General features: G+C 39.1%; 6 protein-coding genes across 10 annotated transcripts; 5 read left to right on the top strand and 1 right to left on the bottom strand.

The window, feature by feature from the left end:
• Positions 1-124802: 124802 nt before the first annotated feature.
• On the top strand, positions 124803-139514 carry TARS3 (threonyl-tRNA synthetase 3). Its single transcript, XM_058847144.1, has 19 exons — positions 124803-125073; positions 125758-125847; positions 126609-126799; positions 127264-127387; positions 128493-128614; positions 129418-129535; positions 130190-130254; positions 130916-130994; positions 132183-132329; positions 132931-133029; positions 133361-133527; positions 134032-134194; positions 134834-134971; positions 135402-135479; positions 135579-135679; positions 136783-136887; positions 137635-137707; positions 138415-138529; positions 138645-139514. The coding sequence occupies exons 1-19, from the start codon at positions 124822-124824 to the stop codon at positions 138791-138793; spliced, it is 2376 nt and encodes a 791-aa protein (XP_058703127.1). The 5' UTR covers positions 124803-124821; the 3' UTR covers positions 138794-139514.
• Positions 139515-140320: 806 nt separating this feature from the next.
• Positions 140321-144361, top strand: TM2D3 (TM2 domain containing 3). Its single transcript, XM_058846546.1, has 6 exons — positions 140321-140443; positions 141354-141452; positions 142244-142401; positions 142921-143095; positions 143662-143737; positions 144008-144361. The coding sequence occupies exons 1-6, from the start codon at positions 140356-140358 to the stop codon at positions 144171-144173; spliced, it is 762 nt and encodes a 253-aa protein (XP_058702529.1). The 5' UTR covers positions 140321-140355; the 3' UTR covers positions 144174-144361.
• Positions 144362-144875: 514 nt separating this feature from the next.
• ADAL (adenosine deaminase like) lies at positions 144876-154266 on the top strand. Its single transcript, XM_058846545.1, has 10 exons — positions 144876-145363; positions 147086-147216; positions 147749-147809; positions 148131-148218; positions 148797-148878; positions 149590-149716; positions 150396-150476; positions 151066-151204; positions 151665-151765; positions 152644-154266. Exons 1-10 carry the CDS (start codon positions 145304-145306, stop codon positions 152833-152835), a joined length of 1062 nt encoding a protein of 353 aa, XP_058702528.1. The 5' UTR covers positions 144876-145303; the 3' UTR covers positions 152836-154266.
• A 130-nt stretch (positions 154267-154396) lies between these two features.
• LARP6 (La ribonucleoprotein 6, translational regulator) lies at positions 154397-162052 on the bottom strand. The gene is made up of 3 exons (XM_058846544.1): positions 161617-162052; positions 157445-157637; positions 154397-156371 (listed from the first exon to the last, which is right to left on the bottom strand). Exons 1-3 carry the CDS (start codon positions 161817-161819, stop codon positions 155301-155303), a joined length of 1467 nt encoding a protein of 488 aa, XP_058702527.1. The 5' UTR covers positions 161820-162052; the 3' UTR covers positions 154397-155300.
• A 5-nt stretch (positions 162053-162057) lies between these two features.
• Positions 162058-199512, top strand: LRRC49 (leucine rich repeat containing 49). Of its 3 annotated transcripts, none has more exons than XM_058846543.1 (17): positions 162058-162196; positions 164973-165035; positions 165600-165687; positions 167989-168088; positions 168668-168871; positions 170206-170272; positions 174199-174342; positions 177562-177604; positions 178325-178382; positions 180398-180545; positions 187151-187234; positions 187970-188121; positions 190089-190326; positions 191547-191732; positions 195545-195654; positions 196318-196471; positions 198426-199512. In XM_058846543.1, the coding sequence occupies exons 10-17, from the start codon at positions 180507-180509 to the stop codon at positions 198630-198632; spliced, it is 1170 nt and encodes a 389-aa protein (XP_058702526.1). In that variant the 5' UTR covers positions 162058-162196; positions 164973-165035; positions 165600-165687; positions 167989-168088; positions 168668-168871; positions 170206-170272; positions 174199-174342; positions 177562-177604; positions 178325-178382; positions 180398-180506; the 3' UTR covers positions 198633-199512. The 3 variants fall into 3 exon arrangements, with proteins under 3 accessions (XP_058702526.1, XP_058702524.1, XP_058702525.1); XM_058846541.1 differs by lacking the exon at positions 162058-162196 and adding an exon at positions 164289-164489; XM_058846542.1 differs by lacking the exons at positions 162058-162196; positions 177562-177604 and adding an exon at positions 164289-164489 and having other exon boundaries at positions 178321-178382.
• A 34514-nt stretch (positions 199513-234026) lies between these two features.
• Positions 234027-472923, top strand: THSD4 (thrombospondin type 1 domain containing 4). 3 transcript variants are annotated; one of them, XM_058846880.1, is made up of 18 exons: positions 234027-234221; positions 253425-253532; positions 257387-257456; positions 270472-270887; positions 281657-282053; positions 299878-299980; positions 343007-343143; positions 416073-416277; positions 442833-443008; positions 446714-446810; positions 447675-447917; positions 450174-450303; positions 451976-452180; positions 452469-452642; positions 461397-461570; positions 463656-463835; positions 465689-465833; positions 467025-472923. In XM_058846880.1, the coding sequence occupies exons 2-18, from the start codon at positions 253504-253506 to the stop codon at positions 467165-467167; spliced, it is 3024 nt and encodes a 1007-aa protein (XP_058702863.1). In that variant the 5' UTR covers positions 234027-234221; positions 253425-253503; the 3' UTR covers positions 467168-472923. The 3 variants fall into 3 exon arrangements, with proteins under 3 accessions (XP_058702863.1, XP_058702864.1, XP_058702865.1); XM_058846881.1 differs by lacking the exon at positions 234027-234221 and adding an exon at positions 234258-234443; XM_058846882.1 differs by lacking the exons at positions 234027-234221; positions 253425-253532; positions 257387-257456; ... (2 more) ...; positions 299878-299980; positions 343007-343143 and adding an exon at positions 381534-381758.
• The last annotated feature ends 10162 nt before the right edge of the window (positions 472924-483085 follow it).

The following is a 483085-nucleotide window of genomic DNA, read 5'->3' as shown; positions in this document are numbered from 1 at the left end:
TGCCCCCGGGCCCGCCCGCTCAGCGGCCGCGCCGCCCGCCCGCCTCGTGCCTCTCCCCCCGCGCAGCCACCGACATGTCCGACTGCCGGCACGGCCCATCCCGCCGCGGGGGGACCGCCCGCCCCGCCGCCGCCTGCCCCCGCTTTGCCGCAGGACCCGGAGCCCGGGGCGGCGGCGGAGCGGCGGCGGCGGAGCGGTCGGTGCCGGCCCCGCGGGCTCCGCCGGGCGCGGCGCGGTGAGGGGCCGCCCGCGGGGCTCGCTCGCCGCCGGGCTCCCCCGCGCCATGGTCGGGGCGGCGGGGGCCGAACGCGGCCGGGCCGGCGCAGCCTATGGGAGCGCGGGGGGCGTTTGAACACGGGGAGCGGAGCAGGCCGGGACCGGCACCGGCACCGCGACCGCCCCGAGCGCTGAGGAGGCTGCGGGCGCTCAGCAGGGCCCGAGGCTGGCTGCGCCCTCCGCGGCGAGCGCTCCTGCAGCGCTCACGGATGAAGGAATTCTCGCCCCCCTGAGCCGGCCGCAGAACTGGGATGTCCATCAGCCCGGGCTCAAAGCTGCTTTTGCGTTTGCCCATTGTTTGAAGGGGCGGGACGTTAGTTTCCGAGTTCCTTAATTGTACATTTTGTTCTTGAGATAAAAGCAATAAAGACACAAAAAGAAAACAACTTGGGAGATTTGCTTTGCTTTAAGGTGGTGACTGCATAGCCTTAGCATTTCCTATAGCACCATGAACTGCTGCCTGTGGCTTTGAAAAATAAACTTTTCCCAGTATTTTAGACAAAGCGTTTTCAGTGTCTTTTACAAAGTAAGTATTTACGTAAGCACTAAGAGAAATACTGTAATTTTTTTTTTTTCTATTTAAAAGGAAAGGCTTTTAAAGATGTTATTTTACTTTTGGGCGTTGGATGCCCAACCCATGCACGATGAAGCTGTCTGAAAATGCAGCTGGAGTTATGACTTTCGAGGTGGTGCATGCCACAGAAAGCTGAGCGCACTCCCAAATTTTGTAGGGCCAAGTCATAAGTTAACCAAACGACTTCAGAAGTATCACCCATTAAGGAGCTTCAAACCCCAATGAAAGGATGGCACACTGTTTATTAGCAACATCACTATGGTCCAGAGTTTATGATGTTGATTAACTTACTCTTTAGAATTAGATTAGAGCCCAAGTGGCATGACTAGTAAGGTACGTAAGGTTCCAGTGAAAGGAAAGTAGGTGATAAAAATCCCTAACCAAAATGGGAGTACTTTACAAACATTTCATGAGATATACATGACAGTAAAAGCCATGGTATCAGGGCCACGATTTTCTTGCAGTTGTGCTATTTATGTGCTACCAGCTACTTTTGTTCTAAATGCAATCTCCAGAAGTACTTAAATTCTTAAAAAGAGGCAATAATTCAACGATCCAAATCACTCTTCCACCAAGAAACGCCCTACCCAAAGCTACTGTATGAGTTTTACGTTTGTTCTCTTTTGAAAATAAACAAATTCGTATTCCAGGAAATAGCTGAAGCAAATTCCCAAGGCAGCAGTCCGAAATCAGGGGGAAGGGCCAGCTCCTCCACCACGGTGCGGAGCGTGCAGCACGGCAGGGCAGGGAAAGGCCACCGGGACCTCCCCTAGCACACACCGGGACAGCCTCACAGCTCCAGGGACCTCTGTCAGCAGCGTCCCCGGCTTTCCGGACACCTGCCCGCTCCCGGAGTGTCCGAACAGCCGGCCGGGCCCTCTCCTTTCCCCGGGAGCCCCCTCGCTGTGCAGAGCTCCGGAGGGGCCCGGCTCCACGGGAGCTCTCCCGTGCTGCAGCGTGGCCTCCTGCCAGAGCCTCTCCGCTGGCGCCTTCCACCAAAACACTCCGGCACATTTTTTATTTCTTAATTGCTAGATGTAACTAAGCCTCAGATTATTTTTTTTAACTCTATCTACACATGCAGAAGGCGGAATGTGACGTTTTTCATGCCCACATGCTTCGCTGCCAGAGTATTCACCAGAGGAGGCAGGAAGGAAAAGGCTGAGATCACAACAGGAAGGAGGGGGAAGATTTCAAGGTGTGGAGACGCATAAAAAGAAACTCAGGGGAGGATGACCTGATAAACTGTAGGGTAAAATAATCCCTCCCTTTCATCTTTCTCTCCTTGAATAGTTCTGGGGAGGGTAGACAAGACCTAGAGGCTGGGGAGGAGGACAGGCTATGAACAAAGAGTAAAGATGATCTACCAAGATGGGGCAAGGGAATGAAAGAGACAAGCAAACAGAGGTGGAGATGGATTCCCTAAAATGAGGGAGAACGATCATGGGAAAGAAAAGCAGTTATTAAAGTGTTGGAAGAAAGATGGGGAACAAATAGAAAGGTGAAAGAAAAGTATTAAGCAAAGAAAGTTCCAGCCAAGATGGAGGTGCCATTTTTGTATCATCTTACATTGGATGAGAAAATGCTATCAATCCATACATTGAATTTAACAAGGAGGGAGACCATTTAACAAGGAAGGATTTCTTCCAGGGTTTAAAACAGCAGGATATGCATAACACTTTTGGGCCACTCCCTTCCCTCCCTCCCTCCCTCCCTCCCTCCCTCCCTCCCTCCCTCCCTCCCTCCCTCCCTCCCTCCCTCCCTCCCTCCCTTCCTTCCTTCCTTCCTTCCTTCCTTCCTTCCTTCCTTCCTTCCTTCCTTCCTTCCTTCCTTCCTTCCTTCCTTCCTTCCTTCCTTCCTTCCTTCCTTCCTTCCTTCCTTCCTTCCTTCCTTCCTTCCTTCCTTCCTTCCTTCCTTCCTTCCTTCCTTCCTTCCTTCCTCCCTTCCTCCCTTCCTCCCTTCCTCCCTTCCTCCCTTCCTCCCTTCCTCCCTTCCTTCCTCCCTCCCTCCATCTTCCTTCTCTTTCCATCCAACACTTATTTAAATCTTCATCTCTACTCTTGATACAAATTAGAGGAGCTAGAAATACCATCTTATTCTATTGGCATTGGTAAAATGCATATATATTTTTGGTAGACATAAATTATTTTTAATGAATGGTTTTGTTTGTTTTTATACAAAGCAATAGCCAAATCATGTTGCTGTCCTTTGAAATTCTTCCTTCAGGAGAATTTTTGTATCTCTTCATTAACAAACTGCTCACAAGCAAATCTACCATCAGCAGAAAATGCCAAATCAAATGTTGGTCAAGTCAACACAGAATTATCTTAAGTGCAAGTAACTTTGAATTTTATAGTCCTATTTAACCTTGGGTGGGTTTTTAAATTTTAAAATAAATATTATAAAATTAATGTCTGAAAGAGCGAGTTATATATTGTTAAGACTGTTAGGATTCCAGTGTAGTCATGTGTTCTCTTTAAATATCTGTAATGAAACAGCAGATGTCTATATATTTACATACACATATTGATATATTGCAAGAGAGATGTATGTGCTAGTGTTTAGGTATTTATATATATGCCTTATATATACAGTACATTCAGTCAGATACAGTTATATAGCAAGTCCCATCTGTTAGCTAAGGGATCAGAATTTTAAAGCATATTTCTGATTCTACCCTTATAGGTCCTGAAAACAGGATCATCTTTAACCCTTATCTTTAGATAGAAAATTGTCTTAGATGTCAAGGGCTGAAGAAAAGCAAGTGCTTTACTCATCCTTTAAATAACTACTACTGGGAGATGTCTTTAAAAAGTACTATTATATTTTCTTGGTAGGAAACCTAAAAATGAAATTATTATTTAATAAGTTCAAACCATAACCCTACATTGATTCAAAGGACACTGAAGGACAGTCAGATGTGTGAATCCTTCTCTCTGAGGGCATGGGTATCTGTTACACCACAAGAACAGGAAGTCTATTCTCTACTTTGTGTTGACTTTTTAAGAAATGTTTTGACCACTTAAAGATGGGGAAGAAGGAAACTGCAGAACCGCAGCTACTACAGAGACAACTTCCTGTGGGTTTTGTGGTGTGTGTGGCTCAGAAAGAGAACAATTCATCTAAGATCTTTCAGAGATAGCAGACAGTTTTGCTGCCCTATGAGGTGGCCCTGGGATGCTTAGCTATAAATAAGCCAATATATTATAAATTATGTCATGCAGTTTAGTTGATATTGTATATTCTGTATTTGTAATTGCCATATGATTTCAGCAGTTCAGGAACAAAGAAAAAAGGGGAAGAGAAAATTAGAGTTCACCATATTAACCACAAGAGAAGAAAGTATCTGTTTCTACCTCAAGATGGAAAAAAGTTTCTAGTTTACAGAAAGCTGTGGGAAATCCATGTCCTTAAAATTACACAGAACTTCAGGGTCTTGATGAATCAAGTCCTTAAGGAAAAAATTAACGTAGTGATGATGCCTAGTAATGATTCTTATCTTCCTCCCACTTCCAAACAGTTAAAGCTTGGTTTCCATACCTACTGACTCTTTAAAGGGCTGTAAATCACTGCAGTGCCTCTTCTGAAAACACTGCAGACAATTGCTCAATATACAGGGAATAGACTCTTACAGTAATTCACTGCCTCTCACATACTGGAACTGTTAGACAAAGGAAAAATCCCAAACTCTGTACTTCCCCTCTCATTAACAGGTTAAAGCACATACCTCAAGTACACTCCAGAAGGAGAATAAACCCAATATGTTCATACAGGTGGCCTGTCTTAACTTCTACTGTTTAAACTCATTGTTATTTCCTTTTTAATACCTTAAAAATAGTACTAGGTTTAACACAGTGCAAGGGCATTTTTTCTGTTCAGCCTGAATATCACTTCAACTTGTAAGCAAATGGGAAATGTACAAATAGAAGTAAAAGTAGGTTGCAGTGGCAATGCAACATTATTTTCAGCCTTAAAATACTCAAAGAATGTATCACTGTAGAGCTGAAATCTAGTCTCTTTGGTTGTTATTTTGGGATATCCTTATAAAAAGAAACTCATGTCCATGGTTTGGACAAGGTCTTTGAGAAACTTTGCCATCTGTATAATTGTGTAGTGACAAAATCTGAGACTACTGTTGAAGAAAATATTATCTGTGAGTTTTAGTTGTGCTTCATGGCAGCAGAGCTAATTTATTACAGAAATTCATTACGGAAATGTTATGTAACTATTCTACTTCCCATCTCAGACGTTTTATGAACGGGACTGTAAACTTCAATGCACTGCAGCTGATCAAGGCTGATTTTACAAAATGCTTCACTGTTAAGTAGCCACTGGATGTCAAAATGTCAGATATTCGGAACTGTTCTACTTTCTCCATGTTTATTTGGTAGAGAGGGGGCTGTTAAAATAATCAAAGACAGCTGTGAGACTTCAGCAGGCACAAATTCAGTGCTGATGTGATTCCAGCCCCAGAAACAGTCACACTGCAGACAGCACCACACATGCTCCACTGATCTAGAATTTTTATTTATCCTATTTAGCTTTTAGAGAGCATGAATAGCAGTTCATCCTAAAAAGTTCTTGCCCAGACAACAAGCAACATGCACCAAAGATTACCTTCACAGGCAACTTTAGAAAGTAAAAGTGAAGACTGAATGCACACAGGCTTCATTACTTACAGAGTGATTTGTAAAGGCAGTCCAGGGCCAGCTCAACAAAATTGATTCATTTAATTACCTTCCTGGCAAGCAATTCTGTATTAAAACACAGAAATTTTCCAGGAACCCTGCACAGGATACAAAGTGACAATACTGGTCTCTGAAACCCAAAGAGAACCACTGCTATAAGGAAGATGGAAGATGGGCAGGACAGGAGGTTGCAGAGGTGTGGTTTTCTAAGCCAGATAGTTTTGAAAGGTGAGATCACTTCTACAGTTTCTTGAGCACAAATATCAGACTTGCAATCAGTACTACAGGAAATGATCATGACTCATTTTTGTTACTGAAAAGGGCATGCATACAGAAAATGAAAATATGTACTGAAAATTGTTACATTCAACACAAAAATATATACTGAAAACTATTGCACTGCTAAAAGTGTTTATATATAATGATGCAAAAGTGTGAGCTCATCTGCTTCTTGATTCTTCATACCAAAAACACTTTATTGCATAATTGCAAAAAATGCAGAAACTTAGATTACTGAACTTTATAACCTATAATCTACTTTTATTGCCACTCAGCTTTCATCTTTCAGAATGTAAAATTTCTTTTTATCCTCTTGCTTTTCTTATTACAACTGGTACAAGACTCCATCTATTCTTTTAAAATTCACATGCACAAATCCATCAAGTCAAGGAACTAACGATGTGCTTAAAAGTAGGAACACCAGATTACACCCAGTTAATTCCAGTGTAATCTTTACCTTAGTTGGTAGCTCTGTCCCAGTAGCACCTGCTTTACAAGAGCAACTTCAGTAAGGTTTAGAGGAGGTAAGTAAGGTGAGTAAGCTCCTGATGGTCATGCCCATAGGGTTATGAACCCTTTCCATCTTGGTATTTGCTTTTGTTTCTACTGCCAAATATTAAAAACAATTAAACAAAACAAAACCGAAAAAGAACCTAAAAAAGATTGCTGTTTGTGTCACTGGAAGTAGCTCAGGTTACCCTGTTTGTACCCCCTGCATGTTTCCTAACTATATATTATTGAATTATTATATTACACAGGGTCTGTATTTTATTACATCACAGGTCTGAGATGGTTTGGTTGGGGCTCCCTTTCAAAATAATTATCATTCTAAAATACATAAGCCTGAGTGCATAAAATACTATTTTGTTATAAAACTCTACAGCAGAACATAGTTTTATGAGTTTTAACTCCATATTTCAATAATTCAGACTACACCCTCAAGGGATCTTATTTAAGACATGCTCATTGCACACCACATACTTTCCATCTTAAGAGTGCTTTTCAGTTACTTTTAGTCTGTAGCAACTAAGTAGATGTTTGGTTATCTGTGATATATATTCCATTTTAGCTGTGTCTGCAATCAATAGCAAAATTTCGCTCCCAGGGACAACATGTTTTGCAGTATTCCATATTTCATCTGTAACTGTTACAGTTTGGTTAATATTAGTATGTTTAATTTTCTAAATAAATGTCGCTACAAATTTTTTAAATAGGTTAAAAAGTTTTCAGTGTATGTAACAGTTTCAACATGGCAATTTACACGAGAGGCAACTAGAACAGAAAGTGCTTGGTGTGGAAGGATATTGCATTATTTCCTGACTTGCTGTTGTCAGGAAAGAAAAGCACGTCACAGGCTGGCTTTTAGGCTTTGGTGTGTCACAGCACATGAGATCAGTGGGCAGCACCAATGATGAAAGCCCCACATTCTGCCCCTGTTACTTGGCCACTCGTTTCTGCTCTGGGACTGTGTCACCCCCTCCACAGCTGCGTCCCTGTATGGGCATACCTGAAGTGATACTGGTTTAAAAGGCATCCTTGGAACACAGAGGCAGGAATAAGTAGCCAAAGATGGGGACTTTTAAAGCTGAATTTACTGGCAAAGGTAACATGACTATGTGTCTACACTCACACAGCATTTACCTACACTTTCAAGCATGGAGATCACCTCGGCTGCAGATTTCTGAATGTGTGGGCAAAAGGCATCCTCTGCCTTACAGAGGTAGGACACCTGTACCTCATCTGAGACAGGAGGGCTTGCTTCACTCCCTGGATAAATGCATGGCATTTCTTCAATAGTCCTGCATGATATGTTATCATGCATGGTCATTTTTTTAATTTGGAGATTTATACAGTGTTGGCTGTATAAAGGCACAGTGAAACCAGCTGTCACTGAATCACTCAGAACCTTCAAAAAGCATACAGGCATTTCACACTTGGTCCCATTAACTGCAACCTGTAATGCATTTTCAGTTAGACATTTTTCAGAAAAAGACCTAAGTATAATTTTAGTTCAAAATTCACAAAATCAAGCTTTGACCACAGAGTAACATTGGATATGCTTAACGCTGTAAACAATAGGTTCAAAAAGATGTGAAGTACTAAATGAGATTTTTTTGAGTCATCACGCTGCCTATACTGATACAGAGTCCAAACCTCACTTATTTCTCTCAGCTGATTAGATTCAGTCCTGCTCTCTAGGCACTTCTACTGCAAACAGATCTGTAAACTGATTTACATTTGCCAGAACAGAAGTTCTTCAGAGAAACTCACAGTTGGCATCCGTCTCCAGGACTCATCTCTGTTCTGCTAAAACTGGTTGTGGATTACCCAGGAAGCATTATTATTTGGTAAGAAAAATATATATTATTACAGGTTTCTCCTTACTCAAATTCCAGCTTTAAATCTAAGAAATACACAGTCAGAAATTCTCCTGCCTCAGTACCAGAGAAACCATCCCTTCAGTATAGGACCACACATTCCACAATCTATAATATAGTGAAGCCCAGAGGCTCTAACCAGAACAATGCTTTAATTTAGCTAAACCTATACAGTCAGTAGAGAAGGATTCAAAGCAAAAATATTTACAGCTCAAAAGTAACAGGGCAAATGCTGTATTCACCACACTTAGATGGCTGTTTCTCATTCAAGTGTTAAGGCCTCACAGAATCCACATTATATCAATATCATTAGCTAAATCTTTCCTTTACACATCTGTCAGTTCAACTTTATGTGCCAGCTGAAAAACTAACTGTCACATCCTTTTTTAAATGTGTGAGATTATAATACTTGTGCAAAGTGCTAAAGCAAGAGCCTAGGGACTGAAATTCTTCTTGATCTCCAAGCAGGTAAAGCAAGGACAAGCACTAAAGGAAGTTTACCAGTGAAGTCCAGTCAGTGTGGCTGTTTTCAGACCCTCGATCCCTTTGTGTGAAAGCTTGTTGAATATTTCCAATGTTATGCTTTAGTCTAATAAAAGATACAGCTTCTCACCATAAAACTTGCTTCCTAACTAGCATATATTTCTGAAAGCCTTTTCAAAGCTGGAGAAACCAATTTTTGCCAAGTGTGCAAACTTCCATGAGTCATACATATAATACTCTGACTTCTGTTTTAATATGAGTAAATACGATAATTGACAACAAGATGCTGAAGTGATTTATAGTTTCTTATGATAAATGTAAGAAGTGTTTTAAAGAAGGTCTTCCATAGAAACTTTATTTATTTTCCCATAGTTTTCAAAAGCTTCTCATTAGAAGCAGCAGCCCTCAAAACAGACTTTTTTTTTTTTTCTCCCTAAGACTCAATTATAAATACAGAGTTTGAAATCAACTCTATGACTCCTTCCTGGCTGTGTGTCATACTGACATTTAACATCAAACACATGCACTGCTGCTTTTTAGACATGCACTGCTGGACAAATAGATTGCATACTACTTCTAAATATTTCTGTCAGGGTACCCATATGCTATTTTCACAAATGGACATCTCTTTGGTTTCTGAATAATATATGTCAAGACTAGGGAAAGAAAAATAACAACAACAAAAAAAAAAACAAATAAAAAAGAAAGAAAGAAAGAAAGAGCAAGCCTAGCTCCTGGTCACCACAGAAAGCATCCAAAACTACTTCACTAGAAGAAACTAAAAGAAGAAACACCTTCTTTGTACACTTGTCTTACAGTATGGACTAATTTTTTCCAGCCTACTCTTTTTTGTTTCTCTAACTGTATCACTGCCTTGGCTGCAATAGTAAGCCTTAGTAGCCCTGACAAATTGATTATGAAGATATTTAATTATTTATCTTCTAAAGCTGTATAATCTGGAAGTGGTAGCAGGACCAGAGATTTACATGGAAGAGGAAAGAAGGTGGAGGCATTATTCCCCCATGAACACTCCAGTATTGCCATAACTCACATGAAACCTCCTCTCTCTGTTCCCCAGCCAGAGCTGCATCATGAGCAGTTAACACACTCATTATTCTTGGCACAGAAATAAATTAGAGAGTTAACCACTGAATGCTTAGATCATTTGGGAAAATCACTGAAACAATCTCTACCTACACAAGCATATTCGAGAAGGATTACAAATCATGTACAATGTTTATTATATCTGCAAATGCACAAGATAATACAGTAGCTGTTGCCCTCATTATATTAAAACCAACAAATAAAATGTGAGCTTTGCAAAACCTTTGCTCATATATATATATATATATATGCAGGGTCAGCTTTCCCCATGCATGGTCACGAAAGGCCCAGAGACAAGGGTGTGAACAATGATGCTTCCCTGCAGCAGCACAAGCCCCATCTTGTACAACCTGCACAACCTGAGAGCCAGGAGAGCAATAAGGTGAATGAACCTTCAGAACATGTCAATGTCTTGGTACTTTATAATTCTACAACACAAGTAATGAGATCTTATCAAAACATGATTTAATGTCATGACTCGAGCTGGATGGTGAGCACAGGAATATTGCTATTTGAATTTTAATTAAAATTTCATTAGGTATCATATTACATTTTAAAATTAGTATTTTGTTTCTAAGCCAACAGTTGATTGTGTAACTGAAGGCTATCTACATCACAGCCTTTTCCATACCACTGCAAAAATAATTCCATTGGTCTCAAGGATAGTCAAGAACTGAGGTCTCTTAGTATGTATGTGTTACATATGCAGATCGACTTCCAAGTTGTTTTTTAATTAAAATTATTATTTTCCATCTTCCTGCCTGCACTGAAAAGGCAAATACAGTCCTTACATGACCCTCCTCCAACTCTCCTTCCAGAGAGAGTGTCATGTGTCTGGTGAGGATGGCCAGTGCCCCACCGATACACTATTTATTGTGCGGCACTCAGGGACAGAGAAAGGCACAGTCTCATGACAAGTACACCTGGGGACATCGTGCTCTATCAGGATTCTATTATTCTCTAGACAGAATGAAAAATAGCGCTCTAAAGCACCAGCATGTTCCCTGTTCTTAAAAAGATGGTGCTTGTACCTGGAACTGAAATTAATTCAGCCAAGGTATGCATTCCTTTATTAAAAGGCTCTTTGAACGTAAGGAAACAGAGACACTCGAAGAAGTCACGCGTCCGAAGTTGTTTGGGAGTGATTTCTTGTTCCTTCAGAGTGTGCACTCAGCTGTGGGCTGCACCCCTGAACAAACAGCCCCTCTCACTGTCCGGGGAGGCACCCGAAGACAGCTCAGGGCTCCCCAGGCTGGAACAGGCAGCTTGCACCCTCAGCCGAGGGGCTGGGCCGAAAGGCTCCCCCAGGAGCTGCCGGAGGGCGCGGTGAGCCGGGGCAGCGCCTCGGGAGGAGTCCGGGCAGCTCTGACCCGCTCCTCTCGCCCCAGCCCCAGCCTCAGCCCGGCTCCCGGCAGCGCTCCTGCCTGCAAACCCAGCCCCAGCCCGGCTCCCGGCAGCGCTCCTGCCTGCAAACCCAGCCCCAGCCCCAGCCCCAGCCCGGCTCCCGGCAGCGCTCCTGCCTGCAAACCCAGCCCCAGCCCGGCTCCCGGCAGCGCTCCTGCCTGCAAACCCAGCCCCAGCCCCAGCCCGGCTCCCGGCAGTTCTCCTGCCTGCAAACCCAGCCTCAGCCCCAGCCTCAGCCCGGCTCCCGGCAGCGCTCCTGCCCGCACACCGGCCCCAGCCCCAGCCCCAGCCCGGCTCCCGGCAGCGCTCCTGCCTGCAAACCCAGCCCCAGCCTCAGCCCGGCTCCCGGCAGCGCTCCTGCCCGCACACCGGCCCCAGCCCCAGTCCCAGCCCGGCTCCCGGCAGCGCTCCTGCCTGCAAACCCAGCCCCAGCCCGGCTCCCGGCAGCGCTCCTGCCTGCAAACCCAGCCCCAGCCCCAGCCTCAGCCTCAGCCCGGCTCCCGGCAGCGCTCCTGCCTGCAAACCCAGCCCCAGCCCCAGCCCGGCTCCCGGCAGTTCTCCTGCCCGCACACCGGCCCCAGCCCCGGCCCCAGCCCCAGCCCCAGCCCGGCTCCCGGCAGTTCCCCTGCCCGCACACCGGCCCCAGCCCCAGCCCCAGCCCCAGCCCGGCTCCCGGCAGTTCTCCTGCCCGCACACCGGCCCCAGCCCCAGCCCCAGCCCGGCTCCCGGCAGTTCTCCTGCCCGCACACCGGCCCCAGCCTCCGGCGGAGCCTCACGGCCCGCACCGCCAGCGCTCGCACAAGTGCCCCTGTTGCTGCAGTGCACTGCAAACCAAACAAGTGCACCCTTATATAACATCGTTACAATTCTATCGCAGTGCTGCCTCACAGACAGCAGCGCCTCAGCCACCGAGGCTCTGCCACACTGAGGGACAGGAGGCACCACGCGGCTGGACACCGAGTGCTCTGTAGCTTGCACAAAAATAGAGATATAACGGGATACTCGGATGAAGGATATCCCCTTACTCCATCAAAAAGTTATGCTTATATAAATCTTAAATGACTTGCAGCATGAAAACAAATTGCTAGGCCGCCAGCTGAGATTTCAACTCATTTTGAGTCTCTAATTATGCTTGAACAGCTCTTGAAAACACTGAAATCTGTTTTTGACTGCATAGCAAAGCAAGGAATGGGCAAGACAAATATTGTAGTAACCTCCGTAAGTAACCTCATAAGTCATTGTGGAATCTGTCCTCTCCCCTTCATCTTCTCTGGGGAAGTCGGTGCTCATTATGAAAACACCTTCAATAATAAGACGTTCCAGAAATTGATCATTTTGTTTAACTATTTTTAACATTTATTTCAATATTTTAATTTTCTGACGTTATCTTTCCATTTCCTTTCTCTGCTATATGGAAGAAGTACTTAACAGACATACTTTGATGTCAGTACAGATTCACAGACAGATAATTTTCTTCTGAACAAACTTGTTTCTGTGAATACAAATGCAAGGGTAACTGCCACAGTCCTGTCTGTGGTAACAGATGTTATTAAATCATACCTGTTTCTATTGTCAGGGATGTTTAATAACCTCCACTTTGTAACAAAAGGGCAAACGACTGCCACTACACCCATATTTTAGCAGCAGCAGGATACAGATGTTAAATTCTGGACTGTACTAGTCTCACATTCCTCCAGCTTTGTAAATGGCCTCAAAGCCAGTGTTTTTAATTTTTTTTTTTTTTTTTTTTTTTTAGTTTTTTGTGTTTCTTTATATGGAGATATTTTACTAAGCTCTTAAACTTTGCTATGTCACATACCTGAGGAAAGAAACAGTGCAAAATACAAAGCATGAAGGATACTATTTTTCAGCATTCCTTCTTCAAGCATCTTCTGGACCTTTTCAGGAGAAAATATTCAATGTTCACAGAGAATTCTCTTGTATGACCTTATTACTGTCACCTCTCCCTTGCAGAGAAGGATCACTCAGGTACAAATAGCACAAAACCTGTGTTTTTCCACCCAGCTACCACCTGCATGCTCAGGGACCTTGGGTTAACCACTTCTCTGTGCATCAGCAAAACATCAATGGGGGCTATATGGCCAAATAAATACAATGAAAAAAGGTTTTATGTGCTTTAAAATTAACTGGTGGTACATAAATGCACAATCTAGCTGCAAACATGTAACTGAAAAAGACAAAATTAGGACAAAGATTGGTAGCTATCCTTAAGAACTCATGCAACTTGCACATTCAATCATTAATATTTTTATTAGTCTAGCAGTTTGTGTTCCCTGACTGAGTGCCTTAAAGGGCTTCTTACTTCAGCAAGGTACCTTATTGCAGCTCATTAAGTACTGGCAAAATGTGGGAATTTGTTGAAACCTATGCTACTCTGCAATAGGCAAACTGATTTTTAATTTCTTCATTATTACCACCTCAATTCCTTCTTCAGCATTACAGTTGCATAATCTCTACCCTTGGAGGTTTTTAAGAGCAGACTGATTACAGCCCTGAGCAACCTGGTCTGGCCTCAGAGCTGCCCCTGCTTTGAGAAGAGGCTGGAGCCCTTGTTAGGTCCCTTCTAACCTGAACTATTCCATTATCCTTTCTGGCAGCTTCTTTCTGACTTCTCTTTGCTGTTTTCCAGGATTTCCTCTATAGACTTGGGACTTTTATAAAGGGATTATTGTCTTGGTAGAAAACTCAGGTGCCTAATCTTTCTTGTTGTCATGAAAGATTCAGAATATTGCAGGAAAATCAGTACTTCTGGCTGATTCTGTATGGCTCAGTTTTGATAAAATGTTGGTTTTGCCAAATCTCCTGGAACTTTCATGAAATCGAGGGTAAAAAAACCCACCCAAGTTATTTATACTTTTCTGTTCTTCTACTGAATCTCTGCTACTTTTTATTGTTGTCTATATGTTTCAAATTTTAGGTATTGCCCTGCTGTGCCTGACCCATTGACTTTATGGCTTTCCAGAAACTGGTTTGTAGGAACTTGCAGTAAACATTTTAAGTGATTAAAGCCCTGCAAAGGACGGTGAGCTACATGTGAAAATCTCTCTTCTGAATTAGCTTTTTTCCAATGAAAATTAGGATTTCTTGATGTTTTCACCTCAGTATTACTTTGTGTTTACAACAGAATACTAATTTTGTGTTCTGCACATTCTCAATGTCCCTAAATAGCTTCCTAAAGTATTTTCCAACTCCATTAAAGATCAGTTTTGCAAGCTTCTTAAGTAATAGCAGTGAGTTTTATTATACCTTTCCCTCCTCTTTCTACTGACAGGAGGCATTACTGCCATTTGGCAAACCCTGTACTTTTTCTTTTTTTTCCTATTCCTTTCTCGAAGGGATTTTGTAAGAGTTATAAAAAGCAGGTCAGCTCTGCAAGAACCTATATAAAAGTTTCTGCTGTCTTTAAAAGGTAATGTGAAAAGAAAATAATTTATATTCAAAACTTATTAAAAAGATTGCTGAAGCCAGGAACCAGAAGAAAGAAGCTGGAAAATGATCAGCTAAGATCCAGTTGTTTTTACTTCCACCTTATCTATACTTAGATTTTGAAGCAAATTTCAGCAGATTATTGCTATTTTATCTCCTTTAAGCACAATTCAATATGCAAACATAATCACTTTCAGTATTTTTTCTTAATGGATTTAAGATCTGTAATGCCAGTCCAAAATATCTTTTTCCCCCCCTGCCTTGGAAATATAAGCTGGTATAAATGGCTCCAGTGAGTAATTTTCCTTAAGGGCCACTACATAAGTCTGGCATATTCTCTGACTCTCCACATTACTGAAGGTTGCTTACAGCTCTGAGCAAAACAGTGAGCGTACTGCCATCCTCATGATCAGGCATCCAAGGAGACAACTCTTCTGATAAGTCACAGAAAAAAGGACTCCCTGTTTGCTCAAGCACTTGCACACTTCAGCTTCCTGCCAAAGCCTGCTCACACTTGAGGCTCCTGGTGGATTCTGGATATGCAAGCCCAGCAATCTACCCATGATCAGTGAGTCACCATGGCATGATTATCCTATGATTAAACCACTTTTGCTTCCTTTTGCTGTGGCCACTCCACATTGGAGCCTTTCCAAATAAGTCCACGTTCTCCTGCTCAGAGATCTGTTGATCTCTTCAGTACACCACGTTTGAGATTGTAGCACCAAGGATTGCTGGACTGAGCACCACTGACAGGAAGAAAAGCACAATGCCCAACTTAATTTGTATGATTATCTGTTCATCCTCATAGCCAGTTCATCCAGGACAATCAGCACCATTTTCCTGTTGTGGAAAGCCATGTGGAAGAAGCACTGTTAAGGCTTCTTGGTGCCATGATAATGACAACAGAGGAGCCATTGCACAAATGAGAAGGGAATACAGGAGAATGAGACAAAAAGATGATGCTAAAATGAGGAGCTGGAAGGTGGCTAACAGTTGTTTGGGGGGACTGGAATGTACTCAGGTCTACTTTCATCTGTGTAAACTTAATCCACAAATCTAACTGAATCCAGTGCAGTAATAAAAGTGACAGCTAACTCACAACAAAATGGGGGCGTGAGATGGGTTTTCTGGAAAAAGCCTCAAACAACTGGAATAATCCCAGAAGCAGTCTCCAAAACCCAGCCCAAGCCACCCCCTGTCACAGTATGAAATGGTGGGCAGCAGAGGATGGTCACGCACAGCAGCATTGCAGCTCTGCCTTGGAACCTCAGGAATGGAAACAGCCACAACTCTTCTATTCCTTGTTTGAGATCTGTGGGTCTTTGTTACAGCCCTCAAGGCTTTTGTGCCTTAAAGATAAATCTTGTCAGCCAGAGACAGTACCCCTCTGGTGTTTTATGGAATGTTTCTGCTCTCTTTTGTGATGTAATGAGAAGTATTTTCTCTGTGTTTTGTAAGCTGGTAGCTACAAAAACCTAGGCAGTACAACAAGATGCCTGTTTTCAAAGACTATATTTCAATTTTTCAGATGTTTGCAAAATGGTGGTGTCCTTAAAAGAACAACCTCATCATGCAGAGGACTAAAGGAAAACTCTAATTTAACTAAAGAGCCCTAAAGCTGCCTCAGTTCAGACTTGTTCCCAAGAGAACATTGCTGGGAGCCAACTACCGCCGCTTCCTTCTTTGCTTTCTGTTGCTGGCAAGACTGAATCTATTTTTTACTGACATGCCACTTATAATATGCTGTGAAGTGCAGACAAAATGCAAAGAGAAATTGCAGGCTGTCTTGATAAACATTTGACATCAGTTTCCAAAGCCTAGAAACAGTTTTGTGATGCTCTGAACTCAGGTAAGGCAGCAATGATATTACAGCAGTTCAGCTTTTTCGGGGTGCAATTGCACAGAAATGCCAGCTCTGAGATGAACTGTGTGAATGAGCAAATTCTAGCATCTTTATACTCAGACTACTGTAGAGAGTGGCTCTTGATCAGTAACATGCCTGGGCTTCTGCCTTTCTCAGTAACTGCCCAAGTCACTTAATTTGTTGATCAGCTATGAAGTAAAAATAAAACCTGTAAGTACCATTGTAAACCTGTTCTAGATCTTGTAATGGATATATTATATAAATTCTATTTATTACAGTAAACATTTCTCTGCTACATTCAGAATTTTCTTATCTAGGTCCAAATGGAATTGAAACCATCTTGTTAGTACTTCATTGACACCCTTTACTTTGCAACTTGGATTTTAAACATGGGTGTCCTCCCCTGCTCAATCGACTTTCAGCCTTGTTCTCTCCAACCTTTTTCCTGATCCCCTGACAGGAGCTGCTCTGTCATTTGTGCTCCTTCAGCAGTCTCAAACTCCTGACTGCCTTTAACCTACTGAATCACTTTCTGACTTCATGTGATGCCTGTAAACTTCTCTTCACCTGAATCTGAAGATGAGCATTTCAATCAATTTCTCCACTCTGGCAAACTCACGTGATGGAATGAATTTTGTAATTTTTGCTGCATTTTAAATCCAGCTTTTCTTTTGCCATCTCTGTCATTTTCATTTTGCCTTGCTAGGTAAACTGCCTGCACTTACTTTGATAGAGTTTATACTTCTTCCCTTCTGTTTCTTTTTGTAAATAGTTTTGAACAACAACATAAAATAATGTTATCTAAGGATGCAGGTACATTTACAAAATGTCATAAAAACATATTTTTGGCATTAATCCCAGAGCAAAACAAAGATATTCTGGGAAGGCCTCCATTTAAAAATAAATTCTATTCTAAACCAGGGATCCCTGTGCTTTGTCAGAGGAATGAGCTCTGTCATTCCTTACCCACAGCTACGAGAACCTTACACACAGTAAGGTCCTCACCAAGACAAGTTCAGAGCCACAGAGTTACAACACTGCCCCATATCTACATCTTTCCTCACACTGTCCTGAGTGAAGCCTCCATCTGCTGCCAACATCCCTCTCCTCAGCTCACAGCAGCACAGCACAGAACTTATCTGCAAGGTGAAAATTATAAGGGTACTATCTAGCTCATTTTCTGTTGTCTTTTAAAGGGTTAACAGCTGGAAATAAAGAGAAGGAGCAGCAGCTGGTTATTTCTGCAATGTAATAATGAGGAGAGCATTACAGTAGCACTGTGGAAGAACTTGTGGAGTTTGTCCCTGAGTGCAGGAGTAGAATCAAAGAATTTTAAAGATGTCCTTCCATTCCAGTCCCTGCTTACCAAGTGACCCTGCAAAATTAAAATTAAGTTTTTACCTGTCTGTGTTTCTATGGGCAGATACAGCATTTAATTCCTTCTGGAGGGTTCAGCCCAGGGGAAGGCAAGTCCTGTCTGTATTGCCTGGACATTGTCCATGCCTGTATAAATGAGCAGAATGCTACAAGCACACTTCCCCATCTTCAGTGCATGTCCTATGATGTCCTAGAGTGGGGAAAAAACAGACCTCCTAGCATCAAGCATATGAGGGGAATTCTCTCCTGAGCTCTCCCAGGTCCTCTGAATTTCTCCATGTCACTGCAGCACAAGGGAGGAAACCAGATTCCCAGTTGAGCTAAGGGAAAACAGAGCCCTTACTCGATAAGACAATGTATTTCTCTGACTGTCTGACAGACTGATTGACTGTCAGAAGTAAAAAGGGTTACAAAAATTACATTCATAGTCTGAAATATAAAACTTTTTGTAAGCTAAACCTGCACAAAGGCTAAAGCTCTAGGAAAGTGCTGGAGGACCAGGCTGGCAATGGCACACTTATTGTGAATGCCAGGCTTCCACATCCTTCTGCATGTCTGCTGCTCGTGACATTGCTGGGGCCTTAGAAAAATAGACAGCTGCAGCCCAGCCCATTGTAAATTCTGCTTGATTTCTGACTCCTTGTTCTTTTCCTTAGAATAAATACCAATATTTTGCATGTTTCTATACCTGAAACAGATCATATAAAATAATGATCTGGTACTGTACAGTTACCTTCAGACATGCACAGGAGACACTCCTAGAATCTATTTGCAACATCAGCCTCAATCATTTAAAGCCAAAATTGCAGTTCTTCAGAGGGATTGCAGTGCCATGTGGGATGAATAGATGCTGTACATGGTATTACAGTGTCTTCAGATTTCCACTCTGCAGATGGTCATGGCATTTTCCACATGACTCCTACTGTAATACCAGAACCACATAAGTCATTTATAAGTAACTGATATGTCCCAGCACCTTATAGTGCACTGTTCAGTATCCACAGCTGAACAGACAATGCAAAAGGAAAATTAGCATGTCTCCTTGTCTTTATTTTATAGAGAGCATATATGCATCCAGGAAAAGTAGAAGAGCAGAATAAATACTGATATATATATTCGCTAGCACATGAAAATATCAGGGCTTCCATTAAATATGATAATCTAAAATGCAACAGAACACTCCCAGAGAAAACAAAATATTATTTTGTGTTGTGGTTAAAGCCTCTGAAAATACTGTTATCATTAATCTGAATTCACTTGTATAATTGGCAATTGCTTTGTTACTGGAGAAAGAGGTGTCTAATTTCTGAGAATGACCCTTCTGCCTTTGTTTTCCATTCTCTTTCTTGTTTCATTGGGGTAAAAAGATATAAACTTTATTTTTGTCATTTCTTAGGATAAGATGTAATATAATAGCTTCTAAAAAACTTAGTAACAGGAGACACGAGTTGAAAAATACCAAGGAAAACAAAAAAAATTATATGTATGGCTTTTGTTGGTAAGAAAATATGGGGTGAAGAACAAGATCCCACCAGCTTTTAACCTTCAAGTATTCAGTGAGTTATGCAGCATTTTCACAAAAAAAAACCCCAAACAAACAAAAAACCCAACAAAACAGCCACAACCCAAACCCCCAACATCCATCAACCAAATATTCAGGACACATAAACACCTATTTTCCTTGAACATTTTCTGTTTGCTTCTAAACATATTTCATTTCAATGCAAAGTTTCCTAATGATTTTTTTTCTTTAGATTCCTAACAAGGCAATTCAGGTGCTAATATTTCAGGTCTCAGGATCCTGGGCATACAAAGAAACAACTCCATTATCCCCCACTCCTTCAGCTACAGCTGAGAGTGGGCTCAGGTCAATCTCAGTAGCAGCAATTTTGTGCTTCCATCTCTGGAAAAAATTACTAAAACATTTTTCTGAGCCACCATAAGAAACCTGCTGCATGTGCAGGGTGGAAAGACAGAACCATTACAACACAGGAACTGGCTGTGAGTGTCTGACAGCACTAAGATAATTAATTATAATCAAACCATCATTCAAATCCACTGGCAATACGCTCCCTTTAAGGAGTCTGAAAAATCTCCACTGTGCTTTGGTGCAAGAGCAACAGTCAGAAATCAGAATATTTGATCTTATTCTGGAAATGGTCTTGCTTGTGAGTGCCAAACAACTCCAGTTTGGCCAGAACCTGGGCTCTGTGAATGGTGAGCAGTTTCAGAGTGGAACACAATCCCTGGTGAGGCTGTGGTATTGCAATTAATAGTTGGAATGTCTTTGCTTCAACACAACTCTGCTTTTGCAAAGCTAATACCAAATTATTAAGAATTTTCTTGCAAATATAAAAGAAGGGCTCATTTAACAAATATGGATCACTGAAAAAGGATAGATTTCTTCTCCAGTACATGAGCAATAAGTTAAAAAGAGTTGCTCTTACATTACTCTAGTGATAAGGATTTTGCTTACGGAGCCCTGGGCATACAAAAATAAATCCATAGCTGCAGTGTAGGTTTAGTGCCAACACATCAGTGATCACAAAGAAAGCGGATTTAAATTACCCATTTTTCCCCTGGAATTTAGTTTCCAGCATAATTTGGAAACAGATCAGCACAGCTTAACTGTATCAGTAAGGACCTTAATGGAATTTCACAGGATCCAGCAGGGCACAGACTCCAGAGAGCAGATCTGAGCTGGAGTCTTGCTTTCTCCTTCCCACCTCTGTGATGTGAAGCCCGGCAGAGGCTGGCGATGACAGCAGCAGCTGGGCTGATTTATTTCAATGGGCCAGCTGGGGAATCCCTGTGGAACTCGTCAGGCCAGTTCTGAGGCTGCACTGTCACCAAAGCACCCTGAACTAGCCAGCCCAGTCAACTACAAAAACTGGATTGTGCTGTGGAATGTTTTCCTCTTTTTTTTGGAATCTGCTTATCAACGAGGTCAACTAAGAATACAGCACTTCTGAACATGAATGATCATAGCTCAGTTAGGTAGACACCATATCTTTAAAGAAAATTTGACATTAGTTTAAATGATGGAGACAGGTTTGTAAAGAAACGTGAAGAAGAGGGGAACATTCCTCTTTTATTATGTGAACTCCCACATGCGATGTCATGAGGAATTTGAGTGGGAATTTATTTACAAAACTGGGACTTACTGTCATTACACTGAGCTGAAGCAGGGGAAAAAATTACCATGCTATAAGTCAAATGTCACAGTAGAATTTAATATGCTGGAATTCTTGGAAAGTGTTCTAATGCCTTCAGCTCAAAAGCAGCACATACTGCTTTTTATAGCTTGGAATTTTAATTATTATTAGTTTTTGGCAATCCCCATAGTCTGCTGGCATTTTCTAAGCCACAGAGATTAAAACCTGAAGAGAAACAGAAGGTGGTAGGAAAGGGAAGAATGCCTAATTGAAGTACTCAACATCTACTTATCCATGATATACTAATACAGATATGTGAGCAGGAGTGTAAGATCAAGACATTATTCCTACCTTCTCCCCAGATGTGCCACTATTAACCAACTGAATTCTCAAAACAGCCAAAATAGGTCAGAGAGAAGTGGGAAGTGACTGTATCACATAAGGGATGGCAGTATAGTACCTGGACTGACCAAAGAGTAGCAAAATACTTTGCCTGGAGAACAGAAAGGAATTCTGGAAATGCTGTGTCTTCAACCAAATCCCAGTGTCAGGATCCATGGCACTCACATGCTATTCTTAGTGGATTTATGGGTAAACAAGTTCCTGCCCTGCAGTCTTTTCAGCATGAAGACATGCTGACATGACCAGGTTTCCACAGTCTCCACCTCCCTTCCTCCCCTTTTAACATTTCTATACATACTTTATCTTACAAGGCAAATCCAGCCTCCTTCAGCAGGTCCATCTGTGTCCACTGCATCTTCCCTGGACACTGGCTGCCACACAGCCAGGAGTGAAGGACATGAGGCTCAGACAGGGCAATCCCACAGTTTCCCCCTCCTTTGCTCTACGAGCCACCTCCTGCACCCCTCCACCGAGATGCTGAATGCACTTCAGAGCCTGCTGCCTACTCATGAATCCTCTTCTCACGCTGCTCCAGACTCCAGTGTGCACCTTCTGGCTCCAGACTGTTGACTAACTCTTTCTTAGCCACTCTGAGGCTGTGACTCAGGTTTGCTGCTAGTGGCAAGAACACATTCACATTGTGATGAACATCTGGAAGGAATACTTTGGACACTGTCATTTTGACCATGGCAGCCAGGGAATGATTTGGGTACCAGCTCAGGGCAGCTTGCTCACTGTGTGTGTGCAGCACTCACTCGTAGCAGAGCTGTGTATGGAGAGGTGAAGCAACTCTACCACAAGGCTCCACGCCCGTGTCTGATGATGTGTTCGCTCTGAGCATGAGAGACAGTTTTCCCAGTGATGCCATTGACCAGAAGCCTTTTTTACTGAGGGAACAGGAAAAAGGATTTTGGGGGAGTTCCTGGGATGCAACAGTGAGAGAGGTGCTTCTATCCCAAGCAAACCCCGAGCAACAAATTGTCCCTCTGAACTTTCAGGGGAAATATTCTCAAGACCTGTTCTGCACCAGATTGATGGGATGCCCTATGCTCCCTCTTCTCACTCCAAAATGTACTTAAAAAATGAAAGAAAAGAAGGACACATCACTAGCAGCTAATTAATACTTCCTATTATACTTGCTACTGCTGATTCCAGATTAAGTACAGAGCACTTTCCTACTGGGTGACCAACTTCACAGAATCTCCTGCACTCCGGCATTTAATGAACTGTGGCAATGCAGTAATGTCTGTAACAAAAGGAATTGCTCAGTACAGAGTACTCGTTGCACCACCTCTGCTTCCACCTTTACACTTTTCACCATTTCCCTAAGAGGAAAAGCATTTGCATGAAACAAACACCAAAAAATGTCACAGTATAAAAATATCCTTTAGGATTTGTTATATACTATACGCTATAATGCTGGATGCTATATGAATAATAAAGCATTACACAACTTGTAAAACTGCAATATTCATAGAATTGCTCATGTAAGTTTTATATAAAATTAAACCTTTGATTTGTCATGGAAGCTTCTTCAATGATTAACATTTATCAACATCCAACAGTCAAAAGCTATCAGATGTCAGTGTTGTCCTCGTTAATCCTTTTCCCCTGGGAAATGTCTTAAGGATCTGTAGGCTTCTATACTAAGCTCCCCTTCAGCACACAAAATTCATCCAGATATCTGCAATGACAAAGTTCATACCAGATAATTTTTGTTATTCTGGGAGGGACTGAACTTCTTGCCACTGAAAGAGATGGCTTTGTAGTTAGCAGTCAAACAAGCACTCATAACCTCTTATCAGCATTTCTCTGGGCCTTCTCCTACTTTCACAAGTCTCCCTGTAAACTTAACGCTTGAAATTTAGTTATACAACTTGAATTTTCACTGACTGATTAGGACAGATGATAAGAGAAACACTGCTCTTGCTCATCATTGTTTCTGTCACTTATTTTACCATACTGCCAACACAGTACTTAAAATCTTCTTTGGAAAGGCTGAAGAAACTGCCTTCTGGACACAGAAAAGCATCTCATTTACTCAGGAACAGTAAAATTCTCTCTAATGTGCTCTTTAAACCAGTCATGAAACCCAAGATGGTAACATATGGTCTGCTAGGAATCACCTTGCCCTTCTCCAGTCTCAGCAGGCTAGGGCTTTGTAAAAATTTACATCTACTGAAAGTCATTAAATTTTAAGACCAAGGAAGACTTGTTTGGGTGTTCTGAGCCTTAAACCTTCTATTTGTCACCTGTTACTCCTAGACAGATGAACTCACAGATGGGAGAGACTGCAGATCAGAAATTATAAACCTTGAAAGCACTGAAGTGCAGAAATAGCATTGTAGAAATTCATTGTTGCCATTTCTCCCGTTCCCAAGGAAAATGGAGACCATGATATCGACATTTATTGACTTTGTTTTCTTTTCAAGGGGCTCTGAAGGGGCAGCCATTGCACCCAGGAGCAGGAGCAAACCCACCCAGCTGCAGGAGAAAACAAGTGAGCCATCAGTAGCTTGAATTGAAGAAATACCAAAGTGGGGCACCAAATTCCACGAGCTGCTACAGGTGTGGGAACTGCATGAGTTGATGCTCTTGAAATGATGGAAAACTGAAAACAGAGTTTCTCCAGACCACACGCACAGCTGAGCATCAGCAAGTCCTGCAGGTGCCATGTCCAGTCAGCTTCTGCACAGGCTCTGGTCATTCCACAGGCACTTCCCAGAGCACAGCCCAGCTTGGCACCTCTGAGCAGCACACAGGGATGTGCAGAGCCAGCAGCTCCCTCCTGCCCAGGAATGCTGCCAGCCCTGCCTGCTCCTCCCAGCTCCCCATCACCACCACCCCCAGCCATTCAGGACCAAGGCTGTTCTGTGGTCCCCAGGAGAAGCAGAATTTAAGCAAGTGTAAAAGGCACATGAGCAGCTGGCACGTGATGTGTACAAAACACTGTGCCAAAATACTGCAAGAAGAGGTAGGAGAGGAAGAAAAAGAAAAGGAGCAGCTACTACTCCATTTAAGGTGACTGATTAAAGAAAAAAAATGACAGGTCGTTTTTAATTCCTTGCTGGCAGTACCTAGTCTCATTTCACTGCCTTTAATTTCTCCTTAGGTCTATCTGCAAGTTTAATAAAGTCTTTATGCATGCTCAGGACTTGTTCACTTAATTGAGTGAAACTAGAAGCCACAGTTATGCCAGAAGGTTTTATTAGGATATTAGAGAATAATCAGCAATCTTTTCCCAACCTATCCCCAATTAGATTGCACAAAGATTCAGCTGATGTTTTATTTAACTGCACGCTTACTACACTGTCCACTGCAGACCTTAAAATCAGTCAGACATGAAAAACTTCCCAAGTACAGGGTCTCCCCACTCAAGGAAATAAAGGAAAGAAGTTAAAAAACCTGTTAACATTGGTATTACCACTGCAATGTAGTCCAAGAAATTCCAGTCCACAAAGCTGTGCTTCTATATACAACCTCTCCCAATGAGTCCATTTAAGAAGAATTGGAAAATATAACACTTGTTGCAAACTGTGCTGCTGTGCCAGTGTTACATGGTGGGGTATTTTTCATCTGTGTAAACTCACTAAGAAATCCACTTGTCTTTCCAGTCCATCCCTGTTTTCTGGTATGCTGATAATACACCCTGATCCTTTAGTCACTGGTACACTACTTGCAACATTGCTTCCAAATTGTTTTGAAGGTAGAGCTTTCTCCTTCAGGCTTCTAAAAATGGACTTTACCCCCCACTTAGCAGCTGAATAATTACTGGCTCCATGTTGTCTGGGGGCTGGTTTCAAAAGCAGGAAAAATTTGGCAAGATGTTCCACTGTCAGTTTAGGCTTTCTTCACACTTTCTCCCCTGAATCGACATATTCCTCTTCATTTTCCCCTTTCTTTTCCATTCTTTATTACACTTGATAGTCATCCTCTACTTGTGTTATGCTCCCTTATTCTGAACTTCTCTACCCAGCTACCATTAACTATTTTTAGGACTTGATATGTTTACATCCTCTCTTAAGATCACTTAAGCAGAACAAAGGGCAATTTTAAGCAATGAACTGAACTCTAAAGATGAGAAACAGGGTGGAGCAGGCCCACGCTGTTTTAGGAAAGGCAATTTGGAAACTGGGAACAGAGAGCTCAGTTCCTAAATGAGTGGAGCCTGCACGAGGGCGTTTGATAACAGCGGCATCTTGCTCCCACTGCTCTGAACAGACTGACTGTGCAGTCCCTCCAGACCAAATACCTGCTCCAACAGAGCAGAGCAGCAAACTGCTTCTAGCTGGAACAGCTGGTAATGCAATACCCAAACCTACACCACACTTCCCCTGACAGGCTCCCACTTCACCAGAGCCTACAGTTTTTAATTCCTTGCACTAGAGCTAAGGGAAAACCAGGTGACCTTGGCAACACCTCAGCATCCCACCCAGACGAAGTTCAAGAACAGCTGCAGAACAATGTTCAGTCACAGACTAGCAAAAAAAATTTTAACATAGATTTATCAGACTGTAAATGTAGTTAAACCATGTGTGAACATTATTCCCCTCTCTCAGACTTCAAGAACAGTTCACAGAGCCTCATAGAAATCATTTGTGGATGGTCTTGCAATTAAACAGTGCCATCAATCACCTTTGCCATGCAGAATTTTCATACACACACACACACACACACTTACTTTCCTCAAAGGATGCTTCTGGAGAAGCTTTTGCTCTTAATATCTGTGCTCAAAAGAATTCATTTTGAATAAAGTTTGCCTTAATGATGATCATTTTTTTACACTAAATTTCAAAGGCCCCCAGTTGATCAGGATTGGTGGTTTGCGTACAGGCCTGGCACAAATCTCTATCTGAAAGCAGTAAAACTTTCTCATTCTGCTGATGTGTTTTCAACCTGTCCTCTGCCTGCCAAAATATAACCCTTGAAAGCAGACTCCATATGACTTGCCCCTCAACTATAGATCCTGTCAACTTGCATTATCCATGGTAACAGTAATATTTAAGAAACACCCTCCAGCAAAATGCTTACACTGTTTTTCTGGCTTGAGCTGAATAAATAGCAGATATAAACAGTACTTCAAACATATTTTAATGCTGATAAACAGCTCAAAGTGGATTTTTTGTTTTTTAAAACCTATTAATAGTTTGCATCACATTCTTTACTTTCATTAAAAAACTGTATTTTTAATATTAAAATGATTTTATGCTTAGTAGCAGCCAGTTGTAGGAAGAAAAGTAAAGGAAATTAGGAAAGGTAAACAGTTCTGAAGGGCTATTTCTTCTGCCATCAAAGTACAGTTAACCATTTTTTATTTCATCTTAAAATGCACTTTCGACTGCCTCTGCCAAGTGTCAGTTTACTGAGGAAAATCTGCGCACAAATCTTTGTAACTTACATTTTAAAGTCATCCATGTGTTTTAATGACAAAGACAACAGAACTGCAACCTGGAAAGACTCTGGAAATACACAATGTTAATTGATTATCACGCCAAACTGATCTTTCCAGATGAAGTAAAAGCAAGATCTGACAAATGTATGTAGCTCCTGATTACTAACAGCCTCCAGTGAAACGATGACAACATGACTACATTGCTTCCTTTTACAAGCTCATTTACAATATGCTTTGTGATGATATTTAAGCAGTAGCTAGTGCCAAATGGGAAATGCTGATTATATTAGTAGTCTTCTTCTTCAAAATAAGGAAGTACAGGTTCATCATTGTTTTAGGTTTCCTAGGAAAATAAACTTGCTTTATCATCTTGTCTACCTGCTATCTCTACCTAACAGTAGATTGAAACCCTGAGGAATATGGAGGACAAGTAGCTGTGAATTCTGTACAATTTAAAGGCTATCATTATGGGGAAAGATATGGCAGTAAGAGGTGTAGGGAATTCAGGCATTAACTCACAGAAAATGGCAGATCAGTATTTCTGCTGCTCAAGGAAAAGCTTTTTCCCAGCTGTCAAACTTTGGAGAATATTTTGGTTTTATTCACTCCATGAGGGTAAATAAAAAACAATGGTATTTTTCATCTCTTTTCAAAAACTCTGACAAACTGAAGTGCAAACCTACATATACAGGAATGCAAACAAAACTGAATAGCAGCAGAATTCTCCTATCCAGGAAGCCTACCACAGGCTTCACTCGTTACTGCTGCAACAGATAAAATCCAGTGCTAAGGAAAAACAGAAGAGATGTAGAATGAAAATTGCTATTTTTACTGGAATCAGCAAAAAATTACTTTATCTGCATATATGAATAATGTGGAATCAATTTTGCATAGCATCAAATGACAAAAAGAACCACAGTTCCTCAGCAGAAGTCTGACATTAGTAGCTTGAAGTTTAAAAGTAAAATCCAGCTTTGAATGGGAGCACACATGCTTTGGAAAGTCCACAGTAGGTTTGTTTGTATGCTGGCCAAAACAGGTCCCCAAATGCAATCTGTTCCAGCTAAAGCAGAAACCATTTCTGCCTCAGTCTGTGCACAGGCTGGGCCAGGGAGGGAGCTGTGCACTTGTGACCCTCAAATACCTCCCCACAGCACCAGCCAAAAGGTGCAGCACACAGCCACTAAAAACAGTGTTTCATATCATCTGGCTCACTTGGCTCTCACACTTTGCAAATTTTATTGCAAATAAGAAACAGTGGAATGAAATATATTCAAGTATACATTAGAAAGCTAGTAGGCATCATTTACAGACAGTTTGTGTTATTACAGGCTCCAAAGATACGTAAAACATCTTGCATTCATAGTCCTGACATGAAAAGGCTAAAACATGGTATTTTTGCCTGAAACTCTGCTAACAACAACACATAGTTGCTGCAGTTTAAAAATATCCCTTCTACATTCTCTTTTGAAAAAACTATAAATAGCCTCTAAAAAAAAAAACCCAAAGTGACTTTAACATCTCTGTTATTTGAACAAATAACAGAGTAATTCAACATTAGGCGTGGACTTAAGGTCGCAAATTTCAAAGACTATAAGGAAAACAGAAAATTGAGGACAAAACCTTGCATGAAACATGCAGAAGGAAGGAAGGAAGGAGCAAATATCCTCTTGCTAATAAATTGCTACCATCAGCAGACAGTGCATAAATCAGCACTGCTCAACTGTGAAGATTTCTGGATTATATAGCAGAGTTTTTAACAATTTGCTTACATAGCTCAACCAGTTCAGAGTTAAGAAAGAAGCCTCTTGTCAAATAATTCCATTGGACCTGTTCCTGCTGCTACTGGTGCCAATAGGAGTGTTGCCCTAGAATTCAGGAAGAGCAGGACAGGATCCAAAGTTGTGGTGTGATCAGTTTTACTGTTTATACTAGCGCTGTAACTATCAGTCTCCAAGTGGAGATGATGCTACCAATGGTAATGAGACTTATCAACACCAATTCCATTTGCAGCCTGGCCTTCATCCAAGACATCTTCAGCAGTGAAGTAAATTTCAGGCAAATTAAAGAATCCATCCACTAAGATTTTAACTTTTATTGTCATCAAAAAGTTTCCATCAATGCAACTTTTATTCTAACACCGTTCTAAAAGCTTACTTACTAAAGTGATCTTTTGAAAATCTCATCTATAGATGCATGTACGAAAATTCCTCTTGAAAATGTTAACTTTCTTCTGATTCCAGTCTGCCACATAGGTTTAAAAGAAAACTGTTTCTAAATTAGCTCAAAATCTTTACTGTGACTTGATGGTGACATAGCATATTGAACAGGTTTTGACAGGAGGAAATGTATCACCACTTTGCAGTTTCTCCTAGTAAACTTCACCAGAGAATCAGAGAATCAATTACAGAATGGCTGAGGTTGGAAGGGATCTCTGGAGATCACCCAGTCCAACCTCCCTGCTAAAGCAGTTTCAACTAGAACAGGTTGCATAGGATCAGTTCCAGGTGTGTTTTAAATATCTCTAGAGAAGGCAACCGCACAATCTCTTTGGGCAGCCTGTGCTCTTTGGGCAGCCTGTGCCAGTGCTCAGCCATCCTCAAATAAAGGATTTTTTCTTCATATTCAGATGGACCTTGTGTTAAAGTTTGTGCTTGTTGCCCCCTGTTCTCTTGCTGGGTACCACTGAAAGGAGTCTGCCCTGTCTTGTGACACCTCCTCTTCAGACATTTGCATGCACAGATTGAGGTCCCCTCTCAGGGCTGAACAGGCACAGCTCCCTCAGCTTTTCCTCACAGGAGAGATGCTGCAGTCCCTTCATCAGCTTTGTGCCCTCTGCTGGACCCCTGCAGCTGCTCCACATCTGTGTGTCCTGAGGAGCCCAGAGCTGGGCACAGCACTCCAGAGTGGCCTCACCAGGGCTGAGGAGAGGGGCAGGATCACATCCCTGGCCTGCTGGCTCTGCTCTTTCCTGATGCACCCCAGGATGCCCTTGGCACTGATCCCTGGGGACGCTGCTGGCTACAGACCTCCAGCCAGACTCTGTCCTGCTGAACACAACCCCGGAGCTCTGCCATTAAGCCGCTCCCCAGTCCCCCTCACTGCCCACTCATCTAACCCACAATTTGGGCTAGAAGTATCTTATGGGGGAGAGGTTCAAATGCCTTGCTGAAGTCAAGGTAGACAACAGCCACTGCTCTCTCGTTCATCCACCCAGCCAGTCATGCCACCCTAGAAAGCCAGCAGATTAGACAAACATGACTTCTTCTTGGTGAATGCATATGGAATACTCCTCATAACCCTTTCTACCTCCACATGCTTAGAAATGACATCCAGGATGTGTTGTTATCACCTTTCCAGGGATAGAGGTGAGGTTGACTGGCCTGTAGTTTTCTGGGTCCTCCTTCCTGCCCTTACTGAAAACTGGAATGACATTCCCTTTCCTCTGGTCCTCAGGCTCTCCTGTTCTCCATGACAAAGGTGATGTGGAATGACATAGCAATAACATTCATTATCTCCCTCAGAACTCATTAGTGCATCCCATCGGAGCTCATGGACTTGTGGGTGTCAGGTTTGCCTAAATGATCTCTAACCCAATCTTCCTACACCAATGTTAAATTGTCCTTTCTCCAGACTTTCTCTCTTGCCTCCAGGGTCTGTGATTCCTGGGGAGTGGTCTTAGCAGTAGAGACCGAGGAAAAGAAGTTTTCCCTGGTTTGCCATGACAGTTCCTGGCAGACCATGCTCTCTAACTAAATGCCATAGAGTTTCCAAAGCTAAGCTGTTTTAATGCTGCACAGTTAAACCATGTTTTGAACTGTACACAAACATTAAGCTAAACTGTCATTTAATTGTGGACTCAAACTCACAGGGATCATGCAAGTCACTGTTAGAAGGACCAGAGTTGTAATTAGCAAGGGGCCTTGTGCACCTTGTCTCCAACACACAGCTGCTCAGAGCAGTGTGGTGCTGTGTGGATCTGGGCAGACTTGACAAGACCAAGGCACTTCTGCACAAGGATGTGGGATGGATCTGACCCTTGAACTTCTGCCCAAACACCACACCCCAGCTTCCACGCAAAATGCTTTTTTGGCTAGCTTTAAGGAACACTAGGACAGACATTTTTGTATGTTTTGATGTATATAAATCTTAGAATGCCCCAGAATTTGAGTTTGCAGCAATGAAACACACACTTTGCCTCACCCAGAAAGTGAAGAGTTATTTTTGATTGTGTTAAAAAATCATAAGTATAACTAAGTTAGACATTTTATAGGACTCCTACTCACCTCCTCAGCACCACATGCATCTTTCTCTTTATTTCATTTCTTGGCAGACCATCCTCTCCAGCTAAGAGGACATATTGTGTCGAAAACAAAACTGTCTTTGTACACCACATAACAAACTAACTTCTGAATTTGTATGAAAGTCACAGAGTTGACAGCTTAGGAGTTTAAATGATGGATTTTTATACCATTATGTAATTATTTCCACAAAATGAAATATTAATTCTGGGTAAAATTCTCAGGAACATTAAATCAGTTAACACATATACATACACTGAAAGCCCTGAGGATATACAATGTTAAAGAACATCATAATCTGCTCCGTTCCAACTCCACCCCTTTGGCATTAATTGGGAAGCAAGGTGAGATCTTTCAGAGTAAGTAAACTGGGGATTCCCTACTGATTGAGAAACACTGAGGTGATGAAAAAATGACATATTTGGCACCATGCCACCACACCATGGCTTAGCTAATACAGAAAGCAGCAGCCCTGGGATGCAATACAGGTTCCAGCACTGTGTATGACTCTCCTTCACTACTGATACACAAGTAAGCATCCAGTTTGCAGTTTTCACTTTCATTTTCTCTTGATTTCCCTGTTCTTCATGCTGTCTATTCAGTTTGTGAATAAAAATTGTTTTGTGGTCATAATATAACTGTGTCTTAATGACTATGCAGCCTCAAGACAGAACATATAGAAGGCTTACACATATATAAATTAAGCTCTCTGCTTTCTAGGCAGTGCTTTAGCTGTTTTTCCTGCTAAACAAATGAATGGGAAACATCACCAAAATAAATGAGTGTTTAAGAAACAGTTAATTCTCCCACTCACTCACTATCTGCAACCAATTAAAAGCTTTCAGATGAAGAGAATTTGTTTGCAAACAGTTTTTAAGACACATCCTTAACCTGCCCAAGAGCTTTTGTATCTCTGTTTACTCCCCTGCCTGTCAAGGGGAACTGTGGTCTGCTGATATCAAACATACATGAAACACTTTTGCAGCACTTCTTAAAAGCTGATTTCAACTTCCCATTGCCAAAGCCTGCTCTTTTCAAGGCTGTCTCTGCATAGTAAATGTCTCATTCTAAGGGCAGTCAATTTTTATGTGTAATTATGCTAAAAGCTGATCTGTGATATTGGTGTTGATTATTAAATGTGACAAACATTTGGAGGATCCTGATCCAAGATTCTAGAAGTAAGTTCAAAATAGCCTGTTACAATATCTTCCTGTACAGATACTAAGTTACTTTTACCTTGCACTAAATCTGTCTGATGTCAAGCCATACCTCTTTTTGAGCATCTTCAATTTCCACTTGGTATCTCTAGGCTAAATAAATTTTTAATACCAGTATTGAAGGAAGTCAGCATTACTTTCTACTAGGAACCTCAGAAACTTCCGTGAAAGGTGCAGACTGCTAATATGGTTTCAAAGGCTGGCCTGGGAGAAGATCTCCAGGGACTGCTGGTGAGTGACAGTTTCATGTGGGATTATATAAGCTTCAAAAACTAACTACAGTGCTGCCTGCAAAATCTATCTTCTGAGAAGGACCAGAGTGCTTCAGTTCTCTTCAGTTTCACATTAGTTTCCCTTTTATGTTCTACTGCCAACAAAACAGCATTTTTGCATTTGAGTAATTCTCATATAATGTTGATTTCATTGCCCTTAGTAAGAAATTTACAGTGACACACCAGTTTGTATTTTATGAGCACTTGAAAAACAGTAAGAGGTGAAATTACAGTGTTTGTGAAAATATATTTAATAATGTCAATGACAAACCCCTCTAAAGAAACTGAAAAGCTTATTAAATGGAAGATTCTGAAACAGGCTAAGACAACAGTTTCTTATATGATTATGTTCCCTGCCTCTAGGACTTGTTTAATTTCAAGTGTCATGATTTAACAAAAGAGAAATGTGTGAGACTTGAAGTCACACTGCATAAAATAAGTTTACATAAGTTGGAACTCTCTCTTTAGTAATCAAGCACTTTCTTAATTCCATGGGGTTGGACTGGATCCTCACTGATTATTAGCACTTCCCATGCAGATACTAAAATAGCTCCATATGCCTGGATATATTTGCAGAAATGCCTGAGGGGTCACTGCAGGAGTTATCTGAGCAGGTTCAGAGCAATGTTACACAGGCCCATGTACAGTGTTAATATTGAACATCTTCACTCCCTTGACTTCCAGCAGCTCCACAGTCCAATGCGAAAAAATACAAAAGTTTACAAAGAAGTTGTATAAAGTTACAAACCTTAAATTATTTTGTGATGCTACAAAGAAACCTGCTTAAGCCTTTGGGACTGATGGACTCCTCAATAATGAAAGGAAACTGTGATGGGTGAGATGTGACTGTATAGTAACATCAGAACATGTAAATAAACTTTAACTGAGGTGTGCTTATCTTAAACAGAATAGCTAGGCATTAATTAATTCCATACATTAAGGCCATTTAACATGAATTGTCAAAAGAACAGCAGAAGCCCCAATACAAATATTCTGTAAATATCCAGAAGACTTGGAGGTTCCTACAGTTTGTCTTATTTGGCCAGCTGGAAAGTATTAACAAAAAGAGAAGCAGAAAACTCCTTTGGGTGGAGAGAAAATGAGAGTGCCATTTCTCAGGGGCTGCTTCACAAACAGCTAAGAGAGAAGCTCTGCAGAGGACTCTGAAGAAGCTGGACTTAAATACTGATATGTACTGAAATAGTATTTTCTCTTCTACAGACTGGTATCCAGAGCCTCCTCCCCTGTGGTGTTCCCCATATAAAAGAAAAAGCATGTCCATTTTGTCTCCATGCACACACCTGTAAATTCCTGCATGCAGCATGTAAAACACAACACATCTTGCAATTTTCATCTTACTCTGCCATCAAAGGGGAGCACCACCACTGCAGCTACCCAAATACACCTACCCCTCACATGACACTTGAACCAATAAAGTTATTTGCATTTACAGTACTGAAACATCTAATAACACAGTGAGAATCAAGCCTGCCTCAAACAGCCTACCACCTAAATAGGAAAGAAAAAAACCCAGAGATAGCAAACCATTTGGACAAGTGGCAGAGAAGATGAAAATAAATAAATTACAAAAATGGGTTATTTACTCTTAATGCCTTCACCAAGGTTCTGCTTCCTCACATGAAAATGATCTTCCCCTAGAGCCCTGATACCATATAGTAAAGACAGAGTTAGCTTTCAATAAAGCTATTTTTTCTTAAACAGGGCCACTGCCTGGCTTGAAGCTATGCTACTGAATGGTCTTTAAATATGGAAGGAGTTGCATGCCCTAAGTAGAAATAGAAGCATAAGAAATCTAATGAAAATGTGAAGTATTCATCAGGGAAATGTGGAAAAGCTATCATAGCAGTTTCTTTAAATGGCTTTGTGAATTTTATTCTTAAAGATCAGTGAAATTAGTTACTTAGTAAACTTAACAACGGGTATAAAAATAGTAAAGAAATCAGAAACCCTCTCTTTTAAAAAAATAATTTTGTGAGGGTTTTTTTTCAGTAATGATGACTTTCATGCCTTATAATTTCTCTTGTTTTCCTTCTCATTGGTGATCTTTAGCACTAACTGCAGCAGAGTTGCCCCTAAATTATACTGCTGTGAACTGATGGAGATCCTAAGGTGCCAGCAAGGCCTACACATGATGCATTCAAAGTCCTTCAATTCAATGCCCCTGTGGCAAGGTAAAAGGTAGAAATGTGCTAAAAAGACAACTCGATTGACAACCTACTATTTGGGAATTCATTCATTCTTAATTCAGTCTTAAAAATCCTTGGGTTTTGTAGCTTCATGGATCTGGCCATTAAAGCAAAGTGTTATTTTCTCCTGGAGTAAGCAGGAAAAGAATAAGAATCTGGTGACTCTGAAGAGTCAGAGGAGTATCACCCTACTAACAGAAAAAGACTGCTGCCCTTATTCTGTATAACCCAGTTCAAAATCTTCACTACAGTATTGTATCCAACTTTAGAGGAGCAAAAGAGGATGAATGATTTCTGAAGCATGGGATCATTGACTTTGCTAACAGGAAAATACACAACTTCAGTTCACGGTTTGGCATTTTTCAGTTTAAACACCAAGAGGGAACATGGTTAAAAGAATGGGAGTTAAAATGCTGAAAAAGATGAAGTCTCTGGTAAACTCAGCTTAATCATAGGGTCAGTTTAGGGGCATTCCCTCTAATTTGATCTTTCATTTCTCTCAGATAAACAAGCCTAATTACTTCTCTCCTTCAGGATAAATTGAGGGAATTATGGTACTTAATTTAAAGCTACTGCTTCATCTTAATAGTCTCTTGGTATGAAGAGACTTCAAAATTGTTAATATCTATACTGTCAGTAAGCCAAAGGCTTCCTCAGACTCTTAACAGCAGCAACCACTGATTCTCTTGTCATATTTCAAAAGCCAAACCAGAGATGACTAGTTTAAATTTAAGACTCCCAGTGGAATTACCTCTTTCATCTATGCTACGATGTGAGTAGCTCTGCTATTATAGCTCCTCAAAGTAGTCTTTGTAAAGCCAGAGTACTTTATAAATGTCAGGTTTAACTCAACTCTGAATCTGTATTTTGTTTTGTTTGTTTGGATTTTTGGGTGGGGTTTTTTGTTTTGGGTTTTTGTTTGGTTGTTGTGTTTGTTTGTTTGCTTGCTTGTTGGGTTTTTTGGGTGGTTTTTTGTTGTTGATGTTGTTGTTTAATGTATATTATACACATGTTGCTGTTATTCAGGCGTTTTTAATTTCAATTAAAAGCATTTTTAAAACAATATAAAGTATAACTTTTATTTCCTGTGCATTTAAACATATATGTGTAGCAAGTACAGGTAACTGACAACTAGACAGTGTTATAGCACTAGACACAAAATATGCAATTCGCTTTCAAGAAAGGAGTGGTAAAAAATTTGCCTTTATTTCCACATCCTTCACTTATATGAAAGCTTCCTCAATCTATCTATCAGATCTTTTTAAACACTGAAACAGCAGCTCTTCCCCCTGATTTGGCTAAAATGCAAGCCTCTATTAAGGTTCATTACATTTTCACATCAGCATTTTTGTGCCTCCTTCATTCTTGAAAAGAGAACCCTGAAATAAAAATCTTCTTAACTTCTTTGTCTACGAAATCTTGGCAGGCACTAGACAGGTGTGTTGAAAGCCTTCCTCTCAGACTGCCCAACACTGCCCTGGTTTCCCTGTGCTGCCCCTTCTGTACCATCATTTGCCTCTCACCTTTTCTCTAAGCTGTAGGATTCTGAGGATACCATGGCATCATTCTGTATCTGTGGACTCCTGCACAGTAACCTAATTTAGACATGTCTAAATAACAGCATCATCAAAATCCTACTGCTTCAGATATTTAGAATTAAAGTACAATCTTTCCTTCAATTCTGCTGTATTACTGGGGATTTTATTGAGATAGTTTACTGTATAAATACTGTAAAGAAATTAATTTAACAGCATGTGTTACAATTACAGCCAAGTTGCAGGAAAGGATTCTTTTTCTGCTTGCTCTGAAGTCTGGATGAATGATTTTCCACAGTTGTAAAAGCTCCCCATCTTAACCTTGACCTCGGCTGGCCAGCCAGCTCACTGCAAAGTTAATTAGGGTTGTTGCACATAGAGGACATCCTTTCCTAGGTGAACAATAATGAGCTCAGCAAAATAAAGAAAACAACTCCGCTGCAAACACTCGGAAGTCAGATTCCACATGCTCACAGATCAGGCAGGTCAAAGCCAATTTGTTATGATTCTCATTTGGAAATGATTCTTTACAGGTGATATTTCAGTTTATGATTTAAGTGTTGTTCAAATAAGAGACTGCATAATCCTCTCAAAACAAATAATCAACAAATCCTCAAAGTCTTGCTTAGCCTTTCCAAAATATAACTTTTAGGCAACAAAATGAATATTTCAGCCCAAATGGATAGGTTTTGAAAGTAATATAAAGATCTATCAAATGCAGCTTTAACCAGGTTCACAGTAACCTGCACAAATAAACACTTTTATCTGTGTCTAAGCAATGCTAAATGAGGCATATATTATCAAATTTTAAAAGTCATAAATTAAAGAATATTGTTAGAACTTTTTTAAAACTATGACCCCATGGTATTGTTCATAGACTTGTCAGAACTTAAATGGTTTCTAACTGAATAAATACCTTAAAACCTGATTTCATACTAAATTATATAATTTGTGTGACTTCTTTGCACATATAATAAGGAATTTGAAGTCCCTAAGCAAATGCCAGATAATTTTAGTATCTATTGAAAACATACTAAGGTTACACCACTGCTTGCGTGTCTTTTCTATTTGTAGTTAAGTATAAAAGAGTCATATGCACAATCTGAAAAAACAGCAGTGTTGATAAATCCCTGGTTGTGTGTAGCAGAAGAATAGCTCTTGGTCTGGTTTGGCATTTAAAGTCTGACTCCTTTTCACATGCCCCAAACCCCACACACATTCTACTGCTAATACTCAACACAATAGGACTAATACCAGCCGATTAGAACATGCTTCAATAGCATAATTGTCTAAAGGGAATGAATATCCTATAAGTTAAATGATGACACTAGGTTATATGAAATCCCAATTAGCTCAGCAGAAAAGAAGAAAGGCTTTAGAGATATGAAACTGTCAAAGCAGACCATTCATAAAGGGGTATGATTTCCTCTTTGCTTTTCAATCTCATTTTCAAAACAGCTTCTTAAACTAGCATTTGCAAATACGTCTGTTTCTGTACACAAAAAGGCTAATTCCATACCCAAGTGTTTGCCACCTGATAATGTAGCAAATGCATGTCAGTCTCACAACCACCAGGATTTAGGTTCCTGTTTTTAGCCTTCTGGCCATTTAGCCCTCACAGGCTACATCAGTGACGATGCTATGATACTATATTTAAATGGCTTTTCAACAAAAATCAAAGGTATTGTTCACACAATAAAGTGAACCTTTGTAAGATATTAATTTGTATTAGTTATTGGAATGATTTGTATTAGTTAATGGAAACTTTGCCTAGGCAAAGTTTCTGCTCTTTCATATAATGCTTGCTGTTCACACCCCCTACAGTTTTACAAAGTTTATTCCAGTATTTTGAGAAGCTCTCCTGACATTTGCCATCTCTTGTCCTTTGTAAGAAATTCTGAGTCTGAAAAACTCTTTGGGTTGGATTGTGCCTGTAGGTCCAGAGGCAGAACAACACTGGCTGATTGAACAGTGCTGTCATGTCCTTGGTCTCCCTGCAGCCCAGGGAGTGAACTGAGACTGCAGCAGATGGATGGAAAAGCCATCAAACATGTACTTCACAGCCCTGTGGAAGTCACCTGGAAATTACAATGTCACTTATGACTGTACTACCTGGTCCAACTCACTTTACAACAGCTACTAGGGAAGGAGTAAAACTCTTCTTCCACAAAGACTCCTTGTAGAGATGAATTTGTAAGTTTTTTATGAAAGATGCTCTGTGTGTTGGTAGATGTGTAAAAACACATTAAAAGCAAGAGTATACTAAGTCAAGTCAGTAGTAAACACTGACTTGGAGCCACTGGTCACCCATCTTCAGGAGATGAAAGTTTTGAACTGAGTATTGTAAATTGAACTGGCAATTGCCTCACTGTGCCTTCTTCTCAGCACAGTCAAGCTGTTCAAAACTGCAGCACTTGCAAAACAGAAACTGGACTTACTTTACATCCATTGCTCTTGCAACCAAGAGTTTTAGAAGCAGCAGTAATTATTTGAAGAAGTGGTAACCTGAAGCCAATTCCATAACAATTGTTCTCACAGAGAGTGTCAGCAACAAATTAGAGGAAGTCAAGGCAAAATAAGGGGTACACAAAAATCTCTGGCTGCAACTGATTCTGCTATTTCTTTGTTTAATCATAATTTAAAGTGTCAAAAGTGGGTGTAGCAGGAAAAGCAAATAACAAGAAGCTGAACGATAGATTAAAAGCCTTTTTAATTTGGACTTAGAGTTTAACCATACTACCATGGAAAATGCTGTGGCACCCTCATTTATTTTGATGCAAATTTTCCCAGCATATGGTTAGGAAAATTATTATTTTTACCATAACAATCAGGGATAGCTAAAGCAGCCTTACAATTTTTTGTTGTGATGGAATTCTGTTTTTCCTCTGAGAGGATAATTTTCTGTATGGTCACGCCCTATATCACAAAGCAAGAAATAAAAAGGAACAGAAAAGGAAAAGGGAAAAAGGAAAAGGGAAGACAAATCACCTAAACTTGCTATTATATTTCTTTAGGTCCAGTGGTACAGCAAAACTACAAAATCACTAACAGGAAATATGCAATGAAAAGGTACCGGTATGCTTAAAGAATCTGTCAGATGTTTTTGAAGTCAGGGAGCACTGCTACAGAACAGGGCTTTTCTGGAAGGCTCAGCAGAAGGAAAGCACCACCTAAAAGTGAATGAATGACCCCTCTCTTGTTTGTGACTCCCATGAATTCCATGGGAATACAGCAAGTACAACACCACTTTTAAAGAGAAGTGCTACGCTGTGTTCCTGGTGAAACCTGGACTAAAATCTCTAGGTAATAAAACACTTTAACATGAAATAGCATGTTCAGATTCATCAGTATGATTGAGTCCTGAGACACTTATAAGATTGAAACAAATGACTTCCCCTACTCAAGGATAATGGTAAATGTGGCTGAAATTTAGCCTCAACTCAAGTTCCCAATGGAGTTAAATCTGTATCAGCTCTAACATGGATGTAAACCTGCTTTCAGTCAGAGCACAACTTCATTTTAAATGGAATTACCCAATTATTAGTCAATAATTGTGGAAGTAAATCTTAGAGAATAACTAAACTACAATCACCCCCTACAATGTTTCACCCCCAGTATTCATGTTCTTCATTTGCTCTCATTTATAAATCAGTGTACAAGGCAAACTAAGTCTAACTGTGGTCAGTGATACCCTCTCTATAAACTCTGCATTGGTAAGTACTGCAGAGCAGTGAGAATTACAGAATACCAGGTTAGAAGGGGACCTCAAGCATTACCTGGCCCAACCCAGACTGACAACACTCTGAAAGAGGCCACTTTGAAAAGAGAGATTGTTGCTGCTGTAGAGAAAACTGTAGAAAAAGCAGCACAGAACAACAGTGAGTTCACACTCCCAAAGCTGCTGATCAGTGAAACTGTCAAACCCAGCTTTTGTTCATGTAAACAGAGGAAGACTGTTCCTATAACAAACTTGCCCCAATGTGCCCTGCAGGGATTCATGTTGCAATTCTTTATCAATTCCTGCCAGCCATTATTCTGCCAGCTTGTAATCCTATAGGAGAAGAAATCTGCATAAAGAAATGCTCAGGAAAGAAAAAGTGCAATGGCTCATCTTTCTTCATGCCATATATGCCAGAGCACTAAGAAAGCATTTTCTAAACATGCAATTGGTAGCAAACTTGAATCTATTTTTTTTTTTTTTTAATTTTTTAATTTGCTAGCTGTAATATATACAAGGGGCTGGATTCAAAGCCTTTATGAAGGTGGCTTGAACAGCTTCTTGGTCACTTCTCAGTTATGGTGTGGCACTGCAGGAATAATCAAAGAAGTTGGGAGCACTCCAGAGGAAACTTTGAGGGAGCATCAGTAAGGTTTTGAACAAAGACAGGGGCTCAAGATGTTAGGAGAGCTCTGCTTCTCATTTTCCTAAAACAGGTTTGTTATTTAGGTACGAAGGATCAACTTGCTATGGCAGATGCAACTATATACTTATATATAAGAAAATGCATATTTATTCTCTCATGCATTTCAATAACTTGGAAAGTAAAGATTTCTCTTTTTACATGCATATGTGCATCCACACAGCTCTGCATTTCTCAGCACTCTGAGTCCACTCTGCTTTGGGAAACACCACACAGCCTGGGAGAAAGGGAATGAAAGGGAATTGCCAAAGTCAGCCCAGCTCCAGTGAAAATTGCCTGCACCATGAACCTTACAGCAATGGCAGGTTATTTTAACATTCAGCTCATTGAAGGAATTAGAGTGAAAAGTATGCATTTGCTGTTCATACTTTCAGAACATTTCAAGACAGGGCTTTTTTTTCTCCTCCAAAGTCATTCAAGCACAGCATCTATGGAGAAAGGAATCTCAACTCTGGCTGTCCTAATCAAACCTTTATAGGAAATTCCAAAAGACAGTTTGCAATGGCAGCACTTACAGTTATATATTCTACTGCATTATATAGACAAGTTTACTTTGACAGAAGCAACAACCAAGGTTTCCACCACTATTCATCTTAGTGGTCAGTGGCTCAGAGTCCCAGCAGGGATCAGTGACCAATGGGGTCCCGCAGGGGTCTGTATTTGGACCAGTTTTATTTAATATCCTCATTGATGACACAGACAAAGGCATTGCCTGCACCCTCAGTAAGTTTGCAGATGACACCAAGATGAGGGTGTTGACAAACGTGAGGGATGGGGCTATCCAGAGGGATCTGGACAAGCTGAGAAGTGGGACCATGGAAATCTCATGTGGTTTAACAACACCAAGTGCTGGTGCTGCACCTGTGTCCAGGCAAGCCCCAGTACCAGCACAGGCTGGGGTGAACAGATCAAGGGCAGCCCAGACAAGAAGGATTCGGGGGTCCTGGTGAGTGAGAGGCTGAACACGACCCAGACATGTGCCCTTGCAGCCCAGAAAGACAAACGTGTCCTGAGCTGCATCCAAAGCACCATGGGCAGGAGGGGATGGAGAGGATTCTGTCCCTCTGCTCTGGTGAGACCCCACCTGCAGTGCTGCATCCAGCCCTGGGGCCTCCAGCACAGGAAGGACATTGACCAGTAGAGTGAGAGGCCAGAGGAGGCCAAGATCATCAGAGGGATGGAGTACCTCTCCCATGAGAAAAAAGCAGGGAGAATCAGGATTGTTCAGCCTGGGAAAGAGAAGGCTTCAGGGTGACCTAATTGCAGCCTTCCAGTACCTGCAGGGAGCTGACAAGAAAGCCGGAGAAAGACTTTTTACAAGAGTGTGGAGTGACAGGACAAGGGGAAATGGCTTCAAATTGGAATAAAGTAGGTTTAGATTATATATTGAGAAAAATTTCTTTACTGAGAGGGTGGCTGGGCACCAGCATAGTTTGCCCAGAGAAGCTGTGAATGCCCCACCCCTGAGGTGTTCATGGCCAGGCTGGTTGGGACACTGAACAACCTGGTCCAGTGAAAGGTGTCCCTGCTCACAGCGGGGGGTTGGAACTAGAATGATCTTTAAGGTCCCTTATGATCCAAACCATTATATAATTCTATAATCTTCAAATGCACATCAAAACTGAAACCTCTAAAAAGTATTTTCTGGTCTCTTAGTCTACTGCAGTTCACAGAATGCAGAGAGACAATTAAAAAGAATATCCAAACACTGGAAACAACTCTTGCCCTAGACAAGTTGCAAGCTGTAATGCTCCCTATCCACCTTACATGAAGAGCAAGAGGTTGACATGTGAATCAATTAGTGTCTGACAACTCCATTTAGTCCTAAACATATGCCATCATCTCATTCTCTAAATGTCATCTACAAACTGTTTCTTCTCCCACCAGGCCCTGTGCAAAGAAATTACTACTAGGATTGCAGGAAACCATGTATGGCATTTAACCTCAGGAGAATATGGAGGAAGAGTAGATCAGTAACTTCACAGCACTTAAACAGAAAATGAAAAGCAAGTGCAGCAACTGAGCATTTCCAAAATATTCGCCTTTGGCAAAGCCACCACAGCCGTTGGATTTTTATTGTCCAAAATGGCACATATGTCTGTGGAACGGTGTGGGATGTGGTGATGTAAACACAGGACTATGCCATGAAAAGAAGGAGAGGGAGAGGAAAGGAGAAGAACAGGAGAGAAGCCCATCTAAATTTTCTGCTTAGTCTGTACTGGGATACTTAAATTAATAAAAATATTTGTGCATGACTCAGAAAAATAATGGATGGATTAATTACTTCCAACATATGAACTGATATTTGTTATCCCAAATGAAAAAGAGAAAAGGACATCCATTGATTTTCACTGTGTTCAGTGGACTGGGAGGGTTAGATCCATCTCTTCCTTTCAAAACTTTTGAGCTTTTGCTACTTCTTATGTAAGTGGAAAAGGCAGTTACATTAAAATATCATTCCCACCCAAGTTCAAGCCCCAATACCTGAAAGTTTGCCAATTATTTTTCTGTATCACTAGAAAATAGCACTGCACTATTTTCCAGGATTGGTCTGCCACTCCCATGTACTTTTCTCCATCCAAATATTTTCTCAGAACATCTTTTGTTGTGGTATTTTTACATCTTTCAGAGTGGGGAAAGTTTATTTTACAGACAACTAGCTCAGGCCATGTTGAACTGCACAATTTATTTCCCAAGTATAAATACTGCTGCTATTGTTTGCAGTTGAAGACATAAATAATGCAAAAAAGCACTACTAAGTATGCACAAAGTTTGATCCCCTATGCCCAAAACATTTTAAATTTTCATAAATCAAAGCAAATATATTTTTGCTATCAGAGCTGTTGGAAAAAAGTTTCCTTTAAACTACTCAGGATTAGCTTCACTATGTCTCTGTACAAAATGTCAGCAGGGAGAAGGTGCAGGTGTTACTAGAAATGCTCATGGTTATCATCCAGTTAGCCAGTTGGTTTCCCTCAGGTCAACACTGGATAGGACAGTAAGGTTCTGCTTTCAATCAGACAAAGGAAAAGGTATCTTGGAAATGGATGGCCATGAAAAAGCAATCCACACACGTCTGGGTGTGCACATGCAATGTATTAGCAGGTCATTTAAAGAAAAAATCATTATCTTACACTTAGTATTTTCCTGAATTCCTAAGTGCTCTATGTAGTTGTCCCTCCCCATTAAACAATGACAGTGTTGCAGCCTAGAGGTAGCTTCTTTTCAGTGATGGGTGAACTGATTTTTGTGTTTTTTTCCTTGTATAATTTATAAGTTAGCATGACCAGAGTGTTGAATTGCAAAAGTAGGACATCTGTCACCATGGGGAAGCAGTGGGGGAGTACACAGCACGCTTCTGACAGCTGTGGGCTTCTCTATGGTCACTAAAAAGGTGCCTACTTGATTTTTTTCCTACTTTAGCATTCCAGACATTGGGCTGTGTCATCTTTCCAATTTCTCCTATAGAATATAACCTTCCTGATTTCTAGCCAGCCACATTCTTTTCCAGCTTGGCCACTTGATCTTTCCTTTGAGTTCCTAGGACATAGGAAGCACATTGAACCCCCTCACATTCTTGTCTAGCAGATAATGCAATATCTCAAGTTACACAACCACTGCAGAGAACAGGAGCTGGCTTCATTGATTTTCTGTAAAAGGATGAATTCCAAGTTTGCTGCTAACATAGGCAAAGATAGGCTGAGCTGCAGTGTCACAACTACAAAGGCATGAAGGAAAGCATCACATGGGACAGAGTAATCAGACACAGCTGCCCAGGTGAAATTAAATAGAATTAGGCAGATTTATTTCAGTAAATCCTTACTAGAGGAATATCCTGCTACTTACATCAGTTCTCTCTGTGATTTCTCACTGCAATCAACAGAAGCAGCTATGCAGATTTTATTAATGACACATATTTTCAGTCTCTTTTGAAGTCTGTATCTTATTACAACCACTCTCTGCCTCTGCAAATGCAGTGGGAAATCATGAATATAAGTATTTCTCCTCCTCTAGGACAATCATGTTTGTTTACAGTTCAGAAGTACTGCTGCATTCACTGGCAGTGGCACAGTATTACACAAGAATGAGGATCAGGAGACTCCAGCCCAGGAAACAGTTGCTTCCTCAGCTGCTGAGGCAGCTCCATTTGTGGCCACACACAGTAAGAGATGGCTGATCTGCTCCGTGCAGCGATCCAAAATGTGGTGCTGCTTTATTTGAGTCAGTTCCATAGGATGTGCTCAGGAGTTTGCAGAGCCTTTCCCTGTTCTCTGGCACGGAAATCCATCACAGAGCCTGCGTTTCAAAGTGCCACGGGGCATCAGAGCAGGGCTCAGGCCCCGAGCTGCTGGCAGCACGGCAGGACACACGGACAGGGAGCACGGCCATGGCAGGGCACTGACAGACACACGGACAGGGAGTGTGGCCATGGCAGGGCACTGACAGACACACGGACAGGGAGCACGGCCATGGCAGGGCACTGACAGACACACGGACAGACACACGGACAGGGAGTGTGGCCATGGCAGGGCACTGACAGACACACGGACGGAGCACGGCCATGGCAGGGCACACACAGACACACGGACAGGGAGCACGGCCATGGCAGGGCACTGACAGACACACGGACAGGGAGCACGGCCATGGCAGGGCACTGACAGACACACGGACAGGGAGTGTGGCCATGGCAGGGCACACACAGACACACGGACAGGGAGTGTGGCCATGGCAGGGCACTGACAGACACATGGACAGGGAGCACGGCCATGGCAGGGCACTGACAGACACACGGACAGGGAGTGTGGCCATGGCAGGGCACTGACAGACACACGGACAGGGAGTGTGGCCATGGCAGGGCACACACAGACACACGGACAGGGAGTGTGGCCATGGCAGGGCACACACAGACACACGGACAGGGAGTGTGGCCATGGCAGGGCCCTGACAGACACACGGACAGGGAGTGTGGCCATGGCAGGGCACACACAGACACACGGACAGACACACGGACAGGGAGTGTGGCCATGGCAGGGCACACACAGACACATGGACAGGGAGCACGGCCATGGCAGGGCACTGACAGACACACGGACAGGGAGTGTGGCCATGGCAGGGCACTGACAGACACACGGACAGGGAGTGTGGCCATGGCAGGGCACTGACAGACACTATTTAAACTGAGAAATACGTAATATTCCAGGAACAACTGTGTATCAGGCAGATATCTTCTACAGCAGCATTACAGCTATGTCATTTCAGACAGGAAGTTGTGTGAACCTCTGTATTTTTATATTTCACCTTTTTCCAAGAAGTGTTTTTGCTTATTTCAATCTTTTTTTCATCAATAATAAAACAAACACTTCAACAATAACACTAACAATGAATTTCTCCCACTGCTGGAACTCAGCTTTGAATCAAATCTTGATGTCCATGAAAGGGGAGGAGCTTGCCTGCACCCCAACACGCACAAAGCTGTTTCTATTTTAATGTTCTACCAGCTATGTAGGTTCTTTGTGACTGTTACCCATGCTTTAAATACTACCTTGTAAGAGACCTTCTCCATTTCTGTCGGATTTTGGGCCCCTTGGAAGACTCAAGATAGGAACCAGATACACCCGTTTTTAAAGAACACACATCAAGAACTGGAAAATTCTCTCAACACTCAGAAAATCAGCTGAGGTGTAAGAAATTTCTTGATGATGCTTCTTATTTTCCAAAATAATTATATACCTCCCCCTAGGGGCATCTTAATTGCTCTGCCTACACTAAGCTAGAAACCCTTTTACTTTTTGTAGTCCATGTCTGACGGAAGCACACTATCCCAGAGAGATGCACTTTTTCCATGTACTCTAATGCAGTTATTCTCTAAGAGCATCACCCAGCTTCTCAGACTGTGACCTCTAATCATGTTCTCCCTCTCTTCAAAATATGCTAGGCTGGAAGTCTGAAGGCAATCATTCTATAATCTTGTTTACTGTTAAATTAAAACAGTAAGTGATAAAAAATGATTTAATGTCACTTTTAAGGGAAGATTTCTACTCTGTGCTTTAACAGCCTGCAAGCTGCTACAAGGAATATTTTTGTAATGTAACTAGACAGAGAATTCATGTTACATCATTCACATGAGGGAGCTCAACTTACGTATTTCAGTCCAGTATACTTGAAAAAGCAGCAATCAAATACAAGCTTCCCCTACACATCTTATCTGTACATCTGCCTGGACTCTGAACATGCAGGAATGCAGTTAATCCAGGCAGATCGGTCCTGAGGAGGCAAAATGGTTTTAGCTGTTACTAAAACAGAATTTACAGAATTAACAGAATTACTGCAGAACTCAAGGTGCCTAGAGCAGGTCTCAGTAAAGATTCTCAAGCAGTTAAAATCACTGTAATGTTTTTTGGTGCAGTAAGAGCCTCACCAGGGCACAGCACTGAGTAACTGATCCTTCTTGTGCCAAAGCAGCCTGAGAGAAACCGGGCACTCACCTGGATTGTAGAGTCCAGCTCCTGAGTGATACCTTTGTGTATGGAACAGCCTGCTAGGTATTTTTAGCAAAACACTAATTTTGGACATTAATGTAAATCAACAATTAAAAATTATTTGCTACAGTCACAGCTTGGCTTAAGATGCAACATTTGGGTTTTTTCAGTAATATGGAAAAGGTATGTACAAGAGATTTAATTACCTTACCATACAGGTTCATATTTCACATACTTTTATCTCATCAACTGTAGCAATATTTAAACATAATTTTGTTAGTATTCTAAACTTCTCCAAGTAACTGTTTTAGGGAAATACATAGAAATGAGGAATTATTTTAACCTGAATGCTGAAAAATATTATTTTTCCCTATCAAGTACTGACTAGCTACATGTTTATCACCCACAGTAAACCAACAGACCAGAATGGATTTTTTAGTCAATGAACCATGAAGTCTAAATAGAACTTGCTGTTTTAGCCTCTAAGTATGACCACGGAAAATGACATTTAAATAACCAGACAATCATAGAATTAGAGGTTGTAAGAGATGTCACGAGACCATCTAGGCCATCAGAGCTTGACTGACAGCCTGAAGGACAATTCACCCAAGCCAAGGTCCTTTTCCCCAAGAAGCCACTAGGAGCAAGCTGTGAGTCACAGGAATTTTCCTGGAGGTGCTGCCCTGCTCATCACCATCTTTGCTGGGGATTTACATCCCTTACTAGATGACAACAAATGACCTGGCAAGACGGTACCTGATCTGGTAGGAATCAGGTAAGGCTGTAGAGTAAAACCCAGCCTTTATTTCATTAAAATGTTCTGTATGATTTAGTCTATTTTCTCCCAGGGTGTCCAGATAAATACAACTAAACTTCCCACAGGTGCTTTTCAGACTTGTTTTCAAAATCTCCAAAACACAGTACATGCATGTGTACCTCAGCACAAACCACAGTTCATGACTTTGCTTAGATGTGACGGGGGATTGAAGACAAAATGATGGATTTTGCGCTGACCTGTGTCTGACACTTTTGCTGCAAACAAAGCACTTTATACCTCTGACCCTACAGCCAGTGGTCCTGGGGAACAATGGGTGCTCGTTATGTTTCAGCAGCTTTTCACCTATTTTAAAGCTGATGTTTATTTTCTTCCCTTTTCTAGGTTTAACAAACCCTATCTGGTTCTTTTTTTGTAAACATTCTGGATTTGCTGTACATTAAGTTTTCAGTGTTTTTCTCCTAAGAGCAGAGTCAAAAAGCAAGTGACTTACTCCTGCCTCAGAGGAGGTCACAGCAATACATCTGATATTGGCAAGCCTACGAATATATTGCAGAACAATGTTTGCTTTTTTGAAACAGCATCACAGTGTTGACATACTCAGCTTGCAGCCCTTCACAATTCCCCATTCATCCTTTGCATTATTGCTGCAAGCAGTTATTCTTCATTTAATGTCTTGCATCTGATTTATTCTTTGTCTGCTTTTGCGTTTACAGAACTATATGTTATTTATCTCAGGTTATTTCTTCAATTAATTCTAAATTCCAATCTGTCTGTCAAAGAAAGGATTTAGAAGCAGTTTCAGGTTGTTATCATCCAGATGTTTTATAAGCATCCTCACTGCTCCCTTAAACTGTGCATGAAAACTGTCCTCACAGGGATGGAAGGACTTGCTGAACCCCATCTGAACCAGTTCCCCTTTCTGGCAGCAAACCACTGGTAGCTGAATGCAGAGCAAGTTGTTATAAACAGTTTTACAGTGCACTTCTATTTTTATCTCATTAGATTGCTAATCAGAATGTTACACAGAGTTTGGTTCAAAGCATCACTGAAGTCAGGTATATGACAGCACTTGGATTTTCTCTTCTCTACTTAACTATTGAAAAAAGCAAGGAACTTGCCCTCATATTTGTACATCACAAATGAACACTGAATGGTTTTACCTCCTTGCTATTCTCAAGATGGTTGTTCAACAGTTTGGTCTCCTGTCCTGCTGATGTTAGTGAAACTCTTTTGCCTAGGATTCCTCAGCTCTTCTTTTCTCCTGTGTAAAAAGAGATGCAGCAGCATCATGTGCATCTCCAGACCACCAGGAACTCTCCCCACCATCCTCTCTGGGTTTTCAGAGATAATTGCTAATGCTTCAGAAATAGCTTCAGCTACTTCTGTAAGTAGTCTAGGATGAGTTCCATCAGAAACTGCCAACTTCAATACATCAAACTTACCTAAACACAGTTTAACTCCTTCTCCTCTTGTTCTAAACTGCCTTTTATTCTCTGCTAAAATCCTGCAGCCCTCTCTGAGTCTGTCATCTGTGCTGATGGCTAAAGCTAAGTTAAAATCCATGTAATAATAACTGAAGTGTCTGCCTGTTACATTCTAAGTTTGTCTTAAAATAAATATTGAATAATTTCAAGCAGAACAATTAACTCTCTGAATCCACATCTACAACAGTATTTTCTAAGCAAATAAATGTCCAAATAATTTTACAAGTTTTTCCTGCTTTCTTTCAATGTATCTATTTAAAACTTCCAACTATTGAGAGATATGGAGGTTAAACCATGGTTAAATCATCTCATTTACACAGTGATATATACTTAATTATTAATACAGAATTTTCACCATTCAATGTCATTTCTACCAACAAGTCACAAGTGAGACAGCACACTGCCATCAGTTTTTAATTTCTTTGGCTATGTACTATTAAATTGTAGTTGTAATTTTAATTTTGAGATATTATATACTGTAGATTTATCTAGCTAAAGCCTTTTAAATGTATTGCCAAATTGGTGGATATGGCGATTTCTCCCCTGTCCCCATCATTGTGGTACCCCTCTGCAGCCTGCTGCACACATTAACAGTTCTCCTTTGGCAAACTCTATTTTTTTTCTGAAGAGAACCACACTTCACAGCTTTTCATTTTGAATTGTTGAAGCAGTCCTTCTCCAGATAAGGTATGTATGTTACACATAAAAAATGCTAAAGGCAAACTTCAATCTGTACCCCCTTTGTCTGTTTTGGTCCAGATCCATAACAGCAAAGAGTTTGTATCAAATGTGATTTCTCATTTTAACAATATTTCTGTTGATATTTTGAACAACTATTCATACCCTTTTGAAATTAATGCAGGAATTAATGCCCTTCAACCAGATTAACTTTTGGTTTGCAAAATATTTGCAAGTGTGAGGTCCCAGGACCTAATTCCACAGTTAGAATTCTGGAATTGCTTTTGTGCTCCAATTAAATGTAATATGGCATTAACCTAAAAAATATTTATTTCAACTTTTACTTGCCAAACCATGAAATCCATGGTGGGAAAAAAAAAAAAAAGGCTTGAGCTGCTCAGGTGTTCCAAATTTTTCTTTTTACCAATGAAAAATACCCACTGATCCTGAGATGATAACAATGGCTAAAAATCACATGGAAGTTCATGTGTTCCTTTCTCTCCTTTTGTTGATCTCCCTGGAATCAGAAAAAAAATTTAAAAACGGATAAAGAAAATAAGAGCTAATATGAAAAAAACCCAATGGATTTCCAAAAGCTATCTGAATTCAGATACAATTGTGTATATTTTCAGATTTCTTGACACCTGGGCATAGCAACTGACAGAGAGTATAAACCTGAACCTGAATTACTCTTACTTCATTTGAGGAATGGAGCCAACTGGCCCAAACTTCTTTTAATGGAGCAGCTTTTCCAATGAGCCTCTTCTCCAGAGGCAGCTGCAGTTTCTCTTTTGCTTTCTCATCCCCTGAGTTTGCATGAATGACTTCTCAGGCAACTTTGTGCTGATTTCTAATGTCACAGGCAGTGGAGTGATCACCTGGGAGCGGCGGTCACGGCGCAGTGTCAGCATCTTGGTGGCAGCCCCCGGTGTGCTGAGCCAGCAGGCCCCAGCTGTCCCGCATCACTGCAGGCTCTGTTTGCCTTCAGCAAACATGCTGTGCATCCAGATGTGTCAAAACATCTCTCAGAGCAGAGCCTGGACTTAAACAGGGGAGAGCTCTGGACAAGCATCTTTCAGGAGTATTTCATGTTTTATTTATCCATATTCCGCTTTAGAAATCATTTCCCACCATGCAGGGCTTAGAAGCAAAAGTGAAGGGATGCATCCATGTATCTTACCTGCTGCCTCTCCACAAAGTAAGGAGCCAAAGTGAAGATGCTAAAATGGCATGGATACTCCCATTGTGTGGCAGATGGACTATCACTTACCTGCAGCATAAATGCTGATGATGTGTAAGGACTTTGAGAGTTACAGAATTCTCTTCTTTCTTTCTGCTGCTCCCAGCAGCAAAATTGCATAAGGAGAAATGTGAAATGTATTTAATAATTTCATGGTATGACCACCTCTTTAGAAATTTAAGTCCATATTACTGGCTAATGAATGAGAAATCCTGAAAATATGAAGAGATTATGCATAATCCAGAGAAGCCTTTTGAGGAAGCTGAGATGATAGACACAAGAGTCAAAGCATATGACGGCATACACAACAAATTCCATATCAAATTTATGGTTTCACACAGCTTCATTGAGAAACATTAAGCAAGGGAGACTTCTAAAGGGAGGGGAGATTTAATTTTCCTTTGCAATTACAGGGCACTAAGTAAAAGGTACGTGCCAAAATAGAATTTGCTTCATGTTATGTTTAATTTTGAAGAGTTCCTACCACTGCTGCTGTTCTGGGAGTAGTAAATGGAATGTGCAACATGACCTGGAAACATCTGACATACTCCTCGTACATGCACCTTCTTTGTGCTGTTAATGAAATCTTTTATGCCACTCCACATATAAATAAGTTTGATTCTGACTGCCTGCTATTTAAGAATAGAACAAGGGTACTCAGCAACTTGAACAAAACAATCAAATATTACTTAAACTATGCAATTTCCCACAGGCTCTGGTCAAAATTGCTTTCAAAAAGTCTTTTACTCGATTCAAAAACAGGAGTGTTTGTAGTGAGGGATAGAACTATCTCCCCATCCACTGTAAGTACACTGAAGCAGTTATTCTGCCATCTGGAGGACTTTTCTAACATTTCAGAAAATCTCAATCCAAACATAGTCCACTTTGGACAGTGCTTTTTAATTATACATTAATAAATATTTCATAGAATGGACATAAATCATTAGGAATTAAATCTGGGGGAAACATTTGTAAAGCCATTTATTGACCCTCTCAAAATAAAAAAAAAAGAGGTTTACTGCTCCTACTTTGTTTTTTTTTTCCTTTTTTCCCTAAAGCACTCTCCTTTAGTGTACAGACCCCTGGCCCAGAGGTGCAGCAGCATCCTGGACAGCTCTCTTGTTGTCCTGGGGAACAACTATTTGCATGTTTCCTTCCTTTGCTTTGTTTATCTTTTATATTTAACTCGGTAAACTCTCAAGGGCAGGCACTGCCTCTTGCTCCACAACCACACAATTACAGCTCTGAGCACAACCAGAGGCTCTCACCAGCTGAGGCCTCCCCATGCCAGCCCAGCAAACAACAGCACACAGCACCAAGCTGGAAGCTGCTCCATGGCACTGCACCATCAGCTTCAGCAGTTTCGCCTTAACATGCAGCTCAGCTTCAGTCTCTGAAGAAGGACTTTGCTATGGACACAAGAAATTTGATTCATACAAAGAGAGCTTGCCTTCTCGATTTCTCTAACACAGATTTTGATGTAGTTTTTCTTGAGCTACTGATAGGGAGGACTGAAGGAGAAAACAATATATTCCTCCTCTGTAGGTATCTTTTTTTTCAAGATAAAGATGACTGCTAGGTAATGAAGTCACTTCTGGTGAGTTTTCTGCAATCTACATCCTAACTTTTTCTTCTAGTGGCAAACAACTGGCAAAAGCTGCAAATGTTATCACTGAGCCACTAGAGGAACAGAGCTGTCTTATTTCTTCCTCTTCCTCAATTAAAACTATAGAATAATTCCACAAGAGGGGCAATTAATTGAAAGAGAAATCATAGGGACAATGCTTTGAGAGAATGCTGAAGATATTAGCTGATTTTTATTTCAGACTAATGCAGTTCAAGGTAGGACTGTTCTGACATGGTACTTGAAAATCTCCTCTGAAATAACCATATAAAAATTGGTTCCCAGAAATCAAACAAGGAGTGCAGAAGCTCTGTCTCATAGATCCTATATTTAAAAGTAAGTGCACTAAAAGAAAGGCATGCAATTTTAGAAATTGTTATAGAGGTTTGCTTAACATATATAAGCTGCAATTTTTTATATGACAGGAATGTATATTTTACTCTTTAAATAAGATTGGAAATACTAATGTTTCATGCTAGACCATCATTGTTGCAATAGCACATATATGCCTAAAAACCTTTGGTTCTCTGTGTGAATATAAAACAGTGAGGAGGTGTCTGAAATCTGAATAAAATGCTTCAACCTGAGATTAAAATAATGAGAAGAATAACAAAAAAAGAGAGACATCAGTAAATCATTTTGCTTGACCTCTTCTAACTTAGAAACCATTATTAGCACAGCATGTTTTTTCCCACTTGCCTGTGGAATTGTGACTCTATCACCACATCATTCTTACAGATACTGAACAAACCCTTTGTAGTACTCTTTGAATTCTACCAACAGTTATGGAAATTTAATTTGTCCCTTTGCATTTTTGTATCCTGGAAATGGATTTTTATGCTGAAGATCCGAACATCTGGATCTTCACCAGACCTGGATACCCACACAATCTCACTGAGAGCCAGGAGGAATTGGGCATAGGCCAGTAGCCATGGAAGTACTAAACTATCTACAGTTACAATGAAAACCAAAGTACAAACTGCAGCATTAGGTGAAACTGCCAATCCTGGAAACAAGTCTTTGTTATCAGGTGTACAAAGTAAGTGAAACATCCTTTATATTTCAAATATAAACCTCATTTATTTCTACAAAGGTGTCTAGAGATTATAATGTGATTAAAACAAGCCAAAACATCACTTTTAAAATTTGCTTCAAAACTTCAAATTACATTAAAAACCTCAATCAAAATCTGAAGAATACAAAATAATTTTTGTATTTGAACTTCTTGCTATTTATTCTCTTACACAACGAGATATGTCGTGACTTAAAATTCAACGAAGCATTTCCACTTCTGAAATCACCCTGAAATACAAACTGCAAGATATTAATGGAACACAGGATATTTATTCTGCTCGTGGAATCAACTTGTTGCTAAATGTTAAAGGAAATGTGTACTATTATTCCCTGCGACTCCACCCTTCCCTGTGGGAATAACAAAAGGAAAGCAAAAAAATCACCTTTCTACTTTCGCTTGATTTTACTTTTCCTTACCAGGATTCCTTTTGGCAGGCTGCTAACAGCGATTTCATTGTCTCAAGTGCCACTCCTGGTGGAGAAATTTTTTGACATGCAGCTATCCTTCCATGGAGAGCCTTGTCAGTAAACCACAGCTTGGAACACAGGCCTGCCCAGCTCCTCTGGTCCTTAACAAAGCTCAGTGACCAAGTGCAGTACTAACAGAATGAGAATGCCAGGAATTTCTGGTATTTCATAGTTTGCATAATGGTTCTACTTAAAGACAGCCTTCAATGCAACTGTTTTTAAATGGGATTTCTATCATTTTTTTTATCTTTCAAATGGATAAAGACTTACTCCAAGCAAGTATTTTCTAGCATTTTTTCAAGAGACACTTCGCCTTGATCACCTAAAGTCAAATGTACAACGATTTTTTTCTTCTGTATTTTCTCTTAAGTTAGTCCTTTTCTCCATGAAGTTATGATCAGGGCTGCTTTTTGAAAAGTGTGTCTTCCTGTTCTTCAGTCTGTTTAATCACTTCTCAATATTTCAGTGTTATTGCTGTGAGCATTATTTTATTATCTTTCTAATTTTAGGGTTTGTTTCTCCATATCATCTCATTTTAAAAAAGATTTTCTTAGCCCTTGATTATCTTCTTGCTTTTGGAAAATTTTTTTTCTCAGTACACCACATACACATCTCATGCCTTATACATCCCTAGTATTTTACTCAACCTCAATGAAATTAGGGATGAAATACTTTAGTTGATAAAATAACATAGGACAAAAGATACCGGTCGCATCATCAGCAAGATCTTTGCTTCATATGCTCAAATGACCTAGAAAAAAAATCATGCATTACTGAGTTATCAACTGACAGATCCAACAGAAGCTACTTTTAATGGTGGCATCTTGCCTTTTGGCAAGAATTTTAATTTTTCACTCCATGAGCATTAGTGATAAATAAGTGGGACGATTAAAAGTAGATCAAAAAGTAGAAACGGAAGTAGAAAAGCTCACTAAGCACTAGTCTAACTGCTCCCAGGAACCTAAAAAAGAATCTTGTCCATGGGGTATATTTCAGTGTTGAAAAGAAACAGAATGTCTTTACTTCCTTGACTAGTTTTACATACCTTATGCCTCACCCCAAACTCATCTAGAGAGGATGGATTTCACAACTATCTGCACCTCGTTACTTAATTACTCGGGAAAAAACACTGCAGTGGAAAAACATGCTTGGACTCAAACACAAAATAAAATAGACAAAATTCTAGAAACTTTTTCAATTTCCATTTGGTGGTTCTTTAGTTGTACTCATATGTAACACGGGCACAAACTAAATTTTAGTTTCACTGTTAAGAGCCATGTATATCTTCTGAGATCAAAATCTGGCATATCTTTTAAATGTGACTGTAGTCAGAATTATTTGTTTAAAGGGGGCAGTATATGCCCTTAAACACAGCCATCACAAAACCTCTGATTTTACATGAAGTGTAAACCATACATTACATCAGTTTGCTGCATCTACTTGCTCCCTCTTTTTTAAAGAAGAAAATCTAAATGGAGTTGGCATATATCACAAAATGTTTACAGCCTTTGTGGGTCCCAATGGCATGTTCTTCTACCAGGGCTCATTCTGTCATATCTAGAAACTTTATTTTTAGCCAATGGCAAGTTATTTTGGTTTAAAAGACCAGTCTTAGTACCAGTACTTCACTTATATGTTGCCAAGTTTAGATATTGTTACTTAACAGAAACTTCCTTGGTATCCTAAGGACACCTCCAGCTCAGCAGCAGTACTGCCAGCAAGCTGATCCCTCTGCGGGAGCAAGGAAATACCCCCGGACACAGTAAGGGGGCTTGTTCCTCCATTTCCCAGGAGAGAGGGACAAACCTCCTGCCTTCTCGTGCTGTACTTCACTGGCTTTTATTTCTGCTCCATTTCGGAGCAGGAACTATTCACTTACTGAGGTAGTCTAGCAGAACAAAAGAAACAAGTGTTAAATCAGGAGTATAAAGCCCCTAATTTCTCTCAAGATTTAAATTTTCATTCCTAAAAGAGAGATGAAATTTCCAACTCAGCAGCTAATGCAGCAATAATTGAACAAGTGTTTCATGGGTTGATTACTTCACAGATAGCAAAAAGCCTATGCAGGTGGCTAAACTTCCTGGATCAATAGTGAATACAGATATTTCAAATAATTGGATTGACCCCTTAGTGGATGGTTAATTGTCAGCAGTGCAGCACTCACACCTTGGCCAGAATTCCTACAGCAAAACACAGAAAATCAAAGTAGGAATGTCTTTGATACCATACCACCTCAAAGACAAAATACAACTGTAGCTGGTATTTCTGTGTAAATGGGAATAACTTTGCTGTAGTGTTCTAAAGTAATTAAATTACCTTCATATCCAGTTTAGTGTAGACATATCTAAACCAATTTAAATACTCTGAGGAATTAGATTCATCCATTAATTCATTAAATCAAATTAAAACTATATAAGTACAGCTGAAACAACATTAATTGCATTCAGAAAAACTAAATCAATTGCATTATGTGAATGTAAATCATTAATCTAAGGAATCCTTTACTGATTGCTATTGATTTGTTTACTAGTAAAATAAATATTTTATAATTGGCATTTTGAGCCAACCCATGTGTCTTTTAGTTCCCATACATGTGCACGTGCACACACACATGAAAGGATGCTTGCACCCATCCACAGCGACCTTTAGCCAAATGCCTTGGGGGTTTTTTTCACACCTGAAGAATGAGAAACTTCTTTTTACCCATGTTAAAACTGGAACCTAACAGTAACAGAAGCCACAGCACAGCTTTTGAGTTGCTGCACAAAGTGGACATACTTGCTTTAAAATTTGGCATTTAAGAATTACAATTATCAATAATGGGCCATTAATTGCACTTCTGGGCCATATTTGGCTAAATCTGTCCCCGTAGAAGAAAAATCCCATACAGTTTGCAATGTATAGAGTGCTATCTATATATCCCATTAGCAACTGAACAGACATTGTGTCTGTTGTGACCCCTTGGGACTTTTCACAGGGGTTTTTTTTCTTAATTTCCAGTGCCAGGGGATGCTTCAGGCCTTTGCACACAACACATGTGGTCAGAGCCCTCAGTCTGACAACAGCCCAGTGCCAGCTCCTGCCTGAGGTTAGGTAATGAAAATATGAATAGTACCTTTTGTTGAGTGAAAAAAGGAAACTGCCAGCTCTACAACAGAATAAAATTGTTATATCAGGTAGCTGCTCCTAATCCTGATTATATTGGCACAAGTTAGAAAGGAAACCAGGATGATGTTACCAAGTGAAAGCTACAAAATACAATGAAATCATTATTAAATAAGTTGATTCTAAAGACAGAGAAAAATAGCTTATTATTTCAGAAATACGAACAGCTTCTAAATATTTTGCAAAAAATATTTGTAAAATTCAGCTCCTAAAAAAAACTACTCTAATATTACATTGTATATAACATATAGCATTAGCAAAATTACCACAATAAAAAAACTTTGGCTTCTAACAAGTGGTTATTTAAGAATTGGATTTTAAACTCGGAGCTCCTTCTCCATCTTGTAAATTCTCAAACTTGTTTCTGGTAGAAACACTATTCCTTTATTCAGCAGAGCAAAGATGGAGATCTGCCAAACTGTTATGCAAGATAATGAAGCAGTTTCTCAGAGGGTGAGAGATCACATGAAATCACATGCACTACAGAAGGATTAAAATTTCAGGAATGTTGGAAGTTTTACCTTCCATTAACTTCATAAATTACATGACAGTTTAAAATAACTACTTTGCTCTCAAAATTTTAAGAGTACATAATAAACTAAGGATTCATGTTTTCAAAACCCTATTCCATTTTTACCATTTTTCACATGGGCAGTAAATTCAAATCCCTGATGGAAGAAAAAAGGCAATTTTTTTCTGACAATAGCAAGTGCTCAAACAGAAGCACTGTGTTTCATTTACTCTTTTGTTTTCTTCTGCTGATGAAAATTATATAGATAAAGATAATGATTCATGAAAACCCAGATTTCTGCATCAACACAGATTTCCATACTTGCTATGATATATTAGCTTACATTTGAAAAGGTCTTCCTTAGCCTCAATCCCTGTTTTGACTCTGCATGTCAGGATACTTTTGCCCACACTGAATTTTGTATTTCAATTTCAAAAGACCAATTTTGTTAAGGATTTTGTAAGTAGCACCTGTCATATGATATTAGCACAGAACTGATACTTCACACAGCACAGTCACAAGAGGGCTGCATACATATTTTACCATCAATCTACAAAAAGAGGTATCTTCAACAGTTGTCCCTGCTCCAGCATTTCCTCTCAAGGAGTTCAAAGTTTACCTTCAGGATGAATTCCTTTTATACAATCTGTTTATGAGCTGTGCTGATCAGTGTCCAGAAACTCAAACAATTTAGTCCTGAATAAGAGGAAGTTCTCATCAGAAGATTACTGTGATGATGCCACATGAGGTAGACATGATCTTCTCAGATGATGTTAGGAGAGAAAGATGTTTTAAGGCTATTTTTTCCATTGACACAATTAAGCTAGCTTTTAAGCTAATGAGCTTTTTATTTTCACTTTTAGAATACATAAGAAAAGATATTAAGATTGTGTGATTATTTAAACAGGAAAATGTTCACCTTGAGACCAAACAAAATAAAAGGAGGCACATTACATCTTCTATCATGAATCTTAAGCTTTTAAAGCATTAGTTTTCCTATATATTACTAAGTACTCAAATAAAACCACTAAAAGGAAATGATACTTCAGCTGTCCCTTTAGAGCTTTTTCCTACACTGGAAGAGGCAGTTCTTTTAAGGATTAATTACACACATGTAATTCAAGGCACTGACTGTCCCCAGAGTTACACAGAGTGTGTGTACAGACTGCCTGGTACACAGTTCCAGCATCCAAGTTACTCAGTAACAACTGCTGAACAGTTCAGAAATCTGCCAGAGGTCCCACAGACTGCTCATCTTTGCCCCAGAGAACATTCCAAACTCCAAACCCTCTATTGGAGTTATGGGCTATTCCTTGAGAATCACTTTTTACTTCAAGTAAGACCATTACAAATAAACACTTAAAAACCTCCAAAATTAAAAGCTCCAGAGCTCAGCCCCAGCTCATCGTGGTTGCTGGCAGATGAGAAGCTTTATGCCCCAGGGCCAGTGAACCACTGTTCCTCCTGGGAATCTTTCAACTTCTAAAAGGTATGTATTTCATTTATTTTAAATAAACATACTCTGAGATGTATATAGGGGGTTCAATTGAGACTACTGTGAGCTAAATAGATTTTCAATAATATCAGTCCATAACTGTTTACTTAAGATCCTCCAGTATCACAAATTACTTCCAATCCTGAGATGTACAACTTTATATCCTACTCTATAGATCAGGCAACCTGAAAGAAATATATGACTCTGCTAATCTCAGTATTTTACCCAATATAATACAGAGAAACTTGAGAAGACAGCTGCCACAGTATTAAACTAAAACACACAGCCACCGATACTCAGCTTCTTGGCAAGTACTGCCTGACAGTGCAGAAATAGGATGCTGGTCTGCTCAGTCATGTGTCCCTTTAGACATTGGTAATATTTTGTCATTTTGCCAGTATTCATTCATGGCTTTTGGATATGATACACCACAGCCACACACACACAGAGATGCTCTGAGTCAACAGTCAGTGATTACCTGACTGGTCTTCAGGTCAAAGTTTAAGCAAATACAGAGGAGAAATGTTGCAGTGGGATAATTATATGTACAATGGATCAGTCTCAGGGTTTCCAGCTGAAGAACTACAGACCATTCTCGAGCAGGCAGAGCATTAGAGAGTATCCCTGTGGACAATCTTGTGCTGGCAAGAGATGGACTGGATGACCTAACAGGACTTTTCCATCACTAATATGATTCTCTGAATTTCATGCTTTTTGACAGTATTACAAGGTTCGACAGGCATTTCTCTTCAGAAGAGGGATTAAGGTCAGTAAGAATCAGCATCAACTAAAAAAGTGCACATGAGGCAATTGTGACTGCAGTGGGCAAAAAGACATTCGCAGTCAGAAAAGTATACAGTGCTTGTGTCTTCTGCACATGCTAAAATCTATGATGTAATCAAAGATCCATGTGGAGGAACAATGAATACGAGACTCAGGCTTCCACACCGGTTTTCCGCTTACAGGGAAAGAAGACAAGTGTAAGATGCTATACAAGAAAAGCAGTAAAGATCAAAACCTTACACATATCAGAGGCACAAAAAATAAATATTGGTTTTGAAAATGGGTTTGGAGAAAATTTCAAAAAAAGTCATGTTAATGAGTATTCATCATTGAAAGCTCAATGCTAAGAATTGAAGTTGAACTTCAGAAAACAAGTTTTGCTTTAGAATCAAAGGAACACAGGAAGAGATTTCAGAAAACCACGAAGTATCTTTATTTCATTCTCATCTGTGTTCTTTCACAGGGACTGTCACAGGGATATTCTGTAATCCCCGCTAAGGCAATGGGATAACACACCATATCCAACAACCATAAGACATAACAAACTTGAGCAATCTATGCCAGAGGGACCAATGTGTGGCTCTTGAGCTGCATAAAGCTCTGAAGCAGCTCGAGTCAGCTCTGATCCGTCACAGGGTCAGCAGCGTGGCTGTCCCGGACAGCGGCTGCTGCGGAACCGGAGTGTGACAGTGAGTCACTAAACAGTTTCTGAGATGCTTGGTCACCATCCAACCCAGCTCTGCTCCCATCCTACTATTTTCAAAGCTGCCCTTCCTTTCAGTTCTCTAAATGTACCAGCAAGATGCCCCTGCAGTGTCCATGGAGCGTTGTATAAACACAGATAACAAACCCAAATATTCAAACTTCTTCTCCACAAGACATCACAGAGATCTACTGAACTTCAAAGAGAATCTAATGTGAAAAAAGAAAACATTTTGTCTTCTGACACGGAAGATTGCAGCTAAGATGGTACTTAATCTGTGATGGTACCTCATCCTTCAATAAGTTACCTGCATGCTTAACCCTGAGCATGCTTCTTTTCCAAACTGATTTATTACCTTCCACTCTCTATAAGAGGGAATTAGTCAAATTAATTTCACCAGTAAATTGCATAATTCTCAATCTATAGGCAGCAGATTTGGCTCAAAAGCCAAAGTGCATCTAGATAAATGCATCTAACTGGATGAAATCACTGCTGTTTTCAGGAATCTTAGATTCTACAGAGGTAAAGGAGTTAGAAATTTTCCAGAGAATATTCAGAAATTCCTCTGAATTATTTTGTCACAGAATTTACACAACTCCTAGTTCTAGGTCACTAGTTTTCTTTCATTAACAGTTTTAGATTTTGTTTAAAGCACTCTCAGGTCTACAGTTCAGAATAACAGACAATATTAATTTATTTTTTTTTCAAAGACAGTCTTCAGGTTTCTTTATGACTCGTGCTATAAAGCATTCTGCTGCATTCCAGGATACAATGTGAACTTAGGCCTTGAATTGATTCTAAAAATTATTTATCTGCAACATAATTTGACATTTAAGACAATTTACTCATAAAACTGACAAAACTCCTTATGCCAGCAGATTTTGTTGTTTTCCTTAAAAAAGCATTAATAAAGGAATTACAAGTTCAACACAGGAACCATTGGCCAAGACACAGAAATTAAGCCAGCTGAGGTGAAGGAAAACTTGGTTCAAAAGGGTTTGAAAATAGTTTCTATACATATTTAAATACTCTGTTATGTGTGTGGGTTGGGTTAGATCTCAAGGGAAAAGTAATGAGATAAGCTGCTTCCTGCTGGTAAATGGTAACTGCAAGTCAGCAGCTTTGTCATTCCAAATTCCTTGGACTTTCCCATCCTACTGTCTGCTGCTTGTCACATTGTAAAAGTTGGTGAAAGCAAAGCCAACCAGCTCAAATAAAATAGGAGTCTTTAAAAATGTATGGTGTTTCAAGGATTTCCTGTAATCCAGCCATTTAGAAAAATAACTGACCATCTTCCTATTAGCTTCATACTTGTATCAAAGATATATTCAGAATAAACAGCTTGGTGGACTCGAAAGCACCAGCAAAGCTGTGAAGGTGCTCAGAGGGAGAACCTGTACTGTGGCTGTACCACACGTCCCACCAAAGCAAAGGGCACTCACTGAGCTGTGCCTGCAGATGGGGCACACCCTGTGCAAGCTGGAAATTCTGTGCCCATCCAGGTGCCCTGCTGCAAATACCCGAGAACAAACCTCCACAAAAGCACATTCCAAAGGACAAGGATAAAAAAGGGAGAGTGTACAAAAGCCAAATTCTCTGCTCTCTAACCTCTGTGTCAGATCTTTTCATCAGCCACCTTTGTTGCCATCTGTCAGGAGGGAGTGATTACCAAGTATTCCAACTGACATTGGTGGGAGCAGTACTCCAATTTTTAAATTGTAACAATCCACTTCTGAGCATTCCCTCCTGACTCTTGGACACCAGAAAAGTCCAATCTCATTTAGAGTATTAATGAACTCAAAGAAAATCTATTAAAAGTGAAGCAAAATAGCACTAATGAGGTCTGAACACTATGTGGCAAAAAAAAAAAAAAGACAAAACTAGAGAAGATTAGAAGTAGGCATTGACAAAATTGAACTAAAGGATTTCCACTCAGTGTTTGGTATTTTTATATTTCACTCTGCATTTATATTATTATTAGCAGCTTCCTTTCTGTTGAAGCAAGGAAGGGAGTGGTAGAGCAGCAGGAATAAAGGCAATGGGATGGTGAAAGGTCCTAATTGAGCAAGATGCCTCACTTTGTTTCTGGATGTTCCCATGCTTCCCAAAAACATGCACTGGACCTGCTGTTTTCTAGGAAATAAGAAATATTGCAATATATCTTGCCTTGGCACATTGAATAAATATACAATGAAGTTCTTTAAAACATGACAAAACCCGAGGCTAGCCAAGATAATTAAATTTTATGAAACCTGTGCTTTCCACAGAATTATTCTCTTGTGCTAAGGAAGCATAAGAATGTTTTAGACCTCTTGTGTTCAAAACCCACCCTTAATGGGGGAGGCATATTTTGGCCCAATATAGAATTATTATATTGAGTCAAAAACTGGATATAAAGTGAAGAATAAAAACATAGACAGTTTCTTTCTACTGTGGCAATGAACTGCTCCATAATCCTGACTGAATCCCCTAGGAACAGGAATCTGTAGAAAAATAAAAAATACATGCAGGTGACATAAAGCAACTGTCAAGTCATAAGCAAAATATGCCACAAAAGCTTCAGAAATCCTAAACAATCAAGCTGAATAGGCAACATGAAGGCAAATAAAACAATGTTCAAAAATATCAAAGCAAAGTTTTAGCATGACAGTTGTTCTATCAAATAAAAAAAATATTATGGCCATTGATTTAATTGGAGAAAGCTCAGCAGAAACATCTGATCATTGTACCAAAAGAAGGTAACAAAGTGTTAAGATAGTCAGGGAGATGAATGAAGATTAGCACTGAAAACACTATAATTTCCTCAAGGAATAAATAATAGGTCTTCACTTCAACTCTATGTTTATGAGTCATTGCTTCTAAAAAGGGAACTGCAGAGGAAAGATACAAAATTGCATAGAAAAATCTCTTCTAAGTAAGAAAAGGACTACAACTGGGCAAACTGGTATGTTTATACAATGGATAAAGATCAGATTTTTGTCTCAGATTACCAGAAGGAAGATTTAACAAATGAATACCTGAACTTCCTAAAGCCAGTTTAAAAAGTATCATAAAAAGAACAAGACTTTCTCATTTGGTTAAACTATGGAATACATTGCCAGTGGAAGTGTTCAGGGCAGAAACTTCACCTCTTCTGTATACATTTCAAGAATATATATAAGCACTGTCAACAGTTTTGAAAAAGATGTTAAAACTTTGGATTAAGGCCTAACGTAATTTCTTCTGAAATAAAAGCAACACAGAGTTATTCAGGGGAAATAGTTGTCTAGCCATGCTTACTTGAAACATCTCCAGCATCTGGTTCTCTCCGTTCCTGTAGACAGGAAGCTGCACCAGTGTAATCACTGTGTGTTATCATTTGCTCCCCTCAATGACATCAAGACTACATAAACAGAGCATTTAATAGTTGGGAGAGACCAGGGCTTTCCTTCGGGACAAACTGGTCGTTTGCTAATGGTCCATCACACAGACTATGTAACCCAAATGCACAGTCCTGCACAAACTGTACCAATTCCTTCTACCCCTCTGTACTGCAATGTACTTTGCAGAGGAGCAGTTCTGCCTCACAATATCATCCCACCGATCACTGCTATTGTAGCATTCCCTTTGATCACTGCTATTGTAGCATTGCCTTCCCTGCACATTTTCGAAGACCGCATTGAAAATGGACAGGGAAAGCAGAGGCAGAGATGGAATGCTGCAGGATGCATTCCTGGCTGACGGATACTCTCAGTTTCTAGGGATTATGGAGAAGCATATACTTGATGATATGGCCTCTTAAGTTAATTTTCCTATTTTTCTGCAGAACATGTATGAAAGTACATGTATTCTGTAAGAAACCATGCTATCAATGTGTGATTAAAGAAAACAAGTTTATATACCAGCCCAGGGTATGAGAAAATTAATTAACATATTTAGCATGCAGAGAGATGGATTTCAGCCAGCACAGGACAGAAGGAAGGGGATTCAAGCACTGAACATGGTGTGAGACAGTCAGAACTGGCATCGGGAAAATGCAGGTAGGAGGCTAATTAGCGCAAGATTTGGAGAATGGGAGAAAAGCCCTTACTAAGAAAACTCCAGTAGGCTTCCCCATGAAAATATTCCTACTTTTTAATAAAAATGCTTGACTATATACTAACAAATTATATTAGCGTCTCAGACTCTACCTCTTTTCTGTGAGTAGATTGTTTGTGATACAATAATTTCCTATCAAGCACATAGCCATTTGTTTGTGGTAAAGCATTCCCTTCAAAAACTTCATAATAGGATTCAGCATTAATCTGTATTTGTGAGGTATACCTTGTTTAATGTCTTACACAGGCACATATGTCTGCAAAGTTACAGGTGCTATCAGCTAACATACTGTTTATCTCATCAATTCTAGCTGCTTTTCCTGCTGAAAACTTCATTTCTTCCTTGCATTCAAACTGAGATGGCAACACCCTTTGCATCACTTCTACATTTAGCCTATACACAATTGTGAAAAGATGGTGTTGTTAAAGCTGTGCTGTGAAGGAATTATCACAAGTTCTGAAGTTTGTCTTATCACTAAAAGTGTAACAAGACCAGTATGGAAACATGGAATGGTTAAACAAGAGGAAGGAAAAGAAGAAAGAGTAGTCTGCTGTATAAACCGCTGTGCACCACTCCTGTATTAGCACAGGGTGTGTCCTAACTGCAGCAAAAGCAACCGTGGATGTGATGTGCTCTGAAATCTGCTTGACACGACCCCTCACAGACTGTGACACTGGTGGTTCTCAGAAGGACAGAAGGACACTAAGCTTGGGGTGGCTCCTAAAAGAAGCACTTACAAAAGCAGTTACAGGATTTTAATTCATGCCTTTTGAAGAAAAACTACTCGAATATCCAAAAATGTCGAAAAGCAAAGTCAAGAGGGCTGCATTACAATATAATATTATTCACTTATTTTGTAAATTAATTCGTTTGATTAATTATAAATACTGAAAATCATAGCTAAGTGCAAGTGAGCAGGTCAGAGAACTGTCCCTATGGAACATGAAGGAACTGTTTACTCATAATTAACCTAGCATATTTACAGAGCAAATACAAAACAAAAATTGTTCATTGTGTGAAGTCTACCTTTTTATTAAGAGACTGGTCCAGGACATATCACTTGCACTTGAAAATACTGCAGCTGTATTACTTTTGGGACTGTTCTGCCAATATTCAAACAGCTTTAGCTAAATGTCAGTGCCTGTTTTTTGCATAAAGCATAAACAGTTTTGAGAAGCAATCTACCCAAGCTTATACTGCTTCATCTGTACCATCCTTCAACACTACTCTTCAAACTGTGAGCTGAGCACAGAGGTTTAAAAAATGACTGAAGTTTTTCATTTGACATAATTTGATTCTGTAAAGAATCTATGACATAAGACAACATTAGTGGATATTATTTTAATACATCCTTTAAAGACTAAAATACCTTATTCAAATGCATTTTATGTAGTTTAATCGAAGAACAGAAAGCAGGCTTAGATGATGCTCCCTCATAATTTATTGACAAACTTTGTCAAACATTTAATTTCTGCAATTTAATTTAATTAAAACAGTTTATTGGGGTTCAGTACTTTGACCCTGCCAAGCTTTGCAGCTGATTCACACTCATACAAAACAATTAAAATCTCGAGCATCCTTAGTTTTTCTGCTGACTCCTCCTAGCAGCTAGATGAGATGAGTCTTCCTCACTCAAAACAAGGCTGAAATCCTTCATTTCTGGCAGCGCTGTGTTACATAAGGGGCCCCGAGCAGTGCAGGAGGTGCGTGCGAGGTTTGCAACAGGCTCCTGCATTGAGGCTGCCAGCTGTGGGGTGACAGTGGCACCGTGCCCCAGGGGACCTGCTAGCGAGGGGCAGGAGCAGGATGCCGATGTGGGCCACAGCTCTGCAGAGAGCTGTCCCCGAGGACGGGACAAGGGCAGGGAACTGCAGCTCAGACCACATGCAGGCTGGCTCCAGCTGTGCAGGAGAAGGTACAGTCTGGTTTGCTCAAATGGCTGCTGACAGTATGCCTTGCTTCCCACTGCTTCTGCCCCTGCTCCTCAAAGCTGCATACCCTGCTTTTGGCTTGTTCTCCTCCGCCTCCTTGCCTGCCCAGGTTTAGACTCCAAATTCCCTTCCTTTTTCTATAGGAGGCACAGTCCCTGCCAACTTCTTACTTCTGGCCCTGCTCCCAGGCTTTCTGCCCCTTATTAAAGGATAGAAAACCTCCAAAGGAGATCACACTTTCTTTACATAATCTATTTAATAATACTTTTCAAGTAATTCAAAGCTAACTCTCACTCCTGAAAAGATCTCAAAGGACTCCGACAATTTAAAAGACTAAAATCTGTGTTGAATTATTGAATACAAAGGATGACAAAACCCACTATTGTGGGCTTCCACAAATATACCCAAAATACCATAAATGCTGCCAAGTTCAGTCAGTCAAAACTGTGAGTCATAAGTGACTTAAAAGGCATTAGGGCCGAGCACTTGAGTTTCTTCTACATTTTTTTTCAGGTCTGACACTTTCTTTGTCCTTTTCATTTGAGCTTTTGGTATATACTATAACCAAGTTCTAAAGCTGTTCTCACAGCTACAAGGGAAAAAAGATCAATGAAAACTTTCCCCAGGAAGAACAACTTAAAAAACCCACACCACGTTACATCAAAAAGGTTGGACTAAAAACTACAGTAAATGGCAACACCATATCACTGTGAAGCCCAACTATGCACCCTACTGGTGTTTTTCCAAAATGAATGTGAAAATGCATTGTGTTAACTGAGAGGAAGATTTTTGATTCAAAGACCCTTCAATTAGGCATGCATCTCTGCATTTATTTTATCATTTTTGTATATTGTAAAGTTAGAAATTGTCCGATTTATGTGCATCGAAGATGGCACACAGAGAAATCTTGACTAGACCAGAGGCTCTCAATTTTTTTTATTTCTTCAGGCTTCTAGTTGCAAGCAGCAAGGTAATTACTGCCCACTTCTGAGTTTAGCCTACAAGCTAATTTCCATATCACATTTCTCTCGATGCCAGGTAGACTGTGGTAGTATTCCAACACACATACTGGTGTTTTCCTCTGTGCTCCTTACAACTCTTCAATCAGAAAGGTCCCAGAAACAAGAATTCTTCTTGTAGAAGAATAATTTCCTACACCCACAGCTTCATGAGTATATCTAATAACAACAGTTGCTAAAATGACAATTCTTATTAATTTTGAGCATCTCCACAGGAGATGCAATTATCTTTAATTAGGTGTCATCCTAAAGCATTACCAAAATCAGTCTCATTCATTAGTCAGGGAGCTTAAAAACTAACAATTAATGGTACTCATTCTTCTCATCTTTTTCCTTGTCAGCGAGGAATTATCTGAAAATAATTCTCTGCACTCCAGAAAACAGAATCAGCTACATAAAAGAGAAAGTCACTTTTATTTTCATATGTTCTGCTGAAATTTCTGCTTTCCCTGCACCATTACAAGTGAACACAGTGTTTTCTGACACTTAGGATTCCCACAATTGTTTTAAAACATATTGCTTTATCCTCTAATACCACATTATGAACCATAAGCACAATTATGACAACTGATATTAACTAATTTTTTTCCTTTCAAAGGGCAAATATTTTTTAAAAGATCTACACCTCAGTCCTCTTCCTCTCAAATGTAGTTCATTTCACTTGAGGTGTTTACTCAATGATATTTCTACTAAGAACATTCGACCTTTAAACAAACATTCCAGACTATATCCTTTGGGTGAAAACACACTGGTTGAGTTTCCTTCCACGTGTTCCCCTCCAGCATGTTTGTTTTGTTCAATGCCATATTTATCCTGCTCATTGATTCTGGTCTGCCAACAATACCTCTCTGACAAACTCCCCTCTAATATCCTTATACAAGGTCTTCCCCATTCCTGGGATGCTGAACATCTACTTCACTTTTAATTAGAGCAGCCACAGAAATGGCAATATGGGTGCCTCTTTTAACACCAGTGGAACTACAGATCCTGACAAAAAGTGATTTCAGGGCAAATTCTCCCCAGTTTTCTGAATATTTAGTGTACCAAAGTGAAAAGGTAGCAGAGGAAAACATTGAAGAGTTCCACGCAGTGCCTTGAGGTAAATTTAGGGGCACTATCTCTGGGGAGATAAGCCATCTTTAGCTTTTCAATTCCACTTGATACATCTGTACTAGTGAGTTTTAGTATAGTTAGTTTTAAAAATTTTAACATATTTGATACTTAGAAAACTGAGTTTTCTTCTGTGTTTGTATCTCATATGACACAATAGGACTTTGAGGTGCTCTAATTACTACTGTAATATGAATAATAATCACTACAAAAGCTGCAGATGAAAACAGAAGACAAACTGTGCCAACATTAGTGTAAAAGCCACTGTAAGCCCTGGGTAAGGTAGACCATTAAGGGAAAAATATAACTGCAAATCTTCAGCTGGTCTTGCTAGAAGTCATGAAGTATGATCTAATCAAGGACACCTAATGCCTCATTATACCTTTTTGAAGGTATGGTCTGGAAAGAAGACAATCCCATATAGAAAATCCTAGATTATCAGCAGAACCAGAAAGTTTGTAAGAAAGATTTATGCTGGAAGGGGTCACTTAAAATACTTTACCTGACATTTTACAATTTCAATTGCTGCTCACAGAGGTACGCTTCCACAAGACAGTATCAGCAGAAGATGCATAACACTGCAAATTGTGCCTTATCACTTCTGTGAGCCCTCCACAGAGTGCAGGCACCATTCTAAACACCATCTTAAACAGAAAAGTTTGCAGTGGTAGAAGAAAAAATGAAGCTCCTGTCAGGAAATTTTAGGTGGCTGGGATCAAGTCCAACAAATCCTCCTGACTCATCCATTATCTTCCTGGTTTTGCACTTGTTCTTAAAAATGGTCTGTTTTCCATCCTAAATTGTATTTCTTCATAGGCCCATCTTAAAGCCTTAAAATGCCCTCACAGAATGCACAGCAGCAGATCCATGAAGCAGATACAGAGGAAATTAATAATGCATGTATGAGATTATAAAATATTGGCTACAGAACTTTCAGATTAATGCATCACATTTCTGGGCATGTGTCTGAACTCATTCTAGCTTGCCTGTGAACACTCACAAGAATTCCTATGAAGTGGAGAAATGAAGGCAGGCCAGTTCTGTGTGCTTGCATCCCTGGATTGTTACTGCCTTGCAAGTACTGGATTCTGTAGTAATCAATCATCCAGGTATCCAAAGCTATTTTGTTATACTGCCCAAAACTGTTGCAAGTGAAAGTAGAGGAAATACTGCATCCAGTAACTGGAAACAGCTTTTAGTTAAATGGTGCAATATGAAAACACCTGATTTAGGCCATCTCTGCCTTACTTTGAAAGCAGAGAAAGGAAAAGCCTGTAGTTCTCTGGTTGTGCAAGCACTGGGAGATAACTAAGAAAGGCAAACTTGGTTCATTTGGCCAACCAAGTTTCACAGGGATCACGTGTTTAAGAATTAAATAATATAGACTGCATATCCAGTTATAAATTGTGAAAAGCTTTCTAGCAGCTGTTGAGAGTCTTCATTTGGAAGCTCACATCCCTATCTCGTTACAGTAAATGAATCATGATTTCACAAAGCTGTGTTTAACAGTCCATATACAAAAACACGCCTAACAAAGGCCAGCTGAGCACTCAGGCAGCATCCAACTTCAATGTGCAGCTTTGACTGGCAATCATTATTCTGCATTATCAGAGTCAAGTAAATCATTATAATATTATAATAATATTCTAAGACATGCTGCATTCCTGAGAGGGGGAAAACAAAAATTCTGTTTGTAGTTGAATGTTGAACGTTCTCCATGTCACACTGTAGTATGTGACTTCAAAATTTTTCCTTTATCAAAGAACTGCAAGAAACCTCACTGAAAAGCATATTGCTCAGACATAAGTACTGTATATGCCTAACTTACTTTCCAAGCAGATCGAGAAAACACTTTCTGGTTTCTGAACATCTGAGCAGCTCCAAGAGCAGATCTTCTCCTTGCTGTCTTTTCCCCTTCTTTGTCATTACAAGCCCCCTTTCCCTGGGCTGTCCTCAAGGGCAATGAAAGGAAACAGATTATACAGCTGCAGATGTCAGTAGATACCAGAAGTTAAATGTCAAACCTTCATAAAAATACAAACACAATTAATTATTTGCTTCTTTTCTATACATTCAGCGGTATTCACCATGGTGAGACTAGGATATGTACTTTTCAAATTCTCTAGCTCTGAGGGGTGCTACATAAGTATAATGATAGTGCAGCCAAGATTGCTAAATTTATTACAGGAGCCTGTGATCCCAATAGTATATAGCTAATAACAGTGCCAAATATCCAAAGGCAGCTGCTCTGTAGAGGTTATCCAGTCCTGTAAGCTCCCTCACAGAATACTGCAGAGCAATAAGCAAAGGCATATTATACCAGTGGGAGAAGCAAGCTGCTCTTCTTAGATATAGACGAATAACAAACATCCAATATTTCTTTGAAAAATCAAGGAAAACTGTGCCAGAGGACAAAAAGGACATCTGTGCCAAAAGAAACCAGAATCTCTGCAAATGGAAAGTGTCTCTATTGCTGCAAGAACGATGAGCCAGCCCACGCTAACTGCCCTATTCCATTAACGCAGTCTAACCCTTTTTTCAGTCTAAGCACAGCTTATAAACAATTTGTTTTCCATTCACAGCCCCAGACTTCAAAAATAAATTTCTTTGGACTAAAAAAACCCAACGTTCTCCTAGAAGTTTGCTATGACATTTTTGCAAATTCATGCAGTCTGAATTCCAAGGTGCTCACAATCAATCTTTTTTTATTTTACTCTGCATTTAGGTTGAAGACTTGGGTGTTGGGTGCAATCTACTTCATTTTCAACTTTCAATGCATACAATTACATTTCCATTACTTTAACAGCATTTTCAGTTAATATTTTTCCAGTGACTGCAGCAAAACCTTATGCTACAGCCCGTATTTAAATTTTTTTTTACTGCTGAGAGTATCCTGTCAGTACTTCTACATTAGTATTGGTGCATCCTCTTAAAGTAAACCATCTGCTAAAGGCAAATTCCTTTGTCCCCTGCCTGGGCACACTCCCCAGTCACTTGGACAACAAAGATGGGAAAAGGGCTAGAATGGAGAATTCTTTGGGATGGTAAAGAATATTCAAAAAAAGCCGTATTTTACTTGTGTGATAAATAACACATTCCTGAATGCCCACCGGGGCTTCTGGAGAGTAGAGGGAAAAAAGTTGGTAAAGGCAGACCTTGACAGGGTGATGATGACATTTTACAACTGTTGTTGAAGGACTGCCTGTGTAGGGTCAGGCCCTGCCCTTGGAGATGTTTGCTACTGCAGAGATGGTACAATGTGACAGGCAGAGTTTAGTCAACAAGACTCTAAAAATTTATGTTGAGATCATACAAAGAGTGACCCTAACCAGTAATATTTTTACATTAAATGCAAAGCGCATGCATGTGTGTATATATGACACATGTATGTTTATATAATTTACATAGACAGATATGCACATCAGCGTCTGGATAGTGACAGATAAACTTAAGCATTGCTGACTTTAAAAGGAGGAATTCTGCAGCTGCTTAGGCACTCACACTATCTTCTCATCCCTCTGTGTAACTAAAAAAGACCTTCTTCCAAAGTTTAAGGAAAGAACTCAGTGCTGTGAAATCCTACTTTAAAGTGTTCCAGCAGCTATGCTTATTGGAATATCTGAGTAACAGCTATGGAATACTTTAACATTTTTTTCTACTGTTAACTTGAAAAACTTAAAAAAATCAAAAGACCTTCTAAGGAGGCCAAATATATTTAAGATCTTGCCCAGCCTGCCCTCAAGACCTTTAGTATTTGGCCAGTTGCACCTCTGGGCTTATCGAAATAAAGCTGTGTATTATTGCAACACTTGCAGACATTCTGTCTGCATCACTTGCACCCAAATCAGCACCTGCTCCTCTGGAACACTCCTCAAGTACCTCCACACCAAGCTGGCCTGTCTGACTCAAGTCCTGCTTGGTGAAAATACCAACAGATGGACACTTGGAGAGAATCGCACTGAGTGAAAGGCTTGAGGCTGAAAATCTTAAAAACCTGAAGGCCTTAATTATAACTGTGGCTACTGCCTTTGTGCAAAAGTTACATAGATACTCTGATTTTTCATGTAGATCAATTTTCCTGTCTCAGGAAGAAAATATTTTTCCATTCATTTCAGCACACAAACAAGGTTTAAGTGCATGTGGAATACTAATCCCATCCTTAACTTTCTGTAGTATTGCCAGGCATGGATCAAGGAATCCTGTTTCTGAGACTGTAACATAAAGTAAGTGTCTGAAGGTCAAAGGAGACATTTCAATTTCTTTTGCTAGAAAAAGCAGCAAGAAAAATTTCTGTCCCCACCAAAGACTGCATGCTGACACTGATTATACCTGCATTATAGGATCATTATTATTTCCATGAAATTATTAGATCTTTGCAGACATGACAGTGGTGCCCACACATAGACAAATTTTTAATTACAGAAAAATCCAAGCAGCTTTTGCAAACAGAAACAACATATTTTGTTTAATAATAAAAATCAAATTTTAAAAGCCATTAGAATTAATTACCCAAACTAGTTTCCAAGGGGAAACAGTTCTAGTGAAGCAAAAAAAAATAGCAAAAGCCAAAAAACCAAACATCCAAAAAAACCTTCCATCAACCTAATAAAAATATTAAAACAGACATGCTACTAGCATATACATTCTAGTGATATATTTGAAAAGCCAATCATACTGACACTTCTGTTATTTGCTATTTTTAAGCACAAGGCTGAGAGCCTGCAATAGAAATTGTTGCAGTCTTTGCTTCCTCATATATAACAAGTCTGCCTCTTTTTGAGCACAACAGTGGAGAAAGGTCAAACAAATAAAATCTATCAATAACAGGAAAACAGATTGAGCAATATAATCTTAACTTCTACTCTAGAAATAAATATGGGAAGAATTTTTGGCATGAAAGATAAATGCAATTAGACTCAAAGCCAGTTTAGATTCACTCACATAAAATTCTTTTGGACAGAAACAGTTATTTATTACACAAGTATCTAGTGCCTAACAAAATATTCAGGTATCTAATCTAAAATAAGAAACCTTGAGTTTTTAGAAAAAAAAATTAGCATTGACCTAGAGAAGCTCACACTTATATGAGCATAACTCTTTTCCCTGAGTCATCCCATCAATTTGCTTTAATACAACACTGATCATCATGTGGCTCCATACAGAGTTCAGTTCAGAAATTGAGACATTCAAGGGAGCTCAGAAGTATCTGAAAAGCAGGGATAGTGGTCATGCTAAATTACCTCTGCTTCCCTGCACCTCTGGCCTAGCAGAAGGACAAATAATTGGACCCTCATTCTGCTTGGGGCTGCAGCTCTCTGGCAGGTGGGCACTAATATTGGGACTAAACACATGACAATAGCATCCTACACCACCACACAAAGAGAAGCTGATATTATGTAATCTAAAGACAAACTACGCAATGGCCTACATATCATTTGACATTTTAAGAGATGATGGACCTGACAAGTCACAGTCATCCACCAAGTATAATGGTGGTGGAGTAATCATGCAGGTATTACTCTAACAAATGCCAAAGAGTGTTTCAGTACAGCTATATCTGCCCAAATTCACAGTGCCATTCTGAGAAGAAATAAAAATAACCTAAAACATCCACCCAAAAATGTATTTCTAATTAAAATTAAATGTAAACACTGACATCAGTTAACATCCTTCGTAGACTTAAACTGGAGCACTGAATTTGTTGAGAAACAAATCAATCAGTCTGAATCAATTCAGAAACAGAAATCAAGGTCAATCACAATTCAGAATTTAGCAAATTAAATTACTTGTTCATTTATGGTTAACTTCCTTAGGTTAATCTTAAGGCTGCATAAGCTTCACCTAGTATTATGCTTGAGACTTAATAATTTGCCTTGACATTTAGAATGGTTCTTACATAAAACTTAGGTTTGTTTTTAAATAAAAAGCAAGATGACAGAATAAACAATGCTGAAAATATACTCCTCTTTCCCAGAAGAGTTATAATCTTGGATCAAAGTCTTCCAGTTTTTCTTCCTGTTTCCATAAGTATGATATTTCCAAACTTGTTCCAAATAAGCTTTTTCCTCTGTATTTAAAACTATTAACTATATACATTAAAACCAGTAATAAGTATATTTCTGGTTTTTTCTATATATACTTGACCCATAAAAATACACATATAAGATATAAAGTATTTTTATTTCATTAACTGTAAAATGTGTTAACTGCTTAAATATTCCTTTTTTAAAATTATTTAAACTATCTTAGATAAAACAAACTGGCCAAAACTGTATGAAGTCAGTACTGTGTTCACACACCAACAGATTAAATTATAATAAATGGGTTACAGTACAACAACAATATTGTGAAGCAAGTCTAAGCTAGCAGAGAGGATTTAAATCTCAGAAACAGCTGCATAACAACCACACTTCTCTGAACAGTAACAAATTAAGGGCATCTACAAGACTCCAGCTGTGCTAATGAGTGCTTCCTTCCACATCCACAGAGATGATCAAAATACCTGCAGGACTTTTTAAAGAACATGAATGCTCTTACATCTCCATCCTAAGAAATTGAGTCTGATACATACCATTTCCGTTATTATTCATTTCTCATTTTACTAGTTTTACAGACACATATTCAAATTAAAGTACTCAGCAGGAAAATCAAGAAAATTGAAAGCATAAAAACTGAAGAATTTTATTTTAAAAAAGAAAACAAAAATCAAATTACTGAATAATATCTACTCAAAAGTCATTTGTAAGATGATTCAAAGGGAAGATGACTTTAGACTAGATGAAATTAAATAAAAAACTGCAAGAAATCCATGCTTCAGTACAGACTATACTGCCTTGCTCAGCAATATGCTCCATGACAAGTTAACCAGTATAGTGCATTATGTTTTGATCACTACATTTTTTTCGCTGGGGGAATGGGGCTACTCACAGCAACAGTTACCCAACACACTGGTAAGGACATCTCCAGCAACAAATTGAGTCTAAGCCTGCTGTATGCTATAAAAATCTACCAAGGAGATTGGGGAAGTGAAATAAGGATGTCATCACAAACATCCATTAAAGTTAATCACTAAAGCCTCTAAAGAGCCTTGAAACTTCACCAGAAATTATAAAGCATGTGAAACTGCTGGTAAGAGCAGCAGCAGAGCAGCACAATGACACAGCCACTGATGGGGAGCTGCTCCCCGAGCGCTCGGGCGCACACGTCCCTCCCTGCACACAGAACATGCCGGGCACACACCCCCACAGAGCATGCGAGGTCAATCACTCCATCCTGCTAATGAGAGCAGGCAAGCACACTGAGAAACTGCTGCAGCTCCTCTGTGAGGAATCATACAAGGTATTGCCCCCTGTTCAAAGGCATAACACTTACTACACTGCACTAAAAATTACTATTCCAGGTGAACATGGGTATTCTCCATCTAAAGAAGGCAACCGCACATTAGCTAATTCTCACTTTCTCATTACCTCTTCATTTTTATCATGCTTTCCACAGTGCTTTATTGAAACTGCTCTTTGTACTTAGCTTTCTTTGCTCCTCTTTTTGGAAATCTCCTACCCTACTGTGTTACTTTTGTGCTTTGCATGCTGGCATCACAGACCTCTAAAGCATTAGCACACAGCAATTGTAGCCAACATCGCTTCATTGGCAGTATATGGCAAGAAGAGACAAACAATGCACCTGAAAAAGGAATTGCTAGAAAGGAATGGGAAAGCGAGGAAAAGAAACCTGCGTTGCTATAACATCTGGCAAAATTATTCCTTGGATTTTAACTCCAATGCAAACAGACACTGGACATTTTCTGTGTTGCTCCAGCTGCAGGTTAGCTGAACCTTGCGGTGTGCATGTTCAGTGAGAGAAGGCTGGCACCGGCTGCCTCCAGCACTGGATTTGTTCATATTGGAAATAACTGCAGTGCTCTGATTTCCAAGACAAAATCCTTTGTCCAAAGGGTTGATTTTAGCATGAATGACTTAAATCTGTATTCCTTTAAAAATACACTTTCAAGATTTCAGTAATTTCTCAAGTTCAATCAAAGTTACAAAACTAAAAATAAAAAAAGGTATCTTAGATATAAAATTCATTATATGAGCTCCTTACAAAAGCTTTCACAGTCTCTGTTTCGGTCATTCTCAGAAAACTTCAGCACTGACTAAAAGAAAAAGAAGGGAACGGCTTCTCTGCATCTACACATTGTAGGGGTGGTCAGCGTTTGTAGTGCTATAAGACCTGCACAAAATCTGCCATACAGGCAGCAACCAAAGATCCATTCAAACACCTCTGAGCTGTCACACAGCCTCCCAAGGCAGCTCACACACAGTGAGGAGGACGACTCCCAGGGCTCTATCAAGCAGGGCAGTCCCAAAATGCACCTGCATCCCAACGTGACCTTCAGAAGCCCTAGCATCAGTGCAGCACTTGAACAGCTTGAGAGCCATATGCAGCTAAAGAATCAAAGGTTAGTCACATCTTACCTATTATTAGAAATAGATTGTAAGGTCCTTGAGAGTAAACACACCACGCTTGCACAATGCCTAGTACAACAAAAACCCTGTCGACGAACTGGGCTCAGAAGTGCTACTGCTATTTGGGGTAGCTTGTACAAAGCCAGGGGTTGTTTCAGAGTAATGAAGATTAAAATATGGATGTCATGGAACATTAGTACAATAAGCTCAATCTACAAAGTAGTAGGTATTCCAAATGTGCCTCCAAGAGCTGATAATGCTATTCTTTCTCTTCTCCCCCTTTTTCTGCAATGTAGACAATGAGTACAGCAACATTTCTGGGTAGAAAACAACCATTTGCCAATATTCAACATAAAATACAGAATTTTTTTTATACATACCACTAAAACTGAGTTTTTCAAGGGCTAATGTCTGGCACAGCACAGCATGATGATACTCCTTTAAAGAAGAACTGAAGGGCAATAAATCAGATTTTACTTCGTTTGGGTAAACAGGTGCTAATCTAACTAAGTGGTACTGCTAATACATGGAGAGGATAAAGAAAAGAAAAAGGGTGCAAGAAGTTGAAAATGGATACACATTTTAAGGGAGTTGCTGTGCTATCACTCTGTGGCTTAACATAATTTCATCACTTTATTTCCTCACTTGCTGCCTTAGCAAAATGGTAAAAGGAGGCATCGCTTAGAAACCCCAGTATCATCCACTTAAGACAGCAGAGGTATCACTAAGAAATAAAACTGAGCTTTTGTCAGCAGTCCTGCAGATTCTCACAATTTGTAATCAGGAAGAACTTATACCTGAAGGGTGTTGTGAGCTTAATACAGTTGAGGCAGGTATGGGATGTTAATATAGGTATGCAATGCACCAACTGGGAATTGTGTGCTTTGACAGTCTCACACAAATCATAGAATTGCTTGGTTTCAGAGAGACCTTTAAGCTCACCTAGTTTCCACCCCTCACAATGGGGCAAGGATGCCATCCATTAAATCAGGTTTCCCAGGACCCCATCCAGCCTGGCCTCGAGCCAGGGACTTCCAGAGCAGTGACCTCCAAGTACCTGAGGCTTGCAATGGGTCACTGCAGCAGCAGGCCATCGGATACGGTTCCACAGGCAAGGAGCTCTCTTGCACCCTTAGGTACATCACCCATATGAGGAGTCACAGGTATAACCAAAAGCCATTAATAGCACAAACTTCAGATTTTACTAACTGTGGTAAACAACAGTATCACCTTGGCAGCATCACCTTGGCCAGGCAACCCTCTGAAGCCACCCATGGTAGTCCCTCCCTGGCCTCTGCTGAGATTTTACACATGCAAAGGGCTCTTCACTGGTTATTCCCACCCTTGCAAAGAATAACCCTATTTTTAAATGAGCCTCCCTGTTTAACACAGCTTCTACAACTCGTCCCCAGCTTCAGGTGAAGTCACAGTAAAGTAGTAAATATAGCATTTTCATGTATTTGTATGGGCATACTGCATCGAAATACAGAACTTCCCCACTGGGGACCCATTTATTCACTTGGAAAAAAGAAAGCATAACTTGTTTTTTGTCCTTCTGCTGTTAGGATTTTTCCTTGGTAAGAAATTGCTGAGTGAAACCTTTAAACAAAAGGTTCCCAAAAATGATTACTTTAGGATGTATGTAGACATTACTTATTTTAAAGTGAAATCCAGCAACATTCAGAATTATTAATGGATCTCATTACATGATGAATGAAACCAACAGTTCACTGGATGCTGTCAGCATATAAGTTATCCACATACTTAAATATGAAACTTTTCAACTTTGCTGTGTATAAAATGAATATACTACAGCATAAAATAGTTGTAAAGAGAACATTTTAAAAAGCTACTTTGTGTTTTAATTTTTAATTGTGTTCTGTATGCCAGTGCCTGAGTGTTTTTACTACATGAAGACTCTTAACATGAAAAATGTTCAGTTCTGAGAGCACTCTTGAAAGACTCAGGCATACTAATTTACTCAATTACTTCTTTAGATCTATTTTTAATCACAATTTGAGAACAATAAAATCACACTTATACAATATCAAGAAATATTTCATTATGATTCTAAATTATGTAGCAGCAAGAAAATCTATATTTTAACTCTGATTTGTCTGCTTAGCTATTTAAATCTGTGTCATCCTTTAACACGAGACCTCAGAAAAAGTGAAATTCCTTTCCTGATCCTAATTATCGATACTTAGCTATTGATGTATTAATTTATACATGTACATACTCTGCACATTTGTATGCTACAGATACAGACTTGCCCATTACTATCTGTCTCAAATCTCTTTGCAAAGGTTTCATGGCATGCAAGAAATTCTTTTTACCGTTGGCTATAATCTTTTTTTTCTTTGAAGGCCCCAAGAGTAGAAATAGATTTAGATAAAACTCCTTAATAGGACCACACAGACGAAGACCCATATAGCAGAAGGAAATTTTGCTCACTAGGAGAATTTGTAACCTTCAGCAGAGCAATGATTGCAGCGGGATCGGTGCTGAGACAGGAGTTAGCACAGACACACCTAAGGCAGCTGGAAATGGGGCAGCACAGCCTGAGCACAGCTCCCTCACATGATCCCCAGGCTGGGCACAGGGTCATGCAAGACTGGCCGTGTCCAGAAGTATCTGGGCACCACACAACACACCACATCCTAACTTCAGGACCTCCCTGAACAGCAAACAACAAGCTCTTTGTCCCAAAGATAGCGCTGCAGGACCTCGCAATTAGAAACAAAACTGTCCTGAGGAAAAAAAATCCCAATTATGCTATTGGCATCATCTGTGGAAAACATCCCACTGAAAGACAACACACTCAAACCACTGCTATGCCTTAAAGATGTTTCCCCAAATCCCATCTGAACATTTTAGTGATATTGTTTCTAGCACCATGCAATGCCAGACAATATCTTCACATCACTATTGATTTCTACATTTTAAAGACAGCACATATTTTTTAGCTCTTTCATCCTCGTATCTCATAAGCAATTTATAATTTAACATATTCTTTGACATTGTTTAAGTATTTAAACAGTACATTATTTTAGTTTATCAGAATATAATTTGTTTTGACCAAATTCCCCCCAGTTAGTTGGGAGGTTGTCACAATTCTTTACCATGATCACATTGAAGTTTCTGAAATTGTAACACAAACACATCTACCCTCTAACCAAAGAGAAAAGGAATATACCAGTACTGCCTAATTGTAGTAACCTATCACCTGTAATACCAGCTTTCAAGTGCTATAAGCATATACATATTTTAGATAAATATATTTCCTTTTCTAGCACTTTATTATAGCCATGTGCAACTGAAATAGTTTTTTGGGTTTTGTAAAAAGCAATGTTTGACTTTAAACGCAATATCCAAAATCTCAATATAAAAATAAAATTTGAAATAATATTTCGGTTTTTATGTTTACTCTATTTCCAGTCAATTTCTTAATCTTACACAGGCAACAATGTTCAAATTTGACATAGAAATTTATATCTCATGGTCACTGAAGAGCAAGAATATAGTTGTACATCACTGCTCAAAATATTTGGCAGCATAGCAAGGCAATTAAAACATGAAGTACAATACCTTTGCTAATCTGTCAAACAGGTAAACCCAACGCAAGAAGCAAAATGCTTTATTAATAAGATTCTCTTACCTTCATATAAGATAAATGTAAAAGATAAAAGATACGGTACTTACAGTGAATTCACAGAAATCAATGCTATCAAGGCTTTTGCTTCTGTGTATTCTCCCTTTTATTCTTCTTAAAGAGGGCTTTCCCTGACTTACACTACAGGTAGCACCATTGGGATTTTCGGAAGATGGAGTTACCCTGCCAAACAAAAAGAGCCACATATCAGACAAATAATACATTATTTTATTTGCTTAGAGTAAAACCTTTACAAAGGAAAACACATTACCATGCTATACATACAAGAAATGTCAATCCAAGTGACAGTTTTCAATCACTAAGTGCCAAAATAAGACCACAAGTATGTAGAAGTCTAGCTCCCATCAAGACCACACTGCCTGCAGATCTTGTCAAAAACATCCTGAAGTTATGTTTTTTTGTACTAAAGTGAGTAGAATCAGAAAAAAGATACATTATAGAAAAACATATTTAACTTTTGAAAATTTAAAAGGACTATTTTTCTTTACTTCTTCAGTGGAAACCCAAGTCCTGTGATACACATTGACAGCTGTCAGTTAAATCACCAGGAGGCCTGGCAGTATTTGGCTTTTTACCTTTTCCAGTTTGAGTGCTGATGGTGCTTCAGCTATTCCAGCAATGAGTAACAACCAACAATAATGACATTAATAGCATCTGTTAAAGTTATAGGGGTAATATATTAAGCAACTACACTTGATAAGGCTTTTCATCATATTATAATCTACACATAGTCCTAGGGGGAGTCCATAACTAAAATATTTGGAGGAAGCAATCCATATTTCAATGAGCTTGTTGGAAATTGTTAATGAGCAGAACTAAGTGGGGTTAACAATTAACTAAGTGTATTAGGATTTGTGAGGTGAATATTTCAAATACAAAATAGTCCCTAGTCAGACTGGCACTTCAGGACAAGGAAAACTGTATTCCAGCAAATACACTCACCAAGAATTACCTAAAAACCTGAAGTCTTCATGTCCAAATTTACACTTATTCCATATTATTTTTCAACTGCAGCCATAGGAGATTTCAAAAACCAGCTTAAATAATATGTATTTTTTTGCATTTCCCTAGTCCTTAGACTATTTTAGTATTTCTCTCAAAAACCATTAAGATTCCTTACACAAAAAAACATTTTAGGACGTGTTTTATGTTCTTTTACTTGGATTAATGGCTTTAGTATGCACATAAATGTTTGTGCAAAAAAAGAAAGAAAGGTGGAGATGTCTTAAACATATGCATCACCAAAACAGGACATTGCATAGTGGGCCACATCAACTCCTGAAATACACAATTGCAAATACAAAATACAATAGCCATGCTGAATACACTTGTTTGATTAGTAAGACTTCCAGGTCTACACACCATCATGGTCAGGATAATATGCCCATGGGACAGCTAGGGAGAAGAAGTTATCCAAATACACCCAAACTTGAAAATTAAAGCAAATCCTTTCAAATCTTTTATTCAATTTATAAAGATAAAGCCCTTCTTTATTTTTTTTTTTGTTGTTGTTGTTGTTGTTGAATTACTGCAACTACCAAATCACTAATTTGCTTTCAGATGCCTGATTTTTCAGGGTTTTTACACATGCACTCTGACATTCATACAAACAGCTTGCTCTAAGTTCTCTTGATAATATAGGACTAAATCTATTGGTTTAGATAGTTTTCCCCCTTTATTTTATTTTATTTCCAACTTTAAACTGCAAATTTCTACCTGAAAACATAACTAGAATATCCATACATCTTAATTACAATATGAAACTCCTGCTGAGACTGCACTGGATTTTTTTGTCTAATCATATATGGATTGAATTCTGAGAACCATGCCTGCCTACTACAGTAACATATTTGTTCACACAACAGAAACTTCAAGAACACCACGGATTCCCTGCTAAAATGCCTTCAGGAATCACCAGGACAGATTTCCAGATAAAGACAACTGCTCAGCCTCTATCTTGTTGCACAGACAGTGACATTTACAATGACAGCACATTGCTATTGTGTGTATGTCTCTCTGTAACAGAGTGCTCCAAACATCTCTGCTCGAGTACCTAACTGAACACACTCTGTGTCCATGGCAAATGCAGATGCTGGCGCCCTCAGAGACATCCATTGTTCCCCTGCTGTCAGAGTCTCTGTTTATTCTCTGTAAAGGGAATCTAAGGGAATCTTTGAGGGCTGCCTACTCCATTACTTATAATTTGGGTTAATTAATCTTCAAATGCACCTCTGATGAATCAAATGCTTGGCATGTTACACTTTCTCCTTATACTTAAGAGAAAAGCTTAGCAGCTGTAAGCTACGCTGGGCTTTTCCTTATTTTGAATAACATTTCAAGCCATTTATTTTAGGGGCTTACCCACAAATGTGCATTTCTTTAAGCTGCAAGTCTTTTGATGTTTTTTGATAACCAAAAACCTTTATTTAAAATAAAAAAGAAAACTATTTACATGGAAAAAGCCCAAACAAATAACAGGCTAATCAAAGTTACACAGTTTTAAAAAAGAACTACACTAGTGGTATGTTTAAAAGGCCTTTCTGTTCAGGAGCTTCACTCTTTACAGCCACTTGAAAAAACTAACTTGCTGCCACTGGAGTCCAGCTATCATTTCATTCTGCTGGAGAATAAATTATGGCTGTTACTTGTTAGCTTCTAAGATACAGAAAAGTCTTTTTTAAGTTAAATGTAACTTTCAATATATAACTATATGAAAAGGAATATTACAATTTATCTATCCCCTCCAATCCTTTATAAAATCATTAACTTCTTTAGGAGCAAATAAAGTATGACTTAACCAACCAAAGAAACCAATCAATATCATTGATACTGGGAATTGGGAAGCTTTGCACTGTATGTACACCAAAGGAAGGATCTGAGGCCAGATATCCATACTGACAGCATCACGGGGGTTTTTGACTCTGTGGTTGATGAGGAAATTTTGGGACAAGTGCAGACTAATTAAGTATCAGCTTCTCCAGTGCCCCCACTCCTCCCACAAAGGGAGCAATAACAGACCAGCAATAACATTTCCTTCAGCAAAGGGAAGCAATAACAGACCTGAGACAGACTTGGATCAATTTTACCCAGGCTTTGCAGAATGCAAAAATGACACTCTCAAGAATCCATTTCCAGTAGCACTCGTAGTACTGCAACAGGAACTCCTTCAAATACTAGATACTTCCACAGTGAATACATCTCAAAAGTTCAGACTGTAAAGTTGGAAAATAAACCCACTTGAGTGCAAACTCATGAGAAAAGGTCCAAAGTGTTTTGAGACTGACTCAAAAATAAATTATTGAAAAATCTGAAAAACATATTTTTTAAATCCTTCTCTCTTTTGAATCATGCTTTGTGTTCCCAAAGCGTTCACTGTAATCAGAGAAACTATTCTTTTTAAGTGAATACTGAAACTATAATGCAATGCTCCATGGTTCTGGCATCTGAACCTTAAGTTAAAAAAAATACTTACTAATAAAATTTGCTGCATCTGATTACTTCTTTCAACTTTTATTTAAATTTCTGAATATATATATTAGTACAATATTAAGAAAAGTGAAGTTTAATATTAAGAGTGAATTGCTAAGTCACTGTAATGCCTGCATCAGGAGTATAGAGGAATTGTCACAGACTAAAGGAGAAAAATATATAAGAACCCTTTTAAAATATTTGCAGGCCATCAACTACTTTAAAGCAAGTACTCTTGAACAAAAGCCTAGGAATAATATGTTCAAAGAAGACTAGGGCTTTAAAAAGTAGAATATAGCATAAGGATCTTTGAAGGTAGTGAACAATTCCTGGTGCCTTCAAATTTGCTGGTTTTGTTCAAATAATGTGTTTAATATTCTGGAAATACAACACATTTTTAATGGAGCTTATCACAGGAATCCTAAATTAAGGCATCCAATTCATTAACTTTTGAAAATTTTAGTCAAGTAAAATTGAACCATTTTGTATATCCCACCTGGAGTCTGAGGCTCTTATTTATTATACACAATTCTTACAATGGTTTCATTGACCTTGACTGCTTCCTGATCATATATCAGATTACATAACCATGACTCTAAATTATTTCTCTAGTTTGTAAAATAAGCAAAAAACCTAAACTTTCACTACCTGTATTCCACGGACAAGCACAGTAGCCTAACAAAATAATGTGCAACAGTGACTTCAAGGTGAAGTGTCATATCAAGGGCTAATAACTTAATAGTATGAGTATAATAAAAGTTTATTAATAAAAGCTGTATTTATAGTCTACTCAGATATCATTACTATTTATAACACATTTCAATATTACCTATTTTTTTAAAAGTTAAATTATGTCTGGAATTACTAATGTCATCTTAGTTTCTAGACAGACCAGTTACATTGAAAGTCTTTGAAGAACTTCATAAACTCTCTTCTTGTTCAGTGATAAGAGTTCCAAACAATTTTATAAAAGTCAGCACCAGAATGTTTAAAAAACTTGTCTTGAAATGACATGTTTTCTGTGTTTGTTTTACAAGTGCAGTACTAGCACTAGAGTTAATGCAGACTGCACAAGGTTTTGACAACTATGCAGCCTCAACATGACTTCTAATGGTGACATAATTATTACATTTTTCATACACTGCAAGTTGCCTACCTATCCTATAAAGAAAGCATTTAAGTTCTTGTAGCAACATCAAAGGCAAACTTCTCAGAAACTTCTGCCTCTGATAGCTACACAGATCTCAGCAGAGAGATGTATAAAGTTCCCATCATTATTATACCTCCCATTAGAAGCCAGGTTTCTTCAGCACCACTGAAAGCGAGGATGCAGGCCGGGCTCAGCTCAGTGTGATCACTGGCTTCTGGCTCAAACATAAGGCTGGAAAAGCTGAAATTTACTCCTACTGATAAGACTGGAAATCCTAACAATTATAGTTACTCAATATTAGTAGGTTTTTTTAGAAAATAAAAGGTAAGTTTGAAACAATGCTAGAGACACCAAGCATTCAGCTGGTATGCTGAATACTTGTGCACCTCTGCAAGTATGTTGATTCTAAGGATGGTATCCTGCCTCCCTTAGGGAAAAAAAAAAAGTATTAATTAACTTTCAACATAAATAAAGCTTTACAACAGGCTAAACTGAAAATTTTATCCTCATTTCAAACAATATTAACTGGAACTAGTAATCAAAAATGGAAAATGTCCATTCTGAGGATCTGTACTTTTCCATAGAGTTCTGTAGAAACACCAAGAATATCAATCTTTGATGTTTTCTTTCTCCTGCATTAAGGTGACATTTTCCATTATTTAATTATACTAAATATGACACTACTTGGAACATAAACAAACAACGGCACTTTTCTCCCTAGGGATGGTCCTAATGATAAAACAGACATTCTTCATTATAAGCCTGGGCTTCTACAGCCAAGACCCAGCTTAAATACAAAGAGTCTGAGACAACAAAGCATTCAGATCACTGCTTAATTCCAGACATGCTGGTTACTCCTCACTGATTTCAAATACTCCTACGCTTGAAAATAAATGTGCCTGTGCAGTATCTTACAAGAAGCAGCTATCATTTAAGATCCAGGTTTCTGTATCACACATTCTTTTAACAATATCGCCAAACAGGGGAACTGGATCCTGTCAAATTCAAATACAAATTTAAATTCTGTAGTGCACTGCACCTGCATTCTTTTCTGTAACCTAGATTGCCTCAGACAACTACCAATCATTCTTAAAAGAATGTAAATATGGAATAGTCTCAGCCATTTCCATAATCTCCCCAATGAAAACTTATCACTAACTGAGCTTTTCGCCTTTTTCCTGATGCTGCACTCCCCTGCACCAAGGGGAGCAGCAGGGGTGTTTGCCAAAGCACAGGAACTCTTTCAGAGTAAAGGCAAATGCTGTGAGAAACAGAAGGAAATGTTAGTGAGAAGAACTATTAGAATGGATAGGATATCCTGTTGGGGGTTTTGTTGTTGTTTTTTCCTTTTTTGTTTGTTTATTTATTTGCCTGCACTGTTCTCCTTGCAGCAGAGAAACTTAACAATCAGTTTGACAAGAAATTATGGTCTACCTGTGTAGCTCCCCTTAGTAATGTGACTTAGCATTTCCCTATTGTAAAAGGACTCAGGTTGCACATACTGGAATTTCAGTAAATATTTATAAAAATTTACTATTTTTAAACTACTCCCAGTTCAGCTGTCAGTTTTTTCGTGACCACCTTTGCAGATGTTAGTCCCTGCTGCATTCAACCTGTACTAGCAGAGTTATGATGGTGGTTTTTGTATCCAAATACTGTCCCTCCAGCAAGAGGATTAAAAACATCCTACTCATCTCGTTTAGGCTCCTACATATTAGATTACAACACTGCACACACACAGGAAAGGGTCTGAATCAGCAGTTCAGGACTCCAGCAGCTTCCTCCAGCACTGAGTCCAAAACTACTGCCCCAAGTAAACCTCATCATAAAATTATAAACTCCACACAAAGCAGGTTTCTGTCTCCTCCACCTCATACTGCAAGCCTGTGGCACAGCTTTCTTCTCTGTTTAATTGCCTGGTCTATTCTTAGTCACTTAATTACTATTTATTCTTAACCCATCATGAGATATTGGTATTTTCATTTGTAGCTCTGCTTCCACACATCACAGAATAGGACTCAGAATTTGGTGAGGGGGAAATCAGGGGAAAATTAGAGTGGCAGATGCTCTCTAAAGAAATAAAACATTGCTGTTACCTTTTTCATTTTCTTTCAATAGGATTCTGGTGGATTATCTCCACCAACAAAAGGATGAGTATTTTAACCCTTTTTTTATTAAATTATGGCTTCGTTTCCACTTACAGTATGGATTCACACATCAAAGACCTTATGAATCTCATTGGTTAAACAGAATTTTTTAAGCTTTTAAAAATAAACAAAAATAGATTTAAAAGCACCCTCTGACTATACACAGAGTAGATTTATGTGTTTTCTTTAGGTATTTTGGAGATTTCCAGTGACATAGTATTGGGCTATGCTTTTGGTTTATGTACTGTAAATATACACAAACACTAGTTCCACATTGATTTGAGTAAAAGCAACGTATTTTCTCTCTAATGTTCAGATTTTCTTAATGCATAATTTGATACAGATTGTGCACAAATAAGAAAAAATTAACATGACAAAGTATTTTTAAGCACTTCTCTAAGTGCATCAGAGAATAGTATTTTATCCATAAGCATAAAATCTATCCATACAGATAATGCCTAATGCTATTAAAGTTCTTAAAGAAAATGAGAATACATATCATGTCACCTATTAACAAGAATATCCCAGAGACATACTTTCAAATGCTCAAGTAATTCACACATCTCCCTAAAATTAAAAAAAAAAAAAGCTTGCCTTATTTTTCTTTAACACTTTTAGTCAATTAAATCTTCACACAGCATTGCAGCAACATCATGTCAAGTTGGAAATGTTATGAAATGCAATGCTTGTGGTATGTATTAGTGTGGAGCCACTATAATATTTTGCTGTGCCTCAAAGAGCACAGAATCTCACCATGAAACAAGAAAATATAGAGCAGATCTAACTCCAACTGAAGACAGAGTAGGAGTCGAATCAGGTCCTCTCAGATGTACTTTTAAAGCACACAAATATATATAGCTTTCCCTTAACAGGCCAGCAAATAAAACACTTCAAAGAAGACATACAAAATATTAAATAGAACAACTGCCATGATTACATTTCCCATAATTAAACTTCTCAAAAGATGTAACACACAACTGCATCTCCTGCTGCACACAGACAGGAGATGCATTTGGGGAGAATAAAATAGGTATGGTACACTTTATGTAACTTACATAATCAGAATCAAACCACCAAATACATTGCAAAAATCTCTGATTACATGTAATAAACCTTATTTTGCATGGCAACATATTTTTGTCTAAAACTTAATTTGATTTTTTTCCTTACAATCAGAATGAACAGATTCATCAAACTGTGTCCTATCTGATCTGGAATTAATGATAGAAAGCTTACTAGTTCCACATTATGTTTCTTCAATTGATACATTTTCTTGACACTGTCTATACTAGTTGAAACTGTGATATAAAGATATAAAAAACCCACATTGTACAATTCATGTAAGGCCCATTTTTGCTATAACTGCTGACACAAAAATATTTTTATTTGCAAAGTATCCATGTTTGAATAAAATGACCTATCATGCCTTCTGTGACACTTTACTTTGCTTCACTAGGACCAGATAAGTACAGTGAAAGAACTGTATGACCACTACCACCTAAATATCACTCCTGGTTTTTTACAGGTAAGAAATTCTCAGCGTACAAATTTGTGATTGATATCTTCCTCTCAGAAGATCTGACAAGTTCACATATTTCCTCTCTATGATTTGTCCTGATGATGACACACGTCCCAGCGCTCCCATCGAGCTAGCAGTGGGCTCTTGTCTGCCCACGAGTGACCGGGTATCGCAGTGCCACACTCCTGCCCGTGCCCTACTCACCCACATTACACCACTATACTTTAATACATTTTTCATAACGTCTTGTTGATTCATCCAGAAAAATCAGTTCAGCACACAATCAGCAGGCACAAAAGGAGTGGGAATCAGCGAGGGGAAACGCAGGGTTTAAGGAAAAATGACCATATTTGAACAGCACTACGTCTGGCGCTCACTGATCTATTAGACCTGCGTCTCCCTGCTCTCATTTTCTCGGTACACCTGTCAGCAGCAGCAGCAGCAAGGCAGGGAATTGGGAGCCGGCAGTGCCCAGCCCGGGCCGGGAGCACACTGCGCTACATCGGCGGCAGCACTCGGGCTGTCACGCAAGCGGTGCCCCCGCCGGAGCGGCTCCCGCGCCCTCAGCCCGCGCTGCCATTGCCGCTGTGCCGGGTCCGGCAGCGCCTGCTCCAGCCGCGTCCTCCGCCGGGCCGGGCGCGGACAGCTCCGCCAACGCCTCCCGGCGATTCCATAGGGCTGGCGGCGAATCCGCCGGCAACTTTGTGCCCCGGCGATGCCCGCCGGGAGCCGCAGGCCGGGTCCGGGCACGGCGCCCCTCATGTCCGCGGGGACCCCCCGCCGCCGAGCCCGCCCGTCCCGCCGCGGCCCGCGCTCGGCCCGGCCCGCAGTGCCCGCGGCCCCGTTTGTGCCTACTCACCACAGCTTCCTCTTTAAGGGCATCAGACTGCCCCTGTTGGAGGCGGTCACCCCTATGGCCATCTGCAAGACAGTCAGGTATTTCTGATACTTCATTTTGCCGTCGCCCCCCCTGTCCCTGCCTCGTCCCCGCCGCCGCCACCGACAGAGTCTCTCCAGCCGCTGCATGCAATCATCAAATTTTTATTTCCAGGCATCTGCCGTCCCTGCGTCGCGCTTCTTCCCCTCCTCCTCCTCCTCCTGCCGCGCTCCCTCTCTCTCTGCCCCCCCGGCTCACGCTCTCCTCCTCCTCCTCCTGCCGCACTCCCTCTATCTCTGCCCCCAGCTGACGCTCTCCTCCTCCGCCTCCCGCCGCGCTCCCGCTATCCCCGCTCCAGCTGACGCTCTCCTCCGCCTCCCGCCGCGCTCTGCCCTCCCCCGGGCCCGCGCTCCTCTCCTCCTCCCGCTGTCGCACTCCCTTCCTCGCAGCCCCCCGCGCTTTTCCCCCGACCCACTGCCGCGCCTCCCTCTCTCCCGCCGCCCCGCGCTCCCCGCCCCCGACCAGGCCCCCCGCTTCGCCTTCTCCTCACCTGGGCTATCTCTGGGCGGCCGCTGCCTCCCCTCGCCCCCGGGGCGAGCAGGCCTTCCCCACCATCCCTGCCCGCCGCCGGGGCGCTCCCGCCGCGCTGCCCTCCCCGGTTACCTGGGGTATCCCGCCCCCGCCCATGAGGCGCAGCCGCCGCTGCCCTCCCGCCATCAGAGGAGCGCCATGGCCGCAGCGCTGCCCGCGCCTCGCCGGCCTCGCCTCTAATCCCATTAGCGCCTAGAGGAGACCCATGTTATTTTAATCGCCCTCCCGGCTAACGGTGTCGGTTGTGGGGCCGCAGTAACCGAGCTTCGGGGCAAACGCCTCAGCGCCTGCCGGGGCTGCCCCGTGAGGGGGAAGGTCAGTAGGAGGGTGGGGTGAGACGAGGCGAGCATAGGTACGGGTGAGCTGAGGGCGACAGCAGCGGTGAGGGGAAGGGGGACAGCGCGTCCCGCTAAGGCTCCCTCAGGAGGGATGGCTGGAAGGCAGCTCCCGCCGCGGGACCACAGCAGCCACCCCCAGCACCTGCACGGGCAGGCGCACCTAAAAACCCTGCTGAGGCCACAGGAAGGCAACCCCTTTTTTATTTATTTCCATGTGACAAAAACAACTGAAGTGTGCTTAAAAATCATATGGCGATGAAGCCAATCTAAAACTATTACATTATTGTAGGGGGTTCCCACCTTCTGTGTGCTTAAGCACAAATAGCTGAACACGCAACTCTGTCGTGGCCTCAGGTGTGACACAGTTGTCATGGCTTTAATCTGTTCTGTGCCTTCCTCCTCAAGCTCAGCACTAACAGCAGCAGAAGACAGTGGTGTCTGAGAAGTGCATTTGGAATAAGTTTTAACACCTGGTACAGTACAATCAGAGACCCTCAGCACAAACATCCCTGGAATGAGGGGTGGCACCTAGCTGGACACATTGATCAATGGTGATGCAAAATACTTTGGCCTGGGATACCCTGTTTAAGCATGCAGATAAGAGCAAATCCATGCTGAAGTGACAACTTTTCATTAAGTTGCTCTAACGTGAATAGTATGAGTTGTAATCCTTACCCAGAGTTGAGGTTCTAAAGTGGCACTGTCACCTGGGAAGAAATAATGTGAATAATACTGTCACTTTATGGCTCAGAGATGAGCATTTCTGTGATTATTTTGTGTGTGAATGTATAACAGATACTTCAAGACTGCAGTAGGCTGCATTCTGCCTAGGCCTCTTCACAACACAGGAAGCAGAGAAGACAAGTGCCATACTTAACAAGTGCAACAGATTTTAATTAGAAACACCATCGTTGCATTACTGTAATTAATGAGTTCAGTGGCCTTCCATCTTCCACCAAGAAATCTGATGTGCACAAATGTCCTGAAATTCTGTATAGCAAATGCTTTAAAAAACTCAAATGGCAGCTTGATATCCAGATTGATGTCCAGTGTACATCTCCACCTCTCAAGATACCGTTAATAGCTTCTTTGACTTTGAAGAGCTCAGGAATTATGACCAATGAGGGATAACTAACTTGAAATGATTAGGAAGATTAAGGAGGTGGCATTAATTGTTGTACTTAAACAATGCTATTAGTTTACTAACTGGGAAGTATGTATCTTATGTACACACTATATCAGATTAGTTTAAACACCTGCAGAGATCTTACTTTGCCTTAAAACCAAGAACTGTAAAGCCAACATGTTGCTTTCTCCTTCTGTGTATCTAGTCATCATTAGCTGGCTGAAAAAAGTCTTGTTGCCCACACGTAAGAGAGTAAGTGTGGGCTGGATTTTCATCTCAACAACATTAACAGAATGCCAGTGACCTTGTAATTGAAGTAGTCATTTACATTTGTGCAATGCTATTAAGAAAATAACATACACCTTAAAATGGTAGGAAGTGCTGACTAAAAGAATTATGAGACTATTAGTTTAAATATTGAGTGTTATTTGTTATCATTAGATATTTGAATGTTATATCTGTTAGTTAGAAAAACAAATCTCATATAGAAATTCTTCCCAAAAAAATCTAGTCTTAATCTCGTTGTAGTGGCGGAAATTTTTTAGATCAGACAATCTATGGATATGGGAAGTGAAGTTTATTTGAAAGCTGATAAACCTGGAAGAAGGAGGTAAGCTGTCAAAGGTTTCTTCTTTGTAAAAGGACTGTGTGTTAGAGAAGCTCAAAATATTGCTTTTCACTTTTACATTTGCAAGTTTGGGACATAAATTTGTTTTAAGTATTTATATACAAAAGAGTTAAGAAATCTGACAACAGTACCTTGTATAAAGACTTACAGTGGAACATGGGTGTATATTCAAAACTTCTTTAAAAGTCTATTATGTGATTCCTATTCCTAATTCAATAGGGATTCCTAAATCTATTTAAATTTGCTGAATAATGACAGTTATTCCAAATTTAGCTCTATAGTTTTGAACTATTATATTCTGTCCATCTGGTATTAACAAATTAACTTATGTCCATTTTATGCATCATCTTCTGTACTTCTTTAAGTGCATTACTGAGATAAAAACCACTTCTTAATGAAGACATTTTATCCTCTTGTTTTAATTGCCATTATTTCTGTTTTTCTTGTACCATTGCCCTTCTGAACATCTTGCTTTATGCACCAATGTTTTACATATATGCTGAAAGAGTAAAAAGATCCTGTCTTTCTTGCCTTTTAGATGAACAGGCTATTTTTAACAGGAGTCAATCAGCAACTTCCAGACTGGGGGAAGTATCCGGACATCCCACTGTTGTGTCCGAGGCCTGCATGGACCTGTTTGCTGAGCTAAGACCAAAATTTCCAAGGTAGAGATCCATGCAAGAGAGGGTCTCTGATGCTATTTGCTGCTGTCTGTGCAAATCCATTCTGCCTAACAGAGCACACTCTCCTTTACTGCAGAAAGCTGAAACACTTTTTGAACCTAGTGTGCGTTTTAAAAACAATTTAATTCCTGTCAGGTTAATATAGCTTTCTCACAGGGCTTTTTTCAGTCCAAACCAAGCAGAACCATATTAATTTCTTAATTTTATTTGCTCAGGTAACTCAGATGCAGACATTACCTTAGAACAAGCTGTATAATCTATTTCTTACAGTCGGTGATGCCCTGGCCTCTTCTGAAGCCTGTCTCCAGAATGACCTTGCAATGCACCTCTTGGCTCAGAGGAACAGACTGCTTTTTCACACAATAACAAGTTGCACTGCGGTGTATGACTGCGATGCTGAGTGGATGTGGTCTTGGCACAACTCCACTCATGATTGTGTGTTTACACCAGGACAGTGTTGTGTCCAGAAAACTGATGGAAGGGGCCCAAGAAGGTAGAGTTTAATGCCAGTGTGTGTGACAGTCTTGGCCTGTGCCATGGTGATTTTAGGCTGTCAGCAGCAGGAGACTGACTCACTGCAAGTTAGAGGGTGCCACTGAGGCAGTTGGACATCAGGAGCTCCCATCAGCTGCTAAGACTGAGGAAGTGTAATTGTGGTGTAAAGCTATTTTCATCCTAAGTTGTGCCTCTCTTTTTTTCCATCTTAATATTGATAGCATAAATGTGAGATTCCAGAGAGTGCACAGCAAGAATTTGCAGCATTATCTACCCCTGCAGACTTTAGATTTTATTTCAGTAAGCCTGTCACTGGGATTGCAGAGCCTTATCTTGCTTTCCCTTATCATCAGCCCATCACACAACCCTGTAGTGCCAGTTGTCACTAGGTGCCATCCTTTTCAACCTCTCACCTGTGTCAGTTTTGACTGTGCTCAAAGGATAAGGGGAAGTTTAGGTCTGGCTCAAAAGATTCTTTGGAGACACTATAGAAATGCACTTTAAAAACTCTTAGCTATGCTTAAATTACTTCACATAATGTTTTTCTGCAAGAATGTGAGGAAAAAGACACTGCACTTCTAACTAACATAGGTGTGAACAAGCAAAAATACTTTTTATTTGCTGATGTAGCTTATTTTGTTCAACAAACTTGTGTAAGCTACTATTTGGCAAAAATTTTAAAAAATAATCTTACCAGAATAACTGCCATCTTTATTAGTAATGTAATGGTTGCATCAGCAACTTCTGAGGGCAGATTAGACCTTAATGGCACATTTCAAGCATTCAATTGCATTGATTTTTAGGTTTGCAAAATTTATTAGAACTAAATCAAACATTAAATAAACTTGTTGCTGGTTTCATGGAATATTTAATAACTTCTTTTATTTGACTCTTAGGATAGTCTTAATTTTAGCTGTACTGTGCATATAACAGACACTGTTCATAAAATTACATCATGTGTTCTATATAGTTCTCAATACTGGGCTACTGTGGATGCTGAAGAATTAACATTTTGTTTACTTCTAGGATAAACCTGTTCCCCTTGCTAACTTTTTCTCCAATGACTGATAAAAAAATCTTGATACATGTCATGTTTTATGCTTCTGTGGTACTTAATATGATTTGAGAACTTTTTATTGCACAGTTCAGTTGGTAAAGTGGCAGAGTTCCAGACTGATAGAATACAGTAGTGACATTAAAGCATGACATTAGTTGACTGATCTCCATCTCTAATTTAATCAAAATGTTCCTATTTACTAAGGAAGGTTTTTTCTGCAGGGGTTATTAGTAATGTGAATTTGTATAGGTAGTCAATTATAGTAATATTAATAAAGATTTCTGTTGAAGCTACTGTAATGGCTTCCTTGCTATTTCAGCCTGACATCTGTAAACTTGTTACGGCTTCCATTTTCTTTCCAGAAAGAAAAAGAGAGGAGTCATATCTGTCAAAGACAAAACAATTCCTTGGAATGTACAAGTTTGTCAGATGCAATGACAGTGGGGGTTATTTTCTCCCTCCTCTGAAGTAAGCAATAAGTGTGTGTTTTGTACATTTCCTAACCACATTTAAAATACCCAAATCTGTGATTTTTTCCGATCTACTAGGGCTTCTTTGTACTCACATGAATGTATTTATTGAATATCACGCAAAGGGGTTTTTCTTGTCTCTTATTAAATGTTAAGTGAAGATTATATAAATATATATATAGATATACATACAGTACCATCCTAAAAAATAAACAGAGACACTTGAAGGATTTTTCCTATGGCACTTTACTTTGTAATTGACCATATACACAAAGGGAAGTTTCCACATTTCTTTGAAGTGCCTTCATGATAGGCTGTTTGACTGGTGGCAGAGAACAGTGGGTCTAAGTGTGTACAAGGATGAACTGACGCCATTATTTAAAACTATCTTGCATTTTCTGAAACTGTTCGTCCTGATCATTTATTTGGGCTACCAAAATAAAAAGAGGTAAATAATTTTGCTTTGGAAGGAAAGAATGTTCACTTTGTTTTCTCAGAAGAAGACATTATTTTAAGAGAATTTATTCACAGAATAAATAACTTTACTGTGGATTATCAAGAAGAAAGGGTTTTCTAGATTAAGAAATTGAAATATTTACAAGAAACTTGCAAGCAAGGATCCCTGCTTCACTACAATCAGGGAATTTAGAAGTGGTTTTCCATACAAATAGTATTAGTGCTCTTCTATAAAGTCTGATGTGGAATTGCTTTTTACTGTTAAAAGCAAATTTTAAGTTACTGCAAAAATAAGATTACTATTACAGTGAGGAATTCAGACTAGACCAAAGTGGATTTGTGCAGCCACTGCCCAGTGATTTTAGATATACCCGTTCCGTGCAAGCTTGTAATACTAAGATTTTACTCTTAAAAAAAAAAAAAAATTAAAGAAAAAAAGAAAACCACCCTAAGTCAAAATTATCCAAATATCACATTATGCTTGACAAGCATGACCCTCTCACAGGATAAAATAAGCTTAATGTAGAAAAAAATAAGCATATGCATGAATTCCATTAGTGCTCTCTGATACAACTTATTCATGTAGAAAACTACTGGAGGGAAGAAATTACCAAGCATACAATTTCAATGTGAGATGCAAGGAAAGAGAAGCGTAAGTAACATCACTTCCCAGAAAAGATTCTAAGGAATACACTGCCATCTGCAACACATCACAGTCTTAGTACACAAAGATCTAATTAATTAATCTTGCTAACTGTGTATTGGTAGAGCTGCAAGGCTCTGTAACTCTGAGGTAAGGTGTGATTAGACCTTGCTATGATTTTGGGATGTAGAGTTGTTAATAGCTTTCATTTTTAGATGCCATGTCCTATGGACAAGCCTCCAAGCATACAACAGTTGAAAGAAAATAAAAGATTGTGAAAAGCAGGGGATAATTAATGTTCCCCAGAGGGAGGGTGTAAAATTCTGAAAAACAGAAATTCAGAATATTGCAGATTGAGAAAGAAATATGGCTGCTGTGGTAGTTGTGTTATAGAACCACTGTGAAAAATCTGGAACGAGGAGAAATTCATATGGTTATACTCAATTATTTAGAAAAACTACTTGCTTACTTTTCCCCTTTTGTTTTCAGTGCAGTAGAGAGTTTTGTGCATGGTACCTGTACACATCAGGATAAGTAGATCAAAATTACGGAGACTATTAATAAAATTTAAGGAGTCTCTCTTGCCAAAATTTATAAAATTATGCCTAATTTTATTAATTATTTTTATATTATAAATAAAAATGTCTAGCTATAATTTATTTACAGTATTATAAACATGAAATTTATAATTTCAGAGCCTTATTTTGCATCTTTAATAATTTTAATTAAATGCTGACAGGAATGTTTCCACATTCATTTCCACATGAATGTACTTAAATTGTTTATAATCTGAATTGAAGACTGTTTTATATCTCTAGTTGTATATTTGCACACTCATCACAAATAGGAAAACCGTTTTTCACTTTCAAGAAATTGTTCTCATTAGGGTATATAAAGCTTAGAGTGTATAAATCTGTTCTCATTATCATGTGTATGACTGTTAACGTTATACTATTTTAATCAGATTAGCAGTACAATGAAAATTAATGTAATAGGATTTGCTATAATTAGAGGCAAGTATACAGTAATCTACTATGAAAAGAACACAAAAAATGTCAGTGGAGCTCATTACAGGGATATTGTTTATGGTAATTATTCAAATGTTTTAAAAATCATGCTAGGTCTAATTTTAATCAGATTTTTTTTTTAAACACAAATTTAATAAAACAATTCAATCCAAAATTGTTATTACTGTTCAAGTATTACTCTTTTATGGCCTGGAAAAGAAGTTTAAAAAACAATTAAAAAAAATTTTTTTAAATGATGGACTACAAGCTACTCTTTTCATTGTCCTGTCCAAATACAAGATATAATGAAAACAATGAGTAAAAATGATAAAATGGTGATAAACAAGATTTTTGCAACATAGATGAAGAAACTAAGTGCTCAATATTTATCAGTATTAGTATACCCCAAATCTTCCTATAATTCTAGTGTGGGGAAACCTACATGAAATTTTGGTTCAGATTCCAGATCTGTTTCCCAGATGATTATACTGTTACTATATATCTGTCTCTCATAACATTCTCATAGATTATAAAATACAAGATACACAAATTTCCTGCTTCAACCAAAAGTGGAAATTAGGAAATGAAAAAATAACTTAAAATACAGGTAATTGTAATAGCAAAAGCTTTGATGCTGCAGAGAATTTTTTTTTTTTTTACGTATCTGGGACTCCACATGGTGGAAGAATCAGCCTGAACGCAGCAGGGTGAAGGACTGGTTCTTAGGATGTTGCTTTTGCTGTCATCAGTAATTAGCTGATGCCATCCCTAGTGCCATGGAACCCTATCCTACTGGAGATTCAAAATGCAGTACTGGCTTACAGTCTGCATCTACAAAGCTTTCAAAAGTCCACTCTGGATATTTCCAAGAACAAAAACTATTCATGCTGCTAAGAATCTGCAAGATCTGGTCTTTTAGTCACTGAATTTTTAATTTTGAGAAAACAGCAGAGGTAGCACTTATCCCAGTGAAGAGCTCTCCCATTAAGGATGTGCATGTGAGGGGGTGTGGGGGGGTGGTATATATTGAAAAAGGAAAGATGTGAGAGAGATAAAAATCAGCTTGAAAGAACTCTTGAGCCAAAGTTTTGAAAATTTTTCAATTTATGAAAGCCTAACTTCAGACAATATATGTCTGTGTATCCCAATTCAACTTTGATTTATTAAAAATATTTTATATTAATTTGGACCAATACTTTCAATGTGAGAAAAATTTAAGATATGTCATTCTTTCAGGTGAACTACATGAAGAATATAAAACCCTTTTTAGTTTCTTTCAAGACTACCTAATGTGATAGAAAGAACAGATCTGTTAATTCTAGATACAGGTAATTTTGAATATCAGGCAAGTATTTTTTTTACTACATTGAATACATAAGGGATTTACATTCATCTTTTTTTTACTAACCAATATCAAAACTTTCCTAGATTCTAGTCAGTTATTTATAAGCAATAAAACTTCACATGCAGATCAATGATTGCTTCAAACCAGATTTTTATATCAAATAAGCAAATTTCTGTCCTCTGCTTCAGAGAAGACACAATCAATTCTAGCTTCCTTTATACACTGCAGTTATTGCTACTTTTGGCATAGATGATCTGGCTCCAAATTTGCTGTGAGTAGACCATTTTTATTTTTTTTTAATTGCCCCAGTATAAAAATAAAACTGCCTTTATGACATTCCTGATGTTGCACTATCAAATTGCATAAGGCCTTCCATCCTGGGGAAAACATGAAGAGCAAAAGAAAAAGTGGGGGTAATTAAGAAATTTGCCATTCACTCCTTAGCAGAGACCACAAAGTTTTGGATTTAGCTTGTGAGGTGTGGTGTGAGTCAGTCACTTGGTTTTAAGCAAAAGAATAACACAAATAATGTACTAGTAAGGTTTTGTCTGGTAACGTAAATAGACTTAGCTTTTGCTGTTATGGCAGTTTATGTAACATTCTTCTGCTTTATATAAATATTTCTCTTGCTTGTTTTTAGACATTAAAAAAACAGAAGTCTGTAGAATACTGTTGGACTAGATTTTATTTGTCCAATTTAAAACTGGTCATTGCATTAGTATTCTCTGATACTGCAATATCTCTACTTCCTATCATGTTTTAAAAACAAAGTAGCAAAAGACATGAAATGAAGTTACATTTCAATATACTGTCTGTCCTTTCCCTTTGTTTGCCTCTAATTATTTAACATCTCTTCTTGGAGCTTTGAAAGAAGAACAGAGACCATGTTGGGGTCAGGTGTACTCAGCTGGCATAAAACAAGGCCACATGGAAGTGATCATTTTATACCATGTGAGGGTCTGTTAGCATGGGCTAATCCTTGGATTTTGGGGAGTGTTGGGAACAGTATTTCTAACAAGGGATTCCTGAAGTTGACCTGGATCATGTCTGTCCTGAGATGAGTCATGCTGTGATCTGCACTGCTGCAATGGCAGCATGCACCATGTAAACAGCTACAGGGTAATTACTCTTCTCACTATAACCTACTAGTTTTGGGGTTTTTTTCTCATTCTATGCTGGCAGGTTTGAGAGCTCACTTGCTCTCTTGCCAACTAATCGATTTGCTCACCATCTGCAGGTAAAGAGCACCCAAGCAGTTAGGAAACTGGCTGGTTCTTACCCTGTGGTTTCTGAGAGCTGCTCATTGGCTCTCCAGACTTTGGAGCAGCAAGAGAGATGCAACAAAAATAAACATAAACCTCTGGTGGTGTTTTGGTTTTTTTTCTTAAGTCTTTGTTTGGTTGGTTTGTTTTTGGGTTTTTTTTAGTTAATGAACCCCAGGGTTTTTTTCTGTGAAAATTTTTTAATAATACACAAAGGATAAATTTTGAAGATTAACTATAAGATCCATAAATAGAGATCTCTCCTGGCACCCTGAACATCTCAGCAAATCTGTTCATTTTATTGCAGTATTGCAAACTCTTCCTCAGAACCATCTGCAACACTACTGAGATTTAAAAAACAGAACACAGAAAAAAGACCATTGCTTAATGGATAATGATCAAGGGCATTCTCAAACTCACTGCACTTATCTTCCAGACAACTGCTCAAGCAGCTAAAGAACCTCCTCATTGGTCTCGCTCCCAAGTGAAAGATACAAACACTACAGAAGCCAGAGAACTTCTCTAAAGGAAATCAGCTGATTTCTCACACAAATCTAGTGTGATATTACTCCTCCAAATCTTTGCTGGACCTTAGTGATGAACAAATAGAATTGATTAAGCAGTGACCACACAACAGAACAAATAAACAAAAGTGAATATTCAAATGGAGTTAACAAAATCAAGCTTCTTATCTGCTCATGTAGACAAAAGCAATGATGTTCCACTTATTGCGAGTGACCTCGCTGTGGTGGAGATAGCTTTTTGCAGTGCTGCCAGTTTGAATGTGTACCAGAGTACACTGACACTAAAAGAAAACACAGATCTCTCTAGAAGACAGAAGACATAGTGTTTGTAGGAACAAAGCAAAAATACCAACACTTGCAAGTAGTCACTGCAAAACACATTCAGTCTGGTGATCTGTGCACATCACTGTGACAGCAGCAATAAATCACAAGCTCTGCAACTGTTCAGAGGGAAGGTTTCCTGTGAACCTGAAGCCAAAGATTAAGGTGGATCACATGATATTGGATTCACTCCATTCAATAGATAAGTTTCTGGTTATCTAATGCAAAAAAAACATACATACCATCTGTCTTGAGCATTTATGAAATGTTATTACTGTGATATCAACACTGTGAACAAAACAGAAATAGGCTGCTCTTGCCTTCCTTTATTTTCATACAATCACATCTCTCAGTAAGATGCATTATTTTTAAATGATCTCTTCTATTGGCAACTTCTGAAAGTATAGCTGTCAACATTGTATTGCACCTTTTACCTGGTTATCTGATCAAAGGTATTTATCTATGTAAATCCTACTGACTTCTGTAAATGTTGACAAAATAATGCTGTTCCACCAGAATAAAACATTAAACTCTATTATACAACTCAAATCTGAAAAATTTCTAATGGCTGGAAAAAACACTAAGAAAAATCATTCAGCAAAGCAGTGGAATAGAGTTGTCCAGTAGCAAAGAAAAAAGTTCTACATAAGTATCCTGATGCTGTTCTGGTTGCAAGGAATTTTATTCTTTTGATGGATTTAAGATTAGGGTAGCACCAATGTCATTTCTCAGCTACTTGTCATCCTACTTGATGCAGACATCTGACATCTCATGACAAATCTGATGCTGTTGAAGCTCAGCATCTTTGATGAACTGTATTACAAATACAACCAAATTCAAGGTCATAGCTAGGATTCTAAATGAATATGATAAGATAAAATTAAATATAATGCACAGAATCTCATTTGCATTTCTGTCATCTCCTATATGAGCATCTCTGAAGGAGTATAATGGTGAATAGCTCCAGCCTTAAGAGTGATGAATTTCTGGGGGAGTTGGCTACAAATGTTCTCTGAATCTTCTTCAGATTGAAATTGCATTTTCCATTTTCCTTGCCATAGGTCTTTTACAGTGCAGAGAACACCAAAATAATTGTCACTTTTTCCCTTACAAAGGCATTGTCAAACTACTGTACAAATAATGTTTATCTGTTCACACACCTAACATGCACCAGTGACAAACATTCCTGCTCTGGTATATAGCATTATTTTAAAATGACTCCACATCCTCTCCTAACCTATAGTACATAATCTTATCACCTCCTGTCTCAGTTTGTGTTTCTCCATATGTCATTAGCGTGCTTTAGTCTAGCAACCAGCTACTTGCCCTTTGAATTCAATTGGCCTTCACTAGATGGTGCAAGAGAAGACTATTTTCTGCTATTTTCAGTCAAGAGACCTTGAAGAGACATTCTGGTTCTTCACAGGTTTTCTGGCTAGCATTGAATAGAAAGAGACTAGTAAGGAAACAGCCCATATAAAAGCACTGTAGATTTCATCTTAACTTCTTCTGCTGGCCCAATATTGAGACATCTTGAGACATTTTCATGGAGTTTGTTGCTAGCTTGTGATATGCTTTGTTTTTTGATGTTTCCCTCTCCAATATCATAAGCTAATTTTTTCTTTGCAGTCTGTTGCAAGTGTTTTACAAAGAACAAATTCATCTTGTATCACCTACACAAAGTGACAATGCTGTCTTCCATTTTTTGCAGCAGCAGCAGTGCTGAAGTTACTCATAAATTGTGCTGTGCATTTGACATACAGCCAACAACTGGAAGAAGCAAATTCACCCCATCCCAGGTATAATTCTTCATTCTATAATTTCACTGAATTTACCAGACACTGCTAGTTACTGTGGTACATACAATTATTCTTACTTACTCTCGTCAACCCAGAGAAAAGAGAAGCACCCTCACCTGATTTGCACATGCCAGTTTTATGTAATCTTCTGAATAATTAATGGAACCATATAATTGAGCTTTGTTTGTATGAACCAGGTTTACATGTGGTTTATAAAAATTGTTCCTGTTTTTGCATTTGTTTGCAGAAGGAATACATATCCTCTTATGTATGTTTTAGTAATAATTCTGTAAAGTTTTAAGGAAATTCACAAGAAGAATAGGAGAATGATACTTAAGCGGTGAAAAAACCCAGGAAACCAAAAAACTTCAAAATTGAACGTAAATGATCCTCTTGTTCCTGCCTGCTGCATATTGCCTTTATTTTGCTGTGTCTTTACTAATAACAATGGCATATTTGCCTGTGAAAAGTAGAGGAAACCAGTGGGCCAAAACCATATGTAAAATATGTTTCAAACTTCTGCAGAGTGGGCTAAATGTGTAATCTAATGTTTCTTTATCAGGCAGCCATCATATGTCTGTATGCTGCCTGTAGCAACAGCACAGTAATATAACATTCTGTATTCTGTAACTGGAAAACACATCAAGCAAAAAAACTGTGCCTGGTTCTAAAAGTACTATCTGTATTTCTTCTTAGCTGAATAGACAGGGGTTATTTGCAGGCAGTGTTTACCATTACTTTGAGGGAGGATTTGAGAAAGGGAGGGAAAAAAATCTAGCTATGTTGAAATGTTCTATAGGCTTTCTTGTGTCCTCCATGGGTTGATTAAAATCATGTGTTTCCACTTGTCCCTTATCCTTTATCCCCTACAGAAGGAGCAAGTAGCAATAATTTGCAGCAAGATTTTTATGTAAGTGTCCCCCTTACATGGGTTTTGTGCAGAAGGGAAACATATGGTTCTGAAAGAGCATTAATACCCAGGTACAGCTGGTCTTTGAAGATTTTAAGTGATCTAGATAAAATGAATGATCAAATGCCTCCCAAGGGAGACTGTAGCTGTTCTGACACTGTTCTTTATAATAAATGCATAATGTTCTCCCTAACTTATAGGGAGATGTCTATGGAGACCTAAGAATAGATTGAGGATTATATTGGCAAAAGGAGAATAGACATATAAGCAAATAAGACAAAAATAAACCCCTCAACATGGCCAGCAGTAGAGAACTTAATCACAGTCTACCAGATTGGCAACAAAGAAAAGCAAACTGATTAATTAATCTATTGCTATTAGTTAATGCAACAACCAAACATTTCTCCATGAGTGCAATGTCTCTGTGCCAGGTTTTTATTATCCTGCGGCACTGGCACTCCTATTACTCAGAGAGTTTACATTGATTTAAAACAGAGTTTTGTTTGCTGGATTTAAAAACAGCTATCACAAAAAGATTAGAGTCAGACCTTAGTGAGTATCAACCTTGTTTCCTAATCGAAAGACTCATTTGATTTAAAGAAAAATCACTTTTAAAGAAGGAAAGATCTAAGGCAACAGATTTATTAGAGGAGCTGATCCCAAATAATGATGTTCAATCTGTATTTTTATTGTACAGAAGTATCACACAGTTCCAACCATACTTAATCAGGCTTCATTATTCTGAAGTCCCGAATGGAAGTGCAAGAGCTGAGACTGTAGTCATTAACTGCTCTTGTGCAGGGTAAAATTTCCCAAGGTGTATGTTCCCAGGAGAGACCAGATTGCCAAAGGAATAGAGAATAAACTTGATATAGAGAAAGTGAAATTCAGAACAGAAAGTTCACAACAGAAGGTTGAGGGAACCTGGAAAATTTATGAAACTCCTATAGTTTCATGACTGCAAGAGGTAAATTACAGGAGCAGTGGAAAGTCAAGAGGAAAGATGGAAGAGAATTGTGTAATCCAGGCAGTGCTCTGGGAAGAGGAGCCTTGTCTTGCTGAGATTGGTAGCAAATCCAAAGCTTACTGTCAAATACAAACAAGAAAGCTGAACTATGGGATCAGAAGCTGTGGGCCAATTCTGCATAAATGAAGTTATATTTTGTAGGACTGCTCAAGGTAAAAAACTGTTTCAGAAATAAACCACTATCACATCTATATTTACAGCAGAAGTGAAAATGAAGTTGCTAACATAAAATAAACACAAATCCATCATTTTTTCCTGAATTCTGCAGCATGAATGTTTGCAGATAAGGTGCAGATCTAGTCCTGGGGCTGCCACTGGATAACATGCCCCTAACTAGCAGGATTAGAACTACCATGACATAAGAAATCCTAAGCTAATTTGGAAGTAGAACAGCTGAAGAAAGGCTGTTAACAGAAGCTTGAATTAGAATGTGAGGTTAAATTGCTTCAGATTATTTCTATCTGTACTGATACCGGTGCCAGATGTGAAAGTCTGGGTGAGATAACCATCTTTGAAACCACCAAATCTTTCATAAGTCAGGAAATTTAGGAGGCAAGGTCAGAGATATTGTATCTATGTGTTCAATAAGAAAAAGTTCCTTTTAACCTTCTCATGTAAGATTATAGCAATAAAAAAATGGAAAAGAAAATTATATGAAGGGAGGTTCTTTTTTTTTTTTTTTTTTTTTTAACATTAAGGACAGGTGAAAATTGTAAGTTATGGTAATTATTTTAAAGGAACTAAATGTTGCTTCACAGATTTTTAACAGAGTATGTCCAGGAACTGAATATCTTGACTAAGTAATTTCTCAAACCAAAAATAGATACAATGTGGTCTTAAGTAGGTCCAAGCTGCAGTCTTTTTCTATAATATCTGCATGTGTATTTTATAATGTTCCAGGTTATTAAGTATGTTGCTATATAAAAGTATGCAGAAATGTTGGCTGCTCATGGATCATACAGCACGAAGAGATACTAGCTACATAACAGATTAGCAACAGCTGGATGATTTGGAACCAGAAGGCCTAACATGCCAGTACAGGGAAAATTTCACTCAGTTTATGAAATGAGACTACTTTACCTAGGGCAATGAAACAATGCCTCTGGATTGGGTTTTGCAGAACCCGGGGCTCCCTTGTGAAACTGCATGATAACTTGGGCATGACAAAGATGTCACAGGATCAGGGAGCCCAGCAGAGAAATTCAGCTGCCTGGAAAGATTCTGACTTGAGAAATTCTGATTGCTTGAAGAGTTGAAACAAATAAAAGAATTAAGCTTGAGGTTACAAAATTAGAAATGGAAGCCTATACTTTTGTGCTGTAGTGTGTCTTTATGAATATTTTTGATTTCTTTAAGTAATAGAGCTGTATTCTGTCATCTTTTATCTTTAGAAAGATTGCATTGCATGAAGTGCTTAAGATTTTCCTCTTTTCGATTCTCTTTTTGCAGAGGAGTGGGGTTTTTCAATGGAAAGACTTTTCAGCTTTAATGTCATATTTCAGAAGAATTTTTTTTGCTGTGTTTTGCTCTTTCCCTTTGACAGCCATCATTGCTGAGTAATGCCCAGGGTCATACTTTTGAAAAGCAAATTCTTCCTTTGCAGCATTGCTGCAGGACCTATGGCAGAGTGTATTTCTGGAGAACTAGGTGCTCATTCTTCTGTAAGATATAGGTTGATGCCTTATATCAACCTTGATATCTGGCAGAAAAGTGCCAGATGCAGATCACTGAAGAAATACAAACGGGAATATCAGAAATTGTAGAAATGGTTTTAGGAATATATAGACATTCATTCACATGTATATATCATTTTGAAATCTTAAGCAAGAAATGCATTAAATGTAAAGTAATTTGTTCCACCAGAAAAGCACACTAGTCCAGTCATTACTTGCTTGGATAAAACTCCAGACTGAGCCAAAACCTTCACCACAGAGTACGGAGAGCTTCAACCAAAGTCAAGACAGTTGACCCAAAGTATCAGACATAAAATTAGTCTGGATAAAAAGTCCTGAAATAATGCCTAGATAGCAGTTATTTTCCTAACAGAATTTATTACCAGAACAAAACTTGAAGAAAGCCTCCAACTTCTCACATCTGTTTGCAGATCATCAGTGTGTTTAGTAAAATGCAGTAATTTTCTCCTGTAACAGATTTCCACCCTTAATAAATCTTAGTACAAAAAAGTCACTGGCATTCAGCTCATACTTAGTGTCAAAATTGGACCAATGGGACATTAAGCATTAATATGGCATTGCAGAGGATTCAGGTCCTTCCTTCATTGCTAAATCCTGCTTCAAACAAACAAAGAAATTCTATTACTTGCAGAGAAATCAGAATTGGACCTGAAGTCATTCTTCAGTCCTAAAAGAGTAGGGGGTTTTGCCACTGAAGGTGACCAACAAACAAATCCTGACTGTGATGGTCACTTTTGGGGTTATTAGATGGGGACAAACATTTTAGCAAGTCCTGATATACTAGGACAAGGGGCAATGGTTTTAAACTGAAGGAAGGTGAATTTAGATTACACAGAAGAAAGGAATTTTTTACAGTAAGGGTGGTGAAACACTGGCACAGGTTGCCAAAGTAGATGGTAGATGCCCTGTCCCTGGAAACAGTCAAGGTCAGGCAGGATGGGGCTCTGAGCAACCTGCTCTGCAGTGAGGTTTGGACTACATGACCTTTAAAAGGTCCCTTCCAAGCCAAACTATTCTATGATTCTATTTTTACAGTCATACAGTAGATCTTTACAAAGACCTTAAAATTATTCCCATTTATAATTTGATTTCCACTCCCTTGTTCCAGCATTTTTGTTCAACTGGTTTTATAGCTGGCCAAGATAAAACATGACTAGTTGGTATATGACATGTTACCTCTGCAGTAGACGAACATATTTTGATTTCTACAGCACTGAGTCAGCATTCTGATGAGTTAGCATTTATATTCCCGACAGCTGTTTATTCCTCTCAATGTAATTTCAGAGATAAATGTCCAGAAGGGCTTTGCTGCCCCAGATCTATCAGAAAACATATTTAAGATATTCTGTGGTATTTAAATCATAAAAAAAATATTATTCAGTAATGCTAGGACAAAAAGTGTTTAATTTTTAACATTAAATAACTAATTTAAACCTCACTATATTATTTGGAAATATTATCTGGTCAAAAGTCAAAGTATTTTTATTTTCTATGCAAAATCATATCATTGGTTTCTAGGGACATTATAAATTTAAGAAACATACAGAAACTTCCAATCAGTATTTTTTTTTTTTTCTTTACTCCTTTAATTTAGAGTTGAGAAAGTAGCCTTGAGAAGAAAAGAAGAGATAAAACCCAGTGCACATAAAGGACCAAATGGCTCCTGGAACAGCTGATTGATTGTGTCTTACTAAAGCCATGGGAGTAGTTGGCACAGTGGAACATAAATCTTGATAGAAGGCAGAACCAGTGGACAAGGATTCACTGAGTTCTGAAATTCCTCAGGTAATGCTGCAGGGTTATGTTGGCAAATACGGTCTAGGCTATGGTCATTCATATGCTGTCATTTTAATCTGCATTTTTGTTTTTTGTGTCTTGTAAAGTGGTGCAGATGTTGCAGGGTAGGACAGATTTTGTTTTCTTGCATCAGCCCTTTAGAATTTGTGGGGTATACAACCTGTTTTAGCCCAGCTGCCTTAGCTTTGGACTTTAGTGAGAGTAAACTCTAGATGTTTCTTCTAAACACTCTTCTGATAGATGTGCATTTGCAACATGGTAGGGAAATTAAATTTACTGTTAGCAAGATTATAGAAGTGTTTGCTACTCATGCAAAAATAAAATCCAGCTCTGAATCCCATTAAATTAATGGTTTTGATCATATATGGTGGCAATTAATTCTACAGATTACTTACAATTTTGCTAAAATATTAAATACTTAATTGTTCTGTTCTTTCAGACTTCATTTTGCCTTGTCATAGAACAAAATGAAAAATAATATTTCTAATTGTTTGATTCATCTCCTCTATTGCCTACCTTTTGCCTTATCCTAATCTCTAGTCTAAATCAAACAGTGCCTTTTTTAGGCTCAGATAAAAAGATACCTTTGCTTATTAAACTCATAATATATTTTGCCTAATATTTTTTATTTTTTTCTTACTAATTTTTTTTCTTATTTTCTGGGATGAGTATAAAGAACAGTGAACAGCATCAGAGAGGAGTTTTTCCAATAGGTATTTTCTGTGTCATAATACTGGGGCTGCTCTAGACCACCAACCACCAGTTCTTACTAAAATTTCTGTATTACTGGCAAGTACTTTCCTTTTTTTTCCTCCCAGGGTACCTATAAATTTAGAAATAAAGATCATCAGCCAAATTAACTTGCAGGTAATTCCATTCATCTCATTTGTAACTGTGTCCATAAATGAACATGTGAACCAATGAATAAAACCATCATAGCTACTAATCCAGTAAAATAAGACTTCTAAAATACAAGCAGTTTTTTGATGTTAAACTCCTTAATAAAAACCTCAAACTTCAATGTTACTAACCTAGGACTTTTTGCCAAGTGTTTACTTATGTCAATAAATGAGGTTAAACAGGAGGTGAAAATCTTCTTCAATGTACACCAGTGAAACCAAGCTATGATGCAAACTTTATTGTGGAAAGAAACCAAATTGAATCTAAGCATTTAAGATAATTTCTTTGGCTGTGACACATACACTGGATAAAAAAGTGTAAGTAGAAGATAATAATCTTTCTGATCTATTAATGAAAATTTATTTGGGCCATTTCTGTACAAGTGTTGCATTGCCAATATAGACTAATATACAGCTGTCTCAAAAATCATTAAATGCATCATGAAATTGAACACTGGTTACAAATTATTATTATCCCTTCTAAAATCAGTTCATAATGCTGCTGTATTTATCAGTTTTCTTCTGGCATTATGAAACACCCTGATGATTGCAGTGCCTGTCTACAATTTTGTGGATGTTTGTTCAACATTCCACTTAGGTTTAAAAACATAGTGAAGAATGGCCATCGGGGTCAATATACTTGTATAAAAAGTGTTCTCAGTTTAATGCTTTGCTTTATTCCCAGCTCAATCTTAAAAGACATGGAAAAAGAAAAGTAATTTGATTAATTAAAAGCTGCTTTAAGTGACTGTGCATATAGCTCTGTCTCTTGAGAAATCATTAGTTTGCACAGCAAACAGCTACATATACTCTCACTGCAGAAGCTCTAAAAACTTTGTGCTGACCTTTGCAAGACTATTCATGCTGTATACAACACAGATTTTCCCAAACACTGTAATAAATACATATATTGGAAATGATCCCAAAAGCAACAATGATTTTTTCACCCCCCTCATAAACTGAGTATCTGTTTCTTGGTGCTTTTGTTACTTCAGGACTTCAATGCCTGGAGTTCCCTGGTGACACTGACAGAGATTTATTCTGGACTAGAAGTGTTTACAATCTAAGTACGTCTTTATGGAAGTATTACTATGACAGAAAGGTCAAAATTATGTTATTAAATATAGTTTAATTCTTTTTTTCCTCAGGATGCAAGCAGAGCATATGCCAACAGCACTCACAGAAGAAATATTTTTATGGCAGTTTTATGATGCAGTGCTGTTGGGGCTGGGCAGTAGCAAAGAATATGTTATTAATATTACAGAGGTAATCTTCCTAAATATAGCCAAGTCTTAAGACAAAGGCTTCTTACTAAGATGCAGTCACTGTGTTGTGATGTCTTACTCAAAGACTGGTTTAAATGTAAATTAAATTGCAGCAAGGATACGTACATCCCCCAAGTGATGGATGAGCACAGTGACAGTGGGAATGCACACTGCCAGCTCCAGCTCATCCCTCACACAACCCTTCTCAAACCCAAGACTTCCATTTCATTAGCCTGTACCAAAACCCTTAGGAAACCATTAGAGCAGGAAGGAGTCATCTGAAGGCTGTTGGGTGGCTGGAAATGCAGCTCTAAGACCTGACCCCTGTCTGTGTCTGGTCTGCTCTAACAATGCCAACTGTACCTAGGAAGCACAAGGAATTGAAAAAGCTTGATACTGAAGAGATGTCCTAAGATATATATAGAAGGCCCATCTCAGCTCCCAGAGTGTGGGATTTAGCTGGAATACCACTGTACTCTGATGTTTTCTGATGCAAAGAACAATCTTTTGGGCATTCCTTGCCAAGAATAGCCAAAAATAAGTTAAAGACTGCAGTAATTAAATGTAAAAGTCAAAAATTAGGGAAATTCAAAGACCAGAAAAAATGTTTTCAAGTCCAAAATCTTGCTTTCAGGTTTTCTTGAAGGCAAAATTCAGAATAGATAAGGTCTGGATATTTTGAGACGTGGGATATTGTGTGAGGAAGCGTACATAATGCATTGCTATGGTAATGGTTGCCACAGTTGGTATCTTTTGTGGAAAAACAAATAAATTCTGTAAAAGTGTAGTTACATAAGCAACTACTATTTCAGCCACAAGAGCCATTTAGTTATCTATAATATCATGGAGCTTCTCATATTTTACATTTTGTGTAGCAAGGGGAGCAGTTTACTGAAGTGACAATTTATATAGAGGAAATGTAGATTACCCTGAGCTGAGCAGGCTACTAAAGAAAGAATCTGGTCTTTATTATGACATATTGTACTTACAGTAATTAACTGTCTGATAGTTGCTAACAGTTATACAAATAACTGTGCCAACAGTTGAGAGAAATTACAATAAGAGACTGGAAAGTACTTAAAATGGTATTTCTAAAGTGGAAGTACCCATTATACTTGGGAAAGACACTTGTTCTCAGATCTTTATTTCCTTTTTTCTTCTCCTTCACTTCTCTTTTACACTTCTTTCTACTGTTGTCTATAGCCATGGCTGATCTGTTCCAGGTTCCACACTGAGATAAGCAGCTTCCTGTCAAATCAGCCAGTGCTGCTGAACGAATTGACCTTGACATGACTGCTGTGATGCCAAAAGCCACAAGCCAATGGTGACAATTGTTACGTATTGTCACAGCTGATTCGTATTGTTGATGCATGTCATAAAAATACCAGGTGGTAAAGACATAAAAGAGTGCAATCCCTTGGTTCATCAAAATCTAATCTCTCAAACCTCAATAAACATTTGTGATCAGGCATAATCTGAATAAAATCTTTCCGTATGTTTTACTTGTAGTATTACCTCCCACTTTGCAAAACACATTTGCTCTGAAGATACATGCAAAATCAGGGATGGCACCCTCAAAGCAGGAATACTGGCAGTGACTTGGGTATGCCAAGTAGCAGGTGTTTGGAGGAAGCCAGTTAAGGTTTTGTCTCAGTATTTACTGGCAAGAAATGGCTGTTTTTCTTGATCCTTGATTTCACTGACTCAATGCATCCTCTCTTGCAGAATACCATCCACGAGGAGGTGCATGATCCATAAGAATTTTCTCTTCTAGATTCTTCCCACATACATTCCATTAGGAGAGCAGGATATTTTTTCTATTTCCAGTGCCAATCCAAATCATTCAGATGTGCAGAAAACCATGAGCATTCTTTAAGGAGCTCTGTACTCCAAGCACATCCTAAAACCTCTTTGAGGACTAACCACTTTTCTAAGTAATCACTGGAAGTAGGAAAATAGGAGGTAGATGCAAGCACCAGAACAGCACACAGTATTCCAGGCGTGAAAAAATGTGGCATTATAGACTGGCATAATTATATTTCCTGTTTTGTTCTTTTTTCCTTTTCTAACAAACATTTGTATTTTTGGATTGGTGCCATGCACTGAGTTGATGTTTTTATGAAAACATCTATCTATCACAATCCAAAACTTTTGAGTGGCAACAGGCAACTCAGAGTTCATCACTTTATTCCTAAAGCCAAGAACACTAGCCTACGTATAGAATTTGACATTTACCTACACTAAATTTCCTCTGCCATTTTATTAACTAGTTACTTAATCTTAAGGCCCATTTACAGCTCTCTGCACAGCTCCCACACAAGCTACATTGAGTAAATGTATACCCTCAGCAAATATTTCTACTTCACTGCTAAGATCTTCTTCCAATCAATTCTTGAGTTTGTTAGGAAAAATCAGTCCCCTGAAGAATTCTGCTGGTGATTTCTCTCTGTGTCGTCCCTGTGCTCAGGTGGTTGAAGCCTTGATGCTGGGGAATGTGGCATTCAGCATGGCTCTGTAAAGGTGCTGGGGAGCTGCATGGTCCCTTGTTTGGGATTTCCTGGGTGAGAATCATCAACTCTCTGTGCTGTGCTCTGTCCCCTGCACTGGGATCTGCACACCAGCAAGAGCTGATCAGCCTGATCTGGGCCTTCCTCTGTGCCTGGCATGCTGGGCAGGAGGTGAGGGGATTGTTTGGCATTTCCCAGCAGTGGAGGACTGTGTGATTGCCATCAAGATTCTGCATAACTGAGGTCTTCTCGAAAGGGACTTTTTCTATATGCAGTCCAGATTGTTCTTTGTCATGTGATTTGACACCCGTGTTACACATCCCTTTTCATGTGACCAGACACACTTAAGAAAGAATGAGCTTCAGAAGTCGAAGTTCACACAGAAGGTAGGACCTTATAACCTTTGCTTAAGGAATGTTTTGGGGCATAGAAGAAGTGTTTTAGAACAAAGGAAGGTTAACAGTACACAGCCTTGTGACCCAGTACTCAGAACCCAATACAGCAGTTCACTAGAGAAGCTGTAGATGAGCAAAAAGTCCATGGTAATATGATTTGTTTTCATAAACATATACAAAAAAAGGAATCATATATTAATCTGTTGGATGTGAATGAGCATAGCCAGATAAATAAAACCTAAATATTTGAATAGCTATGGCTTTTTTATTTGGTTTGGATTTCACAGACTTGATTTACCACTACAGTGCACTTAATTTTGCTGTTTGCATATGGAACATGGGTATGAAGGTCTTCAAATCAGCAAGGAATTCCAAATCCCTGATGTGTAAAAATTATCATGTCTCTGAATTTGGGCTCATACTTATCACTGATTTGTGTTTGGGTGCCACTTATTCCTCTCAGGGGAACACAGTCTCTGAATTTTGTTTGCCACATGCAATGAAGGAAAGAAAGTATTTGCCACTATGCCTTTGAAATATCAAAGTTCCATTTGTATGGGTTGATAAGGAAGCTCATTATTGATGCTAGCAAATCAAACCAAAGAAATGCTTCTAAACATCCTGTGTGTATCCTCTGCATCTGTCTGTGTGTGTGTATTGTGTCTAGGAAAACTGGGCAAACAAGTCGTTATGCTATTGTTGCAATCCTAAATGATCATTCACAGTTATGATTTCGAACAGGCAGCCAAGGAATTGTACTGTGGTGCAGTACCACCTAGTGGCCCCGTTGAACAGGGCTTTATTGGAGACAAATACTGGTCAGTATTAACTGGCAAATGTTGCATTTGTTGATGCTTTTTATTATTGTTATTGTTATTAAGTTTCTGAAGGAACACAAAACACATGCAAAAAATGATATAAACAGGCTAATACCTAAATTAGTAATGATGTTTAGACGTGTCAGATGCCAATATATGGCTGTCCAAATAAATCATAAAAATCTGGTGCTGTGGCTTAGCTCTGCACTTCTTTCTGAGTAAATGCTGTTAACATGATTTTTACACATTATTTTTTATGATTTAAAGCAAGGCAGAGGCTGTCACCTTTACAATAGAACTTATAATTAGCAGTGAAGTTTTGCCACACATAAGCTTTTTTTCCCTGTACAATATGTTAATTTTCAAATGACGGATTACAGAATATTCTGAGTCAAAAGGGACCCACAAGGATCATCAAGTCCAACTCTTAAGTGACTTAAGGCAGTCACATAAGGGGATTGAATCCACAACCTTGATTGGTTATCAGCACCCTATTCTAACCAACTGAGCTGATGTTGAAACTCTGCTTATCTAAGAGCTGTAAAACACAATTTCAGTAGATTCAGAAAGGTGCATTCTACAATGGAACTCAGCCATTCTAAAACTATTCAAAAAGTGGGAAATACATAAAGCAGACTTCAAACATGAATTAATTACATGCATTATAAAGCATGTATCACACAATCATAATCCATTTACATGAAAATGGAAAAGCTGAGTACAAAAATCTCTTGTTGTTCACAGTGTGAAAATGAATGACTTGTTCTATAACAACTACAAAAGTAGTATCTGATTTTCACAGTTTGGATATTACTTATTCTGATAATTTATTTGACAGCCTTTGTAGCACAATCTCTTCTTAATACATGGGAAAGAAACATTTATATGTACTATTAGTGCTACTGAGCATTTTAGTTCTCAGTCAACAGGAGCATAAAAACTGTTGTTGGAGGAGAAAACAGAAAGTGCAAGAAAAAGAATTAATTATTTTCTTTATGTTATCTGATAATTTTCATAGGACCAGCACCAACTGTCCAATGAGACTTGAGAGATAAAGTAAATAGAAAAAACCCCAACAATAAACCAGCCAAAAAAACCCAAAAGATAAGAACAACAACCCACACCAAAAATGTATTGAAAGCAGTACTAATTTAAGGTCATATTCAGGCAATTACTGTCCCAACCTATAATTCCATCCATTAGTCAAATAGAAATTGTCTTGTTTTGGAGAGGATATTCTGGGAAAGAAGGTACAGAGAGGACAATAAACAGAACCAGGGACAATATTTTCTGGCCCAAAATCAGACCAAGAACATATCCTTAGCACTGACTTTCAGAAATCATGCAATATGGTACTTCTGACTGGTATTTTTGTGAGGTTATTTGTAGCTAAGCTGCTTGCCCTGAAAAGTTGTAAACCAAATCACAATAGGAAAACATCAAACTTACTCAATTTCACTTGTGTTACATTTTATTGTATTAATCAGAAATCGTGGAGCTGTCTCAAGAGGGGAAATTCTACATGTAGAGTGGGTTATCCTTATTAGGGGTCTCACCTTTAAATGGAAAATTTTGCACACCTTTTGCATCCTTTGTTTTATTTTCTTTTTGCCCAAGTTGCTTTACTGGCTGACAATGTAATTGCTGTAGTTGGTTGATTCTTAACTAACAAGGTCATCCTGCTGTTTAGAACTGGGAGGATTTTGCTCTTCCCAGAGCATCTATTCTGCAGTAATAAGATTTTTATACTTGTCTAAACATAGATATAAAAACATAACTTTCCCTCCTTGCTGTGTGGCTTCTGAGGCTACATCAACTTCCACATCTATAATGGATACACCACAGAGGGAGTACAGCCCCAGCATTGGGGTTTTTTTCCTTCCAGGGTGTATGCAGAACTGATATACCATATACTTCTTATAAGGTAGGATGTATATAACAATCTTACAGTGACACTCCCTGGCTCTGCAAATACTAACACTGCCATCTTTTATATCTGGTTAGGGTTTTTTGAGTTATCAGGTATTTCCAGCGTCAGCTGACTTCAGGGAAGCTTTCTTATTTGCCTGTTACTTCTCTAACATGATTCTTTAGCTGCACATTTTAATTGGTTTGGCTTTGTAAGTGAATTGCTTTGTGAGGTTAGAGGACCAGTTCTACAAGATGAATCTTTTAAAATCCAAATGGCACATATTCATACAGTGAATGGCCACAAGTCTCCTGGAACTCCTGTGAAAGTCTATGGAGAAATGAGTTCTGCCTGGGATTTCGTTAGTTGTAGGTACAGATCAGCCCATACTGTACAATTTAGGCCCATACTGTATTCTACCAAGTGTCTTCATACCCTGTTACCATTTCATGTTTCACTGCTACTCAGGATGAACTCAACCTCATACAACTGCAATTTTTTCACAATCATTTCACAGTCATTAATTTTTATTACATTTCTAAAACCTTCTGTAATTCAGTCACTAGCTGAAACTGAACAAAATTAACCTAGGCATGCAAAGGAATTAAAGCCTTCATAATTTACTTTTTATATACTTCTGACACATCAAAACAGGACAGCTTTTAACTATGTTTCAAGACTTTCTCAGAATGTCTTAGCTGGTCAGAATTTCTTAAGAGTTAATGAGCTATTGTGAGCTGTAGCCCATTCTCAGATAGATTCCTTATTGAATTAGGCAAAGCATGACTCCAAGCACACAACTGCAAATACTGGCACTGAATACTAACTACATAAAATGAAGCATTTTAGGATTTTCCAAGGTTTTATTTATCTTCTTTTAATGTTCAAATCTCTGAAGAAGGGACTTAAATCCCAGTATCCCAGCATGTATCAGGGTACATGCTATTCTTACATAGGTCTTCCTCAATTTCTATTCATCTGAAAGTAAATAAAAGTAACAGAAACTGTGATATTAACTTAGGTTGTGTGCCACACTCCAAGAAAATGTATGAGTAAAATATTCTTCTACAAATGTACTTAGCCTGTGAACACTGAAAACTAACAGTATCATCATTGCATTACATCACTACTGAGTATCTGTAACAAAAACCAGGGCTGATTCCCAGCATTCAACAGCATCCAAAAATCAACATCCAAAAATGTTCTTTATACAAAGCAGAATTGTACTTTGCAAATGCCAGGTAAAATCCAATGCAATTAAAGCCTTTAAAGCTTCAGTGATGCTTCACTTATACAGAAACTAAGTCATGGGAAATGTTGTGATTATTGAAGACATCATAACAGTGATAATTTTAACCTGTATTTGTTGAACGATTGGTTCAGTTGCTCCTCAGCAGAAAGGCTTCCTTCTTGGTCACTCATCTGGCAGGTTTCATGAAGCTCCATCTCTGCTACAGCTCTCAGTTTTGTTTGCTCTGATAACGCTGGGAAATGCATACGGTCTGGATAATAATAAAGAAAATTGTCTAATAGCAGATGCATCATTCAAAATAACATCTACAGTTTGATGTAATTCTGTCAGTGACGCTACATTTGGAGAAGTGGCTGTTTAGGTAAACACCATCTCTTTTGACCTTTTATGCAGTTTTTTATATAGTTGTTTCCCTAGTCATATTTCCAATAGACCTAAGATATACAGGTCAAACAATTTGTAGAAATTTGGAAATAATAGAAAGTCTTACTCCATATAAAATTCTGTGTGGCCAGTGAAGAGCTGACTTTCTGTTGTACTGTGTGGGCAAATAGTAACCAACTGTTCCTCCTCATGAAATCAGTAGAGACTTTGTTTTGTATTATAGTGAGAATTTTAAGTAAAGGAATCAAGTCACTAATCTTGAGGTACTGGGTGTGCTGTAACACCCCTGAAGTTACTGTGAGAGTAATTCTTTGAAATAATTAGGTGAAAGAGTTCAAAGTGGTGTTAAAACAATTATGTGCAAGCAACAGTACATCCTTCAGTGGCCACGTTTCACTAGCACAGTTCAGTTTTTGCAGTGAGCTACATTAGTCCAGAGCCTGAGTGACCTCTTGGAGTCGTGCCACATTTCCAGCACCTGTCAAATGGTTCTTTCTCTAGGGCATGCAGACAATGGAAACACATTAAAATAACCATATCTGCCAACAGGGGCAGGTCTAGAGAACAGAAATTGGCCCCCATTGTACATGAAGCTGATCAATAACAGGGATTGATTCTATTCTGTGTGCTCAGTCAGCCTGTCATAAAGAGTGTCTTTAACAAGTCCAGTGGGCAGGATGGCACTACCCTGGTAGCTGGGTGTTGATGCCACACAGCACAGGCATAGCAGCTTCTTGTCATGCATCTAGACTGCATTCCTTCCTCTTGATTCCTTCACCCTGTCAGTCAGCTTTTAGAGGGTGGAGAAGAAAATTATTGCAATGGAAATAATGAACAATGTTCTTTCTCATCATATCTTTCTGTGCACCTTGTAACATGGTTTATCACAATCGATCTATAAAAATCCACAATGCCGTAACACATAATGCATTTTAATTGCATCTGCAACATATGCATGCATGAATTTAAACAGATTATTTGCATGAATTAATGTGAATATATAGCATGTGTTTTCTTTGCCTGTTATCCAGTCAATTATTACTAGCAAAAACAGATTCTAAAACTAGCTTTGCACATTTGATAAGCGCTACTGGGGGAGGGGAAGGAGGGAAGAGTGTAATAGTGGCTGAGCTAAGGTAGCCTGAGGCATTTTTCTGCCTGCACAAGGCACAGACAGACAGAATGGATTGGGGACGCTGTTCCAACAGTATCCTTTACTCTTTTGGAAATGTGCAGCATTTGCTTTCTCCTTTTTCTCTGTATCTTCTGTGATGTTGTCAGGGAGACAGTCCTTGACTTGCACCCCACTGCTGAGGCCATCCCCCTTTAGAGCAGTACTACCCCCAAACCTTGTACCCACTGGAAGATGGAAACCTGTTCTGTGACAGGCCCCTGCATGATCTGTTAGGTGGCACAGAATAAAAATCTCCCTGTGCTGTCTCTTCAGTTAATTCAGAGGAAGTCCAAACTTCATTCCAAAGAGTGTATTCCAAAAGACCTGGCTTTATAATGTATTTATAATCAATTGTGTTTCTATTCATATGTTTTTTTTAAAGAAATGATAGTGTAAAGAGGTCCTAGGTAGCCTTTTTATAACATGGTTGCCTGTGAAGTACATCGTACATCTATTAAATTCCGCAACATTTGTGAACCTCCTTTGATTTTCTTGTTACTGCCATAAAACCTTACCGTAAATTGATCTTGAAAAGTTACATTAAATGGGCATCTTTTCATAATTAAATTAGAGTAAAATGTCTGTTCCCTTCTCATGTAATTAGAACTCTGACTGTCAATTTCAAAAGCAATCAGGTTGTCAAGACAGGGCACAATCTAGTTATTTTAAAGGTCAAAATGGTTTTATATTTCAATTTTTCATATTTAGCTTACTAATATTTTACAGGACTCAGACTTACTTCTTTTATTTATAAATAGTTGTAATTTTAATGTGTTTAAACCTGGTCCTGAATAGATCGGTGAAAGATGTGACTATTTAAATTACATTCTAAAAGGACATTCTCTATATAACCTTTGAGCACAACCCTGCAGTCATTGCTGAGAAAAACTCTAGCTGACTTGATAGACTGAAATTTAGAATACAACAGACACAAAAAATAAAAATAGGTCAGTAAGATATAATTGTAAGCACGCTACACGTTTTTCACATTATCTTTGCTAATATCTAGCAAAATATTGTTCTGCAGATAGGTAAGAATGGTGCCTGATGTCCAAATAACCTTTTGATTAAGTTCAGTTGTATTGTTGATATTTAGTAACACAGTCCTTTTTCATGCAGTTGTTTACAGACAGATACAATAAATAATGTGACTTACAAGAAAAACGTGGAAGGTATCACATACTCGGGCATTATGTCTACAGAACTTCTCAATCTATTTTTAAATATTTCAGAAAGGGGAAGGAACGTAAATGATCAGTGTTACATTTCTTATCTAAGCGTTATCAGTAATACTTAGAAATCCTTTCCCCTCTCCTGACTTTTATTTATTAATAGCAGCAATTTGAGCATTCAGCATTTTATCATTTTATAAGTATAACAATAAAATATATTTAATATTTTTTTTCTCCTGGTTATTTTCTCTTTTATAACAAAGAACCATAAAGGCAGCAAATACTATCTCTGGTTGAGTGCAAGAGAGAAAGTAAACACTAATTATAGCAAATAACTATTAGTGTCAAAGGATTGCAAGACATTACCAATATACACTTAAGCATTTCAGAGCAGACAGTGACCTTACCTTCATAGCCAAGGAGAAAGCATGTCAGCAAGTTAGGAGAGACCTCCTCCAAAATGGAACAAAAGGCAGAGAAAGCACCTGGGCCTTTTAAATAGAGTTTATCTAGAAAATATTCAGTTCTTTTCTTGTAGCTCTCCTGGGACCAAATGTCTTTGTATTCCTCCAAGGAAAAGACTCTCTTGTAAACCAAATATGACAGCACTTTGTTCACATCCAGCTCCTCCAGTATTTTCTCTCTCTGATTGCTTGGGATTTCAGAAAGCCACTTACTCCTGCTTTCATTTTCTCTTCTGGTAGATTTTGCACAGTTGTAAAACCAAGACTTGGCTGTTCTTCCAAACATTTTGATATTTAAATAGAAAATAGAAAATTCTACTTCTGCATTTATTGTGAAGTATTCAGTATGCAAAATAAACATAATGTGGATGGCTAGAATGCAAATACATACTGCTGTCTGTGATTATTGTAATTCCAATGGAATAAAGAAGGCCTACATACAAATTATAAAGAAATCTAGCTCAATGCCTGCAGCCTCCTAAGAGGATTACATTACACTAATTAGCCCTTTACAACTGTTAACAGCTTCTGAACCGTAATGATGAGACTGAGAATTGCTTAGTTACTGTTACTTTTTAATTCAGTAACTGATCTTCAAAGATACCCCTTTGCAAAAAATAATTCATTCTAGAAGACAGCTGATCAAACTGAAATAATCTGTACAAGCTAGTACAGGACATAAAATAAAGCATCCTTTGTACACTTTGATTTTATATTCCTCAGAGGCCATACCCAACCACAAATGTCCTCCACTTCTTTTTCTTCCATAAAATATTACCTTTAATATGCAATGAAATTACACATTTAGAAAGCAAGTTTCTATATATATTTTGTAAACTTATATGCAAAAAGTAAAAAAAAAAGAAAGGTTACAGAATAAGACCTTTTTTGTGAAGGTAAATACATAACTACAAAGAATAACAACATTTCTGCAAGTCTAGACTTTTATGCCATTTCTAAGCAAAATAAACCATGTAGCGTCCATTTCCTGAGCCAGGTTTAACAGTGGAGATTACTGCAATCCCAGTGGAGGTGTTCTGCCACTGATAATCATTCATTGAGGATCACACATTACATAACCTCCCTTATGCAAATGCTCCTTAGTACGTGGGCTTCTCGGTCTTGTTTTCATACTTTCTGTCAACATAAATTCCCTCTATAGAAAAGCTATGAATACTTCCTGCCTCCTCCTTCTGGTTTTAGTCTATTTTTTCTATTTCTATTGCTTCCAACTCATAATGCATCCATGGCCTTGCTTGCATGGCTTTACCTGTGCTTTTCTAAAGGGTAGTTTATCTGTTTTGGAGCAAACAAATATATTTTGCTAAGCTTTTAGTCCAGAGTTTTAGAATATTTTCTGTTCTTGTGATCTTTAGTTGCAACACTGTATCTTCCTGTCAGGCTTCTTTTTCCAAAATTTCAAGTATTTATCAGTTAACATTAAAGCTAACCACTGACCATATCATAATGCAGGAATTTTATTGTGTATGTGAGTATCCAGTTAGCCAGCGAGACTTCACAGAATTGTTTGGCAGCATTGCCTGTCACCTTGTGGCTGTTTGCAGATACAACAAGCCTCTGTGTGACACATCACCTGGAGCAAAGATCACGGGATTGTGTGTTATTTGAAGCAATATTAATGATGATGACGATGTTCCGGTTTATTTGCCACAGCAGTGAGATTCTCACACTCCTGTGATCATCTCAGGTAGAGCTCCCTGGGCTCTGCACATCACACACCAGAGAGGATCCTCTGGGGGGAGAGAGATGCTACAAAGCAGCTGCTGTCCCAACCATGAGCCAGGGAGCACAGCTAAAGCAGGGTCATCTGCAGAGGGCAGAGAAAGCAGCCAACCCACCTGGCACATCTTCTAGGTAGCCTTTGAAAGGAAGGGCTCCTTCATTCTCAAAATTCCCTCTAGTTTTGAGTGTTTATAGAGGCAGTACAATTTTTTTTCTCTTCGAATTTTTTTCTGTCTCAGAAATTCTACTAATTAACACCACATTATCTCAGCAGATAGAAGATCCTGATAGAGGATGCTGGTACTCCGCATATGTTAGACAGCAATCTCTGAATCAGCCTTCTTGGCCTCTACAACTTTAGAGGGGAAGTTCTTCCATTACTTCAATAAATGCTAGCCCAAAGTTACATGGTTTTGGGTTCATAAGGCAATACACAAGATGGTTAGAGAGGTTACAGAGGATGTAAATTAATTTAATTTACAAATTAAAAAATATTTCCATTTTAATTTAAATTAATTTTAAAAACAAATTTAAATTTAATTTTAAACATTTAAAAAAGAAATCTGGGTTTATTTTATTTTATATGTGTTTATTTTATTGTGCTGATAACACTGTCATCAGTATCCTAAGCAGAGTAAATAACTCTGCACAGTAGTGAATTTAAAAATTAAAGGAACATTTAATCTATCAAATTAAAAATGAAATAGATTTCTAAAGGAAGCTATTGATTATTACTTTCACACCTGCCAATCCAACCTCAAACATACATGACCTTGCTATAGTGAGGGATAGAATAGGTGTTGTCAAGCTGCATCTCTTCAGAAAAGGAAGGAAGAATTGGTGCAAATGGAAAAACTGCATTGGTATCAGTTTGCTGAGGTATATTAAATTAAAATTTGTGAGTACAGGTAGTACAAACTACAGGAGTGTGTTTGGACTTGACACACTGAGTAATTTTAACTTTTATAATAAAGTTAATATAAATAATAGTAATTAACTTTTTTCTTCTAAAGGAGTATGTTTCGAGCCAGACATGTCCCCATTCTTTTTGCTGGTAAAAAATACATTCTTATAACCTCAAATGCGTTCTTATAAAATCTTAAAATCACAAAGAATGGGTGATATAGGAAATGTATCAAGTTGTGCACAATTACAAAATTTGTCTCTCTGCCTTCTCGCATAGCATATAGTTATGTCCCATTGTGTAAACAGAAGAATAAAGTGCAAAAATTCTGATTTGGTAATTGCCAATTTGGTAATAAAAATCCCCACCTTTTAAAGCCTTAGGTTTAAGGCGAAAATTTGAAAGTGTGTGTTGAGAAACTGAACACAGAAAAGTGAGCGTGAAGTACAATCAAGGAAGGAAACTAGATAAATTAATGATGCCAAAGAAGTGTTCGAGACAGAAGGATACACGGGAGTACATGGTGGGTATAAAAGCTTTGTGATGGAGACCGATTCTTTTCCCAGGGCCGAGGAACTGAGCTATTTATGTGCAATGACCTGTAAATGATGCAGCAAAGACTTGGGCTATGCAGTAGGAGTTGTACAATCCTCCCAAGCTCTGAGTCCTAACACCTGGAAACACCTGTTTATTTGACATTGAAGTCAAATAAGGACGCAATCTGACCAACATGTTTTAACATTGGCATTGTTTCATAAAGCGTTCAAGGAAAGACTGAACGTGGCACAAGGTGCCATGGTACAGTTGACACGGTTCTCCTCGGTCATAAGTTGGACTCAGATCTCAGAGGTCTTCTCCACCCTAACTGATTCTGTGCATACCGACACTTCCCAATTGCTGTCCGGCCTCGGGTACGTTGAGGAACCAGCGGCACAGCAGGCAGGGCTCCACAGAGCCGCTCGCTCAAGGAGAAGGAGGGAAGGGATGAGGGAAGGCCCCTCACGGCCCCGCAGCCGCGCCCGGCCGGGCTGAGGCGGCGGCGGGCGGGGGGCGGAGCGCCGGGCCAACATGGCGGCGGCGGCCGCGGAGGCGGCGGAGCTGCGGCTGGCGCGGCAGGAGCGGGAGCTGCGCTGGCTGCTGGCGGAGGTCGGCCGGCTGAAGGAGCCGCAGGAGCTCCGCTGCCCCGGCAGCGCCAGCCCCGAGCTGCAGCGGCTGCGGGCCGAGAACGAGAAGCTGCGCTACCGCCTGCTGCACCTGCGCCGCAGCCTGGCGGCCGAGCTGGGCCGGGCCGTGCCGGCGCTGCCCCCGGCCGGCCGAGAGGTAGCGCCGGGCCGCCCGCGGCGGGGACGGGACGCTCACCCCGGGCGGGAAGGGACGGGACGGGACGGGGACGCTGACGGGACCGAGCCGCCTGTGCCCGGCCCCCGGGAACAGAAACCTGTCGCGGTGTCTGCCCGCAGCACTAGGCAGCGGTCTCCGCCTTTGCGCCGAGGCGGCGGGTTCACAGAATCGTAGAATGGTTTGCGTTGGGAAGGACCCTAAAGATCGTCTCGTTCCAACCCCCTTGCCATGGGCAGGGAAATCTTCCACTGGACCAGATTAATCAGAGCCCAATCCAGCCTGGCCTCGAACACTGCCAGGGATGGGGCAGCCACAGCATCACTGCGCAACCTGTTCGAGGTATCACACGACTGAAGTTGCCGGGGCTGCTCGCTGATCTCCAGCGGCCTCGCTGGGGATTTTGCTGGTGATAATTGTTGTAGTAAAATTTGGGAAATCGCGTTGAGAGAACTTTGCTTGGTGAGCGGCATTGCTGTGTCTGCTGAACATCAAAAGGATACAGTTTAGATGTGCCATGAGAAGTCTTTGTACTAAGGACGTACCTTATTCCCTGTAATTGCCTTCTTAGCCCAATGTTGTACTGGTTTGGTTTGTTTCGATGATTGCTGGAAAAAAATCTTAAAGGTATAGTAAGGGTATACTTTTAATTATCACTGTTTTTAGGAGGTCTCCAGTGCAAGTCCAACTGATGCAGTGAATCAAATTAAAGAGGAAAAAAAGGAAGATGAGGCTGTGAACCAACACCAGAATGATGTAAGTGGTTCTTTGATACCACATAACAATAGGACTTGTTTTTGGCCAGGTTCAGAAAAGGCACTCAAATCCAGAATACTCTGCTATATTTTGAAACCCTGGCTTTTGGGAAGAAGGCATGCTGTAGCCCAGAGAAAAAAACCTCACATTATTCAGGAGCTTCATCTTGCATTAGTAGGGTTACTGATATAATCATAGATCTCTACTTTTTAATGTAACCAAAGGATTTGGGTTGTTGAAAAAGTGATGGTTTTGTGGTGCCTAAGGAGAATGATGGTTCATGAGCAGTTAAACAGCATTCTTGTTGGCTGAAAGGAATGGCAGCACTGCTATAGTACAATAGAGCTTAATAACTCACCTTAAGCTAAAATACAGAAACCTTCAGTGAACTGTCTGGCTTGAATCTGATGCTTTGAATGTAGTGGCAGACGTGAGGGCTTGTTGGAGTGATGCAAATTTCCCAGGATATTGGCCAAATGCAGATTTTTGGTCAAGAATATAAGCTGCTTTCTGAGGTCCAACTCACAGAATCATTTAGGCCCAGACTGATGGAAGTGCATTGAAAATTGGAAAACCACTATAAAATAGTCAGTAAGTCGGACTGGACTATCCTGTATGCAATTATATATATGAATTTTAGTATAAATTCTAGTACAGTTAAATCTGGAGAAGTTGGAACCTGTATGCACCAGCACTGTGAATCCTTTTATTCTGTTTGTCTCACAAATATGTGTGTGTATGATCAAATTCATGTGTTACAGCTCCAGTGTGTGCCGAGTTTCATAGAAGACAGACTGAAGCTTTATGAAGCACTGAAAAAAGAGCATGATGCTTTGCTAGCTTACAGAGCAGCCAACCAGAGCAAATCTATCAAAATTACTCTGACAGACGGAGAGACGGTTGAAGGGGAATCTTGGAAAACCACGCCATATCAAATAGCTGTAGGAATTAGGTAACCTGCTCATTCAAGGAGTTGTACTTTTGTGGTGATAAAAGTAAATTGGTTTGCTTGGAAAGCATTGGCATATCAGCTTCATGTAGCAGAAACAGCTGGTTACAGTTCTGAGTGATGCTTGGGGTTCTGTGCTGGGATCATAATACTTGCTTCCAATTAAATCTGTGATACTGCTAGGAATTGAGAGACATCAGAAGTTTTGAGTTAGCAGATACAGTAGAACCTGTTGTAAGTAGAAGCCTTTCCTCTAGATCCCTAACTGTTGAACAAAACCTCTCAAGACCTTGAGGTTCTATGTCTTAAAAGTAGGCAAGTGTTTAAGAAGACCACAGAAACAAAAGTTTAAGGTCTTCAGGTGCTACAAGATGTGGATGTGGTCTCATGGGGTTTAGAAATCTTAAGTCTTTTACAAATCTGAACCAAAATATTCTTGTCTCTTGGTATCTTTTCTGTTTCTTTAGTCAAGTGTTGGCTTCAAATGCAGTCATAGCCAAAGTGAATGGTGAACTCTGGGACCTGGACCGTCCACTGGAGGGAGATTGTACTCTAGAGCTGCTCACCTTTGATAATGAAGAAGCCAAAACTGTGAGTAAACATTGTATGGTTTCTGCTTGATTAAATAAACTAATGACATAAAATTGATTGCAGCACTAAGCTTTTAAAATCTTGCATTAAAAAAAACCCACAGAACTATTCAAGTAATGTATTTCCTATAATTCAACAAAGATTGGATACTAAGCACCAGTAGTCTGATAGTGAGTAAAATATTTGTGTTCTTTTCATCTTTCTCTTTAGCATTAACAAGTTATTTCTCAGTGGAGTTTGTACAGAAAGCCTTGACTTTTATGTTAACCTGAAACAGTCTGTGGTCTGGCTCAGTGCATTTGAAGATCAGACAGTGGAAGCAAAGTGAGGCAGTCTCTACTGTTTTCTAAAAACTGTTCAATATTAGACTTGAGTCATAGATAAAATCTACACCTCCTTGCCTTGTACTGGCACTCTTTATTGGATCCTTCAGTAGACTTATCTTAGTCAATTAAACTAAACATATACTTAGCAACATGACTGAGATTTTCCTTTAATGGTATTCAGTCTGAGGCTTGTATTATCTTTGTACACTAGGATTGGACTTCAGTTTTGTCAAAGAGCTATTCATGTGATTAAGCTTGTTGAAAACATTTCAGGAGTCTGTAAAGGCTTTATCTTGTAGCAATAGCTCTGAAACAGTCTGAACTAATAAGAACTCAGAACATCACACTGGTATTGATCTGTTGTGTTGTTGGCTTCCTTCTTCTGATATTTCAGGTAATGTAGTTTACAGGCCCATTAATAAATGTACTGAATGTGAGCAATGGCAACTTAATTGGCTGCATTGCTTTAGATGTGATTATTGGTGCATAGACTTTGACTGAAATGGACTTACAAACAAGCAAGGTACAGTAAGTACTGAGTTGAAGGAATTGTGCAGACGTGTAGTGATCCTCTTTCAGACTGAAGTATGGTGGGCCTTTAGTGCTTCACCTGCCATTATATGAATTGTTCAGAGTACTTCAAAATGAAAAGATTAAGTTGTTTTACTGGTTCCAGTCTGTGTCCTATCTGCAGATATATCTCTAGTTTTTTTTTTTTCTTCTTTTTAGTTACACAATGCCATTGACCTCATGGTTTGCTGACCTGACTTCATTTACAGGTTTATTGGCATTCAAGTGCTCACATTCTTGGAGAGGCCATGGAAGGATATTTTGGGGGCTGCTTATGCTATGGACCACCAATTGAGAATGGATTTCATTATGACATGTATATTGAAGACAGGTAAAATTACAGTGTCTTAGAATTTTAATATTCCATATTAAAGCTCAGTGCTAGAATTATTTTGTTTCTGCATGTTAAAAATATAATTGTGTCTCTAATATGATTTGAAACTTAGTCTTCTGTGTATACGGTTCAACTGAGTCTGTGTATATATTTAAATTCAGAAACAGTGTTCAGATACCTGCTCTGTAAGAGTTGAAGCTGATCTGTGGAAAAAATGCAGAGCATTTGGGTTGAATTTTCTGAAGTTCCTGTGAGGCAAAGGGGGTGATTTCCCTGAAGAGTCATGCAAGTTTGGTTTCCAAGGGCCATAGTCACTTGTAGAAAGGGCAAAAATGCATGTAACTTATCCTAGGTGTTTACTACTTTTCTAATCCTTGTGCACAGCTTTACAATTCTGTTTTTTCCTTGTTTATCTCTCTGTAGGCAGGGAGAATAATGAATCTGCATGAGCTGATAAACTGGCTCTTGTGGCTGGGTTGAGCCTTTTTCCCCCTTGGTTTATTTTTTTTACTAAATCAGATGTATAATTTGAGCTATAGGTCTTCCAGACATTTAATCATGTCAAAGACTGTTCCAGGAATGATTGCAATGGGTTTGTTCAGGGTGGTACTGTCTGTGTTTCTGGGTTTAGTGTCTGAAAATACAGCTGATTGTAAGTAACTAAGAAAAAAAAATACTGTGACAAATGACAACACATTCCATGTTTTTCAAGTTAGACCATTAGAAAGTGGTCACTTGAAAAAATGGGAGTATCAAAATAATTAATTTATATTTATTTTGCCTGTGTCATTTTTATCTAGAAGTGTATCTAGTACTGAATTCCCACTACTGGAGAACCGTTGTAAAAATATCATAAAAGAGAAACAGGCTTTTGAAAGGCTGGAAGTCAAAAAGGAGATCCTGTTAGACATGTTTAAGGTAAATCTTTAGAGTAGCTGTGGATCTGGTACAATGATCTTTTAAAATGTAACTTTTATGCAGTATTGCATGTGACTTACTTGTCAGAACAGTACCTGTCTAGTAAAACAGAGAAAAACAATAACAATACAATCCTTCTCCCCCTCTCCATGTGCCTCTCAAGTGTTCAGGATGTTTTCAAGCACTTATTAAAACAATTCTGTATTCTACAAAAACACATCTCAAGCTCAATGAAGTAACAGATATGTAAATGAAAGGCATTCATTTCTTCTGGCTGACTTGTGAAGACAGGTCAGAAAAAGCTTTAGCTCTGGTTCTGTTTTATTCAGTGAAGATCTCCAGTCTCACTGTACTGTGTGATTGCTTTTCACAAGTTCTTTGGGGTGTTCAGGTGGTAATCACAATCCTCAACACACCCTCAAGGGAGATGTTTCAGATGTTTCTGTCTCTTTCCCCTCTGCTTTTGCAACTCTTCTGAGAAATATATGAGGAGGTTTTTTTGTTGTATTGTTGTTGTTTTGGGGTTTTTTGGTTTTGTTTTTTAGTTAGAAGTGTCTTTTACTGGCACACTTGTATCATTAAAATGTAAATTTTAAAGAGAATTTTATTATCCATTTCATTGATGTTTATGGCTTTTCATGTTTCCACACACAGTATAACAAGTTTAAGTGTCGTATCCTTAATGAGAAGGTGAAGACACCAACTACCACAGTATACAGGTAAAGAAATATACTTGAAAGGTACTATAAAGTATTTTTTAAGCTAATTAATTTAATTTGAGAGAACAGTTTGGTCTTTTTATTCTAAGTTCTTAATTCTTTTTTGTTTGGGACTTAAGTTTGCAATTAATATTGCTACTTAGGTAAAATGAGATATTTTCTTTCTCTGCTGGGGCAGATTAGGTCTCAGTTTATGGACAAATGTTGAATTCAGTTTTTATTTGTTCCCTCTGGCTTCAGTAGACTGATTAAAATAAGTTGCTGTCTCTGACATTGGCTTGCTGCATAATGGATAAAGCTAACTCTAGCTCAGTGTGGAGTGAGGAGCCTGCTCTTTCAGTTGCTTGTTAGTTGGTTGGAAAATGACCATTTTCTGTTTGATGTGCATAATGTAAAATTTCCTGGCCAGCTTGAACAAGTCCAGGTATGGAACTATATGAATTGGCAAATGTGTTATGATGCTGTGGAAAATGGATCAAGTGTGCTGAGCATTTACTGAGTGAATATTCTGCTTCAGTAGAAAGCACAGTTACATTTAAGGTGCACTGAATTTGCTGCATGCTGCATTTACTGGCATGTTTGAATGTGTCAGTTATTAGTGACTGTATTGAAAAATGTTGTATTGTTTAGAAATGAACACTCTTTTTGTTTTGTTATACAGATGTGGTCTATTGATTGATCTCTGCAGGGGTCCACACGTGAGACACACTGGAAAAATTAAGGCCTTTAAAATAGTTAAGGTAAGTTTAAATTAACTGCATTGAAACTGAAATAAATTGTCAGTTGATTTACTTATATATTTATTTTTCCTGAGCTGATGATACTAGGGTTGGTCCTTTGTATTGGATTCTTTGCTTACTGTACAGTAATTCTTTTCTTTCCCAGCTCCCGCTGTACAAGTAGAACTACTGACTTTGGTCATTGGTCTGCATCTGACATTTACTGATTCTTGACTAAAACAGTAGTTCCTCAGTCAGAGTTCCCAGTATGTTTTTTAATCAGAGTATTAGTGTAGTAACATGCACAGTTAGAGTGATGCAGAGCACTGCAGAGCTACTCTAGCTGGTGGTGACCAGATGAGCTGTTCTGCTGTGCACAGGAGAGAAGTGCAGTGCCTAAGCTCCTGTGGCAGGACTGGGCCACCAGCACTGCACTTCACAGGACAAGTGTCCTGGTTAGTCTGTACCATTTGTCACATCTGAGTGCGGGGGGGAGTGCGTGCTCTGTTCTGCAGTAAATGAGCATCAAGATACTCATTGGGTCAGAAAATAGTATTTTGACCTTGTCAGATGGTATCTTTCAGGTACAGGAGATAAAGTGGACCTTGGCAGATCTGCAAGTGCTGCTGTTAAAAAATGGCATTGCTTCCAGGAAAGCCAGAGATTGTTTGCAGAGGCCTCTGAATTTATGGTGTAGTTTAAGTTACCCACAGATGCTAATTTTGGTGACCTGATTAGACTGAGCTCTTTGGAACATTCATCACTGTGGCTTTCGCTGGCTTCCTAACTGAAGTGTTATGGAAGTCGAGTTCTGGGGATTAAGTGGGTAGAGGGTTAAAACTGCTCAGATTTATCTGTAAGAGTTAGGTTTATTTTGCCTTTCATGTTTCCCTACTGCATCATGTTTCCATTGTAAACAAGTCCTGCCTTTTTAGAAGCTATAACATGAAATAATAAAATATGCCATGACTTAAAACAGGTACCTAAGAGAATAAAATATGATTTGACCTGTCACTTTTGTTTGTCTTCTGTACTAGTATGCTGACTAAGAGGCACTGCAAGTCTCTTTGTATTACAAACTAATGCTGAAGGACTGCATATAATTCTTTTTCCGAGGAAAAATACAATAATGTTTGAATGGGTTAGTGTTTATCCCTCTTTCCCTAATATTATATAATATTATCTTAAAGTATGGGTTTTATGTATCAGAGTTCCTCTACATATTGGGAAGGAAAATCTGACATGGAGACTCTGCAGAGAATATATGGAATATCCTTTCCTGATAACAAAATGATGAAGGAATGGGAAAAAGTCCAGGAAGAAGCCAAAAACCGGGATCATAGGAAAATTGGGAAGGTACACTATTCCTCTGTCTACATATTTTATACTTCTATTATAAAATTCATTCTCTTCCCTTGTATTTTAGTTTTGGTTTGATTTTTTTGTTGTTGTTTTTTGACAGTTTTAAGGGGTCGAGTTGTATTTGCCTCTTGATGTTGGTTACATTTTAAAATTTTAATTCTACAGACTCAACTTGTCACTTGCAGATGAGTGTTAAACTAATGTTGGGAAGACGTTAATGGCTTTAGTCCCTTAGTTTAGGGATATAAGTCTTAAACCTCTTAATGTAGAATCTTTGCAGATCCTACCTAAACCACTCTATTTTTCACAGAAGAGAATTTATTTGGAAATTGTGTGAATAACATGGTTTGGTCATTCTTTATAATAGGTGTAAATTTTGTGAAATGTGTATTTACTTGGTCAAAGAATCAAGTGGAATTTGATGTTCTTACAAATTTCTAAGAGAAGAACTGCAGATCAGTTAACTGGTCTTGCTGAGAGCATATAGACCATAAATCATCCTCTTGCTGTACAATGTCTCAATGTGTGTGAAGTAGTTACATTCTGCAATTCTCTCTGAATTATTATTAGAGCATTTTGGTTTTAATTTACCTAGGAGCAAGAACTCTTCTTCTTTCATGATTTGAGTCCTGGAAGCTGCTTTTTCCTCCCCAGAGGTGCCTTTCTTTATAACACGCTCATGGATTTCATACGGGTGAGTATATACTGATGTTACTGATGTAAGTCCTAACAGCTTGATTAATATTTGTTGATCTTAAATGATAAGCTATTCATAGCCTGAGCTACCCACAGAAAGAGATCTATGTATGTAAATATATACAAGATTTTCACAAGGATTATACAAATGTAACCTTTTTGAAAATAAGGCAGAGTGAAGCTGTGTTTTTCCAGTTGTGCACAATCTACATGTGCAGTAGTCTTACCATGTCCCTGTAAATTGCCATCATAATACCACAGTTAAAAAGAATCAGGCTTTTGCTTGTCAAAAACACTCTCACCTTTTAAATGTTGCATTTGTTCTATAGGGGGAATATCGCAGGCGTAATTTTACTGAAGTTGTATCTCCAAACGTCTTCAACAGTAAACTCTGGGAAGCTTCAGGACACTGGCAGCACTACAGTGAAAATATGTTCTCTTTTGAGATTGAGAAGGAAACTTTTGCCCTTAAACCCATGAATTGTCCAGGACATTGGTTTGTACTCTCAACTGGAAAATGTCTTGTTTTACGTCATTTTTCCTTTGTGGGGCTGAGGAGAAATAAAAGGACTATTAATTCATGCTGTGATGTATGTTTATGATAGACTGCTAAGCCAGTGTGTCCAGAGAGCTTCTCTGACAGTGTCCCAAAGCAGACCTTTGCAGTAACTCTACACTCAGCTGGGTTTGTGCATGCTAGTACTAGTCTGTACCACTAGTAAATGGCAATTCTGTTGGATAGAGGTGGGCATCAGATGTGGTGTTCCAAGAAGGGTACAGATGAACCAGTGTTGATTTACTCTTATGGATTTTTTCCTCAGGGGTCTTTAGCAGTTCATTGAGTGGTGTGCTTTTTCTGTTTGCCTCTTTCAGGATGTAACCTGAATGAGTAAATTCTTAAAGATGTGATTGCTGTCTGTACTGAGCTTCGTTTATTTTTGTGTTGTCTTAAATCTCCTGTAAGAAGGATAAGAGGAAGGTTCTTCCATGTTCCTTTTAGCTTGATGTTTGCCCATCGTCCCCGATCCTGGAGGGAATTGCCTCTTAGACTTGCAGATTTTGGAGTTCTTCACCGAAATGAACTCTCGGGCACTTTGAGTGGCTTGACTCGTGTAAGGCGCTTCCAACAAGATGATGCTCACATCTTTTGCACAATGGAACAGGTGAAAAAAAAAAAAGCACTTCCCACATCCCCACCAGTCAACCAAAAAAACCTAAAAAAAACCTTTCCCTCTCCCAGTGCAAACTAACAGTAAACCAGAAAAAGATCCCTGAAGTATATCAACTCTTGATTTTTCCACTGTGTAGCATAATGCTGCTTTTGATGTTTTTTTTTTTTTGCTAGGTGCTTCCTTTTATTTAGAAAGATGCATTGGGCAGCTATATCCCAGAAAGTAAGATTTGTTACATTTTCCATCTCCCTCTGCAAAAAAAAAAGCAGTTGATCCACTGTTTTCTATAGAAATGCTGAATAAAACCTTTATTTTGTCAGTAATGCCATAGATTTTAGTGGAACTACATGTATAAATTGATGTACTTCAGTTCGGGATACAATTTGTCTTCAGAACCTCATGCTTAACAAAAGTACTACTTTACTTGCCATGCTTTGAAGCCATAACACCTCAGATCTCTCTTTGCCCGTTAAATGGATTTGGGTTTATTGGATGTAATTTTTGAGTGATTTTTATTTTTTTCTTATTAATTAATGGACACTTATGTTCTGGTTATGAAGAATACAGTGGATTCAATTACATTTTTATGTAAGTAAATTTTAACCTATTTTAATATGTTTTATGTTTAAGATTGAAGAAGAAATTAAGGGTTGTCTTGATTTCTTGAAGTCAGTTTATGCTGTCTTTGGCTTTACCTTTCAACTACATCTTTCTACAAGACCAGAAAATTATCTTGGAGATTTGGAGGTCTGGGATCATGCAGAAAAGGTAATTAATTTCAAAGCAAACATACTTAATATTTGTACTTGCAGAGGTAGATATTTAACTGAGTTCTTCCATGCTGCATGGTGAAATTGCTTAAATCAGATGCTGAATACTGCCCGTAGTGGAAATTCTTGTAGGAAAACATCGCATTAAATCTGAAGTTTATATAGAAAACCAGAACTTTCAGATTCTTACTTAGCCCCTTAACTTGAACTACTTAGATTGCTAATAATCTTTTTTTTCTGATTAATCATAATATTTATACAAGGAACTACTATTTCCAGATTATTTGTCATAAATGAACAAATGCTTGAACAACAGGGGTTGTGCTGTTTTTTGACTCCTTTTGAATTTCAAAGGCAAGTGCTTTGACTTCCACTGATGAGACACCCTTCTATACCTCTTTTAATTACTCTCTCATTATTGTGATTAGCAACTTCAAAACAGCTTGAATGACTTTGGAGAGCAATGGAATTTGAATCCAGGAGATGGAGCATTTTATGGACCTAAGGTTAGTGACTCAGCATTTCAGTATAACTTTGGGATGGACAGAAATGCAGATGTACTGCAGGCAAACTATATTTAGTAACTGTGTTATTTTGCTTCACAGATTGATATTAAAATCAAAGATGCAATTGGTAGGTACCATCAGTGTGCAACCATCCAACTTGACTTCCAGCTCCCCATTCGGTTTAATCTTACTTATGTTGGGTGAGTGGTTAAGCTAAACATCTTCCTTTTTAAAATGAAATTAAACAGTAGCTTTTATTATCTGTAATTCCTATTATGTACTAATAATATATTGCTTGTTTAACAAATGATTAGCTTGTAAATCAGCCAGCTGGTAGGGCACCCTGAGTGAGCAGAGGAGCGAGTCATGAACTTGAAGATATTTTCTCAGTGTAATGATAGCTCACTTTAATTGTAAATTCAGGAAAATCTCATTTTCTGTTTTGTCTGCCAGTTTTGAAGACAATTGATCATAAGCTCTGCTAAAAACCCCTCAGCTGAGTCAGGTTTCATTTTCAGCCTAGTCATTGTGTCTCCTTGGAATGGCACACAAATTCAAACATGCCCTAAGGAGCAAGTATGTTTGTACTAAGTAGTTCTTTATTTTTAGCAGATTAAATTAGTTAACTTTGAACATAAACCAAGTGCAAGCAGCTTTTAGTGAAAATCTGGGTGGTTTCCAGCTAGGCCCACTGGGTGAATTAATCTTAGTGCCACGTTGACTTGAATATCATTTTCTGGGTTGTATTTCTTGCTGTGTTTGATTTTGTATATTATGAAGATGGGGAAGATAGAATAAGAATCCTTGTAATTTTTTGGTCCAGCAGTATATTCTACAGATATCATAGCTTTTATGATATGAAATAATATTGTTATGAACTGGCTTCTTTTTAAAAAGCTAGGGTTTTTTTTTAATTTTGGGATTGTAATTTAAGTGAAGCAATGAATAGTAAGAGCAGGTAAGATGCTGTGCAACAAAATAAAAGAAAGTCCTAATGGAAGGAGAGTGCAAGGAAGAACATAAAATACTAAAATGCACAAAAATGATGCTGAGTCAGTCAAGTGTCTTCATGAATTTAAAGTGTGTCTCTGCCACTAGCTATAGGCATGATTATTTTAAATTAGAATTCCTTTAAAAGCCCAGTTGACATGAAGTACATTTTTAATAAAACCAGTAGATTTTTCATAAGTATAATTAACTAAATTTTGTCTTTCTGTTAAAAGTAGAATCAAAAATATTAGTAGGATTACATGTGTGTGAACTAAGATAAGTTTATTTTTTAAAAAAATTGATTTTTTTTCAGTAAGGATGGCGATGACAAGAAAAGGCCAGTGATTATTCACAGAGCTATTCTGGGATCTGTGGAGAGAATGATAGCTATTCTAGCAGAAAATTATGGAGGAAAATGGTATGTGGCACAAATGGAATTCTAAGAGGACTTTAACAACATAGAAACTGCATATCCTTCCTAATGTCCCATATATTATAATGCAAAAATAATTCCCCTAAAATTTTCTCAAAAGAAGTCCAGGTTTCTGGTCTGAGTTGTATCATATCCATACTATTTCATGGGACTGCAGAAAAAAGAAAAACAATGCAGAAGTAGGAATTGTAATTGGATGTGTAAGTCCTGCATTATTCTTGTTCCTTTTTTCTGAAAAATTGGGCTTTTATACTAGGAGGATGTCAGATATAGGTAAAGCAATTGTTTATGTATACAGACATTAATTAATCCTTATATGTGAAATATTTTTGTACTTCTACAATTGATTATTTTATCTTGGATAAGATCTGGAAATATTTCTTCATGAATGTATTTAAACTTCTAAGGAAGAGTTAATTCTTACTTTCAGTCACCTGATTGTCCACTTTTCACTGTAAAGTTTTAGATAAAAGTGAAAATTATGCAGAAAAAATTCTGTTTAAAGTTGTGAAATTAGCTGGGAAGAATACAGAAGGTCCAACTTCCCCATATGAACTGGAATCAATCTATTTGCTATTTTATGTGAGCTTGAAAAGAGGGAGATAATCCACTATCCAACATCCTTAGCTAACGTAAATAATTCTATACAGAAATTATTATTATTGTATGACTATGGCTGTGACTGGAAATGTAAAGTGCACCTTTATTTCCTGTTTGTCCTGTGCTGGCCAGGCCATTCTGGCTGTCTCCACGGCAGGTCATGGTTGTGCCTGTGGGCCCCACCTCGGAACAATACGCCCAGCAGGTGAGAGGAGAGCTTGACTCCTTCTGGCAGATTCCATAGATCCTTAAGTACTTGTCCTAGAACAGGGAATTAATGCTTAATAACTCTGGAGACATGCTTGGGGGGAGAGGCAAATTTTTCAGTATAAAAGTTTCAGTCCAAAATTTAATTATACCTGAGAAAGGGGTATGTAACTTCCAAGTCTTTTGGGTTGTTTAATTATGTACATACTTCTGTAATTATTAAAGGAGAAAGTATCCTGGGTGACAAACCTTATATAACTAATGCTTCACTACAGTTCTCTCAGCTCCAAGTAGGCAGAGCCAGTTTCTTCCATTTCCCACCATGTGTATTCCTGACTACATCACTTCTGAAACATGGCTGGTTTTACCCCTGTCCCATGCTTTCCTTTTAATGCAAGAATAAGTGTGTTTATTCCTTCTCCTCTTTCTCCTTTCTCTGACTGAGGACATGTTTTTGACATGCAGCAGCAGAGCAGCATATGTTTGATGTTATCTTGTATTGTCTCCTAGCTAGGGTGCTGCTGTGTGTGTAGATTTTTTTCAAATAACTTCATTGAATTCCTTATAATCATCCACAAAAACAGAATTATGCATATGCATGAATTAACTATTGGGAGAGATTAGTAATTGCAGCATTTACGAATGTATGTTGTAAACTATATAGTAATACTAAGAGGGTTTTGGTTTCTTTGGGTTTTTTTTTAGGTTTGCAACCAATTTTTTGAAGCGGGATTTATGTCAGATGTGGATCTAGATCAAAGTTGCACCTTAAACAAGAAAATTAGAAATGCACAGCTGGCTCAGTATAACTTCATTTTAGGTAACTGCAGCATCTTACGTTTCTGAATATAATTTAAGTTCTAATGTTGGACAAAGTTTGTTCTAGGCTCATTTTCTAATGTAGATTGTGTAATATTTTGTGCTATGTCTTGCAGTGGTTGGAGAAAAGGAGAAAGCAAATAATGCTGTCAATGTGAGAACCAGAGACAACAAAATTCATGGAGAGATTTCAGTATCTTCTGCTATTGAAAAACTCAAGAAATTAAAGACTTCACAAATTCCAAATGCAGAAGAAGAATTCTGATGTTGCTGCTAGGAAAAAAATTATTAGTTGCCTATGTGAAATGTTTCTTTCTTCCTGCACAGCAGTGATGCTCATCTGAGAGAATTTTCAGTAAATGGATACGCAAAATAAGCAAATGTAGCACTTTTGGTGCTCCAGGAAAAGCATGAGAGGACAGATGCACCTGCCAACTCCTTTAACAATCGCATGAGTTTCCAATCTGCCTGAATTGCAGAATGCTTATTTAGAAAGTCCTACACCTCTGATGTGGTGGGTTCTCTGTGGGAATAAGTCAGGGCTGTTACAGTGGTGGGGATGAGGAGGCTGGAAAGGAAAGCAGATGCTGCTGGGAATGCTGAGCTCCCTCTGTCACAGAGCAGGTACCTGACTGTGACCTGGCATCCAGAGCTCTGCAGTATATAAGTGCCTCAGGAGCAGTTTAGATCAGGTTTTTTTCTAGCTCCCAATGGTAAAAAAAATATATGGGGGGAGCGAGGTGGGATGTGAATAGCTTGGTTAATTCAGAATGTGTGTTCACAGACTATAAATCCACTGGAATCTTTGTTGGAAGTCTCAGTGTAAGAAGGCACTCATGGAGTTGGAGTGATGACTGCTGTAATGGTGGTTGCCAAGAATGCAGTTGAATTAATGTAACTGTGTGTGAAGTGTTTTATTTTTTTCCTCTGTTTGCTGTTGTTTTGGCTTGTTACTAAAACAACAAAAAAAAACCCTTTGAAAAGCCTTTTTTGTGTAATTTATTTCTTCATTTGCTGGGAGTAGTTAGAATGCTGAAAAGGAGGAGAGGACAATTTTAATTTTAAAACAGTATGTTGGACTTGAAACTTGAAATTTCTGTTTTGTTTATGCTTAGAAATTATTTTTAAAGTTGCCATTGCAGGCAATTGAACTGGATTTTTTTAGATATTAAATTTTACCTCTTTTTCACTTTAATATGCTGTTATTTAATGAACAGGCTTAGACAGCGTTAAGTATATTGCTCAATTATCTAAGCTATACAGCTCTATAAATCTATTTATAGATTTATAAATTAAATCTATTGATTTAAATATCACAGCCATGAAGCAGAAACTACAATTTAGTGCATAAATATTAACACAAATACAAATCTTATGCTTTACTTCTGCCTCACATTCATACAGACCTGTGTTTAATAGGCCTGTGTTTCGTTTTGTATTCATTTGCGTTAGTGGATCTATTTTTATTTCCTGCTGCTAAAGGAAAAGGAGGAAAAAACAAACATTGAAGGAGCGAGTGCTGGGAAAGCTTTCTGTTCCACTTGACGGAGTTAACACGGGCAGTGGCGGGCGATTTCTATTTCTGTTTTATACGTACATTTATTTGTGTGGACTGTCGCTTTCGCGCTCCCTGGGTGGTGTGTTCAGCCTGCAGCGTTCAGGTTCTGAGGGTTTTTGCAGCGGCGTTCTGCTTTTGGCGGTCCCGGTTCCCGAGCGGTGCCGCCGCGGCGCTGCCCTTCCCCCCCCGCGGCCCCTCAGAGCCGCGGCCCCGCCCCCGCCCCGGCCCCGCCCCCTGGCGGCGGCGCCGGGCCCGGCGCGCGCACCAAGATGGCGGCGCGGCGGTGGCGGCGCGCCCTGCGCGGGCTCTGCGGGGCCGCGCTGTTCCTGTCGCAGCTCTCCGTCCTCTCCGGCCGCGGTGAGCGCGGCCGCCGGGCCGAGACAGGGCGGCGGGGTCGGGAGAAGGAGCAGGGGCTCCGGCTGGGGCCTGGGGTGGGGGGACGGCTGCCCCGAGCGGCGGCGGCTCAGCCAGGGCTGAGCGCGGGTCCGGCCGCGGAGGTGGCGGTGACCGCGGTGGGGTGAGGATGCGCTGCCGCTCCCCTGACCAGGGGCGAAGCGGCTGTTTCGGGCATGGCCGCGTTTCGTTGTGCCGGCTCTGCGGGGTTGGAGCTGAGGTGCTCGGCGTCAGGGCAGAACGCGGGACAGGCCCCTCTCGCCGGCTCGTGTGCTGCTTTATTACACAGCACCTTTTGCGCCGGCCCTTTTTCGCGAACGTGTGTGACTCAAAACGGCCTGGAGCTCCTCGGCACGGCCAGGGTGGGTGGTGTGACAAAGCTGCTCTCCTCCTTCCACCTGTGCCCGGTGGCTGCCGTGAGGGCTCGGCAGGGGCTGGCGCATCCCGAGCCCTCAGGCGGCGCTTCCCGCAGCGACCAGCGCGCAGCGCCTGCACCAACACAGCCGTGCCTCTATTCCTTTATTCCAGCTTTCCGGCAAGAAACTACTTGCACTGCTTCGTTACATGGTATTGTTCAGTAGAAAACACTGTGTAAATCTGCTTTCTGACCAGTGCTTTTAATTCTCAAGAATCAGAAAATAAGATTGAATGGAAATAAACGTAAAGTTCCTTGTCTTTAAAGAAAAACTCCATTCTAATACTTTTCTAATGTTTAAGATAAATATCCCACTGTTAGTAGAACTGGGGAACAGGTTTTTTATATATCTCATTACACTTTCTGCTTGCATTTTTGTATCAGAGTGCTGAAATCAAACTATTTCTGAAGATAAATTTGTTCTAGATATTTCACTTTCTCCATGTTTTTGTCTTGTAGCGGGATCTTTGATGACGACAAAGCTTTCACAGCCACAGTCTACACTGGCGAAAAGCCTAACTTCAACAAGTACAAATGCACCCTATTTTAAAGCATTAGGTAAGGTGTTATGTTGTTTATTTTGTTTGTTATCTGTGGGTCCTTCTCAGTCTTGAGTCCAAAAGTTCTTGAATTGGGTCTTAGGAGCAGGTACATTATTTCACAGTGGTAAGAAGCATTGCAGTGTTACACATTATGAGTTACTCTTAATGACCATAACAATTACTTTGGGTTATCTAGTTAGACAACTGGTCCATATAAGAACTAGAAGATGGTAGGTTAAAGTACCATTGTGGTATATGTGGTTTATACCCTTCAGGATGGTGGAAGTTCTTGAAAGACTCCAGCATCCTGCAAGAACTTGCTCTTGTTCCCTGTCTACCATCAGTACAGCTTTGTAGCTCGCTGAGGGTGCATCAGGACTGACAGAAATGTTGTTCTTGCTGGTAGTTTAGGAGGTGATTCTGTACACATACAAACAGCAAATGGCTGAGGTAAATGTAGCCCTAATTAGAGCTCAACTCAAAGTAGGCTACCCGTGTCACCCTGCTGCTATTCCTGAACTGATTATTTCTGCTGAGGAGCACTGGCTGAGGTGGCACTAATCCCCATAAGCTCAGTCCTGGTGCAGTGCTGAAGTGTTGGCTGGTGTCCTGTGCAGAGCCCTGTGGCTCCTCTGGCCCTCACAGCACAGGCTGGGAATGCTGCTCCATGTAGAGTGCGGAAAGTCCTTTATACAGCATCAGTGCATGTGCTTGTCTATGTATTTGTGTAAAAAAAATGTATATATATACTTTAGGCTATTTAGCTTTTTTTGCTTGGGTTCTTAATTCACTTATTGCACCTTTCAGAAAGTACAGAAACTCCACCTTACGTGACTAATTGTCCCAGCAATGGGCTCTGCAGTAGATTGCCACCAGACTGCATGACATGCAACACAAACTATTCCTGTATATATGGGAAGACAGCAACTTTTGATTGCAAAGTCAAGCCACATGTTCATTGTGTTGTAAGTAACCCGTTTCTCTTAACCCCAGATTTAAGTAATTAAACTGTGGCATCTTGTCTTAAAATAGAACAGTGATCTCCAGGTTCTGATGTACGCAGGTTTGCAGTTCTGAGATAAATTTGATCACTCACTGTGGGCTTTTGAAGAGGCAGGCCTGCCTTTCTTCCCTGGTTTGCCTTTCTTGCCTAATGATCTTCTCATTACCTGGCCATGCCTGTGAGTTAAACCACTCCAAACATTTTGAGAGTGGGGAGGCTAAATATCTGTCAGAGCTACAAACTGACCTTAAAGGTGAGACTAAATGAGCCCTCCTTTTGGCAGCAGCCTTAGATTGGAGGAATCGGGAATGTTAAATGTGACTTTGATACCTCTTTGGTGGTTTTTTATTCTGCTCTATAAGAGGTAGCAAACAGAGCAATTGTTCTTTTGCCCAAAATGTCTACTCATGAAATCTAATTTGATACTGCACATTGATTTTTGTTTTAATGCTATTGAAGTGATAGTGCTGTCCTTTTACAGGATGAGAATAACCAAGAGCAGGAGAACTTTACAATTAACATGACGTGCCAGTTTTGCTGGCAGCTTGCCACAAGTGATTACGTCTGTACCAATTCCACAAACTGCATGACAGTTTCCTGCCCTCGACAACGATACAATGCAACTTGCACAGTCCGGGATCACATTCATTGTCTAGGTAAGGTGGGCATAGCTGGATTTCTCAAAACACTTTTTCACGTATTTTGTAATGGTTGAATACAAAGATTGTTTCTGTCCTTTTGCCTGCACCTTGATCAATCTACTGATTGTTTTTATTGTTAAATTTAATTTTTTAGCATAGTAGTGGCATCTGACTGCAAACATTGGCTTATTGTTGTATACTGTCACACCAGAGTGTGTTCTGGTGAAAGAGAACACCAGTTCTTTTTATTTTTCTCAATTCCTGTGAGTTAAACTTATTCTCAGACCACGAATATAATCAATATCAAATGTCTCCATAGGCAAATTAAAGAAAATTATGCTGGTTCCATACAATTAGGCTTAATTTTCCCTCTGTTCACTGACTTTTCTGATATGGGACCAAGATTGATGGAACAGAGAACTGTAGGGTACAAATGAGAAACAGCTGTCAACACAAAAGCTCAGTGTCAACCCTTTTAGATGCCTTTTGGAAAAATATAGTATCTTCTTCCTTGTATTTTTCTTCCTTATTATATGGTCTTTGTTTATTTCATTAAGGTTTTAATATTTTCCAATGTTTAGGTAACCGTGTCTTTCCTAAGATGCTCTATTGCAACTGGACTGGAGGTTATAAGTGGTCTACTGCCTTGGCACTAAGGTAAGCAGGATCTATTGGATAAAGTCTAGCTAAAATAGGTTTGTTTTCTTTAAAATCTTCAGATTCTATGGTTTCCTGCTTGGTATTTTTTAAAGGTGTGCCAGACAACCAGTATTTCAGAGAGTCTAGCTTGAAATGGTGGGCATAGAATGCATAAAGGGTTTACATGCAACAGTGTGGGCTGTCTTCAGCAAACAGCTGGAGGAAAAACACTTGGGTACCCAAGCTCAGTTCCTCTGATAGTAATGAATCATATTTTTATTCTTGTAGCATCACCCTTGGTGGATTTGGTGCCGATCGTTTCTATTTGGGTCAGTGGCGGGAAGGTCTGGGAAAACTCTTCAGCTTCGGTGGACTTGGAATATGGACACTAATTGATGTGCTGCTAATAGGTGTTGGCTATGTGGGACCTGCAGATGGATCTCTCTATATTTAAATGTGGGTGCAATGTGTTTCAGAGAGGAGTCATTGCCTGCAAAGGGCTCTAAATAAACGAGTGTGGAGGTTTGAGCCTTTAAGGTATAATGAAGAACAAGTGTTTGTTCTATGTGCATATGTTTTAATGTACAGTATCTGTACTTGGTTTGCCTTTAACTAAGGTCAAATAAAAGAGTGGATCACTGAGCAAGTTGAAATTAATTTAATTTCTTCTATGGACATGGTATTTTTCTATGAAAAAAGGTTGAGCAGCTAACCAAATTCTCCACTGTGCTTGAACTTGGATGACCTGTCAGGCCCCCAAAGATCTGCAAACTAACTTGAATATTGAATTGTTTACTTCATATTTCTATGCTTGAATTTAACTCTAAAGCTAACTTCCCTAAATATGTCAGTATTTTTTTTTTGTATTTGTGGGAGGATAATTTATTTGCCTGAGTTACGTATGTAAATCACCATGTTTTATTGTGTTAATTACAGTAACTTCTTGGTTTGGGACATAGCAAGAGCCAATATCTGCTTTGGGAATCGACTTTAAGTTGTGGGGGGTTTAGAATTAGACCACTGTAACACTAAAGGCTAAATATGAAATAATTGAAGTAGATTTTTTTATTGTCCTGGAATAATTTTGTTTTGGTTGGGTTTGACTAGCATATCAATGAAAGTTAGTTACAGTTCCTATTCTTGTGCTAGCAAGCTTGCCAAATTACTTTTGGAAAGGGTTGGCAATCTAATCGATGAGTTTATGCACTTATACCTTTGTGCCGCGGTAATGCAGCGGGGTAGTGCCATGACAGGACAGCAGCTTTGTGCAGCCGCGGTGAACGCGCGGCCGTGCGTGCGCGCCCCTCGCCCGGGGCTGGGGCGGCCGCTGCTGTAGCACTGCGGTGCCGTCGGGCTGGAAGCGCTATCGCTTGAATAAACTGCGCCTCGAAGCTTTGCTGGCCTGAATTCTGACGGTGTCTGTCGTGGCCTCGGCTCGGTCCCGCCGCAGCGGCGCGGCCGCAGGGAGGGAGCGGCGGGCGCGGCCCCGCGCTCTGCAGGTGCCGGGGGCGGGCCCGGGGCCGGGCCGGGGCGGTGCCGCCGCTGAGCCCGGCTCGTCCCGCCCCCGCCGGCACGGGAGCCACCATGGCGGAGGAGCGGGACCGCGAGCGAGAGCTGCGCTTCTACCGACGGCTGCCCAAAGCGGTGAGCGGCGGGGGGCGGCGGGCACGGACCCTCCTCCGGCGGCACCGCAACCCATGCCGGGCTGCGGACGGACAGACAGACAGAGCGACACACGCTGCTGCTGTCCCGGAGTTCTCCCCAAACGCGCGTTTTCTGAGGGCCTTACCCCACCGCAAAATGCACTCGGGTGTTCGTCTGTCCGGTTTGTTTACAGACCTTAGTGATCTAAGTAATCTAATTGCAATTAAATCAGTTGAGCGCGATCTCAATTTTCTCTTTTTGTCCTATTTTCCCTCAGTCTAGCCGAGAAGTCTGGCTCAGATAAGTCTTTTTCTCTGTGCCGAGGGTGTGCCTTACTTGTGGCATATCAGTGCAAGCCTTCCGTAGGGGTGCGTGCGGATTTATCGGGGTTCGTGTGCCGCACTCCCACCAAAGCCCGAGGACACGTACTGCAGCACAGAGCTCGGACAGGCAGTGCAGGGGGGCCCAGCAAACCCACCTCACACCACGCCATCCTTGCATTCTAGTGTTCCTTTTCACCAAGTTGCTTTTCAGGGTGTATGTTTAATATCTGACAGAATTCTGAGAGCTAATTGTAGGCTTGTGAAAAATATGGCTCAGTCACCAGAACCTGTAAGCAGCCACAGCTTCTGGTGCTTAGTTGGAGTTACAATTTCAGCATGTTTTCCAATGTAAATCTTGAAGAGAAGTATTTATTGAATTTTTCTTTTCCTATTGAGAATGGATGTGTGCAGGGAGATGAGAGGTAGGTAACAAAGTAGATGCTTTGGAGATACATTTTGAATGAGGTGGGGGGGCACTGGAGACCTATTTGATAAATCAAGAGCCAGGAGGCGAGAAGGAACAAAGGTGAAGTGAGGAATGGAGCTGAGGACCACAAGTTTGGAGTCTGAAGTTAGAATGTCAGTAGGAAGTCAGGCAGAAAGAGGCCTCGGGCAAAAAGGAGTGCAGTTAGTGCAGTTTCTGTTCATGGCAGAGTCTTGCTGCATTTCTGGTGTGAGTTTAAACTTCAGAGTATGAACAAAAGGAAGGGGAATGTGTAGACACCTGCTATTTTTGAGTGATGGATATGTACATTTAATTTGCAATGGATGGGGAGAGTTCTTGAATCTTTACTGTACTTTTTGTAATGCTGAGGTGGCTGCTGGCTTCCTCCTCACCTTGGATGACACCACCCCAAGAACTGTGTGGAGAGCTCTTTGCTGAGCCAGCTGTGCTCCCACTGAGACCAGTGCCAACAGCAGCCACCAAGTGAGAGGAAAGAAATGGGGCTGTTCTCAGTTGAACCAGTGCCTTCAAAAACCTAAGGAAGTTACTATTAGCCAAAATGCACATCACTGTTCTTTTCAAACTCTGAGTGAAACACTGATGTAGGATACGAGAACAGTAGTACAAACAAGGTGCAGAAACCATCCTTTTCATAAGTCCATAGTGTCACCCTGAAAATTAAGCCTTCTGATAATGTTTTCATAGTTTTAGTTACTTTCCCATGAAAGTCCTGTAAACATAAGTTGTTTATCACATTCCTTCTAAGAAACGTCTTTTGATGGGCGTTTCTCATGACCAGTGTGCTTGGGAAGGTGGTAATTTAATTATCCAATCTCTGGTCATTGTTGAGAATATAAATACTGGAGTCAGAGAAAAAAGGGGGCTTTTCTGTTCTGAGAGTGTTTGAATCATTTTGTGTCCTTTAGCGACACCATAGGATTTTTATTTCTGTAGGAACTTCATGCTCATTTGAATGGCTGTATCAGTTCTGCTACTATGAAGAAACTCATGGCTCAGAAGCCAAACCTTCAGATCCAGAATGGAATGACTGTAATTGACAAAGGAAAGAAAAGAACCTTAGATGAGTGAGTATGTGCATGTGTGTGATGAGCATTTACCAAAGGTTTTTTGATTAAGTTAAAACCAGGAATGTGTGCCCTTGCACAATAAATGCAGAAAATATGTTTTTAAGTTTTACAGCATAATCTCAGATTTTTTTGTTATTTTTATCTATAGAGTGATTTCTTAGGTGCTTGCAAGCTAGAAGGAAAACTTGTTGATTAATTCCTTCTTTAAAGGATTGAAATTTTTCACTAAGATCATATGCTTTTCAGAGAAAATTGGGTTGTTGAAATTGAAAATTGAATAGTTTCTTTTTTTGGAAACTTCATGTTTTCCTTTTCCTTCAAAAGGCTTTGTGATAGTAAAAATTTCTGTTGCAAATGCTTTGTTAGTATCTAAAATCAAATATTGCTGTTCAGATGGTTCTTTGTATTTCTAGCTACAATCTGGTTAGTTGACTCTAGTGGGTAGGTGTTTTTAAAACATAGATTTATTTTATTTTCCTAAATACTCATTCAGTGTCTTTCCAATTAATTTTTTTAAATTTTATTTCAGATGTTTTCAAATGTTTCAGATCATCTATCAGGTTACCACGAGGACTGAAGATATTTTGCTGGTAAATTAATTAAAAGTTCACTTAAGCAAGCAATACACACAGTCACAATCAGTTGGATTAAGAGCCTTGGGTTCCAAGTAACAATATCAACAATGGTCCCTTTCAACTGAAGGTCAGAATAATTATTGTAAAAGACCTGAACTCTCTTCACTATCCCTGAAGGAATCAAAGGCTCCTTCTGTGTGGCAGTATTTCACTAAAAACATATTGGGCCTGAAGACATTGCAAGTTTTTCACAACAAAAAATAACCGAGTCTTTTAGTTGTGAAGGAAAATATAAGTATCACTTTTATGATGTTGAATACACTTTTACTTAATCAGATAACTAAAGATGTCATTAAAGAATTTGCTGATGATGGTGTCAAGTATCTGGAACTGAGAAGCACTCCAAGAGAAGAAAATTCCACAGGTACAGTCTTTTCTGATTTTTAATTTGTGATCTTCTTGCAATATAAAATTTAGTTAAAACAAGAAAAGTCAAATTTAGCTGGCTCAATAAAAATATTCTTTAAATATGAAAGCTAGATTTAACCATGTAAAAGCATGTCATTTTGCTATTAGATTTTTGAGGACAAAAATGTGTTGGTCATAAATCTATGATCCATGAGATTGGGTTATTCACTTGAGTATGGCATCTGAGTCTGCTAATATTTTTAGTAGCTAGCTGATATATTTTACTTTTGTTATTTTGTTCTTTTTCTTCTAGGTGTGATTTAGTAGAAACACATAATGGAAGTCCTATTGCGATTCTCTCATTCACAAAAAGTCATTTAATTTTTCCACATCCTTAGGAGGAGGTTTAGTTCAAATGTGTGGTTCATAGTAAAGCTATATTTACAGATAGAATTAGAATTACATGGGTTAGAAGACTATATGGTCTAAAATCAAAGGTGCAACACGAAACCTAGGAGACTAGAGAGCTGGGTCTGCAATATAATAAAAATAATTTAAAATGTGTTTGTTCCAAATGTGTGCACATGTTTACAGGTATGACCAAAAGGATGTATGTTGAAACCGTACTTGAGGGGATAAAGCAGTGTCAAGAAGAAGGCTTGGATATAGATGTAAGGTAAATAAAGCCTATGGAATATCTCTGTTTCAAGGTTTTGTGTAGTCTGATGCTTGGTCATGTTTGCAGAGAGGTTTACAAGCCATCAGTATAGGAATGAAAATTGTTTTTAAACTAGATTACACGGAGTGGAAGCAGGTAATTCATATAGAAACTTGACTTTTTATCTTCTTTTTTACTGCTAAAGAAAAGTGGGTAAAACCTCTCATCTCTAAGACTGTCCATTCTTTCCAACATTTTCAGGAAAAGAGGTGTTTTTCATGGAATTGGCTTCTTTTTCACAGCTTAGCTTCGTTGCAAAGATTTTGTTTGGTTAACTGTACAAGCAGCCTGCTGTAAAGAAGAGCTGGTCCTGACCAGCAGAAAAGTTTCAGAAGGTGTCAGTGATTGTTTGGAGACAGTTTGCTCTCCTGTCTTTTATAGCCCCAGTAGCAAGCCTTATTAGATTTATTGGTGAAAGCTGAACAATTTTCATCCTTCATGTGTGGTATTGCTTGTCATGAGCCACCTTATTTATCTCTTTGTGTCCCTCTGCACTTTGGTACCTTCATCCCTAGAACAGTTTCCTGTACAATATTCTTTATGCTCAGCCATGAAGGATATGAAGTGCCATTTTTTTATTGGTATCAGATCTGTTGAGCTTCTGATATTACAGCTTGGATATAATTTAATAATAATTTAATTTAATAATTTAATATATTTCTGTCCCAGGCTGTTAATAGCAATAAACAGAAGACATGGCCCAGCAGTTGCTAAACAGACTGTTAAACTTGCTGAAGAGTTCCTGCTTTCCAGTGATGGGGTTGTAGTAGGACTTGACCTCAGTGGTGATCCCACTGTAAGTTTTTGGTTTATTTTATTCTGGTCTTGAAGATAAATGTATAATGTTGTGCAACAGCAGGTGCTTCTAACCATAGCTTTTACTCACAAGTTTTTGTCCAGTTTTTGTGCCTAGCTGGAATGGATTGATATTGGGTTAATTTTATTGCTGCTATAAGAGGCATACTCTAGCCTCTAGATACTCTAACAAAGAATCCTTAGATTAGTATGTGACTGAGAAAAGAACCATTGAAAAGCAGTGTTTATCTGGGAAGCATCTATACCTGAGTTGTCCCAGTCAGATTAAGTGTGTGAAGGCAAGTTGTCAATAGTTTAAATTTTGTTTGGCTGCACCAAATGCTATTTTGCATTAATAAAGCAAAAATGTTTGAAGGCAGCTGTCAAGCTGAAGTGAAATATCTCTAGGTGGTAGCTGTGTCAAAGGTATCAAAACCAAGGAAATCGGCTTGTAAGTCTTAGGCATCATCTGAGCTACTGGTGTTTGATCCATTCCTCTAAACCATACAGCAGAGGGTTTGATTTGCTGCATTCCAAACTGAAGTAATGGGAAAAGTGGAATAATTAAATGTAACTGAATTTGAATGTAGTGTTTGGCTATTGCTAGACTTCTTAATCATGGTAATGACAGGGATTTTGTCAAATAAGCTGTAGAATAGTGATGTGTCCCTGTTTTCCAGGCAGGACATGGTCAAGACTTTTTGGAACCTCTCTCAGAAGCAAAAAAAGCAGGTCTAAAGCTGGCACTCCATCTTTCTGAGGTAAAAGGATTTTCTGTTTTGGTGCTTCTCTGCAATTGTCATTGTGTGAAAATCTTGCCAAAACTAAGATTACCTTCTGTGGATTTTGAACTTCTCAGGCAAAAGTATTAATGGTTTGGGGCATTTGACAACAGACAGGAAAACAAGGAGAAACCTTCAACCTTTTGTTCTAAGTCTGAACAGCCAGATTATTGCTTCCTGTACTATATCTATTGTGGGTTTAGGTGTGAAATTGAAATTCAGAGCTTTCTAAGAGATCCACTTCTTTCTTCCTGGTATTATCATGGTAGTGAAATCCACACAGTTTCAGGAGCAGTGAGCTCTATTAGTTCCACTGGTATCAGTACAAAGAATTGGGCTTCTGCTCAAATGATGGCTCTGGGAAGTCCAATAAATACTGAAGATAGTTATTTTTTCAGTAAATTAAGCAGGACATATGATGTCATCAACATGTTTATATTTGTTTCTATTTCTCTAACACTTTCTTTCAGATAAGAGATGCCGTGAAAGTGGAACTGAAAGTCCATTGTAATTATATAATGTGCTGTTTTATGCTGCCTTGACAGAATGTGAAATATATCCTCTCTAGATTCCAAATCAAGAGGAGGAGACCAAGATTCTCCTGGGCCTGCCTCCTGACAGAATTGGACATGGAACATTTCTCAACTCCACAGCAGCAGGTTCTGAAGAGATAGTGTCACTGGTTCACCAGAATCATATACCTATTGGTAAGGAAAAAAATATTTACCATGACTTGAACTTTGGATATCAGAACAGGATATGTACTGCTGATCTAGTGGCACCACCTCTGACCAGAGGTGACTTGGACAAACGTGGCAATGAGACTTGCCCAGAAAGCTACACTCATGACACTTGCAGGTTTTTTTGGCTTCTCTGTGGAAGCAGAAAACAGCTGATGTCTCAGATAGAAGCAAAACCAAATCATAATTCATCATTACTATACAAGACTGTGTGGTGGCTCTGTACCTGCTTTGCAAGCTCCCTGAATTTTATACCCCAAAGAAATTGATTAGGAAACTTTTCTCAAAAGAAATTACCAAAGAAGCATGGAAAATTAAGGAAACAACAGTAGCTGATTTTAATTTTTATTCAGGACCTTTCTAAGTCAATTAACATGTCTCTTGTTTTGATATATGTCCCCATTTCTTTTTCTGTTTTTCCCTTTAGAATTTTGCATGACATCAAACATAAAATCTCAGACAGTGCCTTCCTGTGACAAACACCATTTTGGATACTGGTACAGCATGGGCCATCCTGCAGTGCTTTGTGTAAGTTTTTTGATTTTTAAGCATTTATTTAGGCAAAGGGCTAAAATTATGAAGTTAGAGAAGTCTTTCTCTGTTTATGGATCAGGACTGACTTAAAATTTTTGACCTTGTAGCAGATAATATGCTTTTAGGAAATCATAATGTTCTGTTTGAGAAATGCATTTAATTCAAGTGGGAATTGCTAGTATTTATCTTGCTTCTATTGTAAAGCCAGGCCTTTTTTCTGTGGGATAAGATGATCAGCTATACAAGCAGTGAATTTTATAACTCTTTGCACAATGACAGATTTCTCTTAAAACCCATGGCTCCGGTGCTTGCGTATGCACCTGTGCGTTCCTGGGTGTTCATTGTGTTGGGTGAGAGCTCCTGCCTTCTCTTGATAGCTCATTGAGGTCTTTAAGCGTTGAAGGTGCTGAGTACTTGTGCTGCCACTGACAAGGTTTCACTATTATCCTGTTAGTTTAACCCCCATAATCCATAGCATTGTCCAAGTGTGTGTGTATATATAAAGATATATTTAATAGCACTGTGCTTGTCTGGGAAAAGGGAAAAGAGGAATAAGGAGACCTGCATGTACTGACATACCTTGAATATATGCAGCATTTGATAGCCATCTTTCTGGAAATTTTAGTAGGAAATCCTGTTTACTTGATAAATCGTGCCATCATTTTAAGAAGTTTTCTTATATGTTTGAATAATTTACTAATTTTTAGTCAAAATAGGGCAAATAGAGAATGAAATAACCATGCACAGATGAAAGAACAGTGGAATAAAATGTGAAACAGCAAGATAAACCTGGTTTGTACATATAGGAAAAAATCTTTTTGATATAGAGGAACTAATTTAAACTTTTTTCTTCCCTTTCAATTTAACTCCAGACTGATGATAAAGGCGTCTTTGCAACTGATCTATCGCAAGAGTATGACCTGGTTGCAAAAACATTTAATCTGACTCGATCACAGATGTGGGATCTTTCCTATGACTCAATCAACTATATTTTTGCTTCAAATGCAGTAAAATCCAAGCTAAGGGAACAATGGTGTAAGCTGAAACCAGCTCTGTTTGATTAATCAAACTGTTGTCCTAAATAGCTTAGGTGTATTAGCTGACTTAATAAGCTTTTTATATTGAAGTCCCCAGCCTTTTTCAGACCTCAGGATTTTAAACCCAGCCGTAAACTGCCTGTGCACAATGAAGGCAACTGGAATGCATCCCTTGTTACTGGGGACAGAAGTAAATGTTCTTTTGGTAGTTGGGAAGGGCTCTCAGCCAGTGACTAAAATGCCAAATGTGTTGTCACCTTGTTTCTCTTGAGCTGATATGACATTTTAAAAAACACTTAGTTGAAATATGTCATCATAATATGAACATTTGAGAGCTGCAACAAAATGAAGGCAGAGCTATTGGTGTTTAAAACATCTCTGTTGACAGCATTCTGCCAAGCTGTTTGAATGTGTGGTGTGTATTTTTGGGGTTTGTATTGTTTTCAGGTTTTGAGCTGTTGATTGGATGTGAAGACAGAGACAAACTCAGGGAGAACAAAATATTTATCCCAAGGAATTACTATTGTATCTGTTTTTATTGCTGTACATGTATGACTGAAGCTGCTGTGATGGAATAGCATGTGGGGGTCTGCTGGTGCCCTGGGCACCGCTGGTGTGTAGGCACTTAAGAATCTTGAATGCCTTCAGTAAGTGAGCTACTTGGCAAAGTGGTCTCATTCTTAAAATGCTTTTTAGAGTTGCTGTTTGTTGTGTAAAAAAAGCAATAAAAACCTCCGAGTTTTTGAAACCACCACTTCAAGGTGTGCATGTGCGTGTTTGAGCTGTGCAGAAGAGAAGCAGGATTCTGTGGGGCGAGTCCCTGGAGCAATCGTGCTGTCTGCCAGCCTCTCCCCTGCTGCTCTGGCAGCCACAGGGTTCTCTGTGCCCTCTCCAAGCGCCTGCCTGGGAGTTCTGGTGCTGAGAGCTCACAAAGTCTGTGAATGTGCACATGCTGCAGTTTGTGTAATGGGAGTTGGGAGGTCACCTGGAGGATTCCATTTGTGTGCAGTAAAAGAACCAGGAATGTACGTGGGTGGCTGAGGAGCAACGCACGGAACTGGGATTTCTCTATATAGGAATATAACTGTGAGTTACTGCTGTTATTTACACAGCAGAAATGTTACACTTAGGAAATTGGACGGGATGTGGACTTTAGGAATGAAGAATCACCATCTGATGAGACCTTTGTCATGAACAGTTCCCAAGCTGACTGTTGCAACTTGAAACACTCTTACTGTCCCTGAGCTAGTTTAACTTTTATAAGTAAAACTGCTGTTTCCTTCTTTGGCTGCATGTAACATTATAGTTAGTTTTAATTTAAGCACTTCTTGCTGAGCCTGCTTGTCAAATTCTGAGTTAGCGGTGACATAATCACTGTTTAGTTTATAATATTGTATAAAAGTGATTGTGACACAGAGTGAAGCATCACCACAGAATTAATCATAAGAAATGGGGCAGAGAAGATTTTTTTCCTGAATGCAGTGGAAATTTTGAGTAACTGCTTCTAGAATTCATGTGGTATAAGATGAAATTTAAGTTATCTATTCATGTGCAGCTCAACTTATTTTTAAAGTAAACAAAATAGATCTAGAGTTAATATTTTTATTTCCATCTGATTATACAAGAGAACACTTACAGAGCAGTCTCCAGTACTCAGAGTCTTTACTCATGAAAATGCACACTGGTACTATTGAATACTGCTTTGGTGATGTATGTGAGAACAACTGCTCACTGTGGCATTGGTTTCTCAGTTCCTTCTGAGGCAAACACAGGAAGTCTTCAAAACCTCAGCTCCTTATGATGAGACTAACATTCCATAGCTTTTCATAATACAACCACTAAACCGTAAGTACACACTGCTCCTCAGGATCTTAGCTTGGCAAATAATGTACTTACATCAATGATTTATATGCCTGCTTGAATATTTAGGTGTTTCAAAATAATACATTAAAAGAATGGATGCAGGTAAGGACCCTGCGTTAGCTAAGCAATTCAGCTGATTAAAAGGCTTGCATGTCCGTCCTGTGAGGCCTAGAGAGCAGGCACTGGCTAGATTGGAATGGAGAGGGCTCTGGGGGAGGATCTAATCAAGGTTTTTAAATATCTGATGAGAAGAAGTGAAGAAGATGGAGCCAGGCACTTCTCAGCAATACCCAGTAACAGGAAAGGGGCACAGACTGGTTCTGTGTGGGTGGTTGAATATGGGAGCACCTCACCCAGACAGTCTGGGGAGTCTGTCCTTGTAGATACTCAAACCTATCAGTGACTTGTAGCTTCAGCAAAGGAGGTGGACTGGGCAATCTCCAGAGATGCCTTCCAACCTCATCTGTTCTGTGAAGGAAATATACAAATATACACATGATAAAGTCTGTATAAATACAAAAGCTTTTAAAATTAAATACTGACTTAACTGAGTCACTCAAGTGACAATTTTTCACCAGGCTTGGTCACTAGCAGTTGGCTGTTTTGTGAAGCTGTTTATAAAGAATAGTCTATTCACCCTTCATAGCCTTCCTTCTTTCACAGCCATTGTGGAATCCTTTGGTGCCATCAGGACCTTTAGGCAGCCGCAGCACTCTTACAGGGAGACCATCTGCGTTTTGTATTTTCCGAACCAACATGGGACTGCTGACAGGACTCTTCTCTTGTGTCAGAGTTTGGGCTTTTCTTCTCTGCACCCAGGGGCTCCCAGAAGGAGTGATGCTGCTATCTGAGGAATAATCAGTGTATTTCCTTGGAATTTCAGGGCTGGTGCTTGGGTTAAGCTTGCTGTCTTCAGCCAGTGGAGATTTTTTGGCTACTTTTCTTAGTGAAGATGGACTGTTCCAAGGACTTGATCTGGGTGACATATTAGGGCTCAAATGGTTGTTTGGGTGGATGACGGGGCTCAAATTACTCATAGTATTTGACGTGGTACGTTTGCGTCCTGACAGTGGTGACGTGGGGTTGCTCTCTGGGTCAGAAGAGCTGTTTGCTGAAGATTCATCACCAGCAAACTGAAGTTCCTCAACTCTCTTGTTAAGGGATCGAGTCTTCTTAAGGCTCTTGCTGGTATCTTCATCACGGTTCTTGTCTTTGGGAACCTTTTTCTTTGGTGGTTTCATGCCTATTAGGACAACTTTCATGCCGGTCTCTTTGTTTCCAGCACACATGAAATCATGAGCACGTACGGCAGCTTCTACTTCTTCAAATTCTATAACTGCACATTCCTGGGTTCCCAGCTGGGTGTACCGATTGCTGACCCTCCTGATATCAGGTGGGAGATCCCTGCCAGGCTTGAGAATACGAACTGATGAAATTACACCAAAAGTTACAAAGGCTTTGAGGAGATGCTCCATTATCCTTTCTTGCATGCATCCGTTTTCATCTTTGTTAAGGACCTGCAGCTGAGAAATCATGTGGATATCGTACACCAGTAGCATCCTGGTAGGGACATTTTCACTTGGAAACACTGGAACTGGAGTATTTCTTCGAACCTTTTTGTTATCATCATTGAGCTCCAGACTGTTCGAGTACTTCAGTGCATAGGCTGTGGTCCTCCAGTCACGGGTAAGGTGTTTCACCTTTGGGACAGACGCAGGTTAAGCACCACAACTGAGCAAACCAGATCAAAGCACTGAATTTTAAAGCAGATGCAGGCTTCAGTCTACAAACAGAACCCTGGATGTAAGTTTCATGTAGCAGACTTAGTGAGAAAATAAAGTTTTCATGCTATGACGGGCATCAGTGAGCTCCTCTAAAGCTCATATCCTGTTGAATCTAATGAAAACAGGAACTGGCACTAAAGCTCAAACTGGAAATCATTACTACATCTGAAAGCCTGCTCAAGTAGTGCTTGGTCATTCCACATCATCTAGTCATCTTGGCCTGAACCATGATCAAAATGCATGTTCTAGGGAGGTTACATTTGCCAAACAAAAAGTTTTGTTAATTTTAGGTCTTCATTGTATTGAACTGAACTTTCCTCCCTCAAAAATCTCAGTCTAAAAAACACCCCAGACTTATTCATTTTCATTAAACATTTGTAAAGAGTTTATCTGTCACCAATATAATCTGTTTGAAGTGGTCTGAAGAAATTGAGACTGCCTTAACTCCTAGACAGAATAACTCTGTAGAACAATGAGATTTAGAATCTTGACAAAGTGCTTCTAGTGTAATTCTAGAAATCAATTACATACAGATTTACATAGGTCTTTCTAATGTAAGGAGAAAAAAAAAGAAAAAATAATAAAACTCACTTCATGTTTAGGGAACTTTGGTTACCAGATGCTTTACTCTACTCTTAATTTTTGATTCTCCGTCCAAAAGTCAGATTCACTGTTCCTTCTCAGAGACAGGAATGTAACTTTACCAGGACTACCCAGCTGTTCACAAGTAGTTGCCATGGATATTAATTTTATCTAATGTCCTCCGGTGTCCAAGGATGATAATTTAAAAGCATACAGGCTTTTAAGCCAATGATTTCCTTAGCCAGTCATCAGTGAGTTCAGCAGTTAAAGTTTTGGATGAGTAGAAAATCATAGCAAAATCAGGCAGATAAAGACTATAAAGGTGCCTGTAGAAGATGTTAACTTCTACTGTTTTTAGATTCATCAGGCTTGCATGAGACCCTTCAAGTCTTAAAAAGTTACCTTACCTTCTTAAATGAAGTGAGGAGTTTAACACTGACATAGCCCATCTTATTTCTTCTTATGTGCTTCAGAAGGAAGGCATCTTTCTCAAGGTTCTCATCAGAGAAGTAGTATTCAATCTGTGCTATTAACTTCTGGATCAGGTCATTTTCTGGTGGTTTCCAGTTCTGGTTAGAGTCGTCATCATTTTCCCCACCACTGGAAAACAGTTAAATCATTTTATCAGCAGATTTTCATCTTGTATGAGTAGATTCAAATAGCTTTTCAAAATGAAAGCGCCATAACCGTTATGCTGGTTCCAACTGACTTTAGATGTGGGCACTGGACAGGTATCCCCCACCCAGCTGAGCCAGCAGGCTAGCTCAGAGGATGAAGATTTCCAGTCAGCATAAGGAGTCAAGTTCCTGAGTTCATTCCAAAAGCTGATCTCAGTGCAGAAAGCACGGCCAACTCAAATCATCCACCAAAATACGAAATGAAGGTGCACTGGCACTTGGTACTATATAAGCTCCTCCACTGACAGTGTTACATTTTTCAATATGAAGCTATTAAACCTAGGCCTGGCCTTTATGTGCTTCATGAGTAGTGTCACGTACCAGAGAATGAATATTCCAACATGATGCAGTTGTGATTTCTTAAGCCTCTTCACAGCATGAGTGCAGGAGCTGATATCCAGGGAGTAAGAAGGATTGACAGGAATGCTGCACATATTACAGGTCACTTCCAGAGTGATAGAGTAACATAACCAGCAGTTTACCAAAGGGGCCAAACCTGCCAGCTCATGTACCTCAGAACAGGTTTATATGCACACATGCAGATTCCTAAGAAGTCATTCTCATTTCTTCTCTTTACCTCCCATCGTATTATCTCAGTACCTGGGTAAAATGGAGCACTGTTGAGCATCCTGTTCTTCAAAAAACACTGCACCCATGGATTTAAGGTTATCATCTTGCCACGTGCAGTTACAGCAACAGGATTGTTGCAGAAATAGAAATTTACAGGTGACTAAAATGGACAAGTCTGTCTTAAGTCGGAATCATCTTTCCCAGCTGTTAGTGGTCTAGTTTTGTTGTGGGATCATCATGAAAGTTTCTGTTTACAAAATACAATCGTCTACTAAATACCCCATAAATCATGTATTAGTTTGGTCTCCCAGGTAACAATGAAAAGGAGCCATGCATTTCCCCAAAATGGTCTGAAGTGGCTTTTGCAGGCTTTGAAATCCTTAGGAAAAGGAGCAGGCATCACACTGGAGGTCTGTGAGGCCGTTCTGGCGGGAGGATGCAGGCAGCTGGATCCCTGTCCCGGACAGTTCTGTGCAGGGGTGATGGAGGCAGTGACCGCAGTGCTGCGGCCGTGCTGCTGTCTGGAGAGAGTGATAGATCAGTGGGCTCTGCACAGGAACTGTGCCTGCTGCTGGGACAAGTTGCAGCAGTTCTCTGGGACCTGGCTTTTTGAAGCTTACAGTACACTTAGTTGCTACAGTTCTTCTCATGATAGGGGAACACATCAGATATTTGTGGATACTTGCACAGTCCTAGAAGTCTCCCTGTTAAAAACCTCCCTAGCCTTTAATAGGGTACGGTTCAAAGGAATGACAAGAATGAGAGAGCAAGACAAAGAATTTATGTTACTTGGCAAAGCCAGAAGTGGAGGATAATAGATGAAGTTATGATTAGGATGGTAAAAAATACCTAATGCCCAGCTGTGGTTTCAGAAGAAAGCAAAAAATAATGGTGTTTATTTTTCATTCATGGTAATCTCTTCCCACTACTTCATTTACTACTGATTTGGAATTACTCTGGATACAAGAAGCTTGGAACATTTCAGCCTTTTTTACAAACCCACACTGCTGGGAAAAGCTTGCCTTTAGTTCAGGATTTGGCTTACGTTTGTTTTAGGGATTTATTAGCACTGATATTTGCAGGTGTTTGTTTGGAGACGAAAAAGGAATGTTGTGCTTTGGAAAACAACAAAAAATAATTGCATGTTTGCAGAGAACAGCACCATCTCTACCTACTGAACACAATGAATCAGGGTCAAACAGGTCTCATTTCACCTCTCAAATATTGGTCACAGTTTGATCCATACACTATTTGTATGTTTGGCAGACAGGTCAGCTTTTACAAAATCTTATGGGCTCTTACAACAGCCTTCACTAAATGATGTATGGAAATAACACCTACAATAAATGCAGAAATTTTAAAGTAGCTCCATATGAATTTGTGATAATGATCAACTAGTAGCACCTCTAGAGTATCAACTGTATTACAAAAGTAGTTGATAAATAATTTCAGTCAACACTGACAAAGAAGCAAACCCTATTACATAGCTATTCACATATATATAATACATATAATACATATAATAGCTATTACTATAGCTATTCACAACTTATTTTTTTTATTCAGAGCTTTGTGATGATATGCTTGTAAAACAGAATGAAAAACAATCTTTTAACATGGTGACTCATCTAGCCATTAGTCACACAAGAAACTAAACATATCTACGGAGAAAGCAGATTTGGAATTTTAAATATCAAGACTCCAAATAATAAATTGTTTGGATAGCATCTAAAAATATTATACTATTTTGTAGTATAATAATTTCTATTCTGAAATTATATTTTAGAATAGTATATATTATTTTAGGTGAGTCTCCAAATGAATAAAGTATTTTATTAATTGTTTTAATAAGCACTGTGTAGCAATCTAATTTATAAGTTCCAAGAGTACAATCACTCAAGGACAGTCCACGTTTGTCAACAAAAGCATTAATACAGTACTGGGTGCCTACTGACGGCAAGTTATCTGCAAGCTTCAGCTGGGAAGTGCGATGGCTCATTCCCAGCAGTTTTAGATCATCCCTAATAATTTTCAAAATGTTTGTAAATAATTTCCTATCAGATGCTGCATTCCCAAAAAGGAGATCCTTGGGTAAGCTTATATGTAAATGGCAGAAACATGTCTAAACTCCATTCACCTGCTTTTGGTGGGGAGTCTTGAGAGTTCTCTCCATGGCAATATCCCTGCCATTTACAAAATATACAATTCCTCTTGCCATTTACAAAAAGGCAGCTTCCACAAGAACTGAATATACATCAATGTATTTAAGAATAGCTGTTGTCTTTCAAAGCTTGAAAAAATAACTATGTTTTTTTTACTAGTCTAGGCCAGGGTTAGAAGCTCTTCACAAGTAATACTATCATAGATAACAAATGTAAATAATATCCCGATTTTAAGAAATCAGTAATTGAAATACAATACTGTAGGGTGCTGTACATATTTATAAAATTACAACAGTCACATATAATTGTGGAACAACTAAGCTGTCTCAGTTTAAAAACCTTAACTGTGCCTAGTTATGTTCAACTTCTGTTTCTGTAGTCCACAGTTGACAATTTTGGCAGCTGCAGAAAATTTCTCACTCCCCTTCTACCCCTCTGTAATTTATAGTACTACATTTCAGTTCATTCTGAGTCAATGCTAGGTATGAAGTTAGAAAATCAATAGAATTGTTAGAAACAATAACATGTTATTGCTAGAAACAATAAATGCTCAAACAGAATACTGGATTTCTTGCTACTGTACCTAAATCTTTATGTGACAATTTATGACGCCATCTGCATCTTTAGTACAAACCACAAGATGAACTACAACTAGTAGAGCTTTGTCTCTCTGCAGCTTGCTGGCACAAAAATCCTGCATGTTCGTCTTACAAGTAAGAGATTCTAGTAAGCATCAAAACTATTTCAGGTCACCAAGCCAAAACGGGCAAAAGAGGAAAACAACCAAAACATGAAATCCAAAACAAAACTCCAAGACGCAGCTACAACTAACCCCCAAAATCTTTCTGTAAAACGCAGTGAATTGGAAATGTGGGGGGCATCACAGCCCGGCGCTTTCGCCGTGGGGGAGCCGCGGCCCCGGGCCCGGCAGTCCCGCGGGGGCCGGGTGGGACGCAGCCCGGGCGGAGCCATCGGTTCGGCGGGCAGCTCCCTCCCGGCCGCCGGCCGTCCCTGCTGGAAGCTTTCCAGCGTCTCCCACCCGTTCCTCGGCGTTGCATCAGCCGGGCCCGCTCCGTTCCGGGGGTGTCCGCGGCGGCCCCGCTGTTCGCCCCGCACAGCCGCGCCCGCACCGCGCCCCCGCCGGACCGGAGCCCCTGCCCGGGGGCTCACCTGGAGCGCTCGCACCGCCCCGAGTCCTCCTCGCTGCAGCTGGGGCACGGCGCTCCGCCGCCCCCCTCCTCCTCCTCCTCGTCCTCCTCGTCCTCCTCGGCGGCCGCCTGGACGGCCACTCGGATCTGCACGGGGCCGCTCCCCGCGGGCAGCTCCGGCCCGGCGGGCGCGGCCCCGGGCTCGGCCGGCTGCGGCTGGGCCATGGCGCTCCCCGGCCGGGCTCAGCCCGCCGCCACACCAGCGATGCTCGGGGTTGCGACAGCCGCCCGGCCGCCTCCCCTCCTGTCGCCCCCTGTCCCCTCCCGCTGGGGCGGCGCTCCCAGCTCCACTCCCCCGGCGCGCCCGCACGGCAGCGGCACGGGCCGACCCTCCTCCGGCCGTGCCGCCCCCGGGCCCGCCGGGCAGCTGAAGAGCCCTTCTCCTTGACGGCTGAACAGGGACTGCTTCTGTTTCTCTGGAAAACAACGGGCTCCTCTCCGGAAAGCAGCGTCTCAGCTTCTCATCTCCTGGTACAGCCTTGCGGCTCCGCCACTGCTCCCTGACCAGAGCGTTTTATGAAAGTCAGAAAGGCTTCGCTGCGGTAAGTGTGGCTTAAATGCCGAAGGTGAGATTTGGAAATAAGATACATGACTGAAAAGGACGTGTTGGTTTTGCAGAGGAGACTCCTCTGTAGTTCTGCATGGCACTTACACATTCCCCCTTAAGAAGTAATTAAAATAGAGGCCCTTTTTCTGAAACACTTAGGCAGTGATTATTTAAGATTATTGCACTATATTTCAGTGGACTGTTTCAGCTACTAAAGTGAAATTAACATTTATGGGCTAAATATTAGAATCAAAATATTTTCAATTTACCACTTAACAACTCATTCTTCACTCAAGGAAGATCTTTTTTTCAATACTGTTTGTACCCAAACTGCTAAATGATCTTTAAGTCACAACTTCATTTGTAGCATCCTTGTTCATGTTTGCATTGCTTCAGTATTTTCTTCTTAAAAATTTGGATGGACAAAAAGTGAGACTGCACTCAGGGCCAATTCTCATCACTGTGGCAAACAGTCCTCATGAGTCAGGTTTGCTGGCATGGACACATTCTGAGACTGCCCTGCCTCAGGCTTTGGCTGAGTTTTAAATGTGCCTTAAGCAATAAAGTATTTTGTTTATGAAATATGCTTACAAGCATCACTAACCAAATCACTGGTTCTCTGCTAATGGAACATTCTGTAATATGTATTGGGTAAGGCATCACTTTGCTATTTATTTCAGTGGATGCAGAAATACAAACACAGATTACACATTCTAGGAAAGAATATGGAAGGGGATTGTGGGTCAAATTCTGTATGGGTTCATGGAAGTTGTTTGCCTCCCCGGGCACAAACAAGGTCAGGAGTATGAACAAAGAACTATTTTGTGCTACAGCTAACCCAAATGATGTTTGAGAGAGACCTTTTGGTTTATCTGATATATCTTTCTGTCAAGGTTAAGGGAACTTGATTTTATAGCAAAGGACACTAGATGCATTTATTTGTTCTACCAGTGCTCGCAGCACAGAACTTTGGCCAGATGAAGATTGACATCATTTCAAACACTGTGTTGACTAGATCTCCATTGAAATTACCAGACTAATGTTTTTTGGGGTTGTTTGGTTTGTTTTATTTTCCTCTTAATGTAACAGTGCTCTATAATGCTGAACTTCCAGTAGAGATAAAGCAGTATTTGTAACCACAGCAGTACTTAAAACTAAATGTATTAATGTAGACAAGTCCCTTAGGGGGAAAGCCATGGGTCACTGGTGCCCAGTAAACATCATAAACCCGTGAGCCTCAACTGCACAACCAAAATCTGCGCAGATTTCTTATTGTGCATTTATTGTTGGCACAGCACTGTTGACATACCATTTAAGAAAAACCATATCAAACAAACAAAAAATCCCCACATATTTTGCATTTCTCACAAAATATGCTGTAATTACTTTATTCTTCAGTCAGCCTTTCAGCAGATGGAAATTAAAATGATAATGCAAGAAGCTGAACCTGGAATATTTATTCATTTGTGTGGCCAGGCATTGGAATAGGTTGCCCGGGGAGGCGTTTAGGAGCATCAGGATCTGCTCTGGATCATGTGGTTTGTGGTTCAGGGGTTGGCATTTCGACTCGATGACCTTAAAGGTCTCTTCCAACCTTGAAGCCATGATTGGGATTGGGGAAAGCACCAATTCACAGCCCTTCCACGCACTGGCAGCCGCACCATTGCTTCCCTAACCACCGACTTCTTGATGTGTATATTTGAAAGCATCCCCTACGCATCAGTGGCACTCCTGGGCTCCAGGAGCTCGCACAGGTTGATTGTCACCTCAGTGATTGTCACATTTTGTGACCAGTCTGTGCCCCCAGAAGACAACATCCTGAGGCACGACAGGAACCATCCAGCTGTTCGCCCTGTCACGGGTTTTCACACACACTCTCTAACTTGTAGAATTCATAAAAATACAATCATATAGCGGCTTTTTACTATGGGGCAACGGGGTGGGGGTGACATTGGACACAGCAGGATGACCACAGAGCGCCACACACACCCGTCCGTCCATCGGTCCGTCCCCGTCCCCTCACGCTTTCCCGCCCCTGGCGCCGCCCCAGATGGCGGGCGGGGCGGAAGCCGCGGTCGCCGCGGTAACGGCGGAGCCATTTCCGACAGGGCGGCGGCGCGGGGCCGTGCGGGATTGTTCGGGGCTGCGGGGCTCTGAGGGACCGCCTGAGGCCGAGGGACTGCGCGGAGCTGAGGAGCTGCGCGGAGCCGAGCGGGGCCGAGGGGCAGCGGGCCATGGTGCCCAGCAAAGGCCGCCCCGGCCGGGGCCCGCGGGCCGCGCCCGCAGCGGTAGGTGCTGCCGGGGCGGGGGTGCCGGCCGGGTGACAGCTCCCCATCACTCGTGCTGTGCCGGGACCGTGCAGGGACGAGCCCTTTGGCTCAGTGCTCCTGTCAGACCTTTCGGTTTTGTCGCGTAAATCCAGCTCAAAGATCAGCATGTTTTGCCTTTTGGAAATACAAGGCACATTTAAATGTAAACGCTTGTTTTCTTCATACTGAGAGTTGTATCCCGAAAGTCACGCTTTTAGTGTATTTTTAAAACTAAAATAAGTGTCATTTTTGTAAACTAAAAATTTAATCTTACTTAGAGCTGTGATGTATTCTTCATAGTATTTTGCAAAATAGTTCCTTTCTTGGCAGATTTTGCTGTAGAAAATAGCTTTGTTGTTTAAAAAGCAATTTTACTGACATGCACTATAAATATTACAATCAACAATTGTATTGATATTTCTGAGACATGTAGCATTTAATTTCATTTTCTCCAATTTGCAGGTTAATAATTGTGGTCTCCAGCTGGTCATCCAGACCTCGTCAATACCAGAAAAAGCCAAACCAGTAATTATAACCTTTTCTTGGCTAATTATATTAACTAATGTAGTTGTATGATACAGACAAAGCTGTATGCTTTCAAATAGGAATTTACCTTTTCAGTACTCATCTGTTGACTTATCTAATGTATCTGATAGTATTTTGTTAATTTATTTCATCATATCAAAAACATATGAAAACATTGGGTTGTGCTATAGCCTGCCATAAGCTTTATATATATATATATATATATATATGTATATTTGATTTCTTGATCTTCTGTCTGTACCCCTCTCCTGTAATTGAAGTATTCCTTGCAGGGTGGGGCTTGATTTTTATTTATTTAGTCAACTGCATATGTACTGGTAACTTCCATATTTTCATTTTGGTTTCCAACAGTGAAGCTTTTTAGTTATAGTGTCTTAAAAGAATGAATACACCTTTTACTGGAGAAATTAATTCTTCTCTTTTTTTTTTCAAAGCATTTGTAGGAATTCCTGAGAACTGCTGCTAGTACTAAGATTCTCTTTGACTGTGTAAAGGCATTTGCATTTGAAACCTCTAACATTTATCTATCACATTGTGTTGCAGTTTGAATTCAGGATAAATAAAGAACAGTCATCTTTCCACAACAGACTTCTGCAGCATGATCTGGAAAGAAACTACTCAGGAAGACAAGGTAATATCTGACAGAGTTTGATTTGTTTGTCTTTCGTATCTGTTTTATTATTTTAAAAGTAAAGAAAGATTGTATCATGATTAGAAAATGTAAGAGTGACAGTGTTTCCTACTTGGCTACAGTAATTCAATGTAATTACTGTTGCATCATGTCATGAATCAACTGTGCTACTGCCTTTTTGCATCCTTTTTTCTCCCCATCATGGATGAACATTTTTTCTTTTACCTACAATGCCACAACCTATCAAGTGCCCTACTGTATATTCCCTCAATAGCCACACAAACATTTTACTGGATGTTTAACATTTTAATATATTTAGACAAAATTAGTTTCTAATTTGGAACCATGATATTAAGAGATAGTTTTTCTATTGTGCTTGGGTGCTCTTGGCTTTGCAAAGCAAGATATTGGTGCTATCTGTGATCTGTTATCTATCTAAGCACCACTGCTAACTGTGGTGAGGATAGAAAGAGACTTGAAACAACATTTCTTGCCATGTTGCTGCTGCTTGTCTGTGATTAGTGTGAGTAGAAGACCAGTTTAGTTATCAAGGTAACTCTTTGTTCATTCTGGTAAAAAATGAAGGCCAGCAGTCATTCAGAATGGGTTGACTTTTAGGGATACTATGCAATTTATGGAGTAAGTCTGCAGTTTGATTTTGTTCCCTGCACAGGAGACCAAAGAATATTAAGTACTTTGGTGCATAATAAGCAGCTCCATCTCCCAGTACCATCCAGTCTGACAGAGTTTTCTGGTTTGGCATTGAGGCAGGTTCTTTATCACAGGACTTGGGGAGACTTCTATTCACAAAAGTGAATAAAAAAGATATCTCCCCAAGTCCTGATAAAGAACAAAATCCAGAGCCCTACAAAAAGCCACATTTTTAGTTCACATGCTTCAGGTAGCAGTGGAAATTTCTCATTAGTCTCTCTCTCTTTTACTGGGCACCTTACCATAAAAGGTGATTCCTAGTGCTCCCTTTGGGTGTTAATAGAGGTCAGTACACAATTGTCAGGAAGACACTACAAATCTTTTTCAAAAATATAGTACAGGCATTTAAATGAATGCTTTTTATAGGCATTCATTTATAATGAAAGCTTTATAATGCTTTCTTTAATGAAAGAGCAGCAGTAGGGATCTTTCACATGTCTTTAGGAGGATGATAGTAGGAAAAAAAAAGTTACATTACTGCCATCCTGCCACATTTCCAGACTGATTATTCAGTTTCTGGTCTTACATTTAAAAACCTGTGACACAACTAGAGTTAGATTTTTTCAATAATGTTAATTGGTTTTAATATTTTTTGGGTTTTTTTTAAGAGTTTTGATTTTGAAGGATGCGTAAAGAGTGTTGTTAGAGTAGCTAATGATAAAATTCAAGAGTAGCACTGAAAAGATTCTAAATTGACTGACAAATTGTTTAACTCAAACAGATTCCTAAGAGTATATTTCAGAGAACAATGGACTCATTGCTATAGTAGTAAAACAGTTGTCTTGTTTATTAAAGAATTAATGTTTTTCCTGGTAATATATTTGATTTATTTGAAGGAAGAGAAAAAAAAAAAAGGGCAAGCACACAGATTTTGTGGTAGTGTGCACACACAATGATATACTTTTGACCAATATCTTTCAGTGGATCATTTTCCAAATAAGCCAAAGGTCATAGAATGCATTTGTTGATTCATTTTGCAGGTATTTTTAGACTTTCTCCCTTTTTACCTCTTATATTAAGGAAATGCATAAGGATGAATAGCATTATAAATATATTTTCAAGGGCTGCCTATTTCTTGATAATGGAGTGAATTCCCAGTGATCACTAGGTATTGTGTGCACTTACCTTTGAAAGACTTTGCATTTATTTGTGGCTCTGTGGGAGTGTTTCAATATTTTGGTGCACATCTATTTGATCTGTACCTTTAAATTTGTCTTAAGTTGGGTACTATCTTCTGTAAGTTCAGATACTGAAACTACGAAAGAATTTTACAATCTTATGTTAAAATATCATTGGGTAATTCTAATTAAAATAAAGGCATCTACAAAATATCTGCTTACAACAAATTGTTGGAAAAAAAATCTCAAAAGAAAGAAATGGATGTACTTTGGAAAGAGAATGTAGAGGGATATAGTCATAAACAAATAAAATCAGGGAAAAAATGGATAAATCATAGTACTGAATGGAGGTAAAAAGCACTTTAATGCTTTACTTTTTATAAAAAAGAAAATTTTGCTTTTATTACCTGTAGTTCACAACATGCATCTACAGAGAAGTAGTTAATATATTCTCTGTATGATTTTCCAATAGATAACACGAATTTTGGGAGCAGTTCATCAATAACATTTCCTGTATTGCAACGTACTGCTGAAGAAAAAATTCTGAACTCAGATAGACTTACCCTGGAAAGGTGAGAGGGTGACAGAACGCACGCACCAGAGCCTCAGGCCCCTGGTCTACAGTGGCCACAGTGACCAGTGCTCCACTTATGGCTGCAGTCAGTGATGGGCTCAGGTTGTTGGGTTTTGTGTGTGTGTTTTTGAGAGAAGAATTGTGTCCCATGGAGAAATTCTTTGTGAGTATCCTTGTGATGAATATATGCATACAGCAGTCATCTAAAGCAGACAGATTTCTGATCTGAACAGGCTGTTCATGTGATAGCTGAAGAAAAACTTAACAGATTGTGAGACTGCATCTGATGGAATTTTAGTGTGGTGACAACACAAAACTTCCATGTAGTTTCCATGTAACAAACAAATCTCTGAGAGGAGAGGTGTTCAGAAAATTTTGAAAGTATTTCTGCTATGTTTTCAGGTTTTAATAGGTAGGAGTTTCTGCTTTATCTACAGAATTTAATTTGCAAACCTAATTATTGCTACCTTAACCAAGATAATATACTTTCTCTGTTCAGTCAGAGTGAGTGAGCAGAAGGTGGATTACTGATTTGTTACTTACTGGTGTGTTCTATTTTTTTTCTTTTTTCTTCCAGGCAAAAACTGACAGTGTGCCCAATTATTGATGGGGAAGATCACCTTCGTCTTTTGAATTTCCAGCATAACTTTATAACTCGTATCCAAAATATTTCTAATCTCCACCATCTTGTTTTCTTAGATTTATATGATAATCAGATTGAAGAGATAAGTGGGGTTTCAACTTTGAGATCCCTGAGAGTCCTTCTGTTGGGAAAGAACAGGTAAAAATAATAAAACTTAGCCAAGTCACACTTCCGCCTATGGCGTAACAACTGTGATTTCCCGTAGTTTCTGATGGTTTTCGGTTTGTGATGTTGCTGTCATACCAGTGAGACCAGCCATAAGATTAGCTAAGTGTCAGGGATCCCACTGAGGAAGTACAAAGATTTTGTCTGTCATGTTCTTCAAAACTTCCTTTCTTAGTAAATTTAAGCAATGTTTCCAAAGTACTTCACATGTTTCCATGTAATCTTCTATTCTGATCAATTGTTAAATATATGTAAGTGTTCTTACATTTGTATGGAACGTTGTGGAATGTCTTTTCAGATCAAATGTAGTATTCATTGATTATTTATAACCTATAGAAAGGTTCTTCCTGATATATTTAGCTGGGAAAAATACCAGACAGATAACTCATGGATTTTAGTGCTTATTTATTGCTTCTAGTCCTGCAGCCTTTAATTTTAAAAATTTAATACATTTATCTGTGGAATGGCTCACACATCTAAAGGTTGTGCTCTGACTTTTAAATTTTCCTCATTTTCTTATATTCAGTAAAGTGAGAACCAGTGACCAGATTTCAGTTATGTGCAGATTATAAAGAATGTACCTCCTAATTCAGCCTGTATTCAATACTTACAAGTTTCAATAGTGAAGTATGTTACTACAACTAAGAGCTTTTGTATTAAAAATCTCACCTGTAGAAATCAATTTTGTTTAGAGTAAAATGTTGGGGTGTGGATACTACAATTTTAAAGTGCTTTGAGGAATTATTTTCTTTATCATAACCACCCTGAGTGCAGTTTAGCTTAGAAGCTTAGAAGATGTAGTTAGGACTTGGCCTACTGATGAGTGAGTGGATATATGTCAGACAGAGCTGTTAACACCTTGTTTTCAGCTTGGTGTGTGTGTGATCTTTGATTGCTCTTGAAGCAAATGCTTAATACACGTGTTTAATGTCATCAGCCAGTAGATGATGCTGTTGGGTGTATAATAGCCTAGGTCTGGAATCTGACGAAACATGACCGGACAGAGAAGTTTTAAGACATTGAAGTTGTTGACTTTGGTTTCCAGTGGAGCAAGTATTCCATCCTTTTCTTCTTTCTAGAAGAACCATATAAATTCTGTTGCTATTAAATTCTTGACAGTCAGAGAGGAAGGTGATAGTCTTAAAGTCATACTCATTTATCTATCAATTTTTTTTTTTTTTCATGGTTCAAAATTTTGTTATTTTTTTGTCAGTCAGGAAGAAAAGGCTTAATTTTGTATTGGCTGGAAAACAAAAGATATTTTTAATCTAACAGTAAAAATAATTGTCATAATTGTAATCTTGCAGAATAAAGAAAATTTCAAATCTGGAGAACCTAAAAAACCTTGATGTTTTAGATCTTCATGGAAATCAGGTGCAGTACAATAACTTGATTGCTTATGTTTGTTGTGTAGACATCATGTTTTGGTGTGTCTTTTACCAAAGTATTTTTTGTGAAAGGGAATTGGTGGCAAGTTTGCAGCTCTTGAGGTAACAGAAATTAGTAAGTTAATAAAAGGTGTCATGACGTTTATTTTGAATCTTTGTACCAGTCTCTTGTACTTTCAGTGTTGTACTTCAGGAAGGTTACAGTGATTAAAACGCTGAGTTAGCTGAGTATAATGGCACTCACACCTACACAACAGGAACCTACCACAAGCAGTTGTGGTGTAATTGAAGTAGCACAGTTTTAGAACTGCTGTAAAATATTTAGGTCTGATTGATTGCTGTTTCTGCTGTTGGTGGTCTGACAAAACCAGATTCCCTTCATACATGTAGAAGAGAAGAAAAAGCCAAGTTAGCACTGTAGGGATTTATTGTCATAAGTGATACAATAAATTTGTGGCTGCTTTGAATCCCATTAGTCAAACAATGTACACATTGTGCAGTGGCAGAGGCAGTCTGGGGCCAGGTGATGGCATTGCCCTTCCTGCCATCTCCAAACATATTCATTCACAAGTGTTTGTTTGAACAACACAATCCTTTTTGTATTGATGTTGGAAATTTGCAGGGGGGTTGTGTTTTTGATAAAAATACAGGCAGACTAACAATGCAGCTGTGGCAGCACACTTTCCCAGCACAATGAAGGTATCACTAATGAAAATGAATGGCATCTTGCACAATTCTTACAAGTGACTGTGATGTAGGTCTGACTTTTTTTGTCTTCAGGTATCTGTAGAACTCTCTTTACAGCAACTGCAACTTTACTAGGAGTAATTTACTAATTTTTTTTACTAGGAGTTTTGGGCTGGTTGTTACTTGATCCCCTAAATAATGATAGGCTTTCTTTGATCCAGAGAATGTAAAAAATTACCCTGTATCTGGAACTAACATTAAATCCTGGAGTTTATGAAGTTATTTTGGTTTTCAAAATTTTTGCATCATAAATGTAGATACGAAGGGCACAAATGTTTGGAAATTGAGTTAATTATTTCTGTTTCTGGTAGGTTTAGTGTATTATTCATGTAAAGACTAAATAAAGACTATGAACTTATCTTCCATAAATAAATTATTTTTCTCTTCCTTTCTAATTCAAAGATAAGCAAGTTTTTCTGTTTAAGTTCTTTTTTTCCCTGTCTTTGAGGAATTCAAAATTTAAAGCACCAATCTGCCATCCATAGTATTAGTTATTTTTGAAGGTTTAATGAAGAAATGAAGAAATGCTGTGTTTGGGATATATCTTAGTGGACTAGTGCCTTCTTTTGAAAGGTTGGGTTATGTTTTGTTGTTTACTTATATAGCACTGAATAAGGGAGCTCCTTTGACTATTTAAATTTGTGGGATTTTTATTTTTGGCAGCCTTCTAGCCTATCTTAAAAGATACTTCTTCTACACTCTAAATTTCTGAAGAACAGACTACAGCAACATAATTGGCTTTGAGAACTTCAAAATGTGGATTCTCATGTTCAAGAATGTACCAAATTAAACAACAGAGCAGAGAATTGGAGCCAGACTTATCTCAGTGGTGTTGAGCAAAAAGACAATAATTATTGAGCATTGTTAATCCTGTGCAGTATCTCTTATATGTTAACAGTGATCCCAGGTGAACACTGAACAGTTAAATCCTGTATACAAGTTATAGACAAGGTACTGGAAATACACTAGATTAACTATTATTAACACAGTAATATAGACACATAGAGTTGCATTGTTCAGGGACTCTACACATAAATTTTATTTAGAATGTGTTAAATATGAAATGTCATTGGAGTAATTCCCTGTGTTCTGTTTAATACTGTGAATATTTTTTCTTTCCAGGGGTTCAAGATGCAAGTAAAATTATGCAACCTGATTTTTTTTTCATGCATGAACTTTTTTCATTCATCACAGAATGTTTTTTAAAAGATGCAACTTTCATTTGTGCAATTTAATTATTGACGGGTGATTATTTGGTGCATACCAACCTTTTCCTGGCTTCTATTTCATAGTGAGGTATTAAATGATACAAGCAAATGAGAAAATAAATAGTGTTTTTGTTCAGTGTTTACAAGGAGACTCTGACTTGTGTACTAATTTTTTGATATTATAGAAGTATTTGAAACATCCAAAAAGAAGTGATAATAGTTTCTATTACTTCTTACCTAATAGTCCATATGAAAAGCTGGTGTACCTTCATGTGTGCATGCATAATTGAAACAGGCAGTTCAGCAGAGTTAATCTTAAAGCTTAGCAAAATGGTAAAGAATATCTCTATATGTTGCTGATGAAATCATTATCTTTGCAATAGCGGTGAAATACCAGGATTAGTATTCTAGACTGTGGCATTCTTGCCTGTAATTCTTGCTGGGCAGACATCAGCAGAGGTCTGTGTTCTTCATGCCAACTCTCTGATCTTAGGGCTGTTTTTAAAAGTCTCTCAGTATAAATATGTTCTTTAAAATAGTGGTATTTTCTGTTCCTCTTGCTTTAATATTTTTGTATAGAATACACATAAATCAATAGTTTAATTAGCAGTTTAAGTTTAAGCACCTCAAATCACAGGTTGAAGATGTTATTTAATTTTGGTCTTGCCATTTACTTTTGTATGCTTTTTAATTGAGAAATTGCTAAAATATTTCTTATAGCAGCATATTCCAGTCACAGATTTGCATATACATGTGTATGGATATAATGGAAATTACCAACAAAATGGGATGTTCTCAAACTGTTAAATAATCATCTTCTGCTCCAGGAGGTGCTAGACACTTTCTGCAAACTGGCATGGCCAGACTTGCACTGGTGTGAAGCATCAGGAAGTTCCATGTCTGTGACACCAGGCACTGTTTTACTGGTCTGCACCTTGGCACTGTTGGCCTCTTGGAGGAGGAATGGTGTGCCTGGGCACTGGCTGCTAAAGGGGGCTTACAGTGGTACAGAGATGCTAATTCTAACTGACAGGGAATGATACATCTTGGTAGCTCTTTGCACTGCCAAAACCTTGTGGCTGCTGAAGTATTTTCCACAGGAAAACTTGCTGTCTTCTTTCTGCCACCCAGCATGGATTTTACTGAGAGTACCATAGGCATGTCCCTTGTGCAGTGGCTGTCCTCCTTCTCCCTGACTCCTTAAGTCATGCATAAATTCTGCATACATGTTGAAGGACAGATCCCACACTGCCATGAGAAATAATTATCTGGATAGAGAGCTTTGTGTGGATCTCTGGGAAATAATAACAGCAGGAATTGAATCCATACTGAATCATCAGAGGAATAATCAACACCCCTGTAAAATATATTGGTATTTCTGAAAATAAAAACTAAAATTAAGGCTCATTAGCTATTATTGCTCCTTTTATGCCTTTTTTGTTTTGCTTTGTCATTATCACCTGAGTCTTTAAAATAGGGAATTAAGTATAAAAAGAAGCATCTGTCAGCTGCCTGTTTACTGCAATTCATTCTTTGTTAGATCCCTCCCTTTTCTAATCTCAGGAAAACAACTGAATATCTTTGCAGACAAATTAAGGCTCAACCATGCACAAGATTCCCCCATTTCGGCTTACTACAATACCAGAGCTGTCTTGGTTTTATGTCTTCGAGGTTGCTGCTACAGAGCAGCACAGCTGAAGTAACCTGATTTCTGATGGGATAGAAGGAAATGTTGACTGAGTTTTATTGCAGGATAGCAAGAAAAATGTGGGTGAATACTTGTTCTGGACCTCTGAGTATCATGGTTTAGAGAAACAGGCACACTATTGTATGAAGCTGATAATTCATGTATACTTTTAGAAAATGTGTGTGCCACATATATATATTTTTTATTATTTTTTATTTTTTTTAATATCCATATAAAACACAGTGTACATGTTTATCTTATCTCTAACAGATTGCCAAAATAGAAAACATCAGCCATTTAAGTGAACTGAGAGTGTTAAACCTTGCCAGAAACCTGCTAACTGTTGTAGAAAACCTGAATGGACTGGATTCACTCACAGAGCTCAACCTCCGTCATAATCAAGTCTCTGCTATAGTAAGGAGCAAAACCCTTTTCCTTTTTTTTCTTTTTCATTTCCTTGTCTTTGCTTTTGACAAAATGCATGATAACTCTGACTTGTTTAAACCATATCAGTGTTTCAGATTTTTGACATCTTGTGTTTCCTCATATTATGTGATATATATATGTAACACATATATATTGCTTATATTGTTCTGCTGCAATACTTAATTCTACAACATAAAGGTGAAACAAAGGTTCAATTCTAGTGTTATTTTATTTAAATGTGATCAGGGAGACTAGACTTAGATAACCTTTAAAGCTCTTTTCCAACCTAAACCATGCTGTGATTCTATGATGACTTGTAGTGTTTCAAATCTTGAAAGTTCATGATGTTCCTTTGGGAGGGAGGAAGAGATTTTGCAAAAGCTCTGTGGCTCTAATCTGTAAATTTGGATACTTCCATACAAGCTCATGTTCTAGAAAGAAACCATCTTGATTTCTGTAGGTTAGCTAAGCCATAAGACCGTCTTACATTTCAACTTAGGAATGTTGCCAGGGTAAATGCAGAGAAAACAGGTATTGATTATAAGAGCAGAGTTTTCTAATAGAAGCTTTAACCCAGCATTTTAAGTCTTCATAGTCTAAAAATTAAGCTTTTCACTTTGCAATTTGAGTTGTAGTTCAGGTATGGCAAGTGGATTATTCAAACAAGAGCTTTCAAAAATAAAACAGTTTACTTAGATAGCTTCTTTTTTCTGGCCTGCATAATTTAGTTCCTAGTCCCCTGTTGCTGCTGAACATTTCTTGTCTTCAGTTTCTGCTATTTGTCAAATAGGAATTGTTCTTAAATCTCAAAAATAAGAAATTTCTGCTCATTGCTGATTCTGTCACTGTACCTTCCCCTGTGTCAGTGATGTTATCTGGAATTCTCTTTGCTTGTAGCTTCTGCCTTTTCAGTCCTCTCAGATGCAGCTTGTACTTTCTGCTTGCCTTCTGCTGTCACAAGAATCAGCATGAAATTTAAATTAGTGACTTACAGACTTGGACTCTGTGCTGTATCTCAATGTTTTAGTGTTTCCTGGCAGAGGCAGTGTTTCAGAAGATGATGTTCTCTTCAGGGAAATACTTATTTTGCTTGTTGGCCTGTGGGTTTTTTTAACTGTTGTTGTTGTTGCTACCTTTTTGGGTTTTCACTCTGGTTAAATTCTAATGAAATGCTGTTTTGTGATTGTGGATTGTTTTGTTTTTCATTGAATGGTAATTCTAGCTAGTATGGCACTAAGTCTATGTTTAAGTTTTGGACACATTATATTGTCTAAAACTCTTAAGAAAATACGGCTCCTAAAATAAAATATTTTTCCTTATTTTAATGGTAGGTGTTGTCTTTTACTGTGTGTACAATGATGTGCATGTGTTTCTTTACTTATATTTGTTTTATTTTTTTAAAATGACAGCTACATTCCTTTTGTATGGAAATTCAGATTCTGCTGCAATAGGAAATTACTAAAAATGCAGAAATACAGAAAGAAATAGATCATTCTATGGAAAGAATATCCAAGATATTTTATTTCTGGAGCACTCGAGTAGCTGAGGGAGGGGGACTATATTTCTTTAAGATGAAGTTTAAGATCACGTGGTTGACTGTGAAGGTGGTAGAGATATTTTAATCATTATATTGTTATGATCTAGCACTTAACTGCAAAATATTCACTCCTAAGCTCATGAAAATAATTTGTTTACTGTGCTTTAGTTACTCAGTTACTGTGACAATGCTCATTATGAATCAAGCTTTTTAAGTTTGATTAGTCCTTCAAATGAAAGAATCTAAACTCAATCTTAAATATAAATTACTGTTCTAAAATAATTTGAAAAATTAATCTGATTTAAATAACTTCACATTTTTTTGTGAACCTTCCTTATTTTTCACATACCTCCCTTTAACCTGCCCTAAGTGTATTATTCTTGTGTAGGAAAGAGGATGATCTCTTTTGTCAAACAAAAGAAGGTTCCATACTGAGCCCTCTGCCCTTTGCAATTTACTGTATTGAATTACTAAAGTTATCCAGCTGGGTTGTAGTTGGTTTGAACAATTAAATCTGCAGTCAGACTTTACAATCTATTGGCCTTGGACTACCAGTTTAGGGACTGTTTTTTGTCTTTGAGCTTTTTTTCACTCCAGCCTGAAAATCCTTGAATCATCAGTAGTTATTTTTGTAAGAATGAACTGTGGTTGATTCAAAGCTGTAGGATTTACAGAGGCAGTCCTGGGGCTTGGTTTATAGCAGAAGCATCTTACAGGACTGAAGTGTATACAGAGTCTGACTACTCAGGAGAATAGCATGCAGAATAAATGATTACAAAGGGTCTCATATGGCATCAAAAGCACAGATCTATACATACCATGAGTTATGAAATATCTACTTATTTTCCATCCAATTGTGAGTTAAGGCCTCTGTTAGGAAGATTATCTATATTTTTATTTGAAAGAATGACCAGCTTCTTTGCTTTGAGGAATTAAATTCAGTATTTTGGATTTTGTCATCTGGAGCTTGATCTTAGACTTGAAGGAGGGCTGGTCAAGACTTTTTTCAGGAAAGAGCTCCTGCCCTCTGTCCACCTCGCTATAAGACTTGGTATCAAAATTGAAGTAGCTGGAGGTTTTGGGGGGGGTTTTAAACAATCCTGTCTAGTGTTTCCTGCCACACCTATGAGACTTGCAACAAGTTTTACAAGAGACCAACACATCCTGTTAGGAAATTTGACTTGAGGGGTAATTACTTTGTGTTCCCCAGTGATTAGTTGAAGTCATGGCTGCTTAAGCATTACTGTGCATCAGCCTACAATGTCTGTTTTCATGTGTTTATCCACCTGTATCATGTGTGTCCATCCTTTTAGGCATTAACACCAAGAAGCTTTAGGGACTTTGAGGGGACACCCAAATGTATGAACTCAATCTTTCCATGGTCTGATCTGGAGGGACTCAGGACACCTCTGAACCAAGAGTTTTGCAACTGCAGGCTTGATCACATAAGCCCTGCTCGTTGTATCCAGCAGTGACTCTCAGCAGCTTTGTTAGTTTAGATTTAGTGTTTCATTAGGAGCTTCAGGGTTTGTTTGAGCTGCCTTTGTTTACCTGTTTGGAATGAACTGGTCTGGACTGCTATGTAGACATGTCAGAAATCTGATGAAGGGAGGAAGACATGTAGGCTAAAATCAAGACACTGAGCTCTGATGCTCCTTTTCCTTTCCCAGGTTTGTGTCCTCTGGTTTCAGGTTGGAGTATGGCCACTGTTAGGTAAGGAGATGCAGACTTAGAACTGAGGGGTTAGGTTTGAATGGCTTGTGAATCCCTGCAGACTGTGCTGTCTGTCTGACATGGATTTATTTATGTTTCATAAACGAAGTTTGATCTTACTTGATATGTCTCATCTTACTAATATTTGAGTTATTTGCTATTTAGAGGTTTTCTGCAAAGACATTTAATGGTAATGTTAAATTTAGAGTTTCTTATTCTGTAAATTCATAATTCACACCTTCATCTAAATGTATTAATTGTGAAGGTGACAGAGTCCTTCAGGTCATTCTCTGTCCAGAGACTCACTGCTGTTTGGCAGTGCTAATTGCACTGCTGTGTTGCACTTCAAAAGCCTTATTTCAGCAAGCTTTTTTTTTTATTTTTTTTATTTTTTTTTTAGCATGTTTATCCTGCAGTTTAAATGCTGAGACAGCACCTTGGCTTATTTCCCAAAAGCAGCAGCAGCAGCAGCCGTATCCTCCTTTTCTTTACCATCATTTGCTTTGCAAGTGATGCAGCTTGTTCTGCAGAGTGGGATCTGCACTGAAACACTGCCTTGCAGTCTGCATTAGGGAGAGATGGAGCTGCACGTTCAACAGAAATCAATGTTGCAGCAAGGTTACAGCATTTAGAAATGAAACCATTTCATCAGGCCAAGTAAAGAGGCTCAAAAGCCAGTTTCAGCTGCTGAATTGATGCCTATCTTTTCTTTCTAGAAAGATGTGGATACTTTACCCTGTCTCCAGCGTCTCTTCCTCAGCTTCAACAATATATCTAGGTAAGGGGAATAGTAGCTTGCTTCCTATCAGTAATTTGAAGTATCCTACTGGAACTATATTTCATGAAAATTTGAATTCAAACACTGTGAGTACAGATCCTTTTTTCCTTCCCTAACATGTCAGATAAAAATACAATCAAGCCATTGTCTATTTTCTACCTTAAGTGTAACAATTCTTGAAACCCTTTGCATTTAAATGTAGTTGTACTGTGAGTATTCTACGAAGAAACATTTTTAATTGATTATACTGTTTATAGTGGTCAAAATTAAAAGTGGATTTGTAAAAATGTTGTTCTGCTGTTAACCTAGTTGTCTGTTAAAGCAGCATTATGCAAGGTACAAATTATATTTAACATTCCATCACTGTATTTCTGGAGTTATGCAAACTGCTGAGTCAGATTCTGTTTGCTATGGGTAAATTATTTCATGCTTGTATTTTACTTGTCCACGAATTAATAAAGTCTGAAAGGTATATTCATGGTTCTCCTTCAGACCAGATGGCAGAAGCAAAATAGCTCAACTCACAAAGCTGGGCTTCTATAGTTTCAAGTAACTAAGAGCATTTTGTTATAAATAGAAATGTTTGTCTTCTGTGCCTTTTCATATTAATGCATTTTTGAAGTCTGCCTTTATGCTTGTGCCAGTATTTGAAAAAAAAGCCAAGTGCCTGCATTATCTTCAGTTTGGTACGTCCTTTTTTAATTCCTTGATCACCAGCAGCTTTCTTTGTTTAGAATCAAATAATTAGATGTGAGGTAGGGGGAAGATGCTTCGTGTTCTAATTACTGGAAATGCCATGCTATTCTTGTGGTATCTGCTTTCTCTGTAAAATGTACTTAGTAGGGAGCTTTTATTTTAGTAGCTACTCAAACATTTTATATTGACCTGCATTATGTTTTTTGCAGACATCTCCAACCTACTTGTCTGTGTTCCTTAGGTTCTTAAAGTACAAATGCAGTACATCTTAAATACTCATGGCAGTTAAACATTTAAAAACAATTCAGAGATGAACTGCAGGAGTCTTTCTTATGCTCCTCCCTTAGTTAATTTGCTAGTCTTCTTATTTTATGTTTTAAATTGGCATAGCAAAGAGAGGGGGTTAGCATTTTGCTTCTATTGAATCATTTCCATAATTGAGACTTGCCTTTGTTTCTGGCTTTCTAAAAAAAGTCTCAGGTTGGCAGGAGCAAGGAGGGGACTGCAGCAGCTTGGCTCCCTCGCTGTCAGGGAGCATCACTGCAGTCAGGGAAATTGCCCTGTCTTTTTATGGACTTGGTGGATTTTGTGCAGCTTTCTAACTGCTCTCTCATATTGATTCAGGCAAATTCATGTTATTTTTACAGTGTACAAAGAAGGAAAAATGTTTGGAATTTACTGTGAGGTTTTGATTTCTCAAAGTTTGTGATCAATAGCTTGCTTCTTGGCACTAAATCAATTTTTTTGTCATTTATTCATGGAGGCTTTAGTTGGTCTATTGCTAGATCTAGTCTTAGGTTTCATGTAAGTTACAAATACTTATCTAAAACATATATGGAAATATATAATTTGATTTGAGTTTGCAGTTGGAATAGGTATAAAAGTATCTTAATGTTAAACAAAAGATATTGCTCTTCTATAAATTTGTTCTATGCATGTGGGTAGATATGTGGATAGATAACTATAACTCTCTATTTACTAGTCATTATTTTAAAACACACAAATGAAAAATTTCTTTTAATCACATTCATCTCAGGTTTTTTAAAATAAGCATTTACTACATATAGCAGTCTGAAGGCTAAAAACCCTGTAATTCTCCTTGTTCTGCATCTCTTTTTACCTGTATGTGAAGAGACTAAAAAGTACCAGCAGCAGCTGCTGGTATTTCAGAATACTTGTATTTATCTTATGCAGTATTGATGGGTGGAAGTGTTTCAGTTCAGTTAAAAATTTATGTTCTGTCCTTAAGAAATAAAATCTTCCACCTCAAAATTATTCCTGCTCCATGACATTAAAACTTTAAACTCTTTTGATTACAGTTTTGAGGATATTCTGTGCCTTGCTGATTCCTCATCCTTGTCAGATATCACCCTTGATGGCAATCCAATAGCTCAGGAGACATGGTACAAACACACTGTTCTCCATCATATGATGCAGCTCCGACAGCTAGATATGAAGAGAATCACAGTAAGAAATTTCTGTTTTCATCAAATTTAATAGATAATTAAAATCAGAAGTAAAATGCAGGGGTTTCTGTGTATATGTGTATATTAAAAGTACAAACTTTTTTCTTAATTTAGCATTGAATTGAATGGTGAATAGACATTTCATGTTTATTTTGAAGTGCTAAAACTCTTCAGCAGCAAATGCTGTATGTTCAGCTGCCATGTGACATGAGAGAGCTTGCAAAGCTTTTGGTTAGAATTTTCCTAACAGTCTTTGCTGATTTGTTGTAAAGCTGAGAAGGAACAGCACATTTCTTCCAAAGGAGTGGTCTGTTTGCCCTAAAACTGCTGTAATTGGTATCTTTTGTTTAAGAATTTAATTGGTTTCTTTAATCAGCCTCCCTAGGGAGATCTGGTGATCACACAGTTTGTGTCTGCCCGTATTTCTCTCTTCCTAACCTACTCTCCCTGATAATTTCTGTTTCTGCTGCTCAAGTTCAAGTAACCTTGATAAGGGAGAGAGGACTTGCACACAACTCAGTCTCCTACAGGCTTCTTGAAAATCCACTTCAGAGGATGAAAGAAAATCACCAGGGTTTTACCATAATGCCACCTCTTTTCTCTTTTGATATAGGAATACCCTTGCTAATTCTTCTGTGCCTACTCAAAAGTGATGTGTAAGCATGATTTCTTACTGGAGAAATCTGTCCAGCAGCAAGCAACAGTGATACAGTGGTAACTTTTTGGACCAGGTGCTGATACATACACCTTCTTTTAAATGCTCATTTGCTTTGTACAAAGGCTGTAGTGCATTGTAAACTGCAGCTGATGCTTTTTCATAGAGCCAGTTAGGCTGAAAAATATAACATGTATGTGGAAAACATTGCTTTAAAAAAGAAAGTGATTTGGGGCATGAGAGTTTTGCTCCCGTCATTGAAAATACTAAATACTTGTTTGTTCACAGATATTCTAAGCTTCAGGGGTTTTTATGACTTTATACTGACTTAATAATTGCTAATTACTTTGCTTTTAAAAACTTCTTTGATTGGTGTTATTTTGGAAACTTGAGTTGCATAAAGAAAGTATCTCTCTATCTCCCCACCTTTTACCCTTGTCAAAAGGGGATGGATCCTGGTGGAAATATCAGTGATGGGAAAAACTGTAGAAGGAGCTTTTTAGACTCCATGAGGTCTGTATGGGGGAAAAGTTGTCAGAAGTGCACAGCCATGGGAAGAACTTAATCTGGATTTGCACCTTGTTAAACATCAGAGAATCAACCACAAAGACAAAAAGCCAGAGAAAGCCAGGCTTCACCAGTTGTGCTCCTCATAAACCTACTTGTAAAAATAATGTGTTTTACAGTCTTTATTTGCCTTCTGTTTTTTGAGCCTTTTAACACTTTTCTCCATGTAGAGGGTGCTATATGTTTTCTCTAATAAAAACTATTACCCAGATAATCGTATGACTTAAGAAACTGGGATTTAAAGAAAAATAACAAGTGTCATGGGATTTGTGGTAAAATTAAAGAGCTGGCAATCCCAACTCCAGCTATTCTTCCTAGCACTGCAACACGCTGTTGCCATCGGCTGTAAGGGTAGATCTAACCTGGTGGGGGAAAGCACTTGTAGTGTTGAGTATGTGATTTGCACTCTTGTTTTTAGTGTAAGAAACTAAATTAAATTCTAATTACATTTATAGGATCTTTTCTTCATCATCCTGAAAAACATTTAGGCCATTTGGAACTTCAGCATTGCTTTGTTTTGTAACAAACTGAAATGGATGATTGTTGGGTTTTCTTCTGACCAAGAATTCTTCACTAACTTGTTCAGAAGCTATTTTGCTCAATAACTGAATTTTACACAATTGCTAGCTCTGATTTTAACTTTTCTTTCAAAACTTTTCTTTGAAAAGTTTGTATGAGACTTGTGAGCTTCATTCATGTTTTGTTTCAAGAAGATACACACTCTTTGGTGCCAGGCTTTTTCCATAGGATTCCCTGGAGAAAAGAGCCCTGGTGCAAAAATTTAATGACAGCTGTATCTGCCTTAGGGCACTATTCAGAAACATAGATCTGCCATGAAAACCAAGGACACTGTAATTAGAATAAAACATTTGTGCATTGTAATTGTTCTAATACCATTTAAGTTGGGGTAGATTTGCCTTTAGGCAAGGGATTGTATTGTATTATGACAACTCTCCAAACCCTGACCTGTGTGGAAGCTGATGTTTTCTTAGGCCACCTCCTCCCTAAGCCATTTTTGAACATAAGATTCAAGCTCTTGAACCACTGAAGCATAGACCCAGCTGTGATGAAATCAGTGGAGGTTAAGCATCCGTAATGCTCTTCACTTGTTCATTGTCCACACAAGATGATTTTGAGCTGAAAACCCACCCACTTGGTGTTGTGTATCTAAAACAGCAGCTCAATGGAAATCTTTTGCTTTCTTGACCTTCGGTAGCTCAGTCTAAAGCTTAAAGACTGCACAGGAGGCTGAGTTACCGTGGCTGGGCAGATTCTTGTGTTCACTTGTGTTCCTGTCAGTAACTCACAGTTACACCTTTACCTCACCTTAGCTGCAAGGTGATGGGACTGGACGAATGGATCCATGGAATGGGCTTGTGCAGAGCCTTAGAGCATGCTCAGGTTGCTTTTTTCATTATTTACCGTGGTTAACTTAGCATAATTGTTGTTCTTCTGGGCAGTGAAGCTTTTTCACCCTGTTTTGCAGTTTGAACTGGGTCTGCCCAGTGGTGCTTAGTTCGACTGGGACCTATTTCTTCCACTCTTTTGTAATAGTAAGCAGATATTGTCTGCAGATATGTAATAAAATATTTAAATAGGATTGAAATATGTACATACTCCTTACTAAGGAGTTGCATAATCAGGAACATTTGCTATCCATCACTTCAAACAGACTACCCCAAGAGAATTTGCTAAGTGTGTATGTATTCCTATATGTGTGTGCAAATATGATCTATAATACAAATTTTTTTAAATGTTACCAGATTGAAAGAGAAGCTGTGTTATTTTAGAAGTAAAGCTTTGCATTTTTCATTGTTGTTTTATATGTTTTAGAAGCTTAAAGTAAGAGAGCTGTGTTTGGTTTTGATTATTTGCTTAGACATTTCATTGCTGCTCAGGGAGTAGGTTCTATTACTTTATCCAGAATAGAATTCATTACTGTATTCCATCACTAGCAGAAAGTGTTCTAAGGGATTTTTTTAAGGAGGGATCCCTAATTTTTTTTTCTTTCCCCTGGGAAATAAGATACTTCGGTGTGACTGTGTGTGACTTAGATGGTGTCATTTGTTGAAAGGCACTTGTTTGAAGGGGAGCAGGGCAGCAGTGAGGAGGAACGCGTGCGTTTCCCTGCGGTCTGTCGCGGATCCGGGCAGTGACCGCCGCCGCCAGGGGGCGCCATCGGCACGGGAAAGCCCTCACGGAGCGCGGCGGGAACGGCCCGGGGAGCGAACGGAGCCCCGGGCAAAACCAGCGGGAGAACGAGGGGAAACAAATGGTACAGGGCGAGGGCTCCAGCTCTTCCGAAATCCTTTCTGAAAGAGGAGGGATGATAGCGAAAATGAATTGTGGCAAGGTTATGTAGGGGTTTGTCTCCTACCTTTTTTGGTACTCTGGGGTTTTTGGGTTGGTTCCTGCGGAATGTGTTTTTAAAGGTTACTTGTGTGTGTTGTGCAAGATGAATAAAGAAATTTATATGTAGATGTGACCCTTCATTCAGAGATTTTCTCTATCACTCTGCCTTTCTGAATACTGAGTAAAGCAAAGGATGTGTTTTAATTTTTGGCTGAGCTAACTTCTTTTAGAAAAGGATTAGTGTTTTTAAAATGTCTGTAATTAGGACTCTTGATCAAGGAAAAAAGTCTCGTTCAGTTAATACTCTTATTAGAATGTGATTTTCATTAGCTGATTTTGATCTTTGTGTGGGGACTGTTGGTAGGGAAGGTACAGGACTGACTTCAGGGGGGGCAGTAGACCCTACTGGAAAAAAAGACAGTGTCGTAAGGTACATGTCCAGACTGGATTAAGGGAGACCTTTGAGAAGGAAGATAGAGTAAGAAGAGATTTGTAGAAGCTGAGAAAAATCTGACTTAGGGAACTTTATGGGTTAAACTTAAACTTAAAGCTTGGGAAAAAACTACAGCAAGTTGTTTTGAAATGAAAAAAAAATAATGAAGGCTAATTTTACTATCAGTGCAATTTTGTTATCTAGTTATCACCTCCACCAGTATGAAACACAACAGCAGCTCAGTTAGTTTGAAACTGAGTCTCTGATGAATGGCCAGATGTTTTCTGCCAAATAGAATGGACAGTTTCTGCTTCCACTTCCTTGGTGGTAAAACTAGCTGACATTACTCTTCTTTGTACATACCAATTTAATATAATCAAACATCTAGGGAATGAGAAAAGTCCCTTAATTTAAGCCTTGTAAACATACTTTGTTATTTGATATGTTCAATGTGTTGAAAAGCCATTAGAGAAGATGAAGAGAAAAAATTGTAAAAAGCTTGTTTCTTTAGGAAGCCAAGTTTAAAAGCATAGATGCATAGTCAAATGAAGTGATTTAATTAAAAAATAAAAATTCCCTGAAACAAATCTAACCTGCTCTCTAAAGAAAGATATCACTAATGTAGTTTGCTAGTGTTTATCTTTTGTGTATTTTTATATAAAACACTAACAGAATAATGAAATACATAATTGGGATAAACAGCTATAATGAGAATATTGTTTGCAGTTCTTAAAATTCTGAATCGTATCTTGATGAACAGTGCATTTTTATTTTGCATTATTAATGATGCATTCATATTTGTGGCATATTACCTGCATGGGTTTTTTTTAATGATTTTTACAGCTTGTTCCTGAACCCTCCCATTCATGTGTTGGATTTTGTTGTGTGGTATTTTGTTGCAGTGGTACCTAGAAGGCCTTCTGTATCTGTGTTATTCAGTTACTGGTGATCTCCTTTAACATGCACTAGTGACCTATGGAAGTCCTTCTAACCTGGATTATGCTGTAATTCCATGACACTAGCCCCTTGGAAATACCCTGTTTAGGAATAGTTTAAAAGCCCAGTAGCAGAGGAGACCACCAACAGAACTTCATCAGCAAAAGTCAAGTGCTTTGAGAATAAATTAAAAAAAAAAAAAAAAAAAAAAAAAATTAGGGGCTTTCCAGTTAGTGTTCCAAGGAAATTCTTGCATACAATTGTGTTAGAGAAGCTTGATCTGTCCAAAGTCTCATGCCTTACTGTGCATTGAGATACTCCTCTTGTTTAATGTATGATGCTAGGCTAAAGTCATGGAGGAACAGTTTGAAAATCTGTTGTTTAACCCCTTTTCAGACTGATGCCAAAATCCATGGTGTGTCAGTGGGTTTCAGGGGGACTGTACACAGATCAGAGTAAGTCTGCTACATGCACTGAACTTCTTATGCTTTGGAAATTGTTTTCTTAAAAATGTAATGGCCATGCTAAGTGTGAAGTTCCTGTTTTATTTTATCTTCCAGTAAGCACTCACCCATGTGCTTAGGAGTTCTTACAATGCTCTAAACATAGCATGTTTTATTTATGTAGAAATTTTGACATGTCAATATATCTTACTGCTTGATGGTGCTTTCTGTTCATTTTTGTTTGTTAATTTTGTTAACATATAACTTTTCTAGAAAATGAAAAGGTTTGGACAGGAGCTTTCTATTTTGAGGAAATGAAAACACTTTTCATATGCTCTGGGAAGACACTTCAATAGAAACACCCAAATGGCATGTGAAGTAAATCAAAATAAGTTAAAGTATGCTTCCCAAATATTTGTGTTGGAAGGACTCTGCACTTTTTACTTCATAGTGAATATTTCTTTTGTTACTTGGAAAATATATGTTCTTAAAATACTGTGCTGTGAGAATGTTTAGACTTCTGTAAACAAGGGGCATCCAACCTAATATGGGTGTATTGCAGTATCAAATTGCTGTACCAGGAAAATGAAGCAGCTTCACTTTAATTGTTTAGAAATCAATGGCTTTCTTCTTGAGACTTTGTGATAAGGCTGTAATATTGATGAGACATAATGGTTATGGAATAGCTAACTTTGAAAATGTTCTGTTCTTCTCAAGTTTTGTTGCTGATTGAGAAAAACTAGGGCCTGGAAAGAGTTTATAATGATGAAAATTAATCTTGGGTTATGATTCAGGCATATATAGAACCCAGCTTTTTTGCTCTGTGTGGTTTTTTACAAAAAAAATAATCCTGCTAATTTCAAAAACTACTACAAAGATAAGAAGATGTACTGTCATATCTAAAATTATTTCTCATGGTCATACTCACCATATGCTTTATACTTTTTCCAAAGACTCTTACATATATTACTTTTAACTAGCTTTATCTTCAGCATTTATATTTGATTAGTTATGTATTCTGTTTGAGTTACGTATAATTAACAATTTTATTTGTTTTAGTAGTATTTAGAAACATTAAGATGATAAAAATTCTAAAATTGTGTTAAAATGAAAATTTACATTTAAAATACCAACACAAGAACATAATTTACCAGTAATACTTTTCAAAACTGGCTCGGTTCCTCCCTTTAGGAATTTGTTTTTCTTTTTTTTTCATCCAGGAAGAAGAAAGACGTATGGCATCTATTGCAGCAAGGAAAGAGGAAGAAAGGAAGCGTGAAAGCCATAGACAGACCTTGCTTAAGGTATTGTCTGTGGCTGTTCTAAGGTTACTGTCAACCTATTTACAGCAATAATTTATATCCAAAATTTTTTGCTGCAGATATTGTATTATATATCCCAATACTCCTCTATCTATTTTTACAGCTTCAACAGTGCACTCCATGACTGAAACTGCTCAGTCAAATATGCAAGGTACACTTTAGCAGAAAGCCTATGTTGAACACGACTATGATATGTGTCAGTGAATGGCAAACTTCATTTTCATAAATCCAGGCTAAAGTAAAGGACTTCTCCAGTGCTTTTGCATTCCTTGGTCTCCCGTTTTCAGATGAGCACTCTTGACTGCAGCTGTGCAGGGTGTTCTGAAGTAGTTTTTTCTTCTTATTTTCCTGTTGAAGTTGTTCCTTTCCGTGGATAGAGTGAAGGGGCCCTGAGGCGCAGCTGTTGTTTCTGTCAGCAGAACTCTGATCTGTCTTATCTCCCAGCCCAGCTGGCCTGCTTGGAGCTGACACACACGAGACAGAAGTGCCCCACCAGGGGAGACCCGGGTGCCCTCCAAAATGCTCTTCATAGGGCTGCTGACTACATGAGTTGTGCTCCTAACAGGAGACCAAAATTCAAGAATCTAAGAGTATCTACATTCCATTTGCTGTGTTAATACCACTATTTGTCTCCAAATAAGCAGCATATTGCTGAACCAACAAACGTGTTGATCCTGCCCTGTCATGCCTTATGATGACTTGTGTGTCTTGTTTCAGGAAAAGAAGCGGTTAACGATTGGTAACATTGCTCGGCAATGGGAGATCCAGCAGAACCGAACTGCTCTTGAGGCTTCTTTAAACAAAGATAAAGAAAATGAGCCCTGCCAGATCAATGGCAGTGCTGCATATGTATTTCCTGAAGAAAGCAGGTATTTTATTGGGTGATACTTTTACCTGTTTGTGTCTTAAGTTTCAGGTTACTACTTCTCACCTCTGAGATCTCACTGTATTTCATTATCAAAAGTACTACATGTGCAAATTCACACTGAAAAGATGGTTTACTTTGGTTTTGACCATAAGTAATAAGTAACATGTTTAAATAGAAATAGAACAGCAACTCATTGCTTAAAGAAGTGCAAGCTAAATTATTATGTGATTTTGCTAAATAAAGGACAACTTCATGTTTACAAGAAATGTTAAATGTAAATTCCTGAGCTTTCTTGAGGCTGTTCATTTCCTTAACAGCTTAGATTGTTGCCTTCAGTTTAAATGAGCAAAATGAAGATGTATGAGCATTATGAAGATTTGTAATCTCTTTGTGTATGAAGAGGTTTCATAGTTGTATTCAGACTCTTAATTTGAACTGCAGCGTCTTTTATTGGGCTGCTTTCACACCTATGCTATTTTAACAATAGCAGTTACCAGACTTAGTTTTATTCTCAGGATAATTTTAGTATTCTTAGTTTAAAATATATTATTGTTGCTTATTTGCATCTAAAAAGGCAGCCATGTGGCCAGAACCCACTGCAGAACTTAATGAACATTGGCTAAAACCAAAGTAGTGCTTCAACCTTGTTTAGCTCAGCCAAATGTCTGAAAAAATAGTCTGCACAAATTCAATAGCAATTACAGCTTCCTGCTGTCCCTGGTCAATGCTGGCAATGTCAGAGATGCTCAGGAAGTCTTTGTCTCTCACAAGAAGAACTCATCTGAGATTTTGTCTATTATGGCTAGAACTGCTTCTTATCTCCAGTCAAGTGCTACATCTTTTGAAACACTTTTTCCTTAGCATTTTTAAATTTTTTCTATTCTTGTGTTTCCAAAGCTTTCCCTGAATGCATTCACCCACTGCTTTCTTGCCTGCTCGGTTTCTTTGCCATTTAATTCAGTGTTGGTGATCCCTCCCCCATGACCAAGTCAGTATAATTATGATAGTTTGATTGTTGTTCTGTTAATGAATAAATTCCCATTGCTTGAGAAATGACGCTGTTTTGATGTATGTGTTTCATCATAGTGAAGAATTTCAAGATGAGCTACTAAGCAATAAAATTGCAGGTGAAATTCAGCATAGATATGTGATTAGAGCTTCACATATGAAGTGGTGGGCTCTCAACATTTTCAGTTGAGTGAAATTTTAGAGTTCTGATTGTGATTGTCAAGAGAACATTAGTCAAATGATTGCTACTAGTCAAAGTACATTAAAAAGATTAAAAATATGGTAAAGAATAAAATAATGACAATCATTACATAACTTTAATTAATACTGTAATTTAATAACTGTAATTTGTGCTTGAGTTCTCTGTACACTTGAGGGCCAGCCAACATGAATGTATCATGTTGAAAGTAGGACAGAAAGAGACAGGAGTCAGGAATACCTGGATTTATTGCTTAATTTTAAAATTACTCTTGTGAATTGGAAAGGTCACATTATTTGAAAGAAATGCTTGAGTTATTACTTATGTCCACTTTTACATTTCATATAGCAAACAGAATGTGAGGGGGACCTAGTTTAAATAAATACATTTTCTAAAATTTTGTTTAGATATCTAAAGCAACATGAAACATGCTAGGTTAGCATTCTGAGCTGGAATTTTAAAGCAAATTACTAAATATGAATGGACTCTTTATTTAATTTGACCCCACCACCAACTCAAATACACCCAGAGCCTTTCTGCTGAAGAAGTAGAACAAATACAGTGTTACTTGATGGAAGAAGGGTTTTCCAGCCCATAGTGTATTTGAACCAGATGGGGTACTGAAAATGAATGAGTGCTGAGAAATGCCATTGTATTTGACAGTTGAGTTTTGGTAAAAGAAAGGACTGCTATTCAGTAGAGTGATGATATTATTTCAAAATCATCTCATTTATATCACTGTATTTTTATTTCCTCTACAGATCTCTTGATACAATCCTGAGCAGTGCAGTACAAGGCTTGTCTGTTCTAGAGTCTCATTTAGTGGAAGTGGAAGGAGACACTCTTGGCTTGTATGGTGCTGGAGCACTGGAGTGCCTGGATCGAAACTGGAGTGTTCAAACAGCTGGCATTATTGCCACAGTCTCCTTTATGTTCATAGAATTTGATGAAATTGTTCAAGTATTAGCAAAACTGAAGACAAAATTTCCTAATTGTGTGGTGAGCATGCCTCATGTTTCAGCTCTGAACAGCTGTGGAACATGGATTGTCTAATAGAACCTTACTTTGGCATAGCCCCCCACTAAGTGCTTTCATTTAAATAGACACAGATAAGAATTGCATATTTCCTTATGTTATAATGCTAACCTTGATACTTTAAAATCAATCATTTTAATTTAGATTTATTTTCAGACTGGTTTTTCTTTTAATTTCTTTGACCTACCTAATTATTTTTAAGTTGCAGAACTTGTGTGTAAATACAGTATTGTTGTTCTGTACTATTGTTATGGATCCATGGTATCAGGAAGACTTCATTTGTGTCATGAGTTCAAAGGGCAAATTGCTGATAGGATAAAAACATTAGAAGGAGTAGCTAATAAATCAGCACAGTTCATGGAGTTCCTCAGTTCTTGACAAAGAAAAAGCAGTATGAATGAGAAGTTTCTTCAGTATGTCTCTCTTTTTTTCTTAGTCATTCAGATCAATCATTTTGATGCAAATATTAAAATAGAGATAACAAACATAAGTAATTTGTAGCTCAGATTGATTGGCTCTGGAGCTCCCTGCTGCTTCTCAAGGTTTTGACTATAACAAAATTTGATGGTTTAATTGAGACTGATAAATTTCTGGGGAGCTTAGGACAAATTTATCTGTCATAATGAAACAGTTGTTACAGTGTGGGTGGGGGAAGTTTGTGGGTGATAACAGAATCACAACTAAATTTTTATCTTCACCATCAATTTTTCCTCCTTCCTCTTCCCAGAATAATGTTACTGTGTAGCATACACCATGCTCATAGGGACATTAGTGTAGGGCAGGGTATGAATTAGGCCAGCAGCCTGTGCCCAAAAGGGGCAGAATATTTTAAAAGCATGTATTGTAATTAATTCTGTGTGTGCATGTTTTACTTGCAGGATTAAAGTAGACATTGATTAAGTAGTATAATTGCTTTATGGAGCACTGAAAATATTCCTGCTTTAAGTAAAGAATTTACAAATTGCTTGGGGCTTGTAATGTTGACATCTCTTAGTGTATGTAATACAGCACTTGGTTGATACATTGATGCGTTTTGCTACAGAGACCTCAAATGAAATGAGCTCAGTTGCTTCATCAGACACATGATTGTTACACTTTGAAAATTGAGTGGCACAGAATAGGAATCATTGTGTTCACTCTTTATTGTTTCCTTATTTAATTTATTGGGATTTGACTTTTTTTAGCACCTGAAGTTTAAGGAGACAAATCTTGTGGCGCTGCAGCAGTTCAATGCATTGGCTGAAATGCATCGCATGGAACAGTTGACAGTTGATCCTCAGGGAAATCCAGTTGTCAACTTAACTTTGTGGAAATACTATGTTCTGTTCAGACTGAACCATTTTAATCTACAGAAGATAAATGGAGTGAAGGTAGGATGGTGTTGCTTCTTATAATTGGTCTTACAGTATAAATTAGTGTTGTTTTTAAAAGAGCAGACAAATTCCTGATGAAGTGAATACGACCCTGTCAGTGTCTTCTCAGTATTAAGGAGGAAAAGATTTAAGTGGACTTCACCACATAATTTCTTATGCAATTAATATTAAAATTAATATTATTTAATAAAATTATGTGGAAATTATTATTAAAGAACTGCACAATTTTGCTTGATTTTAAGAAGCAGTTTTTATTGTTTTTGAGAAAATCACAGCGCTGACATTGAATACTTCTGCAAAAATGTGTTTCACAGACTCCTTAGTAGTTTACTGTATATGATTATTTGTAACTGCTACTGTTACAAGATATCATAGAATCATATTTTCTGCTTTAAGCTTGTCACAGGAAAGGTCTGTGAAATAGATTTTTGTTTTAAAATTTTTTCTGCTTGCTATGTACAAGATCTTTAGGGTGGGTTTTTTTGTTGGGTGTGCATTTTATGTTTAAATAAATAGGAAGTTAGGACACTAATATTGCTGTTCTTTGTACTTTGTATTCCCCTTTACATCAATTGAAAGTAAATTTATTCAAGCATATAAAACAGCTATTTTATACTCGGGCTTTGATCATAAAGGGGGTGAAAATAGTTACAATGCAACACAATGTTTGAATGCACATTCAATTTTAAATGCTAAATAAGTTTAAGGGATGTTATGGAAGTTAATTAGAGCAAAAATAATACACAGCTATAGCATTTAGATCTGGTATTTTAATTTGGTCATCATCATATGTTTTGGATTAAATATACTTGTTATCTGATCCAGCCAAACCTAGCTGGATGTTGTGGTTTACTTGGTTTTAGTTATATAAAACATATATTAGCTGCTCAGAAGAGTAAGAGTGGGTAAAGATTAAATGAATTAACTAGCAAAGAAAGGATGGATGGAAATAGGACTCATTCCAACATCACAGTATCTTGAAAAGGAAAAAAAAAAAAATATAGTGATAATCAGTAATTCCTTGAAAAATATAGAATAACTTCAAATTAGTACTCAGCTGAAAAAATGCTCTTCACATTTGATTTTAAAAATATAAATTTTATTTATTTTTTTAGTGCATCAGATTTTCAAAATCAACACTAGTGATTTAAATGAAAAGCAAATAGAGGATAAATCTTGTGTGTTTGGTCTTCATGGAGAAAGAAAGTAACACAACTGCTTAAGTAGATTTTTTGTTACAATCTCAAGGTCAACAAGTTCAGTCTGGGAGGGAAAACTTTGTATTTAGTGGTTCCCGGGGATTAATTTAGTAAATGGAGCACATGTACCACGGTGTGATTTTATGTAGGACATATATCAGATCTTAAATATGTATGACAAGAACATTTTTGTCCTCAGCAAACTTTTTCATCCAGACCACACTGCATGAAGACGTGCATACAGAATTTTTCTTCTAGTGTCATTAATCATTTGAAAAGTGTCTTAGCTAAGCAGAAGAAAGAGAAGAGTTCTGATTTCTGTTCTTCATCACCCTACAGCAGAAGTCATGATATCTAGATTGGCAGATGTATATTACCTATGGATTAGCATGAGTAGTAGATAATCCTATTTCAATATAAGGAACACAACCCCTGAAGTGATTCTCAGACTTTAGATCAGCCCTAAATAAGTTCAGAAGACAGAAAGGGAAATGTGCATATTCTGCTATTCTGATTACCATTACTGTGCAATGTTTGTGGAGGCTATTGTGTTGTCAGCTCTGAGGTATACAGAGTTGCAAAGTAAAAGCAGTATATACTACTGAATTAACTAAATAAATTGCATCACTCTAGAACTTTCAGACTGTAAAAATCCTCTTTAAAAAAAAACTTTCATTTTCTCCCCAACCTTCCCCTTTCATTCCAGTTAATATTCCAGGCTAGGAGCTGAGTGTTGGTCTCCCCCTAACAATGATTCCGTGCCCAATGTTACATTTGTCCAATTGTTACATTTGCTAACTGTGAAGAAGCAAATTATTTTTATGGAGATACTACTTGAAGTTTTTCCCAGTGATAGTAATCTCAGATTAATTCTAAATTGTCAAGGTTTGAAGTTACCAAGCCTTCCAGACTGCTGTCCACCCCGTGGTATGGAATAGAGTGTGACAGATGCATCCCTTTCCCTGAGCAGGGCCTGCTGGCACGGTCGGTGCCTGTTCTGTGCACTTGGCAAGGGGCAGGCATAAAGCCTTACATTTATGTGATACTACCGTTATAATCTTTTTGTGATTAATGGAGCAAACAATGCACTGCACTAAGATAGAGAACATGAGTTTGTGTGAGCTCGAGAGTGTATTCAGCATTGCTGTCTCTGTTGACCTGGTCTTTATGCTTCTCTTAACATAAATAAATACATTAAAATCACTTATTTCTCCAGCAGGCATTTCTGCCTGCACTGGGCTTTGTTTCCCTAGCTGCCTTCTGTGCTCTTTGTTTTAGACCTTGCTTCTGTTACAGACTGTTCAGCAAGGTTATCTACTCCAAGGCTACTAAGTAAGATTTACTTAATTTTCAGTGAAAATTAACAATTCCACTGTAAAAATGGAATTGACTTTACATTTCTAATTTCCTGATCTGTGTTTTCACTGAATATACCCCTGCATTAAGCTGTTGAAGTATACTTTAGGCAAGTGTAGGTTGTATAGTCTCTAAACATTGCACAAGAATACAGTAAAGATCTGTTAATGTGGACCAAAATTCCATTTTACTCATTTCAATAAAACAGAATATGAAGTTTGTCTGGAAGTGCTTAGTAAATATTTTGAGTATTGAAGTGTATTTAATAATGGGTTGCTTTCCCAAAATATGTTATAGGATGAATGGAAATTACATTTCATCCAAAAGTTAAGAAGTCAGTGAGTTTCATTGTCCAGTGTTATCCAGGTCAGATTTAGTGATCATAAAGATCGCTTCTGCACTCATTACAAAGCCAGGAGTCCAGAAACTGTGCCAACAAACTTTTGGCAGTTGAAGTCAGTTCATAGTCTGGCCATCAGTGTAGGAGAAACACAGGCCATGGTCTCCAGGGATTACAAGCCAAGATAAACAAAAAATAATAACCACCACCACCACCAAAGAATGAGTCTCTTCCACCTTCTTTACACTTCAATTTTGTATAAAATGAATCCTGAAAATTTTTCAACCCTTGAAAGTTAGTTTAAGGAGACAACTGGAATTTAATATTGAAACAACAGTATGGTAAACATTTAGAGAAACATAATGAGTGAACACTTACTTTCAGGAGCTGAAAAATACAGAGAAATTTTTCCCTCTAAAGCCTCTATTTTATAAAGCGTTTTACATGATGCTGCCAAAATAAGAGAGTCTGTAAGTTATCTTTTCACATGTGCATGCCCAGAATCTGTTTCTCCAGCATAACTTCATCAGAATTTTTCCAGTAGACCTTTTTTAAGTGCATGCAGTATGGAGCAGAATTAATATGTCTGGCCTTCGGAAAATGAACGTAAGAAACCTTTATAAAATTCCTCATTTCATGAAGACTATCATGAAGCACAGGGCATCATGTATATACATTCAAATATCCAGAATGACAGGAAATAAAACAAGGACCAGTACCTCATTTGCTTTCTTCTAAAATACATTTAAAGTAAAAGCAAGTCTATGTTTTGAAGATGTGCCTGCAACAGATCTGTGTGCAGTGTTCTGTATAACAAATTTCAGTTATTTCTCAATATAGATATGTAATGAAATATGAATGTGCTAATTTTGAAATGTAATATTTTTTCCTTTTTTCCTCCCACTCTCTCACAGGTTACTGAAAATGATATTTTAAAGGCAGAAAGGCTCTTTGGCATTCTGGCATATGTGGCATCTTCAGAGTTGCCACATTATCGCATGCTTTCATTATTTGGAGAATCCAGGTAAAATAAAAGGAACAGAGCTGGAGTTTGTTCAGAACATGTTGTTTAACTCTTTTGCACGCTGTTATGATGAATTCTTTTGAGGTAGAAGTATAAAAATTTCACAAATACTATCTTCTAGAAGATAGGTCCTCTGCATAATGAACAGGTGTTACCATCTCCTGGTCCATGTAGCCAGAGGTTTTCCCAGAATTTGTATGAAGTCTGCTGAGGAGATTAAAATGAACGTGCACACAAATGAACTGCATGTTCAATTCTCCATTTGTACTGGGATTGCTGAAGACTTGTGGACCTTCATGATGAGAACTGGTTATTTTTAGTGGCTATTTAATAGTGGTTAATTAATGGTTAACAGATTTAAGAGTTGTACTGTAAAAAAGAGTTCCAAGCCCCCTATTTTTAGTCTTCTGTAGACAAATACTTAATAAAACTAAAGCTGCAAGACTTCCTGTTTAGGAGATGCTATGTCATAGATATCAAGGTCAATCGTTTAGAGGCAAATTAATGGAGGGACATCTAGAGTCATATGTATTTTTAATGAGGATGCAATATACTTCAAAGCTCAAAAGTGTATGTTCAAAAGCAGACTCTCCCCTCACAATATCTAGAAATGTCTGCACTTAAAAGTTTTCCATAATTAGGATTGTAAATCTCATTTCACAGGAGGAAGCAATTCCATTATCTGCTGGAGGGAAAGGGAAAGAAATCTGGGGTTGGGAGTGAGGAAAGTAGTGATACCAGAAGAAGCGGAGGGGAAAGCACAGCTCGAGCAACGTTGAATTACATGACAAAGGATTTTCATATGGAAAAGCTTGAGGTAAAATATATCATTACAAAATATTGACATTTTATGTTAGGTAACCTTAGGCTATTACTCCTTGAATTTATCTAACGTCAAGTTTCAGTTGTGCTATTGAGAATAGTGGTTTTAAAAGATCACTGCTTAACATATTTACAAATCTGATCAAACATTTTATCTAACTGATCTTTTTCTCAGAATACTCAAATACTCAAAATGCTCAGTTTCTGTCTTTGGTGAAGTGATTCCTGAGCAGTGCCACAGAATGTACAGAAGTACATTCTCATGTATAAGCCATATGGAGTGAGCAAAATATTTTTAGGAAGAAAAGTGTAAATTGCACATGTTAGATTTTCCCTGAATGAATTGGTGAAGAGCACCTTGAGACAACATGTGAGATAGTGCAGGCTGAAGTAATAAAAGGCTGCTTCCTAACTTTTAAGTGAGTTACAGGAAAATAAACATATAGGCAATGTATTAGGTTTAATTATTAATAAAATTGCAAGCTGGCTTGTTTCAGACAAGGGCATCAGTCACGCTTATTTTAGTTTGTGTTTCTGATCTGCTAATTCTTTTGCTTGGGGAGAGGAAAATTGTTCCCAGGGAGAATATGATTTTTTTAGCCATAGTCTCCCTTCTGAGCAATCATTCTGAATTCTAACTGTGGGTACTCCCCACATTTGCCCCATTGTTTGCTTTTAGATTATTTGAAAATATATAAATCCTCTAGTGCAAGAAATTAAATCAAGTTCAGTAATCACTGAATTCTCTTATTCCATTGTGGTTTTGTTATCTCAGATCCACAGCATTAAAAGGAGACAGTGACTGCATGTGTAGAGAGATTAAATTAAGTAAACATTTTAGGCTCAAAAGCTGTGACAGTAGCTCTTACATCTTTGAATGGCATGGAGTAAGGCAGTGAAGTATTCCTTTTGTCTTTTACCATGGAACCAACCCTATAATAAAATAAAATAAGCTTAGTATTCGTACAGCCCATTAAGTAAATGTGTTGTTTTCTCTTCCCAGTGCAGCAATTCCCACCTTGTCCTTTGCTGTAGCATTGTGCATGTGGCAGCAGGTACTGCAGGGTGTCACAAGAGTACATCCAGGCAAAGAGGACGCCTTCCAGTTCCCCTGCAGCAGTAAACTAACATCAGAAATATGACTGAAGAAGTGTATTGCTAAAGATGACAGTCTTGGGTCTTTGATTAATAATTTGGGATTTTAGCTGAAACTGCTAGAAAGCATTTTCTTACCTTTATCATGCAATAAAGAAAACATTTGTTTTTGTGGCCTGAAGCATGATCTCACATTTTTAACAATGCCACCATCCAAACTAGTTAGACATTTAGCTCCAATGTAACCTACTGTTCAAAGCTTAAGGCATTTTATAGAAACTTTGCAGCAGGGATTAATACAGCTTGAGTTACTAAAATGCAAAGCTAGTAGTTGCACAAAGCACAGGATCTTTTTATTATTTTTCAAGGTTCGGTTTACTTCAGTATCTAATGTAATGCACATTTAGGAACCAGCACTTGCCAGAGTGCCTGTGGAAAAGGATGGGTACTGGCATGTTTTTCTATGACAATGTTCTTGTTAGGGCAGGTAGAGAAACATACACTTTTCAGCTGTTGTGCTATAAGGATGAAATTCTGGGAAGGGAGAGAAGACAAAATAGTTTAGTGCTTAGTAATTTCTGTAAATTTTCACTGCTCTGCCAGAAAGCAACACAAATTGTAATGCTGTTAACAGATATTTATATAATTACTTGAAAGTTAATTTCAGATAAATTAATGACTTAATATAGTATGAATATTATGAATATATTAAGGGTCTATGGCACACTCATAAAAACTGGACATAGACCCTGGGCCATGCAACTTAAAACCATGGGGAGATTTTTTTGGGATTTGCTCTTGTTTAACCTTTTTTTCCTTTTTCTTATACATTGTGTAATTTTTCTCTCCTGCAGGAAATCAAAGAAAGAAAAACATTTTGTCAGACATACATTGAGAGCTTAGTGGAAGAAGCAGCTGACATCAATATGAAAAATGAGTCGTTGCAGAAGCTCTGGCCTCAGATGTTCATTGAACTTGTCAGAGATGCAGTGATAGAAATACGCAATAAAAACTCCTACATGAAGCTCTGCCTTCAGCGGATCATGGATCAGAAAGAGTAGAGTCGAGGCGCGCTGTCTTGCAGGCTTTTGGTTCACTATTCTCTCATGTTTTACAAACATAAACCAATAGAATATAAAATTATCATCACTAGGGCATACTTCACTTCCTCCCCCAAAGGGATGCCTTTAAATCTTAATTAACTCTTAATAATTTCAAGGTAAAAGTTTACTTTCATACTGCTTTACCAATGCTTCCTTGGCTAACTAAAGTGATAACACTGAAATGACTTGGTGATTTTTTTTGCTAGGTTTTGTTTATTTTTTTCTGCTACCCTTGATTCTGTAGTACTACAGCATTGATTTTTAAAGAAAAAATCAATTTACAAAGCTCGCCTTATTTTTATTGAATACTTCTCAATTGTCACTTTTTTGACTGCTGCTGTTTAAAAAACCCAAGAGGAGTAGCTAATTTTTTATGATCAGAAGCTAATAAATTATTTTTACACCCTGAACTCCATGAAGACTTATTATTCTTGTTTAATTTGTCATTTATAGAACACTTTTTCACATGAGAGTGCTCAGAATATTGACATTTAATCAGCCTAATTCTCAACTGAACAAATTGCCCAAACTTAATTTCAATTTTTTTTCATTAATATTACTGATAAGGTTGTGTGAATCATTATAGGTAAAATATTATTCCAAGATATACTGACTTGAGCTTTATTTTTATTTTGTTAAAATATATTAATATAATTTATTTTGTTTCTTGATTACTAACTTATTTACTTCTGAGGTTTGCCAAGATTAAATGAGCTAAACTGCATGCATTACATTTGGTAGGGAAACTTATAAATACTATTCAGATGTAATTCATTTCTGTGACTATGTGAAAATTTCATATTATCAATAAAAATAAATTCTCCACTTTTACCTTTCACAGATATTTTAAAGAAGTAATGTGTGCAAAGGAAAGACTTCTTAATGCTGCATGAAGAGATGAGACACAACTTGCCCCAAAATCAAATGAATGGCTAGAAAAAAAGCCCATTCCATAGTACAGTAACTACCACAATAAACAGCTTGCCATCTTCTGTCCAGAAATTGCATTTAGGAAGTGTTACCAAGTCTAGCTAGTTGCAATGGATAGCATTCAGATGCAGGTAGAAAGCTGTGCCATTTAAATTTATTTTTTAATTCCATTATATCTTAACTAAATCAATCCAAAACCTTTGTGCATTTTTTTCCTTAATTGAAATTGTTCTTATTTTACTTAGGCTCATTTGTAAAAAAGCAACTAAAGAAAACTTCCTGCAAAGCTTTCTATGACTCAAAAGTAAATTTATTTTTAAACTCTATCTAGAAGATATTTTCTGTCAAAGCAGGGATGCAGATACAGTTGAACGAGTTTTTTTTTCCAAAAAATCATGGGATCATGGAAGGTTTGGGTTGGAATGGACTTTAAAGACCTTTTACTTCCAATGCTCTGCCAGGGGCCAGGGACATTTTTCACTAGACCAGATTGCCCAAAGCCCTGTCCAGCCTGGCCTTGAGCACTTCCAGGGATGGGGCAGCCACAGCTTCTCTGGATTACTTGTGCCAGGGCCTGACCACCCCCATGGGAAGAATTTCTTCCATATATCCAGTCTAAATCTTTCATCTTTCATTTAAAGCCATTCCCCCTTGTCCTGTCACCACATGCCCTTGTTCAAATGTTCTCTCCAGCTCATAGGCACTGGAAGGTGCTTTAGGGTCTCCTGTGACTCTTGTTCAAGCTGAACAGACCAAGCTCCCTGAGCCTGGAGTGAGTGGCAGGAATTAAGTGGTCACAGGTATTTTGGAGAGTACAGTCTGCATTCAGGCCAAGCTGGTGCATCTATGCTGTCTGAGAGAATGCCATTGCAGAGCATATGACAGGTTAATAGTGATGTGGGTGCTGTTAAATGCAATTTTCCATTTGGTTCACGTTATGCTTGCAGGTAGTTGCCTTTCAGTCTGCAGAATGTAGCGGAGGCTAAGTCACTTAAATTCTAAGGAAGTATTAGAATTCCTGAAGAAACTGCTCCAGCAGTTGATAGAATTTAATAGAAGCAATCACCTATCTGGGCTTTTTGAACTGCTTTGTGGAATTTATAATAAGATTAGTTTATTTGGTGGGATTTTTGTTTTCTTTCCACTGGAAAATTGCACTCTGAAATTTCATGGTGCATTTTATTAAAGGAACAAATTAGGGCCCTGCAAAATGTGAGAAAAGGAGAGTTTACAATAGAGAAACAGCCAGGATAGAAATGATCAGGTTTTTGGATCTATCATTTACTTTATATAATTTCTGGGCCAACAGGGTGGGTGGAGCAATTCCAGCTTCTGCATGGGGACAGAAACCTCGTCAGCTGTGTGAAAGTGCAGAACTCTTCTGATGATGTAGCTGGAACAGATGGGCCCCTTTTGAATCAGATTCAGCAGCAGTAAAAGAGTGGAAAAAAATGTTTTAAGAAGGTTGGTCTAGAGAAACAGGAAGTCCTCCATGGGAAAATCAAGAGAAAAGCCAGACTTTCTGATATTGAGGCTTTAGAAGCATAATCCTGGTTTGAGGCGTTAAGGTAGGGTCTTGAAAAAATGAATCAGAGGGTATTGATGGGGAGTTTTAGAAACATCTTAAAATGCTCTGTGTTCCCAGTGCTCTGTGAATGCTGCCAGTTTGGACTTTTTTTCACTAATAGCAGCTGTTTCATAACAGGATTGCTAAATGGCTGAAGTGAGGGTAGGTAGGCAGCTATTATAAATGAAGAAAAGATTAATGTTGGGCTCAGATATTCCTTTCACGTAAAACCAGTGGAAAAAAAAAGGAACTTACATTTTCACTAATTCTTTTTAGGGAACAAGTGATGGATTAAATTGATGTTAGACCTAAGATTACATAGAATTTTCAGCAGTTGGAGGATCTTAAAATTGCTAGCATACTATATGTTGTTTTTGTGGTTACCCAAATTATTTCTTAATTCATACAGACTCATGAGATGCATTCCTGTAGTTGCTTATTCAGGAATTTCAAAGTACCTAAAACTTTGAAGGTCATATAAGCAGCATGTTCTGAAACTGAAGTGCCACATACATGAACTTTCTACTGCTACAGGTGTAAATTGATGAGTTAAAATAGTAATTGATATTGAAGCTATGACCTTCTAATAAACCCTTCCAGTCTGAAAGCAGGGTTTTTTTCTTCTTCAAAAGCCTTTAAATGCTGCATAAAACCGAATTTTGATGTTAATATTTCACTGATATCCCATTCAAAGTAGACTGTGATCCTCTCATGTAGCCTGACTTCTGCACAAGACAGGAACTATTACTGTAAGGTATCTATATGTTAACTAGAAATCACCCTGAGGGTTAAAAAGATATTGTTTTAAGTCTTTTGAAAACTTTTTTGATTGACTTTTGGATCATTTATGCAATTTACTTATTTCTTCAGACAAATTTCTTCTATGTCCAGATAAAAGCAGATAATGATGTATGATATTTTTTTCAATTTAGCTGTCTCACACATGAAGGCTCCATTATGTCATGCAGAGTCACTGTTTGTTATGCAACTGAAATTTGATCTTCAGTAAGGAGAACTGATGAGGAGCTGTATTTCATACATTCCTTTTAATACAGAAAAAGTAATAGAGCTGCATTTTTGCTGCCACAGTGGAGCAGGGAGAACAAATTCTCTTGATGCAAACCAAAAGCTGATGCTGTCAGTTATGAGGAAGAAAAAGGTACTGGGAAAAGGTTTTAACTGAGCATAGAAGTAACACTGCCACACTGCCTGGGATCAAGGGATACATCTGAATCCAGAAACAGCTGAAAATTATTTTCCATTATAGAAAAGTGAATTATCTTGTTCCACTGCTACAAATGTATTTTTATCATGTAAACTACTTAAAATAATGACAATAATAAAAAGGCTAACCTATTAAAACAGATCTGCACATTAAGTTAGGCTATTGTGAAAACAGCAGTGACTCCACAATCTGTGTATACATTCCATAATTTCGGGACAAGTGGATGCTTTGTTTTTAACCAGAGCTAAGTGCTGTAAAAGTGACAATGATGCTTTCAGTTTCTACTTTTGATCATAGCAACACATCAGGATGAATTGGGTTTTGTTAGCTGGTTTATTTAAAGAGGCTAAGGCAAATATTTTCTATTTCTTCTTATTAAGTAATAGTCATAAATATGTGATTTAGATTGGGAGGTCAAAATTGCAACAGAAGCTATTTGGCTTGATTGGGAAAACAGACTCCTTGGATGTTTTTCTGTTTCCACATCACACAAACTCTGCTACATCTTGGAGCCCAGTTCCAGTGAAATTATTTTTCTTTTTAAGTTGGAGGCATCAGATTTTTGGAGATTTGTTAAGTCTTGGTGCTTTGCTACATATGTATAGAACAAGGAGTGGGAAAGAAGACACTGGTTATCACTTTGTTCTACTGTGATAAGGTGGCTTTTACTCCAGAGTATATATGAACTGGTTTTTATTTTGCACACAAAAAAGGAGTTAGTGTGGGCTACCTGACTTGAGACAATCTTACAGAAAGCTGAGAGGTATCTGCTTACACACATCACCTCAGAGCTGGATTTTCTTGAGCATGAGCTAAAAATTCAATCTAAGGGACTGTTTATCCAGCCCAAGTATTAACTTTGTTGGCAAGCTTTACTAGGCTTCTGCTCTCAGGGGAAGAAGGAAAAGCTCATCTGGAGGAACTCTTGTCTTTGTTTGCTGGGGTGAAAATAGCATTTCTTTACAGGCTGTGTGTTGAGCCTTATATGCCATACTTCTGTACAGATGGAGTGGACAGATACTTCTGCTTATTGTATCAAACATCAGGAAACTCTGGTGAAGAACTGAGAAGTCTTAATGGGGGAAAAAGTGACTCTTCTCAAATTTAAAGTTGTATGGTTTTGGTGGGGGTTTTTTTCAGTTATAGATAAATGTGTTACAAGCAGAAACAAATGTGACTGATGTAAGTACACTGAGTGTATGAAAAAGTAGAAAACTGAAAGTTAGAATATTTATACCAAATCCAGTACTAGAAGCATCCAATATGCCCAGGAAACATATTTGTACAAAGTAACCCCATAGTCCTTACTACTGATAGACTGGCTTTAGTAGGCCCTTCCTTATGGGTAGTAGTTTTATCCAGATTTTTGGAAAATCCAGACTAATGGCTTCCCAATTGCCGTGGACTTTGATTGATTGGTACACTATAAAATAATGTAATCAAGACAGCAGAATCAGATTTCTTGGTGATGAGTTGTGTTGGTTAGTGGCATGAAAATGCTTAATCCCATCTTGGGTTGAAATCTTCCCAATAAGGTAGGTACTTCCATACTAAGGAAAATCTTGTGTGCAATCTTAATTCTTATATAGTGCATGGAATCTGGTGCATCACTACATCCGTAACTTGGACATTTTCCACTTTCAAATTATTCCTTTCCCTTCTGTTAGAGTAATATGTGTATTCCAGAAGTTAAAAGCTGCAATTAGAAATACTCCATTTTACACTTAAGAAAACTGGAATTTTTAATGAAGACTGAGCAGGTCATAAATAAGTTCATTCCTTCTGGAATTCTAGACATGGATAACATAAACAGCATTAACCTTTTCAAAACAGAAAGAATGATACCTTTCAAGAGTACAGGTAATAATGCAAAGCCTTTCTGTATGTAGTATTGTGCACTTAGCACTTCAGCTATATCCTGGAATGATAATGGCTTCCATCTATTTATAAGTATATCATTAGACAAGACATTGTAAAGTTAATTCTGACTACAGTGGTGAAGAAATTGTGACTGTGAAAGTGATGTTTGTCCTACATGCTCACATAGTCTAGACATCTTACTTGGTCATGCAAATAACAGCGGTCACACTCAAAAGAAATCATTACAATATGTAGAGAAGTTGTGACTTTACAGTGATAAAAAATTCTGAGTTCGTTGATTAGCTATTATATGACACTTAGAAATTGTACTGTGATACAGTATGTGCTGTGGTTTGTGTTCTGTTTGAATATGTAGCACATTCGCTGCCTATTTGCATTAGGCTTCAATGATCTGTGCTTCCTCATACAATAAAGAAATCATTCTGAAGAGTGATGAAAGAAGCACAGCATACAGTTTTTCTCAGTTTCTTACTCAGCACAGAGTAAGAGTGTATTAGGCTTCATAGCACTCTTGTATCCTGTGTAAAATACTTGTGTTAGAACTCTCAGTCATCTGACTGTGAAGCTAAGTCCCCTCTGCAGATGTAGTAAGGCATGGTTTAAATGCAAGTTGACATGCAGCTGAAGTTTCTCAAAGCTATTTGCATTGATTTATGCTCTTCATTAAGATGCATAATCAAACCAAGAAAATCCAAACTAGATAACCTATGTGAGCTAAAACCTTGATGCTGTTGAAGTTGTTGAAAGATTCCCAGTGATTTGAGTGAGAATTTTTTTTATATATGATGATGACAGTTTTGTCTTGGGCCTCAGATTAGATTCTCACCTAGATTAGAAACTCATCTAGATTCTGTACTGGCTGGAGGAAAATAGACACTTCTACAGTGTAAAACATCTGATTTATTTTAGTGGTCCATATTTTCAATGAAGTGGGGTTTTCTTTCTTTATTTTTTTTTTTTTAATTCTTTCCCTGTTAAGGTTGTGAAGATAGTTTTCCAGATGCTGATGTCTCCAAAAGCTTGGATTTGTACTGACAAGCTCCATCCTGCCCATGTGTTGTTTGCTTCCCTCTCACATGATTCAAATCAGCGTGTTCTAAGCCAGTCAGAGCCCACAGAAGCAGCCCACTTAAAGATGAATAAAAATGGGTTCTAGTTGGATTGGGGGTAAAATTTGAGTGTCCTAGGCTTCCAAAAGAGAACTGCATGCCTCAAATCATGCTAGACTTCTGTTAAATCTAGATCAGTAAGACTTTTGGTCACATTTGAAGAGACCTTGAGGGCTGGCACACAAGTTACCTCTTTTCCTGATTTGAATGTATTTATGGCCAAAGGAGGAGAGTGCCATGTGGATAGGGTGGGAGACTGAATTGGAGCAGACATTGTTAGACAGTAGATAACTGCTTTTTCACTCAAAGCACTGCAATAGCATATGTCTGTGAGTAGTAAAGTGTTGCAAAATATGTTAAATGTTCTTGGTGACAAGCCAGAAATACATGTGTTAAACATGTCAAAATAACCAAGATATCTCATTTGTTAGACACAGCCATTTCTCTGGTGCTGAGCTCGCTGGTTGCAAGGCAGCTGCTGTCTCTTGTACAGACATTGTTATGTGCTGGGCAACTGTGAAGAAAGTAGGAAATTTGCAGACAATATGGCTGTTCAGGTTGTTGAGCAGATTCTTCGGATACATTCTGCAGAGTATCATTCTCAGTATTTTCAGGTTTATTTAAAAGAAAAATTGCTTCAGAGAAGTGAAGGATCCTTTCGCTTTGTTTTTTAAATTGCGAGAATGCGTGTCTCATTGAAGAAGAGAAGAGGAAACCAAAAAGGAACCACAGGTGGTCTGAGAAATTTGTATCATTTGCTCTTTCTTCTCTGTTGGTAGTGAACTTTTCCCCTTGTTTGATGATGCTGGCTTTAGCTCACTCAGGAATTATCTATAGTCTGTGTCAGGAAAGTACTTTAATAGATGTAGGTGTGCTCAGCGCAGTTTCCAAATTCAGTCAACATACATTGCAATCCAAGATTAGTAATCTTTCACATTTTCACACCTTCCATCAACAACTCACTTCAGCAAACTTAGTCATGTTGCAGGGAAGAACTAGCCTTTTGATAATGTGCATCTTAATATGCGATCTATGAATGTGTTTGATGTCTTTCTGTGGAGCAGGTGAATGTCAATTGTAAAGATTCTAATGTTAAGAACATTTAATGTAAGACATCTGGGGACCTTTACTACTGACTAGGTCTCAGTTTTTATTCCAGAGACTCCTTATAAACCACATTGATCAAATTCCTCCAAACTGGTATTCAGAGGAGACCATGAGATAAAAAGTCATGCCTTGGAGAGGATCATCCCCTCATGACCTACATTATAACAGGGGCAAAAGTGAAAGAAAAACACTTTGTTGCATTAGATAGCTGGTAATGAGCTGACAAAGGTGTTAGGGCAGCCAGGTGCTGTTTATCTCATCTGTACTGTGTATTAAGTGTGGGGCAGCTACACAGAGTGAGCAGTCTTGTGTATTTTTAGAGGTGTGAGAACTGTTATGAGAAGCCAAATACTTCTTATTTTCCCCTCCCATACTCCATATAGGAGACTCTCACTTTACCCACCCTTTGTTTCCAAGCTGCAGTGTATTCTGTTGTTATTTAAGGAAAATACCTTCACCACTGCTTGTGGCTTCAGCTTTTGGCCTACAGAAGACAGAGACTGGCAGTTTTTTCCTTTTCCCAATCTCTACAGTGGGGAAGAGCTAGAGGGAGGCTGTTGCTTAAGTGGCATCAGTTATTGGTGTAGAGCTGAAGTGCCATAGCTGTGTTTTGTGGAGAGGCTGAGAAGAGTGCTGGAGGTACAGGCACCCGTCAGTCTGAAGAAAAATAGTTCTAGCTCATGGAATGTGAAATTCTGTGGGATTTTTTTTTTTCCTGGCTCTTTCAAAAGAATTTTTTATTGCTATAATTTCATTTGAACCAGCAGATGAGAGAATCCCTAATTTGTCTGCCACTAACACAGACTTCATTAACCAGCACAGTCACCTGTAACAGTCACAGGTCATGTTTATTTACTTTTATTTTTTAAACTAGTTTGTCTTATGTCCTAGGGAGAAATCATTACACTGTTTTGGGGTCTTTTTTATCGCTCATTACACCTGTGGCATGTGTGGAATTTGTGATAGATAAAATGCACCAAAGGCAGATATTTTTGTGTGAGCCTGTGTGCTAAATATTTAATATCTCTTTGAAATACTTGTTGATTTAGAGGACTCTCATACCCTTGATTTCTTGGTACACATTTGTTTCAGAATGTTATCAATTCAGTGATTCCTAATCAGAAGCATTTGGAAATCTACAAGATTGCCAAGTTTTGGCTTTTGATCTTGCAGCATGTTATTTTTTAAAAAATGGCAGTTTACAATACAGCTAAAAATCTTGCAAAATGTAAGTAGGTTCTTGGAAATTGTCTTTAGCACCTCAAATTAAAGTTATTTCAAAATTTGGATGAAATTTTTTTCATCTATTTTAGATAAAGCTTTCAAAGGTTTATTTCCTTAACTGTTTGAAAGACAGCTTTGCAATATGCTCAAGACTACTTCTTTCATGAAGTACATTTTTTCAGAAGGATTTATGGAATGTTCTAGAGATTGACTTGGTGACAATAGCTGTTTTTCTTGTTTTAATTCTGGATTAAAGTAGTATGATGTCAGATGTGGGTGGATTTCCCTTTGTTCAAGCATCGTGTGATGACATCAGAGATGATTACAGCTTAGTGGTACAACACGTTCTTGGCAGGAGTTGTGGTACTGGGATCAAGATTTTGGCAAGGGCAAACTCCAGAGTGATCTCCTGGAAATGATTCTTGGAAAATGTTTGATTCTTGGAAAATTTGCATCTACTTTCAGATCTGAGAAATTATTGCCTGCACTGGTAGCAAATTGTATTATTTCTTTCCTAGAAGGACTTTGGAAAGGCCATGGATTCTTTCAGCTGCATTTGAAAGTTTAGATGCATTCTTATCATACAGAGGTGAAAGAACTGATTATTTAGTGGGTGCAATGCAAATGAGCAAATTAGCTTAAAATTTGTAATTTTGGTCTTCCTATTTTTACCTCTCTGAGACTGTTGAGAAGGGGAGGAAGAATGGGTGGGTGGCAAGAGTAGAGGAGTTTGGGTTATGAGGTAGGAAGGGACTGTAATGGCAGTCTGAAATTCAGAAAAAAGCTTTGTGAAGGGCTCCTCTAGAACACAGGGAATTTGTCAAACCAGCTGGCTCTGGTGCAGAGTGCTGTGGAATGGAGTGGAGGCCTAGAGTTCTGCAGTGGAGTGAAGGAGAGCTAGACACAAGCAGAAGTGAGGCAGGAGCCAGGATTGCAACTTTGATTTCAAGTCTGTAGAGCTTGGCAGGTCTCTGTAATTTTGAGTGAGAAATATGTGCACCCAACCTCAGTGAACATTTGTCTTTTTCTCATAACATTCTTTAACTGTTCTCTTTGGTTGCTCTCCCAGTGTGTTGCTTAACACAGCTTTCTGCAGGCTGTGTTAAAAGAGGATGCCTCTGGCCTGTGTCAGCTCAGGGATTTGTATCATTATTGAGGATTTGATACTTCTTTAGGAATGGCTAGTGATCACTGTATAAAAGAACACAAAATAGCTGCATCATATGAATACCTGTCCCAGTTTAGAAAAGGGAGGCCCTTTACAGATTCTTTATGAGCAGTGCTGATAATCCTTGCAGCGTGAGTTCTCTTTCCTGGTTCTCCTCCAGAGACATTCCCAGACATTCCCAGCACTGCCTTTTCTGAAAACCAGTAACTGTCTGAAAGTTTGTGCAAGTCTGTGGCACTCATCATCTTTGTGTTTTCTAGAGGAGCAGTTATTTTCTCACTGCTTTTAAAGGGTTAATACATTTCCTGAAAAGTGTTTTCATAGCTCTGTTCTGTGTTAGAGTGGATAAGCTCAAGAGAAATTCAGGCTAGATCAATTGTTCTGTTGGGGCAGCAGCTTGTTCCCATCTGCTGCTTTTGCTGAGAAGTTGGCAGACCTTTTCTGCAGAGATAAAGGTGGCATAGCTGGATAGAGTCCCCCCAGCCCTAGTTTGAAAAGCAGTGCAAGTGGCTGAGAAGCTGTGTGTGACAGCAGCTGGCTGTCAACAGACGACTTTCCTTGCTGCTCTTCAGATATGAGCAAAACACATTCTACTGGTAAATGCCATGCACTTGTGCTTGACTCTTCCCTTTCCAGGTATGTAGCAGGGAAGGGTCCAGCTAAGACACCTATTCCTCTTTGATGGGAAGAGTTTATGGTTTGAGCTGGCTTATATTAGTGTCTAAGGACAGAACAAGACTACTTATTTCTTAATTTTGTCTAAGAGATCATTCCCTAATCTGTCAGCATTGCTCAGGGTCTTCCTCATACATGGGATTGTAGAGGATGGTCTTTTATTTCAGGATTTGCTGAGATTGTTACATTGCTGACCTTAAGCCAAAGCTGTGCAAATCAAAGGCATCCTATCTGAAAAGAGTGAGTGATGTGGTGGCTTGGAAAATCAGGGACAAACATGGAAAGAATCTTCAAACTGGCCTAAAATGTTTCTTAAACAGACCATTTACTTTATAGAAAATATTGCTGTTACTCTATTATGCCTCTTCCAAATATTAAAAAATAAAGGTATTTTCTCTGGCAGGACTTGAGCTTTAGGCTATAGATCAAACAGGTTGATACATTTTTCTGGCCTCTTTTTTTCCTAATTTTTTTTTGATTGATTTCTTTGTATTCTCATTAACATCTACTCATATTGCATTTCAGTGTGGTCTGGCCAACAGCCTTGATACGGAGACAGAAATCTTTAGTTTTGTTTAACCAGGCTGGTAAGGAAGCTATATTTTCATCCTGAAGTTGGGGGTTGTCCTTGTGATATGGTACAGGGGTTTTGTCCAAGATTTTCAGAAGTTTCTACACTAATAAGTATTTAAATGCTACTTCATTGGCATTGAGGTCTGTTTGCACTCTTCTACTCTGGAGCTGCAACTAAAATCAATGACCAACATGAAGCAATCTCAATGTGGGATTACATGCAGTTACTTAAAGCATGTTGCTGCTGGATTTAATACTCCATAACTTTGTCCTTACAACTGTACAGCTGGAAAATGCAGCTGGTTTTAGCATTGCTGAAATTTGGCTGACTCTGCAACAACATCCAGGCCTTTTTGGACATTGTGTGATAAATACAACACTGCTAGTGCTCTGTTTTTATTATTAGTGGAGGTGCAAGTGCTAAAAATATGTCTTGCTTTCACAAGAATCTAAGCACAGACGATGCTGCAGAGAGCTCCTTTCTGTCCGTGTCTTATTTGCTTGATCTGTATCTGGAATTGAAAAGGGCCGGGAGGTTTCCACCTAAATCTTTGAGATTTCTATGTTCCCCTCAGTCTCAGCTTTGATAGTCTCTCTTTAAAGAAAATTAGACTTTAGCTGTTTTGGTATCAAAGAAAACCTCAAGTATGTGAAGTTGGATGTAGGTGATGCAGACAGAAGTTTGCACAGAGCTTGTAACAATAGTGGGAGGTGCGAACTACTGCCTTTACCTCTACTGAGTGTTAGCTCAGATATTTAGCAGAGTTGTCTTATTGTGTGCATTAAATATTTAATTCCTTAGAAAGAATCACACTAGAGACAGCAGAGCTTGATGTGTGGTGAGAGGCATGTTAAGTCGATGGCTCAAGCTAGTGGTTTTTGGGAATTGCTTCTGGTTGTTGGGGTTAGAAAGGAGAAGTCCAACACCGAACTTCATCAGCATAGGAACAAAAGAGGGGGATTTTAGATTTTTAGTATCTCTGAGGTATATTTTTATCTTGTAGGTAGAAAACCTGTCACACTTCATCCACATTCCTACTCTAACATTAAACAGAAAAGCATTAAAACATTTCCAACTCTGAAATGAGACATTTTTCCAGGAGTCCTGAATTCTGGACTGGTTGGTTGGATTGGGTTTTTTCACCCTGGTGCCTATCAGTTGCAAATTTTTTGCTTTTATAAACTGACTTGAACCTGATCGAACAGGACATATGCATGAATCTGTGGATGTGAAGGGTGGGGAAGGAAAGAATTACATCCACTTCCCCTTGTTTGGGTCAACTGTGCTGCAGTTGATTCTTTAGCTTAATTAAGGTAATGACTCACTGGATAACTTGCTGCAATTGTTCATTTTTTTACACTATGCAACTTTTCAATGCTGGAAAAGTTCTTTCCTGTTGATGCCCCTTTTTTAAAAAAAAAGGACATTAAGCAGGTTAGGGCACTACTATGCTGTATGCACATATCAGGTATGATATGTTCCATAAAGCTGATTACTCAAAACAGAGTTCGATGTTCAGCAAAGAAATTTTAACTGTAGAATGGATGTTAAGAACTTTCTTAAAGCTCAAAACCAGTCCTGCATTCAGGCTTGTCTTTGCAAGAATAAGAAGAAACAACAACAAAGGAAATCAAACCAGAACCACTTTTTGATATACATGATAAACATGAATGATACACATTTATTCTACTCCTCTTCAGATTTGAAACCAACAGACAGAGAATATTCTCCTCTTTGGTGGGATTGGAGAGCAATTTGTTTCCTTAAATTTACTGACAGTGCTTGAGAAAATGATTTGTTTTGTTTTGTTTAGAACCAAGGGCCAAGCAGTTGCAGAGTTTATAACCCAAGACAGGGTTATTAAACAGACATATAGGCCATTTAGGACACTGGAACAAACTCAGAAAACGTAGAGAAAGAAAGAGGAAAACTAGTTTTGCAGTGGGACATTGGACCACACAATAGGCAAACAACTGTGACACATCACTTGGAAGCACTGCAATTTTTTTTCAGACAAGTATGAGGCCTGTGATGCATAGATTTCCACCATTTTACAGTTCTTTCTTTGGACTATAAGTCATTCTGTTTGCCATCTCTTTTTACCTCAATGTGAATTATAAATCTCATTTTTTTTTTAATCCATAACCAGATTTGAAGTTATATGAATGAAGTAACTAGTGCAGACGGAAAAAAAGCTGAAGTTTATACACCTAAAAACTGCAGTTATCATACATTTGTTGTTTGAGCCTGGCAACTGGATGGAAAAGGCAGGACTGTAGCTTTTGTCTTCAGGATGATTTGCTTAGCAGGGTTCCCCTGAGTTTACTGTTGATTTTCAACCGTTTCCAAATTCTTCATTCCAGAGCTTCTATCTGAAAAGTTCCAAGCAAAGTTTCAAGAACTGTTAAATACTTATATATAGCTTCTCAGGAGGCTTCAAGAAATGAATGAGAAGGATTTATTGTCCTGTTTGGACAACTACTAAATTAAGAAATCGTGCCAGTTCCAGGAGATCAGGAAAAGGTGAAGTAGCACCACAGTAACCCTAAAGCTTTTATCTGAATATACATGTGAGAACCTGTAGTCTTCATAAGGGTCCAGTCCCAAGACTAACAGACTTACCTTTATTTGGCAAAGATGGTAAGATTGGATATTGAAAGTGTGAAGAAAAAAAAAAGGCAAAGTCCTGAAATTCTGAGGTTAGTTCCACAGATATTTAAAATTCTGTTTGTTAGTTTTCTTTTTCCCTGCAATAGAAAGTTTCAGGGAGACTGTGTTGCCTTTTTCCCTCTCATGGGACATGAAAATCACTATATAATATTTATATCAGATAAACCTATTTATTTAATTCCCCCCCTTTCAAAAATTGCTCATCTGATTGCTGTCCCTTACAAAGAACAAAGATTCACTTCCTCTTCACAGGATTTGAAGAAAAAGTTTATTTTATTTGCTTACTCTGTGTCTCAGGCAACCTTCTGAGAGTTCTTTGGGGTTTTGTGGTCGTGGTTGTGTTTTTTTGTTTGTTCGGTTTGGTTTGATTTGGTTAGTTTCTTTAATGAAGTGAAAAAAAGGAAAGGCATGAAAGAAGAAAAGTAGAGTGTAAAGGAATCCATTTTTAAGAAGTTAGAAATGTTTTCCTCTTAACTCTCAAAGTATTCTTTTAGATTTTTTCTTTAAAAGCATAAATACATGTGCATGGACACTGCTCTGTTTAATACTGTTATGGTAATGTCTTTTCCATGTCCTTTCATATGTTCTGCTATCTTATAAAACTGGAGATATTTTACAGGGTGAGGGAGTAAGAAACAGAATAAAAATCATGCTAGATGTTGGTTGGGGTTTTTTTGTTACACTTGGAACGTTTTGTCCAACATCAGGCATGTCTGTGTGATTTCACAATCTGCTGCCTGGGCAATGGCAGGTACTCTGAGAACCTTGGAGGAAGCTGTCCAAGAGCATTGGGAGCAGCACTAAAGGCAGCCTGTGAGCACAGCATGTAGGACCAAAAAATCAGAAAGCTTTTGGAACTCTCCCTTGGAAGGGCTTGCATACTCCAAATGCTAGACTTGAAATATTACTCAGAGCACTGATCTCAGTAAGAATCAAGGAAATGGAAAATAAATTATGTGGGAGACTAATGTGTAATTAAAATTTTAGTGGTAATTTTTTTTTTTTTTCAATGAAACATTGTTCTTAGAGCAGAGCAATAGTTCAGGTAACTGCTAAAGATTTACAGAGCATTTTTCTTGGCACTGGATAGTAGGTTATTGTTGTTATTCTCAAACATAGTGACAGTTGTTCATAATAGCAACAATCCTCTTGCAACTACTTCTATTGTGCTTAGACAGGATCAGACTGGACAAGCCTTAGAGAAGATGGAGAGAGACAAAAAGAATTATTTAATTCTGTCTGGTGTTCCCCTCAAAGTGATCCACAAGAAGGTAAAGAATTTTTTTCTTCCATCTCAAGTATCCTAGAGATTAAGAGCCAAATCCATAATGGTGAAACTTGTTCTTTAAATATCTGTAATATTCCTGATAGTCTCCCAGCAGTTTTAAAGGAATAACTGTCAAGGGAACATGTGGAGACTGTAAGGCAGGAGTAAACTCTTATGAACATACCAACATTCTAGACTGTTGCAGGTACTGGTATGAGACATTCCAGAAACTCTATTAATGGCATATTTGGGGCTTGGCTGTGAGGCAGTATCAGTTGTGCCTCCTTCTACACTGCCAGTTGTTCCACACCTGAAGTTTCACAGTATTTAAACTTTCAATTCCAAAATCAGTGAATTACTCTTAAGTATTCTAATATCTTGACTAGGATTACACACTAATTACCTGGCCAAGACTGGAGGAGAGCTGAGTATTTGGGCTCATTAATATTTACACTGTACTTGCCACTTCTATTAATAAAATCTGAAATCTTCTTGTTTATCAAAGCAGGCTGTTCCTCAGGTAGAATTATACTTGGACATCTTTTATAAAGATACTACTATTTGGTATTGTTGGTGCAGTTCCCAAGGATGTGATGATACTTTGTTGGAAGAATTTTAGAATAATATATATTTATATATTAAAAATTTGTTGTATTTCCAATCTGGATCAGCTAGATAACGGTAGTTTTCCCATTCTGGGGAAACAGTTCATGTGTGATAGTAAATCTGGAAAGAGCTTCCTTGACTCAGCTCATTCCCAGGACTCACTTGAACAGTGGATATTGGTTATTTTTCTGTCGCCTGGGGAGCAGGTTCCTGAGCAAACTAATCTAGCATCAGTCAGCTGGGCTTTGAACAAGTGTTGCACCAGGGGAAGTCCTGAGATCTGTTATTTTCTGTTGTTAATAGGAGCAGAATTAGATTTCCACTTGTGTTGTCCTGTCTTATAGTTCCTCTCATTAGTCCTCTTATAAAAAAAATTACTTTCAAAGTTTTAAAGTGTTTAAGCAAGTCTAAGCTTTCTTTTTGTCTTACAACAAATTATCTTTTTGCCTGTTTTTTCCCAAAACAACACTTACCTATTAGTAATGGATTTTGAAAGTGTATAAGTCATCATTAACTCAGTTTCATTAATTTCACCTTAACTATTTATTTTTGGGTAAGGAAATTAACATTCCTTTGTTCTCCTTTGCATGTTTTAACTGTGTGTTGATTTTGGTTTTTTAACTTGTTTTTTTTTTAATCTGTCATGCTTTTCCTAATGCAATGCTGTGTACTGAAGAAAGAAAGGTTTATAAGAGAATTTCCAGATCAAGCTCAAAGCCTGACAGGCTTCAGGTTTTCTGGCTACTGCATACAGGCAGTATAATACACTGATAACTTAGGGTTGCTGATAGGTTTCAGATTGGTGCAAAGCAGTGATTTCTGGATAAATGCCAATCAGTGTTATTTCTGAGCTGAAATATCAGAGGAGGAGCGTAACTATGGGAGTTTTGGGACACAGCAGCACATTCATTTCAGGTGCAAACTACAACCTTATCTTCGCATGACGTTGCCTGATTCTGCTAAAACTATCCCCACATCAGTACTGTGAAGCTAAAAAGCAAGCCTTTTATTTCAGTAGCTGTTTTCCAACCTGTTCAGCATCTACTAAGAGAAGTGAGATGGAATTAATAATTATTGTAGTTGCAGAATCATTGTCTGCAGTGGTGATTTCAGTTTTGCTTACAGAATCACAACACACGTCTTAAAAAGCATAGGGCTTTTCTTGGAAAACTTCTGTGGCTGAGAATGTGCACATGGATTGGCTTTTACACCCAAGTGCATTTTCAGAGCTTTTGCACACTCATAGGGCTTTGACTTCTAATCCAAGGGAATTTTTGTATGATTTTAGAATTAAGATGACCATAGCATATTGCATTAATGAAAGTAGAAATGTGCATTTAAAGTATGTTCCATGCTCACATATGGCCTTATCAACACCATCAACAGAAATGCACAGATTTAAATCATTGAGAAATTTGGCCTTCTATTTCATTGACTTCTTTTCCAGCCTTTCAACAGTGGGAGGCAAAATGAGTTCAAGTCAAAAATGTTCCCATGGGTTCTGTGGCAAAGTGGCTTTTCCTAGTATTGCGAATGACACAAGTTTAATATCTGGCAAGAAAAAAAAATATATGTTTATACTAGGGAAATTATCTCTTGCTGATATTAAATGTCAGCAGCATTGCAGCAGAATCCCAGATGATTGTGGGTTTGCTGCCAGCATATACAAGGACAAAATGTTCAGAACCATTTTAGGAACTGGCATCAATCTGGCACAGTCTGCACTTAGCTTGCAGTCACATCCATCCGAACCAGCAATAAGTAATTTCTCTGATGTAAACAAGGATAAAGAGAAGAAAATTATCTAAAATTGTAGGAGTAAAGCAGGAGAAGTGTTGATGCAGAGTCCAGTTGCTTAATAACAAAGCAGTGAAGCAGTTGCCAAGAGGGAGTGATTGCCCTCACAGAGCTTTCTGGGAGTCTGCAGACACCTTTACACATGTAGAGTGAAGTGCTGTGAATAAAAGATGACTATGTGTAGTTTTCTGAGCTGTTAAAACGGTCATATTCAGACTTCCTCTGAGTTTTGAAGTTGTGAGGAAGGATGCAATTTGAATGCAAACCATAGCACAACGAATTGTATTTTCCATAAATGCTGCATAGTATGAGAAACAGATTAATTTCCTCTAGGGAAAAGGATGCAGACAGCTGGCAGTGAATTGAAACTGGTGTTTAAAGGACTGTCTCAGGATTAGTGTAGATGGCTCTTGTAAACTTGACATTTTGAAGAAACTCAAGGAAGAAAGTTGAATGGGGCAGAGGGCTGGCATAGACATTTCAAGACACTTTATGGAATGCACAGCACTAGAAAAAACTGCTTAAGAACTGCACATACAAAATGATGTCACAGACACCATGATAACACATGGAACAATTGTCAAATGCTCAATAACGTGCAGTGGAAGGGATAATTTTAGCCAATTGTGTAAATTGTAAAACAGGAAAAAGATGAAGTATCATTGACTCAATGAAAATAATGAAATAATTTGTTCAATATTAAGCAGCAATCAGAGAAACAAGCTACCAGTGTAGGAGTTTAAAGAAAGGGCCAGAAAGTAACAGTGAGCTTGTAATGTTTTAAGTTTGCTGCTGCCACACTCATTCATTATGAGGAAATGAAAAGAGACCAGAGTGACCTCAAGTCCCCGAAAGACACATGTAAGTGGAAAATGGGAGTGTGACTGTTGAGGAGAAAAGGCCTGAGTGGTGTGTTTGGACTGGTGTCTCTGAAATAGCCCACCTGTGTTTCTTTTCACCTTTCTTATAACACACTGGCAAGAACATTCTTGTAGATTGGAAAGCATTGCTTTTAGAATGGCTTTTCTTCTTTTTTTTTGTGCCAGAGCAATAAAGCAATGAACAGTAAAACTTGTCACTGTCAGATGTCAGTGAAGCCAAAAGAACTGCTGCATTCTTGTGCTCCTCTCCAAAGCAGTATCATTAGTCACAGTAGGAGGAAAAATTATGGCAGATCTGGCTGGAACATACCCTGATTTACAATAGCAATTCCTGTATTTCAAAATCCCATTTGAAGTACAATGTGATGGTATTTCTATTAATGTTATATACAAATAGTACTCCTGATCAAACTTCTCTAAATTTAGTGCACATATGAAACATTTATTTAGGGGTATTTCCTAGTCCATTCAATATACTGCCACTTCTTACCAAAATACCATAATATCAAAATATTTGTCTTTAAAAAGCAGGTATCTTCCTTTAAACATTATTCCTTTAAACTCCACAAAGTAGTTATTCTTTCAAACTCCAGGTCACTATTCATCTTATTAAGACACTAAAGCTTCACAGTATTTTAGGGGAGCGAGTTATAGATGCTCAGTTTTTAAAAGATTATAAATAAGGATTGCAACCTGACTCTGCAGTTGAGTAACTGTCACTAATTTCAGGGCAACTGAATTTGATTCCCTTGCTTTGTTTATTCCTGTTGCTGTCTTTACTGATCAATGTGGGTGTTTTGTTGCAATTTCTTGAGATGCAATTGCATTTTAATTCTTGTATTTCTTCTGTGAGAACACTACATGTTTATTCTTTCTAGGGTGGAATGGAAGCCAGTGACTGTGGTTTCTGGATCTTACAGAATATTGTCCGTGACTTTGGCTTGTTTCAACACTGGACAGGGTTTGAGAACAGTTTTTCTCCGTGTTTGCTCTACGTACTCATAGCTACAGAGAGAGCATTTTATTGTCAGGAAGTTGTCATCTGTTGGATTGAATTACAAACAGTCAGGGTAATGATTCTTTGTTGTTTAGGTTCTTGAAAGGCTTGAAATCATTAACATTCTTAGAATGACATGTATCATAAATCATGACATAGGAAAATTAGAGGGATTCAATCATGTACATGTAATTTCAACTGCAGGGTGTACAAATACATTGCTGTACTTATGCTCTCCACAAGCAGCTCTTTTCTATGCTCTGATGGCCAGCACAAAGTTCTCTGACAGCCATGATTTCTCTGTCCTGATCTTTATATTGACCAGAATGAAAAAGGGTAAGAGTTAAATGAAAGAATATAATATATACATATAATTAATATAATATTATAAATATATATATAATATAAATATAATAATAATATAATTGCAGCTTGTAGGTTTTGCAGCTGCTCCTCAGAACCCTGTAGTGCTGTCATACATTATGCTTTTCTGACTTGTGCTGGAGGATCACTACACAAGTAACCCCAAAGAACAAACTAGAAGATATTAATTTCTAAATTGCATAGAAGGAAAAGGGTCAATGATTCACTTCTGAAATTCTGGCATGGTCAAGATGAATTAAGTCATTTGTACTTGGTCACTACACAATGCTTGCTGTAGAAACAGCTGTGTCAAATACTCTAGGAAAGAAACCAGTATTTTGGAGCTCCCAGAAGGTCTAAATATGTTCCTTTCATCTTCCAAGTAGTGACAGTGCTCTTCCAAAAAGCTAAATTCTCTGACTGAGAGAACAAAATTTCCTTCTTTAACAGCTAGAAAACTACTGTAAAGTAGAAAGAATAATGTGTGTGGTTTCAAGTTTTGATATGAAAAGAAATAAAGAGCTTGAATCACAATAAGTAGATTCTATTTAGCTTTGCTTAATGCTTAGATAATGTACTATTTCTTTGGAAGTGTGTAATATCTCTGCCACTTGGGCTTTTAAGTACAACTCTAACAGGCAATTGCCAGGTAGGTCTGATCCTGCTGTGGGACAGAAGAGAAGTCCCTAGAGTCCCTAGCATGAGAATTTTCTATGGTTCTGTGATTTCAGGATTCATAGTGTCTGTAGGTTTGGTTATTTTTTTGAAGTAGAATTATTGGGCAACCTAATAACATAGACACAAATAAAGACATTAGAGATACAAGTACTCCTACAAATCAAGATATTAAGAAAATTATAAGTATTTTGATGAAATATAAGAAATACAGTGAGATTTAAAGGACAGTATAGAAATAGTTTAGTCTGCATTTAGGTGCCGGAATGTCTGCACATGAGCTTTTAGGAATTACTTCTTTTTGCTGTCCATAGCTGATGCTTACTAACTCCAGCTGTGACAAAATTCTCTCCTTAGATTAATGACGTCCTGGCCAGTTCCAGGAAAGGGGATAATTTGGAAGTGAATTTAATATCTGTTGAAGACAAGGAAAAGAGTTAGTCAGCCTAATACTTAGGGTAGTTTTACCAGCAAAATTAAACTGGTCCTCCTTGAGATTTGAAAGCTAAAATGTACTACCAATATATAGTATAGGAACAATTCAGGTGGACAGAGGAATGGTCCATCTCCAGCAGTGTTTTCTGTCAGTAGCTTTTCTTGCATTTCTGAATAGGGCATAATGCTGCTTGATTTACAGTGGTACTGAGGGGCTGACTTAAGCTCCTATAGTGTATTTATCTTTAGGGATATTGCAAAATATGTATCAAATTTTTCAAGCCATATTTCAAAATATAGTTTATTATATAATAATCTTCAACTAATATTTAGCTTTTCTTTTTTCAATACAGGGCTTGAGAAATAACTTCTGGCTTGAACATAAAGTCCATGCTAATTTTTGATCAGCCTTATCTTCTCACATCATAACTTTGATAACAAGTCAGAGTACTGGAGCAATGGGTCAGATGCTTACTTGGCCAGTGCTGAGCAGAGGTTTGGTTTTGAAAGCCTTATTAAAATGGTGTGAGCTGACAACAAGCTCCACATCTCTGGCCTAGCAGTTGTGAGGAAGGGGTAAGTGATGCTATTTCCCCTTGATTGCTGAATATTTCTGTGACCTTTCCTCAGGGGTGAATGAACACGTTATTGACTCCTAAAGCAATACAGTGGCATCAAGACGTGTGGGAGTTAGAAACAAACCTGCTGAAATGTATGGACTGACAACAGCAGTGAATTTCTTTTTTTTTTTTTTCTTTTTTTTTTTAAGCTAAACAAAGATCAACAACAATGCTGTAAAAGAACAAAAATTAAAGCCTCAAAGGTTTACATGTTTATAATCCGGTGACAGTGAGTATCCACAGTCCTGGAAGAGCAGGGAGAGTGAAGGAATGACTGTTGGAATAAATACTGAGGAGGCAGTGTGAGCAAACCAGAGGGGATACATCCACTCTGGGCCAGTACTGGCTATGTGCCATAGAAGGTGAAATTGTTAGAACAATTTATCCTATAAACAGCAAACCAGGCCAAATTTATCTTAGCTTTTCGTGATTAAAATATGTCTGGACTCCTGTTTCCAAAACTACAAGGGTTGCAGCAACATCAAGATTAGAAATAGGCTTTTTGTCTGTGTATATATGTGTGTACATATGTGTCTATTTTATTTTTCTTTGAGCATTTCTCTTTATGCGAGAGATTAGGTTGTGAAAAAGGAAAAAGCATCACAGGAGTAAATAATGGGGTCTACTAAACAAGAGCTGGCAGATGATGTTGGTACCCTGGAAAGCTTTCAACTAGGATCTTCTATTTTATTTTTTTTTTCTATTTCAAGCAGAGTAGTAGTTGTTCAATCTGAGCTGGCAGAAGCTTTTAGATAGCATCAGATCTTGGGTGAAAAGCTGTCCTTGGGAAATGACATAGCTTCTAAGTAATACCTACTCCAAATCTTGTCTGATAAAGTATAGGCCAGTAAATTTGTCAAGAGTGTGTATTTTGTAAGCTATTCCAGGTTACATAGAGAACATATGTGCTGCTGCAGGGTCTGTTGAGCAGGTTGAGTTCCATGTTGTGTTTTTTTTCTCCTCAGCTAAGCAATGTCTCAGGAAGATTTCTGTGCATGACCATTAATCTTGCTCTGGCCTGTGCAAGGCTCCACAGATGATCTTCCCTGGGTCATCCTGTATCTTCACAGTGGAACAAGTGAGGAGGACATAGTTTTCTTGGCAAATGAAGAGCACAAAACTACTTTATATATAGTACATCACTCTACTCTCATTATCAAGGAGAAATATTTCTGAATCATGTGTATTTAGATTTTGTTTAGGTTTGTTTTTTTCTTTCTTTTTCTTTTTTCCCCTCAGAAATTTTTAACTGATGTCAGAAAAGTTCAAAAGGCCTCATTATTTTTTGGGTTATCAAAAGTTTATGATAAGCTTTTTTCTGCCTGCTGCTGAAGGAGTTCTTTTAGAGATTGGTTTTACCTTGTGCCAACAGCAATCTTGGAATTCTAAAAACTCTGATTATTTGCATTTCATTACTTTGATGAATTGAACTTTACAGTTGATACTGCTCTGGGTTACTTTTGGGTTATCTTAGCAACTAGAAAAAGGCTGGCTTTGCACTTATATATTTTCTTAATAATCACTATCTTCTTTTAAACGGATTGTATTAAATGTACGAAAACTAGTGAAAGAGGGGATCACTTTCATTCTCTCTTCCTTCCCCAACCTCCTTTCCCCCCAGCTCCTTTCTTTTTAGAGGAAATAGTAGAACAAAAGTGAGAAAAACAGGAAAGTATAGGGAAAAAAACCCAAACAAGAAACTTAAAATTTTTCACTGTAACTTTAACTTCTTTGGAAAATCCATTATCTCAAGCCTATCAACTTTTCCCTAGGGTTTAAAAGCCCCAGCTTTTCTGTCCAGCTTCAGTCAGAGATTGTAAGGGAATAAAATTTGTCTTCCTACTGAATGGGCCCAGAAGTGGATCTCTGGCCAACTAATTATTTCATAATCTATCAGGAAATTCTCTAGATCTCCAAGTATGCAGAGGATTGTCTCATCCAAACCCAAATGCCCTGTCTGAACAGCTTCATATTCTTCATTGCACATACTGGGCAAGCATGAGTTTGTGCAGGTAGAAAAACAGCCGCTGTAGTTGACTCAGAGCTCCTTCTGCAGATCATCTCCAGGATGTGTCAGAACCCTCAGCTGTGCAGAGCCAGGCTGCTCTGGCTTCACTGCCTCTCCAGCCAACAACATCCAGTACAACCTGGAATCCCCAAACACACAGTGCCCGCAGAGCATGGGAAGCAGAGCATTGTGCTAGTTAAGATTTGAGATCTCTCTCAGCCTCTGACACATTTCTGGACATTGTAATGCATTTTCTATTTCTTTCATCTAGTCCACACCTTCAAGTGGAGGTTATGATTTGGCTCTCAGTACTTGTGCTGAAAAACTCTGCTTAGATTGACTGACTTTCTAGTGTCTGTATAACATAGACAGAGATGGTTTCTTTCTAGTCTCCTCAGAGTTGAAATTATATCCCTAATCCAAAGAGAAAATTAAACTAAACTTTCAAGAGGAAGGCCACTGATGAAAAATAAATGGAACTATATTGTTTTTTTAAAGATGTATATTGAATCCAGGGCAAACATGACATAAGGTAGGCAAGATGTCCAAATGCTTCAGTGTGCAAGATGGAATTTAGGGAGTTGGTTGTCTCTGGATCTGAGCTGCAAAATGCTGCAAAAGATGAAGTGATTGCTAAAGAAATACTGGAAGTAAACTACATAAAAATAAGGAAAGTAATGACCAAGTGACATTTAATAATTTTGATAGCCCATAGGAAAAGATCTATTTTGCTTCAACCTGACTGGTAGTTGTGTAAACACCAAAACCACTGTGTATTATCTGAGATACTGGCCTGGAAAACTGTTGCTCAGGCATTAAGCAGAGACAACTCATATTGGTTGTTGTAATATCCTGTTGCATCAAGGGAATTGCAGCATCTTATCATAGAAAGATTTACCAAAAGTAGCCTTCAAAATTTGCATGACATGAACAATCTATTTTGACTTCAGGTAAAAGTCTCTAATAATCTCTTATGCAAAGAGCTACTTTTATGTGACTGTAGTCTTTCCTGTTCCTTTACACACTGCATGCTCTTTAACCTGCACAGCTGGTGTGCCCACCAATGCAATTTCAATAAAGAGGTTTTACTCTGTTCTGTGTTAACCACAGCATAGTGATATTCCATGGATGCAGCTCAGACTTGACAGACAAGACCAGAACAAGCAGCATACATTATAGCTCTTTGCATTAGTCTCTTAAAAGTGTATGGAGAACTGAGCAGATTCTTTGTTTTTCGACAAAAGTACATGTGCCTTCCCTATTGGTATAATTCCCTTAACTCAGTGGCAGCATTGGCATAAAACATTATCTCATAGCTCTCAAGGTCCTTGAGGCATGGCTGTTGGTTTGACTAAAGAAATTTCATTCAGACCTTATCTGAGAAGAGTAAAATTCCAGATTCCATCAGAAGGAGAAACATTTACTTACCAAAATGAATGACTTGACAGGTGGAGATACCAGAACTGGGCAACAAGCCATGCTCTTTTGAGCCCTGGAGAATAGGAGCTCTTATACAATCACAAGCCCATCTTTCTGCATAAAATGACTACTCAAGAGTTGAATATAAACTGTTTCTTGATTGCAGTGTAAGGCTCTGACCAGCTGCTTGAAATCCACATGGTGTTTCACCATTGATTTAATTCCAGCTCAGATCATCTCACCTATTGAAAGATCCTATACGTACATAGAGGGTAAATGTAATCTCGGTAGATTTATTTGATTATATTGATTGCTCTCATATCATGAGATCACACCTCACATCAATATGTGACTGCTACATATGACATAAAAAGGTTACTTCTTCATTCCCATAAGATCTCAGAGTAGAAGTTTCTAAGATATTATCTGTTTACAAATTAAGGCCTGAAGGTATTTTGGGCTTTTACATTAATAAAATGCCATACAAATTCTCACTTTTTCTTTCATTTGTGAAACGTCTGCTGAAACCACGTATGTGTGCATGGATATATACATACAAAATTCAAGAAAAGAACCAGCTACACAAGCTGGAATGTGAGTAGTGATTACTCTGGTTGAAGTGCAGGCTTTCCCCAGATGTTTCATTGTACACATGGGGCAGGCTTCATTAGAGATGAATAGACAGTACATAAAATACACACTTTCCCTCCCCCATTGCTCTTGTTTATCTGATTTTGTAGAAGGATTTTAATTATTCCCACAGAACTGCAATAAACTACAGGAATTGTAAAGTGAATATCCAGAAACACTGCAGATAGAAAAATTGCTAGAGCTATAAGGTTATGTTTTTGTTCTTTTGTGCCTGTAAACACATCTGTTCAACACTTCTTCTCTGGACAGCTGAAAGGAACAAAGGAATATTTTTCATTAAAAAAAATTAGCAGTGCCTACTTCAAAGCATGTGGGAATTGGAGCTATTTAGATGGTGAGGAGCATTGCATTCACTCTTTAAATGTCCCTAGGTTGCTTTTCTAACATGAGAAAAGTGCTTTCCATGACAGCACTTCTACTTACGTCTTTATAGAATGTGATAAACCACCCAATCTGAGGCCCTGTGTGTGTGTCTATAATACACCATTACATGTCTAATTGTCTTGCTGGACAGATGCTGCTATTACATAGATTATGTTTTATGGGAAGGTGATCAGTGAAGCAGAGTTTGGGTGTCTTGCTATGCAATATGGATGTGCATTAGTGTAAGTCCATACTGGGATGTTTTCAAACACCCTGGTCCTCTTCATCCTTTTGTGCTTGCCTGTGCTTGTCCCTTATTTTAAGTGCTTGGAGTCTGTGGACCATCTGCTTGAAGTGAATTGAGCTCTGCTTACATCATACACAAAGAAAGGCAACATATGAAGTCTAGTTTACTCTACTATCCTCACGTTAATTTTTAAATTGAGTATCTTCCCTCTTCTCTATACCCACTTTGTTCCTCCCTTTATTTCACTATAACAAATAAATTAAATTTGATTCAAGTTTTAGAATCAACAACTTTTTTGAGAGGCCAGAGTGTTACTTCAGAAGGCAGGCAGAGAACAGGCAGCTGAGGAGCTACAGCACAAGTGCTTGGTGGGAGGGATTATCATTTGGGCTCAGCTTTTGGCTGTGGATATTCCAGCTCTGCCTGGGCCAGGTTTCCTGCTGACAGCTCATCCTTGTGCTGAGCCTGGCCAGGGAGCAACCTGGAGAGAGCTGGCTCTGCACAGGCTTGGAGAGAAACACAAGAAGGATGGATTGGCTGTGCCACCCAAGACTCTTAATGCAGCTCAACAATGCTCAATGCTGGACCATCTCAGGGAAAAGACTCTTCCTGCTATGAAATACCTGGTATTTGTGTCAGGTGTTTGGAGAAAGGCAGGAAGAAGGCTATATTGACAATCTATTTTATAACTGTATGTATGGATAAATAAAGAGTGGGGAAAAGGACAGGATTTAAAAATTTTGTTACATCTTAATGCTTTTTAAGAGCCCAAACTGAAATAAGAGTGTGTTTTGTACTGTAAGTCTTTAGCAGTTGTGGTTAATCAGACCAAATTAAACTGTTGAATATTAGACAGAAATTGTGCTTCTTGTAGTTGTTAGATTATGTATTACTGAATGTATAGTGAGACTATTTAGCATAGAAATCATATTCAAATCTGTTAAGACTTTTTCTAGCAGTTTAAATTTTTCAAAAAAATTTTTCAAAAAAAAATTTTCAAAAACAAACCTTAGGCTAGGCTTATTAGATGAGGGAATTGTTCTTGAGTTGTATAGAATATGTTTCTTGCTCCAGAATGACTCCTTGTATCTACAGAAGACAGGGTGAAATCTTGCTCACATTGTGCTCATAGGGATTTGGCTGTAAGGATGACTTTTCATGGTGTACAAAGTGTGTTACAGAGCAGCTGGATAGTCTTGGCCGTGACCATTTATATAAAAGGCTACCTTGTGCATACTCCACCTGAATGCTGCATGCATATGCCTCGTCCTACAAAACCTTTCTTTCCAGAAATGGAAATGGAACATGTCCATTTTTCACTGCCTTGTCTTTTTCTCTCTATAATAACCTAATAATTCAGTATGCGATGTCCAATTGCACTTTTATTCTTCTCAGTGCAGAATGGAAATCTTTACTCTCACCCTCCAGTGAAAGCTATGATGCAGATCTAATAATTTTCAGGGGGTACAGGAGAGGGGGCCACACAATGCTTTTTTTTCATGCTGTTCCTCATGCACTGTAAGTGTTTTCAGTATAGACCAATGTTTTGACACAAGATTTGCCTGCAGATCAGCACACAGGTTGCCTGTGGTCCAGCTGTTTCCATGAATCAGGGGAAAAGCATCTAGGCATGTTCACTGTACAAAAAGGCAAACCTCATAACTCAGTACTTAGATAATCCATAGGCCTTTTATTTATTTTTGGTAAACAACTCTCTTCTGCTTCAAATTAATATCCTGATTGAGTTGCTGATACACATGTTAAGCTGTTAACATCAAGTTGCCAGCAGACAGCATGACAAGAAGCTGATAGGAGTGTTCCTGCCAATGATTTGCTTTCAAGTGTCTGATCAGAGCCATAGCACAGAGTCTGGATCTCTGCATGTTGTTCTTCAGGTTACACTTTCAGCAAGTACTTGAGTAAAGATTTTCTCAGGGGCAATGGTTTTCAGGTAATTTTAAGTTCAGCCAAAAATCAGTAAATCAGGAAAGAAGGTAATGTTAAAAACTGTCTGGAAACAACCTCTATTCCAAGCTAGATCTGTGATTTCAGTCTGTGCATGTGTGTCTGATATAGGGGCAGTGGTGAATACTGGAGTAAAGAGACAAGAAATAATGAGTAAAACTTAGATATTAATACATGACTTGCATTCCTGGAAATATTGCTGGAGTCTACCAAGCTCTACCTGCCACTGGCAAGGGGAAGTATATCAAAGTGCCTAAATCATATTTAAGCTCCTGTCTTCTCAGATGTAGTTGCAGTCTACCCTCATTATTTTCTTGGTTCTTCTCCCAGCCTGTTCTGTTGAGAGTAAAAGACATAAACTTGGGCCCAATTCAGACTATCACATAGGAATATTTAACATTGAAGAGCTTTTCTGGTGGAAGACATCTGATTTTGTCTCCAAAACAAGGAAACAATCACTTCTATGTACTTCACTGTAGCATCCTGACCCTTTTGTACTGGATCAGGACTTTCCTGTGCATAACACTGGGAGAAATGTGTGCTGGTGCTCATTTGATGACAGTTGTGACTGCCAACTGGTATAGCAAGGTACTAAAGCAATTAAATAATGCCACAGAGAGAAAAAGAATAGTGCTTTCCTAAAGTATATTAGCCCTACTTCTAATGTACTGCACAGGAATAATTCCATGGAAATAAATGATGCTGTTTTAATTTTCATACTGCTGCAGATGAGAAAAGAAAGAGGCATAGCATGAGGCCAGTTGTAGGTGAGATTTCTTGAAGAAAAAAAAAATTCATGGCTAAATTTACATTGGTCCTATGGAAGGGGAAGGAAAACTGGTAAGTCTAAAATCAAAAAAACCTTTAAAACAGTATTTCAGCCCATAATCAGTAGTGTTCTGACTTGTGTTGGCAAGAATAACACTGAGGTGACAAAGAATTCGGAGTAAATCAAACAAACAGCATGAATTCCAGCTATCAATCAAAATCCAGACTTTTTTCATTTCATGACCAAGCAATTGCATCACTATTCAAAGGCCTTATTCTTGTGTCATTTATGTTGCCTTAGGTAAATTAGCTCTGGGCACCCACTTGGGAGGAAAAAGGAAAAAAAATAAAAAAAACTCAACCAGAATATTGTTAGAAGGTCTATCCAAAGTCAATATTTATGAAGTCGGAACAGCCTAGGAGGAATCCATGCTGTTTCAGTACCACAAGCAGTGCCATTGCTTCCACAGTGTTTTTTGGAGTTTCACACCTCTGAATCAGCAAATAACTTCACAAAGGCAGCTAATGTGCCAGGGACTTGTCCAGCCCATGTGGTTTATATTCACTGCTTGCAAGGGTCAAAGCTCATGCTCAAGAACAATTTCCTCAGTATCATCCTGTTATTCTCACTGCTTAGAAGGCTCATTTGCAGAGCTCCAGCATGGGGAGAAATGCGCAGATTTGTTATGAGAGAGGAAGTGCAGAGCAAGGAGGGCCAGCGTGTGGGTTCTTCCCCCACATCTTTGTGGTGCTGAATGGATGTGGTTGTCCTGGCTTAGAGCTTCTTACTGGAAGCTTCTGGCCACATCTGCCCATGGCAGCAGGCAGCAGTATGTGTTTGCCCTGCCAATAACTGGCACTAATGCTTTCCTATCAATAAATCCCTGATGTAGGAGCATCTTGAGGGAATTGGGTGTTTGTAGCTACTCTTCAGCATATCCCCTTCCTTGTCTCAGAGGTGCTTTTCAGCTTGAGTGCTTAGTCAGCTAGGATGTTCTCAGTGTTAATCATGGGTCTTTGTAATTATTCCTTTGCATCCAGAGGAAATAAAGATATCTTAGGCAAAGTTTGTTGGTGACTAAGCATCTGCATTTCTAACCTGTGAAAAATGCTGAAATCCATGATTATTTTTAAATTCCAAGACTTAGATTCCTACTTCTTTTCCGTGCAGGATTAAGGCTTGCTGCCTAGCACAGTGGCTTGCTTTCTGGCTGCTTGTTTCTAAACACCTTGGGCACCCTTTGCTCCTGCTTATCATGGCTTATCTAGCTGTTTCCTAAAAGGGTTCTAACCAATGTTTTGATCTGAATCTCCAGTTGTTTAACAGTTTTCAGTAGACCTACAGCTGTGCATGGCTATTTTCAGAGGAAGTTAGGTTTTAAACAAACAGTTCAGATCTCCCAGCTCTTGCAGTGGGCAAGTCCATTTGAAGAATGCCTTTCTGATGGCAGACAGACTGCACCCAATATTGTGCCAAGTCACTCTCCATTTGTAAATATTAGAATGTGTTGTAGTTACAGATATAGTAAAAGAAAGAAGGTTTAAATTATATGGCTGAGAAACACCAAAGGAAAATAAATGTAAAACAGCACATGATGTGTGTGCTGTAGGTCTCCAGTCTTGCTATTAGATAGTAAAGATAAGAAACACAAGCTAAAAAGGTCACTCAGATGAATGACCCTCATGTTTTCCTAAACGTCTATTTTTGCTTCACCTAAATCTGTGTAGTCTGCCTCTCTTTCACTCATGTTTTCTGCAGTGAATGTGTTTTAAAAGGAAGGCTTAAGCAGGAAACATGTGTAGACAGGTTATTTGACATATGTTTCATAATACTAGCTCTAAAGGACTGAAGGTGGTGATTAGCAAAACTCAGTGGAAGAAAGTAAAGAGTATGTGCAAAGAGTATGTAAAGGCAAGTGCAGAGCAAAGGACGTGGTCTGTGTAGTTGTACCTGGCCTGGCTGGTGCCTGTCCAGAACACAGAGGAGTCCTTCAGTGTGACCAAAGAGAAATACTTGGTATGGAGGAGGGAGGGGCAAGTCCTTCCTTAGTTTGGCTAGCAAGTCAACTTGTCCTGCTGTGCTGCTGTGAAGTTTTCCTTAAGAAGGAGGCAGTGGCACCAGAGACCAGAGCAGCTACAGGTCCCAGGGAGCTGCCATTCCTGGAACTTGCCCTCACATGCAAAGTACAATAAGTTTAAAACAGGCATGTTCTCCCATTTCTGTAATATAATTTATTAATTCAAGAACTTTGAAGCATCTCTGCTGTTCTCAGGCAAGGATCTGACAGGAACTGTTGATCTAGCACTGGGGAAAGGCATGGATGAGGACATAAACCAGGCTTTTCTGAGCACAGTTTGAATGTAAACTACAAAACACTGCTGCTGCTCAAGATACCTGAGCTGCAACTGAGTTAGCTACTATCATTTTCCTTTGGTGACATGTACTCTTTCTACTAAGTACTCCTGCTTAAAGAGTAACAGATCAAGGGGTGAAGAGGAAACTTGTAGATCTACTGTCTTTCTTTTTTTCTGTTTGTTGTTTTGTAATAGCGATATTTTTTTCCCAAAGATCTTTAATGCTTGTGTAAAAGGCACTTTCCAAGGCTTAACCGTGCCACTGACCTATGCTGGACATGTTGCAAATTGGACATTGTCTTCTGTATACCAGGCTGCAGATTTCTAACTCTTTGCAGTGTTGACGCCTGCTCTCACAAAGAGAAGGAAATGAAGCAGAAAGATCCCACTGCGACAATTAGTGGCTCACAGAGAAGTATTGAAACAAATAATAAGTGGCTGAAACAATTCAAAGGAGGGAAACTCTAGCTTCCTACTCTACCACAATCTAATCTTCTTTCTCAGATTCTCTCTTTCCTTATTCCAATGGGGATTTTCACACACTTTTATTCCCAGTGTTAGTGTGAAATGAGTCTTTGTGACCAGCAAGAAGCAGTTTAGTCCTACAGCACTCTTCTACCCTCTTGTCTATTGCCAGTCTTATCATTTTATGCTGTACTCTTGTCTGAATTTTTGAAGTAGCACTAATGTCTTGTTCCCAAGCTGCTGTAACACAAAGAATTTTAATGAAACTAATTGAAATAGATTCCTTCTCTTTCACTGAGGCAGCTGGCCAAAGAACTGGCTCATGAGCAGGGAAGTCTTTCAGCTTTGGAAGTAAAAATACCGCAGTACCCCTTGCATCTCAAAGGGGAATCTTTGATGGGTGAGTGGTGCTGGTGGCTATCCCTGCCCTCACTCGAGGAGACAAGGTGTGACTGAATCACCACATGCTGAGGAGATGATCAAGTGGGTTAATTCATGTGGTTACATGTAGATGTGGCACTCTGATGGATGGTTCAGTGGTGGGCTTGGCAGTGGTGGGTTTACAGCTGGGAGTTGATGATCTTAGAGGTATTTTCATAGTATTCAACCTTCATGATTTCTGTCCTACACTCAGATCTTTCTTTGCTTGATGAGTTCATACCTCCCTCAAAAGCATTATTTTCTGCAGCATCTTTTGCTAGCAAACTAAAGCTTTAAACAAGCATTTCCTTTGTGAGTTACTGCAGTTACATTTAATGTCCTAGTGAAGGGTGCTTTCTTTCAAGCATTTATGTTTTGCTTCTATGTAAAAGACTGATGCCATTTCACATTCCCCTTGATGTCCATTTCTTAAAAAAAACCAACCAGCCAATAGCCTGAGTATATTGGGTGGTTTTCATCAGATAGCCACGTTTTTTAAGTGAGACCATGAAAGACCTCAGATAATATTGCGGTACAACGAGGGGACTTAGAACTCTGCAGTTGTTCAGAAGAAATTGAGTGTCAGCTGCTCTGCCTCACAGATAAGGTGTGGGAAGGATTGCTCCTCGTCCCCTCAGCAGCAGGACAACTTCCTCCTGCGCTGCTGGGAGAACACGATGCACGCTGTTCTGAGCGGTTCAGCAGCAGCAAGGGGAGGAGGAGACGCAGGGATGACAGACAGGACTCTGCATTAGCTCTTGGGAGGGAGCAATCACTCCAAAACTCTAACAGCAAGAGGGAAGTTAGGGAAATTAAAGTCAGCAAAATAGACAGGGAGGGAAAACAGTGATAAGTGTATGTTCCTTGGCTTTTCAAAAGGCCTCCTCCTGGTCTCTGCTTTAACGTATTCTTCTGGATGCTGGTTGTGCCGAGCTGAACAGCCTTTGGCACCTCCAGAGTGGAGGCCAATGCTCTTCAGCTGCCCTTAATTTAGAGCAAGTCTTCCTCCCCTGAGGGCTGATAAAATTTGGTAGCTAATTTTCAGACTAGCATGGGTTAAGTAATCTTTCTCCAGTATCAGGAGTTAGGAACTGTCTCAAGCAGAGCATTTCCATCATGTAAACTAAGTATAGTAACTAATTAATTAATACCTTAGTACTTAGGTCTTTACTCTTGAAAAGAACTCCTGTCTCTAGTCCATCTGGCTGCAGTTGTGCCTCTCCCTGAAGCAAACAGTAGGCATGCAATTGGCAGAGTAGGTGAAGTAGAATGTGTACTCTGAGCAGATTAGAACTGAAATACTGTAACGTGCCAGAGCTAGTCTTGCTCACACGCTACCTGGCTTAGCAATTAGTCACTTATTTATGTACTTCATTAGATCATAGTCAGAGCAGCATGGCATTTTCCTCCTGAGAGATTGTCTACACTGCCAAGCAGGCTTCAGTCTAGGTTCTGAAGCACAGGTAAAGTTCTACTTGATAACAAATGACCTCATAACTCAGGAGGGACTGGCAGAATTCCTTCTATATTAAATCTGTTGTTTCCAAACCCATTTTCTTCCTACAAATGAGACCTCTTGGAGATAACATAGTTACCCTTCTCTTAGTGTTATAATGCAGCTTTTCTTTGCAAGTGAGATATCGTTACCATACAGCTGTGTACAGCTGTCTTTTTACAACCAAGATCTGCCATGGTGCCTACGAGGCATCTGAAACTGCTCGGAAATGCTGTGCTGTGGTAATTACCTGGTGAACACACAGGAAAAAGTAGGTTTTCTGCAGCAGAACTTTTGCTTAGAGCCTATGTCTATACATGAACTTGGGAATCGAGAAGGTTGTTTTTGTACAATGAATAGCCCAGTCAACACATCATCTCTTACTCTTTTTGTCTGGGTTCAAGTGTAATGAAGCCCAAAATGTTGGAAGGAAAAAAACAACCTGTTTTGTTGTTCTTTAAAATAAATACATTCACCTGGCTGGGCCAGCTCCAGCATAATAATAACAATTTTGTGGGTTTTTTAAAGCATAAAACTGAATGTTGCAATGAACTGTTGCCAGTGACTATCTGGTTCTAAGGTTTAGAGCTCATGCTGGACACTTTATTGCTCTTTTCAGTGCAGATGTCCTTAGGGATCTTAGATCCAGTACAGTTAATATAAAGCAGGAACAGAGACAGAATTCCAGGCTTTTTCCTCAGATGCTAACTGAAAAGTTACCAAGAGAAGATTCTCCTCATAGTTGCTTATTGGTGGTTTTCTCAGTGCCAGTGTATCACTGTTACTGGCTCGGTTTCAGATCTCAGACGTTTAAGCAAACACTGTCAGGATCACATATTACTTTCTAGTTGTCAGTATTTCTTCTGGAAACAGATGGTCTTTCACCCAGCCAGTGAGTAGAGAGAAGACAGTTGTCTTTCGCGTTCTTGTAGTGTCCGAGGGCAGCAGTATGGGGTGCCTTAGTGCTCTCGTCTCAAAGAGCGAGGGGCTGGAAGAGCGGAGTGCGGTGTTCCCGTTCCTCTGCTCTGGCCGCGCAGAACGGCGGCGTCGCTGGATCCGCGGCAGCGGCACCTGCCCGGCCGCTCCTGCAGAGGAGGGTGCGCGGCCGGCCCGGGGCAGCGCTCCGCTCCCCGACAGCCTCCGAACGCCGCTCCCACCGCGCGGAGCTGGACGCGGGTGGGCACCTGCGCTCCCGGGCAGCGGGGGATCCTCGGGGTCCCTCGCACCGCCCTCCGTACGCCGCCTTACCCCCCGCACGTCCGGGCTCGGCCGGCGCTGGACGGAGCGGTGCCCCCGCAGGCCATCGCCGCTGGCCATCACCGCCGGCCCGCCGGGGAATGGAGGGAGGCCGGGCGGGCGCGGGCTGCGCGGGGCGGCCGGCAGGTGGCAGCAGCCGGCGCGCGGCTCCTGCGCGGGCGGCGGGCGGGAGCGAGGGGAGAGGGGAGAGGCTGTGGCTGAGCCCCGGAGCCGCCGGGAACCTGCTCGGGTCCTGCGGGGCTCCGGCATTCCCGGCCGAGGGCGCGCCGCCTCCCATGCGCCGGGGGCCGCGCGGCTCTCAGCCCTCTCGCCCCCGAGCGCGTCTCGTCGCGGGGCGCCCGGACGGGACAGCGGCGCGGAGCGGTGAGGCAAGGCCCGGGAGGGTGGGCGCGCCAGGTGGGCGGTGGGCGCCGTGCCGGGGGCGCGGGCGGTGCCCGGGGCGGCGGCGCTCGGCCGTGGCGGGGCCCGAGGCCGCGCTGAGGGGCTCGGAGCCGCGGCCCGTGGGCTCTCGCTCTGCCCCGGCTGCGGGAGCGCGTTCGGCTCGGCTCCGCTCCGCGGGATTCTTGCGCCGCGTGTTTTGGCTGGGTAAGTAGCCATTTCAAAGCTGCTCTCCTCGCACGCTCGGTTTCCAGGAGCAGCATTCAGGGGCAGTGTAAGGAGCTGCTTCGTTTTGCCTCGGTGTCCCACCAGAAGCCGTAGCTGCACGTAGCCTGAGCCGAATCCAGCAGTTTGTACGGGAGAGGGAAAGAAGTGGATAACTCGCCTCACGAAGAATGCGTGTTGCAATTGTTCTTGCTTTGGGCCAGATCTTTTGGTCTAACTAAGCACAGTGTGCAGAGCATGAACCGTGTTTGGCGTTCCGTGTTTCTCTTCACGCTTTCCTGCCTCTGGCTTTGTTACCGTCTCTCCTTTAATTCTACCAACACTTGAGCTGTTTGTGCTCAGTTGTCAGGCTGGAGGGTATGTGCTGTGGCAAAGGAGAATCTTGAAATACCTTTTCTTCTCTAGCTGTGGCTTTACGTTTTTGCAACTGTCAGTGTGTCCAACCTCTGTGTTTTATAGCTCTTGACACACTTGACATTAATTCATCCAAATAATTTTTTTCCAGATGCTAGATACATAAACAGTTTAGAGAGGCTGACAGTAGTGAGTTCCACAGGTTACAATGTTGTGTGGAAAAACTACTTCCTTTTTCTTCTTTTAATTTTTTGTGCTTGATACTGTATGGACCTTATAAAATGAATGATGCTTGGTTTTTGCTCACTATCTGTGCTATTTCAGAGCTGTGTTCTTTCATTATCTATCTACCTCAGCTATTCTTTATTTCAGGTTAAAGAATTCTTAGCTTTTTAGTAACCTTTCTTCTGTATCTCTTGCCAGTGTAATTTCTCTTTTCTGTATTGTTTCATTTTTTTCATAATTTTTTAAATCAAGGTATCAGCAAAACTGAGCTATATGCAAGATTTCAATACAACAGGTTATGTAAGGGCACGATGATGTGTGCTAGCAGAGATGACAGATAATTTGGTGCATCAATATTGTGAATAGCCATCAAAAGTAATAAAAGTATTTGTAACTTGATGTGTTGATAAACACATTAAATCAGTTGATTTAATCAGAAACCTCTGTCTAAGAACACTAGTGGTTAGTAACTCAATACAAAGGTGTAAGGTTGTGGATTAAAAAGTTGCCTGATGAGCTCTTAATAGTCTCTCAGTCTGCTGTGCGTGTTTTTCCTGTCTTCTGTGGCAAGAGCAGGAACTGAAAATAGCCCAAATCTGTCTGTTTATTGCTGTTTGTGGAACTGCCAATGCACTCTTAGAAAGTTGATCTACCAAGCTGTAGCTTGCCAACTTGGACTTCTTTCTGGTGTAAACGTAGTAGTAATCTACTGGTTAATGTGATTTCTACCTATTCAGTATCATCAGGGGTTTAAAATGAAACTGGATACTGCTGAAATTCATTAGACACCTGTAATTCTTGATGCTTTCTTTTCCATCACCAGGGAACTCCATTTCCAGAGAATCTAGTGGGAGAATGGAGTTAAGTAGACTAGGACGAGAGACTGCCTTTCAACAAGAAAAGTGCTGCAAAGTGAGCATTTTTAGCCAAGTTAGGAATATGAGGCCAGCTGGTGTGGATTGTCATAGGGAGTCCTTCAAAGTGAGTATAGCTAGGAAATACGGATTATTTATCATAATTGTGCCCTGAACATAACTCATCAGGTTTTATCTAGGGGCAGGGCTAACCCCAGGTCTTGCTGATGCTGATTTTAATCTGAAGAAGCTCCATTGTAATTGAAGGAGCAATTTAATTCCTGACTAACTGCTGACTAAGTCTCAGAAACACTGTGTTGTATGGGGCAAGATTTCTGTCTTTCTGCATTTCATACAGCAGAATCCTTCAGATCCCCAGCAGATTTAATTGTAGAAAATTAATTAGTTTGCTCCCATGCAGTGATGGGTCTTATGATCTCAGTACAAAATCTTTGGCTTTGCTGTAGAACAAACTGAGTAACTGTGTTAGAAATGTGCATTAAATGAAGGCTGAAAACAAAAAAAAGAAAGCAGGATCATCTTGAAGACTCATATTGGCCTCAGTGTGTGGTTCTGTGCAGACAGTAACAGCAGAAAAGCTGGGTTTCCACACTACAGTCTCAGTTCTCTGTGATGTGACATCAGATGTGTGATATTCAGACTGTTCACAGTGGCAGTTGTAAAAACAGAGGTGAAGTGCTGGTCAGACACTTAGTGGTACTGGGGATTTTCTTCTTTACTTTGAAATCAGGTTTATCATCTACAGTGAAGTGCAGTCATTGCAGACACTTCTGTGGGCTTTAATTTCTGTACGAGAGAAGTAAGGTTTGGTGGTTAAGCACTTAAAAAACCCAAGGAGCTGCAAAGTCAACCATGCATAAGCAATTTTAGCTGTGTCCTCTGTAGTGTTGTGTTATCATAACAAGCTTCAGGTTTGGAAGATTGTTATATTTTGCAAGGAGGAAAAAAAAGTAAAAGAAAACTTACTGTGTCAAACTTTTAATTTTAAAAGCTTTTAATTGTGAAATGCTTCCGGTTATAACAGGGCTGGCTGAAGAACAGATTCCGTGACAAGTCTTGTTCCCTTGAGTAGGCACATCAATACGGTTCAGGTATTAGTTCTTTTGTTTTCAGACAGCAGCTCCACCTGATCTAAATGCAGTTTGGACCATGACTTGGGTAATTGTAAAGCTAACTAAGTTATGAATATATGTGGTTCAATATGTGACCAGTGAACATGGCTGCATTGTTAACAAGATATGTAACAGTGTTTTGCATTGCAATAGCTTAGTTTTTGTTCCAGATAGTTAGTGTTTTACACTAGATAATTCCGTTCATGTACTTTAGATTTTTAGGAAGAATGCATGGTTTGGTACTTCATTTAGAAGATTAATTAGAGGGATGTTAAACAGATATATAAAAACCAATTTCATTAACAGAATGATCTGATGGACCTGATTTGGCCTCATATCTTACTCTGTATAAAGAAATCAGAGTGAGACCATGTGCTTCAGTATTCCCTGATTATTTTTTGTTAATTTTTATTCTTTGTGGTAGTGACAATAACAGATTCAAATTCTGTAATTTAAACCAACTCAGTTTTCTCCTACTGGAATGTTCTGTCCCACCCATTTTTCTCTTGGAGACTTGAGTGTCATGTCACACATCAAATTTGTGTAACCCCTGCAGGGTTATGGCATTCCCAGAGATGGGTCAGCGTTCATAATTTTGGTTGCTGTTAAACAGTCAGCACTTGTCAACACCATGTACAGACATCTGTTACATATTTTTAAAATGATGGTACCAAGTGTTAAATGTGGGGCTTCTCCACAGGAGCTGTTCTTGCACTGGAGATGAAGATAGGATCTCAGTCCAGTCCTTGTGTGGGCAAGTAGCCTTGTGAGCTGCTGAGGTGATGGAAGTTCCTGGAATGTGGGCTTCTGGTTTCAACACTCCCATTGGCTGCTCTGGGTTGCTCATCAAGGCCATTGGAGTCTTGCTTTATCTCTGAACTTGTTCCCTTATCTCTGAACTAGGTATGATAATTACAGGATGTTGGTCAACTGAATTTAATTTTTAAATCAAATTTCCTGAAGATAGTTTGCATGCAAAGATGCCAAAAAAAGTAATTTGAATAAAAATATTTATTGTACATGAATGAACTCAAATTATGTAGTATGTGCTTCATAGATTTATTACTGTGTTTCTCCAAATCACAGTTTAAGGTCTTGCTTGTTGGCTATTTCAAATTAGTCCCGTGCTGCTGCTACTACTTGGCATCCCACTTCAGTATTTACTTTGGTCCTGGTTTTGGAATTTCCCTTCACGGGAAGATTCCAGGCTCCTTATATGGAAAAATTTATTCTAAAACAATTTACTTTTTCCATCAGTTCTGTAGATTTTTTTTCTCAGCAAGTGCAAGAGCCACTATCTCTTTTATTTAAAGCTCTGGTGTAAGAGCCAGTGAAGTCAAGGAAAAGGTTACCAGCAACTTCAGTGTTTTTCAGATCAGGCCACTCCCATGTGATGTGCTCTTATCACTGGAAAGCAAAACCACTGGTTTCAGCTATGAGTTTCCAGTGTTTTCTTTGACAGGACAAGAGTTAGTCACTTGTTCTTTAACTTGACATGTTATACTTGTATAGTTGATTCCAGGAACTGGAGCCTTTGAAAGACTCTCTGGGTACCAAAAACCATTTAACTTACAGGACTTGGTAGATAAAATTCATCCCTTTGCAGAGGAGCCCCTTGTTTGTAACTGTGGTCCTTTATTCCCCTTCCTGTAAGACTGCTATAAACTCATGAGTTATATACAGTCATATGTGATTAAGTGTAGAGAGAAATACAGAAAACAGCCCTTTTTTGAATGTTATTTTTGTTGATTTAACTTCGCTTATTTGTGCTTTTTTCCTAAACCCAAGCTTCTTAAAACACTAACATTAATAAAAGATTAGTCCCTTTTAGTAAATCCAAAGAGATAACTGCTGTGACAACAGAAGTTCCAACTTCTGAACTTTCAACTTCTGAACTTTCTTTATCTTTGACTGGGTTGTATTGACCTCTTCTTGTATCACAATGAAGTTTAGCAGAGAAGCCTGGTAGTGAGCAGACTCTGCCAGTTTGTCTCTGTTGATGAACAAGCAGGGCTGATGCGACACCTTGGACCTGGCTTGCCCTAGAGGTGGAGCAAGGGCTGTCCTGTGGGACTGCTTAGCCTGGTGAGATAAGAGAACAGGAGGAGAAGGCTTCCCAAAGTGAAGTGCTGCGAGCCTGAGGGTACTGTCTGTAATGCTGATAGAAACACTGTGGTTTACTGCTTGTTTCCTTCTATGTGAGTCATGATATCCGAGTCGGAATGTGTTTTCTTTGCTCTGATTTTGGGAAAAGGATGGATAAAGAAGCCCTTTTTAAAAGCACTTCTTCATGAAACTGGCTTCTTGGTGAAAAACATCTGTTGTGCTTGGCCTTGCTGGATCAGCACTTGGATCTATGTGAGCATGGATACTACTCCCCCAGGAGAAAAACGTCACTTGGATACTTGAATATTGTATGACTAAAATCTGTAGTCCTGAATCAGGCGGATTCCCCTGATACTCCCTTTGGATTAGCTGCAGAGAAGTGCATGGAAGGACAAACCTATCTGTAAATGGCAAATTCAGCAAAACTAATGACACTAATCTGAGAGTAAACATTGACTTGGAAAGTACTCAGATATCCTGGGTTTGTTTTCCACAGTAAAGGTGATTGCTGTAGTCCTCAATTGGTAATATCAAACCACTAGTTGGTTGTGCATTATACTTGTATTTTTGTTTGGTTATTTTTATCTAAAACATGTAGTTTCTACGAAAGTAAAAAAAAAAAGAGATATTTTTGCTTATCAGATTGGCAAGGAGAAGCAAGAGCCTGTCCAATCCCACCCTGCATAATTACAATAAAATGTCATCCCATGACACAAGCTGCCCAAAAGAGTGATAAATTGTATGGAATGGATGCAATTACTTAATTTGGCAGAAATGAAAGCTCTGTCTCATTTTCTTGTGGTTCTGTGGAGCTGCATTCACTGGGGAAGTGAGTGGGGAATAGTGGGGAAACCTCCTTGCAGATTTTTGGGGGCTCCACATGGAATTGAAGCACTTTACTAAACCACCGTATGAATAAGGATTTAAAAGAATAGAGCAGGTTAACCATTAACTGTTAGTATTGTTCAGTTTTGTTGGCCCAGGAAATACTGTTCATGTGTTGAGACACAGGGGTTAAGACATGATGTCAATTTTGATTTTTTTTTTTTGTAGTGATAAGCAGCCATTAAAAATGTAATTTCTCACACTTCTTTTCTACTTCAGGCATTGCTTGTACTCATTAATACATATTGCACATCGAAAAGATTGTCTCTTTCTTTCTTTTTTTCTTACTGCCTTCCTCCTGTTTAGAGATTTGCTCAGATTAAGGCAATTGGAGTACTTTTGTTTCTTCCCATAGGAATGTTTATAGTGTTGCAGAATCAAGTTCAGATTTACTACTTAGGTACTCACAATGCTGCTGTAATTAATCAGTTGTCATAAAGCTGTGCCTTCTGCCCGTATTTGTTGCCAGAAAGGTGGGGTTTGTTTCTGCTTTTTGTTTTGCTGTTTTCTTAAAGTTATGTTGGAAGGGCTTTTCAAAACTCTGGGCTTTGCAAAATGTCTGTTTTGTCAGACCATACAGATATTATGTTAAAGCAGGGAGCGCAGTGTGAAGCAGTGCCCAGAGTGATTCCATTTGAGTTGCATTCCTTTCAGCAAGTCTTCACCTATCTCCAACAGTGAGTACTCAAGTAGAAGACTAAAAGCCACTATATAAGACTGTCTGACTCCAAGCAGTTTGTGCAACAGCAGTAGACTCTGATTAAAAAAACCACAAAAGCCCAAAAGACAGCATATTAAATTTGGTCACCCTTTTTTAAAAGATCGCTCCATCACCTCTGGCATACAGATTATATAAAGCAGCAAATGAAGTCCACGGCATTGGAGGAGTTACTGGCTTTCCTTTGCCAGTGTTTTGTAATAGGCTGTTCTTGTTGTCATGCAGATTCAGGAAGTCTCACATTCACATTTTAAGTCCCTGTTTTGCAGTTTGCAGACACATGGGAAGCACTAAGTGACGTCAGGTGAGGGTCAGTGTGCTGTAATAACCTGCCCTCAAGCTCAAATAAGTTCAGGCTCTACTGCCAAGAGATGACCTTTGATTTCTTTTTACCTGATGCAATAAGGGCCCTATTCACTTTGCTTAGGCCAAGTCCCAGCCATTTGAATAGACTTTCCTGAGCAGGAATGGTTATGAAAGTCCTGAAACTTGGTATTGTATTGTGATGGCAGAAATTTCTGGATTGTAGACAACTTTGATACACTGAATTAGATTTGGTTGTTATTGTGGTCAGAAGAGAGAAGTGGCTTCATTGTGACTTGCACAGCTGCCAACTCTGAAACTACCATTATGAAATACAGTTTCGAAGCTGCATCTGATCAACAGAGATAGTGAGCAAAGATGCTTATGTGTTAGAACTTTTGTTATATGCAGGCAGAAAATAATACCTTAATCTGAAATGTCAGTGACTGTAGATACAGCCAAAAGGCTGGATATGCTGTCCGTGAGTGGACCTGCATCGTGGGAGTCACACTTCCCCCTCTTGGTACCCTGCTAATCTGGGTATGCTGTTAAGCTGTGAGGTACAGGGTCTTACTAAACTAGCTATAATAATTTTGCTCAAACTGCTGTGTTGGAAGTATGTTGGGGCTACCTTATTCTGAATAGTGTATGGCTAAATGGGGAGGCAGGACAGAGTCACCTCTTGCCTATGTGGTGACTAACTGTACTGATGCTTTCCACCACCTTATTAAAAAGGGGTTTTCTTTAACCCACCTTTCTCTGCAAGCCCATACAGGAATTATAGGGAAGTATGGTATTTCTTACTGTTTTTTCTCTTCAATCGTTCTGGCTTTTGCACACAGGGAGTGGGTACTTGTGTGCATTAGCTCTGGTGACTGACTTTTCAAGTAGCAAAGTTGATTCAGTTCTTTCAGTCAGACTGCAATCATGCCTGATGCCTACTCTCTAAGCAAACCTCTATTGGAAACAGTATTGAATTTACTTACAGGCTGAGAAAAACTCAAGACTAGAACCTGACCTGGAAAGGATGACTGGAAGTCAAAAAGGAATCTTCCTGACTTGTTTAGGTTTTTTGAATAATGCTACTAGCAAGGGTGATAAGGGCTGTTGGTGATTCTGCAAGGTTGGATCTTTCATCTGTCAACCATAAACTTATTCTTCTCAGGCCACTGGATGGCATGCTCCAAACTATAAATTTCCTGATAGGGAGATTTTAATCTGCAGCTGGTGAAAGGTTTCAACTTCCCTGGTCGGTGAATGACAGCTCAAGATTTCTTGAATGTATGATTATCTTTGTGTCAAGGACTGGTATCTCCTGTTGGAGTGTAACAGTTCATGCAGTTTACATTAAATGGACTGAAATACTAACTGTCATCTGGACCACCAGAGCACATGAGGCATGGCAGCAAGACAAGATTTGTAGGATGTCTAAAATCCCTTTCAAGCTGACAGGATAAGAATAAACAGCTCCCTCTCCCAACACTTAAAGGATCTTGCAGTTCATCTTTAAAATGCAGGAGGCTGAAGGGTTCACCACATGGAGGTATGATTGATACAAGCATTAGGATATTTCTGGAACCTGAACCAAATAAGGACTTCAGGAAAATTATATTCAGTGACATCAATCTTGGGGATAAAATTGAAAATGTAAATTGTTTCTGGGTTTCTGAACATAGGGATTTTACATTTATTCTGTCACTAATCATGCTGAATTGCTTTCTTGAAAAGATACAACAATAGTATTGCTTGTCATTTTTACTAATTAAAGCTTAGTAACTTAGCGTTTGTCCTTTTTTTCCTCCATTAACGTCTTTTTCCCACAGAAAAGAGATGCACCTCTGCAAATATATCCCTTTAAGTGGTAAAGGCTTGGCAGCACAATTGGCATCTGATGCTACTGTCTTGTTTGCCAGTCCAGTTTTGGAACTGAACTATTTGTAAGATTCTATATATATCAAGCCCAGCAGATAAACATATTGAATGTCTGTGGTGTTGTGCTGGAGACCTCATCTAAATTTTATTGTGGATGAAAGCTAAATAGACTGTGAAACATTTTTTCAGCGTGTTCTCTGAGTTATCCCTGTATATACTTGCATGTAGAATTTAATATTTGCAAAGGATGTAAAAGATAACTCACTGCCATTCTTCCAGCTGGCTGTCAGAGAGCCATTGATAGTTTATTGTTTCATGTTGGGTTGAAGTTCCCTGGTATTCTATTTCAAAATTATGAAAAAAATACTTAATTTCACTGTGCTCTTGCAAGATCTCTCATTAGACCTATTATTCATCATTATGTAGAAACATAAAAGAAAACAATAAATCTTCAAATTCCATTGTTGCATTTCTGTACCAGTATGTGGTGAGCCTCCCATCAGAGAGAATTTTAATCAGAATAATTTAGAATCTCATAATTCTTACAGTATTATTTAGTAACAAAGTAATTTAGGCGATCTTGCACAACTCATTAATTTCAAAATGTTTCAGGAGACTTGGCTCTGAAATGCACAATGAAGATGGTTAAGCTACATGGTGAGCTGTTTTTCTGTCCATGATCTAGCAGTTTTCTGTACTTCCTCTTAAAAAGTAAAACATCTAAGTCTTTTTATTAGCTATATGACATTTCCTTGATGTGAACAGTTGATTATTTTATGCATTATTGAGCAAAGGCATGTTCAGCAGTTACCAGGCTGCCATAATAATCTCAGTACTGTTTATCTGGGACATGTGTCACTTACTTTTCAGTGGTCCCTAAAATATATTCCCACATAGGACTGAGAAGTTCTACATCCTTGTGTCTGGCCTCTGGTCAGTTGAAGCCTTGTGTTGCTCTCATGTACTGAAACTATTTAGCAAAAATGTTTAGTGCCCAATTTATCCCAAACACTAGAGGACAAGATGATGTTTGAATGTTTAGGATGGTGCACCTCTGCCCCTCCATGCCCCAGTACAGTAGAGCACCTTCAAGCTGTTCAGCTTTTTCATGACACCTGAGTTGCAGCACCTGAGCAGTACTGGTCACTGATTGAAGTGAAGCCCAAGTCACATAGAAATTGCATGACAGAAAAGAGAAATTTCATCTTTTTGCCAATGTAAAGCAGTTTGCTGACTGCAGAAGAGGACTGAAGGGAAGAGGACTTTGACCATGTTTAGAGTCTATTACGAAAGCCTTGGTCACTTTTTCTTGGTCATTTGTTAGTACAAAATGTGCGTCAGTGGGTACCCGTGGCAATTTCCTTCCAGTTTTGGCGGTATTGAAATGTATGTTAAAACACTTATCCTTGAAAACTTGTGCAGAAAAGAATATGATGAGTTATTTTGGGATGTGTGCCCACATTAATCTCCATTAGAGAAAGTACAGGAGCCAGTGGTCTGCAGTGCAGCCCTGCACTGAAACACTGGGGATAGTCCTTGGACTACCAGGACATCGGTTCCTTTGCTGCCAAACTGCACGTGAGAGAGACTTGTTGGGTTGTGGCCTGGAATATCTATCTATAAATGTATTTTATTTTTAAGTATATGGACTAATAAACTGACACAGAATTGCCTTGGTTTTACCTTTGCTAATGAATAGGTTTGGGTTGGGTTTGTTTGGGTTTTTTCCCCCTAACTGTAAAGACTCATTCAGTCTTGAGGGAATGCCAGCCTTTCTTTAGAATGCCTAACCCAAGGCAGAGAGCTACGTAACAGGCAGGGAAATCTCTGAAGTTCCCTAGAAATGGTTTTTGTCCCATCCATAGTTTAGTACATCAAGGATAATGCTGCAGAAACCCTTGGAGTCACTGTATGTGAAGTTTGAAATTTAATCCCAAGGATATTACTGCTAATTTCAATTGGATGCCTGTGTTGTATTTATAGGTACATGTTCCATTTAGTAACTGTCCCTCTGCATGGAGTTTAATTTTAGAAAATTAAACATTTCTGATGATAGTGGATATGAATAGCTACCCAGAAGAGAACTACCTAGTCATTCCTGACAAGTCTGTGTTTTCTCTGGTAACTGGAAGACGCAAAGTGTTCTCTTCCAAGGACTACAAAGGCTTAGCCTAGCCTTTAAAGGCTGGCTAACAAGTTTAAAAGTGGTTTGGTTTGACTTCTGCAGTGTCCCTGTACTGAAACACTTCTATCCTTGTCTGCTGTGAATCATGTAGGAATATTCCCAGAAAGCATTGTTATTTGAGGTATTACTTATGCAGAGAGACAATTCCCACTGATACTCCAAAGAAAATATTTGATTTCTGAATAAGCAAGCAAAGATTACAAGTCCACATCTCATACTGTCCTCCATGTTGTGTTCTGACACTGCTACCACAACACCTCAGAAATCATGCCAATAGAACAGAAGGAGCTTTGTAGAAGTTAATATTTTTAGATTGCATGTGTTTAGGTAATAGCTTGATGGGGACAATTGTTTAAATTTAAAAAAAAAATAGTATGAGGACTGTGGTATATTTAAGCCTTCCACTACTGCTTAATTTTTTCCTTAGGAAATCACAGTTATGAAGTTCAGGATTTTTATATTGTTAGAAATGTTTCTGTGACTTAACAGAGGAATTACTGATTCTTTTTATTATCCTGTTTTTGTGAATCAGTTCTAATTTATGGAAAGGGTAGTTTACATCAGTTATTCTATTTATGTTGCAGCAATGCAGAGAGTTAATTGTGGTAGGCTAATGACACACACATCTATTTACCAGTAAATGAAATATTTCTTTCAGACGGCACATTAGCAACAGGATGTAATGTGTAATATATGTGTAAACACTAGAAATGGTGTTGAATGTTGCCTAATACTTTAAAAATTATTCTCTGAGGCACAGCTTCCTATATTTTGTCCTTTCTTTTACTACATGTAGGATATTGATGCTTAGGCATGTATTTACAATGTTTCTTGAACACCATTCTCATGGGAACCAGTTTAAAGAGATGAAAAAAAGAGACTTGTGTCTGTCAGACAGACATTCTTATTAAACAGATGGGTGAAAATCATGTTTCCTTTTTGCAAAAGGAAGGTATCTTCTAACTTCACAATAATTATGTAATAGACGTGATTTTTACACAATGAGAGGGGTGTCTCCCAGCTGCATTACTAAGAAATGGCTGATTATACTCCTGAAATATGTTGTGTTTTACTTTCCTTGTACATGTGCCTTCAATTAGCTTTGCTGAAATATTTGTTTTCTATGACCTTTTTAAACAGGGTGTGTTACAACTCTCTGAGTGAGGCTGGTGGGTCCTTGGTTTTCATGCAAAACACAGTAGGTCCTCAGAACCACCAGTTAAATACTGTTGGGAGCCTGTGTTTTGAAGACAGACTAGGAAAAGTTTCTAACTTTCAACCTTTCTTCGATTCTGAAAAAGATCTTCATTAACCAAGTCCTGAAAAAAGCATACAAGAAGTTAATTTTCTTTGACATATTTACAAGTAAAAAAAATTAGCATGGCTAACAGGGGCTCTGAGAAGTTTCTGTTATTTCTAGTTGATCTGAAATGCAATTGTATACCTTGCAATATCAGTATCATTAAGACTTCTATTAAATAAATAGATTTGCAGACTGACATTTCATTTATAATCCTTCTCTCAGTTATTTCCATCCAGGGAATTCTAATTAGTCACAGCAGAGAGTTTTACCTGAGTTTCCACAAAATGGAGTGGATCCTAAAACAGTACATGAAGCAAATCTAAAGCACCACTCCACCTACTTACACTTGGTAGAAAAGTATTTAAAACAGGAATCTGTTACTGCTCATTTTGAAGGCAAGACTATCAGTGTTCAACCATAGCAGTGCTCACACAGATTTGATTCTTTTCCTTGTCATAACAATGAGGGATTCACCTATTTTTTATCAATGCTTATAGAGATTTCAGGTATTTCTACCTGACTTTTTGGGCTGTTCAGTGTTATTTTTTTCCATATCTTTCTACATCAGTAATAAGATTAGTGTTGATCAGGATTATGGAATGGCTAAGAAAGATTGTTTAATGAAAAGGATTTTTATGTAATCTTCCCCTTTCTCTTACATGTTCAGCCCCTTCTACATCCTTGGTTTGGAAGATCCAGATTGTAGCAAAAAAGTTCTTTACAAGGAAAGGAAAATTTATTAAAATACATGGAATATGATTTCTAATATGTAGAGCTGTGATAAGTAGCACCTTCCATGGTTTTAAATGCTGGAACTGCTGGAACCTTTCAGTTCTCTGGGGTGGGTGAGTGTGGAACAGGGAGCTCTTAATATTTGTGTGTGCAGTGAGTGAGTGGATCTGTGGGCAGAGGGAATATTCAGCCACATTTACACAGCACAAGTGGAATACACGAATTGAACATTGAGTAAGGCCCTTCATATGGGAACAGAACTGCTCAGTCTCTGCACACTTGTCTTCTATAAAGTGCTTTCAGTTTGTTCTGCACTAGTTATCCAGAACAGCTATGACAGGAGTTGAAATTCCTTAAACCAGTGAATGGTGACAAGCTGGTATCAGGGTTCCTACAATACCTCTATAGACAGAGAAGGGAAGGTGAAAAAACCAACCACCATGTGATTGCTAAGCACAGTTTTAAAACTAATTCCAGGGATTTGGCCAAAATTGCCCAGCCTACAACTATGAAATCTTGGAATGAACTTAAGTTAGGTTTGCAATTGTTTCCACACAGTTACATCCCAAAAATCTCTTTGTCAATTAGGACAGTGATATGATCTCAATTTTGTGATTCATTTTATGTTTTACATAATTGTCCTTTGCCTGGAAGCTGCACAATAGCAATTTTGGTTCAGCCTGAAACTTGAGAAAGTATCATTCCTCTGGGTTATTATTTCAAAGACGTAAAAAAGAACAACTAATTCAGTTTTTCTGACATTTAATTTTGTGTTTTCTGGACTATTTAAAGTTTGGTAAGTCTGAACTCCACATAAACTACCTTTTTAGAGTTTGGTGATTGTAAATAATATCAGAATTACTAATCAATTTAACACTGCTATTCCAGTGTGTTTTCTTTTCAATTGAACTGGGTGTCAATTAGCTAACTATATATCATATTTTATACCACAACAATATATTTTAATTGATTATCAGACCTATGGTCTTAAATATTTAAGCCAATTATTAGTTTAAGAAGTCTTTAGTAAATTTTAGACCAGGCTTATTATTGTAATAATTCCACTTTTATGATATTTTCATTACTAGTGCGCATTCAGCAAATATGTAATCAGTGTTGTGAACAAAGATTAGAAAAATCTTTAAACAAATCCTACTACTCAAATATGACTGCAGCTCATGATCTATAAGCAGGCAATTTCCTGCTTCTCCCCTTTACTTACAAGATTAATGTCACAACCCTTGTTTGATCTTAAATTATTTATTCTTCAAGAAAGATGGAAGCAGATTGCTTGAATCGTGGCACCTTCCAGCATAACAATATTTTTAAAAGCCAAAATTTGCATTATGTGAATGGATATTTTGGGGAATGGTGTGTATGATCAGTGTTGGATTCCACCACCTTTGCCTCCTAGATTATTGGGGCGGTAGTTCCCGAGCTGTGGCTCTGGGCTGCCCTGTCAGTGTTTATCCAGGGCTGGCTGTGTAGGAGCACCCTGATCCCTCCAGCCCTGCCCCGACTCACCCAGCCCTGAACCAAAACCCAGCCGGTCACAGCCCAGAACCAGAGGCTGGGCCGTGGCTCGGAGTGCTGGTGCTGTGGAGCACGCTTACTGGACTCCCTGCATGTGAGATCACTGCATCTTCATCAAGCTTACACTGGAGACAGACACTGAGCTTTCTTGGACTGCAGTAGTTCTGGCACACCCAGAAGGAGGACCTGAAAGTTCTCAGAGTGTTTAAAATAAAAAAAAGAAAGGTACCTGCAGGGTTAGGTGAAGTAACTTGCCATTTTTGTTTTAATAAAATGTTTGCTCCGTGTAAGTATCAGAACTTTTCATCAGATCTAATGCTAGATTTCTCTTTTATGCAGCTTTCAGAGACAAGTGTATGTTTTAATGTAGTTAATGAATATTTGAAGAGATTAAAACTCTGGTGGTAGGTGTCAACAGCTGCAGTTCAAGCTGTTGGAAGTATGCACAAATTATGTAGCCAGATAAACCTGGCAAACTGTGAGTGCTTTATCAAAGTCTTGCGAATGTAGTGAATTTTGGATGCAGTCCAAAGGACTTGCACTGAACATGATTTAATAGATTTGAACAACTAAACCAACTATACCAATGTGCAAGGCGACAAATTCAAAGGCACTCTTAAAGGGTGTAATATTCTCTTCAATGTGTTCCTAGATATTCTTTATTTATGGTCTCCCACTGTCCCCCTAAAACAAACACCCCCTCCCCCCAGAACAAAAAGAACAACAAAAAAAAAAACCAACAAGAAATATCCCAAAACAAAAAGAACAACAAAAAAACCCTAACAAAATGAGAATTTTCCTATCAGTGGAAACATGACTTTCGAACAATGATCAACTTTCATAGCTGCTTTGAGTTACCATTGTCAGTAGCTGGCAAGATACATAATCTGATCAAAAAGATAAATACTGAAGGAAATTGAAGTTGGCTTCATATATATGTATGTCACTAAGGTAGAAGAGGCTAAAAGCTCAGAGCACTTCTGAACTTGCTTGAGTCAGTGTATGTTTCTGTATGATGAATCTCACATTCCTATTGTGAGTTAAAATAGAGGGTCTTGGATTGTTTAAGTAGGTACTGTACACATGCACATGTCCAGGAATTTCTGTTATAGTTAATACATAGCTGCAGATGGATGAATGTGTGTTGACAAGACTTACAAGAAGTATAGGTTGGTGATAAAATGACATAGGAATTCATGGAAGTGAAATACCTTTGGCTCACAATACACAAAGGGTACAGTCACATGGAAAGCCACATGTGAGTGGTCCCATGATAATTAAGAGGTTAGGTTAACATTGGATCTCTGTGAAATTTCAAACCTCTTAGTAGGAAGATGTTTCTTTAAGTTAATTAGATGAAATGTAACTTCTACCTTGACTTCCCAGAAGAACTTCCTTCCTCTTTTCTTAACTTTCTGCACAGTATCTGTGGTGTCTGTCCAGATAATTCTGTGCATTGTGTCATTTAGCTCTTTGAGAAATACTTTTTCCTCCTTATCAGCAAATTTCTGTGATTGCCTATGAGCCTATTAGATTATTTTTTTATTGCCATTATCCATCCCCACTCCTTTTTGAAATCTCTATTACAAATTAGTATTTTTACTTTCTAATGTTTGAGAAAGGCTTTGGGTAAATGTCAGTAAATACGAAGTTAAGAGATGGTTATAATTGGCTCATTGCTTGGTAGTGTAACTGCTGAGGCTGGCAGCAGCAGTTGGAAGGAGTTAAAACCACTCACAAGCAGTGTGAAAGGGAAGGAGATTTTAACCAGGGTCCTTTAATAATTTCTGTGACCCAGTGAACATTTGATTATATGCAGTGGAACACCTCTCCCTTTGATTGTCATGTCGTGGTTCTGGAGAGGTTTGTATTCTGTCCCATCCTGTGAGATGGCTTGGTTGGTTTCACTGATTGGGATTGATTGGTTTTCTGGGAGGGCTGTGGTTTTGTTGTTGTTGGTTTTTTTCCCCCTCCACCCAGTTTCACAGATTGATCTTGTTTTCATCCAGCTTGGAAGTGAAATAGGGAAGACTGCTGAAATGTCAAATACTTTAATGCAATGAAGAGAGTCTTGCTGACTCTGTGAAGTAGAAGAGTGTGTGTTGTTCCAGTTTAGAAATTAATATCTATTCTGCTGTATGCAGGGTTACTAGAGAAATTTTTTGCTAGAAAGGTCGATAGTGCTTTTCAGCCCCTTCTGGGAAGGCAATTTGACTTTTACAATGCAGGACTTACAGAGCACAAATACACCTCATCAGGCTTTTGAAAGTTTCCCTGCCAAATTCACGTTATTCAATCCCAGTGTTAACTGTGTAGCCATTTCAGGTATTCATTTTGCCCTGGATCTTCTGGAGGGAAAATGATTGTCACGTTTGCACATTTTCATATCAAAGACACCACTGCCAAAATGACATGCCTTTCAGTAGGCTGTAAGCACCTAAGCTCTTAAATAATCTGGAAAACAAGCTCTTAAAGTCACTTAAATATTTAGCAGTTTTTACACTATGCGCTACAAATGATACTTCAAAGGAAATGCATCTGTTAGTTGCAGTAAGAGGTGTTTTGAAAAAGGCATTGAAATGCAGTTGAAAGTAGAGTTGGTAATGCAACCTGCCATTGACAATAAAGATAGAAATGAACTGAAAAAAATTGAAAACATATGCATGGACTTCAGGCACTCTTTTTAAGAACAGTCTCCAGAAACACTCAGGATCCTTCTCTTTTTCTTTGCAAAACCAGATCTATCATATTATCTTTCCTGTTTTTCAAACGAGGCACAGTTTATAGAAGGGATTAGTGGAGTGTACATTGCTTTTTCAGTGTTTTTGTATCCTGTAGCAATGTTCTTTTGAGACTGTGTCATGCATACAGGGTTGTTGGATAAAAAGATTATTGTGGAGTGAAAAATCTGAAAGAGAGTACATCTGGAAAAAAACCCCAAGATGGTAAGAACTTGAAGCCATGTTGGTTACAATCCATGTTACTTGGAGATTCTCCATCTTCAATAAGTGATATAAACAACTATTGCCCCAGTATGCCTGGTAAATAAGAGTCAGGTTAGGCAGTGAGATATTTGTTTCCTTCTCAGTTTAGAATTTTGAAGTCCTGTGTTAGGGAATCTGTCTAAATGCCTGGTGGTGGTGCTGGATGTGTGGACTTGCCTAACATTTAAAGGAATTCAGCTTTTACTGAATGTGCTAAAATCGCAAACGGTGTGAAGTGTTGCAGATCTAAACTAAAAATCTGTTGTCAGAAGTGCCTCCCATCTTATAACAAGCCAGTTTTACAATGTTAAGTAGTGAAAATGGTGAATAAGTTTGAAAACAAAAACCTCTTAGCTCTACTGACAACTGTGAAACTGCAGGAGAGGGTGAAGCTCAGCCTTAGTGCTTTCTGCCTCAAGACTAACTCAAACTGTTACATACAGAACTTTTGTTACTTTCCCTCAACTTTTAATGCCTTCCATTTAAAAAACTAAACAATCAAATCATTAATCAAGCATGGGATTCTCTTTTGAAAATATAAGTATTCTGGGATTTCCTAAACCAAATTTACTGTTGTTTGATTTTTAGGAGAAGGTGGGCAGTATTTAACCTGTCCAGTTACCTGCAAACAACCTGCATTTTCCTAGTAGCAGGATCTGTACATTATCTAACTGCACATTTCTTGCATTCTTGTCAGTCCTGTCCCATTCTAGGCAGTTTTCAATTATCTGGCTGTCTGACAGAAATTGAGAGCACTTTATCTGTGAACAGCAATGTTCTCTTGTTTCTCTTCACTCCACTGCATTTCAACACGTAACCACTTGTAAAGGGAAAGATACAGACAGTAGCTGACCAAGTTTTGAAATGTATGGATTTAGGTTCAGTTTTACTAGTGGTTTTTTTTCCTCTTTTCCTCCCTCCTTGCCACTCTCCCACCAGCTCTTCTGATTTATGCTGTATTTCCTAACTGCAAGGATCTCTTTCCCACCTGAAAATTCTGGTGCATTTTAGATGCCCAATATATGATTAAAATTTACTAAAATCAGAACTTCCCAGGTGTCTGAACTTGAGATTATTTACTGACAAATGAAAGTGTCTGGATAATTGTCCCAAGGGCTGGTAGGGTTTCTGTGTGTTCACAGTAGTCATGATACACTGACAATACTTGGAAATAAGGATCAGTTAAACTGGTATTTAGAATGCTGTTTAACTCCAGATTTCCTCCTTAACTGTGGGGAAGGCATTTAACTTCATTGTGGGTAGGTTTTCCCCCTGTAGTCAACCACACTGCTCTGCAGGTTTTTTCTGCAAACTGTATAAGCACTCACAGTCATCCTTGCATTGCTCACATAATGCAGTGTGTGTTAATAATATTACTGTACATTAGGAGTTGGTAATCCAGATTCAGTTCTATGGATTTTATTAACACAGGACTTTAAATGTGTTGTTTGCTTTATTGTTATACAAGTGACATACCAGAAATGTGAATTAAAAAGGCAAATAGGGCTAACATCAGATTTGCCTTCATGGGAATCGAACCAAGATTTTGCATCCCACAGTATTTCTGCAGAGTACTTTGGTTAATATTGAAATCCTGTTTCAAAAAATGGTGTGCATACAGTTTATTCTTGCAACTTACGCTGGATATTTGGTTTGAATTGCTGTAAATTCCCAAGAATTGGAGATGTCTAATCTCTATACAGTCTGTTGCAGTTTTATACATATCCTGGAAAATACTGAATAAGCAGTGTTAATTGTTTTTCTCCTTTTTTGTAGGATTTGTGTGTGATTGTCATTGTGCTGTACCACAGTGAAGAGGTATTTTTCACTTCAAGATACCTTGCATTAAAAGATCATGGTAGACAGCTTAATAGTTTCTTTGAGGTAAGTGATGCAGTAAAACATGTAAAATCTTATTTAATATGCTCTTAACACACTGCAGTAAATTTCAGTTTGGTGGTCTCTTGCTCTGCTGTTAAGTGTCTATCGTAGGAGGGTAAATAGAAATCTTGTCTCAAGACCAAATACTCAAGTATATGCATACCAGACATAGCATTCTTTGGTGATAGTGAAAAAAGAAAGTTCTCAGTGTTTGTTCATGCTTGGAGCATCTGTTAGTGTGTGCAATGTGATGGTCTGTACTACTAGAAAGTTCCTGTGTTTTTGATGAGGCTGAACAATTACAGTCACTGGGCTTAAATTGCTGATTTACATGTTTTAGTACCTGTGCTGCAATTCATTCATGGATTTGTCTTATGCATTCCTGAAACAGTTTGCCAGTGGGCAAACATAGGAAAGACCTTTCAAACAGCTTTCCTAACAAAGGAAACATTCAGCTGTTTTTAAGCTGGTCTGTCCGGTTCTGTCCTGTCCTTGGGCAAGCAGATTCAGAGCAGGCAGGCAGCCCTGATGCCACACAAACACAGGCTGACCTCCTGCAAAGAATGTCAGCTGAGTGCTCTGTCTTTGGGATGGAGTTACATTAACACCTCTGCTCCAACCTTGCTTCTCCTGAGTTTGAGACATCATTATTTGAATTGCAATTTCTCACCCTCCTAATATCCCAGGGCAGATTTTCCACCAAAATGGATCTGTCATACATTACTGACACTACTAATGTTATCTTTCCATGATGAAAGGTGGCCTGTACAGCTCCTCCCAAGCTGTCCCAGACATGGGCTGTTCAGCAGATTTGTGAGGAAGTTGGGAATTTGAGCCAAGAGCCATACCACACTGGTCACTACTGATCAGTACTGTATCAATCCACATTTGGCCATAGTATTCCTCCATAAAATGCAGCTACTAAGGGACAGCAACATCTGAGAGATCTGCTCTGGTACCCTCTAGCTTCATTCATGCAGAGCTAGCTGGCTGCACTGACTAGGAAGAACTCTGAGAGGTGGTCCTAAATGAGGTGTTAGATGGCAAAATTTTTCATGCTACTCCTCCAGTAGACCTAATATTGCTTGGCTTTGTGCTTGTGCCTCCCCCTCTTCCCCAGTTGTTTACATTTATGCTTATATATATGTCTATATTTTATGTTTTTATATTACTGGCAATTGGTGTTGCCAGTAAAAGAGTGAGACAGTTTAAAGTCTGACTTTGCTTGGCTCCAAGCAGTGCCTTAACTGAGAGCAGAGGTTCTTAGAGGCCTGAGTTACACAGCCAACAATCAGCTGCAATTGGTACCTCACCTGTTCAGGTATACTCGGAAGTTTTGCCTTATTTTGGGAAGCACTTGTTCTTTTTGGCTTTTCTGCACTCTGAGAATACCTGAACCAAACCCACTGAAATTGGAGAAGCCTATTTTTGTAGCTTGGGAGGCTTAAAGTTAGTCACGCATGACAAATAAAAAAGCCTAGTCCAGAGAAGTTAGCCAAAGCAAGCTGCTGAGGGAAATAACATTAAAAAAATTAAATTGCCACACACTGATTTGAAGCAAGAGGCTTACCTCAGGATAGTTTAAGTATTCCTGGCAAATTTTCTTTGTGTTTGAAACAGTAGCTTGATACCATTGTTTCTGACAGATCCAACTGCAGATACAGAAGCAAATCTAAAATCTCTTTATTGTCCTTGAGCCATGTACATGCAGATGGTGATTGCAGTACAACCTCCTTAAAGAATGGTCAGGAAAAGCCTGGCACAGAGTAATCACACATATACTAGAAATTTGCATTTTAGAACTGAAAACTTTAATCTGATAAGTAATTTGCTTTGAAGATTACAGTTCTCATTCAGCTCAGAACTCACAACCTTGTGCATGATTTCAGAATTTACACATGGAAATCTGTAGATTGTCAGACGGATCAGAAAAATCCTGTCCTGTTGAGGATGAAAGCATTCATTTCCTTATGGAAAATCTGAACTTTCTTTCACATGCTCTGAGGAATTATAGGGAGCAGAAGCCATAAGGGAGCATGGGTGCATAGGAAGATTTTGAGAAGGAAGTGAAATGTAATTTGAGAGGATCTAGCCTGGGTCTATCAGACACCGCACTCCACCTGCTTAGATGCTTGTCATTTTTCATTGTGAAGAGTTGGGAGATCACTGAAACACTTAGAAAGCAGATAGGCAGGTGAGCTGAAGACAGACTTGATGCTGTAATTTTGCAGTTTGGACGTCTGAGTTCCATGTCTGCCTTTGATTTCAAGTGTGATTTGCAAATCAGTTTATTCATTTGAGCCTCTGGCTTCCATGTACCACTGTGTGATTGGGCCCTGCTCTGAACTGCATGTTTTGACTCCTGCTGTGATTTCTTTATAGTGTCTTACACTGGCTCTGATTTCAGCCACCTCCTGTGTATTTTATCACAAATGATAGCTTTGTGAAATACCAGACTTCCTTCTAACACACTTTTTAAAGGGATTCTTTTTTTTTTTTTTCCTAAATTGACATGGCAGTAAAGAAGTAATGACTTTTTCTAGGCTTTAACTGGTTTATTGCTTTGATAGAGAGGGGCATAGATGGTGAGGTAATGATAGACCATGTGCAATCGGTGCTTACCTAGTGCTTCCTTTTGCAGTAGATTAGCAAGAACAAACACAGAAAACACAAGATGAACATTCTCCCTAGCAGAAGAATATTTTTATTGGTGGTATTTAAATGCTTAGTATTAAAAAAAAAAAACCTTTCTCCTTAGGAAATCTGTCTCAGAAAATACTTGAAATAATAAGAAATGTTTAAGCGATGTGTAGGGAGCAAAGGAAGGACCTGTGAATATTAAATACATCTGGATTAGATGTGTTAGGAAATTCATCAGGATTTTGTCTGGTCCTTTAGTTTGCACATGTATTTTGTATCCAAATCCATCAGTTTTACTTCTGCATTGAAATTCAGCAAATATTAGCAGCTTTACCCTTATAGTGGGTCTGAAACACACTCTTTGTAGACTGAAAAGTCAAACTCCTGGTATAAATGAAGATACCTTGATCCTTTTTGCCACACCTGTCCATGTTTCCTGATGAAGGGGCTTGTTAAAAAGAGACAAACCAGTCTCTGTTGCAAATTATAACAAACAAAAGACTGAGCTAACTGTGCCTAAGTTGTAACAGGCTCCTAGGAGTCACTGCAGTGGTGAGGTTTGACAGAACAGTTTGTTTGGGCTTGGTTCCCATTATGACTCTTTTCAGACTGAAGATGTGGGGATTGGGGTGATGCTTGGCTGCTTATCCTGAGTCTCTGGTGGGTTGTGTTCACTACTTTCCATCTTCTGTGCCCATTAGGTTATTCAATTTTCACAAGTGTTAGGCAGCTGGGGAAGAACCTATTTTTCTGTTTCCTGTGTGCTGGAAGTGGAGTGTTCAACTGTAAAATGAGGAGCCAGAGCTAGAAGCAGATGTGGTCCACAGATGGGTGAATTCTTACTTAGCACTTTAGAAAACTTGCAAAGCACATGTCAGCTTGACACCGAATGCTGAGGTGTTAAAATATGCACTGCCAGGAGTTTTTAAATTTAAACATAAAGTTATGTGTACTAATATCAATGGATTCTATTTGGTTCACTTCTGCTTTATAGCTGGACGAATCTATGTATGAACCTGGTTCATACATTCAGATATGATCCTGCTGTGAACAGAATCTTACAAGAACATTTCATACAGTTAAGTGAGTCTGCTTGGTTAGCAGTGGTATTCATGTGTTTAAATATTTTCTTGCAGTGTGAACCCTGTAAGATGTTGTAGATGTGTATTTTGTATTAGTGGTAATTATCTGTTCTGTTTCACTGTTTGCCTTTTCAGACTTCTCAGTTCCCTAGCAGTGCTGGGATTTCAGTTTGTCATCCCACAGCCTTCAATTGAACACAGAAAGGTAAGCATTAGAAACATTCAGACTTTGTGTACTGAAAGGTAAATGTGAAAACATTAGAGTGTAAAGCAATGCAATCTGAATAAAGTTCTGGGAATAAATGGCTTCTGTTTGTGCATATAGGGGTTTTTTGGTTCCTTTTTCTTTAAAATAAATATATATGTGGTTGAAAGAGGCTCATCATGGTTAATTAGCTGAGTCATTGTATGGAGTATTATAGTGCACAAATAGTTACTAAAACTTTGGAGCATTTTTGTCATGTAAGACATGGAAAAAAGAATTCCTATGAGTGAGAGCAGACACGGAGTGAGTAGAGAACCACCCAGTTGTTCATAGGCAGCTCTTTCTCTTGCAGAGATAGAAATGTCTGACACAGAAGCAGGACCCAAGCCACTCAGTTGCTATTCGAATTGCTAGAGATTGGAGCTGGAAACTGCTGGAATTTCCTGTTGTGCTCTTGTGGATGGTTCACTCATCCTAGATGTTGGCATCTCTAAGAAGGCTTGTACACTTTCCATCCTGCTCAGCATTAGTGAGATCTTGGCTGGAATCCTTGGGTTTTTTCACTACTTTTCAAGAAAGTAGTGGACAATTTGGAGAGAAACAGAAAACAGCAGGGATTATCCTTAAGAGATTTTAAAATCTTACCTCTGAGGGAAGTTTGGACAAATTCATATTGTTTATTCTAAAGTTTGGAAGACTGCTGCTGGAGGCAGATATAATCTTCAAATACTATTGAGTACTAAAAAGAAGGCTTTTTTTCTGTTTGGTGGAGCAGTTGAGAAGAAATAGATTTAAACTGAGGCAAAGGAAACTTAGGTTTGACATTAGAAAAAACTTGTCATGGTAAGGATATGAAGAAGATTATATTGACTGAATAATATTTAGAATTTCCATGATGTAGGTCTCTGTGAATATATTGGACAAATGTTTATCAGGAACAATGTGCAGGTGTTGCTGATTCTGCCATAGACCTGAGGCAAGATCCCTTGAATGCTGTTCTGTCTCTTCACACTCTCACCACATTCACTTAATATCAGTGTTGGTCACATATCATAATATCTGTTGGTATCTCATATCTATTGGTTTTCAAACACAACCAATTAATTATTGAAGGTATCAAATAACCTGTTTAAAAACAGGTTTGCTTTTTACTATAGATTTTTAAATAATAATCCAAGAGGTGTATTTTTTTGAAAACTATACTGTTAAAAGGAGGTAAAAGACAAGTTTGCAGGGTTTGCTTTTTCTTGTGTGCACGTGCCACTGTCTTTTGGGTAAAAAGTTATTTGGACAGTAGCCTCATAGGTATGGACTAGAAACCTGAAGCTGTCTGATTGTCAGAGTTCCAGAAGAACACAGAAGTCCTGTTAACTCCTTGTGCAGCCTATTTGTAAGACAAGTTAAATAAGGTCGGTAATGATGTGGTCTGAAACTGGCACAGTCCAGTCTGCAGCAAGCTGTCCAAGGGCTCTGTTCTAAACTGCAGGACAATTTAGTATTTTTGCCTATCTTACATCTCTTCTCTTTTGTTGTGCAGTTGAGATGGTCATGCTGCTGCTCTGGTTTCAGTACTCTGTCTGATTAGACATTCTTTTGTAACACTGACAGTGGAGAGATGATTCAGTCCAACTTCCAAATGGCCTTAGGGGGAATAAATCTACTAACTAAAATAGAGTAACTCAGAGAAATAATTGCTTCATTCTGGGAAGTCCCGGAATTAATTTAGATAAAATCAGATTCTTTGTTTTCAATTGAATGAGAAATGCCACGGGTCTGGAGTGTGTTCTGTACCAGTTACAGGGACTTAAGGCATAGTAACCACCTTAGAGACGTTCCTTTCACTGAGAACAAGGCATGAGTTTCCTAGTGACAATCTCACATGGGCCCCAAGGCTGGCTGTCTTTCTCAGCTCTGACCCTATGGGAGAGGGTTCTATTCATGCCAAACTCCATTTAGACTGGAACTTTATATTTATTACACTTTTCACAAACCTTCTGCCTCACCTATAAGCTCCAGACAAGAGGGGCTGTTACTAACTCTGAAGGCCAAATCAGTCATGTTTCTGAGTGGGAGTTCTCAGCTTTGTAGCTCTGGAAGTTCTTTTCTTTTCCTGCAGTAACCCAAACATGTATTTGCTGACATCTCCCATGTATTTCTGGATGGATGTCTCTGCTATTTGGCAGAGTTCTTTCTATATGAGAGCAGGTCAGTTGTGCAGAAAGAAAGAAAGGGAGAGGAGGAGGATGAGGGATTTGATGAACAATTTTAGCAACATAGTGAATAGTGAAAGTGGTGTTTGCTAACTTTCATATACACACTCAATGGGCACAGTATGGGGAATCAAATAACTAGAGCTGAAGTCTAAGGAAACATTAGACCATACCCCAGTTCTTCCTGTGCGTTTATTTTGCATTAAGCTAAGCATGACTGATGCTTGAACCTGCAGTATTGGAGAGTGCATGGAATCTGTGTTGTGCACCCTGCTTAGGGTTATTTTGCCTCTATAGATAGGGAAATAAAAACAGAGAATTGGATTTGAGTATTTGGCTGAGTGATTCATTTAAATATTTCCAAATAGTCTAGATTTTTTTCTTACCCTTAAAGTTTTGGGAAAATTTGGTAAAACCCAGGACAATCCCCCAGAGCAGTTGATGGAAATCCAGTTGTAAGTTTAGGCACCTACAGTTCAGCTGAGATATTATTTTAGGATTTGAGTACACTTAAAAACATTGCGAGATACTATTTTCTGGTTTTGGTTTGTTTTGTTTTTTTTAATATCTTGGTAGTTTTTTTATCTTTTATTCTATTTTTTTAAAATACACATTTGAAGTCACACGAGTTTCACTGGCTCACACAATATAGATTTTTCAACAAAAATCTGTAGTTCACTCTAATTTGTAGGAGTTTTTTTTTCAATTCAGTGTATTACAACTGTTTAAAGCACCACTTGGCTACTCTTGACTTAGTGACATGTTTAGGAGCTTAACATGAGGAAAGAAATTGATCTTATCAAGCAGCATTTTTTTTGCTTGTTTTTTTAATTTTAAGGCAAATTTCATCAACCAAATCTGGAAGAGCAGAACTCAGCAGGTTGCTTCCTCAGATGCACACACAAAAATCTCTTTCTGGCATAAGGGCATGAGACTGATAGCTAGAAGAATGAGCCAAATTACTTCCATAGCACGGAAGTGCACATATTGGAATTAAGACTTGGGGAAATGACAAAACCAAATGAGAAAGTTGTGGGAAAAGCTTTGATTGGGCAATATTTTCTGCTTTTAGACTTTGTTATTTTTGAGTGGAAGTCTTGGAAGCTTGTCAGACGTATAAAGTCACAATTGACCAGTTCAGACTTTCTAGTTCCAGAAATACATGGCTACCTGAGATTTATATAGAAGTAACTTTTAAGCTTCTTTACTTGAATCAACACTGTCTCTGCTGTCAGAAGTGCACAAAAACTGAAAACAAAACCCATCTTTATATGTTCCTACATCTGAGTTTAGGGCACAACTCTGTTAATCCTATCTCTGTAAATTGCACAGGTTTGTACAGTAATGTAAATACATTAAATGTGTTATGTTCATTAGATAGAAATAAAAATTCTTATGCAAAGGACTGTTACGTGTTTTTGCTGAAGACAGGAGTTGCAGTGTTGGCTGGAAGTCTCTTGGAGCTTTTTTAAAATAATCTAACTTATTTCCTCATGCATACTGTGTAATTTCTAAAATCAAGTGTACTCTGTAAGGCCGAAATACTCATCAACAATAGGATATAAAGGGGAAATGTTATGTGAAACAAAATAATTGCCACTTACCTTTTAAAATCAGCCAAGGTCTCTGCAGCTGGATAAAATGAAATCTTTCTTACTGTTTGAACAATTAATTTGCCTTCTCCTCACTACTGGACATATGAACAGCCCTGCTGCTGCTCATGATGTAGTCAAGCTCTGTTCTCCCTCCCTGTGCTTGTTTTATTGAAATTTAACCTTATCTGATAAGTGTCATACTGTGGTGAGCTGAAGGTTAACTATAAACAGTCCTTCTCCTAGACAACCATTGAAGTCTGTTCCCAATTTTCCAGAAGTCACTCCTGGGTGGATTTTTGACTAATCATATGTTTCTGTGTTAAGAAAGTAAACTGTAGTTATAGTTATGCCTTATTCGTTTTAGCAAAACTGGTAATGTAAACAGTAACAAAATCTGCCCAAATAAAACTTCTGACATAAATATTGCTTTGTTTTAACATCTTGCTTCTGTTATGGCACTAAATAGGAGCGTTGAAGCAATGAAATTGCTTTGAATTTATCCGTATCTTTTTGTCACTCAGTTGTAGATAGGTATTGAGTTCAATGAAGGTGCAGTGTCTTAACAAACTGATTTTTATTGTATAGAATCAGTGTCAGGATTTATTTTTACAAGTTTTTCATTGGGGCAATACAATACTGTTAAAGAATTCTGAGCTTCTTTGGGCTGAGTATAATTACTTTCTGCTGGCTCAAAATTAAAGAAGAGAGAAACTTGATGTTATCTCTGTCAGACACACAATGTTTCTATGAAAAGCAACTATTTATCAAGTGAATGTGACTATACTCCTCACAGAATTTTGAGATTAATGAGCTTTGGGATGTGTGTTGGGGTTTGTTGGTTTGGGTTTTTTTGGCTGCTTTTCCCCTCTCTCTTGTGTTGGATTCAAATACCCTTGTGGAAGGGTCATCACTGCTAAGTCAAGAGGAATTAGGAACAGCATCTGGGATCAGATGCAAGAGCTGAGGGAGAAGAGTGGAACAGGGGGAAGAAAATGTGGCCAAGATCTCTGATTTGGTCACAGTGAGCAGTTTGAGGAGTTCAGCTACTTGAACACTCTCTAAGAGAGTACAATGTGGAGCATGAAGCAAGTCTGCTATATCCTTGAGACGCTGGAGGAAACTGGAGTAAGACAAAGTAGTTAATATCTAAGCTTGGCTTTTGGCCAGGCACCAGGACTAAAGCCTAACAGGTGTAAGGAGCACCCTGGGACCTCCACTACAGCTGGTCACCACCTTGCTTTTAAATAAACCCCAAAGCAGAGGACTGGAAGGGAGGGCTGTGTTCTTTGCACACAGGCAGGGTGGATCTCTGCCCCACAGTAACTCAAGTCACTGCTAGTGTAAATTAGTAAGTAGTCACGTTACACTGACAAGTGTCACTTGTCAGGATTTGCTGAGCTGGAACTCAGCTCTTGCTAACAGAGCTACTGCAAAGCCACTGGAGTCTGGCTGGATGGGCTGTCTAACTAAACTGGATTGCACTGGACAGGCTAAATCACTGGATTTGCACAGCTGCTGTTCCTTTGCAACGAATGGTTAGAGGTGTCACCCCTTCTTCTCTGGTAATATTTTTGTTTATAGGATAACTGCTGTCCATTATGACTGCATTTCCATATTTATCACTCGTGTAAAACACTTCAAACTACAAAGGAGTCCATATTTCTCTTGGAGATTTTTACTTGTCAGTATATCTGCTTGCCTTCAGCACAGATGCTTGACTTTAACTGTACAGATATACACCTGCTCCTTTCATAACCTTTGGTAAAACAGAGTCTTCCTAGCTGATGATGTTGGTATTCTAATTGCAGTTTTCCTTAGGAAACAGGGGATGTGATTTAGACCATGACAAGACTTTCCCTTTAAAATTAGCCTTTTGGTACAACAGAATATTTAGAACAATAGCTGAAAGAATTTTCTTGCTATCTCTGTGTTGTTACTAATTCCCTGTCCTTGATGTTGTGGATTAAAGTGGTTAGGAAATTAAATTTGTCTTTGTTTGTGGAAAGGAGACATTATTTTATGTGAATATACTCTTTGAAAAATCAAGGCCAATATTTTTGTTGTTTTTTACTTGCTTTATCAAGGACCTTTGAACTTTTATTTTTATCTTTAAATGAAAAAATACTGACTTCTTTAAACTCAGAGCAGGAGTTCTGTGTTTTTCTGGAAGATGAAAATATCACACTTCCAGTTGGATTCCAGTGCCAGTGAGCTTACAGGGTCATAGATAAGTTTCTCATCTTCCTTCAGAGGAGTTCTGTCCAAGCTTTGGATGAGAGTAGTGATAAAGAAGAGAAGCTTTTTGGATTCACAGATGAGTTCTGTTAGGGAATGTTGCTTTCTATTTTATGACAGCTTGTCCTCTCTACTTCTGGAGTGATGGCTGGATGACTCACCTAGAGATCTGGAGAGGTGTTACAGCAATTACAGAATAAATAAAACATGTATTTCTACCAGATGTGGATCCCAAAGAATTTTTCTAAGTGTAGAAACAAATAGAATGGCAACAACTTCATCACAGCTGTAGATGGCTGGCCTGGAGGAGGCCAAGGGTAGTATAAACTTAGGCCTAGGCCTATGACCCAGGCCACAAATGATAGTGAATGGTGAGGGAATACTTCTCAAAATAAAGAAACCTAATTTGTGATATAGTGAGGGCCTGATTGTTATCATCTTTACCTTCCTGTAAATGAGAAGCAATGGATAAGGAATGGTTGTGTAGAAGTGGTAGAAGTGAGGTCAGGAGTGAGCTGTCTGTTACTTGAAAGCACTTAATGGTCTCACAGAAGAGTGGAAAGAAATCTCTTCATTAAAACACTAATCTGCCAGAGTGCAATGGAGGTGGTCTTGGTGTAAAAAAATTAGCTAAACTTTGGGGAAGCTTCAAGCTTTGTTGGCACAAAAGCTGTTCTGAACCTTTTTCAGAGCTGTTTACTTTCTGGACTATTCGAATAATGTTAAGGTTTCTTCAGATGTGGTCAGAGTTGGTTGAAGGGGCAGTTAAGCTGTCCAAGCATTGTAACTCCCTTTAGTGATTTGTGAATACAAAGGTCTTCTATTTCCAGGCTTTTTAGCCCTTTAATCTTCGCAGACACAGATGTTCAGACAGAGATTTTATACAAAGAACGGAAACCCAAATCGTTTAAGCTGGTAATATTTACACTTACCACGTACTGTAAAATTCAAATGGTTTACTGCTTCTCTGATTAAAGGCTTCCAAAATGCACTGAAGGATTAAAAGAGCTGAGCACACGAACCAGGCAGACATGTACACATTGTGTCATGATGTTTTGTTTGGCCTCTGCTCCATTTTTCTGCTAGTCTTGAGAGAAGTTATCTGCAAGTTTTAGGGGGGGTGATAGATTGTTTTTTATCAAGCCACCAATGCCCCACATGTTTCTTATAAGAGGGATAGAAAATATGGTTGTTTCAAATGAACATACATAAAATAGACTGTAAAGCCTTGCTGCTGGGAAATTGTCATAGCTATATAGGTATGGACTTTATTGGAAATCAGCTGAGCTAATGCTGGAAGAATACTCCTTTAAGATGCTTAGATTGGTGAAGGAATTAAAGGAGTTCTATAGATGTGTTTACAACACTGGCAGCGAAATACAATAATGTTATACTTGAACAGGTTCTAAAACTAAACTATCATTCTCTCAGCCCATTCAAAATTTGGCATGCTCTGCCCTGAGCAGCAGTTCAGGTCTCATTTCTGGAGTCTGGCTGCTTTTGTTTTACACTCTTGAAATTTCAAGAAGGTGAAGTCCAGCTCTTAGCCTGTGGCTCGATTATTGATTCATATAATCATGAAAGATGAATGTTCACAAAGAATGCTGTGTTCATCATCTCAAGTATGACATATGCATTTTAAAGAGTATCAATATACTGTTTTACTGTTGTTTTGAATCCTCAGTCAGGCTGAGCCTGGCTGTGGTAAAAGCTGCATGCATGGCCTTTGTGACAGGCTGTGCCCTAGTGAAATCTTTAATTAGTCAGAACTGTAAGATAGAGAATGTGCAGCCCTGGAGTAATGGAATAAATAAGGAGTCATGTTTTCAAAATGCCTTGATACTCCTTTAGTAACAATGGGGACAGTCTGGTGTCACAGTGTGGGTTATCATGGGTGGGGTAATGAGAAGTAGGACTATGGAAGAGACAATGAACAAACACCTAAAAGCCTGAAGGGTTTTGGGGAATATTAACAGAATTTACAGGGGCTCTTTGCTCTGGGAAGCACAGGACAAAGAAGGTAGTAGCAGCTGAAAGTGAGCTGCTGTTAATTCCACTTTGCATCCAGTATATGAATATGGGTTAACTCAGTGAATACCACTAGTGGCATTTTTCTGAGCAGGTGATAAAATGTTCTTCTGGATACAATTTCTTTGCCTTTGGGTGAAAGTAATACCATAAAGCTTTGAGAAACACACATTTATGCCTGTTATAACCCTTTCAGATGTATATTTAGGAATATGATGTAGTTAATTTGTTCATGAGTCCATTTCCATTCTGGGCATTTACCCAGAAAAAAGAATTACTGGATAATATGTTAAATCTATGGAATCTAATAACATTATTGTATCTAAACTGAAATGGTAAGAAATACCAGAAATGTCTCAGTTTAGATATCTCCAGGGTTAAAGCTTGCCATTGTCTTGTATCCCTTTTCACTTTTGAATTTGGATTGCTATAGCGTGCTTAATATCTACAGAATACTTAGTAACATGGGCTGAGGCTATAACAGCTTAATTATGTAGCTGGCTGAAAAGTATATACTGTCACCAAGCATTATAATCATTATTACTGTGAAATTCCATCATTAATTCATATTTGGAGTACGGTATGCAGCACTGCACACCCGTGTAAGAATATAGGAGTGGAAAAGGCGCTGAGAATGAGGAATTCCTTACAAAAAGAAACTGAACAGATTAGGACTGCTGAATTTCAGAAAGAGATCCTGGAATTGGATTGTGTTAGCAATTGCAAATCAGACAGTATAGTATGGTGAAGGAGAACACAGAATGATCATTCTTCATTTATCACAAACTAAAATTTGGGAGACATAGTGGAATTGTCAGGCTGCATGTATGACCAGAGCAAAGAGAAGCACTTTTTTAATACAAAATATATAATCTTTTGGAAGCAAGGATTAAAAACACGCTAAAAACTGTATTAATTGTATTCATAGAGAGTAAGTCCAGCAGTGGATATGAGAAACAATTGCATTATGGTCTTTAGCTGAAGAAAACCCTTAAATTAGTGATTAGCTGTAAGCAGAAGGTCCCTGGATACTGCCGAGTATGTCCTGGTTCTTACATTGTTTCCTAAAGTTTTGCTTCTTCCACTCAGTCAGAAACACAGTACTGAGTTAAATGGACCTCTGATCTAAGCATTTCCCCCTGCTTACTTTTCTGAACAGTAATTTGTATTTAAGCTACAGTTTAATAGAGTGAAGTGCCCTACCTACAGTGTTTAAAATTAGTGTTTGTCAGATCAGTAAACCATTTTCTGCCATTGTCTTCCCACACAAGTTATGCTTTAAATAGTTGTGGCTTTCAGTACAAGTGATGATTCCTCTTCAGGGACATTCTTGCATAGTATAATTTCAACAATTGCTGCTGAAATCCTGAGATGTGGATTTTATTTCTAAATTCTGACAGAGGCAGCACTAGAAATTGGCATTGAATTCTATACCTTGTGTACTCCTACTTTTTGCTGATTTTTTGATTCTAGGTCACCTAGAGGAGGAATCAATCATGAACTATGGGAAAGTAGATTAGATGGGTTAGTTGATCTCTCTCTTTTTTACAGGCTGTGTAATTCTCTTAAATAATTTACTCCCATGAATTTAATTTGGCAAGAAAATTCAGTTTGCATTTCACTTATTCTCCAGTGCAGGCTCAGTCTCTTCCTTTCAGTGTGCTTTTAATGGGTAGTTCTTAAAGCAAGAGAAGGAGGGACTTAATGTCAGGGATCTCTGTGTATGTGGTGTGTCTGAGATGTTCTAAAACACTTCAGCTGAATCCTGTAGCTACCTGTAATTTCTTGGCATTATCACAGAGCTGAGGCAGGATTTCTTCTTTCTACTAAGTTACCTGGAAACCACAGGATCAAAGGAGGGGAACTGGTCTGTAATTCTGCTCCTGTGCCCTGGGGAAGGGTCAGTGACACCTCGTTTTGCCTGTTAGAGCTGTAGGATTGGTATCAGTGCTGCCGGGGATCTCCTCAGGCAATTTGTACCCAGGCTTTGTTTGCCTTCTCTCTGAGTAGTTTTCCTCCTTTAATTCGGATCACCTTTGATTAAATTTAAATCCGAGTGGTTATTCACGTGTTGGCTATAAGCAAGAACAGTTTGCTGCAAAGAGAAAAATAACAGCTCTTGGTATTTATTTATGTAAACTGTTTGGAAGTGTCATTATTGTCCCCTCTGTTTTTCATTTCTTAAACTAAGCAGCTTCAGTTTATTCAGACTTTCATAGTAGAATTCACTGAGTAGATTATGCCATCAATCACATCATCTCCTCTAAAGATTCATCTGTAGCCCATATCTTGCTGAAAGTAAGAAAACAGTAGAAAAAGTAAGAAAATAGAAGTTCATAACCTGATTCACTACTGAAAATTCCCATCCCAATTTTTTTTTCTTACAATTAAGTAGCATTAATCAATTTGTCTATCAGTAGAAGATATTATAATGTCACTTAAAAAAAAAAATGTTCTTCCTTAATTAGCTGAATTAAACCTTCTTGTGCTGTGTCTTAAACTCTCACTATGAAGATTAGGGGGTGTGAAATTACCTTCAGTCATATGAAGTATCATTTTATCTGAACCAATTCTTGCTGCAATGAAGTTTGGCAGCTAGAAGGTTCTCTCTGTAGCAGGTTGGCACTTTTCATTATTCAGCTTCTATTTCTGCAAAATGGTACATTTCTTATGTTAGTGAGAACTTGAATTGCTTGTAGGTTATAGTTTATATTTGTTGCCTGCGTGAGTGTCTTTGGCATTTTAAAAAAAAGGTGTACTGAACCATTGTGGCAATGATCAAGAAGTAGTCCAAACAAGTCAAACCTTGTCTGGCAACAAAGGACTATTAGTTTTACAGTAAGTAAATTTTGCTGCAGACTTGAGTTCAGACCAGAAAAGTGTCCCTGTGTGTAGTCACTACCATTTTATATCTGAGGCAGAGCACATTGATGAATAGTGTAAGTATGGGCAGTGAATATTCACTGGAAAAATCACAAACTGAAGAACAGCCTGTTTAGTTGGTCAAAGTGTGAGCCAGTGGTGTTCTGTTACTGGATATGAAAGCAGTTGTAGCAGCCAGAAAGACCTTGCTTCATGTTCTAAGTTTGACATTATGTGGTATTAGGTTGTACAGGCTATTGATTTTAAAGGCTGATGCCAAATGGGGCACGCACAGCAAAGAAAGACATTAAATATGGAGACATCTGCTTCTGTTTTCAAATAACATGGGAGAAATGGGTAACATATCACACTAATGCAGATGCTTTTTATTAATCAGAAGTTATAATTAAATGCAGTGTTTTCTGTGATTGGTGATGAAAGTGTGAGAGCAATCTCAGAGAGGGGAAATGTTTCAGATTATGTAGACCACAACTGACTATTACACAGCAGCACCACAAACCCTGTGCTGGCTTGGCTTGTTGTATTGTAGTGCTGTATTGAACCCATGTTTGCAAACCACGTTCCAGCCCAGCCTGGGATATCTGCAGGCAGCTGATGAGGAGTGTGTGCTCCCTGGCAGACCAGGGCACAGCTCAGCTACCACTGAGGGGGCTGGCATGGGAGACTTAAGTGTGGAGATGGTAATCTTTTGCTGTTAATAATAATTGAGGCAAAATTATTAATGGAAGTTATGGGTTTAGGTTCTTATTCTGTGAAGGGGGGAGAAGTGACAGACAAGGCTGTCTTTTCAAAGCTCATTTTGAGGTAGCTGCACTGGAATAGGGCTGGAGAGGTATGGCAAACATGTTTGTGGACAGTGCCATTTCTCGTCCTCCAGTCGAATTGATATGTGTGTGTGCTGATAAAAAGCTTGTTCAGATAGTAATAAACTGCTTAAATGATGCTCATTTAAAAGAATGTTCTGCATATTAATAAGTGTGAGAATCAGATACTGGGAACCTGCTTTAGAAACTTGTGATTCAATTAGTTGGTCAAGAGAAGCAAGAGAAACACTGCAAGTTTGAGTACTTTGCTCAGTGCAAAACACTGAGAAATCCTGACTATATCTAGCTCCAAGAATGGGTAAATGCTGAGGAAACCACAGGGAGATGGGGATGGGTGATTGTAACTTCCTGGCTGCACTGATACCTTTCCAATCACAAGGTCAGGACGTTTAAAATATTTGTCTTGTGGGGTTAACTGTCCTTGTGGAGAGACCCTGCCCTTCCTAATCCTTCCTAGCTTTTTCTTGAGAAGGATCCTCTCCCCTTGGGGTTCTTTCTTTCACTTCCCTTGTGCTGCTGAATGTTGAGTATGGACTAAGTGGCACTGAACACCAGAGACCAACAATTTGTCCCATCTTTTATTGAGTTTGATGGGAATGTAGGGTTGAATGGGTCATGCTGAAGTGGTAATGTGGGGACTGGGGCAAGTGTGGTAATATAGGAGTTAACTATAGCAACATTTTTGGTTGGTTGGAAATCAGCCTGTCCTCTTACATTGCCTTTGTAAAAAGTTCCACATTAGATAGGAGTTCCTGAAATATTATTGCAATCACCAGCACTCTCCATTGTTGAGGCATCAGAGTTCAGCAGAGCAGTGAGTGTCTGTTAACTCAATTTCATTACCAAAAATGACCTTATTTCCTGCTTTTGGTAATATTAAAACACATTTCCAAGCTTTGCATCATGCAATTTTTCCATTGCTGAGAACAAAGAAAATCTATTTGTATCCAGATAGTCCAAAAGAAAACCCAAAACCTAACCCAACCCAAAAACCACAACCAAACAATAAAACCACCACATAACCCCCCAAACCCAGAAGAACCAAACCCAAACTTTTTGTCAGAATGGTTGATGGCTGTAGGAGACGTCCTCCTATACTGGCAGTCCTTTGACAGGCAGAGAATTAGACAATGCTGTGTCATTCCATTTCACTCGTGAATGGCTGAAGCCCGAGGTCCTCGTGCTCCCGTCTGGTTGCAGTGTGAATTCCGATTGCTAAGCGTGTGTGTTGTGTCTGCAGGTTCCGCAGAGGATAGAAGAGCAAGGCGATGCGGCTGAGGACAGCAGTGCGGGAGTGCCGGGGCTGTGGGGCAGCTGGGGCCCGTGGTCCGCCTGCTCTCGGAGCTGCAGCGGGGGGGTGATGGAGCAGACGCGGCCCTGCCTCCCCGCCTATTACCGGGAGCGGGGCTACCGCCGCCCGGGCCGCCACTTCCCGGCCTCCGAGCGGCCTCTGGCTCCCCAGAGCAACCACCACGAGGACTCGCTCTCTGCCTACCCCGGCCACGTCGTCTCTGCCATCCGCACGTCCGTGCCGCTGCACAGGAGGGAGCAGCAGCCGTGGGCAGCGCTGAGGAACAGCAGCCAGGGCGGCCGGGCCGCCGCCAGGGGCAGCCGCCACTCGCAGGGGCCCCGGCACGGCCCCAGGCCGGACAAGAGGTACGAACCTGCTCCCGCTCCTCCCTCCGCAATGGCAGCGCAGCTCAGCGCTTCCACAGCACAGCTCTTGGAGACTGAGACTGCCTTGTACACTGCTAGCGCCTTCTGGGGCACGCTGCCCGCCCTTGACTACTTACAACTTGTCCGAGGGCAGATGTAATTCTACTATTGTGCTAAGCAGATTATCTCACTTCCCTTTAAGATTTATGATTTATTGAGAGATTTCTCCTTTTCTGCTGCACTTTCATTTGACTTTTCCATTAAATATCAGAACAAATATATATATATAACTGTTCTATAATTGTATTCTTCAGCAGCCAGTCTTTATATGAATTGGTTGAAAAAAATTTAACTTTTTTCATAAAGGATGGTCAACCGTCTGTTGGCTTTATTTCTACTCAAGACTCTAGTTTTGTTTCATATTTCTATTTATTGCCTGTTTGTTTTCTCTTTTTTCTTTTTTTCTTCCTACCACCTCTTTTAGCAAAATTTCCTGTTTGAAGAGAATTTAAAAATGTGGTTCTTTAATATATAGAATATTTTAAACACTGTATATGTTTTTATTAATTTCCTAGTAACAGTCCTTAAGGCTGGGTGGAGCTGTGCTGTTACAAGTAATTCCAATTAATTTTCCACTTCGGGAGAAACACTTCTTTATTCACTTAGATACCAATGTATCAGATTTTTTATATATATGTTTGAAAGGAAAATGGATGTGTTTCCAGTTTGGAGACTGTACAGAAGAGGCATGGAGATCCCCTGGAATGGACCGCTCCTTAAGTGTCTGTTCTCTCTTTCCTCTGAATATGTATTGCCGCAGCTCTCTGGTTCTTTCCCTCTCGGTTCCCTTCTGGGAGATGCATGAGGAGAAGTTTTTTGGGGGAGCTGACAAAAAAAACCCAAACCAAACAAAACAGAAAACACCCCAGTCTCCCCCACATGCATAACCAAAGAAACCTTCCTTCATACCATCTGCCTCTTTAAGATTCTTAGTGAAACAGTCAATTGTAATTCCTTTTTTAAAGATATTTTGCTGTCCTTAACAACATAAGAAAGAATTACCTTGAGGCAGTATTCCAGCCTGACTGGAATGAGACAGTAGAACTCTGTTGCTGCTGATAAAGACATTCTCAAGCCCTGCAAGAAGCTTTGTCCACATAAAAGAATACTTTAACATAGATTTAACCTGTTAAGCTCCTGCCTGTCTCAGTGAAGCATGAGTCTCAAAAATTGGGAGCAGCTGTTCAGATGTTGATCTTCTCAGGTGTTGTCAATTTCCTTTGTCACTGCTTTGTCTTTCTGTCAAACCCATGGAAATGAGAGCCTAGACCTGTTGAGTATAAACTCAGTTTGGCACTGATGGTCTTACAGAAACTCAGGGAGTGCTAGAGACAGGATTAGTAGTGCTAACATTGGTGCATTGAGGCAAAAGTCATGTGTTTTTTTTCTGTTTTCCTACTTAATAATTAGCTATAACTCACTTCTGTTCTGGGCTGTGCAGTGTGGCAGCCCCAGTTGTGGTGTGTGGCTGGGTTATTGCTGATGCTGGGAGCCTGGCCTTGAGCCGTCAGCACAAAGTCATCCCAAGGCTCTTTGCTGTAGCCCTTGGCACCTCTGTGTCCAGGGGAATCCCAGCTCTGCAGCAGCCTCGCTGTCTCTGCTGGCCTTCCATCCCCACCAGCTGTCCCTTGCTGCTCTGCTGGCCTCTGCAGGCCAGCACACTCTGGAATGGTTTGGAACAATCCAGGATTGGCTGGGACGTGAGATGATGGTGAGCAGAAAATGATACTGACTGTGTGCAGAACTGAAGCTGTGTTATTGCCTAAGAAATGCCTTGTCATATGAAATACTAAAATGCTTACTTTCCTATATGATGGAGGCGTTTGCTTTTGAAAATTCTTGTGCTTTCCTAAGCACAGTACAAGCTTCTGTACCACAGTTGATTTTCCACCCCCACACACTCTGCCCCTTGGCAAAAGACTTTGGATTCAAGGTCAGGGTTTTAATCTTACTTGCATAATAAGTTATTTCCCTCTTGTGTTAGGAGGTCCCTGGTGGCTTTAAAGCCTGTTGTATTGCATAACTTTCAGATTCCTTGGTGGTGACTGTAAAAACAGAATGAGAACAAAAAATGTTATTTGAAAATGGAGTTATTTGAATGACAAACCTAATAGCTTTCCTTGATTTACAAAATCCACAGTGAAAACTTTCTTTACAAAGGAGAGTACTGTTCCTGTCAGGTATAGGGAAAATGGATTTCAAAACGTGAGTTACTCTACACATGATTTTTATACTGTAGAACTGTGTTTAGTGTTCACTAAAAGGATGATATTGGAAATTCATGTCAGGCTGTTAAATAACACTTGTATTTTCACAGTTTGTACAGTCAGTGGAAACATTTTGGGGTATTTCTATTTACTGTACTGGACTTTATATAAAAGCTGTAATTTTAGCAGACTTCCATAAAACAATAAGAGAGGAATGGACATCTGTGACTGAGATAAGCTCACATCGATAACATGGTGGAATGAAATTGGATGGCTGCCAAGGCAAAGAGTTTTGACAGCAATAGCAGTCCTGTGCAGCAGCCCAGTGTGTTTGTATCATTTACCAGCAAGTGGAAAAGTTGTCTGCCTGCTTCCAAGCAGGTGACAAGGAACTGATTAGGGTTTTTTAGCAAAATCCAAAATAGAATTTGGATATCATAAAATTTACTATACCTAGTCTTTGAAGAGGGTATTCACATTTTCAGCTTTTGAGACTCAGTTTAGTTAGGCATTAGGAACCAGGACTGCATGACAAGTTCAGGCAGAGCGAGGTTTGAGGTACAATTAGAAGCCTGGTTTAAAAAATTTCAGTGCTCCCCTGTTTAACTCAGTGCAGTAAGAAGAGTTCTTGCATGATTGAAATGTGTTAATTACCGTCAGTCACTGGAGTGAGTCTAAAAGAAAGCTGATGGTTCTCTGGGTTGTCCACGGGCAGAGGCAGGGAGCTCTCCCCAGCTTTGAAGAGCTGAGTTCCCTGGAGCACAGGCTTGGTTTGTTATTTTTCACCTAGCTAAAGTGCATGGAGCACACCACACACTAAAAACAAACAGGAAAGAGGAGATAGTGAAAAAATATTAAAGCATTTAGACATTATAGAGAGGCACATACGGAAAAGTTATAAGGGCATGCAGAAAGATAACATGCTTTAAGGGAGAAAATACATCTTGAAAGGAAATATTATTCATGGACTAGGTTTTAGTACTTCTTAAATGTTGCATTTCCAATTCTCTGTTTTGATAATGGGGAAGACAGAACCACAGTTTCTCATTGATGTGCTGAGTGTAGGATGTTTACTGCTGCCACCTGCACTTTCTCTTCGTGTAGGCTTTGGTGGTGGAGCAGCAAACCTCAGTGTCCACTTGTGTGAACACAATCTGTACTTTGTGTCTGGGGTCATAGGAGCAGAAAGAAAAACCCGTAGAATTATCACCAGAATAATGAAATAACTAAAGCATTCTTATATAAATAGTGCAAGTTAAAGAAGTATGTAATTAAGAAAGGGCTTCCCTAAAGCATTTCTTGTGTATTTGGAAGAGGAGTGAGAGGAAAAATTTGCTCTAAGGAAATAATCCAAAAATCATCAACTTCTCACATGGCTGTAGCTCTGGGTCTTTATTCTGCTGCCAGCAGCTGACGTGCAAGTCTGCTGTGCTGCTCTGTACCCTGTATAGGGTCAGTTTGCATTTCTAGGCCTTTGAGCAATGGAAAGGAAGAGTGCATCATTTAATGTCAAACCAGAATTTCCTTTCTGAAAGTGTTTCTTTGGCCCCCTCTCACAGATGCTTTGACCAGGCAAACGTAGGTCACTCTGTTGACAGGTCTGCAGTTAACTTTTAAAAGGAAATTCTGTTATTTCCTTAACCAGTAGCCACGTGTTGTGATGCATTTCTGTGGCTTGTTCTAGTCAGTTCCGGTTCCTAGAGGTGCAGAATGTGTAATTGCTGGACCTTCAGGTTCAAGAAGGTATTATTTTCTCAAGTTGTGAGGCTTTATATTTATTGGCATGAGTGTTTGCTTTTCTTAGTATCTGGAATGAAACCCAGCTCAAGTACTTAGCTGCTTTCATTTTTCTCTCACAGAACGAAAATGCGATGGCTTTTACTCCAAGCCCACTGTGGTTATAAAAGCTTATTGTGGGTTGGTGTGTGTACAGAAGGAAGATAGAGAAGGATTGGATCCCTTTCTAAGGATAAATTTTCTAGAAAGATCTAAGAGCAGCAGTGATAATCAAAGAATTCGTCTTGGTCGCACTTGGGGGATTTAAAGCCATATGAGAAAGATGTTTATTTTCCTTCTGAATAAAATTCTGGACAGGATCTAATACCAATAATGATCAAATGAGATATTTCCTCACAGAATGAGTAGCTAGCTGGGGTGGCTGAAGCCTCAGGTTGACTTTTTGCTGTCACACCTCTCATCTGGGTTTTAATTCCCATGACATGCTCGAGGTCTCACTTATTATTACCAAATTAATATCAATTTTTATTATGCTACTGCAAGCATGCTTTGAGTGGGATTATCAGAAATAACCCCCTAACACAATACTATAATTGCAAACCACCTAAGCTTTCTTATCCTTACTACTGAACATTTCAACCCTTCCTGAGCTGGGCTCACTGAAGGAAGGGAAGTGAGAACACTGCTGCTGTTTAGTCAGGTACCACTGAATTATTGCCCCATCAGTGAGGGCTAGAAACAACCAAACCTCCTGTATCGTTTGTAAGGCATCGCAGCAGTTACGAGGTTACTTGCATTGAATTTCTGCTGGTTTACCTGCCAACTGCATGGTTGCATTATTCAATCAAATCTTAAAGAGGAAGCTGAGAACTGCTTGAGGTCAGAGGTGTTACTGAAAAAGAGGATTGAAGTATTTGGGTTTGAATCTTGGAATCCTATCTCAGTGTTGAAAGTCACATAAATGAGCTTATGCAGCACTTGCTGAGAGATCAGTAAAAGCAAAGATACTAAGTTACTGTACTGGGCATATTGCAGCTATGCTGAACTGGGGTATCAGCGGTGATCTCTGAGGATGGAAAATTTCATTTAAGGTAGTCCACCTCCCATAAATTAAACCCATTCCCGAAAGACAGTTTATTTAGTGACCTTATTCATTAATTCTACCGTCTCAGAAAAATGTAAATATCTTTTTCCCCAATATGATATAGAAATGAGATTGTTTGTGGTATAATGTGTATAATCAATTTTCTTCAGGAAAAATACTTTGTAGACATTGTTGGTTACATTGTTGGTTACTGTGTGAATTCTAGCAGTTGAATGCTTCAGGACAAATATGCTCACAATAATTTTAATACTCTTATGTATGTGTGATACATGGGAAGCAGTGCATATCCACAAATCATGGTGTGGTTACCAAAGTTACCACGAAAGGCAGTTGGTTTCCTTGCTTTAGTTACTGAAAATGCCAGTCTGTGAGATGCAGTGACAGCCTGTCCTGATGAACTGCCTGCAGTGTGCTGGAGAAGGGAACAATGTGCTGGAGTGTGGCACAGTCAGAGCTGGAGAAGGGAACAATGTGCTGGAGTGTGACACAGTCATAGCTGGAGAAGGGAACAATGTGCTGGAGTGTGACACAGAGCTGGAGAAGGGAACAATGTGCTGGAGTGTGGCACAGAGCTGGAGAAGGGAACAATGTGCTGGAGTGTGACACAGAGCTGGAGAAGGGAACAATGTGCTGGAGTGTGACACAGTCAGAGCTGGATAAGGGAACAATGTGCTGGAGTGTGACACAGTCAGAGCTGGAGAAGGGAACAATGTGCTGGAGTGTGACACAGTCAGAGCTGGAGAAGGGAACAATGTGCTGGAGTGTGGCACAATCAGAGCTGGAGAAGGGAACAATGTGCTGGAGTGTGACACAGAGCTGGAGAAGGGAACAATGTGCTGGAGTGTGGCACAGTCAGAGCTGGAGAAGGGAACAATGTGCTGGAGTGTGGCACAGAGCTGGAGAAGGGAACAATGTGCTGGAGTGTGGCACAGTCAGAGCTGGAGAGGGGAACAATGTGCTGGAGTGTGACACAGTCAGAGCTGGAGAAGGGAACAATGTGCTGGAGTGTGACACAGTCAGAGCTGGAGAAGGGAACAATGTGCTGGAGTGTGACACAGAGCTGGATAAGGGAACAATGTGCTGGAGTGTGGCACAGTCAGAGCTGGAGAAGGGAACAATGTGCTGGAGTGTGGTACAGTCAGAGCTGGAGAAGGGAACAATGTGCTGGAGTGTGACACAGAGCTGGAGAAGGGAACAATGTGCTGGAGTGTGGCACAGTCAGAGCTGGAGAAGGGAACAATGTGCTGGAGTGTGGCACAGTCAGAGCTGGAGAAGGGAACAATGTGCTGGAGTGTGACACAGTCAGAGCTGGATAAGGGAACAATGTGCTGGAGTGTGACACAGAGCTGGAGAAGGGAACAATGTGCTGGAGTGTGGCACAGAGCTGGAGAAGGGAACAATGTGCTGGAGTGTGACACAGTCAGAGCTGGATAAGGGAACAATGTGCTGGAGTGTGGCACAGTCAGAGCTGGAGAAGGGAACAATGTGCTGGAGTGTGGCACAGAGCTGGAGAAGGGAACAACATGCCTGGAGTGTAGCACAGTCAGAGCTCCTGGCCCCACTTTGCAGTGTGTGATGCTTTCTCAGAAGGGCTGCCTGAGCTCTTGTGACCAAACATTTCCCAGAGGTACCTGCTGTAAGGCCAGTTTCTAGATCAGTGAGCAGACATGCACACATTTTGTAATACACAACAGTCAAAGGGCTCCCTCCTTTCACTCATGTTTAGGTGATTTTCTCCAGACTGATTTAGAGCCAGTGAAAAGTGAGCATGTGGAATGCAGAGCAGCACAGGCTGTGGTGCAGTGGCAGAGGCAATACACAGTGGCTTTTGATGGGAATCAACCTGACTGGTGAGAGCTCTCCTTCTTGAGCAGATGGAAACCTGCTCCCAGTTCCAGTATATCAGTCATTTTTGTTAAAAATTATTCCTGTTGAAGAAATCTAAAATACTGTGAGGTGTAAACTCACCAAAAGTTACAAACAGTATAAGACAGTTTATTTTGTGACTTAAGGGGGAAAAAATTTATGCTGGAATCTTTTTAAAGTACACCTTGTTAACTGTGTGCCTAATAATATATAAAGCATGAAAGAAAATTAAAAGCAGTAGGAGGGCTGGAAAGTAAATGATTGACTTGGATAATTGTAGGCCATTGTTCATAGTTTTGAATTATGGAGGAAATGCCATGGATTAAAAATGCTGGTCTGAAATTATTTTAAGAATATTATCTAGGAGTGGTTAAAAAAAAAGTACATTAAAAAATATATGCCCATAGCAATCATGTTAACAGAAATTTGCAGAATTAGGACCAGTTTTTTTCTGATTTAACATTTTGTGTCTCCAAGAACTTTTCCATCTTCTTTTTTTTTTTTCTTAATTACATTTTAAATATTGGAGTAATATTTCAACGGCTTCATTGCTGACAGGAATAGCTAATAATAGTCCCTTTCAATTCTTCAGAAAAAGAATCAAGGCAGCTCTGAACTAAATACTTGAACTGTGAGTAGATGGGTAGTGTCCTTTAAAATCTGTCTATGAATTACAGTAATGTAGTGCCGCAAAACAGATAATTTGCTATGACCTCAAGTATTAGGTTAAATATTGGTTTGCTTATCCACAGCAATAGATTTAACTAAGTTAGAATGTATGTAATTGTTTCAGTTATAGAGGATTTTGCCTACTAAAAAGCAGTTCTGTTAAAACCATGATGAGTAGAAGGGCTTAAATTCAAGCTAAAGAGCTTTGATAGAGATCTAAGGGGACTCGGCTCCTTTAGAACTAATTTTCTAGCTGAAATCAAAGAACTGCACTTTTGGAGCCACATTGCAATGGAAATGAGTAACAGCAACGCCAAAGCACAAATGAGTATAATTCAAAAGACTTTTGCGGTGGTAAATAATGTGAAATATTTTTTTGGGAAATAAAGCTGTAAATCAAATTTGTAACCTGTCTTCTGTCTTCTCTTCCACTTTCATCTTGCACATAAAACCTCTGTTTCTGCCGATAGATCAGTGCTAAGTTCAGCTTGAGTAGGTGCTAGCTCTGGGCTGGTTGCTGTGCTGATAGGGCACAACCACAGCCAGCAACACTTCAGAGAATGGAGTGTAGGCAGCTGCTGAATTCCCAAGTGAGGATAACAGCAGGAACCTGGAGAATGCCTAGCCCTGGGCACCCAGAAATGCAGCAGGACCAGGCTCACTGAGGACAGGGCTTTCCTTAGCATTTTAGAGGACTTGAGTGTTCATTCCAGGACTCCTGGTAAAGGAAGCCTCTGAAGATTTTGAAAAAAAGCTTCAAACTTGACTAAATGCTGCACAAAATTAAAATAAAGGTCTAGGTGTTGTTTTTACTCTCTCTGAGGATCTGTGATGATATTCTGTTGTCTTTCATTAGTGTGGTTGTTGTGACTCGGAGTACAGAGAACAAAACTATCTCCCTCTGCTTGTGGAATTATTTCGGTGAATTGACGAGAGAAAATCTTGCAGGAAAAAAAAATCAGTAATTTCTTTGTAGGTTTTTTTCTCCTTATCCCTGGTGAAAGTGGTGGCTGAAGGTTGTTACCTTTCCAAAACATTACATTATTTCTTCAGCAACAGTGAAAGGTTGTGAATTGAAAATGTGAGAAATCAGAAGTTTCTTTGGGTTCATTCATTCTAAGGAAACTTTCCAGCAGTTGTACAACAAGTCTTCCTTGTTGTCATAAATGAGTGGTTTTGGTAATGTTCACCCTTGCAGTTTTACATTTACAAGAGAAGTACTTTGATACTAGGAGATAAGATAAATGAAATGCTGAAAAGCTCATGGAAATACATTCTTTATTCTGCCTGACATCAGAAGAGAGAGAAAAGAAGTTATGCTTCAGCTGGAAGTGAGCCAGGGAACCTCCATTTAGAGGCAGTGGGAGAAATGTGAGAGGAAATGATGGAAAAAAGGATAAAATGAATAAGGTATGTTGGAGAGAGGATGTGTAAAGAGCACTTTAGAGAAAAGGTGGAGGCCCAGGAAATCTGTAATCTTACCTGTGTATTTTAAAGACACTGTATATCCTTAGTTCAAAGAGGGTTTATATTAAATATAAATAATCAGCCCACCAGCTCTGAAAGTGCTTCAGTCTTGAAGACCACTTGAGGTTCAAAGCATTGTTCTTAGCATAAAGTCTGTGAGGCAGCGATAATGCATTGATTTGCCAAGGCACACGTTTGCTTATGGCTAAAATTAGAAAAAGCTACCACAACCAAATTCCTTTTTGACACTGCAAATGTGCTAAGGGGGACCAGTTCCTACAATTCACAGCTGACATATTCTCAGCCTGAGAGAAATTGTTAAAAGTTGCAACAGTAAGAATGCTACATCATCATCACCATCATGTTTGCTACAACCCTTACCTTAATAGCATAAATACCTTAATACCTTAATAGCATAAAATGTCATTTTCCTACTTGTCTGGGCAAATGTATTTTTTTGAAATTAAGAATATATTTAGGTTGGCCTAAGTTTAAAGGGGCCCATGATTTTTGTTATCAGAGTGTTAAGGAGATTTGTCTGAGCAATCAAAGAGGTGTATGTGTTTAGAAGAATTATGCCCAAAGAAAGGAGATTATCAGATCTGCACTGTACAGTTGTTATGCCTCTGCTTGAGATGAACACAAGAGATCAGAGATGTCTGCTGGCTGTGGTCTGACATGAATTACGTAACGCTTTTCTACATATATTTTTCTATTAGCAGTAATTTACCTTTAGATGGTAACTCCATCTAATTCTTGGTGGAATTTTTCCTCTGTTTTTGTCCCAGCTGACTGCAAATATTGTTGAATTTTTGCTTTCCTCTTATTCTCTCTTGCTCTTCAGCCTAGGGAGCAACAGAAGAACTAATGCTGTGTACTCTCACTCTCATTTAGGTCTGACTAAGTAGGCACAAGGCTTAGGGGTTCTCTTTTTTTCCTCTCTTGTATAGTTATGGGAATCTTTTCTTTCCCTCCCTTAATACCAAAAACCATAATACTACTCTCTGCTGTAACTACCAAAAGCTTCCCTCAGCAATGACTGTCATGGTCACAGAGCAGATTAACAGGGATAAACAGTTCAAGAGTGCTGGTTGCTTATCTGCCAGGACAAATCAGCACTCTCGTTCACACATCTTGAGCCTGGAAGATTGATTAAAGCCCCACATGGCCATCAGGCTGGAATAGGAGGTAAATGACTTCCAGGGTTCCCAGCTATCAAGAGTCCTGGGAGAATATAAGACTTGGGAAGAAAACAAACCCAAAGAGAGGTCCCTTTGATCTGGTGGCTGACATCTGTAACATTTCTGTTTCTAGGAAAGAAGTCTGTCAATTTATAATCTCTGATTTTCACTGCCATTCAAGTCTGTTTTGCATCTATATTAAAAACATAAATGTATTTTATGTACAGAAAGAAAATGATTTTTGTTTAATGGTGTCACCCAAAAGAGCTGTATTGACTCATTGCTCTGAACTGGAAGAAATGTTTTTTGGCCAACTGACTCGTCAGACTGCAGTGTTAGGATCAAGGCCGTCTGAGATTCCTAATTCATCAAGCTAGACTACATCTTGTTCATATTTATTGCAAGTCATGTAAATACTTAACTGTTCCTTTGCTTATGGATTCAGTAGCTCTTTTCTCTCTTTTTCTTTGTTTTTAGAAGCAGAAACAGAAATCCTATTGGTCCAGGAAAGTATGGGTATGGAAAGGTGCCATACATTTTACCTTTACAAACCGATACCGGTCAGCAGCCTCAGAAGCTGCGGAGGCAGCGGCAGTCGTCGAGGAGCCACCTATTCCACCAGAGCTCCTACAGCCAGGCAGCTGCTCCTTCACTGCAGCACGGCAATCTTTACCAAGAGCCCAGTGGGCCTCAGGCAGGACACCAAGTCCTGGGGCCCTCGGTTTATCAGTCACCTTCGTTCCCCGTGGCTCAGAGTCTGTTCCAGGGCAGTGACTCCGGCCCTCAGGCCCTGCAGGGACAGCCCCAGCCCCAGAGGGCTGCAGCCATCGTGTGCATCGGTGCCTACAAGCAATATAAACTCTGCAACACAAATGTAAGTCTGCTTTTCCTGTGTTTCATGTCTTGGACAGCTATTGGTTTTCCCTAGTATGCAAAATGTTCACCTAATCATCAAGTTAAGGTCAATTTTTTTGAAGATTAATTTAATGATTATTTTTGTGAACTTATTTTAGAGCGTCTTGGGGAATACTAAAAGTAGATCCATAGTATTAGAGTTACCTAATACCGTACCTTCAAGGGCTTTAAGCAGTCACTTTATTTACCAATATGTGCAGTTCTAATTTGATGAAACCTCAAAACATGAAGGACTTTGAGATAAGGATAGTAATTGAGAGGCAGTGGGACAAACATGGGCTGAACAATGTCAGAGAATGCAATAATGGTGGAAAATTTTAGTTGTAATTGTGGTGAAGGGGCAAGGGAATGAATTTAGCATGTTTTCCACTTTCATTTGGTGGTGTGATGTTATTTTGATTTTTGTGTGATAAATGTGGATTTTAATGCTAATTCTTAAGTATGTGATTCCCAGTGGTGAGGAGTGGAGTGTATTGGGTTTTGGTAGGGAGGAGGGCTGGGGGGACTGCAGGTGTGGCTTCTGTGAGAAGCTGCCAGAAGCTTTTCCCATGTCCAGCAGGGAAGTGGACACAGCTGGCTCCAGGATGGACCTGCTGCTGCCTGAGGCTGTGTTTTCTATTCCCTGTTCAGCTGTGGAGGGGAGCAATAGTGTGCCTTCAGTGGTCACCTGGCACCCAGTCAGGGTCAAACCACCACACTCACTCATAAGCTTAATGTTTTTCCACGAAATAAACTGAAAAATGGAGTTTGGGTAGTTTTCATGTTATGAAGGTTGCCTACTTCTAAGTCTCATAAGATGAGGTTATCCTTTTGTAAGTGCTGGTCATGTTCTGAACAGCATTTAGAGACAGCCCCCAGTAGCCTGGATCACTCCAGTGTTTTTAGTGGTGCTCTGTGCGTTTTGTGACAGATGCTACTTTTACCAGCACTCAGTTCTATGTGCTTTGATTTTAGCTTCCTAATTTATTGGAGTGAAAATCTGTTCTGTGTTAATTTTTAAATACAACTGAATCTGTTATTATTTGGTTCAAAAATGTTTGGCTGGGTGTACCGTGCTCCGGGCAGCCTCCCATTGTGTGTGGGAGGCAAATGAGGTTTTGTTCTTTGTCCCCATTAGTGGTTTTTCATCTTGCTAAAATTTCCAGTTTCTGCCTGTGCCCTTTTAGTATTTCCCAAAGTATGTCTTCCTAATATGTTTTCCTTATTTGTCCTGCTAATCTAACTTAATGTTGCAAACATTTAGAAGCCTGTATTTGCGTACTAGAAGCAGAATGTTCAGGAGAGCTCTGGATAAGCTGACATTTTTTAGGCCATATTTTTTTGGATGGGTGAACATCTGATACATCTGCCTCTTAGAAATCCCATTTTGTTTAATGGAACAAGTGTAGTGGAAATGTGATAAGGGAACACAGGATAACAAAAACCCGACCTAAACAAATCAGATGAGTTCCTTTTTGCTTCTTAGTTATTACTCTCACTTTATTTATGAATAAAGTCCATTGACTGAAACTAGAGCAGTTGATTGAAAAGACTTAATGTCAAGAAACCTTTAGTGTATTTGTCTGGAATGGAAAACATGAAGGGCTAATTTAAGCTTCTGAGAATAGTCTCTGGGACAAATTGCTCTTTCAAAAAATACTTTCTGTTTTTTGAAGGAAATGGGAAATGACCTTAGTGCACGGGCATTAATTTGGAAAGTTTTCTGAGCTAAATTTGCTCACTGTGTCCAAGCTATACATAAATGTCCCAGTCTTTATTTCATCCCTCACACATCAGGGCACAAAGTTGGACAGTATTCTGCCTGACTTAATGTGACAAAATTGTTTCCAGGAAAAGAGTTCTTTTCAGAGGGCAAGGGGTAAGAGATGAGGAAGTCAGAAATGAGGTGGAAGAAAGAAGCAATCTGAGATTGCCAGGGTATGGAGAAGGAAGGTTTGTGGAGGACATTTGTTGAGAATGACAAGTGGGCTGGAGAGTAGAGGGTAGTGAGGCTTGTGAACTGCACATACAGGTCAGCTTGGTGAGTGCTTTGGCCATTGGCAGATTTCTTTTGATGGACAGGAACAGGAGTGAAAATATTCTCATCTTAGTTTTAGAATCTGTTGTTTAAACACAAGAATTCAACAGATTAAGAGAAAACACAGATGAGCACGCTACTGCTGCCTCTTTGCCATTGTTGCTTGTATAAATAGAGTTGTAAAGAAATCTGTAGTACAGGAGACTTAATAGCAAAGAGAAATTGTAGCTGAAGTAGCTTCTCCTAGGCATAGTACTCTACATAGTGATATTCTTTATTTAGTAATGTTTCTGTTACCCTTGGAGAGGCTGTAATTGCTGTTCAGGGTTATTCTTCTTCCTAAAACGTGGTAATTAACGTAATTATTTAAAAGAAGTTGCTAAGAACAGTTTTAGTATAAGGCCAGGATTAGAGCAAAACAAGGCTGATAGTGTTTCACTTTGTTTGCTTGTTCTTCCTGATTAAATGCTTCTGCACTCAGGCTTTAATTTAATTTATCAGCAGCGACATGTACCAATGGTCTTGCCAGCAAGCAGAGAACAGTATCTTTTTATTTCTTTTTTTTTCTTCAGTTCTTCCTGGAGCATACCAAAACTGAAAATCTCATGTAATGGAAGTATTCTGTTAACCCTTATCCTGGTGTTTGACCACTCCCTCTACAGTTTCTCCTAAGGGCAATTAATTAATAACAAATTAAGTTAATCTACCTTGGTCCATTAGGTCATTTCCTCATTATTGTACATTTATTGTTTTTTCATTGATAGCTGAACTCATTTCACATGACTGATGGATTCATGAAAGGTTGACTCGTGAGGTTTGCTTAGGGAGAACCTCGGAATTGCCTTTATTTGTTCAAGTGTTCCTGCAGGTCGTTAAACCTATTTTCTTATTATATAAGTGGCTTCCCCTGTTCAGCACCTTGCATACAAGCTCACCTCAGAGCACACAGCTGCCTGTCACCCTCTTTGGGAGGAAACAGGCAGTAAACATCTCTCCTTCCTGCACACACAGCTCTGGCTGTTCTGAAACCATTAGCTACCTGCAATACAATAGCATTCTGCCAATGGAGTCTGTATTCCTTCAGAAATAGGGAAGTGGTAAATAAATCTGCCTTTTTCCCCCTGCATTAAAGGAATGATATGCATGTGTGGTTGGAGTAGAATTCAACCTTCTTTGCGTGGTTTGTCACCAGAACAAAGGAAGTAACTCAAATGGAACATTTGTTTACTGAGCACTTTCTGTAATTAATTGTCTCGAGCATTGCCAAGTCACTGGCTCTTCATGAGTGCCTGAATGTGTGAGAATATATTTGTAAACCAACTCCAGGCTGCAGGTCACTTGGGCAGTGTACACAAGGAACCTTTCAGGCTTCTGGATATTCCAGATTATTTAAGGTAGTTTCAGCATGAGGAGTGATGTTAAATGGATGTAAAATTTGAATTTTTATTAGATTTTGCTGGAGGTGTGAATTTTTTGACCAAATTCATATAGGACTTTGGAAAAGTCAAGGTAAAATGTAAGAAAGAGTAACTCCTGAGGGCTCAGTGAAATATTAATGGGTAACATTTTGCTGAACTTGTCCAATTCCATTCCTGGTTGCTGGTTTGCCCACTGGTTCATGTGGATTACTGTCATGTCTCCAGTTACACTGTGTTGATATTCTCAGTATTTTATGTGACTGGTGTTTAGCAAGCAGTCAGTTGTGTTGTGGAGAAGTATCTAGATAGGATCATAGGACAATGACTACTTTTACTTTCTTGGCATGCCTCTTCAGCTATGCCTGCTATTAATGTGGCAGCACAGCTATGGGAAATCCAGCTGGTGGTTCTGAGTCAGAGCCCTCTGTTTGGATCTGTGCTCTTGTGTGCAGAGCTTTTGAGAACAGCACCTGAGCAGGGAATGGGAAATATCTGAGAGGACAATTTTGGAAATGGAAGGAGGTTTTATAGTTGAAGAGATGAGGTGAGGTAAAAGACTCAGGATCAATCCTTATCTCTATTGTGATGGGACAAATTAAAATATTTGATTTTCAAGGCTGTCTTATTGACGATACTGATGCTGAGTTACAACTGTCATTGAAAGGCTTTTTTTGGATGCAGAACCCTAATTAAATAGAATTACAATGTTCTGCAGGAATGTGTTGAGTCCATTAAACGGTGCTTTTCTGTCACCTAAGCATATAGGTGGGCACTGGCAGGGTCCCATGGCACCTGGGATCTTGGGCCATCCACCAGCTCACTGGTGTTCTGCCCAAGCAGTTTTGAAAATTTTCCACTCTATAGAAACAGAAACATTTCCAGCGTTTCAAGTTTTAGCTGAGGTAGAAATGGAAATGTTCAATTTTGAATGGAACAGAAAATATAATTCCCAGAAAAATCTTTTCGGAACTGATATGGGGTGCTGACAAGTGCTTTGCACTCTTTAATGTAGTTGGGATGCTCACACATTGAGGTGAAGACTAACAAAAGCCTATGTAGCTTTTAGGTAAATATTTTATTTTTTTTTAAATGAAAAGCCCCGTCTTATTCCCAAGGAGTTACTGTAGGGTTTATTTATTCTCATTTTGAGATTTGTATAGAGTAGGTGTTTGACATAAGTGGCAAAGTGGGGTTAAGATGACATATTTTTTCCTGAGGAAATTTAAACTTTATGTGAGGAATTTTCCATGCAAACACTGTGGGATTGTGTGTAGGTTTGGTAGTCTGACATTCTGTGGGTGTATAGGAAGCTTATTGAAAGCTTGCATTACTTTGGGCTTTCTTTTTGAATGTTTTGCTATTTGCAGCAGGGGTGTGTAAACATTAATTCAGAATGATTTGTCACCAGTACAGGCTGAACTTACCAGAGACTGGCACAGAGAAATTGCTCTTCCAGGGTCTTGTGTAGTTTAGTCAGTTGTCATTTGTGTGCAGAAGAGTCACAGAGAGACGTCTTTGATGAAGCTCTAGGACCACAATTGTTTCCTCTGTATCTCTGCACTGTGGTTATATGACATCCCCTTCAACATCTGAGATCCCTGGATTAGAAAGTATTTTGCATTATGACATTCTTGTTAGAATTTAAATAATTATGGGAAACTATTTGCTGTAAATCATAAGGAAAAGTATGCTGGGGTAACTTTAAAAGCTCTCTCCAAGAGTGCTATTATGCAAATGTGTTCTGTACTTGTGGCAGTAACACAGAGTTAGCTGTTTTACACAAATTCATTATTATTAGGTTAATTACTTACTAATGTAGTAAAATGTTGATAATAAGTCCAAAATCACACAATTTAGAAAACCTTGATGTTTGTAGGTTTTAATTGAAAAAGTTTAGTTTGATCAATAAATCTAAGCCACTTTAAACTCATTAAACCTCTAGAAGTCCAGGAGTCATGCCCTGTTGTGAGGAGAGCTATAAAAGCATGGACCAAAAGGAAAGGTTCTGTGAGGTTTATTTTGAAGTTCTGAGTCTGTTGCATGGGTTGCATGATGTAGCTGGAGAAGTCTGCCTCAAGTGGAGTGAAGATTCAGACCCTCATTTTTGTGTGACAAAAATATTAATAATTAATCTAAGTAAATTAGATTATTATATTGATAATTAATATAAGTGCCTCACAATCAAAATACAAATCAGTTGCCTAAAGCTTTTCTTCCCTTACTAAGAACCAAAGTTCTTTGTGAACTTTGAATGGAAGATTTCATGTAGCAGTTGGAATTGTTTGAAAAGTTACCTTGCTAATTCTTGGAGTAAATGGAATACATGTGTCTTGGAGAAGAGGAAAGAGGAAAAAGATCCACAGTTATTCTATCACTTCATCAGTTATGAATGGCAGCATTAGCACTTAAAATCCTGTGGAGTGATTTGGAAACTTCATTGGGATGCTTGTTGAAATGGAGCAGGGCTTTTTCTTCTGCAGTAGAACAGGACTCAGGGGGATTTAGGTTGCCTGGTTATCATTCATATTAACTTCTGTGCCAGCTTTTAAAGAGGAAGCTCATCAATGGAAATTGGGACTTCAGAGTTGTCACCAGATGGTTGCATTTCTGATACATTTGCAGTTTTGTTTAATAGTGTATTGTAAATTTGAGTAGTGTCATTTATCAATATAGACAAGTGTTGTGGGAGAAATTTGAAGCCATTCCAGCTTGTCTTTGTTTCTTCTTGTCTATTCAAATTGACAAAAGTGTTTGTCTGAAATTCCGGTGTGGAATTTTTCAATGCTCACATAATTTGAACAAGAAATGTGCTTTTTATCATATGTTAGTTTAATTGTATTCAGATTTTCAAAGCAGAGGAGGCTGCAGATGTCATGGCTAATTTACAAATAACTTTTTAATGCTGTTTTTATGAATATTTGTTAACTATTCCCATTAATTACAGGTATAAAAAACACCATCTGTCAGATGTCAGTGTCTGCTTTGGCACATGAAAGGAGTAGCGTTTTCCTGGTATTTTTAGGAGATTAGCTCAGTTATTGCTGATATCAGTGCATAAGATTAAGACATTTTTAAGACAGATAGCAGGAAAAGAACATACATTAAATGAATAATTTTTGCAGTGAAACTACCATGAGTACAATCCCAGTCCTCTCTTGACCAAGCTGAGTAGAGGAAGAAGGAGGTGCAGGAAAAGCTGCCGAAGTTAACTTATGGATACTGAAAAAGTTGTCTGATAGTGGTGCTGTTGAGATTTTAGTTTTGAGGGTTTGGGGGAAAGGCGTGTGTGTGTGATGGTTTTATTGTGGGTTTTTGTTTGTTTTTTTTGGTTTTTTTTTTTAATTTTAGAATTTTTAAGCAGGGCATGGAAACAGCAAATTGCCAAAACTTGTGTAGAAAGTTAGGAAACATAAATGGCAAATTATGTCTAGCAAGCATGTGTTCCTTTGCCTAAGCAAAGACTAGGGATGGAAGTGCAAACCCTCTCCCCCAGAAGTGGTGTAAGAGAAACTTGGCACTGCAAGCCCTGCAGTGCCCAGAGCAGGTAAACAAACCTTTTACATAAATCCATTAAGAGCTAATTGCCAACAGAACAATGCAGTCCCCAGAAGTAATTGAAATTGTGGTGAGATTAAAAAATAACAACAAAACCCAAACCAGTCGGGTGTGCTCTGTCTCATCTTGCACTTCATCTGCCTCATCAGTTGTGCTGTCTGTCCAGAAGTAACACCTCTGTGGGCAGCATATTGCACATGTAGAGACATACAAGTGTAATTAGTGAAACAGAGCTTCCTTCTAGTGATTAAGTTGGTAAGGCTGTTTAACTTCAAACTCTTGTCTTACATTTGTGGAAAAGCCAATCCTGTGTTGTTTATATCTGCCAAGCAGTGTTAGGGAGGCACTGGGTGATCTGGAGGGGGGGAGGCCAGGGAAACATCCCCTGCCTCGTTCTGCAAACCAGCTTTGGCTTTTGGCTGAGGCATTCAGCAAGTTTCCAGCCAACCCACATACTGCTGCTCCTGAATTTCTGTTTGCATCTTCATTTGTTAAAGACAGCAAGGAAGACTGATGGTCTTGGTGGCTTTTTTGAGACCTCAGTTTGGGTCACTTTCTGAGGACAGTTTTTTGGGATGATGTGAGGTTTTAGTTTGCCATCAGAAGGACAAAATCAAACCTGCAGACATTTAGAGCTTTCAAAAATGGAATTTTGTGAACAATCCTCTCTAACTCTTGTGTTAAGAAAACTATTTAATTATCTGATAGTAAATTATTTTTCCCCAGGGTCCCTGCATAGATCAAGTGCTTAGTTATGAGTGAAACACTGCTCAATGTTATTCTCCTTTTATTCAGCCTTCGGCTTCCTGCCTTAAAAGTGCTCCTTGCAGAAGGTGAGAAAAAAAGGCTTCTCTGAGGACAAGTTGTTGATGCTATTACTGCAGTGTTTGCTTTAAAATTCACAAAGCTGCTGTGTTATAGCAATCTGTTGTAGGAAATGGAGCTGGCATATGGAAGAATGAGGTTTAAGAGAAGTGTTGCATAATTAGTGCTGCTTGTCAAGTACTTTGAATTGAATTTTTTCCCCATAAATTTCAGTATCGTATTTACCACTTGACAGTAGTCAAAGCAAAACGTGCATTGCCAAAACTGTAATTACAATTTGGCAGCTCATCTGAAAATCAGGTCCAGAGGTTTTCAGTCAGACCCCCAAAACAGAAAGTACATAGTTCACAAATTGAGAAAGGATTGGGTTAAGTAATTGCACCATAGGTGACATATTTTCCCTCAAAACTGGTAGAGTAGCTATTCCAGAAACTGCAGACTTACGTTCCTTATTCTGTATGTCCATTTACACCTACCAGGTTTTACAGTGAATGAGACAGAGATTGTGTAAATAACCCTTCTAGGTAAACAGTGCCCATAGAGTCTGTTCTGGCTGCTGAACAAGTCAGAGATCCCATGGCGTAAATGGTGTGTGATCATGGAATTGAGAGTGGGCCTCACAGGCAGAAAGAGCCAAGTGATAATAGTAATTGCATGGACAGTCGCCTCTGACTTGAGATTAAACATCCTTTAAAGGCCCTGTGACTTACTTTATAGCATTTAAACAAACCAAAAAAGCCTTCAAAAGCAGAATGCCACCATGTGATCCATCAGTATTCACAGAACTCGTTGGATCATTGCTGCTGAGCACTGGCAGAGGGGTTTGCCCTCTGTGAGTACCAGGGCAGTGGAAATGCTTTGCTGTGGTGTGCTTTGGTCTTTCTCATGGCAGGTGTTTGTGCCCTTTCTCCACGGGCAGCCTATCTCTGCTCCTTCCCTCTGCCTGGAGCTGGCCCACTGTTTTTTCTCCTCAGTCACACTTCTCACTTTTGTAGTACCTTCTCTCATATTTTCAATCTTTTCTCCCCATCTCTTCTGCCTCCAGTTTCTCCTTTTTCTGCTTAGTTCCCTGCTTCTTTCCAGTTTCATCCAGTTTCACTTTCCTCTTCTCAGTACCTTCCTTCAGCTGGCTTGCTTATCCAGCCTCATCTGTTGAATGCCAGTCCCAAGATTTGTTTTTCTGAAGTATTCCATGCATTTTAGGTACAGGTTCAAGTGCTCATTAAAAGCAGAAGAGAGATGTCTTAATTTTCAGTCTTTGCCCCATTACAGACCTCAAGAGCACTTTCCAATAACTGCTGGAAAGTTTCTCAGACTCTTTGAGCCTCAGGTATGGAACTTGTAAACAAATTGCTCCTCTAGGTTAGATGCAGAACTTTAACAAGTTTCCAGTGAAGGTGTACAAAGTACATTATCAGCATTATTTTCAAAATTCTTGTGGCCTGACTATACTTGAGTGCATTTCCATAGTAAAAGCAGAGGGTGCATTCTTGACAAAAAACTCACTTTCCTGGCTGACATAATTTCACTCATTAAAATAGCATAGGCAATTACATTTGGGAAAAAAAAAATCAGAATATTGGGAGCATGGAAAAAAAATAAAACACTTTTCCCTTTTGTTTTTCTTTGGGCTCATTCTGGGATGCATTGCCTCAGTCAAAAAAAGAAAGAGACTAAAACAGATAACAGGAGTGGAAAGTTTTAGTCGGAGAGGTTAAAGTTGGACAAACTCATCAGTAAATGGACAGTGCTACCAGCTGCAGCTATATTAAACCATTCTAAAATAAGACACATGTATCTGCCAGTTAGTTTGAGGTGCCTTTTTTCTTTTTTCTTTGAAGTATATGACCTAGGAGGAAAGAATATACCACAGGAACAGTTTAAGTGTGTGTTGTATCAGAAACTCAGTGTTGATGGGAACAAGATCTCTAAAATCTGAATAATGCTGCAATTTCTGTTACACTGGGTTCCTGCAAGCTCAAAGTTGTTTTAAGTTGCATTTACATTGCTCTAAAGATGTTCACTTTCTGTGGAAAACAAATTGTTCCACATTGTAGATTTTTTTTTAAACAAAAACCAACAAAATAAATTGTCCCAACAGACTTTCTTCAAATTCCCCCTGGTTGTAGTAACAGCTGTACATTTGCCTGTGTATTTCTCTCATCTAACACCACGCTGACATTTCTGTTGTCTGCTTGTTGCTTAGACTAGAGCTTGTTCTTTAAAAATATTGTGATTACTGCTGCAATGTGAATGTTTAATTAAAAAGTAGATTATCATATCAGAAACTTCCTTAAACTTTTAGTGCTCCTGGTGGGACCATTCAGGTGGTGCCTCCTCCCACACAAGGACCAGTCATTTCTATGGAATGTGTGCCATTGAGTTCCCATTGAGCTTGATTGGGTTTTCATAGAGAAAACTGCTGGAGGATTACTCCTGCCCACTGCTGGAATGAGAGTCACCAAAAAAGTGCTCCCCAGAAAGAACAGGCAGCTCCAGGAAGAACAATACTTTTAAAAAATGTGATAAAATACCGCTGGAAGCCCTAGAGTAGATGTTTTATCACAGTGGCACAATTTTCTACAAACTATGAGGACTAGATACGTGAAGTTTGCTTGAAGTCTCTAGACTTTACTAAAGATGGATCAAGCATGAGTTTGTCTCAGAGTCTTTCACAGCTGATCCTGGTGGTGCCTTTCAGAGAGGGTTTTGGAGTGGCTGATATTTCTAGTGTAAAGAAGGCTACTGCTATATATTAAAGCAGCTATTCTTAGTACATGAACCCTCCCATTTTCTGAGAAGGACTAATAAAACATGTTCCATTTTTGCAGGTGTATTTGAATAATGTAGACAGATGAGACAGTGCAAGGTGATGAAGCTGAAAGCTTCCATATGAAGGCATTCTTTATTCTCTGAACCAGATTGTGTGAAATGGAAATAGCTTTAAATGAGGCAATAGCAGGCAGTTTAGGCACCTTGAGCACTATGTAGTGTTTCTATAAACGGGTGTTTGATTGGAGGGATTCTTGTATCTGCAGGACTTTTTTATTCAGCACGTTTATGTAGAAAAGTGATAGCACTGCTGGGACTGGGAACAGCAGCTGTACAAAGCAGTTATGATTATTTCTGCTGCAAATGGCAAGCTTTTGATGCTTGCTTGGGAGCATGGAAAGAATACTCTGTGTGAACTGCAATCTCAATACTGAAATAGCTCTTTGCTCAGGGGCCTGGGTACTAAAAGAAATTTGGGGTGGTAAAATAGTAACTACATTTAAAAATGTAAAAATAATGTAAAAAAAATGTAAAAATGTTAAAAAACAATCAACCAACTTTAAAAAAACAGTCATATGGTCTTTTGCTGGATCAAAAAAGACCAGCAACAGTCTTCAGTTCGCAGGTGTGAATTGACATAGGCCTGACTTTCAGGACATACTTGAGTATCACTTTACACCAGATAGTATCCTGTTCCAGCATGGTCTGTTTTCAGTATTTGCCTTCCATTTTCTAATTACTCAACTTCCATCCTATAGAAACCAATTATTGTTTCTCAGAATTTTTTGGTTGGTTGGTTGGTTAGTTTTGTTTTTGGAATAGTATTTGTAAAATTTTAGCATTAAACAGAACTAGAGTATTTTCTTGACACATTTTTGGTACTGCTGATGAACTGTACTGTTAATTTTCCTATTATAGCTGCTTGATTAGCCCCTCCTAAGGTAGTGGTTCCAAACATTTCCAGTCATGCACATTAGATCATTGGAGATGCTTTGTGTGGGATGGATGAGTGACTAACATTTTATTTAAAACTAAAGCTGGACTTGAATCTTTTACAAGTTGCTGTAAATCTGAAATAAAATAAGTTATTTCACTTTAATCAGATGGATCTGTCAGTGAGAATTTAAAAAGAAAAAAGCCACAAACCTGTGAAGTTAAGCAGAAATACTTCTTTTTCCATCTGTTTGGTTGAGCTTTCTTCCCCATTATTAGACAGAGTGCATTCTCAGATGTAATGTGCTACAGAATGGAAAAAACGTGAAGCAGTAATAGATGCACTTGCCACGTTATGCATTAATGTCTTATGTGTCTGATAGATTGCAGTTAATAAGGATCAGGCTTGGGTAACACTTCAAAGTCTTTTCTAGTTAAATTCAGAGGACCTTCTTGTTGCAGAGCTGGAATGGTTACTGGAAGGAGGGGTTCTCGAGCTGCAGGCTGAGAGGGCAGCAGGTAGCTCGGGAAGGCAGGCACCCTGCAGCTCTGCCAGGGCCCATCTTCCTTGGTCCAAATACAAACTCACTGCTGCCTGCATGGGATTGGGGTAAGAATAGAATGATTTTTGTATTGTGCACACATCTTAAGGTCTTTGCCATCTGTGACAGGCAGCCCTTCACAGGAGTGAGGAGGAAGAGAAAGGCTGCAGCCCCCTGTTGCTGCCACAGACTCTGCATGGCCTGGAACCTGTGGTTAGGAGAGCACATTAGAATTTACAATGACTGTCATTACTCTGCTTGTCTCTGCTGCAGCAGACACAGAGGTGTAAATTCATGGCTTGAGGCAGTACAGAGTCTGCCAGTACAGGTGCTCCATCCTCATAAACTTGTGCAGATACCACTGCATTCCCAGATGGAAATTCTCATTGCATGTCAGGCCAGACATTTACAGTGCACTGTCTGTGGCTGTGCACTGTAACCAGAGCTGGCTAGCACTGTTTTTACTGCAGAGCTGTTCTTCACATGCATTTTAAAGTTTCTTGCACATTTTGGTTTTTCAGAAGCATCAGTTCTATTTGAATTGTGTCTGGTATTTTGTGCCACAGATATCTAAACATATTTAATATGCCATATACATGTGTGTGTATATATATATATATTTATTTATAGTTGGCAGACACTCTTTCAGTTTGTGTTCAGCTGGACAAAACTAGGTTGCCTTGATCTGAGGTAGAACCTATGGGGCAAGCAGGGTCCTTGGGTATGCAAAAACAAACGCCTTAGCTGGAAATTTAACATTTGAAGGACCCTGTATTCCACTTTCTTACTTGGACTTGGAACTTCTGTAGGTTTCAGGAGAAACAAGACAAGTTCAGAGCAGAAGTTCAGAGTTCACTACAGATGTGGTGGCAAGTTGTGTAAAGAACTGGAATTTATAGATTATGCATATTGAAGGACACAATACATTTAGAAGTAAGCTCTGCAAAGGAAAGAACAATTTTCAGATTAGTGTTTCAGAAACAAGTATTTAAATTATTTTTCTTTGGAGATGTGTTTGTCCTTTGGGATGTCAAAGGATTAATATGATTATATAGAACCACTTACCAAAGTGGTAAATTGGTAAATTCCATTTACCAAAAATGAAAACAAGAGTACAACTACATTATTTGAACTTAATTGAACATATAGTATTGCACACAGAGAAAATACTAATTATGAATTATGTTTGAGTCTGAAGAATCAAGAAGGGATATGGGGCCTTGGAAAAAGCATTTGCCAGTTACTGTAGGTCATAAGAATGAAACATTGCCAAAAATCTTAGTCAATGTTTTAATTGCCCGTGGAGGTGGTTTCAGGACCAAATCAGCCCCTTTACACATTTCCAGAAGTGTGTTATCTCAGCACAGCTTTGACACAGCTTTGCTAGTGGCAGATGTGAGCCCACATCTGCTGGCAGACTGATAATTTTCTGGTGTTTTGCCAGCATTTCTTTAATTAAACCAAGTGTCAAGGATTTGTTAGAAAATGTGCTTTTCAAATGTGAACCAAAAGCTAAAAAGCTAGCAGGGTGGTTTCTTTGTTTTACAGTCTTAACTGCACTAGCAGCTCATTTTAAGAAAACTCTCATGGTACACGACAAAGAAAATACTGTGTGCTGCTTCCCCTCAGACTCCTTTCATACCTGCATATTTCAGAAGAAACTGAGGCATAAATAAAGCTACTGTTTGCCAAGTACAAAGTTTCTATCCACAGCAGGCACGGTGCATTTCAAGAAGTTTGGCCCGAGGTTGCACAAGACAAAGAGATACTTTTAAAATTGGGTCTGAAGTGCTGCCTCCCTCCCTCATCACCACTGTGCTGTGCTGCTGGTAATTTGCTCACATTCTCAAAGCAAAGGTAGAAAAGTTGGCCAAGGTGTGAAACAGCCACATGAAAATGCAGCAGGGGTAGCTCTGAAATGCCTTATCTTGTGTGAAAATATCAATATCCAGCACCTTGGAGGCACTTTGCTGAATGCAGCACCACATACTAAATTTACATCATTGCATTGTCCAAAAAGCATATTTTAAGTAGGAGAAACATCATCTAAAAACATACAAAATTACAATTCTGGGTGCTGTATCTAATTTTACAGTGCACAACTGAAAGAACAATAATTTAAAAACCCTCTCCCAGCAGTGATGATATATTTCTAGATAATTTATTTCTGCCTCTACACAAAAGAATCTGATATTTATCTTAGTAGGTGCAAAGTATATTTTTTTGCTGCTTTGGCCTCCCTAGATCTGGTTTAAAAATGAGATTTTATTTCTTTTTTTATAAACATCCAAAGAAGCCATCCTGTTTTCTGTATCACAACCCCAATGAATAACGTCAGATAACTCCCTCAGTAATCACAAGACAAAGTTTTGTCTTTTTTGTCTTTTGAGGAAAAAAAATGAAATTCCAGATCTGTCATTAGCAAAACCCTGAATCAAAGTCAAAATTCAATTTACCAAAAAACTATTTTCAAGTCTCTAGCAGGCAGCAGGATTTTAGGGAAAATGAACTGAAGGGAAACTGAGGGAGAATCACACAGTAAGTTAAATATTTTAGCAAAGTTCATTCCAAAAGTCTCTGGGAAATTTTGGAAAGAGATGTGGGCTGTTTAAATCCCAGTATTCTGGCTTAGCCAGAGGAACATTCTTCACCTGCAGCTGTGCCAGCTGCTGCTTGGCAGGGCCAGGGTGGGCAGGGGTCGGTGCTGGGCGCTGTCCTCGGGCACCTCCCGCTCTGTGCTGAGCTGGGAACCCACAGCTGCTGGACACTGGAAATAGGAGCTGGCTTTGGGCTTGCCATCTTCTCATCACAGATGCTTGTTGCTGTATTTTAGGAGTTTTAGTCAAGCTCTATATGACAGAAATAGTAATTAAATTGAAGTGTAAAAATAGCTTGTACTCTCGGGGAATAAATAAAATATGAGGATCTACAGGAATGCCTATACTGAAGCTTCACTTATGATTGTACAGGGTCATACTTTTTCATTTTAGTGGTTTTCTCCCTACAAAAGTGTTAAAAAGCCAGAGCAGCCAAGAGAAAGTCCCTGGCACATGTAGGTCTTCTGAGAAAGGCTCAAGGATTTCATTTTCAGGGAGGCTGAGCTGTAGGCAGCATAAAACTGTCATTGCACTCAGCTGTGCATTAACAATTTAGGTGGGGTTAGTAAGTGGTGCATAGATGTTAACTGGTATATATGTAGAGTACAATATAACTCTTAAACCTTGGTGATTCATGGACTGTAGTAATTTTGCCTACTTGTACTTCATTGCTAAGGAATATTTTAGAAGACGTTAAAAAAATAGAAATGAATATAATCTGTATAAAGAACATAGCAAAGTGGTTTTGTGGACCAGGTTGCTCAATTTTTTCCTCAAAATTTTATATTGCAAGCAAACCTTGATGAATGAAATGAAGGAAGGGCAACTGAGTTGGGGTTTCTAAAGTAGCAGGGACTTCTGAGTTAGCCCGTTCTTCTGATTTTTTGCTTGATCCACACAGAGTTTGTCTGTCCTTTGTCCTGCTTTAAAGCACTGACATCTCTATCTTGTGGGCAACTGTCAATAAGTTTAAAAACAGAAATTGTAGCTGTATGAAAAGGATCTTAGAAGGGGTGGGTGTCACTATTTGTTGGCAGCAGCAATGAATATTTTGATATTTTTACTCATACATTGCCTGCAGTTGGTATGAGCAGGGTGTACAGGAAATGGTTTATGAGCCAGAAATACTGGTACACGAGAGCATGAGCTCAAGGGTCAGAAAAGGAAAAACAAGAAACAACTAAACTTCACAATAGGCTGGTAGAAAATGTGTGCCAAAAAAAAGGGAAAAGCATTCCAGAAAGAAACCCTTCAGGCTCACTTGGCTGGTGCAAACTGATGTTTGTTCTGCTGTAATTTAGTGTAGTGACCTTAATTTATGCCAGCTCAGGTTCTTTCTCTTCACCTTTAGGATATGTGCAATAATTGGTTTCTGTGAATAATACATTTCTTTGCCTTGGCTGGTGGCTGTGGTGAATAAATGTTCTGCATTGCTGTGCCACACACAGAAGGAGCTGTGCTTCAATTGTGGGAATATAGCTTTGCTTTCTGCATTTGGCACTAGAAAGGCTTTTGGTCCCACCCTTCCAATGTGGTGGTTCATGGTCCTGTTTTCAGGGAAGGCTTTGCTTGTTTGTTTGGGGCTTTTTTGTTGTTTTGTTTTTTTGGCTTTTTTTGGTGTTTTTTGTTTGTTGGGGAAAGCAGTATTTGCATGTACTTGGAGATCTCAGAAGGGTGGGTGAAGAAGCACAGATGGCTGCTTGGCCAGAAACAGTGTTTATTCTAGAAGATTTGTTACCATGATTTTAATAGGAGATAAAGTAGTCCATGAACCTTCCCCCGGGCATGTCTTTGGTACAGTTTATAGCCCACTTGAAAACTCTTGACTTTGACGTCTCTTTGATCCAGTTACAAGCATCTTCTTACAGAGATGGTGGATACAGAGCAAGAACTCCTCTGGGACCTCTGATGTGCCTGGTTTCCCCAGCAGACAACCAATCTTTCCTACTATACAGACATAAGAGAACTGCCTTGCAGTTGCAACAAGAGTTGCTCTTAGTGATTCTCTTCTGCTCCCTTTGAAAACACAGTTATTTACCCATGCTGTTTTCATATAATGTCATCTCTGGCTTTCACTTGAAATCTGTCATATAGGAAAAATATTCTGCTGTTCTAGTCAAATACTTCATGTGATTTCTACTGTTTTTGAATAGTAGTTTTAGTAGTAATTTTTATTATCTAGAGGCTATGCAAAAACATGCAGCTGTGCCCAAAGCTTGCCTATTTTCTCCAGGCATAGAAATTATTCTAATTAACCCCCTGCATTTTGTAGAAGTCTTTCTCCCCTTCATATGTGCCCACACACAGAGTAATCTTCTGCTGTAACTGCAGTAATGTGAGGATTCAAGCAGAACAAAGTCATGAAGTATTTAATTTGTATTTGCTTTTGGAATCTACTTCACATGCAAGCAAGGCCGTTCTGCCAAAGGTGTGTATTGCAGGTGACCTAGGGAAGGATGCTGCTTCCACCTGTAAAACCTGCCCTGCCTCAATACCTGTGTGTGCACACACATTTGTATAAAAGCAGCTCTTCAGCTGCAGAACTCCAATACCAATTCCTTAGTTGCAAGAGCTCAGGCATGAGTTAAAATGCAAAGTCACTCAGAGGTTGTAATAGCAGCATGTAGAAATACAAAAGGAAAAGTGGAAATATGGTATGGGAGCATAGGATGAGAATAAGAAGTTGCTGTGGTCAACTTTTAATAAGCTATGGAAGCATGTATGTGGAGTGTTTCAACTCTGTTGAATCTGAGCCCAAAAAGTTAATGATGAAAAATGTGAAGCTGTTGTGAAAAGGAAGTAATTCTAATCTAATATTGAATTTTTTTTTTAAGTGTTGTGCTGTTGCTGAGGAAAATGACAGCTCAATAAAAGCTTTACTTTTTTTTTTAATAGAACTGTTGTTCCATTTACTTTGCAAATTAATTTTATTCAACAGGCACTTTTGATACTGTTACTTAACAGCACAGCTTGTTACCTGTTTTAAAGAGGTCTCCTGATGTTTATGTCATTCATCTGATTAGATTTTTGCAGTGCCTTCACTAACCTTCTAAGGTTTATTAATAGGAAGGCAAAAATAACCTTGCTGTTGACTATAATGCTACTTTTTTTTTTATCTAAACAGATGTGTCCTGAAAGCAGCAGGAATATTAGAGAGGTACAGTGTGCATCATACAATAACAAGCCATTTATGGGTCGATTTTATGAATGGGAACCTTTTGCAGAAGGTAAGGGAAAACAACTTGGTTTTACATTATTATACAGATTGTGTTTTGGAAAGGCAGATATGATTTTTACTTAGTGGGAGCCATCAGGCAGCTTTGATCCACAGCTGATATTACCTATTTTTACAGCTGAAGATGAGTCAGTGCAGATGAAGGAAGGCACGTGTTACATGTGACACCCACTTAGATCTGATGATGTTTGTTTCTAGTGTAGCCATGTCTCAGTCCTCGTCTTAGCTGCTGTGGGCACAGTGGAGGCTGGCAGAGCTGCACCTCTTTATCTCCAGTTGTGAACATTCAGTGCATGCTGTGCTCCTAGTTAAAGCCATGTTTGGCTTTGGGAAGTTGCCCAAAAGGAATTTCAGAACTGTACAACTCTGGCACTCTGTACCACGCATTTAGGCAGAACAAGGAGCCAGGTGCCCCAGCAAGCACACGTATTGGGTTTGATACATCCACGTATTGGGTTTGGTACATCCCTTTCCAACCCCATTTGAGAAGACCCAGCCAATGCCAAGCCAGCTCAGCCCACCTCCCTCTGCTTGCTTCCTACACAGCAGCTTTGACTCACTCTGTCTTTTGCCAGGAAAGATGAATCGGGGGATCTAGAACATCATTTCTCTATCCCTCCCCTGCATAGCACAGCTTGCTCCTGATGTTTATACTGGATCAATAAGGGCAGTTAAACTGTAATTCACAGCACTGTCTTGCTGGTGAGTTAAGTGTGATTACTGTTATTTTTAAAAAATACTCGTATTTTTATTTCTCCCTTGTTCAGATTGGTGCAGCTGCATTTCTGACCCATTCTATCTGCTACTGCTCCAACATAAACTTTTGTCTTTATTAAAAAAGTCGTATTAGAGGGACTATAAACCCTATGAATTTAGAGTATTTAATGAAAAAATCTAGTTTGTGTGGGAGAACCAATAGCACATGATGACTTCAAGAGCAGAATTTGAGAAGAAGGATACGGTTGTAGCAGAGAGAACACATCACAGTGACATAACCATAAGACCTGTAAGGAAGTTTAACTCTACAGAAATAATGAATATTTTACTCATACTGATAATTGAACTCTTTAATTTGAAATCTTAAGTTCAGTTAACTTTCATTTTGTGAATTGTGATGAAAAATTCGTAACTATTTGATGGCTGGATAAAAGAATCTGTTGGAAGGAGAGAACCTATTGGTTGACTGACAAGGGTAACTCTGTGGGGATCTGGCCACAGGAGTCTCTCCTAGTGAAGAATGGCTGCATTTGTTGAAAGCAGGGAGACAACTGCAGACATTTTTGTCAGAAATTCTCTGTAAGGTTAAAGATGGAATAAAGTCCTCTCCAGGAGAACCTGTGCCTGATAATTTGTATTAAGGAGGATACCTGGATAGCCTTATGCATCCAAAATACATCATGAAATACAGTATGTTCAACAACTGCAAAAAATCCTGGTCAGCTACAGACCCTCTTGCTTTGACTTCTGTTTGAAAATGTCAGCCAGGTATGTGTAATAAACAGAATTTTAAGCAGCAGTCCCAGCCCTGGGTTTCTGTTCCAGCTGGTAGAGTTACACCTGTGCAGACACAGTCACTGTGAGCTCTGCTCTCTGCAGAGCCCTGCAGGGACATTGGGCTTTACTTCAGAATAGTGACCAGTCAGCACTGCCTCCCAAGGGTGTCAAACTTGAAAGAGCTAAAAATGTATTCTTTGGGGACTTAGCTTTTTTCTTCCTTCTAAGTGAAGGAAATTACAAGGAGAAAAATACTGCAAAGTTTAAGCAATTTCATTTTCTTAGAGAAAAAAAGAGTTTTTTTCAAATCAGAGCTTGGTCCACTGAAAGTCAGACATGATTTACCCCTAGCAGACATTGAAGCTCTTCCCTCTTCCCTCAAAGTAAAGAAAATGTTAAGTTTAAATGGAGATAATGTTAAGTTTAAATGGAGATAATTATGTTAATTTTTTGTTGGTTTTGTTATTTTACAGCAAATTTTTAATGGGATGTTTTCTAAAATACCTACTTGACCAAAAATTCCCTCCAAATGATGTTTTGGTTTGCTTTTTGTTGTAAATAAATCAGCTGTAGTTTCAGAGCTGCCCTTTCAGGTGGCTGCACCTGTTTGCAGGGCAGGAAATTTGTTTCCCAGGATCCTGGCTGTTCCCAATGTGCCTGTGTGATTTTACACGTGCAGCTGTACCTTGTGCTGGGGCTGACTGGATGCTGGCTCTAGAGGCAGGAGTGGGAGCGGGGACGTGGCTCAGGGATCATCACGGTGGTGTCTGTACACATGATTTAGTTCCACTTGGTAGAGTCAAGATGTGTTTGGCTGAAGCTGCTGGATGAAGGCAGCGGAGTTTCTGGGATCAGAGCCCCGCTCAGATGTCGAGAGCTGTGTGCAGAGCTGGCTGCTGGCAGCAGGGCTGGGTGGCTGCACGGAGCACACAGGGCTCTGTTCCTGCGGGATGCTCCAGGGCTGTGCACAGCACACAGGGCTGTGTTCCTGTGGGATGCTCCAGGGCTGCATGGAGCACACAGGGCTGTGTTCCTGCGGGATGCTCCAGGGCTGTGCAGAGCACACAGGGCTCTGTTCCTGCGGGATGCTCCAGGGCTGCATGGAGCACACACACAGGGCTGTGTTCCTGCGGGATGCTCCAGGGCTGTGCAGAGCACACACACAGGGCTGTGTTCCTGCAGGATGCTCCAGGGCTGCATGGAGCACACAGGGCTGTGTTCCTGCGGGATGCTCCAGGGCTGTGCAGAGCACACAGGGCTCTGTTCCTGCGGGATGCTCCAGGGCTGTGCACAGCACACAGGGCTCTGTTCCTGCGGGATGCTCCAGGGCTGTGCACAGCACACACACAGGGCTGTGTTCCTGCGGGATGCTCCAGGGATGTGCACAGCACACACACAGGGCTGTGTTCCTGCGGGATGCTCCAGGGATGTGCAGAGCACACAGGGCTCTGTTCCTGCGGGATGCTCCAGGGATGTGCAGAGCACACAGGGCTCTGTTCCTGCGGGATGCTCCAGGGCTGTGCACAGCACACACACAGGGCTGTGTTCCTGCGGGATGCTCCAGGGCTGTGCAGAGCACACACACAGGGCTGTGTTCCTGCGGGATGCTCCAGGGCTGCATGGAGCACACAGGGCTGTGTTCCTGCGGGATGCTCCAGGGCTGTGCAGAGCACACAGGGCTCTGTTCCTGCGGGATGCTCCAGGGCTGTGCAGAGCACACAGGGCTCTGTTCCTGCGGGATGCTCCAGGGCTGTGCCAGCCCAGCACCTCCACCTGCCCCGGGCCCAGCCTCTGGCAGCCAGCAGGGGCTCTGCAAGGCCTGGCAGCCTTCCTTCCATTCCTTCTGACTGCCAGGCCTGGCTTGCTCCTGTGAGCACTCCGTTCTTCTGTTTGATGCTCAGAGACAGGGGTTGTTACAGAGCCTGCCGCACCACGCTGCTCTTGGGAGCAGAGCTGGAGCCAGGCTGAGTTTCAGCTGGGATGGAAATTCCTGTAGCTGAAAGCAGGGTGTGTCAAATGGCTCTGATGTCACTGCTGCATTTTCTGTCGGGGGAAAATTGTGTCCCAGACTGTCCCCCAGTATTGTTGTTGTCAAACCTAATTACTGATGGGCACCACAAGGAATGATTCAAAATCAGCTGAGGCAAGAGAGGCTGACAGGACCAGGAATCAGCACCCAGCCTTGTGACAGGTCAGGAGACAGTTTCAACTGGCTTCTCTTTACTTAAATGTGTCAGAATCCAAGCATTGAATGAATGGAAGGAGATTTGGTCAGCATGGCTTTCCATGCTGAACTTCAGTGGTACTCTTTTCCCTAAAATGACACTCATGTCAATACTCCATCCTGAAGCCTGTGTTGTGTTCAGAGGAGAACTCACTGTGCAGGTAAATCTGTACATGCTGTAAAGTCATTTATAAATTCACTTTTGTCTTAAAATACCTTCTAGTAACCTGAGTTCTAGCTAGAGATGTCTGTCTGCTACAGCTGGGATAAATATAAGCTCTGAAGAAAATGAAGTTTATAGCTTCCACAAGTGTCCAGTAAATACTACAACTTCAATACTTTGTTAGACAAGAGGGATATAAGACTTAGTCTGAATCAGTTTCAGTATTAAAATGGAGACTGAAGAGTAATGCAAAGCTGCTGTATTTATTGATTATTTTTTTTCTTGCTGGATTTTTAGCAACAGTTTTCACTCATTTTGAGTAACAAAATAGCTTCTTCTAACAGATCAAAATGCCCAGCTTAAGATGTTAAGTTGCTAAGAAACTTTCGGAGTCTGCTGGCAGTTGATGACATTGAAGACACTGAATGAGGTCTGATTAATATGATTTAAGTAATTATAAAATGGAAGAAAAGCCTAAGATCTCTTAAAAATCTTGATCAGGTGCTGAGAGGTGCAAGTAGCATCAAGGTCTTGGAGTACCCAGGAGTCAGAGAGTGCTGGTTTCAGAGAGGAGGTGCAGGGAGTGCAGTCACCAGGGCAGTGCAGACACGGCTCATGGATTCTGGACAGTCAGCTGTAGGCACAGAGCTGTTGTGCTGATGTTTCAGGTTTGGGAGGTTGTGGCTTAGTTGCCTGGGCTTTGTGCAGACAAGGGTATAAGGGCTTGAGGGGAGACCATTTATCCACTTCTAAAATATCATCAATAAGATGTTTTGTGGAGTGTTTTCCACTCAGCGATGGAACAGCAGAAAGCTGTTCCAAGGCCAAGCCTGAATATATTATGCTTGTTTTCAGTAGTTTAGTGTGGGGTTTTTATTTCTCTTAGAATTGTGAAATTGTTTATAAACAAGTTATAGATTTATATATTGTTTATATGCACATTAAGCAAGGATTCATTCAGAGTCCATTGCTGGAGTTCATGACATCTTAGCATGAAGCCAATATTGTGAAGATTGATATATATGGAGAAACCTAATATTTGTGTCATCTGTTCAGGTTAACTGGAAGGGGAACTTCAGAGTACTCAGAGAATTGATTGTTGTGTATGGTCAGGAAGGTGGGCCCTGGTGTGTGTTCCTGAAAGCCTGTGGTCCCTGGCAGGACAGTCCTTGAGACCCAAAGGGAACCGAGTCCCACTGTGTTAATGCTTGGCCTTCCCCTTGGGTCTCAGGAGAGGCTGTGCTGAACCACATTCTCAGCTTTGTGTGCAATACTTGGGCAACCTCATGTTTTTACCCAGAGGACAAGAAGTCATCCTGCTGTTTTATTTATACTTTCTCAAGTAACTTACTTCTAGTTGGTGAACATACATATATCCTGCACTTATATATGTATATATACATATATACTGGGAATCTATACACGGTTTCTCTAGAAAGAATCCAGCTGTGCTGCAGTTCACCCAGCTGCAAGGTATTATATTCAATGAGGCAGCTGCTTGAAGTCTTCATTTCTCATTGCAGCAGACCATACTTCTCTGCTTCTCTTTTGCCTCCACCTGTTAGAAATCTTCTTGATTGCTTCTATTCCGTTCTGTGGCTGCTTGCTCTTTACAGTGCATGTCCTTTCATTGCATGCACTTCATTTTCTAAGACAATTTTTTTTGTTTCTCCTGTTCTATGTGAAATGCTGTGGGCAGACAGATTCATCATTGAGGCATCAGACAGTTTTGGGGGATTTGAAATGTAACGAGTAGATGGTGTTTATATTTATTGATTAATTACAACTCAAATAGTGCCTCTTCCATAACGATAGATACAAGATATCCTGAAGCATATACCTGTAATTACTGACAAGAGCTTAGGCACTATAGGCATAAAATTCCTCTTGAATTCTGATTGAGTATGATCTCTGATTTCTTTCAGGCTCAGTGGAAATCCTTTGTGAGGCAGTGAAATATCCATTTTTCACACATTACTGAAAATTCTATGTAATTTTTAAGTGAAATGTTTTTGAAATATTGCTCACTTACGAGACTAGAATTTATTCAAATGCAGAACAAGAAGTTCACTTATACGAGGTCCCTGTTTTCCCCTTTATTTATTGCTGGTTTGTGAATGGATCACAAGAGAAAGCAGATGGAAGTTTGCAGTTTTAAAAGTGTGGTTATGGTAAAGTATCTGAGGCATTTCTTTGACTTCATCTATAAATCTACTTCCTGAACATCTGTTGTGTTGAGCTTGACCTGGAAATTGTAAATATCCTGTGTATTACTGAAATATGTAACTACTTCTATAGAAAGCTTTAATAAAAAAAATGCTGAGATATTTACGTGTATGGAAACCTAGTGCTTCCACATGGGAACTTATCTTTTATAGTTATTCTTTCTGTATAATTGTATTAATATACATATTTTGATTTGCATTTGTAAGAAGCTTAGTGGTATTAGAGCCTGGCTTTTACCTTTGATTCTATGGTTTCTTACAATAATTAATAATGCATATGTATTTTTAAGTGTACTGTTTTAAGCAGGACCCACCATACTGTGGTGAGTGAAATGAGCCATTTCCCTGTAATAGATCACATGCACACATTTAATGTTTCTAATTCATTGTGCATACTTTAATTTCCTCACTTTTCTACTTGCTGTTTGGAGGCAAAAGAGGGTTAAGAGTGGTGAGAGCAAGAAGTGGGTGTTTATAGATGGACACCTGGATGAGCCTCAAGAACTGGAAATGGTTGTTGGAGCCTTTAGGAAAATAGGAAATTGCATCCATCAAATGTTATCATTCAGCTGTAAATTCAAGACACTCTGAAGTGCAATGGAAGATAAAACCTCTAAACAGAATTATTTGTAAGACAGGAAAGTGAGAGGAAGATGAGCAGACAGGTCATATCTGTGCTATCCTTACAGGCCTTAGATGAATGTAGCCTAGGTTTGCTGTAAGAGAGACACTGCCCTCTGTGTCCAGCTGACCAATATTCACTGGTGTATCTTACAGTATCTGACCTGTCCAGTCACATTAATTGTGAGTTGGGGAAATGTCCCAGGAAGAATTATGCCCTCATTTCAAAGCCCACTTTTTAGTTCTTTTGGTTGGAGCAGAAAGTTAAGGACGGATGTTGTGGCTTTCAGGCTCAGATGCAGAAACAAAATTGTATCCAGATTGTGTAGTACTGAAGATCCTTAGGCTAGAACAGAATGTAGAAGGAAGATTTGTTATTTGCAAAGCATGTGTGGCAGTGAGTGGTACAGATACTTTGATAAAATTTGTCTGTTTTACCTATTAATGCCCCTTGGAACAAGATGCAGACATCCAATATTCAGAAATAAATTAAAAACAAACACCTCCACCCCATAGAATGGAAGCAGTGGAATGCTTTGATACACAAAACACAAGCTATTGGTATTAAGTACTTAGTAGCTTTATCACAACTTTCTCAATGTCTGACTTGGCTGTCAGGCAAAATCTGTAATAAGCAGGGCTACATGAGTCAATAATATATGAGCTCACATAAATCAATCTGTATCAGTCCTTATCTATCTGTGCTTCTTACATAGCTTCATTGTGTCCAGTGGCTGTGCAGAGCAGCCTAAAACTTGCTGTAAGTGACAGCTGAGGATTTGGATCCCTTTGATCTGGGGAGCAGTGTGGGTTGTGTAAAGATGGGCAGGAAAATACCCTAGAACCAGAGGCCTGATAGGGATGAGGGATGTGATTACCCAGGAGTGAAAGTTAGCATAGAGCAAGGTTGCTTTAAATTGACATACCCTAAGAATTTAACCTGCCCTGGCAGTTCCAGGGGTTAATCTCCACCTTTTCTGAGTCCTTGATTTTGGATCAAGCACAGCGTTGTCAGCAGCAAAACCTCTGCCATGTATGAATAAGAAATAAAGATAATGCTGATTCCTCTTTTCTGTCAGTTCTCCCAAAGGTTGTGTGGTAACCTATAGTCCCACCCAGTGGGAGGATTAAAAAAATCTTTTGGAATCTCCATTTCATTTTGTAGTACCCAATCTTTTGTATGTTGGGTTCCAAGATAAGGGAGAGAAAAGGGACAAATGAAGCTCTTGTCTGTGTTATTTCCTGCACTCTGGGGTGGATGGTTACTGTGTCCATCAGCTGTTACTCTGTAAGGAGTGCTGCACTTTGAGACCTCTATTGACTCCGATTGTCCACAGGAAAAGTCCTCCATTAGCTTCAGGGGGACAAAATTTCACTCAAAAAATTTGCCTTTGCTGTTGAATCAACATTTTTACTACCTTTGAATTATTTGTAGCAAAACACCAGTGAAAAGAAGGCATCCTGTCCGTATTCCTGCACCTCTTTGGGGATACAAAAAATGAGTATTAGTCTGAATTTTCTAAATCTGTTCTGTTTGGTTAGAGATCCTTTTGTAGCAGAGCCATGAAGGATCAGATGCTCTGAGCAGATGTATTTTACAGCTTCATAAGGAAACTATTTTGTGTGAGTTCCATGTTTGTGTGCTAGGAGTGCTGGGAGTCCTTGTCATGCAGATCTGCACAACCATTTCTTGTAGTATGAGAACAAGAATGGGGGGAAACTTGGGGTTCACAGTGTTTTGTAGGTGCTTGGATGAACTCTGGTGATCCTGCCCTATCTCCCAAATTTATGAAATAGTCTGGAGAATACAATAGAGCTGTAAGGTCAAGACTGTGTAATCATTCTAACATGTTATGCTTTAACTTTGGGGAATATTGAATAAACAGGGCAGCAGTTAAGCAAAGTATTATCAAGACATGTTCCATTTTTGTTGTTAATTGCATGAAATATTTATTCAACACATTTCTTCTACAATTCAACACATTTCTTTTACAATCTGCAGTTTTAAAAATCAAGTGAATATGCTATCTTTGCCTCAGTTAATGCGTGGAAATAGTTTTTGTTGATTCAATTATGCATTTCAAAAGGTTTTAAATAGTTTCATAGTATTTTCCATGTGTTTGATTTCAGAAAAGCTTTCACATTTATCTCTTCCAGCCAAAAGCAATTGTCCTAATGTGGTGCTGTGTGTGTAGCAGGCTGCAGAGCTCCCAGTCAGGTTGCTGCTGAAGTTAAAGAAAAGCAATATAAATATAACTTTTTATAGGTCCTAATGGTATAAGAATTGTTCAGGTCAGCATGAGTTTTTCCCATTCACTTCAATGGCTTTTGGATGAGGTAATTTAGAAGAAAATTCCACATGTAACTAGAAAAGTGAACAGAACTGAGGTCTGATCCTGAAAAGCTTTGTTGCAGGCTGATAATATCCAGATTCCTTTGTTTTCAGAGAGTTGGTATGTACAGAATTCCATGGAGGCTCAGGAACTCACTAGAAATTTTCACAGTTTCTTTGGAAAATGATGAGTTCAAAGAGTGCACCTGCAGCCTCTGCACTGCTCAAAGGTTCAGGGAGCTGTGGCTGAGTCTGGGCATGGTTCTCTCAGCTGGGTGTGTGAGCAGGGACTCAGAAAACAGTGACATAAATATGGGATTCAGACTCTTCTTTCATCCTGTGAACAAATTACAAGTACATAAAGAAGGGCTTCAGGATTATCTCAGAGACCAAAGTACTTTCCTTCTTTACCTCTCACCAAAATGTCTCTGTCTTTTGTTTTACTGTATGTGTTTCTGAGTAATTAAAATGGTAAATAGAAGTGAAACATTTATTCTACTGAACTTTTAAAGTATTGATAGTTGTCCTAAAAAGTGAAAATAATACGTCTATTTCTAGTTCTAAAAAGTTCCAAACACTGAAGTAATGGAGAAATAGAGAAATGAACTATAAAAGGGTCCTAGTAAATAGAGACTCTTTCCCACCTACTTTGGAAGACTAATTTCTTCTGAGTATGTTACATTATATTGAAAGAATTACATATTAAGATACTTTTCACTTAGAGTTTGTTCATTTTGAGCCCGTTCCAGTCTCAGCTAATATGAAAGAAAGCAATAACTTCAGAGAGAGTCAAATGTGAATCTAAACATTTATGTTCACAGTTTCCATTTGTGTACTCAAAAATTCATTATGTATACTCTCAGTAGTAGAACTTGCACTTTCCAGAAGACTTAGGTGTAAAATTCTATTTTCTTAACGTAATTTCTATGGCATAATATGGGTTTTAGAAATTAACACCTACATATACTGAGAAAGGGTAGATATACAAGTTCTGGTTCCACTAAAATTTGTGTATTTTACACAAATAGCGTTCTAAATACTTCTCAGTTTTGAAACTAAGTTTTGGGTCACTCTAAAGTGGGGTCAAAACCTTTGATCGTAGCTACCACCACCACTGTGGTGCAAGGTCACAAGTCAGAAGTTGTGGCTGGTTGAAAATTTTAGGGAGCCTGCTGAAGTTGGAAGATGTTTGGTTTCAGAGCTGGCAAGGGCTGCTGCTGCTGCTGTGTTTTCCTCGTTGGTGGTTTATTGGTATTTGGCATTTAAACATGGTGTAGGGCACTAAAAGCAAGAGCAATTTTTGCCCATAGTGAGAGATCCAAGCTCCCTGAGGTGAGGCCCTGGCCGCAGCTGTGGCCATTTCCAGGGATGTGGGGATTGCTGGCCCAACATCTCCTGCTGCAGGTTCCTGCTGCTCCCAGAAACTGAGCCTGGCTGGAAACGTGCTAGCTGCTACTGTCCTGCTTTGGCCTGGGACAAATACAAGGTAAAAGTCATTTGCTGAAGCCTCTCTTACTCTGGTAAAAGCACTGTCTGTGGGCTGTGAGGGAGAGGAGCTGATGTTCTGTGGTGTAGGAAAGCCAGGGTTGGTCCCTGTGTAGGGCTGAGACTCGCTGAGCTCAGGCTTAGTCTGAAGTCACTGTGCAGGATTTTAAGAGTGGGGGAAGGGATGAGAGGTTCAAACTGCAGAGGGTTCAAAAGGATTAAGTATTACAGCATATTTTTTAATGTGGCATTCCTTTAAGAGCCCTCAGATTGACAGTTTCCAACTTCATCTCACAGGCTTTCAAAGGAGCAGAGTTCACAGCTCTCACTGATGTAACTGCTAGAAAAATGAGGCTACTTATTAATATGAATGTGGGTGCCTGTGTTGCACGTTATTAATTAAATATTGGCATTTCTGTGTTTCTGGAGTGTTCTGTTAGTGTTTTGATGGAGTTACTTGGTTGTGCTGAGTGTTATGAAGGGAATTAAAAAGATTTTGCCCATTTAGATGGTATAAGTAGTTGGATTGGCATTTATATTTGCTCAATATTCCTTCTTGGTATGATGAATTATTTTTTCAAAGCAAGGAAACTCTTACCCACTGTGAAGAAAAAGCTTACAATATGGATGAACATCAGAAGAAAGAGGTTCCCAGTGGTAGTATATAAAATGAAAAGCAGAACTGGCTTCTATTGTGCTCTGTTTCTAGTAGACATCTTGGAAGTTTTATAAGTGTGGTGCATAATAAATATCTAAGCCACAGTTTGAGGTCTTTTACAAAGGACAGACAATTCTTGTTAATATTTTTCTGGATCAGTCCTTGCTCTTACACCCAGATTGTATCAATCTTTGGCATTTGTCCACCAAGTCAACTTGTGAATTTGTTAATTTGCTTTCCATATTGCACTGTATAACTCTGAATTTAAATCCAAACACCACAAATTTAAAATTTAATTTGAAAGAGCCAGAGAAACTGTGCATTAAATTTGCCCATGCATCTACAAAGGGAGGAGATCTGCTTCTCAATAATTTTGGCCAGAAGCCTAAAAACGCTGAGGTGCAACCCACTCTGGTTGGTTCTGCTGCAATAGTACAGTGATTCCTCTGGAGAGAGATCACAAAGAGCTAACTGTTTGGACCCATTTCACCACTGAGGTGGATATCAAGTATAAAAACAGAAACAGACCTCAAAAAGTTGAGCTTGATCTTTTTTCAGATGTAATAATATGTGTCTGGTGACATCATCAGATCTGAAAAGTAATATAGACTTTTACTGTATTTTCTTTTCATTGCTTGAGCATAAATGTAACCCAGTGTATGTAAAATGCATTATAGCAAATCCACAAGAAATTTCCTTCATTGTAACAAATACTGCATCTCATTAGGGCAAAACAAGCCCCCAGTTATGGAACATCTGCTTAATAATTTCAAGTTCCTCCAACTATGCTGCCAAAACATCTAAAAAGTCAACATCTAGTCCATTACTTTGATCAGCTGAAGTAGTAAAATTATAAATAATGCACTAAATGCAGATGTGGTGAAAGGCAGAGCATTGCTGCCGGCCCTGAGCTCGGAGAGCTGGGACTGGTGGGCATGTAAGGCACTGGGACTGGGATCCTCAGGGAAGGTGGGATGCAGAACTGCATTTCAGCCTTGCACAGGTTTCCTGTCTAGCAGTGAGAAAGTTAATTAATCTTTCTGTGTCCAGATCCTGACTTTAAAATTCAGTTTCAAATGAATTTGAAACCCTCCGTGTCTCCTGGGTTTTCTGTAATGCACATGAGGTGCTTTAACATTACTGACAAGAGCCAAAGCATCCTTGAACAAACAACAGGTCATTGTTTATGTAAAAACTGGCGTGAGCTGTAATGTAATTTACTGTTTGTCTGCTCTGTGTGTCTTAGGGAGAGGGTCACATTGTGGTGTTGCAGTGTTAACATTTTGACTACTTGTGTTCATTCCAACTTTGAACAAAAATGGAAAATGGAAAGATTTTCCAGGAGTACAAAACATTTTTTAAGTATCAAATTATTTGGGATCAGTATTGCCTAAACTTAAATGTATATATATATAATTGTCATATTATTAGGATGTTAAATTATTTTAATTTTCAGTGCAATAAGATGTTTCAGCATTGAAGCGAAAAAGAGAAAAAGAAAATTATTTTGACATCTCTCTCATCATTTTCAGCAAAACAAACATATGGTGAGGAAAGATTTCAGTTTTCACAAAACAAAAAATTTTGAAAAAATGGGAAAAATATCAGTTGAATGACTGCACTGTATTTGTAACTGGATTGAAAAATATGCTGAAAATACAATATATAAAATACAATATATCAAAGAGATTCTTGCACATGGCCAAGTCATTTGAATAGAAGAAAAGCCTGATTCTGAGCAGAAACTGTCATGGGAACAGCAGAAATGCCAGCCAGTTTCCTATTGCTCGTGTTTTATACAGCATGGTTACATCTGTCTGCACACAGACTGGCAAATTCACTTGTGGTGTAGATGATGGCATTTGATCAGGAAAGTGGCTGGCTTTCCTGGGCCAGCCAGGATTGATGGTGGCAGTTAAAGCTGGTCAGAAGAGGAGAATCCTTTTTAAAGCCTGGTTCCTCCTTTGAGCAAGCCCAGCATGTTGGGGAGGATGATCTGCTCTTCCTCACCACAGGAGCCTTTGTTGCTGTGGAGTTCCAGGAGGGAGAACGTGATTGCCAGTGTTCAGCCACTAACCAAACCTGAGTCTCAGCAGCCAAACACAGAATAAAAACCCACTGATTCTATCTCAGTGAGCACATAGCACATTAGCAGGGAAAAGAGTCCAAAAAGATGTGCTGATTAGCCTCATTTGTTTATCCTTAGTTTCATGATGTATTTAGAACTTGGTTTTCTGAGTTTAAATTGTCTTAACTCTCCTTGAGAGGGTTTTCAATTATTTAACAATCTTGCTGTCAGGTGTTTGTTTTTTCTTTTAATTAGTTAGGTTCTTGGCTTGGTTTTGAGGGTTTTATTTTGATCTTAATCCAAAACCCATATCAGCTTTACTGAACATTCTAAATTCTTTATTGGCTAGTTACAGTATTTTCAGATGTTTATGCCTGACTGTCACTTACACCATTATGTTTAGCTTAAAAATAATTGGAAGGAAAGTCTAGTTATTTCCTTCATCATCTATGAAAAGAATAACTGAGTCTGTGACATTAAAAAAAGGTGGCTTTCTCTAGTGATTGTTTATAAGCTTTTTTTTGATAAGTGTTTCTTGTCTAGCACCACAGTTAGATCTGATACTACAGAGCAATAAGGATTATGTTTGACTTGGTATATTGAATTCCTTCCCTCCCCTTTCTCTCTGATTTATCCTTCTTTTATAATTTTAATTTCAATTAATACTAATTGCATAATTGCTTATTGAAATATTTATTGCATTCATATGAAAGTGGAAATTTTGCTGATCAGACCAGCTGTTTGCATTGGCTATTGGTCACAGAGCTGGATATTGAATTTGGAAGGCCAAGTGAAAGCAGCATATGTTCAGTATCTAGTTAGCACGGGCATCAACTGCAGGGAAAATACGATGGCCTGAGGATTTGTGTATGTTGGCAACTGGAATGTGCACCTACACCACAGACAGCTTCAAATCTGTATACATTTGTCTTCACAGCTGCTTCTAATCATATTAGCAAGATTGATATTCTTGTACATGCCAGAGGCGATCCCTGTGCTCTGTGTTAAAGCAGAACCACGCAGGACAGGGGCCTGAATTACAAATACAGATTGGAGAGCAGGTGTTAAGTTTTCAAAGAAGAAAAGACTGTGTTGTTAAGAACAAATCCAAGTTTCAAAAGGATTTTTCTACTGCCTGGGATATTGGATCTCTCGAGATAAGATTGAAGTGGTTGTGAAAACACGGGTATTATAGGCATGTCCTGCTATTATCAAAGGGATACTTCATTAATGTTCCTGTTTGGCTGTGAACTCATTCTTCTGTGTTTCTTTTGCTGTGAATTGCCATCAGGCCCATTGATTCTGATACTATTGCCTCTTGTCAGTTTTGAGACAGAGCTGGCATCGGGACAAAGAAGTAATACATTGTTTCCTGAAAGACCTTTTTTTCTAGGATTATTCGTGGTAACCTTCTTAGTGGAAGTGCCTCCCAAGAGGCCACTGCACTCCTATCCCACATAGTGAGGCTTCAGCAAAAGCAAAAAAAAAAAAAAAAAAAAAAAAAATTGCTTTACTGTACCTTCCTGGGCTTTGGCCACAGTTCATGTAACACAGTCTGTGTTTTTAATCAGCCCATAACATAGGAAACCACTCTGCAGTGTGCTGAGCTTCCCAAATGTTAGACATCCCAAGCCAGGACTGGTACAAATAAGCAGGCACTGAAGGGGCAGGTCAGCAAGATATTTTGGGACATAGGAAGTCATTAAAAAATAAAAATGTTAGTATTCTTTTAACTTCATAGATCAAGATTTCTGTGGCATGGAAAATATTTATCCTCAGGAGGCAAAAGTTTTGGGTCTTCAACTTTTGCAGAATCACAGAATCAAGTAGGTTGGAAAAGACCTTTGAGATCATCTAGTCCATCCAATCATCCAAGTGATTATGTAGTTATCTGTTGTATAAAACATCTGAGCAAAAGTTTTTCAAACATTATTTCGTTTGACTTTCTTTTTCATGAGCAATAGAAATCAGGCCTTCATATCTGACAGGAATGTGTAATCTGTAAAATATAAATGTATATATTTTAAAATAATGTAGTTTTTAAATGTATGCAAAAAATTGTGTAGAACAAAGATTCCAATTTGAAAAATTAAGTATTGTTTGAAGATAGATTAGTTCAGATTTTTTTAAATTATAAATTCAAACTGTGATGGGAATTTTCTGATTTCTTATGTCTGTTTTAAAAAGTCCAAGAAATAAACTAAAAAGTTCAGTCTAGAGCTGTGTTCCTCATTTTAACACAGCATAATTACTTCATAAAGCAATACTGTAATGATGTTGGCTTTGTTTGCATTCACTGGGAACATGAATTTTTGTAGAGGAAACAGGCAATGTTGAGGACCCATATGTAGAGAGTATGCATTTTAGGGTAGTGTTTTCTAGGTTAGCTGTGGTCTGATCCCCTGAACTAAATGGAATTTATTTATTTTTTAGAAGAAGAATGTCTTCCAGATTAATGTAATTTGGCAGAAATCCCATTTGCACACTTAGGGATTGCTTGGCAGTATGAACTAACAATGGTAGGTAGGGATTTTGGAGGGAGTTTTGTATCAAAAGCAGATTCCCTGTCCAAACTAAAATTATAACGTAGATAATTTTTTTTTTTTTTTGGTCTTTATTAGCTTTTGAAAATGTTTGTGGAGTATTTGAGAAATCCCAGTTTCACTAGTTTCGTCTAAAATTGGATTTCTGGAGGAAGTGGGTGTCTGGCTGAGCTGCCAGGCCCCAGCTCCTGCTCTGTCCAGTGAAGATGCTGCTCCTCTGTGGCCAAGCAGATGTGCTGTGGGAAAGGCAATTCCCAGCAACAACTGCAGACAAGGCAAGGAAGCTGTTGGGACGTCATCCAGTGTGATGCCTTTGGTCACTGTGGGAGGGATCAGTGCTGAAACTCAAACATCTGCACACACACAGTCATCCTTTTTGTGCTGCCTCCTCAACAGGGATAGGGAATCAAGTGCAATTAAAAAAAAAAATGAATAAAATGTGCTGGGCTGGTACAGGAAGCTCTGCACACAAAGCTAAGGTGGCCAGGCTTAGTCTGTAACTTCCCTGGTAAAATGGGAAAAACAGTGATGCAGATATATTTCAGTTATTTAATGAAGTTTCATCTAGCTCAGAGAAAAGGAAAGCAAAACATACGTATTATAACAAATACGATTCGTAACATTTGAATTTGACATTTTCTTTAATTCTATACCGACATATTTTGAAATACATTTAATTGAAGTGTAGGGAAATGTTGTGGTTATGTGAATGCCTGACTCCTTGTACTGTTGGCTCATGGTCTGCACTCCTGGAGAGCCAAAAGGAGCGGGCAGCTCTCTTGTGAAAAACACAGCTCTGCATGGGAGAAAGGAGGAGCAAGGGACATGTGAAAGGAAGGTGAGTTCACCAGTGCAGTTGCTGATCTTGTTGTTACAGATACAAGTCACTTGCAACTCCTAAATTCAGTGTATTTACCTACTGTAAAGAAAGTCCTCAGAATCGAGAAGATGTCTGATTTTATTACTGACAGATACACAAATGATGTGTTTCTCCCCTTATGAAGGAAAGATATTGTCTTCTGTGTGTCTTATGTGGAGCCCACTCAGATCATTGCATCCTTCTTTGTCCTAAAGGTCAAAAGAGAGAAATCAGGATTCTGAGACTGATTTCAGAGTTTAGTTTGGCCTAAAGTTCCACAACACATATTAAATATTTCCCCCTACAACTGTAAGTATTTGGAAAAATGACATAGTTTATATCATCAGAAATTAAAATGGAAAATCAGGTTCTTTTTAAAAAGAAAAAACAGTTGAAGACAGACCATGAACTTTGTCTCTTGATAGAAGAAAACAGGAAGAAATATCAGATTTGCTGCCTGGAAGTACTTGTATGTTTCTAGGGATGAACAGACACGCAGCAATTCAAAAAATGAACATAAAATAATAAACATAAAATAATTTTTAATTGACAAGCTGAACCTATAAATTGAACACAATTAGTAAGAATCCATGGAAGTAATCTTAGGTGAGCTGCTGGGTAGAAGGTTTCAGGAGCAGGATGGAGATGTGTCTGTGAGAGCCCCTCTGGGGGACAGGCTGCATGTGCAGATGCAGGAAGGGAAATTCAGCATCCTGAGCTGTCGGTGCTCTGCTCCTTATCCAGAGTGCATCAGGAATCACAAGTGTGTGGCTTTGCATGAGCTCATGAGCTGGAGAGCTGCCTTCCTGCTCTAAGGGTGGGGAAGGCATGCAAAGTATTTAGGGTATGTGTTCATGCATGTCCTGTAGATCCTGCTCTGTGTGCCACAGCAGAGAAAGGGAGAGAATTTCTTGTCAGAACAAAAACTGTGTTTCTTTACTTTTTTTTCAGGGACAGTTTTTTTCTTAGACTTCTTTTACACCACCTTCTACCATGTAGTTAATTGTCTTATACATAGTCAAACTAAAGCCTTGAAAAACATGAACACTGCACTGAAATGGGGACTCCTCAAAGGTTATAATTTGGGGAGAGATTTTTGTTCACTTACTAAATTTTCTCTTTTAATGGAGTTACTTTTTAACATTGTACTCATGAAAATCAAGAAGTCTTAAAAAAATTGACCTAGAGGTTGTCCTATTTTAGTCTGTAGTTTAAAGAAAAATACCAAATATTGTGATATTTGAGATCAAGTGCAAACAGCTGGGAAAGCAGTGCTGGCTGGTTTCGGTACAGAAAAGCATTGGTGATAAAATCCATAGGAGTTAGGACATCCATGACACCCAGCAGAGATGTTTCTGACTTACTGTCTGGATGAACTGTGAATGCAGTTCCATCAGTCAGTCTCATGTGGTTCCAGAAACATTAGAATTAATTTTATTGCCTAATTTGAGGCACTTAATCTGAAAGTGGAAGTTTGGATGTTTTGATGTTTAGTATTCTGTGCTACATTGCATGGAATGATCACAAATTACTGAGATCCTGTGGTATGAAGTTGTAATTAATTGTTATGTGTATTTATGCTGAAGTACAATATACATGAGGGGTTTTGGCAAGATCTCAGGGCAAGGTGGTGGTTTTTGGATACAAAGAGTGAGCTGCTCCTGTTCATTAGGGGAAATGTGAGAGAAAACATGAGCTGCAGTTGTAAGCCACAGAGCAGCTGACATCAGAAGGGGTCTCTGGAGATTGTCTGGATCAACTGCCCAGCTCATTTGGGGTCACTTTCAGCAGATCTAGTTGGGTGATGAGCATGTCTGAGTTGGGCTCCAAAATAACAGACCCACATTATAACAGATCTGTTGCATTCCCTAGAATTAAAACCTTATATAAAACCTTCAATAGCTTATTTTGAACAAGAGAGGTGATAAACTCTTAAGGCTGATACTTTTCAATCAAAGCTGATGTAGCTGAGTGCTTGAGAAATGGCTCCTGTACCCTAACAATAAGTAACAAAATTACTTATTAAAGATATTTTCATTAGAAACTTTATTAATGGTGCATGCCTGAGTAGCAAATATGTATTCCCACTATACACCTTAATAACTCCATTGGGCAAATGCATATTTTAAAATGATTGCCCAGCCATTTAGAGGTCCAGTGGGGCTCCAAACTGCCCATTCAAAGCCTCAGTCACGTTGTTGACATAAAATATCTGAATTATTCTGCCTGAGCAGGCTCTGAGCTCTGGGGAGCGGGTGAGTGCTCTGGCAGCTGGGGCTTTGCCACCTCAGCCTGGCATCTGTGCTCTGCTGCTTACCGAGGGCCATCAGCTCCCTGTGCTTCTTACAGCACTGCTGCCTTAAAATGGCATTTGCAGGAAAATAATACTGCAAGAAAAAGAAGGCTCTTCAGATTGTTGTTAGTATCCCCAGATTTCAGGTGTTACAACTTTTCAAAGTGAATATGGCATTTTATAGAAAATCCCTATCTTGTCACTGGAATGCTTAGTATTTTCCATGTTGAGTTGATTATTTCATTAGCATTTTATAGATTGAAGTTTATAATTTTCTCTTAGTTTTAAGGGTGAAAATCTGCTCTTCAGCTTGTGCATCCAAAATGCATTTAATACCAGCTGTTTAATGAAATCTATGTAGTGATGTGCCACATAATTTAAGTATTTCCATATATGTGAAGGCATAGGGAACTTTTCATTAGAAGTTATAAAATGAGAATTTTTATTTATTGTTTTTAAATAAGTGGGTTAATTCCAAAAGGCATTGGTAACTGTTTCAAGCCTTTGGAAGAAACTGTGTTGTGTCAGCAAGTAAGACCTGGAGCATTTGTTTCAAAAGGTTTATATGTTTCATTATTAGTGTTTTTAAATCAAAGTATTTAGCACTTCTGGTTTCTGAGACCTGCAGAGGCTCTTGGCCCTTCTCCCTAACCCAGGAGGAGTTGACACCACGCCCAGAGTCTGAAGCAGCCCCTCTTCTGCAGGGCTTAATTTATTACTTGGACATGAGACTTGCTCTGTGGTCTACCGAAGGAATCAAGAGGCTCCCTGTAGGTTCAGTCCTCCTTAGGTAGGAATAATTTGGCTCCCTCCCAGTCATGTTTTGATAATTGATCCCTCTGCTTTTTTCCTTAGGAGGGCAGCATGTGCTACTGCCTACAGAGGTAGGCTGGTAGGGCTGTGCTTTCTTATATCATACCTTGGAATTCATGGGAGAAAGGGAATTAAATCTGTTCCTGGACCTTGCAGCTGCAAGGTTGGTTGGGCTGGTAGGTCAGCTTCTGGTAAGGCCCTGCAGAAAAAAAGAGGAGCCAAGCATGGGGGGGACAAGGAAGCAGAGGAAGCTGATCATTCTTTTCACAGACACCTTGTATGCAGAACACGGATGTATCTCCAAGATATTCTGTGCAAAAAGTTGTCTTGACTTCAGGAGGCTGCCTGGTGAAAGCAGAGGGAGGCACATGGGCAGCTCACCGTGCCAGTCTGCAGTGCAGTTTAGGCAGACAGCTGGATTGCATCCTGTGCCCTGTGGAAATGAGCCAGAGAGGCTTTAGGGAGAAGGAAATGTCCTGCATCCCACTCAGGACCTGAGCTAGTCCTTGTGGGAGGACACTTGGTGTAGGTTCTGTATGAACTGCATCAAACTGTATTTCATGATGGTTTATCCCTTATTTTGTCTTCAGCTGGGGAAGCCTTGGGAAATGGGAGCTCAGCAGTGTAGTCAACCTTGCACCTGTGATTTCTCAAAGTAGTTTTGTGGATCACCACTAAAGGTCTCCAGCACACATATAAATATTTCCTTTGCCTCTGGTTCTTAAGACAAGGAAAGTCTTGTCCATTCTTTTGAATGCAGGAGAAATATGAGCTATCATTTCATATATCATATACTTGAAGGATGGAGAGAGTGGTGTTTTTTGTTTCTCAAGAGTAACAAAAATAAAGAAGTAATGCTGTATGTATATGCTGTCCTGTTGGATTTTTTTAACCCTTCACTTCATGTTGATATGGTTACAATTATCAGGAATTCTGATAATATATAGATGGTTATACAAATTTAAGTTCTTGACCATGTGGAATATCTGCTGAACATGATCTTGTTTTAGATCCAGAGAGTGGAGATTTTAATAGCTTGCCTTTAATACTTCTAATAAATCACCAGTTGAAATGACAAGTTTACCTCATAGAAAGATGTGAATTGCTCTTTGCTGCTTCTTCCAAGAGTTGCCTCACTTATTCTGAATTTGGAAACATTTCGAGTGGGCTGGAAGTGCTTTCTGAATTGCTAGATTACCATGTATACAGGCCAGATCAGGATTCATTTACTTCTAAAACTGTTGTGTATTTATGCTAAGTTATCTGTCTGCGAGGTTTGCTCTCTGCTACCTTTAGTTTATTGCTGTGGTGCTGCAGGTGACCACATTCACCCATCCCATGTGAACCCTTCTCTGAAGGAATCAGTTCATATAGAGGAGTGGAAACTTCTGTGAAACCAGTGACCTACATACAAGTGATGATGGGCTCACAGTCTAAGAATGTGAGCTGTGAGCAGTAACCATTTCATGGGATGCTGATCTTGCCCCTGAGTGCTTGAAGTAGATGAAGACAATGTAGATGTCTTTCCAAGGGCCAGATAAAATAGGTAAATTTTAAGCACTCTGTTCTTTTTGGTATAGAAGTTAGTTGCTGAGTAGAAGCCGAGTCTACTACAATCATAGAATCATTTAGGATCTTGAAAAAGATCCTAAAAGATGCTTGAGATTGTGAAGTCCAGATTAAACTAGTCACAAATACAGTAACAAAATAAAATCAGTGCAGGAAAAATTAATGTTTTTCAAAAGAAATTGACTGGTAGAGAAAAGTGGTTCATTCACAGAATTTCAAAGGCTGTTGCAAAGGGACAGCTCTTAAAGAAAAGAAACTGAATAAATACTCAAAAATGTGGTTTAATTATGCAGTAATCCTTCTTATTGAGAAATACAATAGAAGAAAAAAAGGTCACTGAGTCACATATTGTTTGCAAGCTCTAGAAGAGCAATGAAGTGATGTAAAACAGAAGAATAGGGAGAAATTGAGCAAGATTTTGGTGAAGAAGATTTAACTTTGCTGTGTGATTCAGCATAAAGAACTGTAGGAACAGGAAAGAGTGGAATTGGAGCTGTCATCCTTATTGGGGCCATTTGCTTCTGGGTGACCTTGGACAATCAACTTGATCTCTGGGAGCTTCAGCAAGTGGAAATAGGTGAAAAGCAAGCTCAAACACTTACTTGTGGTCACTTCTCTGCAATTTCTATAGTAATCTACCAAAAAGAAAAGAGAAAAAAGCTGAGCCTTCCAGCATCCCAACAGCAGAACCAAGTGCCACTCAAATGTTTCTCACTGCCCCTCTCTGTACTTCCCTTTAGTCAGGTAAATATTCCCAATAAATGAGGGACTGTTTACATTCTAGTAATGTGTATGCACAAATACAATTCCAGAATCAAAGTCTATCAATGAAGCAGCAAATAAATCAGTGCTGCTTATTTCAGGATTTTATGCTGACTGCTCCAAGGAACTAGATGTGAGATCTATAGGCTACCATGAAAAAAACCAGAACTCCCAAACTGTGACTCACCCATATTGTCAAATGTCTCAAAAAAATTCCATAGGCTTGCTGGCTGATCAACTGGCTGGAAATATTTCTTTGATCTGCAGACTTTCTGAACTTTAGTAAATGCAATAATAAGAGTCATGGGTTGCATAAAAACAGCACAGTTGATCCTTCTACTGACTTCATGGTGATCAGTGGGAATTTTGTCATTCTACATTTTTTCATATGATGGTGGAAAATTATTTTTTATGGTGCTCAGATTTGTTCATCTTAGAGAGAGAGAATTGTATGAGGCTGTGGTCCTGTACAGAATACAGGCTGGGAGAGCTGCTGGTTCATTTGTGTGGGTGTATATTTACTTTGTATGGTGTCTGCCAGCCAGCAGCAAAATCTGGTAGATCATTAACATAAATCCCAGAAAATAGGATTATGGAAGTGTTGATGATATTACCTAAGTGGCAGTACAGGGGATTCTAGCTGTTTATAAAGCATGTTATTTTTAGTTGGCATTACCCAGTTAACTGGAAATGTGCACTCCTAGTACATATATACAGTAACCAAGGAAGCCAATGGTATTTGATTTTTCACTTCTGTAAGAAAATACGGTTTAAAGAGGCACATTGCATGAACATATTTCTGTGGACTTTGATTATATGTAGCTTGTTCAAATGGTAATCTAGGATAGCAATAAATGAAAAATTACAGTAAAAGCACCTGGTTTTGCATCATCATCAGTTCCTTTTATCCTCTGATATATATTTAATATATAGACTTGATTATGAACTGTAATCTAATTTCTTTATATCTCTTGATTTGATATTGTGGAAACGATTTCTTTGTTCAAACAGTTCAAATCTTCAGATACTTGCATAACACAGCAAAAAAACTTGGAACTCATTGCGGTTTTCTCAATTTCCTGAAATTTCAAGTCAATTAAAATCTTAGTTATTTCCAGAAGTAGTTTATTTGAGGAACTCTGACCAAATTTTCTGTGTTAATTTAGTTTGTTTCCAAGAATTTCTGTATTGTGAAAACATACAGTTCTAATATATAATTGATTATTGGGAAAATTTACTGTCTTGTATTTATCTCCACAAAAATAAGTGTGAGAAATGAGGTCAGTAGCTATACAGAAGCCAATACCAGTTTCTTGAAGGGAATAACAGGCAATGTTTCCACTTTTCTTTTGTTCCCAGGCAGACCTAATGCTCTGTGTCCTTCCACATCTCCTCCTCATTTCCTGGTTCAAGCTCTCCCTGTAGCAGCTCTGTGTGTGAGCTGGGAAACTGGCCCTGTCTGTTCCTGATGACATCAAAGGCTTCTTTGAAATTTTCCATTAGGACAAAAAAATGCTGAACTGGGTTAAGACAGTGACACCCCAGCATCCCAAGGTTGAGGCTTTCTAGTTTTCTTTGCTGGCTGTGGATGTCCAGATGGTTGGAGATGATTTGGCAACAGGACTGTGGCAATTGTGGCTGGAGTGCAGAAATCCTGCAGGAGAACTCTGGCTGGCTTTGGTGGGAGGCTCAGTGGGAGTGGGCTGGTGAGGATTTCAAGCAGTGGAATGCCCTGCAGAGGACAGGTGCTGTGGGAGCATTGCCCAGCTGCTCTGGCTGTGTGTTTGGCTGTAGCTCCCGTGCCAGCAGAGCGGCAGCTCCAGGGGTGGGGGTTTGATGGCAGCACATCCATCAGCTGATCATTGGGCTGCAGTGGAGGAGAGCACAGAGAGCTTCTTCAGCGCTTTCATCCTTGGGCTTTCAATTTCCTGTCAGTCACATGGAAGTCTGTGAAATGAGACCTTTTCAGTTCTAACAAGGTTCTGCCTTTCTGGGCTTCATAACTGCGATGGGACGTGGTCTCCTTGGTGAAGCCCAGGGACCAGGCAGGTGTCCAAAGATGAGAGGCATTGAGAACAATCTAGGAACTCATGCAGATCCTCTGCCAAATCCAGCAATCCTTACTTCAAATGATTTTAATCACTTGAAGTTCAGGTTTTTCCCTTTGATTTCAGTAGGGGTGTATCCTCTGAACAAGGACTGTATGATTGGTTTGCCAGATTTGATTTCCTCCAATGTTAATTTCTTAATTTAATCAGCTTGATAGGCACCTACCAGTTTTGTAGAGATTTGGAGGAAGGAATGCTCTCATCCTTTCATTGTTGGATATAGTCACATGAAGAACCTAAATACAAACAGATGTCTGTTTTTAAAAAGTCAGCATATTGCTGAAATTGAATATTTTTGTTAGCGTCACTGACAGAGATTTTATTGCAGAACACTCAATCTCTGGTTTGTGTTCAAACAATATTAAGAGATTGTTGCTGCACTGAAATTTGGAGGGTTTTCAGTAAGATCATTCTGCTGTATTTATTTATTTATTTATTTATTTCGTGTCCTGACTGGCAGAAACTGGAATTACAGAGTTCCTTTGGCTACTGCTGCTCACCTTGGGGAATGGGGTGGGGCGAGTGGCCATGTTCTGTCTCTGCCTTTCCTGTTGCACAGAGGAGGAGGCAGCTGTGCTGAGCCACAGCTTCCTTTGCATCCTGTATAGGGAGCCAGAAGGTTTAGATCAGGTCTCAGGAGCAGAACCAAGGGGTTTCTTGTGGAGGGTGGCAGCTCGATGCAGTGCAAGGGGATATACATAGGGACAGGGTTCCTGTTCCAGAGCAGGGACCATGAAAAAATAACAAATTCTTTCAGGTATTGTACAGGGTTATTAGATACTATTCAGCAAAGCAATATTTAAATAAGTGTGGATGAATCTGAGTAGGTCCAAACCAGCACGATTGTTTTCATCTATGCATTTTAGCTTGCTGAGGTGATTATCCACCACAATGACATTTGAGTAGCTCCTGTTAAAATCAGTGAGAGTTATCTAGAAGATTGTTTTCTGTGATTTCTCAGCATGTTTGCAGCATCCTCATTAAAAAAAAAAATTAAACTTTTTCAGTGATAATAGCTAAGTTGGAAAGTTTAACTTAAAAATGTCAAAGGTCTCACTGTCTGGGGACAGCAGCTTTTGCTGCATACATCTGCATTTGTCCAGATGGAAAGTTCATACGGTTGGCTGGGTTGACACATTTAGCCCTTCTGTACCTCAAGTTCTGTTTTCATTTGGGGTGGGAGCTGGGAACATAGAGAAGATGCAGCATATACAGGAAGAAGGTGAACTTTCTAAATTAAAAGCTTTGGCTTTCTTTCCTAGATTAAAACATTATGTTGATGGAAACAGCTCACATTAGTCACTGGGAAATTAAAGAAGATATTTGAAGTATGTTGGATCTGTTCTATGAAAATCAGTTTAGAAGTCATCAGTGGATCAAGTCTCCTCGGGGTTATTGCAGGAACACTGGATAAAATCCAGTTTAAAATGAAGTCAGATTATACTTGCAGTAATATCCAAACTGTGGGGTTAGCTTTTCTGGCCTGAAACAGCTGCAGATAGAATTGATGCTATGTCTGCTGCATGAAGATGGAGATTTGTGTGCAGTGCTCCTTGTCAGGAATTCTTGCTTTTATGAAGCAAGATGACCCAGATGCCAGTTTTGTTGTGCTTTCTCAGTCTGAATGGTTTGAGCATAAGTCTGCTTTAATCACAGTGATGTCTTGTTGGATATGATGCTAATCAATGTTAGGGAGCAGGAGACTCCATCTGCCTGGGTACTGCTTTGGCCCTCGTCACAGTACTTTGTGAGCATCACAGAAATTATGGGATTACTTCTGGAAAAAAAGAAAGTTTTATCCAGATTTTGTGGTTTGTAATTTATAGAACATGTCTGGTTACTATTTTGTCCAATGCAATAAAACAAGTCTTAGCTATGGCGGGATCTAATATGAAGCATTCTGCCTAAAATGCTGTTTATTCTATCCATCATCCCTGAAGCCATGAAAGGAGAAACTAAATGTCATGTTTAATTTAATTTTTACAACCATAAATGAGTTTTCAGTTGGAAAACTGATGAGAAAAGCTTCTATCTTAGCAGTGCTGTAAGCATTTTGGGAATTTCTCTGAAACCAGTGTGACAGCTTTTGGAAATACAGAAGAAAAATACAGTTAATTGCTCATCTTTGCTGTTAGCTAGTTGATCTAAACTAAGCATATTGAATCATATATAACCAGCAGACATCCTTCTTGCCATCCCTAGTCCTGTTGTGCCAAGCCACACGTCAGGACCGTCAGCGCTCCATCCACAGTCACCACCCTCATCGAAGGGATTGTCTTGCAGTAGAAATAAAATATTAGATCAAGACTTGCTTTCTGACTCCAGTTGCCTTCCAGCATGCTTAGCTCAGTTGAAATACATTTAATTCACATCTCATTTCCATAAGCCATCCTTATTGCCTTTTGAGGGACTCACAGCCAACGTTGAAGAGATTCTCAGGGAGTTTTCTGTGGCTCTGTTTGCTGCCTGTTGCAAAATGGAATCATGGCCTTGTGCTCACAGAGATCTTTGCAAATGGAAATGGACATCAGGCATCAGTAAAAGAATTTGACCAAACACATATAGACTGGACACACAAAAGAGTTAGAAAACACTTAGAAGATAAAGCAGTTTAAATAGCCGTATGTATTGTAAAATGCAATTTAATGTCTACACATTTACATTTTTTTTTCTGAAGTTTATATGGATTTGCCTGTCTGTAGGTCCTTCCATCTGCATTTCTGTCATATCTTTTAAAGCCAACATGATTGATCTTAGTTGCTGTGAACTAGCTTATTGCTATAAAGTGTGTTTTTGGAAATGGAGAGACAGCCAAGGTAAGTGTCTTCTGTGCTGTAGAAGTATTGAGAGAAGGAATTGGAATTGAAACTGAAACTCTCTGTTAAGAGGACTGATCTGGCATAAGAAATAACAGCTAGAAAACCAGGGCTGTATTGCTAGTTTTCCATCCCATGTAACAAGCTGTGCTACTTTACATTATTTACTTAGTGGCATAGCTTAAAGCTTGGAAGGTGTTCCAGTCAGGAAAAAAGGAACAGGAACAGTTTTCTTGATGCATCTGTGCACCCCAAGGCAGTGCAAATATCTGGTCAGGCCCTCATGTGCACTGGAGATCTTCTAATGTTTAACATCATGCGCTGCACTATGTCTGTAGCTGATATCTGTCTACAGCAATTCCCAGTTGTAGCTAATACATCTTCCTATTTAATATAGTTCATAGGAAAATACCTCCATATGTTTTGAATTCTTTTCCATCTTCACTGGAGTTCTCAAGAGCATGCTGTTAATTTAATATATGATTTTGTTCCACATTTGTGTCTTGTGTAAGCTGGTCCATATACAGGCAATAAACTTGGAATAGCTGAAGTGTTAGTGTATGTAAGGTTTATTTAGTAAAATGCTTGATAGGGTCAGTGTCCTTGGCTGTATTGTAACAGAAGCTCAGTGGGCTATTAGAGAGCCACAAAATTCAAAATATTTATTTCATCAGTAATCTCTTTCTCAGAATCTATCTGAATAGGTCATTTGCTTGGCAGCATCTCTTCTTCCATAATTATTAATTCCAGAAGAATAGCAGTTAATGCAACTTGAGATCTCCTGTGTTTTCCTCTGACTCTCGGTTTTCTTTTAAAGGCACAGGGGTTGCACTAGGTACAATGAGGCTGTTCCCTTGCAGGGACAAGGCAGTGCCAGTTCATGTTTGTGCTCCTGTTTCCCTGCCAAGCATCTTGGAGTTTAGGAAAATGCCAAATAAAAGACAGCATTGAGTGAGGATGCATATTTAATTGCTTTTACAAGTCTGGGTATTGAATCACAGTGCAAAACCCTCTTGTGTTTCTTGTTAAAAGATGAAGTGGATTTTTCCCCCCAAACCCATGATTATGCTCTATGGATTGGGCATCATATTGAGCAGTCTGCTTACAGGACTTAACCAGCTTATTTTCACCAGAGGAGCAGGCACTATTTCAGAAAGGGGGAGGGTGAGCTGCTGAAAGCTTGTGTGTGCATATATAGTTTTATAGTGTTTGAGCCAGTACAGAATGGTTTCAATGGAAAATGGATAATCGTTAACATCAGCTTTTTGTACAGCTGCTTTTTGGCTAAAAGAGAGGTAATTTATATTTAAAGTCTGTGAGTGTGATCCATTATTTTTTCACAACAGTGTTTTGCTGAAGTTTCCCCTCTTTGCCCCTCAGATTCTTTAGTTAATAAGGCTACCTCTGCTGTTCCAGCACAGTTCCTTCCTCCAAAAGGTCTGTACCAGGTGAACCCTAAATCACAAACTGTGCTTGCCCTCTGTTTTTGGAGAATATTTGTGAATAGCTTACATATTTGGCTGCAGTCTTACTGCCAGACTTGAAAGGATTTCTGCATTACTGTGTTGCACTGAGTCCAACTTGAGATAGGGGCAGGGAGAAGAGCTTTAGCAAATTTTACGGGAGCTGTAGTGATGTCTGTCCCTCTTCCTGTGCTATGTTAGCAAGCATTAATTGATACAGACATTTAAAAATCACTCACACAATTAAACATTCATTCCCTCTCCCCTCTAATTGCTTTTGGAAGAATGAATGTAACTAGGCTGGACATGGTTTATTAATTTAGCTTTCTTGAGGGTTTGGAAACTTTTATGCTATGTCCCAGTCTCCACTAAAATTCTGTATTGTTTTGTGTGGAGTAGCCTGGCTGCACGGACACAAAGCTGTAGGCTAATCTGCCTCACACCATCATTGTAAGATGATTATAAATGTAACACCTTAAAGTTAATTTTCAGAAAAGTGAGAAACTTTATTGTTTCAGTTCTTTGGAATGGTTCTGATACTTTCATGCAGAGGTAATGGTTGGTTATGGTATGGAAAGGAAAAATTGAAGCATTAGACAAATGAGCTCTGTACTGCTCACTTTTCATGACAACAAGTATGCCACCATTCAAGAGAAGGGGTTTCTAGATTTTAAAGCTCTACTTAACTCCCATGTGATCATCCTGATATTTCCATTATTAGAGATTCATGGTTTGACCTCCAGCATCCTATTAAGACATTTATAGTGACATGGTTCAAGGGGCAAATCTTAGGTTGGTGGAAACGAAGGTGTTTCATGGTACATGAGATAATTTGAAGCAGTTGCAGCATATGTCATTACAGAAACATTTAAATCAACAGCCTGAAACCCGGATATATGGCTTTGATATTATCTAGGCATTTGAGGTAGCAGTTACTCTGTGGTTTGCTTATGGTGTAATATTTAAGATAACAGGTGATAGAATTTTTAGAAAGATTTTTAAGTGTTACATTACTTTTACTGTGTTGGACTCGCAGCTGCACATGTAGATACTTCCCATGTATAACTTAGGGGACAGAAAATGATGTACTTTTATTATGCTTTCTGTAGTTCAGAATGAGAGGCAGAATTTGCAAGACTGTGAAATTTCACAGTTTTCTGCTTTCCAGAGACAAAAACTAACCTATTGGAAAGATTTTAACAATGAAGACTTTATGTTCCTTGGTGCAATTCTCTGGGACAGAGTCCAGACAGGTGCAAGAAAATCTTCCTTATTTCTCATTTTGAACTCTGAACATCTGTGTATCTAGGACTGCACTTGAGCATTGACATTTCTTTGGGGAAAAGCTGCAAAGAGAGGTTTATTCATGCAGGAACTGCTTGTATGAATGGGGAACAACAGGATCTGAACAGTTACTACATGACAGCAAATACATTTTGAATCAAAGTGACTGCTATGTCCATTATAACTAGGCACTGTGGAAGGAGGAATAATTCAATAAATAAACATAAGAAGATTTATGTGCTCTGCAAGATCTGAGGTTAGGAAATGTAGAAGAGCACAGGTTGTGCTTGTTCAGTTTGCCCAGTGCCAGTGTCCGGTGGTGGAGATTCTGCAGTCTTTAGTGAAGTGTAATATAGATTTCCATGCTACAGCTTTAGCCCATTGCCTCCTGTCTGGTTCACAGCACACCTAGGAAGGCTTCTATTCCATCTTGTCTTTTATCTCTACCTACAGACTGTCATCACTTTGGCTTTTTCAAAATACCACTATTATTTGAATCTTCCCTGTTTAGCTGTGTTTACTAAAGCACTGGTTGCTCACTTTCTGCTCTGGATTGTCTTCACATGGCCCATCAGAAGTGGAGAGTGCTGCACTGAATGTTGGTCTCTGCTGTGATTTGCACATTGCCTTCTGGTTTATACTGACCTGTACAGTGTTTGCTTTTCTTCTCTTAACTTCACACCTTCAGTGCCTCACATTAAATGACACCCACTGTCACTGCTCCAGCTTCCTTGGATAATTACTGCTTCTCCATTAGTTTTTTAGTCTTTGTTTGTGCAGGTGGTTGTTCTGTCACAAATGTAGGTATCATACCCATCCCTATTATGTTTCATCCTGCCTTTTCAGACTCTTCCCCAAGCTGTCAGCATATTTTTTTGAGCTAATCCTTCCTGCCAGTATTGCTGCCTTTCCCAACTTGGTGTTACTTGTGAATCTCCCTTGCTATCACATTATCTCTACCTCATGCATGAATACATAAGCTGGAGCAGTATTTGGGAAATACCTTGCCCATTCTTACTCAGTAGGTATCAAAACCCAGCCAGTGAATTACAGAGTAGTAATTAGTAAGTGGTTTCCAAAACAACTTTACACATCCCGTATAGTAATTTCCAGATGTCATTTTTCACTGAAGGAGTGTCAAATACCTTCAAAAAGCCAAGCTAAATCACAGCCACTGCTTCTCCTGCATGCAGAGTCTGTTTGTAGAAGGAAATTAAAGGGGTTTGACAAGATTTTTGTCTTGATACATCCATACTGGTTTCTACTGCTGTGCTGGGAGGAGTGGGGTGTAGGGTGATGCCACAGGTGAGTACAGGAGAAACAGATCCTACTTTCATGGGGCAGAACTCTCAATGTGAAAATAGTCTTTAACCAGACACCCGTTTTCCCCTTGGTTGAGAGAGATATGGGAGCTGGGACAACTTAAGCTTTGTTGTTCTGCAATCCAGTGGCTATAAGAGCATGGAGGCTCGAAGTGCTACGGTCAGAACTGGTGGAGGCCAGCTGTGCCAGCAGCAGGGAGCAGGGGCTGCCTCCCAGGGCCTTCCAGTTAGATTTTCCCTGAGAAAAGATCGGTTCCTTTCAGTTTTCTGCAGGAATCTTAACATCTAACAATCAAGGCATCCGAAGTTTGAAAACCTGGAAGAAAAATTAGAAGCAAAGTTGCTAAGAAATCTGGAGTCTCATCCATGATCATTATAGCTTCTTGTATAAGAACATTCCTAAAAATGAAATGTAATTTGAAACACTGAATGTTTAGGGTTTTATCTGCTACCAGAAGGGAAGCAGCTTTCAAGTTAACTGACTGAGCTCCAGGTCACTGGCATCCTACTGAAAACATTGTTCTAATGAACATACACGTTTTAAACTGATGTTTATGAGAGTGAAGGAAATAAATATCATTGAGTATGTAAATAAAAGCACAGAATGTTTTAAGTAATCCTTAGGAATTTATTTGCCTATTAAAGGACTGTGGCAAGAGGCCATGGAAATACAGTTAGGACATTTTAGACCAAAAATAGTTATATTAATATTTAAATGAGTACAAGCCTTTTTTTTTATTTCAGAAACACTCCTCACCCCACAACATTATTTTTTTGAATCTTAAGGCAATCTATAAGTGTATAAGGCTCAGAACATACTGATAAGTATTTCCTAAGGGACAGTAACAGTGAGTCTGGGGATGACTTTTACCTGCTGCTTGTTTCTCATTTCATTTTTCCTGCTGTGGCTCCTCAGGTGGTAATTTCTTGGTGTTGTTTTCAGAGCAGAGAATCTTCAGTTACAAACCTTTCAGAATAGGACTTTAGTCTTTTTTCTTGCTTTTCACATTGATCCATGTGTACCTTGTGTATAACAAGTATAAAACTTAGTTTAGTTTATACAAGCACAGATAGTAGATTTTAAGTCTGTTCATGGAAGTGTCTGTGTTCATGTCAGCATAGAAGGGTGTAAATGATGAGGTTGTCAATCAGAGGGGTACGAAATGAGTCCAGGAACTGGATTTTTGGGGCTGGAGTGGGGAAGCTTTTCTAAGTGACTGCTTCTTCTGGAGACAGCAAGAAAAAAGAGGCAGGGAATGACAAGGATTTTTGTCAGTTGATCCAAAATTATTACTCTGGGAAGTTTTGGCAAATTTAGTCTGTTTAAAGATACCAAAAAAAACCCCACAAAACCCAGATTGAGATAACTGAAAAGATTATTATTATTATTGTCTCTGAATTCTGTAAATAAAGTAAAATGAAAGTTGATATCTATATGCAGTGATTTTAAAAACATTGTGTCATCTTTTCATGTAAATAATGATGTAACAATTTTCATTTTTAAAGATAAAATGTTTAAATGTTAGGTTTCTTCCCCCAAGCTAAATAACTCAGAAAAGTGTAACTTCAGAAAGCATTTAGACTTTATTGCAAACTGTACAGCTTAGAGCAAGTTTTGTTTGAGAAAGAAAATACTTTTTGCCAATCATATAATAAAGTGAGAGCTGGCTCATTTTGTCTGGGAGCAGATATCGAGAAACAGCAGCATGGGGTTCCCTCCTTCCCCTGCTGTCACTTTTGGCTGTTTGGTCCATTTTTATCTTCATATTAAGGAAAGCTTAGGGTGCATTTCAGCGAGGAGTGCATGGAGAAGAGCATACTATCAGTTTACACAAGGCAAGGCTTTCTGTGGAGCCTTGTTTGGAGTTTCATTAAATACTAGAGATTTGGGTATTATGGTCTTTTCAGGATAGGCATTACTTTGGGAGTTTTGAGTGTTCATATGCAGAGTTCATGTTTTAATAGAAGAGACAATTGTAGGACATTTAACTTTAAATATGCTTCCTTAAGAGGTGACTGAAAGCTTTTGTCTGGAATGCTGTTGGGGGAATCACAAGCCTAAACTTGAATCTGCTTTCTTCCCATCTACCTTTGGCATTTATTATTCTGAAGCATGACATGAAGTCCTCCAGCAGTAGAACCAATTTCAATAAAACTGACCAAACTTGCTGTGGAAAGTCTGCAGGCAGGATTTGAAGGTGTATTTACTAAAGTTTCCAAAATACTGATTTATATAATTTAACATTTTTTGATGTTCCAAGTTTTTGGGGCTAATAGTGTGCTGATGGAGATAGGATCATATCTCAAATTGCAGATCTGGATGCAAGCTGAAATTCCAGAGGCCAGTAAGATTCTAATACAGACAGACAGAACTATTCAGTTATTTCCAACTGTAAAGACAGACAGAAAGCAGTATCAAACTCCTTCCAGAACATCCCAAGCTAAGAGCAATTGGAAATGATAGCTCTCAGTGTCTCTCAGGAAGTGGTCAGCACTTCAGGGGATGGAGCACATTTTGGTATTTTTCCAGATGAGAATTTGCACTGCATGTAGCAGGTTTGCTTCCCTGATTAGTGCCAGCATAAATAAATATATAGATCTGGCCAGAAAAATAGTTTATTTAGGCCAGATTGTTTTGCATTATTTTTCCTCTGTAGTTTTGTCTGTAATAATAAGTTTCCTAAATATTTTAATTTTATTTTTAATAAATTCTGCATAACACCACTGCAAGAAAAGGCATCTTTTGTTAAATCCTAATAGTTTATCTTATGATATCATCATCTTATGAGGGTTTTATTGATACAGTTTTAGCTATCCCTGGATATAAACAGAAGCAAAAAGTTTTGAGCTCGAGCAATTGCTGTTTGGTTTTCTTCTACTTACCTAGCCACATCTTCATAATTCTGATCTAAACACTGGGGGCTGCTGTGAGAACCCTCACCAGAAGTGCAGTCCACATGAGGCTGCCATCCCCTGCCTGTGCTGAGGGCAGCTCTCTGTGGCTGCTGTGCACTCTGGAAAGTGTAAGTGATGGCTTGTAAACCAGATAAATGCCTTTCAGAAGAGCTTTCCATTGATGGAGAACTTGAACCCGTTTGCATAGGCCAGTGGAGACATCCAGTGGCCACTGGCTGACAAATGGTTGTCTCTGGATTGTGACTGCAAACACATGAAAGGCTGACTTGAATAAAGGCATTTCTAGCGGTTGGGGGTTTTTTTCCCCTTTAAATTCAGAAAGGAGTTCCAGATGTAACACAGTAAAAACTGAAGTCTGTGGAAGAAACTGTATTACCTGGTTATGCCATTTAAAGGGGTGCTGGCCTTGAGCCTCTGTTAAACATACGACTTGTGGCAGCTGTACTGAAGCCAACTGGTCAGTATTTACTGGTCAGGTGCCCATGTCAGCCACTCCACTGAGTGCTCTGCTGCACTGAAACTTCTTAGAAGCACATCAAACTTAAATCTTTTGCTGATTTTCAGATATTCAACTGATCAGGAGAGACTCATATGCATGTGGTTTAATTACTTGTTTCTAATGGATTTATTTTAATTTCATTAAATAATAATAAACTTTCCGGTTATTTTTAATGCATGATGGCAAATCTAGAAGATATTATTAATGTATTTTTAGTGACAGAGATTTGGGAGGAATGGAGATACCAGGAAAATGCAAGTAAATGACAACATTTGCAAATTTCTTATTGCCTTAAACATGAATTATGAGGACAAGTTTATGGAACATTGGGGCCTTTCAGAAATATTCTGTTCACTGAAGAGTAGAAAAAACTGTGGTATATTCAGGTAAAGGTGAGGAATTTGTTGGGATGGTTTCTTCCTTTTGGGCCCCATACTTGTTAAAATGTATAAGCAGGTTCATTATAGAAGTTAGATTTTTTTTTCTTTTTCACTTAATATCAAAGCCCCAGTGCAGACGATATTTCAAATATATATTATATTGTTGAGACAATGTGAAGTAATAGCCATCTTTATTATATGAGAAAATCAAAAGTGGAAGTAGAAAAAAAAAAGGGCAATGTTCCTCCATCACTGGAATGAAGAATGGAAAATGTTTTCAGAAAAAAAATCTGAACCAGAGTAATAAAAGTTTATAAGAAGTTAACAAAACTGAAAGGGACAAAGAAAAAAAATAAACACGACCCTTTCTGGTTACTGTCAAGAGATGTTCCCAAGCCTAATAAGGACAAAGTATCAAAAGAGACTCAAATAAAACAGACCACATCACATTACTATTTCTTTTGGAGAGCCCAAATGTAGTTACATGATAATGATTTCCTGGAAAATGTTTGCATATTGTTATTTAGAAATCTGGCATATGATAACTGCTGTAAAAAGCATTATTCCTCTGGCCACCTTAAAAACTTGTAACTATCCATCAGTGGAAAACCAACCTAATTTTGGATCAGTTTTCTCTCATGGACCATATTGTCTCCTAAACAGTAAAGCCTAAGCTCATGCTCCAGTTCTGATAACTAAGCCCACATAGTCTATTAGCCTAAACAGGGAAACCTTAAATAAAGTAGCTCTGCTTTCTTGAAGGCTGTTTTGGAGGATGTGGCGTGTTGTGATTCATATGCACTTTCCTTCTTTGTCTAGGAAGCTGTGTAACCTGGCTTGCCTGTGTTTAGTGGTACCCCAACACTTGCCCAAGCTCCACGGGGGATCACTGCTGGATCAGTGTGGAATTGTCACATTTTGCTATTTCTGGCCTGCTCTAGACTCTAAGTCTGCAATGGGGCTGCCAGCTTACAGCCACAGCAGTGTGTGAGAGGAGCAGCTGCTGCTGTAGTGTTCTGGACCTGTCTTTGTTTCCCTGTATGTGCATGAGTCTTGAAGCACTTCCTGTATGAAAAGGAAATCTTCCAGGGGCCTTAAAGATCATGTTATTCCAGCCCCACTGCTGTGGGCAGAGTCACCTTTCACTAGGCCAGGCTGCTCAGAGCCCCATCCAATCTGACCTTTAACACTTCCAGGGGTTGGGCATCCACATCTCCTCTGGATAACCTGTGCCAGGGCCTCACCACCCTCACAGGGAATAATGTCAGTCACCTGCAAGTCTATTGCTGGAATCCCACCCAATCTCAGCACTGATAAGCTTTAACTGAAGGAGATGTTACATGGATTGACATAAGCACATCTCTTAAAAGTTTTTCCAGTGTCTGCTATGCTTCATTACACTTCCTGTAAAGCAGATTCATTGTTTTTATCGTGAGTAAATACTGAATTACAGCCCATGGCAAGCTGAGCCCTGAAAATAACTGAGCTATGCAGAGACAACTTGTTCCTGGAACAATTGCTTCTGACACATCATGGATGAGTGTATCTTGGCTTGTTACGGAGAGCACTGAAGTTGACTTTACAAGGCAGTTTGCACACAGAATGAAGCCTAATTTAAATTTGCTTAATCCCATGATGTAGTATTAACATGATTGTGATGCCTGCTTGCCAAGAGTGTGCATGCCACTTCTGTGTGGGCACCCTCAAGGCATGTTTCTCAAATTGCACAGCTTGTTATTAACTATTTTTAGATGTTTAGGCAAACTTACAAAAACTGACAAATGGTAAAAACATTCTGTAATGTTCTGTGGAGAACTAGAACTGCTATGTAGATAACAACAGGGAGTCTGGATCTCACATTAAATTAAGGTTTGGACTAAGGAACCATCAAGGAGTTTTTGTACATTCCAGTCTCTACCTCATGGCATGAGGAACGTGAAATTTCTTTGTTGTATCATTTATTCGGATTGCACCTACAGCCAGTGTTATCTGTGGCAGGAGATTTAATGTGCGTGCTGTGAGAGGCAGTACGTGCTCCAAGCAGCTTGAAGCTTCTGGAGCTGAGACAGAAAGGAAGAACTTGGTACATTCTTTAAGGACAGTCAGTGTACAGTGTCATTTAGTGTACTGATAGTTCCATTCTTATTTGATTTGGGTATTATTTCCTGGAGTTTTTTTGGTCTGTGGCTATTTTTAATTTCCCTTTGAACAACTGAATACATTATTTATCAAAGGTATTGTGGTTGGAATTCTCTTTCTTCTGACATTTTTTCCTAAGAATATCATTAGATTGCAATTCAGTGCACTGGCAAGCTGCCTGCCGAGCTCTGTATCTCTTCAAGCTCGCTGTGGAGCAGCTCAGTCACAGCCTGGCCTCCTTATCCACCATGGCCATGTGCCTTCCCACAGCCTTTCCTTGTGCAGGGGCTCGGTGAGGATGGCACAACGTGTTGGAAGAGGAAGCTGAAGGAGGGGAAGAGCTGACACGAAGTCCAGATGCCCTCCCACACACTCTGTGGTATGCAGGTGTGGGGTCAGGAGGCAGAAGAGCTGGGGGGAGAGCGGGACATGGGGGCTGTGCAATGCTGAGGGGTTCTGGTCGTGTGGAAGGTGGAACGCGTGGGGTGACTCAGGGTGCCCAGCCTTGGTGTCCAGCTCTGTGTCCAGCCCTGTGTTTGACCCTGGTGTCCAGCCCTGTGTCCAGCCCTGTGTTTGACCCTGGTGTCCAGCCCTGTGTCCAACCCTGTGTCCAGCCCTGTGTCCAACCCTGTGTCCAGCCATGGTGTCCAGCCCTGTGTCCAGCCCTGTGTCTGACCCTGGTGTCCAGTCCTGTGTCCAGCCCTGTGTCCAGCCCTGTGTCTGACCCTGTGTCTGACCCTGTGTCCAGGTCTGTGTCCAGCCCTGTGTCCAGCCCTGTGTCCAGCTCTGTGTCCAGGTCTGTGTCCAGCTCTGTGTCCAGCCCTGTGTCTGACCCTGTGTCCAGCCCTGGTGTCCAGTCCTGTGTCCAACCCTGTGTCTGACCCTGGTGTCCAGCCCTGTGTCTGACCCTGTGTCCAGCCCTGTGTCCAGCTCTGTGTCCAGCCCTGGTGTCCAGCCCTGTGTCCAGCCCTGTGTCTGACCCTGGTGTCCAGCCCTGTGTCTGACCCTGGTGTCCAGTCCTGTGTCCAGCCCTGTGTCCAGCCCTGTGTCTGACCCTGTGTCCAGCCCTGTGTCCAGCCCTGTGTCCAGCTCTGTGTCCAGCCCTGTGACTGTGCCAGCCCTGTGTCCAGCCCTGTGTCCAGCCCTGTGTCCAGCCCTGTGTCCAGCTCTGTGTCCAGCCCTGTGTCCAGCCCTGTGTCTGACCCTGGTGTCCAGCCCTGTGTCCAGCCCTGTGTCCAGCCCTGTGTCCAACCCTGTGTCCAGCCCTGTGTCTGACCCTGGTGTCCAGCCCTGTGTCCAGCCCTGTGTCCAGCCCTGTGTCCAGCCCTGTGTCCAGCCCTGTGACTGTGCCAGCCCTGTGTCCAGCTCTGTGTCCAGCCCTGGTGTCCAGCCGTGTGTCCAGCCGTGTGTCTGACCCTGTGTCCAGCCGTGTGTCCAGCTCTGTGTCCAGCCGTGTGTCCAGCCCTGTGCCTGTGCCAGCCCTGTCCAGCCCAGGGAAGGCGGCTGGAACCGGGGGTCTGTGTGTCCCCCCGTGCCACTCCAGGGCCCCTCAGCATGGCACTAGGACAGGTCAGCACAGTGCTAACAATTGAAAATGCTCTTACTCGATGAAATGCAAACACGTCTCTTCACAAACTCCTGCAAGTAGGAATGTTTCCGAAGGGGTGACTTTTTGCCTTGTTCTACCGTGTGCGGTTTCTAAATTTGGGCAGGGTGTTTTGTGTGGACTTTTAATTTCTTACGCTTTGATTTAAGGAAAGGGCGTGGGATGAGGGTGAAATTTCGCAGAGGCGCTGGTTGGCCCGGCGCGCCAGGCGGCGGCTGAGGCACTGCCCGGCCCTCGCTGGCTCCGTTACGGCCATCGGCTCCCTCAGGGCCGAACCTGCGTAGGCAGGGCTGCGCTCCCGAGGAGCGGCTCGACCCGGGGCGAGAACGAGAGAAGAACGAGCATGTTCAGCTGCAGGGAATTTTCGCTTGTTTTAGTCTCTCCCGGGAGTTTTCTCCCTCGGGCCACGCCGCGTTTGGCCCGTCCCCCGTGCTGCTCTTGCCCTGAGGTGTCCGGGTCGGACCGGCCTCGCCTCATCGCCGTGGTTCCGTCTCGGGCAGGGAGCGTGTCGAGGGCTCGGATACGCCAGTGGTGAGATTAAAAGATCGGGATTGTTCTTTGACTGTTAGCCTGTGAATCCCGGTGGAGGACACTGCCTCCCTTGCTCACTCGTGCTTCCCAGCGGGCATGCGGCTGCCGTCCCCTCTGCAGGGCCTGAGCAGAGGCCTCAGCTGCAAGTGCTGCTGGAGACACAGTTTGAACTCGAGCCACTGGTAGTCTTGTGATAACACATAAATTACTCTTTTCCTCTCTAAAAAATGTGTGGATATGTTGACACTTGAATTTTTCTCCTCAAACCTCTACTGTACTGAAATCTGCAATGAAATGTGTTGATATTTGTGATTTAAGTTTGATCAGTAAAATCAATCTTAGGAGAATGGTGGAAAGTTTTCACTGCAATGTGTGCTGTGCCATGCAGAGCAGGTGCAGTTTGTAAGATAATGCAAAGTCTTGGTGTTCTTATTGGGGACGAGGAAGGTGGTAGAACCTTGCTGTGCTCCTGCTTTAGCCTGCCTGGCTCTTATTCCTCATAGGGAAAGGTGGAAGGTAAATTTCAACACAGGACTTGGAAAAAAAACAACTCCCAAGTCTTGCAGTTTGGAGAAGACCAGGATGTCCCTGAGGTACTCAAGGCTAATTTGGTAAGGATGTTTTAAGGAAAGTACTGATTTTTTGATACTTTTTCAGTCTGTAAAATTAAAACCAAACATTATTTGTTACCAGGATTGTTCACTAAAGGCACCTCCTTCACTTAAATCAGTAACAAATATGTCTGGCAGAACCTGTATTGTAAGATGAAATTTCACCCAAGTTCACTGTTTAATAAGGTGGGATAAGGTGAGACTTTGCACAACGGCTTGGTTATGCTAAGATGAGCATGTGAATAAAACACAAATACACTGGGAGGACATGTTGAACGGTACCTGTATAATGAACTGTCCTAGAAACTGTGTCACACTTCAAAGGAGCCAAGAGGTTTTTCGTGGAAATGTGTCTTGCTGCCAGCTAGTTGGGAAGGCCTTCACCTAGAAGTCTTACTGTATCCCTAGGGGTCAGATAGATCCTTCTGTGAGGTCTGGGATCAGCTGACATGGGACTCAAAAATGTGGCCTGTGTGAAATCAATCACCTCACAGCTTCTTGTTTTAATTGATGTTTTATGTCCAGTTGCCAAGCCAGTAGTGCAGCTTGACCTACCACCTAAACTGTAAAACCTCAAGAGTTGTGGCAAAACACAGGGTAAGGGAGGTTTTTTTTACTAGTGTGGTATCTTGTTCTACGTGGGAATTCTAAAATGCTGTAATTTCTGCATCTTACACAATCATACATAATGCTTACATAAAATCCTTGTGGGAAATGCCTGTCATTCAGCAGGGGCAGTTCAGTTAACAGATTCTGCTCTTTGTAGACAGAACACACAGTTGGGAATGTTGTCTTTAGGTGATGTGGTTGGTATATGCCTAATCAAGGCAGTACCTTACAGGTACTCCTCAAAATAATCTGACTATTGAAGGCCAGAGGGTTTTAGGGTATGTTTGTTGTTAAAGCCTGATTTGTTTGTTTGTTTGTTTGTGGTCAGAGACAGTGACTGTTCTAATACTTCTTTTTGTGTGAGGGGGAACAATTCCCAATAAGAAAGAATGAAACACTGAAATAATGAAATGGGAATTATATTTTTACACAGCAGGTAATTCTCAGTCTGCTTGGGGTTGTTACTGTGCTGCATTAGCAATGCAGTAGGCTGACCTGTCACAGCAGAAGTGAGGGAAGAGAGAGATCCAGGAAAATATACCATGCTCCAGCAGGTAATGTTTTTCATCTCCAAGTAGCATAAAACTTTTACTGGGATCTAGAAGGCCAGCTGATAATTTAAAGAATAAATATTTTAAAGTATCAAAACTATGGGGGAGAATCAGTAGAGGAAGAATATGAGAATGTGAGGCTCCAGGATACTGAACTTAAGGGAACCAATATGGAAGATAAGAACATTTCAGAAACCCTAAATGGCTTGTTTGACTTGATTTTAGAGAATGCAAAGATAAGAAAATGTACTCTCCAGAGGTGCTGCTTGATTGCTAGCTTTGCATGTTATAAAAATAGGACACTTTCAGACACAGAAAAGGACAAGTTGACTTAAATTGTAATGAATCACTGAAACTGGGTTATATTTATTTGAGAATTCTGAATATAGTTATGTGTGAAGTGATGAAGCTGCTAAGAATAAAGCTCTGTTTATTGTTAGACCTGACTGTTACACTTCGAGATTGAACTACAGGAAATACCTCAGTTTGGGGTTTTGGGGGTTTTCTTGTAGGTGTTTTTTGGTTCTTTTTAATAACTAAGTGAAGTCATTGGAATGATAAGCTACTGAATCTAAAAAACAGGTAGCCAATGGAACAATGACCTATTGTCCATGCAGAGCATGGCTTCTGCAGAACAGCCAAACTAGGTAAACAGATCTTTGACCTCTTAAAACTAGTAGATGTTTTTGTGGATTTTATCAGAAGATTGCCAGACACAATACATGATGTATATGAGCGGCAGTTAAATGAGCTCAGCTGTGTGAGGCAAAATCTAAGATCCAGAATTGGTCTACATTATTCCTGTATCTGCACAGGGAGTAACTGAAGTTGAGCTGAAAATTTTGTACTTCAACAGAAACCAGTTGTTTAATATACATATTTGAAGTGATTGCTTTTATTTATTTTGGCTTTTTGTTGTGTCTTAGCTGTTGGTTCAAAAATACAGTGAAGTCAAGTAGAAAACCTTGTGAATGCAATGTTTTAGTATTAAATGAGGGCACATAGCATCTCCTTTGACATCTCCTGGATTAAATAGTAGGTTTCAGTTTCAGTATAGGGGATGACCTGAAGCTTTATGAAGTGAGAAGAATTTTAGTTCATTACTGTGGCAGCAATGAAAGCATTGTAATAAGAAAAAGGATTTCTGTTTGGACCTCACTGCTGCTGTGTATCAGTGCTACTTTCAGTTGGAAAGAAGCTGAAGATACTGTTATGTCAGTTGGCAAAATGGGGGTAATAAGCTGAGAGCAACTCTGACATGACAGATGATTTGCAACAGAAAGGCTACACAAATGTGTTAACAAACCTGATAGCATAAGATGTGGGGAGTGTTAGACTGTAACTGTTCAAGGAACAGATTTTCACAGGAGAAGATAACATGTCTTGCTTCTTGTCTGCTGTGTTCCGCTCAGCCAGAGTTCAGTGGACTGATTTCCTGTTGGTTCTTGCATGTCAGCAAAAATCACAGGGTTTTGAATAATAGTGCATTTTATACAGTTTTGGAAATGAAATTTAGTGGAATAGAATGGAAGAGCTGAGGTTTTTTTAGTGGGATAGCCACTAACGTGTAACTTATAAAAATGAAGAGAAAAAACAAGATAATTTTAAAAAATGTACATCTATCTTGTTTAAAATGTTTCTCAGTGCTGGATGTTTGTACACCTAATGGACCTGAATAGACTGGAGACTATAAGTGAGCCTGATCTGATGCACATCCTTCTGATTATGGTGTAATCTTTCTGACACTCAGGAGTTATGAAATGCCACAACATGTTACCGTGCTTTAAGAAGACTTAACTGGGTAATGTTTTTATGAAACTAAAAGTACTCTTGGTCATTTTAGGGAAGTGTCAGCCGTTAACAACTGAGGCACTGTTTACATTGCCATGAGGTGTGTTGGAATTGTTACCCTGGAGTTGGTTTCTTAATCACCGTTCATTTGATGTGGTCACTTACACTGCATTGTTTGCACATTTGTTTCTTCCCCTCAGACCTTGCTGCTCGTTTAAGGAGCTTTTCCTTCTCCAATCTTCTGCTGTGCTCTTTGTAACGGGTCCTTGTGTTGTGTCCACAGTGAAGGGGAGTCAGAAGTGTGAGCTGAACTGCCGGGCCATCGGCTACCGCTTCTACGTGCGCCAGGCGGAGACGGTGATCGATGGCACCCCCTGCGAGCCCAACGGGACGGCCATCTGTGTGGCAGGGCAGTGCAAGGTAAGGCAGGGCTGCCCAGACCTGGCCAATGCTGGCTTAAACTTCTTCTTTTCAAATTTATATTAAAGTAGATGTGAAAAACATTAACTTTTATTTTTACAGGTTGGGTGATTTCTTACTTAACATTTGTATTTACTGAGAACAAACTAAGGGGTGTTGAAGGGATGGATTCAGGAGGTGTTTTAGCCACAATTGAGGTGACTGCCTATGAGCTTTTTCCACATATTTTATTTTCTACAGAAGAGGTTCTTTGAAAGAATCAGAACAAAAAGTTTGAAAGCTTAAATAAGAAGAAATACAATATCTTTCTTTGATTCAGTTTTAGAGAGGAGATATTTTTCAGTCTGCAACAGAGTGGTTTCTTTTGATTGCTTTATAGCAAACAATGCTTGTAGTCTAACTTTTCTGATTGGGCCACATTTGCCTCAGCTCTTACTACCTCTCCTTTTACTCAGCAGTGATGTTCTTTTAGAAAACATTACGGTGGTTACTTCTCATGTGTTCAGAAGGAGCTGCTGTGTTGACTTTTTGCAGTCTGCTGTGTAGATTCCATTTGTAATGAAAACATACACTTTTTGCAAGATGGTGGCAATTTTAAACAAAATGTTACAGTGTTTAGGAAAAAAAAATTGCAATCTTTCAAGGAAGGTAAGTGAAAGAAACAAATTCCTAGCGAGGGACATTTGAGTCTTGGCTGATGTTTCCTATATATGTTGGCAAAAGGGGCAGAAGTGTCTCACATGTGACTCATGAACTCAAATAATGAAAGGTCAGGTTCAGTTTAAATAGTTGGTTTGCCAAAGGAAAGCACTGATGAATACAGCCTTGTCCCCTGCATGTCCCAGTTCCTCTTACTTGTGCACATCTGGACAATGCCATGTTTGTCTCTGTTCTGTGTTTCTTAGGGCAAGCAGAGCCATGGATTTGAATTTCATTCGTACAGGATAGATCTGGGTGAAGTTGATTGTGCTTTAAAGCTTTCCTTGATCTCAAACTAAATCAGAAAGGGCCAGAAACTTGTTTTAATTGCAGTTCTGATCTGTGACTCAGAAAACTGATAATAGAGTTGTGACTAATGCATGTATGGTCTCTATCACCCTCTGTTGGACATTTTTTATATTACCAGAACAGTAATATCCTTGTGTTACAAACCATTATATATTTTGTTCCCAGGACCACTGTTTTTGGTTAGTATTTTCAGCTTACCTTAAGAGGAAAAAAAAGATAGAAAATGCTGCTATAATAAAAATGATTCAGAAATATAGTAAAGAATAAGATATATGAGATTAAATATCTTTTTAAAAAACTTGAAGTGAAAAATCTCAACAAATTAGGGTATTTCGTCATGAGAACATATTGTCTATCTGTGACATTGTCATAACTGACACATATAATAATGCAGGTACTACAAAAAAGCTCACTTGTAGTTGAAATGATTGTTTATTTTCTGATCCAGACTCTGAATCCTAATGAAATTAAAACTTCTTAAATGAATTAAATACTTTAAAACTAGGCAAAGTAAGAAGAATGGGGTGATATTTTACATATGCAGAAGAAAGAAGTAGAACAATGATGTTGATAATCAGTTTCATTATTTCTGTGTAAGTTTGGTTTTCCGCACACTTGAACAATATTATTTCTGATTGTTTTTTTTTAAGCTAACAAATGTTTTCATTGACAGTTCCTATTGAGTTTTATTTCTTAATAGTTTTTATTTGGTGCCAGAGCTTGTTATTCCTAATACATATACTTGGAATATGTTTCAGTATAATTAGTAGAAGTTGTTTTTTTAAAATACATTTGTTACTTCTCTTCTAACACTACATTTTGACAGTGCTATTAAATTAAAGAATGACTGCCAATGGGACTTTCTTCAACTTGCTATTTAGTCAGAAGTATCTATTTTCTTCCTTCAAGATTTTTTTTTCTTCTTTTGTGTGAAATGGGTGTATTCTTTTATTTCTTCTGGAGACAGTGGGTTGGTCCTACTCAGTAACCTTCAAGCTTAGAAGAAAAATACAGAGAGAATACTGAGGAGACTTTAATAAACAAGCTATGAGAAAAAAATGTTCTTAATAATTTTGACCTTGCCCATAGATTAGGAAATGTGCCTCTGGGGCAGAATGTTGCATGTGTTTTGCCATGTGTATGGGACACTCCCACTGGGAGAAGTCGTCGAGTACCTGGGCAGGTGTGAGCACTGACTCAAGGTAGTTCTGCGGACAGAAAAGTTATTTGGGAGCTGTGGAGAAAATTGCTTTTGCAGAGATGTTGGTTACCACGCGGGGGCGCGCTTTACAAAAGGATAATTTACTTCTCACCCAAAATTCTGTTCGCGTGGGAACTGTAGATACCTCTTAAAAGTATGAAAGCCTGAAACCACTATTTTCTGTCTCCTGATTTTTATATTACATTTTCTCTTGCGATGTAGTTTGTTTTCATCTTCCAGCTAACTTCTGAAGTTTTTGAAGTTACTTTCTATTGAAAAATATCTAAGCAGTTTTAAAATGCACACTGTAGCTTAAGTAACAAAATGATTTGTAATAGAGATTTTACTTACCTAAAAAAAACCAACAGAGTGCATCAGATATTGAAAACTGCAATTTTTTTAGGGAGGTAACTTGTGTCAGTTATAGGAAGCATGGTCAACCATGCTAAATCTCCATCAGAAAAGCAGGATGAGGCAAGGAGCTCCTATTTGGAACTGTGCTGGTGTGTGCTAGTGTCCAGGTAAGAGAACAATAGATGACACTATTGTTTTAAGTTAGGGAACTTTTAATGGCTGTAGGATCAGAGTGACAGTTCAGGATAATGAGAAGTGTGTGCTTTCAATAAGTGAGGGTTATTCTCTTAACTGATATGTGTTGGAATATAGAGTAGCCCTGTGGTGGTTCTTGTAAGGTTATAGAAGCTGTTTTCTGTAGAAATCTCAACTTACCTGTGCAATATTGATTGCTTACATTGAAAAAAGGCCCAGGGTGGATTCAGAGTTTCTCTGTGTGTCCTTTCTTAAAGCTGGAGCCAAACTCCCCTCCCTTCTCTATCCTCTTGTGTTTACTTTGCAGGTTCTTCTGAGTGAGTACTCTGTACTGTGCTAGCTTTTGGGAAGCTTTTCTCCTTTTTCCATTGGCATTACTGTGTTCTGTTTTTAACACTACTAATGTAAGAAAGAACCTGATCTCCAGATTAACAAAGCAGAAGCAATGGCACATAGATCTGTCCTTCACCTGATTTACAGAAAATGTTGTAGTGGCTTGTTCATCTTGCTTGGTTGTATTGGAGGGGGGTGTACTCTTCGCTGAACAGGAACTTTCAAAAGTTTTCTGTCATGAGATTAAAAGAACTTGAAAGCAGCCTGAGGAACTGTGCCCAATGAAACACGGTCTGTGCATCAGGGGTGGCTCTCAGCTCTTTGATGTTAACATTGCTGTTTGGTACTGAGTGAGTGATGAGAGATGTCAGGTGTTGTTTGTATCTGAGAAGGACCAATCTCAGGAACTGTTTCCAGGTGCTTCATCTTACCCTAAAAACTGTGCTTGAAACAGAGCATGGCTTGAACTTTATACCATGGGAGTGTTGAGAACGTGCATTCTTCTGAGAATTGTCACCAAGGCCTTACCCAGGATATGATTGCACCAAGGAAATGCTCTGTGAAAGTAGAAAACCAGATCATGCAGCCCATGGCATTCAGATGCTGAAATTCATTGTAGAATCAAATGAAAATTAAATCTTATTTGTTGATAAGGTTGCTTTGGCTTGCTTTTGTCATACTGTTTTGTTTGTTTTTTATCAATAGTTGCTGAGGACACAGAGGTTTGAGCTCAAGATCTTGTTTACAAATATAGTGGGATGCATTCAAAGAGGCTCATATTGTGTATGTAGCCTCTGCTGAAGGCTTTTTCTTTCCAGGAAAAATAGTTGCTCCCTAAAATATACCATAAATGTGAAAGACCTATGGTTACAATAGAACATTCTCTCCTTTTTTCTCCTTTTTCATAGATACTATTGTAATTTCTTGGCTGTTGGAAATAGAACTCTCCATTGTTTCTCTTCATAGTGACTTGCTAATGCCAAGCTCTGCACTGGGAAACACCTGCCATGCATTAATAAGGTGTTAATGGAAGAAACAGGTTCCTGGGAGCTAAGAAATAACAGTTGCTGCCACTTCTTCCCTCTGAATAGTTTTTGTTAAATATTTTACAGAGTGAACCTCTGTGAGATTTCTTGACCTCACTCTCTATAAAGTCTTTTATCTTTCTTCCTTTTCTAAAGCAACACTAAAATTTTTTGGTGTATGATCTTTGACCTAACTTGTTTCTGATACCTGAAATACAGGAGGAGCAACCACTGCCTGTAGAAACAGTGAAAAGATAACTTTGCTGCCTTTGAACTGATGTGAAATCTGGTGGTAGGTGGTTGTGAGTAGCAAATATTCAAGTTCAGACAAAATGATTAAACACTGGATCTGTACATTTGTTCTTTTCCTATTGTCTAGCAGCCTCTTGTTCTGAAAAAGACCTCACAATCCAAAGGCTGGAGCTCCTCACTCTTCCATGGAGCTGCTATCTGAATCTGTAGTTCTGCATCTTTAGTTTTGCTATGAGAGATCCAGTGAAAAAGATGTTATCAGGATCAGATGTTGCTTACAATGGCATTTAACATTTGAAAAAGCACCAAACAAAACCCAAACCAACCAAAATGGTATTATGAAATGTCTTCATTCTAAAAGGTTTTTCACTTCTTTTAAATGTGCTACATACATAGCAAGTTTGTGAGTTGGAAAATGTTAGTTTTGCTTCATTTTGAAGCAAAAGTAGGTGCTGAAGTGCAGCATAGAATGGCTAATCCAGATTCTGATTCTCCCTGTGCTCCACACTGTTCTGCTGTCAAATGTAGTCAGTAATGTCTTACCAGCCTATCAGAAGTTGTTTGAGATAGAGCAAAGTAAGGGAATTTTGTCTACCTTTGTTCTTATTTCTGCAATTTTTAAAACAATAATATTTCAGGTTGGGATGACTTTTTAAAAAGATAAAATGTAATCCTTATTTGCAGTATGACTTTGTCTTCATAGATTGGCTGACAGTAGAAAATACATCCCAGCTTTGAGCTTAATTGTATCACTACAGAAGTTGTTCTGAGAGCAAATGCTGTTATCTCTAATGATTAAAGAACACAATTAGGGAATTTTATTATACTTGAGGTACGTCTCTCTTTGAACTTTGAGTTTGAAAATTATGTGCTTAAAATAAATCCAAAGTAAATCTGAAAAAAATCTAAAGTTTTTAAGAATGCTGGGGATAGAAATGGAGTAGAAGATAAAATATTGTATGTTGTTGGGCCTTGATTTTTTCCAATTAAACAATTTGATGTATATCAGGTTGAAAGCAAAGTCAGGTTTGTTGAATTAATGAACAAAAAATTATTCCCTAGGTTGGAACAGTCAAATGATCACTCCAGTTTAAAGAAGGAAGATGAAGTCCTGTGGTACACTGGTATAAAAAGAGGCTGGGAATGTTTATGAAGAAACATTCAGTAACACACCAGTCTCTTCATGTGGTTGTTAATAAAAAAACTGAACTCACGATCGCTGCTTTTTTTTCCTGAAATACTGCCTTTCTGTCATGGGGAAATTAGGTGTAGACAAGAAAAAAGGAGTTTGGCTAAAAATAGAAAATAAATGTGGTCTCAGCTATTCCTTTTTCTCAGTCCCTTGCCAAAGTATTCATGGATGCACTCTAACAAAACAAGCTCTGGTAACCCATAGGAAGATAGACTGCAGCACTGTCCTGCATTCACAGAAGAGGAAGCCACTGAAGAGCTGTGTACTCTGTATCATGGTGGAGGTGAAGGGTTTGATGTCATGTCTCTTATGTAGCCGTTACTAAGATATAGTTAATACCTTTTAAGTAACCAGTTGAACCAAACCTGTGTTGTGTTACATTACAGCAGTTCAAAGGAAAAAAAAAACAACGAAGAAATTTCAGATTGGTGTGTTCTCATGGAAGGTGGGGTCATGAAGTAGAAGGGGGGCTATTTATGAACAATTGTGAGGAAAAATAAAGGCTTTCATTTGTGAGGATTTATGAGGTGAGTGCTAAAACAATAATTGAAACAATAAATGGAATTAGTATTTAATTTTAATTTGATTTGTTTTGTTACTTTCTCTGTCACTTTCAATCCCTGCTGCCTCCTGTGATGTCTGTGGTCTGGAGATCAGGTTTTTGTCTTTGTTTGCGGTTGTGCTCCCTTGTGCTAGCAGTGTTAGCAATTATGCTGTGTTGACTAGTGATATTTCAGGCCTCTTTTAAAAATCAGAGTTCTTAGAAATACAGTGTGGAAGTGTATTTATTGCTAAAGATTTGTTAATCTTTTTTTTTGGGGGGGGGAATACTCTTATACCTGGTGACAGGAAGTAAGTATTGATAGTATTTTAATTATTGTTACTACTGGTAAATCACTGATTCAGTGAAAATTTTATTATAATTCATTAATTTCAGGAACTTCAGAATTTGGCACTAGGATTTTTTTTCTTTGTTAATTATAATAAACTATCAGAAGCCAGTAACTCAGAAGTCTTAGTGAAAATAGAGGAATTTTTATAAAGCGATGGCAGCACAGCAAAATGCTGTCTGACCTAAGCTGATTGTTACTAAGGAGCCAAAGAGTAAGTTAATGCTTGATTTTGTTTTGATGACTTTTAGGAGCAAATTGAAAATGCTAATAACTGTAACAGAATATTCCAAAATACCTATTATTTAGTCAGGAAACTGAAACTGCAATCTTGGAAATCTACAGGAAATTAAGTATTTAGGCTTTGTTTTCATTTAACTACATTATAATATTACTTTAGAGACTGGAAAAGGTCCAGTATGTTTTTAGGCACTTCTATTAAAACAAAGATTACAATTTTGATGGATCAGGATAGGCAAATTCGTTACATGAATAAATAAATCCTTGGGAAGAAGGTCCATGCCGGCTCTAGTTGTGTGTATGTATCTATTTCTCTTTTTATGCAGCCCTTGCACACACAGATATAGATGCACTCAGAGCAAATAGTTGAGGAGCTGTTCTGCTTTAAAATATGCTTGAAATATTGACTTGCTACTGTGTTAGATCAAAACCATGAAAAAAAGTGTAACTCCTGAGTTAGGCAGGTGCCATTGTGTCACTGTCTCACAGAGAGACTGTCCCTGGGCTGAGCAGAGAGGCTGCTTGGCTGCTTCCAAGAACGAGCTGGTATGGATGCAGATCTCTATTCCAGCCAAAGTACCCAGGCTGTTCTGCAGTGGATTTCCTGTGGGACCTTGGATATTTCATTTACCCTCTGGTTGTTGTTAGTCTAGCATTGTGCAAGGGCACTGAGTGGCTGCTGAGTGTGCTAACTGCACCCAGAAGCTTTTTCAGACTCTAGTTCTTTTAAGAACCAATTTTTTAACCAAAGTGGAGCCCAGTATTTTTGTGACTTATTTTCCTTTGGTGGCTTGCTGGCAACTGTTTCACATCTCTTCCATGTGATGCATCCTTTTCCCAAATGTGCTATTAATGCCCAGATGCTCCATCTCAAAATGAGAATTATGTGGCAAATCCTTGTCTTATAGGATTAATGTGGTCTGTGTGTCCTACTGGTAGTGAAATGTACTTAAGGCTGAATTAACAGCAGAGTGTTGTGCTTCTCTCTGACAAGCTGGGATTTGTGTAATTTCTGTATCTTTTAACCATATTCTTCTGCAGGAAGTTGTGCTTTGCCTTTCAGCCAAACAAAGGTGTGGGAGAATATTCTCAGGGAGAGCAAGAATCTCAGTCTTAACCTTTGCTGAGACCAGAGTTTGAATTTTTATGCAGCAGCTCATGTTTGCAAGATGTTTACAAGATACAATTTTGTTTCACTGAAGTCTATGCAGAGTTCCCTTCAGTTTAAATTTCACATTGCTTAAGCTTTCACATAAGTATTTTGAGCTTTTTTCAAAAGTTCAGAATAAAAAAGTATCCTGGATGCCATCTGGTACCACCTCAGTCTGTGAAATTTAATAAGATTAGAGATTGGAAAATAGTGTACAGCTAGATCAAAATGAGCTTGTTCAAACTTGGCTGAAATTGAATTTTTAACAGAACCTGAAATCAGCCAGATTTTCATATGGCTTTACACTGAAACTGCCTCTACAGTTCTCTTTCTTTTTTCTCCCCACAAGCGCCAGGGTGTCTGACTTCTGAAGTCCTAGAGAATGCAGTCACATGAATGTATGATAATTTAGATTTTCATTTAAAGTAAATTTCCAGCCTCCATGTTTGCTGAGAGAAATCACAAACTGACAAGATCACGCTTAATGACAAGATCACGCTCATACTTCATAGAACAAGTGAGGTGAGCTCAAAATCTTCTTAAAAAGTCTATTGGTTTGGAAGCCTATGCCCTATTTTGGCATCTCAGACATTTTATTATTGCAACAACAGATTTTTCCTGTTTTCAGAAATAACATCAAAACTTGAACAAAACAGAAATGTGATGGTATTACATAAGACTGACAGAGTTAATCCTTTTTATGGCCACAGGCTTCTCTGCAGTCACAGGACTATACCATATTCTTGCTGATGAGGAAACAATCCAATTTTCTGAGGTTCTGACAATATGGTGTCTTCAAACAAGAGCAGTTATACCTTGCTCACTGAAATCATCAAAATGCTTGTGAATAACTTTCTGTTCCTTCTTTGTAACACAGACATCTGATCTGTTCAAAGCTTCCTGTGAAAACCTACTTGAACACATGCATTAACTTGATCAATTTTATTTTTAAATTATAATGTATTTAAATGTATCAATAATACCTGCCACATGATGTTGTTGGCTTCTAGTTTGAAGCAGCTTAATGTGGCATCTAAGTGCTAATTTCATAAATTGAAAACATAGCCAAAGTTGAAGTTGTGTCCACAGTCAAGCGATCCTAATAGTTCACTGGGAGTGTTTTAGTGGAGTTTGCCTTGTGTGTAGTTTTTACAAATCCTGTGAAGTGGAAATCAGAAACATGCATGTATATGTATCTCATAACAGGGAAAGATAAATTTGAAACAAAAATGAGTTTTCTTCTATAAAATAAAAAATGTTTTTACAGACACTGCCTTTTCCTTTCCATACTGGAGCTGTGCCTATAATTGTGGTAACTGTTGTGTGCCAGGCTGTTGACCTTGCAGAAATCAGAAATGTCAGACTTGTTAGTTACTGATATTAGACTGTTGGTGATGCTATTTATATGTAGTCTGGCTTATTCTTATCAAGGTCATGAACACACAAGAAGCTGTGGTGACAGAGTTGGGACCATGCAGATCACTTTGGTACCTGTGTAAATATGAAAAATATCTGCAGAATTCTAGTGAGCAACTTAAGAAACTAGTTGTGACTAAAAGCAGTCCTGTAGTCCCAAATGTTTCTGTGACAAAGGCACTTTCTTTCCCTTCCTGTCTGTGTGTATTCCCTGTATCCCAAACTGTTTTCTGTAGAGGGGTGTAAGCTTTTACATACAAATATAATGGATTTCTGTGGATGGTTCAAGTGTGCCTTGGTGGTATCTTACAAAATGCAAAGTGGGAGAATTGCTTAGGAGAACATTTTTGAAGGGGACGAAGTTCCCGCTGTGATGTTAAATGCATGTCCTTGCAAAGCAGATGCTGCTTCCTCTTCACCATCATCTTGACATAAGATTCCAATAAATGAATGTAATCTTGTTTTCCTAAAAGGCTGTTTCCCACATATCTCTATGACTGATTTGTACCCTTTAGCACACAGTTTTACCCAGTTAATAGAGTGGAAAGTGCGATGAAAAGAAGAATTGGAATTCTTGAATTGTAACTTACTTGCCACTTCTGTTGATGATATTCAGAGCAGAACCTCTTATCATCTTAAGGTAAAAGTTCCACATTTTTGTCTTACTGAGTATTTTTCTTCAGGTGGTTTAAGCCAGATGTACCATACATGCATAGAGGTTGTGCTTTATGTGAAGTAGAAATGTGTTTTGGGGTTTCAATAATTTTCAGTACTTAAATGCACAGTATGTCTGAATTTAAAGTACCATGTCTGAGTTTACTTTAGCCATTGCAGATCTCTTTGGGGTTTGTGTTGATAGCCCAGGTCTCATTTTGTTATGGTTGTGTATGTGACCAAAGCTGAAGAAGAACTTGGCTGACCTTTCCCACATTTTTAAAAATAGAAGTCTTCACATTTATGCAGTCATTTGATGATTTAAAATTCTCATAAACAGTGTACTTTAAAAAAGTTTTATCTTCTGTAGTAAAACAGTAGAAGGACTGAATGTAAAATATCAAGAGATAAGAAGGAATAGGCATTCACTCAAGCTTATTAAATGAAATGTGAACACAAGCAAATTGGACCCTAAGTTTGGAGTCTTAATATTAAAATATTCATCTCAGTGTGTGCTGAGGGAGGAAACAACTGTTAGAATAGATTCAGGTGGCCTTACACAACCATTGAGTATTATAAGAAAGTGTCATCTCATGCCGAATGGATGAAGTACATACGTGCTGAAACTGTATTAGTGTCTGAATAGCCGGCATTTAAACCCTTAAGTTGGTATGGTGGCCTGCATGGAAGCATCCTAAAATCTCTGTATTCTGTAAAACTGGAAAATAGTCACAACTGTATATATCTCCTACCATGGCAAGGCTTCATTTTAAAGGGATTGTTGCAGTTTATGCTCACATTTCAAGAAATGGGGCATGACTGAAAAGTCTTTGACCTGTGGAAATCCTACCTGCATGAGGATATTGTTTTACAGCCTATAGAATTTTATTAAAACAAATAAATTTTATTACTGCAAGATTTGTTTGTTTAGAGTTGGCTGTATGTGGCAGATGCAGTTTATCTTACGTGCCTGAAGTTTGTTAAATCCCTTTGCCAACACAAAGTCCCAGTGTGATGGACATGACTTCTGAACTCTGGAATGTTTGCAGTGGACTTCTAGACTGTTCCAAGGTCATTCACCTCTGTTATGGACACTAATGTATTTGTACAGCTACTGAGGCTAGACTGGAGCTTGGAACTGCTTTCATCGGTTTGTTTCCCCCCTCTGGTATATTTATAAAGCTTAAATTTCTATTTTCTAGAAGAGCAAGACTTTTTTTTAAAGTTACTGTTTTGCAAGTAGTACATTATGATATACATCATGGATGCTTTACTGCCACTGTTTGTGCTGATGGAGACCGGATATTGGTAAGAACCAATTAAAGCAGTCCAAAAGGAGATCATAAACAGCAGTGTTAACTAACTGCATCTTGCTGGACTATAAAACGCTTGATTTCTTGTATAAGGCTTTTTAAAATGTGTGCTTCCAGTTGTTGTTGCTTAACCTTTAAATTGTACCAGATAGTTAAAGCAGTGTATATTTCTTTACTTTTCAGGAGCCATTACAGCAAACTATGATGTATTTTCTGTGAATCTAATGTATTAGAAGTTTAAAGTCTTGTGGTTTTGTAGTTATATTAGTGAAAACAGTACTTAAGAAAAGCTTCAGGCTTATTTTACACTATGAGTCATTGTTAAAAAATGGGTTCATCTTATTTGTTTTCTCCTGCAAGGCAGGCAGCTTTGCTGAGTAAAGTATAACTGAAACTTGATCCCTCAGAAAATGTGTTCTGTTTAGTTGTTCTTCCAATGTTGAACTTTCTGGTAACCATTTTATAAAACCACATAAAAATCTTATCTAACAGGTGTGTGGTCATTTGAACTGTCATATCTAAGTGCCATTCTGAGAGGTATAATTATTCCAGTGTTATGAAATAGAAAGCTTTTGGGTTGTTTTTGTCAGAACCCTGTTATTTTTATCTACCCTGATTGTTAGGAAGCATGAGGAGGACTGGATTCATCAGTATTGGAAAAATCTCGCTCCTCAGGCATTTTTAAATCATCTTGATAATATGAATGAAATGAAATATGAATGAAATTGCCATTTCATATACTAGAGACTTAGAGCTGCCTTTGCCACGACTCTCTTTTGAACATCTGTGATATAAAGAGGAAGAAGTCAAAAGTCCTCAATTTCACCATCTGCATTGTGTTCCAGCCCACAAGATTTTCTTTGTCTAATTTGCTGTAGAAGTTTAAACTGCATGACTGAATTCTTGATTACAACAGTGCATCTTGTTGAAATTATATTGAAATTTAGACTTTGCATACATTATTCTAAAACTATTGAATGTAAAGTTCAACCCAATAACAAGTGAGGGAGGTGTCAGTGCTTAGCAGCATTGGTAACTGGATAATTCCTTAGTAACTGGATAAATGGTGAGAAGCAGCATAAACACACCTGGACAAAATGCTTGCATGCTTTTATTTTACTTCTGATTTCTAACAATGTTATTGAATAAATATTCCTAAAAGTGCTCAGTTTAGGTTTGAAAATATCTTGATAGAATTCAATACCTGGATTGCAAACTAACTGATTGTTGGGACTTTCTGTAAAGATAGTTATTTGTTATGTAGTGCATATTTCCTAGAAAGCTGCTGTGCCTTCTTACAGCTTTGCTGAACATTTGTTCTCCATTCTTCTTTTTTTCCCTTTTTTAAGGGCTTGGGACCAGGCCAAAGAGCACAATTATGCTTACATGGAGCTTGATTTTTAAATGCATGCCTAACTAAGCAAGTAAGCAGTCCCATTAAAGTCAATGGGATTAGGTGCATACTTGGAGTTAGGTGCAGGCTTAAGTGCTTTGATGAATTGAAGCTTTACTGACTGACTGAGCCTTGTAACACAAGAAAGCGTTTCTAACACAGCTATACTAATGAAAATGCTTAACTAATGTATCTCACATGGGTACAATCAGAAATACATATTTAATAGGGGAAAAAGTTACAGTAGATGAAAAAACAGTTAATGACACAAAATGCTCGAGGAATGGTGCCCACTGCTGTTGCACTGAAGCAGGAAGTCCAGCATGTGCTGCATTTTTTATTTCAGTTGGAAATATTTAGAGCCAACCTAGCACAGAGAGTTGTGGTGGCAGTAGTTTATCAAGTCTTGAACAGCATCATTCTAAAATCTGGCAGTTTCTCACATGGGACTTTCGGCTCTGTATTTTTACTGGATTACTGCAAACTAGCAATTTCCTTGAGTGATCTTACTTCTGAATGTAAAATTGTCTCTGGCTTTTTTGTGATTCCCAAGCAGAAATCTGTATTCAGGTAAACAAATCGATGCCGTGTCTGTTTTCCAACAGAAAGAGAATTCATACAAGCTACAAAGCAAATCAATCTGTTTCTGAATTTGAGAGCAATCTCACAGCAGTACAGTGATCAGCATATCCTGATGACAACAAGATTACGTGTGTTCATTTGCAGTTAAACCCATGCTTGTATCTGTTTTGGACCAAGGTCTTGCACACCAGTCCACCTCAGCCTTCCCAGCTGTGGGAGCTCAGCTGTGTCTGTTGACTTTGAAATAGTGTCACACGATTGCTCTGATGGTGCATGTGGCGGGGAAGCACCTGACTCTGCTTGGGAGGGAAGGCCAAGAGCCATGACAGGACAAGGAAAGCTGTTTTATCCCTGCAGCTCATTGCTGACTGCTGCTCCCTAGGAATAAAGCAGGAGCACTGACCAGGGCCACAGGGAGGCTGTGGGCAGGTGAGGAAGGAAACCATTCTATCCAGGTTGCTCAAATAACTCCCTAAACAAGGATGTAAGAGGTGTTTCCATAGCTGAATTTTCTCTGTTGCCATGGCATGATCAAAATAAATACTGTTCAGATCTTAACTCATATGAACATTTTAAATCTTCAGCTTGTACTTGTGCACGTACTGTGAAACCAGATGATCTCTTCTTAATCTTTGAAGACTTATTTTTTCAGGAGACCCTTTCCCCCCCTCTAGCAAGCCCATATAAGTAGTTACCCAAGTTTACAAGCAAAATCAAGGAACTTTGCAAAGCCCTAGAAGGTCTTTACTGGTCTCGTGAGGGCAGTGGGCTCCAGTTTGAGAACATCTGCTGTATACAGTATCAGGTATTATGTAATTGAATGCTTTTCAGATGCCAAACTGTCAAGTTTTTTATTCCTGCTGTAACTTAAAATTGTAACTAACAAATAAGCTAGAATGGACTGAATGTTTTGATACTGTTTAATTGCTCTTTGCTGCTGTTTCTGAGTGAATTTTTCCTTTAGGAAATAAATATTCCTTTAGAGAATAAATAGGTTTGTGCTAAGGCTTATGAGAACAAAGATGTATGTTGAAATCACAAAGTTTCTCGTTTTCATATGTGTTTTCCGGTTTTGACTTAGGGACTTGAGAAGTTTAGGGAAATGCATAAATTTAAGTTTTGGGATTTAATAGTGAAACACATAAATAGTGTGTAGAGCAAAGAATAAATCATGTTTTACAAATTCTTGGATTGTACTTCTATGTATTACTGGAGTGTTAGAAGTGTAAGTAAAAGAACATAGGTTGATTTTTTTTCCACATACTCCCAATGAGATACTGCCAGAGATTTATCTAAAACAGTGAGTTTTGCAAATGTACCTGCAATAGTGACATCAGGTTTCAGTATTCTGATAGACCCGGTTGTTTTTTCCTAGGTACTTTGTGTCATGTACTTCTGCTGAAAAACAAGTAGAGCAGATAAAATTACATCTGTAGGGTTTTATTTTCACTTGTCTGAGACTAGAATGTGTAAACCACTCTTTTTCATTTTAAGCCTCTCTGTTTCCTTGGAGATTTTTTTAAATTGCTATTTTGGGTTGTATTTCTGATAATATTTTTAGCACAGTATAATTTATCTTGATAGTTTTGGCCCAATAGTTGAGTAATTTGATGTCAGAGTAGCTATTTGGTCTTTATAAATGTCTCCTGTCTTAATATTCTGACTTCTGAGCTTTTCAGTAAATCAGATTTAATAACTGCAGCCTTTTCTCTTGGACTGGCATATTTAGGATTCCTGCTGCATTATTCCTAATGATTTTGATGAAAAACCAGGAAGCCTGTGATCAGTCTGTTTGTTGAAATGAACTTTGGTTCAGAAGCACTGTTGGATAAGTCTGGCTTGTTGCTCATAGCTGGTTTGGTGGAATCCACAGGATGACATGCCTGGCTGCAATGGCATTTTGTAAAAACATTTTGAGGTGCAAGAAGAGGGAGTGCTGACAGTACTATAAGAGTGCTAAACTTCATAATAACCTTCTGCTTTAAAAACCTCCAGAACTTAATGGATGGTATGAAAGCCAGAAGTCAGTGATGCATACACATATGTTGAATTATTTTTCTTACACTAAGCACAGTCCTATACTGTGATTTTGATGCTGTGAATATTTTGTCTCCATGTCCTGATCCAGAAGGGGATGTGGTGTCTCTGCAGAGAGATTTAATTCAGAAGCTTTCTTTCCTGTCTTTTTACTTTCTTTTTCCCTTTTTTTGTTTTAGTGTCTTGTAAGATTATAGTTAAAGTTACACTCCTGAGACTGAGGTATGCATATGACATCTAGTCAAAAAAATTTCAGCCAAAAGCCTCAGGCGCCCAAATAATCTACTTCTAGCTTGCTTTGAAGTAATCTTTTGCCATACTTTTTGGCAGGCAGATACAAGGGTTTTTGGCTCATGCTCCTTGCCATGCAGAAGCTTTGTAGCCACATGATGCTGATCCTGAGTGTGCCTGGTACTTTGTCTCAGAAAGGCATGTGGTCTCACTGTTAAATTTTACACCTTTTACCCTTGCTCTGTACAGGGAAATTTAGCATCTGACGAATTTGAAAGAGGACTGAGTGAGTTGCATCTGCTGCAAAGTATCATGTTGGCATTTCTTTAGAAGTAACTGCATGGAAAAAATAGCAAAATGTACCATCTTTGACTGTAAGGAGCAGTACTCAGTGGAAAACTGTAAGCAGGAATCTTTGGATGTTGCTCTGTGGTGTTTGTTGAGTGGGTGCACTGATTTATGCAAATCTTTTGTGGAAGTTTTTACCAGTAAACCTCAGTTTTCACATGGTGGATGATTATTTCAGCAGCTGTGCCTAGGGCTGTCATCTAGAGAATATTATGGTTCTGAAAACATTTTAGCATGCCAGCCTTCTTCTGCTCAGGAGTAATTAATTTCTATAATAAGGTTTTAGAAGGCTTAGTCAGTAGTTTACAGTTTACTGTGTTCAGATTGGCTTTTTTAGAATCGTATGAGCCCCCCCAGTGACTTGAGTCTCTGGTTAATTCCTTGGCACAGTTGCCAGTGAACCTTGTGTGGAGAAACCTGACTCCTGGCACAGGAGGATTGTGTATCCCAGAGCTGGTACAGCTGCACAGAGCTCGGTCGAGCAATACAGCAGGAGTGACCTACATCGCTGTTTACAGGCCTGGCTCAAACCCTGCAGGGGTTAACGTTACCCAGGAGGAGGAGGAGGAAATTGGCTCATGTGTTCTCCTCAGTTCTAAGAACGCTGTTAAGGAAAGCTATGCAACCTACTTGTAGGGTGGGTATGCTGGAAAATAAAAACCCAGATATTTTTCAAACTTTTGACCCTGTAGCACTTAGTGCATGTTTTTCGATGTTGAGGACTCTTGACAGTTTGGGGTTTTTTTCCTTTGAAGATCTTTTTGAGGGACAAAGAAGGAAGAAGAATTTGATTGCATACAAAATGTAAAATGTCATCAGGAGTTCATTTTGAAAACAGTTGCAGACTTCCTGCACAAACTCTTTTCTCTTTATCCTATTGAGCATTTGTTTTTCAGTGCTATGCCAGCTGTAATAGCCCTGGGCATAACATGGGTAAAAAGTCTTAAGATTTTTGGAGATGTTCCTTTTGTAACAATGGTGGAAGCCATTTGCCAGCACAGACCTGAGTCAGTAGTTGGTTTAGCTTGTCACAGCTAAATGATGTTCTGTACTCAGAGCAGATCCCTTGAACACTCCCTCGAGGGTCTCTGCCTTGCACAGCAATGCATGTGCTGGTGAAGACCTTCAGTAATCTCGGAGTTTGGGGTCCTGAAGTCACTTTTGCCATGTTTAAAAAAAGTATTCCAAGTACTTACTCGTGAATGCTTTGTTGGGATTTTGAAATACTGAGCTGAATTGCTTGCTGGAAAAGTTTACATTTATAATTAAAATTTTTTTGTTTATTCTCAAAATAAAGAAGTGCTTACTGTCCAAATGATGCCTTAGGTATCAGCTTTCATATTTTGCAGATTCCGTGCTGCCTTGGTGTGTAACTCTGAACTTAATAGATAGTGTTGGTAAGTTCTCCACAGGGTATGTAGACAAAATAATCCTTTTCCAGCTTGAGACCAAGGACAACTGTTACAAGCATCAGGTCCAAAAAGTATAAACAATGGTGAACTGAAGAGAGCAGTCTGGGAGGATGGGACTTCATAACCTGAGGCTGTGGTTGGACCATTAACCCCAATATGTAAATGGACCAAAACTTAAAAAAATGTGACATCTTGTGACCAGTTGTCCATCTTGGGTCCATCTGGGGTGTAGCCCTGGCCAGGCTCTTGTGCTGCCCAAGCTGTATCCTTTTAAGGCCTTTTAATTAAATACCTACTTTATTCCTCTCACTCTGTTCCAGACCAGCCTCTCTAGTCATCACAAAGAGCAGCACTCTGAGAAGCACATCAGAAGTCTAATGCAGAATATAGGGAACAGTCATTTTTGAGAAAAGAATGCTTTTAGAGATGTTTTAGAGATGTTTTTACATTTTTTGTGGCTTTATGGAGGAGATTTTCTCAAAGCACTAGAAAGATGAACACAACAGATGTGCTGGCTTGAACTGGGATCTCTGGTTCTTAGGCACTTCAGGTGCTTTTGAAAATTTCTCCAAGGGCAAGGTGGGTTCTTGACTAAATGGATTTCATCAACTTTTCTTTGGATTTCCTAAGCTTTGAATATTAATTATTTAAAGTTGAATGTGAAATTCAAGATGAAGTTTTGCTTTTGGAAATCTTTTGTAGCAGTGCCTTGTTTCATGAGCAGATCTTTTAGTGAATTGAAGAAAATCAAATCTCGCAGGGTGAGCTCCAGTTTTCTATTTGTCCTTATCTTTGATGTCAGTAGCAATCCCTTGAGGGTTGTGAAGGAAGCATTCTCAGGAGCTCTGTGGGACAGAAGTGCATGTCCTGATTCTGATCACTGTCACTGACACACCTCTGGGTGTCGAAGAGGAAGGGCATTTATATGAAAGCTGATGTATGTTTAGGAATGTCTTTTTCTGTAGCCATTGCATCTGCAGTCTGTGTCTTACTGCACAGGGAAAATGTTATTGCCACCCACAGATTCTGTGAGGAAAGGATTAAAAGTTTAGGAAAACAATGGAAAAGCCATATCATTTTTAATTACTTGATAAACTACAGATCAAAGCCATTCATGATTATAATGTTAATGGAATGTCATGGTTACAGTACTTGTATCATTTACAGAGAGAGAAAACCTCTTTTTAAATTGTCAGTAGAGAGAACCTGGCCTTGTTTGTTTCCAGCTGGCCAGGGTGTTACAGCCTGATGAACAGTTTTTGTATTTGCCATTCTTACTTGTTTAATAACTAATATAAGGTGTTCAGTTAAGTTTTGCAAGTTTGTTTTTTTTTTTTTTTGTTTTATCTTTTATTGTTTTATGAAGGGTGGCTCTTAAATACATTCTTTAATTTTCCACGTTCATTTTTTTGTTTTGCCCATTTGGCAAGCCTTTTAAATCATGATCTGAATAATTTTATATAATCTCTCTCAATGTATCCTGAGATAATCACTTCCAAAGTATTACTCCTAATGTCTTTGCTTGGATACAAAGTGCTCAAAGTATGCAACTAAAAGGATGTCATGTTCCTATTTCACAGGATGCTGAGAAGAGGCACTTACCTGTGAGTTCTCACTAAAACAGTGGGAGTCTACCTCTAACCCATTTATTTCCTGCTCCTTTTCTCATCATCAATTTTTCTTCCAGTATCCTGTCTCAGTTAATCATGAGTATTAGTCAGAGTCCTTCTCCTCCCACTCAACTCCCATCTTTTCATTATCAGCTTCTTCCGTTCCATTATCGAGGTTGAGCTTTTGTTACTAACAAGCGTTACTGCTGCTGCAGTAGGTGTTCTCTGGCCTCTTCTTTCTCCTTACTCCTCATCACTGCAATGTCAAAAGTCCTTCAGGAATGTTTTTCATTTTAGCCAAAGGACCACACAGCTAGAAAAAAAATCTGCACAGGGAATAAGAACATAGTGCAAAAAGAATATAATCCTTTGTTTTGCCATTTTTAATGGCCCTTTTCTGTGCACACTTAGGTTGGCTGGAATGTTCGTATTTGCAAACTTACAATGCAACTGCACTGCCTTCTTGTTTTTCCACAATTCTAAGAAACCCCCTATTCACTGTTTCCTGTTTAGGGTCTCTTGTGTCAGGGGATGGGTAGTGGATACTTGCATGATCATATTTTTATGTATTAATACTGGTTAAAAACTTATTACTCTATAGACAGCTACATATCACATACAAAAACAACATTGGGAATAATCTGTAAAATATCTTAAGCCAGCCTGGCTTTGGGAAATCTAAAGAATTTGTTTTTTTGATGGGGCAGTTAAAGGTGATTAGATCACACCTAATTAAAATGCAAATTTTTTACTAGTTCATGAGCAGCTCAGACAAACAGTAACATTCCCAATGTTTAAGAGTTCAATTAAAAATATTTTAAAATACCTAACATTTGTTGCATTGTTATTGTACTTAAATAAGCAGTAAATACATCAGATGTCAGCCTGAATTTATGACATTAATTGCTATTATAAGTTGCTCTTCTGCCCTGTATATTTTCCATACTAATCCTGACTTGTGCTGGAAACAGAATGAAACTATAGTTAGCTATTAAAACTGTATAGCCAAAAGCAGAAATTTGATTGGTATAAGAGTATGTTTTACAAGTATTAGCCCACAGCTTAGAAATGTGGTGGAAAGTCCAAGTTTCGAAAATATGGTGAGGAAAATGCTGATAAAAATGTTTGTATATGGTAGACCAATCAGTGTGGGTTAGAAGAAACAGAAGTGGTGCCTGAGTTAGCCAATTGCTCTGTCAGCCTGACAGCATGAATGTCATCAGTGTATTTTTCTTAAACACTTGCTAAACTGTCCCCAGTGTTCTAAGTCTCTTCATGGCTGAGCTCTTTGCTGCTTGATAAGTCAATTGAATTTAATCTTGCTTGAAGTGAAGTATCTTAAATGTGTGGTGTGCTCCTTCCGCTAAATCAACAACTGCCCCAGTGTTGTGTGATACTGTGTAATCCTGTGGATTTCAGTTGAAAGGTTGCCTAGTTTAGCCTCTTTAGTTGGTCAGAGTTTGATGTTTGTGCCAGATTTTGTTCTGTTTGTTGAATAAAAGAATGTAGAACAGAAGACAGGAAATTAACACAAATATCAGACTACTAAGGAAAACAAAAAGTTATTAATGAATTCACACCAACCACTTAATTACCCATTAAAGTAGTTGGCATAATTTTTCATACTGTATTAGCAGAAGCATATTCAATAGACATTCAGTGACATCTGTCTGAAATGTGCCCTTCCTTTTTTCAGCTATTACAAAGAACATTCTGTTTAACTTTCATTTTGGTTTGTTTGCATTGTGACAGCAGTCTAAAATGATTTCCAGCTTACTTGCATATGTATATTAAATTTCCCTAGTGTCACCAGCTATTTGATCACAGTCATGGTAGCTGTCCTTGGTTCATGCAGAAGTTTATCTCAAGCTGTGTAATGTGAATTTTAAATCAATCTCTTCAGTTTTCTTGGTTTGTACAATACATGCTCTCAACAGTATACATTATTCTGCACATATAAACTGTCAGCTTGAAATGTTTGGAAACTGTATTAACTTCTGTGTAGGATTCAAAACATGCCTGCATAAGAAGAGAACTGGGGATCACCAAAACTTTTACTAAAGAAGTTGCTAACGATTTTTTAAAGAAGTGGTATATAATGTTTTCGTTTTGTTCTGAAAATCTTTGCAGAACTGTCATTATTGCAATTACCTGCAAATAACTGTGGGGCTAGAAGAAACTCTTGCAGAAATGAGCAGCCCCAATGAGCTGAAGGAATATTGTACAAACCTAACAAGGACATTTGCATGGGTTGCTAATAGGAAAACAGACATATGAGCAGTAAAGACCTGTGGAGGCTTTTCTGTTACTTCCTTGGCAACAATTGCACAAAGACTGTGAAAGAGGGAAGCAGTCGTGTTTGTGGGATCTGGGTGCTTTTAAAACTTCTTTTTCTCATTTCTCTCTTCATTTAGGGATTGACCAGAAGGAATATTGAATGAAAACCCACTGTAAGTTTGGAAGTGATGATTGGAACTGCATCTTCAAATCAAATTATCACAGCCTAGTAGTTTTCTGTCTATGTTAGATTTCTCTAAATTTCTTTAATTCTCTAAATTCACTAATTATTGTGTTTGTGGTGTGCAGGGTCATGTCCAGGCAGGCTACAGTTACGAGTGACCCACATGGGACTCCAATGAGACGGGCTTCTGCTCAGGAAACCGTCTATTCAGCACAGGAACAAACTCAGATCCAGAGCCAGAGAGCCCCAAACAGAGGTAGGGTGAGGGGTTTTGAGGCACAGAACCAGGGTGGAGTTCAGGGTCAGGGACCACTGGGAGCACAGCAAGGGAGAAACCCCAGGGTTCAAACCCAATCAGAACCCCTGGGCTGCCACCCCCTGAAGGATCCGGGGTGGAGTTTCCTCCCGGGCTCACAGGACACATCCCCTGAGGCAGAGGATGGAATTCCCTCTTGCTGGGCTTTAAAGCCACGCCTCTCACTTTAACAATGCTTATCTGAAATTAAATCTTTGCCTCACTGGGCGGGGGGCACCTCACAACTAACATCTACAAAATTGTGAAATTTGGTCTTCAGTCAATGCTGGTTTTAAAATCCAAACTTGATTTTGAATTTTATTTGTATGTGGCTGTCCATCTAGGAACACAGCTCATTTTGCTTGTGCTTAGGTGTAATAACCTAACTTTTCAGAGTCCCTGACCATTGCCATAAACACAAGATCCCCATTAGCCTTTCTCATATGGCACAATGAAGAGAGGACAGGGGAAGCTTTACATGCTGTATAGCAACAACACATGAAACTTCATGAAGCTAACAGAATTGCTTCTCTGTACAACTGCACTTCTTTCTTATTGAAAAGCTAATTTAGGACAAGCCTCATTTAGGGAAACCAATCCCAAATTCTCAAGTCAGAGGTTGACGAGGCACCTTTGTAAAGGGTTGTTTGCCTCTGGCTGATAAAATACTAAAGGTAGCTGCAAAGAAAGATTGAACTTCTATAATACAGCAGTTTATAACAAGTATTAAAGCCCCTATGAGGAATAGTTTCATACTGTCTGATTGTCATGTCTGACGTTTTTATTGCACAATTGCTTAAGGTGCTGTACTTCTGCCAACACATAAATGAATTCTTTCTAATATGTTTGCTAGAGGTTATATGGTCAATGTCCTGGTAGTTCATATGCTTTTACCTTGGAGTTTTGATCTTGATTTATGCAGTTCTGTGGCTTAATTTTTAAAATATCAGAATTGTCCACTCAATTTGCTGTAAGATATTTTGGTTCTAATGGTGGACCTGTGCATTTCATTCCAGTATGTGTTTTCAGGAATGAGTATTTTGTCTTAGTTTGAACTCTTTAAATCACACAAGCACACAGAATATTCAGTGTTAGCTGCTAACTTCTCTTATGTGAAATACTGATTAGAAAAAAAATGTGTTACATAAAGATCCTCACTTTCATGTCACATGGCAGCCAGGCACAGCAGCTGAAAACCACATTTAGAAATGAAAACATTTTAATATAGTGAGAGTCGATAGACATGCATCAAAGTGAAATGTTATTTTTATAGTGATCAGCAGGCTTCAGACCTCCCAAGCTAATCATAAACTTTCCAGGCCAATACAGCTAATTTGTTCTCTTATTGCCACTGGCCTCCACCTCCCTTTGCAAAGGGAGACGTCACACTTGCTGCTAGCTAGAAAATTAGCAAAAGGCCTTTTATTTCTGCTTTTTTCTTTAAGCCTGTTGTGTGTGTGATTCTGTGGTTTGTGTATGGGAGTGTCTTAGATGTACTCCTGAATAAAACTTGGTTGAGCTACCCTCTCATTCTCTCAGCATATATTGCACTGGTTACAGCAACCATATGTTCAGGCCTCAGCTCTTTCTCTAAATCATGCCCTCCTTTTTTCCTGGAAATGTTAACTTGGGAGAATAAAAGGGGGTTTTGTGTATTTGTCCAGGCTATCCAGATGTAGAACATTATGCTCAGTGTTACAAACCCATGGATTTCTACACACTTACACCAGCCATTTTTACTTGTGTGTAAAAGGCACTTTGAGATGCAGAACAGGTATTCCAGAGGACAGCTTAAGATGATTAAGGTTGTCAGATTGCATAAAGTCAGTCTGGTCAGAGCTTCTTTGAATTGGCAGATGCTCTTTGTCAGTGAGTCAGCAGGCTGGAGTTGAACAAGATACAGACCCTGGAGGTGCTGGACATTTGCAGTTCTCTAAGAAAAAGAAAGAAAAAAGGTGTGGGGGGCAGAATTGGAAATAACACCAACCAAATCAAAGCGAGTGTGAATCTCTGTACAGGTGATGGTCACAGTTTGGCCCCTCTGCTGACAGAATATCAATTCTTGTGATGCTTTGGTAGCCGTATCTGTTACTGCTTACATGGTAAATGGAGCATCCCTGAGTATGCTTTCCTTTTGAAGCTTAAAGAAGCTTTTAATCATCATGATTTCATATTTTTCTTCAGCATTCCCATGGCTGGTAGGTAAAATGAGCATGTTTTAACCACTTAAAGAAGAGAGCTCTCTGGATAGTGTGTACCTATAAAACACTGTAGGTTCAAAGAGCCGATGAGTATATAAGTTAGACAGAGGACCTTGGCATCAATTATTAAAATAAAGCAGAGTTCATCATGGATAGAAGTGTAAAATTTTTATTTTCTCAAAAATATTTCTGAGTATCTGATTAAACTTAGACTTAAATGGAATATTAGTTGTAAAAAGAAAAAATATCTACACAGATGTACTGGAATATAATTTTAAGATTTTGATTATGATTTTGCTGTGGTTTCTTTTCCAAGTGGAGACAGAACCAGGTACATTTTTAAGACTTCATAGCCTGTTATATGAAATGATATGGAACTAGTCTAAGAATCTTAAGATTGTGTCTGCAAAAGTGTATTAGAGAAGACTGGAAAAAGTAAAATCAGTCTATTTCAGAAGTAGTATGTTTATACTGCTGCTGTTGTATTGGATTTAATTGTGTGGGATAGGTGGGTTCATGTGCTCAATATATTCCTGTGAATTTCTGTATCCAGTGTCCCCAGACAGTGTCCAGACTAAGCAAGTGTATGTTCAGAGTAAACATTGTGTGACTGATGTGAGTAGTAATAGTGGTGGTAAACTGGGGTGTGCTAAAGCCTTATTGAATTTATGGCAGAATGCAGAATTAGATGCAGGATTGTCATGTGTTGCATTAAAAGTCTCCTCTAGAGCAAATTCATTAGAACTTAATTTCTTTTAAAATTGAAAGTTTATATTTCTTAAGCATAATTCCAATCCACTTTTCTGAACTTGAAAGTAATTCAAAAAGAACTTCCAGCTCAGAAACTTGTTGTAAATCTCTCAGTTATACGCATACTGTACAAATTATGACCAAGATGGGTGCAGCATGCTATACATTCAAAGGTTTGACTCTTAGAGAAATATTCTCCGTAGTCTTACTATAACCCAAGTAAAAGCAGAACTACCTTAAAATAATTTTTCAAAACTCTCTGTGGTCAACTGATCACATCTGATAAAGTGGTAACAGCCCTTATTGCAGAGCAAGTGTTAGCTGTCTTTTCTCCTTGTGCTTTAGCAATTACATTGTTGTGTTTGACTTCAAATTCTTAGTTGATTAAATGCATGATTTGCTTTCGCACTTTTTTCAGAATTGCACTTCTAATAATTTTCTTTGTCCCTTCAAGTGTAAGATGCACCATCCTGTAACTGATCAAACTGTCCTGCTGGTTTTCAGTTTGAAAGAGGAATGTTAAATTAAGCATAATGGGGATGTCTTTTGCATTAAAACCCGATATATTCTTCCAATTAAAACAATGTGTTAGACTACTCATAACATGAAGTTGTTGAGAGAAGACATTTGTTAAGGTAGGGGTGTCTGTGTTGTTTTTTCTCAGCCATATAATGAACAGTCATTGCTACCCACTATTGCGTTCAATTAAATAAATAGATTGTTTTAATCTAGAGGTACCCTTTACCATGCTACTGTGAAATACGGGCTTGTATATTTCTGTAGGGATTTTGTTCTTTTTTTTTTCTAATTTTTATGCAAAATGACCAGGTGACAACAGCAGACTTTCTCAATTCTAAAATTGCTGTGAAAGCTATATTTGATTTCAAATCGAAACCTGTCCATCACTTTGTGTTCCCATGTAAGTACAAGTTGTTTTTGTGATATAGCTATTTTGTGAAGGTGAAAATCAAGGACTGTGCAGGGCAATCGGCCCTCCAATCTAGAGATGTCCACCCTCCCATGGAGCTGAGGCCTAAAGGCCAGAAAGCTTCAGGTGACCCCCTAAGTGGAAGCCCTTAGGCAGGCGCTGCTCTCAGCCTCATGGCAGCGGGAGCTGCCCCCAGTGTCTCTTGCAACACTTTCAAATTCTGTATACCTCAAGTAGATTCTGTGTATCCCCTTTGTCCTTCCCCTTTTCTCTGCTCCTGAACCCTCAGCTAGCTATTTCTGATCCTCCCATATAAAGCCCTGCACCCTCAGACAGACTGGAGCTCTTGTTGCTGGCACATTTCACAGAGCGCATCCTTTGTGAGGAAGGCTCTGTCTCTGAACTCCATCCGAGGCTCTGTCTCTTGCCTCTTGTGTCCCAGGGTCTGACCTGCTGTTCTGGGGACCCGGCTCACGGCACTGGGGTCGCGCTGTGCCCCGAGTGCTCCCGTCAGGACGCTTCTCTAGGAAGGTGGCGGCACCCCAAGGCCACCGCTCACCGCGACAAAGCACTGCTGTTGGATTCTCCATGTTTTGAAAGCCCTGCTTGCCAAAGATGTTCTTGTATTAAATAAGCAGGATAATATTGCAAGAGGAATGTGAAGGAGCATTAATATGGCTGAGTGAGGCCCTATATGTTTTCCTTTGAAATATCTTCCCTGCTTGCCAAACCACCTTGGCAGGGAATAGCATGAAGCCTAGATGGGGAATTATGGATATGTCCTATATTTTTCTCCACAATGAAAGGAATAATCTGTGGCTCCTACACAGATTGAAAGGCAGTGATTGAAAGTGTTGGGGTGGTAGGAGAGACCTACTGAAGGGCCTAATTGGTAATCTCCTAAAATATCCTTGGAAGCTGATTATGCTCAGCCTAATAGTACATAGAATAGGTGACCTTACATTGAGATTTCTAGAAAACTTTTCTTAAATATATTGTTCTTCTAGATATGGATATGAGAATATTTGCTAAGTATAGTATCTGACTTTGACTCCTTCACAGTTAAAGTTTTTAAGAGGAAGGGAAAAAATCAATTTTTTTTTTCTAAAAAGAAAGGTTACCAAGTTGAAATCCAGTCCTTACTAAACAATTCTTTAGTGTCTCTAGGTTGCAAAAAATTTTGGTAAATTATGATATATTACATGTCCTAAGAATGAGATTTTAAAAGCTTTTTTAAGATAAATGTCTGGTATTCTATGGTAATATTTCATAATTAATATTTTCATTCAAAGAGAAGTGCTTGATTTAATTCTTTGTCTATTTTGGCTTTGGATGAGTAGTCATTAGGGTTCCATGGCAGATTGAATTTCTTTAATGACATTTCCCACCATATTTTAGCCTCTATACTGAAGTATTATCTTGATCCACTAGCACATTAGGTGTTTAGGAATTTGAAACATTACATATTATGTATGAATTAGACTTTTGGTCTAGCATATTGTGCAGAATTTTGAACTGCAAGTTTTTATCTATGAAGTCTTTCATAAGAGAGAAGAATGTCAGTTCTTTTAAGTAAGAATATAAAAGAGAAAAATCTGTGTCCTATTAGAAAAATGAAATAAATGGTTACTGAGATTGAAAGAGAAGCAAACAGTTTCCAATCAACCCCACCTTTTCTGATTAAATATAAATTAACTAAGGCACTATAAAACAGCTACTTACTTTGCAAGCCTGAGAGAGAAAAAAAATACCATAGACCCAGCAGTTCAAAATGTTATTTGGATATTTGTGGTTAAGAACAGCTGCTGAAAACCTTATCATCTCTCTTTATTTGGTTTTTTCTTGGAAAGGGATAAAATGACCATAATTGTAAACTTGCTTCTAAAACAAGTAATGACAAATATGTAAACTTAAATAGACAAAACTGCCAGTGTGGAAATTGTGTGGCTGGATCTGTTTGCTTATTTGTCACTTGGGGAATTTATGTACCTGTGTGTGCCTTCATTCTCCGTGCAGCTGTCCAACATCATGGCAAAAACTAAAAAACTACAAGTGGACAAAAAAAAGTAAAGATTAGATAAATATATTTTAATTTATTTTTTTTTTAATTTTTAATTTTGTCATTGTTTTGGATGCTTGCACGAATTCAAATCTTGACAATATATCTAAACCAGCAGTGGTAAGTGGTTTGCAAAATACATGTGAAAAAGGCAAATCAAATACAAACCAGGGCTGGCAGGGTTCTAACACTGGTACTGACGGCAGATAAGTACCTGGTGAGTACTATGGCATTGGACATGAGCTAGCACATGGAGCTGTACCTAAAAAGTAAGTGATATATTCATTGAGAAATAGCTCATTGTCAGGAAGTCTTCCCTGAAACTTTGTTGGAAAATGATTTGAGACATGCTCCACACAAATATGAAATTATTGTGTTGAAGAGATTTGGAGCTGTGCAGGAAATCTTCCAAAGGAAATCTTCCTTCCACAATGAAGGAATGTTCTGTGGGTTTTATTCACTTGATTCTTGTTGGAATTCTGATTGTTTTCCAGCCATGTGATGCTGTTGGCTGCACAGATGTGCTTTTACAACCAGATTTCTCAAACAGTCTGGTTTTATGTCTCTCCACGGGCCTTTAAGATTAGAACTGGTATTATTGCTAGCTTTAACCCACGTAGACAGTCTGAGTATGGGGATAAAGTAATCAGCACCATTTGTGTCTTTCAAAATACACATAGAGAATGTTTCCTCACTTCCTTTGTTCCAGGTGACCTTTTAAGAAGTAATTTTTTTCTTAGTGTTCCTATTAGATTTATTTCTAGATTTATTTACACCTTGTTACCAGCAAACAGTATTTCAAGATTTTATGCCATTGTATAGAGATTTAACATTGTAAAATTAAAACTGAGGGCTTGAAAATATCTATATATCTATATCTATATATATATATACTGATTTTAATATACCAAGGGTTAAGAATTATATATAACTGCTTACAAATCAAATGGCATGCTCAGTAACTTCTTAGGAAAAGTTTTCAGAGTACCAAACAATCTCATGCCGTCATTTTGGGCTTGACTCTCCTTATATAGTAGAGAAGTGTGCCTGAATTTGGACAAGTTGTTTGTCCCATGAGAAAATTTGACAGTACTGAACTTGTTTCAGTTGTAGGATTCAGGAAGGAAAATTTCAAGTTAAATTATACTGGGTGTGCTCTGGGTACTCAGAAAGTCATCAGCTGTTTATTCAAGTATTTATCAGTTTTCTGAGTTGCTAATCCAGTAGTAAATGAAATATTTGAGACACAAGAATGTCTAATTATTTTACGATGCTCCTTATCTAGTTTGAGCTGCATATGAATTTTCAGAATTCATACACATGCCATGTAGCTTAAGATTTAACATAATCTGTAGCTATATGGTTCCAATTTCCTGTGTAGCAGAAATCAGCCACACAGAATTGATAATTTTCTCTTCAGAAATGGTATGTGCATTTGAAAGACACCTAGAAAAATGGAATGAAGTCTGCTCTACCTGTGTGCTTTTAAGCATGTGGGACCAATGTCCAGACAGCTGGAAGACTCCACATCCACTGAAGGTTCACTTGGTTCTAACAGGCAGCATGTGTACAACAGGATTACTTTGTAAGCAAGCACGTTTATAAGATAAACTATCCAAAAAATCTACTGTATAAACAATCAGATTCCCCAGAATTTTGTTTTTATCAAGGCAATAAAGATGCACAGTTTCTATTTATTTAGAGAGTTTGTTCATTTTTTATACATTATACATCTGCAGAGAGAGAGAAGCCTTGTTCTAGCACTGCAGCTATGCTTCTAATTTGTACCTAATTTGCACCAGCAGTGATCTGCTGGTGCTGTGTGTTTTTTACCTGGCATGGACCCCCAGTGATGAAAAATGAACCTTTAGTCTACTGTCAGGGTAGATTTTGACCTAGGCTAGTGTTAATTCTTTTAATTTGCAATGCATTCAAGGCAGGCAGTTCCTTCCTGATCCTGAGATCAGACAGTCCTGTTGGTAGAGACGGTGAATTGGGAAGATAGAATCAAACAGAATATGGAGAGATTTTTGGGAAGGAATAACTGCATATTTGAGTCAGAAGTTTTGGAACTGGATGGGAAAAGTTGAGGTGTGCTTGCTGCCCGAAGCATAGGCTATGGTACTGTGAAATTAGTTCTCTCTGCTCACTTCAGGTAACTTGGGATGTGTAATGAAGTTACTTTGGAAACCTTCCTCCTCTTTCTTCCTGTTTTTGGATTCTGGATGAATGTTTAATCCACGGCATTTGGACCAGCATTGCAATTAAATCCCAAGTTTTTAGTCAAACATATACATTTCTTTTGGCAACCAAATAGCTATTTTCCTTCTTTTTTCCTGTCAGAAGAGGGTGGAAGCTTGGTATTCCTATAAACTATAAAAAATACAATTGGATCATGATACAAGTCTTCCAAGATTTTTTCTATTCATCCTTTGGATCTTAATGTGTGATTCAGTACCACTGTGACATCAGAGAACAGAGGTGACTGTGCAGTGGGATTGTCCTTGGCTCTGGTTCTCCAGCAGTATGACTTCTGCTGGATGTTGACTTTTGTTCCATGGAATGCTGCTCTAGTCCTGTTCCCTAATTAGTTTGTGTGCTATGTGCAGTACTGACTCCTTCTGAGGTTACCTCTATTTCAAGACTTTATCTGCTGCCAGATACAATCTCTTACCTTCTTCCTGTTGCTTGGTTGATTTCTGCTAATGCTGGCCTTCTATACACACGGTTAGAAAAGTGAATGTTGGCCTAGGCACAGATGTTCAGGGCTCTGATGATTCTAATGGCTCTGATCAGCCTGTTGCTCACCTGGGCTACCTCAGCAGCCACATTTAAATTCAGCCCTGGGCCTCCAGTCCTGGCTTGAGCTGCTTTAGAGGCAGCCTTGGTGTGGCTCAGGCTCAGCCCTGTGTTCCCCTGGCCAGGAGCCTGCTGGTCTGCACCCTGCTGCATGGATTGGCTTGGCCCTGGGCCTGCCTTGGCACTACAGACTTGTTTGGCCCTGGATCTGCCCTCCCTGGATCTGCCCTCCCTGGATCTGCCCTCTGTGATGTGCAGTGGCAGTGGGATGGAGTCCTGGCCAGTGAAAGCACACGCCTTGCTGCCCTTGTTGGAGCTTGACACCTGACTCCCCATCCCTTAGGGAGCAGCTGCCACTGCTCCCTGACACTTTTTGGAGGTGATTGATACTGTTGTGTTGCTTTAGTAAAGTAGTAAGCATGAAAAATATTGGCCAGCTTTTGCTGAGCTTTCTCTTCATCTTTGGTTGGCAGGAGGTGATGCTCATTTCTTGTGAAAGTAGATTCTACCATAATGTTTTTTACACAGTTTCCATCTGCATGTTGGCCTAGCATTTGCTACACTTGATCCACTCCAGGGAAGGATTCACAGTGATCTTCAAAACTCTGTTTTCTTCAGTCTCAAAGAATATCATTACTGTTTTGAGATTTTTACCACTGTAGAAAATAACAGGTCAGGGAACGTATATGCAGGAAAACATGTTCTACCAGGGCTTCTTCCTCTTAATTTCAAGAATGTTTCCAAGCAAAACTGAAAATTACAATTACATTCACAATCCTACCTGGTTAGTTTTCTCGTGGAGACAGTTTGTTCCCACCATTTTATTATTGCATGTTTAAGATAGCTGTCATTTGTCAGCGGGACATTTGGGAAAATGGGTGTTACCATTAAAATCTAGTTTCCAGGTTTTTAGTTTTGGATCTGAAGAGACTCTGCTTTATAATTCTGTCCTCATAGGAGTACTCATGGATTAGATTGTGGCCTATTGTGTTATGTCATTTGGTACTTTTTTTTTTTTTTGGTACTTGTCTGTTTATTTGGTTTTATAATTAAAGCAGTCATGGGATCTAGATTTTGTTGTATCTTTAAATTACTTTCTACCTGTAGAATTAGAAGTATCAACCTTAATCCCTCATGAAGAAGTGGAAGGTTTGAAAATATCCTCATTCAAACTCATATTTAAAATGCTTTGCCTAGGAGGAGGTTTATTTTCCCAGGAAATAAATATGCATTATTTGTATAATTTATAATTAACTTGATGTGGTTACAGATTATTTAGAATTTTTCATGGGGATTTATTTTTTTAATGGACCAACCAACTTTGTCTCATTTCTTATTTTAGGTAAAGTATCCAAATATAACACTGGTACCAAGTTTAAGTTTATTCCAGCTTCGTGGCAGTTGTGAAGGAATGGGTTCAAATATTTTAAAGGGTAAGGTCTGCTTTTCCTTCAGGTCCTATTTTTAGTGGCTGCTCATTTGCCACACTTCAACAGGAAACACAGATCCAAATGCCTTATGTGAAACTTGGGTGATGAGAGGTAGTTTTCCAGAAATATGTGTCTCTTTTTTCATGCAAACAGAAAAGGAGATTAAATAGGATCCATCAAAGAACTCTTTTCCTTTTGGTTTCACCACTCTTGTGTATAGGAAGAGGAAGAAGACAGCATGAATAATGTTGAATAATATGTTATGAAAATACTTAAGAAAATAAAATCAAAGTTGAAGTGTGAGGAGAACCAGAATATGGTGCTAAAAATCTCAATGCCTTATTAGGAAAACAAAGACATTGATTAACAAACGCAGAAATAATTTTTTTTTCCACAAGCTGAATGGTGGTCATAAAAATTAGAAGTTCAAAGAATGGTGTCCACTTGCTCTGTAGTCAAAACATAGTGTTGGTCAGAGGAAGGAATGCCTCATAAAAGTCATCTCATTCTCCTTGCACTATGCAACTACTGTCTGGGGAGGGAAAGAGGTGCTATGAGAACTTGGGATATAAACCTATCATCAAAATACAGAAAATTGGAATATGGCCATGAAAAATACACATTTCTAGCCCAGCCCTGGGCAGGTGATAACCCGAGGTCCTTTGCTTCCTCTAGCACACTGTAATGCCAGAAAGGGGAGAAGGATAATAGACTTAGTAGTGAAGAAAAGATTCAAGATGATAAATCAATTCGAGGTTAATATTCAGCTCTTTGAAGTTCGACCTTCTTAGTAAAGTCTGGCTTTCTAATCAAAAGTTTTAGCTTTAAGAAGTCAAGAGCAGGAAGAAGAGGAAGGAAATGCTCAGATTTCCTTTTCAGGGTCTGAGTGTAGTTTAAAAGCACCATGCACTACCAGTACCATGGTAGTAAGAGGAGAAAATGGGATGGTCATGAAGGTAACTTGTTTTTATGGAGGGAACTGACAACTTCCACTGCTGTAACCTGTGCTGGGCTGCCCTAAGTATAGAACAAGGTTTGCAACTTGCTTTGTAATGCTGTTTTCACAGGATGTCATAGTACCTTTTTAATGGTGTGTGCTTTCTAAACTGATCTCTATTTCCTTACAAAAGAGAAAGAAAAAGATGAGAAACAGAGAAGAAGTCAAACTTGGAGTGACTTTAGATGACAAACAAGTGGAAAAATGAGGATTGTGCAGTTTAGGAAGGGAAATAAGCAGGAATAGAAGTTGAAAGCTGGAAAGTAGTTAACCAATAGAAGTATTAGGACACAAAGTATGTGGATGTGAAAGTATGGAATAATTGATTACAAACTCTTTAAAGAGAATTTTTGCACAGCAACCCTTTGTCTTTTCCATAACTGTACAGTGGGATCAAAAAATTATTAGACATATAGATTGAGAAATCTCTACCTTCATTATGTAAGGCAGCAGCGGGAGACGTGCTGCTCCATGCAATGGAGTCTTCTGGTAGCCAAACAATATTTCAGTTTTAGGAACATAGCTATCCCCTTAAATGCTTCTTTGTGCAAGAAATTGTGTGAAGTCAGCTACTTTCCTAACAAAAAAAAGTTGAGCAAAAGGGTACAAATAAAAGCTGTGAGTTACTTGGGGAAGTGTTTTTCATATGCTAAATGGAGTTAAAACTTCAACCAAGAAAGAATGCTGAGGTGCAGTGGAATATGTGTGAGGCTCTGGGACTTGTTTCCTCCAAGGTGTTCCATGTCTGGGCTTCCCTTCACAGGGCTCCATGTACTTAACCTTCAGGCTGCAATCATAGCTCACCCTTTGTCTTCCTCCCCAAGCTGTGGGGGTTTGGTTTTGGTTTTTTTGAACATTTTTTTGTTGAATGGCATCTATAAAAGTCCAAGTCCCCCTTAGTTCTTCTTGTACATATTGTGATTTCATCTGCTGAAATCCAGGTTCAGTGTGATCATGGCTCTTCCAAAAGGTCTGCAATAGAAAGAACTGCTTTAGCTGTAGAAGGCAGAAGATAGGAGAGAATAGAGAATCTCTTTCCCACTTTCATCACCCTGCCTGCCAGTGAAATGCAGAAACCAGGGGAGTGGATGTGTACACCTTCACTGGGGTAAAGAAATCCCACAGTGGTTCAGCTGCAGTATTTCCTGAGTCCAAGAAGGTAGGGTAGGGAAAGGCATTTTTCTGCATCATCCTTCTCAAGTACACTGGGGTTTTTTCAAGGAAAAGACATTCTTTCTGCAGTCTAAATTACCTCTCTGCTCAGGCACAAATAATGTGGCAAGCAACTTCTTTATTTCAAGTGTTTAATTTAATTCAAACATTATTTAAAAATAAAAATAAAATAGCCTTGTAGAAGAAGTTGTACAATGTTATGGCCAGTGTCTTTCAGTACTTCAGGCTAAAGGACAGTGGTAATTTATTCTAACCTTAATACATCTGAATAATTAATTCAGAAAGGAATGCTTGCTGGAAAAAATGAAATGAGGTAATGATTGGAAATGCCTATCTGACAGCTATAAATATGGCAGCCATCTTTACACATGACTTCATCAACATAAAAATTTTCTCCGTTCTTTTTTTTAAATAACCTGTAGATCACCAATTGGAAAAAATGACCAATTAAAATAAAACCAAAGCACACTAGATTTTCCACTTGATCATGTAATTTGTACTGAATTTCTTGTACATTCAGCCTTCTTCCTCCTCTGTTAAAATTTTGCATGGAACATTGAAATAAAAACCTAACACATTTTCTTAAATACTAGTAGAATATGCAGTGTCTACTGCTTTTCCTGTTAGTGATTCCTGGAAGATGGTGTCTGCCCAAAGCAAATGAATGCCATTTTAAATACTTGAAACAGTATTTAAAAGAAACAGTTAAAGAACTTGTTGGTTATTCTATAGCAGGAAAATTGTTCTGGCCTTTATTTTTACTTTTAAATAGTTCTTTGGTTTAGTGTTTCAGCTAAGCAGATTCAGTGGCATTGATGTTGCACCTGTAGTGACAAAACATGAATTAATTATTTTCATTTGTATGCAAAATGCACAGAAATTGTCATTGTCTTCTTGTGAAGACGCTCAGCCTGAAATATGTAGTCATACTCCATGTTATGTTGCTTTAAGAGTTTGAGAGTTAAGCTCTACAAACATTGAGGCTGTAGGAAGTAGAAAGGAAGTCTTTAAAAGCTTGACTCATGTTTTGTCTATTATTACTTTTATATTAGGAATTTGGTCATCTTTCTAAGCTAATATACCTTCAGCAGAAAGCAGTAGCTGTGATAATTTTGATAAGTTTAACAAACTTGTCCTCGTTTAAAATTCAGGTGCAATTGCCTCAGGAGGAAGGTAACAAGCAAACGTCATAAACTAATTGATATTTACAAACCCTTTGAGACTGACAGCTAATTTTTTCACAGATGAATGTCAGTACTTTCTTAATAAGGACTCTACTGTCCAAAGGTCCTTTTTTGTTTTGTGTATTTTTCTTTCTGGGAATAAGAGATAGGAACTTTTCCTCAAAAAATTCTGATTTTTTTTGGTTTTGGTTTTTCTTTTTTTAAACTATAATTTTGGATTTTCTGTCTCAATTATATACCTAAAATAGTTATGCTATTATTTTTGCTATGTTTCTAAGTAAAAATAAAGGGGTTTTTATGCTGAAATTACAGATAGCTTATTTCTTCCATTTTGGTGTTGCAAGGTACTTTGGTTTGTCTGTCTGCTACTGTACAACTTCATATCTGAAACAGCTCATCAGTGATAAACTGATTTTTTCTATTGTCCCAGTACTTTTGTAATTTCCACTGTAGTGATTGTTGAGGTTTGCAGAGTTCTGATCTCTGTTGCAGCAGTGCAAATTTGGCATAGTGTTAAGTTTCAAGTTGCTCTGTGCTGCAAAGAAAGGCTGTGCTTGTGCATATGAACCAGCACAATTCCATCCAGTTCAGTGGGCTAAAGCTTGAAGGCACAGCAGCAGGTATGAACAGATCTCTTGTCTGAACATGGAGAACACAGCACCAGCTTCTGAAATTCGGGAAGTTCTGCCTGTATTTTTCATAGAGAAAAAATTAAATGCATATGGAAGGAATTAGTTATATGACTTATTAAATGGGAATGTAGTACAGTTTTCTGTGCTTAGAAACTCACCCTAATAATATTCAGTTAGACTTCAATAAGGTTGTTAATAATTTGCAGAAAATATACTCCTCTTTGGAATGCTCAGCAGAGAGGAGACTAAAATCACAGGTACCCTTCATTTTCTTAAATTTGCTTTTCTACCTGCCATTAATGAAGAGAAGATTGGCAATATTGTGCCTGTGCTATATATTTATTCAGAAAAACTATTTCACTTTGTGAGGAGCAGCAAAACAAGACAGAGTTTAATTTTATGGAAGTGACAGTCAATGTGCATGAAGGAACTTTCATCATTGGAGCTTTTGTTACACACAGTCTGAAATGGTGTGTTCTTTTAAAACTTTTTCAAGCACTAAATCTATTTTCAGAGTATCATAGTTGCAGCTCTTCTGTTGGAAGTATTTTGAACTCCGGTTTAGTTGGCAGTTTGCTCACTATCCTTTTTCCTTTTGTGGTACATCTAGATATTTCAAAAAAATATGGAAGGACAGATTGGCTTCCTGACAGGGTTTTGATGGAAAATTTCCTTAAGTTTATTTGGCTTTACATTTTTAGTCTGAAGAGTTTGCCATAGGCAACCAGTGTACAAAGTACCTGTAATGGCAGCTCTGCATTTAGCTGTCAGCACCACGGCATAATCTGCAAACCTTCAGTTTGCCTTAAAAGGGGAGAAAGTACTTCTTTACTGTAGCTCTTGAAGGGAGGTGTTGTATTTGTGAGAACAACATAGTAATGGAGAGTTCTGGATGATTTTTGTCATCCAGACCTTAAAGTACCATTAAAGTGTCAAGTTTTCAGAAGCTGCAGATTTGGCTGCCAGTCACCATTCTTAAGAGTTCCCAGACAACCGCCTGTGATCATTCAGATCATGTGGAACAACTGCTCTTGAGGTCCATACTGAAACTCTCATTCTGGCTTCTTAAACGTCCTTAAGCTTGTGCTTCTCCCTCGGGGGGAGTCATCTGAAGAGGATTCTTGTGCCATTGAGACCCCCAGTCCTGCCTGGCCTGCGTTGCAGGGTCTCCTCCCTCGCAGAACTCGGTGTTCGCAGGTACTGCGGTGGTGCTGCCAGGACCACAGCGCTGCAAGGCTGTGCATCAAAAGGGGAACAAAAGGTTGACCCATGAAAGGTGGCCAGCTGATTTGAGAGGTGAAAATGGGCAGGCTTTTCTGTAGGTGCTGAACAAAAACAGCGTTGTGAGACAGGTTAGGCAGGAGAAGGTGGCATCTTTATGGGCAATAGTGGGGGTCTGTAAAAGGACAGATGTACAGTGACAATGAGGTCTAATTAATAGAGGTCAGATTTTGCCTTGCTGGAGAACCAGATATCCAAATGGAACAGAATCTGGACTTTTAGCAGCAGCACAAATGCTAATTTTCTATACTGCTTTGGGAATCTGACTGTATTTAATTGCAGTTCTGAGGAAGACTATTTTATCTTTCACCTCTCATTGGAGAGGAAAAGAATGGTTGGTAAAGCTATTTTTAAAATAGCCTGAGGACTCTGATATACTCAGCTGTGTATACAAAGTTCACCAAATTACAAAAAGAAATATAATACTTAGTAATGGTGTTCTTCTCAATTTCACCAACATTTTTACTTCCTGCCTCCTAAAATGTTGAGATATTTTCAAGTACCTGTATTGTGAGTTCATGTGGTTTACTGTCTGACATACGAGACCAGGTTATTCTTGGGTCATATTTTTGAGATTTCCCCTGGAACCATATGGATAAGAACTATGTATTTACATGAAAGATGAGAATATAGTGTGTTTTTTTGACTTCAGGAGTTGGAACTTTAAAAAAGGCTTGCTTAGTCAAAGCAGGTCATTTGATGGGTTGAATTGTTATAAATCAAAATTTCTTTTCTTCAGCTATAATATACAAATGAAAAAGGGACTACATCCATATCCTACTGCAGGATTATCCTAAAGGAAGGAGGTCCATTTCAGGAAGCAGTTGTGACATTCTGGAGAGGGAATGGGCACCTGGGTTCCCCTGGGCTGTTGCCCTGGGGCCAGGGATGAGAGGCAGCCGGTTCTGAGGATCAGGCAGGATCAGGCTGCAGGACTGTGGTGTTGTAGGGCTGACTGTAAGGCCACAGGTTGCTTCCTGGTTAGATTTCAATTTATGATTTATGTATTATAAACTTGTTAATAAAAGGAGGTGCTGTACCTTTAAGTAGCACATGCCGTCTAACCATCACCAGGCATCTCTTGCAGCAGCTTTAGGCTGTTTCTCCAATCATGCCTGCCTAAGTCAATAACGCTTTGCCAAAGCTCCTCGTGCATTAAAGGTTAGCGTTTAGCTTGTTCCATGAATCACAGCAGATGCATAACTTGGCAGTGACCATTTCTGTCCCTCCCCTTCTTCGCTTCATACTGACTGCAGCCCCCCAGCTCAGAGCTGGCCGAGCCCCCTCCCCCAGCAGGGAGAAGTCATTACATGAAGAGATCAACTTACCAGTTGTCTTCAGAGTGGCTGAGAGCAAAGCTCCTGGTCGGACCGTGAGTGCGAGAGAAAGGGGGAGAGGGAGACAGCCTCGTACCTCCAGGAGCTCAGGCTGTGATCCTGAGACACAAGTGCATCTGCTAGCTGTTAGTACTTGGCACAGGGTTTGCTCCTCCAGGCTAGCTCTAACTTTGGGTAATAATGTTTGTCAGCTACCTGATACTAACGTTGCTCTGCTTTCAAACAGCAGTGTTAGCAAGACCTGGGGGTGAGGTAAGCAAAATACAATGTCTTGTCAAAAATCCTCTTGTCACGGTTGCGTTTTCTTGGTATCTGTTAGGATGGACTGGGAATGATTTTTATGCTATTAGACATTTTAGAATTGTGTTGTTTGTGTTGAGTAAAAAGCTTTTGCCTTGGTTTAGTTTTGGGGGTTTGTTTTGTTCGGGGGATTTTTGTTTGCTTTTTTGCTTTGGGTCTGTTTGGGGTTTTTTTGGTTTTGTTTCTTTTTTCTTTTCAAAAGCCAAAAGGTACTAAAGGAGAATAGTTTGAAACTTAACTTGTCTGGATTTGATATACAATACGCTTTCTGTAAGAGATGACTAATTTGTGAATTTTTCTTTACTAACATAAAGAGAAATATGATACTCTGCAGCAGTAGATGGTAGCATTTTGTTCATATTTTCTGCAAAAAATGTGCGCCAGTGAAAAAGTTTTTTCACAGGATACATTTTGGGGATGTGAGCATGTAAAAACTCCAGGCTTCATTACTTTAATAACATTCTTTTTGTGCAAATACATGTAATGTTTAGTCTGGGGCAGGGCAGAAAGAACTTGATTTTTTAAAAACTGTATATCATATAATTAAAGAGAGACTTTATGCGTTCCTAATATTCCTAATTCCTAAATCTTGAACAGTGGAATAGAATAGCTCTTTATATGCTTTAAAAAGTTGCTGCTTGATTTATGAAGAGCCATTTTCCAGATTTTTGTCCTCATCAGAGCAGTTTGTCATCAAGTACTTACTTCATACCAAAGCAGAAATTTTCAGCTACTCTTTTGCCATTTTGGAAATAATTCAGCAGGCGTGGTACTATTAGATATAAAATATTCCATCTAATGAAATTACTTGCAGAAAACAGATTTGATACTCATTCTCCCTTGCTCTACCTGAAATGGGATGTACATTTTAAACGAATCATTGGATAATTTTGTTCCATAAATATGCCTTCCTTAAGTAAATCTCCTGAAAACAGTGGTTCTGCTTTAAAGCTTTGTCTTTTATTAGTGCTGTCATAACTCAATAGTAGCCTAATGAAGTCCAGATCAATTACTTTCCCTGATAAAGGTGGAAGTGAACTGGAAAAAACACCTTGTCCAGCAGTGTGTGATTGACACTCTGTGTAGCTCACATGTCTAGAAATAAATTTTATTTTGCTTGCAGGATGTTTTAATAAGAGAATCTGTAGCAGCTTTGATTCAAGAAAATGTCTCTTAATGAAATCTTGTGCTGCCTTTGATCTAGTTAAAGCAGGGAAAAGTTTTCAGCAGAGTCTCAACAAATTTAAATGGTTTGATGATCAGAGCAACTGGAAGCTGATCATTGCCCTCTAGTTGTCACAGAAGTTTTTCACTTCCTGGTTGATTGTTATGGAGCACAGAAAATGATAGATGGACTCACCTGGTTCAGACTGAGGGACCTTAAAATCTGTGGTGGCTCATATGGAAAATATTTCTGTCACCACTGCATGCACATGTGGTCTTCAGAGATCCATATAAAGAACAAATCTAGAGCAGCAGCAGTGCTGCCTGCCAATTATCCTCGTTAGCAAGTAAAATAAAAGCAATGCTGTGTTCTTACCTGGAAATTAATTTCTGCTGTAAAAGTGCAATGTGGAATGTTTTAGCACTGTGATCCATATGCCAAGTACTTTAAACTGGTGAGTGTTTTTCTTGGTTTTTCAGCTAATTCAGCAGACAGAATATAAAAAATGGCCTGTTGCTTTATCAATTAATTTTAGGTTGTAGATCTTAGTGTAGGTAGGGGGAAATTTTGTCCTTTATTAAGTTCATATGCTTAATTTTTGAAATTCCATAATAAAAAATAAGCTGTTTCTACTGTTATTAATATAATATTTCTTTGTCCTGTATTGTAAGAGACCACCCGATAATCTTGTGCATTTCTCTGCTCCAGCTGCAGAACCTTGGCTACATAAATATTATTTCTCTAGGAAATTACTCTGTAAAGATTTTTCCTGTGGTTGACAGTGAATTGAAGACAGAGAAAATAAGTGAGAAGCCATTTTTTAAAGGAACCTGAATTGTCATTTTGTGCTCCTTTGAACTGTTTTGTAGACTTCTTTGAATATTTTAATTGATTTATAGGTATGTATTTTTAAAAGTTCTGCTCATAAAAGTGTCAGTTTTTGATAGATTATGAAGTCAATGGGAAGTTGCTTTTCTTGCCAGCTTGTTTTGTCTGTATTTTAATGCTGCAGAACTCTAACTGTTCAAGAAACAGAAAGTAACAAAAATTCAGGTATTATGTTTTTTCCCCATATAATTCTTGAGGAACCCCTAACACTTGTTCTAATGTGTGTATGATTATGTTCTGCTTTTCATTTGTTGTTGATTTAAGGCATGACTTGGCATGAAGTCAGTGAAACTGCATTGCATCACTTTTCCATCCATCCAGGAAGGAAGGAAGGTTGTATAGATTTGCAACTTGCACCATATTTGTATGGCTAAACCCAAAGCTTGTGTGTGTGCGCTTCTCAGAAAACAAACACATCTAACTCCTAGCAAAACAATGCTTAATCAAGGTTTCATCCTTCTCACTTCTTTGATCTGGTGGTTTGGAATCAGCTGTAGCATGAAAATTGTTTGTTTGACTAGATACATTGGGTTTGAGAAATCTTTGACCAGTAGGAATTTCCTGAGGAATAGCCCATCCCTGTATTTTCAGATATTCTTAAATCTATCATTATTCTTCACTCACAAGCAGGTAGCCTTTTAAACTTTCTTTTCTCAGTGAACTTGTCAGATATTTTCATTTGAAAATTTCACACACCTTGGGATTTTAGTTGATTCAACTGAATTTTCCTATTTTAGTAGTTTCTTTAATCCCTTACAAATTGACCGAAATTCAGTACTGTCAGCCCTATCTCCCTTAGTACAGGTTTCAGTGAAGCTGTGCAGATGTTCCAAAGACACCAGCCTGGATTCTCAGCAATAAAGCAAAACCAAATTGTACCATCCTGAGTTTGGTTTGAATTGTTTTCTGTTAGTGTTTTAAAAAATTCAATGTAGCTGACAAAATGTGTGCACAATGGGAAGGAAGCCTCACATATAACTTCTGTGTTGATATGATTTCTATTTTAATGTGGTAAGTAATCATAATTTGACTAATCATCAAAATACATGCTCTTTGACTTAATACAGAACTTTGAGCATGTTTAAGTGAACAGGAACAGGTTTTAAGATATCTAATTATTTTCTGTTCTTGAGCAGTAGTTGTTCAGATAACAGCATGTTTTGCCACATTAATCAAGCTGTTTATAAAAGCAAAAGTTCTGTTTAAATGTGTAGATATTGTTTAGCTTAAGAGTATTGAATACTAGATGCTGTTCAGCTTTCTTCATAAAGTAGTTCGACATGAAGTGTAGAAGATATTAAACAGTGTCCTAGAGAGCTGTTTTAATATATTTTTATTATAAATAAATTTCACAGATGTGAAATGCTTCCCTTTGGAATTCGGGCATAAAGAGGGTGAAAAAGTCACGCTCCACCCACTAAAATGAGTCAAGGGAGCCTGAGCAACTGTAAGTGAGATTCTTGGTGTGCTGCAGACACTGCTGGTTCTCATCTGTGGCTTCTGGGCCAACAAATGGAGCAGTTGTTCTACACCGTGTCCCAAGCTGCAAGAGCAGGAACAAACAGGCAGGAGTGCAGGGGGACCTTACTGCCATGAGCTCCTGTTTGTTTCCACCTCCACACTGCCTGGCCTCTCTGAGGTGTGTAGCTTGTCCACAGGAACCAGAGAGGCAAAGCAAACTTGCCAGCATTTTAAAAGATCATTCACTGAACAAGTTCAGGTGTCACAATCCCCACTGTACAAATGCAACCCATTGCAAGAAACAACTCAGTGTTCATCCCAGTGTTTTTACTTATTTCCATGTACTACAATATGATTGTAGGTCATGGATCATATCTGTGGTAGCCATGTAAGATATGTTGATCTTGCTCGAGCAAGAAGGAAGAATACAAAAAAAAACCCCACAAAAGACCCTGAACACCCTGAGGTCTTTGCCCTTTTGACACTGTATCTTGACTGACTGTTATCAAGGAGGAGCTCTCTTTCCTGAGATTTACTGGAGTAAAATTTCTGACCTTACTCTGTGGAATCTTCCAGTGTTCTGTTGTCAGACTGCTGCACATGTGGACATTGGTGTGTGCACTCGTGGAGAGGCAGGGAGACAGCTCCCCAGCAGGTCACATCTGCAGTAGCTAATGTGATTTTGGCTGTTTCTGTGAAAACGCAGCTTGGAGAGCAAATATGGCAATGCTTATGCTGCATGACTGTTGGTGGTCTTCATTTATTGCATTCAGCTGTACGTTACCAGCCATACTGGACTGGCCATAATTACTATTATATCTGTGGATTTTGTCATCTTATGATGTCCTGTGAAACTGTGCTGTTATACAGCTCTTACTTAGGAATTCCTGGGCCACATATGTAAAATAACATTTGGAGGCTCAAAACATTATCAGTAAGAACAGCTTTTACATATGCTTGAAAAATCAGCCTTTCTAGTACATGAATGGTTTTATGTCAGAGCAGTGTCTCAGAGAAGCTCTGTATGGCCAGGAGATGAACCAGTTAAGCTGTGTCTGCTCAGTTACCAGAATTGAGTTCAGCTGATGCCACACCTTCAATCATGGGCAGGGAGATCATGATGCAGCTCAATAAAACAAGCATTTCCATCTCTGACTTCCACAGGGCCAGCATATAAGAAAACATAATTTCTCCCACTGACATACAGACAAAAATAATTCCTCATCTCTGTACCTGAGTGTTTCCATCTGCAAGCCAAGGTTAATAGGGTTTCCACTGATTCTCTTGAGAAATTGATAGATCACCTTGACTGTTACCTTCCCATAAAACCCTTAACCCTTCTGTTTATGAAGCATGAGAATGTTTGAGAATGTTTGTGGACTGGTAACCAAGGAGGGATTGAACCATTTATTTATTTATTTATCACACTTTAAAAAAGTTTTTTGGATTTACTTTAAAATTACTTGAATAGAAAAAAAGAGATGGTAATTTACATATGGCAGTAACTGCTGAACATCTAAAAGGGAGACATAGGATAGTTGAAAAATAATCCTGTCAAATAAGTATCCACAGCCTTGGCCAGATTATAAGAATATTCTGTATGTATTGGTGTAAGTACGACAGTACACGTTTATTTGACCTCTGACATTCTTGCCTCACTCTCCCCAGCTTTATTTTCTGTCTCAACTGCAGCATTAGTAGTACAACCCTGGTTTGCTTTGAAAACTCTGGTGTAAACTTGGTGTAGTAGAATATTCAGTTTAGAGTTAATTACATTCTAGCAAAATGACTCAAACTGTGTTCTTTTAGCCTATGTGATTGAGGGAATAAATTTTCTTCCAATTTTATTCTCAGGATTTCTGTATGACATTAGTTTTTCCTGTGTGGTGTATCCGTGCCTATTCCTGTGGGAAAGACAGGACTGCAATCCCAGCAGAGTGGTGTGCACTGACCAAAGTCTGTAAGGAAATTTCCCTAATAGTTCTCTAGATCCAAAGTATTTTGGCTTTGGACTCTGGTTCAGGCTGTGCCGAGCTCCTTGTTCCATGCCATGGGCTTCTAAAAGATGGATTGAGGGCTACAGTAATTCCCACAGTAATTACAGCATCATGCTCAGTCCTAGCACAGTTCAACTAAATTCATTAAGTCATTACCAAAGGAATGGTTACGTGTGATGGATGAGCTAATTTTTTTTCTGAGACATGGTTCATAGACCATTTACTTGAAAGCTGTTCCAGAAACTTGGATTACTGATTAGATAGACATATGTTTAAATGAATTTACCATGAATTTTACACCTGGAAATACTATTTTCCCTAGAAACGAATAGTTTACAAAATACTTTCCTAATCATATTTCATTATCTGCATCCATTCTTTTGATTTGCTTAATATTTTTTTTCACTTTTGCTTTTTGACGTAATAATTCTCTTAAAATTGAATTCTAATGAATGTATTTTTATCAATGTAATGTAAATGCTTTTTCTTCTGGCACAGTGAGTTTAGCTCCTTTTCTGAGGATTTTAAAATTTGTTCCAAACATGCTGAGCATATAAATGGAGCAATAATTTAGAAGGCAGGCAGTTTATATTAGGATGTATTGAAAGGCAATCACAAACAGCAGAAAAGGAGGAAATAAAGATATAGTAAAAAAAATAAGTCACTCTAATTGTTTTATAAATCATAACAATCATTGTATAAATAGGTTTTTCTTCTAAAAACTCCTTTGGTTTTCCTATCTCTTTATGGCATTTTTATGAGGCTCTGAATTTTTAAGTGCTGTGATGTATAATAGGGCACAGGAATGTGTTCCAAACTCATAAAATCTTTAATTAAAAGAATGGAAATTCTTGTAAACTCCTGGTGGTTGCCTTTAAGTGATATCACTTCTTAAAACACTTCCCACTCCCCTTAGCCTGTGAGATTATCTTGCATTTTGTTACAGCACTGGTAGGTTCTGCCCATGGATGATGGGTACATTTTAGGGAAGCAAGCTGATTATTAGAATTCCCCAGCCTTTCTGGAAGAGAGACCTGGCACACAAAAGAGACTCTGCTGAGTAACTAAACAAATGCTTTGCTGTTAGAATCCAAATGGAATTTCGCTACCAGCTTTCCTGGAGGCACGCTGCTGTAGGTGGGTTACTGCAGTGCTCACTGAGCTGCTGCTCAGAGCCTTTGAGTCCAGAGTTTGGGGCAATTCTGCAGCCATCAGGATATAAATATATATATTATAAATATATAAATATAAAGCAAATTTTCAATGCATGGTGGAAAGACAGTGGGCAGAAGGGGACTGGTATGTGACACGTATCCCTGTCCTTACTTGTGCCGCTTTCTCCATTTTTCCTTCAGTATCACTTGCTGCTCATGGCAGCCAAAAGGACAGCAGCAGGGATCAATCATCATTCAGTGGTGTGTAAGGGCCCAAGGGCACCAGCACAGCAATTATATCACTGACAGCAGCTACATTGCTTCTCTTTAAAGAGCCCTGCTAAATGAGACACATGAAAGTGAAGCATGAGAGAGTATTAAATTAAAGGTTTGCCTGTGTATGTCATTGCCTGAAGCTGCTGATCTGTTCATGGGTTACAGGTAGCATTTTCCCAGCACATGGGTTGTGAGAAAGGTTAAATCGAGAGACAGAAGCTCCTGACAAATTTCCACTCCTACCTATTTGGCAGTCACAGGAGAATGAGGTGAATTAGGAGTCAATAAATTAATCTTCTAACCATAGCTGCTTTTTGACTGAAGCATAATGTTTACTTCCATATTTCATGGGATTTCTTCCCTAAATGTCATGATCATGGGAATAAATCCTCAAACATTTTTGACTTCAAGCCAATCTTTTTGTTATTCAAATTTTTAATCAAAATTATAAGGTTTTTTTTAAACTGGTATTTGAAAGAGTGCTGACTAATATCATGACAGATAGATGATAATGTAGTAGGAGGCTTGGTATTTAATATAAAATTGCCTCCTTGCACCTTGGAAATTGAAATTATAAAAACAATGGTAAAAGCATGTGGAAATTATGCATTTTGATCCCAAACAGTTAATAGATTTACCATAAGAAATCACCCCCTCTGAGGAAAGATCTCTTCTTTCTATTAAAGTAGTTATTTCACTATACATTTCAAATGAGCTTTAAGTAACTGCTGACGAAACAAAGCCATATTTGATAACAATTGGTGTGTGGAGGATGTATTAACATCTGTACGTGAACAGAATGTCTGAAACACGTGCTGGACTCTTGCTTGTAAGTACTTGAAAACTGAGATTTATTTAGTGCTCAAACGAGCAGGTGATAGTGAAGTTTTCTAGCCAGGGGCACAAACTGTTTTGATGTTATTAACTATGAGACAATATCCTCTAAAAAGCAGAAGGACGCACAACAACTATATAAATAACTTCATTTCTTCCTCAAATGAAAAATTCTTGCTGAAATGGCAGAATTATCTTGTTGGAGCCAATGTGTTAAACCGAACACAATTTTGTTAAACATTTCCTTATATATTTTGATGGTGAGAACCTCGGGCACAGATTCTCTTGGTGCTGAGGTGGAACTGAAGAGAGGAGGTGATGGATATGTAGTGCCCAGGTGGCACAGAGGTGATGGATATGTAGTGCCCAGGTGGCACAGAGGTGATGGATGTGTAGTGCCCAGGTGGCACAGAGGTGATGGGTGCATGGTGCCCAGGTGGCACAGAGCTGATGGGTGCATGGTGCCCAGGTGGCACAGAGGTGATGGATGTGTGGTGCCCAGGTGGCACAGAGGTGATGGATATGTAGTGCCCAGGTGGCACAGAGGTGATGGGTGCATGGTGCCCAGGTGGCACAGAGGTGATGGATGTGTGGTGCCCAGGTGGCACAGAGGTGATGGATATGTAGTGCCCAGGTGGCACAGAGGTGATGGATATGTAGTGCCCAGGTGGCACAGAGGTGATGGATATGTAGTGCCCAGGTGGCACAGAGGTGATGGATATGTAGTGCCCAGGTGGCACAGAGGTGATGGATGTGTGGTGCCCAGGTGGCACAGAGGTGATGGGTGCATGGTGCCCAGGTGGCACAGAGGTGATGGATGTGTAGTGCCCAGGTGGCACAGAGGTGATGGATATGTAGTGCCCAGGTGGCACAGAGGTGATGGGTGCATGGTGCCCAGGTGGCACAGAGGTGATGGATGTGTGGTGCCCAGGTGGCACAGAGGTGATGGGCGCATGGTGCCCAGGTGGCACAGAGGTGATGGATATGTAGTGCCCAGGTGGCACAGAGGTGATGGGTGTGTAGTGCCCAGGTGGCACAGAGGTGATGGGTGCATGGTGCCCATGCCATTGAGGATTACTCACATGTACTCTGCTCGTGACGTGAGGTGGTTGCAGTGTCATTTACTCTGTGATTGCATCTCATCCTTTTGAAAATTTTGAGTATTCAGGTGATTCTTCAATACTTCAAGATAAACTCTTCAGTGTTATTCTGAGGATCCCTGGTGGAGCATATTCCAAATGCTTATAGCAGGTTATGTTTGTTGGGGTGTGTGGCTATTAGTGATGAACAGGGCATTACTGAAGAAACCAATAATTACAATGATCATATTTCTTCAACTGCTTTATTGTGGTTCAGGAAATTAGCAAATCTAAAGCAAAGTAAAATGGTAAGTAACTCCAGCATCAGGCCTTTGTGGTAGTGGAAATAAGAAAACTCCTAATGCATCCAGCTCTCGCAGTGTAGTTTTATGGGATTATCTCTACTTAGACCAGAGGCTGGCTTGTGTCCTGCCTCTTCTTTCTGAATGACCACCACTTCAGATGAGAGTGAGAAATACTGGGAGTGACAACTAATGCCATGATGCTTTATTTGTAATCATAGAAATGGGTTTCTAACCATGTGAAAAATGGTTAATAACTAAGTAAAACCATGCTTAGGATTCAGTTTAAGGTAAACAGTCATAATGACTTGATCAGAAGAAATTAGAAAGTTTTAGAGAGTTCCCTTTACATAGCTGTGTCAATACTGAGAGGCTTTAAAGGAACCTTTCAAGTACAGTTCTAGTTTCTTCTTTGTTCTCACTCCTAATAAAAATTACCGAACTGTCACACTGTTTTAAAGGTGTTAACAAATGTTACTGCTTAAGTGTGGGCTTTTCCTGCCCATCATTTTTGCTTTGGTAGTGGATACATTGAGTCATTTGGCATCTTTCAATTCTGTCATTCTCACTGCAGTATATTCTAATTGTGACAAATAAGCCATCTAGTCCTTTTATGAATTTCCCAAAGGCAATTTTAGCAAAGAAGAATCTGTAAGTATCTGTTTATAAGACATCCAGTGCACTGAAAAAGTGGGAGTTACTTGAAAAAAATCTAATACATTTTTCCATGTAGTCAGAAGTCCATATTGATGCACAGAAGTCCATTAGTCCTTGGAAAGAATGGCAATTGGTGTAGCTCCAGCTGTATATGCAGCCATTCATTTTAAGAATTGATTGAGAGCAGATGAGATCAAAAGTTAACATCTGCAGCTGTTTGTAGCTGCTAAATAAGCATTGAGGACCTGGTGAAGCTGTATTTTAGTGAAGAATAAACACTACTGAACTTGCAAGCACAAATTTCAATGTCAATAGTAGTATAGCACTGTTCTCACTCAAGCTTCACATTTTGGGTTCTTCCCTCTGTTGAAGAGAAGGCTGGGAATACTAGTGAGCAAGTTAAAATTCACACAACTTCACATCTTCCTGTAAGGACAAGTTAGTTCTTGGATAACAAACTAATGGTCCTAGAAAATGCTCATACTTCTGCTTCAAGTCAGAAGGAAATTTCTATTTCATCATAAACAGTTTGGCAAAGTTTTAGAAACTAAGAAGTGAATGTAGTTAAAACATTGTTTGCTTTAAAGAGTATTTGGCCAAGGAAAGTAAGGAAATGACCTGGAAAACAATCAGCCTTGTGGAAACTACTGGAGACTTCATTAGGGAGACATTGCAGGGAAGCAAGTGGAGGATCAGCACTGGGAATGTCAAGGTGAAGTCTTGGCTCAGGTAAAGATTCTGAAAGCCAAATTGTCACTGATTTGAAACTGTTATTACTGGGATTTTGATCTTGATGATTGATGATTTAGGAAAGATGTCATTAACCAAATCCTGCTGTCTTGATTAGATGCAAATTTTCCTATGTGCATTGTACAAATATCTGTACAATGGTTGAGTTGTGAGTGCATTGGTTGGTAGGATCTGGAAATAAATGTGATATCCTGCAACATAAGGAATGAAAAAAACATCTGGTGTGGGACATTTCTAAAAATAGTAAGAGCTTACTAAACTCCATGCAAGCCCTTTTAAATGTTAGAATAGAACTAAAATTCAGCAGACATGCTGTCCCTCTTTCATTTGTAAAAGTCCTGTGGCTTAATAAGCTTCTGATTTTTATGCCTTTATTTATTAAATTACATTTTAATGATAACATTTTTAATAACATTTGCCATTATTTTCTTTGAATCTGTAAGAGTATTAAGCCTTTGTCTCAGAGATCGCTTACCACTTTTAATACATTAATCACTCACTGAATTATCAAACCTAAGAGATATGAAGAGGGAGTTAGTTTTTTATCCAATCTGAAATAATTGTACGATAATTACCTGATAATTACAGGTAATTATCATAAAATTACCTCTGAGACACCATTGCTTGGCTGCTTCAGAGGATCACAGTGATGCTTACCAATGTATTCCCATGTACATATAAGTGCAATCATTGTGTCTCTTTGTGGTCTCTTTTCTTTCATCAGAACATACCATTTAAAAATACTTCCTGAATCAGACAGTTTTTGGCTTATTTTTCTATGACTTGTTATTGTCAAAATGTCCTTGATGCGCTCTTAGTATTCCTTGTGTCTGTGAGACAAGTGAGCATGAACTGCAATTTTAACTGTATTTGATGGCATCTTCTGGATAGCAAATGTAATGTAATACTGCTCCTCAGCTCCACAGACACTGTTTATAGCGGAGTGCAGCCTTGGTGTGTGTCCTTGGAGGCTGCATAAAGCCCAAACTGCACACCACAGTTTGTGAGGTCACATCAGCAGTTGTATGATGTGATCAGATGCATGTCTGCATTGCTTTAACAGTTGGGTGGCTGGAGTTCTCCTGGATTTTGGTTTTACTTTTTCTATTTTTGTATCTATCCTTTACATTGGTTTCTACTATGGATTTGTTGCATCCCTCAGATAAAATGGAAACTGTGGAAGCCTTATCATTTCTTGTCAGGAATCAAAATAAACTTCATGTCCTTGAAGCTCTAAAAAATGTAACTAAGCTTTCTTCCTGGTATTTTTACTGTTTTGTCTAGACAGAAAAAAAAATAGAAGCTTTAATAGTCATATTGGAATATAAGATTAGAATTGTCCTTTGGGTAAGGATGTCCAAGTTCCTGTTTCAGGTCTTATGACAATTTCTATTTTCCCTCCTTTTATATTTACTTCTTTTCTTAAAGGTTCAGAGATAAGTAGTTAAATTTAGGAATACACAAAAAAATTAGGAATATACAAAAAAAATGCATTTTTTGGTTGGAAATAAACCTGGAAAAGTTGGATAGTCTGAATATTTGATAATTTCCCGGAAAATATGTAAGATCATGAAGTTTGTAATAGTAACTAAGAGAAAAGGCAGCCTTCAGATATTTTGGGATTTTTTTTCTGATTTGGAATGTCATTGGAATTGTTTTGCCAGCTTTGGTGGCCTCTATCCATACATTAATTCCTGCAGCTGCTTCAGTTTTGACAGCTCAGGCTCATCCTTGTAGCATTGTTGTGTATTGGCTTGTACCATAGGGATCCTTTATTGTCTGGCTAATGAAATAGCTCCATCAAAGCTTTTCTGACATCGTGCCGTTGAGAAGTTTCTGTGTGGATGCTCTAACAGAGGTTAGGTGGGCTTATGCTGTCAGGTGTTCCTGATGGAGTTCTGATAGGATTCCTTTTTCCTACATAATCTCCTGCTGTCAAAACTGTGGTGCCTGTCTCAAATCCATAGGGAAGCTGGTGACATTTCCAGAGTGTTTAAAACTGCTCAAGTCTTAAAACTTCCCATTGACTAGCTCCAGTTCTGCCAATATGTTTCTTGTCTTTTCTTTGCTTAACTTAAGAAGTAGGAAACTCATGGTCGGGTTTTTAGCTATGGTAGGATCACAAAGTGCTGCTCAGCTATAGATATTCTTTCTAGTAAACTCTGCCTCATGAGAATAGACCTTTTCTCATCTATTAAATAGGGATACACAAAACTGGTAGATGGTAGAATGCCTACAAGGAAACTGTATGTTGTGACACTCTGAAAGTTATTTCCAAGTCCTCCATGCCATTCACTTGTGGGATGTTCTGTTCACCTTGCCAAACTTAGGTTCATCTGGGAATCCTGAGGTAAAATGAGGGAGTCCCAAACCACAGAGCAGCATCAAAGTGTCCACAAATGGTCTTAAAAATTGCTGGTGTCACTAATCCCTTATTAGATATAATGAGGCCCTAAAATTTCTTTTTGAATTGCCTTCATTAACCTGAATCCTGTGTAACTTGGAGAGGCAGATTTTAAATGTCTTTGTTAACATAGCAGGAGAGGTTATTAGAGGTTAATCCCTGAAGCATGACAGTTTTTATGCAGCCATAAATTTATTTGTGTACGTTAAAAATACAAATGGTTTAAAGTTCAGCCCTTGCAGTCTGTCTGGAGCTTAACTCAATGCACAATCATGGCACATTTCCAGATAGTGGTTGTGCCAGGCTACAAGGGTTGGTTTCCCTGTAGTGGTGAAGCTGAAACCATCTGACTCCACATACTTGAAGTCAGTTTACTGTTGAATTGGCAGCAGTTGTGGTCGGGCTTTGGTTGTAAGAAAATGCTTTATTGCTTCCAAGTTTCCCTTTCAGCAAAGAACACTTATAAGACCATAAAACTGTCTGTGTCTTTCTAAGATCTATCATGGCAGCCTGGTAGAACAGCATGTATTTTTTATTTGAAGAGTTAGTGTTTTCCAGTTATGTAGAGGGCTTAAGTAGCAATATTTATTCGTCCTCTGACTTGTTTCCTGTTGTTATCCTCTGTCCCTTCTGAAATGCACTGATCTGCATCAACAACAGGCAGAGTTCAGTTCTTCTACTGGTTTTAAAACAGCAGGAGATGCAATTGATGGGAATATCTGCTGCAGAATAGTTCAGCACTCTTGCCAAAAGGAAAAGGAGAAAAGTGCCACAAAGGTTGAAAGCCACACTGTGGGAAGAGGCACAAGTTGATACCTCAGTGTAAATCTCCAAGATAAATTCCATCCTCACTGCTTTTGTATATGGTAACTGTGCCTTAGTGCTAATCCATTTGCAGAACATTAACTTTACAAATTCCATTTTTGCTTGCCTTTGTCTACATTTTTAGGTAAGTACAAGAGTGGCATAACAAATTATCTACATGGCTTCTGTCTCAGATGTGTTTGTTGGCTTCTTTCAGATAAACCTTACATAAGTCTTTTGGAAAATAAAGTGTGTTGATACACAGTTGAGAATAGTTTTTCTTGGTTTCTTACAGGTGCAGAATAGAGAAAGCTAATGAAAGAACTTAAGGTGTTAGATTATTTTGATAGTGGTATGTCATGCACTCTTACCAAGGTCTTAAGCTCAGGTTGAGTAAAAGTATTCAGTTAACATATCAAAAGTTGAATTTGTATAGGTTGTAAACCTACTTATGAATGTGAATCTAAACTTTAAAAAAGCTAAAAAGGAGAGGGAAGGAAAACATGCAGAAAAATTAAAAATTAAGCACGATACTTAAAATGCAGTTCTGTAGAATGTCAAAGAGTGGCTTACATGGATTTAATCAAATAATGCTTCATCGTAAAGCTTTTGTTTCCCTTCTGTATGGACTAGTTTTCACTCTTTACCCCCACTTCTGTTTTCTCACAACACTGACAGTGTTTAGGGCTGTCCAAATATGAGAAGACAGACCAAATTCAAACAGTGAATGTACCTATGTGTGAGAGAAAATATATTTATGAGGCAAGTGCAAGCATACTGAGATACCTTGAAGATCCAGAATGGACATGTCACAGCAGTGATACTCTCAATAAAATAGCAAAGTGTTGTGTTTTCTATGAAGCATTTCTCTGAACCTAAATTTTCTAGAGGGGCTATGGGACATACTGAAGAATAGATTCTCATGAGTTACAATAGGACAACTGTTGATGAGGTTTTAAGCAGAGCTTCCCACTCATGAGATACACAGCTCTAAGCAGAGATGCATGTTCAAGGATTCAATGCCTGCCTTTTTGCAGAGAAGCTTTTATTTTAGGTCCCAGATTCTTTCTCATGATTGCTGTGTTACTTCTACTGAAAAACAGTAACTGCACACAGAGGTAGTGACATCCTGGTCACTTGATTCTATCAATGGTTGTACAAGCCTTTCTCTCTTCCTTTTGTCATATGTGTTCTACAACCGAATGTAAGGAATATGAAATTATTAGGATGTTCACTGGTATATTAGTTAGTTAATTTAGATTAGGCATAAGAGAGAAATTCTTCCCAGTTATGGTGGTTGAACGCTTTCACAGGTTGCCCAGAGAAGCTGTGGATACCCTGTTCCCACAAGTGTTCAAGGCCAGGTTGGATGGGGCTTGGGATAGTGGGAAGTGTCCCTGCTCATGGCAGGGGGGTTGGAACTGGATCATCTTCAAGGTCCCTTCCAACCCAAACCATTCTGTGTTTTTGTGTTGTAAAGTAATTTATGATCTTCATGGCTGGAAACAGGAGCTACTTACATGCAGCCATGACTTTCATTCACATTCTCCTCCACTTACAGAGCCATGGATGTTCTGAGCCAAACCCAGTGGTTCTTACCCAGGCAAAGCTCCCACTGACTTCACTGACTTCAGTGGGAGTTTTGCCTAAGTAAAGACTGAAGGATTTGGATCACCAAACATAGAACATAAAGTTTTCTATATCCTTGGGTTGAATTGTTCAGAAGGCAGTGTGTGTTTGAAGGAAAAAGGAAATGCACTTTTTTCTACAATAATTTCAGCCCTGTTAGTGCTGAAGTTAAAAGCATTCCTTTTGAGAAAGTCTGACTTCTAAACTCTGCCAGTGTCTTGGACTGGGGATGTTAAGAATTACATCTGGAATTCTTTGTATTGTACTGCCAAGTTCAAGGAGATACTCTTCAATGAATTAGCGTAATTATTGGTATGGTTGGTGTTTTTGTCATGTGGTAACAGAATAGATGTTCTGTGAAATACAGCAGTGTACTTGCTTTTTCTTGCTTTAAACTTAAAACATCACAAATACGAAAACCTTGAACCAAGTCCATTAAAATTCTGTTTACTTATACAATACAATAAATATACAAAAAACTATTATTGTATATAGTCCATCTTAAAGTTATTAACTGCTTGCAACATGTTTTAAAATCTTCTCCAGTAAAATACAGTTAGAACAGTTTTCTTCATCACAGTGTTTGCTGCCCAGGTAGAATATGCCCAGATAAGTGTCTAGTTTGTACACAACAGTGCAGAAAATAAGTACTAAATATAGATAGTAGTGTACTACACCTGCTTTTCCCTTGTGCTTGTGTCCAATCAAAGTGAAAGTCACTGGAGAAGCAAGCCTGGACTCCTTACATAGCAAAATGAAGCAGTAGCACCTCCCTAGTTCCTGTACAATGGAATTGAGGAATTCCACACTGAACAGGATGTGAGGAATTTTTCCTGTGAATTTAAGTTTTGTGCTTTCCTGCTCGTAGATACTGAGCATGTCATAAACGTGGCCTGTTGAAATGTTGCTCTGGGCCAAGGTGGTGGTTGGTGGGAATTGCACAGGAGTGTTTGCTTTCCTAGGATCACTTTCTCTTCTCCCTTCGTTGGTGGTTGGATTAGGTACCACAGCAGCTCTAATCTGTGGTATTCTGCAAAGCACTGGAGAAAGTCAAGAAACGTGGAAACGGAGCAGGGAAACCTTGATGAAACCTCATGTTGTGAGCCCTGGCATCCTGAAACGCTGCCTCTGGATAGAGATCCTGTGGTGCATCTGTGGGCCAGGCTGGGAGGAAGGGGAGCCTGCCAGGGAGGTCTGGAGCCATACAGGACTGTAGAGAGGTGATGGAAGGGCTGAATCCTAACCCACGGATAGTTTATTCATCCCTGCAAGTTTCATTTTTCCATTTATACTGTGAACATGACCAAAACTCTTTGTTAAAGTTAGGCAGGCTTTAAAAATTTTGTTTTAGAACTTCAAAGTGCTGCAAATTTTGCTCTAGGGTAAAAAGTAGAATATTTAGGCTCTCTTTTAGTTCTAGCATCATGTTTCTAAAACTCTCCATGATACAGCTTTCCTTTATACTGAGATAGTATGCATTGTATCCAGAATAATATAAATAACTTTTTTGAAAACTAATTATCACAAAGGCACAGACTGATTTAAATCATTATTTCTTTGATTTAAATTCTAATCTACCTCTAGAAATTTTTAACAAATATATAGTAAGAAACATCATGTTTTGACTTTTTTACAGCTTCATATTAAATTGTAGTTGCAATCTAGCTGAAATTCTACAGAAAGAAAATATTTTAAATGTAGTATGATGAGTACATAATAGGCTTAATTCTGTGGACTTCATAAAGCTTCCTCTGCCTACATTTTGCAAGTCTGTGCTACTTGCATAAGCTCTGAATTTCCTGGTCATTGATCCTGCTCAGTGTAGTGAAGAAGCAGAGAATTTTCCTCCTGTCCTGTCAGCTGTGGGCTTGAATAGCTATTTGGTCTTATGCTGCAGAGCACACAGTGGTGGAAACTCTTGGCTCTGCTTCATGTACAGAGCACCGAGGAGTGGAAACTTCTGGCTCTGCTTCATGTTAGTTTGCACTTCAGGCAATTTATTCACCACCAGTGTTAGATCACAGAATCTTTATTCCTAGCATGCCATCTTTGTAGTCTGACAGGTACAATGGTCCCCCCATCACACAGCTCACTCACCTTCACTTCTTGAGCACAAGAGACACTGGCAGAAACACATCTGAGCCAATCCTGCAGAGGTCTGGGAATTTTAAAGCTGTCAGGCAGAACCTTCCCATGAGGAAGTACCTCACATTGTAACTGCCATTACGAGAAGTACTGCTGTGCTTTATCAGTGTGAAATGACAAAACAGTGTAAAGACATTTCAACTGAAAGTTTCTTGTGATTACCTCCACTAGTAGTGATTGCTTTATCTTTAAGTTATCATTTTTATGTAACACACCCATTGTTTATAACCTATGTTATAAAGAGAAGCAAAAGAATGAAATCTACATTAAAAGTGAAATTAGATTTCTGCAAAGAATTAAGGTATCAGGCCAACCATATTTCTCAATCAGTAGACCTTACTATTCAGGAAGCAAAGATTAATACTCAGCAGTGCTTGCCAGGCAAAACAAGTAAGACATGCAGTCAATTTTGCAAATTGACAGGACAGGTCTTGAAAAATTATCTGTTAATCCACAGCCATAAAATTCCATAGTCCTGACAAAACTTAGAAATGTGAGATAACACATTTTAAAATGAGCAGCAAGTAGAATGAGGGTAGGTGAGACACTTTGTGTTGTCATACTTTGGCAAGACTGAGGTAGTGATTGATTAAATGTCAGAATAATTTACCTAAGGATGTAAATGCATTTTAATTCTTAATTTAATTATTTTAAATTGCAATTAGTTTAATTCCTGATGTAAATTGTTCAATTACTTGCATTTGCTTACACTTACAGATTATTCTCACACACAGACCCTTTTCTCAGTCTGGCATTAAGAAATAGTCTGTATTTCAAGTTGCCATGTGTCTTCCATATATTTAGTGATCTTTTTCTAAAACTCACAAATTATGTTTATAGTAATAATTATGTTATTATAATTTTGTTACAATAATATTGTCTCCTTCTGATTAACAGTTTTATGCCATTAACAGTTTTTAACAGTGGCAGAAAAACTGTTTTCTATTGATGGTTTGGTTTAGAACTGATGTCTAGCTTGTGAATAATAATGGATTTTCAGCTTCATTAAAGAAGATAAGGAAAAGTTTTAGAATCTTCTAGAAAGAAGCTTTCCAATTTATTCAGCCAATTTTGTAGGGGTAAAATTAACAAGAAAATGTGGCTTATTGTGGACCTTCTCCTGCTTATCTCTGGAAATTAAGGTGATAAAACTGTACAGTGGCTTTTGTAAGTGGTTTTTGTGGTTAAGTCTCAAGTCACATTGATTTTACCACTGGCACTGACACAGCCATGTCTGTTCTGGAACACCAAGACTATCTGTCAGAGTGCTTTGGCTGGATCACTTCTGGCAGTGGGAAGGTCAAGGAGTGCCCCCTCCAGTCCTCACCCTGTCCTCCTGGGTTGGCTCTTGCTTCATGAGGAGGACTTGGGGGGTTTTGGCAGATCTCATCTGACCTTACAGATAGATAGGAGTGACTTTTCCACTCAGAAACTCTCTCCATAAATCCAAAGAAGAGTTGCTGGGCATTGTCTGCTTTGCTTGTTCACAGTAACTTCATGGCAATGGTTGTTGTGCCTGCTGCAGCAGCAGGAGCAGGAGGGGTGAGTGTGCCCTGCTGTAACACCCACCCCTCCTGCTCTTGCCAGAGTGCAGAGTGTGCCCTGCCGAGCTCTGGGGCGCTGGGCTTTCTGATCTGGACAAGAACATCATGTTTCTCAACTGGATTGTAATGAACAGTGTCCTTTGTTAGCAACACAGGCCCTTTTTTTAAACTGTTGCTTGGCTGTTTGTTCTGGAGCTCATACATAGTCTCATCCATAACAATCAGAATATTTTTGATACAATTCTGTACACAGACTTCTGTGTAATTTTGAAGATGTCAGTTTTGAAGATATCAGTCAGTGTTACGGTTTTACATCTGCAAATATAATGGTGACACTCTGTGTCTTACTGCCTTTTGGAATATTTCAATAAACTGCTTTTGTAACATTTTTTTACAGTGTATTCTCTAGACACAACTGTAATCTAACTAATGAAAAGTGTTTCAGAATTCTTCATAGGAATAGAATGACTCGTTGACCATCAGTTGGCATCAGAATGGAGACTAGTCTGTGCAATCTGCTTGCTTGTTAAATTCTCTCATTGTATCCTCTGTTAATCTATTACTAATGTTTCAGTTGATTGCTTTACCTTAAGATTGTTTTTCCTCAGCCATCACTGATGTCTTTGCAATCTGCTATAATTTCACAGCCAATCTGTTGTCACTAAAAATACAGTTTGGTAGTATCATGTAATACAATTTTCCTTTCTTTATGCTCTTTAATCAGTTTCCATATACAGTAAATTTTATTAAAACAACATTGTACTATGAGTCTTTTGTTTCAGCTCTGGAGTTCCATTTGTACTGAACTACCAGGCAGTTTTTTCATGTACTCTATTTAATTTGCTAATGATATGGATGCTAAATGTAGATATAAGCAATATAAATGCAGTCTGGAATGTTCATATGGAAATATGTATATTCTTATGCAATAATTTGCCTGTATAACATGGCTGTAAATGCATGCTGGGTAACAACATAGCTGATTAGAGCATTGGTTTTCAGCAAATTGATGACACTTTATTGGCAGCAATTTATGTAGCCCTTCCGGTATTTTGACACAAGGGGATATTGCACATTTTGATAGTGCTCCCTTATTATTTTAAAGACTAGGGAGGGCACTATCCTGTGACTCTCCAGTTCCGAAGTTAGGTGAAATAAATCTGCTTAGAAACTGTTCTGGTGGACTGTTTTGTTCAGGTGAATCTTGGAGAAAGAAAGATCCAGATGGTGTGGAATTGTGCTCTGTAATGTTTTTGAAAGCACGAGTTGCATTTTAGTACTTTTCCTTATAACCACCTAGCTGACTTAAGGCAATCTTAGGAGTCATGAAGGAGTTGGAATTTTCTGATTGGCTTTCAGTCGATTTCAAGGACATCTCTTCCCTTTCTTTGTGTAATGATATGGTTTGATTAATTAATTTCCCCCCCCTTTTTAATTCCTTTGTGCTTGTATTGTATTTAATCTCAAGTTTGTTGTAGGTTTCTTAATACTTCATTGTGTTATTACAGACATTTGTAAATGGCATGTGCTTCATGTACCATTGCCTTTTTCAGTCACAGCTGCTTTGTGCACTGTGATCAGTTTGCTGTGTAATAGAATTGCTGAAACTGCACATGGTTACTTGTGTGTGGTTCTGCAGGAATACTGTGCATGATGCTCACATGCTGAGAGAAAATTTGGTTCCCTCCAGTTCCTCTTGCAGAGAGCTGCTGGGAAACCCTCGCTGTTATGGTTCCCCTGAGGCTGAAGAATTGTCCTCCTCAGTGCATACAAGCTCCTCCACTGCCTCGGATGGAGCTGTGCTTCTTGGATATTTACACAGGGGTAAATACAGAAAACAGATGCTTGCCTGAGTGTTGCCAAATTTGATCAGGATATTGATTCAGTATAACAGCAAATACAGCTGCCAGAATTCTGTGCTCTGGACTACTTTATGAATTTGTTCCAGGTGGAAATTCACCTCTCTTCCTTCGCTCCTTCCTCGGATGGGAAACCAAACAGTGCATTGGCTTGGCTGGCTCTTTCCTTGCTTGCCATTGGTATTTTGTTGGCTCTTTCCATATAGCTTTTGGCTGTCTCTCTAATTGGAACCAAGTAAGTTTGCCAGAACTTTTATTGACACTGTACTTGCCTGCTTTTGCAGTTACTTGTTTTGTACTACTTCGTGCTAGTGAAAAGAGAGAGTTGATTTTGCTTTTGAGTGTGTGTGTGTGTGTGTGTGTGTGAAGTGAGTCTGGACATATAGCAGGATTGCAATGAGGAAATCATTCAGATATGAATTTTTTCTCAGTTGTATAAATTTGTATGGATTCTATGCATTCTATAGTTATTTTCTTTTTTACAATGACTAATTATTAAGTTGTTTATGAAATAACAGTATTAGATACTTTGTGACATCCATGTGTGCAAGCTAATTGCATTTGTAAGCCTTTAAATGTAGATGTCAGCATATTTTTTGGCATGTTACATGGTTTTTTTTGCTACTGTACACACTTCTATGATATTTCTCTTGTGACACACTCTTAAGTTAGGGCTCAGTCCTGAAGACATCATTCAGGGCCTTATTCAGAGTAGGGTCTCCACTGTAGTCATAGCTTGCAGTTTTCATACCTGATGGCATTGTGTCCCTATAATTGGCCAGTTATTGTCTGGTGGTGCATACTCAAGTAGATTTTTAGAGAATCATAATTAAATAGCATTTCTACACAATTTAATACTATTTCCAATTCAGAGAGAAGTTGTATGCCAGTTAGAATCTGATAAAGATTCTATCTATAATCTGTATCAACTGTATGTACCATAAAAGCTTAGATGAGTAAATGAGCTCAAAATAGATTTTAATTCTATTTTGTTGAATAGCATAAAAATTACTTCAGAGTTTTTGGGCTGTGGGCTTCTAGAACACAGAGCAAGCAGAACAGTCTTGGGCAGGAGGACAGTTGTCTGGGGTGTCGGGCTGGTTGTCAAAGAATTTGCACTGTTCATACTGAGATGGGCACTTGTGTTTGCACTGGACAGTCGAAATTGCTATTCCAAAGCAAATATTAGTCAGAGTGCCTGCTGGTTGTGTAGGACCAGTTCAGTAAATCCCACTCCAGAGACACTGGGAAATGGAGGTAGGTGGGACACACATCTCATTAGCTGTTGCTCAGTTATATTCTGGAAAAGTGCTACATTTTATCCACAGAGTTTGCCTTATTGAGAAATATGTGGGTTTTTTCCAATAAATGAAGTAGCAGAATTACTGCTGAGTTCAGTGCCCAGATAAAGTATTTAGGAGGCTAAGCACAGCAGTATTCATCATTTCTTGCTCCCTACCCCCGCTATGAATAAACAGATACTTGGGTGATAAAGTAGAGAGAAAAGGTTGGAGAAAAGAATGCAGGATTGAAAAAGGAATGGGACTCAAATCCTTCACAGCAGCTAGCAAAGTAATGTTTTTGCCTGCAAGCCACAGCAGGTACAATAGAACTAAGTGAAAGAAATGAACAGTTTTCTATTTGAAAAGCACTCATTGGCAGAGTAATAAATTTTTAAAAGGCAGAATTAAATGGAAGAAAATCCTCAGTTTACAGCCAGAGGAGAATTTGTATTTATTTCCAGAAATGAAAATAAATGTAGATCTGCCTTGAACAAAAATGCCGTGTTACTTTGGCTTCCTATAATGCACTTTATCAGGGACTTGAAGTAGATTTTGCTGAGGATCAAGCATGGGCAGACTGATTAATCCAAACTGTCATGTCTTGGCACAAATAATGTGTAATAATTAAATTACATCAGTGAGTTTGCTGGTGAGTTTGCTCACTCACTGGAGTGAGAGATTTTGAAATGTCTAAAATACAACTGAAACTGAAATTGTGTGTAATTGGTGCCATACAGTGAGTGAGAATATTGCATAATCCCTGAGGCCGAGCTAATTTACTAACAGAAGGATTGTACATTCTAAGAACAGAAATGGTAGGAAAATGAAGCATGTGCTTTGCACATTTGTTAGCATGATAAATACAACAGCTTCCAGTTTTTATTATAGAAGTCAAGCTAGGAAATTACCTCCCATTGTTGACAGGAGTTTCTTGAAAGAACTGCTCAGTTCTTGTTGCTGCAGGATTTAGTGCTTGATAATTCCCCCATCAAAGGAGATAGGGGTTACTTGCTTAGGCATTCCATAAATGTTCTTTTTGCCAAAGGCCAAAACCTGTTAATTTTTACCTTATCTTGTCTGAGGTGGGTGTCACTTTCAGCTTTCAGGATAGGGAGAATATTGAATTCAGGCCCTTGCTCCAGAGTACTAGGATGACTTTGCAGGTTGTGACTGAAGTAACCCACAGAGAGAATGGAGATGTTTGATATATGTAGGCAGCCTGAAGGTGAAATTGCGGTGATCCCACTTCCTCCCATGGGCTGTTTATGACTTTCTGGAGTGTTTATTCAGGGGAGGCCACAGTAGGTATCTCTAAACCTCCTCTGTCAGACGTTGGCCTGGTGCTGTTGTGGAACACAAGTATGGCAAGGCAGCCTCAGGAGCAGTCCAGGGATGACCATGAGACCCTGCTGTAAAAATGAGTGTAAGAATGTGAGCACTGCCTGCCTGCACTGTGCCCTGTTTGGACCTCAGATTCTGAAGCCTGGCCTTGCTACTGCCTATTCCTCTTTACCATGGCTTGTGCCAAAAGAGCATTTATGGAAGGCCTAACCAAGTAAGCAGCAAGCCAGACCTTTCAATAAGATATGTAGCATTTTCTTACAAAGAAAGTGTTTCTTACCTGCTGGTGGTACCATCCCACCCCCCTACTATGGGTGCAGTGTTGGAGTACATCTCTGCACCGCTTGCTGACCTTGGAAATTCATACAGAGTTCAGGAGGCTGGGCTAAAGAGAGTTTGGGAGCTTACTCAGAAATATACCTGAGCATTGTCATTTTTGGGTATTTGGAACAGCCATAAAAACTTTATTTGTTTTTAAAGAAGGAAAGCTATGAACTCCTGGTCCTCCAAGAGGTTTCATCACAAAATCACCTTGACTCTCATAAAGGCCAGCAGTCATTAGATAAAAAGCCACTGGATATCAGCTGTTTGCTGAACAGCTGAAGTTTTAAGACTGAGGATTCTTTGGTACAGTTATTGCAGGTTCTGGTTGTAAATGACTCACCCTCTCCTCTTTTGCCTTTTTCTGTGCTGTGAAAACACGTCTCCTGTGTGCTGTGCTCCAGTGTGTCTCTGTGTCCTGTTCAGGTGCTGCCTGTGTGTTCCTCAGTCGTGTACAGCAGAACAATTTCTGAGCTGCTTCAGTTTCCCTGCACTTCTGTCATGACAGTACCAATGTGTAGGCTGAGGCTGGAACTTACTTCAAACTCTGGAACATGCACAGTGTGACCACATCCTTGATACTGTCTCAGTCTCCTTGCCAATTTTGAGCCCCTAATCTTAAAAAGAAAAGAACAAGCATTTCTGAGTAAACCAGTTATAAGTTCTTTTAAAAATATTTGCAAAACACACAATTTAATTTAATCCTAGGTTTTGGGGAAAAAAAACAAAATTATTTTTGCTGTTTATTTTCTTAGAAAATAAATGTTCAGCTTGTTTCAAGTCCCTGGCAAGGAAATTTTCAGTGTGGGTTGTTAAGTTTTGGCAGAGTTATAACCATCTAAAAGCAACAGGGATACTATTGGAAAGCATTTGAAAATATTAGCCGTTACTATAGTTACCAGCTCTGCTTGTATTTCTTTCTTTCTTTCTTTGGGCATGAAATTCAGTTCAAGTGGTCTGGAAGGTGGCTGCACCAAGGTGAGGAAGTAAGGACACGAGCTAAGTGTGAGTGAGCAGTGCAGGATGAAGCACAGGTCATGGTGGGCCTTGGGTTCACAGGAGATTGCCGGGGTATTGAGCTCCTGGGTGCTGCTGCTGTTGGGGCCATGTACCTCACAGCTCTTGGTAGCACAGTTCCAAGTGTAACAGACATAATTAAACCCCTGGAGGGAGAAAAAAAATCCCCCAAACACTTGTTATTGAATTTCAGATTAATTAGAATTTAAGGAATTAATTAAAGTTGTCCTAGGAGATAATAGAGAACACTGTATTCTGTGCTACCTTTTTTGTGAGCAACATCATGGATAAAAAGAAATACATGCAGTTGAAAGAGAGGGCTAATGAATAAGTATTTATTGCACAGATATATTCTGGCTATGTTAGCTGCTGTTTCAAGATCAGACATCTGTCCTTAAAATATTTTGCTGCTTGGAGGTTTTTTTTTTTCTTTACCTTGAAATAAAGCCAAGTTTTTCCTTCATAAAGGAGAACACTTGAATAAACACAACCCTAGCATAAAGCCAGTTGGGACTAGTCTGTTGGCAAGGGTTAGAGTTCTTTTCACATAGGGAATTATTAGAAAGACAGTGAATCTAACTGCTCCCCTCTCAAGGGTCCCTCACATAGTCTCAATTCTTGACTTCTGTATTATTAGGCAGCATGGAACAGTCAGAAGTTTACAGGAGTATTACACTGGGATGTTTTTATATATTGTCCATTATTTTTTAAAAAAATTAAATATTTCTTCTTTGTTTTAACTTTGAAATTACGAACGATGCGAGTATTTGTTAACTGTGGTATAGGGACATTTATTTACACATAGCCAGCAGGTAACACTTGTAAATCTGTTACAGAACAAAGCTGAGAATGCTGCGTGGCTTAGAAAGATTTGTGGATTCTGGGGAGCAGTGTTGGGATGCTGTAGTACTTACCTATGAATTGGATTCTGCAGAAGTTGGCACACATTTCTTTTCCCTTCAGAATTGCTTCTAAGACTTGGATTTTCTGTATATTAGACCAGGTCACAAGAGTTGTAATGTTAGTCTTGTCTGAAACCAGTTAGTAATTTCTAGTTTCCATTTCACTCATTTATATAAAATGATTCTTCATTGAGACCTCTTGCTTTCTAAGTCTGTGGAGGTGAGGGAGTATTTACACAATACAAAAAACTCTACTCTTTTTGATATCATGGAAAAAAACACTTGGAAATAAAACCTCCAAGATTCAAGTAGACAAAATTAAAGCCTACATTTCCATTATCTTTTCTCATTCACTCAGTCATCAAACTTGCTGTACAGTCCCTTCTTATGTAACCAGTGAGACACAGAATGTCAACTGTAGTATTTTTCAACCTTTATGTTTGAAATGTAAGAAAATGCTGTTGTCAAAATCCTTGTTCAAGTATTAAGGCAAACAACTTTTTTTTTTTTTAATATTCCTTCCTCTAATTCATCTTCTCTGAAAAAAATCTGAATACCTTCTCAATGTTTAAATGACTACTCAAAAATTGTTCCATTTTGCTCTCCAGTGTATCAATCCAGGAAGCAGAAATGCCTACAAGACAGAGAAGCAGCTCCAACCTTTGGAGCTGGGGAATGTAAGGGCTGAAAGCTGGCAGATGACAGATGTGACTCAGAGTGCATCTCATCATGTTAGGAACACAATGATTGGGTCAGCAGTGAAAGTGGTGCAATTGCATTTGTTTGCAAGCATATCAGACTTCTGCTTAGCTTGCCAAAATTAACCAAACCTTTAATGAGTTCCATCCTGAGAAAACACTGTGAATGTGGTTGTGGCTCTGTTTCTCCACAGAGCCTATAATGATATTTAAACCAGGACTGAACTTTTGAAAAACGTGGATTCCTAAAAAAAAAATCTCAACAAAAATTAGCTTTATTAAAACTGTTAGATGTAACAGCCTCCTGCATAGGCACTAAAGTAAGGGATATTCAAAGAATGAGATCAGGAAAGGAGGAGTATGAGTCTGTTGAAATGAAAGTAATGCCTCAAAGAAAAGAAGTTAGGAATGAAGAAAGCAGTGCAAACCAGAGCAGGTTCTGTGTGTGTTTCTGGGTATGAGTGTGTGTAGTGTGGATATACCTTGGTTGCAAGATTATCCAGGAAGAGCTTGAACAGGTAATGGGGGAGCTCCTGGAAATACTGTTTCACATGATAATAAATGTATTTTTTTCCTTTAATCAGAAGGGTTGTTTCTGAACAATCAGCATGGGACTTGGCACAAACCTTCCAGCAACAGTGTGTTCAGAACCAAGCATTAGGTAAATACAGTCCTTGCTGGCTGAAGATAAATCTAAAAAGTCTGATAAATGCTCAGGACCACATGGGATCCTGAAGAGAAGTGATCTGCAGCTGTGTAGAGTCTTCCACAAAGAAATTTTCTCAGGTATTTGTTGTGTTAGTAGGAAATGGGTGTTCCTATTTCTGCCAGTTGTGATGCAGTCACCACTTGGAGGGAGCTTTATGTGCCATCACATCTTCTGCTCTTGTGGTCTCCTCCCTCTTTGATTTGCACATTTCCTCCCCCTACAGGGAGCACATTTATGTACAGCCAAAAATCAGATGCCTGAATATTAAATGGACTTTGTACTTAACTCATGTAACAGGGCTAGGGTGCACTGCCTGCTTTCCGAAATTCTGGTCGACAGGATTATGTAAAACTCCAGAAGATTTAGATTCTATGTGTTTTCCAGGGCATTTGCATAACACTCCTCCCCTGCCCCCAACTTTACGTTTTGAGAGCTATTATTTTCTGTAGGATAGGCAGAACTTTAGTATTTCTGTCCTGCCCACTCAAATAGAGCTTTGCAAGAATAAAATTAAAAAACAGAAAACTTGAACCTGGAAGTTTGAAAGACTTTGCAACTATGCAGTTACAGCTGCATATAGTGAGAAGAGAAAATATTTGTATTTGTGTAAATACATAAATTGTGTTTATTTGGGTGAATCACCCATGTTGTTTAAGTGGATGATAATTGGGGTGATAGCACCTAGGATGGAGAAAACAGAACTGTATTGGATGGAGGTTTCCACTCCAGGTTATGCCATTGGAGTTGTCTCCTGCACTGTGGGGTTGCTGCTCTGCCGCTTCTGATTTTTCAGAAGAAACAGATTGTATTTTTGCATCATTCAAATTAAAAAATGAACTGGGAATCTATTCCATCTCCTGTTCCTAAAGGACAGGACAAACACATCATCAAAAGGTCACCGTGCCAAAGAAGTTCTCTTGAAACAATGAAATAGTTGCCGTGGAAGCAGAGCCTCATTGCTGTGTGAGGGAGGTGAGTGTTTGCCTCTAGGTGCTCAGGAGGCTGTTCTGAACAATACTCATAACTGAAATGATTTGTGTTCTTCACTATCTCCCTCAGGTTGGCCTCAAATGTTATTTCTGTTTGCTTATGTTCTTTATGACATTCATGAACCAGAAAATAATAATGGTAGGTATTGTAAAAGCTCAGAAAATAATTACAAGGCAGAATTTCAACATCAGCAGGGAGTCAGTGTGTGGCACTGAGGAAACAGCTCTAACTTTGGTGAGGTTATTTGGGGTTTTACACTTGTTCTCTGAAGTACCACTCTTTTGAAGGGAATTGTGGAGACCTTTCATTGAATCCTGAAATGGGCATGGTCCTGCTTGCCAACATTAATACTGAGATATGAGCAGGGTGGTGCTGACATGCATTAGCCATAGCCACTTAGATAAGATGTGTTACTAAGGGCAGTGTTACCATCAACTGCATGAACTGTATTATTTTGTTTAACTGTTTCTTGTCATTGCCAACCAGGTCAATTTTGGCTGGATTTGGGGAATCATTTTGTGAATTTTCAGACTGCACTGTTACTGAATTCAGTGCATCTGTATATCCCAGCCCTGTCTATCTTTTTGAAGGGTTTAGCCTTATGATCGACATCATAAATATGCCCTTGGTGTATGAAGTTTAGGAAAGAAGATATTCTTCTTAAAGAACTATATTGTATGGAGTTGGTATCTGCCCTTAGATATTGAAATGGCTTTCTGCTTTTCTAGTTGAGTTGTATAAATAGAAGCACAGACTTTGCTTACTCTTGCTGAATCTGGGTTATCAAGTAATCTGGCATATTTGCAGCAGAGCAGTATATTTAAGCACATGTGAGTGCTTTGTTAATATGTGATTTAGGAATATTTATTTCAGATTAGATTTTGTCTGCTTTTTTTTTTTTTAGTCAAGCTTTACCGTCCTTGTGGTTTTAAATTTTCTGAAGTGAAAAAACAATTCGTGCATTTTAGAGGTGCATATATTATTTGAACCTGTTGTACCTCTTGAGCATTAGAACTTTCAGGGTATGGAGCTTCTAGTTGCAAATTTAATATTCAGATAACCAAAAAAATAGTCAGACTTTCAATTTGAGTTACCTGCATCGTTTTTTCTATCACAGTATTTCTATTTTTAGTGAATGTGAGCAATCTGATTAGTTTGAATGTTCAAAGGCCCAGAACTGAAGCTGCAGGACCCTGGATGTGCTTGTGAGTGGTCAGGCAGCAGGTATGTATGGGAGCAGCCTGGCCCAGGGTCCAGCCATGGTGAAACTGCTCTTCTGTGTAGGGTCAGTGCCAGGGGCTCCTGGGAGCGGGTGAGACACATCCCTCCTAAGCCAGGCAGAAATGAGAGCTGCTGATTGAACTGTATGGGATCAAATGGGGACACGCCCACAAGCCCTGCACTCACCTTCTAGATGTGTTTGCCAAAGGAATGTACATATTAGGATTAGGCTTCTTCATCTTCACACTTAAATGCTGCTAACACAGCCACTTCAAAACACTTGAGTAAACTCCTTTAATAAGCTCTTTGTAGAGTGGGGTCTCAAAGCTGAATAGCTCTCTTGACTTTGACAGGTGACAGCCAGAAATGGTCTGTTTGTATTTCAGATCTTTATTGCTGCAACACTGCTGGGGGTTTAGGTAGGTTTCATAGACCTTACATTGGGTTTGTGTATGGGAGAGCTACAAGTTCCATTTAGAGTATCTTTTCTTAAAACAACAGGAGAGAAGTTGTTTTCCTATCTGTCAGAGGTATCAGCGTGAGACGCATACTTTAGATTTTTTAACCCTATTTTAATTAGCTGTTATTAGTTAATATTTCTAAGACCATCTTGTCACATGGTTACTTTTCCTGGATGGTTTAATTTTTCCATTGTAACAAGAGTAAAACCTTTTTTCTCTCAAGTAATTTTCTAGTCAGTAAGAAACTATTGAATATCTTAGTAAAAGAGTCTTTATATGTCTTTGTGTGAGTAGTTTTTTTCACATCCTATAAATGTAATTTGAATTCTTAATGTCAAAAATTAATAACTTGCTCCTTCTTACTGTCTGAAATTGATCTGACCAAATGAAGTTCAGCATAAAGCACAGATAGGTAATGAAACCAGCTATTGTGCAGGTAAGAAAATCTGTGATTAATTAAGTAGACCACATCTGGATGTGACCACAATCTAATCGCGAGGGGCTGTAAATAGCATCAAAGATTTGTGAGTGTTAGGTCTGTGGACAGCAGGAAATATTTGAAAGCCAAAGCAGGATCAAATGTTTGGGTAAAAATTATGGTTATAGCTAACCACAAATCAAGTGAGAGCCATTAGAATGTTGTTTGTTATCCTGTGGTTGAATGTAAATTCTCAGCATTGCTCCTTTGATTCATAAAGCAAATGAGAGTTAGGCTGCAACCTTGAAGACGTGTGAGACATTGAAGTGAGACAAGCAGGCTCTGCTGGCTTTGTTGTGCTCTGCCTTGGGAGGTTTTCTGAAGGTAAAGGCTCAAGTACAGCCATGGCTCCTCGCTGCTGAGCAGCCTGTTCTGTTTGTTTCCACTGAAGAACATGCACCACCAAGCCTTGCACTGGTGTCTGTGCAGTAAAATGCTTCAAACACAGGCTGTGTGCTGGCATTTCCCTGCTGTTCTATTCAAATGGCATGTGCTGGCTATTACTCTCTAGCAGTCATAACATCTTCACTGGTGTCTCATTTAATACCCTTCAGAGACAGAGAAATGAAAGGAATTGTGTTTATCTAATTGTAGCAGTTAAAAATATAAGATCATATGTGAAGGTCAAAGGTTTTAACAGTGGCCAGAGAAAAGTAGTATTATTATGCTCAGCTTCTTCACATATTGAGAGGAGAGCCATCCAGCCAGTCTCTAGGCAGACTTGCTTAGACTTTGGAGAAAAACCTCAGAAAAACCGGTGTCCTTCCTAGTGGATAGGAAAGAGATTTATCTTAAAGTCAAGAAACAAAATTTGGGGTGAAAATATCAGAAACTGACTGTCTGGGAAAGGAATCTAAGTCCAGTATTGCAAACTGTAATTCTGAAAGATGAGAAGCCCGAGCTTTCAGATGCCAAAGCAGGATGTGCTTCCTTGTTCCTGATCTGCTGTACCTCCTGCCTGGAGGGAAAGGATTACATGAGCAGAATGTCTGTGAGTTGCCCACTTACCCTACTGGCAACTTTCCAATACTGAATTTCTCCAGTGTGGCTCTTAGATATTGAGGGAGTCTCTGAAGGTCTTGTTAAAGTCAAGGCACAGAACATCCCTTCTTCTCCACTCATATGCTGAACTTGTCAGTGAATCACAAGTTCAGGTACAACTTAACCAGAGTACAATAGATGGTTGATCCCAGTCTTCTTTTTTGGTTTATTGTTTGTCCTTCCTCCATTTGGGAATTACTTTCATGAGGATTGGCTCTGCAGTCTTTCTGAGGGCTGTTAGGCTGACCAACCTGAAATTGAACCTCAGGTCCTCCTTGCCTTTAATGAAGGTGGATGTGACAGTTGCTTTTTAGGCATCACCACCAATCACCATGACTTTGTCTGGTCCCAAAGATTACATAAAATGGTACATAAAAATTTTCAGGTGCTTCCTAACTTGATCTTTCTCATTTTCCCAGACTCAGTGGGAGTGATTTAATTTTATACAAAAATTCATCTGAATTAAAAAAAAATTGCATACTTCTGTTTGACACATTTAAATCCAAAAGTCTTTAAACTTTTTTAGTAAATTTTGCATTGTGAAGACCATGCAATTGATATAATTCTGCCCTGTCAAATCCATAAAGAGTCCAACTTCTGTGAATTGGCAGATTTCCAGTTGATGTCAACTTTGAAGTCAGTGAGGATTTCTTTGGAGGAAAGACATAAGGATTTGGATTAAAATATTTATTTATGATTGACAAATGAAGTCCACCTGGTCACCAGACAAGGAGAACATACGATACACGAAGAAACAGTTTGATATTTCTTTTTAAATTCAGTTTAGTAGAACATTTTATTTCATTCCAAAGCAAAAGAAATCCTTGGGTTGACATAAATTTTCAAGAGTGTATTACTGGTAGCAAAGTAGCAGGCATTGTTACTCATGTGGTAAAGGCTATTTTGAATAGAAGTGCAGTATCAACTTCATGTTTAGGTGTAAGAAATTTATTTTTTTTATTGTTTTGCAAAGACCTATGTTTTGATTTCATCAGGATTCTAAGTGCCACCTTGTGGACATCATTATTCTTGTATCTCATAATAGGACACAATGGTGAAGTAGAATAATAAAATTTAGTTCCAAATCTGTAACAGAAATAAGTTATGTTTCCTTTGAGGATTGGGAGATTTTGGTTGATTTTCCAAAATTGCAATTGATGTGCTGAAGTTGAAGAACACACTACTGCTGGTTTCAGTGGCTGTAAATAAAGCCAATACTTGTGAAGTCCTACTGCTTCATGATATTTGCAGCTCTTGCTGGGACTCCTTTGTTGATCACTCTCAGATCTTTCTCCTGAGTAAGGTATCAATGGAATACCATGGGACTGAGACTCCAGATGTCTGGTATTCTGACACGCTCCTGATGTTGTAACCTCCAGTGTCCTTGTGTGAAAGTGGCTGGATAAAATGGCTCATGTGATGTCAGGAAGTAGCCCATGTCATTTTAGGGGGTGTGTGGGTTGTAGGTTTTTTTTTTGCTGGACATCTTGGCCCTGGGTAGATCAGCTGTGCCATGTTTTTATAGGGTTTGGGGAATGTCTTGTCTCCAGCACAGAAGTATAGTGATGCCTGTACAACAAGCCCTGAGTTGGGCATTTCTACCCTTTTCACAAATAAAACCAAATTTTATTCTGAGGAATTCAGAGTTTCTAATTACATGCATTGATTTTCTGCTCGTTAATAACTTTAAGGTATTGTCATGAGGTATATTAAATATCTGCTACTTATCTTAAAGCTGTCTCCTAAGGATCTGGAACTTCCTCACTAGCCAAGTCAAATTCAAGCCTGTACTGCAGAAGTAAATCCTGTGTGGTTTGTCTGTATGCTGCTTAGCTGTCAGCCAGTCACAAATTCCTACTTATCTCCAGGCTATACTTAGGCCATAACCAATATCAAAATTCCAGGACATAAAATCTCTTTCTTGGCTTGCTGCTAAAGTGTTTTCTACGTTGTCACAAAACAGAAGCTGATTTATCTCAGATAAGTTGTTTTTTAAACTGTTAGAAAAAATGGCCAGCAATGTTGTTTGTGCAAAACCACTGTTACATCCCTGTCTATAGGGATATAATATATAATATAATATATAATATCTGGGATTCCTTTAGATCTCATCTTAGGGAAGCTGTTTTATGGATTGTACAAATCAAGATCATTTGGATGAGGCTTGGAACAGCCTGGTCTAGTGGAAGGTCTCCCTGCCCATGACAGAGGAGCTGGAACTGGACCATCTTCAAGGTCCCCTTCCAACCCAAACCATTCTGTGATTCTAGGAAATTATTTTCTTTTCAACTATCCTGTGCAGGTGTGTGTTACTGAGTGGGCTGAAGGTTTTCTACTGGATGAACAGTTGAGTTTCTTCTCTAACTGTCTAGGTGCAGTATAAAGATTTCTCACATACCTCTTCTGGTGAGAACAGGCTGAGTGCTCACTTTAGAGGAGATTAAGAAGAGACTATAGAGGAGGTAGTTCTGCTTCTGTAGAAAGCCGATTTTGAATTGCAACAAAATCATAGTTGTCCACCTCTTTTCTGAGCAGCAGCTGTGGGAACTAAGTTGTTCAGCTTTTCTTTCAGCTGAGGAGTATGCAGTCAGCATGATCAATGCATTGCTGCTTATGCTGTGTTCTTGGATTTTGCCTGGCAGGATGTAAAAACCTGTTGGCTACCTTGAAAATGCCAAGTCTGAGAACCCTTTGGATTTTATTGTTTTTTTCCATACAGAAGACATTGCTGAAATGCTAATTCCCAAAATAATTTCAGAATTGATTATTCTCTGAAAGTCATACTATTCTTGGTTGTTATGTCCGAAGTCTGCAGTTGTAAGATCTTGGAAAAAGAAATCTTACTTTATTTTGCAGAGCATTGGCTGTGACGACTATCTGGGTTCTGACAAGGTGATTGACAAGTGTGGAATATGTGGAGGGGACAACACTGCTTGCAAGGTTGTGTCTGGAGTTTTCAAACACACGCTAACAAATCTTGGCTACCACAAGATAGTGGAAATTCCTGAAGGAGCTACTAAAATCAACATTACTGAGATGTCAAAGAGCAACAACTATTTGGGTAAGTTGCATCTCAGTGAATGAACAATGCTTTGTGTGCTAGTGCAACTGGGTGGAGGTTATGCCAGGAAAGGCCTCCTAAGTAGTGTGGAATCAATGTCAAGAAGAGAGGAAAGAAAATAAATCATTGAACAGGTGTTTTGATCAGAACTAACTGTCTGTTTTTAATTCTAGATTGATCTTGCATGACAAACATTGTAGACCTGTTGCAATCTATTTCCCTGTCTGTCTGACTTGGCTTTAGTGTCTCCTATTAGTCGGTTCTGCTGTGATGTTTCCCTTTCCCACATCATTAACCTTCTCTGATCAGTCAAGAATCCAGCCAAGTGAATGCTTGTTTATACCAAGGCTGCTTGAGGAGAAAAGAGCATCTTCTGATTGCCAAAAAGTTTCAGTTCTTTCAAAATGAGGGCATATATTTTATTCAGACAATTTGATATTGAGGAGGTATTCACAGAATCCAGGGTCTTTGTACTGTTGTTCATTCTGAAGCAGGTCCTTAATTCAAAACCATGGAGAATCCTGGAATATTTATAGTAACATAACATCTTAGTGTATACTTCTAGATATGTATAGTGGGTTGCAAATTAGAGATTATGTGGAATTTATACCAGATTTACATCAGTTTTTTGTGCATTTATGAACTGTGGCATTCCCCACTGTAACCTATTGTGTTCCTGGGTAACAAAGCCCTTAGTTTGTCTATGTTTTTGCATGTTTTGTAGGCAATTCTGATGAGCAGACTGGAGAGAGAGAAGAGTTACTTATGATTTATAAAACCTGCTCCTCACCCTTCAGTTTTCTTTTCACCATCCTTAGATCTGTCTTAAAAATTACCATTTCAGATGGTAAAATTGGAGCCACCTGAGAACTTCTGTGGTAGCTTGGTGTGGTTATTGCTGGAACTGTCTAGCTGTACTAGAAGTTCCAAATGCCAGTCCTCTTGCTGGGCAGCTGCTTTATCTCCCTTCTGGTGTTTAAAGCATCTCAGCTGCTGCTCAGGTACAAGAGAAAATGGTGCTTGTTATGGAATTACTTCTACTCTCTTTTCTACTTTCTTCCCCTTAATTCCTCTGGAACTGGAATGAATTCTACAGAAAAGTTGTCTGTGGATGGGAGTTTATTATGGGAAACAGTCTGAACTGGAAAGTGAGTTCCCATAATTTTACCAAAAATTTACTTCAGAACTGAAGAAATAGAGTAAGCTGCCCACAGTCCAGGAAAGCCAAATGTTCTGAACCTGTTGTCTGGGTGGTCTCTTCAGTTCTTATTTGTCCTGGTTTCATCCAAATGGGGTTTTGATACATTATATGCCACTACACATCAGCATTCATTTTTTCATGAGAACAGTTTGTATATCATCCCTGAGCACCAACTTAATTGATGATGAACTAAACCAATAATTCTGTCTAAAGAATTTCCACGGATACTGGTACATTTGGTAAAAAATGGGTGAGAACATAGCTGACGTGGCAGTACAGTGAAAGTAGTCACATTACTAATATATAAAATCATGGTGTTGAATGCAATTTTTCTGTCAGATTTATGTGCCAGCATCTGAAAACAGCTGGCAGAAAAACTCCTTTAACTATATTAAAATGTCCTGAGCCACTTGAACATTTTTGTAATGGGCAGGACAGAAAGAGAGTAACATTTTTGATTAAAAATAACCAGGCTGTTGGCATGTATGGGAAAGGGACAGAGTTTTTCTTTCCCATGCTACTCCTTCACTCCTTATCCCCTGAGCTCTTGGTTTATGCTATCATCTTTTCTTTCTTTTTTGTTTTTATACATTTCATATGTTTTATTTAAAAGTGCTGGTATGGATTTAGTCTGCTAAATTTGCCAGCTCTCTCCCATGTAAGGAATTTCTGAGGATGTAATTCTAGCCTAGAAGGACTGCAGCCATTCTGTTACACAATAAACTTGGTTTATTGAGGCAGGTGAATTACACCAGGACAGAAATGAACATGTTCAAGCAGATCAGAAAGCTGAAACTAAGAGAATGGTTTATCAAACCATTTATTGGACAAGTGAAATGGTAATTATGAAGGTGTATATTGGTGGTCACAAATTTCTCACTGAAAAAATAGCATTCAGAATTTAAACATTTTTATAGTGCACATAACACTGGTGGAGCTGGGAAACATGGAAACTCAGATTTGGCATTTACTGTTTTCTCTATATAATCACCAGAAGTCTCAAACTTTAAAAATAGCAATAAAAAAATTAAAATTACCCTTATGCTGCAGCAGCTACAAGAAAAATAACCCAGCAGCCATTCCTTTAAGGATGTAACTGAGTGCTTTGCAAAAGTGAATTTTCAATACCCTGTTCCATCATAATCCAGCTGTAGCCATCAGAGCTGCTTGTCAGGTTGCTTGTCCTTGTTGTTTTCCCAAGGAGCATAAGTTGGTTGCTTTTGGTTTTCCTTTCACTTTGTACATTTTAGTTTCTTCAATGCAAGATTGGAAGTCAGCTCAAGGACATTAGGATTTCTTTTTTTTTTAGGAGATGATAGCAGATGTTCCTAGGTATCAGTTACACTGTTTTTCTCTGTTTAGGAGATTCTTGAGTTCCATGTGGTTTCATTAAACAGGTTTGCCAAGCTCCACTTTCATCAAAAGTACTAAGCAAGAGAGAAATTAGGAAAGCGCTCACAAGGAGTTATTTCTTTAAAATCAGGAGGTGCTGGGGAAAGCAGGCAAGAATATAAACTTGGTGAAAAGTCATCCAAATGTTTGAAAGCTCCTCCATACTGCTTTTGTGAACTATTTTGTAGTAGTCTATTGCTCATTTTTGTAAAGCCTGTGACCCTCATAAAAAGCCCAGTTCTAATGTTTCTGCTGAATATGATTCAGCTTACTGAGGTTTGCTCATTTGGAGGACTGCATTTTTGGTTTTTGCACACAAGCTGGAGTGATTCCAGGATAAAATTTTTAAGTTCTTGCCACTGGAAAACAATAAACTTCTGTTAAAAAGAGAAAGCATGACAGTGGTATATAAAGCTTTAAAGTGTTTCTGGAAAGTTATCTGGGTAGTCAGAATATGCAGATTAAAGGAGATGGGCTGTTGTTTGGTTGTTCATGGAACTTTGTAATTAACTTTTCATAAAATCCCCATTTGGAATTAATTGAATTTCATACAGCACAAAGAGTATTTTCTTCTCTCTCTGCCCAAGTATTCCAATTCCTTTTAGGCTTTCCATTTCATGTAGATCTTTACTATAGGAAGAGTGTCGGTGTGATAAAGGAAAATATTTTAGCAGTCAAGTTGAGAATGGGCTGCGACATTAACTAGTGATTCTTAGTGAGCCAAAATGGATGAACTGTAATAGAGCCATGAGGTGTATCTGAAATTCCCCAGGAAACATCTCGTGCTGGTTTACTCATGTGTGTTTGTTGGGAAAGAAAGCAGTCCAGTTTTGGAGTGCTATATAATAGCCATTCATAACTATTAATGATGTATTCATCAGTCTGTATATTTACTCTAGTACTTTTTACAGTTAAGAGAAAAAGCTATGTATTACCAACTCTATAACGTGTAGAGAAGGCTATAGGCTGTACAGCCCTGGGCTTTGTCACAATGACTTCTCAAAGTACTTTTCAGCAGTATTTTCTTACTGGCTCATGTGTAACAGAACCTTTTGGTAACAGAACTGCTGACCTTGGACAGACCTTTCCATTGGCAAAGCACTTCTGTCACATGCTAGAGACAAAGACATACTTTTTATCCCACTGGTAATCATCATCTGGACAGTTCTCATACACTGACATGGGAAACTTGCCACTGAATTAAGTAGGACCATGATACCTTCAGTGGGACCAGTATGTTACAGCACTTGTGCTGCAAAACATGTGGCTTAGAGTGTAAATACCTCTGCATCTTTGGGATTGGGATTTGAGATAATGGCAGAATTTGAAGCCAGATAACACAGATCTGAAGTGATTCTTTGGAATGTGCTTTTTTTGCATACCCTGTCTTGAGAACCTAATTGAAAGAAGCTGGTTGCTATCCATATCCATAGCCTCAACAGCAAGGCAGTCTGTTGGGAAGGAGGTGTCAGTAGTTCAAATTAAAATTTTGCTTAATAGAGAATTGAAAGATACAATGGTTGAAAATGTTAGACTGTATAATGAACTTTAATTGAGATAATCTGGTAATGTCTGTAACTCAAGCAAGTTTTCTGAGTGTGGTGTCACGTGGTTTGGGATTGAGTCCAGGAAAAGGTACCACTGCCTGCCATGGTGGGCCTGCAGGATTCTGAGGTGTCCTATCCAAGGAAAGGTCAATAATTCCCAGTGTGGGCAAGTCTCCTAACATTTTGTTTCTTACCTGAATGCTATTTGCTAAAAAGATGCTTGTTTCATAGTGAATTTATTTCACTGCTAATTGTAAAGCTCATTAGGGCTCCTTCAGGGAATATATTATGTATTTCAGTTTTGTTTTTCACAGAGTTAAGTAGTTTCAGCCACTAAATTAGATAGAGACATCCTTGGATCTAATCCATTTCCCCTGCTTTCTGTAAAATGATACTCTGCTATTTCTAGCATCTTCTGTTAGCACATGCCAGTACACACAATTTATGATTAAAATGAAAGTTACAGATTAATATTCTTTTGGAACAAAAGTCCAAGGGATGTCAATAGCACTCTTGTGAATATTGGTGTGTCTGAACATGATATGGCTTTAAGGAATTTGTTGTATGAAAACAACAGGGCCTGATACTAATGGGGCTGTGAAAAGGTTCTCTGAAAAGCATTTTAATTCAGTATTCCCTGTAGCAGATAACATTCAAACAGTACATCTCATGATGAAAGATTGTTAGCAACTCTTGAACTTAAAATAACATTTCTAGATCACTTTAGAGATCCGAAATTACAGCAAGTAAAGGCATTAGATTAGAACACTGGCAGGAATTTAGATGATAAACATTGCTAGAGGCACTGCTGTGATCACATGAAGAGCTACATAATCTATATACTCATTGATTTCCTTCATGTGGTTATAATATGGATTATTAAATCAACTCATATACTTCAAAAGATACTTTTTTAATTGCTGTTAATGATTTTTTAAAGTTTTTTTTACACAAGATTAAATGTTTCTGTGCAAAAAAGGTGCAATGAATGTAGTAATTTGGAGGAGAGGATGCACACTGGAATTTTCAGAGCTTGGAATGAACTTTATACAAGGGATCTGCTTATAATAAACTTCTGTTCCAGTGTTTCAGTGTGCCTTGGGCTCAGTGTCTCTCCCACTGCACGAGAGCTGTCAGTGCTCCATAGATAATTCTTACATTTCTGTTCAAAACCAGAGCCTGCAATTTATCATTTGAGTTTATGGAGTGCTGTGACCCAAAGCTATGCTATGATGTGTGTTTATTGTGATGGACTTGAGACTTTCCCAAGGACTTGAACATTGTATTAATCATTGAATGCATCCCTGTATGTGTCAGTGCATTAGAGTTGGAGTGTCTCTCTTGCATCTGTGGCTTCCTGAATGCATTACTTAAAAACAAATGTAATTACAATATCTGGATAAGAAAAACTATTTTTTTTACCTTTTGTTCTTTGTACTCTTGACTGTTCTCTGCTGGAGTTAAACAACAAAGATATTTCTTACTACAGCCAACAATATGCTCCAAACTGTGGAGAAAAGATTTAAGGAATCACTTCTTAAATAAACTAAAGTTAGAATCAGCAAGTTCAAACCATAAGGAAACTTCAGAGTGAATTATTAGTGTCTGAAGAGGAATTACAATCAGTGTGTAAACTTAAGCAGAACACTTTGAATAAAGTTCCTGAGAAATGCTTTTTATGATTCAGTATCCAAGTGAAACTGTTGTGTCCCTATTTCCTGAATACTGAACTGGAGAGTCAGGAAATTCTGCACAGGCAGAGGAAGACTTGGGGGGGGAAGCTGAAAAATGTTTGCAAATCAAACACTCTGATAAAAACAGTGACCTGGCAACATAAGTTGGTAACTCCTGGTTATTGGCTTTTGCCTTATCTCTTGTCTCCACTCAGTCTTGTCCTTCAGTGCTTCAGATCCAATATTGGGTCAAATATTTTCTGACTACCAAACTGGCCATTAATAGATGTTTTAGAAATTTTAGGGCACCTTAAAAGTTTCAATTCAATGTCAGTTTTAGAAGAGACTTGATGAGCAGGGAAGATTCTAACATTTTCCTCTTAATTCAGTTTTGTTAGCTGGCACTGCTAGTTGTAGATATATTGATTCTCTGAATTAATAATGATTTTAATTAATTGCTCCCTGTGTGGCCATGCCTTAATTCAAAAGCAACACAGGTATCCTAAGAGACTTGTCCTTCTCATGAGGGATTTCAAAACAGCCCCAATACAGAAGTGTCTAATGCTGACCTATCCAGGGAGGTGCTTTTCCATGGCCGATATTTTATGCACAGAAGCCCAGGGTCTGATCAGACAAACATGTATTTTTTAGCAGCTACCCAGTTCAGTGCCTGTGATTTAATATTACACTAATTGCTGACAGATTCCCTTCAGAATTTATGTTTAGACTGGATATGCTGGCCTGAGAAATTGAATAGGTCTCATTTCCTTGAGCTGAAAAGTGTGGTGTTGTGGTCGGTTGGATATGGCTAAATGGGTTTATATGGTGATTTTTAAGAATTTCTTGGTCTTCCTCTGCAATTGCTGTTTCAGTGTGTGGGGGGCCTGCAGCTTGCTTTGCCATTGTGGTGTTAATTACCTTTACCATAGCCATGGCTCCTGTATTCTGTGTGAAGGGTGCAAGGCAATGGTAGAGAGCCATGAGGAGTGCCTGGTTCATGCCTGGAGATGACAGGAATCTTAGAAGCATATCCTGGCAGGAAGTTTTGGATCAGTCTGAGTGTGGATCTTGCTCTTTGTGTCATATTCCTGTGTCTGAAGATAATGTGTGTATGGATAAGAATATAGAATGTCTTACCAGGGAGAATTAAGACCGACACAAATTTGCTTCTAATGCAAAAGGGTTATAAACTAACAGGAGATGGACAGAGGTGTGTAATGGCTCCCTTTCTAACATTTCTCACCTGTAATTCACTATTGGGATGCCTGGTTCTCCCTGTACACACCCTTACACTTCTATATCCTTTCAATTATTGTCCTTAAAATAGTTTCAAATTTATTTTCTGCAGGGGGTATTTCTTTCACTAAATAAATGTTCATCTTACTGTAGCCAACATGAATTACTTGGCTGGGATGATCACTTACTAAAACCCTCAAAGCTGGTAAGACTTTGGATAAAATTCAGCTCTGGTGTTAATGAATTCAACTCCACTGAATTTAAGTTGCACAAGCATCTTACCTAGTGTAATGACCTGTAGTTGGAACAGAATATATCCAGGACATTATTCTTTGCTGACCATATATTTTTTCAATTACTGGTGCTGCTTAAATAATTACAATTTGGAGTTTCTGGCAGGGTTATCTTATTATAGTAAATTCCAAGGTGACCTTTTCCCTTCTGGCTCCATTAAATATCCAGCTGGTATCTAAAACTCTGTATAGTGGTCTGTAGGGTCCCAAGCACATTTTGAAAACATACAAAAGAAATACTTTTTCAAAAGCTAGTTTATTCTTTTTTACCTATTAAATGGCTGGTCTTAAAAAAAGACTTACAAAAAGATGGGCTTTGCTACTCCCCTGGGGGATGGGAAATACTCTTTCCTCCGGCCTCAGGTTAAGCCTTGATGGCTGGGTTAACTTGTGTGTCCCAGCTTTCCACCACTGTCTTACAAAACACTTCTCTGCAGGTCACTTGCCATCAGTGTTTTCACTTGGGAGCTCCAAAATGAGTTTCCTCTTGTTTGCTGAGAGCAGGACGTGTGAGGGACAGCTCTGAGCTGAGGTGCTGAGCAGGAGGTGCCTTGCCTAGCAGGCTCATGACTTTCCTCCTGCTCTGAATCTCCAGGAGAATTCTCCATGTTGCTGTTTTTCCAGGTAAATGGCTCCTTGGCCTTTATCCTCTGCATCTTAGAGAAGAGTTTGGATGTTTCTTTCCAGCTGCCTATGCTGGCTGTGCTTTTTGGCTCACACCTGCTCTTTGGTGGCAGTGGTCATGACCTGTTTTGGAACCTACAGAAATCACATTTTCATTTCCTAGTTGAGTCATCATATGACAGAGGTGGTGGTGTATTTTTTTACCATTTGTTTGTAAGTATTGTTCTTATAAAAACAGCACTTGCTTCAACAGAGCAGCAGCTGAAACCTGCTGTTGCTTTGATGATCTGCCCTGCAAATACATCATCTGAACAGCAGCCAGCAGCAATGAGTCCCATTGAGCTGTTTGTTTCAAAAGTTCTGTATTAAAGGAGTATTTTTTTTTCCTTCTTGTGAAATAGGGAAAGATTGCTTTGAAAGGCAGGGAAAGGGATAAAGAGAAATACTCAAAATAGTGAGAGGAAAGTCCGAAAGGCTAGTTGTTCAGTTTGACTTGTAAAACACCCAGCAATCTGGTTGCTTATATAACTTTGCAAACCCCCTTGGCATGGAAGTCTCTGGAGAACTGACTCTGCAAGATTTTCAGTATTTCCTGCTTCTTGTCAGACCCCAAAATCTTTAATTTCAGCCTTTCTCATAGTGTTTTGATTAGACTTCTGTTTCCAGTTATGGACAGAACCATGGAACTTGAATGCAAAAATTTCAAAGAAGATGCATTAAAACATGAAAGAGATGGGCTGTTTGAACAGTTTTTATTAATCTGAACCCAATTAATGGGGCCTTTTTAGATCTTGAAGCTTTAGATTATTTTTGTCTTCTAGCTGATGACCAAACCACCAAGCAGTTTCCATGAAAACACTCACTTGAAGGGCACACAGCATTTGGAATATCAACACATTGTTTGTTCAAGGCTTCTTAAAAAACCTGAGTTCTCTGAACAGTGCATGCTAATGGAGCACCTTTTGGAGTATCCATTTCATGGCACTGGCCAATAGTCAGTAAAATGAATTCTCCTCTCATTAATGCAGCTGACTCTCTGCTTTCCCTCCTTCTTCCTTTGTCCCTATAAAGGCCAACACAGGACTGTGTTGGACATGTCATGTACCCTTTGGAAGTTATTAGCTTCAGGAGTTGATTAAAGTCCTTCATATGTAATTTGTTGCTCAGCTGCATTTTACCTGGAATAAACACTACTTTATAAAGTTGTTAGCAAGGTGTAGTCATTGATGTGATACAATACTATTCTTCTTTTCTTACAAATTTAAATTAAAAATTAATTTTATCCTGTGATTTAGCTGTGCGTAAAGAATGACCAGAATGAGTCCAAATTCATAAACATGGGCAAATTCCCAAATCTCATGAAGACACAATTCTTTTTTTTCATGCCAAGAGGAGAAGTTATTACTAATTCAAATAGTTGTTCAACTGCTACACAACAAAACTTAAGAAAAAATGGTTGAGAACCTGTTTTCAATTGTCACAGATATTTCTGTGTAGCATTCTTTGATTCCATAATCTTGTTTTATTCTGAGCAAAATTCTTTTTTGGATAGCGAAAAACCTTTCTTTGTTCCTTAAGCATCCCTTGATCTAGTCAGATAGAATGTGTTCTTACATCTTAGATTCTGTAAAAGAAACTTTTATTTTTTTGCTGCTCCTTCTCTTATTTCCCTTTGAACTGCTCAATTTCAACATTTTTGGGTTTTACCCTTTTCAAAATCTCTTTTAGTAAAATAATCACCCAGTAGAAATTCTACATGATTAGTGGCTTCATGGTTGGATCCAATAAAGAGATTTCATCTGCAGAGAATATTTTTATATTGCAGCATTAAATTCCAAAAGAAATCCAAGTCTTTTCTTTTACACAATATATATGGGGATTTAAAACTTGATTTATAGACTGTATGATTAAGTTAGTCAAGGGAGATTAAACTTTATCCTTTATTTCTTAGCTTGCCCAGTGTCTTTGTTTTCTATTGAATATTACTTCAAACACTTTGTGTCAGAAGAATTTGGGTGCTTAGAAGCACTACAGACCCAGTCTCCCTTTCATATTTGTACCCATGGCAGCAATAGTTGCCCCACGGTCATAACTCTATTTTTTGAATACCAAATTACTGTAATTCTGAAAATGCTGGGAGCATGTTGAGAGATGTGGGTCAGGTGAATTTCTGCTGTGAGATTTTGGGCTGGATTTGATGAGGTACCTGGCAAAAGTTACCAGCTTGCATGGCTGATCTAGACATGGCTTAGGGACCCCAAGACCGAAGAACTGAGTGTCTGTTGACCACTGATAACCATGAAGTGCTAGGGAAGGGTTTTCAGGGTGTAACAGCCCAGCTGCAGCTGTTGTTATTTGGGTTAATCCTTAGTCCATCGCCTTCACTCCATTCCCCTGCTCCAGCTCTCCTGTGGAACAGGAGAACCCGGCCTTGAGGCAGTGCACACTCACTTGGTGTGATTGCTGTGGCTCCTCCACCCCTGGAAAACTTCCTGCACATCCAGAGCAAGGAGCACCTCAACATAACTCCAAATAAGATTCTGTGCTGGAGTTTCACTGAAACCATGGGAGGTGAACCTCAGGGAGGAACAAGAGCAGACCTAGTGGGAGAACTCTAGCCCAGTATGGGGACATTTAAATGATAAGCCATTGGAAAACTTGGAAAAGAGATGCATTTTTATCAATGAGATGAGGCCTCATCATTGCAATTACTTGTAAGGACCTAAGGCAGCAACACCTTAGTGTATAATGTGTCTGCTGATGTTCAGTCAGACTGCAGAATTAAGATTCCTTCAGTAAGTGGAATTAAAAGTTTACTGTTGAATTTCTGTCATAACACTTCATCATTCTCTTCTAGGCTCATATTGGAGAGGGCTGGGGGAATTGAATTTTACTCAAGTGTCTGGAAAAACTGGAAGAGGTTGTTCTATATTAAGAATGATGGTTCCTCAGATTTTTTGATTGTTCTTACAAAATACTCTTTACAAATATAAAGTATAAATACAAGCCTAATTAATGCAGGGGAAGGCCAAGTCATGGAAATTTGTTTGGTGTGAGCTTAAATTTATGAACACAAAATATCTTTCTTCAGTTTTCTTCTGCCAATTTAAAAGAAAAAAAAAAGAAAAGGCAGCAAAACATGATGCCATTCTGAATTTGTGTCAAGAGGTTGTAACTCTTCAGCATCAAAATTTTCTCATGCAATTTTAGCAAAGCAGAATTCTGAAGAAAAGTCTCCCTCGTGTCTGTTGAAACAAAAACACATACTCTTAAGAACTTGTAGTTTCTTCTGATTTTATCTATGATACAATGAGAAATTGATTTTTCCTATAAACCTTGCCTCACTAAATAGCACATCATAGTTCATCCCTGAAGCTTTTGAGTCTCTAGTTCAGAAGAGCTGCTCATGGATCATTCATAGAGTCCTAATGAGCACCAGACTAGCTTATTGTTCTGCCAGCTTCATTAGAGGGGGAGCTATTTTGCCTTGAAATTTCAAAGTTTGTGAATTACTTTAAGCAAAGGCTCCCTGCTTTATGAATGAACAGAGAATTCCTTCCCCATGCCTGTTCGTGTGAGCTCAGTTCTGAACAGTTGTGCAGATTTTGGAGAACTATAAAGGAAAATTACAGAATTTCATTGTGCTCTTTTTGTGAAGAAGTGTCACATGTTAGTAATTTAGTATGTTGCCATGGAACTTATGGATAGTATAATTTTCAAAGATAAACATGGGGAATTCCATTAATGTGTTCAGTTAACATTGAATTAGTTTGTCCTGATGGTGACCTTTGGGAGTGTTCCTTTATGGCAAAAATCTGTGCTATATCTTTAGCATCTCCACTGCATACATTATTGAAACAAAGATGAAACCAAATGGAATCATTTTTTTCCTACCTTGGAATATATCTAAAGATTGAGGAGGAAGAGACAGACAGTGTGGAGTGGGATGTAAGCATTTGTGGTTTATTTCAGTATCATCCCTAATGCAGATGTAGCAATAGAAGTTTGACACTTTCTGGAGGTGAGTTGATGAAGGCTTTTTTCAGTCTTTTATCTTCATCACTTGTTTTAAGCACAATACAGTGGTAATATGGTTAGGATACCTATGAGGTCTAACCCAAATCAGGCATATTGGAATACAGCTAACCTTTTAAATTAGTTCTGTGCATCTCCAGTGGCCTTAATTCTGTTTACTGGGGAGTACTCTGTAAAGAAGCGTAGAGACCATCAACTTTTCTTAGTATCAAAGTTAATAAGCTGTCTGTCAGATTGTAAGGTGTGAAAATCTAAACCTCAGAGTGCTGCATGTTAGAACACAGGAATACTGTGACAGAGCACATAGTCTTGATTGCACAGTGATGTTATAAAATTTTTAGTGTTTTCTTAGTGTATTTTGTGTATGCACCTGAGATGCAGATTTTCCTGATGAACTTGGTGTCATTAGTAATGAACTAATGCTTTCTTTTCACTTGGTTGAATTGTGTCATTTTAATTTACTATGTTTGAATTTTCATCCTGTCTTAGAGAATGAATTAACACTCAACTGTGAGTTTATGTGATCAGATTATCACATCATATGTGAGTCATCTGTTGCTGTGGTCTTAACATTGGTACAGCATTGTTTATGTAGAGTCAAATTCCTGTTGGATTTTGTTTTTAATCAGGAGCTGGTATCTGTTCTGCATCACCACCTACTTGGGCTTTTTCCTTCCCTCCTCCACTATAAAGCAACCATCCTGTGACTTTCTTCCCTTGAAAACCATGAAAAAGCCTTTAATTTCTGAGTTGCAGCTCTTACCTCTTGTTCCACTCTCCTTCTGAGGCAGTTCAGTGCCACCCCTTGCAGTGAAACTTCTCTCACTAATTGTGCAGAATAATGCAGTAGTGGAATTCACTAGGTCTGCATAAATCCTGACTCTGGCTACTTAAAACCTTAAAAACACACTCTGTAAGTAAGATTTTTCAAGCAAATGTTTAATGTTAATAGTACTGTGTGTACTTGGTCTGAGTTACTGAAGTCCAGGTTCTGTTTTGGCATGTTGTACATCTGATAAATTAAAGTCATCTTCTACAAAGCACTGGGTTTCAAATCAAAGATGACAGTGAGGTGCTACCAAAGGTGCTGCTTGTTGGCATCCCCAGCAGAAATGACAGAATGGAATTAAATGGTTTTTTAGAACCTCTTGGCTGGCATGATGATCCAGCTTTCACAGAGGTCATATCCATGGACTAGAAATGTTCTTCTGAGGGAAATGCAGTAAGAGGCCAGAGCTTTCACCCCCTACATGGTTTAGCATTCCCAGTGCCCATGAGCAGAAGCAGAGCTTCCCAGGTCTTTGAAAGGCTCCTAGACTTCAGTAGATCATTAAGATATTCCAGAATATATCAAGACACTGCCTCTTAAAATTAATCACAAATAGCAGTGTAGCTATTTGGGGCTTAAAATCCATTCAGCATGGTGAATAGTTCCAGAGGGAAAGTGGCAACAGTGACTAAAACTTCTTGCTGTGCAACGCTGACCTCCTTTACCTTCTCTCAGTGGTGTTTTCTGCCGAAATCCACTGGTGTATGGGTTTGTATTTCATGCCTCCATCCAGAATTTGGCTTTTGAAACAAAAGCTCCTTGGTTCTTTGAGAAAATCATCACAGAAAGTGCTTCTTATCTTCAAAGTGTTTCTCTGACATTAATTAATTGGATCCTCACAATCCCATGAGAAGGGTAAGGAGCAGCCTGGAAATGCCCATCAAGCACTCCTACTGCAATGAACTGTACTAAACACTTCTGCAGCCTAAAATGTTGGATAAAATATTGCTTTGTTATTTTTTTTTTAACTGCCCAAATAACTTTAAAAGTGTTTGAAAAACAGGGCACAAAAATTAAAACTGCTTTTGAACTTTCAGCAGACTTTAGTGCCTTCGTGCTTGTGGATGTAAAAAAGCTGCTGTTAAACAAGCAGGGGCAGAGCCTGTGCAGCTCCCAAATTACAATGGTGCCATTGATTTCCTTGGGCCTGGGCTGCCACAGACCAGCTGAAGGGCCTGGCTCCATGCTTGGAAAGTAAAGCAATGTATAGTAAGACCTGATGTGAATAAAGAGTTTTAAAACCTAGTCATAATGGGAGTAATACCTAAAATGAGGATGCATTTGGAAACAGGTGGAATCCACTTTTTGTGAGAGTCAAGAGAAAGACAAATTAAATTAATGGAAAAGAAAAGCAAAACAAAATAAAGTTATTGGTATTTGTGGCTATAACCTAGTATGGAAGTGGAAAATATTTTCTCTCTCCACTGGATTACTGAAAATTCATTGCTCTCTCAAATAATAATTATCCTAAACTGTATCCGAGAGTAAGCAAAGGGAACCAGTTTGCATTTTGGTGTTTAGGGTGGGGTTTGTTTTTGTCTTTACTGAAGTTAATCAAGAAATGCTGTTAACAGTTGATGTTGCTGTGTGGATTTTTGATAGGATTATAAGTGAAAAAATGTGCAGTATTGAAACTCACTGGGCTTGGAATATCTGTATTGTCCAGAAAGACCTTTAATATCTAGTTAACACTGTCAATTCATGGTCAGATATTTTCCTTAGGATTTATGGTCCTTTAAAATAATGCAAGCATGATGTTTAATTTGGAAGTAAAATGGTTGTTAATTGAATGGGTTGGGAACTTTGAAACATTGAAACAGTGATTGATTAAAAGAAGACTGATAAATTCCGTACTAGACTATGTGTAGCATTTCAGTCTGCCAATTTAAATGAGCAGTATTATCTTCACTCTCTCAGGTTTGTGGTGTCTTCCTGTTTAGTGTAGGCAGAAATGAGCCTAAGGGATGGGAGAAGAGCTCTTGAATAAATTCATGGTCTGCTGTGTTTGGTATGTTGCATAAAGGTGAGCTTGCTGTGAGACATGCTGTCTTTTCTGGTCACTGGCAAGCAGGGTGACAGAGGGGACTTCTCAGACACACCTCAGAGTGCAGCAGTAATTCTTGGGTTTGAACAGGTTTAACATGGATGTGGAGGTGGCTCTTTGGTCTCTTTGTTTGCATACACAAACACCAATTAAAAGACTGCTGCTTTTGTGCAATAGCTATAAAAGGTCTTCATTCTTTACTCATTTAATCCAATTATGTGTTCCCCTTTTTCTGCTGCTTTATTATTCCTACTCTGCTTAAGTAAGCATTGGAAACCATTACTGATTATTGATCAGTGATTGAAGACCTTATGCTGTTTCCAGCATCAGTTGCTGGATAAAGTGCTGAGCTTCCTGCCCTAGTGCTGACTGAGAGTGATGAAGAAGCCTTGTCCCAGCGTGGTTAGCACTGAGCTCAGTCTGCTGGGGCACCAGCACCCATCAGTTCGGGAAGGTAAGAACTTAAAAAAGGTGTTACAAAGCCCTGCAGTCCTTCTCTTCATGATGCTGGTAGAGGTGGAAAGAAACAGTGTATTTACATTTGTACTTGAGAAAGGAGTTGAACCCTTTTGTTGCTTTTTTTTGTTGGTTTTGTTTATTTTTGGGCATTTGGGTTGGTTTGGGATTGTGTTTTGGTGGGTTCTTTGAGCAGAAGAGAATCTCAGTGCAGATGTATGTAATAATTTTATTGGCTTGAATGGAAGAGACATTGTTGGATCAGCTGGCTATAACTTCTTTGGATGAGGTGGGCAGGGTTTGTGTTTTAGGCTAGATTTTTTTTTAGGCAACTAGTATAGAAACAAACAAAAAAGGTAAATGGAAAAGATTGGAGGAATTAAAGGAAAAAAAATGCTATGTGAAAGACAGTATAAAGGGAAATACAAAAACTCATTCAAATAAAAACTCACTCTACCAATAAATCCTTTAAAATGATAGTAAATATTTTAACCTGGATTTACATCTATACAAAATCATCAAAGAAGTATCTAGGGATTGCTGATTACTTGGATTGGTAATAATATTTTCTGATACAGACTTTTTTTGTTCAGTTAATTTGTTCAAACTTGCCTTGTGGATTTTTTTAATGTAGGTGACTCAACAGCTTTATTGAGTGACTGTATCTGCAATTCAATTGCTTTATATTATGTAATAACTACCCAAGCCTTGGCAGTTGCTCCCAGCCTGCTGTGCTGTGCACAAACCAGTTGCATTCCACGTGTCTAACATCTAAAGGGTCCCAAAGCCTCTCTGAAGTTTATACAATTGACTCTCTTTGGCTTTTTTCTCTCCAAAAGCTTTTCTTGGTTCTTGGTCAGCCATGAGACCATTTCAGTGTTTCCTCAGTCAGGAGTAAGAGGTGGAGGCTGCAGCGTGTGCTTCCAGTTCAGCAGCTGTAACTGAGCCAAGGCCATGCACCATTGTTCAGCAGGTATTACAGTGCAGCAAAGCAGTTTCTCCCAAGCCATGGCCTTTCCACAGGATCCCAGGATGTGCAGATAAACTGCTGAGCCAGCCATGGAGGGGCAGCCTGGCCTGTTCCTGTGTTAGCCTTTGGGAGCTGCTCTCTGAGGTCCTGTCTCTGGAATACAGTGTGCATAGAAACATCAGAGCTTTGATTTGTGACTTGGCAGTGGCCTGTGAGTGTAACCACTTGAAATTACAGCAGTCATTATGGTCTAGTCCACACAAACCTGGATTAAAAAGGTGGATTTCTTTCTATTTACCCTCTCCCTGATAAAACTCCTGGTTTTGCTTTGAGTCATATTGAAATAGGTCATGTAAAGTTGAAGACTTTGTGCCACTGGTTAAGAATCTGTGCTGTCATTTGGCAGCATAAAGTACTTCCTAGACATGTGTAACCTGTTACATTGCAGTAATTGTTTAGTTTGTGTTTATAACAGGAAACTAGTATAAATTACTTTTGGAAGGGTAAATACTTAAAAGGCTCTTCACTCACAGACAGCATTCATAAAAAGACTTGCTTATTTATCTCAAACATGGGAAAAATGTTCCCAGCTGAGTATGAAACTACATGTGCTGGATGTACTTTTACAAAAAATTAAATTCACTGTTAATGCAAACAGTGTGAAAAATGCTGTCTCAAATGCAGAAAAAATAGATTATGGATTATATGAATTTTGGTTTTAGTGAAAATTAAGGCTGTAGCTAATCGCTTTTTATGGTTCTGAAAAGTGGTACTGGAGATATTCTATTAAAGGGAGAAGATAAAGCTTATCAAACTTAAATAAGACTTAATCAAAGACAGAAAGCCAAGGATTTATTTTTTTTTCCCTGAGGTGGAATTGTAAAGCAGATATTATAAACTTGCTTCTGAAATGTTGAATATTTATTGTTCAGAATGATAAATGAATTTCAGTCTTGTTTCATAGTTTGAGGCCATGTATATAACAATCCCTGTGCAGTGTATTGATTGGGAGACCTGTGGGACTGATGCAGAAAGTCTAGAAGATCAGACCTGAGAATTAGGAGTAACTGTCTGCAGAACAAGTGATCTGCTTGCACACTGTAGGGGGGAAGAAAATAAGTTAGTTCTTCCTAAAAGAAGAGAGCAACTTTCTTTTTATTAATGTATTCTTTCCCACATATGCTTGGAAAACTTAAATTCAGTTCCTGATGGCAAAACAATTATGTAGTTTGTAGCAGTTACCTCATTTACCTCTGTTGTCTATTTGGAATCTGGACCACACTGTTTCATCTGTGCTGCAAACAAAATACTGCCATTAATTAGCCTGACTTATCTGATGATCTGAGATTAGACTCACAACTTGCAAACTCACCATTTTTTCCCTGTGTTTCTGTGAATAGTTAGATCAGAGAATTTTTTTTTTTTATTTTCATTAGCCTAGTAGTTAGTTTGGGAATAAAGAACAGCAATAGAATGAGATGTGATACTCTGAAATGCTCTCTGTATTTGGAATCCTGTGCTACCTTTTGTGAAATATTTCAGTCATATTCTTTGTTGGTTTTGGAGCTATAAAAGTCATCAATAAAATGTGATGATTTCTGGTTTTGTCATGTCTGTAGATTTCTGGGCTTACCTCCAGGTATCAGTTGCATGTTTCACATGGTTTGGTGGCTTTGTCAAATAAATATCAAATCAATTCCATCCCAGAACATCTTTTTTATGTTTAAATGTGTGGACTGCCATAAACAATAACATGATACTGTCCCAAGCCTTTATAGCCAGAAGATGATGCCTGAGAAATCGATAGCAGTGCCGTATTTCCAGCTTGTCTCTGACCACCCAGCTTATTGTGCCAGATTTCCTCTTCGGGCAGAGTGTACCCAGGTGAATGCAGACAGCCTCTCACGAGTGTCTGTGTCATTTTTCTTCACTAGGAGCCAAATACTCCAGAGGATCTCTAAGAAATTATTGTTGTTTTAAGTGAAAGACTAAGGTTTACGTGCTGTTGTCAGCTTTGATTGGAAGAGAGAATGAGTGAAGAATTGGATGGTTTTTTCAGGGCTGGACATTTGCAGTCTGTCTGCTTTGGTTTGTGGCCTGTGCCCTTGCTGTAATGGGCACTGAATTAATCAAATCACCTGTATCCTTACCCTAAAGGCCTCTAAATTAATCAAAGCCCATCTTCTCCCACCCATAGTCCAGTCTCTGCTCCTGAGTGTCTGTGCCCATGCCCTGATCTCCCCAGTGTCCTTGTCAAGGCTTGCCTGCACTGCTGGCCCAGTGACTGCCTGGCCCCACAGCCACTGTGGGCTCCTGCTCCACCCTTCTGCAGGACAGGAAAACCATTTCAGATCTCTCCTCCATGCTGGTGTCAGCATTCACTCAAACCTGACCCTACCTGGGACTTCAGCATCTGGGTCAGCCCAGCCTGAAATCAGCCCCAAGGTGTGGAAGCCCTGCAGAGAGCAGCAGTATCAGACCCTGGGCCAGAGCAACTCACACCTAAACTGGGGCACCCAGCAGTGCTTTGCAGCTCACAGTCTGTGTGTTTTGAGTTACAGTGTTTAACTTTACCACACAGAGCATCCAAAATTCTTGAGAAATTCCACTTGAAATTCAAAACAGCTTAGGAGTATTCATTAGCTCCAATTTTTCATTGCAAGGAACAAAAGCTATATAGCAAACAAAAGAAGCAGTTTCTACTTCAGCTTTTCATTCCTGTGAGACAGAGTGCTCTTTCTGCAGAGACGTCACAATCTGCTGGTTTAGTTTAACTGTCATACAATTATTCCAATTCTTGGCAGTTGTCAGGAGTGTAAGGAGGTACAAAACACTTTTTGTTATGCCAGCTGGAGGAAAGAGTGGGGTATTTACACATGTGCATTTCACTAATCTGGCCCTTCTGACTGAAGTAGTGTCTGGATTAGAAGATAATTCAATTGCAGTTATCTACCTAAAGGACTTTTGCCAAATGCGTGCTGAGTTTCTGTGCTGGGTTCACTAAGGTGCAGCTGAGCTGTGCCAGAAGGCTCAGCTATCATGTTCAGAGCCATTAGCAGCCAGTCCCATCAACTCCTGAAACACAAGAACCAGATTCTAACTGAAACTGTGTAACTAAGCCAAATGCTATCATCAGCAGGTTCAGCTGGAGCTGCATGGCTAAAATATCACATGCTACATTGGAAATGTATCCCTGTTGGAGACTACCAGTCCTGAATGTTGTTTGTTATTTCCAAATCCTTGATTTACACCTATTGCCAATGGAGAGTATTTCCTGATGGTACTGAGGTAGGGTGGGAAATAAATTACTTAAAATTCAAGCCCTGCTTTTTCACTGGACTTATACAAAAATTCTAATTATATCCTATAAGAGCTGAAGTTCTAAGACTGCCATTTAGAAACTGCAACCTCAGTTATGTCCTGCCTTCTTTACAGAAATAAATTAAGGATGTAAAAGTAAGAATGGGAGCAGGGATTTTGAATTTCTATATTTTAAAAAGCCCACAATTTTGAGTTAGATTCTACTGATTAATTTCTAGAGTCTTCTGAAGCGTAGGAGTTCCCTTTGAGGCTCTGCATTTCCCAAAACAAAATAGTAGATATGCAATGGGCTATACATTCAGCATAGCTACAAATGCAAGACATGTGTGATTCTTACTCCAGTTCTCTGGGGTTTAGTGTTGTCCTTCTCTTTATATTTAATTCCTCTCAGTCTACCTTTGTGCTAGCCTTTCTGTCCTTTCTCTTCAGTATTTTCAAGGCAATGGTAAAATTACATACAACTAAACAGCAGTACATTTGCATAGACTTTAGTGGAGTTGGGAATTTAGTCAACCACTGATACCCCTTCAACTCAACAGAAATGTTTGTGCAAGTTAGAAGAGAGAGAGATTTTAATAGATTATTTTAATAGTACTTAATAAAATGCATTTGAGGTATATAATTATAGAGAATGGCTAGGTAAAAATAAATGGAAAGTTCATCATTTTTATCACATACTGCCATTGTGTATATTAATTGTGTCAGTCTTTTTAGGTGAGATCATTTGCAGAATAATGGAATCTGCTCATTTTCAGGTTTTGTTAGAATGATTCTTATCTTCAGTGAATGTTGTGCTGGCCTTCTGATAGCTTGTCTTGTCCTTCCCTCCAGTATAGGGGGCTGGAATAGACAACTCATGAAACTCAGGAACTGTTCAGCAGTGATGTCACTTCTAACAGCAGCTCTTTACTCATTGCAGTCCACACTTTGATACAAAGTAGGAACTGAAATACCCTTGGTGAAGAACTGGGTCGTTGCGTATTTAATTGTGGTGGCTGTTGCGATGCAGTGCCAATATCTGCATGTCATGAACAGCATTAGAGCATTAATGCCTTCACCTTCCCTGACTTTCATAAAGCCTGTTGTGCTAAGGAGGCCCAGGCAGGTTTATTTTTGTGCTGAACCTCATAAACATAGCACTAATCTAAAGATGAACTTTATCTCTGTTGTTTCCTCTTACTCCTTCATTTGCCTTCCCAGTAAATGTTAGTATGGCCTACAATAAATGCTTTTAGAAATTAATTATATGATCTGGGTAGGCATACACTCTTTAGTGTTCCCTCATTCTCTGCTATTTAGAGCCATATCTCAACATTCAGAATTATTACCTTGGCATAACTTACTCCCCATGGAAAGTATGGGAATCATGTAAGTGTTATTAGTTTTGTACTCACAAATAATAATGTTAAAAGTCATCAATCACTCAAGAGCACCTGCTTGAAAAATGGGAAAAGGCATTTTATTAGAGCAATTTTAAAGAAGGGAAACAGTAATAAGAAGAAACCTGAAAATGAAACCCAAGATGCAATTCACAAGGAGTGCTTATGCCTTGCAGTGCAAAAATTCACAAAATGCTGAAATTCTGCTTTAGTGAATGTTTTTACTTGCATCATCAAATCTGCTTCATGAGCTCCCTATTTCCAAAGCTCCAGGCTGTTCACAGACATAGGTTTACAGTCTTAGTGTAGCAGCTGGGTAATAGGATGCAGAACATTCTCTGCTTGAGTAACACTGCTGTTTATATGGGTTTTCCAAAGGTCTGTGTTGTACACTGCTTCCCACTGGGATTGAGGATGATGAGTGGGAGAGCAGCAGTGACACTGAAGAACAATAAATGCCATATTATCACATTTTGCAACTGTCAGGTAGTATATCTGTGTGTGTATTTTGCAGTACCTCGTGTGCCAGAGTCTCAGAAGTCTCAGTGTGAGAATGCTGTGGTCAGAGAGGGGCTTCCTGCGTTTTGTTTCTCATCTCACCAAAAAGGCAGAAGAGGAAGCCTACACTAGCTAATGTGTAATGTTTCACTGGCTGTAACTAATACCTATCAGGGAAGACTGCTAAAAAACTTGGGCAAATCCTGCATCCTCTCCTGACAGAATCTCAAGATTTGGTAACATGCAGATTGACTCTGCTCTTTGGAGATTTTACTGGAGCCATTGAGACCTCAAACCTGCTGTAGTGGCTGGGCTTGAAGAGATTGCATAGCTATAGGACATCTGGCTTTTTTCTCAAAGCTTATAATACTTACTTACAACAGTAGTTAATTGTCTGTTCTGTTTTGCTGCCCCAGCATTTTCCTTGAGCTGAGGCATCAACAGGGCTTTTAGAGTCAATCACAAAAGGAGCAGGCACAACTGAGAGAAGTGGAAGCTTCTCTCTGAGGAAATTGAGGAAGGAATAGTTCAGTGGATTCTCCAAAATGGAAAATGACTGTTTGCTGCAGTACAGAATTTGGCTTTTTTTCCTCATTATGCAGAGGTACTTTAAAGTAGCCTAGAAGCTGTGTGCTGTGACTCAATATTTCTAGACTGTGGTCCATGTGCTCCCTCTTTAGTAACCTAACAGGTATTGTGTATTCCATCCTGCAAGATAAACAGGCATGAAGGCAGGCTGTGTTTCGTGTTTTGTGACACTGAATAGTTTTTTGGATTTTTTGGTGGTTTTTTGGGTTTTTTTTGGTTGAGGTTTGGTGGTTTTTTATGTCTGAAGCTGTCTTCAAGTCCTTTTGGAGAAGAGAGTTTTTGCAATCTGTGCATTCAGAAGTGGCCACTGGTGTTAGGAGTTGCACTGGTGTGGCAGCTGCTCAGCAGGCTGTAGGTATGGCTGTTCTGAGTCAAAGGCCAGCTCAGTGCATTTGCTGGACTTTTCCACTTTCTGGACTTTTCCATTTGCTGGACTTTTCCAACAAGTCCTTCCCTTCCAAGTTTCTCTTCCTGTTACGTTCCTCCTGTTACGTGCATGGTTTGTACCATGAAGCCAACTGACTTATCTCACAGGAGATGTTACCAAAGACTATCTGTGGGGTGTACTCGTACAAGATGCACCACCCTATGCTGATTTTCATAATGCACTATGTGAATATTTTAGATTTGTCTCTGAAAGTGCCATATAATGTATTTTTGTGCAGGAAAGATAAACAGGAGAAGTTGCATGTTTCTTTCACTTCTTTCATCAAAGTGGTTTCTCAGAAGTAGTCTGATTATTTACTACAGCTGTATCTGGGCACTTCCTTTAAAGGTGGGAAGAGTATTGCTGTTTCTGTAGAAAGCTAGTATGGCCAAGACATTCATGCACTTTAATTCAAATTAAACAACAACAGGATTAAATTCTTAAAAGCTTGGTTTTTGATTGGCAGCTGCAAAGTAAATGCGGCCTGAGAGCCCCATCCATCTCACCTGATGCCTTCAGTTTTAGCTTTCATATTTTCCAGATTCCATACTGCCTTCGTGTGTGACTCTGAAGTTCTGATAAAGTGCTAGAAAGTTCTCTTCACAGTTAGACAAAACTATCCCTTTCAAGCCTGAGAACCAAGGACACGGTTGCAGCTTCAGGCCCAAAAAGCATAAACAACGGTGAATTGAAGAGAGCAGTCTGGGAGGATGGGACTTCAAAACCTGAGGCTGTGGTTGGACCATTAACCCCAATATGTAAATGGACCAAAACTTATAAAAGTGTGAAATCTCGTGACCAGTTGTCCATCCTGGGTCCATCTTGGGTGTAGCCCTGGCCAGGCTCTTGTACTGCCAAAGGTGTATTCTTATAAAGCCTTTTAATTAAATACCTACTTTATTCCTTTGACTCTGTCAAGCCTCTGCTCCAGATTACCTCTTCAGTCACCACAGCCACTTGCCTGCTCAAGGTGCCTTTGTTGAGGACTTCTCTCAGAGAACATTTTATGATGTCTTGTCAATCTCTGACTTGCACCTTGAGTGCATCTGCGGCTTGTCAAGGTTCCCTGGATGAAATCACCAGTGGGACATTTGCAGTTGGCTTCAGCAGCCAAGCCTTGATCTGGATTGCCACTGACCACAGCTGAAGTGGAACAGAGAGAGGAACTGCTCCTTGCTTCACTCTCTGTGGGTCAGCACCAAATGAGAGCCCCTTCATGTATATGGGAAAGAACTTCAATTCTGTCTGTCTACTGCCTTCTTATGGCTTATAAAGTGATTAAGTAGGACTTAGGACACTGTTCTCCTAGACAGAAAAGCCTTAGGACAAAAATATATGGTATTACTCTGCATATTTTAGTACTCTTGCCAGATTTAAGAAGTTTCATTTCATTACTGGTACTGTGCCTATTTTGGGTGAAAATGTACTGCAAATAGTGAGGTACTACAGCCACACCTAAAATATTTCTCTTCAGACGTGGTTAGAAAAATAGGAGTCATTCAGCAAGACACTTAAAATATATATCAAACTGCTAATATGGAGAAGTTAATCAGAATTTGAACCCTGAAATACTCCATATCACTAGTGCAAAACATCATTGAAGGCCACTGTAAACAACAGTTTTAGTTAAAAGCTGTTTCCAAGATGAAAGATAGATTAAATGAGCTACAGCCTGTATGAGGAATTCCTCATGAGGAATTAATGGTAAAGCTCCTCAAAATCTTTCATGCTTTGGCTAAAAATATTAACACCATAAAAATTCTTCAGGGGGCAGAGTTGAGGTGGTAGATGCAGAGTGATCAAAACATAAAAGAGGCACATTTTCCCTTTTTATGGAGAGGCCTCTTTCAAATCTGTCATATGATGGATTTGAAATGAAAGTTTAATGTGCACTCAGTTTTTCAGACAGCCATCTTTCTACGGCTTTGTTATTAATAACAATTTATTCTTAGCCAGCTCTTTTTTTTTCTTGAACTCTTGATGATTCATTTATTTTATTTGTTTAGCATCTGTCTAAGAAAAAATACTCAGATCATAAAGTTGAGGAAGTGTTCCACATTAATAAACCAATTTTAAATCAGTCTCCAATACATTTTGCAGAAGTGTTTGATCTATAGTTGTTTGAATTAAAAAGTAGCAAAGTGTAAATAGGGTATAAATAGCAAGCAAATAATATGATTGGATTTCCTATCTAACCTGTATGGAATATTTTTTGAGCTGTAATTTTTCCTCTCAGCATGATATGAGGAATGATAAGGCCATTTCCATGGCTCATATTGTATAAAATACTTTTCAGCTAATGTCCACAGTATAGAGCTTGTTTTGTTGATGTGTAAGTAAATGAGACCTAGGAAGCAAGTGGATGTATGGCAGCTCTTGGGAAAATAAACATGTAGCATTAAGTAAAATAAAAGTTCAAAATGTGTGAATGCATTTACAGGGTCTGATGCAAAGCCATTTATTTAATTGACATTTTTTCTTTTGTAGAAATATTTCATTAATATTAAGCAAATTATAAATAGTTGGGTAGTCAGCAGCAACCCCTCCAAGTCAGAAGATTTTGAATATTACAACCAAACAAGACAAGTGAGTGTCACTATCCCTTCTCAGAGGACATTCTGTTCTGAGTCCTGCAGCAAAGCAGAAAGACTGTTTCTACTGATTAGCTAAGTTAATTCAGATGTCTGGAATATGTACAGACAATAAAAGTTTCATCTCTAATGTGTGCTGCTTTGGAATTAGTGGCATAGATTTAATTTCCCATCATTTGGGCTATGCATGTAAGTTTTTCCTAAGAATGAAAATAGTTGTGTATAATGTTGAGAGCATTTTTACTGAGAATCACCATTATTGAGACAGGGCGAAGAAGTCGTCGTCTCTGGAATAACTGGGTCCTTGACCCTAAACTTTTTTAAGTTCAAAGCTTGTACCTTGAATTTGGATTTTAAAAAGTAAATTAGGGAGCAAGGTACAGCCAAGGGTATTACTAGATTTTGTTGTTTCTTTTAAAGTTTATATTTAAGAGCAAATCGTTTTGTAATAAGATTGAAAATCTATGAGTAGAGCCTTTAGAGAAAGGGTTGTGTCTCATATGGTCAATGTCTGATAAAGCAATGTCTGATAGGGTTTCAGCCTCAATATATATATATATATTTTAAATTACGCAACTGTAATATTGCATAAATTATGCACATATATGTGGCAGGAATTTCTGACCTTAAGGACTAAAAATTATAGTCACATAGATAAGGAAAGTAGGAATGAGAAGGAGCAGAGGCTCCTATGTCACCAAACCACTGACTTGCCCATAATAACAAAGGGAACACACTGCCCAGCAGGACATTGAATCCATATTTTATCAATCCCTGGCTAGTATCTGATTTGCAAGTCACTTTTTTTTGTGCAACAGATCCTACTGCCATTTTCAGAATGCTCAGCACTCCAAGCAGTGCTGTAAGTCAGGACTCTGCAGATGTTCTGACAAAAAAATCTTGTTCTGAAAAGGAAAGGGAGGAACCAGCCAAAGGGCTTCATGAAAAATAACAGGAACGTTTGGCAATTCAGGGTACTCCTGTGCCCCTACGTTCTTGGTCCTTCTGTATTGCCTAATGCACTGGTTTTCTGTATCTGACTCTGTGTTTTGATTTGCCTAAATCACAAAATAGTCCTTGCAATGGGAAGAAAGTGCAGGAAAACCATTTCCTTGTCATCCATGTGTGTTGTGTGTGCTGCTGGTTGGCTGAGAGTCACGTGGCCACCTGGGAGAAACTGTTGAAAAAGGTTTCCAAGCTGTCTTTGATTTTTCTTTCTTTTCATACAGCAACATACATAAACATACAAAGTTTTCAAAGATTGGTTTGTGTTTGGTTTGCTGAGTTTTTTTCCCCACAACTACTAATGCAACTCTGTTCTTTTCACCAGCTTTGTTCCCTGGTGTCAGGAGTACCTGGAGTGTTCTGTGCAGCTGTAGGGAACTGATTGGGCACTGGTGTGGGAAGGTGCTTTCCTCTGACCAAATCTCGTGTTTGTGTCTCCTCTCCAGCCCTGCGCAGCCGCTCAGGACGCTCCATCATCAACGGCAACTGGGCCATCGATCGGCCGGGCAGGTACGAAGGTGGTGGGACAATGTTCACTTACAGACGCCCCAATGAGATCTCCAGCACCGCAGGGGAGTCCTTTTTAGCTGATGGGCCAACAAATGAAGTCCTTGATGTCTATGTGAGTTAGTATTTAAATTATTCTTTCTGATGGAAAAGAAATTGTTCAGTTCATTGTTAAAATGCAACCCTAAAATGGCATTCAGTAGCAACTCTCTGTTACTTTAATTTTGAAATGTTAGTTTTGCTATTTTCCATTTGTTTGGTGTGGTATCCATTTTGCTCCAAATCATAGAAAATCTGAATCAAGCCTTTTTCTCTCAGACTTAACCGATCCAGTAAAACCAATTGAACTTGTTCAGTAAAGTAGAAATAAGGCATACAAATGTCCAAGGGTTTCCTTTTGTGAACTGGATTTTTTCTGGATACTTTCCTATTGAAACAAATTTGGCATAGTTTAATTTTACAGTGAAGAAGCAAATACTTAAGCCAGACAAGGCCTCTCACCATCTCAGTTTCTTTTAAAAGAAACAAGTCCATAAACCTACAGAATGTAGGATTTGAAGCAGGGCAGTTTTAATATGAAGCTGTGATAGGAGACCATAGATAATGGCCATTTGAGAAAGGGAGAAGAAAAATTGTGTCTAAGAGGGAGAAATCATATTGAGAAAGCTTTTTACTTCAGATGGGATGGGTTTTTAGTTCTTCATACTGAAATAAAAATATAACTGGAATTGATTACAACTTCTTCCAAGATAAGTGGTGTGTTCTGAGATTATACACTTCCACACAGTAAAATTCATTTATTGAAAAAACTAGATGAACTGAATATATGATTCTTTCATCCAGCTGTGGCTTTTTTGAGCTTGAGTGCAATATGGAGTAGAAAAGTGAGTGTACAGGATAATTTCATAGAAAAATTAATAGTAACTACGCTGATTACTAAGCTGGGAAAAGCTAGATGTTGGCAAAGTTATTCCCTGTCTGCTATGTGGTGTCCAAAAAAGTAAGGTAATAATTATGCCAATGCTAGAATCATCAAGGTTGCAAAAGACCTCTAGGATCATCTAGTCCTATCGATCCAAACTTCTTTTCCAATTGATTGTAATTGACTGGGAAAAACTTGGGAAAATAACCAATTTGGCTCCTAGACTGTGCAACGCAGACTCTGTGTTTTTCAGATGTTCATGTCATTGTGCAGTCACAGGGTTTGTGGGTTGAGGCTTGGCCCTGAGTTTTTATATTCAGCCAATTAATGCCCAGTACATAATGACCCAGACAGAAGAGGGTTAGAAAGTGGATTAAACAGATATTTCCAAAGTAATATCATAAAAAAGCCTTAAGTTTTGATGTTGTTTGATGTTAATTATGATGTTTGATATTGCAATGCTTTGGTTTAGGTTTAGGGAGCGTAAGAAAGCTGCTTTAGCAGCTTTGCTCTGTGGCTACTGCTGTGGATTGGCACTTCTGATTTGACTGGACCTGAGATGTTTCTGGTTGATAGGAGGAATGCTACCATTCAGTATAGGATGATAGTTTAGTCTCTTTTTTAATACAGTGTGGGAAGATAAAGGTGAATAGTGCTAGATGCAAATCAGTGCTCAGTATGACACAGTCTTGCTCCCGGGTTTGCAATGTGTAGCCAAGCAGATATAGATGTCTTTTTTCAGACTTCATCTTACAGTGCCTGAGTCATGTAATTCTCCATTCACCCATATTCATGATCCTTATGCTCTGTGTAGAAAAATGAAGAGATTTGCAGATGGGAACTCCAAATGGCTTTCTGTTCTGTTTTCCTGAGATCATGCTGTCTTTCTTCCACTCTGAAATGTAGAGGAAAAAGCTTTCTGATTTACAGGAGGTAATAAGTAACAAGAAAAAGAGGTGCAAGTTCTGTCCAAGTGTGAAGTATACATTGCTACAAAGACTTAGGTCCACTAACTCTAAGCAAAACTATTCTATCATTTGAGGTATTCTCCTGCAGTAAAGCTGGAACAATATGCTAATTAGGGTCTTCATCAATTAAGCTCTCTCTAAAATATGCTGGTCAGTTGGTTTGAGAAATGTGATGGGAAAACCATCACGTGGGAACCACTGGGAAGTTGTTCCTGGAACCATCTAAAGAACAGGGTCCTGGTTCTGGAAGGGAAGTGTACTCTACTGCTGAAGTCAATTCACAGCTCATGGTTCTCTCAGGACCACAAAGAGGGTGTATTTTTTGGATAAGAAAGTGACATTGGAAGGACCCAACCTTACAAAAAAATACTACAGGCAGTGCATTATTAGATGGTTTAAAGAGTGAATGCTCTCAGAGGGACAGTGTTTAGAGGAACAGCTATTATATTTGGCAAGGAAAGAGTGATTTTGACATAAGTTAAAACAAAAGTCTGAATCCCTAGTTGGTATTAATAGATGTGAATTTAGTGAAGCCTTGGAGCGTTAGTTTTGCTCTGCTGGTCACTTGGCCATTAGGATAGCAGGACATTTTACTTTTAGGTCCATGGATTGTGAGAACCAAAGAGCCAGAGCAAGCTCTGGTGTTTGCTTGTGGGTTTGTTGGTTTGAATTTTTGTTTGTTTGTGTTCTGGTTTTATTTGGCTTGGTTTTAAAAGGTACTTTGAGTATAGTCTGAGGCTTCTATCAGACTAATCCCCACAGAGAGTTCAGGCTAAAACATAAATGTCAAATAGTAGTAGCAGTACTGAAGTAATCAGAGCTAAAGTGGTGAAACTAAGAGCTCAGGACACCCCTGCATTTGTAGTGTGGGAGCAGAGGCTCAGAGCAGCAGTGCAATAGGGTCAGCTGGGAATGGAGTGTGCTGCTAACAGTTTAAAAAAGCTGTCCTAAAGTCATCTCTTTCTCGGGTCCTATTGTGCCCAGCTGCTTAAGCAAGCACACCCAGAGTAACAGTGACAATCAGTCATGCTCCTGTCAGCTCAGGTGGGCTCATGCAGCAGCATTCTGAAAACCCTGAGCTTCATTTTCATATTTAAAGGAGAAAACTTCTGTTTCCTGCCTGTGTTTCATAAAGAACACACTGATGAGTTGTGGTTTGCTGTAAGGCAGGGGTACTCTGGCTGTGCTTATGCTGCATCTTCGTTCATTTGAAAATGAATGTGGAAGGATGCGGGAGGGCTGCGGTGATCTTCAGCTGCTGCAGCAAGTGCATGGGCCTTTGGGATCTGCTCCCTGATCTTTGCAGCGCTCATGGGGTGTGCAGCAGGACAGCCCCAGTTTGGGCTGGTGGATTGTTGGGGCTCCATGGGGTGCTGGAAGGAGCAGATGGGTGCAGAATAACGCGCGTGTGCTGTCTGCAGGTGCTCTCTTCGAGCCGCTGAGGAACCTCTAAAAACACAGTAGGCTGCATGTGTGGGGTTGGGGGTTGTGGTAGTTTTTTTCTGCTTTGTTTCCTCTTTGCTTCTGTTTCCTGAGGTGTCTGTCAAGTTCCTGCTATCTGACACTCTTTTGATGACCTTAGGACCATCTCTTCTGCTGCTGAGGCCTGGTGTGAGCTTCTGCTGCTCGGCCAGCACAGCCCACAGCACACCTTGGCCCCAAGCACAGCAGTCTCAGGTTTTTCAAAGAATATTTAGACAGTTTCTCTGTCATCATAAACTAGTTCAATTTGCAAATGCAGGAGCTTTGATTTTCTTCTTTGCAAACAGTAACTTCTATTTTCTTCTTTTTGCATTTTTTGGAGACAGTCATTAACCATTTCTTCCATCCCAACCAATAATGTTATGTAGCTGATCAGTTCAAGTTGGTATTTAAGTATTAATAATATAACAAGTGGAAGAACTCAATGTATGGCTGGTTTTCTTTTTAGATGATACATCAGCAGCCTAACCCGGGTATACATTATGAATATATCATTCCAGGAGACAATGTCATTAGTCCTCAGTTGCTTGCTCACAGGAGGCCAGGTAAAAAGCCACCATTTCCTTTTATCAAACACATTTTGGTACTTAATAAGCTAATGGAGAAACTCATAGCAATGAATTCAGTGTAAATGCTGCCATTGATGTGGGAGAGGCCCAGAATTTCACCCTACATATTGAATGAAAACTCAGCATTGATTTGGTAAAACTTCAGTGAATTAAAACTGGCAAGTTATTATGTTTTAACTGGGAAAATTACTACTTTGAGTAGGAGTGTTGTAACCATGTCTCAGAAACGAAATGATCTTTCCTTTCAGAGACTTTTTGAGATACTTTAAAACAATCCTCCACTATCCCCCTTTCCTCTTTCAACTGGAGAGGATCAAACAGAACAGTGTTCTCTTCCCAAGCAAGAGGCTGGGCAGCTCCTGGCTGAGCTGTGGGTATGTGCTGTGTGTACTCCTAGGAAGTTCTGAAGGACAGGAGAAACTCTGCAAGTGAATTTGGTCCTAATTTTAATGTTCGTGACTTGCTTTGACAAATTTCTGAGTGTTTGGTATGTTCATAATGAGGACCAGCTGTGCTGTGACATGGGGAGGCATAGACTGCAGAGCATGAAACCAAACAAAAATGCTTTGGGAAATTTTGACATTGGGTTAGTTAACTCTACGCTGTCTTTGGAGATCCTCAGTTTTTAGTTTTTAATGTATTTGCTGGCTAAGTCTTGGTTATCTTAGTTTAAAACAGCACAATCTTTGCAGGTCACTATTAGGCAGTCTCTACACAGCAGATTAAAGCTGCTTCCAAGTTTAGTGATTCTCCATTTCTAATTGCTAGAGAATAATAACATAGGCTAATATTTTCATGTGAGACTCATTATTTTATTTTTCTATTATTGTCCGTCATCAGGGGAGCCATTGAACGGTCAGTTAGGAATGCCAGAAAGTACAAGTCATGAGGATGAGGATTTACATAGAGAGACAGACATTCTCACTGGACAGTCAGCTGGGACTTTTCCAGTTATTCAGCCAGGAAGATTTCCTTCTCATCAGCCAGAAAACCAGGTGCCTGCTATGCAACCACCAAGACAAAACCGAGAACACAACTGGAAACAGGTTGGAAAAACTGAGTGCACTACTACGTGTGGGAAAGGTAAGTGCTCTGTGTATGCACAAAACATTGTTAGACCTGCTGTTGTCTGCTCTCACAACCTAAAGGCATGTCACTACTATTACCTGTGCTTATACTTGAAACAATAGAAACAGCAAGATTAACAATAGAAGCATGAAAATTATAAGGCAAGATATAACATTTACCTCTGAAAGGAAATATTTCAGCATTTATGGCAAGCTGCTCTCTCCCATACCCTTGATAGGCAGCTGCTTTCCTCAACATTCTTTGGCATTTTTTGCCATTCCCTCTTGCCTCTCCAGCTTTGTCAGATACACCCACCATGCTCTTTGTGTCTCTGTCAACAGTTTTCTGATCTTCATAGGAAGGTTTCACAGGCATTTCATCAGACATATCTTTGTCTTATTGGATGTTGTTGGAGCAGCACTGATGTGACTTCAGAAATCTGAGGTTTTAATAGAGAAGAAGTGGGAAGGAAAAGGGATGGAAAGGGCCTGGTGAGCTTTTGGGAAGTGGTGCATACACTGCTTGCATACACTGCAAAGATTAAACTTTTCTGCCAGACATTCACAGTGACCACAGATTCAATAATGCAGAACACAAGCAATTACTTGGAAGAATAAATTTTTGTGGTGGTAAAAGTGAAATCTTTTGTACTATGCATAGCCACCCACCACCATACCCATAACACTGCAGAGGTTTAAAATAAACATGTACCAGTGTGAGAGCTCAGCTGACTGTCACCAGTTCATATGCATGTAGAACATTTGCTTCTTAATTTGTTTGAGAAGACTTGTAAATTGAGAGAAACTTTGTAAATTTGGTCCAAGGCCAGATGACTGTCCATGTTATAGCTACAGACAGAGCTGAAAAAAACCAGCAGTATTGACAGCAATCAAAATTGCTTCTCAGTTAAAAAAAAAAAGTTTCTCCTTGGAGAAATTACAGCAAAAGTACTAGAGCTAAAATACAATCAGTAAAATTCAAACTTCTTTAAGTCAGCCCTTTTGTGGAGAAAAATATTTTAGTTGGCATTTAAGCACACTGTGCTTTTACTACAAGTCATATAGGCAGAATCCATAATTGTGTCTGATGATTGGCTAGCAGCAGTCAGTCTGTACCAACTGCTGGGTGAATGAATTCCCATATTCAAGGTGAATTTTAGTATCCAAGTCTGGTAACTTGTGGTGCAGTTGCAGAAACACATCAGGGTAAATGTATTCTTCCTTTACATCATAGAAATCTTGTTTGTGTATGCCATGGCCTTTATCAACATTGGCATGTCATTCTTGTCCTTTCTGCAGAGATTTGGTCACTCTTGGCTGTGGTATTAATGAAATCTGAGTCAAAATGAAGATAGCAAAACTGTAGGACTTAAGAAAAAAAGTAAAAACAAAAGAAATTAATTTCAGCCTCCAATTTACTCCATGAAATGTTGCAACAGAACTGCCAAAAATAAGTGTCTCTTTTCCCATTATATGAAGAATGTGTGCATGTTCTGATTGAGTTCAATTCAAAAGAAACTGGATCTGGAGAGCCGGATCCTGAGACTGTTGAGACTGTGTGAGCATTTCTTGTAATCTTGGTGTGAGACGCCTGTGACTCTCAGATGGCCCTAAGGCATTTCAAGCCAAACTAGGTTATAGAGGCTGACAAAGAAGGGAGTGGAAAAATCAGGAAAAAAATCTGTACTATTTCAGGCTTTGTTTTCATTTTGCATCATTCAGTATAGGAGACTTTCTGCTTTTTTCTTTCCTCTGTATTTTCCATTTTCTTCTACTTCATTTCTTCATGCAGAAATATAGATGACTGTTTTTAATTTTTTTTTAATGATCCACCAAATTTAAATAACCTTCTGAAATTCCAAGTTGCAAGAAAAAAAAAAGTTATTTTTGTGCTGAGGAAAAGGGAAGCTAAATTTACAGTTTTGATGAAAATCTGAGTTTTCAAAGCACATTTCTAAAACTTTGGCATAGAAGAAATGCTATTATCTTTTTTTTTTTACAAAGTGAAAATGCTTCCCATGAGAACAGCCACCAACTCTTGTCCTAGATTTCCATTTAAGATGACTGAGCAAGTAGATCTGCTGGAATTTGAGCAGTGTGGAAATTGCTACTGCATCCTTACAGCTCTTACATTTGGAAATTTTGGATAAAGCCTTTGTCTGTGTTTCCTGTTGTCAGGTTATGCTTTTCCTTTCTGCATCAATGTTGGATGCTGCTGTTACTGCTGCAGAATCTTTTGCAATTCTTTACCTAATTGTCTGCTTCATTTCAGGATCACAGTACCCAATTTTCCACTGCGTTAACAGAGTCACTCACGAGGAGGTACCTGAGGGTTACTGTGACAGCAGCACCAAACCCATTCCAGAAGAGGAGGCTTGCAACCTCTTCCCATGCCCTGCTTTGTAAGATACTATAATCTAAGTCAAGTGAAAAAGCCAGTATCATTGAGATCTTGTATATCAAAGATATATTCTAAGTAGGAAAGTAGTTTGAGCTTCTAAATACAGTGCACTTATGTTGTAAATTGTAGTGGATTATTTTTCCATAGTTGTTGGTGGTCTTCTTCCCCTTCCCAGGAGACAATAGCAGAGTAAACAAAGGGGAACCTGGAAACAAGTAGGTGTAGCAGTTCCTGAAATGTGTGTGGTTGTTCAGGCAGACCTGCTCTGTGTGGTCTCTGTGGGTACACTTTTTCAAGTGAGAGGCTTCTGCATATGCCTGTGTAAAGAAGAGGCTCTGCAGATTCTGTGACTCCACATGAGATCAGTGTGCTACAGTGGCCATACTTTCATTATTTAAAGATGAGACAGTGCTCAAAGCAGCCCCCTTGTACATTCACTTCTTTGCTCTGAATTGAGCAGTTCTTTAGCTCCAAAACTGGCTTCTCAGGTGGTGGTCCTTGTTTCCAACACACTGATCGAACCAGCTCAGGTGTGGTTTCCTTCTGAATCACACTTGCTATTGGGAGACTGTGAATTGCAATCGGCTGGGCAACTTGTTTGAAACACTTAAAATTAAAAATATAAATAAAAAATTAAAAAATAACCAGAAGGATAGTTCATCCAGAGTGTATACCAAGAAAAGGAAAGGGCTAAACCTGGTTGCTATTAGAGCAACTCTCTTAGGTCAATTTTCCATCTCTCTTGTGGTTATACTCTTCAGTTCTCTTCTGAGCAGCAAGTGGTCACTCCTTATCCCAGGAGAGTTTCTAATGATGTAAATGCCCTTACAGGCTCAGAGATGTCCCTGATGAGCAATTTCCTAGTTCATATTAGATACTCAGGAACATCTGAAGTTATTTACCTGGAGATGGCTTCTCTCACCATGAATGTTTTCCTCGCCCTTTTCATTCTAACAACTCATACTCATTCAGGATAATATCAAAAGTATAAACAAAGAAATGCAAATATATAAATGCAGAGATTTTGCTTGCTGTCCACAAGAGTTCTGAAATAAAATGTGTAAACAGTTTAGATACTTCCTTTAGGTGTGTGTCGGTCTTCATGCTTGTAAAGAAAAAATTGAAAATTACATATTTATACAAAGATAACTAAATGAATACATTGAATTTTTGGAATGGGAAGGATAAATCTAGAGATTTTTTCAGTCTCTAAAGTTAATTTTATTTGTTCATTGCTTATCATTTACTCTTTCAGTTTTACTGATAAATGAATGGCTGGATGCATTTTGTGTTTTTTGTGTTGCTGGTCTTTTTTAGAGCCTTTGCTGCAGAAAACTTTTATGCAGCACATCTTAAACTTTTGGGAAGTGTCATTAGAACAGTAATATATATTACAGACAAGCAGCTATTACAGGCTTAAGTAACATTTGTAATATGTCTTGAGAGCATGAATTGTGCAGTCTGTATCCATGCTCATTATTGCCAGCCTCTGCAGGAAGGCTGTGTAAACAAGTGTGTGATGGTGCCTCCTAAGGGAGTGTTGCACACACAGAGACTGAAGTGTGATTTCATAGGATTCTGGACTGGCATCAGAATCATGTCATTCCAGTTCTGTTAAGATCAGTGGTAGACAATTCTTTGTGGAACAAAGATATCTTTTTTTTTCACTGCAGCTGGGACATAGGGGAGTGGTCTGAGTGCAGCAAAACCTGTGGGCTGGGAATGCAGCACCGGCAGATCCTGTGCCGGCAGATCTATGCCAACCGCACGCTGACAGTGCAGCAGTACCGCTGCCAGCACCTGGAGAAACCTGACACAACCAGCACCTGCCAGCTCAAGATCTGCAGCGAGTGGCAGATCAGGACAGAGTGGACCTCAGTAAGTAAGATCTGTTCATTTGGGGCAGAATACCTCAGAAAGAATACAAATTTTCTTCCAGGTATCACTAATCAAACATCAATTTGGTTTTGTTTAAAACAAGTGGAATATTAAAAGGCTTGGAAATAAGCAAATCTTAGTTCAATAAATCCTTGCTTGGCTATAACCATCAGTTTCCTAAGCAGAAAGATGTCTTAGCAGGAATGAATGAACTGAATGATCCCAGCTCCCTGGTAAACCACTGCAGTCCTTGCACAAACTCCTGATGCAACCTCCCTTTTGTCACAGTGTTCAGTGCCTTGTGGAGTGGGGCAGAGGACTCGAGATGTGAAGTGTGTCAGCAACCTTGGGGACGTTGTTGATGATGAGGAATGTAACATGAAGCTGCGGCCAAATGACATTGAGAACTGCGACATGGGCCCCTGTGCCAAGAGCTGGTTCCTTACAGAATGGAGTGACAGGGTAAGGCTTCTCAGTATCTTTATCTGCCAAACCTTCTAAAACAAGAGCATCAGAATTTTAAAAATCTACATCTATACAGCCATAAAAGGAGTAATCTTATTTTCCGTGTTTATTCTTGGTCTTTTAAACAGACAAAAGCAAATAAAAAAAAAATAATGATCCCAAGGGCTTCTTGAGTTTGTGTTAAGATACAAGAATGCATGGAAAGGGCAAGCCTGTGGGTACATGGCCAAATGTCCAGACTTAGAATTGGCTCTGAGTCTGAACTTTCCAAAATATTGAGTGTGCTGAGATTTATTATTCTTCCTTGCTTAGTGCTGAGTCTCAAAATTCAGCCTCTTAAAGGTTTTCCTACTGTTTTTTTAAGGGATACAGATTTGAGGCCTGATGTTTGCATTTAAGTTCAATCCATAAACCAATTATCTCATAGGTGTGAAAAGAGGGGAACAACTTCATAAACTCAGGCAGGCCTGGTTCAGGCTCTTGTATTTTGTGAATGTGGATGTTGGGGTTAATTTTCTTCCAATGAGTCAGATTCTCTGCATGAAAGCAGTAAAACCAGTGGTGATTGAACTTGTTTCATGACTGGGCTCAGAGTTGTTGTTTAGTGGTGATATTTATATGGTTTCATTAAGAAGCTTACAAACATGGGCTAAGAAGAGCCTGGTATTTTGGTCCCTCTTGTGGATGCTTACATATCAATTTCATCTGTAGGCAAGTTCAGCCTTCAGTCTGTAAAATCCCAGCCACATCTCCCTGTGCTTTGACAGACAAATAATGTAATTTATCAGTGAAGCTGTAAGGTTACATTCATAGCTTCATGACTTCATTGTTTAGATCACTTTGTGATAGTCCCTCTGAAAGCCAGGAATGTCAGGCTCACAGGCTGTGCGTTAGTTTGGACACTCAGAAGATTTTCCACATGGTTTGGATGCCAAGATGGAGCAGGAACTTCACAAGTAGGGCAGGTACCTGCTATGTCACAGAACTTTAAAAAAGGCTGATCAGACTCTTGCTACAAGGTCTGCAAAATTTTCAGCCCCCAGAAAACTCAAATAGATTTTATAAAGAAAACAAAAATACAGACTACTAAATCTGTCTTGTGACTTTTTTCCCAGTGTATGCTCTTGAGTATTATGGACAGAATGATACCAGGAGAAGCAGAGGTATTAGAGCAAAGGGCAAAGATTTTGCTGCAGGGAAATGGCAGTGCTTTTGTTTTTCTGCCCTTTTTTTTCTTTTTCTTATAGATCTGTTCTTTGTACATTGCTGTTAAATCCATTCTACCCTCAAAGACATCATTTAGCCCAGCTGCCCTCACCCAGTGTGGTTCCACCACATAAAGCACAAACATTGCAGTGAAAATTCTAGCACCATTCTCCTCGTTATTCTACAATGATATTTAGTCCTCTGCAGAATTAAAAGCAGCTTTTGAGCTGAAGGTTATAACTGTAGAATGTTATTATGCTTATTTATATGTGTTAAATGAGATGTAGAAGTGAAGCAGGTAATGTGGAAAATGTTGGAGTTTTTTTTCTTACCACAAAGTTTTTAGGGCCAGAGAGTAAAGAATGGATTTTGTTACCTTCCCAGTTTATATAAGTGTACGGATTAATTTCTTCCAAATGCTTGCTACTGTAGTTGGCATTATTCACCATCACTTCTGCCAGGAATGGGTTTGGAGTTTGATTCACATAGAGGATGTAAGAAACAGCTTATTTCAGGAAAAAAGTAGATTTGAGGTGGAACATGCAGGATCTCCTAAGATTCACACATACCTCATAACTCAGACGTTGAGCTGCTCAGGGGCAGTGATTCCAGTGGCAGGCAGTGAAATACAGCAACAGTGAGCAGCTTTGCAAAGTCAGGCCATTGGCCATTAACTTATTGTGCCCTGAAAGGGCTGCATCTTAGGAGCAGAAATTTCTGTGTAGAGGAGTGTGTTTCTGTTGAAAGACAAGAGAAGAATTCTGTCATGGTCATTCCCAGGTGTATGGGCTTTGCATGTGTCATTTCTCCAAACAATTCCTTAAAAAGGACTTTAAGCCAAGCCACACTTCAGCAGTAAGCATAGATCAGCTATGGTCAGCCACAAATGGTTCAGCTAAGAAGCCAAAAGTTCAAATGCTTAAAAAAGCTTGTTCAAACCTCTTGAGTCTGCAAAACTGTGGTGGAAATCTCACAAGAACAGACCTTCTTTGTGAGATTTATTACATGCCTACTTCAAGTCCCAGCTGGAAATACCACAGAACAGTCTTTCCCATTGTATTTTGACATTTCAGCCGTGCCTAGAAGTAAGAGGTAAAAGAACTTATCATAACTTTTGGAACTTTGAAATGGTTGAGTTCAAACTTAGTTACAGCTGGAAGAGAAGGCCTTTACTGAACTCACTTTGCAAACACTTCATGTGTACAGTTGCACATGCAGCAAGTAGAGATTTCCAGAAGCCTGTCAGAGACTGGTTAGGCACGTACTTCCTCTTTCAGCAAGGGATAGATCAGACTTCCCTGTCTGGATTGATGGGATGCATGGGCCACTACAATATAGCCTTGGTTAACTAGCAAAACATCAAGGAGAAAACAGAACAACATAAAATTACAGTTGTCTTTGCTGGCAGCAGATGTTCAATTTCAGGATTTGATAACTGTGGTACATATTTGCAGAATTTGACATGGGTATTCTTTAACACTGTTTTAAGAAAAAAACATAGTCTAATTTAGGAATGGTGAAAAGATTTTGTGTTTTCTCACTTTACTGAGACCATGCAAAGTTTTAATTGATGCAGAAATCACGCTAGTTACCTATATTATCATTGATAGTTTATGTGGTTCTGAACTAGATGATTATATCATTACTTTTCCCTAAATGTGACTGCAGCAATATGATATATGTGCAGTTAAAAAGTCTGTAGAGCACATATGAATTTGTGTGTAGGAGTTGTGTTTCCTTCCCTGGGTGAGCTGTATGTTGCTTTACTCTGTAAATAACACTTTTTGCCGTGTTCTCCAGTCTTGTTTTCCCACAATGTATTTATGTATTTCATGGGCTACCTATTTTGCCCCATGGCATTGACCTCCTTGATGTTGCTTTCTACACACAATGAATTTTTATATATGTAATTAAAAACCCCATCATGTTCCTAAGACAATTCCGTTTTTGATTTGTGGTGTTTTGATAAACAGGTGTTAGAGCCCATTGAGAGTATGTTACACAAACACTTTTACCTGCAAAGCTTATGAGGTGTGTGGCCACCATGTGTGCTCTGGAAAGGAGGGAGAGAAAGAATTCATTCTTGGGAAACAAACTTGGGAAACTTCTTTTTTGAAAGTACATACTCTGGTTCCTTGTATTGGAAGTAGGTCTAAACACCATCTATTGATATCCACCAGGCTTAATCTTGAGAGAAGCAGAAATTTTTACCCATTTCAATGGAAAAGATTACAGGTTAAAAGTCTGCAGTAGCCAAGTGAGACTGATTGGTCTTATTTTGTCTGTGCCTGTCTTTGCATTTATTGCTCTATCTTGAGCATAAATAAGACAATTAACTAAAGTTTCATGGCTTTGACTTCTCTATGATCTTTAACCTCTTTTGCCTATAGAGAGTCTGGACAAACTTTTGTGATATTTTTATGTGCATTAGTAGAAAGATTGCTTCCTGTCTCATAATTCTCTGAAGATGTCATACTGCATTAAAGCAGCAGAGTTCCACCAAACAGCATCCATTAATCAGTAGAGGAAATCTGGTGAACCTTACTGAACTTAGCAGCAAAATGGGATTGATGGGAGCAGATGAGATTCTTGCAAACATTTCACATGACTGATTTTTTGACAGCTCTAATTGCTGGAAAGTTTATTTCTCCTATGGGTCAGGAGCGGGAAACTGCATTCTCCTGATTTACAGCAATGAGAGACTCATCAATGTTTCCTTCCAGCTAACTGGAGCATTCCCCTCCTGCATTTTTGTTTATTCTTCATTGCCATCTCCTCTGTTCATTTGTTTCTCATTTTATGTTTAGAGCCTACTTAGAAAAGAAGCCAAAATAGAAACAATTCTTAGATGTTAATGAGATTCTGCGGCCAAAATAAAATCTTGGGAAGAAAGAAAAAATGCTGCACATCAGGGAACATAATCAAAACAAACCAAACACATGCTCTGGATTTCACTCTTCATTAAAAAGAGTAACAGCAATGCTTCTGTAATAATCTTCTGCAAGAGAACTGTAGTAAAAGGACAACTTCATAAAAATCAATGTATTATTCCTTTCAATTATGAGCATTGCCTAAAAGGTTCAAGTGGGTTTGTTGACCAGTCAAATGTGGAACCAACAATGAATATTGTAGCTTACATTCTTCTTTCACTGCTTTTTATTTGAATCTGGACACTTTACTTAAAATCTCCGGAATCTTGGGGAAAGAAAGAAAAATTACCATTTACCTTGTGCAAGAGTTCATTATTTTTTATTATCACTGTTTATTTGTTTTAGTATAAAATGGAAATGAAAAAAAATACCCTTTTTCATTGATTTAATGTGGCATTCATATGGAAATAGAAGGTTTGCATTCTTTATGTAAAAATACATAACTCACTTCATAATTTGCAATGAAACATAACGCGGGAGGGTTTGATAGAAGCGTGGCCAAGGTCTACAGAGGTTGGTGTGTCCTTCTCTAGACCTGGCCTTGCTTTGCCCCAGCCCAGCCCCTGAAGCCTGCTTGGCTTTAGCTGAGCCCCAGCGCTGCAGGGAGGGACAGGCAGGGCCCGAGCTGGCTCCGGGCTGTCAGGCAGGATCCCAGGAGGGACAGGCAGGGCCCGAGCAGGCTCCGGGCTCAGGCAGGATCCCAGGCAGGGCTCGAGCAGGCTCCGGGCTGTCAGGCAGGATCCCAGGAGGGACAGGCAGGGCCCGAGCAGGCTCCGGGCTGTCAGGCAGGATCCCAGGCAGGGACAGGCAAGGCTCGAGCAGGCTCCGGGCTGTCAGGCAGGATCCCAGGAGGGACAGGCAGGGCCCGAGCTGGCTCCGGGCTGTCAGGCAGGATCCCAGGAGGGACAGGCAGGGCAAGCTCGGAGGGGCTGCAGGGACAGAGCCCAGAGCCCGGCATGGCCCGGTGACCCCGGGGCAGGGCCAGGGTCGGGCCTGTGGAGCGAGTCCAATGGGGAGGGATCAGGGAAGTGCAGGAAAAAGGCTCTTCTCTGAGGAAGCCGGCACAAGGACTGATGGAGCAGGGCCGAGGTTAAGGGGAGAGCCGGGCCGTGAGCAGGGTGTGCCTGGGGCCAGGTGAGGCTGGGCAGGGCCCCTTCAATGTGCTGCTGCACTCAGGCCCTGGGCAGCGCTGGCAGCTCTCCGGGTGAGGTGACAATGGTGACAGCCGGAGCACAGGGGAGGCCTCTTCCATTCTTCCTGCTGCCGGTCACTCCAGAGGACATTGCTGTTGTGCCCTTGGAAGGATGCCCTGAAATCTTGAACAAATGGGGGTGTTTTACTCAAACTCAATTGGTTGCTATTTAAAAATTTAATTCGGGCTAGCAGTGATGCTGAGACCCATGTGAAAGCTCTGGAGGCCCAGGACAATTCCAGCTGCCACTTTCCTGTGGTCTGCTGCCCCATTTGAGGGTAATGAGTAGGGCTGGCACATGAGTGAAGGGGAACTGGCACAGCTAAAGGGGATTTTTTTGCTCTGCCCTTGTCTTGTAGCTGTGACAAAAATTCAGACTTCCACTTACGGTTTTCCAAGTTTGAAGGAACTTGCCTTATTTTCCTGGACTGCTGCTCGGTTGTTTTCCAACAGCTATCAGAGCCCTGAATGAGGGGTTTTATTTTTAGTTTTTAATGGGTATGGAAAGCTTCTGAAATTGAACTCATGAGGGAAGGACCTCAGGAAGAGGAAAAATGGCAGACTCCTTAAAACACAGACGGAGGTTTCTGAGGAATTTGTGCCAATTAAAACAAGACTGTGAAACAAAATATCTTTAATAATAGGACCAGAATAAAGTTGCAGCTTGTAAAAGTTCCTCATGTTTCACAATGTTAGGTTATGGCAGTTACTGTGTATTAATGCACCAAATTGAAAGGCATGGGCGTGTCAATTATGAAAACCAAGGGGAGAGGATTCATTTTCCAACTCCCTACTCCCTGCCTTGGACTTTAGAAATCCATGTTTTTCACAGAGAAGACTTTTGCTGAAAAGGAGATAAAAACATGAAAAAGCAAATACATAATGCAAAACATTCAGGTTTAAGTTTGCTTTGTAAGTCCTTAGAGGGTAGTTAATCTGTAGCAAAATCTTGCAGCGGAGAGTGGAACAACCCTATACCTTCCCATTTGGTATTTCCTCTGTTATTTGATATGCGAGCCTAGTTCATAACATAATCATTTAAAACATACGACAGGGGAGATTTTCTGGATGACTTTACAGACTAAATTTGTTCCCACCTCTGGTTTGTAAAGCAGAAAAGCAAACTAGACTGTCAAATGAAAATTAGTTAGCAATAAGAAAAGTATTTGCAGAGTATATGCATAAGTTCTCTCTGCTTAATGTAATTGAACACACTTGGAATGGGAACAGCCACAGAATTGATTTCCGCACAGTAGGTTTGAGTGGGAGCCACAGTGTGGGGCTCAGCTCACCTGGGAGTGGCCTGTCTCAAATGGGTGTAGTTTAGTTGTAGTTTATATGAACAGGAAAATGTTCACCACTAGCACAATTTGATATGAACATTATTCTTGTATTTTCAAGATTTTGCCGCTTTACCTTGAAAAGGCCTCCTTAGCCATGAAATTGGTTTGCTGAGGAGGTAAATCTATTTTACATACGTGCTTGAAGGTGGAAAATTTTGTTGTGTACCACCCACAGAAAAGGTTCATTATGTTACTTCTAAGCATCATTTAAACAGATGCTTAATTACTTGATCTTGCAGATGGAGGAAGAAACCTGAATTTCTAGTTTTCCAAAAATTGTACTTTGTTAGAAAAATTGCTTCTAAAGAGTCGAATCACTTCTTTAGTTTTCTAGGTATTCCATTTCAGTAAAGCTTTGTTATTCTATTTGAACATCTTGTGAAAGAAAACAACTTGCTGATAGGAAAAGTGGTTTTCTGTTCTGTATCTGTGAAGTAAGTGTAACATGACCACATGTTTCACACAAGTAACCAGTGTTCCTCCCTGCAAGTGAGTAAAGAGCACTTTGCAACCAATCGCATTTTCAGTCACTGCTCTCTCTCAAGATGATGAGTGACTGTATTGGTTGGTCTTGTTGCTAACAGTGGTGTTGTCATGGCATCTGCTGTTTTGCACTTGAACTATTGGAAGTGAACCCTGACACTGTTAGCAATGGCAGCTAAACCAAGTTAATGGTCAATTTTGTGTCTCATTACAAGTTTTATGCCTCATTCTTAGTCAATACAATTTAAAAAATGTTCTAATGTAGTTATATTGAGTCACAAGGAATGTGGTGTTCATTGTGGAAGCCATACACAGTTTCTCCTAATTACATTCTATGTTAAAATTAAAATCTAAAATAGCAATCAAATGCATATTTTTCTCTCATATATTACATATTTATTTGTGGATTCCTTTACATGTGTAATATATTTGCTTTGTTTAAATTCCATTATATACATATCTTTCAGTGAGCTGCACATAGGTTTTTCTTTCATGTTAATGGTTTAGACACAGAATGCCAAATGCATTTTAACAGAAAACAAAAGGGAAGATCAAGAAATAATTAAGCAACAAAGGAAAACTCAAGCATGAGACTTTATTTCCTTGGGATGTTTCTGTTTTTTAAATGTCAGTAGTTTGATGCTGCTTAGGACAGTGAAATACCAGAGACTTTTCTTGCTTCAGTAGATGAAAGAACAGACTCTAAGGGCATAAATGGAATTTATACTGTGATTTGTGAATGACATGCATACTGTGTCTGAATAGGTGACATAAGAATCTGTACGTCACTATTTAGTAAGAGCTTTCAGAATTTAGCAATGTAACTTTGAGAATGGTGAACATTAGTTACTGGAAAGTCATATTAAAAGGCAACATTTAGTGGACATAAGCTTCCATGGCCACCTCTTCTAAAACTAATTCAAAACTTACTGTTGAAACAGGCTGGGCAATAACTCATAGTTAGAATAGTTACAGTTATTTACTGAGGATTTACCTGAATCTTTTGAAATGACCTGTCAAAAGAAATTCTTTTTTTCTACTCTACTGAGCTGTCAGACTCTGTCAGTTTGATATATGGAAAAGTTCCAGGATGTGCTGTGCAGTCACTTTACTCCCAGTGCCACAGCCCTCAGAGTTTTCCTAATCTTGTCCTTTCAGCCGGTGTAAGATCCACCTGGCTGAGCTTGAATGCTTGGAGAAACTTGGAGAGCAAAACAAAGGCTGAAATAGAACTGCTGTCTGAAAAGCCTTTTATTGAAATTACCCATTCTCAGAGCTATTAATTAGTGTGAAAAAAGATTAATAAAAAGAAAACTGGAAGAATTTATGGACAGGAAGAAGAAAGGAAAAGTAAGAAAGCTGACAAAGTCCTGTAAACCACGAGATTTCTTTCTTAGCTAATCCTTTCATTTTTGACTGTAAAGACAGGAGCTACTTGTAGTGTTTTCAGAAATAGGAAACTTTAAGACAATTTGCTACAGCTGAGTGACAAGTAAAGATAATTGACTTTGCATAAATGAATTAACATCCATGACTATCACTTGTCAGTGCAGTTTGGAGGGCTCACAGGTGACTGTGTTGTGTCTCTTGCTCGCAGTGCTCCGCAGAGTGCGGGGACGGGATCCGCACGCGCTCCGTGGTTTGCATGACCAACCACGTCAGCAGTTTGCCTCTGGAAGGCTGTGGCAACAACAGACCCTCGGAAACAACTCCCTGTAATAACGGGCCCTGTGCTGGGAAAGTGGAGTGGTTTGCTGGGGGCTGGACACAGGTAAGCCAAGCACCAAATCTAACGTATCTGTTGCTTTTCTACTGGTATTTTTCTTTTAAACTTGTATTTTGATGCAATAAAGATGTGTGCTATATGGTATTTCTTCATCTGTCTGGAGTATTTTGGTATTTTTTCCTGTATTTTACTTGTGTTGATGTTCAATACTTTTCAGCCTCTGCTGGGTTGTTTTTTACTTTGATTGGAAAAAGAAAGATTTTGTTCTCCTCCTCCTATTTTCATTTTTTACTTTTCACCTACTGACCCAGTGTATTTATGAAATGGGTGGTGACAGAATGCTGCTCAGCATGTTCAGGTAAACACTAAAGCAATGGGTTTGAAATTCGTAAAGTAGATATCTTGTGATCATGCATAAATGCAGAGATACATACCTATACGTATGTATGTATATGAAATTTCCAAAAGATAAAGAAGGCAAAAAGCAATGGCTAAATCCAGAAGTTACCTTTGGTGGTGTTGTACTGAAAATCATTACAATAGGCAAAAGAACAAATTTTGGTTAATGGCCTCTATACTCTTTCCTCTAAGTAAATTCTTTGCATCATCCACATCTAATAGCCCTACTTGTTCCAAATGAACATTTCTGCTGTCAGGCACAAAGGCATTTCAGAAGCTGTTAACTGATGCCCAGGTATTTATGTCCCTTTGTGTAGGCTCTGGCATAGCCTGGAGAGTCTTTGGGACTGCTGGTGCCAGCACTTGGTGGAGCTGTGCTGTTAACTCATTGCACTGCAGAGCCCACAGTCCTTCCAGGAGATAGGGAGCTGGAAATTAAACTGGTACAGCTGAGATGGAGATTACAGGGCTACTACTGTGCTAATGCTTTTAAAGTGTAAGTAATAATTACTGTGTATAAGGATATGTAGAACAATAATGACAAATTCAGATTTTAAAAATTTTCTAGTAACAGTTGTAATAACAGATGAAATCCAGGCCTTGTTACTCAGATGGCTCCAGATGATGAATAGGAATTCTGTACCCATTTTTGCTGGAGAGGTGTTCAGTCAGAAGATCTGACTGTTCTTTTAATTCACCTTCTTTCTTTGCATGGAATTGAAGTGTTTGATGCACACAAGGGTACAGTCTTTACTTATCTGAAAGCTGTGTCTGACAACATCAATTCCACTGGCCAAGTCCTGGCTGGTCTTTCTGGCTTTTAATAGAAAAATCAGAGCAGTCAGTAGGGCAGAGCAGGAGGGAGCACTGGCCTTCCTCTGCCAGAGCTAAGGTGGGGCGTTCAGATGGTGCCTTTAGGAGGAAACATTAAAAGAAGTCTTTTTTGTTAAAGAACATACAGTTACTGTACTTCCTGTAGAACTTATTTGGGTGCATTTATCTTAAGGTTATTCATTCAGCTAAAGAGTTTAGTGGGAATCTGGTAAAGGGATTGTAAATTCTACCAAAAATATAAAGGAAATCCCAAGCATTAAGAACATTTCATTGGTTTAGGCTGGAAAAAGCCTTCTAAAAATCATTGTCCTTTACGCAGCATAAAAACCAATATGCTGCTGCAATCATCTTCTAAAAACCTTTTTACAAGTGCCAGAAACAGTATTGTGTGTGTACTTAACCTTTAAATGGGCAGTAGGAATCCAAGTGAGTCAAATTTGCTTTTCAGAACTGGAACCAACACTACATCACATAGATACTTGCAAACATGAAAATAACACCCTGCCAGATCAAGGCATTTTATGAAAACAGCACAGAATGTGAGGCTTTGTAAAGCTGCAAACCTGTGCTCTAACCTTATAACCCTCTGAAGTTCAGTGCAGCACATATGATCCTGCTTCAGTAAGAAACAGTAACTGTTTATGGAGAAAGTGAGTTGTACTTCTCTTTTGATTAGAAAAATAAATACCAGTTTCTTTTTGTAGCTACAGGTAAAACTACACTTTGAGGTTTTTCCAGAAGTACACTTAGAGTCGTATGTCTTCTTCATGAAGATAATTAGAAATACGTTTTGAGTCTGTGGTACCATGTGATGTGGAGAAACATTATTTTATAAACAAGTCATAGGACAGGAGAAGAATAACAGCTTTGCACACTTTTTTTTGTTCTCTGATACAGTGCTCTACTGAATGTGGTAGTGGAACTCAGCAGAGAGAAGTAATTTGTGTTAGGAAAACTGAAGGTAATTTTGATGTTTTGAACCCCTATGAATGTTCATATTTGGAAAAACCTCCCAGCCAGCAATCCTGCTACCTCAAACCATGTGGATCTAAGTGGTTTCATACAGAATGGAGCACAGTAAGTCTATCGTGTTTTCCTGTTTATACTGAAAGAGAACAGCATTTACATACAACCACCCATCATTAAATTGATTTAATTTTGCACAGGAATGATAATAAAAAGAAATCATACTCTTTGCCTGGTGAAACACAGAAAATTCAGGCAGTATCTTGACCAGAAAGATACACTGCACAGTTGTCTTTCTATCATTGATGTCTTCTTGGTAGAATCTTCCTGTTTTATAAAGTTGGTTTGGCCCTTACAGTGAGACAGAGTGGTGCACTTAGAAGTTCCTTTCTGATCTCTTGTTTCAGTAACATTAAGGAACATTTAATAAAGAATGAGGGGTGTATTCATTTTTTAGAGTCACTTTTATCATCACATTTTACTGTAAACTCCTCACTGTAATACTTAGAACCTCACTGAGAGAAAATGTCTTGTACAACTTAATATATCTTCAGTTTCCCCTGGAAGCAGACCAGCTACATTCACCACTGTGCCACAAAAAACTTCAGTTTCATCTCTGTTTCTATAATTTCCTATATTTGACATAGTTTATTGTTTTTTTACTAAAAATACCTCAACATTTTTGTACTAAATGAAAATCAGAAAGTCTGTTGTCATCTTAGAATGAGATGGCATCATATCGACTGCAGTAACTCGGACCCTTTGTTGAGCTGCAGGTCAGATTGCCAGTGGCAGCTTTGCGATTTGGATGCAGCTCAGAATGCTTTGTGTGAAGTGTGATGTGGGCCTTGGTTCCATTCTAAGTGCTTGAGCCTCTGCAGACCTGAAGTCCTTATGACTGGATGTGGAATATTTACAGTATTCTATACAGGCATGTAACAGGAGTAATTCTAGAAGAACCCATGTTCTATTACTGTTGCACATGGCTGCCCTTTCAAATCTGAGCAAAGGTTGTACTTAAGATAAAATAGCAACATAATATTGAGACTACTTTGGTTAGTTTTTTACAATATATGATTTCATGATCATTATAAGTTATTTATGCAATGTTAGGATAAGAAATAATTATGCCAAAAAAGTCAGAAAGAAAACCTTCTTATTAGTTTTGGGCTATTAAGGTTTTAATTGTAAATGACCTAGGTTTAATTAAGTTTTGGAGCATTAGGTCGAACTGGACAGTGAGCCAAATCTCAAAGACCTCACTCAGGCAAAATCCTTGGCCAGTAGGGATTTGCTTCAGTATGGGCAGAAATGTGTAATAATTGGTTTTAAAAGTACCATAACAAGCAAGTACAAAAGTCTCTGACTTCATAAGAGACCCTGAAGGAGCACAGAAATATTTCCTTAGAAATTCAAAGAAATTTATAATGCTTAGTAAAATCACTGTGCTGAAAGAAGTGAAAAATAATTGAGTACTAGGAAAAAAAGGTATTAAAATTATTCCTGCTTATATATAAACAGCAAAAGGGACAGTGGAGGGCAGGGCAGTCAAGTAGTAAAGTTCAGTGCAGTTAAGTTCTTAAAGCAGGAAGTGTGAACACTGGAAAGAAAGAGTGGATTTGGGAGATACATCTAAATGAGCTGAGAACAGCCAGACTAATTAAAGAAACAGTAATAAATTCAGTAAGTAATAAATTCAGAAAGGGAACTGTTCCAGCTTGATTTCAGTTGCGCAGTATCCACTATGTTTATTTGTCCAGTTGTTGCTCCTTTGGTCAAAAATGTTTGGGAATCTTTAACAAAAGTTTACCTTAAGAGCTTCATAGGAATAAAATAAAAGCCAGTAGGATGAAGCTGATAAAAAACTGCAGTGATACCTGGGTCTGGCATCAAGGTTCCCTTATTTACTTTCTGTAATTACATATCTCCTATGGTCTTCATGAACTTCAGCTTAATTGTTTCAGTGTTCCAAGTCATGTGAAGGAGGATTTCGGGTTCGGGAGGTGCGATGTCTGTCGGATGACATGGCAGCCAGTACTCAGTGTGATCCACAGCTCAAGCCTGAAGAGAAAGAACCGTGTAATACACAGGATTGTGTTCCTGAAATAGGTAAGGCAGAGGAAACTTCTGTTTTAACTACGGAACTCCATCTAGTGGAGAAGTTATTTTAAAGTCTTGCAGAGGCTTTAATAGTGTATTTTCCTTATCGAGTTCAGAGTTTTATTTTCATACAAAATACAGCTCTTTTCTGTGCTTTAAAAGTAGGTTTCCAATAAAAATGTTTTCCTTGTAATGTGTAAGAAACTGGCTTATTCTTGAAGTTGCTGAGAAGGTGAGAGATCTGCTTCTGTGAAAATGGTGCGTACAGTGTGTTTTTCTGCAGCCTCCTTGCATTCTCCAAGGTTTCTCTTGGAAGAGTATTTGAAACAAAAAAAGGATCATTATATACTGTATCTGGAAACAGTTCTATAAGAACCAACAAAATTAAACTAAGGTATTAAGTGCAATGAAGCAATTTCCTTTTGTATATAGTGAATACAGGGATGCACCTAATTTGCCTCAGAATTAGTTATTCATCTCATACAGATTTGATTTTTGTAGTAATGAGAATGGCTAGGAAGAGAAAAATGTGAGAACTTAGAGACAGTTTTAACTCTGAATGGTCTCCAACAACTTTCAGTTGGGAGTTATTCAACATACTTTAGGTAACAGCATTAAAAACCTGGGGAAATGGGGACAGCTATATGGAGGCTAGCTTTAGAGCAAGCTGCAGGCCCCATGGCCTGTCAGCCCTGCCTGGGAAGCTAGCCTGGGAATTTCATGGGAGGATTCAAAACAATCCTCAAAGACAGAAAACAGCCTGCAGGTGCTGTTTGTCTCTGTTCCCGTGTTTTCCTTGCAGGAGAAGGTCAGGGGGTGGTAAACCCCACTGACCAATGATGGTAATGTAGTACTTTACTAACCAATAAGAGTTTCCTTTCTGTACTTTCGACGAACTAGTCTATATAACATGACTGAAGCAATAAACTAGAGATTCTCTCCTGTTCGGACTCCCTTGAGAGTCCGTGTCGTTCTTCCCGCCGTTCCCAATTAGAACGACACAGCTATATTTCTTTCATGCTTTATGTGTATTAAGTCCTAAATGATCTAACTTATTTGCTTAGATAACCTGTTTTGACCTGACAATGAATGTTTAAATACAGGTCCAAGGGGTTTTACATGGTAAAAAGAAGGGAATTGGTTATTTGTTGCTCTAGTACTGTTTTCTTTACTTTCTTCTCTCTTCCTTTCTCTCCACAGATGAGAACTGCAAGGATAAATACTACAACTGCAATGTGGTGGTTCAGGCCCGGCTCTGTGTGTACACCTACTACAAAACAGCCTGTTGTGCCTCCTGTACCCGTGTGGCAAACAGACAGCCAGGCTTCCTGGGGCGCAGATAACAAATCCTGCTCTGCTCAGAGCAGCAGTGGCACTCTTCACGTGGAGCTTGAGCAGCTTTGACTGCAGCAGTTGTAGCTTCTTAGAGATGGGGTTTATATTGCTGAGTGCATCAAGACTATGGTTAAATCTCACACCCTTTCAGTTATTGTGCAGTTATCTCTTTTAAGATGTTTGTTGTAAAATCATGAGTTTTTTTAAGCATTCATTTTTAATGATACTATTATTTGCACCTGCTCATCAGATAATTATTTAAGGAACGTACTGGCCTTAAGATTGTGAAATTAATGAAAACTAAAATCAATTGCAGGCAATTACTGGAGATAATTGACCAGTATGGATGCAGCTGCTCCATTATTTTCTGAGTGCTTCCTTTTATTTGGTATTTTCGAATGCCTTAAGTTAGAGGACTAAATCAATGAAACGTACATGAGAAAAATGACTTCCCAAAGAACCAGACCCTTGAAAAGCATTTATCATCAGTTTCCTAGCACTCTAACTTATTTTTTTAACTACTTCAGTCCATTCATAATAAATCAGAGTCCTTTTAGCTCTCACAGTTGTCCTTTTAACTGATGTCCTGTCCTTAGGCAGCAAATATAAACACACTTGACTGCCAGAAGGTGCCTTTATATTTAATTCATAAACTCGTGAAGATACACTTTTATAATTTTGTATGGATTTTAAGATACGTTCCCTACCAGAGTGGCACTAGTGTCTAGCTCTTCAAGTCTTTAGCAGCTGCAGCTGTCAGTGAGACAGGTTAACCAGAAAGGTGAAGAGCCTTTACTGGTATGAAAAGTGATTGTTTCCATTGGTGAGGTCTCTTTTCTGTAGGGGACTTATTTCAGAACTGGGATCTTGCCTAAATCTTGTCTCTGCACTATTGTTTAACAGCTGCCAAACCAAAGTACTTTGTTCAGACCTAGTCTGGATATGTCACCAGTTTCTGAAACAACCACCAAAGGACAGAAGCCTGTGTGCCTTATAGCAGAGTCTGTTACTCTTGGTATCAGGCAGCAGTATGAGTCTAGTAGCTGAGTATCTGTAAAAAGGGGTTCTTAGCTATTGACATTCTTCAGGTTTTGATCAGTTATTACAACATACTTGTCTTTTTCTGCTCAATGTTTCATTGCACAGATCTATTCATACCACTCCTTTTCTATTACTCAAGAATGGCTGTAGACTTAGAGCTGAATTTAAGTGGAGATTTTTCATTTCTGCAATTTCTGTACACAGCCTTGAGACTTGCTAAAAGCAAATACTATATTATGCAATGCAGATGAGGTTTTGCATTATCTGCATGTTCTCTAGTCTTTATTTGAGAGGTCTTTCAAATGTGTAAATAAGGCTGAGGGGAAAAAATAAACACCTCTGCTTATTCAGCTGTTTATTACAGCTTGTAAATTAGGGATGTCCATCTCTGCATCTGTTCCTGAGGTGTCTGATGTCCGGGTTGTAAAACAGCTGTAAGAATCTGTATTCAGTCACTCCCAGAGGTGTGGTTAAGGTATCCTGCCACTGATGCAGAGCCATGTTTGAGCCTCATTGTGTATCCTTTTCTTCTTACTGCTTTGGTGGAGAGGAACACTGGGAGGTGAAGGTTGCTGGGCGTGGAACCAGTCACATCAGTTTGTGTGCTGGGAGGCACAGGAAGGTGGGTTTCCTGTAGTCTAAAAGCTGCCTTGCATTGAGTTTAATTTTTGAATGTTTTGATTTGGTCACTCTTGAAAAATGTATTTTGGACATGATGAACTACTGCTGTTTCACTACATGAAATGAAGAAGTGTTTCTCCTAAAAGTTGGAGGTACTCTTTGTGATTATCAGTTGTTGTATATGAGCCAAAAATGTCATTGGCTGTTTCTGTACACTTTGACTTGGGCTTTTTCACTGTAAACAGTAGATACAAAGTTGTTAGAAACAGAAACTCTAGGAAACTATTCAAGATCATGAATCTTTCACAGTCCTCCTGTTCCCTTGTATTACAAAGATTTGTCCACAAAGATAACTTACAGATTTGTTATGTCCCTTTGATTCATGACCAAAGAATGATATGGATAAAGTACAGTGTAAGCAGCTCTGGAATCCAGTACTTCTGAATACAGATTTTCATCTGTGTATCTCATTGCAGCAAATCTTGACATACATTATGTAATTTTTGCTGTTGTCTTTTTCATCCCAAGGAAGTGTTTCCTGACAGCTAGAGGGAAATACCTGTTCCATAAAAAGGCTTCCTGAAAATCCCAAGGCAAATGAGATGCAGACGGAGTCTGGTTTGCAGTTGTAGGACAAATTCTTCTTACACACACTTTGGGTGTGAGACCATTAGTGACTCAGCACATAGACACATCCTCTTATTTTATGAAATCTGTTATTTTGCTCTGCAATATATGGCCATTAGCTTATTTGACAAAGATGATCATCTTGTAGGCTCTGTTAAGCTGCCACTAATGTAAACAGTGTTTGTGACAGCTATCAAAGAATGTATACATATACATAGCAGTATAATCCTGTATTACATGTAGTGTATACAGCTTTGTGAATTGAATGTAGTGAGCTATGGTTACACAATTTGCACTTTTTTTTTAAGTGAAGAGACATTTCTCAGATGTAACAGATAAAACAAAAAAATACAGTTTTACCTAATTAAATATTTAATGGTAAGGAAAGTGCCAGAGTGCTGCTGAACCTAATCATTTATCATCTCTTCTCATGTGTCAGCATTATTAAAAGAGTTCCTGCAAAATGAACTAATGAGCCCTTTTCATCAGCACTTTGATATACTAATATTGTCTGCACAAGTGCTGTGCTAAGATTTCACCATCTCACAAAGCATGATTTTGAAATTCGCCTATAGCAAGTGTTTGTTCTGATGGAGCAGTTCCCCAACTTAGGATGATGCCTGCAGAGGATCTGACTTTATTTTCTGTAACTCAAAGGTGGCCTTAATGAATGTAGTAGACGTAGAGCAGATATGAAACCAGTATAGGTAAAAAATTATGCATATTATCAATTACAAATATCAATTATGCAGACTTCTGATTTTTAATGTTTCTATTTCTTTTTCTGACATTTTAACATCAGTCAAAAACATGCAGAATAGTGGAAAAAAATGCTTCCTTGCCTTGAAGATGCCTTATGCAATCCAGGAAGACCACAGTAAGTTAGACACTAAATTGAAAGAGTCCAGCTGTTTATGGGGTAAAATCTGCATACAACCTCCATGTCTTATACACATGCATCTGGCCAAAATCAGCTTCATCCAGAACAGGCTCCGTGTCTCAAAGCACTTTCCATTTGGAACCAGGATTCCTGGTGCAGTTGTTTATCAACTTACCAAGGGCCTGTCAGGGTTTGCTAGCTCCTGTGCAATGTCACCTTCAAGCATACGTAGGTGGAATTCCTTGTGTACACCAAATTCACACCAAATTTGAGAGACTGAATTCATGGAGTTCTCCCTTCCTCTCCCAGAAGATGCTGTGGAAGCAGAAGCTCCTGTGGGAAGGACCCTGTGAATGTGTCTGACTTGGCCAGCAATGAGACAGTGTTTGTGTCGGTGTCTGTGACCTCCAGTCCCCAGGACTCTGAACAGGGAAGGGCTTGTCAGGAGGCAGGGCAGTGCAGGGCAGTGCTGGGGAGTGCAGGGCAGTGCTGGGGAGTGCAGGGCAGTGCTGGGGAGTGCAGGGCAGTGCTGGGAGTGCAGCACAGGAGTCCTGGGTGTGCTGCACGCCTGCCAGCCCTGAAGCCCACCCGTACTGGATGGCTACAAGCTCAGAATCCCTGCACAGGGAACTGCTGTCTTCTTTGTTACACACATAAACTTTTCCTGCTTTTTCCCAATACTTCAGCAAATGGAGAACTTTTTGTGTGAATAAAGCAGTGTTTAATCTTATTGCTTAGATCCCAGTTTTATGGCATAGGGTGCCAGTATCAGTATCAGTCATATAGTCTGTAGTCCTAGAAAGTGCCAGTTCACCAATGAGGGAGGAAGGAGAGAGGTGCTCAAACAGCCTATGGCTCATATAGGGCTCATATAGGAGGCATTGCCTCCTCTCTTTATAACATGTACCACTGTAAGTAGTAAAATGTGCCTTTAGGGCTTTGCTTTTCCCCATCCTTATCCTGACCTATCTCCCTTTTTCACCAACACCAAGGCTTCTCCTCTCCTCTTAACTCACTTTCATCCTTTTTTCCATTGGATGACAATACTGAATTTTGCCAGAATTACTGAAAATCCTCAACTGGCCTTTAATTTATAAGACTCTGTGTTAGAAATAAGCCCAGCTGTTAAGACAGCTGTATTTTTGACAGCCCTGGGTATTTGTGCATATCCATATTGGCTAGTTTTAAATGCAAAGTAGTAAAGGACATACTGAATTAGTTCCTGTGCAGTGAACCTGTGGTTGCACAGCTATTGAAGTCTGTAGTGGCCCTTTATGCTCATATGTAATATCTATTGCACAGAAAGAGTTATGGTCCTCACATAGGAAAAGCTGTGTGTTTACCTGATTTTCTTGAGACTTAATGTTCTCTGACTTCTTAGGAGCTGTTCTGTGTATTGGGCAGATAATTCATGTGCATGCCTGTAATTGAAACAAAAACCATGAAATTTTGAACATGAAAGCAAACTTCATTTATTTTTAACTTACACAGTGTTTGGGAGAGATTAGGCATTGTTTAGAAAACAGTAAAATAATTATTTCTACATCAGAAATGAAAAATCATCCACTAAACATTTTCAATAAATTTTAAAGCAAACTTGTAATCATTATAATGTTTCACTGTGGGCAAAATTCAACTGAGGGAAAAGGAGAAAACTCCATTTAAGAGAATTTGTAGCAGACCTGAATTTTGTTCTTTGCTTCTCAGCTTTTAATAACCTGAGGTTCAGAGGAGTGAGAGTCCCCAGTTTACTATATCCCCATGTACTGTAATGGGATACAGTTAAGTACCATCATACCTGGAGAAGAGGGAACTTGATTCTGATGGAATTGACCTTTCAGCAAGAGTCATTGCTGCTTGTCCTGACCTGTTTTTCCTTGCTGTGTTTGGGTCTCTTGAGACCAGTGGCCTTGGCAGCGGTTGGGTACATACGAGCTTGTGAAGTCCCATCATAATCACTCAGGATCTACAGAGAAGATCAGGAAGGACGGGAGACAAAAGAAACCCTAAGTTGTTTTTTTTAATATGTATAAAATTGTCTACTTGACCCTCATAATTGATTTTGGCAGAAGGATATACTTTATTATAACTTATTTTGTTGTTATTTGTAAATACAAGATGTCTATGGGAAATATGTAATTCTGAGCTGTGTCTATGGAACAAGCCACTGCACCAAAATATTTCAAATATTTAGAATAGGCAGATTTTTTTATTAAAAGGGACTTAATATGTATTTATTTGCATATACCATTCAAATTTTGTCCAGCTTTTTCATTATACTAACCCATCTTTTTAGGGAATTTTATAGCACAGGTATTACATATATATTTTTGTATATATGTCATACTGTAAATCCATAATACAATTTTCTAAGCTTTCTGATTAGCCAGTTCCTTGAGTGAATTAAAGGGGGAGAGTATAGGCAAATTGCTTTCTGACTCGTTCAGGAATATATATCCGTGGCAATGTACCTGAACCAGAACTGTACAGCATCGTTTTCATATTGTATACATTTTCTCTTTGATGAAAAAATGTTAACTATTTTTGTTTATGACTAATTTATTTTTTATTATTGTGAAAAATAAAGTAACTCGAGATGAATTTATGTGACTTGTTTGGGTTTTTTTTCGGTTGATCTGCCCTTGAGTTTGGTGAGAATTCCGAGCAGTTTTTTCACCTCCAGCTCCAGCGCCTGCGCCGTTCCCGAGCGCTTCCGGCCCCCGCAGCGCCGCCAGGGGGCGCCTTCCCGCCCTCCCGCCGGGCTCTGAGGGGACGGGACCGAGCGGGCCCGACCGGGCCGTGCCGGCGGCCTGCTGTCCGCGCTGTGGGCCGCGGGGTCCCGGCAGGGCCCGGGCTGTATCCACCGTGTCCCCTCGTTCGGGAGCACATCAGGGAACGGCCTGTGTCCTCACCGTGTCCCCTCGTTCGGCAGCAGATGAGGGAACGGGCTGTGTCCTCACCGTGTCCCCTCGTTCGGCAGCAGATGAGGGAACGGGCTGTGTCCTCACCGTGTCCCCTCGTTCGGCAGCAGATGAGGGTCCGTGCTGTGTCCTCACCGTGTCCCCTCAGTCGGGAGCACATCAGGGAACGGCCTGTGTCCTCACCGTGTCCCCTCAGTCGGGAGCAGATGAGGGTCCGGGCTGTGTCCTCACCGTGTCCCCTCAGTCGGGAGCAGATGAGGGATCGCAGGGCTGGCGCAGGTCGCGTTCCGCAGCTCAGGGGCACCGCGTGTGGGGAATCAGAGCCTGTGTCCCTCTCTGGGGACACAGAGATTTCAAGTGTTTAAAAACCTGGGGGTAGGTTGCTTGGGTTTTGTTGGTTGGTTGGTTTTTGTTTGTTTGTTTTGGCTTTTGAAGTAGAACTTGAGATCTTAAACTATGAAATTATAAAATTATAAAATTCCACTGAAACTAAGGGAATTACGCTAGGTTGCTATACCTGGCATATACGGGCAGTCTGTGCTAAATTTTAAAAAAAGAGAAAGCATTTTCATTTTTTGAGTGGATCTGTTTTTACCTGCAAGAGAATATCAAAACTGAATTAAAAGTGTGTTGTCCTGGGAAGTACAGTGAACTTATTTTCTCTCCCTTAGAAAAAAGCTAGCAAATTTGCCTAGGCATTGGAAGGGATGGACCTGACTTAGAGCAAAATAGAAGAAACATACCAGTGGAAGAAAATGTCGCTGGAGCTGAAGGTTCTGCTTTGGAGCAAGTCTAAGGTATCCTCTGTAGTTTTTTCTTAAGGACTATTCACTTTATTATATCTCCAAACTTAAACGTTTTGTAAGTTCCAGCCTTCACTGCTCTTGCAGCTCTTTACCTACAATTTGTGACTTAGCTACTGCTGCTGGTCTCAACAACCCATTGGAAAAGCTGCTGCTAGTTCTAATTCAGTCAGGTAGTGTCAGACTGCAGAAGGTATTTCAAGTAGGTCAGAAGGCCTACTTAGTTAAAATAAAGTAACAGGTAACAGAAGAAGTAGCACCTTGCTGTTTCTCCAAGAAGCGTTTAGCACACTCCTCCTAGTATCACCTAATTGGGTTTTGCAAGACCATCACAAATTCTATTTCCAGCAGTAGTATGTTCTTTTTGAAGATGATTTCCTGCTTGGAAAACCTTCCTGTTTGGAAAACCCACTTTTTAATTTATTTTGTGGAAAGCATTCTTCCTGTTTTTTTACAGTTCGGGGCTAACTTTTCTTAGAAATGGTTGCTATTACCCTAGAATGGGAGAGCATGCTATGGATGCAGAATTAAGAATTAGCCAGAATGTGGCCTGCTCAAAAAGACTGACATGAATTCACTAGGTCAGGTGAGCTTTTAAAGATGAGTGGATGCTCTTTGGCTGCCACAGAATAAAGGAAAATGAGAATTTATGAAATCCAGCCCAGCTTAATTATAAAGCACAGCTGTCTGAAAATGATTCTTGCTTGTAACCAAAGCAACTTGCTTAGCACTGAACTTTGGCTGAGAGTGGAGAATAAGATGTAGTCATTTTTTCTGGTTTCAGCCTAGAGTTTGGCAAGTGATGCTCTTGGCTATAAAAATGCGTGAGGCAGTCAGATTTTTGATATATATTGACTCAAAAATGCAAAGCACTGGGAGCCTGTAGCAGCACTAAACCTTTATGCTATTTTAACAACAAAGTAGTGAAGGACAGAACAAGGGGAAACGTGCAAATATTCTACCATCTTTTTTATGGATCTTAGGAGATAACCTTGGGAAAAGGTGTTTGAACAATTGCTTCCAAAAAAAAGGAAAGAGAAATTCTGTGCATACTTCACATTTTAACAGTTAAAATACAGTGCCCATTTTTAATCATGTTCTTGCTGTAGCAATTTGACAGATAGTTCTTTTAATTTAAAATGTGTCCAGTGCAGGAGGTACTGTTTTTCTTGAAAATATTATGATTTTTTACACTAAACTGTAATAAGTGGGCTCCCTTCCACCTCCATTTTTTTTTTTTTTTTTAATTTGGCATAATCTTTCTTACTGTACAAAAAAAAAATAAAATCCCAATTTACCCTATCTTTTCTTGATGTAAATTGGTAAGTTATGCTGTTGTACAGGGTTGGTAATTTCAACCTATGAGTCTTTGATGCAGAGCACAAAATACTTCTTTATTTAATGAGTGCAACAGATCATATGTGTGTGGAAGATATGTGGACAATGGATCAGATTCTTAAATTCCTTATTCTTCCTAATGTGTAATTATATGAATACCTATTCAATCTCCATGTTTTATGCAAGCACTTTTGAGAGCAAGATTAGAAAGCCTAACTGTGAACTGCAAATGCAATCTGAAATCAATAAAATTAAATAGAGAAAGAAAGGTTACATTATAAAATACTGCAGTTGGAATGTAAAATGTAACGATCAAATGTAAACTGAAAAATTACAAAAAATCAAACTGAAAAATTAATTACAGGTAACACTTCCAGCGGTGTTTTTTTCTTACCAACATGAATTCATGCAAGAATAGTGATTTCCATTTCAGTAGCATTGACAAGATCTATACTTAAATCATGTGTCACATGGAAAATATTGTGGGAGATCTGAAAGGAGACTGGAAAAGGAAAATGAAAATGAATGTATTTGTCTCTATCCACTACGAGTGATTTTTAAACTAATTATGTTTGTTTACTCTAGAAGGTAGAGCCTGGACATGGATGTAACAGTCCACAGTGTGTTAAGTTTTTGGATTCAATTATTTAGATCATTAGGAGGCTAGTGATAAATAAGAGTCTTGCAAGGGTAAGGGGTGAAAAAAGCAATTTAATTTTCAAGAAAAAAGGTGGCACTTACTACATGTAAATAACAGAATTATTTTCTGACCAGGGGAATATGATGCAATTGATGCAGGATAAGGATACTTTAGATGGATGTTTATTTTTGAATCTTACTTCAGGACATGAAGATGGACTAAGCAATCTTCTAAAACTTTTTCTTTAATGTGCAGTACAGCAATAATGATAAGAACAATAAAGTGATTCTGTTTGCCTTGGGTGTTCTGTGTCCTGTGAAATAGGGACTAAGTTGTGCTTAATTCTGGGAAATAGGCATTTTCAGAGTGGGGGATTGCTCTCAGAAATGACTCTTGTTTTGACTGGCAAGAATAGATAAGTAGATAAAATTTATATACAACATCCTCTTGCTCAGAGCATCCAATTTCTTCTGATTTTAATGAGCTCTGAATGGAGAACTTGTTTCTTGCTAAAGGACAAAAGGTTAATTGTCATTCAGTTACCCTCGTGTTCTACATCAGGAATATGTTTTTTGGGGGGGGCGTTTTGTTTTTCGTTTTTTTTTGGTTTTTGTTTTTGTTTTGGTCTTTTTTTTTCATGAATATGTATTTTAAAATATGTGTGCATAGGAAGTGCATTCTAGTTAAGAAAGGTCAATCCACTGGCTCTGTATCTTCTAGAGAACTTTGTTCCTTGTAAGGAGCAAGCTCTTGTCCTGCTGGAGTTGAACTTGGATGTTTGTCCTGGGAAACCACAGGCTGAAATTTCCTTTGGATGTACTCGGTTTTTCCGCAAAAAGTCTGTATTACTTAAAGCTACTTTTCCCCACCCACTTGTTCTGGAATCTTGCATGCATACCTGATTCCTAATTCCTTGCATTCATTTTCTCTCTTTTGCAGGCTGAGTTTTCAGTCCATAGATACTTCTTAAACTGCAAGATAAATATAATTCAAAGCTGTTTCACTTAAATATAAGTCCTTCACAAACTGCTAGGATATGCCATTCTTTGGGTGGGAATTTCTGTGGTGCTTATGCAAAGATACAGATTTTTATTGTAAGATTTCTGTAATATCAGAATATTTTAGCATTGTCTGGTTGGTTCCCAGTTTGTCACTTTTCCACTGTGATGATGAATGGTTTTAGCAAAAAAGTTGAAGCACTTGGCTGTCCACATGACCGATAATTGATCAGCCCAAGAGTGCTATAAAGCTCAGTTGCTACTCCTGCCATTCCTTTTCTGCTGCTGAAAACTGGTAATTTTTGTTTTAGAAGTGCAGAGGGAATGACTGCCTTCCCATCCCCTGCTTCCAGCTGTAAAGTTTCAGTTTCTCCTCACTAAAACAATGTCAGCACATTTAGCGTCTTTTCAGTGCTGTGCTGGAAAGACATTGTACAATCCAGCAGGAGGCTTCTGGGATTTATTGATAATGATGCCAGCATAGCTGCACGTGATACAGCACTTGTATCTTCCTTTTTATCACTCAGAGTAAGATTGCAATAAAATATTTGAAAGTAGTTGTCAGCTAGTTTTCTTCTTACAGTCTGGTTCTTCAGCCTCATAGTATTCTGCAGAAGATGCAGTCACTTTTACCGAAATAGAACAGTTTTACTTTTCTGTTTAAGCTTGTTAATATTTATTGGAAACTAAAATCTCTCACTCACTTGAAAGCGACTTGAGGAATCTTGGTAAGTATTACCAGTATTTTCATCTAGATAAATTTAGTATCATGGGACCTTTTATTTAAACACATGCATTTCAGTTGCATACCCACCTTTTGTGGCTCAGTGTGCTGCACAGTACGAATCTGCACAGTAATATTTGAATGTGCTTTGAACTGAACTACGTCTCAATCTCTGGGTGCAACATTTTTTTTCCCTGCAGTTATCACCAGCAACTGAAAAGCTGGGTAGGAATTTCATTCTAAGGCTTAGATCCTTTCAGTTTCAGAGTCTATGCTCATGCAGGGCACTTGTATGAGAAGGTCACTTCCCTTGTATTTGATGAAGATGGTTTTAGTCTGAGGCAGCAAGTTTCCTTGAGGCACTTGAAGCAAAGCTAAGAGTGTTTTGTAATAAAACATGATCCTTTCATTTCCATTTAAGTTAATGCCATTAAGAAAAACAATCCTTTCCACAACTGGAATTAAGTTTATTACACAGGAGAAGGAATGGAAATTGTGTTTCCTGGTAAAAATTGTGTTTCCTCTGCAACTTTCTATTTTGGATTTCTATTAGCATATACTTTGTGGGTTTTCAGTTGGAAAATATTAGCTGCAATTGAGATTGAAGGTGCCTCATTTCAGAGGCAGTTAAATGACAATTTCAGCTAATATCAATGTGAACACTATATTTTGGGTTGTTTTGCTGTGTATTTTTCTATCTTCTTGTTGTCTTATTTTTAAATGTAAGTCAACATTTAGCTATGCTTGAGAAATAGCATGAGTTTTCCTACAGTGCCTTTCATTTTTAAAACATTGCACTACGCTTTCCAAAACTTGGAAGTTGCCAACAGGAAATAATTTAACAGTGCCTTGCTCATTTCGTACTGAAGAAACTTGACCATGAGTTCTATTCTTCAGTGGAAGAGCCTTGTAATAGCACTGTCAAAGGGCTGTGGGAATACTGAGTCTCCCAGTACCCTCTCTGTCAGCAGAGCTTTTTTGCTAGGGAAACGTTCTAATTACTGTGATGAGTTAGGCAGTTGATTTCTGTGTTCTCCTAACACAACAATAATGAGAATATAACACTTTTCTTCCTCATACAAATCTGAAGTATAGAATGTTTTACCAGAGTGGGTAATAAGTTTATTGTTTAACTGAATCAGATTTCTAACACTGCAATGTTACTACCACCCAAAAAGCAGGAAAAAAATCCTTAATTTGCTTTCCTTTTCATAGGAATATTTTACTGTTCTGTCTCTCACAAAACCAACCTCCCAACCATTGCGTTACAAGTGGTGAGAATGTTGTTTGAAAACTAAATGAAAAAATAATCTTTTTTAAGCAGTTCAGGGACAAGAACTTGCTGTTATACATTGCTTTGTCAGAGCTTGACTTGGTTTCCAGACTGTCAAGGAAAAACTCTTGCCATAAGCACTGCACACACAAGACCACAGGGAAAGCTGCTGAAGACTTGAGGGCTGGGCCTTTGCATGCAAGTGTCTTTCCACACAGCAAATGATCCAAAGAGCAATTTCTATAAATAGCATCATTTCCAGATGCAAAGGTTTCTGTCCTTTCCTGTGGATTCCTTGCCAAACAGTTTCTCAGTTCTGAAGTAGAGACGGTTGTGTAGCCAGCGTGTACTTAAATAGCCCTTGGAGAGCTTTAGATCTTTGTTGGCTTTTGCTTTTAAACTGTTGGATTATTTTAGCAGCATCTGTAGAAAAGTATGGCCTTTTGGTGTTGCTTGCTCTTTTCCATTGTCATAACAGCATAGTAAAACCAGGCTGTGGCTGATTATCTCTGTAACATTTATACCAAGGAGATTGCATTGCCATTCAGCACTTTCCTGGACACTGTCTTCTTTACCTTAGAGTACAAAGGACTGTGGCTCAACAAAACTTTTTGAACAAAGGGGATATAGATTTATTTGAAGAGTTCCCAGTGCAAGTTTCGGCACTTCTCGTGTCTGAAGAAACTGTATTGAGGAAATGTTAATTTGTCTATAGGATGATTTTGAAAGTGAAATATAGTTAATGGTCATAAATCAGAACTGAGAATAGCTCCTTTTAAGGGATCGTGTTTAATAGATAGATTAATAGAATAACTATGCTGTGACAACTTTCAAGTATTAAGTAGCTGAAATATTTGTTTATAAATAAAAGATTCAAAGATATCAAAGTTGGTTTATCCAGAATCAAGTTTCATCAAGTACTTGTTCCTGGCAAATACGTGTCTCTGTTGCGGTGGCATCTTTGCATTTCTGGAGAGTATTATTGCAAGTTTCAATGTTCCCTTCTTCTCACAGGTAGTTTCTGGTTATTCCTTAACTGTGTTACTGCAATATTGCAAAATCTCTTAATATTGTGATCATACCACCAAATTCAGAAATCTTCTACAAAGACATCTTAAAATTAGGGTTATAAGGTCATGCTTTGGGATGCATAGCATTTTTGTAATTTCATGGAGAACTTTGCTGAGGCTACTCTTAAGGGAGCTTGGAGTTTGTTAGTGCAAGATTTGTTTCCATTGCAGGTGGCTGTGGTAAAACAGCAAGAGAAAGTAGTGGGCCCTGAAGGTTGCCCAGGAAAAAAATGTTTCCTTTTTTTTGTTTACAGTCCACATTTTGACATCATTTGAGACAACTACACAGCTTGGTAATGAAATTCATGACGTGTCAGAAGATGGATGAATGCCAGTGTTTCAAGGAATTAAAATGGTTTTTTTCTCTGGGTTGTTCTGGAGAAGTCCTACTCCAGAAATTTTAATTTTTTTTTTTTTTTTTAAAAGAAAAACAAGATCTTTTTTTCAGATGTTTTTATTAGATTTTAAAAAGCAGCTGCACTTTCTGGTAAGTATCTGAATGAACTCACAGTGATGTTCCTAATGTACTATCTCAAACTAATTACATATTCATTCCAATGTGCTGCCTACTGGTGATGAGTTTACCACCAAACGTAATGTCTACATTTTCAAATTGCTGTGAGTTGCAGCTGTGTTACTGTCTGGAGAGTCAAAAGTGAATACTTGTGGTCTTTCTTTGTAAACGAAGAACAATAATTATAATAAACCTTGACACTGTGATCTTAATTTGAAAAAAAAAAAAAAAGCCAAAGTAATACCTTTAGGATTTTTAATTTTCATTGTTCATTGTGTACCTTGCCAAAAGGCTTGGAGATTTGATGCAAGGGATTTAGCATTTGTAAATAATTTGTAATAAAATCTAATCCCTTATGTGCCATGGAAAGCAGAAAGAAAAGATAGTTGCAATTAAACAACTGATAGATTGATAGTTGCAATTATGCTTCATTAACTAAGCGTTGAATACCAGCTGCTGGAGAGGACTCGGGTTCCATTCTGATACCCCCTGGTTCCATTGCAGCCTAATCCAATTGAACCCAGATGAAATTGCTAATCGTTATTTCTTCTGAATTTTAACTGTAAATCACTTCAGTGTGTGTTTTCTTGCATCAATGTACAGCCATTTAAACATAAACATTCCACTGGAGTTTTAGCTGGATACGACTAGGGCAGAAAGTTGCCAACAAAATTATTATGTTCAGGTGCCTTGCTTCAAGAAAGTAAGGTATAATTGAGGCTAAAAGCACAACTTTTTTTACAGCAGAGAAAAACCATCTGGCATGGGCTCGGTTCAGTAGCTAAATATTACAGTAATGACTATGGGAACCATATAGTACTGTGAGAAAAGAACAAGGAAAAAGGAAAGTGTATTGTGAGAGGAAGACAAGAAAATGGGAGTGTGCTCTTGTATGTCTGGGAGGAGGAAGAGTGAGAAGGTTCTTTGCTTCACAATTATTCACAATAATTTTGCATATTATAATATGTGTATATTAACCGTTCAGACTTCTGGTTACTTCATCTAAACAGCATGAATATTTTGTCAAAAATGCTACTGCTTTATGGAATATTTAGAAAGATGAGAAATCCTTCAAGTAGCATTTTATACCAAAATCTTTGGTCTTGGTTCTAGAAGCTCTCTGGATACATCAGTTGGAGGTTGAGGCTGCAAATGGCATCCTAGAGTTCTGCACTTCCATAAAAGGCTTGGCTTTCATCTCAGGACCCTCTATGATGTTAGAAGATTATTAGAAATTAAATAAATTCTTTGTAAATATTATGTTTGATACTTGGCAAAGTGATACAAAAAATGATGCAAAAACTCATGAAACATCACAAACTGAAATGCAATTGCCTACTGTTTATATACAGTGATGTTTTTCATGACACAAATATTTTTGACCATCAAAACTGTGCAGTACAAGATTGTGTCAAAAAGAGTAGAACTTGGTGTACCAAACAGAAACCATCTTAACAGAGACAGTAAATAATAAAAATAAATCCATGAAAACAATTCAGTCTTCAATTCTGGTTGCCAGAGATATTTCTTGAGGTTGGTCAAGGCTGACAAACTGTAGCATTTGAGCAATGACTGCTCTAATTGGTTTGAAAATTAGATTCCTGCTTAAATGTTCGTATTTCTTTTAAACAAGGAAATTTGCTAACCTAATTTTTTCCACAATCAGAATAACATTTGTTGAGTCCACCTCAGTCAGATATACTGTAGGAATAGGATGTCCCTCCCCCCTCTCCCCAGATGTGGCTTTAATAGAAAGCTTCAGTGCCTGGCCAGGTAGAAGTGTTCATCTAGGACTGTTCAGGAGAATCAAATCTAGGAGCTGCTGTGAGAGCTAAATTCACACTGGTGTTAACTGTGGAGTTTTGTGCTTTTCTAGCACCCCTCAGCATACATGTTTGCTTGGGAAGTTTTGCTTCTCCGTGTGTTGACAGTTTGAGCTTTATTCCCTTTGCTTTGTTTTCCCCCAGTGTTTTGTGGTATGGGTGCTTTCTCTTCATCTCAACAAAGCATCACCCTCCTCTAGTGGTTGTAATACTCAGCTGGAAGCAGGTGCTGTGGTTTACTTTGTTCAGATGCTGTTTAATATCATGTGGCTCTTACAGAACATGGCTTCTTCTCTAGGCTATAGAATTTGCCCCTGTTCTCTTTTCTTGACCCTTAAAATGCTATTTTAAGTTTATAAAAATGTGAAACTTGCTCTATTGGTTTTCTTGTTCTGGCATGTGAGTTGCTTAAGTTGACCAACTTGGTGTTGTAGCTGATCAAACTTGAGTTAGCCAGCCATGATTGTGCTCCTCAGATGCTAGAACTAATTATAAACTGGTTTTGCAACTGTCCTGTTTGAACAGTATTCCTGTGCAAAAATTCTAAAGTTCAAGGCAAAAAAAGGTAGACCATTGTATTTCATCAGTTATACTTGAGTATTTATCTTAGATTATTTTTTCTTTGTGAGTTTAATTTTTGTGAAAAGCTATCA

The sequence above is a fragment of the Poecile atricapillus genome, chromosome 11 (assembly GCF_030490865.1).
Source record: "Poecile atricapillus isolate bPoeAtr1 chromosome 11, bPoeAtr1.hap1, whole genome shotgun sequence".
NCBI classification, from domain to species: domain Eukaryota; kingdom Metazoa; phylum Chordata; class Aves; order Passeriformes; family Paridae; genus Poecile; species Poecile atricapillus.
This window is presented reverse-complemented; position numbering and strand designations above follow the sequence as displayed.

Coding starts and splice junctions, on each gene's coding strand:
- TARS3 (XM_058847144.1), top strand. CDS start 124,822: ATGGCGGCGGCGGCCGCGGAGGCGGCGGAGCTGCGGCTGGCGCGGCAG. Junction 125,848..126,608: donor TGAACCAACACCAGAATGAT/GTAAGTGGTTCT, acceptor CATGTGTTACAG/CTCCAGTGTGTGCCGAGTTT. Junction 128,615..129,417: donor GACATGTATATTGAAGACAG/GTAAAATTACAG, acceptor ATTTTTATCTAG/AAGTGTATCTAGTACTGAAT.
- TM2D3 (XM_058846546.1), top strand. CDS start 140,356: ATGGCGGCGCGGCGGTGGCGGCGCGCCCTGCGCGGGCTCTGCGGGGCC. Junction 141,453..142,243: donor ACCCTATTTTAAAGCATTAG/GTAAGGTGTTAT, acceptor TGCACCTTTCAG/AAAGTACAGAAACTCCACCT. Junction 143,738..144,007: donor TCTACTGCCTTGGCACTAAG/GTAAGCAGGATC, acceptor TTATTCTTGTAG/CATCACCCTTGGTGGATTTG.
- ADAL (XM_058846545.1), top strand. CDS start 145,304: ATGGCGGAGGAGCGGGACCGCGAGCGAGAGCTGCGCTTCTACCGACGG. Junction 148,879..149,589: donor GGCTTGGATATAGATGTAAG/GTAAATAAAGCC, acceptor TTTCTGTCCCAG/GCTGTTAATAGCAATAAACA. Junction 149,717..150,395: donor ACCTCAGTGGTGATCCCACT/GTAAGTTTTTGG, acceptor CCTGTTTTCCAG/GCAGGACATGGTCAAGACTT.
- LARP6 (XM_058846544.1), bottom strand. CDS start 161,819: ATGGCCCAGCCGCAGCCGGCCGAGCCCGGGGCCGCGCCCGCCGGGCCG. Junction 157,638..161,616: donor GGGCGGTGCGAGCGCTCCAG/GTGAGCCCCCGG, acceptor ACTGTTTTCCAG/TGGTGGGGAAAATGATGACG. Junction 156,372..157,444: donor TCCTCACTTCATTTAAGAAG/GTAAGGTAACTT, acceptor TCTGTCCCAAAG/GTGAAACACCTTACCCGTGA.
- LRRC49 (XM_058846541.1), top strand. CDS start 164,436: ATGGTGCCCAGCAAAGGCCGCCCCGGCCGGGGCCCGCGGGCCGCGCCC. Junction 168,872..170,205: donor CTTCTGTTGGGAAAGAACAG/GTAAAAATAATA, acceptor GTAATCTTGCAG/AATAAAGAAAATTTCAAATC. Junction 195,655..196,317: donor TCATTATTTGGAGAATCCAG/GTAAAATAAAAG, acceptor CTCATTTCACAG/GAGGAAGCAATTCCATTATC.
- THSD4 (XM_058846880.1), top strand. CDS start 253,504: ATGGTAGACAGCTTAATAGTTTCTTTGAG. Junction 299,981..343,006: donor ATGGGAACCTTTTGCAGAAG/GTAAGGGAAAAC, acceptor TTGTGTCCACAG/TGAAGGGGAGTCAGAAGTGT. Junction 452,643..461,396: donor TTACAGAATGGAGTGACAGG/GTAAGGCTTCTC, acceptor TCTTGCTCGCAG/TGCTCCGCAGAGTGCGGGGA.